The sequence below is a fragment of the Cervus elaphus genome, chromosome 5, assembly GCF_910594005.1.
Source record: "Cervus elaphus chromosome 5, mCerEla1.1, whole genome shotgun sequence".
Lineage (NCBI taxonomy): Eukaryota > Metazoa > Chordata > Mammalia > Artiodactyla > Cervidae > Cervus > Cervus elaphus.
The window spans coordinates 20834104-21407416 of record NC_057819.1 but is presented as its reverse complement, the minus strand read 5'-3'; the positions used below and the strand labels follow the sequence as shown (position 1 = coordinate 21407416).

General features: G+C 50.6%; 2 protein-coding genes, 1 long non-coding RNA gene, 3 other non-coding genes and 1 pseudogene across 29 annotated transcripts; 5 read left to right on the top strand and 2 right to left on the bottom strand.

The window, feature by feature from the left end:
* The first annotated feature begins 740 nt into the window (after positions 1-740).
* Positions 741-813, top strand: TRNAG-CCC. Its single transcript has one exon. It is a non-coding gene; the product is annotated as a tRNA-Gly (tRNA).
* A 94899-nt stretch (positions 814-95712) lies between these two features.
* Positions 95713-95785, top strand: TRNAK-UUU. Its single transcript has one exon. It is a non-coding gene; the product is annotated as a tRNA-Lys (tRNA).
* Positions 95786-99405: 3620 nt separating this feature from the next.
* NCOR2 (nuclear receptor corepressor 2) lies at positions 99406-333048 on the top strand. 23 transcript variants are annotated; one of them, XM_043902059.1, is made up of 49 exons: positions 99406-99714; positions 133052-133098; positions 175949-176166; positions 183222-183349; positions 185759-185936; positions 193114-193293; positions 197718-197831; positions 205880-205936; positions 213498-213550; positions 224767-224833; positions 232900-233072; positions 234237-234327; positions 237427-237605; positions 241109-241163; positions 243804-243902; positions 257634-257764; positions 259560-259732; positions 261662-261724; positions 275294-275436; positions 283769-283916; positions 287934-287984; positions 289067-289700; positions 296710-296830; positions 297990-298161; positions 302529-302693; positions 303818-303957; positions 304637-304739; positions 304945-305049; positions 305348-305451; positions 308514-308664; positions 311271-311411; positions 311771-311857; positions 312484-312782; positions 314565-314919; positions 316007-316228; positions 316799-317053; positions 317941-318090; positions 318226-318375; positions 318471-318678; positions 321038-321579; positions 322732-322881; positions 323047-323192; positions 323695-323888; positions 324746-324895; positions 325507-325655; positions 327044-327097; positions 329764-329988; positions 331108-331287; positions 331858-333048. In XM_043902059.1, the coding sequence occupies exons 3-49, from the start codon at positions 176062-176064 to the stop codon at positions 332037-332039; spliced, it is 7722 nt and encodes a 2573-aa protein (XP_043757994.1). In that variant the 5' UTR covers positions 99406-99714; positions 133052-133098; positions 175949-176061; the 3' UTR covers positions 332040-333048. The 23 variants fall into 23 exon arrangements, with proteins under 23 accessions (XP_043757994.1, XP_043758000.1, XP_043757999.1 ...); XM_043902065.1 differs by having other exon boundaries at positions 234234-234327; positions 257640-257764; XM_043902064.1 differs by having other exon boundaries at positions 234234-234327; positions 302532-302693.
* A 5802-nt stretch (positions 333049-338850) lies between these two features.
* RFLNA (refilin A) lies at positions 338851-354179 on the bottom strand. The gene is made up of 3 exons (XM_043902054.1): positions 353560-354179; positions 342195-342304; positions 338851-340427 (listed from the first exon to the last, which is right to left on the bottom strand). The coding sequence occupies exons 1-3, from the start codon at positions 353764-353766 to the stop codon at positions 340094-340096; spliced, it is 651 nt and encodes a 216-aa protein (XP_043757989.1). The 5' UTR covers positions 353767-354179; the 3' UTR covers positions 338851-340093.
* Positions 354180-356007: 1828 nt separating this feature from the next.
* On the bottom strand, positions 356008-564040 carry LOC122693989. Its single transcript, XR_006341077.1, has 4 exons — positions 563936-564040; positions 377561-377670; positions 357123-357213; positions 356008-356670 (listed from the first exon to the last, which is right to left on the bottom strand). It is a non-coding gene; the product is annotated as an uncharacterized LOC122693989 (long non-coding RNA).
* On the top strand, positions 479380-479452 carry TRNAF-GAA. The gene has a single exon. It is a non-coding gene; the product is annotated as a tRNA-Phe (tRNA).
* Positions 489957-490605, top strand: LOC122693988 (annotated as a pseudogene). The gene has a single exon (XR_006341076.1). The product of XR_006341076.1 is annotated as a ubiquitin-fold modifier-conjugating enzyme 1-like (transcript).
* Positions 564041-573313: the final 9273 nt, after the last annotated feature.

Sequence of the window (573313 nt, the reverse complement as noted above, 5' to 3'; positions counted from 1 at the left end):
GGGGAAGAAAAAGAAAGTGAGTAATGCTATTTTTAAAGGGCTATTATACAGGAAGTTTTAAAGACCTTTTGACCCAATGAAGGGCCTTCCAGCAGTCTGTGGGCCGGGGAGCAGGCACAGGGGTGCTCAGCCTGTGGTCAGGTCTGTGGGTGGAAAAGGCAAGGGGGACACTGGATGCTTATCGGGGGTGGGGGGTGGCGAGCGGTGCTTTCCTCTTGAGAAGGCCGTCTTATGTTACCTGACAGCTTTAGTCCTTTAGCAAAGCAGGTTCCTTCCTGCCCAGCGATGAGTTGAGATTAAACGCCTGGTTGACACACAAAAGGAACAGCTTCATCTGGAAAATTCCACTGCAGGGTGAGGCTTGTCAGGCCTTGAGTGCAGGGGCTTGGGGTTGCCTGAGTGTTCTCTGAGAGGTCAACTGGATTCGGGTGGAAAAGGGGTTCATTCAGTCAAGTAGCAAATTTTTCCTGAGCACCCACTATGTGCTGCCACTGTTCTAGGCACTGAGAATGTAACCAATGGATAAATAAATGCCTGTGAGAATTCCACACTCTAGTTGTGCGTTCTATCAAGACAAGAAAGTGATCTGATGGGATAGAATATGACTGGGTATTGGCTGGGTGGGAGGAGGGGTGACGGAGGTGCAAGAGGGGGCAGTGAGCGTTGAGTGGTGGGGAATGCCTCTCCGAGGAAGTGACATTTGCACAGAAATGTGAATAAAATAAGAGAGCCAGGGGACTTCCCTGGTGGTCCAGTGGCTAAGACATTGTACTCCCAATGCAGGGGGCCTGGGTTTGATCCCTGGTCAGGGAACTAGGACCTCGCGTACCACGGGGTGCAGCCAAAAATAAAATTTAAAAGTAGGCATTTCTGTTATTAAAAAGAGAAAGAGAGAGAGTCAGACCTGGGCATCTGGAGAAAAGCATTCTGGCCAAGGGCACAGCAAATGCAAAGGCCCTGAGGTTGAAGGGGGTTTGGCATGTTTTGGAAAGAGCTTGGAGGTAAGCGTAGTTGGAACCCAATGGTTTGGGCGGGGAATGGTAGGAATGAGGCCAGTAAAGTGAGTAAGACCAGACCATGCTGGGCCTTGTGGGTCATGGTGAGGAATGTGGATTTGGGAATTTAATTCCTTGTTCACTTAACATATGTGGTTTTCAAATACCAGGTAGGTGCTCAGGGTATACTTTTGGATGTTTTCAATTTATCTGTGAAGTTAAACAGACTTATCTGTTCACGCAGTAGAGGTTGGGGCAGAGCCCACCGGTTTCCCAACCACAGTTGAAAGCAGAGAAGCGGAACTGAGGACCCGCGCTGGATGGGATGAGGTGAACGAGGCACTCAGGGTGCTAAGTTGAAGGTGGTGCGCCCTTCCTGGCCACCCCTGAGAACAAAGGAACGCTTTCGCGAAACTTGCACCTGGCTGCCTCCCTTGCCTCATTCTCATCTGGGAAACTGCTGAGGATTTTCAGGCCTGGTGTCTACAGACCCAGGACATCCTCGAAGCATCTCCTCCCATCAGCAGTTGAGGGAGTAAAGATGGCCTCCTTGAGGCCACCTTGGACCAGCGACCTCCAGGAAGCTTCCGGCAAGCTGGCCAGCTGTTCCTCCTTTGGCCCTGTCCTCCCCGCAACGTACGCACATGTGTCCCATTCACCTGTGTGTCATATGTGAGCGGTGCAGCCCCCACGTCCAGTCGTGTCTCCCATAAAGATGTGTTGAAGTCCTAATGCCCCAGAACCTGTGAATGTCATCTGACTTGGAAATAACGTTTTTACAAATGTAATCCAGTTGAGATGGGATCATTCAGGGGGAATTCCCCAGTGGTCCAGTGGTTAGGACTCCACACTCCCAGTGCAGGGGGCCAGCCAGGGTTCCATCCCTGGTCAGGGAACTAGATCCAACATGTTGCAACTAAAGATCCTGCATGACGTAAGGAAGATTGAAGATCCCATGTGCCACAACTAAGACCTCAGCACAGCCAAATAAATTAATATTTTTAAAGAATTAAGATGGGGTTGTTCAGTGTCCTGGCTTCCCAGAGGTAAGAATCTGCATGCTAATGCAGGAGATGCAAGAGATTCGGGTTAGATCCTTGGGTGGGAAAGATCCCCTAGGAGGGTAAATATTCTTCCAGTATTCCCGCCAGGATTCTTGCCTGGAGAATCCCATGGACAGAGGAGCCTAGTGGGCTACAGTCCATGGGGTCACAAAGAGTTAGACACGACTGAGCAGATTCAGGGTCCTAATCCGATATGATTAGTGTCCTTAAGAAGAGGAGAGATACAGAGGGAGAAAGTCACGGGAGGATGGAGGCAGAGATGGGAGGGATGTAGTCACAATCGAGGAACGCTGGGCTGCAGGAAGGTGGAAGAAGCCAGGCAGGAACCTCCATGGGAGCCTTTGGAGAGACTGCAGCCCTGCCAAGACCTTGATGTCCGACTCCGGGCCTCCAGAACTATTATTCTAAGCTGAGAGTTTGGGGAACTCTGTTATGGCAGCCCAGGATGCCAACCAGTGGCATTTTAGCAGGTATGGGTGCTAAGATCCTGAGGGGTGGCAAGACCTGCCCACCACCACACAGCTGATAAGATCAGAGTCAGGACTTGAACTCAGGCTGCTTTAGTTCAATCTGGTGCAGTTTCCATATCCCCCCAGCCGTCCCTTCACCTGTCTTCAGGGCTAAGGTGTTTTACATGTACGCAGATCCCCCTGGGAATTTGGTCAAGTGTAGGTCCTGGTTCGGTTGGTCTGGGGTGAAGGATGGGAGGAGCGTCCAGGCTCTGCTCCCATGTGAGGCTGCTGTTGCTGCTGGTCTGTGGACAGTGTTTTGAGTAGCAAAGACCGAGAGGATGACTTACCTGCCAGCCCAGACACCGTCCTGTGTCATTCATGGAGCATCATTTTGTTCCATCTTCATCCCTCGGAGACAATGACTCAGTCCAGTGTGGGATGAATCCCAATTAGTTTAACCAGAGGTCAAGAAACTGGTTTTCTGTAGAGCAAAATAACAATTCTTTCGGGCTCTGTGGGCCAGACTGTTTCTATTGCTACTATCTACATTTGTAGCATCAGTTCAGTTCAGTCACTCAGTCGTGTCCAACTCTTTGTGACTCCATGGACTGCAGCATGCCAGGCTTCCTTGTTCATCACCAACTGCAGGATCTTGCTCAAACACATGTCCATCAAGTTGTTGATGCCATCCAACCATCTCATTCTCTGTTGTCCCCTCCTCCTCCCACCTTCAATCTTTCCCAGCATCAGGGTCTTGTCCAATGAGTCAGTTCTTCACATCAAGATGGCCAAAGTATTGGAGTTTCAGCTTCAGCATCAGTCCTTCAAATGAATATTCAGGATTGATCTCCTTCAGGATTGACTGGTTGGATCTCCTTGCTGTCCAAGGGACTCTCAAGAGTCTTCTCCAATACCATAGTTCAAAAGCATCAGTTCTTCAGCACTCAGCTTTCCTTATGGTCCAACTCTTACATCCATACCTGACTACTGGAAAAACCATAGCTTTAACTAGACAGACCTTTGTCAGCAAAGTAATGTCTCTGCTTTTTAATATGCTGTCTAGGTTGGTCATAGCTTTTCTTCCAAGGAGTAAGCGTCTTTTAATTTCACGGCTGTAGTCACCATCTGCAGTGATTTTGGAGCCCAAGAAAATAAAGTCTGTTACTCTCTCCATTGTTTCCCCATCTATTTGCTGTGAAATGATGGGACCGGATGCCATGATCTTCATTTTTTGAATGTTGAGTTTTAAGACAGCTTTTTCACTCTCCTCTTTCACTTTCACCAAGAGGTTCTTGAGTTCCTCTTTGCTTTCTGCAAAAGTGTGGTGTCATCTGCATATCTGAGGTTATTGATATTTCTCCCAGCAATCTTAATTCCCACTCGTGCGTCATCCATCCTGGCATTTTGCATGATGTGCTCTGCATTTAAATTAAATAAGCAGGGTGACAATAAACAGCCTTGACATTCTCCTTTCCCAATTTGGAACCCGTCTGTTGTTCCATGTCCGGTTCTAACTGTTGCTTCTTGACCTGCATACAGATTTCTCAGGAGGTAGGTCAGGCGGTCTGGTATTTCCATCTCTTGAAGAATTTTCCACAGTTTGTTGTGATTCACACAATCAAAGACTTTGGCGTAGTCAATAAAGCAGAAGTAGATTTTTTCTGGAACTCTCTTGCTTTTTCGATGATCCAATGGATGTTGGCAATTTGATCTCTGGTTCCTCTGCCTTTTCTAAATCCAACTTGAACATCTGGAAGTTCTTGGTTTACATACTGTTGAATCCTCGCTTGGAGAATTTTGAGCATTACTTTGCTAGCATGTGAGATGAGTACAATTGTGTGGTAGTTTGAACATTCTTTGGCATTGCCTTTCTTTGGAATTGGGATGAAAATAGACCTTTTACAGACCTGTGGCCACTGCTGAGTTTTCCAAATTTGCTGACATATTGAGTGCAGCACTTTCACAGCACCATCTTTTAGGATTTGAACTAACTCAACTGAAATTCCATCACCTCCACTAGCTTTGCTGGTCATGATAATTCCTAAGGCCCATTTGATTTCGCATTCCAGGATGTCTGGCTCTAGTTAAGTGATGACACCATCATGGCTATCTGGGTCATTAAGATCTCTTCTGTAGAGTTCTTCTGTGTATTCTTGCCACCTCTTCTTAATATCTTCTGCTTCTGTTAGGCCCATACCATTTCTGTCCTTTGTTGTGCTCATCTTTGCATGAAATAGGAGCGAGTCAAGTCTCTCCATAAAGCCCTTACTCGAGTCCCCCTCCCATATCTCATTAGTTAGAGTTGGGTTACATGACCCAACCTACAAAGTTTTTTTTTTACTCTTTGTAGCATAAGAGTGGTCATATGTTAAAAATATTGGGCATGGTTGTCCACCAATACACTTTTATTATAGAAGCAGGCTTGGGGCCAGATTTTATCAATGGGCCATAATTTATAGACCCCTTGTCTAAGCCAATCATGGTCCTTATGTCCCTTTGTTGGGTTGGGTCATGTAACCCAACTCTAGTCAATGAGATATGGGAGGGGGACTTTAGCGGGGACTTTACGGGGGGATCTTGACTTGGTCTTAAAAAAGAGAAACACAAAAAACAGCTCACTGGCTCATCTTGGATTGTCCTTTATCCTATTGAGATGTGATGACTGGATCTGGGCAGCCATTTTAGTACCTTGAATGGCATGATCTATATTGAGGATGGCAAAAAAGAGAGGGAAAGAGCTGGGTCCTGATGCTACCACTGAGCTGAATCAACCAACTCAGGAGCTCCTTAACCTCAGGATTTCTTATCATAAAATATAGAGATCTTCTTCATTATTAAAGCTGTTCAAATTGAGAGTTTTCTGTTATTTGGTGCCTAAGACATTCCAACTAGTACAGCCTCCTCCAGGTGCCCCAGGCTTTTGAGCTGCTGACTCTCCTCCTGCAGCATCCTCTTCTGTAGGTGCCACAGGCAGTGGCCCATGCCCATGCCACAGGGCACAGTGAAACCTGTATAGAATTGAAATTCTAGAGTTTTGGCCCCCTGCCCCAAATGTCTGTGGCCAAACCAAGTGGCCTTGTACCTGTAAAAATGAGGGCAGCTCCACTGGTCAGACAGGTTTGCAGTGAGATCCTAGGAAGATAAATAACAGTAGCTAAGACAGGAGGCAGGGTTCCACCCACAAGTCCTGGTCTCTCCTCAGTTCCGCAATTCTGTGATTCTGCAATTCCGCGTGTTTTCCTCCTGACTACTTGAACTCTTGCCTCACTTCTGCGCACAGCTCTTGGGCGACTGGAAGTCCTTTGGCCCCGGGCCCAGAAAGCCTGAACTGCCTGGGAGCTGTCATCCCCCCTGGGGCAGCCCTTAGGCAACCTCTGACAGTGTAAGGGTCCCGTCCCCTGATCCGGAGGCAGGGCAAACTGAGGTGTAACTCACGCTCCAGAGCCCTCTGCACATCAGGGTTGGGACGGTGCCTCAGTGATAACCTCGGCTTAGCATCCTTCTCACTCTGTCCTGTTCCTCTTTGGGCGTCCCTTGGAGGACCGGCCCCAAATCCTCATCTTAGCATCTGTTTCTGGGAAAAGCCTAGGTACGCTCCAGCACGTACTCTGTACCCATTGCTGCTCTAAGTGCTTTGCACGTATTAACTGATCTCATCCTTCCAAGGACTCTCCCGAGTAGGTACTATTATTCCATTTTGCAGAAAGGGAAACTGAGGCCCAGAGAGGTTCAGTAATTTGTCCAGGATCACACAGCTTGTCTCATTACAGAGTTGGCATCTTTCTTTAAAAAGAATATTTTGGCCATGCTGCATGGCATGTAGGATCTTAGTTCCCCAACCAGTGATTGAACCTGTGCCCCCTGCATTGGGAGCATGGAGTCTTATCGACTGGCCCACCAGGGAAGTCTTCAGAGTCTGCGCCTTAGCCATTGCATTATACCATGCACTTGAACTCTGGGGCCAAAATCCCAGATTCAAGCCCTGGCTTTGCACTTTGCTAGCCAATGAGATATGGAGGGGGACTCCAGTAGAGGCTTTCTGGGGTGCGGGGGTCTTGATTTGCTCTTTAAAAAGAGCAACACAAAAAAAGAGCTGACTGGCTCATCTTAGACTGTACTTCATCATAATGGGATGTGATGACTGGATCTGGGCAGCCATTTTGCCCCCTTTGAACCTTCTGTGTGCTAGGTCACCTCAGTCGTGTCCGACTCTTTGTGACCCCATGGACTGTATGCCACCAGGCTCCTCTGTCCATGGGATTCTCCAGGCAAGAATACTGCAGTGGGGTTGTCATTTTCTACCCCAGGGGATCTTTCCAATGCAGGGATCAAACCTGTGTCACTTACGCTTCCTGCATTGGCAAGCAGGTTCTTTACCACTAGCACCACCTGGGAAGCCCCTTGTGGACCTTAGTCTTTTTATGTATTGAATGGGTTATCATGAGAATTAAGTGATTAATTCTTGTAAAAGACTAAGTACTCAATACTTGTCAGCTGGTGTTAGTTATTATCAAGAGAGGGATGTCTTAGAGGTGACTTTACCCTGCTGGGGAAGCGAGTGGGCGGGGAGCCTGGGGACCCCTGGGTGACCCCTGGGGGAGGAGGAGAGAGAGGTAACCAGCTGAGCCCCAGCTCACACAGTGCCAGGAGAGGCAGGATGGGGCCCACGCAGAGAGAGGGCAGCCAGCATGTTGCCATGGCAGCAGGCTCCAGCAGGTTCCCAGCTGTCCAAGGAGCCCGCGGGGCTTCCACCCACCTCCCTGACTGAGGGCCGCCAGGTGGCTGCGGAGCCTCCGTGCCCATGGGCAGACTCCTGATTTACAGCCAGAGTGTCTTCTGGTTCAAAGCACACAGTACTCAGTTATGACCCGGGCGGGCGGCCACGCAGGGGAACATCAGGGCCACCCCTGAGGCCTGATTAGCATAAAGAGCCTCCTGCGGTCTGAGCAGGGTGGGGGTAGGGTAATAGGAGTGGGAGGTGGGATGGGCTGAGGCCAGCCCTTTCCCACCAGGAACCTCACCCCCTTTCCTCTGCCATTTATCTGTCCAGGAGGTTGTAATAGAGGTTTCGCTTCTAGCTGTGAGGACCACATGTCTGCCAGGGGCTCTGCTGGGATCAGTCCCTCCTAGTAGCTCTGAACACTTGCTGCCTGCCAAGTGCTGTCTTTTTTTGTTTCTTAAAACTTTATTTTTATTTTTTGGCCATATTTCGAGGCTTTCGAGATGTTGTTTCCTCAACCAGGGATTGAACCTGTGCCCCCTGCAGTGGAAGGCCAGAGTCTTAAGCATTGGACTGCTAGGGAAGCCCCAGGTGCCACTCAAGCCCTTTGGGAACCAGTCCCTGAATCCTCACTAGTCTGTGATGTTGGTCTAGCGTTTTTGCTTCTGTTTTCTATAAGGGAAAACTGAGGAACCGAGAGGCTAAGTCACTCTTCCCAGCAAGGCCTCATCTTTCCCCCAACCCCACCCCATCCCTGTCCTGCTCTATTTCCCTGAACGTGGTCCTCAGATAACAGCCAGGACACATGAGCAGACATTTATTGAGCCCCTACTAAGTGCATAAAGAAAGCTGAGTGCCAAAGAATTGAAGCTTTTGAACTGTGGTGTTGGAGAAGACTCTTGAGAGTCCCTTGGATTGCAAGGAGATCAAACCAGTCCATCCTACAGGAAATCAGTCCTGAATATTCATTGGGAGGTCTGATGTTGAAACTGAAACTCGAATACTTTGGTCACATAATATGAAGAACTGACTCATTTACAATGTTGTGTTAACTTCTGAAGCACAGCAAAATGATTCAGTGTTTATATATAAGGACTGATGCTGAAGCTCCAATACTTTGACCACCCAATGCGAAGAGCCGACTCATTGGAAATGACCCTGATGCTGGGAAAGATTGAAGGCAGGAGGAGAAGGGGACGACAGAGGATGAGATGGTTGGATGGAATCACTGACTTGATGGACATGAGTTTGAGCAAGCTGCCAAAGTTGGTGATGGACAGGGAAGCCTGGAGTGCTGCAGTCCATGGGGTCACAAAGAGTCGGACACGACTGAGTGACTGAACTGAGCTGAATGCAGGCGTGGTTCTGGCTGCTGCGGTGAGTGGAGATGAATAAGGCACAGCTGGGACCCCTAGAAAGAAGTGTGCAGACAGCCCAGAAACCCCGAGTTCTCCACCTCCACTGGAATGTCTTGGCTCTGGCCTGGAGGAGGGGAGTCAAGTGTGGCCTGCAAGCTTTATTTTCCCTCTGAAGGTAGGAACAAAGACAGTCTCACTTGGCAATTATAGAAACTCCAGTCTCCAGCTGACTCTTCTGCCTGATGGGATTTCTTTGAGGGTAAATATGAAATCAAATCAAACTTCAGGTTCCCTGGAGCGCTGTTCTGTGTCCCCCACGTGACCTCACTCCCCACTCTAACAAGATCTCCCTCCCACCTGGGGGATGGGGGACCCTCAGGGCAGTAGAGGGGAGAGGCTCAGATTCAAGGGAGCCCAGGAGCCCTGGAGCTGGGACTTCGCCAGAGATGAGAACTCTCGGGGTAGAGGCCCCAGGGGTGCCCCCCCCATTCTTTCTAACAGTTTTCGCTCCTGCACTGCTGCCAGGCTGTGGAACCTGGACGCCAGCTGCGCCTCTCTGAGGCTCAGTCTCCTCATCTGTAAAGTGGGGCTGCAACCCTTGCTCTGCTCTGAGAAACCACCCTGTTTTGCAGACCTCATGAAAATAACACAGAGAAAGTGCCTTATAAACCGGAACTGTATTGTCGTGACTCATTCCTGTCCCACCTTCCTAACTCACGAGGCAAGGAGCCGTTGGAATCTTTCCTCCCTCCTTTCTGTCTCCTGTTTTTCCTTCTCTCCTTCCTCCTCTTCTCCCCTCCCCCTCCTCCCCTCCCTCCCACCCCACAACTCCTCTCCCCCTCTTTTTCCTTCCCTCTCTACCCTCCTACTTGAACAAAAAAGACTTTCTGAGCTCAGATCATTTTTTTGCCCCATGGGGAGGTGTGGGGAGTCAGGGGGTGTTTCCAACCCCCCCCCCCATCATGGGCCGGGGTCTGGGGACCCTGGAAGGTGACAGCTCAGCCACGCAGAGGGAACATTATTCTCTGTAATGTCACGGTCATCCTCAGCACTTTTCATGTTCAAAGTGCTTCCTCGGCGCTAAATAATTAATTCTCGCCACACTCCCATGCGAGGGAATAAATAAATGTCACTTGTGCTGGGTGACTAAGCCCACGGGGAATCGGGGCTGACAGCTTCAGGCGCCAGCAGAGGGGTTGGCTGGGGACGTTGTTTTCAGAGCCCATGCTTGGGGCAGTGCTGACTGGGAGCTGGGCCAGCCTGGAGCCTCTGGGGGTGGCAGGGTAGGGCCCATATGGGCTCGGAGCACCTCCTTTTTGCCTGCTCTGGAAGGATGGGGAGCACCCAACAAGATACGGGCCCCAGACTTGCAGTTTTCTTCTGTGCCTCCACGTTCCTGTCTGTGAAATGGGAATCATCCTGCGCTCATTTCCCAGACTCACTGGGACCCATGCACATACAGCCCTTGTGGAGGTTGCCCCTGGGGAGAACTTCCTACATAGAATGTTCTTGTCACCTCACAGGCCCACTCTGCCTCCACCCCTGCAAACCCTGGGGTCTCTCCCCAGAAGCCCACCATGGTTCCACCTACCCCTCCTCTCCCACCCTTTCCCCTCCCCAGGCTCATCTGCTCTGGCACAAGGGCCCTGGTTCGCCACAGCTGTCTTGGGCACACAGAGCCTGTTCCTGCTGCGGGGCTTCCCCCTGACTATTCCCTTGGCCCACAACATTCTTCCCAGGGAGTCTGAGGGCTGGCTCCTCCCATCATCCAGGTCTTTGTTCCATGTCACCTCCTCAGGGAAGCCTTCCCTGACTGTCTGTCTAAAACGACCAAATGGATAGGGACTTCCCTGATGGTCCAGTGGCTATGACTCCATGTTCCCAATGCAGGGGGCTTGGGTTTGATCCCTGGTCAGGGAACTAGATCCCACATGCCACAACTAAGACCTGGTGCAGCCAAATATATAAAATACTTTTTTTAAAAAAAAAGATAAAATGATCAAATGGATGAGAATATCACTGTTCTTCCCTCACCCCTTGTTTTTCACTATAGCTCATCTGTCTTTTCTGCCCCAGAGATTGCAAGCTCAGTTAGGGCAGAGACCTGTCACCTATGGGGTGACTGCTGTCTCCCCAGTGCCTGGCATACCGTAGGTGCTCAATAGTTGGCTCACTGTTGTCATCAGCCTTATGACTGACACAGAGTAGATGTCTAATATGTATTTATTTTGTTCACAACTGTATCCCCGATTCCTAGGAAAGTGCCTGGATCCTGGGGCCAGAGGGAGACACTACTGAGTGACGAACATGCGCGGTCCAGATCCAACATACTCCAGGGAGCCCAGATGAGACCCAGAAGTCTGAGGGGAGACAGAGACCCCTCACTCCACCCTGGAGCCCCCCACTGGCCCTGCTGAGCAGAGAGGAAGAAGAGTAGGTACTCAGAAGATACTTGTTTTGTTGTCATTGTACCTCCAGGACCAGCATTTAGTAAGCACTTGGTATTTAGAGAATGAATGAATGAATGAATGGATGAAGGGGCTGGATTCTGAAACCCTAGAATCTTCCAGAACAGAAATGCCTGCACCATGGGGTGAGAGGCTGGGCCACAGCAGCCGGGCACAGCAGGCTTGCCCATGCCTGGCTGGTTGTGCATTTGGACGCCTCCCACAAAGGAACATTCCCCCCAGCCTGGCAGGCAACACTTGGCTCCAACATGCTCCACCAGCTCCAAGGCGGCTTGCCCCAGCACCAGGCCCGGCCACCCCAGAGGAGGAGGGGACTGCAGATGGCTGGCCATCTGGACACGTAGGAGGTTGTCCCGGCAGGCGCCCTCTCCCCTCCTCCTACCAGTCCATGGGGTACATCCTCTTCCTCTCTGCTCAGAAGTGCCAGTGGTGGTGGGGGGGCGGGGGGTGCTCCAGGGTGGACCTGTCCCCTCCCAGATTTCTCATCTGGGCCTCCTGCAGTGTGTTGGGTCTGCCTCTGGCCCCATGATCCAGCATGGACCGGACCGTGCAGGGGTCAGGAGGAGCGTGATCAGGGTGACAAGGGCCAGGCAGCTGGGCTCTGAGGACAGGGCTGGGGCTGGATCCATCCCTCCTCCTAGCACCTGCACTGTGCTGCCTGCTACCTCCCAGCCTGGCAGGTGAGGCCAGGCAGCTGACTGTCCTTCCTTCCGGTGGTCCTCTCAGACCAGAGGGCATTGATACTTGCCTCCAGGCCTTATAGCAGAGATGGAGCCCAGGGTGGGCAGGACGGGGCCTGGGGATGGAGAACAGGAGCACGCGTGTGTACCTGAGTATGCACATACATGTCAGGGGTGCACGAAGGGAAGATGAAATTTTGAATACTTCAGTTCACATATTTGTTAGACATTTTTCTGTTCGTGATTGAATTGTGTGTGTGTGTGTGTGTGTTAGTCGCTCAGCTTTGAGACCCCATGGACTGTAGCCCACCAGGCTCCTCTGTCCATGGAATTCTCCAGGCAGGAATACTGGAGTGAGTTGCCATTTCCTTCTCCAGAGGATCTTCCTGACTTAGGGATTGAACCTGGGTCTCCTGGATTGGCAGGCAGGTTCTTTACTATCTGAGCCACCAGGGAAGCCTGATTGTATTCAGGATCCATGTGAGTTTTTAGCTGTGTGAAGATACACATGTGTATTTGTGTATGCCTACATGTGCTGTCCCACTGGTGAGTTGTTGTTCAGTCACTAAGTTGTGTCCAATTCTTTGTGACCCAGTTGCAGCATGCCAGGCTTCCTGTAGACTTTATTCTTAGGTCTAGGCACCTATGGAGGGGTTTGTGGGCAGGTGGACTTCCTGAGCGTCTGTGTGTACACAACTGTGGGCTGGTGTATGGGCCAGCATGTGGTTTGTGTGTGTGCAGGGGAATAAGCTTGAGCGAGGGGCAGTGTGTCTGGCCTGTCTGCATGTATATGCATGTGTGCATATATGTGCACACATGCATTCAGTGGTCACGCATGTGCAGAAGGATAGGATTGTGTATATCTGTGTGTTGTGTACGTGAATATATTTACAGATGTGTATGTGTGTGTGTGGATTGTGTGAGCATGTGCATGTATTTGTTATTACTGTTGTTCAGTTCACTCCCATCCGACCCTTGGACTGCAGTGCACCAGGCTTCCCTGTCCTTCACTGTCTCCTGGAGTTTGCTCCTGTGTGTGTGTGTGTGTGTGTGTGTGTGTGTATTTAGGGATGTGTATGTGAGAGCATAGACATTGAAGCCAGATCACCTGTGGTCACGTTCCAGGTCTGTCATATACCAGCCCATGTGCCTTTCGTAGGTCATGTGATTGGGCAGCACAGCTTCTGTGGGAGGTCCAGAGATCCTGGGCCCTTTGGTTGAATCGGAGGTGAGTTCGGAGAGTCACGGACAGTTTCCTTTAAAAAGGGACATGTGAACTGGGTCTTGATGAATAAGTAGGAGTTCAACAATCAGAAAAAGTCTAGAGGAACTCTCCAGGCAGATATCACAGCATTTAAGAAGTCAATCCCTGATTCTATCCTTGGTCCAGGCTACCATCTTCACTCTCCCAGATGGCACAGAAAGCTTCTCTGCAGGTTTCGCACACCCTCTTTCTGAAGTGCATTCTGGTCTTTGAGACAGGTTCCTCCTCTTCCTCATCACCTTGCTTTTGGGTCTGCTCCCTGGCTTCACTTTGCCTCAATTTTCTTTTTCTTTTTTTGGCTTCACCACGCAGCATCTGGGATCTTAGTTTCCCAACCAGGGATGGAACCCGGGCCCCCTGCGTTGGAAGTGTGGAGTCTTAACCGCTGGACCACAGGGGAAATCCTTCAGTTTTCTTTTCTCTCGTGAGGCTGCTGGTAGCTATTTCTCATGGCTCGTTTCCCTCCTTACCCTTCATCGTACAGATGAGGGCATCAGTGCTGAGATGCACAGAGGTTTACTTAAGGTTACATGGCAGAGCTGGGAAAAGAACCATTTCCAGAGGCCTTGCCTGAGCTCTGTTAGAAGCAACACACTCTGTCTCCATTTTGCCAAGTTTAGCTAGGACTTGGAGTTAAAGCCCAGCACATCCTTCAACACATGTTGGAGAGGCAATATTCAAATTTCATCAGCTGAACACATTAATTGGGCACCTACTCTGTGCCTGGCTTCCCAGGTGGCACTAGTGGGAAGGAACCTGCCTGCCAATGTAGGAGACATACGAGATGCAAGTTCAATCTCTGGGTCAGGAAGGTCCTCTGGAGAAGGGCATGGCAACCCACTCCAGTATTCTCGCCTGGAGAATCCCATGCACAGAAGAGCCTAGTGGGCTTCCGTCCATGGGGTTGCACAGAGTTGGACATGACTGAAGCAACTTAGCAAGCACATGTGCCTGGCTCAGGGGACACATCGGTGTCTCTGACCTGCACTTTCCAGGATGGTAACCACGAGCCATGTGAGGTGTGTGTGTGTGTGGCGGGGGGGGGGGGGGGGGTGGTCAGAACAGTGGCCTCCAAAGCTGTCCACGTCCTAATCCCGGAGCCTGTGAATACATGACCTGACATGACAAAGGGACTTCGCAGATATGACTCAGTTAAGGATCTCGAAAAAGGGAGATTATCCCGGATTATCTGGGGAGGCCCAGCGTAATCACAAGAGTCCTCAGGAAAGAGAGATAGGAGGGTCAGAATCAGGGAAGATGCCGCAATGGAAGCAGATGTCCAAGTGATATGGGTCCTTGAGCCTCTAGAAGCTGGAAAATCAGAAAGATAAATTCTGCTCCCCCGTACCTCACCCAAAGTCTCCAGGAAGGAACACAGTCCTGCCAACACCTTGACTGCAGACCAGTGAGGCCCAGTGCAGACCTTGCCCCTCCAGAATGATAAGGCAATAAATCTATGTTGTTTGAAGTCACTAAGTCTGTGGTCGTTGGTTACCGCAGCAAGAGGAATCTAATACCTGTGGCTGTTCACATTTACATTTAATTAAATTTAAAAGTCTGCTACTTGGTCACAGCAGCCACATTTCAAGGGCTCAATAGCCACCATTCGCTCATTACGGAAAGCTCTGTTGGGCCACACTGGTTTAGACAAACACAAGCAGGCAAACCAATAGGCAAGGAAACTCCAGATGGTGACAACCCCTGAAGCCTAAATCTACTGAGACATAAGAGCTGCCTCCTGGGGGTTTATTTCTCCTTAAATCCATGATGGGCATTGGAGGCTCAGAGAAGTTAAGTCACTTGCCCAAAGTCACACAGCAAGAGAAGCAGAGGACCAGGGAACGTCAGACTGCCCCAGCAGGTGTCCGAGCAAGCAGAGCAAGGTGGGAAATCTGCCTTTCCAATGAACAAGAGACCTCCTGCAGTGAACTCCAGACCCCTTTCTCATGAGCCTCTCACCCTCTTGAGAACATTTCCCCCCAAACATGGGCCAAGGTGACTGTGTTCATTTCCTGAGGCCGCTGTAACAATGACTACAAACTGGGTGTCTTAAAAAACAGAAACTTAATCTCTTAACAGTTCTGGAGGCTGAAACCCTGAAGTCAAGGTGTCAGCAGGGCTGTGCTCCCTGAAGGCTTTGGGGAGAATCTTCCACACTGCCTCCAGCTCCTAGCGGCTGCCAGCTTCCTTGGTATCCCTTGGTGTGTGGCCCCACCGCTTCCATCATTGTCTCCATGGTCACATGGCTGTCTTCCCTCTGTGTATCACTGTGTCCAAATTTCCATCTTCTTATAAGGACACCAGTCATTGGACCACTCTAATTCAATGTGACCCCATCATTTTCTTTAAATTGAAGTATAGATGATTTACAATGTTGTGTTAACTTCTGATGTATAGCAAAATGATTCAGTGTTTATATATAAGGACTGATGCTGAAGCTCCAATACTTTGACCACCCAATGTGAAGAGCTGACTCGTTGGAAATGACCCTAATGCTGGGAAAGATTGAAGGCAGGAAGAGAAGGGGACGACAGAGGGTGAGATGATTGGATGGCATCACCGACTCAATGGACATGAGTTTGAGCAAACACTTGGAGATGATGAAGGATAGGGAAGCCTGGCGTGCTATAGTCCATGGGGTTGCAAAGAGTCAGACATGACTTAAGAGACTGAACAACAACAAAAAATATATATACACATACTTTTATATATTCCTTGGGCTTCCCACATGGTTCAGTGGTAAAATAATTTGCCCACCAAGGCAGGAGTTGCAGGAGACCCTGGTTCTATCCCTGGGTCAGAAAGATGCCCTGGAGTAGGAAGTGGTAACCCACTTCAGTATTCTTGCCTGGAGAATCCCATGGATAGAGGAGCCTGGCGGGCTACAGTCCATAGGGTCGCAAAGAGTCAGACATGACTGAGCATGCACGTACCACATATATTCCTTTCCATTATGGTTTATTACAGGATATTGAACAAAGTTCTCTGTTCTATACAGTAGGATCTTGTTTATCTATTTTATATATAGTAGTAGTTTGTATCTGTTAATTCCTAACTCCTAATTTATCCCTCCCCCACCCCTTTTCCCCCTTGTTTTCTATGTCTGTGAGTCTGTCTCTGCTTTGTAAATAAGTTCATTTGTGTCATAGTTTAGATTCCACCTCTAAGTGATAGCATATGATAGTTGTCTTTCTCCTTCTGACTTACTTCACTTTGTAAAATAATCTCTAGGTCCATCCACATGGCTGCAAATGGCATTATTTCATTCCTTTTTATGGTTGAGTAATATTCCACTGTATATATATACACCACATTGTCTTTATTCAGTCATCTGCAGTATGGCCTCATCTTAATTCAATTCTTAATTCAATCTGATCTGCACAGAACCTATTTCCAAATAAGGTCATCTTCAGAGGTGGACACAAATTCTGGAAGGGGGTGGGGTAGGTGGGTGGATAGGACACTATTCAACCCAGAATGGAGACTTCAGGCAATTATCCTGGGACCCAGTAAGTGTAGACCTGTGCCATCCAGGCAGTTAGGTGTGGAGATCAGGGTTCAAATCCCTGCTTCACTACTCATTGGCTGTGACCCTTGGTAAATTACTTAACTTCTCTGGGTACCATGTGAGGATGATAACGGCACCTACTTCTACCTCATAGGGTTGTTGAGGATTAAATGAGAGAGTGCACTGAATGTCCTGGAATTGCCTCAAGCCCGCAGCAAGCTCTGCTCCAGCATTCACCATCCTCACAGTCTACCATGTCTCCCCAACTGTTGGGAGGACCTGGAGGGGGATGCAGACACAGCATTAAATAACCCTCAATGGCAAGAAAGTAGTTTTCTTTCCATTCTTCTGCCAACTTCAAGGAGAAAGTCTCCGCGGGGTACTGATATGCCTTGGACACCTCGCTCAGGCTGCCTCAGCTACCTTTACAACAAAGCAGGGGAACAGTTTCCATCTCGAAAAAACCTTTGTGTCAGGTCAGGCGGCAGGCTGGAAGCCAGATTGTGGTGAAACCCTTCATGTCCTTTGCGTTTATTTTCATAGTAACCTTCCGTTTACAACATGTGATAGCGGCTTTTCAAATTATGGGGTCATCTAAGCTGTCCTTTTGAAGTCAGTGAGTTTTCTGACAGAGAAGGCACACGGTTAATGTTAAAGAATAAAGCAAATGGCAGTTCCGGTGTGAAGAGGGCAGGATCCGTTCCCATGGATGCTACAGGGGGATGGGGACAGAGCTGCATGGGGACACCCCAGGAAGTGGGGATGGCAGCTGCCTGGGAGTTTGAGGTCCAGAGTGGAGTGTTTCCTTGTAAGCTTCAAACAATCCCATTAGCTGGACTATCTCCTGATCTGTGTAGACACCACCTGGGTACCATTCACATTTAACATCATCTCTCTTCCTTCAGTGGGGCTTCCCAGGTGGCACAGTGGTAAAGAACCCACCTGCAATGCAGGAGACGCAGGAGACAAGGGTTCGATCCCTGGGTTGGTAAGGTCCCCTGGAGAAAGGCATGGCAACCCGCTCCAGTATTCTTGCCTGGAGAGTCCCATGGACAGAAGAGCCTGGTGGGCTACAGTCCGTGGGATCACAAAGAGTCCGACAAAAATGAGCACACACACATGCACACACTCTTCTTTCATCAGAGGTGACCTACCCAGGACAGCGGGACAGAATGGGAACCAGGAAAAGCAGTAGGACCTGAATGAAAGGGCTGAGACAAGAATGGGGCTGATAAATGGGGACCCATTGCCTCTTCCAATCTCAGCAAAAGGAAATTCTCCTTTTGCATAACCCATCTCCTGGGTTATGCAAACATCTAGCAAGTTCACCTTCAAGGGTTTAATTTGCCTCTTCACCCCCTTCCTTCCCTCCCACCCCCACTCCCACTCCCTCCACTTTCAGAAGGTGACAAGTGCCATTTACCAGTCAGTGAGAGCCGGCTGGGCCAGAGTTTCTGGAAGAACCAATGCTGCAAAGTAGAGTTTGTCCCCAAAGCATGTGGGGCCACCACTTTGTCCTGGGAAATTCATAGCACGTGCCCAAGGGTGTGGCTGGGCCAGCTTTTGCCAGTAAGGCACAGGGCTCTGTGTAGCTCAGGGGACTCAAGGGTCGTGAGCGTAGTCTCTGTTTTTTTCCTCTTGGACAGACTAGCACTAACCCAGGCATGGGAGTGAGTGAGCTTTGGAGAGAGATTCTGTTGTGTGATCAAACCAGTAAAACTCCCCATGAGAGCCTCTGCCCACAATCTCCCCACTAGCCCACTCTTCCTGGTATCTGTTGCTATGGTAACAGGCCACCCCAAACAAAAGCAATAACTTCATTATGCCACAGTTCCGGCATCCAGTAAGCTGGGCTGGGTGATCCCAGGCAGGATCTCTTATTCCGTTGCAATCACATGGTCCCTGAGGCTGGGGTCATCTTGACGTTTGCTCACTCACACATCTTGCAACTCACACAATAGATGCTGATTGTCAGCCAGGACCTCAGGGGGCTCTGTGGCCTCCTGGAGCAGGTTGGGCTTCCTCACAACATGACGACTCCAGGAAATGTCCCAGGAGGGCCAGGAAGAGGCTGTGTCACCTTCTATAACTTAGCTTCAGGAGTCACATAGTGGTGCTTCCCTGGTGGTCCAGTGGTTAAGAATCTGCCTTGCAAGCCAGGGGACACAGGTTCAATTCCTGGTCCAGGAACTAAGATCCCATATGCCACAGAGCAACTAAGCCCATGCACCCCTACGGAGCCCTCACTCTACAGCCCAAGAACTGCAACAAGAGAAGTCACTACAATGAGAACTAGAGAAAGCCTGAGTACAGCAAGGAACAGCCTGTGCACCACAACACAGACCCAGCGCAATCAAAAGTCACACATAGCGTCACTTCCAACATAGCCAAAACTCCAGCCAAGAGGAGGGACATGGACCCCATCTGTCAATGGCAGGAGTGACAACTTCACATCATAAAAACAGCTTGTAAGATGGATGAACTTGTGACTGTATCAGAACATACACTGCCACTCTCCCCCTTTCATTCTCTACTTCCAGCCCAGATTCTTCCTAGCTTCTGATTCTGTGGACTTTCATCAGGTACCCAGTGAGTGCCTGCGGCTTTCATTAATATCAGCAAATCAACCACCCACAACTCCACTTTGGGGTTGGCCTCTAATAGTCCCATTTTATAACTGTCAGGCTCCAAGGATCAGAAAGTCCTCGGAGGGACTGCCCAAGTTCCCACAGCTGTTCAGCAGTTTTAGGGAACATCAGTTGCTTTGGGTGCCTCTCCTGGTCACAGTCTCAAATTTCCTTGAAAATGACCCCTCCCTCACCTCAGGCCACTGTGATTTGAGTTAGTCTGACTCTTCCCATTAGTTCAGAGACGGGCATGTGACTAAAGCCTGACCAATCAAAATTTTTCAAACCCGTGGGCTCAGTGATTGGTTCAAGGATCATCAGGTGACCTAATTTGGTCCACTCAGAGGTAATCCTAGAACAGTTGGTAAGAAAGAGTTTGGTGGGGTGGGGGTAACCATCATGAATGTTCAGCTGAGCCTGCTGGGATGCCTTTTCCATCTTGAGGGCAAGGCCTGCCTGAGAATAAAACCAGCATAGACAAAAATGACCATGAGACAGAAAGAGATAGCATCCTGAGATCAGTGCTTGAGCCCCTGGATCCAGCCATACCTGAAGCTGATGCTACTCTTGGATTTTGTCATTATAAAAGTTCAATACCCTTTCTTTTTCATTGAAGCCATTTTGAGTTGAGGTTTCTAGGATAAGAAAGAGGCTCTTGGCCTACAAAGATGCAGAAGAATAATTTGAGTCCAAGCCTATCTGAGTCCAAATTCGTTACTCAGAACCATGCATTAGCTCACAGCATCTCTCCTCAACTCTGTTGCTGTTTGTGGCCTTTGGTCTATGTGCTTTACAGGGAGGGTCCCTGGACCAATACTATGTCATCTTCTGTAATCACAGGTGCTTGAAGTCTCACTAGCAGAATAGCATTCCTTTGGATTAAGCATTACCATCGTCAAGTGATTATTTTAAAACCTTGATTCCCTGAGAGTGAAACTTGACTGACTATGGGCCAAGGAAATATGGATTAGGACATGTAGGATGGAGTGAAACAATGAAGAAGGATATATTTGTCTCTGACCAGAAAGGAGGAAGTGGCATTTAAGCTTCAAGTTTAAAAAAAAAGGCAGGATTTGACAGTCAGGGATGTGGGAAAGGGCATTTGAGGTGGAGGGAATAGACCAAGATGTGAGTATTTGTGGGGTACATTCAGGAAAGGGCTTAAAATTATTTGCTGAGGATGGTGACTGATATAGGACAGAAGTTAGTTCAGATGATCCTGGGAATGTGAAACTCCAGGCTGAGGAATTTGATCTTTGTTTTCCTGGTAATAGGGAGCCATTGAAGGCGCTTGAGCAGGGGGAGAGCCTCAATCAGAGCAGCACTTTAGGAAGATTAATTCATGCTGTCAGGGAGAAGGAGAGTGATTTGAAGAGGCCAGAGGCAGGGCTCAGGGAAGACAAGAGAGAAATGCATTCATCTGCATAAGAGTCAGACAATAGGTGGGTTAGGAGTGATAGAGGACATTCCTGGGGACAATCCCCTTGATGTAGAGACAGATTGGGTGCCAGCAGAGGGGTGGGACATTAGAGCAATTCGTGTGTTGGCCCCTGTCCCAAGCAACATCCAGGCTCAGGGTCTTCCTCCTTTAAGAACAGCATCCAGGGGACTTTCCTGGTGATCCAGTGGCTAGGACTTTGCTTCCAATGCCAAGGTCCTGGGTTCAATTCCTGGTCAGAGACCTGAGATCACACAAGCTGTGTGGCATGGCCAAACAAAACAATACAAAAAACCCAGCATCTACCCCCAGCCCTCTACATGTATTGTGGATGCATGGTATGCGGACCAGGATGGCATTACTTTGCACTGCGGTACAGTGTTCCATTGTATGGATGGACCACAATTCACTTATCCATGGTGGACATTCCGGTCATTGCCAATGAGCACCGCCCCCTCCACTTTTAAAATTTTTATTTGACTGCACTGGGTCTTAGTTGTAGTGTCCAGGTTTAGTTGCTCAATGGGCATGTGGGATCTTAGTTTCCAGACCAAGGATCGAACCCGAGTCCCATGCATCACAAGGTGGATCTTTAACCACCGAACCACCAGGGAAGTCTCATGCCCCTTTTAAAATGTCAGTAGATGTCACCTTGCATGAAGCAATAAAACCCAAGAAAGCGGTGATTGGATGAGCCAGCTGTATTTTATCTAGTGTACCTTAAAATAAACGCACCAATATTACAGTCAGACGTGTTTGTCCAAGGCCATCTTTGTCCTGCCCAGGGCTCACCCTGGCAAAGGCTGTGGGAATCGCTGCTGTGGTGGCTGGGTCGTGGGGTGAGGATGCAGCCGCAGGACTCGGCCACGGGCATGGACGCTGAGCCTCTTCTCATCCCCAGACAAGAGGCCTTCTGGAAGCTGCTCTGGCCGGCCCCGGCCCCCCAACCCCTCCCCCAGCGGGATGGAGACATTGAGCCCAATTCATCTTGCCTTCAAAGGGCTCCTGTCTGAACCAGGCTCCCAGGCGAACCCCAGCCAAATCCTCGCCTAGGGAAACACACTGGGTCCTTGTTTAGAGGAAGGCCCGCCCGCAGGAGGTCAGCCCAGCTGTGAGGGCAGAATTCTCGGCTCAGCCGTGGAGTGTGGCATGGGGGCCTCCTGGGCTCGCTGCCCGCCAGCCCCAGGCCCACCATCCTGGACGACAGGAGGCTGCCTGGGAAGGAGCAAGGCCTCACAGGGGGATTCCCACGTGTGTCTGGTGCTGACCACCCCTCAGCCTGGGGTGTGGCTGGCACTCCCGTCCATTGCTCAAATCCATTTTCTTTTCTTCCTCTTGGGATTTGAACTGCTTCTGCCCAGCCAGATTCTTTCTGTTGGCTTTTAAGTGCCCTCCAGATGGTAGATCTTAAGAATTATTCTGCTGGGGAGAAGCAAGCCTCAGGACCTGCCCACGGTCAAGGGGGAGAGGATTACACAAGGACTTCAACTGCAGAAAAGGACAGGGATCCGTGGCGGGGCATCTTAGGGGTCCGTCCATCACCCAGCCTCCTTCCCCACCTCTGGGAGTGGTCCCCAAGACTGTCAGAAACCCATGCCTTCCCCACTCTAGAGTTCCACCCTCCCCCACTACTCCGGCTCCATGTTGTTGTTGTTTTAACCGCAAAGTCATGTCCGACTCTTTTTGGAACCCCATGGACTGTAGCCCACCAAGCTCCTCTGTCCATGGCATTTCCCAAGCAAGAATACCGGAGTGGGTAGCCATTCCCTTCTCCAGGGAATCTTCTCTGCCCAGGGACTGAACCCACGTCTCCTGCTTGGCAGGTGGATTCTCTACCACTGAGCCACCTGGAAGCCCCACTCTGTCTCCTGACCAGGTGTCAATGACTCCCACATTTATATCTCCAAGCCAGAGCTTTCTTCTGAGTGAGCTATCCACGTGTGTATTCAGTACTGCCACTCAGATGTCTCAAAGGGACTTGGGTGTATCCAAATCCATCTCTCCCACCTGAACTCCGGCCCCCAATTTCCATGGAGTTGAGGGGAAAAACTTCTATGAGCATCTTCATGGAGGTGGTCAGAACTGTCCATCTTGGGGGCAGATTTCAAGGGGAGTTAAGATGGCAGATACATCCGCATCGACCCCCAACGACCACCACCAAATGTTCCTGCAAATGGGGCTGTGCTCTCCAGGGTCGCCACCTGATGGTCCGGTCGTGTACCTCGAGATGTCGGAATCCATCCCCCGCCCGCCCCCGGGGCTGGTGTCTCCTTAGGTGGCAGCACATTGTCAGTGGGTGGAGAGGAGACAAGAGGCATTTGTGGATGAGTGAATTGACGATGGGGAGATTTAATTCGCTGTTAATTCACGCCTTTTCACGGTGGGCCTGGAGGAAGCCGAGGACCCATGTGCTCGCTGCCTTCATTTATTTCAGACTTTCCTGGGAAGGGGCTGGGTGGGGAGGAGGGAGAAGAATGGGCTGGGAGGCTGGTTTACCCACCAGAAGACCCAGAAAATGAGTCCCAGGAAATTGCCTTGCAGAAAAGGAAAGATAGGCGCCGGTTCCGTTCTCTGGATTCTAAAAGGAGGCGGGGCGGGGGCTGGGGAGTGGAATCTTGCTGCAAATTTGCAGTCTTGTCTCCACCAGCTCCCCCCACCCCCCACTCCGCCACTGCAGGCACAAAGGACGTGGTTCTTGTGTCCTGCCACAGCGCACGGGGCTCGTTAATTAAACAGACGAGCAGATGTCACCGTTCATTAGGCCGCGTGCGCAGCGCGACCGCGTGGCTCTCTCCGCAGACCCCCGCCCCTGGCGCTCCTGACTTAATTACGCAGGAGCCCTTGCGGCCCCAGCCCTGGAGAAGGAAGCGGGCGAGGCTGCGGTTCCCAAGAACTGAGCGGTCTGGAGGTGCCCCAGCGTCCTTGTCGGCAGGGGCGCCGCAGCCAGACGCGAGGTGATGGAGACTTTTAATTTTCATCACGCCCGTCTGTCGAGCTCCGTTTTAAATCACTTTAACGGCAGATTAAAAATATATAAGCTGATATTAGAGGGCATTCGTAGTGCCTTTATAAATATCTTAAATCAAAAGTTTGGCTTAATTGCACTTGGGTGGTTAGAGGAGGCTGGGAGGAGAGGGAGTGGGGTAGATGAGCCCTGGTGGTAGGGGCTGGGGGAGGGGAGAGGGGAGCTATAGGGGTGTAGGATGGAGGGTCCACAGGTCTCAGAGATCAAACATCCATCCAGTCTGTATGTGATGATTGAGTTTTCCAGTCCAGACCTCCAGCGGAGTGCCAGGTACACCTGCAAACCCTGTGTGACCACGCCCAAGGCAAGCCCTTCCCTGCACCCCACCCCCACCCCCGCAGCATGGCCGGGAAGCTGCTCAGTCGACAAGTAATTCCAGATAATGACAATAGCAATTATTGGTCACATACAACATGTCAGGCACTGTTCCAGGCTCCTGGCATATAATATCCCATATAATCCTCCATGGGTGGGATTATTATTCTTTTCATTTTAAAAAGGAGGCTGAGAGTTAAATGACTTGGTCAAGGTCACACTGCTCTTCAGTGAGAGGCTGAGATTTGCACTCAGGCCGCCTGATTTTAGCTTCCCTGGTGGCTCAGACGGTGAAGAATCTGCCTGCAATGCAGGAGACCCAGGTTCAATCCCTGGGTGGGGAAGATTCCCTGGTGAAGGGAATGGCTACCCACTCCAGGATTTTTGCCTGGAGTATTCCATGGACAGAGGAGCCTGGAGGGCTACAGTCCATGGTATCACAAAGAGTCAGACACAACCGAGTGACTAACACTTTAACTTTACACCTCAACCTGATTCTAGACTCTGTGCTCTAACCACTGCACATTTCTGCTTCTCCCTTCGAATGGGATGAGGGTTTCCAGGGAGAGATGGGGAGAGCATAAGTAGGAAGTGGGGGGAATGACTTCATCCAGGGGCATAGAGGAGACTTCTCAGACCAGGGATGTTTAACTAGGACCTAATGGATGAGTAGGAGTGAGGTCAAGTTGGAAGTAGTTGGCAAGGAAGAAAGAACAGCACATGCAAAGGTCCTGAGGCAGGCCCTCACTTGGTATATCTGGGGAACAGAAGGAAGGATTTCTTTTTCTGTTTCATTAAGGGTTATATATCTGGGGTTTAGTGCAGTGACTGGCACCAAGTAGGTGGGGAGTGAATATTTACTGAATAAAAAGAAGAGGTCCCACAGAAAGCCCAGATGTCAGTGATCAAAGGAGGCCACAGCCTGTGAACAGTCACTCTGAGAGGCTTCTACAACCCACCCCTCCTGCCAGCCTTCTGGGTGGAGGGGCGACCACCTGGCAGGGGCTGTGTGGGCTGCTAGTGCATTGTCTTTGTGCTTTGCAGAGTCTCTTGGCATTGACATGGCTGTGGGAGGCACGCAGATGGAGCCACCCTCCAACTTTGCAGTGGGCATGCTTTACTTTGGCCTCCCTGGCATCTTTTCCTTCTCATTCTGGCTTTTGCATCTCCATTTTCCTTTGGGGACTGTCTCTTTCCCAATTTCAGCCCATGAGAAGAAGGAGGGGTTCCACATCCCAAGTTCTAGGGATGGCCAATCAGCAAAGTGCATTCCCTTGATCATAGTGATTGGCTCACGGATGGCCCTCTGACCTGAAATGAACCAATGAGAGCCAGCCCTGCAACTTTTGCTGAAATGACTGGAGTACAAAAGCTTTGTCTGTGGGGAGTATGCTGAGCTGCTGAGCAGCCTAGGTGCTCCTGATAGTGCTTCTGCCATCTTTTGGGGAGAGCCTACCAAAGCAAACGGGACAGAGAGATGAAGAGAGAGTGACTCCTGGGATCTTTGAATCCCTGGATCCAGCCATTCCTGAAGGCCACTTTCCCCTGAAACTTTTCAGTTACATGACCCAGTAAATTTTCTTCTCTGTTTATACCAGGGAGTGTTGTGTTTTCTCTTACTGGTCACCCACTGGCTCAAGAGATTCCTGTCCATTGTTCAATCTAATTGTCACACACAGAAAATTGACACACATTTCAGAAATTCTGCAGAAACTTCCATGGAGTCCAGGCTTACTCTCTCTGCCTTGAGACTTGGTGAAGGAGTAAGAAGGCCTACTCAAATCTCAAATTTTGTTTCAGATTAGCTGGTGACCAGCTAATCTGGTGGGACAGATTATTGGAACAGTCATTTGCCCTCTCAGAGAGGGCCCTGATTTCAACACCTGGAACATAGGGTTATAATGTCTGGCTCATCAGTTTCATTCAGTTGTGGGTGCATTTGGTGTCCAATGATGTTGGTATACAGGTTTTATAGCCTCAGCTCTTATATAAAACCCACCAGGTCCCACATTTCACCTCCCATAACTCTTAACCGATGCACTCACACTGGCTATTTATTTGGTTTCTTGCACACAGCAAGCTCATTCTCACCTCAGGGCCTTTGCACTTTCTGTTCCTTCTGCCTGAAATGCTCCTCCCTTAGATTTGGCACATCTTGGTTCTGCTCCATCTTCAAGGCTCAACTCAACAGTTGCCTCCTCCATGAAGCCCTCCCTAACCTTCCCCTAAGCTCCCGGACTCCTCCATCTCCCTGTTGTATCTCTTTCCAGTCCTTATATTTCTGAACTTACTTTTTGTGATTTAATATCTGTGTCGTCTCACAAACCTAGAAACTGTGAATGCAGGGAGTTTGTTGGCTTGCCCTCTGCTGTGTGTTGTGTCCCCAGCACAGTGGGTGCTCACAGCATCCTTTTTTTTTTTTTTTTTTTTAATTTGACAGTGCCACACAGTGAGATCTTAGTTCCCTGACCAGGGATCGAACCCACACCCCCTGCATTGGAAGCACAGAGTCTTAACCACCAGATCACCAGAGAAGTCCCTAGTGAATCCTTATGGGCTGTGTGACCTCAAGCTAGTCATTTACCCTCTCAAAGACTACCTTCTTTTTCTCACTCTAATTTGGCATCTTCATTCACGCCTGTCATTCATGAGATCCAGTGAAATGAGGATGACTCTGTAAGCCCTTGAATTATGTTGCGATCATATTAGAAAGTGAGGACTGCTTATTAGGTTGTGGGTGGGTCTTCCACCCTCTCAATAAATGCCTTACTTCCTTCCATCCCTAAATCCAACCCTAAAAGAGGGGTTTTCCTTGCCACACAGTCTTCAATCCAGGAGGACTTTCTGGAGAAGGGAGCACCCTCCAGCCAGCTTTATCAGTCCCTTGAACTCTAGGGTTGACTCTAGCCTTTCAAAATCTCCTCCTCCTCCCTTGTTCTCTTTCCAAAGCCTTAATGGGCCTCCTTTTCATAAGCCCTCACCATGGTCACTGCCCACTGCCCCGCCCCCCTCCTCAACCCTGAACATTTTCCTCAAGAATGTAAGCAGCGGTCAAGGGCATGGCCTCCTCCTCCAGCATCCCCGCCCCCTAACCCTTGGGGAATTAGACCCTGGGCCATGCCATCTGTCTGAAAACAATTAGCAATAAACGCCAGCACACTGGGGCTCCGGGTCACCAGGGGATGAAGCAGTGGGGGTTATAAATCCAGAAGATTCCCAGCTGAATCAGCCTTCCTGTCTGTGGGCCAAGAAAAATCTTCCCAGCCGCCCCAGGGAGAGAGGTTCCCAGCCGCCCCTTGCGAGATGGAGAGGAGTCTCTACCAAACCTCACTAAGCCCCGGCCTCAGCTGGGGAGGCGGATGGGGGACCATCTGGCGGGGTGTAGGGACGCGTCCGGGCCAGACGGAGAAGCAGCCTTATTTGCTGTGTATTGTGTGTTCCTTTCTCAAAACACTCCACACATATGCTTCAAGTGCATGGCTTGCAGCCAGCTGGGACCCAGGGTACTTCCGAAGGGAAGGTTGAGGGATGTGAGCCTGTGCAGGGGGTGGGCACAGCTCAAAGTGCCCCCCCTCAACTTGCCTTTACCCTCACTGGACCTGGGTTCCTCTTCCCCAGCCCCCTACTTGACCTGTGCCCAAATTTCCCCTCTTTAGTCTCCCCACCCTGCTCAAATATCACTTCCCCTTACAATGGGAGGTGAGCCCGCTTTGCCAAACTTGACTGCGTTTATCTACATAAGGTCTGGCTTACCAAGCTGTTTTTTCATTCTGGTAATTTGAATAAGTTGCTAGTGTATATTAAAAAAAATAAGAGATGCTACATAAAAATCTGGATGTTCAGCTTCTTTTGAAAAATTAAAAAATCTAGCAAGCCTTTGGCATCAGCATAGCCCAGGCTAGGGTGTTGTGGGGGCAGGCGACGGACAGGGTGGCTGTCCCTTAAACATGGCCTGACTTTTCTGTTCCAATCCTCAGCTCATTCATCACTCATTCAATAGCACTGGGATCTGTCACAATGCCTGGTTCTTTATACCACGCTTTGATTCTCACAGTGAAGACAGACGCTAAATCTTAAACCAGGGCATATGTAATATAATGTCACATGGTGATCAGTGTTACTAAGGAAATATATAGCAGAGAAAGTGGGTGGAGAGGGATGATGGAGGAAGGCATGCTGCTATTTCATACCAGAGGCCAGAGAAGGCAGACCCATTAGGCCAGAATGAGAGCAAGGGCCTCCCTGGTGGAGGAAAGGCATGCCTGCTAAAAGGAACAGCAGGTGCAAAGGCCCTGAGGCTGGAAGTTGTTTGGTGTGTCCAGAGAGCAGCAAAAAGACCCATGTAGCAAGAGAGAGTGAGGAAGGGATGGCCAGGCCTTTTTGGAACAGGTAATCTGGACAAGGTCTTCGCTGGTGGTCAGTGGTAAAGAATCCACCTGCCAATGCAGGAGATGAGGGTTCAGTCCTTGGGTCAGGAAGATCCCCTGGATAAGGAAATGGCAAGTATTCTTGCCTAGAAAATCCCATGGACAGGTAATCCCACTGGCAGGCTATAGTGGGGGTTGCAAAGAGTTGGACATGACTTAGCAACGGAGCACACACATGATCTGAACAGGTCTGGGTTTGGGGTGGAGCCCTATTCTGCTTTAGACTCTGGGAAATCCAGCCAGTGAAACCTGGGGGGTTTCCTGAGTGGGGCCCAACTTTGAGAATTTCAGAGGGTTTGACCCCAATTCTCAGCCTCTTCTGGGCTAGCTTGGGTGCTCCTGGTGGCAGGGGTGGGGCGGTGTGTGGCTTCTCCAGAGGGTAAGTATCCAGCCTCCTGGGGTTCAAGTCCAGTCCACCCTTCCCCCCATCCCTCACGTTCGACAGGGGACTTCCCTTCTTTGAGCCTGAGTTTCCCCATCTGTAAAATGGAACAACTACAACTCGCCTCAGGGAATTGTTGTGCTACTAAATTGATACCTACAGGCACACCTCTATAAAAATATCTATGCAAACTGTCTAGACAGATGCTCAGCACATAGAAAGTGCTTCATAACTGTTAGGCATTTTGATTTAAGGGGCAAAGTAAGACCATTAATAAAAAAAAAAAAACATATTTATTTATTTGGCTGCAATGGGTCTCGGTTGTGGTGCATGGGCTCCAGAGTGCACAGGCTCAGTAGTTGCGTTCCATGGGTTTAGTTGCCCTGTGGCATGTGGGATCTCAGTTTCCTGACCACGGGTTGAACCTGAATCCCCTGCTTTGGATGGCAGATTCTTAACCACTGGACTACCAGGGGAGTCCCAAAGTCAGGTCGTTGCTTAAGAGAGCAGTTCTCCAACTTTTTGGTTTCTAGGCCCCGAGACACCTAAAAATTATCAGGGACTCAAACCAAAGAGGCTTCGTTTAAAAAAGTTCTATTTTTTAGTATTAATCATATTAGAGATGGAGACTGGTCAGATTTTTAAAGCAGGGCTTCCCAGGTGGCTCAGTGGTACAGAATCTGCCTGCCAATTCAGGAGACGCAGGAGTCAAAGGTTTGATCCCTGGGTCACAAAGTTCCCTGGAGGAGGAAATGCAACCCACTCCAGTATTCTTGCCTGGAGAATCCCATGGTCAGAAGAGCCTGCATTTATTAATTCACTTAAAAAGAAAGAGAATACACTTATTACATGTCAATGTCAATAACGTATTTTTATGACAAAAAGAATGATTTTGTCTCAAGTCAAAAGGAAAAAGTCTGTGATAAGAGTGGCTTTGTTTTCAGTTTGTGCAAATGTTGTTAATGTCTGGGGTCTGGACCCTTGGATTTGCTCCACATGCACCTGTTGACTCTGGTCTTCTTGGTGGAAGGCAGTGAGCAAAGGCAGCTCAAGACAAGGGCCTGGAAAGGGAGGATCTTGTGAATTCCAACAAAGGGTCTCAGACCCCCATGGATCCTTAGGCCACACTTCAAGGAAGTGTGATCTAGGGGGCTGTTCAAGTGTGCATTTGTCCCTCTGAAGTGCAGAGTGAGGATGGGGCCCAGGAGACAGTGTCTGGATTCAGCTTGCCTGCCGCGGCTTGGAGGGGCTGGTGCTGGGACTCTGTGGGACGAGAGGCAGGCAGGTCTCTGCCCTGTCTGATGTCACAGATCCATGGGTGAGGCCAGCAAATAAGCCTAAGCCAATAGTTATAACCCAGAATGGGTATGGAGGGATGAAGGCCATTGGGCAGTGTGTCAGAGACACCCCACCCTGCTAGGGGAGGAGGTGGGATCCCCAATGATCAGAATCCCCCTTGTGTGAACCCCAATGTGCCCAGGGCTTGGGTTGTTCAGTACTGGCTCTCAGTGAGTCAAGGAAAGTTCCCTTCAACAGCCTTCAGGGTTCCATCATCTCCACTTTATAGAGGGAGAAACTGAGGCTCCTGCCCCACAAAGTTGAGTCATGGATGGGGGTAGCAGAGTCTGGGAGGGCATCCCAGGCCTGGGGCCATCAAAAGAGCTGGGGAACAGCCCCCAGCAGAATCAGGATGGTCCTGCTCCCCCAGCATGGGGACCTCTGGGATATTGGATGGACATTGAGCCAGGGGACAGATGACTCTCTTCCCTTCCCAGGGTCTCAGGAAGGGAGAGTTGTAGCTGAGAGTGGGAGAGGGCTCTTAACTGCTCTCAGAGCCTCAGTTTCCTCATCTATAAAATGAGGCAATAATACTCCCTACTATGTAGCTCTCCGGATGAATCAAGCGCATGCCCAGCAGGGGCCCCACACTCCATTGGTATGTGACCCACATCCAACTCTGGCCTGTGGTCTTCTCCACTTGCAGAAATTTCCCCAGGACTCACTTTGCCTCCTCAGCAAGGGCCCCGAGTGTTATTATTATCTATAAAAGCACTGCCTCCTATGGGTGCTTACATTCTTTGCTGAGTCTCTTATGGGCCTTACCTCCTTTAAGCCTCTTGGCAGCTCTGCCAGGAGTGTAGCATCCTTATCCCCATTCTACAGGAGACAAGACTGAGGTGGGGTGCTTACACAGACACACACACAAGAAGACACACACCCCCCTGCACTGCCATCGCAGCAAGTTGCAAGGGAACAAAGCAGGTGGACAGGATTTGTCCTCATGGGAACAGAAAAGAAAGTCCCCACCCCACCCCCCATGGGAGGACGAGTCACCAATTGCCCCCACGGGCTCCAAACTGAGAGGCTGCTGAGATACAGGACCTTGGTGCTACCCCTGGGACAGTCCTAGCAAATCAGGATGGAGTTGGTTATTCTGCCCTCGTGGTGCTGCTATTTCCCATCATAAGTCTGGGATGAGAGAGGAAAAGGGGAGTTTGAACAAAGCCCCACAGAGCCTCATTATTGGGGGCAGACTCCAGCATTCCCAAATCCCAAGGCTGTCAGAACAGATTCTCTGGTCCGAGTGGGGGCTGCAGGGTGGAATGGGCAGCTGCAGGGCTGCGTGGGCGCAGGCATGACTGGCTCAGACCTGCCAGAATGACCTCATTTGCTCATCCCAGGATTCTAATAAGATGACTTCACCAGCAGATGGGGGAGGTGGCCCGAGCCAAGAGGAAGGGAGCATTTCGTGCCTTGTTCTTACTCCAGAGTGGTTGACAGGTTGATCCCAGCGACCCAGAGAGGGTGGAGACACCTTGACCTCCTGGTAGAGATCAATCCTTAGACAACCAGACAGCCTGGAACCCTGGCTTGCTGAGCCCAAGACCCATAGAAAAATGGCCATTGACACCATCTCCCACCTAGAATTCCCTAAAATGTTGGCCTTATTCTCCAGATCTCACTATAATCTTCTGATGAGAAAATCAAGGCAGTTTGTCTGGAGTCAGTTCTGCTACTTGCTGGCAGTGTGTCCTTGGGTAAGTTGCCTAGGCTCTCTGAACCTGCTTCTTAATGTGTACGTAAGGGAGAGTTTACTTGACTTTCTTGTTACTTCATTCATTTTATCCCTCCTTTCAAAAGATAATGGGGGCGTTGTTTAGTTCAAAATCAGTCTGGGAAGTGCAGGGTTAAACAAAGAGAAAGTGTAGGACTTATTAGGGCTTTTAATAGTCAAACATTCTACATCTGTAGAAGACCTATCCCAGTTGTACCCATTTTTTTTGTGGGGGGAGCATCTTGTGTTCTGCAGAATACACTGGGGGGAAACCTGGGTCCTGGCAATATTAATGACAAAATCACAGCTTCTATTTATTCAGCACTTATTATGCATCAGGCCCTGGGCTCCTCCACATCTTAGTGTGTGACTTTCATTCTCCAAGTTACCTCATGGTTCAAGATGGCTCCTTGAGCTCCAGCCATCACATCTGCACTCCAGGCGGCTGGAAGAAGGAAAGAGATCATCCTTCAGCTGAGCCTTCATCCTTTAAGGAGCTCTCTTAGAAGTTCCATGAGACACTTCTGCCTTCATCTCACTGGCCAGCTTTAGCCACACAGCCAAACCTAACCACAAGAGAGGCTAGGAAATATTGTCCAGCTAAAAATTGAGCTGTTGAGGCTAAAGAGGAAGGGGAGGGTGGATATCGAGAAGATAATTATCTGTCCCTACCCAGGAACTTTCCTGGGAGAAGGGCTTGCCCAAGGTCACAGCACTGTTCAGTAAGGGACCAATATTTGAACCCACCATGGTCAAGTGTCTCAGCTTTTGCTACATTTGCTAATTATCTAAAAAAGAAAGTCAAAAGGTGTTATCGAACTATTCTTTCAAAGTTTTTTCTTCCCAGAGAAGCTTGAGAAATATTGGGTAACAAAAAGGAAACTGGTTTCTTTACTTCAGGACTTTTCCAAGTGAATCAAGAGGTCATAGATAATAGGAACTCTGATTTAAAATAGCTTGTCAGATGAAGAAGTGTGTATTATGTCATAGCAATGCACAATAGAGATGGTGTCATACAAGTAATTATTTACAAAAATGGCAAGTTTCCTATTTGAAATACCAGAATCTACCATTTTAGATGGTACCCACAAGGTCTTCCCTGGTGGCTCAGTGGTAAAGAATCTGCCTGACAAACAGGAGATGTGGGTTTGATCCCTGGGTCGGGAAGATACTCTGGAGCAGGAAATGGCAACCCACTCCAATATTCTTAACTGGGAAATCCCATGGACAGAGGAGCCTGGCAGGCTACAGTCCAAGGGGTCACAAAGTGAAAGTGAAAGAAGTGTTGGTCACTCAATCATGTCTGACTCTTTGCAACTCCATGGACTGTAGCCTGCCAGGCTCCTCTGTCCATGAAATTCTCCAGGCAAGAATACTGGAGTGGGTTGCCATTTCCTTCTCCAGGGGATCTTCCCGACCCAGGGACTGAACCCAATTCTCCTAGTATTGCAGGCGGAGTCTTTATCATCTGAGCCACCAGAGAGTCAGACACAACTGAGCAACTGAACGCGTACTTACACTGAGTTCATCTTCCTCAATGCTCTTTCCCCCATCCATATTCCTAGTGCAGTCTGACCTTGGCAAGCTGCACCCCACTCCCTAAAGATGTGTGATAATTTGGTTCCCATGTTAGACTAAACATGGTTTGTATTACTCCTGTAATAGGGCTTATTCCATGACAATATTCCCAAGTGTCATGAATACCAAAGATATTATGTGAGATGATTTTAAGTAGAACAACACTGTACTTTTTTCTTTAATAAGTAATCTTTATTTTAATGTGTGTTCAAATGTTGTGACAGGCACATCAAACCTGCAATGTCACAAATATCGTTGTGCAGTGTATCTGTCTGAGTCCCAGCACTCAAATGGGATAAGTGAGAGAGTTAATGAAGGGACACTCTACAAAGGGGGAGGCAGGGTCTGTGTAGAGAAATCAAGCAGAAATGGTGTGATGCCTAAGTAAGTAAGTGAGTTAGTGTTAGTTGCTCAGTCGTGTCCGACTCTTTGCGACCCCATGGACTGCAGCCCACCAGGTTCCTGTGTCCATGAGATTTTCCAGGCAAGGATACTGGAGTGGGTTGCCATTGTGATGCCTAAGGCTAGCGAAAATAAGGAGCTGTTAGTACCTTTAGGCTGGAAGGGGTGGAGAAGGAGTAGCTACTAGAACCCAGAGAGACCTATTGCTGGAGGAGAGGGGCTAATCTGACAGGAGTGACTTTCAGCAAAAGAACATAGGCCCGGTTCCAATCATAGTGAGGCAGGAAGGGAAGTAAGGGAAATATCCCAACCTCTCTCTTCTCTGGCCTCAGGTCTCCCCTTGGGTGCTTCCCATTGGCTGAACCCCAGGAAACCAGAGTGCAGGGGATCCTGGGAAATGTAGTCCACAGAGTCAGCCTCCTGATGCACAGAGCAGGGAATGTCTGACGGAGCAATTGAAAGGTAACCAGCATACTTAAAATGAGGCTATGTAAAAGATACGTGTAAATGTAAAATGGAAGGAAGCTGAGTTTTAAGTAGATCTGTTCAGGCACCCATTGGCCTGCACATGGCTATGTTTTCAGGACACTTTATCTTCTTTTTCTACTGGGACCTCCACTATCCAAATCCCGGTTTTGGTGTCATGTCACTTTGCCAACAAAGGTCCATCTAGTCAAAGCTGTGGTTTTTCCACTAGTCATGCACGGATATGAGAGTTGGACCATAAAGAAGGCTGAGAGCCAAAGAACTGATGCTTTCGAACTGTGGAGCTGGAGAGGACTCTTGAGAGTCCCTTGGACTGCAAAGAGTTCAAGTCAGTCAATACTAAAGGAAATCAACCCTGAATATTCATTGAAAGGACCGATGCTGAAGCTCCAATACTTTGACCTCCTAACGCGAAGAACCGACTCGTTGCAAAAGACCCTGATGCTGGGAAAGAGTGAAGGCAAAAGGAGAAGGGGGTGGCAGAGGATGAGATGATTAGATGGCATCACTGACTCAACTGCCATGAATTTGAGCAAACGCTGGGAGATAATGAAGGACTGAGGAGCCTGGCGTGTTGCACTCCAGGGGGGTCACAAAGAGTCAGACACAACTTAATGACTGAACAACAACAACAGCAACATGTCATCATGTGTTTGTCTGATGACAGCCATAGCTGCTGGCTCCCTCTCTAGACCAGAAGCTTTCTAGGGTTAAATTTTCTCACCTCTGTCTCCCTCGAGTCCAGCCAATGCTCAATACATGTTTCTTAAATGAATAATTGATCACTTAGTCACTGAGAACAGCTGGACTAGAGAAAATGAGATAAAAATATATAGTTCCCACCTTCAAAGGTCTGCATCTAGCGAGGGAAATTTACAAAATAATAATAATGGTCATGAAGATATGATGAGCGCTTCTCACGCACTAGACACCAGGCTGAGGGTGTCACAGGTACACACAATGGCCCATTTCATCCTCAAGAAACTTCGAAAGACACTCATCAGGTGCTTGCAGGAGACAGCTGGAATAGGGGTCAATGGGGACGTGAAATGAAGGGATGCAGACAGTGGGGTGGGCAGGCTAATGAAAGCCGCAGGGTGATGTAGCACCCTGAGGCTGCTATCATGGGGACCATTTCCTGTTCCTAGATTGAAGGGTCAGGGACCAGGGCAGTGCCTGGAGCCAGAGAGGGTAGCATGGGAGATGGAATAATGGCCTGCAGAGACATCCGCAACTGCATTCCTGGCAATCGTGCATGTACCAGGTTACATGACCAAGGGGAGTGAAAGTTGCTGGTGAAATTAAGGTCACTAATCTGTTGACCTTGAGATGGGAAGATTATTGTGGATTATCCAGCGGGCTCATGGTCATCACAAGGGTCCTTAAAAGTGGAAGGAGGAGGCAGGGACTCAGGGAGATTTGAGGATGGAGGAGGGGAACTGAATCCATGGGTGGAACTTTCCGACTCAGGAAATGAACCTGAATCTCCTGTGCCACAGGCAGCCTCCTGTGTTGCAGGTGGATTCTTCAGGGACTGAGCCACCAGGGAAGCCCCAGGGGTTGACGACTTCTAGAAACTGAAAGCTGAGCTTCCCTGGTGGCTCAGATTGTAAAGAATCTGCCTGCAATGCGGGAGACCCGGGTTCGATCCCTGGGTTGGGAAGATCCCCTGGAGAAGGAAATGGCAACCCACTCCAGTATGCTTGCCTGGAGAGTCCCACGGACAGAGGAGCCTGGTGGGCTATATAGTCCATGGGGTCGTGAGGAGTTGGACACGACTGAACGAGTAATACACACACATAGAAATTGGAAAAGGTAAGGAACGGATACTCCCCCAGGGCTTCCGGAAGGAAGGCAGCCCTGACAACACCTTGATTTTGGCCCAGTGAGACCTGTGTCAGGCTTCTGACCTCCAGACTTTAAAAAAATCAGTTTGAGGACTTAGAGGGGCCCGGGTTCAATTCCTGGTCTGGGAACTAGATCCCACCTGCTGCAACTAAAAAAGGTCAAAGAAAAGGTCTGACATGCCGCAGCTAAAGATTCCTAATGTCACATCTAAGACCCAGCCCAGCCAAATAAGTTAAAATAATAATAATAGTAAGTTTGTGCTGTTTTAAGCCACTAAGTGTGTGCTCATTTGTTAGTACAGTTGTTCAGTTGCTAAGCTGTGCCTGAATCTTTGCGACCCCATGGAGTGCAGCACACCAGGCTTCCCTGTCCTATACTATCTATCAGAGTTTGCTCAAACTCATGTCCATTGAGTCAGTGATGCCATCCAACCATCTCATCTTCTGTCGTCCCCTTCTGCCCTCCATAGTTCCCAGCATCAGGGTCTTTTCTAATGAGTCAGCTCTTAGCATCGGGTGGCCAAAGTATTGGAGCTTCAGCTTCAGCATCACTCTTTCCAGTGAATGTTTGGGGTCATTAGGACAGTAATAGGAGGCAATTACAGGCAGCTCTCAGAAAGTACTGCCCACCGGGAGCTGTGACCTTCAGTATGGGGACAAACCACTGCCAAACCTCAGCCCTATAGGGAGGGACCGAGGGGCATAAGTAACCCCACTTCCTTCTCCCTTCCCCCACCCTCCAATCTGTTCTGATGCTCCCCTTTGGTACCAGGGTGGGGGGTGGAGGGTGTGGGGTGGGTGGGGGAGGAGCATGTCTGTTGGCACAGCTCCTGTGCTGCATACTCAGCCCTTGCAGACACAGAGACAGGAGGACGAGGGCAAGTGAGATCATTATAAATAATCAACTATGTGTTAACAGTTGATGAATAGGAGGCTGAGAGAGGTCAAGTTCTTTGCTTGAGGACACTCAGCTAACAAGCAGCTGACCCAGGATTTGAACCCAGGATCCGAGTGCCACTCTCTACCACGACATGGGGGAGCAGAGTGTGGTGCCTGTGCTGGAAGCCCAGCCGCGTGAGCACATGGCCTATGTGTGCGCGCGTGTACTTGCTGCTTCGCACGCCCACCCCAGCGCGCCTCAGCCCCCGGGCATGTGTTTCTGTGGGCGTTCTCTTTTTTCCGATCTCTGCTATCACCAGCAAGTTTCAAAAGCAGCGAGAGAAAGATGAAATGACACTTTTACTAAACAGGAACCATATCCCACAACCTCCGCTGGCTTGCAGTGCCTCCGTGTCTAATTGGGGTTGTGTTGTTCAGAGTGTGAACATGAAATTGTTGCTCCCTCCCCAGGCAGGGGGCTAGTGTGGGCGCCCAGATGCTTGCAGGGCTGCATTGGTCCCCAGAGACCATGGAAGTGCTGAATGCCACATAGCAGAAGGGCCGTGTGTGCACTGATGGGTCTTCTGTGATGCGGGAAGTGCCAGACCTCTTATATCAGTAAGTAGTGTTACAACTCTGGGTTTCATGGCTCTGTGTTCTGGAGGCTATTTCTTTGAGCTTGAACTTCAGGGGGAAAGAAAAGATTTAATGCATGTGATTGCATTTCATCTTTGCAGCAACCAGGGAGATCCCATTACACCCAGCAGAGGGTGAGAGACACACTGGGACATAGAGCAGCTCTGACATTCTGTACTTGGCCCTGGGGCTCCACGAGGACCCTTTTCAGCCATTCTGGCATCTTCACTGTACTCCAGCCTTCAGCCCCTCCCACACCCCCTACTTCTTTCCAGCTTGAACTTTAGCACATGCTAGTCCCTCTGGTGAAAATGCTGTTCTCTGCTTTCCCGGTGACAGCTGGTGCTGACCCTGTTCATCTTTCAGGTCTCATCTTAAAGACCTTAAAGTTCCTCTAGGTGCAGACTAGTGTCAGGTTCAAGGGCTTTTGGAGTCAGACCACTTGGGTTCAAATCCTAGCTCTGCCACTTGAACTGGATAAGCTTAGGCAAGTTGCTGAAGCTTTCTATGCCTCATTTTTACTATCTGTTAAGTGGGCACAGAAAGAGCATCTACCTTATAGCGTTGTTAAAAGGATTGAGTGAGGGAATTAAGAAAAGAAGATAGAAAAGAAAAAAGAAAAGAAGATAGAAAAATGCCTTTATATATACAGGAGGGCAAGGAGCAAGAAGCATTGGCTACTAGTATTACTTCTTGAACCATTCACACAGGTCTCCAAGGTACCAGCATGTGCCATGCTTCCTAAAGCTCTCTCATTGACTTGGTACAGATATAATCAAACTGCAGCCACACGTGTCTTTATTGGCTTAATATCTGTCTCTCTCACTTGTCCATGAATCCCTTGAGGACAGAGGACATGTCTGTCTTGCTCTCCCTGTATCCCTAATAGTTTAGCATCAGGTCTGGTGCACAGTAGGTGCCCAAGAAATAAATATTTAATGCATGATGAGCCCCAAAGCCCATGAACTTTCTCCTCCCAAAATAGAGCCTGGTAAGGAATAGCACATTTAACAGAGTAGAGAATATATTTATGAAGCTAGCACCCAGGTACCAGCACTCAGGGCAAGAAGTAGAACATGTTGCCACACCATGTGGTTACATCCTCATGAGAGATTCCAACGCAGAACCACCTGATGAGCTGATCTCAAATTCCTGATGCACAGAAACTGTGTGAGACAATAAGTATTTATTGTTGATTTAAGCCAGGAAGTTTTAGGGTATTTTGTTATGCAGCTGTGGCTAACAAATAATCCTGCCATGGAAGGAGCCATATCTACTAATAGCCCCCAGGCTTTCCTTGGCACATACACAGCCCAAGATATGTTATGGGTACTGAGACACAGATTCTAGCTGTTCTTTTTGCTTTTTAATTCGACAGCTGACTTACGCTTGGCATACAGTTGGTGCTCAGCAAACACTTATCAATGATGAATGAACAAAAACTCAGAATTCTGTGGGAGTCTCCCAGGCAGATGGGTACTTAATTAGGGCATTTTTTTCAGCACTATTTTTAAAGTTCTGCAAGGAAAGAGACTCTAAAATTTTCTCTTAGAACTTTTCTAAATATCTGGTAACCTCTGATGTCATGAATGTCTTCCTCATATCCAACCTAGTTTTCATTCACTGCAGCTGAAACTCTTCTTTCTTTCTTTGGTTTTCATTTATCTAATTCCTGTGATTTGTGAACAAATATCTGCTATATTTAGGTCCTCTGGGAGAGACATAAATGACAGCTGTCTGCTCGCCCTTCGTAAGTGAAACTACAGGCTGAGAGTCAGGGGGCCTGAATTTTAGTTCTTTTTCTTAAATGGGCTTCAGTTTTCCTAGTACACAGTGAGGGCTTTGTGCTAGACTAAGAGAAGCAAGGAGCTTTCATCCTGTGCTGATTCTTAGTAATCAGGCGTGGCCCCCTGAAGGTCCAGGATGAAGAGGTGATGTTCAAGCTTAGTGGGAGAGAGAGAGAGAGAGTGAGCGAGCTGAGATCTATTAGTGATGTCTGCTCAGAGGTGGCACAGAGAAATGCTGTGTATTCACCAACCCTGAGCTTAGCCATCTCAAAATTTCCTGCAAATTCTGATCATCTCTGACTTGGGGAAACTTAACTCAGATGTTAAGTAGGTGACTGCTTCAGCCAAGATCCACAGAGAATTCTGAGCAAGGAACAATAGCCGAGGCCAGGGAGACTTTCCCGTCAGCAAGCATGTTCAGAGCACACAGGTGGTGGCTTTTCTGGAGAGGCGAGAGAAGGTGGGGGGTGAATTGGAGAGTTGACTAGCCCATTCTGGATTCTGTGTGTGTATGTATGTATGTGTGTGTGTGTGTATGTGCACTCAGTCGTGTCCGACTCTTTATGACCCCATGAACTGTAGCCCGCCAGGCTCATCTGTCCATGGAATTTTCTAGGCAAGAATACCAGAGTGAGTTGCCATTTCCTTCTCCAGGAGATCTTCCTGACTCAGGAATCAAACCCGTGTCTCTTGTGTCTCCTGCATTGGCAGGCAGATTCTTTACCACTGAGCTACCTGGGAAGCCAGATTCTGGACTGGGAAGCATTCAAAGGTATAAGAAAGGCCATCAGAGGTGGGTAGTCCCTGCTGACCCTCCTTCCTCTGAGGTCCTAGAACCTTCTTTGGGACTGAGGACAGGGCTCCCTGACTTGGCAGAATTGATCATCTCAGACAGATTCTGAGCTTTCAGGCTCTGGATGCATGTCAGGATTGAGGTCTCTGTTGGCATATGGAAATGCAATCTTGATAATAATAAAATAACAACAGGGCTTCCCTGGTGGTCCAGTAGTTAAGAGTCTGCCTATCAATGGGGGGAACATGGTTTAATACCTGATCTGGGAAGATTCCCATGGCCACGGGGCAACTTTGAGCCCACATGCCGTAACTTCTGAAGCCCGCGCCTAGAGCCCATGCTCCACACCAAGAGAAGCCAGTGCACTGAGAAGGCTGCATACCATGATGAAGAGTAACCCCTGCTCGTCGCAACTGGAGAAAACCCACATGCAGCAACAAAGGTCCAGCACAGCCAAAATAAATAAACAAATATTAAAAAAAAAATACTGCCACTTTCCTTGGTGAACAACTTTGGAATACATAAATTTTAAATATAATAATAAAATATCAGCAATAGCCACATTGATTACTATGAATTGAGCACTTGGCGTATGCCAAGTTTGGTGGGTGCACTTTTTGTATGGATTCTTTCCTGCAACCTCCAGGATGCTTCTATGAAGTCAGTACTGCCCTTGCACTCTGTAGTTCACAGATGCCAGTGTGACCTTTGCAAACATCACCCAGACCTTGCCACCTCTCCACTTTAACCCCTAGAGGCTCCCATTGTTCCCAGAATAATATTCACGTATGTCACATGACCTTCAAGGCCCCTGCCTCACCTCATCTCATGGCCTATTCTTTTCCCTTCCATTCACTCTGCTCCATCCTCAATGGCCTTCCTTCTCCTCAGACATGGATATGTTCCTGCCTCAGGGCCTTTGCACTTGCTGTGCCCCCCTCCCACCCCTGCCTGATGCCTTTTCCCCAGAAGTCTGCCTGGCTGACTCCTTCTCACTTTTCACCACTCATGTCAATTGCCTTCCCCGACCTCCTTATCTAAATAGCCTGGACCTTCCCTATTGTTAACTGACCCCTCATGCTGCTCTATTTTCTTCTGACCCTCGTGTCTCCCTGACATTATAATGGAGTGCTTCCTGTTCATCTACTGGTTAGCTGTCTCTCCTTGCCCTGGAAGGTCATCTCCATGAAAACCCCCTCCCCAATGAGGAGCACTTGCTGCCACCTGTGTGCCCTTTATCATAGCAGAGAGACCCCATGAGGTCACCAAGTGGCAGTCCCCCAGGCACCTGCAGGTGGAGGACAAGATGCCAAGTTTCCAGCCCATGGCATGGCCTCTGGGAGTCCACCATGAGGCTCAGGAGGGCAGGTCCAGAGGTTGATTCCCCTTGGTGAAATTAGCACTGCTGTTCACCCCTCACCACAAAATAGAAGAAAGAGAAGAAAGGTCGCAATGATAGCAGGGCAGCACCAGTGCCAAGCCCTATGAAGTCAGCTGATGCGAGTCTGTCACTCAGAAGCCTGTTTTCCCTCATTGCTGAAATCGAAAACTTTCTGACAACCCGTGGCTTGTCACAGTTTAAGTGGCAACAGTTTCTGCTTCATGGGGCATAATGCCACTTTGCTGCATACACTGATGTCAGCTTCATTGTAATGAAAGATGGTATTATCATACCCACTTTCCAGATGAGAAAACTGATGTCCAGGGAGGCTAACCTTGCTCAAGAGCCTGACACGGTGAGTGGGGGAACCTGAGTGCTGGGCCGGGCAGAGCTCCCATTGCCACTGGTCTTGGAGAAGCTGACTCTCCTGCCCACCGTGAGTCAGAGCTGCCAGGTGCCAGAATTCCCCTGGGGCACCTGGGAAGTGCCACGTAGGCACCAGGGACCCAGCATGCACTGGGGCGGGCACAGCCCTAGGTAGCATGAATAATGTGTTGGTGTTCCCCAGAAATCCACTCAGAGGTCAGTAGATTTTTATCTTCAGAGGCGGAGACAAAGGCACCTGGCCATGGACAGGTAAACGCCCAACACGTCTGCCTTCTGCGGAGGCTCTGGAGCCAAGGAAACAGGAAGGTCAAGCTGGGTCTCCGTGACCACTGTCCTAGGGCTGGACCCCCCAAAGTCAGACATGTGAACAGAGGACAGGAGGGCCTTTTGTGACCTGACCACAGAGGGGTGGGAGGACAGGGTCTCCCGGGGTCAGAACTCCTAAATCCATGATCAACATCCCCTCTGTGCCCTCTGACTCCAGGTGAATAAGAACAAGGCCAGGAGAAGGATGCTGCAGTGGCTGAAAGCAAAACAGGGGTGAGAAAGCTGAGTTTGGGTCTTTGCTGTGCTGATGCAAGGCTGTGTGATCTTGGGCAAGTCCCTTCACCTCTCTGAGCCTTATTTGCCTCATCTGGAAAGTAGGGATTAACAATACCATTTAAATGAATGTTATGAAAGCTAAATGAATTAATATACATTAAATGCTTAAAAAACAGTGTTTGGCATGTAGTAAGTGTGCTATGGAACTTAGCTACAGGGGCTTACCTGGTGGTCCAGGGGTTAGGACTCAGCGCTTCCACTTCAGGAGTCAGGGGTTCAATCCCTGGTCAGGGAACTAAGATCCTGCATGCCACTTGGTGCAGCCAAAAAAAAAGAAAGTTAGCTACAATCCTATGTCCATATGTTGAGTTGTTTAGTTGTTCAGTCATGTCCAACTCTTGTGTGACCCTGCGGATTGTAGCCCACCAGGCTCCTCTATCCATAGGATTTTCCAGTCAAGAATACTGGAGTGGGTTGCCATTTCCTTCTTAAGGGGATCTTTCCAACCCAGGGGTTGAATCAGGTCTCCTGCATTGGCAGGGGGGTTCTTTACCACTGAGCCATCACAGAAGTCCAATAAATGCATAGAAAAAAGAATGGAAAGAAATACATTAAAATATACATGGAGATTATTACATGACAATGAGATGAAAGGAAACTTTTATTTTCTTCCCTTTAGACTTGTTTATTTTCTTCCCTTTAGACTGCTTGTTAAAATAAGCAGTCATTGTCCTTAAAAAAAAATGTCCCCATTTGAAACCTTTAGATTGGAAAGTTCTTTACTGAGGTGTCCTTTATAGACCCTGTAGTCTCTGGTGTGACCAGGTCTTGTGTTTATAGCTTACCTTGGAGTTGATAGCTCTGGACCCTGGAAGGCAGGAAAGAAAAGAGTGGGGGAGGGCTGATTGATGCTGGGGCAGGAGACTAGACATAAAGGGTCACTCACTGTGGGGTGCTGGGGCTCCTGAATTTGGGGCCTGGGATGTTGTTGGCCATTTTGGAAACAGTCTGGAATCTTATAATGAGGCTGGACTTCACCTACTTTGTTGTTCAGTCACTAAATCATGTCCTACTCTTTGCGAGTCCATGGACTGCAGCACACCAGGCATCCCTGGCCTTCACTATCTCCCAGAGTTTGCTCAAACTCCATTAAGCTGGTGATGCTATTCAAACATCTATCTCATCCTCTGTCTCCCTCGTCTCCTCCTGCCCTCAGTCTTTCCCAGCATCAGGGTCTTTTCCTATGAGTCAATTCTTCACATCAGGTGGCCAAAGTATTGGAGCTTCATCCGGTGGCTCAGATGGTAAAGAACTGGCATGCAATGCAGAAGACCCGGGTTCGATCTCTGGATCAGGAAGATCCCTTGAAGGAGGGAATGGCTACCCACTCCAGTACTCTTGCCTGATTGGCTATAGTCCATAGAGTCACAAAGAGTTGAACACAACTGAGTGACTAACACTCACCTACCCTATACCCCAGCAATTCTCTTCCTTGTTTTATAGCCAATGCAGTCCAATTTTCAAAGGAAGACCTAAAAATATACTAACAGTAGCTCATTTCATAATTACTCCAGCAACCCAGACGTCTCTCAACAGGAGAATGTTAAAACAAATTGGGGAGAGGGGGAAGTTCTCAGAATGAAACGTTACACAAAAATGAAAAAGAACTGCCTGCCACTGCACTCAGTGGTGTGAAAGAAACTCATAAATGTGATATCAGGTGAAAAAAGCTGAACACACAAGCACCTGTAGTTGTAACTCCATTCATATAAAAGGCAAAAATAGCCAAGAGTAGGCTGCAGTGATAGGGCTCAGGAGAGCAATCACCTTTGAGGAAAATGGTGGCTGAGGGAGAGTAAAGAAGCTTCTAAGTGCTTCTGGTCATGCTGTCTGTCTGAGTGATGTCCACAGAGATGTGCACACTTCTGGAATTTTATTGCTCTGTGTTCTTATGATCTATGCACTCTTCTGTATCTTACAATTCAATAAAAATATTGGGGACAAAAGAGAGCTACAGGATCAAGACCGTTTCCTCTTCTGATAGATGTTGCTGTGTTTGTTTAAAATGCTGGATCTTCAGCAGCCATTTTGCAACCACGAGGCTATCAGCTGAGTGCAGAGCAAGACTGCCAGAACAGGAAAGTGGAAGGATCCTGGCTTCACAGTGGCCACAGTGAGGCATTGTAGAGATGGGTCTCTCTCCTTGAACCTTTGTGATGGCTCTGAATGGTGGTTTCACAGGAAGGTGAAATGACCTCCACCTGGCTCTCTTTTGGGACATGCTTGGGACATCTAACCATGAACTGCAGTGTAAGAAATCCAGCTTTTCTGAGGCTGTCATGCTGGAAAAAAACACAAAAAGATGAAGGGAGGGGGACTTCCCTGGCGGTCCAGTGGTTATGACTCTCTGCCTCCAATGCAGAGGAGCAAGTTTGATCCCTGTTCAGGGAACTAAGATCCCACATGCCACAAGGCATGGGCCAAAAAGAAAAAAAAAAAAGATGAAGGGAGATACCTGAGGTACCAGACACAAACACAAAGATAGCATTTTCACAATCTGGCATGAACTTTTAGCACCTCCACTTGTAACTTCGGAGACACCTTGAGTTCAAAACAATCAGCAGAGCCACTCTCGAATTCATGACTCACAGAAACTGTGAGCTAGTAAATGATTATTATTGCTTTAAGCCTCTAAATTTGGGGATGACCTGTTGTCCACTCATGGATAAGTAATGCACCACTTTCATTGTAAGCATTCATCAAATGATGTAATTAGCCTCCTTTTTGTTTAAGCCATGGGCTGGCAACACTTTTCCGTGAAGGATTAGATAGTAAACACTTTAGGCAGTACAGACCAAACAGTCTCTGTAGCAACTAGTCTACTCTGCTGCTGGAGAGTGAAAGCTGCCAGAGGCAATCCATAAATAGGTATGGCTATGTTCCAATAAAGATTTAATAACAAAAGCAGGGAGCCAGTACATGAGCAGCAGTTTGCCGAATCATGGTTTAAGCCGTTTTTGAGTTAGATTTTTCTGTTACTTGCAGCCCAAAGCATCTCTGGATAGTTGAAACTATCCAGAGAGAGCTTGGGGCTAAGTGTTAGCCCTGCATGGGCTCTAGGTGTCCATGCACAAGCTCTGGTGGTATAGCACGGGCTCTGCAATGTGGGAAACCAGGGTTCGATCCCTGGATTGGGAAGATCCCTTGAAGAAGGGAACAGCTACCCACTCCAATATTCTGGCCTGGAGAAGTCCATGGACAGAGGGGAGCCTGGCGGGCTACAGTCTATAGGGTCGCAAATGGTCAGACATGACTGAGCAATTTTCACTTCAGTTCTCTGGTGTGGGTGCAGGGGCCCTGGTGTGTCCCACCCCACTCATCATCTTATCTGCTCAGATAAGAAGGACCGGGCTGTTCCTTCACTAAGGGCTCTCTGAGCATCTCTTATCAGGAGATTACCAGTTCTCTTCTTTCCTCTTTGCTGATTCTAGAATCTCTGGAATCCTTACTGGATGTTCAGCAAGGCAGGCAGGCAGGAAGATGAGTGTTCCCCGGATGAGGCTCCCTTCATCAACAGCTGTGACGACTGTGTGCCCAGTTCTTGCTGCGTTTGACGCTCCGTGCTCAGAGTTCATAAACCTGTCCTGTGGAGAACTCTTGGAGGTGGACATCCTTGTCAGTCCCATTTCATGGATGAGGAAAGGGGCGAACAGGAGAGGGGAGGAGAGAGGAATCACTGTTCCCAAGACACACAGCAGGAAGTGGGATGCACATCCATGCTGACTGCTCCACACCCAACATGGGCCAGAAACCCACGGCAGAAAGACGAGCTCACGGGGATTTCCCTGGTGGTCCAATGGTTGAGAATCTGCCTTCCAATGCAGAGGGCCCGGGTTCGATCCCTGGTTGAGGAACTAAGATCCCATGAGCCTCGGGGCAGCTAAGCCGCTTCCACAACTACTGAGTCCACACATTCTGGAGACCCTGAGCGGCAAAGAAGATCCTGTGTGGCTCAACTAAGACTCAACGAAGTCAAATAGATAAATATTTTGAAAAAGAAAGATGAGCCCAGCCATATCGCAAGGTGAGGGGCACATGAGGCCCGTACATCTCCTCCCACCAGGGCTCCAACTCAGGCCTTCCTTCCCAGTGGCTAGCCATCCTGGCAGTCTGCCCCCCACCTCGTGCCAGGAGGGCCTGCCACCCTCCCCCCCAGGCCGACAGGGGGCTGATGCGGATAACACTGTTGCTTGCTGCCTCCCTGCTCATCTTGTTTGTTCCAATTATGTCAAGTAAGCCATTATAATTTTTACGTTTTTTAGATTAACATTTTTGCTCAAGGGCACAGTAATTAGTGAACGGCTGGGAGTTTAACAGTTCTGAGCAACTGGGAGGGAAAGGTTTCTCCTGTAAATCTTTGGAAAAGCCTGGAGGCTACTGGGCCACCCACGAAGCCCCTCAGCCCCTCAGCCTCGGGAGGGTGGGGTTTTGTACTGGCACAAGGGCTGGGTGAGGGGAGGAAACCCCTGTCCGGACCCCAGCCCAGGACCAGCAACCACTCTGGGGACTTCCAACAGCCTGGCCCTCTGGGTCTCTGCTGGGGAAATTACTCTCCCCTCCCCAATTCCCTATGGTGTGCCTTATCTGTGCATGGCACACCATAGGTACTTCAAAAATGCTTATTAATTGAACGAATGGACAGAGAGTGCAAACTGGTAGTGAAAGTGAAAGTTGCTTAGTCGTGTCTGACTCTTTGCAGCTCCATGGACTGTAGCCCGCCAGGCTCATCTTTCCATGGAATTCTCCAAGTGAGACTACTAGAGTGAGTAACCGTTCCCATCTCCAGGGGATCTTCCCAAGACAGGGATCAAACCCAGGTGTCCCGCACTGCAGGAGGATTCTTTACCATCTGAGCCACCAGGGAAGCCCAAGAATACTGATACTGGAGTAGGGTAGCCTATCCCTTCTCCAGGGGATCTTCCTGACCCAGGAATCGAACCAGGGTCTCCTGCATTACAGGCAGATACTTTACTGGCTGAGCCACCAGTGTGGCCCATAGGTCAAATTCAGCCACAGATAGGTTGAATTAAGCCAGCATAAATGACTTGCTGCCATTTGATGAGGAAGATATTTTACATGTATCAAAATTTTCAGCTTCTAGAAGGGTCTTAGAGAAGTTAGGATTTCTGGCCACACTTAGGCATATCCCCTTGTGACAATAATTAGAGGTGAAATGTGGCTGCTCTCTCTAGATGGAGTATGAGTTCCAGCTTGCCACAGTCTCCACCACTCTCTATTGCCTCACCCCAACCATAGTGCTCTACATTACCTATCTGGCTCCTCAAGCATTTGTTCTAGGTACTCTTGATTTGGAAAAATTCCGCCTACTGACTATAATGTGAGTCTCTTGTTCATGTAATGGTTCAGGATTCAGGGTAATTAGGTGGCGGAGAGCTCTTTTTCTTTAACCATTCACACTTCAAGCTCCTGCCATCCTGTGGTACCGAATACCTGAGCTTCATCACTAGAGCAGCTTATGACTGATGGAAAACAAAAGGATCAAGAATTACACGGGGGGGACTTCCATGGTGGTCCAGTAGCTAAGGCTCTGCATTCCCAATTCAGGGGGCCCAGGTTTGATCCCTGATCAGAGAACTAGATGCCACGTGCTGCAACTAAGAGTTACTATGCTACGACTAAAGATCCTGCATGCTGCAACTTAAAAGATCTCACGTGCCGCAACTAAGACCTGGTGCAGCCAAATAAATAAATATTTTTTAAAAGTAAAATAGAATCATACAGAGGAGATTTGGAGAGTCAGCTTGCAAGAGCTCAGTCACATGACCACTGCTAGCTGCAAGGGATGCTGGGAAGGTCATCTTGCTGCTTGCCCAAAGGAGACAAGGACAGATTTGATGAGCAGTTAGTGGTGTCTGTCCATCTACTGTCTTCTGTCTCCCAGCCCCAGGAGCCATCATCTCCTCCTGGGCTCTGAGTCTGTCTTTTACATTCCACTTGCCCCTCCAGTCTATGGTTTGGGGCATCAACTTGATATTTCCATAGCTCTGGCTTTGCAGCTCAAAAGCTCAGGCTTCAAAAGCTTTGGCTTGTGAAACTAAATGGCCTTTTTAAATGTTTTTCTACTCTCTTCTTCCTCTGTGCAATGAATGCTTCATGGTCTCGTTTGGCAGAGGGCAGGGGACAAAGGGCAAAGAAGGAACCCTTCTTTGGGTTAAATGAAATAGAATGCACATTGGTTAGAAATAGCATCCTGCTCTCCTGGCCCAGCCATTCCATTCATAGACATTTACCCAAGAGATGTATCCCATCTATTAGATGTGTCCCATCTATTCTCATACACAAATGTGCATAGCTGCTTTATCCATAAGAGCTAAAAACTGGAGACACATAACATCCCTTGACTGGTGACCAGATAAATTTTTGTGTACCTACACAATGGAATCCTAGGGCTTCCTTGGTGGCTCAGACGGTAAAGCGTCTGCCTGCAATGCGGGAGACCAGGGTTCAATCCCTGAGTCGGGAAGATCCGCTGGAGAAGGAAATGGCAACCCACTCCAGTACTCTTGCCTGGAAAATTCCATGGACTGAGGAGGACTGTTAGGCTACAGTCCATGGGGTCACAAAGAGTTGGACATGACCGAGCAACTTCACTTTCACTTTCACAATGGAATCCAATTCAGCAATAAAAAGGAATGAAGTATTGACTCAAGCAACAACATACATGAATCTCAAAATCATGACTAAGTCAGAGGTGGGTAAGCCTTTTCTGTAAAGGGTCAAGCAGAAATGTTTTTGGCTTTGTGGGGCTTACCGTCCCAACAATTCTACTCTACTTTAAAAAAAAACTTTTAATTTTGTTTTGGAACTGTGGCTCAGATGGTGTAAAAAAAAAAAAAAAAAGAAAAAAAAAAAACTGCTTATAATGCAAGAGACTCAGGTTCGATCCCTGAGTCAGGAAGATCCCTTCTCCAGGGGATTCTTATCTGGAGTGTTCTTGCCTGACAATTCCATGGACAGAGGACCCTGGTGGGCTACAGTCCATGGGGTCACAAAGAGTCATCCACAATTGAGTGACTTTCATTTTTCATAGCTGATTAACAATGTTGGGATAGTTTAAGGTGGACAGCAAAGGGACTCAATCATGCATACACATGTATCCATTCTCTCCTGAGCTCCCCTTCCATCCAGCTGCCACGGAACATGGAGCAGAGTTCCCTGAGCTGTACGGAGGACCTTACTCTTACCCATTTTAAATATAGCAGCCTTCTACTCTACTTTTGTAGGATGAAAGAAACCATAGATAATACCTAGATGAATGAACATGGCTGTGCTCTAATAAAACTTTATTTATGAGCCTTGAAATTTAGATTTCATGTTGTTTTCATGTGTCATGAAATACTACGTGGGTTTTTTTTTTGTCTGCACAATGTGGCTTGTGGGATTTTAGTTACCCGTCCAGGGGGTTGAACCCCAGCCCTCAGCAATGAGAGCTACCACAATGAGGACTACCAGGGAATTCCCAATGTTACTTTTCTTTCAACTTGTTTCAACCATGAAAGAAAAAATGTAAAAACCCAGAACTCTCATGCATTGCTGGAAGGCAAAATGGTATAGTCGCTTTGGAAGACAGTTTGGTGGTTTTTTATAAAACTAAACGCATTCTTACCATATGATCCAGCCATCATGCTTCTCTGTATTTACCAAAGAAGTTAATAACTTCTGTCCACACAAAAACCTGCAGACAGATATTTATAGCAGCTTTACTCATAATCACCCCAACTGGAAGCAACCATGATGCCCTTCAGTAGGTGAATGGATAAATAAACAGTGGTCCATCCAGACCATAGAATTTTATTCAGCACTTAAAAGAAGAGAGCTATCAAGCCATGGAGAGACATGGAAGAACCTTAAATGTATATTGCTGAGTGAAAGAAGCCAATTTGAAAAGGCTACCTTCTGTATGTTTCCAACTCGATGACATTCTAGGAAAAGTAAAACTATGGGGAAACAGTTAAAAGATCACTGGTTGTTAGGAGCTGGGGGAAAGGACAGATGAATAGGTGGAGCAGGGGGGTTTTTAGGCAGTGAAATAATTCTGTATGATGCCATAATGGTAGATGTGTGTGTGCTCAGTCGATTCACTTGTGTCCGACTCTGCGACCCTACGCACTATAGCCCACCAGGCTCCTCTGTTCATGGGATTCTCTAGGCAAGAATACTGGAGTGGGTTGTCATTTCCTACTCCAGGGGATCTTTCCAGCCCAGAGATTGAACCTACGTCTCCTGCATTGCAGGCAGATTCTTTACCACTTCATTATCAGGGAAGCCCCATAATGGTAGATACCTATTATTAAAACATTTATCATAGACTGTACAACACCAAGAGTGAGCCCTATTGCACATTGTGAACTGTAGTTAAAAATGATGTATCTGGAACTTCCCTGGTGGTCTGGTGGTTAAGACTTTGCCTTCCAATGCAAGGGGTGTGGTTCGATCCCTGGTCGGGGGGCTAAGATCCCGCATGTCTCCTGGCCAATAAATCAAAACATAAAACAGAAGTAATATTGTAAGAAATTCAATAAAGACTTTAAAAAATGGTCCACATAAAAAAAATCTTAAAAAAAAAATTACATCCATGTTGAGTCTTTCACTGTAACAAATGTGTCACACTAATACCAGATATTAATAATAAAGAGGAAGCTGTGTGCCACGGTGGGGGATGGGGCAGGGAGGTGCTCTTGGTACCATCTGCTCTGAGGTCAGGGCTGTGTCTGTCCTGTTTACCGCCTGGTGAGAATGGAAGAGACACTTGCTAAACGTCTAGGGAGTGAATGAAATGAGATTAATTCAACGGGCCCAGGCGGGGTCAGGAAGGACAGGCTATTAGCCTTGGGGGTGGGGGATGCTCACTGGAGCCTGACCATGAGTCAGGCTCACAGGGACACCAAGAAGAGGAAACAGCCCGGGCAAAGGCTGGGGGGTGGGAGGGCTGCGTGGGTGAAAAGAGCAGCTGGGTGTGGCCAGAGAGGAGGTCAGGGAGGTCAGGGGGTGCCTGAGAGTGTAGGTGTTTTGTCCCCAGGGTAGAGAGAAAGCTATCGAGCAGTTGTGGTCACTTGTCCTTTGTATTTAGCATTCACTCTTGTGGGCCAGTCTCCCATTATCCAAGGTGGCAGCCCTGGGCCTTTGGGCCCCTCTGCCTGGGACTGCAGTACCTCTGGGGGCAGTTTCAACAAAGATGGGGGTTTAAAGCCGTATCAGTTTCCTGTTGCTGCTATAACAAATTACCAGAGATTTAATGACTTAAAGCAACACAAATGTATCATCTGACAGTTCTGGAGGGCAGAAGCTCAGAATGGATTTTATGGAGCTGCCACCAACGTGGTGGAAGGCCTGATTCCCTCTGGAGGCTTGAGGGTGGGGTTGTGGGGGGATTTATTTCCTTGCCTTTTCCAGCTTCTAGAGGCACCTGTGTTACTTGATTGTGACTACTTCACTCCAACCTCTGCTACCATCCTGATGCCGCCTTCTCTGACTCTGACCCTCCTCTTACAGGGACCATTTTGATGCCATTGGACCCACCAGGATAATACAGGATAATCTCTTCATCTCAAAATCCTTTACTTAATCACATTTGCAAAGTCTCTTTTGTCACATGTTAGGGATTGACTAATACCAGATCACTGACCTGCCTCCTGAGAAACCTGTATGCAGGTCAAGAAGCAATAGCTAGAACCGGACATGGAACAACAGACTGGTTCCAAATCAGGAAAGGAGTACATCAAGGCTGTATATTGTCACACTGCTTATTTAACTTATATGCAGAGTACATCATGTGAAATGTCAGGCTGGATAAAGCACAAGCTGGAATCAAGACTGCTGGCAGAAATATCAATAACCTCAGATATGCAGATGACACCTCCCTTATGGCAGAAAGTGAAGAGGAACTAAAGAGCCTCTTGATGAAAGTGAAAGAGGAGAGTGTAAAAGCTGGCTTAAAAACTCAACTGCTCAGAAAACGAAGATCATAGCATCTGGTCCCATCACTTCATGGCAAATAGATGGGGAAACAATGGAGACAGTGACAGACTTTATTTTCTTGGGCTCCAAAATCACTGCAGTTGGTGACTGCAGCCATGAAATTAAAAGATGCTTGCTCCTTGGAATAAAAGCTATGACAAACCTAGACAACATATTAAAAAGCAGAGATATTACTTTGCCAACAAAGGTCTGTCTAGTCAAAGCTATGGTTTTTCCAGTAGTCAGGTATGGATGTGAGAGTTGGACTGTAAAGAAAGCTGAGCTCAGAAGAGTTGATGAGACTCTTGAGAGTCTCTTGGACTGCAAGGAGATCAAACCAGTCAATCCTAAAGGAAATCAGTCCTAACTATTCATTGGAAGGATTGATGCTGAAGCTGAAACTCCAATACTTTGGCCACCTGATGTGAAGAACTGACTCATTGGAAAAGACCCTAATGCTGGGAAAGATTGAAGGCAGAAGCAGAAGGGGATGACAGAGGATAAGATGGTTGGATGGCATCACCACCTCAATGGACATGAGCTTGAGTAAGCTCCAGGGGTTGGTGATGGACAAGGAAGCCAGGCATTCTACAGTCTATGGGGTTGCAAGGAGTTGGACATGACTGAGCGACTGAACTGAACTGAACTGACCCCTCAAAACTCATATGTTGAAGCCGTGATGCCCAGAACATCAGTATTCAGAAATAAGGTCTTTAAAGAGTCAATTAAGTTAAAACAGGGTCATTAAAGCTCATCCTAAAAGACTGGTGCCGTAAAAGAAGAGATTAAGATACAAAGAGAGACCAAGAGGCATGCACGCACTCATGCACAGAGAGCAGCCTGAGGACACAGCGGGAAGGTGGCATGCCCAGGAGAGAGTCCGCAGGAGAAACTTGCCCTGCCAACACCTTGAGCTTTGACTCCAGCCTCCAGGACCATGAGGAAATAAATGTCTATTATGTAAGCCCACAGAGTGTGTTAAGGCAGCCGGAGCTAACTGCATTGTAAGATAGCATATGCTAAAGTATATGTACCTTACACTATGTAAGGTAACATAGGATAACTTTTAAAAATTTATTTGTCCTTGCCAGATCTTAGTTGTGATGTGAGATCTAGTTCCCTGATCAAGGATTGAAGCCAAGCCCTCTGCCTTGGGAGCTCTGAGTCTTAGCCACTGGACCACCAGGGAAGTCTGAGGACAACATTTTTTGGGGGTGAAGGGGTGTTATTCTGCCCTCTGCAGGTGGATTTGTAAGGGTGAGTGCCACTCCCCCACTAGGTTCAGGGGGAGATAGACCCTGGAGGGGAGGGAGGCTTGAGTGTGACCCTCGGGGATGCTGGACCCAGGTACCAGTCACTGCTCTCTGCAGACTCTGGGGCAGCAGAAGCTGCTCATATATTCCTTTTCCTGGCTGCTTCCTGGCCCCTGGTGGGGGGGGCGGGGCGGGGTGGTGCATGAGACTGTTTTCAACCAATGAGTGTGAGTGTAAGTGATGATTCCAGGCTGCACATTCTTTGTCAGCATGAGACCTTCCAGAGCTCTCTTCCCTTCTAATTCGCCATTCAACAATTTGGTGTAAGGACAATATGGAGCAGAGTCCACAGGTGACCCACCATGGATGTTTAGTACAAGGGACAGTCAACCTTTGTGTGTCAAGTCATTGACCTTGCAGGGCTGTTTGTTACTACAGCATAACCTGTCCTATCCTAACTATTACAAACTCTTGTGCTTAACCACCTGGGTAAGAAATTGCCCAAGAATCATACTGGCTTGGGGACTTCCCTGGTGGTCCAGTGATTAAAACTCTGCCTTCCAATGCAGGGGATGTGGATTCCAGCCCTGGCTGGGGAACTAAGATCTCACATGCTTCCTGGAAACTAAGCCAGCACACTACAACTAGAGAGCCTGAGGACTGCAGTTAAGATCCTGCAGTTAAGACCTGACACAGCCAAACTAATCAATTCATATTTAAAAGTTAAAAGAATCATACCAGCTTGGACGACGAGCAAATCCAGATGAGGTGATATGTGAGACATGCTTAGAACAGTGACTGGCACAGAGCAAGCCCTCTATCATTGTCATTGCTGTTGTGGTTGTGATTACCATCTGCAATGACCATATGGATGGGAAAACATGGGAACTTTTGCCCTATGTTCTAGAAGGCTCCAACCATTTGACCTTGAGAAGGCAAAGTGGCTTCTTGAAACCTCTCTAAGATTTAACTTCTTCCTCAGGTTTTGTGGGAGACCTGCAAAGAGCCAGGTGACAAAATCTGATGAAAGATGGGTACATTCCTTACCTTCACAGAAAGGTATAAACTCATACCCACACTGGAGTCCCTTTTTTTTTATTGTGAAATTTTTCTTAACCATTTTAAAGTGTGCCATTTACAGTTTCTTTTATTTTTAATTATTTTTTTTTTTTTGGAGTGTTGTTGCTTTACAATGTCGTGTTAGTTTCTTTGCTTTTGTTCAGTCACCAAGTCATGTCCTACTCTCCGGGACCCCATGGACTGTAGCACACCAGGCTTTCCGGTCCTTCACTATCTCCCAGAGTTTGATCAAACTCCTGTCCGTTGAATCAGTAATGCCATCCAACCATCTCATCCTCTGTTGCCTTCTTCTCCTTCTGCCCTCAATCTTTCCAGCATCAGGTTCTTTTCCAATGAGTCAGCTCTTCGCATCAGGTGGCCAGAGTATTGGAGCCTCAGCTTCAGCATCAGTCCTTCCAATGAATATTCAGGACTGATTTCCTTTAGGACTGACTGGTTTGATCTCCTTGCAGTCCAAGAGGCTCTTAAAAGAGTCTTCTCCAGCATTATAGTTCTAAAGGATCAATTCTTTGGCACTCAGCCTTCTTCATGGTACAACTCTCACATCTGTACATGACTACTAGGAAAATGATAGCTTTGACTGTACTGATCTTTGTCAGCAAAGTGATGTTTCTGCTTTTTAATATGCTGTCTAGGTTGGTCATAGCTTTTCTTCCAAGGAGCAAGCGTCTTTTCATTTCATGGCTGCAGTCACCATCAGCAAAGTGAATCAGTCAGACCTATACATATATCTCTTCTTTTTTGGATTTCCTTTCCATTTAGGTCATCAGAGTGCATTAAGTAGAGTTCCCTGTGCTATACAGTAGGTTCTCATTGGTTATTTATTTTATATATAGTAGTGTATATATGTCAATCCCAGTCTCCCTGTTCATCCCAACCTCCTTCTCCCCTTGGTGTTCATACATTTGGTCTCCATGTCTATGTCTCTATTTATTCTTTGCAAATAAGATCATCTATACCATTTTTATAGATTCCACATATATGCGCTAATATATGATATTTGTTTTTCTCTTTCTGACTTACTTCACTCTGTATGACTGTCTTTAGGCCTGTCCCTGTCTCTGCCTTTTTATGGCTAATATTCCATTGTATATATGTGCATCTTCTTTGTCCATTCCTCTGTACAACAAGGGGAGTTCTAAACAGGGGACGGGCCTGACCCGGTGCCTAGGTGATGGGTGGCTGGGTGGGCAGAGTGGAGGTGGGGAGACCAGTAAGAATGCTGAGGCAAAGCCTCCATGCCAAGGTAGAAGTGTACTAGTTCTGGATGACAAACCCCTGCCCCAAACTCTAAGGCATCCAACAGTCATCTTATTATTATTTAAAATTATTATTTTTGACCGTGCCATGTGGCTTGTGAGATCTTAGTTCCCCAACCAGGGATCAAACCCATGCCCCCTGCAGTGGAAGCGCAAAGTCCTAACCACTGGGCCACCAGGGAATTCCCATAGTGGTCCTCTTATATTCACAGTTTCTGTGGGTCAAGAATTCGTGCAGGGCATAGCAGAGCCATCTTATTTAGCAGCTGGAGCTGGCTGACTAGGACCTCGTTTAGATCATGGGTCAGGACAGGTACACACAGCCTCTTTTCATGACTGCTTGGGTTTCCTCACAACATGGCAGCCCCAGCAGTTACACTGTTTATGTGGCATCTCTGGGCTGTTGCATGAATGTACTTGCACCACCCTCTGTGACCTGGCCTTGGATACCACACAGCATTCCTTCTACCACTTTCTGTAGGTTACAGGTCACAAACATGCCCAGATTCAAGACAGAGGTGATATAAATCACCCCCTCAGTCGGGAGGAGTGTCAGGGTCCTGTGGGAAGAAGACCACACGGGGTGGGGGATATTTCAGTAGCCATCTCTGAAAAATGCAATCTGTTCCTAAGGGCCTAAACCTACTCCTGCCATACCCCTCCTCCAGGCCTGGGTCCTTCCCACTGTTTCCTGTTGGCTGCTCAGGAACTTCTGGCTCATCCCTCAGGCTCTGAAGGTTGCTCTCTGTGCAGTTCTCAGCAGAGCCCGCCAGCCCGCAGGCTTCTCTTCTCCTGCCCTCCCCTGTGAGGAGTCTGATGGCTTCCAGGAGCAGCCCTGAGGCTCACTGTGCGTGGTGCCTGGTGCCTGGGAGAGAGACTGATCTTGGCATTCTGGGGGGAAAAAATATATATATCTGCTTTCCTGCAGAGTTCTCCAGCAGGAAACCAAGAGCTTGGCTGCCTTACAGACCCTCCCCTGCCCCTAGCCTGCTGCCCCTGCAGAAATGCCAGGCAGTTCCCACCTGCAGACCCAGCAGGGAATGGCAGCTTCAAAGCTTTGCTGTTGCACAGCAATGGCGATGGCAGGAGAATGGAGCCCCAGGGGCAGGGCCATCAGCAAGCTTTCCCAAGTCTTGAGTGAGGCCGAGGCTGGCGCTAGGGACTGCAGCGGGGACAGAGCACCCTGTAGTTTCAAGACATCACTGTGCGTGTTGCCACAATTAACCCCCTACCCAACCAGTCTCCATTATTCATTTGTTCATTCATCCATCTATCCATCCATCCATTTGGTCCTCCTAATCTTTCATCCTATTGTCCTAGCAATGGGGGTATAGCAGTAGAGGAGACAGACCGTAAACAACCAAAGAGATTCCGAACTCTGGGCAATGGGAAGAGAAAAGTCCATAGAAGGAGATGATGAGGAAGAGAGTGAGGGAGAAGGAGTGTGGCTACTCTAGAAAGGCCATTGGGAACTGCTTTTTTAGGTGATCTTTGACCCAAGCCAAGATCTGGGCTTCCTCAGTGGCTTAGCAATAAAGAATACACCTGCAATGCAAGAGCTGCAGGAGACTTGGGTTCAGTCCCTGGGTAGGGAAGGTCCCCTGGAGGAGGGCATGGCAACTCACTCCAGTATTCTTGCCTGGAGAATCCCATGGACAGAGGAGCCTGGAGGGCTTCAGTCCATAGGGTCGCAAACAGTCAGACATGACTTAAAGTGAAAGCACGCACGTGTGTGTCAAATCTGGGGAAGAATGTTCCAGGTGGGAGAACTGCAGGTGCAAAGTCCCATAAGGAAGCCTGCATGACTGGATCAGAGGGTCCAGAGCGCTCCCCTCCCCCACCCCATAGGCCCCTGCTGCCTCCCGGTTCAGCCACACCTCCCCACTCTCTGCGGTCTCCCCAAAGTTTCTTACTGCCTAGCTTTTGCTCATATTGCATTAGGATTTGCCATTATTTTTTAAACAAGAAGCAGTGAGTCTGCATTCCTGAGGATGGGAACATTTTTCAGAATCACTCCCTTGAGCAGGGAAGTAGGAAGAGCAGCTAGTCTAAGAAGCCCTTGAGAGAGAGGCCTGTCGAAGAAAAGCTGGAGGAGGGAAGGTGGGGGAGACTGAATGAGGCTGGGATGAACAAAGTGGGGGGCACCGCAATGCTCACTGCCAGTGCTTTGCCACTTTACAGGCACCGGCCTGGGGCAGGTCCACTGCAGGCCCACCAGGCTTCTCTGTCCATGGGAGTCTCCAGGCAAGAATACTGGAGTGGGTTGCCCTTTCCTTCTCCAGGGGATCTTCCCAACCTAGGGATGGAACCCGGGTCTCCTGTGTCTCCTGAACTGCAGGTGGATTCTTTACGATCTGAGCCACCAAGGAATCCCTCAAATCTCTCTGGGCCTGTCTTATCAGCTCAGGCTGCTGTGAGAAAATACCATCAATGGGACAGGTTGAACAAACATTAATATCTCAGTTCTGGATCTTGGGATCAAGGTGCTGGCAGATTCTGTGTCTCCTTGGTCCCTGGTCTTGTCTGTGTCCTCACATGGTGAAGGGAGCTCTCTGGGGCCTCTTAATTAAGGGCACTAATCCCATATGTGGGGGCTGCACCTTTGTGACCTCATTACCTCCCAAAGGTCCCACCTCCTAGTATCATCACATAGGGGTTAGTTTCAACATAAGAGCTGGGAAGGAGGGGGACACAAACATGGGAACAGCTTCAGGCGAGGCAGCTGGGGAATGAGTGTAAGATTGTTAAGCAGTTTCTGGACAGTTGAAAGATGAGCTCAGCCTTGCTAATGAGGTCAAAGTTGCCACCACCTCCTCCCTTAGGGGGCGTGGGAGCACACCACACTTGCTTCATGACCACTTGCAAGTTTATCTTAACTGCTTGCTCTCCAACTCCTCCTGGGGTAATAGGGACCCTGTTAGGTAATCTTGCCTGTCTCTATATTCCCTGGTCCCTCCTGGGAGGGGCAGTGCTGCTCCTTCCAGCCACCACTTCCTTGCAACGACTCAGTTCATTCCACAGGATCCCGAGTGCCAGCACAACAGTGGGAAGCCAACCTTGAACTCAGCAAAGAGGAACGCTTGACTATTTCCAGTTGGAAGGCTGTGCAATGGCTGGGAATTTATGAGCCTGCTCTAAGTAAATGCTCAGCGCTTTTGTTAAGGGAGAAGGGAAAGTAAAACCCCCAATCAACACTGGATCGATGTGCTTTTCCCCAGCCAGCAGCCCAAGGCCTCTGCAGCTTCGGCAGTTCAGGCAGCCAGAAAAAAAAAAAGCCACAGCCGCAAGACTGCAGCTGGGGACAGCCATCTCTGCCCAGACAGTCCTACAATGACATTATATTTTGTTCCCACGGTACAAGGATCATCCTGCTTCCCAGGGAACAGCTGAATAATCCCCTCCTGTGTATCAGGTACATGTTGACATCCTGTCGTGCACTAACTTCACACCATCTACCTTCCAAAAGACACAGCACTACTGTCTCCAGTTAACAAAATGGGGGCCCAGGGAGGTGGAGCAGTTTCCCTATAATCCCATCCCAGGTTGGGATGAACTCCAAGTCATTTGACTCAAACCCTGAATCCATAGAAGAATGTGTGTGTTGAATCCACTAGGAATACACTTGGCTGTAAGTTACAGCAACCTGGACAGAGAGTGACTTAAATCTTGAAGTCATTCATTGTTTACATAAGAGGACATCAGGAAGTAGGCAATGCCTAGGTAGCTTCAATAGTTCCTCAATATCATAACATAGGGTTGACATCTCTGAAATTGTCTTAGTTGTTTCCTCATGGTGACAAGGTGACTGCCACAGCTCCAGACATCACCTGCTCACACAATGATATTCAAAAGCAGGAAGGAAAGTAGGCTAAAGGCTACATGGTAGACTGGATGACTTGAAATCAAAAGCAGTTCACCCACGGACAAAATATAAAGGATGCTGCATTTTTAAAAAATTTGTGGTAAAATTATATAACTTAAAATTCATGATTTCAGCATTTTAAGAGTACTGTTCAGTGACATTGTGTACATTCACATTGCAGTGCAACCATCATCATTGTCCATCTCCATTACTTCTTCATCTTCCCAAAGTGAAACCCTATTCCCATTAAACGCTAACTCCCCATTCCCTATTCTAGCCCCTGGCAACCACCATTCTCCTTACGTCTCTATAAATTTAATTACTCTAGGTGCCTCATGTAAATGGAATTATACAGTATCTGCCCTTTTGTGACTGGCTGATTTCATTTAGCATAATGTCCTCAAGTTTCATCCATATTGTAGCTAGTGCCAGAATCTCCATCTTTTTCTTTTCTTTTTTTTTTTTTTTTGTACAACTGGGGAAAAAAAAAATTGGGACATCTTAGTTGCTTGGATTCCATGTCATCAGAAGTTATGCCAGTGGTCATGCCAGGTAGATATGTTATAAAAAACACTGATTTGACTATTTCAGTGCCTTACCATCTCTGTGAGCTAGTCATGCTAAGCTCCTGTTTGCAAGGACAGCACTAATAACCTCCAGGAGCATTCTTAGCCTATCTGGCATATGGTATCCAGAATGGGAGAGGGAATTTTTTTTAAGGTTAAATAGCATTCCTGTACGTATATACCACATTTTGTTTACCCATTCATTTGTTGACAGCCTCTTGAGTTGCTTTCATCATTTGACGATTAGGAGTAATGCATGGGCTCTTTTGTTACTTTCATCATCTTCAAAAGCATCTTCAATAATAAAATGACAGTAGTATAACAAGTGCTGTTGAGGACGTGGAAAAACAAAACCTATTGCGGGTAAGGATGCAAAATGGTACAACCACTTTCGAAAACAGTGTGGCAGTTCTTAGAAAGTTTACCATATATCTAGTATATGATCTGGTCATTTCATTCCTAAGTAGACACTAAGAGAAATGAAAACATACATCCACACAGAACCTTGTATATGAATGTTCATAGCGGCATTGATTAGGACAGCCAAAAGGGGGATACAACCCAAAGGTCCGTCAACTAATGAAAGGCCAAACAAATCATGGTCTATCAGTGGTCTGTTGTGTTTTTCAGCTGTGAAAAAAGAATGAAGTTCGGATACCTGGTACAATGTGAGTGAACCTTGAAAACATGCTAAGTGAGAGAAGTCAAAATCAAAAAGTCATGTATCATAAGATGCCACTCATGTGAAATGTCCAGAATCAGCAAATCCATAAAGATAGGAAGCAGATTGCTCGTTGCTATGGGCTGGGGGCAGGGAATGGGAATGGCTACTAAAGGTTGGGGCTTTCCTTTCAGGCTGATGAAAAATATTCTGGAATTAGATAATGATGATGTTTGCAACGGAGCTTCCCAGGTGGCTCAGTGGTAAAGAATCTGCCTGCCAATGCAGGTGATGGAGGAGACTCAGTTTCGATCCCTGGGTCAGGAAGATCCCCTGGAGTAGAAGAAGGCAAGTCACTTCAGTTTTCTTGCCTGGAAAATCCCACGGACAGGGGAGCCTGGCGGGCTACAGTCTGTGGGGTCCCAAAGAGTCTGACACAACTGAGTGATTAAGCACGCATGATGGTTGCACAACCATGTGAATATACTACAATCACTGAATCATAGTCTTAAAAAAAAGATGAGTGCCAGTCCCAGCCCCAGCCTCGGCCCCAGCATTTAAAAAAAAAGAAAATAGTGACTGTTCTGGAAACTATCATTATTCCTGTTTTATAGATGAGAATATTGAGGTTCAGAGACTCAGTGACCCTGGAGAAGGAAACGGCAACCCACTCCAGTATTCTTGCCTGGGAAAGCCCAAGGAAAGAGTGGTGCCTGGCAGGCCAGTCCTGAGGTCTCACGAGTCGGACGCAGCTGAGCGACTAAACTATGAGCACCACCTCGTTTGTGCAATGGTCACGATTCAAAGCGGTGTGAAAACGCCAGCACTTCACTAGGCACAAAGCAGATGCAGCATCTCTCCTGCCTTCTCCACTTTGGGAAAGAATCGAAAACAGCCCAGTTCTTTGGAGAGCAGACACGAGGGCTGGGGGAGGCGGTGGCTGCTCAGAGAGGCTCGGCCACCTCCCAGCAGCTGTCCCCGGGCAGGGACAGAGGCCACGGCACCGTGTTCCTGCTGCCAGCATGCGGGTGTTTCCTGACACCCCCTTTTGTGCAAATACATCCCCGGTGACGTTCCCGTTGCCATGGCGAGAGGCGCCCTCTTCTATCTAGAGTGACAGTCACCACCAGGCTGGGACCAGAGCCAGCGCAGCCCAAGGGCAGATTAATTCTGCCATCACAAGTCAGGCTCTGCGCCTCCCGGGGAAGGCCAGCTGCCTGGCGCCTTCCCTGCTGGCTGGCTGTTTCTCCCGAGGGGGCAAAAGGAGGGCAGGCAGGGCCTCCTACAGACTTTCACCCTGTTTTCTGAGGAACTCTGGGTGAGGAGAGAGTAGGCGGACACGGGTTTCAGTCCCGGCGCCTCTGTTTATAAGCTGTGTGACCTTGAGCTTCGGTTTCTCTATTTGAAAAGTGTCACCATCAATACCTCCCTGCAGCCTTGTTGAAGGCGATGGCTTATTCATTCAACCAACATTCGCTGTTCTGGGGACAACGCCTTCCAGCCCAGGAGCTTCTTCCTCTTGAGCCTGCCTCCACCCCGGGCCGGCCCCTCAGCTGACCTCCCTCTGCTTGGAAAGATCATTAGGGGAAGCCACTGGGTGGGAGTTCTAGCTCAAAGAATGTTCCAGAAACAGGATATGTTGCTCTTGGAACTGCACGGCTGGAGGAAAGAGGGATTCTGGTTGATTCTGAGAGGAGGCAGGAGGAGAAGCAAACAGACAAAGAGAAACTGCTCCAGAATGGACCTCCCCTTTTCCCCTGCCACCAGCCCTGACCCCAACTTTCAGGAACAGTTTGTCTTGTTAAAGTCACAGGTGTTTGGGGTGTGGGGTCTCTTTGAGGGAGACCCCAATAGGACTGGGATCCACACAATAAGGTGAATCAGCAATGTGGGGTCCAAGTGGGGAAGGGGCCATGAGACCACCAGCCCCTCTAGAAGAGATCTCAGGGCGCAGGCCAGGAGGCCTGAGGCTCACATGCCAGCATGCCAAGTATCGTGGCTGGTAGCTCCTACATGGGACAGCATGGAGAAACGACAAACCTGCTGGGTCTGGTTAAATAAATGTCCATTAAATGATCAGCTCCAGGATAGAAACTGCTCATCTCCCTGGCCCCTGGAGGAGCCTGGCTCCGATGAAACAGGTTCCTGAGAACCACAGGAAAACTAGCCAATGACACCTCCTCCGGGCAGCCAACCAGTCTGCCCAACGGAGAAGGCAAGTGATGGGGCATGTCCACACTCGCATGCACCCTTGCCAACAGCTGCAGAGTGGCACACACTCCCAGGGTCACACCCAGACACACACTCGGGTCTGGAATGCAAGAAGGACTTGTGTTAACCCTTTCAAGGCAAGTTCTGTTATTCTTTCTGTTTCAGGCAGAGGGAAACTGAAGACCAAAGAGGTTCTGTACTTTGCCTGCAGTCACACAAAGAAGTGGGAGAGCTGGGATTTGAACACTGGAGGCAGAAACCAGTCCAGATCATGGCCCTAAACTGTCTACAGTCATGTGCTCCCAAGGAACGGTGGGTGGAGGCAGAGCAGGGTGGCTCCGGGGTCCTGAGGTCAGGGTGGCACTTTCGTTTCTCTCCCTGCTCTTTTTTCTGGGTCTGAAGCAATGCTAAGCTGGCATCACTTCAAAGGCCATGGTAAGTAAGTGATGGGGAGGTTCCAAAGCAGGCATCCTGATTCCAGAGCCCCACGGGCTCAGCAACCCCCTCCCGGAGTACCCCTTTCCCAAGCCACCCAAACCCTTCTTCGGGCACATGTTGATAGCATCCATCACTCCATTCCTAGAACACTAGAACATCACAGATAATTTATTACACCTTTTTTTAAAGAGGAAAAGAGGTGAGTAGAAGCTTCCAGATTGTTCCAGATGCTTATTAGCTCATGTCAAAGTTCTGGCAGGAATTCTGGAAAACTGTTTGGCAGTTCCTCAAAAGTTAAGCAGAAAACCACCGCACGGCTCGGCAGCAGTCCACTCCCAGGTCCTCACCCAAGGAAAACAGAAACGTGTATCCAGACGAAAACTTGCACGTAGCAGTGTTATTTTTAAGGACACCACATTGGACACCATCCGTTGGTAAACAGATAGACGATGGAATGTTATTCGACCCTAAAAAGGAAAAGAAGCACTGATACAGGCTACTACATGGATGGACCTTGAAAACGTGATGCTACATGAGAGAAGCCAGATGCAACATGTCAGAGATTGTACGATTCCATTTATGTGAAATGTCCAGAATAGGCCAACTCATGGAGACAGAATGTAGCTAAGTGGGTGCTTGGGGATTTAGGGCAGGGGAACATGTGGGTGATCTAATGAGTACAAAGTTTCTTTTAGGGGTATAGAAAATGTTCTGGAAATAGATAGGGGGTGATGGCTGTATAACCTTGTGAATGCACTAAATGCCTCTGAAATATACATTAAAAGACAGAACTTCAGGGACTTTCCTGGTGGTCCAGTGGCTGGGGCTCCTGGCTCCCAATGCAGGGGTCTCAAGTTCGATCCCTGGTCAGGGAACTAGAGCCAACATGCCACAACTAAGGGTTCTCATGATGCAGCTAAGGCCTGGCACAGTCAAATAAAAAAATATTTTTTAAAAAAGGCTGAATTTCATAGAATGTGAATTATACCTCAGTGAAGACCGGCTGCTACCCTCTGGACCCCTGCTAATCACCTTCCGTTTACCTGTGTCCCTGCCCCCCCCCCCCCACCCCACACACACCATTGCAGGAAACCATGTATATGCCTTCAGTCCCTCTAGGCTGACTGCTCATTCTTGAACTTCACACAGTGAAATTTACAGCCTGTGCTTTTCTGCATCTTGGCTTCTTTCACTCAATAGAATGCACTTGGGATTCTCATGTGTTGCTGTAGGAATTTGTGTCTCATTTTCCTTTTCACTGCTGCAAGGCATTTCCCAGTATATGGACATGTCCTGACCTGTTGGTCCATCTGCCCACTGGTGGACATTTGGGATGCTTCTGGCTTACACCAAGGACAAAGAGGTCTGCTCTGAGCACTTGTGTCCAAATGAAAACAGGTGTAGCAACCAGAGCACTTGCTCTCTGCACTGTGGTTCTGGACAGGGTGGGTGCTCAAAGAGAGAGGTGCCCGTGGGCAGTGTGCTCACCTGCCTGTGGCAAGGGGACAGAAGGATGCTCTGCCGGGTCCTCAGGACCCAGACCCTGAAAAACAACCTGGCGGAGTGTGGGACAGAGTCCCTGGGGCCTGGAACTTTGTGGGGAAGTGGGCAGGAAGTCCCAAACTGGGGGCTGGCCCCAGACTGATGGATCCACAGGTGAACTGTAACACTGAGTGTGCACCAGACGAGCGCCTGCTCCCATTGGAATCCACGTGTGATTCGAGTCCGAGCCTTGCTTTACCAGCTGCTTCCCCCACTGGGCTCTGCCCTGCTCTGAGTCGCCTTCAGCTCCTGCCTGGACTGTTGCAGTGGCCTCCTCCCTGCTCTCTGGGCATCCACCTGGCCCTCCAGTTCTCCTTACAGCAGCCAGAGGGAGCCTGGTCCCGGTGTTCTTGTGCTCCCAAGTCTCAGTGGGTCCCTTCTCACTTCGAGTGAAATCCCAAGTCTTCTCAACGCCTTAGTCCTGCAGGGTCTGCACCCCACCCCTGCCATGACCACACCTCCCAGCCTTCTCACTGGCCACTGCAGGAGGAGGAAGCAGATGGGGTCTCACACCTGGGCAAGGGCCACTCACACAGGACCCTGTGGGCCACTGGGAGGGGTGGTTGTTGTCCAGTTGCTCGGTCGTGTCTGACTCTTTGTGACCCCATGAACTGCAGCAGGCCAGGCTTCCCTGTTCGTCACCAAATCCTGGAGCTTGCTCAAACTCATGTCCATCAAGTCGGTGATGCCATCCAACCATCTCATCCTCTGTTGTCCCCTTCTTCTCCTGCCCTCAATTTTTCCCAGCATCAGAGTCTTTTCTAATGAGTCAGTTCTTCGCATCAGGTGGCCAAAGTATTGGAGACTCAGCTTCAGCATCAGTCCTTCCAATGATTAGTCAGGGTTGATTTTCTTTAGGATTGACTGGTTTGTTCTCCTTGCTGTCCAAAGGTCTCTCAAGAGTCTTCTCCAGCGTCATAGTTCGAAAGCATCAATTCGACTCTCAGCCTTCTTTATGGTTCAATTCTCACATTCATACATGACTGCTGGAAAAACCATAGCTTTGACTATACGGATCTTCGTCAGCAAAGGGAGGGGACCTTGACTTTATTTTCAGTGTGAAGAACTCGGATCCTAAGTTCAGCTTCGAGCCAAGCTCTTGATGTTCATGCTTACATCCATTCTCCCACCAGCCTTCGAGATCAGGAGCACTCGACACCCCCAGTGCACAGATGAACAGGCTGAGGCTCAGAGAGGTGAAGCTGCTAGCTCAGGTGACCTGGCAGACACACCCTGCTCCCTGGAGATATTCTGAGATGGCCCCCGGGGCTGACATTTCTTTCCCTCCACAGAGGTGAATGACCCTGGCCTCAGGGGCACCTTTTCCGGCAGGGCAGTTTCTTTGAAGTCCTTTGAAGCCCCAGCCAGCCGCCTGAAGAACCTCTTCTCCATCTCACCTTCCTCCTGGACTCCTGCCAAGCTTCTCAGCGTGGCTGAGGAAGAGGTGGAGGCCCAGGGCAGGGAGGGTGTTCTCTTTTGTTCCATTTATCTCTCCGGGTTTTTTCAATCACAGATACATATGGTTACCTTTTTCCAAAGGACACGGTGTAAAGGATATCTCTCTCCCATCTAGTTTTTGGGTATCCACTTCTCTGCCCCCGACGCCTCTGCAGGGACCAAGTTCTGTGTGTCCTTCCAGAGGTGACCAAAGGATGCACACAGAGAAATGTACAAATAAAAACATGAAATTATTTCTTAATGGACCGGTCTTCTGTACCCATCTAGTTTTCTACCTTGAACAATAGAGCTTAAAAATTTTCTCAAGATGTAAACCCAGTGGAAACAGAAAAACATCAGATCAATCCCAACGGAGGAGCATCATGCAAAATCCCTGACTGAGGTTTCTGCAAACCACCCAGCTCATCAAAAACAAGGATAGCCTGGGAATCCATCACAGTTAGGAAGGCTCTAAGGAGAAGTGAGGATTAAACACAACGTGCTGTCCTGAACGGGACCCTAGAGAGAAAAGGGCCATTTAGGAAACAGAAAATCTGAATAAAGTATGGACTTTAGTTAATAATAATGTATCAATATAGATTTCTTAACTGTGGGAAATGCACTGTATGGATGGAAGATGTTAAGAATGGGGCTGGAGAGGGTGGTTCCCTGGTGGCTCAGTGGTAAAGAATCAGCCTGCCAAGGCAGGAGACTCGGGTTTGATCCCTGATCCAGGAAGATCCCACATGCCTCGGAGCAATAAGCCGGTGCAAGCCACAGCTACGGAGCCTGCACTCTAGAGCCTGTGCTCGGCAACAAGAGAAACCACTGCAATGAGAAGCTCAAGGTCTGCAACTAGAGAGTAGACCCTGCTCGCAAAAAGTAGGGAAAACCCAAGCAGAGGCGAAGACCCAGCAGAGCCATAAATAAATAAATAAACTACATGGTTAAAAAAAAAAAGAATGGGGTTGAGGGGGACACTGGGTGTGCGATGTTTGGGAAGTCTATGCTATCTTTGTAGTTTGTCTGTAAACCTAAAATCATTCTATAAAGTACTTATTAAAAATGTTTTTTTAATTATTTATTTATTTTTGACTGCGCTTGGTCTTTGTTGCCGCACGTGGGCTTTCTCTAGTTGCGACGATTGGGGTCTACTCTCTAGTTGCATTTTGGGAACTTCTCTTGTTGCTGAATATGGGCTCTAGGGTGTGGGGGCTTCCCTAGTTCTGGCGCATGGGCTTAGCTATCCCGCAAGTGGAGTCTTCTCTGACTCAGGGATCAAGCCCGTGTCCCCTGCATTGGCAGGCAGATTCTTAACCACTGGACCACCAGGAAGCCAAAAATAGTGTATTTTTTTTTTTTAAGGATCTATTTTTTAAAAAATCCCTTGAGCTGTCCTCCAAAGGCTAATCCACCTCATGTCCTTTATTATGTGTATATCATCCCACAGTTAAAAAATACAAAACAGAAGTGATGTGTGAATGCAGATCTGAGAGGTTGCTCTGTGCCCTGGCTCTGGGGCAGCCTCAACGTTCGTAACAGCCGCGTCATGTTTCATCATCTGGCCATCTCATAACTGATATGCCGGGTCCCCTGTGGATTGACACCAAGCTTGTTTTCAGGCTTTCGCTGCTGTCAGCAACCTGGCTGAGCACGTTTTTGTCTGTCCAAGCTTCCATGCCTCGTGCCAGCCTCACTGCAGGATCAGGTCCCAGAAACAGAACAGTGGCCTCAAAGAGTGCCTGCAGGAGGAGGCAGGGCTTTGACATCACAGATGAGATCTTCTTCCCAAAGCAGGTGGAGGGAGATGGGGCAGGGTTGGGGGAGGGAAGGGGGCTTAGCGGTTTTATTGAGGGTGGTCAGGGAAAGCCTCTCGGAGGAATATGACATTTGAGTAAGACATAAACAAGAGAGAGCCAGAGTCATGCGAAATGTGTGGGAAAGAGGGATTCAGGCAGAAGGATTAGCACGTACAAAGACCCTAAGGTGGGGCCATTTCTGGTGTGTTTGAGGAACGGTGAAAAGGACAATGAGCTGGATCCAAGTGGGTGGAGGGAGAGAAGATCATGGGGACTAAAGAGGCCAGATCCTGGGGTCCTGATGCAGCCATGGAGAGGAATTGGGATTGTATTGTGAGCAAGATGGAGAAGTTTTTTCAAAATCTTTTTTCCTTTTTTTGGCCATACCTTGGCATCTTAGTTCCCCAGTCAGGGGTGAAACCCATGCCCCTGCAGTAGAAGTGCCGAGTCCTAACCACTGGACCTCCAGGGAAGTCCTGGGATTGGGAACTTTTAAGGAATGGTGGCAGGCCTGATACAGGGTTTTAAAGACCCCTCTGGTTACTTTAAGGGAGAAGGCACATAGTAACTCTGGGGAGACTGGGGAGGAGGCTATTGCAATAGTCCAGGCAAGACAAAGATGGTGGGGAGAAGGGGCCAATCTGGGGTGCATTTTGAAGGCAGAGTCAACTGCACTTGCTGAAGTCCTGGGGTACTAGGGCAAGGCCCAGCTGGAGTATATTAGTTTCTTAGGGCCTCTGTAACAAGTACGGACCACAAACTGGGTGGCTTAACAGAACTGTGTTCTCTCACAGTTCTAGCGCCTAGAAGTGTGAAATCAAAGTGTCAGCAGGGTCATCTCCGTGTGCAGATTCTTTTTTTTTCCCCACATTTATTTATTTGGCTGCACCAGGTCTTAGTTGGGGCAAGAGGAACCTTCGATCTCTGTTGCAGCATGCGGTATCTTTAGTTATGGCATGCAATCTCAGTTGCGGTATGTAGGACCTAGTTCTCTGACCAGGGATAGAACATGGGCTCCTGCATTGGGAACGCAGAGTCTTAGCCACTGGACCATCAGAGAAGTCCCAATCCCTACGCAGATTCTAATGAAGGACAACCCTCCCCTGCCCCCCAACCCCCGACACCGACCCCTTTCCTCCTCTAGCTCCTTCCCTGGAGGTTGCCAGCGATCTTTGCAGTTCCTTGGTTCGCAGCTGCATCCTTCTAACGTCAGCCTCGATTGCCACATTGTTCTCCCTGGGCGTCTCCGTCTTCATTACAGCCTTCTCTCTTATAAGGACACCAGTCATGTTGGATTTAAGGCTCACCTTACTCTGATCTGACTCATCCTAATTTACCTAATTTCATCTACAGTGATCCTATTTCCAAATAAGGGTGGGGGTGGGGGGATTACATTCCAGGCAGAGGGAATTGTAAGTGCAAAACCCCTGAGGCAGGAGAAAGGGCTATCGGTCTCAGACCCTGGTTTTCCTGCAAATCTTGCTCCTGAAGAAAAGACAGAGGCTGAATTCTGAGGGGGAGAGAAAGGAAGTTCTGTGCCCCCCAGTTCATTGACAGCCCTTCTTGAAATTTGCCAATTCCCCACCTCCCCAGGCTGCCCCCATTCTGCTTTCCTCCTCCCTCTCTCTTTCCGGTTCAGGCAGCTAGACTCTCTTATCACCCCTGCACTGGGTTTCCTTTTTAGCCCAAAGGTCGTTATTTTAACACCTGTTGGGAAGACAAGCAGACACGCTCCCAGGGCGTGGAGAAGAGGGAGTGCTTGGGGATGGGCTGCTGGCAAGGCTGACCTTCAGGACTTAGCTGCCTAGTCTGCCTCATTTTGTGTGGGCTGGGATACTGTCTGTAGCTGAATGATCCACGTGGTTTGACCCATAATGTTTGCCCCTGGCTGGAATGGCAGGGTCCCTCTCTCCATTTGCAGTCTCTAATTTCCTCAGGCTTCACTCTGTCCACATGATCTCTTGTTCTTCTGGAACAAGGCCTGAGTTTCTTTACCATGGCCGCAGCTGGGTCCCAAGAGAGGGAAAGCAGAAATCAGCAGGTCTCTCCAGACCTGGCGTGGAATCACTTCTGCTACATTCTATTAGTCAACGCGTTCACAGAGCCCACCCATTTTCAGGAGACTCTGCCTCCTGGTGGGAGGAGGCACCTGCAGGGAAAGGAAGAGTTGCTGGTGGCCATCTTTGCAGGGAACCCTCACTCCCCTCCAGCCTGCTTCTGCTGGCCTGGCAAGGCCTCTGATACTACAGAGGATAGCACGTCCCAGCTGTGAGATGCCAGTAAGATGTGCAGGCTCTGAGGAGTCTTGTTTTATACAAAAAAGCAGGGAGAGGCATGATACCGGACCAGAGAGCAAACATTCGAGGCTTTTGGCACTGCACTCTGGCTGGTAGGCTGAGTACACAAATTAGATGTTTATGAGAATAAATAGTCATTAGAACTTGAGAATTAGAAAGAAAATAAATACCATCTAATATATTTTGCTCATGTGGCTCTGAACCCTGCCTGCCTGTGAACTGACTAGTCTCTGACTTGCAGAGGTGCATGGGCACGTATGCACAAGTGTATGTGTATGTATGTTGTAAGCCCTCTAAATGAAAGCGTCTTTTCTGAGTGCCTCAGTCTCCTCCTCTTTAAAATGGGGGCAAGCATAGCACAAAGTGCAGGGTTGTTAATGACTGTTAAATGAGAAAATACATACAAGTTGATTAAAACAGTGCCTGGAGCCTGATAGGTGACATACAAATATGTCACAATTTTTAAAAACAATCTTACTTATTTATTTTGTGTTGGGTCTTTGTTGCTGTGAGGGCTTTCTCTAGTTGTGGTGAGCAGAGGTTACTCTCCAGCTGGAGGGGCGCTGGTTTCTTCTAGCAGTGACTTCTCTTGTTGTGGAGCATAGGCTCCGGGGTGCTTGAGCTTCAGTGGTTGCAGCTCCTGGGCTCTAGAGCATAGGCTTAGTAGTACTGATGCACGGGCTTTAGTGGTCCACAGCATGTGGAATTTTCCCAGATCAGGGATAGAACCCATGTCTCCTGCATTGGCAGGTGGATTCTTTACCATTGAGCCACCAGGGAAGCCTGATATGTCATCATTTTAATTAGTGCATTCATTCATTCATCAACTACTAAGAGGCCCCCAAGCAGGGGAGGCCCTTTGCCTAGCATTCTGGATTCAAAGACGGTTCTAGAGTCCTTGTACCTATGAACATCTCACCACAGGGGGTGCTCTGGGACAGGTTTCTTGAAGAATGAATGATTAGGGCATGGACTTTTCCCTCCAAAGCTCTGGCTTGGAGAGGAGACAAACTTGTAAATAAATCATTGCAAAAATTGCAATAAGAAATGCAAAACAGCTCAAGGTATGGGTTTCACCAAGGGAAAAAGGATTGGTTCTGATGGGATTTTAGATCTAGTGGCCAAAGCAAGCAGGGTGCCCTCCTGGATCCCTGGTACCAGGTAAACAATGGCCTCTGACCCCAGTCAGGAGAGGGGAGAGCAGGGTGGGGAAGCCCTTGCACTACGGAAGATGCAGGCTTTGCTGGACTGCAGGCCTTTCCCCTCTTTTGGGTTCACAGCTCCTGAACCAGGGGCTCCTGGTTTCCAGCAGGAGATGTGGGTGGCAGGTTTATATGGGTGGAGGTTTATATCAGGAGGGCTTCCAGGTTTGCTTGTGGGGCAAGTTAATGAGTGACTCTCATTTTGAATCAAAACCAGACATCGCCTCCCAGATGTCTGCTCAGAGCAGCTCTGACATCTATGTAGATGCTTCCATACAACACTGGGGTTGAAGAATCACTGGGGGGATCCACAGGCCACAGCATTTGAAATCTTGAGTTGAGGCTACGTCTCAGATCCCCACTGACTGCCAGGGACCCTGTACGTACATCTCAAATGGGGTCCTGGTCCAGACCAGCCACATCATTTGCTGAGTCCTGGTGCAAAATGAAAACACAGGATCCCTTGTTCAAAAACGATTGAGAATTTCAAGGTGATGACTATAGGGCATTAAACCAAGCTTGGGGCCCTTCGGAGTGTGGCTCCCTGTGTGCCTCACTCAGGAAGCTGGCCCTGTCCCCATCAGCCTCCTGTGGCCAGAGCGCACAGTAGGACACATACATGATAGGTGCGAAAAGTCCCGATGTGCCTAGCTTCGTGCACCTCTGAGTTGGCAGGCAGGGATGGGAATCAGGATTGCTGGGTTCTGGAGACTTGGGATTTCTCTGTCACCTGCTTATTTTCTTAAGCTACCAAGTTGTTACCATCAGGTCTGTCTTCTTGACTCCCGAAGGGATGACAAAGGCCTGGCAGGAAAGCAAAGTAAACTCTCCAAGGCCATAAAAAAACAAAGGGTGATTGTGCCGGCTCCTAGCTGCAGCCTCAGAAGCAGGTGTTGTGGGGTGCCTGGCTGTGTGTGGCGCCAGCTGAGGTCAGTGCCTTGCATCCAAGAGGTGCTGACTAAGTGCCTGTTCCCACAACTAAGTTGCATTGTACAGTTGGAGGTGGGATGGCACAGTCCATACTTAACCTCTGGGACTTGTTGTGGCCCCTCCCTGCCCTTGAGTGTTGGGAGGAGAAGGAGAAAAGTAGGAGGGAGATGGAGAAGCAAGAAACATGAATACTTTCAACCCCGAGGCCCCGAAAATGCTAGATCCAGTTGTGGACAGAGGTCCCAGATCTAGAGTGATGAGAGGTTACCTTCTGCTCAGCCCCACAGGAACCAAGCGCTCCTGATCCATCAGACTAAATAAGATATACCTCTCTTCAGGCCCTACAAGATCTGCATTGCCCCCCTCCTCCCACTGCTTCCCAGCTATTCCCTGACTGTGCAAGTGTGTACCTGCCTCAGGGCCTTTGCACTTACAGTTTCCAATACCAGATATTCTCTTCCCTAAGGTATTCACAAGACTCAGTTCCTCTCTTTATCTCGATCTCTGTTCAAATGGACCAGCACCTCTCCCCAGTGCTCCTTTCCTTCTGTACTACTTTTGTTTTTTTTTAAGATTTTTTTTTTTGGACGTGGACATTTTAAAAGTCATCATTGAATTTGTTAACAATATTGTTTGCTTTGTGTTTAGTTTTTTTTGGCTGCAAGTCACATGAGATCTTAGCTCCCTGATCAGGGATCGAATCTGCACCCCCTGTAATGGAAGGTGAAGCATTAACCCGTGGATCACCAGGGAAATATCTACTTTAGTTTTCATCATGGTACTCATTACGATATTGTATGTGTTTGTTTGTTGTCTTTCTCCCTCTAGTCAGTTTCCTAGAGGCAGAGACCTGACTTCATCTGTCTTGTTTACCCTTATACTGGAAAAAAAAAATACATATATATATATGTATCTCCAAACGATGTATGGTGACTCCCTTTTATACAATGAGAGGGTTTCTCTCCCAATGTTTTTGATAAGTATAAAAGTTTCAAGGTACAAATTAAATAGTCATATGTTTATTTGCACATTTATGTTCAGTTCAGTTTAGTTCAGTTGCTCAGTTGTGTCTGACTCTGTGACCCCATGAATCGCAGCACGCCAGGCCTCCCTGTCCATCACCAACTCCCAGAGTCTACTCAAACTCATGTCCATCAAGTCGGTGATGCCATCCAGCCACCTCATCCTCTGTCGGCCCCTTCTCCTCCTGCCCCCAATCCCTCCCAGCATCAGGGTCTTTTCCAACGAGTCAACTCTTCGCATGAGGTGGCCAAAGTATTGGAGTTTCAGCTTCAGCATCAGTCCTTCCAATGAACACCCAGGACTGATCTCCTCTAGGATGGACTGATTAGATCTCCTTGCAGTCCAAGGGACTCTCAAGAGTCTTCTCCAACACCACAGTTCAAGAGCATCAATTTTTCGGTGCTCAGCTTTCTTCACAATCCAACTCTCACATCCATACAAGACCACTAGAAAAACCACAGCCTTGACTAGACGGATCTTTGTTGGCAAAGTAATGTCTCTGCTTTTTAATATGCTATCTAGATTGGTCATAACTTTCCTTCCAAGGAGTAAGCGCCTTTTAATTTCATGGCTGCAATCACCATCTGCAATGATTTTGGAGCCCAAAAAAATAAAGTCTGACACTGTTTCCACTGTTTCCCCATCTATTTCCCATGAAGTGATGGGACCAGATGCCATGATCTTAGTTTTCTGAATGTTGTTAGTAATAGAGTAATAACCATGCCTAATTACATTTATTTAAAGTCACATGTTAAATAAGTAATATAATACATTAAGAAATATGTCTTTTTTTCCGGGCTTACATTCATGAAATAATGTTCTTTGAGCCCTCCACCCGTACCCTTGACATTGTGTTTTGAATCATCAAATAGACTTTGGCTGAGCCCATCTGCTCCCCATACGTCTAGAACTTTTCAGACAAGGCATTTTTTGAATCTGCATGTGATGCAGCCACTGGAAATGTTATCCCAGGCCACAAATACCCTTTTGCATAAATTAGGACACTGCTTGTTTCATTTGCTTTGTGGTGTATATTATTGATGAGCTCCAGCAAGGAACGCTTCCTATATTACTTTTTAAAGTGACCTTTAAAAGGTTTGTTTATAGTGACATCCAACACCTATGAATGCAAACTTATAATGGCGAGATCAGATTAAATTTCTTGGCGTTCTCTCTGAATAAATGTCTCGGGGATATGACATAAGAATACCACACATCGTAATTTGAGGTGGTTTCAGGCAGAGGCTGTGTATTTCACCTGGTGGTTTATTTTGAATCTCCTGGGGGAATGTCTTTACCTACATGGATGTCCCTGGGTTCCACCAATAAATCAATGGAATCAAAATTCTGGGTGATGGGGAACAGGCAACTGCAGTTCTTTCTTTTAAAAAAAGATATTTATTTGTTCATTTGACTGCGTGGGAGGGGTGGAGGTCTTAGGGGCTTCCTAGGTGGTGCTAGTGGTAAAGAACCCACCTGCTAATGCAGGAGACGTAAGAGACACAGGTTCAACACCTGGGTTGGGAAGAGCCCCTGGAGGAGGGCATGACAGCCCACTCCAGTATTCTTGCCTAGAGAATCCCATGGACAGAGGAGCCTGGCGGGCTACAGTCCATGGGGTCTCACAGAGTCAGATACAACTGAAGTGACTTAGCACGTACGCACGTGGAGTCTTAGTTGTGACACTCGGGATCTTTCCATTGCAGTGCTAGGACTTCTCTCTAGTTGTGCCCAACGGGCTCCAGAGCACCAGGTTCCATAGTTGAGGTGCAAGGGCTTAGTTGCCCCACAGCATGTGGGATCTTAGTTCCCCAACCAGGGATTGAACCTGTGTCCTCTGTATTGGAAGGTAGATTCTTAACCACTGGACCACCAGGGAAGTCCCAGGCATCTACAGTTCTAAAATGATGACTCTAGTATCTAGCTAGGCTGAGACCCATGAGGCTAATTTTGATATGACTAACTAGTGGTTCCCGAAGTGTGGTCCTCAGCCTCCAGCATCAGCTTTATGGGAACTTAACAGAAATGCGCTTCTCAGCCCCAGCCTACACCCACTGAATCACACATCTGGGGGTGGGGCCCAGCAATCCCACCTGGAGGGTTTTCACAAGCCCTCCGGATGCTTAGATTAAGGAATGGCTCCAAACCAGGCATCTCAGAGCACCAGGAGCAGCAGAGTTTGCCCCGCCTGAAGGCAGAGAGCTGGACTTTGGTCCCTTGCTCCAGTACAGGCAGACCGCAGTGCCAGGAGTTATCTGCTCCAGACCAGGAGGTGAGCAGGCTCCTGTAGCACTAAGTCAGCCTTCAGAGGAAGGTCCTGGGTATGGGCCATCAGAGGTCAAGTTCACAGAACCTGGGGAAGGAGGCGCAGATTCTGTGAAAGGCCTCCTGGGGATCAGGGCAGGACATCAATGGGGTTCTCCGCACCGGGGCAGGAAGGAGCTAGAATGTTCGGCCTCCGCTGGGGAGGTAGCCTCTCTCATCGACAGCAAGTCTGAGACTTCCCTGGAGGTCCAGTGATTAGGAATCTGCCAATGCAGGGGACACAGGTTCGATCCCTGGTCCGGGAGGATTTCAGATGCCACAGGGCAGCTAAGCCCTGCAGCTATTGAAGCCTGCATACCTAAAGCCTGTGCTCTGCAACAAGAGAAGCCACAGCAATGAGAAGGCCATGCACTCCAACAAAATTAGTCCCGGCTCGCGGCAACTAGAGAGACTGCGCGCAACATTGAAGAGCCAGTGCAGCTAAAAATAAAATAAATAAATAATAAAACACAGTCTCTTATCCTTACAGAGAGGTGACAGGAGGCCAAAGGGGGAAATAAAACAGCAAATCCAGGGAGAATGGCCATAGGGTGAGCAAACAACAGCATCACCGTAAGATCAAACCGCCAGATGGACCACACTTGCCCTCAGCTGGCCTCTATGGTCGGGCCAAGGGGATACCGAGCACCCTCTCCCCATCCTTCTCATCCTTTGGGGGACTACCTGGGGCTTTCTGTGGCCCACTCAGTGCCCTTGGATTCATCCAGCCCGGAGGAGTCGGGGCCAACTGAACTTGAGATGCACCCACCGAAAGGGGAAGTCCTGTCAACATTGCTCACCGCCCCCCATCACAAAAGAACTGTCCAAAAAGAACAGGAATCTCGAGGAGGTAGGGGTGGAAGTTCCCTTGACTTCTCTCTTCACCCGGGACCTGGGGGAAAAAATGCAAGCTTACAAATGGATTGCTGGCCCCGGTCTATTAGTTCTCTTTAATTCCTCTCGCAGTCATAAAGGGAGAGGTTATTAACGCGAGGTGGCTGGTAATAAGCTAATTATGGTGCCGGCAGATCAGGGTGTGAGGAGAGGCCAAGTCTGGCCCCGGGTTTCCTCTGAGTGAACGGTTCTGAATGATTATGGGTGTCACCAAGCCATCGCCGGCCAGCTGTGCCACGGAGCTGTTATTTACTTGGCACTTTGGGTGGGGCACCAATGCTCAGACAGGTGTCTTTAAATTCCCCGGCCCCAAATGCCTCCTTTCAGCCCAAGATGTGTGACGGGAACTCAAAGAACTGTGGAAAACGCAGAAACCCAAGGAGACAGGATGCTGGGTTTGTCTCCACTTTCCTTGACTCAGTAACCTTGGCAGCGAGACCAGGAATTTCTCTCCCTTGATGGACAAGCTTTTGGCTTGCCTTACTGTGGGTTGTGGCCCCCATGTCTCACTGGAACTGTGTGGAGGGGGAAATGTGGGGGAGAGGCTGCAGAGGCCTGAGTGTGTGTGTGTGGGTGGGGGGATGGGAGGGAAATGAGGAGTTAAGGTTGTGGGTTCAAGTCCCACCAAAGTCCCTGGGTTATGACTTGGGCCCCAAGCCAACAGAGGAAGGACGAGAGGCATAGATGACTCATGGCCATGTGTCCCCAACACAAGCTGGACGACTTTCCAGACCACAGTGGTTTGTCTGGGACTTTCTGGGTTTTAGCATGAAAGCTCCCACGTCCTGGGAAGCCCCTCTGTCCTGGGCAAACTGGCATGGTTGGTCACCTTATTCCAGATGTTCCAAGCAAGAGAGCTGCCCGGAGATGATGGGGATGGCCTGGGAGTCAGACAGATCAGGGTCTGGACTCTGTTGCCTCCATTGATCCTGTGAAACACAGGACCAGTGACCCTCCTAAACATCAGTCTGCTACTGCTGCTGTGAGCGTGCTGGGTCGTGTCTGACTCTTTGCGACCAAGTGACTTTAGCTGCCAGTCTCCTCTCTCCATGGGAGTCTCCAGGCAAGAAAACTGGAGTGGGTTGCCATATCCTTCTCCAGGGGATCTTCCCAACCTAGTGATCAAACCCACGTCTCTTGCATCTCCTGCATTGGCAGGTGAGTTCTTTACCAACTGCACCACCTGGGAAGCCCAGCACATCTGTTTCCCACCTGACGAATGGATGGGGGAAAAGTCAAGTCAAAGAATCAGTGGGGAAGTCAATGGAGTAATACATGGAAACGTAAGTGCCTGAATAGAGTGTGGTTCAGAAATAGCATTCATTTTTTAAGAAAATCAGAGGAAGGGACTTCCCTGGTTGTCCAGTGGCTAAGACTCTATACTCCTAAAGCAGGGGCCTGGGGTTCAATCCCTGGTCAGGGAACTAGATCCCACATACCACAGCTAAAAGATCCTGTGTGCTGCAACTAAGATCTGGTGGAGTTGAATAAATAAAGAAAGAAAATAAACATTACAAAAAAGAAAATCAGAGGAATGTTCACAAAGACCTGCACTGGGGTGGTGTTTGTTACGGCACTACGTGGTATGAAGAGACTGATACATTCTTATGCCCTTCAGTAGGGGACTGGCTGATGAGACAGGATTTATCTGGACAGTATGCATTCCTATGCAGCTCTGGGAAGAACATGGAGGTGATGTGAAACTGATACAGAATAAGCTCCAATTATAGAGCATTCAGTGAATATTCAGGAAGCAAAATGGTGTGTATAGAAGTCTATGTTTGTGTTAAAAAAAAAAGGAGGGTATGATTGCTCATCAAGGAAATGTACATCAAAACCACAATGAGACACCACTTCATATCCATCAGGATGAGTACTGCAAAGAAAAAAAAAAGAAACAGAAAAGAAATGTTGGTGAGGCTGTGGAGGAATTGGAACCCTCACGCATTGCTGGTGAGAATGTGAAATGGTGCAGCCGCTGTGAAAAATAGTATGGCAGTTTGAAATGTTAAACACAGAATGACTCTATGACTCAGCAATTCCAGTTCTAGGTGTATGTCCAGAAAGAACCCAAAACAGGGATTCAAACAAATCCATGTACGCGAATGTTCACAGCAGTACTGTTCACTAGGGCCAAAAGGTAAAACATCCCAAATGTCCATCGATAGATGAAAGGACCAACAAACTGCGGTTATATCCATACAGTGGAATATTTTTCAGCCATAAAAAGGAATGAAGTACTGGCACAGGCTACAGCATGGATGAACCACAAAAATACTATGCTAATTGAAAGAAGCCAAATCATAAAAGGCCACATACTGATAGGAAATGTCCAGAAGGAGTAAATCTATCTCAGGGTGGGGAAGATCCCTTGACGGAGAGCATGGCAACTCACTCAAGTATTCTTGCCTGGGAAATCCCACGGACAGAGGAGCCTGGTGGGCTACAGTCCATGGAGTCACAAAGAGTTGGACACCACTGAAGGGATGTACACAGCACATAGAGACAGAAAGCAGATGGGTGGTTACCAGGGACTGGGGGAGGGGAGAAATGGAGAATGACTGTTTCATGGGTACCGGTTTTGTTTGGAGTGATGAAAATGGTCAAAACTAGATAGTGGTGATAAGTGTGAATATGTGAAATGTCATGGGTGATAAATTTATGTTATGGATACTTTACCACACATACAAATAATGTCAGGAAGAGGATGTATACAAACTCATACATACACACAAACATATATCCTTGGAAATGTACATAATATCTCTGGAAGGAAAAGCTGATAACTGTGACTGTCCTAGGGAAGGGGGAGTCAGGGGGCCAGAAATCCAGGGGAGGAGATCTTTGGACCTGTTGGAACTTGTTTTATCATATGTGTGCGTTACTTTTAACAAGTAATAAAGTATTCAGGTGAATTTTGCAAGATGAAGAATGTCAGAAATTGAGGGGAAATACTGAGATGTTAAAAGATGGATCCCTTGTATGGGGTGAGGGGGTCGTATGCTCAGGCAGCAGTAAGAACACTGAATCACACATCCCTGTTGCAGCTCTGCCTTCACCACGGAGGACAAATGTTCTTTCAAATACCACGGGAGGAAGACAAGTTCTACAGAGAGAGTTGAATTCGTGGTTGGCTGGGAGACAGTAAAAAAAAAAAAAAAAAAAAAGACACAAGAGAAGAGCCTGAAGATGGGCAAAGACCTGGATTTTCTAAGAGGGAAAAATAATATGGAGTCTGGAATCCCCAGATGGGGTATGTCTGACAGCCAGAGTTCTTAGCAGAATTCTGGAACAGAGCTTTACACAGATGGCTCGTGACTATTTAGAAGAAAATATGATAATCACGAGAAGCTAACACAGGTTCACTAAGCTACCTTGTGTTGACTGATGTCAATTTCCTGTTTTCATGGGGAGACCACCCTGGAAGAACAGATGGCCCCTTAGGACCCCACCCTCCTAAAGGATCTGTTGAATAGTGGTTTCATTATCTTTATAGTGGGAATTGGTATCAAGGCCTTGATTGTCTACCTGTTTCTTCTGCATCTGCTTTATCTGACAATGCTATTCCTTTCCCACATGTTTTTAGGACACTTCCCTTAATGGTTGTTTGTCTATTTATAAGCTATTCAGACTTATTTGAAATTTATTTACTTACTTAAACCTGTGCTAGTCAAGAGTCTTTTGACTGCAAGGAAAAGAAATCAAATTCAAATAGCCTTAAGCAGAAATACTTTCAGGTATGGCTGGGTCCAGGTGCTTAAATTGGGAATCTGTATCCTGTCATATGTTGTGTCTGCGTCCCTTTGTATTGATTTCATTTTAAGGTTGGGGCTCTTCAAGTGGAGAAAAGATTGTGCCAACAGCTGTACAGTTACCTCTTATCACCGTGGCAACCTGAGCAGCAGGGGAGCACTTCTTGCCTGAAAGCTCCAGTTACTGGGCCAGCTTTGATTGGCCCAATCATTTCTTATACCCATTCCTGAAACAATCACCATGAGTCTGCCCAATTCAGCCATATCCTCTATCCAAATAACATTAGAGATTATTTCATTTAGTGGCGGGGAAAGAAAGTTTCCCTAAAGGAGATGCTATTATTGGGAAGGGAAGGAATGGATGCCTGTCAAGCAAAAACACAGCCTAATCAAATTATGATTAATTATGCAAATTTGTGCATGGTAGAAAGTCCTAACTGTCATCCCAAGGTCAAAATGAATCTGCTATTATCTCCCTGTGCTCCATGCCTTCATTAATACAGAGAGAGTTAACTAATTGATGGTACCCTGGCTTATGAAAACTAGATGGTGATTTGGGGGGATCTGTTTGTATTTGGGTCATACAGGTGAATTCATGCAAGGTCCTTCTGTCCAGAAGTGAAAGCTGTGCAGGAGAGGCAGAGGTGGGGTTACAAAAAGGCAGCTGCAGGCTGGGCAAGTAGGACTGAGAGCAGAGAGAGGGTGTCCAGGAAACACACAGTGTGAACTACAGTCATAGGCAGAAGCTGTCAACCTCTCCTCTTCTGCACACTCTGCTGGGTTTGACAAGTCTCCTGGGTGTGCTGTGGTCAGAGGTGGGACCTGTGACTTAATATCTTCCTGATTAAGACAGAGTAGAGCTTTAGATTTGGAATGGCAAGGAAATGTCATTCAAGTGCCAGCTGCAATTGTTTGCAAGCAACTGCCTTTGACGTTGTGTTCCAAGGAATTAAAGGCTTTACCTGGAATCAATGGACAAGGGCTCCAGGATCGATTAGCAATGCCTGTCCTGGGAGCAGAACGTGCAGGGATAGTAGGCTCGCCTCAAGTTTGCTGAGACTGGGTTGGGTCTTCCCAAGGCTGTTCCAAAGAAAGGGATGTCGAGAGGTCATCCCAGCAAGTGAAGACAGATTTACTTCCACTGAATGCTAAATGAAATAATCTCTAAGCAAATAACACGCTCTATGCACCGTCTGTTCTCCTAAGCCTCTTTTCTTAGCCTGCGTTATCAACAACAGGTGTTTGCTGTTCATTCGACTCCAACCACCAAAAATAGGCATACAATAACGACAGAATAAGACAGCTTCTAAGACTTCAGTCATTCCTGAAAACCTTCACATGTGCATAAATCAGTGTACCATTGACTCTATTGTCTAGCTAATATTTTTCTTTGAAGTGCTTTACCTTTCTAGAACTTTTTATCAAAGTATATTAGGCATACAGAAAAGTCATGGGGTTTTTTGTTTGTTTTGTTTCATTTTGTTTTATTCACCACACAGCATGTGGTATCCTAATTCCCTGACCTGGGATCAAACCCATGCTACCTGCGTTGGAAGTGTGAGTCTTAACCACGGACCACCAGGGGAGTCCACAGTCATAGGTCTTAAATGTGCAGCCTGAAGAATTTTCATAAAATGAACACATTGGTGTAAACCAGCACTCATTTCAGGAAAACCACCTTCCTAAGCTCCCCCATGACTCCTGCTGCCCAGACCTCTTTTCAGTCCCATGGGCGACCACTACCCTGTCCTGACTTTTAAACTACAGATTAATTTTGCTTCAGTTGGAAGTTTAAATCAATAGAATCTTAGGTTTGACTTCTTTGTGTGTGGTTTCATCCATGTTGTCTTGTGTAATTGTGGTGTTGCCTACCATGGGGTAAATATACCACAATTTATGTATCCATTCTAGGTTGATGGGTGTTGGGGAGAGTTTTTATTCTGGGGTGTAATAAATAAACCTGGTATAAACATCCTTGTGCGTGTGTTTTTATGAACAAATGGACACTTTTCTATATGTATGCATGTGAACTCAGTCACTCAGTCGTGTCTGACTCTTTGTGACCCCATGGACTGTAGCCTACCAGGCTCCTCTCTCCATGGGATTTCCCAGGCAAGAATACTGGAGTGAGTTGCCATTTGCTTCTCCAGGGGATCTTCCGGACTTGACCCAGAGATGGAACCCAGGTCTCCTGTGTCTGCCTGCTTTGGCAGGCAGATTCTTTACCACTGTACCACCTGGGAAGCCCAAAGGGTGTATACCTGGGCTAGAAAGTGTTGGGGTCATAAGTTGGTGTGTGTTCAGATTTAGTAGATAGAGTTTGCAAAGTGTTTGAACCATTTTACACTCCCACCCAAGTATATGAAAATTTGGTTAAACTTTGTTTTTTTTTAATTTATTTATTTTTAACTTATGTGTAATTATCTCAAAGGTCAGAATGGTGGAATATAAACTTATTTATTTGGTTGCTTGGCTTGCAGGATCTTAGTTTCCCAACCAGAGATCAAACCCATGTCCTCAACAGTGAACACTCAGTCCCAACCACTGGGCTGCCAGGGAATTCCCTAGATAGTGATTTAAAAAATTTTTTTATTTATTTATTTGATTGCATCAGATTTTTGTCGAGTCATGCAGGATCTTACACAGATGCACACGGACTGTTTAGTTGTGGTGTGCTGGCTCAGTAGTTGTGACTTTTCGGGCTTATTTGTTCTGTGACATTTAGGATCTTAGTGCCCTGACCGAGGATTGAACCCATGTCCCCCGTATTGCCGGGTGGACTCTAAACCACTGGACCACCAGGGAAGTCCCAAAACTTGTTTTTAAAAGGCAACGGTATAGCTATCACAAAAGAAAAATCAGAATCATTTGCCACAAACAAAAAGGTAATAATAATTACTGTAAACACTGGTAACTATTAAAATGGGTCACCTAAAATCTGTTAAAAATTTCATCACCTAAAGTCACCACACTGCCATCAAGCAGTACAGATGTCACACTTCTGGAAAGACTAGTGGAGGCAGTAATGCTGGTTCTTACCCAGCAGGAGGAACCCTGATTTTATGTGGCTTCTCCACCAGCTGGAAGACCCCAGGGACAGCTGAGCCCTACCCCTAGCTCCAGAGAAGGATCTGACTGGTGTGAGAGTGAGCCATTCCGCCTTGTGTGGGGTAGTTCAGGAATGGGGATGTGACCCAATGCTGGCCGATAAGGTGTTTAAAACTCTGCATGGGGCACACTGACTGTCTGTCTGCAGGCTGGATCTCAGGGCCTGTCAGACCTGGGTTCGGCTCCTGCTTTTCTGCTTCTGCTCTTGGTAACCTGAGCCAGGGTGCTCTGAGTCTCTGGGCTTCACTTGTCAGTGGTGGCTGATGAGGTTTAGAGAAGTCCTGTGTGCCAAACACTTAGCCAGTCCCCTGATCTTAGTGAGTACCTCTCAAATTATCGTTGGTTCTGGGAAGAGGGTTCACATGGGTCCTTTCCCCACCGGCTTCTAGGATGGGGTCTCGAAATGCAATCATCTTGAGCAGCTTTTCATTTTAATTTGGAGAGAAACTAGAAAAAACATCTGCAGTCAGGGCAATGGAATAAGAATTGATGTTCTGGGCCCCACCCTAAGAAGTAGGCTGAAGGGAAAGTAATAGTAGCTGAGCTTTGCAGGCATTGACTCATTTTATTGTCCTAACAATCCTGTGAACTAGGTTATCCATTTTACAGATGAGAAAATTGAGGCTCAGAGAGTTCCTCAGAGAGAACATGGCAAAGACAAGATTTGAACCCAGGCCACTGGATGGCTAAGTAATTATCCCTTTGCTGCTGTGAGAGTCCTGGTTTTATTTAAAGACCCATGCCTCTCCATGTGGCACAGGAAACTGTGACCCACCCACAGCTCTGAAGAAAATCCAAATTGGTCTCAGACAATTTATCTGATCCCATTTCCCTTGCCAGAGATTGGTTAAATCATGGGCATGGGACCCAGTTATAGCTAACGATACGTGAACTAAAGGCTGCAGTGGGCTTTGGGGAAAGGTTTCTTGTTCTCCATGCACTGGCTATTGTGTCTGGATGTGTTAGCTGGAGCACTGGCAGCCATTTTGTGATCAGGAAGGAATTTGAGATGAGAACAAAGTTGAGGATGAGAAACAAAAAACATGGAAAGAAACTGGGGGTCCATAACAATGGCACTTAATGAATCAAACTCAGAACTACTTCCTCTTCTTGATTTCTTTTCTTTTTTTTTTTAGTGTTTTTTTTTTCCATTTATTTTTATTAGTTGGAGGCTAATTAGTTTACAATATTGTAGTGGTTTTTGTCATACATTGACATGAATCAGCCATGGATTTACATGTATTCCTCATCCCGATCCCCCCTCCCACCTTCCTCCCCCCCCGCCCCGCTCCATCCCTCTGGGTCTTCCCAGTGCACCAGGCCCGAGCACTTGTCTCATGCATCCAGCCTGGGCTGGTGATCTGTTTCACCCTTGATAATATACATGTTTCGATGTTGTTCTCTCAAAACATCCCACCCTCGCCTTCTCCCACAGAGTCCAAAAGTCTGTTCTGTACATCTGTGTCTCTTCTTCTGTTTTGCATATAGGGTTATTGTTACCATCTTTCTAAATTCCATATATATGTGTTAGTATACTGTATTGGTCTTTATTTTTCTGGCTTACTTCACTCTGTATAACAGGCTCCAGTTTCATCCATCTCATTAGAACTGATTCAAATGAATTCTTTTTAATGGCTGAGTAATAGTCCATGGTGTATATGTACCACAGCTTCCTTATCCATTCGTCTGCTGATGGGCATCTAGGTTGCTTCCATGTCCTGGCTATTATAAACAGTGCTGCGATGAACATTGGGGTGCACGTGTCTCTTTCAGATCTGGTTTCCTCGGTGTGTATGCCCAGAAGTGGGATTGCTGGGTCATATGGCAGTTCTATTTCCAGTTTTTTAAGAAATCTCCACACTGTTCTCCATAGAGGCTGTACTAGTTTGCATTCCCACCAACAGTGTAAGAGGGTTCCCTTTTCTCCACACCCTCTCCAGCATTTATTGCTTGTAGACTTTTGGATAGCAGCCATCCTGACTGGCGTGTAATGGTACCTCATTGTGGTTTTGATTTGCATTTCTCTGATAATGAGTGATGTTGAGCATCTTTTCATGTGTTTGTTAGTCATCTGTATGTCTTCTTTGGAGAAATGTCTGTTTAGTTCTTTGGCCCATTTTTTGATTGGGTCATTTATTTTTCTGGAATGGAGCTGCAGGAGTTGAGATTAATCCTTTGTCTGTTGCTTCGTTTACTATTATTTTCTCCCATTCTGAGGGCTGTCTTTTCACCTTGCTTATAGTTTCCTTTGTTGTGCAAAAGCTTTTAAGTTTCATTAGGTCCCATTTGTTTATTTTTGCTTTTATTTCCAATATTCTGGGAGGTGGGTCATAGAGGATCCTGCTGTGATTTATGTCGGAGTGTGTTTTGCCTATGTTCTCCTCTAGGAGTTTTATAGTTTCTGGTCTTACATTTAGATCTTTAATCCATTTTGAGTTTATTTTTGTGTATGGTGTTAGAAAGTGTTCTAGTTTCATTCTTTTACAAGTGGTTGACCAATTTTCCCAGCACCACTTGTTAAAGAGATTGTCTTTTTTCCATTGTATATCCTTGCCTCCTTTGTTGAAGATAAGGTGTCCATAGGTTCGTGGATTTATCTCTGGGCTTTCTATTCTGTTCCATTGATCTATATTTCTGTCTTTGTGCCAGTACCATACTGTCTTGATGACTATGGCTTTGTAGTATAGGCTGCTCTTCCTGATTTCTTGCACTGTGAAATAACAAATGATCTCGTTGTTCAAGATGATTTGTGCTAGGATTTGTTAATTAGTGATAATGCATGTGAGCTCAGTCACGTCTGACTCTTTGCAACCCTATGGATTGTAGCTCGCCAGGCTTCTCTGTCCATGGGATTCTCCAGGCAAGAATACTGGAAGGGGCTGCCATTTTCTCCTTTAGGGGATCTTCCCAACCCAGGGATCAAACCCAAGTCTCCTGAATCTCCTTGCACTGGCAGACAGATTCTTTACCACTGAGCCACGTGGGAAGCCTGGGATTTGTTACTTGGCTGTAATGGATATAACTGAATGACGGTCAGTTTCTTACAGACAGAAATGTTCTCCTGTCTTGATTACTGCTTTATCATCAGTACCTGGAACAAAATAGGTGCTCAATTAATATTTGCTGACTAATTGGTGAAGCAGAGTGTCTGGAGCATCCAAATGCTGGTTCAAATAGTAAACACAGCAAAAGTCAGCATCCTGAAAGCGTGATGACTGTAGGCTCTGCTGTCTGACAGACCTGGTTCAAGGCCAGTGCTCTACTCTTAAGCCGTGTGATCTTGGGCTGATGATCACACCTTTGCTTTCTTGTGCATAAGATGGAAGTGATAGGCAGAATAATGACCTCCTCAAGGATGTCCACATCCTAATCCGTGGAACCTGTGAATATGTGACTTTACATGACAAAGGGACTTCACCTGTGATTCAGTTAAGGACCCTGAGAGGGAGAGATCATCTTGGATTATCCAGGTGGCCCCGTGTAATCACAAGGACTCCTGTAAGAGAGAGGTGGTAGGGTGAGGGTCAGTGAAGCAGATGTGATGGAGAAGCAGAGGTTGGAGTGATGCAGGATCATCAATTTCTAAAAGCTGCTAAAGGCAGGGAAACAGATTCTTCTCAAAGCCTCCAACCTTGCAGACACCTTGATTTTGTAACTCTCTGTAAGACTCATTTTTGGACTTTTGATGTCCAGAAGGATAAAGTAATAAGTTTATGTTGTTTCAAGCCCCTAAGTTGGTGGCAATTCATTATAGCAGCGACAAGGAGATTTATACCAAGTAGCTGATAATTGCTTTTACCTCCAAGGATCCTTGCACAGATTCAGGAAGTTCAAGAGTAAACTTGCAATCAGCTCTAGCCATTATTAACCAGTCCCAGCAGTAGTCATGCCTCTGACAGGAAGTCAATCCTGATTCCTCCAGCTCACACCCACCTCTTCTCTTCTTGATAACCAATAATAATGCTTGACATTTCTGTGGTTCTAACACTATGCTAAAAGCCTTTATATCAGTATCTCATTTAATTCTCAGTTCCAAGAGGAAAGGGCTTTTCACTCCAACAGGAAAGGGCTTGTATGATACCCGTTTCACAGAGAAAGAAACTAAGGCATGCAGAAGATAAGAAGGAGCATGAGATGGAATGGGAGGAGGCTTGATCCACCTACATTGCACACCCTTCACCAGCTTGACTTAGACACTGATGGCCTTGAGAACAAGATGGGCCTTGTAGCCTTGGTGTAAGCCTTTCCATAAATAACTTCAAAGGAATTGCAGGGAGCATAAACTGAAATTTTTTCTCCACGCAGCTGCCAAAGCAAACTGTTTTACAGGTACAAAGGGGCTCCACTCCCTTCACCTGGCCCAGACTTGTCTCTGCACCCAGCCTTGCAGGTCTCCTCTCTGCACTGGGATGCTGGGGGTGGGGGGATGGGTGGTTTACATCCTGCCTGCTGAACCTCCCAGACATCTGTTTCCTCCTCTCCACTTCGCTGCCCCTGACCTGACACATCATTTCTCACTGCAAGGCCTCCCACCTCGTGCTGCTCAAAGGGAGAGCTGTTCTGAAACCTGACCCAGACCTGACCACAGTCCCACTGAAAACCCTCCTGGGTCTCCCCAGTGCTTACAGGGGGAAGTCTGGACTCCTTGTGTGGCCATTCGGATTTGCCAAGGCCATTCAGATTTGCCAGGCTCATCCAGTCTACCTCAGGACCTTTGCACTTGCTGTTTTCTCTGCCTGAAATGCCTTTTCCAGGGATATCCTTGTGGCTGGCCCTCTCCCTTCACTCAAAGGGGCCTTCCCAGGGACTTACTTCCCTGATGGTCCAGGGGCTGAGATTTCATGCTCCCAGTGCAGGGGCCCATGTTCAACCCCTGGTCAGAGAACTAGACCCCACATGCACAACTAAGAGTTTGCACACCACAACTCAAGATCCTGCATCCTGAAACTAAGAGGTTCCGCATGCCACAACTAAAGAATCGCATGCTGCAATGAAGATCGAAGATCCCACGTGCCACAATTAAGACCCAGTGCAGCCAAATACATTTTTTAAATATTTAGAAATAAATATTAAATAAATACTAAATTTTATTAAATTAAATGTTAAAATGTATTTAATTAAATAAATATTAACTAAACATTGAAAAAAGAGGTCTTCCCTGACCTCCCTGTATCACCTTCTGCTTTATTCTTCTTCCTTCAATACTAGCTGGCATTACAACATGCCATTATATATATTTTAAAATAATTTTATTTATTCATTTTTGCCTGTGTTGGATCTTCGTGCTTGGGCTGGGTCTCTGTTGCTGTGTGGGCTTTTTTCCAGTGGTGGTGAGCTGGGGCTACTCTCTAGTTGCGGTGTGCGGGCTTCTCGGGTTGCGCTGGCTTCTCTTGTTGTGGAGCATGGGCTCTAGGGCTCACAGGCTTCAGTAGCTGTTATACGTGGGCTTAGTAGTTGCCGCTCTCAGGCTCTAGAGTAGCTGATCTGCGGCATGTGGGATCCTCCCAGTTCAGGGATCGAACCCATGCCTCCCGCACTGGCAGAACTTGCCATCGTATAGGGATTTGTTTCTTTGTCTGATGCCGCTCACCAGAAAATAGTCCCTGTGAAATTAGGAAGTGTGTCTCAGGTCCCTAGGTGATAAACATGAGGAGGAAACTTAAGCAGGAGAGGAGGACTGGGAGCTTTGGAGGGGGGCTTGTTTTTAAAAAAAAGGGCTTCCCTGGTGGCTCAGCCGGTAAAGAATCCGTCTGCAATGCAGGAGAACTGGGTTTGATCCCTGGGTCAGGAAGATCCCCTGGAGAAGGGAATGGCAACCCACTCCAGTATTCTTGCCTGGAGAATCCCATGGACAGAGGCAGGCTACAACCCACAGGGTTGCAAAGAGTTGGACATGACTGAAGTGACTTAGCATGCCCAAGGAAGATAACATTTTATCAAAGACATGTAAAAGATGAGACATCAAGTCATGGCCATCTGGGGAAAAGCATTCCAAGTAGAGGGAACGGTCAGTGCAAAGGTCCTGAGGCAGCATCATGGACGTGTTTGAGGAGGCCAGTGCGGTGGAGCAGAGTTTGAGAGGGGGAGACTCACCAGGATGGGCTTCCCAGGCTCTTTCCCTCCCCTGCTGCTGTCCCTCTTGCTTTTCTTGCCTCTTCAACATTGTCTAGTAAAATGGATTGTTCTGGCATGGCAGGTGCAATGACAATGATGATTCCTACCCACCAGATTCTGGGTAATGTTCTAATGAACAGGGGACCATGGTGCGGACAGTGAGCAGCCATATTTTTGGGTATGGGGATATCAATCCTGCACCCCCATTCCATCACTGGTATGAATGTCTCCTGTAAATAGTGGGAACTACAGTCAAAGCAAGGAGCCAACTGGGTCTTGTGGGACGGTACAAGGAAGGCTCCAGAGTCAGATGGAGCTGGGCTTAAATGTGAATTGCTTCCCATTGATGACTTTGGGCTGGTGATTTACCACTCTGAACCTTAGTTTCCTCAGCTGTGCCTTAGTTTTCTCATCTGTATAGTGGGAATGGTAGCAGTCCCAATCTTACCAGGTTCTTGGGAGGCTCAGTGAAATACCGTGAACAGTTGATGCTTATAACACTATGTACCAGACACTGCCTGATCTATGCACATTAATTTGTTTAATTCTCACAGTCATCCTGGGAGGGAGGGTCTGTTACTGTTCCCCATCTTACAGATTAGGAAGCAAGTTGAATCACTCGCCCATGATTACTGTTCTGAGAGCATGTTCTTAAGTCCGATTTGTTTGTAAGTCCGACAAAGTTAGCCTAGGTACCCGACTAACACAATCAGTTGTAGACAATGTACTGTAATAGGTTTCTAATACTTTTCACACAAAGAATAGGTACATAAAAAACAAACACAAAAAATAAAGAGAACAGAGGGGTGGGATGGGGTGGGGGGTGGGAGGTGGGAGGGAAGTTGAAGAGGGAGGGGACATATGTATACCTATGGCTGAATCATGTTGTTGTAGGGCAGAAATCAACACAATATTGTAAAGCAATTATCCTTCAATTAAAAATAAATAATTTTTTTTAAAAAGAAAAATAGTCTTAAAATTATTTATTTATTTTTCGCTGTGCTGGGCTTTTGTTGCTGTATGTGGGCTTTCTTTAGTTTTGATAAGTGGGGGCTACTCTCTTTTGTGGTGGGAATCAGTAGTTATGCAACTGGGGCTTGGTTGCTCCACAGCATTTGGGATCTTCCCGGACTAGGGATCGAACCGGTGTCTTCTGCATTGGCAGACAGATTCTTAACCTCTGGACCAGCAGAGAAGTCTAGCATTTTTAAGCTTACAGCACAGGACCTTGAAAAGTACGGCAGTACAACAGCTGGTACACACATTTGCATCTTTGAAAGTTCAAAACCTGAAGGCTCGTATGTAGGGGACTTACTGTATTCCTTCTTCCTTTGCTTGTTTGTTTTCTGAGTCCCTAAATCTTGCACAGAAGTCAGGGTGGTGAGCTGCCTATGTCGTTGAGGCAGAGCTTCCAGACAGGACACTCAGAGACACGCGGCAGAGCTGGGCTGCCAGGGAGCTCTGTCCCCTGTCCCAGGCAGGAAGCCGCCCTCTGAGTGAGGTGCTGCCCCCAGATGCCACTTCCAGAACCTGCGCCCCTGCTGCAGTGCACCCAGCTCAGTGGCCAGACCCTCTCTGTACCCCATGAACTCTGTTCTGAATTCTAATGCTACCTACGGATTGCCGGAACCAGGACCCACACAGAACCCTCACTGCAAGGGAGTCTGGGAAGCATGTGCGTGCGTGCATGCTAAGCCACTTCAGTTATGTCCAACTCTTTGCCGCCCTGTGGACTATAGCCTGCTAAGCTCCTCTGACCATGGGATTCTTCAGGCAAAAATACTGGAGTAGGTTGCTATGCCCTCCTCCAGAGGATCTTCTGGACCCAGGGATTGAACCCACTTCTCTTGCATCTTCTGCATTGGCAGTTGGGTTCTTTACCACTAGCATTGCCTGAGAAGCCCCTGGAAAGCATACTTGTTGGCTTATGCCATCCAGAAGACATGCCAGGAGGAGGGAGGGATGAACACTGCCCTGCTAGGAAGCTCTATGTGAGCTGGATCCTGGGCCCAGTCTATTAAATGTTTGTTGAGTGACTTAATGAGGTGTAAGAGTTGGAAGCTGAACCCAGAGTTGTCTGATTCAAAGCTGTGGATCCTTTCCATCTCAACCTGCTCTAGCCTGTTACATGGACCGCCCCCCGGGATTGCAGAACTCTGTACCCTTTGCACAAACAGTGCTGGGCCTTCAGTGCTGGGCCCTCCTGAGGGTGCTGAGAGGCCTGGAGGGCCTTTCTCAGTCAGCTGAACCCATCACATTGATATTTTTAAAATGAGAATTATTATTCATTTTGTTGGGTAAAAGCCAGAGGGGACACAGGAGGGACACACAAGATTGTGAGCCTCGCCAGCTGTGGACAGGCCTCTGGGTTCTGATCTTGCTTTGACCAGGGGCCTGTGCTCTGGGCCCATACGTGGGGCTGTTCAGGCCAGGGCTGCGCTGAGAACCACGTGTGGTAACCACTGCAATGTAGATTCTTATACTGTCCGGACATCCGTGTCGTCGCCACCCTGGGAAGGCTGGGGCTTTTGCTTGGCTTCCCAGGCCCAACCAGGAGGTCAGGCCACCCAGGGGCTAATTCCTAACATTCTCTGGGAGGCTGAAAAACAGCAAATGTGGTGCAAAGATGCCGGAAAGGAGACCTCCTTGAATCTCAAGAAAAAAAAATCCAGAAGCGCAAGCGGGGATGTCCAAAACCAGATGTCCAAACTAAAAAAAAAAAAAGAAAAGAAAGGAAAAAAAAAAAAGAAAAGAAAGAACTTTCATTATGCAACTTTAAACAGTCCACAGGGGATGTGGTCAAAGCAAATGCCCCCCCATCCCCCACCTCCGCCTCTGAACCCCAATTCCCAGGCATCCCTCCTCCACCCAGAAGCAACTCCTGGTATCAGTCTCTCATGTGTCCTGTTAACCACTCCAAGCTCCTAGGACATCCCTTCATCCTCACTGCCCACTCGTTCATTCTTCTACTGGCCTCACTCTTGTTCTTTAAATATTGCGGGCACATTCCCACCCTAGGGCCTCTGCACTCCTGCTTTTACCCAGATACTGCATGCATGGTTCCCTCCCTCACATCTATGGTGTCTTCCTTTCCTGATTTACTTTTTCTCAGAGCACGGACCACCTGTCAATACAGCATATGATACATTTGTTTAGTTTTTCTTATGCATCTGCACCTTCAGAATGTCAGCTTCAGGAGGGCAGGGACTTTGCCTGTCTTGGTCACTTTGCCAAATTCCCTGAGCCCAGCTAACATGGTGCCCAAAACAGAGTAGGTACTCCAAAGTTTATAAATACCCTTCTGGAAGTAGCCACGCACAGATGAGCATGTGGCTGCACCGTTGATTCCCCTTGCTCTTCTGTGCACAAAAGGGACCCCACTGCACGCCCAGGTCTGCACCTGCTTTTGTGCTAAACAATGTATCTTGGAGTTCTGCCCCCATCAGAATGTACAGCCTGTTCTGTGCTCCTCCACGGCTGCCGACTGTTCCATTGGAAGAATGCCCAGGCTCCACACGGCCTGCCCCACTGACGTCCACTCAGGCAGCTCGCCCTGGGGCCGCCGTGAGCAAGGCTGGGGGGAACTTCGTCCTCCTTGGATGTCTCTGTTCTTACCCCACTGGCTCCTGAGAGCAAAGATGCAAGCAGATGGGCGGCAAACACCCCAGAAATGCAGCCCTGGGAGAAAGGGAGTTGTTTATCTTCAGAGGTAATCAGGCCTATCAGACAGGGGCTTGATCTCATTCCCTGCTTCCTTCTTTCTGAAATGCACACAGTGTCATAAATAAAAGCGCAGACATCAGAGGAAGCCGGGGGTGACACGGCAGTTTCTTGCAGGGAAGGCGGGGGAGGGTGGCTGGGGGCCCTGGGTGACATTCTCAGTGATATTTTTGTCAGACTGCGAGATTGGAGAGGAACTCTGGACTCCCCTGTGCAGGAGAGGATGGGGATTTGGGGAAATGTGCTCCCTTCCAAAATCCTCTGTGTCCTGAAATTTAACTTTCCTATGAGCACCAGGGCATTTTTCCTTCCCTTTAAAGGGCTCTTAGCACACAGGCGGTGACATAACTTTGTATTTTGAATGTCAACTCCCTGCCTGATGCCAGTTCCTGAGGGTTCAGCTTGATCTCCTTTACTCTTCCCTCTCACAGTGCCTGGCATACAGGAAGCGCTTACTAAAATACACGTTGAGGGACTTCCCTGGTGGACCACTGGCTAAGACTCCGAGCTCCCAATGCAGGGGGCCTTAGTTCGATCCCTGGTCAGGGAACTAAGATCCTGCAAGCTGCAACCAAGATCCACTGTAGTCAAATAAATAAGTACATACTTAAAATAAAATACATCCTGAATAACCAAAACTGGGATGCATGCATTGAAACCAGGCTTTCCCTCCTCCTACCCACACCGGCTCACTGGGAAAGACTCTGATGCTGGGAAAGATTGAAGGCAAAAAGAGAAGGGGGCGGCAGAGGATGAGATGGTTAGATAGCATCACCGACTCGATGGACATGAGTTTGAGCAAACTCCGGAGATAGTGGAGGACAGAGGAGCCTGGCGGGCTACAGTCCATGGGGTCACGAAGAGTCGGACATGACTTAGCAACTCAACAACCACCCACACTTAGGGAAGAGGGTCTCCTGTTACCTTAGGAAGCGTCTATTTCCTGCCCCTACTTGGCCCCTCAACTTGGGGTAGAAAGCGCGGGTCACTGAGTAGAAAACCGGCCCGGGGAGTTAAGGTTTTGCCGGGGTCACAAACAAGCTGCCCCTGCAGACTCTGGCCCACCCAGGCATTTGGTATTTGGCTTGGCCGTGCTTATGCTTTAACCAAGGTGACTCTGAGTGCCTTAGGACAGGCGTGGGGGTGTGCCCGAAGGCCCCACCCACACCATTACTCACCTCTCCTCCAGTCACAAGCCTGCTGCTCTTGCCAGGCCCTTCGGGCTTTTACATTTGCCCTCTCCCTTTTATTTATCATTATTATTTTTTCTTTGGCAGTGCTGTACAGCTTGTGGGATGTTAGTTCCCTGACCAGGGATCGAACCCAGGACCAGCACAGCAGTGAATGTACTGAGCCCCAACCACTGGACCACTAGGGAATTCCCACCCTCCCCATTTTGTGTGTGTGTTAATCGCTCAGTTGTGTCCTACTCTTTGCGATGCCATGGACTGTAGCCTGCTAGGCTCCTCTGTCCATGGAATTCTCCAGGCAAGACTACTGCATTTTAAGGCACAACAAAAGTATGAAAAGGGTGTGTAAGATCTCCTATGTGTATGCTGTTCTGATGTGCATAGGAGTCTTGCCCCTGTGATGCTCATCCAGGCATCTTTCGTGTTGTCACTGACAGAGGTCCCGAGAATGAGGGGTTTCCTTCGTGGGTGCTCAGATGGCCAGTCTGGGGAGCTTTTGGGGCCACTGGAGTCAAGGAGGCTTAGGGCTGGGAATTCCCTGGTGGTCCAGTGGTTAGGACCCAGTACTTTTACTGCTGGGGGCAAGGGTTCAATCCCTGGTCAGGGAAATAAGATCTTGCAAGCTGTAAGTTGCGGCCAAAAATAAAATAAAAGCAATAGAAACTTGAAGGGAAAAAAAAAAAAGCGGCTCAAGGCACCATGCCCTGAAGCCTTCAATCTGACCCTCTAAATGCCTGGTTTCCCCAGGCTTGCCCAGGGCGGGCATATTTTCAGGGCAGACCCACTTGGAGTGGCTGGAAGTTGGATCCGACACTGCGGCTGCCTATATGGACTCAGTGACCCTGAATGGGATATCTTTAGGTGTCAGGCCCTGGGTCCTGTTCAGGGAGGCCCCTTAACCAACCCACCCTCCACCCCCCACCCTCCACCTAGAGGATGAGATAGACAGAGGGAAGGAAAGATTCAACTCTGAAATATCCCAGAGGAGTGAGTATTAGAAAACAGGCCAGTCATGCCCAATTGCGTCTAGATTCTCCAGGGCCAAGTCTGACACCCAGCCATTTTCCTCTGGGTTGTAATTCATTTATTCATTCATTCCTTCATTCTCAGTACACTTTAACTTAGCGCCTATTATGTGCTGGGGGTACTGCAGTGAGTAGACAGATGAGGTCTCCGCTCTCATGGAGCGAACACTCTGATGACAAGACAATATTTAAGTGACATGTCCAGGATAATTTTAGGTGGTGAAAAAAGATGAGGAAAAGGAATAGGGGGGTAGGTTTGTGAGTGCCTCGGGAGTTTTAGATTGAGGGTCAGTGAGGGCCTCTCTAGGGAGGCAGTATTAACCTGGAACTCAAAGTTAGATTCCTGTGTCAGGCAGAGGGAAAAGTGAGTGCGAAGGTCCTGAGGCAGGGGTGAGCTGAATAGTTTGCCAGGTATTTAGGAGGGAAATGTTGAAGGATTGGGAAGGCAACAGCAGGATCCAAGCCTAAGGCAGAATTTGGTTCCTTAGGAGCCAGAGCTCCCTCGATGCATGTAACATTCCTTCTTCACCTGTTCTGATCTGGCCCGGGTCACTTAAGGGATGTCCTTATAATGTCCTCCAGTGACTGTCTAACTCAGTCTCAGTCCCCCCAACCCATGAAATGGGTATATGGAAAGTCTTTCCCTCATGAAGGCTTAATGAACTTTTTGGGAAGCTCTTATTCCCAAGGGGTGTAGGGGCCCTCCAGAGAGACTGTTTGGACTCCAGAGTGTTTGAGGGTTTTTCAAAGCTGCTATTCTTGTTAGTTACAAGTGGATCCCTGGGGCTGCCCCTCAGAGTGCAGTGGTGAAACATACAGAACACAGAGTAGCAATCAGGGCACAGGATGAAATCTGTGGGGAGCCTGATGTAGAGATCTCTTCCAGCTCATCCCTCCAGAGCCTGGGCTCAGAACACCCATCTGGAATCGCTAGCTGAGTGAGCCCAGCTAGTTCTTTAGGTTCTCAATCTCTTAGGGCCTCAGTTTCCCCATCTGCATCGTGGGACCCATCTCAGGAGCCCCCGACCCCCCATCTGAGGATTTCTGGGGGGAGTTCATGAACTCTGAGAACAAGCAGTTGTGTTGCTCCCTGTTGTCCATTGAGGATGGGATTAATAATCATGAGAGACAGGAGTGGGCAAGGAAGAGGCCAGGTCCTCTGCAGAAAAATGCTGCCCCTTCTAGGGGTCTGGGCGTTTCCACCTGTAACTTGGTAGGTCCAGAGGGTAGAGGATGGTTGAGTCTCTGCTTGACTCTTTGAGGGGTTTCCAAGTGACACCTTCCACCTCAGGACATTACAAAGCTGACAGTCCCCCTGCCTGCCTGACCTCTTATTCCCCCAGATTCAGTCAAAGCCCAATGGCAACACTTGGGAGGCAGAAGCTGGGAGAAGGAACCCCTGAATTTACCCCCAGCAACCCCCTCCCCACCCTTCGGTGCCAAACCCCAGAACCAAATCTCATTGAAATGCAAATCCCAGAGAGTGTTCCCAGGTGACACGTGGGTGGGGATTTCCGAGTCTGCCTGGTGGGGTGGGACGGCCCCCCCCAGTTCCTCCCCTTCATCCCCTCCTCCAGGCCCCTCTGAAGGGCTAGTCCTTCCTTCCCTAGGTCTGGCTCTTGGCCTGTGGATTCCCATGGTCTGGCTGGGCACCTCTGGAGCTGGTGGGGCCAGGGTGGGAAAGGAGGAGACATTCATTGACCTGAGACCCCCTACTTCTGTTCCATCCCTCAGCCCCTCCAGACACTTCCCTTTTCCCAGATTTTGTCAGTCTCAGGTGCTTCCCACCGCACCCTCCCCAGGAAAAAAAAAAAGAGCCCGAGCAGCGTGAGGGGGCCAAGAGGGGCACGTTGCTACTACGGAGGCCGAGAACCCCTGCAGGCACGCTGGAGGCGGAGGCCCGCCCTGCCCCTGGAAACCGCATGGCCGCCTCCCCACCGCAGCCATTCCCCACTCCCCCTGGGGGTTCTCAGATGTTGGCAGATGGCAGAACTGAATCTGCTGAGACGTCGCTCCAAAAAAGGAAAGTTGAACCGAAAAAAAAAAAAAAAAAAAAAAAAAATTCAAACTCTCTTACATCTTAGGGGAAAGCAGAGGAGGAGGGAGGGTCCCGGTCTGGGGCTCCCGGTGCCCTCTGCTGTTTAAAAAGATCTCCCTGGCTTTGAGAAAGCAGCCCGGGAGGGGCAGGAGGGGGTAAATGAGGACACACCGGTTGTCAGGGCTGCCCGTGGGGGTTCCTGTTGGAGCGGTGAGCGCTTGCGTGTGCGCGGGCGAATGTCCACATGTGGGCTCGTCCCTGACCCTGCCCGCTCATGCCCGCCACACACTTGCAGCATCGTGTGTCTGCGTTTGTGTCCCTTGAAAGTCCCGAACTGGGAGTTCTTGCAATACATTGCGTCCCTAACTGGGAAAGATCAGGGAACACATAGAAATCCTCGCCCTCTAGAAACGGACATTAGTGTGTGTGTGTGTGTGTGTTCGCCCGCGTGCGTGAACTCCTGTCTGTGTCGGCGTTTGTTTATCTGCGGGTGACCTTATGTCTTAGGAGTCTGCGTCCCAGGCTGCGCTCACGTCTGCGGGGCGGGGGTGGGGGGTGGAGGGTGGTTGCGCGTTTCCCCGCGTGCCCACCTGGGTTAGCTCTCCTCTCTGCGGCCCAGTGTGTGAAGGTCCACTGGTGAGAGTCTTGCGCCCTGCTGTGTGCCAGACCCCCCAGAGCGAGCTCCACCGCGTGTGTCCCCTCGCATCTGTGTGGGTCCCTTAAAGGTCCTGTGTGTGGCCCTCCTCGTACGCCCCCTGCCCATCCACTGGTCACTCCAGAGTTAGACTGATAATTTAATAGCTGAAACGCGATGCTACTTCGAGTGAAGTATCTGGGGCTGGGGAAGAGGAGGGCGCACGGCCCACAGGAGGAGGAGGGGGCGGGATGGGGAGGCGCTTTCCCCCTCCTTCCTCCTTCAGGGAGCTGCTAAAAAGAAACTCGGCGTCGCGCCCAAGCGTGTGTGTGTCTGTGTGGCAGCGTGTGCACGCGCGAGTGGGTGCGCGCAGGCCCGGGGGAGGCGACGTGGGCCCTTTAAGGAGCCCGAGGGGGCCGGGCCGGGGCGCGTCGGTGCGGGCGGGGAGCCAGGAGCCGGGAGGCCGAGCCGCCGCCTCCCGGGCTCCCGCCCCGCCCCCTCCTCCCCCTCCCGCCGCCGCCGCCGCCGCCGCCACCGCCGCCACCGCCGCCGCCGCCGGGGAGCGGAGCCGCGGGCAGGCCGGGCCGCATCGGAGCCCAGTGTCCGCCCGCGCCCCGCCCGAGCCGTGCGCCCGCGCCCTGCGCCCCCGCGATGCGCGCCAAGTTGCGGCCCGGGGACCCGGGGCTAGCGCCCTAGGAGGCGGCGGCGGGAGGATCGCGCCCCGGCTGGAGGCCGGGCCTGCTGCGCGCCCCCAGCCCGATCTGCACCGCCACTTGCCTGAGCGCCCGGGCGGCCCGAGCGCGCCCCGAGCCCGGGCGCCACCGCCGCCACCTCAGCGAGGTGAGTTGGGGCCGGGGGTCCCCGTGGAGGGCCGGGGTGAGGCGCGGGGCGCGCTTCCGGGGAAATCGGGGAAGATCGGTCGGCGCACGCGGCGGAGTTGGCGGGGCCCCTGCACTCCCGAGTTGGCGCTCTCGGGGGGTGGCCTGCTGGGGACCGAGGCGCCCCATAGACACTGCGGCCCGCGTGCGTGGGGGTGCCGGGGAACTTAGGGGAACTCCAGCTCCCCTGCAAGGGGACGGGAAGGAGGGAAGTGGCGTGGGGGGTGGGCGGACGGGGGGGGTGCCGTGGAACTGCGCAGGACAGCCCCCCACCGTGTGCCACAGCCCTGGGGGCATGGCCGCCATGCGCCTCCCTCCTCTCCAAGCAGCCCTGGACTTGGGGGGTGACACTGCGCCTTATTTTCCAGCGGTCAGTGCAGCTCGGGGGTGCCCCTGGAGATGGCACCCTCGGCTCCCCGGCCTGGCTGCTGTGGAAGGCGCCTGGGAGGGGTTCCCGCCACGGGGGGCGGGGGGCTTCTGGCGTGGCCGCTCCTGGGCGAGGGGTCCGAGGGCTCTGGGTCGGGGTCCCCGGGGAGAGGCGCCCCTTGCTCCCCCCTCCCCCGTGGGCCGGTGTTCCTGGTGTCTGGGCCTGCCTCCCGCGGCTGGTGACGCCTCATGGGGCCGCCTCCTGGTCCCTCCCCCGGGCTGTGCGGATACTTGGGATGCCACTAGTTTGGGAAGTTGGAATTCAGAACTGATCCCACTTGGGCTGGACCCGGAGGCCCCCGGTCCTAGTGCTGGGGGAGCACCCCCGGAGACTTGGCGGGGAGTTGAGGGGAGAGACCCGTGGGGCGCGCCTTCCCCACCCCGGACGCTTGTAGGAAAAAGCTCGAGGGAGCGAGAGAGGTCTAGGCGGGCGGGCAGGCGAGACACGCTGTACCTGTGAGCTGCTGTCGCACGGGCTCAATTAGCGTGGGGCGCCCGGCGTTATTTTTACATTGTAGGTTTATTTTTTTGGAAGCGAGGGCCCTCCAGCCGCCTGTCGCGCGCTCCGGCTCTCTGAGGGTCTGGTGCAGGCAGCGGAGGCGGATCTGTGCTGTCGGCTCAGCCTCCTCGCTTCCTCCCCCTCCTCCTCCCCCCCTGTTGGTGAGAACTGGTTTTATTATGATTTTTTTTTTTTTTCCCCTTTTGCAGATTTGGAGGAAGGATGTGTGAGGGAGGCAGGGAGGAGGGACGGGGAGAGGAGCCCTGCAGGCTGGATGAGGGAGTTCTGGGCTTGTTGGGGGTTGTGTTATCCGTGGCCTTGACTTTGCCCTTTTTAAACCAGATCTGGGTCCCCGCGGTTGCTTTGATAGAAGGGGTTCTCCTGGCCTGGAGTGAGCTGGGAGGACGTCCCTGGGCATTGTTATGTACCTCGTGGTGGGTGGCCTTTTTTTTTTTTTTTTTGGATTGAAGTGTAGGGGGAGAGCCCTCTGAGAAAGTAAGAGACCTTGAATCCGAGGAGCTGAACCATTCACAGCCGGCTCTTGCAACGTATCGCCTTTGGTGGGAATCACACTTTTGCCACTACTGGCGGTGTGACTCTGGACAAATTACTCAACCTCCCTGTGCCTCAGGCTTCTCATCTGCAAAGTGGGATGATAATAATAATACCGAGTTTAGAGGGTTGTTGTGAGAACCGAGGGTGGAAATACATAGAAGGTGCTTGTATATGTATCACCAGTTACTGTTGTTATTATTATTCCTGAGTTCTAAAACTTGGTCTTTACTCCAGTGGCCTGGAAATTTGATGAGAAGGGGCGGCCGTGCATTTTGCCAGAAGATGTGGTGAAGGGAGAGGGACTTCTTTGCAACCCACCCCCCAACCCCTTGACTTTTCCCCATGAGGACTGAGAAGGGCAGGCGGCGCCTTCAGCCCACTGAACAGATGCACAGACTGAGTCCGGCTGTGGGATTCACGCTGGGGCCGGCCGCCTGCGGTGAGCGAGGAATCGGAGGCGGCGGTGGCGGCGGCTGCCAGGGCATCCCGGGCGCTGTCTGGCTTCCTCGCGCCGGCTGCCTTGTCTTTGCTTGGAAATTTACCACCGCCGCCGCCGGGTGCCCGGGGAGTCTGCGGTGCCCAGACGTGGAGGCGGGTACCCAGCGGGCCCCAGCCCCCGCCTCTTCCCACCGAGCTATTTACGCTTGCTCTGGGATCAATACTATTGATAAAGCCATGTAAATGGTAATGTGGCTGTCAGGCCCCGGTGAGGGATGGAGACCCCCTCAAGGGGCAGCACGCACCCTCCCTCCTTTCCTCAGCGAGGGTTTGGCTACGTGGGAAGGATTTATTTGGCATAATCCGTTCTTTTTTCCCCAATTAATAATACTCATACCACCTCCTAAAGATTTCTGAGGGCTCTGCAAACACGAATTTAGCTGCATGAAAGGCCCGAGCAAGGAAGGCTTGATTGTTCTCCCGGCTTGGGGGTTGGGGGAATTGGCCGGGCTCACACTGGCCCGCTGGCTGGCGTTGGAAAGAGGCCCCAGGGGTCCCGGCCCCCAGCCTCTTGCCATTCAGGCTGGATGGAGGCTGCCTGGACCCGATCTCCTCTGACTGCCAGGTGGTTGGTGGTGGGGTAGCTTGTGCTGTGTTCCCAGCCTGGCAGTGGGTGGAAAAGTTGGTTCACTCAGAATTTTTTTTCTCGCGGGGCCGGGGCGGGGGGAGTGGGGGAGTGCTGCTAGGCATAACCCAGCTGGAGGGGTCTCCTTTCTGTAAGAAGCAGAGATGCTCCAGCAAGAGACCTAGAGCTCTCACCCCTTCCTTCCAACAGCTCTCTGAACCGTAAATCCCCCACATCAAATGCTGCCTCTGACAATAGGGGGCTGAGAGCTTTTATTTGTGTGTGTTTTTCCCTCCTCCTCTATTTCCTCTTCATCTCTCTTATGCCAACAGCAGCCTCCCCAGGTGATACCTTCAAGACCAGACTCCCTGCCAGGGAAACAGCTTGGAGGAACTGGTCATTTCTGCCCTGGGAGCCCAGGGAAGGGGGCCAGGAGGGGACGGGAGCCTGGGTTGCCTGCTTGGGGAGGGCCAGGCTGCCTAGGGTCAGGCCAGGGGAGTCCTCTTAAAAGGCTTCTTCCATGAGTGGGTATGCAGAGTCCCCCGAGGAAGTGATGCTTAGGAAAGGTCATCTGGCAAAACTTTTTGGAGGATCCTTGGAGGTGGGGAAGGGACTTTACAACCTGTCAAGTGAAGTTTTGGTTCAGGAGCTGAAAAATACTAAATATGATTTAATAATCCAATAATAACAGCCAACATATATAAAGTGCTTACTATGTGCCAGGTCCACCTTCATCAGGAATCTGTTTACTATTCATTATTGCGCTGTGAAGTCAGGGCTCATATCATCCCATTTTATGTATGGTGAAATGAAGCAGAGAGGTTAGGTGACTTGCCCAAGGTCACACAGTTTGGATGTGGAAATAAGAATTAAGACCTGGGATTACTCATGGCCGCCTTGGTGCAGCAAGAATAAACGTACTGCAGACCTGCTCAGTAGAGCTGCCAGAGAAGACAGGAAGAAAGAAATGATGTTTCTTATTTGAGCAGCACCTATAGATCTTTGCCCTGCGGGGCTGGAGACTGAGAACTTGTTCTCCCCAGGATTCGGGGAGGGGGACAGTGCCAGAAGCAGGTCTGAAGTTCCTTTGAAGTCTCATTTTATCTTAAACATTCATGCAAATTTGGCATTCGCTGTGGCGACAGGGCTGTGTTTATTTTGAAATGAAAACATGGTTTTGAATTATTTAGCATGGCGTATTATGGGACTCCAGAAAACTGCATCAGATGAGCTCCTGCTAGCTGGCGGGCAGCCCTGGGGTTCTTTGTAGCTGGAGACCTTGAGAAGTCCTGGGGCGGATGACAGCTTTTTCCGGTTATACAGATGAGGGCGCAGGTCAGAGGTGCCAGGCCAGCCCCAAGGTCACAAGGTAGTATGCCTTTCTTATGATGATCAAAATCATCATCACTGTCTTTCTTTTAGTCAAAAGTGAGGCTTTTCTGCCTGGGCACTTCCCCACCACCACACCCAGGGGGAGGGAACTTGGGAACTTTCGGTTCAGAGATCCGTAAAGAATCATCCTAAACCAACAGCAGAGGACAGTCTGGCAGTGTTTTGTCTGAGATTCGCACCACTGATCATTGCAAAGTTCCAGTGAGTTGCCACCCCCGCTTAGCCATGTGCAAGCAGAGTGCCCTGGGACTGATCCCTGCCCCCCTGAGAGTCTGGGTGCCCTGGTCTGTACAATGGGCATATTACCCACTAGGGCCGTGGGGTAGGGGGAGAGGATTAAAGGGCAGAAAGCTAGAGCATTGGGTTTACTGTTCAGCTCTTCAGTTTCTAGTTGTGTGATTCTGGATGGGTTATTTAACTTCTCTGGGCCTCAGTTTGCTTATCTCTAAAATGGGGATGATGATTCTACTTCTGGTTTTATTGTTATGAGGACTCAATGGATGTCGTGATATATCATAGGAGCTGTTGTTATTTTGCCCCTCCCTCCTGCTTCCACCGTTGGAGAGGGGAGGCTTCCACCGTGTAGAATTTTTGTTCAACCTAGGTCCTCACTGACGGGCTGGTTGGATGCAAGCTATTCTTCTTTCTAAAAGGCTGCTGGGAAGAATCTTATGGAATAATCTCTTCACTTGAACCTCACGCCTGGGCTTGTTGCTCTCTGGAGGCAGCAGGCTCCTCTCCTGTCCGACTGGTTGGTGATTCCCAGATCTGCCCAGGTTGACCTGGGCCCCTGAAGGCCAAGGTTTTCTGTTCTGCTTTTAATTCCCCAGTGCCTGCTGGGAACTGAAGTTGGAGGGCTCAGGCAGCCTGGAAAGTGGGGGGAAGACTGATGGGGAGGACACAGGGAGCCTCCTGGGGAAGGGCTGAGCTTCCCCTTACCCCTGGGGATGGGGGGTGGTTCTCAAAAGGGCTCCTTTGAATCAGACCTGGCTCAAATCCTGCTCCCCTCCATTAAAAGCCTTTTGGCCTCAGTTTCCTTATCCTTAAATGGGGGAGTGGGGTGTGCAAAATAATACCCCTGGGAAGACCATCTAGGGCTGCAGTGTCCTGGCACTCCTGGTAATGGTGGGGAACGTTCTGGACCTTTGCTGTCCCCTAACCATGAGGTGGGCTTCCCTGGTGGCTCAGACGGTAAAGATTCCGCCTGCAATACAGGAGACCCAGGTTCGATCCCTGCGTCGGGAAGATCTCCTGGAGAAGGGAATGGCACCCCACTCCAGTATTCTTGCCTGGAGAATCCCATGAACAGAGGAGACTGCTGGGCTATAGCCCATGGGGTCACCAAGAGTCGAACGCGACTGAACGACTAAGTGCACATATACACATGTGCAACCACTGGGTATGTGTGGCTTTTGAGCGCTTGAAATGTGGCTAGTGCCGACTGAACTGGTAATTTTATTTCATGTTAATTAACTTACATTTAAAAAGCCAAATGTGGCTGTGTCTGATGGCTGCCCTGATCACAAGGCCCGAGACTGGATGATGAAACAAGATTCAGTGTATGGGAGCAGGGCCTGACTCTCAGCAGCTGATTTTTTCCTTCTTTTGTGTGTTTTTTTCTCTGCCTGGAGCCACCAGAGCCTTGTCATCTTGGAGGGACACTCCACATTCTGTGATCCTGTTTCCCGGCAAAGCCTGAGGCTCTCCCGGGTGCTGGCCTGGACTCCACAGCCCTCCGTCCACTTTCCCTTGCCCACCTTCCTCATGTCCCCACCTCCTCCTGTCCTGCCAGCCTCTGGGGCAGCTCTGTCCAGGAGACCTTTCTGTGATGGTGCGAATGTTCCAGACCTGTCCTGCGTGCCCAGCACCTTAACCACTCCCCACAGGTGGCGCTGAGCGCCTCAAATGAGGCGAATGCAACCTAGGATTGGAATGTTATTTACTACTTGATTTGAATACATTTAAAATGTGATTTTCCCAATGGCTCAGCAATAAAGAACCTGCCTGCCAATTCAGGAGACGCGGGTTCGATCCCTGGGTTGGGAAGATTCCCTGGAGAAGGAAATGGCAACCCACTCCAGTATTCTTGACTGAAAAATCCCATAGACAGAGTGGCCTGGCAGGCTACAGTCCGAAGGGTCTGTAGAGTCGGACATGACTGAATGGCTGAGCATCCACAAAATATGACTAGTGGGCTTTGCTCCTCTTGGGCAACTTGAGGATAGAGCCTCGCCTTCTCTGTTTTGTTTTTTTTTTTTGTCTTGTGGCTTGTGGGATCTTAGTTCTCCGACCAGGGATCAAACCCGGGCCCCTTGCGGTGGAAGCACAGAGTCTTAACCGCTCGACCGCCAGGGAAGTTCCCCTTCTTTCTTGACTCAGGGCCAAATGCCAGAATTCAGGCCACTGACTAGACGTTATCACCTTTTCTGGTCCTACCAGGCCACCATCCCTGAGACTGGGGAGCTGGCTCAAGTGTCCCCTACTTCCTCTCCTGCAGCACGGGAGGTAACCCCAGGTCTGTGCAAAGTGTGGGCAGCTCCCACTGGAGGCTGAGTTGAGGTTCATGAGTCTTGGACTCAGGCTCAGAAGAATCTCAGGTTTGTAGAGATGATATTCCAACTCCTACCTTGTCTGTGTCCACACCTGTAGATACGTTGAGCAGGCCTGCTTCCCATAGGGGCTGTCTTGGTCTGTACTTTTTTCCTGCTATGAATTAACACATTATGGATATCTTTCCATGTTGATAACAACTAGATTAACTTTGGATGAGGAGACAGCATTGCTTTTTATTTGTCATTTGAAAAATACAGAAAACCCCCAAAATGATATACTCCTAGGGCTTCTCTGGTGGCTCAGCAGTAAAGAATTCGCTTGCCAATGCAGGAGACACAGGTTTGATCCCTGGGTCGCGAACATCCTCTGGAGCAGGAAATGGCAACCCACTCCAGTATTCTTGCCTGGAGAATCCCATGGACAGAGGAGCCTGGTGGGCTCTACAGTCTATGGGGTTGCAAAAGAGTCAGACACGACTTAGTGACTAAGCAATGACAATGTACTCCAACCCTGCCACTTGCTTTGGGCTTTATAAAAACCTATTTTAATAAAAGAAAAAGCATGGGCCTGTTAAAAAAATTAAAACAGAACACAGGAGGTGTCGAGGGAAGTCTCCTTCCTGTTCCTGGCCTTCTGTCTGTGTCCCCCGAGGCAGATACACACGGGTACGGTTTCCTCTCGGAGATACTCCGGCCATATGTCCGCCTCACAGGGGACATAGATGTGTGTGTTCCCGTTAAAAACAAGCACACACATGGTATCACACCATATTTATGTCTTACTTTCCTCCTTTAAATTATAATACATCTTGATTTATTCTGAAATATATAGAGAGCCGGGGTTCACAAACTACGGCCCGCAGGCCAAATCCAGCCCACCTTCTGTTTTTATATGCCCAAGCTGAGAATGGTTTTTACATTTTTTTGATGGTAGGAAAAAAAAAAAGAATATTTTGTGACATGTGAAAGTAAGTGGAATTCAAATTTCAGCATCTGCTGTCAAGTTTTATTGGAATGCAGCTATTCCTGGTGGCTCAGGTGGAAAAGAATCTGCCTACAATGTGGGAGGCCAGAGTTCGATCCCTGGGTAGGGAAGATTCTCCTGGAGTAGGGAATGGCTACCCACTCCAGTATCTCGCCTGGAGAATCCCTTAGATAGAGGAGCCTGGCAGGCTACAGTCTATGGGGTTGCAAAGAGTCGGACATGACCGAGTGACTAACACATGCTCATTCATTCGTGTACAGTCTCTGGTTGTTTTTAAGGTGTAGCTGCAAAATTGAGGAGTTATGACAGAAGCTGGAAGGCTGAAAAAAGATGGAATATTGGTTCTCTTGCCCTTTACATTTGCCGACCCCCGATAGCTACCATGTTCTTTTTAGCTTCAGCATAATCTGAAGGGTTATGCGAAACTGGGGCCCTTAAGAGGGTTGTGAGTTTAAGGGTCACACCAAGTGGGCCCTAAAACCCCTTGTTCTGGAGACTTCTCTGGTGGTCCAGTGGTTAAGAATCCTGCCTTAGAATGCTGGGGATGTGGGTTCGATCCCTGGTCAGGGAACTAAGATCCTGCATACCATGGAGCAACTAAGCCCACATACCACAACTACTGAGCCCGCGCCACAGCTAGAGAATCCGTGCACTGCAACAAAAGATCCGGGTGTTGTAACAAAGACCTGACACAGCCAAATAAATAAATAAATATTAAAAACAAAACGAAAACAGCAAACAACCCTTATTCTTGCCTGGCTTGCCGTTCTTGCTGAGTTATGCTGATGCTATTGTAGAATGCAATAGGAAAGTGGGGACGGTTAAGGCAGCTGACTTTTGGCATGGATTTTTGGGTTCTTAGATGATGTTTGAGGCTATAATAATCTCTTCTGTCCAGGGCTGAAGAATTGCTATAACACCTGGTGCTACATAGTTTTCACACTTTTTGCAAAGTCACTTTAGAACCCATCTTGTTTCCCTCTTTGCTTTGGCCACTAGGAAGCTTAGAGCCACAGTTTGCTGCCTGCCTTCAGCAGTCTAATCTGGTTTGTGTTTTGGACTTCATCCTGATTTCAGATTGGTTCGTCCCTGATTTTTCTTCTTGGGCTTGCTCTCTGAATTTTATCTTATCATATGCATTCCTAAAAGTTGTCTCAGTTCTTGAAGGGTGAGCTGGAGCAGACAGGAGCAAAGAAAAGGGAAAACACTTGCAAGATGTTTCCATGTTTGTTCCTCCTGAGTGCCTGTGGGGGTGGGGGTGGGGTGGGTGATTTCCTGATGGATAATTCTAGGGGAAGCCAAAGTCTGGCCCCATGGAGTGTTTTAACAAAGGTCATACCCAGGGCAAGAACTTGGGTCGTTGGGTGTCCATCTTGGGATGGGGCTTTGGCTTCCCAGGTGACTCTAGTGGTAAAGAATTAGCCTGTCAGTGTTAGAGACACAGGAAAGCTGGGTTCGATCCTTGGGTCGGGAAGATCCCCTGGAGGAGGTATGGCAACCCACTCCAGTGTTCTTGTCTGGAGAATCCCGTAGACAGAGGAGCCTGGTGGGCTATGGTCCATAGGATTGCACAGAATCAGACATGACTGAAGCGACTTAGCACACACTTAGGCCTTGGGTTGGACTCAGGAAGATGACAGTCAGTAACCTGGAAGGTGAAATATCCCTATCGGAGGCCCCGGGGCCCTGGTGAACCACTTGGCCTGAAGGAAGGCCCTGGAATCGGATAGGTGACACCTAGCACTCCCAGTGGTGGAGTGTCACTTCCGTCTGTGCTGTAGCCAGGGCCCAGGGATTTTGGAATTGTTGCCATAGCAATGCTGAGGGTGTGTCAACACTTAGGGGCCTCTGGGCTCTTGTTCCAACCTTGGCGCTCTGCTGATGCTTTTGGATATTTCTGCTTCCTTCTGTTGACCCTGGGATATTTCTCTGAGCTGGAAAGGAAGTGAGGGAAAAAGTAAGCCACGGGTAGAATGAGATGAGACCACAGCCAGCTGCCCACTGGAGTGCACATGTGGGTATATTTCCCAGGGACCCATGGGGCTGACTCTCTGCCTCCTGTCTCCTGGGCTTGGCTTGGTTTTCGGTGACTCGTGTTTGGGTTTTGGGGCTTGTGAATGGGAGCTCAAATGAGCCATGGGGCAGAGTCCAGTGTCTGGCTGTGCAGTGCATTCTAGGACAAGTAACGGAGCCTCTGTATGAAGTGCCTTAGTTTACCCACCAGGGAAAATGGGGTGATGAATGCACACGACCTCAGAGGGTGTGGTGAGGCAAAGGGAGCTAAGGGGCCATTGGAGGCTTGAGTTAGTCCAGCAGGCCCTGTCCTTGCCCCTCACTTTCCTGTCTGCAGCTCATAAAGCCATGGAGCCCATCCTAGGGCCAGGCAGGCAGATCCAGCAGCCTCCTTTACATTGTTCATGGATGTCCTAAAGGGGCTTCAGAACTCCTCTGTCCCAAAATGGACCTGCGGTTCCCCTTTGCCCCCAGACTCCCAGCCTGATCTTGCTCCCGGAGTGTGGGGCCAGGCCAGAGACCTGGGGGTCATCCCTGCTACCCTCTCGCCCACTCAGTGCCTGCAGAAACCTCCATTTGTCCTGCCCCTATAGTCTGTCCTGTGGAAGCAGCTGCAGGGTGGGGCCACTGGGGCAGTGCCCTGACCTTACTCAGAGCCCCGTGAGCCCGCAGGGCTTCCCAGCACTGCTTGCCTGAAATCCAGGCCCTTCTCACTGCCTTGGAGGCCTGTCTCCGCAGCTGCCCGCTGACCTCTGACCTCCCCTTGGCTGGCCACCCCTGCAATTAACTGTGTGCTATGTTGGAGTGATGGGGCACTTCTAGCCAGGCAGGTCTAGAGGGATGAGTGGCAGGGGAGTGAATTTTTCTCTGTGGCCTGGGGGTTCCTCTCTGGGAGATGCTGGCAGTCAGAAGTCCCTGAGGCCAGGCCCAAAGGTGCACATGGTGGGGACCCCATGAGGAGGGGGGGTGCCTTGAGGGCCCCTGCTTGTCCTCACGCTGAACTCCGGTGCCCGCCACAGACCCTCTGGGAGCATCGCCCAGTGCTGCGGTGCTGTCTCCGTGGCCATGGCAACCGCCTGGCACCGGGGCCCTGCTCGTTAGGCTAACGAGGCAAGCCTGCCGGGCCGAGGTGGGGGGCCGGGGACGTGCTGCCCCGGGGCTTGGCGGGGCTTGTCTGCCAGGCCACCAGGCCAGGAGTGGAGCAGGCCCTGGAAGATGCTGCAGAGGCCAGTGGGATCAGGGGGTCCTCCAGGGTCCTGGGGGCTCAGGCTTGGTTGGCAGGGTGGGGTTCTGGTGGGAATTATGTGTGGTGGTAACTCCTGTGACCGATTAAACCAGGAGAGGATGAAATTGCGGGGAGAGGTTGAGAGGCGCCCACTTTTTCCCACTGCATATACCCATTAATGCGATCTCCCATCCTCCTGTTTTATTTTATGATTTATCTTTTGGCCACGCCTCAAGGCATTTAGGATCTTAGTTCTCCGACTAAGGATTGAACCTGTGTCTCTTGAATTGGAAGCATAGCATCTTAACCACTGGATCACCAGGGAAGTCCCCTTCTTGAGTATTTTTAACCATTTTCACTTTGGCCCACCTCTGCTGCCTACTCCATCTAAGCCACTGTACTGGGTGGAAGAGGGTCCCCTACCAGCACACCCACCCACTGCCCCCCCCCCCCGCCCCACCTCCAAATTCATGTGCTTCCCTGAACCTCAGAGGGAGACCTTATTTTGAAATAGGGTTGTTGCAGAGGTAATTAGTTAAGATGAGGTCATGTTAGAGTAGGATGATCTTACATGCAATAATTGGACTGGTGTCCTTAAAAGAAGAGAAAGCCCTGTGAAGATGGAGGCAGACACTGGAGTGATCCATCTACAAGCCAAAGAATGTTGAGGATTGCTGGTTAGATCCATGGAACAGATTCCCTGCCTAGAGGAAGTAAACAACCTACCCGACACCCTGATTCAGACTTCTGACCTCCATAACTGTGAGAGAATAAATTTGTATTGTTTTAGGCCACCTAGTTTGCGATCATTTGGTAGAGCAGCTCCAGGAAACTAATAGAGCTCCCATCATCCCATCACTTGCTGGGACTATTGCAGTAGTCTCTTCACCAGTCAGTCTGATCATGTTCCCCACATGGCAGCCAGGGGGTTTTGTTTTAGACCTGTCCCTCCTGTGATCAGAGCCCTCCCATCTCAGGCAGCATAAAAGCCAATTCTTAATTATTTATTTTCTTCTTTTGGCTGCACCACGAAGTATGTGAGATCTTCGTTTCTCCACCAGGGATTGAACCTGTGCCCCCTGCATTGGAAGCTTTAACCACTGGGCCATTGGGGAAGTTCCAAAAGTCAACTCTTTATCTTGCCTACAGGTCCCTGCACAGTCTGCTGCCCCCTCCCCATTCCCTTTCAGATCTGTTCCCCTGATCTGAAACCAGCCACACTGGCCTCCTTGCGGAAATTCACTGACATGCTCCTGCCTCAATGCCTTTGCACATGCTCTGCCCACAACACTCTTCCTCCAGGTGTCTGTGTGGCTGGCATCATTCCTTTGCCATCTTCGCTCAGCTGTCACCTTTACTGTGGGTCCTTCTCTGGGCATCTTATTTAAAATTGCACCTTCTCCACCTCAAGCCCTCTCCTCTCCTCCTTTAGTTGTTTCTTAGCACGTGTCTCCTTTTGATGAGCTGTGGTTTCATCTGTTCAAAGTGCTGTTGTCTGTCACCCCTGCTAGAATGCATGTTCCAGAAGGCAGGGACTTTGGTCCACATTCACTGCTGTATCCCGGTTCTAGAACACCTCTGGACACACAGTAGGTGCTCAATAAATGTGTCGAATGTCAGGTGCTGGCTAGGCATGGCCTGACCTGGCATCCCACTGCAGGATGTTTTGGGACCTGAAGTTGTCTGTCTGTCCCTGCGTCTGATACCTTTTCCCTCACCTTAGACCCCCTTCCAACTCACCACAGGACACCACCACCCCCCAAAGTCCCTGGGCCTTCAGCTACTCCCTCCCTGTCTCTCTTGTGGGTGGTCAGGATGATCCTCTGCAGAGCGGAGCTGGTTGCTCTGGAGAGGCCGGGGTTTGGGATAATAATAATAAGGTCCTGGCTACTCCAGGCCTCAGTTTTCCCCATCCATGAAATGGGCACGATCAGATCACTGGTCTCTCGAGGCTGTTAGGGGGGTTAAGTGAGGTGACACATGCAGGGGCTTACTGGCACTGAGAGCTCAGAGAAACTTCAGTTCAATTGGTATTTGGTGGCATTGGTATTTTCAGTATGTTGTGTGGGTGTTTCCTTTGCTGTTTTTTTGGAGGAGGGGTGAAATATCATAGCTGGACGACTCCAGGTGCCTGGGGGACTTTAAGCCGGTGTTCCCTCGGGTGGGTGGCCTCTGGATATTCTTGTGACCTGGGACAGCTCCTTCCTGGCTCTGTACACCCCGGACCCCGTCCCAGGAAAGGGAGTCCTGTGCTTAGGGGTGGGGATGGGGGAGGTGTGAGGGGAGCACTCCCAGGGCCTAGAAGCCTGTCTGCTGTTCAATGAGAGAGAAGACCCCAAGTAACTCCACGAAACCCAGGGACGGGAGGACTGCTTCTCCCTTTCTTGAACTGGATTCTTCTTTTGCTCCGAGCCTCAGTTTCCATATCTGAAAAATGGAAGTGTCCTCCCTGCCTCCAGGAGGGGTAGGGTAGATTAGGGCACCTAGGGTGTCATCAGTGATGGTGACCTTCCCTGGACAGGTGGTGTGCATGCCATCTTCCTCCTTGAATTCCTTGTTTGGTCTCTGTGCAGGGCTCGGGGGTTGGAGGTGGAGTCTGAGTTGACAGAGGCTTTCCGGGCAAGCTCACTACATGCTGTTTCATATTGGCTCATTTAAGCCTCCCAATAATGAGAGCCTCACAATGACCACAATCACACTTGTGGTCAGAACTGTTAATTTCCCTGTTTAATGATGGGGAAGTCAAGGCACAGAGGGGTGATGTCATTGGTTCAGGGCACACAGCCTGTAAGCCCCTTCCTTGGTGTGTGGTTGTCGTGGGGAACATCTGGCCTTTCTTTCTGTCTCCCTCGCCCCCACCCCTGGACTGTGGACCCTGGGGACTGGCCCTGGGTGCCTTGGCCTGGCCTGGCCCGACCCCCTTGAGGTCACCCTCTCAGGCTCCCTGCAGGCTCCTGGGCTCTGCCTTGCAGGAAGCTGACCCCACTGTCGAGACTATAAATAGCAGCCGCAGCAGCAGGCAGGAAGCTGCTCGTGGCACCTGGGCTCTGGCTGCCGTCCCCTTGCTGCAGCGCCTCCTGGAACTGAGCTTCTCCTGGTGGAAATGCCAAGGTGGAACCATGTGTGCACCCCAGGTGTTGCTCTGCAGGTTTGCTGTGTGACCTTTGGGCCCTCCCTGCCCTCTCTGTGCCCCTGAGCCCCTGGCCATGTGTCTGGGATGCCTCTTATATGCCCTTACGCCTGGGCCATAAAGAGTGTCTCCCGGGTGTTTGGATGGCAGCCAGGGAGGTGTGGAGGGCTTGGTGGGTGGTTTGACATAGTGCGGGTAGTTTTTTCCTTGGAGGGGAGATAAGTGGGAGGAGGGCATTGATGGAGCCTGGAGAGGGGTGATGGGCCCTTTTTAAAGGGGTGGAGCTGTCTGGAGGGTCCTGGACTGGGAGATGGACCATGGGCGTGGGCACTGGGCATTTGAGACCCATCTTGGGTTGCTGTGTAATTCTTGTACGACCTCTTTGGCCTTGGCATCATCTTCCCAGATTTATCTGCCAGGAAAGAGATGCACAAAGGTTTTGAAGCCAGGAGACTCTGTCACTGTGTCCTCTATCATCTTTCACGTTGATGACTGCTATGTCAATATCATTATGTGGGGTCATGGGACAGGGTTCACCTTGTCTCTGTCTGCACTGCCGGGTCCCTAGAGACCCGGCTCCAGCGTGGGGTCAGTGAGCTGTGGTCATCAGGAGCAATGGGGAAAGGGTGCTGACTCACTCCAGGGACGCCCCAGCTGGTCGTGCTGCTGGGTGCATTGGGTGGCCTGTTCCCCGGTCCCTCCTCACCACCCATGCCTGTCTCTAGCCGATACCAGCTATGCAGTGAGGGCTTGGTCCTTGGGGCAGTTTTCCAAGTTCAAGTATCATGCTACAGGTCAGTGGTACCTTGCAAACTTTTCGTTTTCCCAGGGGTTAGGCGCTTTGTTAATGCCAGTGGTATTCTTGACCTAGAATGCAGGGACGTGAAGAAGAAAGTTTAACAGGACGTCTTCCCTGTTACGGATCTTGCTGGAGTGGGAGATGTACAATAGGTTGATTTATGACTGGTCCCCCTCAAACCCACAAAAGTTGCCTGAGGGAATTGATGGGTGAGTTATTCATTGTCTTAGAGAAGTCTCTAGTGATAAGCAGTAGGGCTCCACTTGATTCACATTTTCATCAAAGACTAGATTGAGCACCCTTGGGATATGTATTCACCATCCAGGTGACATAAAGGGGTATGCCTTCTCTTGCTGTGTAGGTGTGGGGAGACTGAGTCACGTGGACTCAGCAGTTGCCTCCTAGAGTTCAGGGTTTGTAGAGTGGGCCCATGGAGTGGTTCCCTCGAGCCCCAGAGATTTTTGGAGCCGGTGGCAAGGCAGATAGGTGATGGTCTCCATCAAAGATCTGTACAACCCGAAATCCCACAACCTGTGATTGTTCTGGGTTACATTGTTGTTCAGTCGCTAAGTCGTGTCCACTCTTTGCCACCCCATGGACTGCAGCACACCACGTTTCCCTGTCCTTCACTATCTCCCGGAATTTGCTCAAACTCATATCCATGGAGTTGGTGATGCCGTCCAGCCATCTCATCATCATGGCAACGGGGAATTAAGGTTGCAGATGGAATTAAGGATGTCAGTCATCCTTTGACCTTGAGATAGGGGTAGTTATTCTGGATAGTTGTGGTGGGCTCAGGGTAATCACAGGTGTCCTTATACGGAGGAGGCAGGAGATTTGAAGGTGCTGTGTTCCTGGCTTTGAGGATCAAGGATGGGGCAGAGAGCTAGGAATACAGGCAGCCTCTAGAGTCCGAAATAACAAGGAGTGCATTCTCGTGGAGAACCCCCAGCAGGGGCATAGCCCTGCTAACACCCTGATTTTCTCCCTGTTGGATCCATTTCGGACTTCTGACCTCCAGAACTACAAGATAATGAATTTGTGCTGTTTTAGGTCACCGTGTTTGTGAGCATTTGTTACTGCAGCAAGAGGAAGCTCAAACAGAGCCTGCATCTTCCCTGAGAACGCCAGCAGCCAGGGGCAGCCCCGTCACTTAGGTCACGTGTGTCCCTGGCCACTAATAACCTTGGGATCAGACTGAGGGACACGGAGTGAAGACAGGAAGCTACAAACCATAAAAAGGCTGTCCTGGAGGAAAAAATAAAATGCAAAGAGGAAAAGAAGTCTGGTAGTTCAGCGGTCAAGAGTCTGCCTATTGATGCAGCAGAGGCAGGTTCGATCCCTGGTCAGGGAACTAAGATCCCTTGTGTCTCAGGGCAGCTAAGCTTGAGCACCACAACTAGAGAACCCCATGCGCTGCAACTAAGTCCCGATGCAACCAAATAAATATATATTTAAAAATTAAAAAAAAAAAAAAAAGGTCTAGAACCAGAGAGATTGCCAGAGGTTTTGGAGCAGAAAAGGAATGGTGTGAGGTAGGGATGTTTGTGTGTTCTTTCTTTCTTTTTTTTCATTCCTTCCAATCCAGTGGGGGTACCTGGCTCAGATGAAAGGCCAGAGAAAACTCTGTGTCCCCAGCCTGTCCCCCACTGTGCTGAGCCGTAGATGATTCTCCTGGGTGGGGTCTCCCAAGGGGCAGGTGCTGAACTTTCTCGGAAGAAACGGGCGATGCCACACACTGCTTCCTTCTCGGCTTTATTGGAAAGAGGAAGAAGATGACCCACGCCTTCAGCCCCAAAGGCCTCTGGGCCGGCATCCAGAAACCTGAAGCCTGCAATTAAATGAAACTGGATCCTTAGGTGGGGAGAGCTTCTCCAACCTGGGGGCGGAGGCGCTGGAGACCAGGTCCTGGGGACCCGCCTGCTCGTGGATGGGCTATGTGGGGTCCAGGGGCAGAGAGGCTGCCATGGGGAGAGGGGAGAGGTTAGGAATGTTCTAGTCAGCCTTGGTCCAGGAGGCTGGGCTCCAGGCCACCAGCTACGGTGGCCACCTTTTTTTTAAAAAAAAAAATTTATTTGGCTGTGCTGGGTCTTAGTTGCAGCACATGGTGTTCAGTACCCTGACCAGGGATTGAACCCAGGCCTTGGGAGGATGGAGTTTGAGCTACTGGGCCACCAGGGAAGTCCCAGGTGGCTGCCTTTTATTTCCCCCTGCCAAAAAAAAAAATTGCAGATGACTTTCTGGTCACCTGAGTCCCCTCCCCTGGAGACTACCACTTCTCCACTGAATATGTGCTCTTCTAAAAATGTTGTCACACTTTCAGGGGGCCTCTGCATGCTTTCCCGAAGGACCTAGGAGCCCTGTCTCATCTCCAGGCAGAAAAGATGCACGTGGCCAAGTCTTTCTGTGTGTGCCGCTCTGCAGTTTGCTATCAGAACGAGCTGTGGGACTCTGCCAGTTTTGTAGGTCAAAAGTGGCCGAATATCGACAGCTTTTATATAACTCAGCCTAGTAATTTCCTCTCAACACTGAGACAGGCAAGCAGACCGAAGTGGTTCTGAGCAGGGATTCTGATGGCGTGGGTTCCCACCCCCTCCATGGCCTCTTAGCAGCTGCGAGGCATCGCCCTGTGCCTCAGTTGCCCTTTATGTAAAATAGGGACTGAAGTAGTATGTGTTTTCTAGAATCGTTCTGAGGATTAAAAATGTAATGCACAAGACTGTGTACCTACTGTGTGCTAAGTCGCTTCAGTTGTGTCCGACTCTTTGTGACCCTATGGTCTGTAGCCCGCCAGGCTCCTCTGTCCGTGGGATTTTCCAGGCAAGAATGCTGGAGTGGGTTGCCATGCCCTCCTCCAGGGGATCTTCCTGATCCAGGAATCAAACCCAAGTCTCCAAAGGCTCCTGCGTTGCAGACAGATTCTTTACCACTGAGCCACCAGGGAGGCCTGTGTACCTATTACTATTATTTTTAAAAAATTCCCTGGTGGTCCCGCAGTTAGGACTCTGGACTCTCACTGCTGAGGGCCCAAGTTCAATCCCTGGTCAGGGAACTAAGATCCCACGAACCACAGAGCACTGTCAAAAAAATAAAAAATTAGGATTTTGTGGCTTTAAAAAAAAAAGTTTTAAATTTTGTACTGGGGTATAGCTGATTAACAAACAATGTTGTGATAGTTTCAGGCGCCCAGCAAAGGGACTCAGCCATACATATACATTTATCTATTCTGCCCCAACCCCCCTCCCTTCCAGGTTGCCACCTAACACTGAGCAGAGCTCCGTGTGCTATATAGTAGGTCCTTGTTGGTGATCCACTTAAAGTGTAGCAGTGTGTGATTTGTGACGTTTTGATGCAGTTAGATCTCGTTGATGAATTTTAACTTCTGTAGAGATAGCATCTTGTCATGGTGATACAGGACACGTGATCGGTGTATTCCCTAGATGCTGCTAGGGTGGGTTGCAGTGTTTGGAGCTTCTCCAAGTGCCTCCAGGTGCTCATGAGCTGTTCTCCTCTGTGTATTCCTGGGAGTGAGACGGCCAGCTTGTGGCTCTCCTAGATAATGCTGGTAGGCTCTGCAAGGGGGCTGCCCTGGCTGGTCCTCTGCGTTGGGGTGTAAGATCTCCCCGCAGCCAAGGCCTTGGGTAAGACGTGTGGTTTGACAGCTACCTTACAAAAAAGACTTTCTTGGTTTCTTTTTTACATTTTTTTGGTGGTGCTGAGTGACATGCCAGATCTTAGTTCCCTGATCAGGGATCAAACTCGCAGCCCCTCCAGTGGAAGCATGGAGTCCTAACCACTGGACCAGAGAAGTCTCTTTCTTGGTTTTCAGAAGCAGAACAGATGTGTTCTCTATAAATTGGAAAATGAAGAAACCAAAAAAGCCTGCATATTAAAAAAAAAAAAAATGCAACCACATTCCCAACCCCCAGAGAGAGACTGTTGGCATCTTAGTGTCTGTGGGTTTGGATAGAAAGGACCAGTTCTGACCTTTGCTGCCTGGACGTGACCATGGGGAGAGGGAATGGGGAACCGTCTAGATTCTGCAGTCCCTTTTCTAGACCTGGCGGGTCAGAATTTTCAGGAATAGGGCGGGTGTCTGGCGGCTCTGGGATGGGGCTTTGAGTCAGTTGGGCCTGGGCCCTGCCTCTGCCCTGCAGTCTGTGTGACACGGAACACAAAACCTCGCCTCTGTGACCTCGTCTCCTTGCAGGCTTTTGTGCATGTTGTAGGTGCTCAATTAATGCTCAAGTGAATGTAGCTCCTCAGGATTTCTCACCTGGGCATTGCTGATGTTCGGGGTGGATGCTTCTATTTGGGGGCTGTCCTGGGCACTGTCAAATGCTTAGCATCATCCCTGGTCTTTACCCTTGGTACCCTCCACCCATCGTGATAACCAGAAATGATGGCAGAGGTTGCCCAGTGTCCTCTGGGGGAGGGGTGCACAAACACCCCCCAGGACGCCTGTGGTACATGAGGGCTCTTAGGAGGGCAGAGAGGTCCTGTGAGGGAGTTTTCCTCGGAGTCTGTGTCCAGTGTGTAGATTTTGTTCATTCGGATGCTCTCGCTGAGGGGACCTACTGGGTGCCAAGAGCTATCTCAAGTTCTAAGATGTGGCTGGGATTACATCAGGCAAGTGCAGCCTGGCTGCTCCCCCTCTACCAAGGCGTTAGCTGGACACTCTGCTCACCCACTTCTGATTTGGCATCCGGATATGGTGGTGACTTAAGGCCCGTCCCTGTCTTAGTCTCCCCATCTGTGAAATGGAAAAAGCGTAGTCCTAAGGGTTGCCGCTGATCCTGCGGGGAACCCAGTCACCTTTGTGGGCTTCCCAGGTGGCGCTTGTGGTAAAGAATCTGCCTGCCACTGCAGGAAATCCCATGGACAGAGAAGTCTGGCGGGCTGCAGTCCATGGGGTTGTAACGAGTTGGAAACGACAGAGCAACTAACGCTAGCACTTCCCCAGCCATAGGGCACACAAGATGCTTCGTGATGGTGAGCAGATGATGTGTGCACAGACTTACAGGGCCAGTGTGCACACGTCTGCCTTTGGGGGTCGCTGCAATTGGGCACTGCGGGGTGGGGTTGGGGGTGTGAGTGAGGTGTGGGCGGGCCTGGCTGTGCAAGTGGGGGTCTTTGCTGGAGGGTACTCAGCTGCCCTCCTCCTCGAGTCCCTGAGGAGCCGGCTCAGTGGAGATCCCTAAGGCGATTAAGTGGGTTCATTTGATCCTGAACGTGAACTTGAGCAGGCGGCTTATCTCCTGGAGATGAAAGCCGGGCTGGCGAGGAGCCACCTGGCCCAGTCGGGGAGTGCGGGATTTTCTCCTCCACGCCCTGCCCACCCGGGGGGCCTGTGCTGGGGGGCTTTTGCCCCATCCGCCTCCAGTCCCTTCAGGCTGCCCGCGGTGAACCGGGGCCGTGTGCTTTTTCTGTGTCAAATAGCAGCAGGCACTCGCCGCGTTCATTCGTTCGGTCCTCTCCATCTCGTGAGCTAGCAAGGATCACATCATCACTTTCCCTGTGTTTCAGGCAAATGGCTAAGGCTCAGAAAGGTTGGCTGACTTACCTAGAGCCACACAGCATCCTGACAACCCCTGAGGATATTTACAGCATAATCTTGGAAAATCCCCTTTACTCCTTGGCACTGAGATTTCCTCCTGAATACAGTCTTGACTTTGCACAGAATTAACCAGAACAACAACAATCAGTGTATGCCCCATTGTAGTATAAGAGGAAATGGGAGGAAGTTGCTGCTGGCTCCTACTCAGCATGAGTAAGTGTCGATTCGAGGCAAGTGAGATCAGAGGCGTTTCGGTTCTGGAAACACATGAAAGTGATGTTCAAGAAAAGGCTAGTGTTTGGATCAGTTCTGGCAGGTTTTTTTTTTTTTTTTAACGGCCAGGTTATTTGAAAATTGTGTGGGGAGGGTGCCTTTCGTGGCGTGGGACTGTCCCACTGGCCAAGTGCCAGTCATAGGACACCAAAAACATCCCTGTCTGTTTCTGAGATGTTCCAGGGTGGGGACCCTGCCTAGGAGACCCCCTAACAACACACAAATAACAATATGCTGTTAGTGGTGGGGGACGAGACCACTGTGGTCGAGACCCTCTCTGCTTTCGTAACAGCAGGTCAGGCACTGTGGTCCTCCTCCCTGCTCCACTGTCTGACCTGGGCACCCATCCAGCCTTCTCCTGGCCTTGGAATCCATCCATTCTTGTTCCTACCATTTTCTTCATGCTCTCTAAAGGAGAATGAGAATCTTCAGTTCCTGGTCTCACATCCTTCCCTCCCTACTTTTCCCCCTCCTCTGAGAATAAAACCAGAGACTTTGAGCATGCTGGGGAGCTGTCCCCCACCACCCACCTCCCTGTCATTGATGTATCTCCAGCCACATCCCTCCCCACCCTGCCCTCTGTACTCAGCCTCTCTACTTGCTATTCCCCCACCAGGAATGCTGTTCCCTGTGATTGGCATGGCGACTGTCATCAGGTCTCAGGTCACATGTCACCCTCAAGAAGTCCTCCTGGCTGCCCAGTCAAGCACCGCCCCCCACCCCAAGCCACTATGCCAGCCCCTCACTCAGGACTGTAGTTGTTGATCCATGAAGTTTCTCGGTTGATTCCGTCCCTTGGTGTGTTGTTGGCCTTCCCACATCAGAAGGTCACTTCCAAGAAAGCAGGGGCTGCTTCTGTCTTGTCCGCAGCTGAGCCCCCAGTGCCTGAATCGGCATCAGGACATGACAGGGGCTTCCTGCCAAGGAATCCATTGGCTGTCAGTGTGGATGGCTTGTGTGTTTCTTGGCAGGGAGACCAGGCCTGGCCTGACCTGGAGAAGAAGGAGGATGGGTCCTGGACACAGGGTCCTTGTCCCTTCAGTGGGTTCTGCCCTGTCTGGAACTGACCAGACCAGAGGGCTGGCCCAGGGGAGGGGTGGGTACCACTCACTGCTATTTCCTGCCCAGGAATAGAGGCTCTTAGTGGGGACCATGGTGGGGATGGGGTCAGTGGGGTGACATTGCCCCCAGGATTATTTGTCCATGTCTGAAGACATTTCATTTGTCCCAACCCTGGGGAGGTGCAACAGGTGTAGTGGGTCGAGGCCAGAGATGCTGTGAACATCCTATAGTGCACAAGCGTTCATGCTAAGTCACTCCAGTCATGTCTAACTCTTTGCGACCTCGTGGACCTGGGATTCTCCAGGCAAGAATACTGGAGTGGGTTGTCATTAAGAACCAAGTGTCTTAAGTGTGAGGACCTGGCATCAGGCCTTAGAAACTCACATCTTGGTTCCGCCCCGGGCAGGGGAGGGCAGGAACACCTAGGTTCCCTTTTCGTGCTATGTCTGTATTTCTGTGGCCCAGAGTATGCCCTCTCCCCCAACCCCCCTGCTTCTAAAGGGACTCTGAACATCCCAGAGTTGCTTGTCCTAGCTGTCACCAGCACTCGGAAGCCTGGCGGTTCCCTGGGTGACATGCCCCATGCCTGCTGGGTTCCACAGTCTGGCTGCCACAGTCTCCCTCGCCTTTCTGGTGGGAAATCCCTCTTGAGAGTGTCCTTTCCAGTACCCTTGTTTACAAATGGGGAAGTGGCGGCCCAGAGAGGGTAAGGAGTTGACCCAGGGTCACACAGCACAACACAGCCTGGATATGGGAGGCCTGATGCTTGAGCAAGAAAGGCCCTGAGCGAGGGACTGTTAGCTCTGGGGCTACTATGGTCCCCTCTCTCCAGCCAACTGGTTCTTCCTTCTGGCCAGATTGCACACTATATCACTACAGTCTTTATGGTTATTTTATAACATTGCAAGTTTTAAAGTATTTCACGTCTGTGTGTATTTATATATATTGTCAGATTGCCTTTCTGTATCATTCAGGAAACATTTATTCTTCTTATTTAAAAAATAAATAGTTGGTCCATCCGTACAATGGAATACTATTCAGCCATAAAAAAGGAACGAAGTGCTGATCCATGTTGTAATGTGGATGAACCTTGAAAACATGAGGCTGAGTGAAAAAAACCAGACGCCAAGGGCTGCATATGGTGTGGTCCCATTTCTATGAAATGTCCAGAACAGTTAATCCATAGAGACTGAAAGCAGATGAGTGGTTGCCAGGGGCTGGGGGAAAAGAGGGGGCATGGAGGCAAAAAGCTCGGTGAGTAGGGGATTTCTTTTCTGAGTGCTGGAAATGCTGGGAACTAGAGTTGGTGACCTCACAGTGCCGTGAATGTAATCAAGTCCACTGAATTTTTCACTTTATAATGGTTATTTTTATGTTGTATGAATTTCACCTCAATTAAAAAAACCCATTTGGGAACTGAAAAAGATACATCTTTATTGGGCTCTTACTGTATGCTCAGCAGTCTGTAGGCATACTTCAACTGAGTCTCTGAGTCCTGTGAGATGAGAATTTCCATTTCACAGGCGAGGAGCTGGCTCCGAGATGTGAAGCAACACACCCGGGGTCACCCAGCCGAAAGCAGGGGAACCTGGATTAGAAGCTAGGTCTCAGGCCAGATCCTCAGGTCACTGCAGCTGTGCTCTGCCGACTTTCCTGCCCGCCTGCCCTCCGCCTGGAACATCCCTGCAGGCACTTCCCTGCTGGGGCCCCGGGTGGGGGCAGGGCTGGATGCGATACAAAGGCCCTGGGGCAGGTCGCTGCTAGCCTGGCGGCTGTGCTGTGCCCCCGGCCCCCCACCCCGACTCCACCACAGAAGCAGGAACTTTCCAACACAGAGCCCGGCTGTGAATCAGCGCGACTCACTCTGGAGAGTTCGTGGGGCCTCCGGGGCTGTTTTCAGTTTCCGTCGAGTTTCTCACTCTGACTCAGTGTGGGCCCCCGCCGCCGTGCCCCAGCCACCTGGGCTTCTGAGCACCTGCGGGACATCACAGAGAGCTGGCTTTGAGGCTGCCCTTTGCTGGGTGCTTGGGCCTCAGTTTTCTCATCTGTGTAGTGGGGGCAGTGAGGGAGGTGTTTGGGGTGTTTACTGGCATCAAACAGTGGATCCCAGGGGCCGCATGTACCCAGGGTGTGTGTGGAGGGTTTTGGTGTGGACATGAAGGGCTGAAAGCTGGGAGCTCCTTGGGGGGACTCAACGGTGGGGAGGCCCACACCCCGTACCCGCTCCAGATCTGTCCTCGGAGGGTCTGAATGGATGGCTGTGTGTGTCCAGGGCATTCTGTTCTCTATGACAGGCCAAGCCCGGTCAAGGGATGGTGGCCTCAGCAGCCTATGTTTCCCACTGGGTCCTACTGCAGAGGCTGGGCGGGGGTCTGTGCAGGGGTATTGTCATCAATACCCCCATCAGGCTGGGGGCCTGAGCCTGGGTGTCCTAGGTTCTGGGGGGGCTGGGCCTGGGTCCCTGCGGTGGCGGGCTGGTGAACCCTGATGGTAAGCTTGCCCTGAGCCCCTGCTGTGTGCCAAGCTGTGTGTTTCCGCTCAAAGTAACCCTTGGCATCACCCCCCCATTTTACAGACGGGGAAACCAAGACTCAGAGAAGCCAAGTGATGGCCTCAAGCTTAATGACATGGTAGAGCTGGCATTTGTGCCTGAGCCGGCCTGGTTTTAGTTCCCCTGCTTATCGCCTCCCTCTCACAAAAGCATAGGAAGCAGTCTCAGAGGTTTAAGCAACAGGCATGGTCACCTAGCTTGAGCTTGGTGCGGCTGGGATTGGATCTGGGTCTCTGGCCGGATCCTGGGCTGTCAGGACTCTGTGTGTGGACTCGCTTGCCAGGCATCTCTGTCCCCTTCTGTGCAGGATGGGCTGGTCTCCCTGGTGTGCAGGTCCTGGATGCTGGGGTGGGTCAGAGGCTGGTGTTGGGGAGGGGATGGGTTCCCCGTGGAGACATGAGCTTTTACCAGTGTGCAGTGTGTAGAGGGGATGGGGGTGGGGGAGGGGAATGGAGAGCTCCAGAGGTCCTAATCTCCCTCCCTGGACCTGGTCAGTGGTGACCACCCCTCCCTCCCACCCGGGGTCGCTGGACTCTTTGGAATATTCCCTGGGCCCCCCGGGTGACAAATCTCTTTCACCATCTCTTGACCCAGACAATTAATTGCTTCTGGCGATCCATCCATGGTTCCATGACCCCCCTGCTCTCCCAGCCTGCTGCCCTCAAGACTCCACACCCCCACCCCACCCCCAATCCCCCCCCACCCCCGCCCTGCAGCTGCTAATGGCCCAGACCCTGCCCCAGGGCAGGGAAGCCTGGGGTTTGGGGGTTGGGCCTGGGAATATTGCAGTGGCTTTCCCTTCTGGCTGACCATCAGGCAGCCTCTTCCCCAGAGAACACTGAAGCTAGCATTTTAGGGCACTTGCCCTGTGTTCCTACAGGGTGGAACTATCTTTACAGAGAGTCCAGGATGGGGCCTCTGAGGGACTTCCAGAGGCTTCTGGAAGTTTCCACCCCACGCAGTCCCCGGTGCCCCATTCCCAGAAAGCCCTCTCTCTTATCTCCCATCCCTCAGGGGACTCCCATGCAGAGGTGATGTGTGGTTAAAGTGGACGCCCAGATGCAAATCTTAGCTGTGGGAACCCTGGGTACACTTTCTTGCCTCTCTGCCTCATTGCTCCCATCTGTAAAATGGGGAGAGTCATGGTAACTCGTGCGTACGATGCTTGTAAGAATTAAACCAGTTAGTAAGCTAGAGGGCTTAGCATGGTGCCCACTCAGAGAAAGTCACGGCAGGGGGGTTTCGGGTGTCTGCCACTGGTGGTGCTGGTGATGGACAGACAGAGGGCATCTCTTGGGTCTCCGCAGGCCTTGAAGCAAAGCCGCCCACCCTGCCCCACCCCAGCCCCCACCCTGGCCTGGTCTGTGCCGCCTGCCTTGCCTTGCCTTGCCTTGGGCTTGGCTGGGAGCCAGGCTGCCAACACTGGGTGTGGCCCGAGTCCCCTCCCATCCCTCCCGTTCCTTCCAGAAATGGGTCGATATCCTGGCTCCTTCCTGGCGTCTAATTGCTCCTGTTGGCTGCTGTCTTCATAGATGGCCCCACACCCTGTAGTGAGAAGATGGGAGGTTTCTGAAAAGTGTGTTCCGAGGTCAAATTGAGGGTGGAAGGCGTGGAGGATGGGGTGGCCAAGGGCAGTCGCCTGGGTGCCCATCTCTCTGCCCCTCACCGGCTGTGCCAGCTCAGGCGGATGGCTGAACTATTTTGGGTCTCAGGTTACCCATCTGTAAAATGGGGTCAGGATAGATGGCCCAGAACCTGGCATACCGTAAGCGCACTTACGGGAGGGGACTATTATTATTGCTGTGGTGACCCGCTGAGCTTGTTTCGCCTTCGATCAGTGCAGGTCTCTAGGGAGCCCAGGTGGGTGATTTGGAGGCTGGGGCACTCATGGGCAGGGGTCAGGGCTACTCCTCCTTCTCCTCCTGACTCTGTGCCTCCCTTGGATGGCCCTCGAGCCCCGTGGAGTGGGGCGGTGCCACCCATGGTTAGGTGGGCTGTGTCCCCTTTGGGCGGGGTCATGCATCACCTTCTGTTGGGCCAGAGCCCCTCCTCCCCACTTTGTCCTCCCCCAGGCCCTGTCCACTCAACATCCATGCTGGCCGTGGTTTTGATTTGACTGCCCCGCCGCCCCACCCCCCACCCCTCGACTGTCGCTGACTGCCGCAGTCTGGTGGGGAATCAGAGACCTGGGTGAACTCTTGGTGACTGCCTCTCCGCAGTTTCAAGGAGAGCCAGTCTCAGCTGTCACTTGAGAAGGAAAATAAAATACCCCAGTGACTTCTAAATGGAAGGGGCCGCCTCCCTCTCGCTCTGACTGTCTGGCCTGCTTACTACTGCAGTGACAGGGAAGGGCGACACCTGGCCCCAGGAGACAGGGGAGACTTCCTTGTTCATCTAGTGTGAAGAGATGTGCCCGGCAGCCCCAGGAGGTTCTGGGAGGGGTGTTAGGTACTCCCCTAACCCCCTGCCACCTTCTAATGCCTCAGGGCCCTGGCCTGCTCCCGCCCTGGGCACCTGGGTCACACTGCACCTGAAGTCCCCAAATTCAGCATGCAGGGACAGCTTCCAGAAGTTATGCCTGCCCCTTGGGGGCAGTGCCGGGATCTGCAGGGTCCTGTTTAGGGCCTCTGTAAAGCACGTTTTGTGACTGGTTCATCTTGGCCTAGCAAGTTCACGCTGCCACGTGGAGGCTTATGTGGGGGTCACTTCCCTTTCCTCAAAGTAGCAGGCATTGCAGTGGTCCCCAGGCCCTGGGTGATTTTTGTGGATCATGACCTATGCTACTGAAGGAGCTTGAGGTGGGAAGGCGGGGGCCGCCAGGGACGGGGGACCCTGGTGGGCTTGCGTCTATGGGGTCGCACAGGTTCGGACACGACTGAAGCGACTTAGCAGCAGCAGCTGGTGAAGGAGCGTCTTTTCTCCAAGGCTGACTCGAAGAGGGACCTAGTTCAGGCCCTGAGGGTCCTGGCTGGGGACCTTGTCCCAGCCCCTAAGCTCATTGGCCGAGTGATTGAACTTGACCTGTGCCCACTGAGGGTGTTGAGATGAAACGGCAGGGACTATGGGTGGAGCATCTCCTCTCTGAGGGGTGGTACTGAGGGTCCGGGGCTGGATGGGCAGAGCCTGGGCGGGGAACCTGCCCTGGGAGGAGGTGATGACTGGGCGGGACTACAGTGGTTAGTTGTGACTCCTGCTTCTGGTTGGGCGCTGGCTTCTGGCCTCTGCACTGATTGGGGGAGAATCGTGGAGGACCCGCCCACTGGGTGGACCACTGAGGTGAATGGTAGCCTGGCTGTGCAATCCCCTCTTGGAGCCTCAGTCTGTCCATCAGAGAGATGGGCAGCAGCAGCTCAGGAGGATCGGGTCAGGTTACTGCTGCCCTTAGACTGAGGGTCTGAGAACACAGAGGAGGGTACCACTAACAGTAAGAGCGCTCAACCCCATGCGTGCAGTTAAGGCCGTCTGGGCACCTGTCCTGACCTCTCACCAGCCATATGAGCCTGGGGCAAATGACTCAACCTCCCCAAGTCTTAGATTCCTCATCTGTAAAATGGGGATAATAAATAACCCACCTGAGGGACTTCCCTGGTGGTCCATTGGTTAAGAATCTGCCTTCCAGTGCAGGGGACGCCGGTTTGATCCCTGGTTGGGGAACTAGATCCCAGAAGCCACAACTAAGACCTGGTGCAGCCAAATAAATTTAATGAAAGGGCTTTTTGAGGTCTACACTGTGCCAGGCACTGTTCCAAGAGGCTGAGCTGTATTGATTCATTTAATCATCACAGCAACCCTCTGAGGGGACACTGTTACCACCCCTCAGTTTACAGACAGGGGAGGGGGAGACAGAGGCACAAGGAATAAAGTGACTTGGGTGCCCAGTGCGGTAGTGGCCGACCAGGACTGGAACCTTAACTTCTCTAGCCTGTAGGCTGCAGGCACTACAAGGGCTCCGTCAGCATCTGGAAGGTGTGCCCCCGGGGGGCCCTGCGGAGGATGCAGCCCGCATGGCTGGAGGCCCGGAGGAGGCAGGGCTGGGAGAGAGGATTTGTTCTGAGCCCTGGCTTGGGCAATCGCTTTTAGCAACTTGCCCAAGGAATAGGCTTCCCTGGTGGCTCAGAGGTTAAAGCGTCTGCCTGCAATGCGGGAGACCTGGGTTTGATCCCTAGGTGGGGAAGATCCCCTGGAGAAGGAAATGGCAACCCACTCCAGTATTCTAGCCTGGAGAATCCCACGGACAGAGGAGCCTGGTGGGCTACAGTCCACGGGGTCGCAAAGAGTTGGACAGGACTGAGCGACTTCACTTTCAAGGAACAGGTGGAGGCAAAGGCCAGGTGTTGCCAGGGCCTCAGGGGGCCTGCAGAGTCAGGGCATTGCCCCTGGGTGTCCTGGGGAGAAAGGCCTGGAGGTACTGAGGCTTAGCTACCAAGCACTTAACTAGCATTGAGGCTGGAGCCCTGAGGTGCTGACCTTAGGAGAGACCCCTGTGCAGGGAGACGCTGGTCTTGGGGAAGAGGACACCGCCTCCATGGAGCCCTCAGGGATTGACCTGGAGGTGTCTCCCTGGCCCTGCCTCACACCGTTCTACTTGGTGTCAGTTCAGAATGTGGTGCTCCCCTCCTGTGGCCTCACCCTGGAAATAGTGATAAAACCCTCACCTTCGGGGACACCCTCGCTGTCTTCCCATTCTCCTCCTCACCTGCCATCACTCCTGTCACTCACTGCAGGCTTACCCTGGTTTGGGCTTTACTTGTGGCTCAGCTGGTAGAGAATTCACCTGCAGTGCAGGAGACCCTGGTTCATTCCCTGGATTGGGAAGATCCCCTGGAGAAGGGAAAGGCTACCCACTCTAGTGTTCTGGCCTGAGAATTCCATGGAAAGTATAGTCCATGGGGTTGCAAAGAGTCGAACATAAGTGAGCAACTTTCACTTTCACTTTCACTTTACCCTGGTTTGTCTGTTCAGTCACTGCCTTTTTTTTTTTCAGTCACTGCCTTTTGATGTCATCTTGTTCTGTTCTTTTTTTTTTTTTTTTCCTTTTCCTTTTAAATTTTTGGTTGTGCCTTGGGAATTCCCAGGTGGTGCTAGTGGTAAGAACCCTCCTTCCAATGCAGGAGACATAAGAGAAGCAGGTTTGATCCCTGGGTGGCGAAGATTCCCTGGGGAAGGGCATGGCAACCCACTCCAGTATTCTTGCCTGGAGAATCCTATGGACAGAGGAGCCTGGCGGGCTACAGCCCATAGGGTTGTACAGAGTCTGACATAGCTGAAGCAACCTAGCACATGTGCATGAGCCCATGAAAACGTGTGTGTGTGTGTGTATGTGTGTGTGTGAGACTGAGGGTGTGCATGAACTGCTGAGTGTGCAAGCACAGGTGTGATTGAGACCTTGAAATGAGGGGGTCTGCTCCCTGACTGGACTCCCTTGCACAGGGGTCAGAGCTGCCCGCCTCCTAGGAGGCCCAGGGCAGGGGGACCTTTCCAAGCCCAGGGAAGTCCCAGTGGGTGTGGCTCTGGTGGGAAGTTCCTGCAGCTTGGGGTCAACCTGGGGGCTGGAGCGGCCACCTCCCCCCTCCCATTCCTCCTGTTCACACCCAAGGAAGGTTTACTGCACTGCACACCCCTCTGCCCATCCCCCACCCAGTGACCTGGCTCTTGTGGCCTAAAGAGCTCGGATCTGGATTTGAATCCTGGCTCCTTCCTTTCCTAGTGGGATGTCCTTGGGTGAGTTACCCTCACCCTCAGCATCAACTTCCTGGGCTGAAAACAGAGGCCACCCCCATCTCCCAGGATGGTTGTGGGAATTATATGGGGTAACGGGGAAGCAGCTGGAACCCGGAAAGGCTACAGGAAGTGTATGTAGTTCTCCTTCCGTCCCCAACCCAGAGCCGTCTCCAGGCCAGGAGGCTGTGGGAGCCCAGCATGTCCACCACGGCTCCTCTTTCATCCCTCATCTGTGTGGACGCTACTTGCAAAATATTCTCCATCCTGTCCATTTGTCCCACTTCCATCTCCATCCATCCTCCACTCCAGAGACCGAAAAATGCACTCTGCAAATTCCAGTGGGACCAGTCCCTTCTCTGCATGCAGAACCCTCCGAAGGGTCTCCTTGTCCCGGGGAATAAAGCCCCCAATCCGCAGGGCCCAGCGTGATCAGCTCAGTCTCTTCAGCATTCACACACACTCTGTTCCGACTTTTGCGCTGGGATCAGCTGTTCTCTGCCTGGGCCCCCCATCTTCTTGTGTTGCCAACCCATCTCCTCCCCACCCCGATTCGGGCCAAGCACACCTTCCTCCTTGGGGCTCAGCCTGGCTTCTCCCGGGAAGTCCCCAAGTTCTCCAGGCTGGGAACCGCTCTCTGGACCTGCATGTTGCCGGCATTGCTGAAAGAACTCCGTCTGTCCTCCCGGGGCTTGTGACCCTGGGGCTGGCCCAGGCCAGTCTTGACCCCACACCATCAGAGGATTCCTTTGGGGACTGGAGCTGGGAGAAGGTGGGAAGCAGGTGGGATCTGATCTCCAAGCTGCCCTTCCAAGGTGGTGCCTGGAGAGAGCGCTCACCCACCTGACCCTGCCTGAGCTCTTCATAGGAACTGCTTCAGGGGACTGGCCATGGAGGTTCCCGGGAGCCCGGGGCCGGGAAGGCTATGGAGACACACCTGGTCTCCCTACTTCCAGCCTTCCTGCTGGGCCTTGTCTCTGCAGCTGCCCAGGACAAGTACCTAGCCTGGAGGCATCATAGTGGAAAAAAAAAAAACTTAAAAGAATAGGAGAGAAGGGGCAGGATCCTCCCTCTTGAGCCACTGGCGGCAGCGGCCCCTTTTAGGACTTCTGGGTCTTGGAGCTTAGCTGCCAGCCCCTGCATCGGGGTAATGTAATATCCAGCAGGAACTGAGCCCATGTTGGCTACGCAGGCACTTCATCCCCACGGTGTCCCTGTAAGGTCAGTGTTTTTATCTTTCATCTTACCCATTTTATTTTTGAATTAAAAAAGAATTTTTTTTGACTGCACTGCATGGTTAGCAAGATCTCAGTTCCTCGACCAGGGATCAGACCTGGGCCCTCGGCAGTGAAAGTTCAGAGTCCTGACCACTGGACCGCCAGGGAATTAAATTCCCTTGTCCCCATTTTAGAGAGGAAGAAACTGAGGCTCATAGAGTTGAAGCTACTTGTCCCAGGTGTGCACACAGCTAGGAGGGGCAGAGCCCAGCGTTGAACCCAGGGAGCTTGGTTCTGGAGCCTGAGCCCCACATGCAGTGTCTTGTGAGCGCCGGTAGCCTCAGCTCTACTTGCCGCTGATGCAGAGGAGGTTCCCTGAAGGTCCAGTCAAGGCAGAGATGTTTGTGAATGGATGGGTCTTGAAGATGGCCTTGGGGAGTGGACCCGTCTTCTGGATGGGAAAACTGAGGTCAGAGAGAACTGAGGGCTTGCCCAAGGTCACAGCCGTTAGTAGAAGAACTGGGACCACAGCCAGGTTTTTGATCTCTGTCCAGTGGTCTGCCCGTTACCATTTGTTTGAAGTGTGTTGCCTGCTCAGTCGTCTCTGACTCTTTGCGACCCCACGGACTGTAGTCAGACTCCTCTGTTCATGGAATTCTCCAAGCTAGAATACTGAATCGGTTGCCATTCCCTTCTTCAGGGGATCTTCCTGACCCAGGGATTGAACATGGGTCTCCTGACTTGCAGGCAAGATTCTTTACCATCTGAGACACCAGGGAAGCCCACTGTTTGTTTACTTGTTCTTTTTGTGTGTGTATGCAAAGACTTACACAGTAAAGAATGCATAAATACCTGGGTGCAGATTAGTGAATAATTGTTAAGGAGATAGGTGATCAGTGTTCTAATTTTTGTGGGAAACATCTTCTTTTGTTCTAGGGTGACTGCCTCTGCAGACCTCTTGTGAAAGTGGAGTCTTGCCTTACCCAGAATCCTATAAATGGAATCCTAATGCGAGCTTAGTGTCTGAGTCTGACATTCTTCCATGTGGTTGTGTGTCTGTAGTTTGTTCAGATTTATTGTAGAGTAGTAGTCCATGGTATGGATGTACCACTGTTTGTTTATCCCTTTGTCTATGGATGAATATATTGTTTACAGTTTTTTTGTGTGTGTGTGATGATGAATAAAGCTGTTATGAACATTCACGTATTGGTACAACTCTTTGTGTGAGCATATGCTTTCATTTTTCTTGGGTAAATACCCAGCAGTGAAATTGCTGGGTCATATGGTCACCCAAATGTATGTTTAACTTTGTAAGAAACTGCCAAACTGTTTTCCTAAGTAGTTGCACCATTTTGCATTCCACTAGTAATGTCTGAGAATTCCAGTTGATCTGCATTTTTGCCAACACTTGGTATTGTCTGTCTTATTTTGGCCATCCAGATGGATGCGTAGGGTGTCTCTTGTTCTAATTTTTAAAAATATTTATTTGTTTGGCTGTGCCAGGTCTTAGTTGCAGCAAACGGGATCTTTTAGTTTTGGCATGTGGGGTCTAGTTCCCCGACCAGGGCTCAAACCCTGGGCCCCCTGCATTGGGAGTGAGGGGTCTTAGCCATTGGACCACCAGGGAAGTCCCTGGTCTCTTGTTTCTAGTTTGCAGTTTTCTGCTGACTAATGATATTGAGCATCTTTTCGTATGCTCATTGGCCATTTCTATATCCACTTTTGCAAAGTGCTATCAAGTCTTTTTGCCCATTTTTCTATTGGGTTGACTGGTTCTTATTTATTTGTGAGTGTGCTTTTTATATCCTGGATGCTTGTTTTTAATGTGCTGGCTTTGACTTTGAAGGGTGACTCAGGAATTGTTGAATGAGAGTAGTAGGCCCACCCCTCTTTCAGGTGTCTCTTACTGACTTTATGGGGTCCCCTGGGAAGTTAATGGGTGATTTTCACGGCAACACTGTAATCTGGGCCCGGGGTCCCTGGGGGGGTGGGGTTGATGGGGTGTGGGCTGCCTTTGTAACCACACAGTTTGGACTGGAATCCCAGCTCCATGACTTCCTAGTTGTGGATCCTGGGACTTGAGACTTTGATTCTCTGAACCTCAGTTTCCCTCTCTGTCAAATGAGCTAGCAGTACCGCCTCATAGAGTTGTCATGGAGAAATACTTGACCCCAGGCCCAGGCCAGGGCCTTGCCATCTACCTGCACTTTGATGTGGTCATGCCCTGGGCCATGCGTGGAGGCTGGGATCCTTGCTAACAAGACCCGCATTTTCCCCTGCAGGTCCCAGGGAGTCTCTGAGGAATCGGAGTTGCTGGCGGCTTTTTCTGGTAGGTTCCTGTTTGTCCCCACTTGCTGTCTCCAACATATTGCTGGGACCTCCTCGGGGTGGTGGGTCGGAAGTTGCTGGGTTGTCATATTCTACTGGTGAGTGGATATGGTGGATCGGGGCGGGGGGCGGGGGCCGCGCTCCATGTGGCTTCATGGGGTGCGGAATGGGCAGCACCATTGCCCAGTGTGAAGGCTGCGGGGTCCTCCAGGATGGAATATTTTCTAACCGGATGCAGTGCTCTTCAGAAAGGGCCTGGGAGAAGGAGCTGCCCCGACAGTGCAGCTGTGGTACTGTGCATTTTCTGCATCTCTGGGGTTCACGGGCACAGGACTTCTGTGCCCTGATTGTGGGCGGCAGGCTCAGAGAGGGCGGGGCCAAGGTGCAGGCTCGGAGGGGGCGGGGCCTGTGTGCAGATTCAGAGAGGGCGGAGTCAGTGGGCAGGCTCAGAGAGGGCGGGGCCAGTGTGCAGGGCCTTGAGCTGGGACGTTGGATGTTGGAGGGTGCGGGGCTGGGTGCGGGGCTGGACCCCCCGGTGCGCCACTGTGGTCACTGTGCCCAGTGGGAGAAGAAGTGACCTGGGTCCCAGTCTCGGCCACTTTCATGCCGAGCGCCCAGGGCAGGTCACTCACCTCCCTGTGTCTCCATCTCCCCTTCTGTAAACCAGGGGTAATGAGCAGTCCCCAGCTGGGGTCGCTGCAACGGTTCAGTGCGCTGCTGTGGGACGGCGTCTGGCCCAGAGGAGGTGCTCAAAAGTCCATCAGCATTAGGGCTTTTCGTGTGACCCCGTTTTGTCACCCTCGTGGTGATGCTGCAAAACGGACTGTTATCCTCATTTTAACAAATGAGGAAAGGGAGGCACGCATAGATCACCTGTTCCATGTCTCAGCTGGAAGCAAAGAGCTGGCTGAGACTAATTTTTTGACCCCCAGGGAACCCGGTGGATGCTTCCTCAGCGCAGTTCACAGCCGTTTCACTGGGCAGACTGAGGCTGGTGTTGGGCATGTCTGTGCCCACTGCCCTCCCTTCCTCCACCACCCACCTGGTACCTCTGAAGGCAGGGGTCTCCCCAGAGAGCTTCTTCCCCAGAGGGACTGTAGGGAGGCCATAGGGGGCACTGGCAAGGTTTGGAGTGTCAGGGGGAAGAGAAGGCAGACCAGATGTGGGTCAGTGGGCTGGGCACAGGCTTGTTTTTTCTTTGGCTGTGCAGTGCAATTTGTTGGATCTTAGTTGCCTGACTAGGGATTGAACCCAGGCCCCCGGCAGTGAAAAGCACCAAAGTCCTAACCACTGGACCACCAGGGAAACCCAAACACAGGCTTGGAGGAGGGGATTCAGGTACTGGTCTGACTAGCCAGAGAGGGAGGCATCTTTTATTTTATTTTATTTTTTTAAACCAGGGGAGGCAAGTGGTCCTGAGCAAGGAGCTCAGACCCTGACTGCTGAGTGCATATTGCACTCTGCCACTTACCGTCTTTGTGACTTTGGACAAGGCCCTGAGCCACCTCATACCTTAGTTTCTGTATCTGTAGAATGGGGATGGAATCAAATGCTCCCATAGAACTGGTGATGAACAGATCGTTGCTAGGATCTTGGTGCTTTGTATTTTTGTTGAAGCGGTCAGGTGCCCTAGCGGAGGAAGATCTGAATTTGCAGGCCCCCTCCCTGTGTGTTGTCTTTGGCTCCCAGGACAGGGGGCTGCGAGCTGTTTCAGGCCTGGCAGAGGCAGTCCTGTCCCCGGGAGACCCCTATGGATGTGATGAGGACATGCCACTCCCTCCCCTTCCCCAACCCCCAGCTTTTCCAGAGAGTCAGGAATTTTGGGGAAGAAGCAGAGACACATCCTGGAGGGTACATGGGGTGCCCACGCAATCCATGCCAGTGAGGAAGGGCTGGTCAGTGGGTGCGGCTGCTGGAGAGCAGGCGCTGGCCCTTTGCAGATGTCAGCTTGGCCCCTTCCCAGCTCTGGCCACTGATTGGGATTGGTGTTCAGCCACTGGGGCTTGGGACATAGGGCGTGGGCTATCGCAGGCACCAGTTCTCAGCAGGCAGGAAGCACTCATTTAGCACCCCCAACATTTTTCCTTTTTTTTTTTTTAATATATATTTTCTTGCCCATGTGCTCAGGATGTGGGATCTTAGTTCCTTGACTGCAGACTGAACTTGTGCCCCCTGAATTGGAAGTGCGGAGTCTTAACCACTGGCCCACCAGGAAAGTCCCTCCAGCATCTTTCTTTACCTCTTATTGACGAAGCTGTTCTTCCAGGACTAGAGAGGGTTGTCAGCCAGGCCTGACTCCAGGGAGCGTTGGAGGAGGGTCTGAAGAGCCCCCACTCTGGCCCTTGGTGTTCACGGTGGGGTCAAGATATGTTACCTTCTCCTCTGGCTACTGAGTACCGGTCACTGCTGTTCCCCCATTAGGGCCACACTGGTGCAGTTGGGACTGGGGCAGTGCTCTGGATGGGACAGTGGGAGTGTGGTCACTTATGCAGCCCCATTCTGCAGAGGAGCAAACTGAGGCTGAGAGATGGGAAAGGGTTTCTCTCAGGCTAAAACACTGAGAGGCAGATGGAGGGTGAGTATTAGTTGTCTCATCTGTGATATCCAGCCCTGGACTGGCATCCTGAGTCTCTGGGGTGGTTTTGCAGTGGGTGGACCTCTCGCAGTGCATATGTGCTAAGTCATGTCTGACTCTTTGCAACCCCCTGGACCGTAGCCCGCCAGGCTCCTCTGTCCATGGAATTTTCCAGACAAGTATACTGGAGTGGGTTGCCATGCCCTCCTCCAGGGGATCCTCTTGAGCCAGGGATCTCCTGCATTGGCAGGGCAGATTCTTTAGCACTAGTGCCACCTGGGAAGCCTCCTGCAGACCTGGGTGCAAGTCCCGGGAAGCTGAGACACTTTCGTGCCTTAGTTTCCTCATCTGACAAATGGGTGTCCTCCAAGGGTTGCTGAGGGCACTGCTGGGCACTTCCTGACTGCTACTGGGAGATTTTATTCTTCTTCTGAATACATTCGTTCATTGAACAATTCTTTCTAAAGCACTGTGTGCCAGGCCCTGTTCTGGGGCTGGAGCTAGAGCTGGGAGTAAGACAGACAAGCATCTTGTCCTCCTTAGGTGAGACAGACAGTTCCCAAGTCAGATACATGGTGTGTCCTTCAGTGGGGAGCACTAGGGTGAAGAACCAACAGGAAGGATGTCTGGGGAGTGTGCAAGTAGTCTGGGGGTTGCGGTTTCAAATGGGAGGGGGGATCAAAGTGGCCTCCCTGAGAAGGTAGCATTTGAGCAAAGACCTGCAAGAGGTCTTTGGAGGAAAGGTGTAGGTCTCTAGAGGAAGGGTGACCCAGCCAGAGGGAACAGTCTGTGCAAAGGCCCTGAGGCTGTATGGAATGGGCCTCCTGGTTTGCAGGAGTCTGTATGAGTCACCTGGCTGGGGTTTTCTTGAGTCAGACCTCACTCCTTTGTTCTGAGCCTTTGGGCCTCTCCAGTAGGCAGGAGGGAAGGACAGCCTTGGAGGTTGTCTGCTTCCTGAGCCAGGCCTGTGGTCCCACAGCAGTGGTAGGTTTCATCTTGGAGGCAGGGAGCATGGGTGACACCGGTGGTGGTCCCCACAGAGGTGGTCAGCCCAGCCGGGCTTTCTACCTGGCCTTCTTGATGCCTTTGAAGTTGGAAGGCAGGCGGCCTTGCCTGGGGTGTTTTTCCCTCCACTCCTCCTCTGCCTCTCCGTCCTCCATCAATCCCCATCGAAGGCCTAATGGAGAGCCTTCCTCCTGTGGCTGAGTTATCTGCTTGTCACGCCAGTGGCCCACCCGAGGACGATAAAAGGGCTTTTTGTCTGCAAGCACTTAGCTTCCTCCTCTGGGGCGATCCATCACGTGTGAGGGAGGTGGGGGGCAGACAGCAGGGAGGGAGAAAGGAGGTCCCTCCCCCTGCCGAGGAAGCCAGTGCTCCCAGGAGCCCCCCTGGCAGGACCCAAGTGTCTCCTCAGCCCAGAGATGAGTCCTGTCTGGGGACAGGCAGGGGCAGCTGGGAGGGAGGCCCCCAGGGGGCATGGAGGTTGGGTGGATGCTCTGGGCTCCTCTCCCATGCCCAGGAGCTCCCAGTTGGCAGCTCAGGGGCCTTCTGAGACCCTCCTCACCCTACCATCAGGGGCTGGAGTGGGGGTTCTGGTGGGGCTGGAGTCAGGTTCAGGGGAACAGGTATTTCTGAGAAAAAAACCACAATAAGAGGGAGAAGGGAAGCTGTGTGTGAGTTAAGAGGGATGGAAGTCCTGAATGATCATGAAATAGCAGCTGCAAACACTTCAACACTCTGCTGTCCTTATGCCCATTCAGCAGACGAGGAAACTGAGTTGCAAAAGGTGATGTGTTGGAGGAGGTGGTGTTTGGGCCCTTAAGCTAGGTGTAGGTTTTGACCTCGAGGTGGGAAATTGCATGAGTGCAGGGTATAGGTGGGAAAGTGGGGTTCGCATGAGCCTTGAGTCTCTCCCAGTATGGTGCCTGGTGGTGTATACATGAGGAGTGAGGAGTTGAGTGTGGCTGGAGGCTGAAGGTGGGCAGGAGGGGGGCTTTCTGGATCCCCTGGGGAGGAAGATCGGGACCAACCAGCTCCCAGGCAGACAAGTGGCCAATTGTATGTGGAGGGGATGGGGGAACGTTCAGGGGACTGGGACAGGCAGAATCACACCTGTCTGGACTCTGTTTGCCCCACCTGGGCAATGGGTTGATGGGCATGTCCCTAGCTGGGGGGGGGGGGGGCCCTGGTCCCTCTGTTGGGTGGAAGAGGAGAATGTATGGGTGGTTCTCTCTCCTTCCAGTTCAGGGCGCTCAGCCCTAGCCAGCTGTCCTTCCCCCGCCTTCCTTCCCCTCCTCTCCTCTCTCCATCCCTCACAGCTCCCTGCTCCTCCTCCCTTTTCCTTCCCCTCCCCTTCCCACAGCCCCCCTCCTTCTCTCCACAGGCTACCCTCAAATGACAGCAATTAATGGTGCCTCTGATGGCGGCTGGGAGGATGAGGCTGACAGTTGAGCGTGTCTGCCTGCGGCTGACCCTCTAATCGGGCCCGGGGGACGCCCCGCCTGCCCGGGCTCCCAGGCGCTGCCTGCCCGCTCCATCACTCACAGGGCAGCTGGAGCCGCCCTCAGACAGGCACACGGGAGGCCAGCACAGCATCTGCACCTCAGTTCCCGAAGTCTCCTCCCCGTCATCCTTTTCCCATCATCCTTCTTCCTACATAAGTGAGTGGGCTCCAGGTTACCCTGTCCTGCCCCAGTTACTCATGATGGCCTGACTGCCAAGGCACCCTTCTCTACCAGGAGGTCCTCTCCACCAGCCAGCTCCTGTCCCCAGATGACCTCTCAGGGTGTACCACACCGCCCTCAGGGCGAGTTCCTCCCCACCTGGCCTTCATCCTTTTGTGTCCGCTCTCCTGGGAGGGTTGAGTTGGGTGGAGTCAAGGAGACTTGTCCTGTCCTGGACAGCAGACATCCATTAAATGCTGGAACCTTGGCAGTCTGGAGCCTTCAGTGATGGGGGCAGCTACCTGGACCTGGAGTCTCGTCTGGCAGTGAGGGGCTTGTACGTGCCTGGGGGACAAGAATCCTGGCCAACCCTGTCCACAATGGGCCGGGTCCTTGCTCGTTCATTATTTTGCAATAGCAGTAATGAGGCCCCTGCTGTATGCCAGGGCCTGCAGCAGGTACTTCACCTTGGTGCGTTTTACTCCACCATAATTCTCCAATGATCATGCTATTTATAACCCTACTTCGGTAGATGGGGAACCTGACAAGCAGAGAGGCGAAAGTGATTTTCCCTAAATGACTCAGGAAGGAAGGGATAAATCTGGGATTCAACCCAGATCTGCCTTGTCCAGGGCTTATAAATCAGGGCCTTTGGGGAAACTTGAGGGACAGTAAAGGAACTAGCAGACCTGAGCTGGAAATGAGAATATAGTTCCTGGGCATGGGGATTGGAGTTTGTGGTGTTAATATATGCATGTATTTTTCTGTTACAGTTAAAAAGAAAAACAGCCTTACTGAGATGGAATTAACCTGTAAAAAGAAGCACCCATTTTTAGAGTTCAGTTCCGTGAGTTTTGGCAAAATGTAAACATTCATATGACTACCATCATCAGGAGGGTTTCTATCACCCCCCAAAAACCTCCATCCCCTGGCACCCACTGATCTGCTTTCATAGAGGTTATAGAATCTTCTAGGTTTTTGTACTAAAATTATCTTAAAGTGTGTACTTTTTGGTGTTTGGCTTCTTTCACTGTGTGAAGTTTTTGAGATTCATTTGTCATTGTGTGCATATATGATTCCATTTGTTTATTCATTGATGAGTTGATAGACCTTTAGGTTGTATCCATTTCTTGGCTATTAATGAATGAAGCTAGAAAGTCTTTAAGCCACTTTGCGTTTTCTTGCCTTATTGCATTGGCTGAAGCCACAGGGTAGCGTTGACTAGTGGCAGTTGGCGGTTTTAAGGTTAGCTGGCTGTGGGTGTTGTCCTAAATACTCCCATTTGACAGATGAGGAAACTGAGCCTCTGAGAGGTCAGGTGACTTATAGAAGGTCATCCGGTGAGAGTGGAGTGCTCTTTCTCCATCTCCAAGCTGGGAGATGGCCCCATTGTTCTACCAATGTGCTTGCTGGTCCAGAGGGTCACCTCAGAAATCAGTGGCTGGGCGGGGGTGCCTAGAATCACCCTTCTTTCCCCCTGAGATGAGGGTATAAAGGACATTTTACACCTTCTGCCTTTCAGGTCACATACTGTCTGTGGGCACCCAGCACTGTTGAGTGAATGTCAGCCTTTGGGTTTCAGTCACAGAGACCTTCCGGGGAGCTATTTTGGGGTGAGGAAGCCCAGGAATGGGGCAGGGCGACAGAGAAGAGGGTCCCCTCCTTCCTTGCCCAAGGAGTGTGAGCTAAGATGACTTTTCGGGGAAGGAGGCCTGTAAATTAAATAAGCAATCCCGTAAATAAATAAGTAATGAAATTAGTGGGGTGCCTAATTACATCAGATTCATAATTATGGATGGATGCCTGCCCGATAATTGTACTTGTTTTTAATCTTCGGTTCTGACATGTGTCTCCTTCCATCTGATAGGATTCCCTGCCCTCAGCTGGTGGGAGGAGGGAGGCCCTGCTTTTTGGGGCTCCTGGTGAGCCTAGGTGGTGGTGGGGTCCCCCAGACCCCATGGATCCAGGTGTTCTTGTCTTTTTCCTGCAGTTAGGTTTCTAAACCTTCTGAAATTGCAGCAAATGACGGCAGTAACAAGAACAGGGTTTATCATAGTAATCATGCTGTACTTTACCTATTATAATTTATTTAATTTTCCAGTCCTGCCTGTGAAGTAGAGATTGTTGTCATCTCTACTTTGCTGGTGAAGAAATTGAGGAATAGAGAGGTTAAGTGACTTGCCTGAGGTCACACAGCCAGTGAGATTTGAACCAGGCTGTCTGCCCCAGAGCCTGCATCCTTCTGGGTCTCCTGTCTTAGCCTCTAGGTCGTCTTGTGTGGGACACAGACACGTGGAGAGCTGTCTCTGCTAGGCATGTGCCCTCAGAAGGAGATGCTAATTTAGGGGGGGCTCAAGGCCCCAAGAGGTTTAAGTGCTGGAAAGATCAGGTCATGCTTTCCACAGTTGCTGTAAATCCGAACAGAAACCATTCTGAAACATGACAAGTAAAATTAAGTTTTGTGTAATGAGAAAGCAAGCCCATTTGCAGAAATTAAAATGACTTCTTTCTAGACCTTTCTTTCTTTGTGGCTTTGATTTGCTGGCTCTTTGGGCACTCCTGGTACTGTCTATGGTAGCTACTGTGCCAATGATCATTAGACCCAGCCCATTTTCCAGATGAGGAAACTGAGGCCCAGTGAGGTAGAGGGACTTGAGTGAGGTGCTGGAGCTAGCATTCTAACCAGCTCTTAGCATCTTGTTTGGGGCCACGTCAGGTCCCTGGCATGAAGAGGGGTGCCTCTCCTGTCTGAGAAGTGGAGGGGCCATGCTCGGCAAAGGCTGGCTTCACCAGGTCCCTAGCTGTGCTTGGGGGCCAGGAAATAGCTGTGCCCACCTCGTGTGGGGGACAGGAAGGATGGGAGTGGCTGTGGGGGCATTGTTGTTCTCACTCGCCGTCTCTGGAGACCCCAGACCCCTCAGCAGAAGTCACTGCGTGTCCTTCCACAGTGTGCCCTGTGTCTCGGACGTCTGACCCTGTCAGGGGCAGTGAGCCCTGAGCCCTTGGGACACCCAGGCCTCCACCAGGAGTTGCCCCTTTGCAGACTGCAGGGAAGGAGCACCCTTCACTTTCTGGGGCGCCTGATGGGGCCTGCACTTCTGAGAGTCCAGCAGGAGCTGCGGCTTGGGCTGGTATTCAGCATGCATGTGCTGACTTTAGTCTGGTGGGGCTTTGGGGCTCTTCTGTCCCTCTCTGTAGCCTGGGATGGAAAGGGGAATTGACGGCAGACTCACATGAGGAATTGTGTGTGTTCATGTCGCTCCTGAGGGTTGGAGCAATCTGGGGAGGCTGCCTGGAAGAGCTGGAACAAGCCGGTTGAATGAAGAACAAACATACCTTTGTTGAATAAGAAACATACTTTGGAGGAACTCCTGTAAAGCACCTCAAACAGGCACAGAGAAAATGCTACATTTATTACTCAAGCTAACACTTCCTGATTTTTTTTGCTTGCCTTGGTGTGAGAGTTTGCTGTTACCATTATTATGAACCCTAGAGTTTCTAATGATTCCTGCCCATATATTTTATGCCAGGCTCTGTTCTAAATATGTCATATACACCCACTCACGTTCTCAAGGCTGCCGTATAAGGTAAGGGCTAGTATTACCAGCCTTGTTTTATATGGAAGGACGCTGCAGGCACAGAGAGGTTAAGTGATGTGCCTAAGGTCACACAGCTGTCAGCTGGCAGAGCTGGGATTTGAACCCAGGAAGCTTGACTCCATGGCACCTGCTGTTAATTGTGGGGACCTTGCAGGCACCACCTGTAGCCCCCCCGAGCCTGGAGCCAGACTGAATCTCTTGGCAGAGCCGCATCGGCGGTGGGCCAGGCTCCATGTGTCATGTAGGGCCCTCAGGCATGCAGCAGCTGCTCTGGGCTGGGCAGGATTGGTCAGGACATGAGGGGGTCTGCTTCCTGCCTCCTTGCAGCCAGCCTGGTGTCCCCATGGCCTCCTGGGAGAGGGAGTGGGTTGTGATACTCAGCCAACAAGACGCCAGGCCCTTGCCTTGTGGATCCTATGGGCTGATGGGGAGATGGACAGTGTAGTAAACACACATGCTCTTACAAGGCAGGGAAATCCTGGCTGTGGAATAACAGTGTGGAACAATTCTGCTTTTCAGGGGGGTGGGGTGGGGGTGGGGGCTACTTGCTTTAGGTCAAGGAATCACAGGTAGTCTCCAAGGAGGTGGCAGTTGAACTGGGACCTGAACCAAGAGAAGGAACCAGACCTGTGCAAGGAAGAGGGATGAGCCAGCGGGGTAGAGAGATCGGCTTATGCAAAGGCCCTGGGGTCATGATGTCCCAGGAATGCTGAGGAGGCCTACCTGGCTGAAACAGAGTCAGAGGCACCAGGTTAGTTCTCTGGATCTGAGGCTGTTCTGTAGGCATCAGGGGTTAGGCCCTTTATCGCATTTAAGGCAGACATCCATGGCTTTGGTTTCCTTCTTTTGTTCTTTTGCTAGCTGGTTAATTTACATTTACTGGGCACATGGAATATTCCGGAGTCAGAATGATGGAAAAAGTCAGGCATCATTTGTGCCTTTGAGGAGTTTAGTGTCCAGAGGGAGAGGGTCAGTTAAACAAGTGATATCAAGGGTCACACGTACAGAGTTCAGACCACCACTGGAGCGTAACAAGTTTCGAATTTGCCTCTGGGTCAGGACAGGCTTCTTTGGACAAGTGTCAATGGAGGCGAGATCTGAGGGTGATTTGTTAGGACTCCTGAGTCGTGATGGAGACACATTTAGGCTGGTTTAGGCCACAAGGAGGAATCGATGGGTGCTCCTATTGGCAGAGTGTCCAGGGTAGGGCAAGTTCAGGCATGGCTGGATCCAGGGGCTCAAACCACACCTTGGAGAGCTGGCTTTGTGTCAGTTCTGCTTCCTTCTGTGTGGGCTTTGTTCTCAGGCAAATTCATGCCACCAGCACAGCAAACCAGGAGGAGGAAGAGTCGCCTGAAGCCCCAAGAACAGCCCCCCTTGCTCTTTGCCATTTCCTTACTGAATGAGGCCTTCAGTGTTTGTTCAGCTATTTTTACTGTTGGGTGGAGGTGGCTAAGGTAAGGGGAAGGAGTGTCCCCAACTCAGATGCAGTCAAGGAAAGGAATGAGACAAATGGGAGGGATGGGGATTGTGGCTAACCAGCCTGCTGGATATTCTGATTTTTTTCCGAGAGAAGCTGGAAATCTGGATTTTATAAGCAATGCCCTAATTTAAAAACAAAACAAAACATGATGTGTGTCAGAAAGAGCTTCCCTGTTGGCCACAGCTGCCCATCATCCTTCTGTGGCCTCTTGTGCTTAGCTGTGACTTTCAAAATATTTTGCCCTCTATGATCTAGGCAGACTGGTCCATGGAATGTCACAGAAGGTCCTAAGACTTGGGAAGTCACGTTTTAGGCCTCCAGAGAGATGCCGTCTCCTTGAGTGGAGGCCTGAGGCTGCAGAATTGATCCCAGAGCTCTCCAGAGGAGCTCAACCTGGTCTGAGAGACAGTCTAGCCGAGTGGTTAGTGACTGGGGCATTCAGATCCTGACTTGGCCACTCATAGCCGTATGCCCTCGGACAAGTCACTTCACCTCTCTGTTCCTTGGTTTTCCCATCTGTAAAACGAGGTTGACAGTATCCTTTTGGGTTGTTGTGAGGCATCAAGGAACATGTGGGAAGCCTGTTCTTCCCAGCGCCTGGCACGTTGGGAGGGTGTGTGTCCCGGGGCTGGTGTAATTTGTCCTTCCTGGGTTGAGTCCTGGCATCTGGGGGCTGGTGGTGGCTAAGAGCTTTCCTGGACACCTCCTTCCTCTGCTTCTGGGTGTGGGTCCCCCTCCCCCAGCGATCCTTGCCAGTTGCTCTGTGCCCTTGGCTGCAGGATGGCTCTGCACTTGGACGTGCAGCAATTAGCCCTGCCCGAGGCCAGTTCACAGCTGTTGCCGGTGGGGGCAGCCCCTTTTTAAAATAAAAGCAGCACACAGGAAACCAGCCCTAGGGGCCAGTTCACTGCCTTTAGCCAGCACGGCCAAGCGTTTAATGTGATGCTTTTGTGCCTGGAAGAAATGATGAAGTACAGTGCATTTGGTCTGGGGAAGTCTCCCCCTCAGGGAGGTCCCCTTCCTGCCAGCTGCCTATGAGTGGCTCATGGATCCCGCTTTCAGGGAAGGGTGTCTGGGTTCTTTGGGGTCTGTTCTCGTCTGGCTCAGCCTGGGTGGGGAGCTCTTGGGGGAAGGGATGGTTTCTTTAAAATGCTCAAGCATCTACTATATGTGGGAGTGATTACATGTCAGTGCTACTGTCTCAGTTCATCCTCTCTCAGTTCGCCTGCCCCCACCTCACTGTGTCTGTTCTCTATGTCTGCGTCTCTATTCCTACCCTGCAAATAGGTTCATCAGTGCCATTTTTCTAGACTTCCGTGTATATGTGTTAATGTACGATGTTCGTTTTCCTCTTTCTGACTTCATTCTGTATGACAGACTCCATATTCATCGTATCACTGCAAATGACCCTGTTTTATTCCTTTTGATGGCTGGGTAATACTCCATTACATATGTGCTGCAGCTTCTTTATCCATTCATCTGCCTGGATTTTATTTAAATCACACTTAGAGATCTGTTTGTGGACTGCGAAGCCCTACCTGATCCCTCCAGGCCCACCTCCCCCCTGCCACGCTTTGCGGGCTCCTGGCTGCTCCCGGAACTCACCGAGGACAGCAGCCTCAGGGCCTCTGCCCTGGCTGTTTGGTCGGCTTGGGACACCGTTCCCTGAGAAGTTTCCACATCTCTCTCTCTTACTCCATCCAGGCCACTGTTGAACTGTCACCTCCCCAGAAACCACCCGTCCATAGCTGCTACCGTTCCTTGATGTCATCACATCTTTTCTGTTGCTGACTTCCTCACCTTTTCCCAAGTCACCCCCACGCGGGCAAGGATCCTTTTCTTGTTCCTGCTGTATTCTTTGTGCCTGTGTGTATCACCGGGGCTCCCTAAATGTCTGGTGTCTCCAGGCCTGGGGTCACGGACTCTTAGAGGTGGGCACAGCTTTCAGAAGGTCAGTAAACTGGATTGGAGTGGAGTCTGTTCAACCAAACCATCTTTTTATTCATTTTGAATTTAGACGAAATTCACATCATGTAAAATTTACCATTGGAAAGTGCACAGTTCAGGGACTTCCCTGGTGGTCCAGTGATTGAGTCTGTGTTTCCACTGCAGGGAACACTGGTTCGATCCTTGGTGGAGGAGTTAAGATCCTACATATCTCGTGGTGCAGCCAAAAAAAGGTGCATGACTCATTGGTGTTTAGTATGTAAACAGTGTTGTACAACCGATACTTCTAATTCTAAAACAGCTCCATCACCCTGTAAGGAGCCTCTGAACCCATCAGCAGGCACTTTCACCCTTCCGCCTCGCAAATCCTGGCAGCCACCAGGCAGACAGAGCTTTCTGTCTCTTTGGATTTGCCTGCTCTGGACATTTCCTATAAATGGGATCATACAAAATGTGACCTTTCATGTCTGACTTCTGGCCCTGGGCATGATGTTTTCGAGGTTCATCCACGTGGTTGCATGACTCAGTACTTTATTCCTTTCTCCGGCTGAAGAATATCACATTGTATGGATGGACATCCACAAAGTCACCTTCTGAGTAGTTGATCAGTAGTCACCCGCCCAAATCTGGGAGCGCTGGGCTTCAGGAAAGGAAAGGAGGAGGTAAAAACAGCCAGATGTTTCTTTTTTTTTAAAAGTTTAATTTGTTTGTTTTTGGCTGCGCTGAGTCTTCATTGCTTTGTGCCGGCTTTCTCTAGTTGCGGCAAGCGGGGCTACTCTGTAGTTGGGGTGCGAGGGCTTCTCATCACGGCAGCTTCTCTTGCTGCACAGCGTGGGCTGTAGGGTATGCGGGCTTCAGTAGTTGTGGCGCACAGGCCTAGCTGCTTCTCAGCATGTGGGATCCTCCCAGACCAGGGACTGAACCTGTGTCCCCAACATCGGCAGGCAGATTCTCATCCACTGCGCCCCCAGGGAAGTCCCAGCCAGATGTTTCTAACTCGTTTTTCTCTTTCTCTTCCCCCAGCCCCCGCTCTGCTCCCAACCTTATCTTAGAGCCTGGCTGGATCAGGAAGCAGCCACGAGGAGAGGGAGTGAGCAAGGATCCCTTCCACTCGGGACTGAAGGCTGAATGGGAGCCATGACCACGGGTCCCCTCTGGTCTCCTGAGGCTCCTCCCAAAACAGATGTAGTTTCTGCTGACCCTAACAGAGGCAGCAGGCAGGTGTGCCCCCATTTCACAGCTGAGCAGACTGATGTCTGCAGAGACTGAGATCTTGCCCAGGGCCACTTGGCCTAGGGACCCCTCCTGCTTCTTGTGGTCCCCATCACTGTGTATTTTGTAATGTCACTGGTCTTTCCCATCGTCCAAAGCTTTGCCCACAGACAGGTTTCTGGAAGTACATGCTGGTGAATCTTGGTTTTTTAGAACACCGAGGGATGCTCGCCATCAGAGTCTTGGGGAATGAGGACTTCTCTTGCTAAGCAGACGGCCGCACACTAACATATTCTGAACATGAGCTTGGTTTTGGTGGCTGGCTCTATCTCGAGGGGGCTGCCTGGGGCTGTTTCTGGTCTATGATGATTTCCCATCTTCACAGAGTCACTCAGCAAACCATTTTCTTTCCCTGGCTCCTTGTAGGGCAGAAACAAGAAGTGACCGTGGAATGACCTGGCCTAGCTTTGAACCTGCCCGAAGCATAAATCCCTCTGGTGGGGGTTTGGGGTGTTACTCCTGATTCCAGGGCCAGCCTCTGAGAAAGTCTGGGGGCAGGTCTGTGTCCAAAACAAACAGAAAAGAACAAAAGGAACCCATGCTTTCTGACCCGGCTGCTTTGGGCTCCACCGCCTGCCTATGTTTTGGTGGGGCTAGTTTGGCTCGCTCTTGAGATCCTCTGATGGTCAGGGTGAGAGTGGATGGGTGAGATCTTTGGTTTAAAAATATAGTATTCGATCGCTCACATCTTCCTGTGCCTCGGTTTCCCCACCAACAAAAGAAAGCAGATCTGCCGAATTCTTCCATAATCCTCCGGAGTGTTTTCTTGGGAGAGGCTGAAGGGTGAGCTGATGGGGGTCGGCACACACGTGGCCTTCCCGTGGGTCTCTTCAGGGGGTCTCCTAGTGGCTGTTCTGGCCCCTCAGCTGGTTCAGTGGCCACGAACCTTTGTCACATGCAAATCTGATCTGCTGCAAACCCTCTATGGCTCTCCGCTGGTGGATGCAAGCCAGATTTGCACCGTTCAAACCTCAGTTCAGCCACTTCCCAGCTGTGTGACCTAGGGCAAGCCAGTTAACCTCTCTGGGCCCTTTTCCTTCTTTGTATATTGGGTGCCCCTGTCTTTTGTTGTGTTGTCCTGAGAACAGATGGGTTAATTGGTGAAGTGCTTACAAAGCGCTTGGGCTCCAGGATGAGTTACTATCACTATCGTCATCATTATTAAAAATTTTTTTTTTTTTTGACTGCACCTAATCTTAGTTGGCAGGATCTTTTTTTTTCAGTTGTGGCATGTGGGGTCTAGTTCCTTGACCAGGGATCGAACCCGGGCCCCCTGCATTGGGAACGCAGAGTCTTAGCCATTGGACCACCAGGGAAGTCCCCTTATCATCATTATTACTTTCTGGGGTGTTTGCAGTCCAGGGAGTTAGGTGATTTGCCCAAAATTCTCATGCTCTCCCTCCCCTACTCCTCTCCCACCACTCTCTGACCTTGAATTCTAATGCCGTCGCCACATCCCCGCTGGACTTGGCCACATCAGTTTCCTCTCTGCTTTTGCGACGCACCCAAGTCGGTCCGGCCTCCAGACCTTTGTCCTTGCTGCATCTCCTGCCTACGCCGCCTTTCCCCTCATCCGTATCCCGAGGGAGCCCTTCGCATCACTTAGGATGCCGTCTCGGGCAAACAGCGTTGGGCCTGACTCCTGGCTGCTGGGGGCAGGGGAGCGAATCTAGAAATCCCTCTGGATCTTCTCCTGACACCTCGTTGCTGTTGCTCAGGGCACCGGGGAAGCTGAGAGGAGCCTGCCCGGCTGCAGAGGGGAAATTGACACCCAGAGAAGCTCAGACTTGTCTCTGAGTCACATAGCTAGCTGCAGCCAAGATTCAGACCCCTGGCTGACCATCAAGTCACCCATTTTGGCCAGTGTGCATGCGTGCGTGTGAGTGTGTGTGTCTGGTGTGTGTGTGTGTGACTGTATCTTTTTTAACCCTCTGGGCCTGTCAGCTGTGCTGACCCTGGCTCAGAATGCCAATGTGAAGGGGTCATGTTTGCTTTTCCTGGGATGACAAGGACAGAAATATTTTAAAGGCAGAGCCTGCCCAGTGGCCATGTCACCCTGGAGACCGGAGGGCCGAGAAGGGATGGGAGTAGAGGCGTCAGTTCATGCTGGGTCCGGGTCGGGGCAGCCATGCTGCTCTCTGGGTGGATGGTCCAGCCCGGCGGGGGAGACTGGGTTGAGGAGGAGACGCCGGCGGGGAGCTCGCTTTTGCCTGGGAGCGGTGAACAGTGAGGAGGTTTTTCTACCGAGCTATAAAAAGGCCTCCCCGTGTTTCAGCTCCCGAGTGTCGGCTGGAAGCCCGCCAGGGTTACCATGGCGATGAGGAATTATTACTTACTGCCAAGGCTGGGAGAGAAAGCTCGTACTTTTGGCTTCCCAACAAGAGGAGTGGACTTATGTAATTCCCTGTGTTTATAGGCCCGGAGTGGCAGGAGGCAAGCAGGGATCCTGTGGCCCAACATCGCGTTTTCACCCTGCTGTGGGTCAGGTGGCCCCGTGGGTTGTCCCTGGGGAGGGGGGCTCTGCTCGCCCCATCTAAGGGGGGGTATCGGGCCGGGAGCCTGGGGGGCCGGTTGGCTGCAGGCCCCCCCACCCCATCCCCGAGCCAGGGTGGGAGCCCGCAGTCTCGCGGGAAGGCAAGCGTGGCTGCTCGGTGGGGTCGCCCCTCTTCCTGGGTCAGCCCCGGAGGAAGGATGGGTTTGAGGTTGGACGCCATGTGTCCTCTGGAAGCCAACAGCCCAGTCTGTGTGTGTGGACTCTGCTGACCCACTTGCTGGCACCTTCTACTTCTTTCTTTTTCTTTTCTTTTTTTTTTGTTTTTTGTGGGAGAGTTACTTCAAGTTGTGTTTGGAGCTGACGTGAGCGAGACAGAGGCTGGTCATGTGCTTGGGTAAGAGAAGTTTCCGGGCTTGGTGGTGGGCAGGGAGATTCGGCGTGGCCCGGTCACCCGGCCGAGGAAGGGTGGGCAGAGAGACTGGGGGCCACAGATTGTAGGAGGACCTGGATGTGGGGTGGGGGCCCTGTATGGGGGCTGATGGTTTCGCATTCTGGCTCCCTGGGTCTGTCTGGGGAGGCTGGCCATGGCCAGGAGGTAGTAGCCCCCAATGCCTTATCAGAGTGGCTGAAGCCCCAGAATGCCCCAGAAGGACAGGCTGCCCCCTGGAGTGGATGCGTGGGGTGGGGAGTGGGGGTGCTGCTTTCTGGAGCCCCTGTACCTCGTCCCTGCAGGGAAGCAGGCAAGACCAGGGATCTGGCATCCATTCATTGGTGTTGGCCCCAGGGGTGGGCTGGGGGCCTGGGTATTTGGGGGGCGGGCGCCTCAGTGGCCATGGAGCAGGGGAGGGGGCCAGGTGCAGGCAGTGCCTTGGCTGCCCTGGCGCCCGGCTCCCACCGCGGTGGCGCTTGGCTGGGTGCCCGTGTCTGGTTTGAAATCAGCGCCACCGGCCCAGGCTTGCCCAGGGACCTGGCAGAGAGGAGCCGGGATAAACACTGGAAAGTTGGAAGGGCTTCCTGAGCTCACAAGGAGCCTTCAGTTGCAAGTGAAGGGGATGAGGGAGCGATTTGTCCTGAGGTCTGGGTGCGCCGGGGCTGTTGGGAGGCAGTGGGCCGTCTCGTAGGGCGTGTGAGCACAGGCCAGGGAGGGCTGAGTTTCCAGACGGCGGGGCTCGGTGGCTGTGGACCCGGGTTTGAATCTTGGCTTTGGCTGTTTTTTACACTGGGCCTCCCAGTGTGAGCCTCAGTTTCTTTGCCTGTCAAATGGGACCATGATGGGGGTGTGAGGATGAGGTACCTGCTTTCCTCTGTTGCCAGACTGCCTGGGTTCATATCCCAGTTGTGTGACCTTAGACCAGTCACTTCACAGCTCCGAGCCTCAGTTTTCCTATCTGGCAAATGGACGCTCCATCTGTCTCCATCCCTAAGTTGTTGAATGGCTTTAAGGGGGCTAATGAATGGTTCCTGCCCCACCTCTCATGGACAGGGTGATCTTGGGCAGGTCATGGAACCCCACGGAGTCTTGGTTCTCCTATCCATCCATGGAGAGCTGCCCACAGAGGTACTTTGGGGAAAACAGAGATGCACCGGCAGGGGCCTTGAGTGGGCTGATGTGGAGAGAGTCTGTAAGTGTAGACCACAAGGTTGCATTTAAGTTAGTTATTAATACATCTTGGACTCCATTGGTTTGTCTTTTCCCTGTTGAGAGCCCTCCCATTTTATGGATATGAAACCCCAGCGAGTTAAGAAGGGTCCCTCCTCAGCCCCAGGCTCAGTCTGCATTTGGACCTGGGCTGGGGTCCCTGGGTACCCCTCACATCCCATGTATGCCTGTTTCTGCCCCGTCCCCCACCAAGACTGGGCCAGGCACCCCGACAGTGGTTGGTGTGGCCTGGGGGCAGGGCACACACGGCTGGCTCTCCTGCGGAGGGTGGCAACTGTCCTGTGTTTGTAAGTGACACCGGATGCTGGGCCGGTGGCTGGCTCAGGCCCTCTCCTCTGGGGCCAGCGGGAGCCAGCAGGGACTTCCCCGGGTGTCCAGGCTGCCCTTGCCAGCTGCCGCTGTCCGATTGTCCTCAGGCCTCTCGTGGGGACCTCAGGAAAGGCTGGTGCAGCAGGGGACCCCATGAACGTCCCCTTGCTGCCCGTAAGCCCTTGGTAGCCACGTGGGTCAGCCACAGAACTGTACTGTCCCTGCCCTGTCCTGAAGGTCTCAGTGACCCGATCCCCCATCCACTGAGAATGACAGTCACATGTGGTGGTTCAGACCAGAGGTCGCACAAGAACCCCTTGTGGTAGAACTGTCTTGCATCAATTGCAGTGGCCACAGGAATCTACATAAATCTACACACACACACACACACACACTGAGTGAGTGCATGTAAATAACTGATCTGAATAAGATCAGTTACATCAGTGTCAGTTTCCAGGTTGCAGGTATTATAAGGATGATGCCATTAGAGGAAGCTGGCCAAAGGGTCCACGCGATCCAACTATATTGTTTCTTACAGCTGCACATGAATCTTGTTCAGTCCCTAAGTCGTGTCTGACTCTTTATGACCCCATGGTCTGCAGCACACCAAGCTCTTCTGTCCTTCACTATCTCTGGGAGTTTGCTCAAACTCATGTCCATCGAGTCAGTGATGCTATCTAACCATCTCATCCTCTGCCGCCCCCTTCTCCTTTTGCCTTCGATCTTTCCCAGCATCAGGATCTTTTCTAATGAGTCGGCTCCTCACAGTGATCTGAAAAGGAAAGAGAGCACAGACTCGAAGTACTGGCTGTCCCGGGTTTGATCCGTTTGTGCCCCTTAGTAGCCGTGTGAATTACACCAGGTGGCTTAAGCCGGCTGCCTCAATCCCCTCATTTGTGAAAGGTGGGCAGTGTCGGGTACCTCATCAGGCTCACATGAAGATTAGATGCTTTGGTTCATGCTAAGAGCTTAGGAAGCTGCTGGCACGTGTTGGGGGTGAGGGGTGTTGTCACTGGTACTCTTATCACCCTGATGGGATGACTGCGGTTTGCCCCATGCTGTCTAATTTCATACCCGAATCAGCCGCAGGAAGGGAGGGTGCTTCATGATCCCCATTTTTAAGAGGAGGAAACTGAGGCTTGGCTGTGTGCCCTCCCCCACCCCCCGCAAGGGCACACAGTTTGTAAGGACCGGAGCTAGGACTCAAACCCCAAGCCAGAGCCTGTGTGTGGAGTTTCTTTCTGCTGGGTGACCCTGGGGAGATTGCTTGCCCTCTCTGAGCCCCAGTCCTCTCCTCCTCTTCTCATCTGTCAGCTGGACAGGGGGCTGGGTCATGACCTGTGAAAACTAGGAAGCCTCGACTCTGGGCCCCTTTGCTCACTTCCGGGGCCCACCCAGAGCTCGCACCTCTCAGCCACGTCCTCTGAGGCCTGTCTGTGCAACCCCAAGGTGGGGCTGGGTCTCAGTTCTGTCTGTGGGCTCCCTCCTGACCTCGGCCTCCTCTCCAAGCACTTTGACCCCCTCGCTCTGTCCGCTGGGTGCAGCCTTTACCTCCTACTGCTCCCTGCGGCAGCTACTGGTTTTTCTCAGGCTCCTTCCTGCCTCTAGCAGTGGTGAGAAAGCCTTTGGGGTGTAACTAGCTCACCCTTTCCGGATGGTGCCAGTGGTAAAGAACCTGCCTGCCAATGCAGGAGATGGGGGTTCGATCCCTGGGTCGGGAAGATCCCCCAGAGGAGGAAATGACAACCCACAGTAGTCTTGACTGGGAATTCCATGGACAGAGGAGCCTGGTGGGCTACAGTCCATGGTGTCACAGAAGAGTTGGACACAACTAAGCATGCGCGCACACACACACACACACACACACACAAAACCCACCCTAGAGTGAGCTGGGTTACCTTTGTTGGCACTTAGCGATTCTCCAGGGCTGATTCTCCCGAAAGCATTTCTCCAGGGCTCCTGGGAAAGGTCATCAGATGGTTGTGCCCTGCACAGCTGGTTAGTAAGTCAGCATGGGTCCTTGGGCATCTCAAGAGGTCCAGGCAGGGCAGGTTTTGTGCCTCAGGATTCGGGAGAGTTTCAGAACATCCCAGGCTGGGACAGGTGGATGCCTGCGGTGCCCGGGGTGGGGGTCTGAGCTGCTGAGAGGGAGTGATGATGACGATCATGATGGAGTGATGCAGGCTTGTGTCTCGGGGGAGGGGACATTGATCACGTCTCAGGGTCTCGGGTTCTGGCTTTGCCGGGCAGGAGGGGCAGGGAGTTGGGTGGGAGTTTAGGGACGTTCCAACTGCAGGAGGCTTTTGACTGTTTCTCAGAAGCTCCAATCCGGGTTCCACCTTGGAACCTTTCTACCTGCTGAGCTCTTCCTGGGATGCCCTTCTCTGAGATCTTCACACCCTCCCCTCACTGAGCCTCTGCTGGAATGTCACATCCTGAGAGAGGCCTCCACCTCTCCATCATCACTTCTGTTATCTTGCTGCTCTCATCACCTGCAGTTTACTGTATGCCGTGTCCCTCCAGCCTCTCCATGTGGGATTTTGTTCATCTTGGTCATCACTGTGTCCCCGGCGCTGGGCACATAGTAAGTGATCTTAGAAAACTTCCCTGGTAGGTCAGGCATTAAGGAGACCCGGGTTCGATCCTGAGTTGGGAAGATCCCCTGGAGAAGTAAGTGGCAGCCCATTCCAGTATTTTGGCCTGGAGAATTCCATGGACTGTATAGTCCATGGGGTTGCAAAGAGTCAGACACAATGAGCGACTTTCACTTAGAAAACTATTGTGCCCGATTCAGTGTTCCCCACAAACTGTGGACCTGGGTCTGTGCTCTCAAGGTCCATGGGGACAGATGTGCACATGTGCAAGGGCCCTGGCTAGGGAGACCTAGGTCCCTTGAGCTGGAATGCATGGTAAATTCACCTCCTTGCACCCCAGGACGACTACTCCCAAGGGTTGAGAATGCACTGGGGTGGGGGGGTATTCTTGGAAAACTAGAGTCTTTGGAAAAAAGCAGTTATTGTACGTTTACTCAAGAATGCCTTGATCGAACCTGCCAAGCATCCCCAGAAAGTCTGCACCTCCTGGATAGTCAAGGAGGTGGGGCTGGCGAGCAAGGAAAGTGCCCCCGCTCCCCCCAGGGGGTTCAGGGTGTGGGAGCGGGGTGCTGACAGCATCTGCTTTGTGTGTTGGGGACTGACACTGTGGAGTGAGCATTCTGTACACCTTCGTGTATCAGGTCCTGCCCACAAGCCTCTCCAGAGGAAGCACAGAGAGGTAAGGAGTGTGCCCAAAGACACACAGCTGCAGGCACCTTGCTGAGAGGCATGATTAATAGGTAGTGGCATTTCCTATGCGGCTGTTTCCATGCCCCCGGGCGCTGCTCAGCTCTCTAAGCGGATGATCTTACTTCATCCTCAGGAGGCCCTTTGGTGTCCCTGTCTCAGAGGACAGTGGCACAGCTGTAGGGAAGACAGGCTCTGGACCCAGATTCTGTTGGCGACCTTCCTCAGAGCTGGTGCTATTTTCTGGGAATCTGGCTCCAACCTGGGGAAGGGCCCACTTCCCAGTCTGAGAGCCTCATTGGAACCAGATCTGAGGATGGGAGATGCCCATATGCTTCTAGAAGGCAGGGAGTTGGTTTGTCAGAGTGGCTCTGAAGCTGGAAGGCAGGAGGGGCTGTCCCCGCCCCCCCCAACCCCAGTCATGGATTTGCATGACAATGAGCCCTTTGTCCCTGGGTCCTGCCTCCTTCCCAGGCTAATAACATAATTCCAGGCCTGTGATGTCATAATGGGCCCTTTCTGCGCAGAGTGGGAGGCTGGGTGGGCAGCTGTGTAGGCCTGGCCGGGGCTGGGAATAAGGAGGGTGGTGGTAATTTTCAGGGGGCAGAGGCTCTCTCCTTCCAGGATCCTCTTTCATCCTTTAGCAGGTGGGATTTGCTCCCATTTGACACAGGAGCAAACAGACTCTGAGGTGTGTGTCCTCCCCCTCCCCCTTTCTTCCCCTCCCCCCCGCCCCGCCACGGAACCACTTCTTGGCCTGTGAAGTGGGGGGTTGGGGGGGTGAGTCATCACCCGTGGGCCTTCTCCTGAAGGCGTGGGTGTGAGAGTGTTGTGCTTCCTCTAAGTGGGAGGGAGGCCCTTGTGCCCTGCTCAGAGAAAGAAGAATCAAACTCCGGGCGTGTGGCACCTCAGTTTGCTCATCTGCTTCATGGGGATTGTGCTAGGCCTTGCCCATGGGACCAGGCGGGGAATGAGCTCTCAGCAGATGGGTGATCAGAAAAAAAGCGAGGCCAGTGTAGTCGGGTGAGCGGTAGCCCCCCAGACACATGTGCTTGTGTCTAAACGTGACCTGCTTTGAAGATATGTCTTGAGATGAGGTGATCCTGGGTTATCTGGGTGAGCCCTAAGTTCAGAGACTGGTGTCCTTGTGAGAGACAGAAAGAGGAGGAAGACATACAGAGGGATGGCCACGTGAAGATGGGCAGAGACAGAGGGATGCGGCCACAAGCCAAGGGACCCCTCCCTGGAGCCTCCAGGACCTGGAAGAGGCCAGAAGGGATCCTCCCCTTGAGCCCTCGGAGGGCGTGGCCTTGCAGATGCCTATATCTCGGACTTCTGGCTTCCAGAGCAGTTAGAGAATAAATTTCTATTGTTTTAAGCCACCGGATCATTATTATTTGTTTACAGTGGATCTGGGGAAACTAATACAGCTGGTGACCCCCCCCCCCCCCCAATCTTTGGAGGTTGGGTGGAGCAATCCCTGGGAAGGGCTTGGGTGATGTCTTTTCCCACCCAAGCCTGAGGGCCCAGTGGTGTGAGGAGCCCCATATGAAGAGTCTGGAACCCACTTCCCTCACCCAGAACACAAATCCTGTTTTTTTTTTTTTTTTTTTTTTTTATGCTTAATCACTCAGTTCGATTCTTTGCAACCCCCTGGACTATAGCCCACCAGGCTCCTCTGTCCGTGGGATTCTCCAGGCAAAAATACTGGAGTGGGTTGCCCCATTTCCTTCTCCAGGGGATCTTCCCGACTCAGGGAAGAAGTTCTTCTAAAACTTTTGTTTATTTATTTGGCTGTGTCAAGTCTTAGCCGCAGCATGTGCTTCTCTCTAGTTGTGGTTTGTGGGCCACAGAGTGCGCGGGACTCAGTAGTTGCAGCTCACAGTCTTAGTTCCTCTTTGGCATGTGAGAACTTAGTTCCTCAACCAGGGATCGAACCCACATGCCCTGCTTTGGAAGGCAGATTCTTAACCACTAGACCCCCCGAAAAGTCCCTAAATCCACAAATTCTTGAACCTGACCATCGCCTTCTGCTAACCTCTCCCATCTCTGAGGAGGAGACCCCTTGGTTCCACGCCAGACCCCTCCCTAAGCCCAGAATGCCCATTCCCCATATGCCTGGCAGCTCACCAGCACTCGGATCGTCACTGTTCCCTGGGAAGCTGCCTCATTTGTCTGGTGCCCTTGACGAACCGAGACACCGAGGCTCAGAGAGGACAGGCTACCTGGGGAAGATCGCACAGTCCCTTGGTGGTGGTGAGAGCCTTTGGAGACCCAGTCATGGCTAATGGATGGGCTGGCACCGTGGCTTCCGGGAGGGAGGGATCAGAGCCCTGGGCCACCTTGACAGTGAAGCAGGCAGTGTGTATGTGGATCAGTTTCTGGGACATGCTGGCCCAGTGTAGATAACATCCTGAAATCTGGCTTTCAGTAGACACCGTCTTGGCCTCAGTTTCTCTATTTGCAAAGTGGTCTTTGATCTTCAGCTCAGAGCCTGGAATTCTGCTCTTAGAAAGTTTGTGGATTTAACAATTATTTATAGATTGCCTGCTGCGTGTGACTTGCTGGGGCTCAGTGATGGACAAAGCAGAGGTAGCTCCTGCTTTCATGGATCTTATATTTGGGTTTGTGGGGGGATGGGAAATAAGGCAGCAGGACTTTGCGAAGGAGGATTCCAGGCCCTGAGGAGGGAAGGAAGAGGGCCGGGAGCTGGGGTGGGGGCCCAGATGTTGCCTGCCTTCTCCTTCCAGGGCTTGGGGTCAGGGGTTTGCAGCAAGCTTTGGGGGCTGACTGGTAGACATGAAGATGGTTGCATCCCTTCTCCAGAGATCTGTGGGCGCCTCCAGCTGGCAAAACTTGGCCTGAACCCATGAGCAGTGATGTTGGGTGTGAGACCTGGAGCCTGGTTAGGGGGATGGGTCTCCTCCAATCCAGGAAGAAAGACAGGGGTACTCTGGTGGTGACAGTGGATAAGAGTTGAATGCTGGAGAGAGCTTTGCATCCAGGCTGTGTGCTCTCAGGCAAGTTACTTAGCCTCTCTGTGCTTCAGTCTTGCCCCCAGGGATGTTGGGATGATTCAGTGAACAGATGCCAGCAAACACCGTGTTAGGGACTAGCTGGGATCGTAAACGGAAGATTTACTTTTGGATCTAATACAGTGACTGCTTAGAACCTGGAAGCCAATGTTGTGTTTGTTAATCTTTGCTGCCCCATTCTTAACCTGGGGGATATTGGACAGGCTTCTTTGCTGTCAGACGCTCAGTCTGTGAAGTGGGACATGCTACAAGCCTGTGGTCAGATGGAGGTCGAGGAGGAAAGGGGATGGTGGGAGAAACTGAGGGCGGGTGGGGCCAGGATCTCCATCTGCTGGTTCAAGTCTTGGCCACCTTGCCAGTCAGGAGCAGCTGCCCATTTTATAGCCCAGGAAACTGAGGCCCTGGAACAACCCTGGTGCACCCATGGGTGGGTGGAGCCCCTTTAGCCTCCTGACTGCAGACAGTGCCTGTCTTCTGACCCCGCAGGTCTGCTAGGACCTGCTTAAGCCGGTCTCTGTTTATCAGCATGTTTAGTTCAGGGTAGCAGATGTTCAGAGAGAGAGAGAGAGAGAGAAAGTGCACTCGTGATGTTACTCCAGAAACCAAGGCTGGGGGCTGTATTTACTGCCTGGGGCAGTGTGGGTGGGGTTTGCTTGCGGTTGGGGAATGACCCAGATCTGAGTCAGCCAGGAGAGGCACCTTTATCTGCAAAGCCACTGTCTGCTGTATCCCCACTAGAACCACTGATGGCTCAGGCTGGGCCGGGAGACACCACTTCTGTCGGGTGAGAAACAGGGCAAACGGATCCCAGGCTCCTGCCTGGCCCCTTCTACACTGAATCTGTCCCGGGCTCCCTCTCAATTCCCTTCCCTCCTTGTAGCTGTTTTTAGACCTCTCCCAACCTATACAGGGCAGCTTCCCTGGTGGCTCAGTGGTAAAGAATCTGCCTGCAGTACAGGAGCCGTGGGTTTGATCCCTGGGTTGGAAAGATCCCCTGGAGAAGGGGATGGCTACCCACTCCAATATTCTTGCCTGGAGAATCCCATGGACAGAGGAGCCTGGCCAGCTACAGTCCATGGGGTCACAAGAGTCGGACAAAACTGAGTGACTAACACTTTCACTTTTCACTTTCATTACCTGGACAGGTGAGGGAACCAGAGGGTGGAGGAAATCTGATTCCCGGGAGATTTCATGTTTGGAACTTGCGTTTTAGGGTGTTGCTGTGGTAGGTCTCTTGGTTGCAATTGGCAGACTCTTCTCCTTCTCCTGTATTTAATACAGAAGGCTCGGGGTAAGCTTCAGGGACTGTTGGATCCAGGCACTCAGGTGACAAAATGATTTTCATGTCCAGTCCCTGGTAGCACAGACTCATTGCAGCTCAGTAGCCCCAGTGGAAGGTAAGCATGTTGTTCCTGAAATCCCAGCTAAAGTCCTGGGACTGAGGTTTATCAGCTCAGAGTTGAAAGCCTCACCCAAACCAATCACTGCAGCAAGTGCTGCCTCAACTGGTGCTGACTGGCCAGACCTGAGAGGCGGGGTCAGCCTACCCCAAAGCCAGGACTGAGGGTATAAGAGGGACCTCAAGAACACTGGGGTGTGGTTTGCCGTAAAAAACTCCATGGGTTGGAGATGAGCCTGTTCTCCTCTCACATCCAGTGTGTGTCCTGTTGGGGCTGGGATGGTGTTGCTGGTGGGTAAGTGAGCTCTGTCCCTCCCACTCCCTGTTGTAATTAGGGGTCCCTTGGGCCCCCCTTCTCCTTCAAGCTCCCCAGACTTTGCCAGGCCCTCTCTTGTGGCTCCCAGCTGACCACATGTCAAAAGCCACAGGTCACATCCTGGCAGCTCATGGGCTGTATTTGGATGTCAGGCTGATTTATTTATTGCATTGGGTTTCTAGTCCAGTGTTTTTTAAATAAAAATTTCAAATTGAGGGATGTCTCAAAATCAGAATTTCTTCTCTCCCCCTTTTTAAAAAATTAAGTTATTTTTTTGGCTGCACTGAGTCTTTGTTGCTGAGAGAGCTTTGTCTAGTTGCAACGAGTGGGGGCTACTCTCTAGCTGTGGTGCGTGTGGCTTCTCTTGTTGTGGAGCACCGGCTCAGTAGTTGTAGCTTACAGGGCTTAGTTGCCCCGTGGCATTTGAAATCATGCCAGACCAGGGATCAAACCTGTGTCCCCTGACTGGCAGGCGGATTCTTGACCATTGGACCACCAGGGAAGCCCCAGACTTCCTTCTCTTGAAGGAATCAGAAGCTGTGATGGCCTGGGCCAGCCCCTTCCTGTGCCCCACGCACACGCAGCCCCACCTGTCCTTGCTTGTCACGGTTCCAGCCTGGCCCGAGATACTGCAGGCGGCTGGTGGGTGTCCACATCCCCCCTTTCTCTTTTCGCCTCCCTCCTTCTGGCCTGGGACCCTCTGTCTTGGAGTATTTTTATTTTCCTTCCAATATTTAGTTGTATTTATTTGGCTGTACCAGGTCTTAGTTGCAGTGTTTGATACCCAGGGATCAAACCCGGGGCCCCTGCACTGGGAGCGCAGAGTCTTAGCCACTGGACTACCAGGGATGTCCCGCCTGGAGCTTTTTAGATTCTCCTTTCTCCCCAAAGGGATAATCAATCCTAGGGGCACTCTTGCTACTCCTGGGCACTGAAAGCGCGTTCACCATCTGGAACTCCTGGCTGCAGGGCTGGAGGACCTTGGGTTCCTGGTCATTTCTCCATCATCAGACACTCACTCATCAGCGAACACACTCAGGCTATTTCAATGGCCCATTAAGCATCCACATTTGAGAGTTGAACGGATCGGATCAAAGTGGGTCCTTTGCCCTTCGGCCTGGGCCTCTTGGTGGCAGTAGGGGGTCTTGCAGCCAGGCCTGTGGGAAGTGGGCCCTCGGAGTCCAGACGGGTGGTTTGCTGGGGGTTGGGGAGAGAGGTGATGTATGGAAGGGCGGGTGATGAGTGGGTGGGCTCCTGGCCTAGAGCAGCTATTCTTAGCAGCAGAAACATTTGTCCTTGTTCACATGTGGTGGAGGACGTCCCCCAGAGATCTGCCCTGAAATATTAGAGGCGACCCCATAAATTCCTCGGAAAGCTGTCCTTGAGGGCCTGTGTGTGCGGAGGAGGCTGGGAGCAGGCGTTTCCGGCAGCTGCACGGCTGTGGACACGTTTGCCAGATGTTGGTGCCGGGGAGTCGGTGGGAACCCAGGGGCTGCCCGTCTCACCCTCGGGCAGGGACCCATCTTAAGAGGCACAGAGTTTCTAGCCAGCCCCTCCCTGCATCCAGGCCATCTGGGTAGAAGCGGCTGGTCAGTGGAGAGCTCAGCTTATGGGGCACTGCTGAGGGACCAGAGCTGTGAGGCGCTGGTCTGCAGGCCCAGTTGGGTCGTGTGGCTATCAGAGCCTGCCGTCAGCCCTTGACTGTGGTCCCACTCAGCCCTTGGCTCTGAGGGTCCACTGAGTGGACCCTGTCAGTATTCTTGGCAATACTCTCTTTTCATGGGGCGGCTCTGACAGTGGGAACCCCCAGAGAGCAGTTAGGTGCTCTTAGCTAGCAATCAGGAAGGCCTCCCTAGAGGAGGTGTGTGTGTTAAAAAAATTTTTTTTTGTAAACTATCGTACAGTTTAAACACACATAGCAAAAAGTTTACCATCTCAGCCATTTTTGTTTGTTTGTTTGTTTGGCCAAGCTGTGCAGCATGTGGGACTTAGTTCCCCAACCAGGGATTGAACCCGCACCCCTTGCTTTGGAAGCTCAGGGTCTTAACCACTGAATCTCCAGGGAAGTCCCTCAGCCGTTTTTAAATATACAGCTCAGTAGTGTTTTAGTACATTCACAGTTGCGCAACCATTACCACCATCATCACCAGAACTTTTTTATCTTGCAAAACAGAAACTCTGTGCCCATTAAACACGAACTTCCCTTCTGCCTCCCCCAGCTCCTGGCACCTATCCTTCTATTATACTTTCTGTGACTCTGGACTACTCTGGGGCTCTCATTTGGGTGGAATCTACAGTGTTTGTCCTTCTGTGTCTGGCTTATTTCACTCAGCAGAATGTCAAGAGCTGTGTTCTGCAGGCTGTTTTCGCCTCGGTTGTTGGTTCAGTCCCCTCCAGGCTGAAGTCAAGTGGATGGACCCAGGACCCCGAACCCCTCATCCTTTCTGACGCCAGGGTCCTCCCAGAATTAGTAACCAGGTCACAGCATCTCACCACCAGCAGGCATGATGCTGAGCCCCACATAGCTTGTCCTGTCGTGTGCCTGCACTCCATAGCCCCCCATCCCCATCCCAGCCTCAGGGCAGGGGGTTAATCGTTTTGCCCGGGTCACACAGCTGGTGCCAGCGCCCCATCCCCCACTGCCCAGACACCAGCCTCTTCTCTCTGTGTCCCCGCCCCCCCCCCCCCCCCCCCCCCTTCTCTCTGCAGAGAAAATTGCCGTTTGGAAGGCCAGATGGAGGAGCTGGGTCTAATGGAAACCACGTCCCTCCTGGGGCGCCCAGAACTTAATGAGGAAGAGCCAGAAAAAATCCGGTGTAATGTTTGTGAAATACCCCGGAGGGAGGGCGCGTCGCACGGCAGGGTTCTCGTGCAGAACCCTGAGACCTGGTGTGCCAGGAGGGTTCGTCAGGGCTGTGGCTTCCCGCTCTCTCTCTCCCTTTTAAAATTAAAAGGGGAGTGGGGTGGGGGGAAGGAAAAAGGGTCGAGGAGGAAGTGATTTTGAGCAGATCTTGCCCTGGCAGGGGAGCAGTGCCGGACGGCCGAGCTGGCCGCAGCCCAGTGGACACAAATGTACCAATTAAATTGGAAACAGAAATGGGCCTCCTTGACGGCTCCAACCAGCACCGCCTCCCTTCTGCTTGCTTTGGGAGGGGGCGCGGGGTGTGCGGGGGCGGGGGTGCGGGGGCCTGGGCTGGCGGTTTGAGGTATCAGAATGAAGCTTGGCTGCTTCCTCGCTGTGTGACCTTGGGCAAGTGAGTTCACCTCTCTGAGCCTCCGTTTCCTGTTCTGTTGAAAGGGGACAGTCGTGTTTGATGTGGGAAATTGGATTCTTCCGGTGAGTGGGTGCCAGTGGATAAAGCAGAACTGCCGGTAGTGAAGGACAGCTATGAAGACCCTGAGAGGGCTTCTCCGAGCAGAATGAATGGCAGGCGGTGCGGTGGGAAGTTCTCCCAGTAGCTGGGGATCCTTTTTCAGGGAGGTTAAGAGGTGGGGCGGGTGCCAGGGGTGTGTTTTTCCTGGAAGGTTTTGTTTTGTTTTGTTTTGGCTGCACTTGCGGGATTGCGGCTTGCAGGCTTTTAGTTCCCCAACCAGGAATCGAACCCGTGCCTCCTGCAGTGGACATCAGAATCCTGGCTTCCCTGGTAGCTCAGCTGGTAAAGAATATGCCTACAATGCAGAAGACCCCGGTTTGATTCCTAGGTGGGGAAGATCCTCTGGAGGAGAGCATGGCAACCCACTCCGTATTCTTGCCTGGAGAATCCCCATGGACAGAGGAGGCTGGCTGGCTACAGTCCACGGGGTCGCAGAGTCCGACACCGCTGAGCGACTACGCACAGCACTGTACAACCACTCAATTGCCAGGAAGTCCCTTCCTTGGAAGGTTTAATGCAGGATGTGGCGTTTGGGGTGGGTAGGGGATCTTATCCATGGCCCCCCAGCCAGGTTGCAGAGGCATTTCTGTCCCGGGACCTGGTTATCCTGTGGGGCTGGAGCCCTTCCCCTGGCTGGTGGTCCCCGGGCTCAGCGCAGACCACTCAGTTCAGCCCGCTCCCGCCCCTGCCCCTGCCCCAGACATCTGCACCACGCGGGCGGAGTGATCCAGTTTAGGAGGGTGGAGTCTAGCCAGGAGGCAACAGCCTGCTGACCCTCTTCCTGCCTCAGTTTCCCATCTGTAACGAGAGGGTGTTGAGTGAGCAGTCCTGCGGCCAAGGTCGCAGGGCGGGGAAGGACAGCCCCTTCCTCCTTGTTTCCAGACTGTGCGAGGCCCCGCTCACCCTGGGGAATCAGTCCTCTGCTTTTTCCATCATCATGTGTGGGGTTCCCCTGTCCCGTCCAACCTCCTAATTACGGACTCACTCCACCATTTGGTCGGCTCTCTTTCCCCAGCTTAAGTTTCCTCATCTGCATCATGGAGACAGTCACGGTAACTACCTCTGCCCGTAACATCAGCAGCATCATGGCTGTTAACTTGCCTCCCTTCCTCCCCCTAGTATTTGGAGCAATGCAGAGTGGTAACAGCCTTAGCTCTGATTTGGGGGGGCTCATTATTATTTACAAATATTTTTTAACTTTTTATTTATTTGACTGCTTCGGGTCTTAGTTGCAGCATTCCCCATCTTCACTGAGGAGCATTGTCTGGCACAAGGGCTTATTAGTTGCCCCAGCATGTGGGATTTTGATTACCTGACCAGGGATCGAACTCTTGTCCCCTGTCTTAGAAGGTGGATTCTTAACCATTGGATCACCAGGGATGTCCCTGGGGACTCATTTATGGGCGTTGAGCTTTCTATAGATCTCCCCAAAGAGTCATCTTTCCACTGGCCCTAGGGAGAGATTTTGACAGATGGGATGTTAATAAAGCTCAGAGAGGACTTCCCTGGTGATACAATGGAGAAGAATCTGCCCGCCCAACGCATGAGACCTGGGTCTGATCCCTGATCCGGGAAGATTCCACATGCCCCAGAGCAACTAAAGCCCATGTGCCACAGCTACTGAGCCGGAGTTCTAGAGTCCTCGAGCCACAACTACTGAGTCCGAGTGCTGCAACTACTGAAGCCTGTGTGCCTAGAGCCCGTGCTCTGCAATAAGAGAAGCCACCACAGTGAGAAGCCCATGTACCACAAGGGGAGTCGCCCCGGCTTGCTGCAACTAGGGAAAGCCCAGGCACAGCAGCGAGGACCCACCCCAACTAAAAAAAAAAAAAAAGAAAGCCCAGAGAGGTCGGTACTGTGCCCAGGGTCACACAGCCATATAGTAGCAGAATTGGAAGTTGAACTTAGTTGGCCACTTTCCACACACTTGGCAGTGTGTGGGCAGGTGGTGGCTTGGTCGAGAGGGTGCATCTCTAGGGTGAGGGTGACTTGCTGCAGGGCACCACCTTTTCCCTTAGTGCCTGAGGGGCTGTGACTCGGCCCACAGCCTCTAGGGCTCCTGCTATGCAGGTGATCCAAGATAGAGCTCACACTGCTGGCTGGGAGCTCTCTCCGGGGGCTGGGAGACAGTGGGTAAACAGACGGCAGTGGTGCGTGGCATTGGGCCCATGGGGGTGGCAGGAAGAGAGAGGCTCTTGGGAACCCAGGTTGGGGAGCTGGAGTTGGGGGAGGGTTCCTGGGAAGTGATGGTGGAGGCGAGGGCTCCATCCATGCAGCCAGGCCTGAAGGAGAAGGGGAACTGTGCTCTCGGTCATCGAGTCCTGTTTCAGCCTGGGGACATAAACAAAGGTAGCAGACTATGAGGGGACATGGCAATCAGGAGAGGGGTGTCCATCCCACGTGGGCAACCCCTGCTCACCTCCAGCCGGTCATGCCCCTAAATGATTTTGTTGATATTTACCATTTGAACCATATTAAAGTGTGTGGTTCATGGATGTGTAATAGATTCAGTGGCGTCACCGTCACCACTGTCTCATCCTAAAATGTGTTCATCATCCCAAGGGAAACCTAATACCTATTAACAGTCACTTTGCATCCTCCCCTCCCCTAGCCTCTGGTAGCCGCCAGCCTGCATTTAACTCAGTGGATTTGCCTCTTTTGGACATTTTGCATAAATGGCATCATTCAATATGTGCTTCTTCCTTTTGGCATAATACTTTCATGGTTTATGTATTCCCCCCCCCCCCCAACCTTTTAAAAATAATTTAATTTCTTTTTGGCTGCACTGGGGTCTTCATTGCTTCGCAGACTTTTCTCCAGTTGCACCAAGTGGGGGCTACTCTCTAGTTGTGGTGCTGGGGCTTCTTATTGTGGTTGCTTCTCTTGTGGAGCACAGGCTCTGGGGCTCAAGGCTTCAGTAGCGGCGACTCATGGGCTCAGTAGTTGCAGCTCCCAGGCTCTAGAATTTAGGCTCAGTAGTTGTGACACGTGGGTTTAGTTGCTCTGCAGCATGTGGGATCTTCCCGGATCAGGGATCGAACCCAAGTCTCCTGCATTGGCAGGAGGATTCTGTACCGCTGAGCCACCAGGGAAGCCCTATGTGTCCGTTTTTATGGCTAAATAATATTCCAATGAATGGATCCATCGCAGTCTGTTTACCCACTCATCAGTTGAAGAAATGTTTGGGTTGTTTCTATTTCTTGGCTGTTGTGAATAGTGCTGCTCTGAACATTCATGTTTGTTTTGTTTCATCACCTGCCTTCATTTTTTGGGCTGTATGCCTGGGAGTAGAATTGCTGGGTCACACGGTATCTCTGTGTTTATCTTAGTGAGGTGCTGCCAGACTGTTTTTCGCAGAGACTGCACCATTTTACATCCCTGCCTGCCACGTGTGTGAGTCCCTAGTTTTCAGAGAAGCCAGAAATTAGGGGTGTTTCTGTGAACTCCCTCTTGGTAACGCTTCGTGTTGAGCTGGTCCCTGGGGCCTGGCTCAGCTGGATGGGGAGAAGGGGAGCAGGTCCCTGGAAACCTGCCCAATGAGAACAGATCTGGGGGTGTATGCCACATTCTGGACCCACTGGAAGCTGTTTTTCTGGCTATTGCTTGGTGCCTGAGTGTGGCGTGATGTGTTGTGATACCCAGGGCTGTAAATCCATTGGCCACAGGGAAAATGTTGCTGAGGCTATAGTCAACGGGCTTTTCTTTTCTCCTCTTCCCCAGGAGGAAGGGGTGCTGGCTGTGGGTTGAGGAGAAGTGCTGCCCAGGGGAGGGTGGGCCTTGAGTCCGTCCCATTGGGATTCTGAAGGTTGGAATCAGAGGCAGCTTTTCCCCTGGGTTTCTGTGCCCAGCATCCTGGGGCTTGGGGAGCACTTGTGTGGGCTTGGGAGGGGGTTCATGGGGATGATGGTGCTCATCTGTGTCCCCCATGGTGGCTGGCAGGAAGCCTGACGTGGGGATATTAGTGGAATAAAAACATGCTTGGCTCTGAGGGTTGGTTAAAAAAGTAACCTCTGAAAAGTGGAACAGTTAAATTGATATCCATTGGTTGATTAGTTCCTCCATCTATCCGTCCACCCATCCCCTCCTTCATCCATCCCTGCATCCGTCCTTCCTCCCTCACCCACCCATCCATTCTTCACTCATCTCATTCATCACCTTCATCCATCCATTCATCCCCTCTCCATCTATTCATCCATCCATCCATCCTTCCCCCCCTTCATCCATCCATCCCTTCATCTGTCCATCCTTCCTCCCTCATCTACTCAACCCTCCATCCATTCCTCACTCATCTCATTCATCACCTTCATTCATCCATTCATCCCTTCTCCATCTATTCATCCATCCATCCATCATCCATCCCCCCCTTCTTCCATCCCCCTAGTCAGCTCTGATTGGCAGGCCTTTTGTCTGCTATAGCTCCAGTGTTTGGAATACTGCCTGTACATTGTAGGTACCCAAATAATTTCCTGATTGGCCAGAATGTGTGGAGATTCCCGTTGGCTTGGGTGTGTCTAATCTGGTACCAGATTGGTGGGGGCGGGGGGCAGGTGGCACCCTTATGGGCGGCACATTGAGTTGACTCTCAGAATGGTGATCCTCGGCCACTCTGGACCACCACCCCTTGGGCATGGCCAAGGACAGGCTGTGGTTGGGGTTCTGGCTCCTCCTTATGATCCCAGTGACCTCTTTGCCAGGTGAAGAGCAGGGAGGCTGGTCTTCCTGCTGGAGTTGCCCAGGTGGGCAGGGGCCCATTTCTGTAGGATCCTGGGTGGTGGTTTTTTTTTTTGCTGCACTGCTTGGCATGTGGGATCTTAGTTCTCCATCTAGGGATTGAACCTCTGTCCCCTGCATTGGCAGCACAGAGTTTTAACCTCTGGACCACTAGGGAAGTCCCTGGATGGTGGCTTTAATAGTGTTAGGATTATAGGTGGGCCAGCCCTTCTCCCTGCACCCAGTGCACAGAGGCCTGCCCCCATGGCTGTAGACAGGGGGCACAGCTGAAGTTTCCTTGAGCACAGAGATGCTGGGGCAGGCTTAGCATAGGAGACCCTTCACATCGCCCCAGCCCACAGGGTGTCATCCTTCCCATCTCACTTGGAGTGAAAGCCCCGTGTGACCTCCACTCTCACCATCTGGGTCTCCCTGCTGTTCCTACCTCAGGGCCTTTGCACTTGCTGTTCCCTCTGCCTGGAACACCCTTCCAAGACATCTACATGGTTTCCTCTCTCTCCTCTTCCACGTGTTTGCTTAAGGACACCTTTTGGTGAGGCTGTCCCTGGGCACCCACTTTAAAACTGCACCCCAGCCCCCATTCCCTGTCTACCTACTTCACGCTTCTGTTTTTCTCCATAGTACAAATACTGTCCGCCATCCTATAATTATTCCCATGTCACCTCCTGGAACACCAGTTCCGAGATGGTGGGTGGGAGTTTGAGTCTGTCACTTGCTCCTGTGTGCTGGTACCCACCCCACAAATGAAAGTGAAAGTGTTAATCGCTCAATCATGTCCAGCTCTTTGGGACCCCATGGACAGTAGCCTGCCAGGCTCCTCTGTCCATGGAATTTTCCAGGCAAGAATATTGGAGTGGGTAGCCATGCCCTTCTCCAGGAGATCTTCCCAACCCAGAGATCAAACCCGGGTCTCCTGGATTGCAGGCAGATTCTTTACTATCTGAGCTACCAGGGAAGCCCAACAAGAGGTGCCTATAAATTGTGGTTGACAGTAGGGGCTGGCCAGGGCACCGGGCAGGATCTCTGCCCGTGCCCTCATTCACGTGGGCTGCTCTGGCTCTTATGGGCCAGGCCAGATGAGGCTCACCCATACCACTTCCCACCTTCATCTCATGACTTGGTTCAGAGTTGGGTTCCTGGGTGTTCATTCTGCACCATGAGCCCCTGCTGAAGGCGACCTTCAAATAGATGACCTGTTCCCGATTTTTACTGTATGTCACAAGCTAGAAACACAAAGTGTGAACAGTCAGCTTCATTCTAGCTGGTGTTTCTGCAACATCTTCACCTCACATTCCAGAACTCTTTTTATCTGAATGCCTACTTTGTGCCAGGCTCGGAGATATAGCAGTGAACAAAGCACCTATTTATTGAGCACCTTACTGTATTGGGTTGGGGCTTTTCAGATGGCGCTAGTGGTAAAGAACCCACCTGCCAATGCAGGAGACATAAGAGATGTGGGTTCAGTTCCTGGGTCGGGAAGATCCCCTGGAGGAGGGCATGGCAACCCAGTCTAGTGTTCTTGCCTAGAGAATCCCCATGGACAGAGGAGCCTGGAGGGCGACAGTCTGTAGGGTTGCACAGAGTCAGACATGACTGAAGTGATTTAGTGTGCATTGTATTGGGTTAAGTGGTGTCCTCCTCAAGTTCATGTCCACCTGGAACCTATGAGTGTGACTTTATTGGAAGAGAGGATCTTTGTAGATATAATCAGTTAAGTTGAGGTCACACTAGAGAGGCTAAGCCTTAAATCCAATATAAGTGGAATCCTTATAAGAAGAGGAGGCCAGGGACTTTTTTGGTTAGGACTCTGCACTCCCAATGTTAGGGGCACAGGTTCAATCTCTTGTCGGGGAACTAAGATCCTGCATGCTGCATGGTGTGGCCAAAAAGAAGAGGAGGCCAAAATGAAGACAGACACAAAGAAAAAAAGGCCATGTGAAGGTGGGCAGAGGTTGGAGCAGTGGGGCCACAAGCTAAGGAAACTCGGAGCCATCAGGAGCTGGAAGAGTCAGGAAAAGGTCCTCCCCTGGAGCCTCTGGAAGGAGTGTGGCCTTGTTGACACCCTGATTTTGGACTTCTGGCCACCAGATCAGTGAGAAGATCCATTTCCGCTGTCTTTAGCCGTTCAGTTTGTGGCAATTTGTTACAGTGGCTCCAGGAAAACAATACACCTACTGTGTGCACCATGCCCCTTGTGGGGGATTCAGCAGTCACCTAAATGTTTATGGAGCAGCTACTGTGTGTCAGATGAGCTTCCCTGGTAGCTCAGCAATAAAGAATCTGCCTGCCAATGCAGGAGACTCAGGTTCGATTCCTGGGCTGGGAACATCCCCTGGAGGAGGGCAGGGCAACCCAGTCCAGTATTCTTGCCTGGAGAATCCCCATGGACAGAGGAGCCTGGCAGGCTACAGCCCATGGGATCACAAAGAGTCGGACAGGACTTCGCGACTGAACAACTGTGTGTCAGACATTGAAGAGAGTGACGAGGTCTCTGCCTGCAGGCTCTCAGATCATCTGTGTTTCTCTGACCCGAGCCAGTCTGAGTGGGGCCGGGGGTGTCATAGACCATGTCCCTTCTGTGAGACTGGTGGCTGCTCTGAGCACAGTGGAGGGTTCTGACGAGTGCTCTTGTGCTTATGCTGGGGGCCTCCTTGCTCCTGCCTGGCAGCTGATTTTAAATTCTGAGGCTCCTCCACCCGCCGCAGTTTCCAGCGTGGGTGCCCATTAGCTCCAAGAAAATGTCAGGCACGTGCGATGCAGACAGCTCCCCTTTCATCTTCCAAGGCTCAGGTCTGAAGGGTCCCAGGCACATTTCAGCTTTAGTTCCGGGCTCTTAACAGCCAATCCACCCGCTTCCCTGAGCTCTCAGAGACATTCCAGCCCCGGCGGCCGTGATCCACCCAAACAGGTGCTGAGCCAGGCTGCTCGGGAAACAGAAAGTCCATGGACTGTGACTTGGGATGGCCTCCCTGGCCGTCTTGCCTGGGGCCTAAGAGGGATGTCGGGGCAGGACAGCAACTTACCCTCCCCCCACCCAAAGAAAGAGACCTCTCCCCAGCAGGGTTGGGGACTGGGGATGCAGGTGTGGTGGGCTCTGTCCTCACCTTGTGTTACTGGCGTTCATCTTCTCTCCAGAGGTTCAATTCATTGAGCACCTGCTATGTGCCTGGTGCTGTGCTAGGCTCCTGGGAGGCCACAGGGGGCAAGGCAGACACAGGATCCGAGGCAGCGGTGAGTTCTCTCTGTGGATGCGGGACGTGGGATTGGCAGCATTGTGGGGCTGTCAGAGCCACAGCCTATAGGGCTCTCCCGGGGCAGCTGCCTGGCCCTGGCCGGGTGTCTCCTCTGGGGCAGGCGTGGTGGGGGTCCCTGCTGTGTGCATGGGAGCCCCCAGTTTGCACCCCTCCTCAGGCTGATTCCGCAGGGCAGCAGGGCAGGTGCCCCCCCCCCCCCGCCGTGGTTTGTGGTTTGGATGTGTGAGGCCCAGCGGGGTTTGTGGTGTCCCCATCCCGTGGGACTCAGGAGTGTCCTACGCCGCCTGTTGAAGCAAGCCCTTAACCTCACCAGAGCGCCCCCCTCTTCTCCCTGGAACGCTGACCTGGCTGAGTTTGCTTTATTGAGCACCTTCTGTTCACCAGGCATCACTTCACAAGCATGCTATCCTCCTGGATCCGTGGAGCAGGAACACGTATGCTTCCTGTCTGTCATTGAGGAAATAGAGGACCAGAGCCCCCAGGCGTCTTGCCAGAGGAGGGGAACCACGGCCGCCATCCCTGGCGGAACGCATGGCCTTCTTCACCCCCAGAGCAAGGTGTTTCTGAGGCCGGCAATCTCCTTCCCAACCACCAGGCTGCTTCTGCTTCTTTGTTCCTGCTGCCCTGATCCCACCAGCATCATCCACGTATCTTGTGATAACGCCCCCCACCCCCGGCCTCCTGGTTCCGTGCTTGCTCTTCACAACGCCTGCTTGTCAAACACTCCGGCCCTTTCCTCTCTCCATCAACCACCTTCTGTAGCTCCCCATTGCCCTTCAAACAAAATCCACCCTTTCCATGGCCCATGGGCCTTGAATGACTCGAGGAATTTCTCAAGCACACAGTGCCTGGTCTCTCTCTCTGGGTTCTTGCTTAGGTGGTGGCCTCTTCCCCCTCCCCCGGCTGTGTCTTGTTCACACTCCAGGAGGTTCTCCCTGGCTCCCTCTTGCGCTCCTCAAGGCTTGCAGAGCCCCCAGCCTGCACTCAGAGGTCACTATTTACTGCTTGTCTGCTCCCTGCCACACCCTGCCGGAGCGCCAAAACCATCTGTGGCCTGGATCCTGCCTCATTCAGTAGCTTGGGGCTGAGCTCTGAGTGGGGACCCCAAAGTGTCTGGAGAACAATGGATGCCCACCATCCTCTCCTGATCCCAGAGCCCCAGACCTGCAGTGATGTTGGGGCCACTGCATCTCTTTCCTGATCTAACCTGGATCCTGTTCTCAGAACCCTGTTCAGCCAAGGCTAGATTCAGGAGACCCCCTACGTTTCCCCATGGGTCTCTCTCATCCTCTCCTCCCCTTGTCTTTATGTGAATTTATATGGCTGCACCAGGTCTTAGGCTTGCAGCACGTGGGATCTTTACTTGTGGCATGCAAACTTGTAGTTGCGGCATGTGGGATCTAGTTCTCTGACCAGGGATTGAACCTGGGCCCCCCTGCATTGGGATCATGGAGTCCTGGCCACTAGACCACCAGGAAAGTCCTCCCTGCACCCTTGTCTTTGGTGAAGCGTATCATACTTTTTCTTGTTCTGCACCTCCCAGCATTGCTGATGAAGTCAAAACTTAATCCCTCAATGTTATGCAAACACCACCATTATCTAGTTTTAAAACTTGCCTGGTAACCCTTACATGTATCAGCACCCTCCCCACCCTCCATCCCACCCCTTGCCCCTGGCAACCACCGATCTGTTTTGTCTCTGTGGATTTACTGTTCTGGACATTTCACATCAGTGGAATCATCCAGTGTTTGTCCTTTCGTGTCTGGTTTCTGTCACTCAGCATCCTGTTCACAGGGTCCATCCACGTTATGGCGGGTGTCCGTGTTTCGTTCCTTTTTAGAGCTGAATCATATTCCATCATAGGGATGGACCACGTTCCGTTTATTTATCCACTCATCCGTTGACGGACACTTGGGTTGTTTCCACCTTTGACTGTAGTGAATAGTGGTGTTGTGAATACGTGCGTGTACATTGATTTGTTTGAATCTCTGTTTTCCATTCTTTTGGGTCTATGCCTAGGAGTGGAATTGCTGGGTCATATGGTAATTCTATGTTTAACATTTTGAGGAATTGCCAGACTATTTTCCTAAAAAAAAAAAAAAATTTTTTTTTTCAAGTTGGCAAAAAAATCTGGCTGAGGTTGGGAGGAATGGAAATTGAGCTTATTAAAATAAGCTCGTGGTGAATGTAAGAAGTGTGAGGTCCCAAGGGTCTCCTGGCCTTGGGGACAACCTGCACATGTGGATGCTGGACCAGGGAGCTGGTGGAGTGCCTATGGCCGGTGGGTGGCAGGGGTGTCAGCCCCTAAGCTTGGTGGTGGACGCTCTATGAGTGTTGATGGAGTGGGAAGCCAGCCAGGCTGGGCTTGGGGAGGGTGGGGGGTGGCCAGGGATTCTCCAGGGCTGGTTTGAAAAGGTGTTGCTTCCCTGGCTTTTGGAGCCCATGAGCAGTGCACAATGTGTGCATCTGTCCAGGGCTGCCATCCCGAGTTGGCATTTCATTAGACAAAGAAGGTCAGAAAAGCTGTGGGTACATCAGACTTCTCACCACCTTGTGCAATGCAAAGCCACAGAGCAATTTGAAAGTTGCCCGTGGTGCTCTTGGAGGAAAGGCAAGCAGCGCTGGCTTCCACCTGCCCAGCCGCTGGCCTCGTCCTCTTGCTGGCCTCTCTGGGAAACCCAGAGAGAGCTGGGATAGAATTGGCTTTGCTGCATCGGACCACCAGGGTCTGCTGGGCTTTGTGACAAGCTGGGACAAAGGGAATTCTGGAACAGGGTCCAGCACTGGTGGCCACAACTGACCCCTCTCCGGAGGCCGGTCTCTTGTCTCTGGGCTGCAGGACAGATGCCAAATTGCTCTTGGTGTGGACTGTCAGGGGCAGCTTGGCCTCCCTTCCACATCGCTGTGACCAGGCTACAGTTACTGCAGTGACAGTACTAGTGGTTGTAATCGTAGAAGCTCCCGTTTGCTGGGTGAGACTTGTTCCCACGTTCATAAGAATTACACAGTTCATCCTGTCTCGACGGCTGGGAGAAGTCCATGTGGGCTTTTCTCCTGCGGTGGTCGTGGGGATGGCAGTTTTGGCTCTGAATTCTTTGGCTTTGCAGTGGTGGAAGGCTGGACAGCACCCAATGGAAGGGTTGCCTGCTCCAAGGCTCCTTCCTGCTCTGGAAGAATCAGAACTTTTGATGGCAAGTGGCAGAAACCCGGGTTGGGCTGGCCAAAGCAAAACACATAGAAAGAGAGCCTTGACTTCCCTGAATGAAGAAGCAGGCTTTAAGCTGCCTTCGGGCATGGCTGTCATCAGGACCTGACTGTTCTATCACCACCCTTCACTTTTGTCTTTCTGGGGGTATGTTCTTGGATAGGTTTCTGCCACCCAGTGGCCCCGCATGACCCCCAAGCTTTCACCCTCCTAGCTTAGAGCCCCAGTGGAGAGTGCCCTTTTCTGGTTCCTTCTCAAAGTCTCAAGACCCGACGACTCTCATTGGCTCATATTGGGTCACATGCCAATCCCTGAGCCTATCACTGGTCCAGGGGAAGCAGGAGTGTGATTGGCCAGGCCTGAATCATGTGATCACTCCTGGAGTCTGGAGAGGGAAGATGGTTCCTGAAAAGAAAGTCAAGTCTACTGTAGCAGGAGATGGGGGTGGAGAGCAGGAAGCAGTCAGGGCCCCCAGATGGAGGGGAGAGGGGTTTGTTCCTCTTCTGACCACCGTGATCCCCGTCTTTCCTCCTAACATCCCTCCACATCAGATCTTCAGTGGGTGTAGCACCAGTGGAGGGTTTAGGGGCGTCCATGCCCTTGGAGAAGGATGGTCGTCAGTGGAAGGCAGGGTGATGAGGGATTGTGATGAAATTACAGGGAGCTGGGGGGTACACGTGAGGTGCAACCCCAGCCCTACCTGGGGACATTCAGGTGTTGAGTGCTTGCGCCATCTTGGATTTTCCTCAGCTTCTGAGTAGGGGCTGTGAGTGGGGCGTTGCACGTGGTGGGGGCCTGATGGACACCCCTTTTCTCTTTTTCTTTTATTTTTGATGTTGGGTATGATTTATTTGGCTCTGAAACAATACAAATGCAGCAACCCACGGTCTCCCTTTCTTCCCCTTCTGAGGCACTGTACTTTTAGCTACAGGGACAAGCAGAAGATTCCACATTACCAGAGCTGTCCCCAACCTCCTAGGTCTTTCCTTCTGTTCTGTTAACCACCCTCCTCCTCCTGTGTGTGGTGCTGGTGTTTCTGAGTGGACACCCCCTTTCAGAGTGGCCCAGTTTGGAGGGGGCCCAGGACCTGCCAGGCTCTCATCCTGGCCTGGGTGGAGGAACCAGTTACAATCCTGGGGAGGCTGCCTGCAGTGTGGCCAGCAAAGAAGGGAGTGAAGGGGTCCTGGGGAGAGTGGGGGTCCCCCAGAGACTCCTGGGCAAAGGCCTTTTCTGACAAGAGGCTCTCTTGCTCTCTTGACTGGAGTCCTTTCTTCTTTCTGAGTCTCAGTTTTTCCATCTGAAAAGCCAGTGGACTGTTTCTTGAGATTCCTTCCGTTGTGGACACAGGCGTGCTTTCTCCCCTGTGGAGGTTATCCTTTGCCTGCCCCCAGGAGCCGCTTGGGGCCCACTTCGGTCCGTGTCCTTAGCTGTTTCCCCAGTGTGGCCCTCAGGTTCCCAGTGCCCTCGCTCTCAGCTCATATCCTGGCTAACATCATGTCTGTTCTGTCCCCCAACCCAGTGTCACACTCCCCCCACCTGAGGATCACCAGGAGGCCCAGGCAGGCCCAGCTTTGCCCGTGGTCACACTGTGACCTGCGTTCTGCCTGACCTGACCCTGTTCACCACTGCCCCCCCAGCTTATGTGGACCTGTCCCCTCCTGGGACAGGCCCATTAGTGCCTGACTGAGCTGCCAGGTGCTTTGGGGGAACTTTGCCCTGGTGACTCAAAGTGGCAGAGGACTGGGGGTGAGGTTGGGTGGGTCAAGGGTGCTCAGGAGCCACTGGGGTGGTGGGGTCAGTGTCCACAGAGTTGAGGTTCTGTGGGGTGAGGTTGGGTGGACTGAGGGTTCTTGGGGGCCACAGGGGTGGTGGGGGCAGTGTCTGCAGAGCTGGGGTTCCATGGGGTGCAGTTGGGTGGGATGAGATTGCTTGGGGGCCGTAAGGGCAGCACCTGTAGAGTTGGGGTTCCCATGCCTGCTGAGCAAGGACCTTGGCAGTGGGGAGGGCACGGCTGTCACCCACGTGGCTTGTGCAGCAGCTGCTGGCCTGCTGTGGCTTGGAGGGGCCTCAAACACCACTTGGCGTCTCCCTCTGCTGTCAGTGGGCAGGGAGCGTACCAGTAGCATGGAGGAGGGTCCTGGAAGACCCCTGTCTGCTCTCGCTCCCTCACAGGGGCCACAGGAAGGGGCCCCTTCAAGGTCTGCCAGGAGCAGCTGCCCCATGGCTGATCTTGCTTTCTTTTCTGTTTTCACAGGTGCCTAGGACAGGGTGGTCTGCGAGCAGATGACAAAGACTGGCTTTTAATCGTTGTTGACCATTGAGCGGGAGATTACAGGGGCCCAGGAGCCCCCCTGGACGCCCACCACCATGTCGGGATCCACGCAGCCTGTGGCACAGACGTGGCGGGCCACCGAGCCCCGCTACCCGCCCCACGGCATCTCCTACCCTGTTCAGATTGCCCGGCCGCACACGGTAAGGGGCACGAATGTTCGCCTGGGGTCACCTTCAGAGTTTTCTTTTGTCGCTGGGTTCCTGTTTCTCCTTGGAGTCGGTGCCGGCGTGGCTCCGATGGTGTCCAGCCAGGGCTCACGGTCTGCTGTGGGGAAGTGGGGTGACTGGGCAGAGACCACTGACATCTGTGGCCTTGCCAGGCCCCGGGACATCTGGGAAAATCTCTTAGCTCCCACTTTAAAGCTGGGAAGGTGGAGCCCAGGGCCAGGCTGAGCTGTGATCCCTGCCTCTGGGTCTGCTGTGGGGTTTGCATGCAGATGTGGAGCTCCTGCTGTATACACTGTCAGCCCAGCCTCAACCAGGATCCCTTGCCTTAGGATTGGAGTGACTTTCTGGGGGCTGTGGCTCGCAGACCCTCCCCTCCAATCCTCAGGGCCTGGAGCCTATTCACTGTGTGATGCTCAGAGCTCTCAAATGACAAGGCCAGCACATATCATTCTCTGAATCTCTGACATGAGCTGGGGAGCGGAGACAGGGGAGGTCCAGGGAGTTGGTTCTGCTCACGGGAGAGCTGCTCCAATGTTGGGGGTGGTAGCCTGCTGGGGAAGGAGCAGGTGCGCCCTTGGTCAGCTTTAAAAAAATTTTTTTGGCCATATCATCTGGCATGTGAGATCTTAGTTCCCCAACCAGGGATCAAACCCGAGCCCCTGCCCTGGAAGCCTAGAGTGCTGACCACTGGACCACCAGAGAAGTCTCCTCGGTCAGCTCTTCTGAGCTGCACCCGACTCTGTCCACCTCCTAGTGGGGACCCCCTTTCCTGACTTCACCTGTAGCTGCCTGTGGCTCTGAGGATGGGCTTTGGTTCTGCTCTGTTGGCACTTATTGGGCACTTACTGTATACCGTGTCTTCGGGGGCTTGCCAGAGGGCCCTCAGAATCCTGGGCTTCCCCTGTTGGGCCTCCTAGCTACTCAGCGAGGGACCGTGAGGATTTGCAGTCACAGCCGGGGTCGAAGCCGGCCCTGCTGGCCCCGGCGTGTACATGTTTGTGTCTGTCCTGCTCCGGTGGCATGGTCCCTCCTCCTGAGATGCTGAGAGGAAATGGCGTGGGAGGACTTTTCCAGCCTCTGTGAGAGAGATGTTTTTGCATATGAGCCCACTGGCCCAGCCTGGGGGTGTCCCAAACACAGTGGCCTCTCGAGAATTTGGGCCCCAAGATGCTTTTGAGAGCTGGCTGTGATCAACGGGCACATTATGGATGGAGTGGTCGAATTCTCACAAACAACCTAATGAAAGAGCGCCTTACATTATCCTCCCATTTTGCAGATGAGGAGATTGAGGCTGGGAGGTTAAATAATAGGCCTCAGCTTCAATCACTGTGAGGAGGCAGAGTTGGCGTCAGCTTCAGGACTCTGTGTGCATGCATGCTCAGTCCTTAAATGGTGTCTGACTGTTTGCAACCCTGCCAGGCTCCTCTGTCTGTGGGATTTTCCAGGCATGAATACTAGAGTGGATTGCCATGTCCTTCTTCAGGGGATCTTCCTGGACCAGGGATTGAACCTGCATCTTTCTCATTGTCAGATAGATTCTTTACAACTGAGCCACCAGGGAAGGACTCTGAGCCCCCGTGAAACAGATGCTTCTGTTTATTGGTCACCTACTGTGTGCCCAGGGCCCAGGACTATGCTCCTGGGGGTCATTTATTATTATGTATTGTCATCAGCTTTGTCATGATCACAGTAGCAAAAATAAGCATTCTCATCCACTGAGTTGGAGAAGGCAGTGGCAACCCACTCCAGTACTCTTGCCTGGAAAATCCCAAAGACGGAGAAGGCTGGTGGGCTGCAATCCATGGGGTCGCTAAGAGTCGGACACGACTGAGCGGCTTCACTTTCATGCACTGGAGAAGGAAATGGCAACCCACTCCAGTGTTCTTGCCTGGAGAATCCCAGGGACTGGGGAGCCTGGTGGGCTGCCGTCTATGGGGTCGCGCAGAGTCGGACACGACTGAAGCGGCTTAGCAGCAGCAGCAGCATCCACTGAGTGCTTGCAGGGCAAGCTTTATTTTGTTTTTTTAGTGTTTATTTATTTGACTGTGCCGGGTCTTGGTTGCAGCGTGTGGGATCCAGTTCCTTGCCTGGGGATCAAACTCAGGCTCGCTGCATTGGGAATGTGAAGTCGTGGCCACTGGACCACCAAGGAAGTCCCTAGGGCGAGCGTTTTGTTTATGCTCTTTGTGTATACAGTTGCCCTTGCTCCGGGGGAACATTTTGCAGGTGAGCAAATAGGATGGGTTATGTAACGACTCTGAGCCTTGGTTTTTCATCCATAAAATGGGGTAATGAGAGCATCTGTTGCCTGGTTTCTCCTGGGGATGAAACGTGATGATCTGTGGAACATCATTATGGCACATGTGTCCAATTGCAAAATTGTCACTGTCATTAGAGCTGCCTGGAGGAGGCTCTCCCCCATTCCTCCTCCCCCGGGGCCCCCACCCGCCACTCCGGCCCGGGCCCAGCCTTGGTGAGTCCTCAAGTCCCCATGGCCCTTGCCATCCTGCCATCCCCTCCTTCCTTTGCCCCAGCCCGGCCCTCTTGCAGTCACTTGGAGTCACCACCTGATCGCAGACACTTTCTGTGTTGTTCTTGCTGGACTGCCAGTGATGCAGGGTGTGGCTGGGCAGAACCGAGTGGTCACTTCCTCCAGGCAGGAGGCTGAGGCTGCGCGTGGGCAGGGGCCCTGGACAGCTACGAGGTGGGGCATCCTTATCCTGTGTGGTGACCGCAGTGGGGCCCCACTTCCTGACCACCGTGCCTGGTGCTGGGGCGGCCCAGCTGGGGGCCCCAGCTTGTTACTGGGAAGGCTTTAAAAGCAAGATTTCTGGGTGTCCGGGGCGGGTGGTGGGGTCTTGCTCTCCCAGGCATGTGTCCAGGGCTTTTCTTTGGCAGGTGGGAGGTGAGCACTGGGACTATAATCTAGGGGTCCCCCTGCAGCCCTGAGCCCCCTAACCCCTTACCGCCAGGCCATTGTACAGAATTTTTGAGAACTCCCCCCTCCACCCCGAGTCTTTGAAAGACAAATGGCGAAGGAAAAGGGGAATAAAGGCACAGAGAGACAAATGCCCGGTCCAAGGGCCAGATGGGGACCCAGGGTCCCAGCGCCTTGTACAATAGTTGAGGCAGGGATGCTGGGATGAGGGGCGGGGCAAGAAAGCCCAGATGTGCCTTTGAATCCCTGTTCCTCCCAACTTGCTGAGTGACATTGGGCTGCGTGGGGCAGGCTCAGTTTTCCCATGTGTGATATGGCTGTTGTGGGTCTGAGCATCACTGGCAGATGTTTGCAAGGTGCCTAGGGCTGTGTCTGCACGTGGCAATTATCTCTTTCCTCCTGGGAGGCTGGCAGGAGACTGAAGGGGGTCTGGATTCTGAGAGGGGGCCGGGAGCAGCCTCCTCTCCTGGCCTGTGCTTCGACCTGCGTCATCTCCAGGCCGCCTAGTGTGTTATGCCTGGTTCAGAGGGAGGGCTTAATTCAGGTGTGCTTCTCCAATCTGGCGTCAGGCACGCTCAGAGCCTCTCTCCATGGCGCTGTGTATGTGGCTTGCTCAGTCCCACCTGCTCCTCCCGGACCACCTCTCTGTGTCCTGTTCTCACCATCTCTGTGGTCTTGGCTTTCCTCCCCCACAGTATCAGGACCCCACATTTTCCCCCGAGGGTCCTGGAGTCTGATGGTCTCCCAGGATTGAGGGTCCCAACACATTCTCCCCTTCTTGTCTCTTTTCCTGCTTTCTGCAAGCCACCTCAATTCTGCTGTCTCCTTCAGGTCCCCTGGGACCCCTTGACCTCTCTTAAGTTCCTTCAAGCCGTGCGCTGAATGAATGCATTAAAGCCCAAAGACACAGGGTCTGAATCCCAGTGCGACGCCTTCCTGCTGTGTGGCCTTGGGCAAGTTACTTAACCTCTCTGTGCCTTAGTGTTAGAAGGGCGTTTAAGTGCACAGATTCTCAAGCTAAGCCCCTTGCACTCAGGTCCTGCCTTAGTGCTGTCCTAGCTGTGAAACTGTAGTTTAGTGGCCTGACCACCCCTTGCCATCCATTGAGTGAGGGTAGTTAGTAAGCCTCTGATAGTGTTACTCAGTCGTGTCTGACTCTTTGCAACCTTATGGAGTGTAACCCTCCAGGCTCCTCTGTCCATGGAATTCTCCAGGCAAGAACACTGGAGTGGGTAGCCATTCCCTTCTCCAGGGGATCTTCCTGACATAGGGATTGAACCTGGGTCTCCTGCATTGTAGGCAGCTTCTTTAAGCCTCTGAGGATCAAGGTAGTTGACACCTGCAGAGGCCTCTGCACAACGCCCCGGAAGGTTAGCGTGACTGATACAGTACTGTGTTGATGACTGATGCTGCTGCTGTCATGACAACAACATGCCCGTTAGCATCCTTTTCCAAGTGGCCCCCAGGGTACACGGCAGGCTTTTCCTCCAGACGTGGAGTTGGCAAACCTTCTCTGTAAATATTTCAGACTTTTTGGGCCATGCGGTCTCTGTCACAGTGACTTGTGGCTGCTGATGTCCCAGCGCGAAAAGTAGCTCAGCCAACACGTACTGAAGTGGCTGTGGCCGTATGCCAGTGACACTTGATGAGACAGGCCGAGCCTGACTTTGGCCTTGGGCCTCATTGGCCCCAGATCAGTGCTTATCAGGCTCTCTGTGGGAAGGACCAGTCTGTTTCATTTCCAGTTTGTCACAAACGGATACATGGGCCTTCTGCACGTGACCCAGTTTGCGGGTGTGAGGACGGGTTTAGGCCGAGGCCGGCAGGACCGTGCTGGCCATGCACTCAGATGCTACGGTCCTGTCAACAGGCTGTCAAGAAGGATCTGAATCTGCTCATCTTCAGCGCTTCCCCCCAGACCAAGGGTCATGGACTCAGGAGCCCGCTTGGGCCACATACATGTATGGGGGCAGCAGGCGGGGCTGGAATGGTTTGAAACACGTGGAGGGTTCTCATGTTCCAAGATGTGTCTGGAGGGTTCCGGCCAGTGTGCCTGCTGTCTTCAGGCTCCTGGGATCACAATGAGCCTCACTTTTGGCCTCTCTTGGGGTCTCCCCAGTTCTTGCCTTCCCATAAAGATCGAGGCATCCTTGAGGGTCCCTGGACTCAGGGCCCTAGGGTGGAGATCAGTGTGGGTGGCCCCCAAGATGGTCTTTGGGGGAACTATGCTCTAAGCTCATCCCACTTGACTCTTAAACTGGGAAACTGAGGCCAGAAGGGTTCATGCAGTGGCCGCCCCATGCCCTTGCCTCAGGGGCCCCAGGCGCCACGTGCCTTTCTCCGCCTCAGTTGGCGACGGTAGGCACGCCATCCTGCCTGGGCCCTCTCCCGAGGGATTGGACTGTCTGCCTTTCTGCCGCTTTGTTCATTTTGCTTTTGTGTGAGAAGGAATTTTCCTCCTGGCAGACTGCAGTGCTTGCTGATTTCTTCTCACACCTCTGCGTGCGTGTGCACACCAGATCCATGCCTGGCAGCCTCGCCAGTGGGATCCCAGAGGCTGCCACCCACTCCCTCCAGCCCTTTCTACTTCTTCCTTTGAGAGCACCTGGTAGACATCCTGGAGTGTGGGGAAGTTCAGGGGAGGCTGAGCCCTCCTCTGCCTCCTGGAAGCTGCCATCAGTCTTGGGGGAAATCCCTGGAGAGTTAAGGGGGATTTGTGGTTGGAGGCATAGAGGCCTCCTTCAGTCCAGGTCAAGCATCCATTTCAGTTTTCTTTCCTTTTATTTGGCCACGCCATGTCGCATGCGGGAATCTCAGTTCCCTGGCCAGGGATTAGAGAGCCTGTGCTCCTGCGGTGGAAGAGTGGAGTCCTAACCACTGGACCACCAGGGAATTCAGGCATCCATTTTTAATGGTGAGGACACTGAGGCTCAGAGGGTTTGAGTGATGGACACATACCTCTAGCCTGAGGCCTTGTAGCTTCTTGCTTCCACGTTGGGCTGCCCAGGAAGGCCCTTCCCTCAACATTTCCAGCCTCTGAAGTTGACAGGATCCCTCTTGATTCTAGTTACTCATCCCTCCAGCTTCCCAGCCTCCCAGCCTCTTACATGCTATTGTTTTGGAGGGTCTGAAACACATCCATTCCCAACACACCTACGTGGTATCATCTAATTCTTTTTGCAGAAATAACAGCTTTAAAAAAATAAGCCAGACAGCAAAAGAATGACTAGATTTTTACGGAAGATTGGGAGAATTCAGAAAGGTGCCAAGAAGAAAATAAATCACCTACCATCCCACGCTTTCCCAAGCCTTACTCTTGCCAGACATCACTAACTGATTGCCACCCACAGCGTGAATGTTCTCAGCAGACAGAAGTAATCGATGTGGACTGGTACGAGTAGGAAGCCTGTCCTGTTTTCTCCTTTGAAAGACTTCTTGTTTCAATCTTTTTTTTTTTTTAACATTTTAATATGTGTCTCCAGTCAGCGTGTAGTTGCTAATCGGAGCACATCTAATTCGTTAGTGTTTTGTTTTTCCCCAGATGATAATGGGTGATGATGGCACATTACTGAAGAAGGAGGGTTTTGCCTGGAGTTTATCCTTTTGACTTTGAGCTGTGCTTGTGTATGCGACACACGTGTGTGGGTTTTCCCTCTGCAAATGGGGGACTCCCACGCTGGAGCTTTGTTTTGGAACCTGGTATTTGAGCCTTGCAGACTGTCAGTGTTTGCTGCGTCACCCACTTCCCCTGACCTGTGTCTTGCTGGGTCTCTTGCACCGGAGACCGACGCGCAGGTTGTGCCTTTCTCTGGTTTTCTCTGCTGACACATGGGCTTGGTCATCTCATCTGGAAAGAGGGCAGGACTGGGAGATTGTGACAGGATGGGGCACCCTTTAGCTGAACGGGTCACTTCTTGGTGGTCACTGGCCCCAGGAATGCACTCTGGCCAGACAGGGACTGAGGGCCAGGAGAGGATGGGGGAGGCTCCCCGGTGGAGGAGCAGCGCCGGGCAGGGGGCTCTGGCCCTGGGTCACTGTGGGGGGTGCACCGCAGTGGGGTGGGCGCTCACTGGCCTGTCTTGTGCTGCAGGATGTTGGGCTGCTTGAATACCCGCACCACCCCCGTGACTACACCTCACACTTGTCGCCTAGCTCCATCATCCAGCCCCAGCGGAGGAGGCCCTCCCTGCTGTCTGAATTTCAGCCCGGGAATGAAAGGTGAGGAGGGGCTTGCACATCCATTGTTCAGATGGGGAAGTGGAGGCCTGTGCTGGAGGGGAGCTCGTGGAGATGGGAGGTGTTAAATGAGGGGATGTCAGGCGTGTGACTGGGGCAGGGTTGTAGATGAGCAGGGAAGAACCACGTGGCCCCTTGGACTTCCTGCCGTGTGCCTGCAGGGGTCTCTGGGTGTGTGGCCCAGGCAGGAGGGGATGACAAGCTGGAAGTGGGGGAGCAGGGCTGGGTTACTGGTTTGGAGGGATGTGCCTGCAGCTGGCTTCACACGGGGAGCCCCCTTACCGACTGCCCCCCCCCCAACCTTTGTCATCATCCCTTTTTCTCTGAGTCTTCTTCCATTCTTCAGCTGGCGGACGAGGTCCTCTGGGCCTGCCTTGCCTTTGTGAAATCCAGGTGGGAGGGAGCAGGCCATGTGGCAGGTGGGGACCCAGCAGGGGCAGGGCTGAGGCTGTCAGGACAGGCCAGAGCCCTGAGAGAACCTGAAGATGCCTGAGACAGTAATAGCACTCATCGCCAAGAGTCCTGGGCTTTTTGTTGTTGTGCCTTGTGGCTTGTGGGATCTCAGGTTCCCAACCAGGGACTAAATCCAGGCCACACAGTGAAAGCCCAGAATCTTAACCATTAGGCCACCAGGGAACTCCTGAGAGTCTTGAGCTTCTAACTCGTGATGAACTATTGTAGGCTGTGGCTGCCCACATGCACCTAGACAGACAGCCTTGCCCGCAGGGAGCCCATGGTCTTAGCAGGGGAGATACAGCAAACACACAGGATGACTTTAAAATGGGGCAGGTGACTTGTTTCCTACTGGGCTGGGAAGGGCTGCTATTTGGCTGGAGTGGCTGGGAAAGGCCTCTCCGGGGAGAGACACCTGGCACTAAGTAGCCAGTCATTCAGAGAGCCATTTGGAGAGGGGTGACCAACCATTCAGAGAGCAGGGTGAAGGCATTTCAGGTGATGGGAATAGCATGTGCAAAAGCCCAGAGAGGGGGATGTCCTTGGAATGTTCTAGAAAGGCAAAGAGGTCGGGTGGCTGGGGTGAACAGGTGATTGGGGGTCCAGAGGGTAAACTTCGCAGAAACCAATGGGAGGGTTTCGAGCTTTGCTAGGCAGGGAGACGGCTGTTAGGAGGAGATGCCCCAGGCACTGAAACAGGAAGGGGAAGGGGGAAGAGCTAACATGGAAAGAAAGAGCTGGGGTGTGTGTGTGTGTGTGTGTGTGTGTGTGTGTGTGTGTGTGAGAAAGAGCTGGGGGGTGTGTGTGTGTGTGTATGTGTGGTCCAGCCTAGCCAGCGCAAAGGCCCTGGGTGTGTGTGTGTGTGTGTGTGTGTGTGGTGTGTGTGTGGTGTGTGTGTGTGTGGTCCAGCCTAGCCAGCGCAAAGGCCCTGGGTGTGTGTGTGTGTGTGTGTGTGTGTGGTCCAGCCTAGCCAGCGCAAAGGCCCTGGGGGTGTGTGTGTGTGTGTGTGTGTGTGTGGTGTGTGTGTGTGTGTGTGTGTGTGTGGGGTGTGTGTGTGTGTGTGTGGCGTGGGGGGGTGTGTGTGTGGTGTGTGTGTGTGTGGTCCAGCCTAGCCAGCGCAAAGGCCCTGGGGCAGGAATGCAGCAGGCAAGGTGAACAGGGGCCAGATCGGGCAGGGCCTGAGGGTGGGGGGAATGCATCTGGATTCTTGTTCTGAGTTTATTGGGGGAAAAAGGCATGAACTTGAAAATTGTTTCAGCAGGGGCAGCATTTGGACTGTCTGGTCAGCAGCAGTGGCTGGAGGTGGACACTAGGAGTCCTGGGTTTGCTGTGTGTGCTCAGGCAAGGACATGTCCTCTCTGGGCCAGTTTCCTTCTTGGTCCACTAGGGAGGAGGGTTAAGGAAAATTAGTCACCAGTGATTAGGCTGGACAGCTCCTATCTCTGCGAAAGACTGCTGGGCTGAGTTGATAAGGGGGCAAGGCCAGGTTGAACAGCCAGAGTGCTGGGATCGACTAGTGATAATCTGCTCTGGGTGAGTGATGTGCAAATAGCATCATGTGTGTTAACATCTGTGTTAGACCCACAGTGTTTTTCAGACTTCCCCTATGAATCACCCAGGATCTTGTTTGAGTGCAGAATAAGATTCAGCAGTTGGGGTAGGACTCAAAAGATTGTGTATTTGTAACCAGCCTCAAGAGGGGCTGATGCTACTGCTCTGGGGACCACACTCAGGGAGCAGGCAGTCACCAGGACCTTCTCTTGCTATAAACGTTGTCAGTGAATGCTGACTCGGAGGAAGACAAATCTGTTTTTGAGTCCTGCCTCGCTGTGTGCCCTTGAGCAGATGGACACTCCTTGCAGGGTGGAAGAGGGTGTGGCTCATGGCCGTGCTCAGCAAGGAGGGCAGCAGATGTGATGTCATGTGGCCCCCCCACAGGTCCCAGGAGCTTCACCTGCGACCCGAGTCCCACTCGTACCTGCCTGAGCTGGGCAAGTCAGAGATGGAGTTCCTGGAGAGCAAGCGCCCTCGCCTGGAGCTCCTGTCCGACCCTCTGCTACGGCCCTCGCCCCTGCTGGCCGCTGGCCAGCCTGGGGGCTCCGAGGACCTGTCCAAGGTAAGGCTTGGCCCCCAGCTGGGAGCTCCTCCGAGGATTTGGGTGGTGCTGCGATTGGGCGGGATGCAAGGGAACGGGTGGGTGTGTCAGGCTGGGAGGAGGGACTGAGCACCGGGTGTACAGAGGCTGAGCAGCGACAGGAGGGTCTAGGGATGAGCTTGGCTCCGTGGGCTGTTTCTTGACTGGAGAGGGACGTCTCCCCTTCCCCCGTTTTCCACCCCCAAGTGTTTCCTGCCCTTGGGGACCATAGTGCCCTGGAGGGCTCTTGCATTTCACTCTTCTTTAAACAGAGAGTCGAGCTGAGATGGAGGGGGAGAATGTGCATAGATTAAGTGCCCATAGTTTGCTGCTGGGAGAGGTTTTCTGCCATTCCGGTGAACCTCAGGACTGACCTCTAGAAGCTCATTTGGTCTCCATCTAAATGGAGGGATCGCAGCCAGTGGTTCAGATGCTTCTGTCTCCCAGGGTCACCCAGCTGCCTCAGAGGCTGTCATTTCCCTGTCACTGCCTAGGGTGCAACAGGGACCGAGGCCAGGTGACATGCTTGTCCTTGGCCGGCTGCACGAAGGATGTCCTTTCTGCACGTGCTGAGCAGTGTCATCATGGTCTTTCGTGACCGCGGGGACACACATTAGCTCATTAACGGCTGCCCAGCTGCTGAGTGAGGTCAGTGCTCTTCTTACTGCAGCCTCAGCGGGGGTGGGTGGGGACTGGGAGCCAGGCCAGGGGAGGGAAGTGGTCCACTCGGACCTGCTGGATCTTCTTCTCTGCCTGACACTGGATGGGATTGAATGGTGAGATTTCAGGCTGAGGCAGGTTCCTTAATAGGGGGACTGGCAGGAAACGGGGTTCCTGGGTTGGTCATGATGATGATGATAAACTAACACGGATGGAGTTCTCTGCCTGTGGGCCGGGTATATATGAGTGTCAATTCCATTGTGCCATCTCAGCTGGATGAAGACTGATCTGCGATCATCTTTCTAAAATGTATATATTTTTATTGGGCTGCTCCGGGTCTTAGTTGTGGCATGTGGGATCTTTAGTTTCAGTATGTGGGATCTAATTCCCTGACTAGGGATTGGACTCATGCCCCCTGCATTGGGAGCACAGAGTCTTAGCTGCTGGACCACTTGGGAAGTTCCTATGATCACTTTTTATATAGGGGACCCCAGGCTGAGAGAGCCACCGTCCCTGGAATGTGGGAAGTGGGCACTGAAGCCCACGTGGCCCAGGTCTGCCCCGTGTGCTGTCCGTGTCTTGGGCTGTCCCTCTCTGGTCCTTCGAACCTACCATCCTGCCATCCCCTTATTAGCATCCTCCTCTTAGATTCTGTGACTCCTCAGCCTACTGGGAGGGATGTTGCTATTGGAAAAGCTGTTCCCTGAAGGGGAGCAGGGCGTGTGTGACGGGGGACACAGGGCCGCACTAGGGAGGCTTGATGTCCACCCAGAGGGACTGGAGCCCCAAGTGGGTCATGTGCCTGTGCTCACATCTGGTTCTGCCTGGAGAATGGGCTGATGCGGGTCTCTGGCCAGCCCCCAGAGGCCTGCCTCATGGCTTTGCAGAACTGGGCTCCAAGCCCTCAGGCCTTCAGGTCCTTCTGAGGGTCTCTGGGCCTGACAGGGGCTCTGTGAGTCCTTCTGCTTATCCCTCTCCTTCTTAGAGCGCCCTGGGGTGCTTCCTCTCCTTCTGTGAGTCTTTCTCAGTCTCTGCTTCTGTCTCTGTCTCTCTGTCCCTGTGTCTCTGTCTTTCTCTGCCTGGATGTGTGTGTGTATCTGTGTGTCTCTCTGTTTCTCTCTCTCTCTGTCTGTTTCTTCCCTTCCTGGACCCCATGGGTGCGGGGGAGTGATGGGCCCAGTGTTGGGGCCTGGCTGGACCAATTCCTGTAATTGCTCCAGGCTGTTAAGAGCATTTGGAAAGTATGAGCGCATTTTGGGCAAGGGAAGAAGCCAGGGGAGAAACACAACTCTGAAGGAGTTCAGATGTTTTTTGCGTCTGCTGTGTGGAATTTAGCTGGATGCGTGAGACAGGAATTTGATGGGATTTTTTTTTTTTTTTTTTTAAACAGCACTGCCCCCTTCCCCTCTGGCTGTGTTCCTTTTTCATATAAAAATGTTCTGTTTTATAATACTTCCCTGCCCTTGAGCCTCTGGAGTCCTGTGGCATCAGAGGCTTCCTTTGAAATTCATCAAACTTGGTTCTGGGGACTTTAGAATCATCACAAACGGTACCATTTCTGAAAGTCTCTTTGTCTGTTGGGGCCCTGTTGGCTGAAAGGGACAGAAAACCCAGGCAAAACTGGCTTAGGCAGGAGTTCTGGCTCATATAACTGAAATCCCAGCATCATTGGCTTCAGGCACAGCTTGACCCAGGTGACATGTCCCTGGGTTCCTGTCTCTGTCCATTTCTTGGCTCTGCCATCTTGCATGTGGTCTTGTTAACAAGAAGGCAATTTGAAATTCCAGGCCTTCCTCTTCCCACATTCAAGGTCAACAAAAAGAGCTTTCCCTGTGTTTCCACATTTCCAGACCAGAGCTGTTTATCTCCCTGCCTTTGGGTAAGCCCCTGCCTGTCCTGGAATCCATCATGGTGACTGGCGGAGTGGACTGTGGGTGCCCAAGCCTGGCCCTGCCCTTTCCTGGGTCTGAGACGGAGCAGGCGGAGGCCCAAGGGGTCCTCTCCAGCTCTCAAGGCTTTTGCTTACCTCTGTGTCTGTAATTTTACATAATGAGCTTTTCTGTTCCATGTTGGCCTGAATTTTTAGCCAAGGGCATCTGACGGGGAAAATGGTGCCAACTGCTACCTAGCGACTGGTGAGGGTATTGGATTGTTATTTTCCTCCTGCGGGTTTGGACTGAAATGAAGGCCAGCCGCCATCGGGAGAACCATCTGGAGGCCCAGTAGCCGGGCTCCCCCAGTCCCATTCCTGGAAAACTCAGCACCGCAGAAAGCACTCTTTGCCCTCTGGTGTGCATCTTCTATTCAGATGGAGGGGAAATTCACATAACATGAAATTAAGCAGGTTGAAGCGAGCAATTCAGTGGCATTTAGTACATTCACGGAGTTGTGCACCATCTCTGTCTAGTTCCAGAGAATTTTCATCATCCCAGAAAGGTACCATGACCCATCAACAGCCACTGCCTCCTCCCCAGCCCCTGGCAACCACCCGTCGACTTTCTGTCTCTATGGATTTACGAGTTCTGGACACTTCGTATCAATGGGACCATCCGATATGTGGCCTTTTATGCCTGGCTTCTCTAACTCAGCATCATGTTCTTAAGGTCCATCTGTGTTGTACCATGGGTCTGTACATCACTCGTTTTTACGGCTGAATCACATTCTATTATATGGAGAGACCACACTTTGTCAGTTGATGGACCCATCTGTGTAGTTGTGCTGAGAATAAAAGCTAAGCCCACACCTTGAGGAAGAAACCATTGAAGAAGACAGATTTTCCCCATCAAGAATTTGAGAAAAAGTTTCCAACAATTTTTCCAATAGTTCCTGGTCATTGCCAATTGCTTCATCCAACTGCTCTGCTGCCCTTGTCAGCTTTGGGGATGGAAATCTTTTTCCTCATGACATTTTATTAAAAAATTTTTTTATTTCTTTATTTGGCTGCCTGGGCTCTGCGTTGCAGCATGTGTGCTCTTTATTGCAGTGTGTAGGCTTCTGTAGTTGTGGGGTGCGGGCTTAGCTGCCCGGAGGCATGTGGGATCTTACTTTCCCAACCAGGGATCGAATGCAAGCCCCCTGTGTTGGAAGGCAGATTCTTTACCACTGGACCACCATTCCCGCTCATGTCATTTTGAGAATTATCCCCGAATTAGATGAACTGTTTTGGGGTGTCCTGGCCCCGAAAGCCTCCTGTCCACAGTCCTCGTTCTCACCCTGCTCCTCTCCCTCCCTTCTTGGTCCTGGTGGAAGATCAGAGCGAGGCAGGAGAGATGTTTCCTACAGCAGGTAATAGGACTGGGGTTTGGGAACCATGTCACCAAAACCTTTCATCTCAAGAACCCTGAGGAATGATTGAGGCTATTGGGGGAAGACCAGCCAAGTGCCGTGGCGCACAGAGGGAAGGGGCAAAGCTCAGATAAGGGCTGGGGGTGGGGGCATGGATGGTCAGTCTGATATGAGGTGGCACTCAGGTATGAGTCCTGAGAGGGCACAGCTGGTGCAAAGGCCCGGAGTTGCCAGGGTACGTGAGCGGCTTCTGGTTTGGCATCTGTGGGGTCAGATGCCTGCAGTCCCTGTGTCCCCCAGCTGGTCCCTCCTACTGGGGAGCAGTTACACACACACACCCTTTCTGAGTATTTCTCTAGAGGTTGTTTAATTCCGTGCACAGTTTTGCTTCTAATTCAGGAAGTCGTGGACCCTGGGAGGGACCTCGCTCTTGCTTTCCTGCCCAGCCACGTGGTTCCGAGGGATGAATGAATGTGTGGTGGAGACCTTGTTTCTGCTGTAGGAGCCCCTGCCACCTGGTTGTGTACTCTGCCTGCTTCTGGAGAGTTCTGACTGAGGCCTGGTCTCTCCCATCCTGAGCCCTCCAAGCCAAGGCTCTATCACTTTGTGACTGGTGACCTCAGGCATGTCGTGGAACCTCACTGGATCTTTGGTTTCATCTGGAAAATGGGGAAAACTGTACTTCCACTTCCAGTGTGGGCTGCGACCACTATGTGAGTTAAGAGCATAGCGAGCTCCAATCCTGGCCCTCAGCTTGGGTTTATAAATAAAGTTTTATTGGTACCCAGCCATGCCCATTCCTTGGTATCCTGTCTTTGACTGCTTTCCCACTGCAATGATAGGTGAGTGCTTGGAACACAGACTGTCTGATCTGCAGAGACTGAAGTGTTTTTACACCTGGCTGGTTATGGAAAGTGTGCTGACTGCTGGCTTAGAACCATGCCAAGACCTGTGCCTGCCAGTTCCTTGTTCTCTCATCTGTGCTGTGGGGATGCAGCGGCAGCCCCCTGGGAGAACCACAGTCAGAGTTGAGGGGTAGGGTGTGCTGAGTGGAATGCCTGGTTTGGTTTCCTGAGTGTCCCTGAGGAGGGCCACATCAGAGCCCTGTTAGGGCCACATTGGGCCCTATAAAGGACTTGGGACCTCTTCTGCCTTTTCCCCAAGGGTTCTGGGTGTGTGGAGGACCTGAGAGTCTCGACACCTGCTCTCCCCCATGTCTCAGATGGAAATGATAAGGCCACAGTGATCCCCAGACCTTTGGTCCCTGTGGGCTTCAGTGGGGTCTGTGTGTGTAGGACCGAGACTCCAAAGACAGAAAGGGTGGACTTAAGATGGCACCAGAGGGCTTCCCTGGTGGCTCAAATGGTAAAGAATCTGCCTGCAATACAGGAGACCTGGGTTCAATTCCTGGGTCGGGAAGATCCCCTGGAGAAGAGAATGGCAACCCCTTCAGTATTCTTACCTGGAGAATCCCATGGACAGAGGAGCCTGGCGGGCAACAGTCCACGGGGTCGCAACGAGTCGAACACGAGTGAGCAACTAACATACACATAAGATGGCACAGCCTCTGCTCAACTTGAGCTGGAGGGTGGGGGGAGCGTGGCGCTTGGCAGCCCTGGGCTGCAGTTGTCCCTGGGAATAATGTGTCCTCTGTCCTCCGGGCTGCAGCTGCTGTGGGGGTGGGGAGGCAGCCGCCCGAAGCTTCTCCTGGGGCCTCCTCTGCCAGCAGCTGCCGGCTTGGCCTTGAGGATGGCACAGGGCAGGGGCCAGGTTTTGGGGAGGACGGCTCCAGCCAGCGCCTGTGGAGTCCTGAGAGGGCGCCAGGCTCTGAGCTGAGCGCTCTGTGCATAGGTACTCATTCAAGCCTCACAGCAGCCAGAAAGTGGGGAATGGTCCCATTGTACAGATGAGGAAACGGAGGCAGGTGATAGGCTTGTGGTCACGATGATCCTGGGTGGGGTTTTGAACCCAGGGCCACATAGGTGAGTGCTCTGGGGGCAAGGACTGGGTTTTATTTTACTTCCTCCTCATTGTGCTCCCAGCAACCTTGGATACTCAATAAACTTTCACTGGTGGAATGGAGCCACTGACTCCCTTGTTTGCTTAACACATTTTTGTTTTGTTTTTATTTTTGGCCACACCGTCTGGCTTGTGGGATTTTATTTCCCTGACCAGGGATTGAACCCAGGCCCTCGGCAGTGAAAGTGTGAAGTCCTAACCACTGGGCCACCAGGGAATTCCCAAGTTGTATTTTTTTTTTTTTTTTTTTTAGCACATTTTGGAAAATGACTTCATTACACAGAAAGTAGCAGTCAGTGAAGGAAAAGCAGAACATTGGTAAATAAAAAGAAGTAGGAAGGAGGGTGGGATGAATTGGGAGATTAGGATTGACATATGTATACTACATGTGTAAAAGAGATAACTAGTGGAAACCTACTGTATAGTACAGGGAGCTCAACCCAGTGCTTTTTGATGACCTAGAGTGGTGGGATGGGGGGTGGAGGTGAGAGGGAGGTCCAAGATGGAGGGGATATATATATATATATCTGATTAACTTCATTGTACCACAGAAACTAATGCAACACTATAAAGGCAAGTAGTACCTCAGTTTACAAAAAAAGAAAGTGAAAATATCCCCCTTTTCTCCCACTATCCCAGTAAATACTTTTGACATCTCTGTTTCCCATTCTTATAGTTTTCCTGTGTGTTTGTGTATATCTTCTACAAAATCAGATTTGTACCGTGTATGATATTCTGTAACTTGCTCAACTGGACTGAGAATCGTGAATACGTGTTTGTGGAGGGTCAACTGAGGCCAGGCCTTGGGTATTAAGAGGTTGTGGGTTTTGATGCCAGTTCTCAAGAAGTTTGATCTGGAGGGAGGACACAGACAGGGTAACAGGGTAGGAGAGAGGTGTGTAATGAGAAAAGGGAAGAGGGAGGCCTTGCAGGGAGGTCTGGAAAACTTGCATGTAGGAAGATAGATAGGATCTGAACTTTGGAGAAGGCCAGGGAGGGAACATCTGGCAGGGGACCAGTGAGGGCAAAGGCGGGGAGGTAGGATCAGCAAGCAACCTCGTGTCTGGGATGCGGGGGCCGGCACAACAGAGGCCGGGGGTGTTGGTTCCTGAAGTCATGGCTGGAAACCTTCAGTGTATTGGGGGTGGGGGGGCCTCCTGTCCTGATCCCAGGCCTGTTTTTTTCTCCCCTGCAGGACCGCAGCCTGACAGGCAAGCTGGAGCCGGTGTCTCCTCCCAGTCCCCCGCATGCTGACCCTGAGCTGGAGCTGGTACCCCCACGGCTCTCCAAGGAGGAGCTGATCCAGAACATGGACCGGGTGGACCGGGAGATCACCATGGTGGAGCAGCAGATCTCCAAACTGAAGAAGAAGCAGGTGTGGGTGGGGTAATGGTGGATATCAGTTTCTGATCCAGCAGCAGCTATGGCTGAGGAGATAACATAGTAGTAATTGCAGTTGTTAACGTGTGCTGAACACTGCCTGTGTGCTGAGTCGTTTTTATGCCCTTTGTGTTTATTGGACAGGAGAGCTGTTTTGTGTGGTGCTGTCTACTGGAACTCCCTAATGGAAATGTTCTGGATCTGCCCTGTCCAAAATGGTAGCCACTACCCATATGTGCCTAGTGCATCTGAGGAACTGAATATTTAATTTTGTTTAATTTGAATTAAATGAGATGTACACTTGGATAACCAAATGTGCCTTCTGTACTGGATGGCACAGGAATGAACAGCTGTGGGGTGGGCAGTTGATTCTCTGTGCCTCCCTTTCCTCATTTATAATGTAAAGGAAAATTTCACATGATTCTGGCCCTGGCTCTGGAATCTGGATGAGCTGGACCTCCTATCTCTGCCTCGGAGCATTCACCTCTCTGAGCCTCAGTTTGCTTGTCTGTAAAATGGGCACAGACATGACACTACCTCATAGGGTTGTGAGGAAGGGACAGAGTCATGTGATGAAAAGAAATCATCATTGTCATTGAAATCAAGGAAAAGTTGACATAAAGAAGAATAATGTAAATTTTATAATTTTATTTTTACCTTTTCTTGGCTCTTCTGCTTCTCTCTCTGGCATCTTCAGGTGTCTGCTCAAATGTTCCCTCCACAGAGGAGACCCTCCCTGACCTTTATAGGAGTCCTCATCCCCACCCATTCTTTATCCTGGAGGTCAGCAAATCCAGCCAGATGTGGCTCAATGCTTATTTTTGTAAATAAAGCCTTATTGGCACACAGCCACATCCAATTGTTTACACATCGTCTGTGGCTGCTTTTATGATACAACCACAGAGCTGGATGGTCACAAAAGAGACTGTGTGGCCAGCAAAGCCCAAGATATTTACTTTCTGGGCCTTTATAGGAAGTTGGCCAATCTCGTCACCCTGCTGAATGGTGTCACCATTTGAACGAATGTATAGTTTGTTTTGTGACATTGTGGTCTTCTCATGACTACAGTGTAAAAGCAGGGTTTCTTTTTTCTTTTTAACTTGTGTTTATTTATTTAATTTAGTTTTCGATTGTGCTGGGTCTTTGTTGCTGCATTCAGGCTTTCTCTAGTTGCAGTGAACGGAAGGCTACTCTCTCATTGTGGTAGGCAGGCTTCTCACTGCGGTGGCTTCTCCCGTTGCAGAGCACAGGCTTGAGGGTGCATGGGCTTCAGTAGTTGTGGTGCCTGATGCTTAGTTGCTCCACGGCATGTGAAATCTTCCTGGAGCAGGGATTGAACCCGTGTCTCCTGCATTAGCAGGCAGATTCTCAACCACTGGACCACCAGGGAAGTCCAAAAGCAGGGTTCTTGTCTCCTGTTCCCTGCTGTGCTCCTAGCAACATTGGCACAGAGTAGGTGCTCCTTAAAAACTGTGGATTGAGTCACTGTGACACCTGTCTTGACCCTGGGGGAAGCAGGGTCATACCTGATTCCCTCCAGGTAAGGATGCATGGGCTCCATGACGGATCTAAGGGCTCATTCTGGCCACCATAGGCACTGGAAGGAAGGCTAGTGAGATGCTTCCTGGAGGCCAATTTAGGGCAGTGTGACAGGCTTTGAAAGTTATATAGGGGGAGGGGAGCATTGATTCCAAGAGACCCTGGGACTGTCGCTCGCCTGGGGGCACCTGAGGATGGTCCAGCAGCCTGACCAGTCAGTGAGGCTTGGCCAACTGCAGGAAGTGGGTGGGTTTCCAGGATGGCAATACACCATGTGGGGAGGCCGGGCCCTGATTGGAGTCAGCAGTTATTGCCAAGGCCAGCGGAGTGCTGGGCCTTTAGGTCCCCCAGGCCTGTCTTTGGGGTGAGGCTGAAGCTACAGGCCATGTGCACATGTCTGTGACTAAGGCTGGAAGCCAGATGGCCCAGGGCAGCCCTTGATAGCCAGATTAAAAAAATAAAAATTCCATTTTGGGCAATTTTTCTTTTTTAAATAAAATTCACAAAACATAAAATGACTCTTTGTAAAGTGAACAATTCAGCGGCATTTAGTCCATTCACAGCGTTGTACGAGCACCCATCCTATCTAGTTCCAAGACATTTTCATGACCTCAAAAGAAGACCCCTGTGCACACTAGCAGCCACTCCCTTTCTCCCTGCCCCAGCAGCCATTAATCTGCTTTCTGTCTGCGGATTTGTCTGGACATTTCCTGTAAATGAACCAAACACTATGTGGCCTCTTCTGTCTGGCGTCTTTCACTCAGTATCATGTCTTCAGAGTTCATCCATGTTGCAGCCTTTGCCAGCACTTCATTCCCTTTGTTGCCAGTATCCCACTGTACGGATAGATGGTCCACGGTTGTTAATCCGTTCATCAGTTGGTGGACATTTAGGTTGTCTCCAGCTTTTGACTATCGTGAATAGTGCTGCTATGAGCTTTTGTGTTCATGTTTCTGTTTGAGCACCTGTTTTCAGTTCTTTGGCTCTGTATCTAGGGATGAAATTTCTAGGTCCTACAGTAACTCTGTGTTTAATTTTTAGTGCCTCAGGGAGGGTCCCCTTCACTGATTGGTGAGAATCTTCTTCCGGGCCATGCATGCCTTCCATTTCTTGGCTTAGTTTCTTTCACACTTTTTGGAGGGATTTCAATGTTTTTCTGAGGGCTGGTTGTCCTTCTGAAAGCCACCACTAGGGATCACTGTGGGACTGAGGCAGCTTGGCTCAACCAGCCTGGCTTCAGACTATTTCTACACGGCCGTCTTGGCTGTATTTTTGAGTTCATAATGGTTTGCTTCATGGTCATGGGCAGGATGTGTGAGCCTTTTGAGCAAAGAACAGTGTTCTCATCTCCCTCAAGATGCCCTGTCAGACTATTCCCCGGGCATTGGCCTCCTGTGTGACCTTGGGCCAGTGTCTTAAACTCTCTGGTTTTTGCTTTGCCCTTTTGGTATAAAGCAGATAACAGCATGCAGGGAGTTTTTTATGGTGTTTGGAGGAGGGGGGTCCAGTATGAAGACCACAGTGCAGATGACAATGATAATAATGATGATGAAAAGCTGCTCATTAGGTGCTGAGTGCTTTGTGTGCACCAGCTCATTTAATCCTCATATCAACTCTCTAGGGTAGAACCTTTTATTATCCCCATTTTCCAGATGAGAAAAGTGAGGCTTGGGGGAGTTCAGCAACTTCTCAAGGTTATATAGCAAGTAAATATAAGTATATAATAAGCAAGCAGTTAAGTCCCCTGCATATGAACGAGTTCCATTCCAAAAGCACATTCCTAAGTCCAATTTGTACCTAAGTCCAACAGAGTTACACAGGCTTCCCTGGTAGCTCAGCTGGTAAAGAATCCACCTGCAATGTGGGAGACCCTGGTTCAATCCCTGGGTTGGAAAGATCCTCTGGAGTAGGGATAGGCTACCCACTCCAGTTTTCTTGGGCTTCCCTGGTGCCTCAGACAGTAAAGAGTCTGCCTGCTATGTGGGAGACCTGGGTTTGGTCCCCTGGAGAAGGGGATGGCCACCCACTCCAATATTCTTGCCTGGAGAATTTCATGAACAGAGGAGCCTGGCAGGCTGCAGTCCACGGGGTCACAAAGAGTTGGGTGCAACTGAGTGACTTTCACTATGAGCAACTAACTCTGAACCAACAGTTAGCCTAGGTATCCAACTAACACAATTGGATATATAGTCCTGTACTGTAATAGGTTTATAATACTTTTTACACAAATAATACATGAAAAACAAACACAAAAAATAACCATTTGTAATCTTATAGGACCTTGAAAATTACAGTAATTACATAACAACAGCTGGCATACAGGGGCATGCTTGCATCTTTGAAAGTCTGCAACTCAAAGGTTCTTATGTAGGAGACTTACTGTCGTAGAAATAGGGTTCCAGTGTGGACAGTTTGGCTCCAGAGTCTCCATAGCCTCTCCTGAGGATGATGGTGCATGTGTTGGTAATGATGGATAATGGGTCACTTTGAGTGAGCCCCCAGTCTGACTGTACATAAATTAACTCATCCAGGAGGCACGGCCATGAGACCCACTTTACAGATGAGAAAACTGAGGCACAGCGGGGTTAAACTGCTTGCTAATACTCACCTAGCTGGTAAATCCCCAAGGCGGAACTTACACCCAGGTAGGCTGGCAGCAGAGTCTGGAGCCAGCCCTGGTCGGGCCCTTCCCTGTGGGAACTGGGGCCTCTCCAGGGCTTGGAGTCCCTGCGGGTGACTCAGAGGAAATGGTTAGCAGCCTGACTTCCTGTGTGGGGCCACCAGCCTGGCTGAACGGGGGGCCGCCCCCGCTGTTGGGGGAGCTGCCTCTCCTTCCGCCTGCCGGCGTGCTCACCACTACACTCTCCCCACTCCCCACAGCAACAGCTGGAAGAGGAGGCCGCCAAGCCGCCGGAGCCCGAGAAGCCCGTGTCACCACCACCCATCGAGTCTAAGCATCGCAGCCTGGTGCAGATCATCTACGACGAGAACCGGGTATGCCCCGTCCTGTCCTTCGTGGCCCCTGCCCCACCTTCTTCTGCTTGCCCTGTGCTGGCCACCAGGTGGGAGGCAGGCGTCACTGTGAAGGGTCTGACTCTCCCGGGGCCTCAGTGTTCCCATCTGTGAAATGGGCATCTCTTGTGACCACCCTCCCACAGATCTGGGTTTGTGAGTAGGAGGGGGAATGGGTGGCCAGTGGAGACCCATCTTGGTGTGGCTGTGGTTTGGACCGTGGCTGGCCTGTGGGATGCAAATGAAAATCCAGGCATTAGGTCATAGGAGAGCTTCAGGGGCTAATTGATCAGTGAGGGGGATGGGCAATCACTTAGGTACTCAGAAGAAATTCCTGTAATGCAAAAGACAGTAGTAACATTATTTGTCATAACAGCAACATTAGTTGAACAGCTCCTTCTTTTCAGGTGATGGGCAAAGTTTTTTTACATAGCAGTCCTCAGAGAGTAGGTATGATGATTGTTTCCAGTTAACACAGGGAGAAACTGAGGCCCAGAGACATTAAGTGACTTGTCTAAAGTCACACAGCTGGGAAGTGATGGGCCTGAGATTTGAACCCGTGAGCTGTCAGATCCCAGGGCGTTATTTGTTGACACTGGCCTCTGTTTACACTGAGCCCTGGAAAGGGCTGTTGGGATGGTTGAACATAGAATCTGTAGCGGACTGTGGAGCCTCCTAGGAATCTGTGGAGGGCAGCTGTTGGGAAGGGGCTCAGGGTACCCAAAGCAGAGTATCTCCTGGGGGGCTGAACCCCCAGGCTGGAGCTGCACTGAAGTGGAATCTGGTAGCTGGTGAGGTGGTGAGCTCCCCATTTTTCCCAATCAAACCACTAAGAGCTCAGCTTCAGTGATTTGCAGTTGACTCTTCAAATGTGCTCAGGGCCTGTGGATGTTGAGTCCCGTCCTTGATTTTACAGGAGAGGAAACTGAGGCCCAGAGAGGGTTTGTTCCTTGTCTGCGGTCATACAGTGAAGTGTGACAGATGGACTCCTATGATTCCCCCCTCTCCCGTCCTTGGCTTCTGGCCATGCTTCCCAGCTGCCTCTGCTATGAGATTTGCCCCTGGCTGCTGGATCAGTGCTCAGAGTCCAGGCAGGAGCTGGAGAGTCCATGGTGTCCCATGGCCTGGATGGTTAACTCTAGAGCCTGGGAACATGTGGTTGGTACCTGTGGCTATAGCTCCAGGCAGGAAAGTATTGGATCAACTGGTTTGGCTATGCCATCACCTCTTGAAGCTGCAATAGATGCAGGATGAGACTGAACTTGCTGGGAGCCTGGAAACTATGTGCTGGGCCTGTCAGGGCTGGTCACCTCTCACACCCTGGCTTCCTACCCAATTAACACCAGTAACGATCATAGTGATAGGAGAACTAAAGGAACTGTGCGTTCTTTGGCCAGATGTCCTAGGTTCAGATCCCATCTCTGCCATTTTCTGGCTCTGTGACCTTGGGCATATTTCTTAAGCCTCCCTGTAACCCATCTCCCTCACCAGTGAAATGATGATAATTATAGCACCTACCTTGTACCAGGGTGTGGGGATTAAATAAGTTCGTTATGTAGCATCCTTGGAACATTGCCTGCCATCATGTAGGTGCTAAGCTGGTGCTATTAACTGTTATCATCATTGTTCTTCTCTTCTTGTTATTGTTTACATTTTGCATGATTTCACTGAATCCTCTCCAGACCTGTATAAGATAGGTACTATTATTCTGTTTTACTCATAAAGAAACCATGGCTCAGAGAGGGAAAGTGACCTACGTGAGGTTGCACAGCAAGTGAGTTTTGAGCCTGGGGATCAGAGCCAAGAATGAATTGGCTCCAAGAGCCTGTGGCAGAGGGGGCAAAGACAGAGCTCCTGGAGCTGTCACCCTCCCTGATCTTCGGGTGGTATTGTCCTCTCCTCACCCCAACAGCACCTCAGGCTGGGGACTTTATGCCCATTTATGCTGATTTCATCTTGATGGGGTCCTGACAGTAAGTGAAAGACACTGGCCTTCCCCCAGCCACCCACCCCATATTTTCAGATGAGGAAATAGAAACTCTGGGTAATTTCCCCAAGGCCTTAAAGGTAGTAAGTGGCAGACTGGGACTCAAACCCTAGATCCTGAGCTTCTGAGAGCAGCCCCCTGCCTGGCAAGTTCAGGTGCTCTGGATGCATCACACTGTCCTGTTCATTCATTCATTTATTCACTCATTCAACAGCTGTGTAACTGAACGTCTGCTCTGGGCCTGCCACTGTTCCAGGCACTGGGGGCCCAGCAGGGACCCTGGCCTCCTGTCCACTCACAGTGGCTTTCTGATGGAGGAGATATAACCACACTGAAACCACTCCCCCTGCCCCCCAGGCACACCATGGGTCTGAAGAATTTGCCCCACCTTGTCCAAGTCCCTCTTTCTTTGCTTTCATCTACCCCCACCCCTTGCTCCAGCCTCATGACCCTTGTACTTCCTTGAACACTCAGGCATGCTTCTGCCTCAGGGCCTTTGCACTGACTGGGTCCTCTGCCTGGAGCTCCTTTTCCCCTGCTGGGCTGTTTCTCTCTCACTCCTTCAGCTGTTTGCTCAAATGTCCCCTTTTCAGCCAAGGTCAATTTTGACCCTCTGTTTAATACTCAAAAACTTCAGTAGCTCCTCTCCCTGGCTTTAATTGTCCCCACTGGACATAATTTATATTTTGTTTGTTTATTGTGAATAGAGGCCCCATGAGGGTGAGGATTCTTTTTTTCCCAGCTGTATCTCCAGCGCCTGGCACACAGTAGGTGCTTATTAAGTATCTGTTGAACAGATGAATGAATGCCAGAGAGGTGGGAGACTCTCCCCCCAAAGAGTCCTCTAGTTTTGGGTGGGACTGGCCTGTGTCCCCAGTGGAGGTCGGTGGGGGTCCCCCTACCTGGGCCAAGCCTCAGGGGCTGGAGGCCGGGTGGGCAGGAGCAGTCAGGACTTACTGCCCCTTGGGGGATCAGTCGGATTAAATTTTAATCCTCCTTCCTTCTCTGTGGGTTCCTCTGAGAGGCGGACACAAGGGTCTATCTCTAAATGCCACGCCGGCTGGAAAACGCGGCTTCCTGCCGGGCAGAGCCTGCCTGGCTCTTCTGCAGGCTGGACTCAGGTTCATTATCCATTCGGGGCACATGGACCAGGCGCCAGCATGCATGGGGGAAGCTGCCTGTGTGGGCGGGGCTGGGCAGGTGCACACAGATGGCAGAGCAGGAGGCAGGGTTGCTGCAGGCCCCAAGGGGCAGGAACGGGCAGGGCGGGCAGGGCCGGGATTGGGAAAGGCTTCTTGGAAGCAGTGGGTGGGCCATCGACCCGAGGAGGGCCTTCTGTGGGGGCTGCAGCACAGGTGGAGGCTCACAGAGGGGACGGGCTCTCGTTTGATCTTCAAAGGGAATGTGTAGGGGCGGGAGGTAGAGGTCTGGCAGGTGTGGGAAGAGGCTCACACTTTGAGTTTGGGTACAACAAACACACACACAGCACTAGTGAAGGATGTTTACACATCCTTATACAAATAAGCGACAATTTGCATGGTGCTGGCACTGTAGAAGTTCAGGGCAGTGGGCAATCCAGGCAGACTTCGTGGATGTGACTGGAGCTAGGTCTGCACAAATGGGCACCGCTGGGAAAAGGTAGAAGGATACTTCCAGTGGAGAAGATCACAGCCTGTTCCAAAGATGGTGAGGAGGCAGAATTCACGGAGGCAGGGCCCTCCGGTTGCTAAGGGATGAGGAAGAAATCAGAGAGTAAGAACCAAGTCCTTTTTTGTCTTAGATTTTAAGCATCTTCCTAGTAAAGTGTGTATACAGTGTGGTTAAGACTAAGCTGGACAAAGATGAATACTTCTATCAGTAATAACCAAGAATGTGAAGCATTTTGTAGAGCATTTTGGGGATTCAGGCACCCCAATGCCCAGCTTCAGACTCCCTGCCCCCTCGAGTTGTGATAGGGGTGTCCCAGGCTGAGCCCCGCCTCTGCCTCTGTCTCTGTCCATCATAACTAGCCCTGGAGTCTAAGGCTTCCTCCAGATTCCTGTGCACGTAGAGACTGATGTGCTCTTGAGTTTGTTAACACGAGCCCATGAATTCCGCCTCAGCACTCGGTCACTTCCGTCCCGCACCTGGAAGGGCTCTGGATGGGGTGTTTAGGCTGCAGTTTCAGATGAGGAAGCTGAGCCTGGGGGGAGGGGTAACTGCTCCCCTGAAAGGCTGCAGCACTTGGCAGGTGGACGTGGTGTGGAGGGGAGGGTGGTGCAGCCTGGAGTGGGGTGCGGGGGGTCCCAGACTTCCTGGGTGGGTGGGTGGGTATTTCCTGGTGCTGCCTTCTCTCTGCAGAAGAGGAGGGTGAGGCTTGGAGCTCAGGCTGGAGGAGCTAGAATGGTGGCTTCAAGGGGCGGGGGGCTGGCCAGGGGTCTGGTCAGGGTGCGACTCTGGCCCTCCTGCTCAGGAACTGGAACTATGTGTGTTTGGGGGGAGCAGTTCATGTGTGCATGTGTGTGAGCACATGTGTAATAGTGGACAGTTATTTTCATGTGTGCAAATTGTGTGTTGGAGACATCTTGCGGGGATCACGTGTGCACTTGTACCCCACACAGGTATGTGTTTGTTTACGTGGGCAGACCTACTGAAGGCTGTGTGTGTGTGTGTGCATGCACGTGCGCGCACGCCTTTGTGTGACTCAGCATGTGTGAGGCGTGTGATTCCTATGCATTTGTATGTCTGTGCACGTGTGTGTGTTCCGAGTGGGATGACTCTGTGTGGATACACATGTTTGAGTCAGCACGTGTAGGGCTAAAGTGACTTGCTGAGGGTTCAAGCAGAGCGGACTCCCAGATGTGGGTCCCTGATGGACCCCGCCTGGGGGAGGGACCCCGTAGGCAGGACATCCACCCCCATCCTGACCGCCTCAGCTCGCTGGAAACTACCTAGCAAATTACCAATGGCACCCTCTCCACATTGCCCCCACCGCCCCGCCCCTGCAAACTGGACCAGAGAGGCTGGGAGCCAGGATGTGCAGCATGAGGTGGAAGAAGCACCCCCGGGAAGACGTGAGGAGGTGGGCCTGCCTGTCCCAGCCTTTATCGGCTACTTTAGCTGGGTGACCCCAGCCTCAGCTTCCTTGTGTGTAATTGGGGCTGATGCTAGAAGCTTCCACCATGAGTACCTGCAGGAATCCAAACGGACAGGGCTTACAAGGGATCCAGGCCTGGCACGGATAGGGGGTCACCTGGTGTGAGCCGTGGCCTTGTCGTTATTGTTGACAGCCATAATAACAGCTAGCCCTTACCTAGTGCTCCCCACATGCCAGATCCTGATTTTAGCTCTGATTTTAGCTTGGAATGTGTGTCGATTCATTTAAGTCTCTCAACAGCTGTGTGGGGCGGTGCTGCTCTTGTCCCCATTTTGTAGATGAGGAAACTGAGGCTCAGAGGCGCTGAAGGGACTTGTCCAGGACCACACAGCCGGCACGTGGATCAGAGCCCAGTCTGGCTACCCGTGTAGCCTTGCTATTGACCACCCTGCTGTCCTGTGTTCCAGCGTTGCGGCATCTTTAGGACTGCTCCATGATAGGTTGTTTTTTTTCTTCCCCGCTGGGTGACCTTTTGGAAACTGAGTTGTCTTAAAAAGGCCCCAGGGCTGTTCAGGGCTTCAGTGCAGAGCCTGGGGGAAGGCCTGTTAGGGACCAAAGGTGCTCTCACACCAGCTGTGTGACGGGAGAGTTGGCTGCCCTGGGCTGTGCCCCGTCACCTGGGCTCCCTGGGGCTTTGGAAGGTCAGGAAGGGTCTCCTCCCTGCTCTCTTCCGCAGGGGCTGCAGGAAGGCCCCTCCCCAGGTACTTGTGTTCCCGAGACAGTGAGGATGTGGTAGAAGATGGTATCCTCCGTGGTTCATCGGACACAGGCTTCCTGAGGCCCTGTATGGGGTCTGAGACCTGGGCCCAGGGATATGATGTGGCAGTTTTAGTGTCCACTCGCTCCAGCCCTGCCCTTCCTGTGTTTGACATCACCTCTTTGTCCCAATGGGCAGTTGCCCATCTCACAGAGCCTCATGAATATGCACAAACTCCTATTCATTCCTCAAAGCCCGACTGTGTATCCCTCCTTTTACCTTTCTGGAGAGAGTGACTCTGAGCCACTTAATGACTCCCTCATATACCTCACATACCCTTCCTGCCTGAGCGTACTAACCTGCCATCACTGCTCATGACTAACTGCCCACTAGCCTCAGTTTATTGCACATAGAGACCAAATATTATTCGTTTTGTTTCATGCTGTGGTGCTTAATACAGAGTGGCTGCTCAAATATTTGGGGAAGCTACCCTGTCCTCTCGCCACCCTATACCCAGTCCTTCTGGTCCAGCTAGGGAATTCTTCCATCTTTGGTCCCCCATCGCTAACAGTTTCTGGCTTTGTGACGTGACCAGGGCTGGGGTGGTCTGCGGTGACTGCCAGACTGGTACCTGCCACAACTCAAAGAAGATGCGGGACCTACGTCTAGTGGAGGGCCTGGATAGGACCGGCTCTTGTCTTTCTCCCTTCTTGGAGCCTAGAGATCAGAAGAAAGACTTCTTATACTATTTTCCTGGGCCTCAGTTTCATCATCTGTAAAATGGGGGTACTTCTATCTCCCTGACTCCATGTTATGTGTGATTCAAATACTAATAATGCATGCCATGTACCCAATGCTTGACTCATAGTAGGTTCTCAATGAAATGGCTTTCATTAATGATAATCATCTGCACCCACCACCTCCCACCCGCAAGATTTTCTGGCCCCCAGCCACACTCTGAGGCTGCTGCTCTCAGGGTTCTGGCTTTGCACAAAGGGGGCCGAGATCATGGCTTGTTCTTGGGTGGGCTGGGCCCAGGGCTCTAGGCAGAGCCGTCCTCGGTGCCAGCTTGAGCCCACCTACATACCTGCCCTCTGTCACCGGGGCTGGGGGAGGGGTGAGGCTGGCCCTCAGCACGCCTCCTCCCTGCTGTGACACTTGGGCCTCCAATTCTGTTGTCAGCCGTGTCCTCCAGGGCTCTGGGTCACTCCCGTTTGGTGGGTCTGGATTGGGGGATCACTGGGGGAACCTTTCGATCTAATGATGGTGCATTGCTTGGCCTGTCCTCCCAGTCCATGCTGAGTCCTGGCTGGTCTCCCTGAGTTGGGCTGAGTCATGAGCACCCAGCCTGTCCTGGGTCACGGGAGGGTCTCAGATCTCCCATGTGTGTGCTGTGGGCACCCCACTTTCCATTTGATAGAGACACCCCCCGAAGCCACCTTTCCCAGCTCTGTGCCCACCCCATCCCCCAGCTGGCCCAGCCAAGCAGGCCCTGTGGTCCCAGAACTGGGGGCCTGGCCCAGACATAACGTCCACCTTTATGGTCAGGGTTCAGCCTGTTGAATTCGCAGTCACCTAGCCCCTTCTGCCGTATGTTCCTGTTTTCCTAATAAGTCCCGAGTTGTGAGTGGGGAGGGAGGCGGGGAGGCCCCAGGGCAGCTCAGAAGTAGTCACATGATTGTGAAATAGAAGAATCCTAGAAAGGGTATCTTCCCCACGCCTCTATCTCACCCTCTCTCCCCCGCCTCCTCCCCCCTCACTGGCGGCACCAGCTCCGAGGTAATTGGAGACACCCAGCCGGCTTCCAGGCTTCCAAGGCAGAGGAAGGCATCTCGAGGCCTGGCTGGGGATCTGTGCCCACCCCGGGCCCTGGTCGGGGGGGCGTTGAGCTGGGGGCTTCGGGGGAGCCCGCACCAGAGAACAGGGTGTGTTTGTTCGAATCGAAACTTGGCGGGCTTGCCAGGGCTGCTGTGGGGATGCTCAGGCCTCTCTGTGTTGGTCTCCAGCCCAGGGAGGGCTGGCGAGGGGGACCTTCCCCGCCCCCCACACCCGCCCCTGGGGCCTGGATGGGCGTGCTGGACTGGGCAGCTGCTTGGTGTTCCAGGAGGAGGCCTCTATTTATAATCTGTTCTCTGTGTGTGTGTGTGTGCGTGCGCGTTGGGTGTCTTATTTTTTTTTTTTAATTCTTCCTCTTCTCCGTCCCCCTGCAGAAGAAGGCCGAGGCTGCACATCGGATTTTGGAAGGCCTGGGGCCCCAGGTGGAGCTGGTGAGCTGGGGAACAGGGTGGGGTGCTCTGGGAGGGGGTGGGTAGCTGGAGAGGTGGACAGGGCGGCAGGTGGGTGTGGAGGCAAGGAGGAAGTTGTCTGTTGCCAAGTGCTGCCCTGTCCTCTGGAGGAGGCAGGAAATCCACCCTCTGATAAGAGGGACAGGCAGATAACAGTGGGCAGGTGGGCCGGGCCGCGCTGGGGGTGAGGTGGGGATGTGTAGTCCTCCGGCTTTGCTCCCAAGCCCGGCCAGTCAAGCTGCAAGATTGATAAGTTGGAGTCCAGCCCATGTGGTCTGGCTGATCGCGGAAAGCCCGTGCTCTGGGCCAGGTGATCTGGGTCCAACTCCCAGGTCTGTTACTTTGTAGCTGTGTGACCTGAGCAGGTGTCTTAACTTCTCTGTGCCCTGTTTCCTCACCTGTAAACTGGGACAAATAATAGCACATACCCATTAGTGAAGATGAGCCATACACCTTTTTGTCAAGCCCTGAACACACCACCCCTTAGACAGTAAGGGTGGAGTGTTAGTTGTTAGTATTACCATTGTCAGTGTCATTTTGCTGATGGGAAGATGCCAGGTCAGCAGCAGAGCCTAGAAGCAGACCCAGGCCTCTTCTCTCTCAGGCACCTGTCACCCTCTGTGTCACCAAGGGTAGGAAGCACGGGAGTGTGGAAACTCCTGGCCGGGGGCTTTGGAGTCCTGGGAGAGATGACCAGAGCTCCTGCCTGCCCGGGACCAGTGTCCCATGGCGTGGGTGGGTGCAGAGATGTGGGGGGCAGCATGAGGGACACGCCTGCTAGATGGTGTGAGGGTCTCTGTGTGTGTGTACTGGCTGGGGGGCAGAAATAAAGTTTTATGCATCTGGAGCCTAATTTTAAATCTGACCCCACCTTGTGTTTGCCGCATGGCTTCGGGAAAAGGACTCAGTCTTCTCATCTGTGAAATGGGGACGCTGTGGATCTTGATGAGGGACCAATGAAGTCGTGCGCAGAAAAGGCTTGCTGGCACAGCACCTGGCCCACGGCGGGCACTCGGCGTTGTGGTTGCCTCAGAGGGTGGAACTGTTGTCCCTGGAGTTTTTTCTGCAGTGGCAGCTGCTCCTCAGCCTGGGGGGCCGGCTGCTGATGGGCTACTGTGGAGCTGTGAGCAGCTGGCCTCTTCCTGTCCCCAGGTCCTTGCAGGGGGCAGAGCCAGACAGGGAGTTGGGTGGGGGTAAGGGCTCCTATGGCTCAAGGACAGGGCCCAATGCTCCTCCTGCAGTGGGTGACAAGCTCCCAGCCTGAGCTCTTGCTTCCCGTTGGGCATGCTTTCTGAGATGTCTCTCACAGCCTCTTTTTAAAAAAGCTTTTAAGTAGCTTTATTGAGACGTAATCCACGCGCCATACAATTCTCCCATTTAAAGAGTACAATTCACTGGTTTTTAGTATGTTAGCAGATGTGTGTGAGCGTCTCCACAATTGACTTGAGAACATTTCACCCTCTCAGAAAGAACTCTGTTCCCTGAACTATCACCTCCTTATCTTCCCCCTCCTCGCCTCCCACCCCTTCCCCCCCCAACCACCAATCCGCCTTCTGTCTCTATGGATTTGCCTGTTCTGAACATTTCATATCAGTGGAATCAGACAACACGTGGCCTTTTGTGCTTGGCTTCTCTCACTCAGCTTCCTGTTCTTAAGTGCTTGTGTCTTGGTTGCCTCATTCCTTTTTGTGGCTGAATTGTATTCCATTGTACGGATGGACCACATTTAGTTTATCCTTGTAGCCATTGATGGGCCTTTAGGTTGATTTTGCTTTTGGCCATTATAAATGAATCGCTGTGAACATAAACATACAGATTTCCGTGTGGATATGTGTTTCCCTTTCTCTTGGGTGGATATCTAAGCCTGGACCTGCTGAAAGTGAAAGTGTTAGTCCCTCACTCATGTCCGACTCTCTGCGACACCATGGACTGTAGCTGACAGGCTCCTGTGTCCATGGGATTCCCCAGGCAAGAGTACTGGAGTGGGTTGCCATTCCCTTCTCCAGGGGATCTTTCCGACCCAGGGATCGAACCTGGGTCTCCCGCATTGCGGGCAGCTTCTTTACTGTCTCATCCACCCAGCTGGATCATATTCATTCTGTGTTTAACCTCTTGAGGAATTAATTGCCAGATGATTTTCAATCCATCGCTCCACCATTTTCCATCCCCACCAGTCAGCTGCTGCTCACCTTGGTTCCCCTTTTCTTGCCAGGGGGGCTGCAGGACTTGATTTGGCCCCTCAACCATGTCTAGACCTGGAGGCCCTTCCTTTCCCTCCTGACTTAATTACTCCCGGGGTCTCCTGAGTAGGCAGGGTGGGCCTAAAGGGAGATCCCTGGGTCGGGAGGCCTGAGGAGTTCCGCCGAGAACAGCAGGGTGTCTGTGGGCCTCACAATCTCGGTGATTCTTTCCTGGGTCTTTGGGGGAGAGGACGTTGTCCTCTGCTTGGGGTTCTCAGAGAGGAGGCTCCCTCAAGGCTGGTGGCACAGGAGGCGGAGGTCTGGAGTGACTGGGGGGGGCTGTGTGGCTGTCACTGGAGTCCTTTTGAAGTCCATAGGCTCTTGACTCGGTGGCCTTCAGGGGGACTGGAGAAGGGACTCACGCTGACAGAGCATATACCTTGTCAGGCCTTGTGGAGATGTCACCATCCATTTTCTAGGTGAGGCTCAGAGAGGGCAGTGCCTTGCCCAGACACAGCAAGAGATGAGGTGGGGAGGTGTGCAGAGCCCAGCCAATTCCTCACAGGTCTGCCCTCTGTCTTGGGTACCACAAGGCCCGAGTGGCCAGAGGTATCCTCCAAGCAGAGGCAGCTCAGAGGAACACTCTTTGCAGAGAGCTACTTCGTGCTACGCAGGAGTCCTGTCTCAGGCTGGGAAAGGGGGCCTGGTGCTGCTGACCCCGGGTCTCAGGTCACTGGGTAGCACCACTGGAGAGTCCAGTTCCCCGGGGGTCTCTCCCATCTGCAGCCAGGGAGCAGCCAGCCGAGGAAGACAGTGACCTGGGGGGAGTCCTGGGCCCTGCAGGAACGTGCGTGGGCAAGAGAGATAATAGCGCGGGCAGCTCCGAGCGGGGCTCGGCCCTCCACCCCTGCGCCCTGGGGACCAGGCCGGGCCCAGAGGAAGGGGCAGCCCAGCCCCCACCTCCTCTCCATACCGCTCTGAGTCACTGGTTTCCTTCCTGTTCAGAGGTGTTATTTTAAGAATGCGGTGTCACCAGAGGACCGAGGGCCAGCGCTGACGCTTCGTTTCTAGCACCTCGTCCACCTGGTTCTTCTCGGCCACCCGCCGGCTGCCTGCCCTCAGGCCTCAGGGGGAGCCCCTTCCTTCTCCCCAAGACCTAGCTCCTCTTTCTTAGTCATTTCTGTCCCAGGCCTTCCAGTCTGGCACATCCTCCACTGTGTGCTCTCTTTCTCCCTCCTGACTCAGCTGTGCCCCCATTTCTAGAGGAGGAAATGCAGGCATGGAGGGGGTGGGCCTTCCTATCGGAACCCCAGCCGCTCCCCCACTCCCGCCCTGCCTCGCTCCTCTGGGGTCTGGGCCAGGGATTTCCCCTCCTAAATCTTTTTTGTTGTTGTTGTTAAGTTTATTATTATTATTCTTGGCTGCGTTGGGTATTTGTTGTTGCAGGCAGCCTTTCTCTAGTTGTAATGTGTGGGCTTCTCACGGCGCTGGCGTCTCTTGTTGCGGAGCACCGACTCTAGGCGCGCGGGCCTCAGTAGTTGTGGCAAGCGGGCTTAGTCCCGCTGTGGAATCTTCGCCGACCAGGGATTGAACCTGTGTCTCCTGCAATGGCAGGCGGATTCTTAACCACTGAACCACCAGGAAAAGTCGCACCTCTTTGGTCTTGGGTCGCCCTGGCAACAGGTGAAACCTGGACGGTAGCAGAGAAAGCTGCTGTGGGTGTGAAGGCCAAGGTGGCCTCATGGACAAAGCTGAAGGCCATGCCTCCCAGGACGGAAGCGGGTCTTGCCTGGCCTTGTGCAGCCCCCTGTAGGTGGTGAGGAGGGGCCCTGGGGGGAACCCCCACCTCTGGCCCTGCCCCCTCCCCCCCAACAGTGTACCAGCCAAAGTTGCCTTGTGATCCTTCCTCACTCCTACGATGGGGCAACGAATAGCCTCCTGAGGCCAGAGTGTTTCCTTCCTGCCCAGGTCTGTTTATCTCAGAGTGCCCAGCGAGTGTGCCTCCTTGGAGGACAGCCCCTCTGGTCAGAAGCAGCACACCCCACGATGTTCTCTGACTTTTCCTGGCCTCTTGCTGAAGGCCACCTGGAGGGGCAGAGTGCTGTGTCCTTGTCTTATCCAGCAGGGCTGGAGGGTGAAAGTGATCCCTTCCCTGCGGGTTTGGCGGGTCAGAGGCGGGCTGGGACCCCACTGCCCTCCCGGAAGTCTGTCTCCTCTTTTCTGGCCCATCCCACCGTGTAGAAACGGGCCACCCCCCTGCCTCTCACCCCCAGCCCATCACTGACACCTGGGGTCTCTCTATGTTGTCCTTCAGCCCTTCCTGGCCTCCTTAGACTGTGGAGACTGCCATCTTTAAAAGCAAAATAAGGCAGTTGAGTCGCCAAATCTGACACTTCCTGGGCTTCTTGAAAGCCCTATAAGGTAGTTCCTGTTTGCTCTATGCCCATTTTCCAGATGAGGACGCTGAGGCCCTGATTGTTGAAGGCATAAGCTGACAGTTAGCAACAGGAGCGCCATCACTTAAATTGGGACCCATCTTCTCCCCGAAGTGAACATGTAAGGCATGCCCACTCCCGCCAAGCTTGTGTTTTATTAGCTTGTGGCGAACATAAAAGACCTGATGCAGAGTCACCCGCGATTAAGCACAGCATTTAATGCCCTGGAATTAAGCACAGGCATCTTTGTAGGACTCCTTGCCGTCCCGAGATGTGGGCTGTCAGTCGTGTGCAGTGAGGTGTTAACCTTCTCTGGTTGGGAAGTTCTGCACTGAGTCTGACCGTGGTCTCTCCTGCTGCCCTGCTGTTCAGATACACAGAGTGGGGCTGGGGAAACCTTCTTGATGAGAGCCAAGCACCTGGAAGAGCAGCTGACCCAGCGTTGGGGGAGATGGCCTGTGCCAGCCATGGGGCAACATCTCCATCCTGCGGGGAGTAGCTGAGCTTGGGGCCTGGAATTGCCTGAGGAGTGGCGAATTGTCCTCAGCCAAGGCTGTCCATGGAGGTCAGGAGGCCTGTCTCTGGGGAAATGACAGGTTGGACCTGTGCCATGCTGCTTGGGGGTGGTCCCCATCAGCTGGGATGACGCCAGGAGGTGTGTTCAGCTCCATCTTCAGGGGCTGGTTCAAGGGCAGGGCCTGATATGCCATCCTCCCTCACCTCAGGGCCCTACCCCGAGGCTTCAGGACACCACATCTCCATCTTCGCCTGCCCAGCCTGACCCATCACCCTCTGTACCTGAGTCTTGTACCACCGTCATCCATGGCTGCCTGTGTGGGTGTGTGAGACAGAGAGAGGGAAGGCGGTGAGAGGAACAGGAAAAGAGGCCAAACACAAAGAGAGATGCACAGACATGCGGGAGGAGACGCACAGAGAGTGCAGGCAGAGAAGGGTAAACCCCTCCCTCCAGGGCTGGAGCTGAGAGGTGGGAGTCAGGTATCAGCTCATCTCTTTCTAGCCAGAGGCAAATGTTTTAATCTCTCAGAGACTAGGTTTTCTCATCTGTAAAATGGGGATGGTAATTGTATCAGTCAGTAACTGCTGTGTAACAAACTGGCCCCAAATTTAAACAACAGGTTGATATTTCCCACAAGTATAGAAGTCAGCTGAGCAATTTCTCTTGATGTGAGCTCAGCCCACTCACATCTGTGGGCAGCTGGAAAATCAGCTGGTGGTTCTAGCTTTTGGCTCGGATGGTTCTAGCTTTTTGGCTAGTGCTGCTGTTCTCCGTGCCGGCTTCTTGCCTCCAGCAGGCCAGGCTACACTTGGTTTCTTGAAGGTGAGGGGCAGAGGGAGCAGGCGAACAAGAGAGGAAGAAAGAGCAGAAAGGCTTCGTCTCCTTTCACAGTTTGCATATGTCTCATTGGGGCTTCCCTGGTGGCTTAGTCGGTAAAGAATCTGCCTGCAATGCAGGAGGCCCAGGTTTGATCCCTGGGTTGGGAAGATCCCCTGGAGGAGGGCATGGCAACCAACTCTAGTACTCTTGCCCAGAAAATTCCATGGACAGAGGAGCCTGGCAGTCGACAATTCATGGGGTTGCAAAGAGTCGGACACGACTGGGCGACTAATGAACAAACAGAAAAACAAAACACTGGGTGTGGATGGATGCAAGGTGGGCAGGAAAAATTGCTTCCATGAATATAGTCACTGCACCCTGATGGTGATAATGACCCTGAAAGTTCTTGGGCCTCTCAGTCTTCTAGGCATGGCTGAGAGCTTTGCATTCATTATCTCGTTGGATCTTCACAACAACTCTCCGAGTTTAACCCCATTTATGGATGAAAACCTGGGGCACAGATGGGCTGAAGTCACTCCCCCAGAGACATACAGCTGGAAGATGCCAGGGATGTGAGCCCGGGGGGTTAGCCTTTAACTGCAGCCCTGCCGTCCAGGAGAGAGAACACACAGCATCTAGCTCAGCTCTTGCCCCATCGCAGACACTGCAGCAACTTCCTCCTTTTGATTTGCACACTTGTTGTTGTTGTTGTATATGGACCCAGTTCATTCATTTCTCACTGCTGTGTAGCCTTCGAGGTGTAAACGAGTCCTTACTTCCTCATTCCTTTTTCTGAAGGTGGATACTTAGCTTGCTTCTTTTTAAAACATCTTTGGCTGTACCATGCAGCATTTAGGATCTTAGTTCCCCGACTAGGGATTGAACCCGTGCCCCCTGCATTGGAAGCATGGAGTCTGAACCACTTGACCATCAAGGAAGTCCTGGCTTGCTTCTAACGTGTTGCTGTTATGAATAGTGCCTTCCAGGCATTCTGGGGTCCATCTTCTGGTGGGACACAGTGCCTGACTGTTTTCCAGGGCACCTGCAGGAGGGGAGGGGGTCCTCTGGCACACCTGCCTTCACATCTCTGGGGCACAGATACCTGTGTATATTTCCAATGGCTGTATGCACGCCTTCCTATCTCCCCACGTCTTTGCCAACCCTTGGCACTGTTGGGCTGTTTTCTCTTCTGCCAGTCCCTGGTGGTGACAGGGTAGCTCACCGTGTTCGGACAGTTTTCTCTGTTCAAGACCGTTACTGATCTCAGCTCACCTGGGATGTGTGTGCTTGTCCTTGGGTGCTCATGCCAGCCCTGCCCTGTGTCCTGCAGGGCAGCCATGGCGGCCCTGGGGGAGGGGGTCATAGTACCCATCACTGCGCCCAGAGGGTCACAGTCTGTTCCTGGCTGGGGCTGTGGGCTGGGTCCCCATGTTCCGTTTCATGCCTGCCGGCGGCTGGTTCTCACACCAGTGGACAGCTCCCTGATGCCAGGGCCTGGGGCGCCGCAACAGGGCAGTGGCCAGCCCAGCCCGCGCCAGCTGCCCATAGTCCTGGCCCGGCTCTGACCTGCCTCCCTCTCTGTTTTCTTGCAGCCATTGTACAACCAGCCCTCCGACACCAGGCAGTATCATGAGAACATCAAAATGTGAGTACTTGAGGGCAGCCGTGCAGACGCGCAGTGGCGTGGGGGGCCCGGGATGGGATGTGGGTTCTCAGTTCCCGTCGGGGCTCCCAGCCAGGGCCGGGTGCTGGAGGAGGGGACAGAAGGGGGTGATTTGGGCAGGAATTCTGGGCCAGGCAGGGCCTTGGATGGAGAGGCAGAGGTGATGAGGGGCCAAGGGAGTGGCCCCATGAAACTTTGGGAGACAGACCGTGGTTTGGGAGGGTGGGCAAGCTGCTTGCATAGCTTCTGAGAGACAGAGGTGGAGGTCCTCCTCCTGTTTGAGCTGAAGGAAGCTGTTACCAGGAGGAGGAGTATGTGCTCGTGGGGGTGGCCGTGGAGTAAGCAGGGACCCTGTGCTTTGAGCTACGATGTAAGCATAGTTAGGACTATCTGTGGTCCACACAGAGGGGCCTGTCTGTGACACAGCCCAGTGTGGGAGCACCTGGGAGCACTCACCCAGACCTAGAGGCTTTGGAATGGGCAGTATGATATAGCCCAGTGAAGGGGCCTTTTCCCAGATGAACACCAGAAGTGGAAAAATATCAGTGAAGTGCCACACACAGTTGGCGTGGGCCGAGCTGGGAGACCAGGGGCACCAGGACGGTGCTGGTGGCCAGTGTCTTTATGTGTCCAAGTTGGGCACCAGGCGTTGAGGAATTGTGGCTCTCAGAAAGAGGTTGGCTTTTTTCTGGGGATGCATTAGTAGGAGTATAGCCTCCTTGGCCGAGGAGGGGATATTACCTCATGTCGTTATCCAGGAGTCTGAAAGGTCAGAGGGGTCTTGCCTGTTGAAGAACATGTGGCTGTGAACACTCCGGGGGTGTTAGGTTATAGGTAGGTCCTTTGGGATCACAATCTTTGAACTGTTCAAGGTTCATTTTTGTGTGACCTCAGGAGGGCGGTGCTTAGCTGGTTCAATGGGCAGTCCAATTTGGTCTGACTGTCCGAACTTCCTTGGGGTGGAGTTTCAGGGTGTATGTGCGGCAGTAAGCTCCCCATCCCTGGGGGCATGCAAGCCTCCTGATGGTTTTCAAGTATCTGCAGGTGCTGGACTAGTTGTTGGGGAGGTCCCTCCTCTTGTAGTGTTTGGACCCACATGACTAGTCTAGGCTCTGGTGACCCAACAGGGCCACCCCCCCTTGCAGCTCCCAGTGGCTGATGAAGCAACCTAGAAAAATCTCTTGTTGCCATTGAGGTCCTTGGCTTATTTGGGCTTGGGAGTACCCGCCTTACCTTCGTTGCTGCCTGCCACTCAGCCTGTGGCTGGCAGGGGCTATGGGGTATCCTGTCCAGGGGAGCATTGGGGTATCCCTGGGTTTTCCGTGTCCTATGTGGCCTGTGCTTTTGTTTGGCCTCGAGAGTGTGTTCACTGCTCAGGTACCAAATCCCTCTCAACACTACATGGTTTATTTTCCATTCAGGCCACATTAGTCCTTTATAAAGCTTCCTGGGGCCACTGCTGGGGGTAGGGGAGCCCCAGATAGAGTTTGGGTGAGGGCATGGGGCCCTTTAGGGCCTCTCATGGCTGGTTTAGGGGATGAATGTGGCATGTTCTCAGCTGGGCAGAGCCTACTGGAAACATTCAATCATTCTATACACATTTATTACACTCACTGTGTGCCAGACCCTGTTCTAGGACCTGGGGTCTTACTGTGTACAAGACGAAGTTCCCCATACTTTCATTAAGCTTTGTCTAGCAGTGGAGGCAGAAAACAAGTTAAGTAAACGAGAAGATATCAGCGAATAAAAAGTACTGCGGTCACATAGCTGTCTTAAGCTCTTTATGCTTTAATATACTGAGTTGTATTTTTCCTTTCAGCATAACAATTTTTGATAGCAGTATTATTACACTAGAAGTCTTGCATACATTTTTTTCACTAGACTACAAATGAGTAATACTTTAGGCTGAATAGCGTGGATGATTTCAGGTTATAAAAATGGCCATAGGATCCAAACAACAAAGGCAAAAGGTATCCATACAAATAATACTAACTGATAAGATACTGCTACATATAAGTAAAATAAAACTATGAGTTTACTGAAACCAGTGCCCAATTTTTATATCCTATAATCTTCATCAGAGGACAGTTCTCCTCTACTAGAGTACATTTTGGCTAAGTAGGTAACTGCCTAGTGAAATTTACTCCAAATCTAAGTCACAGATGAATATGTTTAAGTTTAAAACATAGAGATAAATAATTTTGAGATTTCTTCAGTGATAAAGTGGTCTGTTTCATGTTAGAAAAATGTATCTGTAAGCAAGTTATTTGAATTGCTCTCTTCTTAGAATTTTAATTTTTTTCCCCATAGTTTGCCACTGAAATCATAATCACTTCTGTAATTTTAGTTTCAGTGTGGTCATGATTAAATCAGTGCTGTCATTTACTTTAAAAAATACAATGAAGGGACTTCCTTGGTGGTCCAGTGGTTAAGACTCCACTGCAGAGAGCATGGGTTCCATCCCTGGTCAGGTAACTAAGATCCCACATGCTGTGTGACATGGCCAAAAAAAAAACAAAGACAAAAAAAAAAAGATGCTATGAAGATGGCAAACAGGCTGATGGGAGAGAATGTGAGGGGTGACTTAGCCAAGGGGATCGGGGCCAGGGCCTGACAGCTGAGGGAACATTCAGAGACCAAGCAGCAGCTGGCATGTAGACCCTTCCCCCCACCACAGGCAGGTGGAAAAGGCGTTGCAAAGGCCCTGGGGCTGGACTGAGCTGGCGGGATCACAGAGAAGGCTGGCATTTCCTGAAGGGGTAGGTGAAGGAGAAGAAGGTGCTAGGCAGATCACCTAGGGCTGGTGACGAGTTTTGGGTTTATTATCTGTGCTAAGGGAGGCTAGTGATGAGGTTTACGTTAAGTGATGTATGGGGTTTTTGTGAGCCCATGGTCTGGGGGTGGGGCAGGTTGAGGACCACAAGCATCTGGCTCACGAGGCCAGTCACTCTTGGTGCCTCGGTTGCCCCATCTGTGAGATGGGTTGAAGATTCAATGAATCCCTCAAAGTTATTCAGTGTCAGGCATGTAGGAAGTGTTCTGTGATTTTTCTCACTTCATCAACAGAGACCAAGAGAGTTCTCCTCCTCATTCATTCACTCATTCATTCAGCAGATATTTAGGAACACCTGCTCTATGCCAGGCACCATTGTGGGCCCCGGGGAGAGAGCAGTGAATGAGGAGGTCTGCCATTCTGGTGGCTCAGACAGATCATAAAAAAATACGTCTGTGATATAATGATAGCTTGATAAGGACAAGAAGACAGATCAGGCTGGGGCTGGGGTGAGGCGTTCTCTTTTTCAGAGTGCAAAGCTTTACCAGCTCACCCCGACTAGGGCTCCTCCCAGGCTCCCTCCCCTCCCACCTCTGTAATCGCCACCAGGTGGAAGGTTATCCCTTCCCCAAGGACCTTGCCCTGTCACTTTAATTTCTCTGTGTCTGCGCGCTGGGGCCTCTGAGTTAAAGTTAATTTCACGCTTGACTTCCTGCTGCACTGGCAATTTCGGACGTGTTGAAGTCACCTGTACCCACCTCGATGCTGTCCTCTGCCACCTGCCTCCTCGGGAGGCATGGGGGCGGCCGCCCATGCTCCTGGTAGGGGCAGGGGTGGTGTGGGAGAATGGTTGCAGTCTGGTCTTAGCCCTAGTCCTTGGCAATGACTCCGCAGACCTCCCAGGCTTTGGGAAGCAGGGGAGGGGGTTGGGGGGGGGGGGCGACCCCAGAGCGGCATCAGTGGGTGCTCCATGGAGGGGCTCCCTGCCCTCTGCAGGCTGGACCCACAGGGAGAGCTGGGGGCTGAATTCTCCGGGTCAGGGAGCCTACGGTGATTTGGTGAAAGGTCGTGGGTTTGATGCAATGATTACGGTTGCAGCTCCTGCGTGCTCTGCCGTGGCCACCCCTTCACCTGGTGGTGAGCCTTGTCCTCTCCTCCCCTCGAGACTGGAAGCCTGCTGGCTCTTTCTGGCTCTTCCTTCCGGATTTTCTTGTCTTACAGACTGATTTCTCCCCTTTTCCTGCCTTGCTGGGGTTTGGCTGATGCCCTAGGGCCATGCAGGTGGGAAGGGTACTCTGGGCCCAGGTTACTGTTAACTGGTCCTTGTGGTCTTGCTCTGGAGGTTCAGAGATGTTGAGTAGCTTCCCTGGGGCCACCCAGCCACACTCTTTAGACCAGCCCCATCTGCACACCCACCCTGCTTTCCTTGCCTGTGTCTGCAGTCCCGGCTCTGCCCGCGCCTCCACCCTCCCCCGCCACCCCAACCCAGTGACCTCGGGCACGTCACATCACTTTGCTTGCCAATAAGTTGGTTTCCTTGGAAGTCACATTGTGTGGGAAAAGTGCTTTGCCCCCAGTGAGCATGTTTCGGACCATCAGTCACCCCAATCTGACAAGCTTTTCCCAAGGCATTCAGGGGCCTGCATGGGCTGCTTCCATCTTACTCTTCCCCTGAAGTCAGGGGATCTGGTTCTCCCTGAACACCCCTCCTTACCCCTTCCAAATTCACTATCACCCTTCCTCCCTTGGGTGGGTGCCCACCTCATTTCTCTTTGCCCACCCATTCACTGCTTCTCTGAAGCCTCTGCTCAAACCTCATCTCCTTTAGGAAGCCTCCCTTGATTGTGCCCCGCTTTCCTTTTTCAGAATCCTGTAGACCGCAGGGCTCGGCCAGACTCTTCCTCGAACATCCACTGACTTTTCATTCCTTCCTAGCTCCCCTTCTCCTAGTTCAGTGTCAGCTGACAAGGCCTGTATTTCTTGACAGGTTGTGCTTTTTTTTTTTTAAAGATAAAAAAAAAATTTAATTTCTTTTAAAATATAAAAAAAGAAAGAAAAAAATTTTTTTCATTTTACAAACCCTTGTGTCGAGGGCTGACTTTCAATAGATCGCAGCGAGGGAGCTGCTCTGCTACGGACGAAACCCCAACCCAGAAGCAGGTCGTCTACGAATGGTTTCGCACCAGGTTCCCCACAAACGTGCGGTGCGTGACGGGCGAGGGGGCGGCCGCCTTTCCGGCCGCGCCCCGTGTCCCGGGACGAAGGGCTCTCCGCACCGGACCCCGGTCCCGATGCGCGGCGGGGTGCACCGCGCCGTGCCCCGAGGGACACGGGCAACGGCCCGCCGGCGGGGACGGTGGGGGACCGGCTATCCGAGGCCAACCGAGGCTCCCGCGGCGCTGCTGTAAGGTTGTGCTTTTTTAAACCCTGACTTCTCCAGGAAACTGAGATATCCTCTGCACCCTAAAAATGTTTCCACCAACGAACTCATCACATTGCTGGTCTGTCAGTCCTTCCAGAACCCTTTGAGAGAGACTCTGCTTCTTATTTTTGTCAGACAGAATCTCGGCAGAGATTTGTCTGCAGTATGCTGTTTGCAGCTGCAGTACCTAAACACTTCCTGCGACAAAATAAACACTCAAAACAAACAAAAAAAAAGTTTGCCAGAAGAGTGTTGAACAAATGAGCACCCCAAGCCAGATGTCTAGAAGCTTGTGAACCCAGATGTGTGCCTCTGGGGCAGGAACAAGGTTAGAGAGGGAAGGGCTGGTGGGAGGTGCTAGGGAGTGTGGGGACTAGGGTGAGTGGTGAGCTTGTCACTCTTTTAAATGGGCAATCAGGGGACTTCCCTGATGGTCCAGTGGGTAGAGCTCCAGTCTTCCAGTGCTGGGGACAGAGGTTCGATCCCTGGCCAGGGAACTAGATCCCATGTAGCCAAATTAAGTGTTCACATGCTACAACTAAGACCCGGCACAGCCAAATAAATAAACATTTTTAAAGGGTGGCAAGGGGGCAGTCAGACCTCAGTTCCCAGTCTGTGGCCATAATGGAGTGTGATCAGGCTGCCTGATTTTTTTTTTTTAAGAGAAGCTGTCTGTTCAGCTTTTTATGCAGCAGCTTCTGGTTTTCAATAATGGCAACAAACGCAGTGTTTTCCAAAAGCTCCACAGCCCGAACACAGCAGTCTCAGGAACTGGCCCTGCTTGGTGGACTGCACCTGTTGGCAACCTGTGGACTTGACATTGGTCCTCTTTGGCAGTCAGCAAATGGATACCTGCCATGGATACCAGCTTGCTCTGGAAGGAAACCCGGATCAGCTGGGGAGGACACGTGCCCTCCAGTAGCTGTGGGGGATGGAGGCGGCTGCTTGCCTGGCCTCTGCCCCTGCGAGCAAGCCTTTGTTCTCACCAAGGCCTCTTCAGCTCGAAGCCACAGCACCGTGCTTGGGGTAGACTGTTCCAGGCTGTGTGAGTTCCCTCAGGCTGCCAGAACTCGTCACAACAACCAGGCTGCCTGGAAACTATAGTGATTCATTGTCTCGTGGTTCTGGAAGCCGGAAGTTGGAAATCCAGGGATTGGCAGGATGATCTCTTGCAGGTGCTACAGGGAGGATCCTTCCATGCGTTTTCTAGCTTCTGGTGTTTGCTAAGCATCCTTGGCGCTCCTTAGCCTGTAGACACTTCACTCCAACCCTATCTTCGCATGGCCCTCTTCCTGTGTCTTTTCATCCCCAAACCATCTCCCAGTCCATGGAAAAATTGTCTTGCATGAAACCTGTCTGTGGTGCCCAAAAGATTGGGGACCACTGCACAGACTTTCTTTGGATTTTCCATTTTCCCACTGATGCTTGTTTTCTGGTCCAAGATCTGATCCAGAATCCTTCTCTGTACTTCATCCTCGTGACCCCTTGGTCTTCGCTCTGTGACCATTTCTTAATCTTCCTTGATTTTCCTTACCTTGTCACTTTTGAAGAGGACTGCTCAGGGAATCTGTAGAATGTCCTACTATTTGGGTGTGTTTGATATTTTCTCAGGAGGAGGCTGGGCTTGTGGATTTGGGGGAAGAGTTCCCCTGAGGTGAGGGGGTGTCCTTCCCATCACGATATATCAGGGGCACCCAACACCCTGGCTGGGGGTGTTTATGTCACTACAGGTGGTGTTGACTTTGCTCCCTTGCTCAGGGAAGTGTCAGCTGTGTCTCCACTGTCAAGCTGTTGTCTTTCCCATCCCTGCTCTGTGCATTATTTTTTATTTTTATATTTTTGGATGTGGGCCATTTTTAAAGTCTTTATTGAATTTGTTACAATATTGTTTCTGTTTTTACATTTTGGTTTTTTTGGCCAGGCGGCATCTGGGATCTTAGTTTCCTGACCAGAGGTCAAACTTGTGTCCCCTGCATTGGAAGGTGAAGTCTTAACCATCACTCTGGACCACCAGAGAAGTCCCCACTCTGTGCTTTAGAAGGAAGTCCCTGTCCAGCCTACTGTCAAGGGGAGGGGAGACAGCTGCACCTCCTAAAAGGGAATATCAAAGATTTTGTGGACTCAAGTGAAAGCCGCCACGATGCTTAGTAAATATTTGGGGAAAATGCTTTGCAGCTATGCAAATTTCTCATCTTTCCTCAACATTTTGCCAACCAGTTTAACATTCATGGAAGGGTCTTGCCTGTAACAATTAGCACCGTGGTATCTAATAGTGATTTTCTACTTCCCTTAGTCCTTCTGCGTTTAGTTAATTGAAATTCTGTAAGGCTTCCCAGGTGGCTCAGTGGTAAAGAACCCGCCTGCAGTGCAGGAGACACAGGCTTTGATCCCTGCATCAAGAAGATCCCCTGGAGAAGGAAATGGCAACCCACTCCAGAATTCTTGCCTGGGAAATCCCATGGACAGAGGAGTCTGGCGGGGTACAGTCCATGGGGTCGCAAAGAGTTGGACTTGACTGAGCATGCATGCACACACACAAAGAACATGTGTCCCTTCTCTCTCCTTTGTTTATTTATTCTATCATTTATTTACATCTGTGTAGATGTGAGGATATTTATTTTATTCTTTGGGTTATAATCTAGCACTAGTGTTATTTACTTTGCTTCTCAGACTGTTCCAGCTTTGGCCGTCAGAAACTCTTTTAGGTTGGGTCCTGTGTCCTTTTGACCCCCCCTGCCCCCACCCAGCTTTTTTTTTTCCCCTTCCTTTTTAACACTTCTCTACTTAAAGATGTTCTGGGCTCATCTTGTATATTTCCTGCCCCAGCACTGGACTCAGTCATTCCTCCAGGGAGAAATGGCTCTATTTTTTTTTTTTTTTTTTTGATTTGGCCATGTCCCTTTGCATGCAAGATCCTAGTTCTCCGACCAGGGATCGAACCAGTGCCCCCTGCAGTGGAAGCACCGAGTCTTAACCATTAGACTGCCGGAGAAGTCCTGAGAAATGGCTCCTTTTACTGGAGAATGGTGTTAGAGACCAAGACCTCAGAGCTGATGGGCTCATTGCTCTGGGCTGTCATGGCTTCTTGGCCTTCTCAGCTGCTGCCTTTAGGTCCAAAGCCTCTCCTGTGTTCCAACCCATGAGGCCTTGCACCGTGGGCCCTGCTCACCTTGTTGCTCTCCTCCCCTCTGTTGCTCCTCAGCACTCTGCAGCCACAAGGATCTTCTTCTGTCTGTTCTGCAAGCACTTGAGTTTGTTCCCACCTCAGGGCCTTTGCACACCCATGTACTTTGCCTGGAGTGCGTCTCCCTGTGGGCTGTTCCACAGCTGGGCCCTCCTGGTGATTGAAATGTCCAGGCCAACTCTGAGACACTTTTCTGCACCCCGATTCTAAAACAGCTATGCGCTCCCCTCCCCCAGTCACTACCCCATCCCTCTGTGTAAGTTTCTGAATTTAAGGTTATCATTTTTTAAAATATTTATTTATTTGGCTGCGTTGGGTCTTAGTCGTGGCACGCAAGATCTTGGTTGCTACACACAGACTCTCTAGTTGTGAGGTGCCGGCTTAGTTGCTTCAGGGCATGTGGGATCTTAGTTCCCTGACCAGGGCTCGAACCCATGTCCTCTGCATTGCCGGGCAGATTCTTAACCACTTGACCACCAGGGAAGTCCCCAGGATTATATTGCTTATTGTCAGTATGGTCCCTCTATGTGTCACCTGCCTCCATGAGGACTTGAGGCTTTGTGTTGCTTACCCCTGGGTCTCCAGGGCCCAAAACAGTGCCTGGCGCATAGTAGGTCTTGGTGAACTTTTGCTGAGTGACTGAGGAGATGAAAGCATGATGCCATTGCTCCCATTATTCAGATGAGTAAACTGACGCTGAGAGACCTGAGATTTGCTCAGAGATACCCTGCTGTGGAATGAGGGGTTCTGGTCTCAGCCTGTGTGGCTGAGGACCCCTGGTGCCCACCCTGCTGGGGAGGGCAAGATTGATGTTAAGTAGTGAGACCTCGAGGTGGGAGGCCTGCATGGCGGGAGGTGAAATCAGATTGATCCAGGGAGCCCAGGGTTTCTTACCAGCAACCCTCCTGGAAGTGAGCGTGGCCTTTCCTTGTCGGGAGATGGGTGGAGACAGGGCTCTAAGCCTGGCTGGGGTCCATAAATGAAGAGGGTCCGTGCAGGCCTGTCAGCATCTCAGACTTGAGACCCGATAGTGAGGATGCTGGAAATCACTGCAGGGTCTGGGGACGCTCATCCGGACAGGGGTAAGGCGTGCTGGTAGACCCCTGCATGCATAGCTCCCAGCCGTCGGTTTGTGAGCTTTTTGCAAGGGTTTTGGGTGCAGCTGAGGCTATGAGTAAGTCAGGGGACCCCGCCCCAGAAAAATTGATCCCACTGTACAGTCGGATGGGGGCAAGCAAGTTCACAGGCCTGATGGCCTCCCTGTGACCCCCGCAGACCCCAGCTGCTGCACTCTGCTGGGCATTGGAGGTTGTGGGGAGGGGGCTGGGGGACGTGGGTCCTCAGGTGTGTCTTTCCCCGTTTTCTGTATCGGTCCGCATCTCTGACGCTCCCTCTGCCTCCTTCTAGGGCTCCATCTCCCTCTCTTTCATTTTTATTTTATTATTGAAGCATGGTTGATTCACAGCGTTGTGTTGTTCTGTACAATTCTTCTGCACAGCAAATATATAAATACAAATATATACATTCTTTTAATATTCCTTTTTAAAGTTTTGCCTCCTATATACCATTTCCATTCCTTTATTTATTCTTAACTGGAGCATATGGCTTTACAGTATTTCATTGGTTTCTGCCATACATCAACATGAATCGGCCATCGGTATACATACGTCCCCTCCCTCTTGAACCTCCCTTCCGCCTCCCTCCCCGTCCCGCCCCTCTAGGCTGTCACAGAACACTAGGTTGTCACTGAGCTCCCTGAGTCATAGAGCAGATTCCCACTGGCTATTTTACATACAGGAATATGAATATTCTTTCCCCTTGTGGTTTATCACAGGATATTAAGCACAGTTCCCTGTGCTGTGCAGCAGGTCCTTGTTATTTATCCATCGTTTCCCCCCTCCCCCCTTCTTTGGATCTTGTCCTCCTCTGCCTGGAGGCCTGTTCCCCTCTTGTCTCTCTGTCTCTCTCTCTCTGCCAGGCTCCTTCCCCTCTGGGGCTCTGTCCTCATTTGGGATCTTATCCACTTCACTCTCTCTCCCCTCGCTTCTCTCTGGGGCTCTGTCTGTCTTTCTGCCTTCCTTTTCTCCCTCATCCCGGGTCTCGGTGTCTCTCTCTCTCTGCCTCTCTTTCTCTCTGAACCGCCCGCATCCCTCCCACCCCCTGGAAGTGCCCCCTCCCCTCTGAGCAGTGCTGTGTGTGGCCTCCTCGGTTGAGAACCCTGATGGCGGGAGGGGTCTGGCTTCACCGACCTGAGGCGTGAGACCCCTCGAGTGCTTCCTGGAGTTCCTGCCACACTGGCTCCCACCAGCCTGTCGCTGGCCTATCCATAGCACTCCCACCCCAGGCGGGCAGGGCAGGGGCTTTCTTGGTTGGAGGTGGCTTGGGGTCACCGAAGCCAGACCCCAAGATCCTGCCTGTATGTGGCTGCAGCTTTCAGGGGCTTGGTCTGCCGGGCCTGCGTTCCTGGTCTAAGGCTGTGGCTTTTTCTCTGTGGCTGGTTTCCCGTGGCTGTTGAGAGAGGGGAGCTTGGGTGTGTGTAGCGGTGATGGCAACTCCGGGGAGGGCAGGAAGTCAGAGGACCTTGTTCCCCCTTCGGACCCCTCTTTTCTTGCAGACCATGCTCAGCCAGAGTGTGGGTGGGGGGCACCTCGTATAGGGCAGGGGAAAGATACACATTGGCAGTATGTGGCTTGCCCCGGGGTACTGTGGGGCCTCTTCCCTCACCGGGAGGCCGTGATGGGGCAAACTTCAGCAAGGGACGAAATTCCTGAAACCCTGCCTTTCTGACCTGCCCCGTTGGCTGTCTCCTTCCTGCTTAGAAACCAGGCGATGCGGAAAAAGTTAATCTTGTACTTCAAGAGGAGGAATCACGCCCGGAAACAATGGGTAAGTCGTCACTGGGGCCCCCAGCCCTGGAATCTCTTCTGCTGCCCCCTGCCTTCTGTGGACCAGGCTTCCTGGAGAGTGGCAATGGTCCCCACCACTCAGGCCATGGCCCCCGGGACCCCGGGGTTCTGAGCCTGATTCCTGAGTGTCCGGGGCATGAAGAAAAGCCAAGGACAGCAAGAGAAATGGGAAAAGACAGCAGCTGCTTTAGTGAAGCCGGGGGCTCGGGGCTCAGCTGCCTCAAGGAGGCAGGGGTGTGGGCGGGACGGGGTGCTGGGGACACTGCCCGTCCTTTTCCAACCTGCAAGAGGAGAAAGCATAACATTAGCTGGGAAAACTGGTCCCTTGTCAGAGGACCCACTGTGGATATTTTGGGCAGAGAGAGGTCTGTTGGCAGAGGTGGAGGACGGGGGTGGGCTGTGTGCTGGGTGGCAGTGATTGCAGGGGATTCCCTGAGAAATGAGCCTTTCCCAGCCCACTGTGCTCATTCTGGGCTCAGGAAAATCAGGACCCAGAGAGGCAGTGAGGCCTCCTTGCTTAGACAGTGGTACGACTCCTGCATTCCGCTGCATGCACACTCCAGTCTCAGCTGGGAGGCAGCCCCAAAGCAGGGACAGCCCACGCCAGAGAACCCTTTAGTTGTGGTTTGGGGTGCTCGTTTACATCACTGGTTCGCTGGGGGAGGTTAGGGCTGAGGGATGGAGGGAGTGTTACCCATTATTATTCAGCTGTGAGAGGAAGAATAGCTGGCTCGGATGGGCTTAACCAGTCAAGGAATTTCTGTAGCTGTCAAAGTCTACTGAGTGGAGTCCAGGGGTGGTTTGATCAGGTTGTACCTGCTCTGATGTACCTGAAGTCTATGCGGTTTCTTGGTGGTTGTTTTTTTTCCCCCAACTCTTTGTTAGCATATTGACAAACTGATTTTCCTTTGGGACCTGAATTTCTGTAGTAGGCTTGGAGGCCAGAAAGAGAGAAACTACTCTTTCTTAGACCATCTCACAAAAGCTCAGATCGTACCACTTGAGGGCCCTGGACCCTTTGAAACTGTTCTGAACCCACCCTGCTCTGGTCCTAGATGTCAGCTGGACCCTCAGAGAAGGGAGATGCTTCTGTCTCAGATGCTGAAGGCCTGAGAGGCTGGGGTGGGGGGGCAACACCTTTGGACTCTGGGGACCCATGGGGTGAGAAGTGGTGGGCTTCCCAACCTTCCCTTTCTTGACCTTCTCAGACTCCTAAATTGACTGGATGGTGACCAGAAGCACCCAACTGGTTAGATGGAGTTCATGAAACAGGGCATCCTATGTTATTCATGGAATTAAGAAATATTTACTGAACACCTGCTGTGGGCCTGGTGCAGTGCTGAGCTGTGTTATGCAGAGTGGAGGAGACAGAGGGACAGGTGCCGTGCAGAGAAGTGGGGTGGGGTACAGCCTGGATGTCCCACCTCAGAACTGAGAGAGGAATGACCAGAATGGATGACCTGTATGAATATCTGGGGGTCTGAGTGTCAAGAAGAGGGCACAGCAAGTGCAAAGGCCCTGAGGTAGGAACCAGCATGGGGTAACATGGGACAGAATGCAACAGGCACGTTGAACTACAGAGCATGAATGAGGAGACTGTGGGGGAAAACCATTCTGTACTAGGATGGAACATTTGGATTTTATTCCGAATACCGTGAGACAATTTATTCTTAATAAAGAATACAAAATCTTTAATGTAAGGATTTTTAGTGATTCAGAAAACTTGACAGTCATGTAGGCAGTTTGACAGAATACGGTGAACACCTATATGCCCACCATCTAGAATTCCTCATGGTTAACATTTCTTTGGGCTTCCCAAAGAAGCCACCTTCTTTGGTAAAGCTGCCTTAGTGGTAAAGAACCCACCTGCCAATGCAGGAGACAGAAGAGATGCCGGTTTGATTCCTGGGTCGGGAAGATCCCCTGGAGGAGGGCATGGCTACCCACTCCAGTATTCCTGCCTGGAGAATCCCATGGACAGAGGAGTCTGGCAGGCTACATACAGCCCATGGGGTCGCAATGAGTCAGACATAACCGAAGTGACTTAAGGTGTGCACACAGCATTTCTTCTTTGCATTCACTTTGTGTGTGTGTGTGTCTGTGTGTGAGTATGAATGTTTTTGTGTTGAACTCTTAGAAAGTAAGTGTGGATGCCCAGACTCTCACCTGTCATGCTTCCATGTCTCTCTCCTGGATGAAGGAAATTCAGGAGCACACCTAAGGATGTACAGCTTTTCCCGAGTGGTCCTGCCTGGGAGCGAAGGGCATGGTTGGGGAGGTCCTTTAGCTGGTGAGAAAGGAGATCTGATCTACATTTTAAAAGGATCCTGGTGACTGCTGAGGGTGGAGTTGGGTGGACGTAAGTTCTTAAGAAATCTCCCAGGACTCCTTGGAGGTCCTTTGAGGGGATGGAGGGGAAATGGGCTTATTTAAAGATAGAGGAAGAGGAACTGGAGACTTCTAAGAAACTCTGGGTGGCTTTGTGGCCAAGCTGAGCCCGTCTTAAGAGAGGCTCTTGTGAAAACGAATTCGGAAACCACAGAAACTATGACAGGAGGGCATCGGGAATGGTCTTGCTCTAGTTCTTATATAACGAGCCCCAAGTCCTGTGCACTGTTGTCAGGCGGGGCCTAGAGGGGGCTTGGTCAGGACGTGCCCCTTCAGATCTGTGTGTTTCTTGCCTCCACCTGAGTCAGTTCTCTGGTGGAGCTCTCACTTTTCAGAGGTTTCTGGGACTGTGACCTAGCAGCCCAGGCTGCCCTGCATGCCTGCTCTGCCCAGAGAGCTGAGGCTCTTTTCCCGGAGGAGTGCCCAACCCCAACAGGAACCCCCACTGGGCCTGCCGTATCCTTCCCTGAGCTTACCCCACAACCCTGGAAGCCAGGTTGTGTGTGTGTGTGTGTGTGTGTGTGTGTGTGTGTGTATGTGTGTGTGTGTGTGTGTGTTGAGGGAGGGGGGTGTAAGGCTGAGTCACTGATGCACAGGTTCAAACCCCATCCACCATACCTGCTGTGAGTGGTCCTGGGAGAGCTGTCTGGCCCCAAGCCTTGCTTTTCCTCATCTGTGAAATGGGGTCATGGTGGCGCTGCAGGAAGCGCAGTGCCTGGTGGGGAGAGTGGGTGTGATTGATGGTGGCCCTGCAGGATGGGTTAGTCAGCGGTGAGCCCAGCCTGGACGGTGGGTGTATTCATTTCCTGAGGCGGCGGTAACAAATGGCCACAGACTAGGTGCCTGAGAACAACAGACATGTACTCTCTCTCTGTGCTGGAGGCCAGAAGTTCAAGATGAAGATGTGGGCTGGTTGTGCTCCCTTTAGAGGCCCTAGGGGAAGCTCCTTCCTGCCTCTTCCAGCTCCTGGTGCTCCAGACAGTTCTTGGCTGTGGCCACAGGACTCCCATCTTGGGCTCCATCCTCACCTCCCCTTTCCCCTCTCCTCTCTTACATGGACATCTGTCCTGCGGTCTAGTGTGTGTGTTAGTCCCTCATTTGTGTCCAACTCTTTGCAATCCCATGGACTGCAGTAAGCCAGGCTTCCTTGTCCTTCACCATCTCCCAGAGCTTGTTCAAACTCAAGTCCATGGAGTCAGTGATGCCATCCAACCATCTCATCCTCTGTCGTTCTCTTCTCCTCCTGCCCTCCATCTTTCCCAGTATCAGGGTCTTTTCCAATGAATCGGCTCTTTGCATCAGGTGGCCAAAGTATTGGAGCTTCAGCATTGGTCCTTCCAATGAATATTCAGGGTTGATTTCCTTTAGGATGAACTGGTTTGATCTTACAGTCCAAGGGACTCCCAAGAGTCTTCTCCAGCACCACAGTTCGAAAGCATCAGTTCTTTCTTTAAGAGATGGCTAAAGGATGCACACTCTGTATCCCCTGCACCTCTGATGTCCTTATGCTTCACATCTGGCTTTGTCCTGACTTGGCCCAGCATCCACTTCTGCAGCCTGAGTGATGGGCCGCAGGACACAGGCTGGGAGAGCCCTAGCCTGTCCCCTTCACCCATCGCTGAACACGCAGGACAGCCAGTGGGGGAACATTTCTGCGACTCCGTGGCACCTGAGCCACTGAGCCCAGTGGGAGAAAGCCTTTACATGAGGCTGCAGGCTCCCTGGGGGTCTGGAGGATGCCAGGTCACTAGGTGACCACAGAGATCAGCTTTCCTGGCCAGCCAGCTCCAGTCAGCTCCCTATCACCTCCCTCCATGTTCTCCGTTGGTTTGAGACTGTCTTCCTCAGTTTAGGAGGTTCCTCCTGGGCACCCCATCTCTTATTTCCTCCCTAATTGTCGAGCTGCATCCTGCCACATCTGGCAGGGCAGGAGAGGTTCAAATCCTGGCCCTGTTCGGTGACCGGGGCAAATCACTGAACTCCTGGCCTCAGCTCTCTGTTTCATTCAGTGGGGACTGTAGGAACACCCACCTCATCAGGCTACTGAGCAAGAGGCTGCAAGCAGCATGTTTGGGGTGACACCTGGACTACTGTGGGTGCTCAGAACTGTCAGCTGCAAGCCGACCCTCAAATTCAGAGGGACCCCAAATAGCCAAAACAGTCTTGAAAAAGAACAACCAAGTTGGAAGACTCAATTCATCATTTTAAAACATATCACAGGACTTACCTGGCAGTCCAGTGGTTAAGAAGTCACTTTCCAACACAGGGGACATAGGTTCGATCCCCGCTCCGGGAAGATCCCACATGCCGTGGGGCAACTAAGTCCATGCACCACAGCTACTGAGCCCACGCTTTAGAGCCCTCAAGCCATAACTATTGATCCTGAGCACCCACAGCCCATGCTCCACAACAAGAGAAGTCATTGCTTGCCACAACTGGAGGAAGGCCTCAGGTAGCAACAAAGACCTAGCACAGCCAAAATTAAAAAACAAATTTAAAAAACCCTGCAAAACTGCAGTAATCAGAACAGTGTGATTCTAGCCTAAGGACAGACACGGAGGACAGTGGAACAGAATAGAGAGTCTCGAATTAAGCCCTCACATCTGTGGCCGGTGGATTTTTGACAGGAGGCCAAGTCCAATCAATGAGTTAGGACCGTCTCTTCAACAAATGGTGCTGGGACAACAGGACAGTCACACACGCAGGAATGGAGCTGGACTCCACCTCACAGAATTAACACAAACACTCACCCAAAATGAGTTAGAGACCTAAATGCGAGAGTGAAAGCCAGGACTTCCCTGGTGGTCCAGTGGTTAAGAATGCACCTCCCATTCTAGGGGACACGGGTTCAATCCCTGGTTCAGGAAGATCCCACATGCAGCTAAGCACCTGTGCCACAACTACTGCACCCCCTGCTCCTAGAACCCATGCTCCGCAACAAAGGAAGCCACTGCAGTGAGAAGCCTGTGCACCGCCACTAGAGAGCAGCCCCTGCTTGTTGCAACTAGAGAAAGCCCTCATGCAGCAAGGAAGACCCAATGCAGCCAAAAATAAATAAAATAAATCTTAAAAAACCAAACACCTCTAAAGCCATACAATTAAGAAAACCCCTGGTGGGGAATCTTTATGACCTTGGATTTGGCAGTGGCGCTTGGGTGTGACCAGCAAAAGCATGAGCAGTGAAAGGAAAAGTAAGCACACTTACGTTCTCAGAAGAACTGTCAGGATCCTGACCTCCTGTCTGGACTGTGTGATCCAGGCCTGGTGGCCCCCAAGCTCTGAACTCCCACCTGTACAGAGGGGATGGTGGTCACCGCTTTTGGGGGGTTTGGGAGAGTCAGTCACGGGGAGGACTCAGCTCTGTGCCTGGCCCATGACACAGTGGTACCTAGGCCAGTGTCAGTGGTGATGCCAATGGTGTGATGGTGATGATGGTGTTGGTGAAGATGCTAATGGTGATGCTGATGATGCTGTTTATGATGATGACGATAGGATGGTGAGGAAGATGATGATGGTGACGGTGCTGGTACAAAGAATCCTCACTGAGGGTGACAAACTGTGGACACAGGGGCTGTCCTTCCTTTCCTGTGCGTATTCTTGCCCCTGGCACCTGCAGGCTAGCTTAGCGGTGCTCCAGCCTCTGAAATGTGTGAGACAGTGTGTGAGTACATGTGTGCTTGAGAGTGGGTGTGTGAGTTTATGAGTGAGTGTGTGTGGCTTGTATTGTGAGTGAGAATATGGGTGATGTATTTGTCACTATGAGTGTGTGTGTATAAGAAAGTGTGTGTGTGTGTGTGCGCTTGTGTACATGAGTGGGGATGTATGTGAATGTATGTGCATCTGTGTGTGTGTGTGTGTGTGTGTGTGTGTATGTGAGTGTGTGATCCGTATCCTCCCCCGGCCAGCAGGCCCACCCAGGTGGAATCTCCTGGCAGGGTCATTGCTGCCCCAGGAGGGGCTACGGCCACTGCCATGGGCTGTCCTGCGGTGCTCTCGGCCCTCCGTGGACAGAGAGGACGCCTAACACACAGGTGACAGCAGGTGGCACTGTGGTCAGGTATGGAGGGGGACTTCCTCATGTTGAATAGTCCTCAGGAGCTGCTCATGTCTTTGTGTGTGGTGATTGGGGCTGGGCAGTGTGATTGGATGACCCCTCACGGCCATTCCTGTCCCTTTTTCTCTGCAAGGGCCCCAGGCAGAGCTGGGTCATCTTGCCGGCTGCCCCTCCACTGGGCAGCTGGTTGGTGGCCCCCGCGGGTTTCTTGCTTGTCTTCACTGGTAACTGTATTCCTTCTCTCTGCTAGTTTTTGGGTGAGCATGTTCTCACCTTTTCCTCATCTGACATTTTCCTGCCCTCACCCATCAGACCAAGGCCTCCTGGGCACTACAGGACAGCCTGTGGCCGTGGCCACAGCCCCTCCTGGGACAGCAATGACCCTGCCAGGATTTCCACCTGGGTGGCCCCGCTGGCTGGGGGAGGATACAGATCACACACTCACACTGAGAGGGTGGGGAGGGTCCCCTGCTCTGACGATGGGTGTCCTTCATGTTGGTTCCCACCCCAGGAGTGCTGCCTGCAGCACGTTGCCATGAACACGTGTGGCCATTGCGTGCTACTAGAATGTGACCTCCCAAGGGTTCTCGGGGCAGTCTGGTATGTGTGGCGCCCCAGGTAGCTGGGGGTCAAGTTCTGCTCTTCCTCATAGATGGCCTGACAGCCCCCTGGGGACCGTCAACGCTGCTGGGTTTGTTGAGGACCAAGGTCACAGACTGCCTTGGTCAGAAGCTGAAATTCAGGATGGGATGGGATGTCTGGGCATGAAGACCAGAGATGGGCTTTCTGATTATGCTGAAGTGTCGAGAAGGCATTCAAGCGAGACTCCCAGACCGTGCCATCTGTCCACAGCAGCTGTTAGAGATGGGGAGATCGGGTCTCAAGAGCAGCCGGACGCTCCCTGCCTGCTCGAGGTCTGGGTCACCTTGGAGACTCGGCAGCTTACATTCTGGGCCGGGCAGGGGTCTTTTCTCTAAGGAGGGACATGCATACAGCAGGAAGCACTGTGGTTAGACTTAAAGAGGGACTTCCTTGTGGACGGACGGCAGCTTGAGTCTTTATACCCAGTCTTTGTATCTGGGGAGCATGGCTGGGCCTGAGGCTGGGGGGTGAGGAACTATTCAGAAAGAGAACACTTTCCATGGGGCTGCCCCAAGTCTGACGGGCACCCCAGAGCTGCACCGTCTGACCCAACTTACAATGATGGAAATGGTCTGTGTGCACTGTCCACTGCAGACAGTAGCCCTGGCTCCAGTGGCAGGCGGACCAGGGACCTGAATTTAAATACGACTTAGTTTTACATGATTCAGCTTTAACGGCCACATGTGACTAGAAGCTTCTGTATAGTACAAGGCCTTTCTAGCGGAAGGCTGAGAGTGGGGCTGGCCCACACCCCAAGGAGCAAGGCAGCTGGATCCTTAGGGCAGGCCGTGGGTTTTCTGGCCTGGGTCTGCCCCAGTCTCCGCGTGATCTGTGTGTCTGCCCGTGCACCTGTGTGTGATCACATACCTGCCCGTGCGCACGGCAGAGCGGGGGAGCCTGGGGGTGCCGAATGTCGGATGCAGGAGGAGCAGCTGCCACACGGCTCCCCCGCGTCTCCCCAGGAACAGAAGTTCTGCCAGCGCTATGACCAGCTCATGGAGGCCTGGGAGAAGAAGGTGGAGCGCATCGAGAATAACCCCCGGCGGCGGGCCAAGGAGAGCAAGGTGCGCGAGTACTACGAGAAGCAGTTCCCCGAGATCCGCAAGCAGCGGGAGCTGCAGGAGCGCATGCAGAGGTGAGCTGCGGACCGGGCCCACTCACCCCTCTCACCCTCCTCCTCCCCACACCGCCCCGCCCCCACCTCCTTCCCTGCCTCCCGGGACCTGGGTCCGCCTGCGGCACTGTCTCCAGAGGAGCCCTGGCTGGCATGCAAAAGGACAGCACAGCAGGGTCTAGAATTGCACCCCAAGGGCCGAGTTAAGTCCTTGGGTGTGCCACTTAGCACCTGCCTGGACTTAACACTTCTTGGAAAGAAACTTCAATCCATTTTGATGGAGTGAGCTCTCCTTCCGGCGTGCCATGGGCTGGTACCCACCCCAGCTTTGTTCGTTTATGTGGCCCCCGAGTATGAGATCCCTGGTGTAGGTCAAAGGGAAAGGATGCTGGTCACGCGTGGCGGCCCTGAGGGCTGGGTGCAATCCTGTGTCAGAGTGCCCAGCACACAGTAGGTGCTTGGTGGCGTGTGAGTGCGGTTTCTGTTGTCACACAGATGAGGCAATGGGCTGTGAGCAGGGATGATGGACTTCACTCTTTTTTATTTAAAAACAAATACATGAAAATTTATTATTGTATGATTCTTAGTTTTAAGTTATTCCTGCATGTTGTCTTCTTTTTCCATTAGAGCCCTTAATTATTTGCCGTAGTTCTTTTTTTTTAATTTTTGGCCACACCGCATGTCATGTGAAATCTTAGTTCCCTGACCAGGGATTGAACCCATGTCCCCCCAAGAGTGGAAGCTCAGCGTCTTAACCATTGGACCACCAGGGAAGTCTCTGGATCTCACTCTTTACTGGATGCTCACAGCCCGTATCTCACTGAATGCCTGTTCCCAGTCCTGGGAGCTGGGCACCACCTCATCCCCGGGTTACATGGGAGGACATGGAGGGAGAGGCTGTGAAGAGGCAGGGCTGGACTTTATACGTGGATCTGTGTAGCTGGTCTTTTGTGGGGGGGGGGCATCTTAGGAGAGATAAAGGGTTCTGGCATTTTCTGGGTGAGAGTTGGGGTGCTCCATCCCTCCCCCAGACCCCTCGGCTTGGGGCCATCTGTGTGGGTGTGGGAGGCCTGGCTCCTCCCCGCTGCCCACACGCCACCTCTGGGGAAGTTGTGGGCTCGGGGCTGTACCACTGCGCTGGCTGCGAGGGGCCGGTCCTGAGTGTGTGCCTTCGATCTCCAGCAGGGTGGGGCAGCGGGGCAGTGGGCTTTCCATGTCGGCCGCCCGCAGTGAGCACGAGGTGTCCGAGATCATCGATGGCCTGTCGGAGCAGGAGGTAAGTCCCTGACCCCGACCTCAGCCCCACCCGCTGTGTCCCCTGTCCAGGGAGAGGGTCCAGCAGGAAACAGAATTCACCTGGATGGTTGAGATCCAAGGGGCTTGTTACTGAATGTGGGCGGAACGGAGGTGGGATGGGGAGGCCCCAGGGGAGCAGCCATTGGCTGTCCCCAGGCCTGCAGGCCTAGCGGGAGAGGGGTCTTCCTGGGGCCGTGGAGGAGAGGCCACCTGGTAGGACACGGCCAGTAAGGGTCACAGCCAGGGCCCTGTCATGACGTCATGGCGAAGTACGTAGCCTGGCCTCTTACTCCTCCCCTGCTCCCTCTAGCTTTGAGTGCTTCCCATTGGCTGGACCCGACCAGAAGCCAGAAGGCACAGGAGCCTGAGGGTGGTGGTTTGTAGGTCAGCCTCCCAGTTGTCCAGAACTAGGGTCAGAGGGGGGTTTCCCAGCTCACCAGCTGTTCACCAAGCTGGGGACCTTCTATCAAGAGTTCCCAGGTGACCTTCTATCAGCCAGGTGACCCTGGCTCTGGTCACTGGAGCCCAGAGGTGGCCAGGGAGCAGAGAGAGGAGGCGTTTGCTCCTGGGGCAGGGCTGGCGCAGGCCTGTCCCCTCTCAGGTCTTACAAGCATCTCATGTGTCAGTTCCCCATCCCCCCCTTCCATGTTCCTAACATCACAGTGGAAAGGAGGGGGCTTCGCAAAAGGAGGGGAACACATTCTTCCTCCCCCGGGCCTTGTGTCCAGGGAGAGCTTTTGTCCAGCTGGGAGGTATTACAACTCCAGATCCGTGCAGTCACTGCTCACGAGCTGCATGTGGCTATTTAAATGGAAATGGCCAGAAATGAAATAAAATTAAAAACTCAGTGCCTCCAGTGTCACCAGTCACATTGTAAGTGCTCAGAAGCCACGTGTGGTTCGTGGCCCCCGTGCTGCAGAGAGCAGGCTGTAAACACCTGCGTCGCTGCAGAACATTCTATTGGGCGGTGCTGCCCTAGGCCACTGAGTCTCATATGGGACAGACTTAAGAGTCCTGGGGAGGGGACATCCAACTTGAATTGTGATTTCCCAGGTCCCCCACCCCCAGCGGTTCTGATTTAGCCAGTCTGGGGTGGCAGAACTCAGAAATCTGCATTTTCACCAGGCTGTTCTTGCAAGTCTGACACAGATAGTTCAGACCACCTGGCTATTAAAAAAAGAGCCTTCATTTTATTTTTATAAATTTTAATCAATAATTTTTTTTCTTGTCCGCACCTGGCTACATGTGAGATCTTAGATCCCCAACCAGGGATTGAACCTGTGTCCCCTGCATTGGAAGGAGAAGTCTTAACCACTGGACTACCAGGGAAAAGTGTGAAAGTCAAAGTGTCAGTTGCTCAGTCATGTCCGACTCTTTGGGACCCCATGGACCGTAGCCTGCCAGGCTCCTCTGTCCATGAGATTCTCCAGGCAAGAATTCTGGAGTGGGTTGCCATGCCCTCCTCCAGGGGATCTTCCCGACCCAGGGATCGAACCTGGGTCTCCTGCATTGCAGGCAGATTCTTTACCATCTGAGCTACTAGGGAAGCCGAAATCCAAGCCTTTGTGTTAAAACCTCACATGATGTGGCCCTGTTTTGAACACCCTCCAGTCCGCAGAAAGCAGAACTTGGAACGCCTTTGTCCACACCTGTGGGTTTTCTCCGGCTCCTGTCCCACCGATGGTGGCCAAGTACACAACCCACACTGGCATGTGGAAGCAGGAAGAGGGTGACCCTTTCTTGCAGGCTCCCTGCTTGATGCAGGGTGCATGGCATCTCAGCTGATTCAGTGTCCAGCACCACCCCCATGCCAGAGGACCACTTCCCCAGCTCCTGGCCACATGAGAATGCAGCCACCAGGGTCCTTGGGGTGGTGGAGGGGACAGCGTTTAGGGGTGATGGTTGGAAAGATAATTCAGGGCAGCAACTGTTCACCCAGTCCAGGCCGACCCGAGGTTCCCTGGGAGGGTCGGAAGGCGGGAACTGGGCAGGAAGAGAGACGCTCGCGATTTGGGGGGAGCTTGCAGTAGTCAGCATGTGAACCCACTGTGGATGGGACCGTGGAGTAGGGTGGGGGTTCCTGCCAGGGGGTACCCGGCCTGCATCTGCCAGGACTGTGTGTCTCGTGCAGGTGAGGGCGATGGGGAGGTGATGGTATTCGAGGGCTGCTCAAGTGCCAGGGAGGCTCAGGCCTCCCTGGGAGTCCTCCTCTCAGCCAAGGTCAGGGCTGTGCCTCCGCTGTGCTCCCCTGCTTCTGTTGGGAATCCCCAGCACTGAATGGAGCGCTTAGCTGTGGGAGGCTGGGCAGCAGATCCTTTGAACCGGCTGACCTTGGCTGGGCCGGGGCCCTCGCCTGCCTCCGGAGATGGGTAATTAATCGCCAGTAATGGGCTGGCTGCAGAGATTTGGGGAAATGAGTCCAGCTGAGTGGTGGCTCTGAGCCTCTTAATAGCTGCCCCGATGCATTAGGAGCGAGCCCGCCCGACTCCTGCTGCGCACAGGGCTGGGCAGGCTTGGTCCCCAGTGGGCACGCTTGAAGGAGCGGGATCCGGGGCTGGAGGTGGACGGCTGGTGAGGAAATGGTTCTGCAGCCTCGCCGGGCCCTCCCATAGCAAGACAGCCCCTCGCCCCACCCTGCATGCCCTCTGAACCTGGGGTGGGAGGGGGGAGCAGCCCCCCTGCCGAGCCAGCCAGGTTGCACCTCTTCCCTGCAGTGTTTTATGGCACTTGCATTTCTAAAGGGAAGATTCATCACTCCCCTCTTACTGCAGATAAGGTGACTGCTGCTTTCTGTGTTGAATTTACAGCCCTGCCCACCATAAACCTGTCTGGGGCTGCCTTTAAATTCTCCCTTCCCCCTGCATGGGCCTGTTGTATTTTTTAACCCATCATGCGCTTTCTCTCTGGTTTTGTGTTTTCCCATTCTGACTTGGAGTATCCCTACCCTCTGCTCACTCACTTGGGTTCCCCTGTGCAGGCGGGAGCACCCTGTCCCCTCCCCCGCCCGGCCCCCAGCTCCTTGTCTTCTTGCATTTTCTGACCAGGGGGGTGCCCTCTGTCATCTCCATTTTCCTTCCAGAACCTGGAGAAGCAGATGCGTCAGCTGGCTGTGATCCCGCCCATGCTATACGATGCCGACCAGCAGCGGATCAAGTTCATCAACATGAATGGGCTCATGGATGATCCCATGAAGGTGTACAAAGACCGCCAGGTCATGAACATGTGGAGCGAGCAGGAGAAGGAGACCTTCCGGGAGAAGTGAGTCCCCCGTCGGTGGGGTGGGTGGGGGCTGGCCAAGGCTGCCCTCCCCTGTCCTGGGAAGCCTGTCCTGTTGAGGTTTGCCCTGGCTTCCCAGGACTGTGACGACAAGTGTCCCCCAACTGTGTGGCTCACAACAGCTGGAATGTATTCTCCTACAGTTCCGGAGGCCAGCAGTCTAAGATCAAGGTGTGGGCAGGGTGGTTCCTTCTAGAGGCTCCGAGGGAGGGTCCCTTCCAGCCTGGTTCCCAGTGGTGGCTGGAGATCTTTGTCACCCCTCAGCTTGCAGATGGATCCCTCCATCTCAGCTGTCTTCAGCTGTGGTCTTGTTTCTCATGTGTCTCTCTCTGTGTCTTCTCCTTTTCCTATAAATTCACCAGTCACATTGGATTCAGGGCCCACCCTACTCTAGCATGACCTCATCTTAACTAATTATATCCACAAAGATCTCATCGCCAAATAAGGCCACATTCTGAGGTTCTGGGAGGACAAGATATTTGGGGGGACACTATTCAGACCAGTACAGAGTGTCAGGGAAGCTTTATGTGAAATGAGTCAGTATGTATTAGAAGAACAAGGCAGGAGGACCTTCGAGGCTGGGCTGAAGGCTTGGGCAGGGGTATGTGGCTGGCCGGTAACTTTGGTTTTCATTTTATTTGGAAAGTGACTATTGGTTGAGCACCTCCTTCATCACAGACGCTAGACAGATGTCTTCTGGGGTTTGTGCATTTGTCCCGCTTATCCCCCATAACAGCATTACCCATCCCCATTACACAGATGTGGAAACAGAGGCTCAGAGAAGTTAAGACACTTAACAAAGGTCACACAGCCTGCAAAGGGTGGAGGCAGGATTCAGAATCCCCCAGCTTCAGGTCAGGGGCTCAGCTGCAACTGAGAGGCTTGTCGTGGGAGAGGGAAGATGGAACCAGGGAGTAGAGAGTGCTTTGGGAAGCAGAGGCAGGATCTGGATGCTCAGAGGTGAAGCTGGGGCTTCTAAAATGGAAGAGCAGAATGACTGTTTTCGGGAGATGAGTGAAGGGCCAGATGGAGAAAGCCCTCCTTTCCCCCACCAGATTCAAAAGGTGTGTCCCAGGGAACCCCATCCTGAGCACATTGCACCTTCACAGGACTGAGGACCCCTGTGAAGCAAAAGGGTGGGAAACTGAGGGACTGGTGGAGACCTTAGCACTCAACCAGGAGGGCGCTGGGGGCTTAGCTGCTGGACGTCCATGCCCACCACCTCTTTCATCGCCAGGAGAGTTTCTTCAAAAGAGATGACTCATGTGGGACATTAACTTCTCCAGCCACCCGCTGCAGTTCCAGGCCATAGGGGCTGGAGCTGTCTCTGCCCTTTGTAGGGTCGAGTGGCCCCAAAATGCCAAACTGGGCTCCCGAGATGGGGATGCTTCTGGGTCACGGGCAAGGCTGGGGTGCGTCAGCCAGTGCAGTCACCAGGACTTGGAAATGCAGGAGACGCGACTGAAGAGGCTCTTGTATGGAAAGTGTGGGTTTTTTTGTTTTGTTTTGTTTTTTTAATGGCTTTTGATTATGGAAATAATAAAACATATATAAAAATAGAGGGATGGTATAATGCCCCCTTGAGCACCTGACACAGATTCAGCAGTCTTCCACAGGAAAGAGGGCTTTGGGAGCAATTTCCACATGTGTTTGGGGACTACTGCTCAGAGATAGGAAACCCAGGTACTTAGTGGCTCCTTAGTGTCCTCACGCTCACAGATGTGCTTGCTCTGCCATTGAATCAAGTCCTCCGTATTAGGTGTTTTACACTTTAAGAACCAGCTATAGTATGGTCATGGATTCCAAGAATTACTGTTGCATTAGGTATTTAAATCCGCCTAATATGTTTCCTACTTTTATTTATGCTTTTTTTTTTTAAAGAGGTTTTTGGGGGTGCTTTCTGTGTTTTGGCCTTTTGGAGCTTTCCTGTTCTGACCTAACGATTGCATACTGTTAGTACAGTAGCTGAAGAATGGGGGACCCAGGCTAGGCTGATGTGTGCTGAGACCCAATTTGGCAGCTTGTGTCTTTCAGGGTCCCGGGTGATCTCTCCTTTTCAGCGGAAGTTACAGCACTCAGGCCCTTTGAAAATCGCTGACAATCGTGTGTTGGTGGCGTAGAGCTCACTTAGGTGGCCTCGTGATTTCGAACAGCCACTTCTCCCTGAGCCTCAGTTTCCACATCTGTAAAATGGGTGTAGCCTCAGTGCCTCCTTGTGTGGCCGTCAACGTGCCCAGTGTCAAAGTAAATTCTCAATAAACATCGCAGAGGATACAGGAGAAGGTTGGAGGGAGGTGGAACAGTTGACCTAAGGGAATCCTCTGAGTTTGCTTCTTGGTCTCCCGGGGGGCCCCATCTCGACTTGGGGAAACCCCGAGGAAGGGCTATTTTTTGGGAGGTGGGGGAAAGAAGTGTCACAGGGGCAGGGAGAGAAAGGGAAGGTTCTGTCTGTCTGGAAAATCAGGGCGTTAGGCCGCCTCCAGCTTTGCAAGCTGCCTGAGGCGGGCTTGCAGGCCGGGAAAGCTGCCTGGCTCGCGGCTTCCTCTGGGAAGACAGAAGAGGCTGTTCCGGATTCTCCAGTGTCTGGTTGGGGAGCCGGGGAGGGGCCGGCTGGCCTCCAGCCCAACCATCTGGAGGGCTGGGCAGGATGATCGCCAGCCCTGGCCCGGACTCCCTGGGGGTGGGGGTGGGGGACCCGGGGCCCCTGCCTCCCTAGCAGCCTCTTCCCTCCCCAGGGAGGCCGCGGGGCGGTGGTGTGTCTTGGGGATGGGGGTGTGGGGGTGGGCCGGCCAAGGCCCCGCCCAGCATCCCCGGGGCCCCAGCAGCCGTGACCCACATCTCCACCCCCGCCGTCCGCCTGCTCCTGTGGCCCTGACATTTCAGCCTGGCCCAGCTCTTTCCCAGTAATTCTCTCGGCTTCGCAGGAAGCCAGTTGGTGGGGCGCCAGTTCCCCCGCCACCCCTCCAACTTCGGTCCTTCTTGCCGCCTCCTGGGCTGGCTTGCCTCCTGCCCGCCTCCCCGCGGGCACTCGGAGCCTCTGCTCCCATCTCTCCCGGGGAGGCCCGACAGCCTCGAGATTCTGTGCCGTGACCTCGCCCGTGGGGGCCCCGTGTGGGCCGGGCGAGGCCCAGCTTCCCAGGCCCAGCCGGAGATAGAAACAAAAGCAGATTTTTAAAAGGGGGGGAACCCCACCACAGGGCTGCATGTAATGTCCTCATTTTTCCTGGAACCCGCCTCTAGCAGGACAAACAAATGTATTTTCAAAGGCGCTAAAACCAGTGACTCACTCCAAGGAACGCCCTCTCTTACCCCTCGGTCCCGCCCGCCGCGGCCCTTCCCACACCCCCCTGGGCTTAATTGCTCCGAGTGGGGCGGCGCCCGTCCAGCCGGGCCCGCGGAGATGGCAGGCGCCCGGGAGCTCGGCGGCCGCCCAGCCGGGCAGCCCCCCTCGGCCTGGTCTCAGGCCCGCCCTTCTCTCCCCGCAGATTCATGCAGCACCCCAAGAACTTCGGCCTGATCGCATCATTCCTGGAGAGGAAGGTGAGTCTGCCCAGGAGTGCAGCGCCGCCCGCCCCTCCCCGTTCCCCTCTGGCGTCCACTTCTGCGGGTAGCCGCTAGGGCTGCTGGTGAAGGACCCTCCCTCCCCACCCACGAGGCCTCTGCCTGCCGGCCCCTTGCTCTCCTTGCTGTGTCTGACAGCGCTTCCCTCCTGCCTCCCTCCTGGGAGCAGCCACAGGCCCCGCCCCAGCCTCCCGAGCCCTCGGGGGCGGAGCTCCAGGCTGGGAAACCCCAGGAGAGCTGTGTGCACCAGCTCCTCCTCCGACGTGGCAGCGAGCATCCTGGCAGATTGGACCTGGGTTCTAGAAGCTGTGCTGTGCCTGGCATCCTAATTAAGGCTTTATGGGGAAGAGTCTTGGTCTTCCAGGGCGCTGGGTGGAATGACCTTTCTAGGTCCCTCCGATGGTCGCTCTATGCTGACACACTTTATGCCAAGCCAGGCATGTGGCTGGCAAAGTCCTCATCCCCCTTGGATAAAACTTGATGGAGAACTGACATTCGAGCTCCACAGGGGCGGTGCCCTTCTCTGCTCCAGCTCCCTATTGGCAGGTGGACACAGAACGTCCTAGGGAATGGTAACGCCCCCTTTTGTGCACCCACGAGGCTGGGCTGGACGTGGTCCTAGGTCAGAGCCTGCCATTGGACCCTAGCATCATCGGGGCGGAGCCAGACAAGCTTCCTGAAAAGGTTTACTTTCTGGAGCTGCTTGTCTGGGTGTTTAAAGCAGCGTTTCCCCGAATCTTGTTTCTCAATGTGGGGGTGTCTGCCCACCCCTAGCTTTGCAAATACACTGCTAGTGGAGGCCTCACGCTTCCTAATTTTGTGAGGGCAGTTGGAGCAGGATCCAGGCGGGTGTTTTAAAGGGTAACAGTTGTTCCCAGCATCTGCCCTTAATGAACTGATATCCATAGAAGGAGGGAGATTGGGGCAGCGTGGGGAAGCGAAATCTCTCCCGGCCTGAAAAACCAGTGTGGAGAAGCAAGCCCATAAATAGCGTCTCCTCTGAGTTAGTGACAGCTTCTTACTAGGGGTGTGGACAATGCAGGAGACTCTAGGTTGGGGCTCCCCGGAGATTCAAGCAGGGGTTTCAGACATTGGTAATTGAGCAGCACTGTTTGAATGAGGAAATCAGAGGTCTCTATGCTGGAGAATAAACTTTATGGTGTTCTTTGGCTAAGAGGCAGCCCAAGCTGAGACTCAAATAGAGCTTCCAGAAGGGTCTAAGCTGGAGCTGCCTGCTGTGCCTTTGGGGATTGGTGTGTCCTGATGGTGAGTGAGGCCAATAATAGGGTGGGAGCCCAGTGGACTGGCCAGCCCGTGCCCACCTACAGGGGCAAGGCTTAGGACCTCCTAAGGCTTAGGGCCAGCTCATTGGTTGTCCAATGCAGGAAGGCACTCTCATGACTTGTTCAAGGGGAAGTCAGACAGCCACATCCCCCAGTTTGCAGATACTAACACCTGATTATAACATGTTATTCCGAACTACTTTGCGGGCCGTGCGTGTGGTCAGGTTTAGCCTGGGAGCCACCTCTGTTCAGGCCGTCCCAGGAAGTGGATGAGGACACAGGGATTTGAGGCCCAGCCCGCCTCTGCACCCAGCAGCCCTCATGGATTGCCCCTCAGAGGCCAGTTCCTGGCTTGGCACCAGCTCCGAGCATCACAGAAACATTTTACATCATGTCAGTAATGGCTGCCGGCATAAGTGAGCTGTCACCTATGGAGTGGGCCCAGGTGGTGGCATCATCGCATGCTGTCCTCTAGTTGCTCTCTGTGGATGATGCCCTCTTACTGGTCTCATTTGGACAAGGAGGAGGTGGTGGGGTTCAGAGAGAACCAGCCACTTACTCAGCAAGCAGCAGTGTCAGGTCCATGTGGAAAAGACCACGATAGAGAAAAGATATACGCGTCCCAAGAGGTGAAGAGTCGCATGGGGACATTAGTCAGGCTGGATGCACGAAGCTTGGAAGAGGTTACTCAGGGCCCCAAGTATTCAGTTCAGTTCAGTTCAGTCACTCAGTCGTGTCCAACTCTTTGCAACCCCATGAGTGGCAGCACGCCAGGCTTCCCTGTCCATCACCAACTCCCGGAGTTTACTCAGACTCATGCCCATCGAGTCGGTGATGCCATCCAGCCATCTCATCCTCTGTCGTCCCCTTCTCCTCCTGCCCCCGATCCCTCCCAGCATCAGGGTCTTTTCCAATGAGTCAACTTCAGGGAGGAGGAAACTGGCGTGAGAGAAAGGAGACCCCAGACCCCAGTTGGGGAGCTGGAAGCCTTGTTCTCCTCGAGTGGATAGCAGGTGACGGCTTTATCGTCGCGATTGCTAATAGTAGCAGCACCCACCATACGGAGAGGCCACACATTTGCAGTGCGTGCCCTGTGGTCCTAAGTCCTTTACATGTATGTATATTAACTTACCCAGTCTTCATGACAAACCTGTGTAGTATGTGGTAAAGTACTCCCAAACACCAGTGAGAAAACCAAAGCCCAGAGAGGTTCAGTAAACTAGCCAGGGTCACCCAGCCAGTGTGTGGAGAAAGTGGGATTTGAACCCAGGCTTTCTGCTCCGGCTGCCCACACTGCACACTCCTCAGAAGTCTTGTCTCTCTCTCTGTCCTGCAGACAGTGGCTGAGTGTGTCCTCTATTACTACCTGACCAAGAAGAATGAGAACTATAAGAGCCTGGTGAGGCGGAGCTACCGTCGTCGAGGCAAAAGCCAGGTAAGAAGGGGGCAGGGCGGGCTTCTGGATGGATTCCCAGCATGCTCTGTGGCTGACTCCCAGCATGCTTGGCAGCTGGCAGGCCTGACTGCCGCTTGCGGTGACATTTGCATGTTTCTCAGCAGTGGGTCCCTCATTTTGGGTCCTCTCAGTGGCAGCTGGGAGACCCTCTCTGGGGGTATTTGTCCTACCCCAACAGTAGAGAAGAGAGCTGGGAGAAATGGCCATTTCCATGTTCAGCCTGGAAAATTCTAGAACAGCTGACTTGGTGACCCATAGGCTCTGGGATGAATAGGGTCACATTCCCAGAGCAAGGCCTGGGCTTCCAGGATGACTTGGACTGGTCCACAAACTAAACATTTAAAAATTTTAAATAGTTTCTGGTGTTTAGTGTAACACATTTTTGGAGGAAGTACTTGAAGCCAGTACTTGAAATTGCTGTATTTCAAACGTCACTAGATATGACTGAGGGATGATTTAAGTTAGAGCAGGACTTGGCAAACTAAGGCTCTTGGGTGAGTCAGGCCCTCCACTTGTTTTGTGAATAAAGTTTTATTGACATGGGGCCACACACACCTGTTGTGGAATTACCGTGGCAGCTTTTCTGTTACAACAGCAGAGTTGAATAGTCATGACAAACTGCAGAGCTTGACATATTCCCCATCTGGTCCTTTGTAGAAAAAGTCTGCTGACCACTGAGTTAGAGGAAAAGGCTGTTCGTTTAAAAAAAACTTTTAGTAAATATGTCAGTGGCACACATTTTTAAGGGGGCTCACGAGTTTGGCATCGGGGAGACAGAGGGACAGGGATGGGTTAGCCTTACTTTTGGGCTAATGAGAATCAGCCCTGAGCCGATGCTGGGAGTACTGAGGTTGGAGGAGGGAGGAGGAAAGTGGGGAGATAGTCGAGTGGACTTGTGCTGCAGGCAGGGGGATGTAGGCAGGACCCTGCAGAAGGCGCTGGGCACTGCTGCTACATGCTGGACTGGAACTAGTTGAAGCATATCCTTCTCTGGGGCCTCTGGCCTGGGAGGTCGGACAAGGGAAAGGGAGGAAGGTCAGAATTAGCAGGACAGGAGAGCAGGACTCAGAGGTTCTGGTAGGTGAGAGCTCCCTGACATTGGCATTTTCCCTTTCCAAGGCCAGCGGGGACAGGAGCCTGAGGGTGTCAAGTCCAGCCGTCTCCCATGGGGTTCCAGTGTCCACTGTGAAGCAGTTACTCTGTGATCAAGGCTCACAGCCTTTGAGGGGTTGGTCTACACATCCCCTGTCTCCTTTCTTGCTTTCTGGAAACTGCTTCAGGGCTGTGAGTCCATTCCCCTGTTGGTTAAGCCACATATAATTAGGGAAGCAAATCTGTTGGCAGGGGGTAATAAACAACCCCTTACTGCATCCTGAACATCAGGCCAAAATGATTGAGACCAAGCATTGGTTGTTGTGGGCCCAGTCGTTGAAGGGTGGCTGCGATTGGTTTGAGGATAGGGTTTTCTTCTAGGTTTAGCATGGCCACAATTAGCCAGCCTGCTTGCCCATCTAATAGATGTGTAAAACTGAGGTATACCAGCTTGGAGCTAGTCAGTTCTAAAGACCTAGCTCCCGTGTGTTAGAAATCGAAGTGCGTTTAGGAACTTTTCTAGACTGAGAGGCAAGAACTCAAATAAATGCCAGGCAGAGAGCCTAACTATGCTGGCATAAGAGGCAGTAGGGCATGGTGTGGACTGTGGCTAAACAAAGTGGGAGTAAGGCCTCTAGATTGATTTGAAAAACATCATCAGGTATTTTTTGAGCATCTCCTGTGTACCAGAACCCCTGCTTCCCTACCTTTGTAAGGACCTTGTGGGTGGACTCAGGAGCCCCTTTCTTGTGGCTGGGCTGGGTGCTCAGGAGAGGAAAATGTTTTGAGTCAGATGGGGAGAGACAGGGCCATTCTCCTCGCCTTGTGCTGAAAGCCACGTTTGCATGGAGGGAGGCAAAGAAAGACTGTGTGTTGGTTTCACCTTAGGGAGGGGGTATCTCCAGAGGAGTCCTGGGGGGTGGGGGGCTGTTAGTGCCCGACGCCCCTGGTCCTGGCTGCCATGCTTTTCACTCTGTGGTGTTTATGCCTCGCTTGCTGACTCATCTGTCCACGGGACGCTTGTGTGCTGATACAGGGGGCTCCATGCCCGGTCATCTAGACTAGGTGTACAGGGGTGGTTCCAAGTTGGCATGCCAGTGGTCTGCCTGAGAGGCTCCATTGAGGAAGGGGCCCCAAAGATGAGGTTGAGGAGCAGCCCCTCTGGAGGACGAGGACAGAGGTGAGGGTGACCTGGGCAGAGAGAACAGCAGGTACAACACCAGGGCACGAGAGAGTGCACAGGGCCCTGAGAGTCTTAGGAGCAGGGCCTAAGTACCTGAGTACCTTCCAGGGTCTTAAATGAATGAAGAGATGGCGAATCCATGGGAGACAGTAGGGGATGGTGAGGCCTGGGGTTAACTAGCTAGCTTGTACCTCATCCGCTCCAGCTGACTACTTGGCCCTGTATTGTCAGATCTGATTTTTAAAAACTTTTATCTAATTTAGCTTTTTAAAATTGTATTTATTTGTTAATTCTTGGTTGGGATGAGTTTTTCTACTTATCATTGTGGTGGCTTCTCTTGTTGCAGAGCACAGGCTATAAAGCGCGTGGGCCCGATACTTGTGATGCACAGCACACAGTTGTTGCCCCCTAGCATGTGGGATCTTCCAGAACCAGGAATCATACCTGTATTCCCTGCGTTGGCAGGAGGATTCTTAACCACTGGACCACCAGGGAAGTCCAGATCTGATTTTTTTTTTTTTTTTTAATAATGATGACCTGGAGATCTGGAATTACATGAAACTGCCTGATTTTTAAATCTTAGGTCACATACGAAACAATGACAACAATATGCTGAAAGGCCAGACAACTCATATTTGATCTTGAAATCTGTCCTCAGCCCTCAGGACCTGTGGACTAGAGTGTGATAAGGCTTGGGGAGGAGGTACAGAGAATGTGTGTGTGACTTGCAACAGAGGCCAGGATCAGGGCATCGGGGGCCCTGGAGTGCTTTATGGCTACAGGAGAAATGTTTGCTTCCTCTTTTCATCTGAGTCGTCCTGGGTCAGCTGTGGCTGTGCTGCTCGGGTCATGGGGCTTCTCTGGTAAGGTTTTACCCTCTGCCCAAGCTGGTGTCTTGAGCTGGGGCTCCCAGGGTGGAACAGGGATGCAGAAAGAGAGAAGAAGGCAGGGCAGGAGGCCTCCATCTCCTTGGGGCTCTCCCCTCCCTCTGATCAGTGGGGGCTGCAAGGAGGCGCGGTGTGGTCCCAGCCTTGCCAGGGACAGAGATTTACACGCAAACCCCGGAAGGGCCCCTGTGCGAGGCAGATCCACCACCCTCACCACCATCCGCCAGCCCTGTTCATAAATACGGGATAAATGGGTCACCCCAGGTGTTGACTTTGTGGTCATAACTCATCTCTTGGCCCCGTGACAGCAAAATAAAAGGCAGACACAGGCCCCGCAGCCCCTCTTCTTAATTCAAGATGCACTTACTGGAGTGAACCTGAGCTGCTTTCTCTCTCCATGATTTTATAAAACCTGTGATCCTGCTGATAAATCTCCCAGGAGGTGGACGGAGGTGCCCCAGCCTGGCATGGATTGCGGGCAGGTGTATCTGTTTGGGCGCCTACGTGTGGATGGATGGATGGGTGCCTGTGGTTGTTGACCCCAGGGGGTTGATACTGTGAGCAGATGGTGGGGTGGGAAGGAGTGGTAAGGCAGGCAGAGACCCTCTGCTCTGTACAGCCAGAAGTGCCAGGTGGGAATGAACCTGCAGGGTGATTCACCATGGGCTAGGGAGCAGTCACCATCTGCCATAGGTACAGTGGGTGCTCAGGTGACAGCTCGGCTGTCCCATCCTTGTGTCTGACCAACACTTGGCCCCTCCAGCAGCTCAGAACCTTGGCACAGGCTGTGGTCCTGGTGTGTTTCCTGTGGCTCTGGCCACGCCATAGCTAAGGACGGCCACTAGGGACCGGTCAACTTGTCCGCCCACAGATGCCCCTCAGGTGGGCGGGCCCTCCTGCTCCCATTTCTCCAAAGTCAACCCCCGGCGCCCACCTCCACTGAGGTGCTGGATGTATGACACTGTGTGGTCACCCGCCTTCCCTGGTGGCTCATGGTAAAGAATCCACCTGCCAATGCAGGAGATGCGGGTTTGATCCCTGGGTCAGGAAGATCCCCTGGAGAAGGGAATGGCAACCCACTCCAGTATCCTTGCCTGGAGAACATGGACAGAAGATTCTCTGGTGAGCTAACACCTTCCCAGGTTCTCCAGGTGGGCAGAGAGGGCCAGGTCTTAGTCCAGGGGCCGTAAAGGCTGAGTGCATTCGTAGCAGCTGGGGTCGCAGGCTTCTTCTAGGAAGGGACCTGGTCATTCCATCCCGGGGACATATCCCGCATGTCTGCATGTTTGCAAACTATGCTCCATGGTGGTCCTGACCTGCCGTGATGCTTAACCACAGAGTGGACAGCAAGATGTCACCTCATGTGTTCAGGTGACACCGCCCTGTGACACCCTCTCCACACCCATTGCTGGGCCCCTGGTTCGTCATGGCGGTGGTTGCCATTCAAAAGTGGGGATGATTACAAAAGCAGATATAAAGTTCCTGGATGAAAAGCACTGGCCAACAGATGTGTCTGGGCTCAGACCCTCGATGACCCGAGAATGCAATGCTGCCCTGGCCCTGCAGCTGGAGGCAGGGATGCCTGTTGGCCATCTGGAATGTCAGAGAAGGTGCCATCCTGGGGACTTCCCTGGCGGTCCAGTGGTTAAGACTTCATGCTTCCGACGCAGGGGGCTGGATTTGATCCTTGTTTGGGGAACTGGATCCTACATGCTGCACAGCACGGCCAAAAAAAAACAAACAAAACAAAACCAGAGAGAGAGGGTGCCATCCACTTTCCAGAAGCTTTCCCCTATCCAGACAGAGGGAGACTCAGGAATTCCAACCCTTTCACACCCACCCCTTGCCAACCCCACACACCTGAGCTTTGGCAGGGAGCCCTCACCCCCTGGACCCCGGCCCCCAAGATCTAGCCATGAGTGGCTAGTGAGCTTGTGGCCAGGGCCCCCGCGTCCTCTCCTCGAGGTGAGTCACCGGCCGAGGCGGGGACCAGCTCAGAGCACCAGTGACGGCACTGTGGTTTATAGTTTATGATTCATGGATGGAGGGGCCATATTATCCCAGCTAAATGCAGTGCTGGAGCCCAGGAATGCTGCGGTCAGAAGTCTCTCCCTGACTTAACTATGCGAACTGTCGGGGAGCCAAGGTTGAGACCAGTGGCCCAGCTCTGCAGGGGGCACTCCTGGCAATGTGGGGGGGCATGCCGCGGAGGGGGCTTCTCCCCAAGGGTGTGTGGTCCCCCCACTTTGACCCCTCAGGGCCACGTGGGCAGCTGGGAGCTGGGCTGGTCATGGTCTCCTCGAGCCCACATGGTCTTTCTTTTCTTCCCTCGTAGACGGGCACGGGGACAGGGCGCCCAGCCTCCCACTCCTGGGAGCTGAGAGAGGACGTCTGGGGAGGGGGGTGCCACTTCCTTCCTCCTCTCTCTGGCCTGCAGCCCTGTTCCCCCATCTCTCCTCTCTCTCTGCGTCTGTCTGTCCCCCACAGCCGTCCCTTCCCCTGTATCCCTCATCTTCCTTCAGCCTCCTTCCCTTCCCCCACCTCCTCGCCCAGCTCCCTGCCGGGGGACAGGTGACCTTGTTCCCAGTCGCTCTGCACTCCAGAGACTCCCGCGCCGCGGGCAACTCGCACGGGGGACAGCGTGACCGGAAGGCGTTCCAGGGCAGGGCCAGCCAAGCGGCCGTCCCTGGAGGGAGGGGGCGGCCACCATGCAGTCGGTGCTGGTTCCCAGACCCTGGCTGCCCCCTCCCCGCCCCACCCCCTGCCGGGCGGATGATATCACTGGATGGCTCAGCCTGGTGAAGTCCGGAGGGGACGTGTGGCCCGCCAGTTGCGGCCACATTGCCTCCAGGTTGGGCTGTGCTGCTCCCTGCCCGCTGGGTGAGCACAAGGGGGCCAGTCCCAGACTGCCACCCTGACCGGATGGGCCTCCAGCTTGGGGGTCAGTCTGACTCTCCCAGGCCGCCCAAGCCTGCAGGAGGTGGCCACTTCCGCTCTGCTGGGGGCAGGCTGGGCTGGGCGGGATCGTGTCCAGGTTTAGGGCTCCAGCAAGCAGATGACCCTGATCCCCTGCACGGGTTTGTGGGCAGAGACCTATGGACGGCTTGTCCAGGCCCACGGTCTCCCAGACACATCCCCGCCCGGGGCACATGGTTCCCAGGAAGGCGGCAGGAGGGGCCAGGCCCCAGGGACTCGACAAGCTGGGCTACCGTTTGGGAAAGAGAGACACTGCCTTCTCACCAGCCATGACACAGTGGCAGGGGAGACCTGGCTCCCCCTCTGCACTGTCTGATGCAGACTGCACCAAAGAGACAGGAAGACATGGCAAATGTGAGCAGGGATCAGTCCGACCCCCCGGGGGGTGAGAGCGGTGTGGGCCGACAGACCTCACATCCGGGCATTTCAAGCTCGGCTGCCAAGAAACAGGAAAGAGTTACCAGCAGAGCAGCATTCGTGTGGGCTTTCGCCAGCTCGGGTCTCCACAGGAGGGGTCCCCGTGGAGGGGGAGTGGGGGGAGACAGTGGCCAAGCTCCAGTCTGGTTTAGTCCTTCCTTCACAGTGTCACCATTCTAGGTGATGCCACAGTGAACGAGACAAACCGGGTCCCCAGAGCCGTCACGCCCTCCCCAGGGAGATCGACGGTGCACAAGTAATGACATGGTTATCCGAGGGGGCGGCCAGGGGTACAGACGGTGAGCCGGGGTCAGGAGGCAGCTGACATACAAGAGAAGGCAGCTTTGAGGGAGAGGATCCTAAAGGTTTCTCAGAAGAGATATCCTTTGGGCTCAGACCGGAGCGATAAGAAGGAACCGGTCGGGCAGAGTAGGAGGGGGAGTCTCCCAGGCAGAGGGCACCCTGAGTGCAAAGGCCCTGAGGCAGGAGGCAGGAACCAGTGTGACATCTTCCAGGAGGGGTGTGCATGGAGGGGGAGGAGCTAGATCACCCGGCCTTGAGGTGTGCACCACTGATTTTATCCCAAGTGGCCGGACGAGATTGACTAACAGTTAAAGCAGACGCTTGGCTGCCTCGAGCAGGCGTCTCCTCGCAGGCAGAACAGACGTGACGGGTGTGGGTGTTGGACGTTGCTCTGGTTTGTGCGGATGCATCAGTGTGTGGTGGAGTGCTGGTGAGTGTCTGACAACCAGCTTTCCGGGCGCGAAGCCCCGATTGTAGCACGTGCTGATTGCCATGGTGGAAATACTCCTACCCCGCTGATTCCAGGCTACCAGCTGAATGTGGAGTTGGAAAGGGGTGTGCCTGGCACCTGGTAGGACGCGATCCTATCCTACTTGCGCCGTGTAGGTACAGCTGCATACGAGAGCACAGACCACAGCCGGTTCAGTCAAGTAATGAGAAAGGGGTGCATTTTTGAGTACTCACTACCTTTTTTATTATAATTTCTTTCATTACAGAGTTATGTGTTTCCACTTTTAAGAATGGCTGTTTCTAACAGCTAACCTGCAAAATTCCTGGAAACTGAAGTCTGCACTTGTGAGCTGGTACAAGCCAGCCCAGCACACCTGTATCTGTGTGTCTTATACAGGACGCTCCTCACCAGCCAACAAGGCCTCCCCCTGCCTGAGTTTTATTTCCAGGAAGACACATGAACTGGATTAGAAGGGTGGGGGCTGAAGGTCAGGGAGGGCCTGCCAGCCACAGAAACCTCTGCTGTGTCTTGGTCCTGACCCCTGACCTCACTCCTCCCACCAAGCCTTGGACTCCTGGGATGTCCCTTCACTCTGCAAGAGATAGGGTGTCTCAAGGGCAGACTCCTCCCGGATTTGCTTGCTGGCACATAGTTCATGCTCAGCAGAATGTTTGTTGAATGAATGAGTGAGATCGTGCTGCAGTCGGTGTTGCTGGGTGTTGGGAAATTCTCATCAGGTGTTGGGAGGACCTGTCATGTGAGAACTAAATCTCACCAACTCCTCCCTGCGCGGTCGCTGCCGCCTCTTCACTGAACTCTCCTCTCATTCCTCAGACCGACGGTCCCTCCTCCCGTGACGAGCTGATGCATCAGCCGCAACATGGGGTGGAACACGTCATTCCCTCCTCGCCTCCACCTTCTGAAAAAGCCCTCAGTGGCTGTCCACTGCCGTCAGGGCGCCTCCTGTATTTCCTTTTCTTTTTCCCTTTTAAAGCGTTTATTTTTTGATTTTTTTGGCTGCGTCGGGTCTCATTTGCAGCACACGGGATCTTCATGGTGCCCTGCGGCTTCAGTAGTTGAGGCACGCAGGCTCTCTAGCTGTGACACACAGGCTTAGTTACTCCGGGGCATGTGAGATCTTAGTTCTCCAACCAGGGATTGAAACCTCGTCCCCTGCATTGGAAGGCGAATTCTCCACCACTGGACCACCAGGGAAGTAACCAGCTTCCAAATTTCTGAGCCAGGGCGTTAAAGCTGGCCAGACTCTGTCTCCACGTCCAGTATATCGTTCGGTAAGGACAATGGGTGTTTTCTCGGCCTGCTTTTGCTCAAGCGGGCCCCCTCCCTGAAACATCCTCTCTCATCTTTCTTTACCAAAAGCCTCTGGTGGCTCAGCTCAGAGGCCTCCTGCCTCCTCCCTGTTCGTCAGGGTAAATTGCTGTTGCCTCTGCAAGGTGCTGGAACTTTTTTAAATTTTCTTAACGCTGCAGCCTCCATGCGTCCTGTCATAGTTCCTTGTCAACTGAAGTGCTAGCTCCGTAAGGTTTTTCTGTGACTTGGTGTTCACCGTGGGGGCTCACAGTGTGTTTGTGGAGGGAATAAACAAGGGCAGTAGGCACACTTTGGCTTAAATGGGAGTGAGAGGAGCCTGTGATTCCCCCAGTCCAGGGTGAGAGGCTGAGCACCTGTCTGTGGGATCTTGCTAGGAAAATGCTGTGTGACCTTTGGTGAGCTACTTAACCTCTCTGTGTCTTTGTGTGATCTTCTGTGAAACAGACTGTTGGGAGGCTGTTATTACTACAGGTATGAACTGAGGAGAAGGCCTCATCACGTGTTCCTTGTGCCTCATCAGCGTTTGTTGCTTTTATTCATAATGTTTTCTGCACTGCTTCCGGTCTGGGGCTTTAGCATAGCGCAGACTCGGTGACGGGCTGCTTGTCCAGCACTCAGCGCTCGGTAAGCAGGGGTCTCTCAGGGATTTGAACTGAGAGCTCTGGCTAGCCCTCGATTCGGTCGGGTTTTCCGCAGAGCTGTGCTGTGGTTTGGGAGGTGGCGTTCCCGACCTAGCTCTGGGCAAGAAGCCCATTGTCAGCATGACCGACGGCGTGTCTGGAAAGCAAAGGTGGACCTCACCGTGGGCTCCAGAATCGTTTGAGATGGTGGAGTCTGGCTTCCGGTTCTCTTCCCGGGTCCACAGGCATCACCAGCTGCTAGTGGCAAGGGTCCTGGGTGTGTTTTGTGAAACAAGGACCACCCCCCACCCCCGCCCCCAGAAGCCTGGTTCCTCAGAGTGTGGTCCAGGAACCAGTAGCATTTAGGGGGGGCGGTCCCTGGGAGCTACTTAGAAATGCAGACTCTCAGGGCCTGCTCTAGGCATGCTGAGTGAGAATCTGCATTTCTCCAATATCCCCAGGTGGTTTGTGTGTGCATTTCCATTTCAACAGTGCTTTTCGAGGACAGGGGATGGGCAAACTATGGCCCCAAGGCCAAATCTGGCCCCCTACCTGTTTTTGTAAATAAAATTTTATTGGCACTTAGCCACGTTTACTTGTTTACATTTTGGCTGTTTTCACGCTATAAATGGCAGAGTCAGTAGTTGCGAAAGAGACTGATGGACCAATGGCCGGCCCTAAAGTGTTTACCATCTGGCTCTTACAGAAAAAGTTTGCTGATCATCAAACCTAGCTGCCCATTGGAATAACCTGGGAATTTAAACACGCTGATGGCAGGCTGTCACCCTGAGGTCCTGATATGACTGGTGTGGGTGGGGCCTGGGCATTGGGACTTCCCAGAGCTCCTCGGTGACCTGAGTGTGCAGCTATGAGAACAGTGGCTCTGAATTGCCCATGAAACCCAGCAAGTGCAGTTTCGATCAATGATGGGCCTAAGATTAGAAGCGAAGCTCTAGTAGGTGTGAATCGTCCTGGAGTTAGCTGTCGCTGTGTCTGCTGTCCTCGAAGGCTTTCAGGGACTGAGCTGGTTGACGGGGACCGGGAGTTGCGGCCTCCCTCTGGCTCCATCAATCTCCCCGAGTGAGTGGATGCCAGCCCGCTGACCTCCTACATGCCCCAGGCAACTGGTCACTATTGTGCCTGACAGTCCCTCCCAGTGGAAACCAGGTTTCAGGCCGGGACTGACCTGGGGTTTCTCTCTTTTACCCCCTCCACTCGCATCACTCAGTTTGGGGTACAGGGACACCTCCTCAGAGGAGGATGGAGTTCAGGCCCTAGGAAACCGGGAGCCCATCCACGGGGCTCTGTGCCCTGGCTCCAGAGTGACCCTGAAGTCACTTCTCCCAGAGGATGGGATGTGGGAGTCACCCACCCCTGCCCTGGGGGGCTTGATAAGAGTGTCAGGTTGGAGGCCACAGGATCTGGCACTGGGATTGCATACCGGGGTGGGAGGCAGTAGGAATAATGACCAGGTTCTGGTGCGGATCAGGATTTCAGAGACTGGCAGGGTTGGGGAGGTCAGGGGCCGGGGTGGTGTGGTGGAGATGACAGGAGAGGGGCTTGGTTGTGACCGGGGTCAACTCAGCCTCTGGGTTTGAATCCTGCCGTTGCTATTGCCCAGCTTTGTCAGTCACCCTCACTGTGCCTCAGTGTCGTCTTCTGTAAAATGGGAGTGAGGCGGGGGTTGGTAAAGGAGATCAGGAAGTACATACAACATGTGCCGGGCACGGGGCGCTAGGAGCTATTTTTATTATTGCTGCTGTGATGTGGATGGTTATGCAGGGGAATGGGTGGTTATGGGCTGGCCCAGGCCCAGGTGGAGGCTCGAGGAATCTTGCAAGAGAAACAAGGTAGCCTTGATGAAAAGGGGCAAGGATGCCCATAGAAGCCCCACCTGAGCCCACGATGCCAACCAGGGTATAGGGTCAGGTGAAACCCTCAGAGGGGCTTTGGGGATGATAGGATCAGGCCTACTCCCCCTCTCTGAGAGCCCCCTTTTCCCTCCCTCTGAGACAGTGAGGCTTTGCCTGTCTGAACCTCAGTTGCCTCTTCTGCAGAATGGGAGCAGTGGTCCCTGTCCTTTCCGGACAGAGGTAGGCTAGGTCAGTAAACAAGACAGTATTTGCAAGGCATTCGGCATGGTCCAGGGAAGGAGCGGCCACGGTGGATGAACCCCAGGTTACCATTACTGTTGGTTTTTCATCATCTTTATCCTCAGGACTTCAGAGGGGCCGGGAATTGATCAATAGACCTTGCACAGCACAGCATCGGGCGGGTAGTGAGCGCGCGGAAAGTGCTGGCCTCTTCCTCAGTGAGGCTTTTGGAGGATGTGGGGGAGGGCTGAGTCAGAAGGGCCCTGGGCAGGAGGGCGCAGGAGCAGACTTCCTGGGAGCAGTCCCGGTCAGTCGTGCCGTGTTAGTGCAGGGCTGGGGTCTGTGGCACGCTGCCGCCTGGGTCAGCGATTCGGGAGCTGCCTCTGCTGGCAGTGCTGGGGGCAGACAGTGGCCTGCTTTGTGGCCCAAGGGTGAGATTCCAGCGGGGGCTGAAGACACCACTGCCAGCCTAGACCCAGGGAACAATGGCAGGTGCTCCTGGAGTTGACCGCTGGGAGGGACAGCAGATAAAGCTTCGGAGTGAAGCTACAGCCCAGTTGGGCATGAAGTCCAGCGATGATGTTTCAGGAGACATCAAGCTCCCTGAGGTTGGAAAGCCCCGGCCCTGCCCTTCCCGGCCCTGGGTGTCAGGTTCCTGAGTGTGCAGAAGCCAGGCAGGTCTCACAGGTGGAGACAGCAGCCATGCCAAGCAGCCCATGGGGCAAGGGTCCCTCCCCAGTCAGCCATGCTATCTCCCCTCGCTCTGGGTCCTGGTCCCTGCCGCCCCACCCCAACTCCCCAGCAGCTGGAAGTTTAGTGTTTCAGGGTTTGGGGTGGTGGTGAGGGACAGGCTAGTTCAAGGACACTGGGCCACCCATTGGGAATTGACAGCGACATTGCAGGGGGCGGAGGGAGGCTCTTCTGCCCCCTTGCCCCTCCTCTTGAAGATCAGAGGGAGGTTCTTGGGGAAGGGGGGCAGACCCGAGCCAGGAGCTTCCTGGGTTCACACTGCTGCAGTCTTGGAAAGCTCACAGCTCCTCATGAATACCCAGACCCCTGCTCTGTACAGATCACCTGTAGCTGGCCCCTGTGCTCAGCCGCATCATGAATCATAAATTAAAGCTACAGAGGAGGGCGGGGGGATTGGGGGTGGTGAGGTCTCAGGCCAAGGCAGCTCGTGCTGGGGATGGGTGTGTGTTCCTGGTGTGGAGGAAAGATGGGGAGAAAGGGAGCCCCCTGCCCTATGCCCTCACCTTCTCCATCTGCTTGGGTTTCTTTCTCTTTGGTTTAAATGTTGGTGTGACCACACCCCTCAGCACACATGGAAAGGCTTTGCCTTTCGTTTTTGTTTTTTTTTTTTAATTTCATTGACTCAGGGGGATGGAAAGATGGTCTGCTTTAGCAGCTGCCCGCATGGAGCACTTTGGGGGTGGCCAAGAGAATCAGTGTGTGGCTTAAAAGAAATCAGGCAGGACAGAAAGGAAGTTGGGTGGCAGTGTGGGGAGGAGCTCACCTGCCCTCCCTGTCTTGGTGAGGGCAGGGTCAGCAGCCTGGCTGACTGGGGCAGGTTGGCCAGCACCGGCTTCACTCACTTGGGAAGGAGATGAAAGGAACAGGCCTGCAGGAAGGGGGCTGGTTTTGCTGTGAGCCCCTTTGATCTCTTCTGTCCAGTGGGCCTGCTCTCTTCCCCTTCAAGGGCTGACTGACTGGAGAGGAAGACCAGGCCCACGGCAGTAAAAGCAGGCCCTCATCATAGGAGCAGCCATCCTCAAATGGGCCTGGGGACAGCCCTTCCATCTACCCATTTTACAGACGTGGAGACTGAGGCCTGGAGAGCTGGCCTGAGCTTTTGTCCGGGGCAGGCAGGCAGGCAGGCAGGGGCCTCAGGCTCTGACCCAGGTTTCCTCGTGTTCACCCTGCTCTTGCCTAAATCTGACCAGGGCCCCACCCTTCTGCCATGGGGTTCCCACCGCGCTTAAATACTGGTGCCAGATGGCAACTCTGTAAGCATGCTCTCGTTTGAGCCTCCCCATGCCTGGCTGAGGGGTAGGCATGCTTTCAAAGGGAAGAATTGGAGCACAGAGAGCTTAAGATGCTCATCCAAGGTCACGCAGTCACCACGTGCCAGAGGCCAGGTGTCTGACCCAAGCATTTTCTATGCCTCGCCCTTTGACTCCTGCCACCCAGTGCCCCAGACCATGGGGCTTTCTGCCCAGCTCACACTGCAGGTGTTGGAGAGGGGGGCTCGCCCGGACTCACCCTCCCCTCCAGCTCTCAGTCCAGGAGCAGAGCCTCACCTGCCTCACTCTTTCCCTCTCTCCCCTACTGCCCCCCGCCCTCCCCCGGGGCCCGGCAGCAGCAGCAGCAGCAGCAGCAGCAGATGCCCCGCAGCAGCCAGGAGGAGAAAGATGAGAAGGAGAAGGAGAAGGAGGCGGAGAAGGAGGAGGAGAAGCCCGATGTGGAGAATGACAAGGAGGAGCTGATCAAGTAAGGCCAGCCCGGCCGCCCTGCGAGGGGCCTGGCCACGACCCCCAGGTGGCGGGCGGGCGGGCGGGCGGGCGGGCAGGCAGGCAGGCAGGGGGGCCGTGGTCGGTACTCAGCTTGCAGGCCGCCCGCCCTCCGTAAAGGTGTGTGAGCATTAGCAGTCTATCTACAGCAGATCGCCTGCTGAGAAAGGAAGCGCTTTCTGCTTTGCCAGTCCCCTGGCAGCACGGCCACCCCCCCCCCCAACGCCCCGCTTCCGGAAGCCTGCTCCCCTCTCTTCCCTCCACCCGCCCGCCCTTTCTCTTGAAGCCTCTGGAGACCTTAGAGACTGATGGCTCATTTGAGCTCTACTCCTGAGCTAATAAATCCAGGCAATGACTTTGGAACTCTGCCTGGCGCCCCCACCTCCCCATCTCCTCCCCTTTCCTCAGCTGAGTCTCCTGAGATGCTGAGAGCGGGAGGGGGGTGGATCTGAGAGGACGAGGTACACGCAGGCGGCAGCCCTCACCTTTAGAATTATCGCTGTCAGTGTGAGTTCTTGCAGATCAAGGCACAGCCTCGCCTCGGGGCCCCTGACGCCTCCCGTGCCTGCCAGGGGCGGAGCACCGCCAGCTGGAGATTCACTCCGAGCAAGGGGTGAGGGGGGGCGGGCACAGCTTAGCGCCAGGTACCTGGAGCGGGCTCAGGAATGTGGCTTCTGAGAACATCTGGCTTCGTTACCCCCTGTCTCCCAGACGCTCCTGCGAGGGCCTCAGGAAGATGAATGGAAGGCGGTGGTGATAAATCTGAGCCGCCCTGCAGTAAACTCCCCTGAGTCGGCTTCTGAGAAAAGTCCCAGCCCCAGCTATTGAGGTCACATGCTCCCCACACACCTGACTCAGCCCGTATCAGGCCGGCGGAATACTCTTCTCTAGTGTTTTCTGCAAGACCCAGTGGCCCATGATAACACAGAAGGCAAAGTTAGCATTGTTTGTAGGGGGACATCTCTTTGGGGAGTAAAGTGGCCTGAAGGGTGTACCAGCCTGCACCCCTATGCATTTAATCCAGTAATCTTGCAAACGGACAGCAGAGAGCATCTCTAGTTGATGTATAAAACGGGCTTGCAGGGCTTCCCTGGTGGCTCAGTGGTAAAGAATCCGCCTGCCAGTGCAGGAGACACAGATTTGATCCCTGGTCTGGGAAGATCCCACATGTCTTGGAGTAACTAAGCCCGTGCGCTTCAGCTACTGAACCTATGAGCCTAGAGCCCAGGAGCCACAACTCTTGAAAGCCCATGTGCCCCAGAGCCCATGCTCTGCAACTATAGAAGCCACTGCGATGAGAAGCCTGAGCACCACAACTAGAGAGTAGCCCCCACTCTCCACAACTAGAAAAAAGCCCTTGGAGAAATGAAGACCTACCCTGGTCAAATAAGTAACATTTTTTTAAAAAATGGGTTTGCAGATAGCCACCATACCCACTTTGGATGAATAAAATAAGCCAATCAGTTACCTAGCAGCCCACATCCCTGTTAGGAGAATAAAGTAGATGACAGCTACCAGCTCTCACCTCCCTTGTGATAAATAAGATGGCATTGCAGACCTCTACCAGCCTCAGTCCCTCAATCTGGTGGATAAAGGAGCCTTGCAGATTGCTACCATGTCACCCTGAGCTTTCCCCCTTTTTTCCACTCCCTGACTAGTAGAAAATCGCTGGCAGCCAGCGCTCATCTTGCTAAAGAAAAGCGGGTCTCTTGAAACTGCCATTTAGGTTCCTGGCCCAGCTGAAACCATCCCTGTCTCCCCTCTCTGGCCTTTAGGGAGAAGACGGACGACACCTCTGGGGAAGACAATGATGAGAAGGAGGCAGTGACCTCCAAAGGCCGAAAAACCGCCAACAGCCAGGGGAGACGCAAAGGCCGCATCACCCGCTCGATGGCCAACGAGGCCAACAGCGAGGAGGCTGTCACGCCGCAGCAGAGCGCTGAGCTGGGTGAGTCTTGGGCTGGGGAAGGGGCGCTGAGGCCCAGTGGGCTCAGAATCCCAACATTCACTGCAGATTTGCTGTTTGACCTGTGGTGAGTTCCTTGACCTCTCTGTGCCCTGGTGGCTTCATCAGCACCCGGGTTGTGAGTAATGCCTGTAACAGTGGGCTTGAGCGTTTCAGCGACTTTGTATGTAGGAAGAGCCTAGAACAGCGCCTGGGGCAGGTTTGCTGGCTGTCAGCTGTGATCCTCTCAGAACTGGAGAATTCACCTGCAAATCCAGAGCACCAATTTGGTTTTGTTTTTCAATCAGAAGATCTGCCCTCGGGTCTTCCCAAGGCTTTCACTGCCAGGGGCCCGGGTTCAGTTCCTGGTCAGGGAACTAGGATCCCACAAGCCACACAGCATGGCCAAAAAACCCACCCCTTTTCAAGAGTGCCGGAGTGCTGCTGTCCCTGCCAGCCCTGGGAGGCATCTGGGTTTGTACCGTCACTTCTGTGGGCCTCAGTTTCTCCTGCTCAACGGGTGCCCACCCACAGGTGCTCTGAACCTGAGGTGGGGGAAAAAGAATTGCTTAGCAGTTCCCAAGTTTGGCCACAGGGGGGCAGCCGGCGCGTGCTTGTCTGAACCATTTTGGCTGTTTGGAGCCTGCCCTCTCCTGTCTGCAGGGACCCAAAACCGAGGCCTGAGTGCTCAGACTGAGGCCCCAACCGCCTGGATGTCTTCCCAGGGTGGGAGTTGATGGAAGGGATGGTTTCTGTCTCACAGATGCCCTCCTTGTCCACACCCGAGGTTTGTGCCAGGCTCCTCGCCCTTTTCCTGCGAGAGATCATTTGTACCCGTTTCATAGATGGGCTGTTTGAGTCTGAGAGAAGGGACATTGCCTGCGTAAAGTCATGGAGTCAGTTGGGATTCAAACCCAGCCCACTGGCCACAAATCCCATTTGACTCCTGTAAGCTCTTGCCGGCTGCCCTTTGGTGCTGGAGTGCGGGGAGGCTCAGGGCAGGAGGGTTCTTTTCAGAAGGGTGTTGGTGTACCTGACTTCTAGGGTCATTCTTCTGGACCTCAAGCTGATGTTGGGGCTGGGTGGTGGAAAACACAAGCCTGGTCCCTCTGACGGGCTCCCCATCCTGGGCTCCGGCTTCCAGAGCCTCCCTCTGGGGGTCCTGTAGGCAGGGGGAGGGGAAGTTGGTCGTGGCAGCAGGGAGCCGGGGAAGCTGCCCGAACTTTCCCCGGAGGGTCGGCGGACTTTACCAAGCGCATACTCTGTGCCTGGCGCTGTTCCAGGCACTAGGTCCATGAAGCTGACGTCCCTCATGCTCACCCCTCTCATGATGTCTTAAGCAACTTTCAGGGAAGGACCAGGGCTCACGTGTGGGGGATCTCGGAGGAGAGGCTCAGAAACAGCCATAGCAGACCCTTGGCCAGCTCCCTGAAGGCAGCTGCCTTACTTCTCGGCAACACGAACCACCTCCTCCGTGTGTTATATAGTTCGGAGCAGAGTCTAATAATCACCCTGTAGAACAAAGTCCCCCAGCAGGGGACAGGGGGCCATGTCTGGGGACATTTTGGATTGTCCCAGCTGGAGTGGGGGCTCCTAGCCCCTGCTGGGTAGAAGCCAGAGCTGCTGCTCAAGCCCCTGAAACACCTGGGGTGGCCCTCACCACAGAGACTCATCCGGCCCCGGTGAGTCCACGCTCAGATGAGGTCCTTGCCCATCTGAAGCTCGTGTCCCTCCTCGTCTCCCCACCCTCACGCGGTCACCAAGCTCTGCCAGGTGTATGCAGAGGCCCTGGACTGCCTCAGTTTCCCCATCTGTGAAATGGGGTGATTGCACACACACACCCCCATCCCAGCAGGTGCCCCAAGCTGCCAGAGGCAGAGAAACTGCCCCTCTGCGGACTGCTGCCAACACACCCGTTGTCTTCCTTTTCAGCTTCCATGGAGATGAATGAGAGTTCTCGCTGGACGGAAGAAGAGATGGAGACAGCCAAGAAAGGTGAGTGGTTTCTGGCCGCTCTCATCACCCTCGATGTGTGTGCAGGCCCTGTAGCTCGTGTGGTTGGGAGGAGGTTGACACATGCCCTTACTGGGGCTGTGGTGTGGCCTGCAGGGGCCAGGCTTTGCTTCCGGGTGTTCTCAGACTGGCCTCGTCTCCTCAGAGCCTCAGTTTTGTCCTCCAGAAAATGGGTCCGTGTGACCATGTTGTGGGGGACCGCGTCCGTGGCCTCTGGGGCCAGCACATCATGGCCTTGTAGACAGAGGGGTGACAGCGCTCCTGGGCGCCTTGAGGGGAGGGGCAGAGCCTGCTGGTGTCCACCGCTGCTCGGTCATGGTGTCAGCCCGTCAGGTGTGCCGTCTCCCTGGGCTGCGATGCCGACCCCACATTCTCCGTGGAAGCCATCCGCGTGTCCCCATTGTTCATTAGAGCCTGAATGGCTGGGCCTTTGCCTCCCCCGCTTAGTGGACTGTCTCTGCGCCTCAGTTTCCCCATCTGTAAGATGGGAGGGGTGTCCAGATGGGCCCAGAGAAGCCAGAGGTAACAGGCACTGTCGGGGCTGTGTCGGTGTCAGTTCCCCGGCCCCCACCTCTGGGAGATGTTTGGGGGCCGTCAGACTAATGCTGCGCCAACGGGAAGGCTGAGGCTGGCAGGGTCGGAGGGGGGTACATCTGAGCCATATTCGTAGGCTCACTCTCGTTCATCTTGACCCCAGCCCTGAGCGGTGGTCTTGTTTCTGGCTGTTTTGTGGATGTGGAAGGAAGGAGCAGAGGCCAGGGATGGCCGGGATCCTGGGCTGGTGATCTGGGCCCCCCGCTCCCTCCCGCCCCCCAGCTCTTGTCCCCGAGGTCCTTCTGAGGCCCCACTGCTCACGTGCAGCATCTTTGTGCCTGGAGCGCCAGGTCGTGACTCAGGGAGGGAACAAACGGTCTTTCTCATGAGGGACCCAGGTGCACAGGGGCGGTCATGTGCAAGGACAGCTGGGCCTGGAGGCTGACATCTTAGACTGCGGGCTGAGGGCCCTGCCTCCACCCTCCGCCCCAGGTAGGGGTGCCGAGGGGCCCGAGTGTCTGGTCCTGGTGTTTCAGAAGCTGATCAGATAGAGACTCAGATGTAGAGAACAAGCATATGGACACCAAGGCGGGGGGAAGAGGGTGGTGGAATGAATTGGGAGATTGGGATTGATATATATACACCATTGGTACTATGTATAAAATAGATGACTAATGAGAACCTATTGTATAGCTCAGGCTCTACTCTGTGCTCTGTGAAGACTTAGATGGGAAGGAAATCCAAAAAAGAGGGGATGTGTGTATAGGCACAGCTGCTACACAGCAGAGTGTAACCCAGATTGCTTCTCCAGTGGTTCAGTGGGAAAGAATTTGCCTGCATTTAAGGAGACCGGGTTCAGTCCCTGGGTCGGGATGATCCCCTGGAGGGCATGGCAACGCATTCCAGTATTCTTGCCTGGGAAATCCCGTGACCAAGGAGCCTGGTGGGCTACAGTGCATAGGGTCCCAAAGAGTCGAACAAGACTGGAACGATTCAACACGGGTGCCCAGAAACATTGTCAAGCAACCGTGTGGCGGTGTGGTTTGTCGCTCAGTCACGTCCGACTCTTTGCGACCCCATGGACTGTAGCCTGCCAGGCTCCTCGGTCCATGGGATTTGCCAGGCAAGGATACTAGAGTGGGTTGCCACGCCCTCCCTCCAGGGGCGCTTCCCGACCCAGGGATACAACCTGGGTCTCCTGCATTGCAGGTGGATTCTTGACCAACTGAGCCACCAAGGAAACTCCTATAAGGAACTTTTAGTCCAGTAAAAATTAAAAGAAAGAAGAGAGAAACTGACCAGGAACAGCCCCAGACCTGGTCAGGCCCTCCACCTGGGTCCCAACCCCTCCCCTCGGGGGCTCCTGTCCAAGGTACCCTGCCCCTTGGAGGCTCCAGACCTCCCTCCTCCAAGCTCCCAGCCGTCAGGTGAGATGGAGCAGGAGGAAGGGCCCAGCTGGCCCTCAGCATCGTGGATAATAGGAGGAGCAGTCACGCTTCCTGTCGTGGGGGAGGTCCTGCCTTCAGCATCTCAGTGGGGCACTCATGGGGGCCTGTGGGCATGGTCTCTAGCTGCCAGGGCACGGTGGGTGCTGTCAGCCCCCCAGGGGGCCATGCCATCCTTTCTTTCTGTGTTTATTTTGTCGTTCCTGGTATGGATTTCGCCGTGGGGTGAAACAGAGACTTTATTTGAAAAATGAGTGATTTTTCTCCCCCACCTTTAATTTTGGTGAAATACACATAACATCAGATCTACCGTTTTCACCATCTTAACGTGTATGATTCAGTGGCATGAAGTATATTCCCAGTATGGTGCAACCATTACTCTATAACTTTTTATCACCCCACACGGAAACCCGGTACCCATTAGCAGCCACTCCCCATCCCTCCAAACCCTGACAACCTTCAGCGTGCACCAGTCTGCTTTCTATCACTGTGGATTTGCCTGTTTGGGCCTTTTGCATGAATTGAGTCATACAGTGAATGCCCTTTTGTATCTGGGTTCTTCCTCTCAGCATCATGCTGTCCATCCCTGTCCTAGCCTGTGTCAGCACTTCATCCCTTTTTATGACTGAGTCGTAGTCCTCTGTATGGACATGCCACATTCTGTTTATCCATCTGTCCGTTAGTTGATGGATGCTTGGGTTGTTTCCACCTATGAGCTCTTGTGCCTAGTGTTGCTGTGAACATTTGTGTAGAATTGCATGGTTTTTTAAAACCACACATCAGACCCTGAGATCTCAGCCACTGGCAGTGATATCGCCCCAGGGGACCCCCCCCCCCCCATCACCAGGGCTGTGAGGGGCTCCACGTGCACATCCCAGGGCCGCCAGCCTGAGCTGCGTCTTCTGTCGTCATGGCAACCCCATCCCTGGCTCCCTCCCTGTTGCCCGGGAACGGGGAGTTGGCTGCGTGGCCCTCTCTCTCCCTTGGGAAGGGCAGACCCAGGGGCTGGGAGGACGACTGGGGATGACTCATCGGCTGAGCCAGGAGTGCGCCCCACCGTCTCAAGGTTGGGTCCTCAGGGACGGCAGTGATCTCATCCTGAGTCCCAGCCCACAGAGACGGTGGTGTGCGAGTCCCCCCGGGGGACAGTGCATGCCGAGGCCCTGCTCAGTGACATTTCTGATAATGTGACGAGCACCAGTGCGCTCGTCCGCCGTGAATTACAGCAATCTGCACAATTACCGCTCAGGGTGGCTGCTAAAGGCAGCGTGTTCCAGGAGGCAGGAGGGGGTCGGGGCAGGGAGGCAGGTGCTGGCAGCCCCCAGGACTCCTCTCCACAGTGAGCAGGGATGTGGGGTGGGGGGGCAGTTCCAAGGCCCCCAGCCCTCAGAAACCCAGGAAAGTACCGCAAACCGAGCTGTGCCCGAGGCAGATGGCACCCACCCATCACTCACATCAACCCAGTGCTTTACCCTGTGCTGGGCAAGGGTACCAGAAATGAGCCAGCTCTGGTCCCTCCCTCAGGGAGCCCAGGGAGTGAGCATCCAGGTGTCCCCGAGGTCTTGGGACTACTGGGCCTGCCCCGAGCATCCTGGGGGACTTCCAATAGCCAGGCCTTGTAGGATAATCTGCAGATGGTCCATCATCCCCAGAGAGACACTGGACTTCAGCCTCGGGATCTCTTAGCTCTGTGATATCAGGCAAACCAGTCCACCTCTCCCTGCCTTGGTTTCCTCATCTGTACAATGGAAACTCGAGGTTCACCCACTGTATTAGTTTCCTGGGGCTGCCATAACAAAGCACAAACTTAGGTGGCTTAAAAACAACAGAGACATGTTCTCTCGCAGTTCTGGAGGCCGTGAGTCCGAAGTCAAGGTGTCGGCAGGGCTGGGCTCCCTCCTTAGGGCCCTGGGGGATGATCCTGCCTCTCCTCTTCCAGCCTCTGCTGTTGCTGGCAGTCGTCGGCGTTCCTCAGCTTGTAGACATTCCAATCCCTGCCTCCATCTTCCATGGCTGCCTTCCCTCTGCGTGTCTGTGTCCAGATTTTCCTCTTCTTATAAGGACCCACCCTAATCCAGCATGACCTCATCTCAACTTGATCGCATCTATAAAGACTTTTTCCAAATAAGGTCACATTCGCAGGTTACAGGTGGGTGGACGTGAAATTGACGAGAGGCGGGGGGACACTAATTCAGTACGATGACTTTTTAAAAAAAATTTATTTATTTATTTTATTTTTGGCTGTACTGGGTCTTCACTTGCTGCGTGGGCTTTTCTCTAGTTGCGGCAAGCAGGGGCCACTTTCTAGCTGTGGTGCCCAGGCTTCTTATTGCGGCAGCTTCTCTTGTTGTGGAACACAGGGTCTAAGTGTGCAGGCTTCAGTAGTTTCGGCACGAGGGCTCAGCGGTTGCAGTTCTTGGGCTTAGCTGCTCCGCAACCACGTGAGATTTTCTGCTATCAGGGATCAAACCCATGTCTCCTGCGTTGGCAGATTCTTTACCACTGAGCCACCAGGGAAGCCCCTTTGTGGGGATTTGGTAAAAGAAAACAGAAGCGCTTAGGAGGGTGGTGACTTAGACACACTGGGTTCCCCGTCAACCATTTGGAATGATAGCCAGCCCCTCAGCCTTGTGATCCTGGCCTGGCCCATCCCTGTCTTGGCCTCGTTTTCCCTTGTCCTCCAAAATGAGACAGGGATGCCATCACTGAAAGGCATTAGAAGGGTGACGTGAGCCTTATTTGTGCAGTGCTTGGTATACAGGAGATTCTCAGAAATGGCAGGCCTGCAGTTCAGCACACAGACTCTGTGTTTGAGTCTTAGCTCTGTCCCTTGTGGGTGACGCGGAACAGTAGCTGCACCTCTGGGGGCCTCAGCCCCTTCCCTGCACAGCTGGGAAGGGGATTGGTGGTGTAAGATGACATTTGGAGGTGGTTTCATGGCACTGGGAAAGGGCCCTGGGGCTGACACCCAAAGCACAGAATAATAAGTAATACTGTTAAGTATTTGTCAGTACTTCTGTGTAGCAGGTACTGCTAAAGGCAATCTGTGTGTTAAGTCACTTCATCCCCACCAGCCTTATGAGGCAGATGCTATTTCTTGTTTCTTTATCCAAAATGATGAAACTGAGACCCAGAGAAGTTAAGTGACCTGCCCAAGGTCACACAGCTGTTAATTGGTAGAGCTTGAATTCAAACCCAGGCACCCTAGTTACAGAATGGGGCTGGTGTGAGGTTTGAATAAGTGAGACCATGGGTCGGGCTACTATTAATCTGATGATGAAGTGGGGGGAGCGCCTCCCAGTAAAGGAATAGCATGTGCAAAGGCCCTGGGGCAAGGGCAGTGAAGTCAAGTAACAGGCTGTTAAAACCCAGCAAGCAGGACTTTCCTGATGGTCCAGTGGTTAAGACTCCGCCTTCCAGTGCAAGGAGTGCAGGTTCAATCCCTGGTCAGGGAACTAAGCTCCCACCTGCTGCAGGGTTTGGCCAAAAGTTAAATAAAACAACAACAACCAAAAAAACGCAGAGAGCAAGGGAAAGAGAGGCAAGGGGTGGAGAGGCCGTTGGGAGGGCTACCCCCTTCCCACCCCTGCTGGCCCGACCAGCTGTGGGCAAGAGTTCGGTGGTCGCTCTAGAGCAGGGGAAGGCCATAATGTGGGGAGGCGTGGCCCAGGGACAAGAGAGCTGCAGGATTCCAGGTAGCTGGTGAGCACCTGCCCTTCCTTTGTACATGGAGTAGGGCTGCCTGCCCTGGGGCTTACACCAAGTGGGGACCGAGCAAGTGCAGGGCAGCCCCGGAGAGCTGGCCGCCTGCCCCAGGGCGCAGCGCCATGCTGGGCAGGCACTGGGCTGGGATGTGAAGCTCTGTTTCCCCTGGGAAAGGTCAGCCTGGCCTGGCTTGCAGTCTTGACCCAACTAAGCGGGAGGCCCTGGGCTCGGCTGGCACCCCCTCCTGGTCCCCAGCCCCCTTCTCTGGTGGAGAGGGCGCCAGCTGTGGAGGGGGGTGGGGAAGCCCCTGGGCACACCATTCCCAAGACCAGAAATAGGCACTGGCCCAGCTCCACACTGCCAGCCCCTCCCTGGCCTCAAGTGGCCCGCCTGGTGAGGAGGGTGAGGGCAGGGTGCATGGACCCAGGGGAGGGCCCTGCAGAGACCAGGCCCTGGTGGCCCCAAGCAAAGCCCTTCAGCCCGGGTGGAGCCCGGGTGGGTCCCAGAGCTCTTCCCCCAGTAACTCCAGGCCCGCTCTACCCGCAGGACTCGCCTCCTTTCATGGGGGGTGAGGGAGAAACCACTAATTGCTTTGCACCTCCAAAGTGCTTGCTGTGCACACTGGCTGGTTTAATTAGTTTTTACGGATGAAGGGTCGAGGGCTTGGGGAGGGGAGGTGTGAGTCCCCAGCCTGGAAGCTCGGGCCTCCGCTTCCACATGTCTGTCATCAAAGCCTCCCGACCACGGGAGAGCAACGGCGGGTGTGCTTGGCCTGGACAGCCATGCACATGCCCACTGGGGCTTACGATGGGCAGCGTGACACCATGGTCAGTGCACAGGGCTGGCAGCTGATGGAGGCACCCGGGTTCAGGATGCTGGGTCACTTCTGAGCACGTGGATCAATGAGGGTCCAGCAGGAGACAGGACCAGCATGCCAAGTGGGGACTGAGGACAGTTGATGGACAGGGTCGAGGGGGGTGACCTCAAAGATCATTAGAAGAGCCTGCAGCATCCCGGGGCTGGCATCGGTGGGGAGCTGTCACCACCTCCAGCTGGAGCTGAACTTCATCTTGGGTGCACTATCCCCCAAACCTGGATTCTTCTGGTGTTCAGAAGGAGGAGAGAGTTGGGGTTTCTGCCTGAACTTGGGCAACCCAGCCAGATACCAGGGTAAGCTCCAGACCCTTCTCATGTTGCTTGTCAGCACCCTTGAAAGTAAAGTCAAGCATCTCCCAGCCCAGTCGAACTTCTAGGAGCAAAATCCAGACGTGGGCATTCAAGTTGATGCTTCCTCAGAGAAAGAGACCCGAGGCAGGTTACACAGTAATGACAATGCCTGTTAGCATGTGGTCGGTGCTCGCTGGTCCTGAATTTTGCATGAATGATCTTACTTAATCCTCCAAGGGACCCTCAAGGCAGCTTCTCCATATTTGAGGACACACGTGTGTGCATACACTCACACATGCACACAGACACACCTTCTGCTTTGCAGATGGGAAAACTGAGGCCCAAGGGGCTGAATGACGAGCTGGGGCTTGTACAACAAATAACCTGGAGTTGCTTGGCCCCAGAACTTACCACTTGGCTGTGCTCTATTGGAAAACCTGACATTGAACGCATAATTTCCCAAAATGGTAGGATGCCAGGTTACACACAGGTGTTATTTTTTTCATCTTAATGTCTTTAATCATGTGTTGGGAGATCACATTGTCCCTAAGATTTGCAGATATAATAGCTGAAGCTGAGGCTGAGGCTAATGTAGGCACCGAGTCTTTATTTTGAAAAGAGTAGAAAGGTAAGTCGAAGTTCAGGTGTGAGGTTGTCTGGCCGAATCCCCTCAGGGACTGGCAGGAGGTGTGTTGGAGGCTCAGATACACAGTAGGTTCCCGGCAAGGTCGCCAACCCTGCGCTGAGTCCAAGTCAAATCTGCCCAGGGCTTGGAGTTTCTGAAATAAGGAAGTGGCATGACTCAGGACTAAATCGGCTGGTTTTTCTTTCTTTTTTTTCCCCCTGCTCCTTTGATAGTGTTTTAGGCAGAAAATCTTGTTTTGCAAACCAGGGTTTCTCTTGGAAAGCGGCGGTAGGTGGGAGGGCTATGGACATGTCCGTCTTGCAAGTGGCCTGTGCTGCTTCACGGAGGGAATAGAAAACCTCAGGCTGGATGGGCTGCCTGGGATGGTGGGAAGCGAGTGTTTCCTGGGGGGTATGCTAGTTTCCAGGGGGGGCGCAGCTGTGAAATTCCCAGGACGCAGATGGATGGCAGTGTGGTACTGCCCGCAGGTGCTGGAAAGATCCCTCCACCCCCAGGTTATCAGAACTTGCCCATGGTGGGGTTGGGGGGTGTAGTTGGTGCAGGTTTGCAGACCCCAGAGATGAGAGCTGCCTGCAGTGGGGACCCTGAGAGGGTAGCACCTTGGGGAGGGATATGACAGGGACAAGGTCTCTCTGGGGGTCAGTGTACTTGAGTTGATGGGGGCTTAGACACTGCTCCTATGATAACAGTTCATCTCAGGCCCCCAGACAGTGTATGAGAAGCTCCCTCCTGAGGGTAGCCGGAGCGGCCAGGCCAAGCCCCCACACAGGGAAGCCCCCCTCACCATCACCTCTCCGGCTTCCCCCTGCTCCTTCACCTCCTTCTGTGCTCAGTGACTCAGACCTCCTGGCTTGACTTCCTGTCTTGGTCAATTTCACTTCCTAGTTCCTGCCTCCCTGTCGCTTCAGAACGAAACTCCTTCCTTAGAAATTAGAAGTGAGGTCGGGGAATCCAAACCACAGGGGATGTTGGCAGAATCTGCCGTCTGGGGCACCAGCGCAGAGTGCGTGAGGGCGGGCCCCTGGTGTGAGAGGGGGGCACTCCCTCCCTTCTCTTCTGGGGAGGGTTCAGGACCCCCCATGGGGATAAAGGTGCAGCCCGCTCCTCTCTTTGAAGCTGTGGGCCCCAGCGAGGTAGCAGAGGTGCCTGGGGGATGCCCAGTGAGCCCCCAAACCCACACGCCTAGGGTATCTGGAGCTTTCTTCATTTGCCAGATGCCTCCTGCACACCTAGCAGTTGTGGGTGCAGAGACACTGCCCTCAATGAGCAGTGGAGCCAAGGAGCTAATTTCAGGGAGCAGCGATAAGTGCTCTGGAGATACCAAAACCCCATGACGGCAGGGTGGCCGGGAGGACAGCTTTGGAAAGAGTGGTCACAGCAGACTTCTCTGAGGAGCTGTCGCTTGAAGCTGAGAAGTGAAGGAAGGCAGAAGGAGATCTGTGAAAAAGCCATGCAGGCAGCAGGGACAGTGAGTACAGATGTCCTGGGGCACACCCAGGGGCTGGGCAGGAAGGGTCCCCGTGGGTGGCTGGAGCAAGGGAAGAGGTAGGAATCGGGGTGGACGACGGGTGTGGGACGAGTCTGCCGGGCCTCACGCACCACGCCAAGGCCTTTGGGTGTTATTCCAAGAGCATTGGGTCATCCCTGGCAAATCTGAAGCAGAGGAGTGACCCGATTGGATTGGCATCCTTAGAAGCCCCCTTGGGCCTCCCTTGCAGAGAAAGGATCGTGGGACTCGAGTGGGACGTCCGGCTCCCCAACACGGTTGTCTCTGTTGTCCTCCCTGGGGGTGTGCCCCAGGACCCAGGGCGAGGTCTGGGGGCAAGGCGGTGGGACAGGGGTGGGCCGTTGTTCCTTGGGTTTTGTGGGCAGGATGGAGAGGCTTGAGGACAGAAGAGTTGAGCAGGTCAATGACCTGGGAGTTGGAGAAATCGGTCGTGACCTGGATCTCGCTCCAAAGTTCAACTCAGTTAACTTTCAACTCCCTGGGAGCTGCCTGGGGAATCTGTAGCAGGTGTTTTTTATGGGGCACAGGCTGACCTGGGTGTCTCAGAGAGGGAAGAAAAAGGTAGCCCTGGCCCCAAGACCCTCGGGGAGCAGAGAGCCCTCTAAGGACACCAGACCCTCCCCCGCTCCCATCCTCAGGGGTTGGAGGTCTCATTTGCACTTGGAAGAATCCCCTCAGATTCTAAGTTTCCTCCTATAAGGCGAACCTAGCCCTGCCCACCCACTGCCCGCTTCCAGCCCATCCAGACTTATAGAGTCCCCCACGATGGGCCTGGCCGCCCTGACAGCAGTCAGGCGGGAAGGGGGGCAGACCACAGGTGGAACCAGCGCACAGGGGAATGACGGCGGAAGAAGCTGTTTGCTCCCCGGCTGCCTGCCGGGGTGGAGAAGCTCTGTTTTTCTGAACCCTCATCTGTTCTTACCGCTGCTGACGCCGCCACCGCCGCGGATGGGGAGAGAGGGAGGGGGAGGCCAGTGCCAAGTTGGCCCGCCCCCTTCTGAACCTGGGCTTCTGCCACGCTCCCCCGCCCGCCCGCTCCCGGGAGCCTCCGTCTGGAGGTCACATTCAGCCCTGACGCGTCTCGCTGGGTCAGGCAGCAGGAAGATCGGCCGAGTCCTTGCGCGCCGCGGCGAGGCTGCCGGACAGGCGGTGGGGGTGGGGTCTTTGGTTTCTGCCCGGTGGGCGCGTCAGGGGTCCGGGGGCTGAGCGCCCACGCTGGGCACGTCGGTGCCCGGAGGAGGCGCGGACGCGGTGCTCCCTGGTGACGCCTGGCACGGGGCACCTCTCGCACACAGCCGACAACTTGCCGCCGCCCTCCCCCATCAGGCGAAGGGCACCTCGCAGGCCCGCAGCTGCGGGGGGCGGGGGGGACGGCTCAGGGGTGGCAGCGCTGCCGGAGGAGCCCTGGGCCACCACGGGCGGGCGGGCCGGCGCGCGCAGCACGGAGCTGCTTCCCCGCCCTCCCCGGAGCCAGCCTCCGCCTGCCGCCCTCCACCGCCCGGCCCCTCCCACCTCCCTCCTCCCTCCTCCCTCCCCCCTCCCTCCTCCCTCGCGCCGCCGTTGGACGAGAAGGATGTGAGGCTGAGCTGAGCCGCCAGCAGACGCCAGCCAGAAGCCTTGCGGAGCCGGCACCACGGCCGCCCAGCCTCCCGCCTCCCAGCCCGCTGCTCCCAGCTCCGATCCCTGGAGCATCCTCCAAGCCGTATGTTTCCGGAAAACTTGGCCGAGGGGGAGACGCAGATGAGAGGATGTGAGTGAGTGGCTCCGGGGAGGGGACTGGGGGCGGGGGGGGGGTGCTTTTGGGCCACGGTGACAGGGACCCCAGGGGTGACAAGGACCTCAGGCTGGGGCCGGAGGGAGGGCTCGGGGTTTCTCTACCGTGGGGTCCCACCTCACTTTCTTCTAGGGCCCCTTCCCAGCCTCTCTGGCTGTCGGGTGGGGGCTCCCTGGGAAGGAGGTCTGTGTTGAGGCGGATCCGGGAGGGGTCCTGGACAGCTGTGCTCAGAGGTGCTCTCTCCAGGTCGAGAGGTGGGGGTCTTTCTGCTGCATCGGGTTCAGGTTGTCCCTGAGGCATGGTGAGGTCTACAGGGCATCTCCCTGTGCCCAGCACCCTTGGTCTGGGTTCTCAGAACCAGAAGACAGCCCATACCGGTCCACCCCCACCCCAGGTGTCCTGGCCCGTAATATTAGGACACTCACCCCAGCTCTCTGCACAGCACTTAAAAGAAACTGAGGCCCAAAGAGCAGAGGGAATGGCGCGGACCACACACAGCAAGTCTGGGCAGGGCTTCAGGATGGCTCAGTCCAGCGGTCCTTCCCAAGCAGCTTTCAGGCAGCGCTGGGCGACCCCCCCCCCAGCCCCCCAAGCCCCTGCTGCTGCCACGAGTGGAGTTAATTAGAACCTCAGCCTCTCAGCCAACTCCACGCCATCTCCTTATTTATGTGTCCAGTTTGTAAATGTCAACCTCCCTGGGGTTCAGCCTCCCCCTGGGTTCTTGTCCACCGCCCCTCCCTACCCCCCACATACTTACCCCCCCCCCCCAGCAGGCCCAGATGGGAGACCCGCCCTCTCCCTCCCGGGGTTCCGGCCCAACGTGTTTGCCTGGGCTCCCTTGGCCCCGGTTGGGGAAATATAAATAAACGCGTCCCCGTCGTCCTCCGCCAGGTTCTCTGGAAGTGGCAGCTGCTGCTGGCGCAGGCGGCGGGAAAGGTCAGGGGGCTGGGTTACACTTGATCCCACGCCTCGGCTCCCCCCCCAACCCCCCCAACCCCCCGCCCCGTGCCTGTCCTTGAGGAACCCTGAGCAGCGGCCGTCGAGCCACGTGGCCTGGTGGCCTCCGCAGGGGAGCAGGTGGCCTGTCAGTCCAGCACCCCCACCCCCACCCCTCTGGGCCTACAGGCAGGAGAGAGGACAGCCCCGGTCCCCACGTCTACTTGGCCCTGTGGCCCACCCCAGGAGCTTGTAAGTTGCTCTGATCTCCAGAGCATCAGTTTCCCTCCCGTCCAGGGGATGTGAAAACGGCCGTGGCCTCGACAGCAAGGATAAGAGGGAACCAAGTCTTTGAAAGGCTTTGCAAACTCCAGGTTGCTCGGCCATGTGACACGGTGGTTTGTCGATGTTGTTTTTGATGCTGTTTTATTTCTGTGTGAGCCTTGTATGTAGCAAGCTGCCGGCACATGTTTGGATGAATGGGTAGATGGAGAGATGGATGGATAGATGAATGAATGAGAGACAGAAAATATTGACAGGCAGAATGTCAGCCCCTCAGACTCCCACCCCTGCAAAATATAGCCTTCCTGGCTTGCAGCTTGATTTGATTCAAGGAAAACGACCTCAAACTTCGTTATGGGAAATCTTTCAGTAGTCGTTAGGAGTCTAGCTCTGGGGCTCAGAGGCCGCTCTGTTCCCAGCAACGTGACTCAGGCTTCGTTCCTGCTGCCCTCTGGGGGCCCAGTCCTGCCCCGAAGCCCCTGGAGGCTGGAACCTCTCCTCAGCCCCTCCTGCAGCCGTCAGGAGTCGGGGCAGGCCCTACCTGCTCGGGCTGACCTGAGCGCACAAGGCATGCTGCTCACCAGGAGATGTGAGACATAAAGACGTAGAGACACCGGCGGATGTGAGGCGAGCCCGTGTACTGGGAGCACGGCGGGCAGATGGGCTGAGACTCAGGGCCGGCTTGCTGGGGGCGGGGGGGTCGGGGAGGGGGACTGCATTTCTGCTCAGCCTGGTGTTTACGGTGTTGAAAATGGAATAGGGGCTGGAGGCGCAGCTCTGGCCCTAGTCTGTGGGCATGGAGGGAGCTTTCTCTGCCCTAGGTGAGTCTGGGGTGGTGCCTACCAATTCCTAGGGGTGTCTCCCCACATCAGGAGTCTGTGAAGCTGTGTGAGAAGCTCATGGAGATGAGGGTGACTGTGATTTGTGGGGGCAACTCCACCCCAGATCCTGAACCAGCCTGGTGGGGCCCGAGTCCAGGGTGGGCCTTTAGGTGTCCCGGGGGAGCTTGGGGTTGCCCCGGTTAACCTGGGCGCGGAGGCTCCTGGCCCGATTCACCCCCACCCGGACTCCACCCTCCCACCCCTGCTCACACGTTCCTTCCTTTCCCTGGCCCGGTGCGGCCGGAAAACAGCTCGGTCTCCCGAGGCCTCCTCGTCTGCAGCTGCGAGCGAGTGTCAGTGCCGGGTCACGACCGGCAGGGGAGGAGGAGAGGTGGGGCCCCGGGCGGGGTCTGTGCCCCTGACCTCAGCCCTCAGCCCCCAGAACCCTTGATGGTGACCTCAGCAGGGGTGCACCCTGGCTGTTCCTACCTGCCCTTCCAGTTCCTGGAGCCCAGACCTCTCCCAGGGAGCCCAGCCCCCTCCTTCTTGTGCCCCCCCCCCCCCCAGCCCAATCATCTGTATCTCTTTCCAGAAACCCTGGACCGGTACAGTGAGCCTAAGGGATCAGGGCTGTTTTCTGCCCGGGGCTCTGTCTGCTCTTCCTGCCACGGACACAGGCCCTCTCTGCCCTTCCAGCCCCCTGACGCCCCTCATGTGCCTCCCTCCTCCCACAGGCCTCCTGGAACACGGCCGGAACTGGTCGGCCATCGCCCGGATGGTGGGCTCCAAGACGGTGTCCCAGTGTAAGAACTTCTACTTCAACTACAAGAAGAGGCAGAACCTGGATGAGATTCTACAGCAGCACAAGCTGAAGATGGTGAGTCCCCCACCAACCTCCTCTCCCCTCCTCCCCCACTGGGGTCACACCGTGGGCCCGTGTGGGCACTACAGCCCTGGAGACCTGGGCGGGGAGGGGTCTTAACACCCAGTCTGGCTCAGGATTCAGCCCCTCCCGGTTCTTGCTCAGCGGTCCCCCTGGAATGCTGCTGGGATTGATCCTGTGCCGTCAGCATCCCTCCTGGGTACTTCAGTGGGCAGGCCCACCCTCCCACCTCCCCGGCTCCACCACCACCCCCCGCCCCCTTCTCGCTAGCACTCCCTGGGCAGACCCCTCTGAGGGCCTTGAGCTCCGGGCAGGGAGGAAGGAAGGAGCGTGGTGGGTCAGGGCAGTGACTCACCAGAGACTTGGGGCTGTCAGCACATTGGAATGAAGACCCGGGGCAGATGAACCCTAAGTCAGCATCTCCCCCCACCCCCGTTTGAACTCACAGTCTCAGGGCCACCCCGGGGAGCAGCCGGCCCAGCCCTGTCCTCCTGGGGACTGGAGAAGCAGCTCAGACCTCTCCCTCCCCCAGGAACACAGAAGGGGCGGGCTCGCCTCACTGCTCCTATGAATGGTCTGCACGCTTCCTCCGCAGCTGTTACTGGGAAGCTGTTACAGGGCCATTTGGGGGCGGCATCTTTTCTTCTCTCTTTTTTTTTTTCCCCTTTTCTTTTCCCTCTCTCTCTGCCTCCCTCTCTTCCTTCTCTTTCTCTCCCTCTTTCCATCCCCCTCCCTTCCCCTTTGGGGCACACTTGTGACATGTCAAGCACGGTCATCATTTCAGATCTGGGGAAACTGAGACTCAGCCAGGCTCATAAACAGCTGACTTGGGGGTGAACCCACAACTACATGACCTGAGGACTCATGCCTCTGGTCGGCAGGCTGCATAGTTCCTTGTAGATGTGAGGGCACAGGATGGGGATGCACAGTTGTCCACCCCCCAGTTCTGCACGATCGGGCCATTTCTGCTGGGTTTGAAGTATGTGAAGCCTGTCTGGGGGGTGGGGGTTGAATTGCTCCTCATGTAGCCCACTGTGGTCCAGAGAGGGCAAGCAGGCTGCTGGGGTCACACAGCGTGGCCGGCGAATCAGGGACCAGAATCTCCCTCTTTGAATGCTCCTGGAGTGCTGTGCCGAATTTGAGGACATCACTCCCCAGCCCCCTGGGCTTCCCAAGTGGTGCAATTGGTGAAAAACCTTCCTGCCAATGCAGGAGACATAAGAGACATGGGTTCGATCTTTGGGTCAGGAAGATCCCCTGGAGGAGGAAATGGCAGCCCACGCCAGTATTCTTGCCTGGAGAATCCCACGGACAGGGGAGCCTGGCTACAGTCCATGGGGTCGCAAAGAGTCTGACAGGACTGAATGACTTAGCCCACCCACTCCCCAGCCCCCTGAGTGTTCTTGGCTGGAGGAGGATTGCCATGGCCCTGTGGTCAGGGCTGAGGCCCACCTGCAGGCTTCACTGGGTTAGGCCTCTACCTGCGCCGCGTCCCCATTGTGTCGGGTCGGGCTCTGCCCCCTGCCTGTGCCCTGCTTGCTCTGAAGTTGGTTCCCGGTGCTCCTCTGTTCCTCCTCAAGCTACAGGCAGGGCTCGCTCGAACACAAGGAGCTCTGCTGGTCTTCTAGATGTTCCAGGACTCTGCTTTCTACAGGGAGGAAGGTGGTGAGGGCCAAGGCTGAGGGGCACCTGGTCTGGAGCACAACGCTTGCTAAGATCCCGTAGCACGAGGTGGCGGTGGTGGTTGGAGGTGGGTGGCCGGTCACCTATACACACCGGGGACAGGGGCTGGCCCTGACATCCCCCAGGGACAGAAAGGTCTTCCTGCTCCCTCCCCTTCTCCTTCTGACCTGTCAGTCCTCCCTGCCTCTTCCCTCCCCCTCCCATTCCCTGCCCAGCCCAGCCCAGTGCCCACACACCAGCGTGCTTTCCCCCGGCTATTGGGTTACAGGAGTCTCCTCTTACAGCCTGCTGGCCCACGGCCTCACTTTCCAGGTTTCCTTGGGACACGGCCCTGCTGCACCCCTGAAGACCCCAGAACTTGAGAGGGAGGGTTGGGGAACCAGAGGTACTAGCTGGATAGGTGGTGTGGCTTGTCCTCTGGGAGAAAGTGGAATCAAGCCCTGGCTTCATGAATTGACACCTGTGACCTTGGGTAGCGGCTTCATCCCCACGAGCCTCAGTTTCCTCATCTGTAAAGTGGGAGAATGATAACGACAACCCTTACTCCTGGAACTCAGGCTGCCCTAATTACTAGTAGTGGTATCAGCATCATTTTTATTTTAAAGCCACTGGCCCCCCCTTTTCTTCTCAGGGGTGTTTGAGGTGCTCTCTTGAATAGTATGTGTAGGAACAACCATGGTAGGGACTTGCCCCAGACACCCAGGTTAAGATGCAGATTCTGATGCTTCTTAGCTATGCAACCTTGGGCGAGTGGTTTGTCTTCTCTGGGCCTTAGTTTTCCTACTTATGAAATGGGGATAATTCCCACTTCAAAGTGGGCTTCCCAGGTGGAGTAGTTGGTAAAGAATCCACCTGCTAATGCAGGAGACACAAGAGACATGGGTTTGATCCCTGGGTGGGGAATATCCCCTCGAAGAGACCAGTATTCTTGCCTGGAGAATCCCCATGAACAGAGGAGCCTGGCAAGCTGTAGTCCATGGGGTCACAAAGAGTCAGACACGACTGAGCACACACATGTCCCCCTCAAAGGGCTGCTGTGGGGACCATTTGAGTGAAATGGGTGTGGGGTGCTTAGAAGTGTTCCTGGTATGTTGTGAGCGTCCCTCAGTGAGAGCCACGTGGCGGTGGCAGTGTTGGCGGGTTCAGTAGTGAATTGCCCGTGTCCGCCTGGTGCCTGGTGGCTGGGATGACTGGATAATGTAAGTGCACTCCTTCCCTGCTGACTGCGAAGGAGTGGACTTACATTGAAGGCTGCGGAGAAAGTGCACTGAGGGACGGGGTGTCGCATCTCTCTTGGTTGTTAATTGGGTACAGAGTATGTCCGCTCCTAGATTGCCTGAGGAATTGGTTCATTGATCGATTGGTTCATTCATTCATTCACTCATCCAAAGAGGCAGCCTAGCCAGATGGTATAGAGTGGGGCCCTGGGCTAAAGGGCGCACAGAGCTCTGCCACGTCCTCACTGGTGGTGCCCGTGGGTTCGCGGCCTTGGCACTCGGCGTCGCTTTAAAGAGCGGCCCCGCTTGTGGGGTTGCTGTGAGCTGCAGAGGCTCTCCTACACGTAAAGGGCCGGGCGCCGCCCTGACTGGTGTTGCTAAGTGTTGGACCGCACCCCCGTTGCATGCTCGGCACGACTTTCCTCAGTGCCTGCTATGTGCCAGGGAAGGAAATGGCAGGTGCCATCCATACACACGTGGGTGGGGTTTCCTGCTGGGCTGAGGAGCTGGGTCTTTCTTTAGTGGACAGTGGGAGCCATCGAGGGTTTGTGAGCTGAGAGGCCACCCAGCGGGGGCTGGACTTGAGGTAGATTGTGCAGGTCCCAGCAAAGCGCAGCCAAAGTTGATAGAGACGGTCGTCCTCCTTGTTCCTGGACCCTGAACTTGCTGGTGGATGGGCGACATCACTGAGGAGGAGGGTGGGTGTGAGCAGCAGGGGGACCCTGAGCTCCATCTTGGGCCCCTCCCCATACCCCTGAGGTTGTCACCGTTGACCCCATCCTCAGGTGAAGATGCTGAGGTCAGATGGGAGAGGGGCCTGGTGAGGGAGGCCACAGGAAGGTTTGAACTCACATCTGTAGGCGCCCCTGGCTTCCCTTTCTGGACCCTTCCCTGTGTTCCAGGACTCCCATGGAACTCAGCAGAGGTGGTCCTGGTGGGAGGCAGTGGCTCAGAAGGTGGGGGCCGGCAGGCCACGTTCTGAGGCCAGCAGACGGGTGAACCTGGCTGGTCACTTGTGGATGAGAAAGGGCTGTTTGGGAGAGTGGGGTTGGCTCTCCTCCCCTGCTGACTGCAAAGGAGTGGACTTCTGTTGAAGGCTGCGGAGAGAGTGTACTGAGGGATTTGGGGACCCATCAACCCAGGTCCAGCCATCCTGACAGTTGGCCACCCAGGGTGCAGGGATGAGTTCCCCGTCACTGGAGAATGCAAGCAGGCCTCCCAAGATGCTGCCCCGCACCCTCCAGACCCCGGGAGGGAGACAGATCCTTAAGATTCCTGAAGCAGGGGCAGCCACCTCTGGCTGCCGGCCAGGCCCCCGTCTGGAGCTCAGGAAGACATGTCACCCTCCGCCAGCAGAGGAAGCAGTAGGGGAAGCAGGGGGTCAGGGGGTGTCCCCTCCTGACTTGCGCCAGACCTGGCTTGAGTGTGGCCGCTGACAACGTCAGCAGGAAGCAGGGTCGGGTGGGCAGGCGGAGCACGTCCCAGAGTTATGTAACATCTGGCACTGGTGACTTCTCCGAGGTTTTCCCTCCCTCTCCTAATGGCCGAAGGTTACCCTTTCCTCCCATCTGTGAATCCAGGCCCCGGGGCTCAGCTTCTGTGTCTCTCCGCGTCTGTCTGTCTCAACCCATCCCCCACCTCACTGTGTTTTCCTCTGTTGCCTCTTCCATCTGAAGCTGCACAGGCCTGAAGAGAGAGATGGTCAGGCAGGGAAGTACTTGAACCTGACCTGCAATGAAGTCTGGGCTTCTTGACCCCATGAACTGTGTGATCTTGGGCGGGTGTCTTTGCCTCTCTGAGCCAGTGTCTTTGTCTGTCAGTTTCATGCATCTAAAGAAGTAGTTACAGAGTGCCTATTCTGCACCAGGCTCTGTTCTAGGTGTGCTGGGAATTCAGCTGAGAACAAAGGTGCCAGCCCTCGACAAGTTAGTTCTAGCTGGAGAGACAAATTAACGTTAACACACGGATAATTTCTGATTATGGTCTGAAGATGGTATGATGAGGGATAGCAATTGATGGGGAGTGAGATTAGCTCATTTTGACAGAGTAATCAGGGAAGACCTCTCTGGGGAGGTGATGTACGAATGAAACCCTGATGGAGGCAGGCATTGTGGGTGTCTGGAAGAAGGATGTTCAGCCAGAAGAATGAGCAGTGCAAAGGTCCTGTGGCCAGGGCATTGTGAGCATAAGAAGGGTAGTGTTTGTAGAAGACCTGGAAGGGAAACCAGTTAGAGAGCTGAGTGGGGTCTAGATCTAAATCACACTGGACCGTATGGAGTGTGGAGGACTTGAGTTTTTATATTGCGGGTTCTCGGAATGGCTGGAGAGTTTAAAGCAGGGAGCAGAATTCTCTGACTTGCAGAGCAGATGTGCAGACCCAGGAAACTTGTAAGTAGAGAAGGCTTGGCACATAGTAGGTGCTTAATAAACATCAGCTGTAATCACTAAGTAGTATCAACAGCATCTCCTGTTCCATACACAACTCTCAATTCTGGGGTTTGGGGCCACGTGTGGAAGGATTTGGTATGATTCCTGGGACACGAAGTCCACCAGCCTCTCAGACGCGGTGTTGGGGAGATTCCGGTCTTGACGTCATACTCACCCTGCTTGGGACGACGTGGCCTGGGCTGCGGGTCCAAGGGACCTCAGTTTCCCCAGGAGGTGCCTCCCCGCCTGGCTCACAGGAAGCCCCCATTCCCTATGAGGCTCCAAGTGTTCCCCCTGATCCAGCCCCCAGGCAGCTGATCGCTCACCCTCACCCAGCCCCAAACACTCGAGTGGGTCCCTGTCTGTTAAAAATAGATTGGGGAAGAAGCGGGAACCCTCAGCCGCACCCACAGAACCCACATGCCACACCACTTTCTCGTGCCCTCACGAGCTCCAGCCAGGGGCCCCTCCCGGGAGAAGCTCGGGATTTGGTGCTGGGCTGCGCCAGCCCCTGGAGGCGGGCAGATGGCGGCGGAGCTGGGCGCGCCCAGGGGCCCGGTGGACGCTCAGCAGGGTGGGGTTGCAGCCCTGGCCGAGCGCTGGTGACGGAAACCGTGACTAACGGGCAAACGGACTTTCCCTCTTCTTCCCTATACTCTGAGCGGCTGCACTCCGAGGAGCCCCGTTTGCTCAGGAAGGAGACAGGACAGGAAGTGATCCAACTCCTGGGCAGGGGCTGGGGCCTGGGGACCCCTGAGGCCTGCTCGCCGGCCCCGCATGGTAAGGGGCCAGGCTGCGCAGGGCCTGCTGGCACCTGGAGGTGATGGGGCATTTGTCTGAGAGTGAGTTGGGCTGCATGGGGCCGGGGAACTGGCAGAGGGGAGGTGCACTAGTGCCCTTTTCCCTGTAATAGCGTACCACAGACTGGTACGGGAACTTGCTATCTTGCAATCCTAGAGGCTAGAAGTCTGAAACCAAGATGTCGGCAGGGTCCTGCTCCTTCCAAAGGCTCCAGGGGAGGCCCCCTGCCCTGCTCTCCCAGCTTTTGGGGCCGGCCCACAATCCTGGACATTCCTCAGCTGGTGGCTCGGGTGCCTCTGTGTCTAAGAGTCCCTCTTCTTCTAAGGACACCAGTCATGTTAGATTTAGGGTCCTCCCTCATAGCTCAGTTGGGTTTCCCTAATAGCTCAGTTGGTAAAGAATCTGGCTGCAATGCAGGAGACCTGGGTTTGATTCCTGGGTTGGGAAGATCCCCTGGAGAAGGAAATGGCTACGCACTCCAATATTCTGGCCTGGAGAATTCCATGAACTGTATAGTCCATGGGGTTGCAAAGAGTCGGATACGACTAAGCAGCCTTCTTCTTTCGTCTTCTCACCTAATAAGACCTTGTCCCACCTAATTACATCTGGAAAGAGCTCATTTCTAAGTAAGGTCCCATTCTAGGGTTCAAAGTGAAAGTGAAGTCGCTCAGTCGTGTCCGACTCTTTGCGACCCTGTGGACTGTAGCCTACCAGGCTCCTCCGTCCATGGGATTCTCCGGGCAAGAATACTGGAGTCAGTTGCCATTTCCTTCTCCAGGGGATCTTCCTGACCCAGGGATCAAACCCAGGTCTTCCGCATTGGAGGCAGACGCTTTAACCTCTGAGCCACCAGGGACCTTTATTCTGGGAGGAATCTAGTCAACCCAGGGTAAGGGGCTTCACTGGGAGCTGTTGACATGTCTAGGAGCATTTCGGTTCCATCTCCTTCCTTGGGAACCCCAAGGGGTTCAGGCTGTGACCCCTCCCATCACACTGACTGTATTGGGGTGGGTCCCTTCTTAGGGGCCAGTCCACCCCCCTGGGAGTCCCAGGTCACTTCGGATTCCCAGCACATGCTGCCTCTACACGTGCCCTGACTCTGCCAACTGTGTGTTCAGACTCCCGATGCTGCCCATTCAGTCACTCAGTAAGTCAATCAACAAACGCTTTCTGAACCTCTGCCTGGCTCAGCCTGGGGGTAAAGAGACATCCTCCTGGGGCACCTGGCACAGTGAGGTGCAAAGACGGGAGCCGTCAAGGAGGAGTTGTGCCCCGGCTGGGGGTGGGCCCTTGGCTCCCAGAGTGGGGAGCAGGGCTTCTGGGGACCAGACTTGGGGGAGGTGTGGAGGGAAGTGAAAGGCTGCCGACCAAGGGCCTTCTTTCTGTTCCTCGAACCACCCAGCTGGTTCCACCTCCAGCCTCCGTACTTGCAGTTCCTTCCACCTGGGCCACTCTTGTCCAGAGCCTTGTCTGGCCAGCTTCTTCTCAGGACTCAGCTCAAATGTCACCTCTTCCAAGAAGTCTTTCCTGAGCCCCACCCCCTTGCACTCTCGTCCCACCCTGTCTGTCCCCACGGGCTGCCGTGCTTCCACCTCTGAGTCTTTTTAATTGATGTGTCGATTGCTGTCTCCCTGACTAGCTGGCCTGTGGAGGGGCAGAGACCCTGTCTACGTCATTCATTGTGCTTTCTTATCCTCTGGTACACTGTAAAAACCGGAGGGGTGAAATGACACGCCACCCAAGCTAACCTGGGGGCAGATGGTGCCGCAAGGGGACGCTTCATCCATTCATTCTCTCCAGTGTACTGACTGCACTGCCTGGCAGTGTGCCCTCCAGGGAGTGCGGTCATTGCTCTGGCTTGGACAGCCAGCAGGGCTGGAGCAATCATGGGGGGCCTCCAGGCAGAGGCAGTCCTTCCTCACCTGTTCTGGAAGGATGTCGGGGCAGCCCACAGGCCAGGCTGCGCCCTGGTGTATCTGGGACACGATGGAAGGATGAAGCTCTGGGTAAAAATAACCACTGGCATGTCTGGCCGTGCAGTTCGGGAGCGAGCGGGGAAGAGCGCCCTTGGGATCACGTGGCCGGGATCACTGTCCCTAGGAGCTATGGGAGGCTTCTGGCTCCAGGAGTCCCCGGGCTGACAGCCCAGGTCCTGGCCCTGGTGCTGGCCCTGACCCGCCACTATCCCTGTGCCCTAGGAGAAGGAGAGGAATGCACGGAGGAAGAAGAAGAAAGCCCCGGCCGCTGCCAGTGAGGAGGCCGCCTTCCCACCCGTAGTGGAGGACGAGGAGATGGAGGCGTCGGGCGTGAGTGGAAACGAAGAGGAGATGGCAGAGGAGGCAGAAGGTGAGGGTGGGCGGTGGGAGCTGACCTCTTCCAGAAATGCCTGGGTCCTGCTGAGAAGGGGCCTGGACTGCCCCAAGGGGAGAGGGTGATGATCATGGTGGTGATGGTGACAATGATGGTGATGATGTCAGTGATGGTGACAGTGATGATGATGATGATCATGGTGATGATGGTGATGTTTGACGATGGTGGTGATGGTGATGACGACGATGATGGTGATGGTGACGGTGGTGGTGATGATGACGGTGATGGTGACAGTGGTGGTGATGGTGACGATGGTGGTGGTGGTGGTGACGATGGTGGTGATGGTGATGATGTCAGTGATGGTGATAGTGATGATGATGATGATCATGGTGATGATGGTGATGTTTGATGATGGTGGTGATGGTGATGACGATGGTGACGGTGGTGGTGGTGATGATGATGGTGATGATGTCAGTGATGGTGATAGTGATGATGATGATGATCATGGTGATGATGGTGATGTTTGATGATGGTGATGGTGACGATGGTGGTGGTGATGTCAGTGATGCTGATGGTGATGATGGTGACGATGGTGGTGATGGTGACGATGGTGATGATGTCAGTGATGGTGATAGTGATGATGATGATCATGGTGATGATGGTGATGTTTGATGATGGTGATGGTGACGATGGTGGTGATGGTGACAATGATGGTGATGATGTCAGTGATGGTGATAGTGATGATGATGATGATCATGGTGATGTTTGATGGTGATGGTAATGATCATGGTGATGATGGTGATGGTGATGATGGTGTTGACAGTGCCAACAATAATCATGGTAATCTGCCTCTCTGCACTCACAGACACTTGTTCATTCAATCCTCCTGCCCCCTATGAGTTCAGTCTTGGTGACCTTATGCATTCAGGACATATCCAGTTCTGGTGACACCTGTTATCTTGCCAGCATATCTGGTGTCACATTTTAGGGAAAAAAATTATTTATTTTTGAAAATAGGTGGGTTTTTTTTTTTTAATCACACCACATAGCACATGGGATCTTAGCTCTCTGACCAGGAATCAAACCTGTGCCCCTTGCAGTGGAAGCATGGAGTCTTAACCACTGGACCACCAGAGAAGTCCATAAAAATAGTTTTCTGACCTGAACCATTGTTTTATACTCCAGTATTCTTGCCTGGAGAATCCTATGGACAGAGGAGTCTGGTGGACTACAGTCCATGGGGTTGCATTAGAGTCAGGAAACGACTGAGCAACTAATATACATTATCTTTTGACCAGTGTAAGCAGAACCAATACCATTGGTCAATAGGTATTCAAAAGTTATGTAATTATGCTTCATTTTGCTCCCAAGTGTCCAAATTTGGATGGTAAACTGCACAGCCCCCAGCTTTCTGCCTGGGGGCACTGAGGCTGGGGGCAGTTGCCTCAGGCACCCCAGAGTTGCATCGTCGGCCTGGATCTTAGATGAATTCTGCCACCTGGTGAGGGCTGCTAAAGAGAGAGTGAGAATTAATATTTAAATTTTGCTCTTGGTTCTGACCACTTCTCAAAAGGAGGATTTCGACTACATGAGATGGTCACTCAGCTTCAGAGCGTAGCCCCCATGTAACACCCGGCTCCACTATGCAAATAGCATTTATAAGTGTGGAAGACACACCAGGCTGCCCAAGGGCAGGCCTGCGTCCCTGGTCACTGATTACTCTGCCTTTGGCCCCCAGCCCTCTCCCTTTTACTTTGTCTACACCAGTCCCTCAAGGCATAACAGCTCTGAAGACCCCACACACAACACCCCTGAAGACCCCCCGTCCCTGCTTTGCTAAATGTGTCTGCTTCTCCTTCTGCCATCCCGCCCACCAGGACTCCCCAGCGGGGCCTCATGTTCTTGGTGAAGGCACCCTCCTCTCCTCCCATCCCGTCTCCTGCCCAGGTTTCCCTCCTGTCGCTCCTATCTGCCTGCCCCTGCATTTAAACTCCCAAACTTCTGCCAGTGTGTGCAAGGAAGGTGTGAATCACCCCCGGCTCTGTAAGCAAGACATGCACATAGATCCAAGTTGTGCCAGCCTGCAGTGTATTCACCAGTCTGAATCCTACTTCCAGGTTGAAAAGGAAGAATCGGCCCATTTGGTGGTTGTTATCATGTTGGGGGTGACCTGGGGTGCTGAGTCTGGCCTCCTCCTCAGCCCTGGGTCTCTCCAGCCCAGGTTGCCTAGAGGCCTGACCAGTTTCTGATGGAAGGCTCCAAATCCCTCAGGTCCTTGAATTCTGAGTCCTGGGTCTGTAACCAGGAAAAGGGAACCTGGGGAGCAAGAACGCACTCTCCTCTTTAAATATCCTCCCGGCTGTGTGTGGGCAGGATGCAGCCTTGGTGGGAAAGTTAAAGGAAGCCAGACTTTGGCTCGGCATTAAAAGCAGAACAGATGCTGCCCAGTTAGAGAATTTTGAGGTAGTGAGTTCTCAGTCCCCTGTAGGGTTCACACTCCCTATCAAAGATGGGAGAGGGGCATTCTTGGCTGGCCTGCTGAACTCAGGGCTTCTGTGACCACCTGGTGGCCCCGAGCACATCAAAGGAGGCAGTTGAGAAGATTCTGCCCGAAGGCACCGGGTGATGGTCCCATCTTACAGATGAGGAAACAGAGGCCTCATGTGGGGAAGGAGAGGAGAATTACTCACACAGGGGGTCATGTAGCTGGTAGAGTTGGAATCTGCCAATCAGACTGGCATTTGCTGTGTAAACTTGTCCCTTGTGACCAGGATAGGGGAGGGGAGGTAGATCCCAGGTTAGGGCCTCAGGTCTTTCCAATGGAACCGTCTAGAATATCCCACCAGCCCCAACAGCACCAGAGACCCCTCCAGGGGGTAGGCAGCAAGGGCCTTGTATCCAGGCTGGAGATGAGTCCAGGGGATGGAGAAGTGATCCATTTGACCCTGTAGTTTCTCCAGTAAAGACTGTGGTTGTAATAAGAGCATCAGCCTTGAATTATTCCCTTTAATCGTCACAACAGCCCAATGAGTGCTGTCTTCACCCCATCTTATAGACAAGGACTCTGAGACACAGGGAAATTATCCAAGGAAGCCAGTTGGCCTGTTTGGGGACCAGGATTTAAACTTGTCAGAAATACTGATTCTTGGGCCCCACCTGGACCTACTGAGTGAGGAATGTTTTGGGGGTAGGCCTAGCCGAGTCTTCACAGCCCTCAGGCATACTCATGCCTGAGAATCCCTAACAGAGATAAGCTGCTGGATAAGAGAGAGAGCCAGGCATAAACCACTCATTTTATAGATAAATGCACAGACTCTGCGGCTAAGCCATTTGTCCAGAGGACCTCAGTGTTGGCCCCCTTCGTCCTGTAGTGTGACGATGTGGAAGGAGGGAGTGACATTGCCGGAGTCAGAAGACAGGGTCAGGAACCCTGTGGTTAGGGATACAGGATGCTGGGGTCAACCCTCTCCTGCCCCCATGCAGTGTGGCCTGGGACAAGTGACTCAGCCTCTCTGTTTCCTCATCTGCAAAGCAGAGTGGTGATGATCGTCTCTAACTTAGAGGTGATTGAGGGTGAGTTGTGTGTGTTGAAGAGCTTTGCCCGGAGCCCAACACCCACAGAGCAAGCCTGTGTTGCTGCTGTTGGGATGGTCATTTCTGGGAGGAGTGGCCTTTGCTCTGGGCCTTAAGGCAAGAGATGGGAGAGGTGGGAGTCTGGGGGCAGTAAAGGCTGAAGGAAGTGTTTTTGCAGGGCACTGGCAGCCCCTGTTGGCCTGGCTCTGTGCCTGAGGGGTGAGATGGGGCCGGGCAGCCCCAAAGGCCTCTCCCTCCAGCCCTGCCCCACTCTGAGGCCAGCACCCCACCCCGAGGACCCTGGAGCTGGGAACCAGAGAAGGCCAGTGACTTGTCCAAGGACACCCAGGAGTGTTCTGGGCTGCGGGCTTTCGGGACAGGGTTGTAGGTCCTCCCTGCCTGCCTGGCCCCAGATCCTCTTCTCTCCCCACCTGCTCCTTATGCCGCCTCGCTTCTAACCCTTCTCTCACTTCCTTCCAGCCTTACACGCCTCTGGGAACGAGGTCCCCAGAGGGGAATGCAGTGGCCCAGGTACGAATGTGGCCAGCTGGCCTGGGGGGGTGGGGGTAGGGCCAGGCCGGGGTAGGGGGCACCCCCAGGTCCCCTGTTGTCTATGAGGGGCCCCACCTCTGTGAGCGCACCACTGCTGGTGCCACCGCCGCCTCTGTTCCCCCTCCTCAGCGCAGTGTCTGTTCCCCATGCTGTTCCTGGCTCGCACCTGCAGATCAGTGCACTCGACGCCACTGTTCCGTTGATTTCTTACTAGTGTGTTCACCTATGACTCTTACCCACTTCTGTTTCCCCTACAGCAAGTGTCGGGGAGGGAGGTTTCAAATGTCCCCATTCTGTAGAAAGTGAGGAAAACTGAAACCCAAAGAGGACAGGAGTCGTGGTTAAGGCTAAGGAGCCAGGTCTGGAGCTGAGGTCCCCTTTCCCTTCATCTGTGCACATTGTCTTTCGATCAGCACTTATTGTGCACCTGCTGCATACCAGCCCTATGGACAGTGGCCAGGGGCTGTAGTTGGTGTGGAGCCTCTCCCCGTGAGCTCCTCCAGGTTCATTGGCCGCATTTTATGAGGACGACAGTGATAACACAACAGCAAACAGTTGCCAGGTGTCACCCTGTGTGCCACAACCCCTGTGAGGTGGGAACTGTTCTCCCCACTCTACAGATGGGGAAAGTGAGGCCGGGAGGTCATTGTGTCAGCAGGGCCAGAGCCAGGGCTGCAGCTCCAGTGAGAACAAGGAGACCCCAGAGCAAAAGCTTGCACCCCTGACTGCCCCTAGCCTGGCTCTGTAGGGCACTGGCCACCCACCCAGCCACTCAGGGGATCGGAAGTTGACAGGTCCTGGGCTCCTCCAGGGTCAGCAGGTGGAGAGGGCGGCCAGAGGAGGACAGGTCTGGGAGGGGCTAGGCGGGCTGCCCAGGCGTGTAGGAGTCTCGGGGCTGTTTGGTGTCCAGGGATGGGACCGCGGCCCCCTGAACTCCTACCCAGAGCCAGGCTGCACGGTCCGGGTCATTGGGTGGCGGGGGGAGCGTGGGCAGGGCCCCGCCTGTCTCGACCCTGAGCCTCCCCCACACCACTCACCCCATCTTTGCTCTCTCCCCGCAGCCGCCGTCAACAACAGCTCCGACACCGAGAGCGTCCCCTCACCCCGCACCGAGGCTGCCAAGGACACGGGGCAGAATGGGCCCAAGCCCCCGCCCGCCCCAGGCACGGATGCACCACCTCCTGAGCCGCCCACCCCGCCGCCCGAGGACGCCCCAGTCCCCACCGAGCCCGCCCAGGCCCCCGAAGCCACTGGCCCGCCCACACCCCCGCCAGCCCCCCAGTCGCCCACCACGCCCCCTGCCGTGGTCCCCAAGGAGGAGAAGGAGGAAGAGGCCACAGCCGCCCCCTCAACCGAGGAGGGGGAGGAGCAGAAGCCCCCCGTGGCCCCAGAGCTGGCGGCCGACGTGGGCAAGGCCAAGACGGAGGAGCTGGTCGAGGCGCACCCCGCGGAACCCATCAAGACTGAGTGCGAGGAGGAGGCCACCGGAGAGGGGCCTGACAAGGTGAAGGCGGGCCCGGAGGCTGCAGCGGAGGCCGCGCCCGAGGGGGCGCTCAAGGTGGAGAAGAAGGAGGCCAGCAGCTCTGGGGGCAAAGGCCCGGCGGCCAAGGGCTCGGGTGCCCCGCAGGACAGTGACTCCAGCGCGACCTGCAGTGCCGACGAGGTGGACGAGCCCGAGGGCGGCGACAAGAACAGGTGAGGGCGCCGGCTTCGTCGTCTCCTTCTGTACCTGCTCAGTGAGCGTCACCCGTGTACCGAGACCACGGCACAAGAGGCTGATTCCTCGCCTGCCCTCGGAGGAAGAGGGGGCCGCCACTAAGTGTTCTCCGTCAGGCAGGAGTTCCAGTGTTGGGACAGGGCAGCATCGATGGGGTTGGTTCCCCCTTAGCGGTGGCCTCTGAGCTGAGTCTGGGCGGGGAGAAGTAGGGTAACAGTGGTCATGGAATAGCTTCCAGAGCTGCCACCACCAAGGGCCACCCCAGAGTCAAGGCATCGGCAGGGCCACTCCCCCTGAAGGCTCCTTCCTGCCTCCTCCAGCCTCTGGTGGTGCCGGCCATCCTTGACTTGTAGATGCATCACTTTGTGGTCCCGTGACATTCTCTGCACGTGTCCCTGTGCCCACATTTCCCTTTGGCCGTAAGAACGTCGGTCCTTGGATGAGGGTCCACCCTTAGGACCTCCTCTTAACTGCATCACATTTGCAAAGAGCCTATTTCCAAAGAAGTTCACATAGTTCTACTCTCAACACGGTGGGCCCAGCAAGTGCAGAGGCGGGGTGCGGGATTGAGTCTGCATGATTTCAGCAGACCAGCCCGCCTTGCGGGGCCTCCGGGCTGGTTGGGTGGCTGCATTTTGTTCTCAGGACAATGAGACCTCCACAGCTTGTGCCTGAGACTTGGGGTGTGTCTCAGGCTCTGAAACTTGCCAGCGGTGTGAGGAGGGAGATTTAATGGGGGGCCGGAGGAGCAGAGGGATGCGCTTTGTGAGGCGGCCTTGGGGGTGTCCTGTGGCTGGTGAGGCTGGTGGCGGTGGACGTGGGGGCAAGTGGCAGATTCCTGGGATCCTGGCTGATTCATCTTCTGCCCACTGAGGGTCCCCGAGACCCCGGCCAGAGTGGAAGCCGGCAGGCCCCACTCAGGGCCCAACATGGGCAGCAAAGGGCAGGGCTGCGGAGAGCCACGCCCGCCTGCATCTGGGCGGCTTAAGGAATTGTTTTCTCGTGAGGCGGGCCGGTCATTTTTATTTTGACTGAAAACAGTGCAGTCTGTTTTCGCTCCTTTCACGTCTCTCGGAAAAGTTCTGGGCAGTGTGAGAGGGAGGAAAATCTGACTTTCAAATCCGACCGGTTCACTGGGAGCCGTTTCCTCTGCGCCGTGATTCACCTTGGGGCATGCGAAGATGGCAAGTGCTAGAACGTTTCATGTGAAAACCGGACTTGGTCAGAGCTCGCTGGGTCCCCACCTGTTCGGTGAGCTACCTTTGGTCCCTGGCAGGACCCTCAGCCCTCTTGTATGGCTCTTGGATAAGCAGAGGTCTGGCCAGCAGGTTTCTGGGGGCCCGGAGGTCCTGAGTTTCCTGCCCAGTGGGTGCAGCTTGGAAAACAAGAGTTCACGGCGGCCCAATCTGCCGGGGAGGGCCCTGGGCCAGAGTCTCGCTCTTTGTGCCTGGGTAATGGGGTCAGGGTGGGCGGCTCCCCACCCAACTCCTGCTGGCCGCAGAGACAGAGTCATGGAAACACACGTTTCTGTTCTTAGCGGGAAGAGCGTTGAGCTCATGGGACAGCCACGCTGATAAGCGGCCTCCTGGAGTCTGTGTTTTGGGTACACATGGCCTGCCTGGGCTGGACAGCTCGGAGGGTTGGCCTGGGTCCCAACAGTTTCCCCCTGGACCTCTCGGGCCAGGCCTGAAGCCCCGCAGCCTACTTTCAGCCTCTCCCCCAACAACCTCAGCCCCACCCAGGGACGTGTCCTTCTCTCCCCCAGCTGGGTCTGGCTCCTGTCCACTCTTCCTGCCCGAGCGTCCAGCCTTCAGTCCCTTGGGAGCAGGAGCCCTGGGCTGGGAGTCAGGACACCTGGTTTGTCACGCCCTCTGTGACCGAGGCTAGTCCCCCGCCTTCAGGGTGAGGCTGGACTCAGGCCAGCCTCCTGACCTCTTCCTGGCTGGCAGTCCGCCACCCCTCCCTCTTGCCCCGGCTGCGGCCGCACAGGGCCAGGCGGGCGCCGGAGGACGCAGGCGAGATGCGTCAGAGTGCGCCCTGGCAGCCAGCACCACCCCCCACTGCCCCAGAGAGATCGGGGGGCGACCCCAGGTCCTGGCCCCCTGCCCACAGCCCTGCCTCCCGCCTGGCAGTCTCAGCGCAGTGCACTGGGCGTCCCTGGACAAGACACAAGATGCATTGCGTTCTGGCCCGTGCCCGTACGGCTTTGGGAGAGAAAATCATATCCTGCTTTTTACTCTCCATTGCTTTCTGCCAGACAGCTCCGCCTGGGAGTTTTCTTGGCCAGCGACCAGAGATAGTGGCTTTGATTGCAGAGCCTTGAGCTCGCCTGCCCCAGCCTGTTCCGTTTCCCAGAGACGGTGCCGGGCACTTTCTGGCAGGGCTGGGCCTTCAGAAGTGCCTTGCCCTGGACCTCAGGTTTTTCACCCACAAGACGGGCGTGGGTATCCCTGCTTACGGGCTGCTTTGGAGGATAATGGAGTTCCGAGCCCACGGTAAGATGCTCAATGAAAAGAGTTGCTCCCTTCCTTTGGAACTGCTTCAGGAGCCCCCAAAGTTCATTCCACGAGGAGGTTGGAATGTAGTCGCTTCCGCTGAGCCCCTGGAATTTCAAAAGAATGTAACAGCAATTTCTCCTTTATTTCTCTATTCCATAAATGATTAACTAGGCACTGGGGTGTGCCAGGTACCATCCTGGACTCAAGGGGAGCAGCGACAAATGAGGTCCTGGCTCCAGGGAGCTTACATTTCACTGGGAGCGATTCGTACGGAATTGGAACAGCAGTGGAATAAAGGGAATGCTGGTGTGATGAGGGCATGAGGGAGAGATTGGTCATGGGGGGAGTGTGAGGGGCAGTCAGGGAGACCTGCCTGAGGAGGTGACATTGAAGGATGATGGGAACACAGACTATGAGGCATGGAGGGAAAGTCGGCAGAGAGAACAGCCAGTGCAAGGAGCCTATGGCCTCACGAGCTTATGTTCCGTAGACGGCAAAGAGGCCTGTGGCAGAGAGCGGAGCGAGTGAGGGAAGGAGGAGAGGGCCTGAGGGGAGGTCACAGAGGTGGGCAGAGTCCTGGCTCTACCTGGCCCCACAGGGCCCCGGGGGTTAAGGCGAGGAGTGGGGTTTTATCTTGGGGGCATGGGAGACCAGCATGACCATGCCTTTGTGTATCTTCATGATCCTGCCTTCCCAGCCCCAACTTGGCAGCCGGGATTATCCCAGCCCAGCGGTAATGAGGAATCTGGGGAGGGGGCTCAGCAGAGAAGGGACATACTGTTGCAGACCCAGAGTCCCCTGGGGCCCTGCGCCCTCCCCAACCCTGGCCTTCCGGGGTGGGAAGAAAACCCACAGGGATGAGAAGATGCCCAGGGCGCTCAGCACTGGACGTTGTCATCACGGCTTCCTGTGCCTTCCCGTGTCCTACCCACAGGACAGTCACTGGAGGGAGCGACTTTTCTCATACCCATTTCACAGATGAGGAAACTGAGTCAGGCACAGTCGGTCAAGTGATCCGGCCAGTGGTGGGATTTGAACTGGGAGGTGGAGTCTTGAACTTCAGGGTTAAGGGGCAGGACCCCGGCTGCTCCCAGCCGAGTTGCCGGCTTCCCCCGCCACCCAGCTTCCCCCCAACCCCCGCCCCCACCCCTCCCGGCCCAGGTCACATGCACAGTGCCAGGCTCCGAGAGCCCCTACCCTGCCCCGGTCTCTGCGAGGAAAATAAACGCCCTGTCTTGCGAGAAAACAAAGGCGAGAGAACAGAGGGAGGGCGACACAGTGAGGAGAGCTCCTGGAGGTGGTGGCTCCTGCTGCTGCGGAGGTGGGATGAGGCAGTTTGCGGGCCACGTGAGCGCCAGGCATCTTCCCGCCCTTCGCGGGTGGTGGGGAGGCTCAGGCCCCTCGGGCTTGTTGAAGATCAGGATTCAGGCCCTCGCTCTCGGATGCTGCTCTCTTTACAGTGAGCGGTCAGGCTGCTCTCATCTGGTCAACTGTGCAGTGCGGTGCCCGTGGCTGCAGCCCCCGCTGAGCTCTTGCCTCCCCGGGTGGGGTCGGGGGGACGCAGGAGAGAGGGGTCTGGGCCTCCATGCACACCCCCAGCTGGTGCCTGCTGAGGGCATTTGAGGGTGATCCCTGCTCCCCTCCAATCTGCCTGCCCTCTGCCTGGACAGGGAGCCACAGGGAAACCAGGGCAGGACAAAGGCCCTAGATCACTGACAATCAGAGTGAGACACACACTTGGCTTTTTATTTGAGTCATAAAAGCATATTTTGTGTCCTTACAAAATTATATTTACACAGATATAAAAGTTTATATTTTAAGTTTAAAATTTGCATTTTTAAATATTTTATACAGTAGATAATAGTATAGCATTATTCCTTTATTGTTTATTGAAACAATATACTTAATATATCAAACCCTTGATTTTGTGGCCAGCAAGGAGTATATTCTTTATCTTTTCCTTGTAACAGCTTTACTGAGACATAATTCACAAGCCATACAATTCAGCCATTGAAGTGTGATTTTTTTTTAGTACATGCACAGAGTTATGGAATCATCACTGTTTAATTCCAGCATATTGTCAACTACCCCCAAAAGAATCCCCGGGCCACTAGCAGTCAGTCCTTATCCCCCACCCCCAGCCCCTGGTACCCACTCATCTTATCTTCTGTGTCTGTGGATTTGCCTCTTATGGGAATTTCATGTAAATGGAATCGTGCAGTACGTGGCCTTTTGCAACTGGCTTCTTGCCTCAGCATCATGCTTCTGAGGTTCATCCAAGTTGTAGCCTGGAGTCATTCTTTTTGGCTAAGTAATATTCCACTGCATGGACATACCACATTTTGCTTATCCATTTCACCTGGTTTTGTCCGTGGGGGTTGCTTCCACCTTTTGGCTTTTGCAGATCGTGGCTGCTATGATCTTTCGTGAACGGTTGGTGTGTGGGTGTGTGTGTGTGTCTACTCTCACGAGTGTAAGCCCAGCAGTGCAAGTGCTGGGCCCTAAAGTGACTCTAATGCACTTCCTGAGGAAATGCCGGAGCATTTTCCAGAAGGGCTGCAGTGTATTCACTCTTAAGTTTACAAATACAAGTTGATTTAAGCAGACAGTGATAATTAGTTGCAAGAGGAGGGGCGTGAGGCTGGGATGGTGACGTTTGAAGCCGGCAGTGAGGAGTACAGGACAAGTGAGAGCGTGGGTTCTTGGACCTGGTCAGGGTGCTTTGGCCCAAGGGTAGTGGGCAAAACGAGGCTGGGCTTGGGTCTCTGGGGGAGCGAAGGTGGGCAGCCACAGAGGAGAGGCCTCCGGTGGTCCTAGGAGCCTGAGCAGGATCTGGAGAGGTCAAGAGAGGTGAGGACGGCAGGGAGGGTGAGCTGGTCAGGAGGACTGTGAAGCCCAGCTGAGCATGAAGTCAGTCTGACCTCGGAGCCCGGCGCCACTTGCATGCCGTGGGCAGCCCCAGGGGGTGTCGCCGAGACCGTCTCTGCTCAACTGAGCGTGTGGCAGATGTGGGCAGGGGGTCAGCGCCCGAGGGACTGGCTTGTCACGGGCTGCGGTCCCATCACCGCAGAGAGCAGGGGGCCCATCGGCTGCATGTCACGCGTCTGTCCTGCATGCCGGCGGGAAGGCACGTGATCCACTCTTGCATCCGGCAGCCAGCTCTGGGTGGTGTGAGCTGCACCCTGGCTGTCACGGATCTTACCTGGAAGATCTGCACATGGCATCTGCACAGACCTGCAACGGTCTGCACATGGCATCAGCCAGGATGGTCACGGAACATGCTAGGGGCTATGCCCACAGGACCCTCAGGCTTCGCTGACCTGACTTGTGATTCTCCCTCCTGGCTGAATCCAGCCCATGGCCAGTGCCTTTGTGCGTGCACACTGTTTGATTCCCCCAGGCCTGCTGTGTATTCAGCGAGTGGTGGTCCCAGGTGGGACTCGAGAGCTGGGCAGGAACCCGGCAGCCCTAGTGTGGAGGTGAGGGGCTCCGAGGCTGGGGCTCTGAGCTTCTGCCCTCGAGACCTTGGCTTGTGGCGTGGCACCGGGCCAGGGCTATTGTGTCCTGGAAATCCCTGAAGACCTCTTAAGGAGGGGACACTGGTGAGCAGCTCTGGAGCCATGCCCCAGGGCAGCCTCTGCCCCGGGCACCCAAGCCACTGCAGCAGCTCTACCCTGGGGTGACCCCAGCCCTGGCAGCCCACCATGTTTCAGCCCCCTGCCCTTCCTGCCCTCCTCCATGCACCCGTGTGCAGACACACACACACACACACACACACACACACACACACACCGTGCACCCTTAGCAGGTTGCTGCCCTGTTCTGCATGTCAGCAGCAGACAGACGTGACCTTGCTTTAGAGGACAAGCTACCTGCAGGCCCAGCTCAGCACCACAGCCCCACTTATGGCTGCAGGGCGGGCGATGTACACGCTGACTCTGCGCCCGCAGAGCCTACGCCCGCCTGGTATGCGGGTGAGATTCCGGTTAGCTACACATTCTGGTTGAGTGGGAGGGCACCCCAGTCCTCATTTCCAGTAAGCAGGGTCCACTCAGCACCATACCCCAGGCCCCTACCCTGGGGCCTGAGCCTCTCATGCTTGGATGATGAGTCATCTCCCTGAATCTCTTAAGCTTCCCAAGCCTTAATCAGGTTGATTCTTGGGTTTCCCAGCAGCTTCCTAAGGGCTGAGCGTGGTGTGGGCCCTGAGTATGGGCTTCTCTGGGACTTTCCTTGCCCTGGGCCATCTCAGGAGCATTTGATCCTCTGGGCTGGGGTGGGAGGGGTCTTGGTTCCTTGCATGGAGCAGAGGAGGGAGGGAAAAGCCCCCATCCCGACCCCAGGTCTCCCCAGCCCTGGATGTTCACCTCCCTCTGGCAGCCCCCGCCCTCCCCCGAGCCACATCATCCAGGCAGGAGCCAGGAGAGGCTTGTGAGCCCGTGGGCCTGACACTGGTCTCCCCGTCCCCCCCATGCCCGCCCACCGCCAGGCTCCTGTCGCCACGGCCCAGCCTCCTCACCCCGACCAGCGACGCCAGGACCCACGCCTCGCCCCAGAAGCCGCTGGACCTGAAACAGCTGAAGCAGCGGGCAGCTGCCATCCCCCCGATCGTGAGTCCTGGGCCCCCCTCCCGTGGCCAGGACCCCCATCCAGCCCAGCCGCCCAGAGACCCCGTGACCGTCACTTCCTGGTGGGGAGACAATAAATCAGGCTGATCACAGACCAGGGAGGTGGAGGCCCGGCACCTGCAGCCCCCCCCCTCTTCCCACCACCTCCTGTTTGCTGTAGAAATCCCCATGGAGACAGGCAGGAACAGTAGGGGGGCCGGGGGGCCCCCAAAGTACCCGGCCTGCAGGTCTCCTCCTTCTGGCTTCCCAGCCTGGCAGCTCTCACCCCACCACCCCCGCCTGTCGAGGGTTCTCCAGAGCCCCCCAGACCAGGCAGGAAGCCCCCCACTGTCACAGCACCTCAGAGAGGAAGGCGGGGCCCCACCAGTTAGCTTAAGACCCTCTACAGGGTTTGGGGGGTTCTCCAGAAGATTCTCCAGGCCAAGCAGGAGGACCCTCAGAGGTGCTCCTAATTGTAACGGCTCAGTCATTGGTGGTGCTAGTGGTAAAGAACCCGTCTGCCAATGCAGGAGACGTAAGAGATGCCGGTTCAATCCCTGGGTTGGGAAAATCCCCTGGAGGAGGGCATGGTAACCCACTCCAGTATTCTTGCCTGGGAAATCCCATGGACAGAGGAGCCTGGCGGGCTCCAGTCCGTAGGGTGGCCAAGAGTTGGACACGACTGAAGTGACTTGGCACCCTCACATAGTCATTGCCCTCTCCCAGGACATGAGCCTGGCCTTCCAGTGCACCTGGGGACTGTGGGCTGATAGACTCCGAGCTGACCAGGGCTTTTTAAGTGAGGGGTACAAGGAGTGCCAGGCTGTGCTGCCTGCTCCCCACAGCCGGGCACTGTCCCATTTGTCAGCTCTGATCTCTCTACAACCCCAAGAAATTTGGGGAAGGGAGAAGGGGCTAAGGGCAGGGTAATGAGGGCTCCCCATCCACAGCCAGGCGCCCGGGATGCTGGGCACACCCCCTACACTTGGCACAAAGCCCTACCCTCCTGGCCCTCAAGCCGTGTGCTCTTAGGCGTGTTGCTATCTCTCCTTGGCCTCAGCTTTGAGGCTGGTCACATGCAGGGGGCCTGGAAGGCTTTCCCTGATCTCTGGGACCTGCAAACAGCCTGTAAAGACGCTCCCTCCTCCTGGCTTTCCCCCAGCAGGTCACCAAAGTCCACGAGCCGCCCCGGGAGGAAGCAGCTCCCCCTAAGCCAGCTCCCCCTGCCCCCCCACCATCGCAGCACCTGCAACCAGAGAGTGACACCCCCCAGCCGCCCAGCAGCAGCCCTCGAGGCAAAAGCAGGAGTCCTGCGCCTCCTGCCGAGAAGGAGGGTAAGTGTGTGTCAGCGGCTGAGGGAGTCAGAGGGAGAGGGGGCCTGATGGGCGGGAATAAGGGGCCTTTTGTGTATGCCGAGCAGCTGTTTCCAACTCCATGGCCGTGGTGGCAGGACAGGCCAAGTTAATGAGTGAAACACTTGGGAGTCAGGCAGTCGGGGGTGGTGGGGACTGCAGCAAATTGGAGAACTCATGCTCCTTCTGAAGTGGGCTCACACTGGCCTCAGCCAAGGGTCACCATGTGGCAATTCAGGCCTGGGATTGTGGGTTGTTCTTTCAGAGAAGCTAGAAATCCATCTTTTCATGTGAAATCTTCGAGTTTCTCAACACTGGCAACTTCTCAAAATTTCCACAAGCTTTGTGTGTATACGAAAACACGTCTGTGGCTGTTTCTGGTTCCATGTGATTCAGTCCACACGTGAGCTTCTAGAACCCTGAGGCTCAGCGCCAGCTGGCATCGGCTCTGGGCCTGGGCAGGAAGCATTGCCGTCTCCAGCTTTCACCCTGACCTTATTCCAGGCCGAGGTCACTGGGTTCACTGGGGAGCCAGTGAGCGATTCCCCGAGCAGCTGTGTTGCAGCAACTGCCCGGGGCATGCTTTACTGTCACCACGTGAAGTTCAAGGTCAGGAGACAGGTGGGGTCTGGTTTCTTGTTCTCTGGATCTTCTATCTCTGCCCCACTCCCCACTGGCCCCAAGAAGTCTCAAGCCTGTATCCCTAAGGGACACCCATCCCAGATCAGCCTGTCATAACACAGGCACTGGGGGCTGACGCCCTCCCCAGAGGCTCCCCTGATGCTGTGCTGGCCAAGGCTCCTGAAGGCTGCTCTAGGGGTCTGAGGGTAGCAGGACCCCAGGCCACCCTCCCTGTCCAACACGGCCGGGGATAGACTCGGGCGGCCAGGGCCATCTGCGCCCGCACCTTGAGCAACTTCTGGTACGGCATCTTGCCTTCTCTAGAAAGTCAGGCTGGCCCTCGGCCACGGGCCTCCCTGAGGGTGGTGCTGTGTGTCTGAGGCCAAAGGCAGGGCCGTCCCTAAAGGAGGCCAACTCCACATGTCACGAGTGACAGGGGTCTGCCAGACTCTCCCCGGCTAATCGGCCGACCCCTCACCTGTCTCCCTGCGGCTACCTTCACCTGCCACAGGAAGTCTCAGATGCCACCCACGCAGACGGGCACGCATCCATCCAGCGTGTGGCCAGGGGGTCAGGACGCGTGTTGAACACCCACCACTGCCAAGCACTACCCATGGGTAGTGGGGGTCTGGCAGTGAGTAGGATGAACTTCCTGCTCTGGGCAGCCGCCCTTTTTGTGAATGAGAGTATGTTAAGCAGGGGAACACATGAGGAAGCAAGATGACCTCAGGGTAGTTCACGTAACGAATGAGACAAAATGGGTTGAGTGACGAGGGGCTCAGAGAAAGGGGTCTCTGAGACCAGGAGAAGGCAGTGGTGGGAAGATCTGGGGGAAGGGCATTCCAGGCACAGGGAACAGCATGTGCAAAGGCCCTGGGGTAGGAACAAGCTTGCTGTGTCGGCAGAGCTGCCAAGAGGTCATGGTGGCTGGGGAGAGGGGAGGGGAGGATGGGGGATGGGGGCCAGATTGTGTAGGGCCTTGTAGGCTATGGTGCTATGGACATTTGGTCTTGGGTGCAGGGGAAAAAAGCCTTTGCAAGAGGAATTTTCAGGGTGTGTGTGTGTGTGTGTTGGGGACTGAGGAGAGGTCAGGCTATCTGGTTTCTATTTTGGAAAGATCTCTTTTTCTCTGTCCATTGTTGGGAAGAAAGGGCTACAGGGAGTTGTGGGCAGATGGAGGAGGGCATAGTGCTGTTCCTGCCAGCCGTGGTGGCAGTCTGGACTATATGGGTGACCGTGGAGATGGAAGGAAGGCGGGGGGGGGGGCTTGGGATTTTGTTTCAGAGGCAAAGCCAGTGGGACCCGCTGATGAACCTGAGTGTGGGGTTGAAAGCAGGGTGTCAGCCACCTCCTGGGACCCTGCCGGTCACCCATGCTGGGCCCGAGACTCCCCATGGTGGGGGTGTGGTTTGCTGGGCAAGAGTGTAGTGTGAGACATGGGGTATGGTCTGGAAGGACATTCGAGGGCCGGGGCACTAGCCCAGGGCGGGGTAGCCGCATAGCAACGTCAGGGGCCCACACAGCCTTGGCCAGCGCCAGATCTGAGCCAGGCCAGGCTGCGCTTGGGTGGCTGGATACTGCACAGGGCCAGGCAGAGCCTGCTGGGACGGGTCACAGGCCCTGTCCTGGGAGAAGGTGAGCCACCACTCCCCTGGTTTCTGAGTCTGGCATTCGGCCCGTTGGCACGGCGGAGGGCCGCGCCGTTTCCTGGAATCGCTCGGCGGCACCAGAGACGGTGCACCTGGCGTCGGGTATGCGGCCAGCACCCTTAGGCACATGCGTGAACTTGACACCCAGCGCGACCTCGCTCCGGTCTCTCCTGGCTCCGCCCACCCCTCGGGCTCCCCAGGCCCAGCTGGAGGAACAGGTTTTCTCTCCAGGCTCTCAGCCACCCGCCCAGCCTGGCCCCGGGCTCAAGTTTCCCTTCCAGCACCGGAGGCCTCCTGCCCCCTCCCACCACAGCCGGGGCTGAGCTGGAGAGAGCAGCCTGGGTGCGCACAGGGTCGGGTCGCTGGATGAACACCGTCCGGGGCATTTGGGGATTTTTCTGGGCCCGGTGCAGGCCCTAGAGAGGTGCTCCTTTAGAGGAGATTGAGTGTGAGAACCCCTACCTGGATTACTGCCCGCATGTGTGATCCCCCTCCTGCGGGCTACCCCCGCCAGCAGGCACATAGGTCCGGGGGGGAGCTCTGTCTCTCCCAGGAGAGACGCGGAGGGGCTACAGCACGCACAGCCTCCACCCCACCTGCCGGGCCCACAGCGGGCACCTCTCATCGCTGCCAACACGCTTCTGCTCGCCCAGCTGGGTCTTAAGAGCCTCCTCCCTTCGTCATCTGGAGGTGGCCCCAGGGAGGACACCTGCCTGCCGTTCCCATCCCAGGCCCGGCGTTCCCAAGTTGTTAGCAGCTGGTTACTCCCTGGTCCCCCCACCCCCACCCCCCAGCTCCCATGGGTCCTCCAGCCTGACACCAAGTCTCAAGGGAGAGGTTCGGCGCTTAGGGCCGATTTCAGCAGCAAGAGGCCACAGGAGAGCACCGTGAAGACGGCCAGGCCTTTTGCCGTGTCTGCAGACAGTCCTCAGGCCTGAGAATCCAGGGTCATCATTGCTTCTCTTGCGGTGCTCAGCGTGTGTTGCGAAGGTAAAGGTCACAGCCTGCAGCCCATCTGCCTGGGCTCAGGGCTCCTGCTCGCTGGCTGTGAGCCTTTGACACGGTGACTTTGCCTCTCCGAGCCTCTGTGTTCCCATCTGCTGAATGGGGATAATTCTCATCAGTTCCCTGAAGGGTATTAGGAGGATAAACAAGTCAGTCCACACAGTGTCCTTAGTTGGAGCTCCCGCAGGAGAGCTGTTCTGTTATCTGCTGCTGCAGCGGCCATGAGGTCAAGGGGTCAAATCCTGACTTGGTCAAATGTTTGCTGGCAACCCTAGATAAGTCCATCAGTGTGTCCGTACTCAGCTCCCATTCCACAGCGCCGGACCTGGGTGCTCTCTTCCTCCCAAGTCTGCGAGGAGGCTCGTTGAGTTCGTGCTTTCGAAACGCCCGGCCCAGTGCCTGGTCGTGGAACGTGCTATTATACAGGCTGACGTGCGCGTGCTGTCATCCCAAGCATGTGGGCTCCCAGCCGCACCCGCCAGAGCACACGTACATGGGTCTCGGCAAACTGTTCCGACCACCTTCATCATCAGAAGAGATCAGCAAGCCTCTTCCGGAAAGGGCCAGATAGTAAATATTTCAGGCTTTGCGGGCCAGACAGTCTCTGTCGCAACTCCTCAGCTCTGCCGTAGATGGTAAATAAGCGGGTAGACGTGACCATGTTCCGGCACAAGTGTACATGCAAAATCAGGTGGTGAGCAGACCCCTTGCCGCCACCTCCGTCCCCTGGTTGGGAGGTTTGTCCAGGCCCCTTGCTCACCTGGGGCCAGGCCAGTGCCTGTGTCTTTCCAGGGCTGAAATCAAGGGTCGCCGAGAGACCCCCAGCCCACTCCCAAGGCACACTCGTGCTCGGCAGGACATTAGCAGAGTCAGAGTGATGCCTGGTCTGCAGACTTGGGGGAGCATCATGCTAGCAGCACCCCCTCTTCCCCATCACCGTTGGCTGGGACCCTCCTCTGGCCAAGGCTGGTGCTGCAGGCAAGGGGAGGGGGCTCATCTGAGCAGATCAGCCAGCACTGGGGGCCTGAGGACTGGCGGAGCGTGGCTGACTGCCTGCCCTGCCTCACCCCTCAGCAGAGAAGCCTGTGTTCTTCCCGGCCTTTGCAACTGAGGGCCAGAAGCTGCCCACGGACCCCTCCTGCTGGACATCAGGCCTGCCCTTCCCCGTGCCCCCTCGCGAGGTGATCAAGGCCTCTCCGCATGCCCCTGACCCCCTGGCCTTCTCCTACGCCCCACCTGGTGAGTAGTTCACCCCAGCCTGGCCTCCTCCTCCTGTCAGCTAGTGGGCAATCACTGGATACCACCAATCACCCGCCAAACACTGGGCACTGCTTGGAACTGCATGCAGAAGGATCTCAGAGTCTGACGGGTCCTGACGGGAGAGATGGTCTGGTCAATGAAGGGAAAGGGGGCTCCGTTGAAGTTTGAGGAATCTCCAGGATGACAGTGGAAGCACTGGTACTAGGGAACCATAGGAGGTGCTTAAGCTGATGATGAGAGAGGCAGATTTGGAGTGGGAGTGCCAACTCCCACCAGTGACTTAGAGCTGGAGAATGAGCAGGTCGAGAGAAAGGTGTAAGGATGGGGGGAGACAGCTTTGGCTTACAAATATAGTCAGGCTGGATTTAGATCCTTCTTGAGGTTCCCCAGTCCTTCTGGGCCCTACCAGCCATCGAAGGGGCACAGCTTGAGGTGGATAAGGACTTGAATTAGCAAAGGTCATCCTCAGCAGAGCTGATCTTGCAGGATGAGTGAGGCAAAAGAGCCAAAAAAACAGGGAAGGGTATGCCAGGCAGTGGGAACAGCATGTGCAAAGGTCCAGAGGCAGGAAAGAGCAGGCGAAGCTTGAGACACTGAATCAGACTGCCGTGGTGGAAGCGCGGTGCCCAGTGAGCCTGGGGAGACCACACCCACAAGGTCAGGCAAACGGGAAAGCTGTGTCACAGGCTAAGATCTTACCCTGAAGGCAGTGGGGAGCCATAGAAGGCTCACAGCAGGGGAGGCGGGGGGAGCAGGTGAGCCAGTAGACTTTGAGAAAGATCCTTTTGGTTCCTGTGAGGGAAATGAATTATTGGAAGGTAAAGGAGGGATGAAGAGACCAGTTAAGGAGTCTAGGGAGAGTGAAGGGGCCTGGTCCAGGACCTGGAGGTGGGGTGGATGGAGGGAGGTGGGGTGGGTGGAAGTAGTTGTGTCTGAACCAAGGATGCAGACAGCTCATCAGAGCAGAGGTGGGAGAGGAGCATTAGAGGGGCATGTGTGGGCAGGCACTCCCCTGGACAGGACAAGGGCAGGGTGGGGAGCGGCCCCGGCAGCTGTATCTCACTGCTCCGGAGCCCCATGAAGGACAGACATGTGCCCTGCAGGTCACCCGCTGCCCCTGGGCCTCCACGACAGCGCCCGGCCCGTCCTGCCACGGCCACCCACCATCTCCAACCCACCGCCCCTCATCTCCTCCACCAAGCACCCCAGCGTCCTCGAGAGGCAAATGGGGGCCATCTCCCAGGTGAGGTGGGAGGGCCAGCCCCCCAGAAACACCCGTGCCAGATGGTGCCCAGAGAATAGCCCCTTCCTCTTTCAGGGGTTTGGCTTTTCCATCTGTACACTTGGGGGAGGGGGTCACTGGGACCGATGGTGTCTGGTTGGGGGGCCAGGCACCCAAGTGGCTGGGTCCAGGCTGGCTGCAGTCTGCCCCAGGCCTCAGGACCTTGGGAGGTCACCCCATGGGGCATTCAAGAGCAGGGGTGCTGCATCCAGACTGTGCGGCCTTCTGCAAGTTACTTAATCTCGCTGCGCCCCCCTGTGAAACAGGGAGCATGCTCACTAGACACCCAGCACCAGCACGTGCAAAGCCTTGGTCTACCTGCCCCTTCGTCTCCGTGACCTGCTGCCGTGGGTTGTAGGGCAGGGCAAGGCTTCCGCTTTGCCCAGATGCTCATGGGCACCATTTCCTTTAAACCAGGCCATGATTGGCCACCACACAGGTGAGGGCCCTGAGGCTCAGGAGAGGCAGCGACTTGTCCCCAGTCGCTCAGAGGGGCAGCGGGGCCGGGACTTGAGCCCCAGGCCTCTCCTCCCTGACCCGTGTGTGGTCCCAAGGTTCCCCTCCTCTTGCACTCTCGTGAAAGCGGGTGTCAGGAAGCCCTGGTTGAAGCCTCTGGGACCCATGACCTCTGCCCCCACAGGGAATGTCGGTGCAGCTCCACGTCCCGTACTCAGAGCACGCCAAGGCCCCCGTGGGCCCCATTGCCATGGGGCTGCCCCTCGCCATGGACCCCAAGAAGCTGGGTAAGGATCCAGGGCCCCCAACCTTGACAGCCGGGGCTCGTCTCCCACCCTTTGTGTCAGGGGGCGAGGGAAGGCAATTTGGCCTTTGGGACTCTGGAGCGAGCGTGGCGGGGAGGACCTCTAGCCCCTGGGTAGGGCGGGGAGGGGGGCCATGCCTCCGAATCCCTGCCCTGTGGCTCTGCTTACCGCTCTCGCCCATCCCCAGCGCCGTTCAGCGGAGTGAAGCAGGAGCAGCTGTCTCCACGGGGCCAGGCCGGACCCCCCGAGAGCCTGGGGGTGCCTACGGCCCAGGAGACGTCCGTCCTGAGAGGTGAGAGCGTGGGAACTGGGTATGAGGCCCGGTGTCTTGTCCTCATCCCTGCAGCTGCCCTTCCATCCCGGGGAGGGTCGAGGCAGGAATGAGACCCCTTATCCAAAACCTGCTGAGAAGTGTCAGCTCCCAGAGGGTCTGGCAGCCTCTCTTCCCAAGTGTCTCTCTCTCCATTTAGGGGCAGGGGGACTCTGCATTGAGACACTGCGACTGAAGGGGATGGAACTTGCAGGTCACCTGGAGCATAATTGGGGTGGCTCTGGGTCCAGCTCTAAGCCCTGTGTCTCCTGTCTTCCAGGGACGTCTCTGGGCTCAGTTCCAGGCGGAAGCATCACCAAGGGCACCCCCAGCACGCGGGTCCCCTCCGAGAGCCCCATCACGTACCGTGGCTCCATCACCCACGTAGGTGTCTGGGGCCACAGCGTGCGGGTCCAGGGTGGGACTCGCAGGCGGCATTCTGGACGTGGCCCCGATTGTGGACAAAGCAGTGGGCAGCCCACCCATTCCCCCCGCAGCATCCCTGCGTGGCCCCCGCCCCAGTGGATGGGGTGGCTTCTTGGGGGTACCCGCTTGTTCTGTGAGCATTCATCTCTCCTGAGAGCCAGGCATTTAAGGTGCTGAGCAAAAACCTCGAGCCCCCCCGAGGAGCTGGCAGGGTAGCAGAGGGAGGCAGTCAGGTGAAAACTGAGTGGTGATTTCAGACTTTGAGTCCAACACTGCGATTAAGAGCATCCGATGCTGTCGAGGCCACATAGACAGGGGAGCTGGGGGAGACCACTCAGAGGTGTGAGCCCTGCAGGAACCTCAGGGAACAGCATTCTGGGCCCGGGGAAGAGCACCCCCTCCCACACGTGTCTTAATGATGAAACTTCAGGCCGCAGGCTCTGACAGTGAGGTGTCTTTGCACCCCAGAGGCCTCAGATCACACCACGGAGGGGGGACCCTCAGGCTTCATGTTTCTCTAAGACCTGTCAGTTTTGAAATCACCAGCTTACAAAGGCAGCTGCCAGGTACCCAGGGCCAAAGGCAGGCCACAGACACTCAAGCCGCAACCCTGCCGCACACTCACCCAGGCAGGCGACCGACGGCCCCTGAGTCAGTTTTGAAACCCCTTTGGTAAAAATGTCTCTCGCTGAGTCATTCTCATACTGAGTTGTTACTATTGAGTCGTTCAGTTGTGTCTGACTTTTTGCAACCCTATGGAATGCAGCAGGCACACACACCAGGCCTCCCTGTCCCTCACTATTTCCCGGAGTTTGCCCAAGTTCATGTTCATTGAATCAGTGATGCCATTTAACCATCTCATCCTCTGTCACCCTCTTCTTTCGCCTTGAATCTTTCCCAGCATCAGGGTCTTTTTCAATGAGTCGGCTTTTTGCATCAGGTGGCCAAAGTATTGGAGCTTCAGTATCAGTACTCATATAGAGTAGGGATTCTTAAGTCACTTTTTTTTTTTTTGGCATGTGGGGTCTTAACTCCCCAACCAGGGATTGAACCTGCGCCCCCTGCGTTTGAAGTGCAGAGTCTTAACCAGCGGACAGCCAGGGAAGTCCTGCTGAGTCATTCTCATAGAGTGGTTTGGGATTAAAGGTTGACATCTGAAGTGCCTGGGCATCCATCGGCCTCTGCTTTCCAGGTGGCCGTGACCTGAGCCTTGTCGGTCATTCACACCCCTGTGATGGTTGTTGGCAGAGGGTGGCAACTGCCAAACATGTGAGGGTCAGACTTTCCCACAGCCTTTCGACCAGGTGGTGATGAAATCTGTGCAGGAAACACAAACACACAGACCCACACGTACATAAACACACCCATACACAAACTCGCACACACATAGAGGAGAGGCCTTTCCTGATGGCTTGCAGTTGGCTTCTCTGCCCTGTGCCCTTTGAGGAGAGAGGTGACTGCCCACCCCTGGACTGTCACCCAAACCAAAGCCCATTTATTCTACGCTATTTGTGCCCAAGTCTTCTAAAGTGTGACCAGGGGATCCTATCTAGGGTGCCTGCTTTCAGACATCTGGGGAGACCTGTCTGGAGTTAGGGCATTTCATTTTTCTTCTCCTTGAAGACCAGGATTTGGGATAAAAGCCCAGGGGGTGCCAGTTGTTGCCCTTGCCCCACAGAAGGATGTTACTTGGCAGAGATGCTCCCATGGGGAGACTCGAAGGGCACCAGTCCCAGGCTTGGCACACAGTCAGACTCGCATCTCTGAATCGGCTCTTGGATTCATAGAAAGAGAAGAGAGACGTCTTGATCTGGGGACAGCTTGTCTGTGCCAAGTGCCTTTAAGAATCGTAGACAGAGATTGTGTCTGTTTTGCAGATGTACAGACTGAGGCTTCAGAGAGGCAAAGTGACTTGACGAAGGTCACACGGCAACTTGTTGGTAAAGCTGCTGTTTGCCATCCAGCAGTCTGACTCCAGATTCATATTCCAACCCCCACACTCATGTTCTTGGAAGTCACCCAAGGCAGGATGCTACCCCATGGGGCTATCTTCTGTCTGCCTGAATATACCCCTCAATAGGAAGCGCACTCCCCCTAAGGCCGTAGTTCCCGACGGGGGCAATTTTATCCCCCAGGGGACACTGGGCAGTGTCTGAGGGCGTCTTTGATTGTCACATCTGGAGGGGCAGGTTGAGGGGATCACATGGCGTCTAGTGGGTAGAGCCCAGGGTGCCGGGGTAGGGGGCGCTGCTGAGTGTCCTGCAGCGCCCAGGATGGCCCCCACCACAAGAAGCATCTGGCGCCGCAGGTCACAGTGCCGAGGCTGAGAAACCCTGTGTCAGAGCTCAGATCTCTGGTGTCCTGCCTTGATGTGTCCCCATTCTCGTTTGGGGAGTGACCCATCACAGGCACGTGGACTGACATCCCAGCATCCAGGCTCTGAGAAAGTACAACTCACATAGTATAAGTAGAAGCACAGACCCGGGACCAGGCTGCCTGGGTTCCCAGCCTGGCTCTGCCTCCATTTAGCCAGGTGACCCTGGGCGAAGCTACCTGGTGCCTTGGTTTCCTCATCTGAAATAGGCACAGTAGTACCTGACTCAGGGCTGTTACCAGGGTTAAATGAGTCGATACCTGCACAGGGTTCAGATCTTATTATTAGTATCATTGATGTTTGTTCCGTGTGGTTGTGTTCTGGAGGGCTCTGCCTCCCCCATTTTGTCTTTTTTCCCTTGGTCACATGGCAGCTTGCGGGATCTTAGTTCCTCCACCAGGAATTGAACCTGGGTGCTGGCAGTGAAAGCATGGAGTCCTAACTGCTGGACCGCCAGGGAATTCCTTCTGCCTTCCCTTTTGAAGCCGCATGTGTGTGAACACATATGCAGTGATATACACATGTGTGCCTGTGTGGATTTGGAAGGCACACGTGCGCACGTCCTAGGTCATGTCTGGCGAGTGGGGGGTGGGGTGCGGTCCCTGGCCAGAGCCTGCAGGTGCTCACCCCGCCTCCGCACCCCCAGGGCACGCCGGCCGATGTCCTGTACAAGGGAACCATCACCAGGATCATCGGTGAGGACAGCCCGAGCCGCCTGGACCGCAGCCGGGAGGATGGGCTCCCCAAGGGCCATGTCATCTACGAGGGCAAGAAGGGCCATGTGCTATCCTACGAGGGTGAGTGATGCCGCCATGGCTGTGAGAAGCTGGTGGGCGGGCAGGGGCTGGCCAGGCCATCCCATTCAGGGCTCTTTGATGTCCAGCAAGGACTCCCGAGGTAGAGGACCAATGGGGACCTCGCGGTGGTTGTTCTGATGTTTACTGGGGGTCCAGCAGACGAAGCCCCCCTCAGAAGGCTCTCAGGACAACCCCCCCTCCCCAGGTGCAAATGGGAAGTCACCTTGTTAATCTTGTCATTAAACCTGTCTGTATCCACTGTGGCTTATTCACCAAACCCCAGACTTTGGTGTTTCTGGAGCTGGTCAAGAGAGAAGTTTCCAGAAAACATGGTTGGGCTTAAAGGGCAGCCAGTTGTCTTCAGAAAACAAGTCTGGGGGAGTGTGTTGCCTTCCTATCAGCTGTGTGTGGTTGAGAGCCGAGGTGAGGGACTGTCTTTCCATTTTACAGATGTGGGAGCTGAGGTACAGTGGTGTCCAATGGTTCTTCTGTACCCCTCAGAGAACAGGAGCCCTGGGACGGGGGTGGGGAGAGTCTTTGGCCCATTGAGGTGAGTTCTTCGCGAGGCAGGGCTGACGTGACACCAGGAAGCACAATCAGAGAGGTAGTGACCTCCCCGTCCCTGTAGGTATGTAAGTCAGAGCAGGTGAAGATCGGCCTCAGCTGCCTCCCACCTCTGCCTATTTCTTTACAGTTTAGGAAGCAGACTCATGGCCAGCCTTGTGAGTGGGGGAACAGACCCAGGGAGCAGAAGCCCTCAGCTCACACCCCTCGGCCTCTGGCCCAGCACTCCTGGCAAAGGCTGCACTCTGATTGACGGCATGAGGGTGGCAGGCAGGGGCGGTAACCAGTGATGCGCCACCCCCTTACACCCTGGGCCCCCCACTTCAGTGCTCCTCACTCTACTCACCCTCCCTGGGTTCCGCTTCGCCACCCGGGAGCCCTGCCTGGAAGGAATTAAGGGAATCAAGGGCTGAGATGTCAATTTCCTGGCAGCCTCAGGCACCCAGGGGTGCGGAGATAAAAGCCGCTAATGGGTGCCCCTCTCAGTCGCTGGCAGCCGTAGGGCTGCAAATTGCTTCTGCTATAATGGGCGGGTGTTTTTTCCTCACTATCCGCCTCCACCGGCCCAGCCCCCAGCCCCCACGGCCCCCCAGGTCCTGGGATGCGGAGGTGGAACCGTGGGACTCAGGCACTTGCCTCTCTCTGCTGCCAAGTGGTGGAGACAGCCTTGGGGACAGGCTGTCAGCTGTGTTCTGTGCCAACCTCGGTACCCAGCTGAGTGCCCTGGGGGATGGCCAGGGGCCCTGGGAAGGGCGAATGGAGAGGCAGTCGAGGTGTTGTGAGCAGGGACGCCTGGGTGGCATCTCGGCTCAGGCCTCCAGATCAGTTCTTGAGACCCTACAGGCCTTAGGTTTAGCATCCGTAGAACGGGTGTCCGTCAAGGCTTTTCATTTCTCATGTGCTTCCCGGGGCCTGGGGACTAGTGATGCCAGCGGCAGGCGGTAGATGGCGGGGAGGAGACTGTGGCGACCCTGAGAGTGACGGCCGTGTCTACAGGGGCCCCTGCCTCTGTTCTCCGACAGCTGATTGTCGCCCTGTAACAAGTGCGAGCTCGCCAGCCAGACTTCTGATCTCTGCATTTTTATCTGACATCTCCTGGTGTTTAAACATCAGCAATCAATTTTGAGAAAAATTAGGAGGGGCAATACCGTCTATCTGCTGGCCACTAGTTTGTAAGCCCGTGGAGGAGCTCCTGCTCTGAGGATCTTTCGGGGTCGTGATGGAAATCCGTGAGAGCCAGGGCACCCTTTATCCTAAGGGGCCGGCCTGGGGCGTGCGGGGCTTGCTTCTGATACCTGTGGACTCCACCACCCCTGGAAGGAGAGGCCGACTCAGAAGCCCCCAGCCCAATGGGCAAGACCAAACCGTGGCCTCCTCAGGGCCCCTCTCCTCAAGCTGCTCAGACCCTTGGCCTGTAGGGCACCCGTGTGCCCAGCCTGATGTGCCCGCCCTCTGGACTCAGCCTGGCCTGATGAGGCCACCTGTTCTGTGGACCCTTCCTTGTCCCTCCCAAGCAACAGTCAACCAGACACACACTCTCCCCACGTGGACACAGATGCACATAGTTTTTTGCACGTGGCCTCACTTTGTTCACAGTGGACAGGTGTGCGCACACACACACAGTGTCATGCATGTGCACACACACACACAGACCCACATTGACACACACAGATGGTTGTGCCAACCCTGTGTGTTCACACTCTGCTGGTACATCCTTGCTCGCGTGCATGTGGTTCCGCCCGTTCATCTCATATGTCCACTCCCGCGAGTGCTTGTTTGTGCACAGACTCACATGCCCGTGGACAGGCAAAGGTTCAGACCTACCAACCAGCAGAGCAGGCCCTGGGCTAGACTGCCGGCTGGGGGTTCCTGCGGGAAGGCTCAGCTGGGCCCGGCTTCAGCCATGGGACCGACGGGCCCTCGTGACGAGGGTCTGTTTGAGCCGCTGTTGCCTTCCGGCCCTGCCAGTTTGCTGGTACTGGGCTCGGTACACACAGTTTCCCAGGGGCTGCCCCGCATCGTGAGCGTGGTCTGGTTTCCAGGTGGCATGTCTGTGTCCCAGTGCTCCAAGGAAGATGGGAGGAGCAGCTCGGGCCCTCCCCACGAGACGGCCGCCCCCAAGCGCACCTACGACATGATGGAGGGCCGTGTCAGCCGGGCCATCTCCTCAGCCAGCATCGAAGGTGTGTGCTCTGCCCAGCTCCCTACTCCGGGGGTGGAGCGGGGGCCATAGGACCTGCCCCGGGGGCTTCCCCACTTGCTGGGTTACATCAGCTCCCCCTGGACGGAGTGTGGGAATAGTTATCCTGACTTTACAGATAGGAAAACTGAGGCTGGGTGTTTCTGAGGCTCTATCTGGAGGTAGCAAAGGACCTAGAAAACGGGCCGCTTGCCAGCTGGGTCCTCTGTCGCCACCACCAGCCCCACCATCATCTCGGGGACTGGGTGGCCGGAGGGAAGCGGAGGCTGTAGACTCTGGCTGGTTACTGCCCAAGGCCGGGTCAGGGAGCCGTGAAATGATGCTGTCGCCCGCCCCCTCCAGGTCTCATGGGCCGCGCCATCCCGCCTGAGCGACACAGCCCCCACCACCTTAAAGAGCAGCACCATATCCGAGGCTCCATCACGCAAGGTACGCTGCCCTCTGCTCCCGGCGTGCCCAGCCACCACACCCTCGTGGTGGCTGCAACAAGCCCTCGGGTTTACAGTCAAGATGGGCAGGGGAGGGGAGGCAGGCCAGAGTGCCGTGAGCACCCAGGGAAGGCGTGTAACACACGTGTACATGACAGGTACGGGTGTAGGTTGAAGGGCAGAGTAAGGCATGAAAACAAAAATTGAAAGCAAACTACTACCCATCACCCTTCACTCTGTCATTCACTGAGCATCTCCTGTGCTGTGTGCTGGGTGCTACCCCAAGTGCTCTCTGTTCATCATCTTATGGAACAGCCTCCAAAAGGAAGACACCCATGTTCTCCTGGCTGGTCAGCGACAAGCCAGATACTTTTTAACATGCTTTGTATCTGTATCATCCCACTGAATATGAATGACTTGGTGAGGTGCTTCAGTTAATATTCCCATTCTATATATGAAGAAGTTGAGGCTCAGAGAGGTCAAGTCATGTGCTCAAGGTCACACAACAAGTAAGGACTTGAACCCAGGTAGTCAGGCTTCAGAATCTGCCAGTGTGGAGGCCCCAGGTTAGGATGAGCAAGGTGGGAGGCAAGTGCACATGGGTCAGCGCCCCCTCCTCCCTGGCAGGGATCCCACGGTCCTACGTGGAGGCCCAGGAAGACTACCAGCGCCGGGAGGCCAAGCTCCTGAAGCGCGAGGGCACGCCGCCACCGCCGCCTCCGCCCCCTCGGGACCTGGCTGAGGCCTACAAGGCCCGGCCCTTGGAGGCCCTGGGTCCCCTGAAGCTGAAGCCGGCCCACGAGGGCCTGGTGGCAACGGTGAAGGAGGCCGGCCGCTCCATCCACGAGATTCCACGGGAGGAGCTGCGGCACACGCCCGAGCTGCCCCTGGCCCCCCGGCCGCTCAAGGAGGGCTCCATCACGCAGGTACGGGGGCCAAGGTCGGGGCAGAGGATACCGATAGGCATGGCTCTGGTCCCTACAAATGGGGAAACTGAAGCCCGGACTTGTTGAGTGCCATACCCAAGGTCACACAGCTGCTCATTACATCCAATGACAGTGAGCTGTCATTACATCCATTCCAGGGGCCATAGCAGGGGCTTTATATTATACTCATGACCTCATTCAGTTGTATTTACAGCCCAGGAGAGTCACACTCAGGCTTCCCACGGGGCTCAAGTGGGTGAAGAATCCGCCTGCAATGCAGGAGACGCAGGAGACATGGGTTTGATCCCTGGACTGGGAACATCCCCTGGAGAAGGGCGTGGCAACCCACTCCAGTATTCTTGCCTGGAGAATCCCATGGACAGAGGACCCTTGCAGGCTGTAGTCCATAGGGTCACAGAGAGTTGGACACAACTGAAGCATCTGAGCACGAAGTCATACCCATCACCCCCATTCTTCAGATGGAAAAACTGAGGCCCAGAGAGGTCAAGAAGCTTGCTGAAAGCCCAGAGCTAGGTGTAATAAAGCTTGATTGCACCCTAAGTGTGAGCCAGGTGCTCGCTGCCTGAGAATTTGGCATCATGACTTATGTAACCCTCACAAAAGTGAGGTACCCTCATTTTAGTGGTGAGTAAACAGGTTCAGAGAGGATAAGCAACTTGTCTGGGGTCTCACAGCAAGTAAATGGCCATTGTGAATCTCAAATCCAGATGTCCTTACATCTGTAACATCTTTGCGTCTTGGCCTCCTCCACCAGGTTGCAGCCCCACTCCACCCCTGCAACTAACCACTGCCTGTGGCACTGGGCCCCCCAGAAGCCCCAGCCTGGAAGGGGAAGATGAACTCTGACTCTGTGAGGAGCTGGTCCCAAGGGCCACTGTCTCTTCACAGGGTCAGAGATGTGAATAAGGAAGGAGAATGAGATCCATGGGGGCCGGCATGGCTGAGAGGTGGTAGGGAGGTGTCCAGGGTGCATCACAGCTGAGTCAAGGCTCAGAAGCGCCTAGGGAGAAGGCAGGAGCGGTAGGAAGGCCATCGAAGGCCAGGGGTCAGGTTTGGTGCTCAGCCTCCAGGCAGCTGTGGAGTCACTGGCAAGAGTCCACTATAGATCCAAAAGGGAGGCCAGTCTGATTCTAGAATATTCTTTCTAAAATGAGGGCATTTCCCCTTCTTAAGAAAATAAGTAAAACATTCCTGAATAAAAACAGAGTTCTCTTACATGCCCACTGTATCCTGGGTTTCCCAGGCCTGCTTAGACAGGGTGGGGTCTTCTCCCAGGCAGCTGGGTTGCAGTCTCATCCATGATCCCTGTTCCTTCAGCTGCCCTTTCTGGCCCAAGAGCAGACATAACCTCAGCCCTGACCTCTGAGACTTGAACTTCAGGGTGTTGGAACTGGATTTTACGGCTGGATTTTCTGGCTTGGCTTTGGGTGGATCAAGGAGGGTCCCAGACTGATGGAAAGAAGGCATTTGCCCTCATGGGGGTGTTAAGTTTCTTTCCAGCAAACCCCAAGGGCCAGCCGAGGGTCCCCCACTTGCTCCAGGAAGGCCTGACCTCTGCACTTTGTGCCCGCTTCTGCAGCCCCCAAGGTGGCTCTGGGGGCCAGGGGCGGGCAGGTGGGCTCATCTTAGGCTTAGCAAAGCTCTGCACCCCTGCCTCTGACGCGTGAGATGTCCCTCCCATTGCATAGCACAGAAACTGAGGCTCAGAGAGGTTGTGCCGCTGGTGGTCACGCCCCCGCTTCCCTCCCCGCCCTCCCCCAGGGCACCCCGCTCAAGTATGACACCAGCACGTCCTCCACTGGCTCCAAAAAGCACGACGTGCGCTCCATCATCGGCAGTCCAGGCCGGACGTTCCCAGCTGTGCACCCGCTGGACGTGATGGCCGACACCCGGGCGCTGGAGCGCGCCTGCTACGAGGAGAGCCTGAAGAGCCGGTCGGGTGCCGTCAGCAGCTCGGGGGGCTCCATCACCCGGGGGGCTCCGGTCATCGTGCCTGAGCTGGGAAAGCCGCGACAGAGCCCCCTGACCTACGAGGACCACGCGGCGCCCTTCGCCGGTCACCTACCCCGAGGATCACCAGTGACCACACGGGAGCCCACCCCGCGCCTGCAGGAGGGTGTGTGGGGCAGGGCGCAAGGAGGGGCGGGACGCGGGGGTGGGGTGAGGGCGGGGCGGGGCGGGGCCGCCTTGGGCTCCAGTCGTCCACTCCTTAGCTCAGGAGCATCCCCAGGGCCACCACATCCAGCCCACCTGCCAAACCTGTGGGTTCTGCCTCCAAACCATCCTCAGAATTCTCCGCATCTCTCTGCCGCCTCCAGACCACCTGGCTTCCCTGACTACTCCTTTGTGTTGCTATAATCTGCTCCCCAAAACGGCAGCCAGAATACTTTTTTGAAATATTTACATCAGTTATGCCACTGTTCTGCTTAAATCTTTCTAGTGACTTCTCACTGCTCTTAAGGGGATTAAAAAAAAAAAAATCACCGTTTTCTGCCATGGCCGTGCAGGATCCGGCTCCACCAGCCTTTCCATCTCACAGCTTTATCTCTGTTACTTGACCTCACTCAGCTCTCTTTGCTCAGGACCTTTGCATGTGCAGTTTCCCTGTGCCTGAAATGCACCCTCCCCCCTTCAGATCTTTACCTAACTGGTTTCTTTTTGCCCTTCAGGACTCTGTTCAAATGTCACATCGTCAGGGAGGTTTCTTATGGTCACCCTCCCCCTTCACTATTCTGGTCACATTCTGTCACAGTTTAAATTTTTCTTCAGAGCATTTATTACTTTGAAATTCTTTTTTGATGACTAGTTGATCATCTGCCTCCTACATTGAATGTCAGCCCCATGGGTGCCAGGATTTTCCTATTTTGTTTGGTGGGGGAGCCCCAGCTCTTCGAAAGTACTAGGCTTATCATAGACACATGATAAATATTTTTGGTTGATTAAATGAATGAGCAGAAAAGGGAACAGAAGAACGGATGAGCTTTTTAAAAAGAATAAAAAGCAGAAGCAAATGGGTGAATGAGTAAGTAAAAGGAAAAATGAACTGAGGCAAATGGATGGATGAAGAGCCCTGTTTCCTGGAACCCCAGAGACCCTCTCCTCAAACGATTTCCCATAAGCACTAGCTCCGACAGCCCCCATGTAGGGGGTGGGACACCCATGTCTGAGGTCTGATGCCATCCACACTTGGCTCATCCCCACAGGCAGTCTCTCGTCCAGCAAGGCATCCCAGGACCGAAAGCTGACATCCACGCCCCGGGAGATTGCCAAGTCCCCACACAGCAGTGTGCCTGAGCACCACCCCCACCCCATCTCGCCCTACGAGCACCTGCTCCGGGGGGTGAGCGGCGTGGACCTGTACCGCGGCCACATCCCGCTGGCCTTCGACCCCACCTCCATACCCCGAGGAATCCCTCTGGATGCAGGTAATTGTCCCAGACCCAGGGAGCCCTGTAGCATCAGTGTCAGCCCAAGGGCTCCTCAGGCATCAATTAGGCTCCACTAGAAGGGGAAACTGAGGCATGCAGGGCAGAGAGAGGGAGGGACCCAACATTGCAGTCATGTCAGCAGTTGAGGTGAGAAAGAATTTCTCTTGGAGGGTCTCAGGGTCATGCTGGGTTAAACATTTGTTCAGTGGTTTTCTTTTCCTGTGAGACTTACCAGCACCTTGAAAATTGCAAATGTATCAAAAGAGGGCTCAAGGGTGTGTGTTCCCCAACAGACATGATCTGAAAATCTGTGTAAAAGGACACAGCCCTTAGGTATTTTTGTGATCCACATTTCGAATACCCTGTGTTTGGGTGAATTCTGATCCCAAGAATATTATCAATAAGAGGCACTCTCTTGTATGTTGGGGAGCAAGGGTTTTTCTGCTTCAAGGCTCTCAATTCTGTTTTGTGGGGGTGTTTGGGAGAAGCTGTGGAGGCATTAAAACAGGCAGAAGGGCATTCCCAGCCGAGGTGTGAGCCGGCCTAAACTTATTCCCTTTCTCCTAGCAGCCGCTGCCTATTACCTGCCCCGGCACCTGGCCCCCAACCCCACCTACCCACACCTGTACCCGCCTTACCTCATCCGCGGCTACCCCGACACGGCGGCGCTGGAGAACCGCCAGACAATCATCAACGACTACATCACCTCGCAGCAGATGCACCACAACGCGGCCACCGCCATGGCCCAGCGAGCCGACATGCTGAGGGGCCTGTCGCCCCGAGAGTCCTCGCTGGCCCTCAACTACGCCACCGGCCCGCGAGGTGGGTGGGGCGGGGCGCTGCCAGGCACACGGGCGGGCAGGACCCTCTGCCCAGAATCGGCCTTATCCCTGGTCTGCCCAGGTTCCTGAAAACACAGGACACGTGTGTGCCCACACCTGTACATGTGTTCTTGCTGAGAGTGGTCACCTTAGAGGCCCAGGGGGTGTCACCATGCTGAGAGCACACACAGACCCAGCGCGTGGTTTATTTCAACATTAATATATTTTGGCCACACCTCACAACTTGTGGGATCTTAGTTCCCCGACCAGGGATCAAACCCAGGTCCACGGCCATGAAAGCCCACGTCTTAACCACCATACCGCCCGTGGTTTAGAGTTGCGTGTGGTTGCATCCTGGGTGACACACAGGCCGTGCATGTGCCTGTGTCCTGTTGGTGTATGTGGTCCTTAAAAAAACACATGGAAATGTAAGGCGGTTTGAACTTCTTGTTCCCTTGATGAGCAACCAGCCCGTGGCTACTTTGCACATGACTATTACACTTTCTAGAAACACTTCCGAAATGTTCTTTCGGAACAACCAAGTCCTAGTTAGGGTCCAGTTGTTAAAACTGGTCCCACTAGGCATTTCAAACAGTGGGGGTTGAATACAAACAACTGAGGGCCTTGGGTCACGGGCAAAAGGGGCACAGCAGTGTATGCAGTGGCGCCACCTGCAAGCGACATCTGCTTCAGGGCTTGGGAGCAAAGGGAGGAGGGGCTCCGAGCAGCTGGCATTCAGACCTAGGGCGGGGACCGAGGAGGAGCACCCAGCAGTGCTGCTTCTCAGGGTGCGCGGTGCTCCGCTGGGTGGGGGTCCAGCGAGCAGGCAGCCTGGCTCCTCTCCTCCCCACGTGGCTGCAGCCCCCTGCCCCACCTCCTCTCCCACAGGCATCATCGACCTGTCTCAAGTGCCACATCTGCCTGTGCTGGTGCCCCCCACGCCAGGCACGCCGGCCACCGCCATGGACCGCCTCGCCTACCTCCCCACCGCACCCCAGCACTTCAGCGGCCGGCTCAGCAGCTCTCCGCTGTCCCCAGGTGACGGCCCGCACCCCAGTGCTGGGTGTCCTCGGGCAGACGCCTTGCCCTCTCTGTTCCATCCCGGAAGATGAGTCGGGGTGGTGGGGCGGCTTCCTGTCCCTGGGGCTGAGCCGCAGGCCTTTGGGTTTCCAGGAGGCCCAACTCACTTGACAAAACCCACCGCCACGTCCTCCACCGAGAGGGAGCGGGAACGGGAGCGCGATCGGGAGCGCGAACGCGAGCGGGAGAAGTCCATCCTCACATCCAGCACCACGGTGGAGCACGCGCCCATCTGGAGACCGGGTAGGCCGGCCGAGCCCCCAGCCCGCGCCCCGGGGGTGGGGGCGGGGTCCTCGCAGCGGCTCCAGGTCTCTGACAGCACAGCTCGTCTCCCCCAGGCACGGAGCAGAGCAGCGGTGGCGGCGGCGGCGGCGGCGGGGGTGGGGGCAGCAGCAGCCGCCCCGCCTCCCACTCCCACGCCCACCAGCACTCGCCCATCTCACCGCGGACCCAGGACGCCATCCAGCAGAGGCCCAGCGTGCTGCACAACACGGGCATGAAGAGCATCATCACCTCCGTGGAGCCCAGCACGCCCACGGTCCTGAGGTGGGCCAGGTTGGCACGGGGGAGGGGACAGTCCCATGGAGGGGGTGCTGGGAGAGGGGTGCTGGTCTCTGGATACAGGAGGAGAGATGTCCAAGGGTACCAGTAGATCCAGGGATAAATGGGAGGGTGAGCCGTGGGTGAGGAGGTAAATTGATGGGTGATTCGGTTAGATGGATGGGTAGTAATAGGTTTGGATAAGTGGATATTATCCGCTTATGTGGATGGATAAGTGGATGGATGACAGGTGAGTAGGTAGGTGCATAGGTGGGTCAGTGGTAGATGGATGGATGGCAGACTAGATGAGTGGATAATGGTGGGTGGGTAGATGACAGTGGGCGGATGAATGGACTGATGGTTAGAGCTAGGTGAATAGGTGGATGAATAGATGGGAGGGTGAGTAATTGGATGGTTAGATGGGTGAGTAGGTAGGTGGATGGAGGGTAGATGGGTGAATGGGTAGATGATGGGTTGGGTAAGTGGAGGAATGGATTAGGGTTTGGTTAGGTAGTAGTGGGTGGGTGGGTAGATGGGGAGGTGGAGAGGTGATGAGTTTTGTAGGTGGATGGGGGTTGGGTAGGTAGATGGATGAGTAGGTGGATGGTGAGTTGGGTGGGTGGATAGGTAAGTAGCTGAGTAGGTTGACGAGTTTGGGAATGGAGTCTGTGGAGCAGAGAGGGAGAGACAGGGTGAGGACTTTGAGGAGAGGCTTTCCCACTCCTCCAGGGATTCAGCAGAGCCCCACAGGGAGGAGGAGATCGGGTGCCTCTTGTCTGGACAAAGTCCAGAGGTTCCCTGGAGACTGGAGAATCTGCAGAGATCCCGGATGTGTCTGGTCCCCGGAGTCCACTTCCTATCACAACAGGCCCGAGTCCCCGCTGGTGACCCACCTCCTACTGCTGCCCAAGGCCTGTGGGCTGAGCTGCCTGATGGGGGGGCAGGAGTTTCCCCAGGGCCCCTCCCTGCCCAGGGACCTGTGTGGAGGCAGCTTGTTCTTCCGAAATGAAGCGTCCCTTTGTGCAAGTGTCCCCGCACTTGGCTACTCTAAATCACGCCCTCCCCACCACAATTCCAATTACAAAAAAATGACAACATCATTTACCAGAAGCATCGTCTTGGTGTCCTCCGAGTCAGGTCTCAGCAGTTACACACAACAGGAGCACCTGACTCTAAGAGCACCAGACATGAGCTCCCACCAGCAACAGCCGGTGAGAAGCTGGAGCAGGAACATCAAGGCCTTCCCCAGTGGCGGCTGAGGAAGACCCTTGAGGGTGAGGGTTAGTGAAAGACTTCCTCATGGAAGTCTTGGACTAGAGAGAGAGGCCAACAAGAGATAGAGTCGGGCCAGCTCATGCCCAAGCCTATTTCCTCATCTGCAGCGTGGGGATAATTACACTAGCCCTTGAAGGTCAGAGTGAGTGCATTTGTGCATTTCTTCCTCCTGGTGGGCTTGCAGTGGGTCTCCTGCCCGGTGCTGGGTATGGGGGACATGGTGATGCAAGCCCTGCCCTCTTAGGGCTTATGGTCTAGACCAAGGCAGCAATCAGGGAAGGCTGCCTGAAGGAAGAGGCATGGGACTCTCGAGTTGCCGGCTCCAGCCCCATTGGAGTGTGGTGAACACTATGAGCAGAGAATACAGCAAGGAGCCCTGTGTGGCCCCTGGTGGCTGAGGTGGAAGTACTGGGCACCCCTGCCCTTTCCTCTAACCACCCACCCTGACCCACTCTGAGGGCCTTTGCCCTTGGCATTCTGATCCTTCACGGGGCTCGCTTACTTCCTCTCTGGGTCATATGCCAGCCCCTCTGAGAGACACCCCGCTACTCATGCCTGAGAGTTCCCTTGCTGTTTGCTTGTTTTCCACCCAGAATCGTTACCTTCAAGCAATTGCCACAATAATAGAACTTTAATTTATCATATTATTATATGACCCTGTATGTAATGTGTCTCCTCACCTAGAACATAAGGCACTTTTGACTGTTTTGTGCACAGTCATATCCCTGGTGTCTAGAACAGTGCCTGACATAGTAGGTGCTCAGTAAGAGGTTTTGGGTTGATGGGATGATCGGTGGGTGGATGGGTGGATGGATGGCTGGGTGGATGGATGGATGGATGGGTAGATGGATGGATGGATGGGTAGATGGATGGATGGATGGGTAGATGGATGGAGGGATGGAGTAGGTGAGGCCCTGTGGCATGGGGTCTTGCAGGCCACAGTTGGGAGGGTTTATTCTGGGGAATGTGGGAGCTATTCCGGGCAGTGGCAACCCCTCAGGATGTCAAAGTGAGGGAGTGACCCTGCCTCAGCCTCAAGGGCCCCAGCTGTGGCTCCTGCAGCTGCTGACCTCCCTCTCTCCTCCCCCAGGTCCACCTCCACCTCCTCGCCTGTCCGCCCAGCTGCCACATTCCCACCCGCCACCCACTGCCCGCTGGGCAGCACCCTCGATGGGGTCTACCCCACTCTCATGGAGCCTGTCTTGCTGCCTAAGGAGGCCCCTCGGGTCGCCCGGCCTGAGCGGCCCCGCGCGGACGCTGGCCACACGTTCCTCACCAAGCCTCCAGCCCGCGCCGGGCTGGAGCCCGCTTCCTCCCCCGGCAAGGGCTCCGAGCCCCGGCCCCTGGCGCCCCCCGGCTCCGGCCACGCGGCCATCGCCCGCGCCCCAGCGAAGAGCCTCGCGTCCCACCACACCAGCCCGGACCAGCCGGCGCCCCCCGCCTCAGCCGCGGACCTGCACCGGGAAAAGACTCAAAGTAAACCCTTTTCCATCCAGGAATTGGAACTCCGTTCTCTGGGTAAGACCACCCTGACAGCGGCCACCTTCATAGACGCGATAATCATGCGTCAAATTGCTCACGATAAAGGGCCGCGAGAAGGAGGTTCGCTGGCCAACGACTCCCCTCGCGATGGTAAGACTTCCGGCCCCGCCGCCCACCCACCCCGTCTTGTGGCCTAAAGATATTTTCAGATCTCTGCTTTTTATTTTTCCCCTCCCCCCCATTTTTCGTTGGTTTTGGTATTTTGTTTTGAAACTCGTCTTCGTCGATTGCACGCTCTGATGATTCCTCAAGCTGCGCCTACCCACCCCTCTGATTGGAGAGGGGAGCACTTCATCATTTGCACATCGTTTTTATCATGATTTTTCTTTTTTCTTTTGGATTTTCGCTTTTTTTTCCTTTAATGAATGGATCTGTGATTTTGACTCCAGCCGCGCCTCTCATCTCCCCCTTTGCACCTTTGTCTGGGGAGCGGGGCTGCGGAGGGGCACAGGCCCACGCCTTTGCCTGCTGCTGTGTATGGTTTGGAGGATGCCTCCCCCACCCCGCCCCACTGCCCCCGAGGCGTACAGTGCCGGGGGACGTCCGGGAGGAAAGAGGAGCACCCCCTCGCTTCCCAAGAGGAGCGGGAACCTGGCCCCTGCGTCCTCTGCCCAGGTTGTGAGGGGGTCTTGGGGATGCTGTGGCCCTGTGTCTCCTTTGCCGACCCACCAGCCAGCTTCCCCGGGGAAGAGGAGAGTCTTCTGTGCCTGTCTCCCACCTCCAGCCCCAGCTCAGGGCTCCTCTGTGCTGGAGAGGGGGCTGTGGCGAGGGATGACCCTGCGATCTGAGTGTCACTCGCCACCACACTGACCTCACACCCTCACCACCCATCTGCTGCCTCTACACTCCCTTCCCCGAAACTCATCCTGTCCCATCTCATCCCCACCCCCGGCCCCCACCGGCTGGGTCTGTCTCCGGTCTCCCTTTCCCCACCTTGTTGCTGTCCGTCTCTCACTCTCCCTGGGTCTCTCTCCATCTCCCTCCACCTGTCTGCCTGTGTGTCTCGTTCTCTGCCTTTCTTCTCCATCCACCTCTCTCTGCAGTACTGTCTCGCCCTCCTTTCTGGACATGTCCCCACCCCTGGCTGGCCAGCAGCCCTCACGCCGGCTCACTCCCGCTCTCCATCTGCCCAAATCTTCCCCACCTCTGGCCTGGGGGAGCCCGTCCAGCGTGGAGGGGCGGGCTGGGAAGGGCAGCCCTGGCCCTGGCTTTGGCCTGACTCCGGGCCTCGCCTGGCTGCAGGTTACCACGGCGGCAGCTACAGCCCCGACGGGGTGGAGCCCGTGAGCCCCGTGAGCTCGCCCAGCCTGACCCACGACAAGGGGCTCCCCAAGCACCTGGAGGAGCTCGACAAGAGCCACCTGGAGGGAGACCTGCGGCACAAGCAGCCAGGTGGGGTCCCGCCCCGCACAGACGGGGAGGCCAAGGCCCTCGGAGGTGGTGGAGTCTCAGCTCGAAGGGCGAAGCCGGGATCTGAGGACAGCAGCCCCCCCGGGGAGGGGGGCACCGGCCTTGCCCACCCTGGCCACGCCCTGACCAGCCCTGCTCTGCCCGCAGGCCCAGGGAAGCTCAGCGGCGAGGCGGCACACCTCCCACACCTGCGGCCGCTGCCCGAGAGCCAGCCCTCGTCCAGCCCGCTGCTCCAGACCACCCCGGGGGTCAAAGGTCACCAGCGGGTGGTCACCCTGGCTCAGCACATCAGTGTAACTACCCCGCCTCGTCGTTGCCTTTGCACCTGGGGCGGGACTAGGTCCTGAGAAAGGGAGGGGAGGGGGGTCCACATGTCCTCTGATGGGTAAACTGAATCCTGGGTGGGGGTGGGGGGGCGAACCAAGGATCTGGGGGTTGGCAAGGGCACGTCATGCCAGAGGTCCCAGAGTCGTCTCCAACTCAGGTGCTGTAGCTGTCCCCCCTCCTCCTCCACTGATGGGGCATCAGGTGCACAAGCCCATCCACGATCCATACCTCACACACGCTGGCCAGTTGAATCGGACCCGTCTCGGGGCCCAGTTGGGGACCTCTGGCCTCACCCCATGCACCTGGGGGCATTGTGCTGCTATAGGCAGGCCCAAAGCTCCTGGGGAGCCGAGGACCACACCCCAGGGTTCTGCCCCCAAAGCTCAGCTCAGCCCTCACCGTATCTGGAAGGTTCTGGCAGCTGGCCGGCACCTGACCCTTCCCTCTCCCCTGACCCTTGGCCTGCAGGAAGTCATCACGCAGGACTACACGCGGCACCACCCGCAGCAGCTCAGCACGCCCCTCCCCGCCCCCCTCTACTCCTTCCCCGGAGCCAGCTGCCCCGTCCTGGACCTTCGCCGCCCACCCAGCGACCTCTACCTCCCACCCCCGGACCACGGTGCCCAGGCCCGTGGCTCACCCCACAGTGAAGGGGGCAAGAGGTGAGCAGGGGTGGGAGACAGGGTGCCCCTTGACAGTCCCCATCGAGGAGCTTCGTTAGGTTTCTGCTGCGGGAAGGGGGAAGCTCAGGGAACTCGGGGAGTTGGCTCAAGGTCACAGAGCAACTGGACCCCTAGCTGATATGCGCACCACACTCTGGGGGGATTCCCGGCACTGAGCTAAACCCTTCACACACATCAACCAGGATCCTCACCACAGCCTCAGGAAGTGTAGGCAGTGTTACCCATTTCACAGATGAAGAAACTGAGGCATGGAGCAGTGAGCTCACTTGCCCACAGGGACACAGCCAGTAAGTGGAGGAGCTGGGATTCGAAGCAGAGCTGTGTGGTGTGAGAGCAGCCTCCTAGTAGGCACACATGCACTTCGCACTCCTGGTTACCCCTAGGGGCCCCCGGTCAGAGAGGAGGGGAGAGGGGAGGGCCCTCCACTGGGATGAGGGAGCCATTCCGGGTGGCGCACAGAGGAAAGGAGATGGCCGGATGTCTTTGGAGGAATACTGGGGTCCCTGGCGTGGGGGTGCAGCAGAGGTTCAACAAAGTGCCACCCACGGGGGCCAAATCCCGCCCATAGCCTGTTCTTGCACAGTCCATGAGCTGAAGACGGTTTTACATTTTTAAAGGGTTATTCTTTTTAAACAAAGAAGAACACAGCCAAGACCACAATTGGCCCATCACTCCTGAAATATTTACTATCTGGCCCTTTACAGGAAAATAAAGGGTGCTAAGCGCTGGTTTAGAGTGACACAGGGCTTGCAGGGGAGTGGAGGGAGGGGTGCACCCGCTTCGAGAGAGAGAGAGCTCAGAGCTCTGACCACTGCTGGGACCCTCTCTCCACCCAGGTCTCCAGAGCCAAGCAAGACGTCAGCCCTGGGCAGCGGCGAGGATGGTATTGAACCTGTGTCCCCACCGGAGGGTATGGTGGAGCCCGGGCATCCGCGGGGCACCATGTACCCACTGCTGTACCGGGACGGGGAGCAGATGGAGCCCAGGTATCTTCTTGGCCCCTCCCCTTCCCCGGGTGCTCAGGAATACGGCCCTTGCTCACCTGTGGCCTCGGTCCACTGCTGTGCAGTTGGGGGCTTGACAAGGGCTTCGGGGTGCAACTGAGGACCTCAGACCTACTAAACAAGGTCGAAACTTGAGAGATCTCCATGGCAACTTCCAGAGTCTTGGGCTGGGGTCTCTCAGCTCAGGCTGGGCCCCTGTTGCCGACATTTGAGGACCTGAGATTTAAAGAGTTAAATGTACTGGACCAAGCTGGGGCCCAGGGCTGGGTTGGGGGCAGAGAAAAAAGCCCCCTGATCTCAGGGGAAGGTGTGATCTGAGCCCATTTTGGTTCCCCAAGCCCTTTTCTGGGCATCTGGCTGTGGCAGGCAGATAGGTATGGCCCACCAAGGCAGCTGAGGCTCTCCAGAGATACCCTGAGCCCATGGATAGGGAATTTCAGGAGACATGGTCCCTAAGAGACCAAGGAAGCAGGTTTGGGGGTGGGAGAAGCATCATTCTGAATTTCTAAGGCAGCTCAGGTGGTGAGCACCCTGTCATCAAGGGTGTACAAACAGCCCCAAGTGAACTAACCTGGGGTGTCTGATCCTCACAGCAGGATGGGCTCCAAATCTCCAGGCAACACCAGCCAGCCGCCGGCGTTCTTCAGCAAGCTGACCGAGAGCAACTCGGCCATGGTCAAATCTAAGAAACAGGAGATCAATAAGAAGCTGAACACCCACAACCGGAATGAGCCAGAATACAGTAAGGGGCCCACCCCTCCCCGGGAGCAGGATGACGGGGGCGCGGGGCTGGGGGCCAGCTTGGCTGGGTGGACCTGCCGACCACCTCTCCCACTGGCCCATCACCTCATGTTCAAGGAGCCTGGGGTGGTCTCTCTCTTTACTGTAGGTATCTGGTGGCACAGAATGCTGTGCCCAGAATGATTCCCAGCATACAGGGGCTCTTGGGGAATATTTGCATGAATGGGCCAGTTCACACTGGGCTCCAGAGATTGGGGTCACACTCACACAGGGCTCCGTGTGTCTCCCATTCACAGTGTTCCTCACATTTGTGATTTTTCTCTATTTATGTGGTTCCTGGATGTCAGTCCTCGCTCAGCTCCCCACCTCTGTTAGCATAGCGCCTGGCCCGTCACAGATGCTTAAGAGAACCTATGAGCCGGTAAACCAATGAATGAAGGGTCCTCACATCTTCAGCCTCAAAGAGCTCTTTAGTTGGGGGGAGCTCAAGGGCCTTGCAGAGCCTTTTCTCTTTCTGGGGCTGGTGTTAAAACCCTACAGACAGTCCCTGGCCCAGGCTGTTAAATCCAGAACCTTGTCAAGTGCCATGCATCGGCCAGCAGGTGAGCAGTCCCCGAGAGCTGACTCAGAATGCAAAATCTCGGATGTCAAGGCCATCTGGCTGTGACCTCTGTCACCCCATTGATCACCAGCGTTGATTCGGCTGACCTGGCTGGCTGGCGGGTGTCCCCTTCCTCCCTCACTGCTCCATGCGTGTGCCTCCCAGAGCTGTGCGCTCAGTTGAAGAGGATGGCCTTCCCCTTCTTTGGTCAAGGGTGTATCAGTAGCTCTGTGCTCCCCTCTAGCTGTGCTAGAACCTCCACACAAGCCCTCAGGGTCCATTTGTAGGAGAATCCCATGGACAGAGGAGCCTGAAGAGCTACAGGCCATGAGGTCGCAAAGAGTCAGACATGACTGAGCAACTTAGCGTACACACACCGGGTAGTCAAGCTTCCAAGACTGGAGACATAGCCAAGCGCGGTGTTATGTATGACAGGCTGCCGTACATAATAGAGAGAAATACAGACTCTCAAGTGCTGCCCCAGATGGTGCTAGTGGTAAAGAATCCACCTGCCAATGCAGGTAAATGTCAGCAGACACAAGTTCGATCCCTGGGTCGGGAAGATCCCTTGGAGGAGGGCATGGCAACCCACTCTAGTATTGTTGCCAGGAGAATCCCATAGACCGAGACTAGCCCTGCCACGTTGCACAAGCTCCCAGCTGGCGCACCTTGCCTAGACCAGACGGGAGCGGGGCAGGTGGTTGGGGTGTGGGGTGAGGGGGACGGGGCAGATGATTTCCAGGATCCGTGGGCCCGTCGCCCTCACCCTCCTTATTGTCTCCCTCCAGATATCGGCCAGCCGGGGACGGAGATCTTCAACATGCCGGCCATCACCGGAGCAGGTAACCATCCATCCTGGGGACCGCCAGCCCTGTGCCTGTCCTCCCACCCCACCCCCATCACTATGCACCCTGGGGAGGTCACACTGGGTGTCTGGACCCAGGAGGAGACTCAGGGATGAGGTCATGGAGGTCTCTGGGCCCCACACCAGCTGTAACTGTGGTGACAAGGGGCCTTTCTCTGTTCAAGTGCGTCCCCTCCTCTGGTCTAAACAAACCTTGCGGTGGGGATACAGACGCACATAAAAGGCCGGAGGCAGGGGAGGGGGAGGCCTGCAACCAGTTTCTATTTGGAGTTCAATTTCAAGGCCTCCTGGTGCATTTAGGACAGTGTTAGAATCACACACAACTGTCCAGAAACTTACCCGGCTTGTCTGTTGGGGTCTCAGATGGAGACTTGAGTCTGTGGATGGAGAGTGAGCCTGTGTGCATACAGGCTGCCCTCGGGGTCCAGGTAGGCATTTTATATAGATAGAGCATCAGTTTTACTTGAAAATACCAGCCAGGAGGCTAGGGGAACACTACAGATATATTCTGAGAGAAGTGTAAAACCCACATGTGTTTTTAAGCTGAAACTTAAGCCTTCTATGATGTGTTGGAGGCCCTTGGGGTTGGATCCCCCAGCCTCCAGTAGGGGCCACACTGTGCATTTCTGCTGCCTCTGTAGGACTGGGTGGGGCCTTGGGGAAGGGCCTTGTGTCTGGTATGAAACGACTGAGCCCAGAGCAGATGGGGCTGACCCTCTGCCAGAGTGGGAGCATCTTCGGGAGGGACACGGCGGGGTCACAATGACCTTCTCTGGGGGCCATCACAGCTCCAGGAACGGGGTGAGCAAAAGACAACTATTGGATTTTATCAGGGGGCCACGGGGCCTCTAAATGCTGAGCCTTAGGCAACAGGGAGGAGGCAATTTGGTCGAAACAACAAGATGGTCAGAAATGGATGTTTTCAGAATGTTCCAAACCTTGACTGAGTCGCTGAGACATGCAGGTGCATGTGTATGTAGAAATTCATGTGCAACAACCAAGATTTATGTGAAAACTTGTATATAAATTAGATTCAACTTTTTTTTTTCGAAGCAGTTTAATCCAAACAAAGGAATTTCCCCCAGACCCCAGTCTCTGCTGCTTTAGCTCCTGCTTCAGGACTGGCAGTGGTCAGCTTCCTGACTAAGCACCAGTCAGATCACGTACCCATGACCTTGGTGTCAGGCTCATCTGTGATCGTAGGATGCTAACCTACAGAGTAACCATCATTACCAGTATCCCTCACATTTTTTCCACTTCCCAGTGTTTTAGTTTGTAGGATCATAAATGCTTTCTTTGCTCCTCTACCCATCCATCACCCCTGTTGGAAAATTTCCTTTTTCTTGGTGGACATGGCTTTTTTATTTGAAGTGCTGATGAAACATGGCCAAGACCCAGCTTAAAAAAAAAAAAAAAAAGTCAAGGGGTCTTGTGGCTGTGAATGAGTTTGAAAGTAAAAGGAAGAGAAGAAAAAGAAAACGTAGACAGCAGATAGTTGCTTTGGAAATGTGATTTTAGAAGCTGCCGTGTCACGAAGTCAGCAGTCCAGTTTACAGATGAGTCAGGGGTCAGCCAGACTTGCTAATCATACAGTTGGCTCTGAGCAGAAGTTTTAAAATTCATGAAAAATTTTGCCTGGTGGCAGGCAGAGAGCTTCGTCGGCAGTTTTTGAAAGCAGAGTCTGGTTTAACAAAAAAAAAAAAAAAATGCCCCAAAGAGGCACATTCCCTGGGGTTTGCAAAAAAGTCCCTGGGATGGTTCACAAGGAAACACGAGAGGGTCAGGAAACCTGGTAAACAGAAAAAGAGGAGTAACGGGCTTGACTTCGCAGTGGGTGTCTGGAAGGATCCGTGGGGGGGCAACTGTCGATCAGACCGCTGTGGGCTGGGGTGGCCGGGCGGGCGCGGCCAGGCCACTGTCTCCAGCTCTGCCCTGACCCCCGCACGCACCGTAACTGCATGGCTGCGACCCTCCCTCACCGTCCGTCTCTGCACCTCTTTCTCCTCGTGGCTCCCTGGGCAGGGAGAAGGCGTGGGAGGAGAGTTAGGCCCAGCTGCCGGGGCGGGGGGGGGCAGGGGGCTCCCAGGTGGGGGCGGCCGGAGGACTGTCTGGTCACCTTCCCCCCGTCCCTCTCCCCAGCATACCCTGGGAACCAAGGAAGGACTCCCCCACGCCCAGCACTGCGCTTAGGCTGGACTTAGTTTCCCCGCAGCCCTTTCCCCTCAATAAAGGGACCTCTGATCCCACCCTCCACCCCACTCCCTGTTTTTAAGGCCACTTGGATTGTAATTAATGACGCAGCCCCAGCTGGGGTTAGGGAGCCAGTAGGGGCTTCCTCTTCCCCAGAGGGCAGAGTAGAAGTGAGGCTTGGTGGGGGGTGATGAGCTTGTAACTGCCCCAAAGCCCACCTCTCCCCCCTCACCCGCACCGCACCGGGAATCCCTCAGAGTCAGAGACAGGCCTCCCGCCCCATCGCCCTGCAGGGAACACCAGGGCGGGCGGGGCAGACAGGGAAACGGAGAATCGTGGCTTTGCCGAAATGTGCTCACTGTGTATTCTCTCTTCTCCTCCCTCTCCCCCTCTGTGCTTCTCTCCCCCTCCCCCCTGGCCCCCCCGGCCCCCCTGTGTGTGTCTCTCTCCCAGGCCTCATGACCTGCAGAAGCCAGGCGGTGCAGGAACATGCCAGCACCAACATGGGGCTGGAGGCTATTATTAGAAAGGCGCTCATGGGTAAATATGATCAGTGGGAAGAGCACCCGCTCAGCGCCAATGCTTTTAACCCTCTGAATGCCAGTGCCAGCCTGCCCGCTGCTGCTATGCCCATAACCGCTGCTGACGGACGAAGCGAACACGCACTCACCTCGCCAGGTCTGCAGGCCTCCTCCCGCCTCGGCCCTCCAGCCCCGCCCGCCCCGTCTGTCCCCACCCCGGTGTCATTAATCCTCCCGCCGCCGCAGCCTCCTCCTCCTCCTCCTCCTCCTCCACGTTCCTCTGACCAACGCCACCCCGCCTCCCGCCCCCCCACCCCCAGCTTTGGAGCTTGTGACTTGATTTTTTTGTGCGTGTTTGACGTGGTCCTGGAGTTGGCTAACCCCAAGCCGGGCGGGCACCCCCAGGTGTCCGAGTTGCCCCGGGTCCGCCCTTGCCCACTGGGCACGAAGGAACTGCCGCTTTTCTAAAACCACTCACGCCGCTGCCCGAGCCCTGCCCCGCCTTCCTCGAACCCTGCCGGACACGGGTCCCCACAGGCCCGCATCCTGGCCCCTCTTGTGTCTCCTTGGGGGCAGTCGGGCTGGAGTGAGGTCCTTACCTTCTCTGTGTGGATCGAGGGGACCCCTGGGCTCATGGGCAGCCAGGCTAGTAGGCTCTGTGCCTGCGGCGGCCACCCTGCGTGTCCACAGCTGGCCCTCAGGCCTGATGGGGAGGAGATCAGATGAGTTAGGGAAACCACACGGGCCAGCTCGCCCTTGGGCCTGGGTCCCTAATCAACACTCCACATATCAGAGCAAGGGCTGCAAGGAGAGCGCTTGAGCCATTTTTCTAACCTGGACACTGTGGCCCCAGGAAGTTTCTGGACATAACGCGAACCCAGGCCTGGCCTCAGGGCTCCCGGCTTCTCTGCAGAGGGCCTGCAGCCCGCCAGGCCCCAGCATAGTCCTGGGGCTATGGTCAGGATCAAGCCAGAGGCCTGAGGCTTTGTGCTTGGAGTATTAGCCCATAGTGGGTAGATGGGCCTCGGGGCAGCCTGAGGGGGCTTTGCACATAATTCTACCCACTGCCCTAGTAGAAACCCCTGTACATCCAGGCGCATGGCTGGGTCTGGACATCTGGTTGACCTCTTTGGCTTCCTAGGGGCCTGAGCTGCTGTTCTCCCTCCCTGGGGGGCCCAGGAAGCAGGGGGTCAGGGCCTCACCCATCCCCAAATCCCCACAGCACAAGAGCTGTCCTCACAGTCCAACGCGGCCCCTTCCGTGTGTCCCCCTGCAGGTGGCGGCGGAAAGGCCAAAGTCTCCGGCAGACCCAGCAGCCGAAAAGCCAAGTCCCCAGCCCCGGGCCTGGCGTCTGGGGACCGGCCACCCTCCGTCTCCTCGGTGCACTCGGAGGGAGACTGCAACCGCCGGACTCCGCTCACCAACCGCGTGTGGGAGGACCGGCCCTCATCCGCAGGTGGGCGCCGGGGCCGGGCAAGGGGGCCAGGCCGACTGCTCAAGCACCTACTGTGTGCTGAGCACGTGGTCAGGCCTGTTCTGAGACCACCCAGGGCCCTGCCCAGCTAAACTCAGACTCACACACGGTCAGGACACTCCCTGTAAGGGCCCAGCTGGAGGGCACGGGCGCAGTCAGAGAGGATGAAGGATTCCGGAAGTGAAGAGAGAGGCTCGTGGGCAGGGACCAGTCCCATGGGTTTGCAGGGGGGTTGCAAGGGAGCCCCCCACCCCCGATTTCTCTGTGAGTGCCAAGAAGTCCCTGGGGGAGGTTCGGGAGATCCCTTGGCTGCAGAACAGGCCCCGGGGACAAGGGCAGGAGCAGCGAGGAGGCTCCTGCAGGGATGGAAGACAGACTGCCGGGCATGGATGGGGTGGGAGTGGTGGCGAGGAGCCCGGGTGGGCAATTTGAGAACATTCAGGAGATAGAAGGGCAGCGGAGGCAGGAAAGCAAGGCCCCGGGGTGGCAGGTGGGTGGGGCCCGCGGGGACCGCCTGGCTCACCGTGTCGTCTCTCCCGGTCTCTCCGGCAGGGTCCACCCCATTCCCCTACAACCCCCTGATCATGCGGCTACAGGCGGGGGTCATGGCCTCCCCGCCCCCGCCCGGCCTCCCCACGGGCAGCGGGCCCCTGGCCGGCCCCCACCACGCCTGGGATGAGGAGCCCAAGCCACTGCTCTGCTCGCAGTACGAGACGCTGTCCGACAGCGAGTGACGGTCAGAGTGGGGAGGGGGCGGCGAGCAGCCGGAGCAGCGGGGCGAGGAGCGGGCGGCCGCCGACTCCCCGCACCGAGGAAGGAGCCCCTGAGTCTGCCTGTGCGCCCGTCCGTCCGTCCGTCCGTCCGTCCGTCCGTCCAGAGCCGGCATCCTTGCCTGTCTAAAGCCTTAACTACGACTCCCGCCCCGGCTGGCCCGCGCAGTGACCTTACTCAGGGGATGTTTACCTGGTGCTCGGGAGGGGCCGGGCCGGGCAGGGGGCGCGGCAGGCGTGTGTGGCGGCCACACGCGTACAGCCGGGGCGGCCAGGGACCCAAAGCAGGACGACCACCCACCTCCCACGCCACTGCCTCCCCCCTTAACGCATTTGGAACCAAAGTCTAAACTGAGCTCGCAGCCCCCGCACCCCCAGCCCCCTCCGCCCCCCACCCCCCTCCCGCTTAGCACTCTGGACAGACGGACACGGGCCCTGTCCAGGCCCCAGCACTCTTGTCCCGGGGCCCCAGGGGCTGCCCCAGCCCCAGGCGACGAGACCGTGGGAAACCGAGTCAGGCCAGGCGGGCGGGCGGCAGGGCCAGGTGCGGCCTGGGGCGAGCGGCTGCTCCGAGGAACTGGACTGTTTGTTCACACAGCATTGCCGCAGCGGCGGGAAGGAAAGGCAGGTGTAAATGATATATTGGTTTACAGGGTATATTTTTGATACCTTCAATGAATTAATTCAGATGTTTTAAGCAAGGAAGGACTTACCCAGTATTATTGCTGCTGTGCTTTCGATCCCTGCTTACCGTTCAAGAGGCGTGCGCAGGCTGACAGTCGGTGACCCCATCGTCCGCAGGACCAAGGGGGGGTGGGGGCTGCTGGCCCCTGAGCTCCCCTCTGCGTCCTCCCTTCCTCCCTTCCTTGGGCAGAATGAATTTGATGGGTATTCTGTGACCGCCGTCTGCGCACGGCGGTGGCGTCCTGTCATTTACACATGTTCTTCTCATTAAAAAGCAAATTATACTCGAGTTACAGAGGCTCCTTCTCTATCTATCTCGGACCCGCAGCCCGGAGGGTGGGCAACACAGAACGGGACGGTGGGAGTGTAGCCCTGCGGGGGACGAGGGCACATCCCCAGACTCACCAGACTCGTCCCATCTGCAGGTGAATGTTGCTTAATTGCTCAGTCGTGTCCGACTCTTTGCAACCCCATGGGCTGCAGCAAGCCAGGCTTCCCTGTCCTTCACTATCTCCTGGAGCAAACTTATGTCCATTGCGTCAGGGATGCCATCCAACCATCTCATCCTCTGTCGTCCCCTTCTCCTCCTGCCTTCAGTCTTTCCCAGCATCAGGGTCTTTTCCAGTGAGTTGGCTCCTCTGCAGGTGAGTATTTATACCAACGGTAGGGATGTCAATGTGCGGACATTGAACCATCACACCCATGGTGGGAGTATTGAATTTTCACCCACGAGGAGGGTATTGGAAATTCACACCCATGCTGACAGTGTCCAAGATGGCCATCATCACCTCTGAACTGTTAAATACCTTAAAACGTTATTATTCTGGGACTTGGCTGGTGGTCCAGTGGTTAAGAATCCGCCTTGTAGCACAGGGGGCACGGGTTTGATCCCTGGTCGGGGAACTTAGATCCCACATGCCGTGGGGCAGCTATGCCTGTGCGCGGCAGTGAAGATCCCATGTGCCCCAACTAAGATGCAACACAGCCAAATAAATAAATACTTTAAAAAATAAAAATGATTCCACCTATGCCTTGTTAGAAAACAGACAGATCCTTGGCTTTGCATATAAGGCAGAAGAGGGAACAGCCTCCCAGCTCGAATCTTGAGACATCTGCCAATTGGCGACTTGTGGTTTTGGTAAAACGGATCTCAAGGGCTGTGTGCTCTCACGCCTGCCATGTTCCTTCAGGAGCGGAGCCAGCGCTTCAGAGAGGCTGAAGTTCTTTGCAGCGGACATGCATGCGGGATTGGGGTTCAGGGTGGGGCGCAGAGGAGGAGAGAACCAGGGCCACTGTAGGGAGAAATTGCCATCCCCAGCCCAACCTTTAACCTGGTGGTCAACCCAGCACCCCCATCTCCCCAGGGTGTAGACCGGGGCGTGCGGTGGGGGGGAGCTCTGTGTCCCCAGGGGACTCTGCCCAGCCCCTGTGGCGCTCCAAGTTTACCCTGCGAACCTTTGCCGTGAAGGGAGTGGGCAGAGGGCTTGAGCCCCACAGGGTGCAGCCTGGCACTTGGGCTGCAGTACTGGTGCTGACAGGCAGGTGGCAGTGTTGGGCCACCAAAGGGTCTTGTCCTCGGCCGGCCTCCCTCTGCCTGGGGTGCAGGCCAGCCCCCACCTGGAATCCAGGGTGGGTCAGGTTGTGCTGGCCACACCAGCCACCAGGGGTTAGCCAGGCATGCTGGTGTCACCCAGGATCCCATGCCTCCTCCCTCAGCTGTAGTCAGACCAGGGTGATATAGAGGTGGGGGGTGGGGGATGGTAACACAAGTGTCAACCCACAGGGTCATCTCTGCCAGCCCTCTGTCTCCAGGACCTCAGAACTGACACAACTCGGCGCCTCTGTCCTCTCTGAGGGCCGGTACACAGACCCCACACCGGAATATTGGCAGGGCACAGGGAGAATTCAGGTCCTCCTGGTGCCTACAGAGGGTCCGCCCTCTCTTCCAGGCTCACCCAGCCAGTCCTCAGCCCCCAAAGGGTTCACCGGACTCCCTTCTGGTTCAGTTTTCTTACTGGTCCATCTTAAAATGGAGACCAATGCTGTGCGCCTTAATTCCCTGGTAGAGTCTGCCTACAGTGCAGAAGACCCGGGTTTGATCCCTGGGTTGGGAAGATCCCCTGGAGGAGGGTATGGGCACCCACTCCAGTATTCTTGCCTGAAGAATCCCATGGATGGAGGAGCCTGGCGGGCTACAGTCCATGGGGTCACAAAGAGTCGGACACGACTGAGCAACTGACACTTTCATGCTGTTCCCTGACCCCTATTTCCCTGGAAAACTTTTACACACACTTCAAAACCCAGCTAGGTCATTCCCTCCTCTAAAACCCATTATCTCTCCCCGTCTTCTCTCTCCTCTGGGTCTCTGCTAACATACCGCAAGCTACTGGACAGAGCCCCTGGAGAGCAAGGCTCTTGCTTTTCCCTTCCTGACTGTTGTTGACCAAGCCCCCCGCTGACTGTTGAGCTGAACTGACCCTTGATGATCAGATTCAGCGGGAAATGAGAACGTGGTTTGTAAAGTGGGGGACGGTTGTCGGCTAGTGTCCCTGTGTCTCCGTGTGGCGTTGGTTAGAATCCAGATTCCTGGGCCCCGCCTGGTGGATATATATGATTTTCTGGGTTCACGGTGGGGCCTGGGAATCTGTATTCACCCAGCAGCCCAGATATTCCTGATGCAGACGCATTGCAGCCCTCCTGATGGCGGGGGTGGTACCCAAGGTTGGAGCTAGAACCTGATCCCTTCAGTTCCTTACGGCCAGGAGGTCTCCAGTAAGGCCACAGACAGCTCTTCAGAGGAAGGCACAGCCCCCGCTGGCCTGAAGAGCTGCCTTCCACAGGGAGGGCAGGAATGGGCTGGTCCCCAGGGCCCTCGGCTCAGGACAAGCCTTCCTGGGCCCAGGTGACTCAGAAACTGTGACAACTGACCTGGAGCAATCAGGGTGGCTTCCAGGAGGTGGTGGTTCTTGGGGAAGGGATATGCTGAGTGGAAGGAACCTGCGTGGGCAAAGGGTGGGAGGTGAGACCCTGCCGGGCATTCAGGAGGCCAGGGTGGGTGGACATAGTGCGGGGGCCCTGGAATTTCTGAGACAGAACAAGCAACGCCCTGTAAGATGATGGGCTGGTTTCCTGAAATTGGAGCTCATTGGCTTGTGAGGCTACTGGGTGCTGAGGGGAAAACAGGCCAGGAGACCAGTGTGGGGCCAGGACAGAGACCCACTGCCTCAGGAAGGGCCCCCATCAAGGGGCCAGGCCACTTACCAGGCAGGCAAAAGGGAGGTGGTGTAGCCTGCGAGTAAGGACAGACCACGGGGCCAGCTGCCGCTTAATGGCTGTGTGACCATGGCCAAGCCATTTGAACCCTCTGTGCCTTGGTTTCCCCATCTGTAAAATGGGATAATGATACTGCTGGGAGGAGTAACTCAGAGATGGGCTGTGTAGTTCTGTAGAGACACAGTTTACCCATCTGAGCAGGAGTCAGTAGGGTGAGGCCAGGAAAAAAGACATGAATGGGTTTGTGAGGAAAGGAGAGAGAGGGGAGGGAAAACTCCAGGTGGTCCAGGGACAGTGAGTAACTATTTTGCATATTACCAGGAGGGGGTGGGACTGACTTGATAGCTGGCGGCTGGTGGGAGGGAGCCTTTAGAAGGACAAGGAGGGCCGTCGAAGGAGATGTGTCTGTCTTCATGCCTTCTCTGGGAAGCCGGGGAAGGGTCAGCTGTGGCAGTCACACGACAGGCTGTCTGTCCATCTCACCCCTCTGGAGTTTGGCCAGGTCCCACTTCCTCATTAGAATGTCTCACCAGCTACCTCACAGGCTCCTTGGAAAGATTAAATGCAAAAAAGTGCTGACAGCAGGGTCAGGCAGTCTGCAGACAGAGAAGGTGGTCCATGTACATGCCGGCTGCCAGGGCCGCTGTTGGCAGCATCACGAAGGGCGGGTGGGGATGAGACTGCCAACAGGGCACCTGTTTGTAGGTGGGCAAGGACTGCCGAGTTGGATTTGAGGCCTGTGAGTGTGATGAACCCAGAGACTGGCTGGGGTGACCGCAGAAGAAGCTGAGCGAAGTGGATCAGGATGGGTGTGTGGGGCCAGAGCCGGTCCTCCAACCTGGGAAGTGTTCCTGCAGCTGCATGAGAGATGGACGCCCTGACCCGCCCCCAGGATGGTCCCAGCTTGATTCAATTGCAGCCAAAGCTTTACCAGCATGGACTCTCACTGTCCCAGCCGCCAGAAAGGTGAAATCATGTGCCCATTTTGCAGATGCTCAGAGAAGTAAAGCAAGAGACTTTCCAGCCACCGTGCCCTTCCCATGTCAGTCTTCCCCTCCCAGGGGGCTTAGTGAGTGGCCTCTGCCCACCCCACAAGGGCTTATCCAGTGCATCTGGATCTGGGGAGCGCTGAGGGGGGACAGAAGACCGAAGCACCTTCTGCAGGTGGCACTCTGAGCCTCGGTAGTGGGGTCACCGGCCTCCAGGCTCTATTTTGGGGGTAGTAATCCCAAGGGTTGGGTCAGTTCCCAGATGAAACAGGCACCACTTTCTGCTGGCCTCCAAGTCCTCTGGGTTCTGGTAGGACACACGGCTTCTCTAGAGGAAAATCGGGCTGTGCTTGAGGGTCTTATGGCTGCAACCCTTGCACATCTCTTACTCCTCCCCACACGGTGGGCCTCTTGGAACCCCTGCCATACAAGGAAAAGCAGGCTGGAGTTCCAAGGTCATCAGGGAACATGGAAGCTGTTTGCATGGTCCAAGGAGATGGTCTTGCTTGATTCTCAGAAGCACAAGTGCTACCCAGGTCCTTGAGGAGGTACTGAGATGGTTGGGGCGGGGGGATGAGGCCTATCAGGGGTGACACCTGTGAAAGACAAAAGCAGGAAGCAGGACCCGGCAGGGATCCAGCCTCGGTCAACCAGGAGCCAAGACGCCCATTGGAGGGGTCCCATCCCTGCACTCTCTGACTGGAAGCCATCAGCTAACTACACACCCCGCAAGTTGTTTCTTGAATGGTGACCCCTGGGACATCTCCAAGGTCACCAGGTTCATTGGCACCATAATTGCACGCGTCAGGAAGCCCAACCCATTTTTCCTTCCAAGTGGGGAGATCAGAGTTGTGACTGGAAAGTAAACTCAGTTGAATTTGCCTGGTGCGAGTGACGTGACCCCAGCACGTGTGCGTGTCCGTACAAAGCCCCAGCGCTGTGTTTGCGCCCCGTTTGTTCTCCCCAAGCAGCCGAGGCCTCAAGGTTCTTTCTCTGGGTGACATGAACTTGCCCCTTGGCCCTGCCTTCCTGCCTCACCACCTCCACTCCTTGTCAGAGACCATCCTCCATCAAGGCCGGAGCCCCTGCAAAGACACCAAGCGTGCATGCTCAGTCACTTCCATTGTGTCCAACTCTTTGCTACCCCATGGACTGTAGCCCGCCAGGCTCCTCTGTCCATGGGATTCTCCAGGCAAGAATACTGGAGTGGGTTGCCATTTCCTTTTCCATGGGATCTTCCCAACCCAGGGATCGAACCCAGGTCTCCTGCATTGCAGGTGAATTCTTTACCCCTGAGCCACTAGGGAAGCTCATTGCAAAGACACCAGCACCCCGCTACTCAAAAGAGGACACTATCCTAAGGCTGCTGAATGCCCTCCTCGTTTACAATCTGGGGTCCCAGAGGCCCCTCCAAGGACGTGGGCCAGATGGGGAGAAGATGTAACATGGTCAAGACCTGCTTTGCAGAGGCAGCATGGGCCCTTCTCCAGGGATACAATGGGCTCTGGTGGTCTGTGAGTGTTGAGGGCTGGCATACAGGGTGGCAAAGCATGGGAGCATCAAATATTCAGATTGCCAGGACTTTCTTTGGAATCAGCCCCAGACCAAGTCCCAGCGTGGGGCCTGGCCCTCTGCATTAATTTCCTAGCTCCTAGGTGGAGCTGGTGCACCCTGAAGCTGTGTATGGGGAAGGGGTTGCTAGCATAGGGCTCTGACCCTTCCGAGTGTCTTCCTGTCCCCTGTGAGCAGCCAGGAGGGACCATGAGCCCGTGAATACCACCCCCTCCTGGGGCATCCAAAAGTCTTGGAAGCACGGAAGAAGGAACCTCTTTGAGTTTGCACATTTTATTAAGATAATCAGTTGTTTCTTAAGTTATTTCTTTGTTAATCAGAAAGCATCTTTGTGGAGAGACCACGCACAGTCTGTGTAGTTATATAAAAATACACCAATCACCTTGCCTCTCCTGAATGTGAGCTCCAAGTTGCCCTTCTCCCCAGCGAGGGAACTAAAGCCCCATCTTAGGGGGGAAGCCAGGGGAATGTCGGGGTAACCCCCACCTAAGGGTCCAATCTGAGGGCATCTCTGTGGCCACGTTGGGGGGCTTTTGGGTCACTGGTGCTGAGCAGCCCCAGGTCGTGGCCCCTGCCCCCACATGTCCTGGCTCTTCCCAGGGAGCACAGGGGTCTCACGTCTTCCTCCCTGACCTTGCATGTGTGCTGTGAGCCCTACAGCACCGGCCATTGCTGAGTCATCACAGTAGGAGGGGAAGGCCTGCGCGAGGGCAGCCGGGCCCCACAGAATCTCTTTAAGCTGACGGCTGGCAGGTGGTGGTGGTCATTTCCAAGAGCTTAGACGCCTCCCCTTGGCACCTGGCTCCAGGGCTCTGATGTTCCCGAGTCCTGGTCCTGAAGGCGTCGGCGGACAGAGGTTAGCAGGCTGCCCTGTGGGTGAGGCTCTGGACACGGCGCTGAAAGGCTGCGGTGCAGACAGGCTGGGCCCTCCATCCTCTGCCCTGGGGCACGGGCAACCGGGACAGTGTGGTGTGGGCAGGGCTCCTCCTGGCGGCTCCCCAGACACAGCCCACTCTGGCCCTGGCATCGGCATCCAGCTTTCACCCAGTCTCCTGGCCCACCATCCGCCGGAGGTTGCCGGGCTACGGCTCTGGGCGTTAAGCTGCATGCATTTGAAAGGCTCGTTTTGGAAACAGCCTCCTCCAGGGCCGCTGGGTGTCTGAATGGCCCCCTTCTTCCCTCCCGTGTGGCCAAGGCTGGGATGCCTCCATCCTGCCCATGCTCGGGGTGTCCCCGCCTCAGGGGCAGCCAAGGACACGTGCCTTCTTCTTTCCATCGCCACCTATCCACCTGCCCCCACCCCCTGCTCCTCTGAGAGCCAGGCCCAAGCTGCCTCCCCACATAGGTGCTGATAAAATAGATGTGTTTATTGGGTGAGCCCCAGCGGCCGGGGTAAGACACACCCCAGGGTCCCTCCCAATAGCAGAGTCCATCCTCCGGCCGCCCCAGGGATGGCCCTGGTTCGCCGCGACGCCGCCGCCACCGGGGCCGGGCTGCGGGTCAGAGGGGCGCGGGGCCCTGGAGGCCGGGCCCGGGGCGCGGGCACAGCTGCAGCTGCACGCTGGCTGTGAACCAGCAGCGGGGCCGGCCCAGGCTGAGGTGCAGGGTGGTGCGGAAGGAGTTGCTGGCACACTTGGGGAAGATGATGGTGGTGCTGCGGAAGCGCAGGGCGCGGGGTCGCGGCTCCAGGGTCAGCTGGCTGCGGTAGTTACGCCACGTGCAGTTGGGCGTGGCCACAATCGTCTCACTGTAGGCCGTGACCGTCGGCACCGGCACGTAGAAGACCTTGTCCCGGAAGTGCTTCTCCGATGCATACTTGACCTCAGAATTGCAGCTGGTGGAGGGGAGGACAGGGGTAAGCTCAGGGCCGGGCAGTCAGGTCACGATCAGAGGGCAAGGTGAACATGGAGCAGCCTGGGCTCTTGCAAAATGTCAAGGTCAAAAGGACAAAGAAGGGACCCTGCCGACTCGGAGGAGACTCAAGAAACTGGACAACTATATATTTCACACGTGCCCCTCCTGGACTGGGATTAAAAATAGGCCATAAAAGTACATTTGGGGACAATGGGCGGAATTGGACTAGGCAGTGGTTGTGTTTTTGGCTTTAGCTGATCCGATTTTGGCAAGCAGACCGTCATTATGTGAGAGGATGTCCCTGTTCTCAGGAAGGACACCGGCTGGAGTTATTTAGAGGTTCGAGGTCAGGGTGTCGTCATCCTCCTCTCAAACAGGTCAGAAAAAATGTTTTGTTTATGTAGAATGAGTGAGAGCATGTGGATATTCAAGCCAACGGGGCAATATGGAAACAGCAAGGAATCAGTTCAACCGGGGTCCCCTATACTCTTCCTGCAACTTTCTTTACGTTTGAAATTTTATCAAAATAAGTTCCCCCAGAGTAGCATTGGCTCCTCTAGATGAGTGAGCCCCTTGCGCTGCCCTGGGCTTAGTCGCCCGGTCGTGTCTGACTCTTTGCGACCCCATAGACTGTAGCCCGCCAGGGTCCTCTGTCCATGGGATTCTCCAGGCAAGAGTACTGGAGTGGGTTGCCATGCCCTCCTCCAGGGGTGACCCCGTTATGAGTGGCCAACTGCTTAGCATCCCCCAGCTCTGCTCCCAGATCATCACACTGGAAGGTAAAGTAGTGGGGAGCGGGGGCTTCACCTGTCTCCTTCCCCACTGGATCCCACAGGTAATCCATGAGGGGAGGGAAGCAGACTCACAAGAGCCCAGGCAGCCTGCAACCACCCTGGCTGGGGCCTCTGATAATAAAAACTAAAAAGGAGGACTTTTCGGGCAGAAAATTCTTTAAAGTGGACCCGTTTGTCTCCTGCGATCATATCCAGAGCTGGAGGAACAGGAGGCAGTGGGTCCCACACCCATGGCCAGGCTAGAGTGATGTGAACAAATCCATCTGAGCATCCCAAGGATATGGGGGCCAGACCCACGGACCCTAGACTCCACCTTCTGGAAGCCTGAGCCCCAGAAGCCCTCTCAGGAGGGCAGATGGCTGGAGAAAAGCACCAGAGGGGGCGAGGTTGTTGTTCAGTTGTGTCCGACTCTTTGTGACCCTATGGACTGCAGCACGCCAGGCTTCCCTGTCCTTCACTATCTCCCAGATTTTGCTCAAACTCATGTCCATTGAGTCGGTGATGCCATCCAACCATCTCATCCTCTGTTGCCCCCTTCTCCTGCTCTCAGTCTTTCCCAGCATCAAGGCCTTTGGGCACCTTAACTCAGAAGCACTGCAGGTGCCACTTGAGACACCCTGTGCATGGGAGGGCACCTAACACACTTCAGGGCAACGGCTCCTTGGGGGATAAAGGGGCAAATTTAAAATAACAATCAGCCAGGTTGGGGGTGAAGTTAGTGTGGAAACGGCCAAATGGGGGCCTGGGACGGGGAGATGGAGGGTGTGGACAGCAAAGGCCACAGAGTCTCTCCAAATCACAGCCATGCCTCCTCAGGGAGCATCACCCAGAAGGGCTGCCTGGAGCGAGGGGACCCTGCCGAGACCCCCAGCCTGGCCCCCGACCCATCCCACCCCACGCCTACCCCACCCCACGCCTACCCCACCCCTACCCAGCCCAGCAGCCCCACTCACCGGATCTCCGGTGTGGGTTCCGGGTTCACCTCAATGCTCTCCCCAAAGAACACAGGCAGCATCCGGGGCCTCATCTCTCGCGCCGGGGTGCTTGGGGGGTGGGCGGGGGGCTGTGGGGATAGCCAGGGACACAGGGTCACGTGAGCAGCCCTTCGGCACTACGGCCTCAGCTCCCCGCTGGACTCAAGAGGAGCTCCCCACACCCTTCCAGTCCTGGCTTTTCTGGAAGCCTGCTTCTGCGGGGTCCATCAGGAAGCCCACCCCAGCGTCCCTCTGCGGAGTCTAAGCACTCTGATGCCCACTCACCCACCGGCCTGCTCCCCTAACCACCCAGTTCTCAGGCGTCACTATAAGGGGACGTGGTCATGGTCTCTTTTTACAGCGCCCAGCCCACCTGAGCCCCAAGAGCCAGGCTCAGGGCCCTGTAGAACTGAGAACCCTCTCAAGGAGCCCCTGAGCCCAAGCTTCTCAAGCTGCCCCCCAGGGTGACATGGCAGGACGGAGCTCTGTGATGGGCTGAAAACCGCACTCATCAAGGCAAGAGTTCCCAGCCCTTCTTGGTGCATGGCTGTGGGTCCCTCATTCAAATCCTTCACAAGGTCCTCTTTGACCTCACCTGGATGAGGAATCACAGTAGTGGACACTCTTCGAGCGTGAACTGCACCAGGCACTGCTCTGAGCACCCCCACATATCCATTCATTCACTCATGGGACGGAGCTGTTACTAGCACCCCTGTTATATAGATGCTAAAACTGAAGCCCAGAGTGGACAGGTAACTTGCCTGAGGCCACACAGCTAGGAAGGGGCAGAGCTGGTGGTCTAGCTGCAAAGCCTGTGCCTTCGCCCGTGTCCCCCACTGCCTCTCACACCCACAAGACTGGCGCTGTAGCCCCAAGACCTGACCTGTCACCCCGTGCTCAGAGCAAGCTTGCTCTCATGCACAGGATCACACAGCCTCCCATCCAGGCCCACATTCCGCTAGTCTTGGCCACGCCCCAGGCTGCCTCTGCGCCTTGGTTTATGCTGTTCTCGGTACTAGGAATGTCCTTTTCTTTCTCTCTCACTTGGTCTAAGGCGGCAACTCAGAAACCAGCTTCCTGTCTTCCCGACCATCCTCTGTGGGGTCCCTGGAGCTCCCATCTGCTGTTCTCCATTGCTGCGGCCCCTTTGTGTGTCTGTCTCCCCCAGACCATGAGCTCCTTAAGATTCAGGACCAGAGGACCACTCTATCCCCAGTGCCTGGCACGGACCCCGTGCTGTCCAAAGGCAGGACCTCACATGTGCAAAGCAGCACACTGCTCCCACACACACTTGTGAGCCCCTGAGCCAGCCCCATGCCCATCTTTTAATCTGCTATCTGCCTATGAATACTGAAGTCGCCTCCTCAGCTGATCACAGTGTCCCCAGAACACAGGCCAATGAAGAACCACAGGAAGAAAATACCCAAGACCTGGACAAACAAGGGGTTCCCCACAGGCCCCCAGCAGCTGTCCTCAGGGTAGCCCCATCTCTCCTTTGCTGGCTGTGGCAGGTAGAATAACGTCTCCCAAAATGTGAGGTTCTAATGCCCAGTTCCGAGGAATGTGCAACCTTACAGGGCAAAAGAGACTTTGTAGGTGTGATTAAGGATCTTGAGATGAGAAGACTGTCATGGAGTATCCAGTGCCCACCCCACCCCCCCCCCCCCCATCATCACAATGGTCCTTATAAGGGAAAGAGGGAGGGACAGGTCAGAGTCAGAAAGATTGAAGACATTACCCTGCTGTCTTAAGGACGGAGGATGGGACCACCAGCCAAGGAACGTGGGCAGCCCCTAGAAGGTGGGAAAGGCAAGGATTCTCCCCTAGAGCATTTGGAAAGGATGCATGGGAGTGTGCTCAGGCGCTTTAGTTGTGTCCGACTCTGTGCGACCCTATAGACTGTATAGCCTGCCAGACTCCTCTGTCCATGGGGATTCTCCAAGCAAGGATACTAGAGTGGGTTGCCATGCCCTCCTCCAGGGGATCTTCCCAACCCAGGGATCGAATCTGCATCTCTTATGTCTCCTGCTTTGGCAAGCGGGTTCTTTACCACTAGAGCCAGCTGGGAAGGTCCCAGAAAGGATGCCTTGCCCAAATCCTTGCTTTTATTAATAGCCTGTGAGACCCATTTTAGACGGCTGGCCTTTGGAACTGTAAGGTATTCTTTACATTTATTTTTATTTTACTTATTTATTTTTGGCTGTGCTGGGTCTTTCTCACAGCACACGTGCTGTTCGTTGCGGCGCTCAGCCTTCTCTAGCTATGGCGCGTGGGCTTGGTTGCCTGACGGCATGTGGGATCTCAGTTCCCTGACCAAGGATAGAATCCACGTCCCCTGCATTGGTAGGCAGATTCTTACCCACTGGACCACCAGGGAAGTCCCTGGAACTGTAAGGTATTGGGTCCGAGTTGTTTTAAGCCACTACGTGTGTGGCCATTTGTTAGAGCAGCGATAGGGGCTAATACATCATGTGACCTGGCAAGCAACTCCCCATTCGGGGTTGCAGCTTCCTGGTCCCTGAAGTGGGGTGACAGAAGCACCTGCCTCACAGGCCATAGTGAGGACTGAAGGATTCAAAATGTGTAAATGAGTGGGACTGTGTCTACTGAGGAAGCTCTGTGTAAGAGTGGGCTTGTATTCTGAATGCTTTTCATAAAGGGTCAAGAGGCAGGGGTAGGGGTTCCTCTCCAGAGAGAGGTACAATCCACACCCCGTTTTTAAGCTTGGGACAACCCTGCTCTGACCTGCCAGAAGCAAGCATGCATCATTCAGGAGATTTAAGTTTAAAAATAAAATAGTGATGGGAATTCCCAGGTGGTCCAATGGTTAAGATTCCACACTCACTGCTGAGGGCCCTGGTTCAATCCCTGGTCGGGGAACTAAGATCCCACAAGCTATGCAGCACAGTCAAAATTTTAAAGAAAGAAAATAATTCTTAGAAGTGACAAGATTTTGGAACTTCTGGTGTTCTCCATGGCTCTGTGAACTCAACACTGACCTCAGCTATAAAACTCCATGACTTGATGTCCTCAGCTATAAAACTCCATGACCATGCTCTTTCCCTGCAAGACTCTCTGAAGTATGAAAGTGAACATGTTAGTCACTCAGTCGTTTCTGACTCTTTGCGACCCTATGGACTGTAGCCCGCCAGGCTCCTCTGTGCATGGGATTCTCCAGGCAAGAATCCTGGAGTGGTGAGCCATTCCCTATCTGAAGTATGGCACTCCCCCAAGTGTGTGCAGTGGTTTGCTGAGCACCTACTGTGTGCTGAACACCTACTGTGTGCCAGATCCTGTGTGGGTTGGATGAGTCACAGTGCCTCCCAGGATTCGTCTTGTGGACACAGAAGAGGACAGAGGATGATGCAGGCATGCAAGGGGCTGCGGGTGTGGGTGCTAAGGTTTTCGGTGGCGTCTCTAGGTGGAAGGGTAGAGGAAGGAAGGGGTAGCCTGCCACTGGTTTTCATCACCCACCCCACCCCCACCACACCCCCACCCCTATGAAAAGAACAGTTCCCAAGCTCAGAAGCAGGGAGGCCTTCTTTGGGAGGTAATGAAGAACCGGGTACCACCATCCCTCTCAGGTTCACTCAAGCCTCCTGATGAGAGCTGAATACATGTTTGGGGCCCTATTCTGGCCAGATTTCACTCCCTGACTGGCTGCCAGCAGAAGGGACTAGGCTGACCTCACAGGCTGGGCCAAGAAGCTGGCGCTTTGGGCATCACGTCCCAAGGGCCCTGGTGAAAAACAGCTAAAATCCGTCCCACCCCATACAAGAGCTGGTGGAAGCCACTGAAAACCCAGACGGAGGCTGGCATCCAGGGACCTGGGCCACAGGACAGCTGAAGGCCATCCTCACTGGGCTCCTCGAAGCTCCTAGATGCCCCGCAGCTGCCCGCCTGGCCCCAGAAGCTCGGGGCTCAGTCTTACAGCTATGATGGCGGGCCAGGAAGGCAAGCCGCCGACCCTGCAAAAGCAGCTCACCACCCCCCCATCCCCCAGCCACTCCCATGGGAGCCACCAGGGTGAGGGCGGGCTGCCGGGGGGCTGCGGCTCATGGGCCCACAGGACCCCTTCTGCTGCTGCACCTGCTCGCCTGGCCCAGGCCACGTGGAGCGAACATTCCCAGGCACCCTGCTCCCCTCACCACTCCCCAACCCCGGGGGCAGCCACAGGCCAGCTTGTTCCCCCAAAGGCCCAGGTGCTTGCTCCACTCTGAAGAGGACCCACCAAGAGACCCCTGTGCCCAGGGAACCTGCTCACTGTGCCTTAGTTTGCCCATCTGTACAATGGGATTGTGCCATTTGTGAGGCCCACAGTCCGGGGTGCCCAGGTACAGGCTGGCTAGTTTCCTTGGGGCCCCTTGAAGCCCTGGGGGGCAGGGCCAGAGGAAAAGCAGCTGAGCCTCCAGGGCAGAGGAGCGGAAAGGCTGAAGGCTGGATCCCTATCTCCCAAACACCACGCCCTCCACCCTAGGATGGTAACACAGTTGGACCAGCCCCCAACTCCTTCTGGGAACCAGAAGAGCCCCGTTCTAGCCTGGGGAGGGGGCTGGCCTGGCTCCCTGGTCTCCTGGGCAGGCCGAGCGTCTGTGTGGGGACCAGGGAGGACTTCAGAGAAAGCAAGACCCAGAGAGCAGTGGGCCGCGGCTGCCCTCTGCCCGCCAGGCCCCACCCGCCTCGCCCAGTGATTCATGTGCGAGGATAAATACTGGGAGTAAAAATACACATGGGCGTCTGGAGCGCTCCGCGTCTCTGGCTGCTGTACACAGCGCGGCCCACAGGACGCCAACGAAAGATAAGCGCTGCTGGGCTGTGAGAGCTCTGTGCCACGTGCTGACAGCCCAGCCCGACCGGGGGTCCCAGCCTGGCTGGCAGGGACAGCTAGGGACAGCACAGGGGCGTTTGTCCCCAGCCAGGTGACCCACGGCGGTCCCCCACCTGCCCACTGCATGGAATGTGGCTAGAACCACGTGTGCCCCACGAAACTTTCTGCTCAGTCAGGGGGTATCAAGCCCCCATCAGTGGAGAGTGAGTGGCAGGAGGAAGGATCCAGGGAGACCCCATACTGGCATGCGGGTGGGGCATCCTCATCAAAGCCATGGGGAACCTTTGTGAGTGCTGAAATGGCCCTTCTCAAGGCCGCTCACCTCGCTGGGGGCCACGGCTTCTACTGCAATCAGAATTAAACTGATGATCTTCAGCGTGTTTGGGGAGTTGAGACCAAAAGTTCCCATGGTGGGCTAAGTGGGCATTAGCCTTCACTCATGAGGAAAGCGATTCAAGAAGGGGTTATTTATGCCCCAAGAATCCTCATCCCTTTTACAAAAGGCCTTGGGGATTGATGGTCAGTTCTGGGTTGGTGTGGGACGGGGCAGCAGCGGGGGCACGCGGCTCCCAAAGGCTACTTGCTCAACATGGCACAACAGAGGAGGTGAGCGGGGCCAGGCTGGGGGAGCCAAGGACACCCCAAATGGTCCAGGGGCTGACACTCAGAGAGGGGACCTGAGCAAAGCCGTAGATCACAGGTCAGAGGCGGGGCTGAAGGACGGGCCGCTCCCCAAGACAAGTGACCAGAGGGGCCCAAGCGACAGGAGGGTGCTGGGTTGGCTTGTGACCCCCACAGAAGTATATGTGTGCATGTGAGTCACTCAGTCCTGTCTGACTCTCAGTGACCCCATGGACTGTATGTAGTCCACCAGGCTCCTCTGTCCATGGGATTCTCCAGGCAAGAATATTGGAGTGGGTTGCCATTCCCTTCTCAAGATCTTCCCAACCCAGGGATTGAACCCGGGGCTCCTGCATTGCAGGCAGATTCTTTACCGTCTGAGCCACCAGGGAAGCCCCCGCAAAAGTATGTTCACATCTTAACTGCTGGGACCTGGGGTGTGACCCTCTTTGGAAATAAGGTTTTTAAGTAAGGAAGAGCAAGTTAAGATGAGGTCCCACTGGGTGGGGGTGGGGCCTGATTCAGTACGGCTGGTGTCCTTATAAAAAGAGGGAGCTTTGGACACGGGATATACAGAGGGAAGAAGGTCACATGGGGACGGGGGCGTGTGTCAACAAGTCGAGGCACACCAAGGCTGGCAGCCACCACCAGAAGCTGGGACAGGCGCATGGATGGATTCTCCCCTAGAACCTCTGGAGGGATGGTGGGCCTGCTGACACCTGGGTCTCAGACTTGGGGCCCCTTTGTACCATATCCCTCCCCCGAAAGGGAGGCCTGAGTCCCAAGGGCGAGAAGGACAGACCCATCTCCGGGCGGCCCTCTGCCGGGTGCCACTTTCCCAGGATGCTGGCTCCTGATTGCCCCCTCACCCCTAGAGCAGCTGGCAGGACGAGGGCCTGTTTGTCTTCTCTTCACACTAAAGCTCCAGGTGTAGCTTCTTAGACAGGTGAGCCTTTCACAGAGAAGTGGGGCTGTCAGAGAGGTCGCGGGGTTTCCGCTGGAGGCCGCTTTGTCCAGGATTAAGCAGACGGGGGCTGAAAGGAGGCGCCAGGGTTTCTGGCTCCTCACAGCCTTTCTTCCTTCACACAGGCTCCTCCCTCCGTGGCCTGACACACCTGGTTCTCTTCCCCTGACCCTGCTCAGGCAACTGTGCTGGTCAGGGACACACCTGCGGGCCTACTAGGGGGCCAGGAGGCTCACCTTGTCTTCACAGTCCGCCTGTCCATACACCTAACCTTCCATTTTTCTCTTCATTTGTCCATCCACTCATCTGTCCATCCCATTCATCCATCCATCCATCTACCCATCCACCCTTCTGTCTATGCATCCATCCATCCATGTGTCCATCCATCCATCCATTGTCCATTTATTCACCCATCTGTCCATTTATCCGTTCATCCATCCATTTGTCCATCCATCCTTCTGTCCATGTATGCATTCATCTGCCCATCCTCCCATCTGTCCATCCATCCATTCATTTCTTCATACATCCTTCCCAATCCTGGGCCCTAACTGCCTAAATTCCTAACTCCCTTCCCCCTCTGCCCTCATCCTTGGTTTCATCATCACAGACCAGAAAAAGAGAAATGAGAAAATCCAAGTGTCCTGAGATGGAGGGCTCTGGGGGACACAGCCAAGATCCTAAGAGGTGGCTGTGACCAAGATTTCCAAGAGCTGGGCGGCAGCCTCAGGAAATTTTCAAGGATGGGGCAAAGACAGCCCACTCCCCATCACCAATTCTACCTGGATCTGGCCCCAAGGGCTGCCCTCAGAATCCAAGTCCAGGGAACCAGCACCTCGTCCTTTGGGAAATTCTCCAGTGGGCCACTCAGGTATACATTCGATGTATAAACAGACCCCAGGAGATGAGATGGGGGTGACAGGGCCCAGAACACTGGCTGCTGGGGAATCCACATCCGTACCTGAGGGGTAACGGCTCAGCCCGCCACCTCTGGTCACAGGGGGGTGAGCCCTTCATCTGCCACAGGTGGGTAATCTCTCATCTCCCCCACCCCATGGTGGTTGTCCCCTCCAGTGGGCACCCAGAGATCATGACTTGAGATCCCAATGCCATTTGCATTCTCCCTAAGGGTGGTAAAGAGGGGACAGGGCTAGTTGCCCGAACTGCCCAGGTTAACTTGGAGGGGTGGGTGTCTGCCACACACACTCACTCAGCCCTCCTAGCAACATAAGCCTCTCCCCACGATGCCCCTGAAGTCCCCCAGCTCCTCCAGGCAGGACAGGGAGCAGGGGGAGGAAGTACACAAGAGTTAGCGGTCCAGGGCCTGGGAGCTTGAAGGTGGTACAGACGGCTTCTGTCCTGTTCCTGGCTGTATCCCTCACCCAGCCTGGCTTAAATATTTGAAGGATGAATGCAGCTGACAGGCAGAGCCTGGCTGACCCGGCAGGCAGCCTTGGCTGTCCCAGTGTCCTGCAGGCAAGCAGGGCCCTACCACATGGAGATAAGACCTCCCTCCACCCTCCATAGAGTCTGTTCCACATGGGTCCCTCTCAGTCAAGCCTCTGATTTGGGTTTCTAAATTTGGGGGAATCTGGGAACTCATGAGGCTCTCAAAAAATGAAGAAAAAAAAAAAACAACAACCAGTCACAAGTCCATTTTTAAAAGACCAAATGGAATTTTACTTTCTGGTCTCAGCTGGGTCTACAAGTCCCTGTGTTGGCCCTGGCCGGCCTCACTGAGGCAACTCAACCATGCCGGCTTGCTCCTGCCTCAGGGCCTTTGCACTGGCCATTCCCTTGAACTGACACTCAATTCAGGCCTATGACCATGAGGGCCATTCTTTCATTTTTTCTGGTTTCCATTAACTGTCACTTCCCTGACCACCCTGTCCACTCGCACCCATCTCTGTTTTAAGGGCACTTAACAATCTGTCTAGCGTTATATCACGTATTTAAGTTGATGACTGTCTCTCCCACTAGAATGCCAGTTCTATGGGGGCAGGGACCACCTTTGACATCATGTTCACCACTGTGTCACCCATGAGCCCCAAAACTGCATGACATACAGTAGGTGCTCAGTAAGTATTGGTGGGATGATTCCCAGATCTTCCTTTGGCTTGAGAATTACTAGGAACATTACCATCTTTGCTTCAAAGAGTGGGCAAGAAAAAAGAAAAAACCTATGGTCAAGATGGGGGGTGGTGGTCAGGGGTTCACTCACACCCAGCCTGGTCCCCAGTGCCTTTTAGGTCTTGGGGGGCAATGTTGCAGCCAGCCAGTTACCCTACATCCATGCGGTACTGTCCAGAAGGTAAGTTTAACTTATTCACAAAAAAGTAGGGGGAGAGGGGACCTCTTTGTAGAGGGTGAGCAAATTTAACATGCACGTCCAGCATAATAAATACGGTGACAAGCCTGTGAGGACCTCAGTGACCTGGGGGTGGGGACAGAACTGCAGCTCACCCCGCCCCCCTCCACCCGCTGGGGCGTGTGGTTCCAATGTTGACCGGGAAGGCAGTGCCGGGAACAGGGTGTCAGAACAGAGGTGTCTACCCCAGGCTGAACCCCAGGCCCACAAGGGGTGCCAAAGCAAACCCGGCCCTGCGTGCAGCCAGCATCTTCCTGGGCATTTGAAACCATCAGCTCCAAAACACAGGAGAGCTTTCTGTCCTTTTGTGCAAGCTTGGCAGCTGGTATTTTTGCCTACATCTGTTCCTAGGAAGCATTCTCAGTGTGTGTGTGTGTGTGTGTGTGTGTGCTAAGTCACTTCAGTCGTGTCTGACTCTTTGTGACCCTATGGACTGTAGCCCACCAGGCTCCTCTGTCCCTCGGATTCTCCAGGCAAGAATACTGGAGCAGGTTGCCATTTCCCCCTCCAAGGGATCTTCCCGACCCAGGGATCAAACCCACATCTCTTATGTCTCCTGTATTGGCAGGTGGGTTCTTTACCACTGGCGCCACCTGGGAAGCCCCCAATCAACTATACTCCAATAAAAAATTTAAAAATAAAAAAATATATTAAACCAAAAAATAAAGTATGTTTAAAAAAATTTTTTTAATAAAATTTTAAAACCCACACAGATAGTTAATTAGCCGCACAATGAAAAATAGGATAATGGAAGGTTTAAGGGTAGAGACTCTGGAGCCCAATTCCCTGGGTTCTAATCCAGCAAAGTCACTAACTTCTCTGAGCCTCAGTCTCCCCCTCTGGAAAATGGATCTAACAAGAGCACCTACATACTTCATAGGGATAAGAAGATGAAATAAGTTGGCAGAAGTAAAGAGCTTTAGGACAGTTCTTAGCACCTGGGAAGGCTGTCTAAACGCAGATGTCATTACCTGTGTAGACAAAGCCCTAAGTCTTGCCCTCAAGCCAAATTAAAAAGATTAGAGACACAGCTCAGTTCCATACCTGGCATCTAGTTAGCAAGGAGAGGGAAAAATAAAATCAACCAGGACAGCCAAGACAAGTAAGCCAGGAGCACTGTTCTGTGGCTGCCCCTGGCTGGCAGGAAAAGCATCCAGAAAACCTTCTATAAAGCAAATTCTGGGTGACCCAAAGAGTAAAGGGGAAGCCTGCTTCTCTGCCCCATACTCCAAGCCCCATTGTGTAGGACACCAGAGGAACTGAGCCTCAACGCGAGCAGCCCAAATAACCCCCATTCAACCGTGCCAAGTCTGAGACACTCGTGCAGGAAAGTTGGCACGTTCGGACAACAGGATCAGTTTCACTGCCAACAGCCGGGGTCACACCTATCGATCCCTGGAAGTCCGGAATGCCTCTCCCGCCCCCTCACACACAAAGAGAGACCAAAGTTCAAATTCAACACAAGATTTTGGTCTAAGGCAAGTGTTTCCCAAACTTTGCTGCACTAGGATCGCCTGGGGAGGTTTTAAAAATCCTGATGTCCAGCTCGCAGCCTCTAATAAATCAAATGAGAATGTCTGGAAGTACGAGGTGGGTATGGGAATTTTTTTTTTTTATATCTCCCAGAGATTCCCATGCCCTCTCCAGGTTGGGACGCACCGGAGCAAAGAGCAAGGGAGACACCAGTGACATTCCTGTCTGTGGGCGGGAGGTGGGATAACCATTCCTTTCGGTTCTGGGGAGATTTTCCAACGAGCGGGATGCATTTACTGCCTTGTGAGGGACCCCTGAGGGCCGGGGGCCCCAGGAAAGTGGTGCCAGGCTGCAGCCGTGCTGGTACACCCGCTAAAGCATGCAGAGAACTGCGCGAGCGGGGAGATGCCACTGGGGCTGTGAGCGGCCCCCGGATCTGTCTGTCCTTCCTCAAAGCAGAAGGCGCCCAATCCCGCCCGCTTGGCTCCCGCCTGCCGCGGAAGGGGTGGGGTGGGGGGAACCCAGTCTCAGCCCAGCCACCAAGCGGGGAGACCCCCGCAGTCCACCTGAAGGTCCCAGGGCCTCTGGCAAGGGGTAAAACTCTTGCGTCTCCAGACCTGGGGTTCCAGCCTTCCCCAGGCACCGCCTCAACTCCACGTCAACATCCCTCAAAATCCCGAGGAGGAAGGGTTCCTGTCTGGGTTTGGTTAAAAAAAAGGCTTTCACATTGGCAGCCCAAGGGGAGCAGTAAACAGGGAACCTGGGTCCACTGCTGGGGCCTGGGGCTCCAGCTCACCTCTGGGAAGCCAACCTCTTAAGTATTTCAGACGGTCCTCACCCCCTGTTCTTTTACTGCTGATAGTAAGACTCCTTAAAGAGGCCGGCAGCCAGGGAGAGGTCTGCAGGGACCAGGCTGGCCCACCCCCACCGAGGCGCTCCGATCCCCACCTGGGGAGCATGGCTGTCTCTTGAGACACCTTCTTGTCTGGGGGGATGCCGGGAGGGACCCAGGCCCGGCTCCTGAAGTACCCCGTCTCCTTGGGGGTGAGGGGGCGGGCACTGCCCCCCTTTCTGCCCGAAGGTGCGTGCTTACCGCTCTGGCCTCGCCGGGTCCGGGGGCCTCGGAGGAGGCGCCGGCGCCCCCAGCGCGGGCGTCGAGGATGCCAGGCGCCAAAGAGTAGAAGGGCGGGCTGGGGCTGGGGCTGGGGGGTAGCCCGGAGTCGGGGCTGTCCAGCACGCCCTCCCGGCTCTTCTCCTTGAGGCTCTCCTCCATGCCCTGCAGATGCAGGTGGCCCACCATGTCTGGGGGGCGCGGGGCGCAGGCCCCCGGCTCCTCGGGGGGCTCCTCCACCGCGCTCCGGGGCCCGGGGCGGGCGGGCGGGCGGCGGCGGTGGGGCGAGGGCTGCGCGCGCCCGGGACCTGCAGGCAGAGCCGAGAGGTGGCGCGTCAGGCCCCGGGGCTCCCCGAGCCCCCGGGTTCCCCGACAGGCCGGGCCGTGCGCGCCGCGTCCAGGAGGGGCCGGCGATCGGGCGCCCGGCTCTGCGCGCTCGGGGCAGCCGCCGCGCCGCGCTGCCACGCCGGGCCTGCCGCCCGCCCGCCGCTGCTGGCCGCGCTCCAGCCACGCCGGGCCCGGCCTCGTCTCTGCGCTCCACCGCCCGCGGCCCGGCCCAGCCCGAGGCGCACGCCGCCGCCGGGCCCTCTCTGCACCTTCCCGGCCGCGCCTCCTTTTCTAGGCGCCTCCTCCTCCCTCCTCTCTCCTCCTCCCGGCCCACCCCGCCCCCGGCCTCCTCCGCGGTGGGCAACCGCCCCGGCCGGCGCCTCCGCCAGCCCGCGCCCGCGGGGACTGCACAGCTCGACGTTATGTGTGTTTTAGTCGCTCAGTCGTGTCTGACTTTTTGCGAACCCATGGGCTGTAGCCAGCCAGGCTCCTATGTCCATGGGGATTCTCCAGGCAAGAATACTGGAGTGGGTTGCCATCCCGGCTCCAGCGAATCTTCCCAACCCAGGGATCGAACCCGGGTCTCCTGCATTGCAGGTAGATTCTTTACCATCCGAGCTACCTGAGAAGCCCTACAAGCCGCCGGAATAAACACCCCAGTGGCAGCACTGGAGGGTGATTCATGGGGTCCGCAAGCCATCGTAAGTAACAGCAGCAGTAGTAGTCGTGTCTGATGTAACCTTTCGAGGTTTCCTTCCGCTCACTAAAGTCCCAATAAAAGAATCTTCAGAGGTCTCTGTTTTAAAAAGTCTGTAACTTACAACGGAAATGGCAACCCACTCCAGTACTCTTGCCTGGAAAATTCCATGGACGGAGGAGCCTGGTAAGCTACAGTCCATGGGGTCCCAAAGAATCGGACACGACTGAGCGACTTCAATGTCAATGTCAACTTACAACGGAAGGGGCGAAAACAAGATGCTTAAACTCTCACCAGGCTTCAAGACCCGTTCCTTGGCTCCTCTCTTTCCAACGCGACTGTCCACCCCTCTGTTTACCTTCTAAGATAGGAACCAGTGGCCAGGGGTACTTGTGTTTCCGTCATCGATCATCCGAGGCCAACACACTGGGCCTTTGCGGATGGAAAGCATTGAGTGAAAATGGGGCTGGGGGAGGTGGCCTGGAGATTAGAAATATGTCATGAATCCTCCAGCATTTTGCTGTGTGCCTAGTTTCTTCCAAGCAGGTTCTTGCTCGCTGACAAAGGTCTCACCCTTCTTTTCCCTGTTTTCCTTCCTTGGAAGGGAGAAGGCACTTGCTTTCCTTTCTTCAGGTGACTGATAAGGGGGTCCTTACATTTCCAGGTCCCACCCACCCATCTACCCACACAGACACTCCTACACCATCCCCAGGTTAGCCAGCCTTCCATTCTGAAAGTGGGGACTTCAGATGACTGATAAAGGGGATCCTTACCTTTTCAGCTCCCACCCACTCAGCCACTCCACAACACCTCCATGTGATCCAGCGTTCCATTCTGAAAGCAGGGAACCCAGGGATATCTGCAGGTTGCTTTGAAAGGACCAGAGGAATGTGGGAGAGGCTCATATTCTAGCTAAGGGAACAGAGGTCACAGGGAAGGTGTGAGAGTGTGGACAGATACACTAGTTTAGTTTCTCTTTGGTGTCTGCTCTTCAGACAGCCCCAAACTGAAGGCACTGCCTTCAAGCATGTTCATCCCATCAGGATTGATCAAGCCCCCACTGTGCCCCCAGCCCTGGCTCAACCTCAGAACTACCCAAAAGCAAGATAGTCCAGCTCTGGGGTGCCCAGTCTGATGAGTGGGGGAAGCAACACTGTGAGTTTCAGGGAGGAAATTAACAAGGAAATGCCAGCAAGAACCATCAGCAGAACACTTCCTTGCTGGGGTGCTGGTGGAAGTTGACTCTGAGAAGGTGACATTTTCGGATGAGTCCTGAATAACTACATGTGAGCTGGAGGAAGAAAATTAGCCTTCCAGGTGGGGGACACCAAGGACAAAGGTGCTCTCAGAAGTGAGAATGAGGTTCATTCCAGGAACGCACAGAAGGGTGGGGTAGCTTCCTTCAAGTGTGTGTGGGGGGGGGCATAGACGGACATGTTATCATGAATTTACAGCCCATTTCCATATCAACCAGGAAGATCATGGGCAGCCTGCTGCCCAAACAGAACTTTGAATATCTGGAGCATTCTGGAGAAAAACCATAGAACTGACTGCTTCAATTCTTGTACAAGACAGGAATTCCTCAGCCTTAGGCTCCTTGACCTGAAACACATGGGTGACTTATCATTCACAGGACAGAAGTGGGGGACTGTGCCTTCCAGAACATGAACACATTAAGATGCACTTTCTTTTTCTTCATTTTTTTTTTTGGCCGCTCCACAAGGCATGTGGGATCTCAGTTCACCAACCAGAGATCAAACCCATGTCCCTTACAGAGGACACTCATAATCTTAACACTGGACTGCCAGGGAAGTTCCAAGATGCACTTTCCCCAAATGCTCACCCACTCGAGTCCACAGAAGAGAGCTTGCATCCACTGCTGGGCTGCCCTGGAGAAAAACCTTTGACAAGAACTGACTGCTTCTTATCCCAGGCAGTAGCATCCACCGAGGGCAGGTGGGGGGCTGGGGGCAGTGTGCAGGGCAGACTTGCATCCTTGAACAGTTATCTTGACTTTATTTAACGTGTTGCTCTGTTGCTCACCTGGAATTTTTTGTATCAAGTTAGACCTGTAAAACATTGCAATAAAATAGTATTTGTCATGATTTCTGAGTATGGGACATTTCCTTTTTTTTTTTTGGCCATGTACTATTCAGGATGTTAGTTCCCCGACCAGGGATAGAACACATACCCCCTGCATCGGAAGCTCAGAATCTTAACCATTGGGACATCAGGGAAGTTCCTGGGACATTTCCTTAAATTTTGTTCTCTAGGCGAGTGCCCCACTCTCCTCCCCCAATCCTGGCTCTCTTGTGCCATTCAGGCTTATTAGAGGTGCCTTCACGACTGTGCCCACTTGGGTTCTGGAAGTTTCCTTGAACCCACACACAACTTCCCCTGAACTGGAGTAACACTGGGGATGTGTATACACCCAGCAGCAGGAAAAACATGACTGCACTACAAATGTCAAACACCCAATGAGCAGCCCGCACAAATGACCCCAGTGACCATGACCTCTGACCTATTCAAGTCCACTGCTACAGGCCGGGGGCTGTCCATCCACTGAAAGCCGGTACTGTAAAAAGCTTCTGTCTCTCACTGTGCCAGATGGTCTGCAAATGTCAAAGAGAGGAGAAAAGGCCGAAATTTCCATAAGTTAGCTTGAGCCAGGGGCTAGTAGTGGGTGGCTGGCTGGCTGGCTGTCTTGGCTGGTCTCTGGAGGAAAAGGGGCTGGAATCTCAGTCACAGGAGGCCAGAAGAGCAAGAAGAGGGATCGTTCCAGATTGGAGTAAAGGCTCTGGGCCAGGTGCTGTGGGTGGAAGCTGAGATCGAGTTTGCAGGGATGCCTATGTGGGGCTAAAGGATTTGGACTTTATCTGCCTGAGGATGCGGAACATGTAGATTTTAAGAATGATATGGGATGTCCCTGGTGGTCCAGGAGCTGTGACTCTGAGCTCCCAATGCAGGGGGCCTGGGTTTGATCCCTGGTCAGGGAACTAGATCCCACACACCACCACTAAAGACCCTGCATGTCACAATGAAGATCAACGATCCTGTGCACCACAACTGTGACCCGGCGCAGCCAAAGAAATAAAGAAATACTAAAAAAAAAAAAAAAAAAAGAATGCGCTGATGCAAATTGCTTCTGAAGTTGGAGTAAAGAGGGGAGAGTGGAGACAGAGAAAAACTGGGTAAAGTCAAAGTCAATATTTAACAGAAAAGCAATATTAGAGTACCCCGACAAGGGGTCCAGAAGTGGGTATCCAATACTGGAGAGACAGAGATTCGGGTACCACAAACTTCCGGGAAGGAAGAGGTTCATTCAGCAGCTCAGGCAGTCACCTACTTTTAAGAAAGGTGACCTAGGGTGGTCCCAAGTTCCATGGGGCTCACCCAGCACTCCAGCCTCAGGGGGACTTCCTCGGAGCTGCTTTGTAAGGGAGAGAAGCTCAATGCTGGGAGAAGGAAAGGCCAGCGGATGAAGAGGAAGGGCACAGAGGAGAAAAGGCTTTTTCATGGAGAGGCATGAGCCACTTGTTCCAAGCAGCAGTGAGCAACATTCATGAGGTGGGGCTGTGCCTTCTGGGATAGCCGACAAAGACCCCTGCACACGCTCTGTCTCACCCTGGAACCACGCAAACTATCCTGACACTCCAGATTCACATGCATTCCTTCCAATTTAAAATAGAGCAGCTCAATCCGTGAAGGCTCAGAGAGGGTAAGTGATTTGCCTGAGGTCACACAGCTATGAAGATGAAAGCAGAGTGGGGGCGTTGAGGATGGATATGGGGGAAAGTTGTCAGTGGGTCCCAATGTATTGTGAAATGGGTGAGGCAAGAGTAAGGTCCCAGTGCCTGACAACAAGGCATTCCCCTGACCTGCACAGAGAACCCCAAAGCAAACAGTCCATTTGGGGAGCAAGTGGAAGACCCCAAAGGCCCAGTGAGTGGAAAGCAAAGACTTGGCTTATGTGACATAGTGATTGTTCACAGATCACCTCCCGGCTTGCCAACTGCCCTGGAAGTTCCCCGAGGACAGGGCTTGGCACTCCTGTTTCCTGGTGGGCTGTGCGCAACATACACAGCAAGTCTGAGTAACTGTTCTGCATCGGAAGGGCCCTAGTCACTCACATAGCTGTCCCCGGGGAGGCGGTGGCCAGTTCATTTAATCAGATCTGTATAGTTCCCCAGGTTTCATGGTGGCTCAAATGGTAAAGAATATGCCTGCAATGCAGGAGACCTGGGTTTGGTCCCTGGGTTGGTCAGATCCCCTGGAGAAGGGAATGGCAACCCACTCCAGTATTCTTGCCTGGAGAATCCATGGACAGTGGAGCCTAGTGGGCTACAGTCAGTGGGGTCACAAAGAGTCGGACAGGACTGAATGACTAAGCGCGCACGCACACGCACATATAGTTCCCCACAGTTGCTCAATGGTTGACGTCATGTTCTGGAAAGACTGGCAGAATATGGAGAATTATATCACCTTTAGATATGAGAAAACAGAGAGAGTAAGTGTTTTGCCTAAAGTCACACAGCAGAGCCCATTCTTCAGATCCTCATCTGGGATCCATCTTTGTGATTACTCAGGGGTCTGTCTGCAACAAGGAGCTGCCCCTCTGCAGGGGTTGAAGTCAATACCCACCCAGAAGTGCCCTTCTTCCTGCAACGAGGATTCGGTTCCCACAGGCAGATCGGAGCTTGTCTGCTCTTAATTCAGGAGCTTCCATCAGAGTCTAGATGAGGGGCTCTTGCTGGCAGGAATGGGGTGCACCCCTGGGTGGGGCACTGGGGCCCATGGGCACAGATTCTCTTCACCGCTGGCTGTGGTCACAGATGTAATACTACAACCCCCCCCCCCCCCGCACTTCCAGGAGAGCTCCCACTGGAAGGAAAGGGGTCTTCTCGCTGTCGGCATGCTTGGCTGCCCGGGTTGGAATCTCAGTCCTGTGTGATTTGGGTAATTTTCATGTCCTCTCTGTGCCTAAGTGTCCCCACCCATAAAGTGGGGATGTTAATACAGGAGTTAAATGAGGATTAAATCCACTGGGATTAAGTGTAAGCTTAACTAGAGTCAGCGTCCAGGTCTGCCAGTGCCAGGCTGAGTCCTCGGCGCAACACCAGCGAAAATTCTCCAGGCTTGGCCCTCCCCTGCTGTTAATCACAGTACCTCATTTCCTCTCTAGTTAAAGTGAGCAAAGCAATTAACATATTAAATATGTATATATATATATCGACAAAGAATCAATATGAATACCTGTGTATAGGTATATAAGCACACGTACACATGCACACATATACATTAATATATGCATGCTCAGTCACTAAGTCATGTCTAACTCTTTGCAACCCCATGGACTATAACCCACCAGGATCCTCTGTCTGTGGAACTGTCCAGGCAAGAATACTGGAGTGGGTTGCCATTTCCTCCTCCAGGGCACCTCCCCCATCCAGGGATCGAACCCACATCTCTGGCATCTCCTGTACTGGTAGGCAGATTCTTTACAAAAAAAAGAATATATTTATTTATTTATTTGTATTTATATGTAAGAGAAGGAGGTGAAATGTGAGCTAAATCCTTATCTTTTACATGCAGAGTGCATAGATGTTGTCTATCTTTAGGGAATCCAGGAAACGATAGTAATCAGACATTATTTGGTGTTAGAAGGTAGCCACCAGGACTCTAAGTGGAGTTTGAAGAGGCAGAGGGGGACTTCCCTGGAGGTCCAGTTGTTAAGACTCCAGGTTTCCAATGCAAGGGACTCAGGTTCAATCCCTGGTTGGGGAACTAAGATCCCATATGCCAGGCAGCCAAAAGATAAACAAACAAAAAAAAGCACAGAGGCAGAGGGCAGAAAAGTTGAGAAACAGTTGCTTTGTTATCATAAGCTCTAGACAACTCCCAACAGATTTTTTTTGAAGTATAGTTGATTTACAATGTTGTGTTAATTTTTGCTGATTCAGTGATACATATATGTATAATATGTATACACACACACACACACACACTTTTTTCATATTCTTTTCCATTCTGGCCTATAACAGCATATTGACTAGAGACCCCTGTGATCTACAGTAGGACCTTGCTGTTTATCCATCCTCTATATACTAGTTTACATCTGCTAAGCGCAAACTCCCAATCCATCTGTCCCACCCCTGTCCACTTTGGCAACTGCAGGTCTATTGTCTGTCTATGAGTCTGTTTCTCCCATTCGATTTGTTCCCAAGGGCATGGGATCCAATGGAACTGGCTTTCAGTGAGAGGCCCAGGGCTGAATGTGCAATGACAATGACATCTGGGCCACAGCCCAGCCCATCCCGGCCAGTAGAGCCTTGTCCGCCCCTGTTGGCCATCTGGCCTGAGAGACTTTTCCATAGCACCCTTGCCCAGTGCCCAGCTCGGGCCACAGGTGTCCCTGCCGGGACATAGCTTCACCAGTGACTCACTTCTTCATTTTTAGCGCACCCTGTGAGCCTGGGGCTGTGTCGGCCCGGCAGCTGTCTGTCTGGGGGTCAGGGACTGTGCCGGCCTCACTGCCCTCAGGTCCGTGCAAGAGGGCAGGGACCAGCGTCCGTGCCAGGCCCAGCTCTTGACAACCGGCTCTGCGAGGGACGTGAGGACAAAATACAGCCAGAGCGTATCTGGACCTGGGATTGCATCCTTCTGCTGACCTCTCAACGGATGAGTCTGGTCTAGCCTCAGGATGCTCAGTGCCTCAAGCAAGATGATTAAAACTGCTCTAAGAGTCTGTGGGCCGCCTTTCTGCCTTGCAATTCCTGCTGCTCTTCGCTTCTCTCCTTCTAGAAGCTCTCGCCTCTCTCCTTCTAGCTGACTGCATCACTGCACGCTTGCGTGCAGAGGCGCCCACAGCTGAAAGGGTTTTCACGGCTGTTAACTTACTGGTTCACACCTTCGGGCTTTAAGGAGCTTTTTAGCTGAAAAGGCCTTTTCTGCCAGCTTCTCCCAAGCTTGAGTAAACAAAAAACTATTTATGTCTTCACAGCACTTCATTAAGGCAGGGCAAGGATAAGATCAGTGACGGGGTGTAGTAAAAACGCAGCCTTTTAAGTCAGGAGAAGGCGGGCGGCCCCAGGCCAGCTGCGCGTTCTTGGGGAAGCCAGGTCCCCGATCAATTTTTGTTTTGTAAAGCTGCAAGAATAATATCATGAAAGCCCAAACATCCTTCTCCACCACACTTCAACCATTAATGCAATGATATTACAGAATCTTGATTTCATCTCAAAATTCCCGCCATTGGACTTCCCTGGTGGTGCAGTGGTCCCCGGCCAATTCAGGGGACCCAGGTTCGATCCCTGGTCCTTCGATCCACGTGCTGCAGGGCAACTCAGCCCATGTGCCACAACTACTGAGCCTGAGCACTGAGAGTCTCTGCTCCCCAACGAGAGACGCCACTACAGTGAGAAGCCTTTGCACCACAATTAGAGAGCAGCCCCTGCTCGCTGCAACTAGAGAAAGCCCGCATGCAGCAACAAAGACCCAGTACTGCCAAAAATAAATTAAATAAAATTTTAAAATAAATAAATGAATATAGCAGTGTGTATATGTCAAAAAAATTTCCCCCAATGATCCCAACGATGCTGGAGAACTGCTTTCTTTTTCAGTCTGGGGCCCAAGCATTTGGTGTTCCTAGCTGTCACTGTTGGGGGCCCATTTCCATGGGTCTTTTGTATTTCTGCACATCTTGGGAGTAGACGCTCTGGCTGCCCTTTGCCTGGACTGTCATTTCTAGGATGTTTGTGAGGAGTACAGCTCCAAAAGGTAGAGACAGTGTCTCCTGCCAAAGCAAAGTGTAGGCATGTTTACCATCCAGTGTAGGAAAGATAATACCAAGATTTTGTCAGTGGTCCAGTGGTTAGGACTCCAAGCTTCTGATGCAGAGGGCGAAGGTTCAATCCCTGGTCAGGGAACTAAGATCCCATATACCATACGGAGCAGAAAAAAAAAAGAAAGAAAGAAAGGTAATACCTCTCTTGGAGGGCGGGGGGATCAGGCAGGCTTATTGTCCATTATAAAATATTTGGGCTTCTCCCATTCAGGGTTCCTCTACTATAAGGCAAGCAAGGCAGTATGTGTACAGGTGACACTCGGCCTTCTTTGAGTGGCCCTGTGGGACCCAGGGCTTGGGAAAAGAAGATGCTGGCACTCTGGCTACTGCAAGGGCTGTGAGTAATAACACCCCCTGTCCCCCATTCCAGGGTCTTCTATGTTTTGCCAGGACCCAGGTGACCGGGGCAGGCTAACTTCTTCGCTGGCTGGGAGGGTGAGATCTCAGACCTTTCTAGCCTTTGATCATCATTTTCAGTCAAGAGTATGAGTCACTTCACACCTTCAAAAGTCATTTCTCTTGCATCCTTTATTCTAGAATAATCCCGTGCCTTTCTATGTCTGTCTAGACTTTGCCGGTTCCAAAGCATACAGGCCAGTCGTTTTGTAGGAAGTCCCACAGTCGGCGTTAGTTTGATTGCTCCCTGACGATTAGACTCCACATAAACACTCCTGCAGGAAATTCACAGGGCTGTTGTGGGCACTAACAGCAGAAGGGACGTCGGGTCAGCCTGTCCCATTTTCGATCAGGCAAACATCTTGTCACTTGGCTGAGGTGGTGTACGACCAAAGTTATCTTTCTCTTTGTAATTCATCTGGAATCCGTGGAAAGATGTTTTGACCCGTGGGGATATCCTGTCCCTGACAAGCCTTAACCTCCACAAGCTCCAGTCAATTCATCTGCGAGAGGCAGTGTGCTCGGTGACAGCCCCACAGATACCACGGCAATTATGCTTATCTTCAGCAACGGAGATCACCCGACCTGCAGAGCCTAAAATGTTTCCCACTCTGCCCCTTGTAGGGAAAGTCTGCCGACCCTGCAAGGTGGTGGATGGAAACAGAGTTTTTAGTCAAGGACTTACCATCAGTAAATCTCCTCTAACATGTTCATCCTTCTCTTTCTCTTAGGCCAAGTTGCATGGATTGAGGGATCAAACCCATGCCCCCTTCATTGGAAGCTTGGAGTCCTAACCACTGGACCACCAGAGAATTCCCCCAATATATTCATCTTTCTGTACCAGTTTTGTTACCATTTTTTTCCAGTTTTTTTTTTTTAGGGTTTCATGGTTTTCCTGCTCTCAAGCTGCGCTTAAAATTAAACACAAACATCTTCAGGGTTTGACGCATGTGGACCCGGGGTGCACGCACAGCGGACTGAAAGCTGTGGAAGCCGCCCCTTCTTCATGCCTCTCGCTTGGCAAATCTGCGAGAGGCAAAATGTTCCCAAACGTGGCACACCATCTAAATCGGTTTCAAATGATTTTCTCTGAGTAGAAAGAATGATGTTATGTGAACTGGAGGATATGTCTGCCCAGATCCATGATGCCTAAACATTATTTCTCGATTTTTTCTTGCCTGGAGAATCTCATGAACAGAGGAGACTGGCGGGCTACAGTCCGTGGGCTCGCAAAGAGTTGGACACGACTGAAGTGACTTAGCACGCATCCACTCAGACACACGGGTGGGGGGAGTGGGAATGAAAAAGTTGTTATACTGAGAAAATTCCTCCAAAAATCACAATGGCTTTTCACTTTGCCAGTATGACAAATGCTCATTAACTGGACAGTCGTTCTCTACATCTGAATAAAGAAGCAGAAAGGACACCTATGTGCATTAAATATACATAAGTGGACTTCTCCTGTGGTCCCTACGCAAGGGAGCACAGTTTTGATCCCTGGTCAGGGAACTAAGATCCCTTATGCTGCACAGTGGGGCCAAAAACTTAAAATTTAAAAATTTTTTTTAATTTAAAAAATAAAAATGTAAGTTTCCTTTTTTAAAAAAAACACAACATACATAAGAGTAAGTCTAGCCTGGGTGGAGCCCAAAGGAGGCGAGAGTAGCCGAGAGGCGTGCAGACGAGAGAACAAACTCTTTCCTAGCTCCTGCCAAGCTCCAAGCTATTTCTCTGTGCCTCAGAGGGACTAAGGGTGGAGGCGAAGCTGCCAGGGGCCCTGTATTCCCCTCCGAGAGGGCCCTGGGGTGAACACACTGCAGCGTAGGGCAAACAAATACTGTTTGCATTCATTTCTCAAGGAAGACACAAGTCTGGGCAGATTTTCCGGTTGTGTGGTTTGCAGCTGACAGTGGAAACCAGGGGCATTGAGTAGGAAGCCAAAGAAAGACTGGGCTTCTGGCACGATGCCCCGGAACTCCAGGGAGGCAGAGTCTGGGTACCAGACTCTAGAGAGGGTGTGGCTGTGGGCAGAGGGAGGCTCAGCAATGCTCTCCATGTAGTCTCAAGACACTGAGGGAAAGGGGGAAGAACTCTTATCCTCCGTGCCTTCAATCATACTACCACGCGTGCTAAGTCACTTCAGTCGTGTCCGATTCTTTGCTACCCTATGGACTGTAGCCTGCCAGGCTTATCTGTCCATGGGATTCTCCAGACAAGAATACTGGAGTACGTTGCCATACTTTCCTCCAGGGGATCTTCCCGACCCAGGGATCGAACTCCTGTCTCTTACGCCTCCTCTCCTGCGTTGGCAGGTGAGTTCTTTACCACTAGGGCCACCTGGGAAGCCCAACCCTTCAATCGGTAGTTATTAATTGAGCACCAGCTGCATGCATGGCACGGGGGATACAGCCATGGACAAGTCAAGCTTGGTCCCCATTGTTATGGAATTTCCAGTCGGGGCTGGAGATGGATGGGAGAGAAAATAGCTGATCAAGATAATTTCAGAGACTTATGAATATTATACAAATATAATGGGATGACAGGAAAAGAATAACCAGGATGGGTCTGCTGTTGATGGGTTGGTGAGGAAGGCCAAGTAAGCTCCTTTTGAGGTGGGTTTGAATGGTGAAAAGGAGCTGGCCCTGAGTACAGTCTGAGAAAGGGCATTCTTTGAAGAGGACACTGAAGGTGCAAAGGCCCTGGGGCCACCACAAACTCGAGGTGTTCTTTAGTTTTTAATAATGTAACACAGGATTTATTAGCAGTAAGGGTCATATTCAATTCAAAATAGAAGACATTTTCTATAAAAAATTACAATGTAATATCCCTTCAGCTGGGTAGTAGCAGAACCAACAAACAAAACCTTGTGTCTATTCTGAGTGTCCTGTTCTTACCCATGCCTTTAGTAAGTTTTAGACTAAGTGAAATGTAGATTTTGTTGGAAATAGCTGAACCAAATGTTGAAGTGCTCTTTATATACGGAAGAATGAAGAGAGAGAGACAGAGAGGAGTGGAGTGGTGGTGGAAATAAACAGAGAAAGGGAGACAACAAAAAAAGAGATAGGGGAACTTCCCTGGAGGTCTAGTGGTTAAGACTCCATGCTTCCAATGCACTGGGAACAGGATCAGTCCCTGGTTAGGGAACTAAATCCCCACATGCCATGCAGAAAGGTCAAAAAATAATTTACAAAAAGAAAGAAAAGGAACTGGAAGACAAAAAGTGAAAGAGACCAGCTGTGAAAGACTGAAGGTGAAGGACAGGAGAATTCATGGAGGGGATGGGGAAGAAAGCCACTGCCTATAAAAACAAATTGTGTGCTTGTGGGGAGAGGGAGACAAGGTATGTGCAAAGCGGGCCCACACTGCCTCCACTCCTGAATGATCCCTTCTTGTCTCTACATGCATGGACTTGGAATTTTTGCTGGCTTCCCATGTGTTTAGTTCTTATTTCCCTAATTGGATTACGAACTTCGCAAAAGCAGAGTGTATGACTTATACTGTTTCCCCCCTTTCTGCATAGCACTTATCATAAGGCTCTATATACGGTGGGCTCATTAATTATTGTTTGAACAAATGGATGGCTGGATGGATAGCGGAAAGAAAGTGAAGTCACTAGACTTCAAACTAGACCGAAAGAAAGTGAAGTCACTCAGTCGTGTCCGACTCTTTGCTACCCCATGGACTGTAACCTACCAGGCTCCTCTGTCCGTGGGATTTTCCAGGCAAGAGTACGAGAGTGGGTTGCCATTTCCTTTTCCAGAGGATCTTCCCAACCCAGGGTTTGAATCCAGGTCTTCCGCTTTGCAGGTGGATTCTTTTACCAGCTGAGCCACAAGGGAAGCTAGACTGTGTCTCTCTGCCATTAACCATGTTGTTTACATTTTGCTCAGGTTGTATAAATATTGTGCACATAGATATGCCCATGTGAAACACATGCTCACCTAGCTTTAAAATTGTCTTTGACCTTCAGCAAGTTGGCAAACTAAAGAGAGGTTTAGGATGAGGCGAGGATTACCTGCTTCATCTGAGTGAACATGGATACCTGAGCCAGACACATCAGTGTTTAGCTGAGATGAACAATAACAGGAAGGAGATATCAAAAAGAAGATGGACATATAGGTAAGCGTGGCCAAATTGCTAAGGCTCACCCGTGTTGAAGTTCTGCTCTCCTTCCAGGAGTTGTGTGTGTTAAGTCATTTCAGTCATGTCCGACTCTTTGCAATGCCAGGGACTATAGCCTGCCAGGCTCCTCTGTCCATGGGATTCTCCAGGCAAGAATACTGGAGTGGGTTGCCATGCCCTCCTCCAGGGGATCTTCCCAGCCCAGGGATCGAAGCCACATCTGTTATGTCTCCTGCATTGGAAGGTGAGTTCTTTACCACTAGTGCCACATGGGATGCCCTCCAGGGGATGAGGCTTCACTGTATCCCCCAGGCTCCTGGGCAGTTAGGCGTGGCCACTGAACTGTGGATGGGATCCATGCGCACTACATCTAGGACCAATCCATAGAACTTCTGCATTCCTTCTCCCACAACTGGCTGAAGGGAGGGGATTCGAAGGGCCTAAAGGAGGGAGGAGCCACAGGATGGAGGGAGCCTGGGACCCTGAGTGACTATGTAGAGAAGAGCCTGCTTGCTGATAGCTCTGCAGCTGCTGAGAAGTGGGGGTTGTTTGTTACAGCAGCTAACGCTGCCTAACCTGACCCATACAGAAGAGATGGAGAAGACGAGCAGCAGTGGGGTTATTCCTTTGCACAGAAGAATCCAGAAGATTCTCCACTCAGTGGTGTCTAAATGTCAACTATGGGAACACAGCCCAGGGGGGTGAAACTCTTCTCTCTGTGACACCAGGGTGGTCCACAAGCCCAGGGAAGGAAGGACAGAAGGGCTTCATTTCCCAGGGCACCAGGTACCCAAACAGGGGCATCTAAAGTCAAGCCACTTGACAAGGGGGCTGCAAATTCCATATTTTAAAAACAAGAGGGAAAAAAGGATGATAGATTAATAGTTGGGGGGAAAAAAGAGGTTTGATTGGAACTCCATCTTGAAACATAAATCTAAAATGATAAAGCTAAAATTAAGGTAAGTTCATTTTCATTTACCAAAGCATGGTAACTGTGCTAACGCTTAGAATAGACAAATAATCAATAATAATTTTTTTCTTTAATGTTCCATGTTTTTTTCCCTCCAAATTGTCTAAAAGCATGATTGACACGCTTCCCTTCACATTTGACCTTTCACAGCCCTTGTGGTTCAGAGATGATTTTTTTCTTTTCAGTTCACTGCAGCACTATTTACAACAGTCAGGACATGGAAGCAATGGAAATGTTCACCACTGGGTTAATGGGTAAAGACGATGTGATCCATATATGTAATGAAATACTACTCAGCCATAAAAAAGGATGAAATAATACCATTTCGCAGCAACATGGATGAACCTAGAGACTGCTATACTGAGTGATAGTTAGACAGGCAAAGACAAATCACACTTATGTGGACTCTTAAAACTGTACAGTGGGACTTATTTACAAGAGAGATATAGAGTCACAGATGTAGAAAACAAGCTCATGGTTGCCAGGGTGGAAAGTGGGTGATTGGGAATGACCTATACACACAACTATATATAAATATAACTAATATTAACTAATAGGAACCAGGTAACTAATAGGAACCTACTTTATAGCACAGGGAACTTCACTCAGTCCTCTTTAATGGCCAATATGGGAAAAGAATTTTAAAAAGAATGGCTCTATGTATATGTCCAACTGATGTACTTTGTGGTACGCCTGAAATTAACACAACATTGTAAATCAACCACACTCCTGCTGCTGCTGCTGCTAAGTCACTTCAGTCCTGTCCGACTCTGTGCGACCCCATAGACGGCAGCCCACCAGGCTCCCCCGTCCCTGGGATTCTCTAGGCAGGAACACTGGAGTGGGTTGCCATTTCCTTCTCCAATGCATGAAAGTGAAAAGTGAAAGTGAAGTCGCTCAGTTGTGTCCAACTCTTGGCCACCGCATCGACTGCAGCCTACCAGGCTCCTCCGTCCATGGGATTTTCCAGGCAAGAGTACTGGAGTGGGTTGCCAGTGCCTTCTCCGAACCATACTCCAATAAAAATTTAAAACTAAATAAATAAATAGCAAAAAGGAAAAAAAAAGTCCATTTCTATGGGCTTCTTTTAATCCTTTCAAATTCAAGTCACTGTTATGCAAGCAAGATGTGGTATCGCTGGGTGAATTTGGATCAGCCACTGTCCCTTCAGTGACTGCGCATACAAGATGCTTTATCACCAACTTCACAGCAGGTGGTTCCGAAATGTGTGTCTCTCTTGGTTCCCTACAGGATGTGCTAAGCAAGGCCTCTGCCATTGCCACTGTCCCACCTGAGGGACTTAGAGCTAAGCGGCATCTTGCAAGGGGATCCCCTCCGTGGAACTTAAATGGCCGCCTTGGCTTTGGAGCCACTTGCTGACATGAACTGAGGTTGGAATGCTGATCCTGGCTCTTCTGGGAGGTTCCCAGGCTGCTGTTTACTCTGATTCCTGGCTATCCACCCTATTTCCGACTACTGTTTTTCTAGCCTACTTAGCTATTCATGGGGAAAATATCACAGTGGGTAGGAAGTTTTTGCTCAAAAGCCAAACAAAGAGAGAAAAACAAGGGCAAAGGCAAAGCCGCTTATTAAAAAAACAGACTTTGAGAAATTCCAAATGCTCTTGTTAAGCAAATCATTTCCCAGGGTTCCTGAACATACAAGGAAAACTCAAAAGCTGCAAAAATAACCCACCCTGGAGAAAACTACCCTTGTTTGAGATTTGTCTTCTATACGTTTTTGTCTGTTTGTTTGTTTCCTTTGTATACATTTGCTACAGTTGGCCCAGGACGAGGCCCCTGGCACCTGCCAGGCTCGAGGGCTCGGGGAAGGCTCTGCTTTGAAGCCAGCTGGACAAAAAGCTGGACATCTGGAAGCTTCTTAGAATCTCTCCTCTTGCCCTGACTCAAAAAGTAGCTTTTCTATAGTCACTTTTGGTGTCTAGGTTTCTTTTTTTTTAAAATTATCATTAACCTATTTTTTACAGGGCCTTATTGAATTTCTTACAGTGTTGCTTCTAGGGTTGTTTTTTGTTGTTGTTGTTTTGGGTTTGTTTGGTTTTTTTTTTTTTGCCCCGGGGCATGAGGGATCTTAGCTCCCAGACCAGGGATCAAACCCACACCCCTTACATTGGAATACTCAAGTACCTTGGTTTCTTCTTTTTTTAAACTTTTTATTTGTATTGGGGTACAGGCTATTAACAATGCCCCGATCGGTTCAGGTGAACACCACTGGAAGGGGCTCATCCATACATATACATGTATCCATTCTCCCCAAGTGCCTTGGTTTCTAAACAAAGAGGAAGCAGAGGGAGAGGAAATGTTTTCCTCAGAAAAAACAGCTTGCTTCTTCTCATCATTCAGGGCTCTGCTCACCTTCTCAGGGCGCCTGACCTGATTACTCTGCCTGATTGCCTCTTCCTGGCAGCTCAGATGGTAAAGAATCCACCTGCAATGCAGGAGACCTGGGTTTGATCCCTGGGTTGGGAAGATCCCCTGGAAAAGGGAATGACTACCCACTCCAGTATTCCTGCCTGGAGAATCCCATGGACAGAGGAGTCTGGTGGGCTACAGTTCATGGGTAGCAAAAAGTTGGACACGACTGAGCGACTGATCATGCATGAACCTCCCCCAGTCACTCTATTCCAACACCGTGCTTTGCAATCTTCGAAGAATGTATTGCCACCTAAAATCATGAGGCTCACTGTTTTGTGTCTGCCATACAAGTGGTCAACTCCATGGAGGAAAGAAGCTTACCTGTTTTATTCACTCATCAATTCCGAGCCCCTGGAAAAATGTTGGATACATAGTAGATGCTCAATAAACACTTGTTGAATTAAATTGAATCCTTAAGTTAGAAACACTGAAGAAGAAAGGATAGAAAACATTGCATTCCAGAATGACTGGACCCTACTTCGTGGAAGTTTCTTTACAGGAAAAAAAAAAAATATATGCATATATTTTTTTCCATAAGGAGATTCAATGAATGCAACTCTTGTGCAAAGCATGGCATGAAATAACCAGGGTGGTTGTGAGGAATACAATGAGGTAATTGTGTAAAGTACTTAACGGAGTGTCTGGTACATTGTGAGTGTTAAGTGAGTACTGGCGATTAATAATAACTCATACTGAGCTTAAGGTCCACCAAGTTCTGTCTTTCCCACACGTGCCGTTATAAATCTATATCTTCCATTTCCAGTCCTTCTGGTTTTTTGAGATGTGGTTTGATCTCTGCACAATTCATCTTGTTATGTTCTGCCAAAAATATTTCATCATTCAGCAAACTGTTCTTCCCAGCTTCATATCATTTTTTAATGTGATCAGCACATCTTTGAAGACCTTGTGAAAAATCATTAATAAAAATGTTAATGTGAATGAGACAAGGGCAGAGTCCTGTGTCACATCACTGGAGACCTTTTTGTAGATTGGCATCTGCAGCATTTAATTAGCATCCCCCTTGGTTCATCACTGTGATGGTTATAAAATCATTTAATCATGCTATCACTGAGCTTACATGTCTCCACATTGTTTATGAGAAATAATCTTATCAATGCCTTGCTGAAAGGCAGTTACACTTATAGCTACAGAATTCCTCTGATTGATCACTTTACCAAACCAGAATAATCTATCAAATAAGTAAAAGGCATCTGTCAGACGTGACTTGTTCTAAGTGAACCCATATTGGCTTCCGGAGATCACTCTTTTTTTTTTTTTTAATAAATTCAAAACAACCCTGTTAGTAACTGTATCAGTCAGCGTAGGTTAAGTTATGCTTAACTTAAGCGTAAGTTGGGCCCGAAAGCTGCAACTACTGCGCCTGTGCACCACAACTAGAGAAGCCCAGGCACTGCAACGAAGACCCAACTCTGCCAAAAAAGAGCGACTCAAAGCAGACTATGGGCTTTAGTTAATAATAAGAGGTCATCAATTGTACTAAAGGTATTCCACTAATGCAAGATGTTGATAACAGGGGAGGCTATGTGCAGAGACGGAGTTGTGCTCAGTTGCTTGAGTCATGTCTTACTCTTTGCAGCCCTATGGACTGTAGATCTCCATGCTCCTCTGTCCATGGAATTTCCCAGGCAAGAATACTAGGGTGTATTGTCATTTCCTTCTCCAGGGGAACTTTCCAACCCAGGGGTCGAACCCATGCCCTGCATTGGCAGGCAGATTCTTTACCAGTAGTGCCCCCAAGGGAAGCTCTCTTCCCCAAGAGAGTCAAGCTTTTACAGTCCTCCTGGGAAGCAGGTTTGTGGTTAGGTAGCCCCAGCATCCCTATTCTCTTTGGCTAAAGAGCACCAAGAGGTTGGTCACTTCACAGTGATGTTCCCATCGGACTGAGCAGCACCCCAGGAGGATGCAGGACAGGTGGGCTCAGGCACCATGACCCAAGCTGGTCCCTTTGCACCCCTCCTATCTGTCATCTCCCATCACTTCAACGCTTCACATCCCCTCACAGTCTTCATCCAGCTCCACATAGGCGCAGTGGGACTGCCCCCCCTCAAGGCACCCCGCAGACCTCTCTGGCTGCTTCCCCACATGCAGGGACCTTCCTGGCCCTTGTGCATGCACAGCTGAGTGTGGAGGGATTCACATCCATGGAGGCACCAGCAGGGGCAGCTACTGATGGTGGGATGCTCTCCCTTCCCATCCCCCGGGAGGACAGATCTGAAGCTGCATCTCAGAAGAAGGTCATACAGGACAGAGCTCCGACTGATGAGGACCAGGTCCTTCCTGCCCTGCTCCCTGACTTCCGATACCTGGGACCACAGCCGCAAACAAACTAACTTGTTTCAAGTCTGAAGCTCTGCTTTAGGGCTCAACCCAGGCTAAGACATCAGCTGTCTGCAGGTGACACCTAATCTATTCCTACCTGTCATGCACGGACACACACACACACCTTTGTGTTCCCGTCACCCTCCCAAAACCCATCCACGGGAAAAGGATTTCCCAGGCAATAGCCACTCTTCCTTCAGGCTTCCCTGGTGGCTCAGATAGTAAAGAATCTGCCTGCAATGCAGGAGACTCGAGTTCGATCTCTGGGTCGGGAAGCTTCCCTGGAGAAGGGAGTAGCAACCCACTCCAGTGTTCTTGCCTGGAGAACTCCATGGACAGGGGACCCTGGTGGGTGCTACAGTCCATGGGTCGCCAAGAGTCAGACACAACTGAGCGACTAACAGCCACGAAGAACCAAAGGAACCAGCTCCCCAAAGGACATGCTATGAGTTGTCTGTGATGCCTGAACAGCAGCCGAGAGGGTGGGCGCACAGTGAGCCGGGACGTGGAGGTTTCAGGGGAGGGGAGGGGTGCTGTCTGGTGGAGGGGCTGCAGACACGCACCCCTAAATTACGATATTTTCCTTCTCGAGGCTGAATGAATGCAGCCTCAGACAGACGCTGCCCCGCAGCTGTTTGTGGCAGGGGCCCCGTGGCAGGCCAGTGACTTTGAAAAGGGGGATTGGAGGGCAATCTGACAAAGGGACCACTGTCTTTGAGGGAACTTGACGTGAGCCCAGCAGGGCCGAGCGGCAGGAGTTTGCACAGCTGCGGCTGGAAGCAAACATGTACTTTTAGCTGACCTGGGCCCCGTGGCTTCGCGCGTTAAACCTGACACTTTCCAGATGTACACGAACCTCCCTCTGGCACCGTCCAGAGCACCACGTCCCCAGGTCCACACACACTCCCCAGGCAGCCCTGTCAATGTCACATTGTGCTGGGGACCCCGGGCCTCTCCTGCGAACTCCACACCCCGACCTTAAGGTGAGTGCCCCGAGGCTGAGCTGGAGATTTACGAGCTGGATTTCAAACTAGTACAAGTTCAAAGTCAGCTCAACAGCAGCTGCCACTCTGACCTCCCGTCATTTCTTTGTGCCTGGCTCCAGGTTGGGTGATGAGTGGATGCTGAGGCTGCCTTCCAGAGGGTTCTTTTGCAAGCTGCCTTTGGGTGAACCCCGAGATCTCTAGCACTGGCCGAGGGAAGGTTCAGAAGCAGCTTTGGAGTGCAGAAGGGTATCCCCATACGGCCGTGGTCTCTCAATCCCACCTGGCCTGGAGGAGAGCACGTGACCCCAAAGCGTGGACTCAGGCAGACCACGTGGGGCCCCCAGGTGCTATGAGAACTCTAGGAGGGGGCATTACAAAGCCCCGCTGTGGCGCGAGCCTTCTCCAGCACCATTCATTCTGGAGATCGCTCAGCTCAGCAGTCCTAACTGGAATGTTGGGGCAACAGATGGTCTAGGATGCTGAGGGAGGCCAGGGATGGCGGGGGTGGGTGGGGCGGACACCTGGACATTCTCTGGGGCAGGAGGAGGCCGGCTTGACTTGGTGACTCCCCCTATTCTCTGAACTCAAACAGGCAGGAGAAGCTGGTGTGGGGCCCCAAGACCATGGAGGCTGTGCCCCAGCCCTGGTGGGCGCAGATATAAGAGGAGCGATGGTCCCAGCCCGCTTGTGGTCGAGGGTGGGTAAAACGAGGTGACTGGCGGTGGGGAGAGTCCTTTGGGGAATTGACAATGCTGACTCACAGGGTATTTTTCCTCCTGGGACAAACCTGAGGACACTGGGGACACAAGCTGCTCAAGGGAGCTGGAAAGGCTCAGAGGCTCCAGAGCTCAGCCCTCAGGGGACCCCAGGAAGCAGCAAGCATCCTTCAGTTCCTTCCTTCATTAAAACATTTATTCATGTGTGCCCTTCAGTGAGCTCTGGGTGTAGCATACATCATTTCTTTCCCTCTTCATTTTGTTGTTGTTCAGTCGCTGAGTCGTATCCTGACTCTTTGTGACCCCTGGACTGCAGCACACCAAGCTTCCCTGTCCGTCACCAACTCCCAGAGCTTGCGCAAACTCATGTCCATTGAGTCCGTGATGCCATCCAACCATCTCATCCTCTGTTGTCTTCTTCTCCTCCTGCCCTCAATCTCTCCCAGCATCAGGGTCTTTTCCAATGAGTCATTACTTCGAATCAGGTGGCCAAAGTATTGGAGCTTCGACTTCATCTTCATTTTTGCTGGGTACAGTTTTCATGTGTGGGGAGCACACATCTGAAATGACCAGCTCTGTGCATGCCTTTTTATAGATGTGGACACCATGTGACCACACCCAGGTCCAGGGGTAGAAGATGTCCATCACCCAGAGGGCTCCCTCATGCCTCCTCCCAGCCAACAACCCCAGAGAAACCTCCACCTGGACTTGGATCATCACTGATGACTTTTGCCTAAAGATCAACTAAGATTCATCTTTTTGCCTCAAGGCAGGGAAATAGAACAACTTGGTAAAATGTAAAGGGTGAACTTCCCTGGTGCTCCCAATGCAGGGGGCCCAGGTTCAATCCATGGTCAAGGAACTAAGATCCCACATGCCGCAATTGAGACTTGGCACAGCCAAATAAATAAATGAAATAAATAAATAGTTTTAAAACATGTAAACGGTATCATATCATATGGGCTCTGCTGTATCTGGCTTCTTTCACTCAGCATAATATTGTTGAGGTTCAGCCATGCTGTCAGGGGTGTTAGTGGCTTGCTCTTTTTCCTTACTGTATAGTATTTTTAAGTGGATACACTGTAATTTGCTTAACCATTTGCCATTGAATGAATGTGTGTTTCCCCTTCCCCAATATTCATACTTGCAATCCTAACCTTCAATGTGATAGTATTAATATCAGGAGGTGAGCCTTTGGGAGGTGAGTAGGTCATGATGATGGATTGTGCCTTTATAAATGAGGCCCCAGAGAGACCCCACACTCCTTCCACCATGTGAGAAGAGTGAGAAGGTGGGCATCCATGAACCTGGAAGAGGGCCCCCCACCAGGCTCTAAATCTGCCTATGCAGGGTAAAGAGAGCAGCACTCTGGGCAGTGGGGGTCAGGTCTGGACTCCTTCCCAATGGGGTCCTTGGGGTGGAAGGGTTTGGTGACAGAGCACCTGAGAATCTGTGTGTGGTACCTGCCCGTCACCCTCCCCCAGAAGGGCCTGCTGGTCTGAGTGAGAGGGCTGGTGGAGCAAGGGGCCTCAAAGTCAAGATGGAAAAACAGGGACTTCCCTGGTCGCCTAGTGGCTGAGATGCCATGCTCCCAGGGCAGGGGTCCTGGGTTCAATCCCTGGTCAGGGAACTTGATCCCACATGCCACAACTGGGAGCCCACACGCTACAACTAGGAGTTTGCATGCCACAACTAAAAAAGATCCCATGTGCTGCAGTGAAGGTCAAAGATGCCCTGGGCTGCGTCTGGGATGCTTTACAGTCAAATAAGTGCTGCTGTTGTTTAGTCGCTAAGTTGTGTCTGACTCTTTTGTGACCCCATGGACTGTAACCAGACAGACTCCTCTGTCCAAGGGATTTCCCAGACAAGAATACTGAAGTGGGTTGCCATTTCCTTCTCCAGGGGATCTTCCTGACCCAGGGATCAAACCTGCGTCTCCTGCACTGGCAGGCAGATTCCTTACCACCGAGCCACCAGGGAAGTCACGCAGAGAATTTCGACATCTCAGATCTTAGAAGACTGTAATATCATAATAATATTTGTGTGCTTACCTGGGCCAGGCACTATTTTAAGCCCCTGACATAAGTTACTCTGTTTAGCCTTCACAGCAACTGTATGAGGTCAGTTAGGGGGAACCAGTACACAAGGTGTTTGGGGTCATTCAGTGAGGAAATGCAGAACTGGGGTTCACAGGAGGTTCCGGAGCTGTGCTCCTCTGCACTCTGCTCCCCAACCCAGGACACTGCCTGGGGTAACCCCACACATGCTCTGTCCTTGGCACTTCCTCTCAAGATTCCCTCACACACATCTGCAGAATACAGACCTCTCTGCCACTATAATCTACCTCGAGACCTAGACAGGCACCCCTTACATTGGGACTGCACTGAGGGACAGGCTCACTCATTTTCTAGTCATTGTCTTACTCGGTTGCGGCTCCTGTAACAGAATTCCATTGACTAGGTGGCTTAAACAGCAAACATTTATTTCTCACAGGTCTGGAAGCCAGAAATCTGAGATCAGAGTCCTAGCATGGTCTGGGTCTGGGTAAAAGCCTCCTCGTGGCTGTTCTTGCTTTATCCTTACATTGTGGAGAGAGAAAGAGAGGAGGCAAGCTGTCTTGTGTCTCTTCTCTTAAGGTTGACCTCCTCACCCAAAGACCCCACCTCCTGACATCATCGCTTTAGCGGTTAGGGTCCAGCCTATGAATGTTGGGGGGATTCAAACATTCAGTCCATAGCAGTCATGATAAAAGGGAAGCCTGGATCCTTCAAGCAAATTATCTAAGAGGGTCTATATTAATTGAGGGGTTAAGCCTATTATCTCCACTAACTGCCTGGGAAGGAGGAAGCAGATGCCCTCAGAACTCACTGCAGGGTTACTGGACCTCCCCATTGGCTGTGGGACGCCCAGTTGTGAGTCCTGAAGCTGTGTTCATTTTTATTCCACTCTGTGGAGCCCTGCTGTGGCCTGGGTCTCTCTCCTCCCAGGGGAGACCGTGTCCCAGAGGGCCTGGGGACCCACGATTCCGGCTCCCTGCTCTCCACTCCTCTGGATTCTGTTGCTCTGATCTGATTTCCATCTGCCTTGTGAACTGGTCCATTCTCCTCCCCGAGGACAGACAGCCTGATCACAGGCTCCCCTGGCTGCTTACCTTCGGGGCTCTGAATCCTCCCTTTGTGAAGCTGGTGGCAAAAGGGAGCCCTTCGGAGCACTCCAGAGAGGCTCTCCGCCTGAGGACAAGGAGTGTGGGCTTGTTGTCTTCTGGGAAAGGAAAGAGTGAAAAGAAATTCAGAGCTGTAGCTCTCAAACTGGGAGAGACCAGGCGCCCCGTGCTCAGGCTTCATGTGGAGATGCTCCGGCAGGGTCCTGTGGTGCGCAGCCTGGACCGTCTCCATCAGCGTGAGCTCCTGGGACCCGGCGTCTAAGAAATGCTTCCCAATTCAACACTGACGTTCTTATAAGTGCAAGCTGGTGAGATGAATTCCCCACGAGTTAATACACATTCACATCTGTGCATACGCATATGCACAGACACAAGAGGACCAATAACAGGCAAAGAGGAGGCCTGCCGTGGATTGAATTGTGTCCCCTCCAAAGATAGGTCCTAAGCCCCCACGGACCTGCGAATCGGACCTTATTTGGAAATAGGGTCTCTGCAGATGTGATCAAATGAGGATGAAGTCGCCCTGGAGTGCGGTGAGTCTAACCCTAACCATAGGCGTCCTTAGGAGAAGGTCAGAAGACAGACACACAGACGAGGCAGCTGTGCGCAGACGCAGATGGGGGCGGAGACTGGAGTGAGGTGTTTACTAGCGGAGGGGTCCAAAGAGGGCCGGGTGCCCCCGGACGCTGGGGGCGGGGCCTCTGGAGGCTGGAGGCCTCCACACCTTGATTTCAGACTGTGAGATTTTGGAGTTGTGAGAAAATAACTGTTTGCTGTTTTCAGCCTCCCCATCGTGGTCCCTTCGTACACCCGCCCTAGAAGGCACATACAGGGCCTGAGGAGGGGCAGGAAAAGAAAGAAACCCCTCCCATCTCCTGCTGCCTTTGCTCGTACTGGCTTTTGAACCACTTTGATTTCACCAGTGTCCCCTCTGCTCAAACATTTATTTATCTGTCTAAACACTTGGCACGTGGCCAGAGGCCTGGACCTACGCTGGGCACCAGGATTACATTGTTCTGCTCAGAGGTGACATCAAAGTCATGACTACAACCCCGAGAAGGCCCTGCAGGGTCTGGACCCACCCTCGTCTTCACTCAAGCTGCTCCAGTCAACTGCCCTCTTACTAATCAGGTTCTGGGGCTTAGGATGTAGACGTCTTTGAGGGGTCATTATTCATCACACACAGCAAGATGACTGCTGAGACTTAAATTTATTGGGGTGACTTGGGAAGGCGAGTATCAGTGGAATGATGCAAAGGTTCTCCTTGGAACATCTCCAAGTCCATGCTCTGTAAATGTTTGCTATTCTGGTTATTAATATTATTATTGAAAATAACATCAATAATATTGATAACAATACCAATAATATTGTTATATAATATTAATAATTTGATATTGTCAATTATTGAGAATAATACTGATAATGTTAATAAAATTATTGGTAATATCAATAATACAATGATATAAAATTATCAATAATATTATTGATAACATCAATAATATAAATTATGTCATTGATAATGATAACAATAATACAATATTATCACTAATAATATCAATTATATTATTATCAATAATATTAATAATAACCCCAATATTATGGGGCTCAGCCATTGATGGTTTCACAATCAGGAGACCTATGGGCCTGAGGCCAAAAGCGGCTCTGCCTAGAGATACTATATACATAACTAACGTCGAACCTCAAGTGATGATGTGGCAGTCCATTTGATAGAATTTCTTATAGACACTGGTGCTGCCTTGTCAGTCTTAACCCAAAGGACTGGAAACCTTAGCAATCATAAGAAATACACAATGGGGTTGTCAGGGAAGAAACTGGGCACACTTTCCTGCAGCCCAGAGAGATCTGAGCTCACCTTTTACTGCAGGGGAAATCTACAGATGAACCACTGGAAGGAATATGGACAGACAGACACCAAAATAATGCATAAAATAGGGAGACCCTCCACAGATGTTTATAAGGGGAAAATCATTAAAAACCCCTAAATAGGGAAAACATCATGCAAAGGAGGCAGAGATATGGATCCTGAGCTAAGAAAGTGATTTGGAAGGATCTTAGGAACTTTTTTCATGAGGGTTTTGTTGAAACAGGTACAACAATGGTTCTTCTTGCCCAACACATTCAGAATATGCCAAGTTCCAGCTATTCTCCTGTCCCAAGGAGCACAGGATACACTCACCCGCCACCACCACCCCAGGGCACTTAGAGCCCCAAGAAACGCAAATTCTCAAGCGTCATGGAACTGCAATTGCCTCCAAAATCTGACCCAGGTTCTCAGTGACAAAGAGGATGGATCATGATTTCAAGAAAGCTGACCTCGTGCTTAGATTACACGGAGAAGAAATTATCTCTCTTTCTCTGTGATGCAATCATTACAGAGGCTGTGCTTACCCTGTTCATGTCCCAGAAGCCTGGTCCAGAACTAGTTGAGGAGGGGACATGGCTGAGGGTGGTGGTGACGGCCCTCTCTCTCTCTCTCTCTGTTTCTCTGCTTAGGAACCCATTTTCCCTATACCATCTCCTCTTCCAGTCCCCACCTGGGAGAAAGAAGAGCTGAACATCCCTTTAGCCGGGCCAGCCTGCTCTTCCAAACCCATCCCTTTCCCAACGGGAGGCCCACAGTGAGGCAGGGACACTGGGTTGGGATGCACTTATCAGGATGTTGCTGGGGGAACAGGCTGGAGGTTTGCAGGGCCAGGACTACCTCCGGGCGCCTGCTCGCTGGAGGCTGCGTCTGCCTGCTCATCAGAGCAGGGAGTGGGTGATTCTGATGACCTCTTCTTCTTTCATTCTTTTGGTTCTTAGCTTTTCAATAAATTGCCACGCAAGGTTTTCCAGAATCCAGCACATGTGGAAGTGGGTAGCAGTCCGTGCAGACTTTCTGGGGTCCAGCAGGGGAGGCAGGATAGCCAACGACGGGGAAACCTAGGAGCCATCTTAAACCCCTCTCTTCCTGCTCTCCACGGCCTCCTATGTCAGCAGTCACTGGACCTGATCCACGCCCCCTTCTCTGCACTTCCACCCTCTCCTGTAGCTCCACCCTCACACCTCACCTGGAAGATGACTCTAATTCTCTTCTCTAAATAGTTCCCATTTGTTCAGCTCTTACCATGCGCCAGGTGGCTGCTAAACCTTCCAGGTATCAACTCTTCCAAGTCACCCCATAACCTTATAACACATATACTAATTTTATCCCCATTTTACAGATAAAGAAACTGAGGCACTGAAGGTAAACTTGCCCGAGATCACACAATGAGTAAAGGGCAGAGCCAGGATGGAAACTCCGGCTGTTTCCCAGGCCTGCTGTCTGACCACCACCCTACACTGCCACCCTCTCCTCTCATCATGGTATTTTGTTTCGTGTTGTAGTGATTTTCTTTCTTTCTTTTTCTTTTTTGAGAGCAAATCTGTGCATTTCTCCAAAACCCACCTGGCTAATCAGTCTTCTAAGGTTTAGCCCAAAGACCAGGTCCCTCCCCCACTGTCACCCCCACCTCCGTGAGGCCCCATCCTCCTTACGGTGCTCAGAATGCAGCGTCTTAACTCTAGCTGACTCCACTTTGCTCATCAGGCTACCGGCTTTACAGGGCGAACAGTAGTTTATTCATCTCCGCATCCCCTGGAGGCTCAGAGTCGCTCCACAGGGTTTGTTGATGCCGGAATCAATGTTCCCCATCCCTCCTGAGTGCTCAGCTGCTCAGACAGGACACAGAGTAGCACTTGATAGAAGCTTGTAGGGGGAGGGAAAGCAGCTGGCCGATTGCCAAGACTCCCTCAGCAAGGCCCAGGGTGGGTCTTTATTTCCCCCAGGTCTGCTGAAAGGACTGAAACGCGCACTTGTCCTTACTCCAGTGGGCTGCAGGAGGAACGCCCCATGCCAGCCACGTCCTGAGCTGGGCCTCAGTTTTCCTTGGAAAGGATGGCTGTGTTCACTTCACAGGGCTGCGGTGACAAGCGACTACGAATGGGGTGGCTTAGGACAGCAGTCGCTGTCTGACAGTTGTTTAGTCCCTCAGTCCTGTCCAGCTCTTTGTGACCCTATGGACTGAAGCCCACCAGGCCCCTCGGTCCATGGAATTTCTCAGACAAGAATACTGGAGGGGGTTGCCATTTTCTTCTCCAGGGGATCTTCCCTACCCAGGGATCGAACCTGGGTCTCCTGCATTGGCAGGCGGATTCTTCACCATTGACCCACCAGAACAGCTCCCTCCAAAGTGCCTTCCATCAAAGTTCAACATGCTTCTACCCCGAGCCCCATACCTCCGCTCCTGGGTATTTACCCAAGAGAAAGGAGCATGGATGGTCACACAAAGCTTTACTGCAGCTCTATCTGTAACAGCCTGGATCTGGAAACAACCCGAATATCCATCAGCATGTGAATGGATCAGCAAATGGTGGTTATTCATACAGCAAAGGGCTTAGCCGGCGACACAGACAGGAAACACCCTGTGTGATGAGTCCTAGGTTCACCGTGCCCAGGGAGAGAAGTCAGATGCAAAAACACCACATGCTTCCATTCATGGGAAATTCTGGAGCCGGTGAGACTGCGCTTAGGTGAGGTTGGTCAGCCCAGCGGTTACCTCTGGCGGTGTTAACCTGGAGAGGGGGACTCTCTCTGCCAGGTGAGGGAATATTCCAGATCTTGAATGGGGTGTTAGTGACTCAGGTGTAGACGTGTGCCAAACACACCTGCAATCTGTGCATTTCATTATATGTAGATGATGCCTCGCTTTAAAAAGCTCTTTTTGAGGTTTAATTTAGAGGAAACCTCAGACACTAAAGCCCCCAGGTCCCCGCAACCTTCCCCAAGATTGAGCCTTTGCTCACAGCTACATGTCAGGACCTGATTGCAAGCAGGTGGAGCTCTGGTTCTTAGGGACTCACCCACACCCCCAGCTGCCACCCCCTGGCCCTTACTCTCCTCCCAGGCTCTTGTTCCACCTCTGTGGAGATGCCCTAAACAGACTGGGAGGCAGAAATCAGCTTCAGAAATCACCCCTGAGCAGGGTCTGCTCCCAGTTGCCCTGAGGTCCTTGGCAGCCCCTCTCCTTCCAGCCTGAGTCATGAGATCTTTAGTTGCGGCATGTGAACCGTCAGTTGCAGCATGTGGGATCTAGTTCCCTGACCAGGGATCGAACCTGGGCCCCCTTCATGGGAAGCACAGAGTCTTAGCCACCAGACGACCTGAGAAGTCTCTCCTCAATAAGTCTTAAAATCCTTTCAGATCACCACTCTTGGTGAGTTCAGCTCCTCAGTTTCAAACCAAAAGGTTGAGCTATTTTACCATGCTTTCCCTCCTCTAAAAACTAAAATCCGAGTAAGGTCTGTGTCTGAGCTTGTAGCGTCTTACCTGTGTGAATTCTGGGTGTCAGAGGTCAGCATTGGGGGGAAGCTGGGTGAAGGGTACAAGGGATTTTCTGTACTTTTTATTTTTTAGCAACTTCTGGTGAGTCTTAACCTACACTAAAATTAAGAGTCATAATAAAATGAAAAAAGCAAACAGCCTCAGCAGAATCTCTGGGCTCCTGCCATGCAAGTTGTCCCAGGAAGGAATCTTTTATTAGTCAGTTTTATTAGTGTGTGTGCTTGCCTGTCTGTCTGCCCAGAGTCTGCTTCCCCATGCTTTTCCACAGTCTGAAAGTACAGTATTTTGGGCACACGTGTAAAACAGGTTTCTGTGCACGGGTTCCCAGACTGCCTGGTTTTGAATCTCATATCTGTGGCTTACTATCTGTGTGTCCTTGGTTGGGCAAGTTACTTAACCTTTCTGTGCCTCAGTTTCCTCGTCTGCAAAGTGGGCGCCAACAGTGCCTGCCTCCTTGGTCTCTGGTGGGGTTGAATTGACTCCTTTTTAAAAATTTATTTTCATGACTTTTTCTCCCTTCTTTATTATTTTTTTTTAATATTTAATTGATTCAGTTGTGGCGTTCGAACTCTTAGCTGCTCCTTGGCACGTGGGATCTAGTTCCCCAACCAGGAATCAAACTGGGGCCCCTTGCATTGATAGCGCAGAGTCTTAGCCACTGGACCACCAGGGAAGTCTCACTGACTTCTAATAATTCTAAGTGCCTCAGACTAGGTGGGCACTCAGATACACAACATGTATGGTCACCTTTGAAGCACAATGCTGTTTTCTGGTCAGTCTCCTAGGAGCTGAGCATGATTGGGTCATGTTACTGCGTCCCCTACTTTCTTCTAATTCTCAGGGAATGTTTATAATGAGAGCATCTGAAATTCCTGGTGTTAAATTCCCAGAGTCATGATCGATTGCAGTGCCTACAGAATTGCCCAGAACCTGTGGCTCCATGGTAAAGAATTCGCCTGCCAATGCAAGAGATGCAGGTTCAATCCCTGGGTTGAGAAGATTCCCCCAGAGGAGGAAATGTCAACCCACTCAATATTCTTGCCTGGAAAAATCCCATGGACGGAGGAGCCTCGTGGGCTACAGTCCAAAGGGTCTCAAAGAGTCGGACACGATTGAGCTCGCACGCAGCCCACCACACCGCCTCTGCCTCTATACTGTGAAGAAACCTCCATGAAGTGTGTGGTTAGGGGGACAGAAAAGTCAATGGGGATCTCCAGCCTCTTGAAAGCCCCCAACCCACTTCCTACTGGTTTGACTAAATGTGCCTAGAAGTGGGCAGGTGTTAAGAGTGGGGTGGGGGGGAGCTGCCACTGCAGAATCAAGGGGAGATTCGCTATTCTGGGGGGCCCCCAGGAAGCAAGTTCAACCCCTTTGTTGCAGAACCCAAGCCCCCTGCCCCAGCCGGCAGCCTCAGTCCTGCCTGCGAGGAAGCACCCATCTTCGTGCCCAGAGCTGCTGCTGCTACTGCTGCTAAGTCACTTCAGTCGTGTCCGACTCTGTGCGACCCCATAGATGCAGCCTGCTAGGCTACTCTGTCCCTGGGGTTCTCCAGGCAAGAGTACCAGAGTGGGGTGCCCTTGCCTTCTCCAGCCCAGAGCTGAATCCATGGCTATTCCCGACTTGGTCCTACCCGTTCCCCTGAGCCATCGGGCGGTGATTCCAGCCTGGTGCCCCCACTGAGGTGGCAGTGGGGAGGCTTGGCCCTAGAGGGGACCCCATCTCCCCTCTCCCTGGAGGCTCCCCACACAAAGCTCCCTTTGATTTTCAACGGCCTGGTTTTCTGGTTGTTTAACACGAGGTAGGGATTTTTTCTTCTCCTTTGGCAGTGTGGTGCCAAAATGTTTACACTTGTGAGGTGGAGGGAGGGGGCTCTGCGCTGCTTCAGGGCCTGTACACATTCCCGGGAGAAAATGAAAGTGAGCGGAGATCAGAAAAGGTTGCCTCCATTCAGAGGCCACGCTCTGACTTGGTCTCCATAGGTCTGCAGTGACTCTGCCCACAAATATAGGGACCAGAAAGGGACAGGGACTAGGAAAAGACACAGCAGCCTGACAGCAAGGTTCACGTTCCAGCTCCTCTACTTCTTGATTGATGCTGAGCCTCAGTTTTCTCATCTGTGAAGTGGGAGCAATGACAATACCTACCACAGGGGTGCTGAGGGGTTACATGTGTTCCCAGTGACCAGGGCTCCCCTACACAGGGAGGACTCAATACAGCATCACTTTATGTATGAGAATGGGTGCTTCTTGGGTAGATTTTACATTTTCTCAACTGACTAGGTGTTGCTATTATATCGGGGAAAAAAATTAGAAAGGGGGAGGGACAGAGGGAAGAAAAGACAGAAGGGAAGAAGGAGGGAGAAGAAAGAGGTTTTTCCCATGCAGACGCCCATCAGAGGGTGCCTGGGGCGGGGAGAGGGGTGAGCACTGACAGAATATCTGTCACAACTACTCACTGTCCCCCAGGGACGCTCCAGGCAGCCTTGAGGCCCGTCCCATTGTGGAGGGGGGAGTTCCATATACCTTGAGCAGAAAGATCACTTTTCTTCCTATTAAAAAAAACTGTGGGACTGCCCTGGTGGCCCAGTGGTTAAGAATCTGCCTGTGAAGGCAGGGGACACGGATGGGTTTGATCCCTGGTGCAGGAACGAAGATCCCACATGCCCCCGAGCAACGACGCTCATGCACCACAGCTCTGAGCCCGGGTGCCCTAGAGCCCGTGCTCTGCGACAAGAAAAGTCACCTTAATGAGAGATGAGCGCTGCAACTCGAGAGGAGCCCTCGCTGGCCGCAACTAGAGTAAGCCCGTACACAGCAGCAAACAGCCCAGGTGTGGCAGTGAAGACGCTGAGCCCGGCCAAAAATAAAATAAATAAATAAATTATTGAAAGAAAATTGTAATAAAATATACATGACCCAGGGCTTCCCTGGCGGTTCAGACGGTAAAGAATCTGCCTGCAAGGCGGGAAACCTGGATTCGATCCCTGGGTTGGGAAGATTCCCCTGGAGAAGGGAACAGCTACCCACTCCAGTATTCTAGCCTGGAGAATTCCAGGGACTATATAGTTCATGGGGTTGCAAAGAGTTGGACATGACTGAGCAACTAACATTTCATTTCATTTTTTTTTCATACATGACCCAAAATTTACCTTTTAAATCGTTTATGTGCGTGAAATTCAATGGCATTCATAGATCTACAATGTCGTGCAACCATCACCACCGTCTATTTCTATTTGTCATCATCCCAAACAGAAACTCTGCCCCCATTAAGCAGTAACTTCCCATGTTCCCTTTCCCCAACCCCTGACAACCTCTAAGCTACTTTCTGTTTCTATGAATTCACATTTGGGGTGTTTTCTATAAGGGTCAATAGAATCATACAGTTTTTGCCCTTTTGGGTCTGGCGCCTTTCACATAACATGATGTTTTCAAGGTTCATCCATATTGTGGCATGTGTCAGGGCTTCATCCCTTTTTATGGCTGAGTCATACTCCATTGCATGCACGGACCACACTTTGTTTATTCATCTGTTGATGGACACGTGGATTGTTTCCACTTTGGGGCTGTTGCAAAAAGAACGCTGTACCCCTGAACACTTCTGCATTCTCAAATCCCCAAACGGTGTGTTGGTTGGTTTCAAACAAGGCACAAAAGGATTTATTTCTGGTCCCCAGAGAAAGCTGCCTCTTCGTGAATAAGCATGACATGCCTGAGACAGAGGATGAGATGGTTGGATGGCATCACCGACTTGATGGACATGAGTTTGAGCAAACTCCAGGAATTGGTGATGGACAGGGAAACCTGGCGTGCTGCAGTCCATGGGGTCGCAAAAAGCCAGACACGACTGAGTCACTAAACTGAACTGAACTGCCTGGACCAGCGCGAGAGCCAAGAGTTTGGGGAAAATAGGAGTGAGGCATGAAGACAGGTGTCAGGGAGCAAACAGGGTGTGTGGGGGAGTTTGGGGCCAAGAGCTGCCTCGGAGATGTTTATGTTCTGAATTCCAAATGCCTGGAATGATTTCTGAATATCAGCTCCTTGGAGAGAGAGAAAGGGAGGTCTCTGAGTAAAAGACTCTTGAAAAATATTTATCTCGCTGTCAGAACGGAGGACCAGGAAATTGTACTGGGGGTTGGGGAGAGCGAGGGAACTGTGAGGATGGAGATCATATTTCAGGTTAGTTTCAGCTTTATCTTCTCTGGAGTGTGACCGAAAGCGGAGTTATCTGGTGCTAAGAGATTTTATCAATGAGGAGTGACCTACTTGAGGCTTTGCCCTTTAAAACCTGCATCCTCTGAAGAATTCAGTGCCTCGTCTGCTTTACTTGTTTTTTTTCTGTCTTCTGTTCGTTTGTTTTGTTTTCTGCACTGGGTCTTTGTTGCGGAGCATGGGCTTAGTTACTTCCAGGCATGGGGGATCTTAGTTCCCTAATTAGGGATAGAACACTCATCCGCTGCATGGCAAGGTGGATTCTTAACCACTGACCACCAAGGAGGTCCCTCCTTTGCTTGCTTTGCGTCCCTCCACCTCTCTCAATCTTGTCCTCTCTTCTGCATTTGCCCCCCACATTTTAGTTCCTCTGCATTTCTAACCTCACTTGATTACTTTGTTGAGGAGTCCCTTGTATACAGCTTGTAGTCGAATTTCATTTATATTTGTGTTTACAACAAATACACACTACGTCCCTTCTCTCGTTTTAGGTTCTGTTTCGGTCATCTCTGCAATTTCTACTCTTTCATACCCTTTATATATGAAAAAGAAGACAGTCTTCTTTTTCCCTCTAGGGACGTGAAAGATGTCAAATGGTTTTGGTTTCACTAATGTGAGCCTTTCAATAAAGAGGATTCAAGTCTCTCTGTAATTATCAAGATCAGGAATGAAATGGTCTCTGTGTAAAACGAGACAAAGAACATTAAACTAGTTTCCACTTTCTGTTGCCCGTTCCTAGTTTTTGTGTGTATGTAAACGGTGACTTTAGAATATTATTTCCAGTTTTAAACAGCACGAGATTTTCTTTCAGTGACCATTTTTGACCGACACGTCCGGTTCTGTTGGCGGCTGTACTTTTGCCGGTTACTAAGACACTGTCCTTCATCTCTACCGACATTCTCTTATCTGTTTATCTTTTCCTTCTGCAATCTGGGCAAACTTCTACTCATTCTCTGTCTCAGATGCTGTCTCTCCTTTGATTTCTCCAAAATGCGGTTTTATTATTTATTTTCTTTTTTCTTTTGGCCCTGCTGCGCAGCTTGAGGGATCTTAGTTCCCTGGCCAGGGATCAAACCCAGGCCACAGCAGTAAAAGTCCAGAGTCCTAATCACTGGAGCGTCAAGGGAATTCCCGCCAAAACACTGTTTTAAATAGTCAGGGCAGTCTCTCTTTTCTTAAAACGTCCCCTTCTCCTACCCAGATCACCTTTTGACATCTTGGTTTGTTCTCTTGTGTTTCACCTCTTCTCATCAACAGCGTGGTCCTGTGAGTTATGCTGGATTATTTCCTGTAGGCCATTGGCTCAAAATGGCTCTGACATGGAGGAAGACACAAGCGACTTGGGTTTTACAAAGCACTGGGGGCTGCAGTGGGGATGCACAATTTAAGGAGAGGAGAGCTAGCGGACTTCCTTGGTGGTCCAGTAGTTAATAATCTGCCTGCCAATGCAGAGGACTCAGGTTCGATCCCTGGTCTGGGAAGATTCCACATGCCATAGAGCACCTAAGCCCGTGCTCCGCAAGAAGAGAAAGCACTGCAATGAGAAGCCCACACACCACAATGAAGAGTAGCTCCCGATGCCCCCAACTAGAGAAAGCGTGAATGCAGTGACGAAGACCTAGTGCAGCAAAAAAATTGAAATAAATAAATAAATGTTTTTAAAAAGGAGAGGAGAGGTGAAGTTGGGGAGAGGGACCAGCTGGGAAGCTGCCGAAGAGAAGGACATTTTATTTTGCAACCACGTGATTTTGCCAGAAAAATCATACACCCCCAACTCCTGTAGAGTTTTTCTTGGTTCATTTTAAGATTTAGTGCATTAGTGCAATTATCATCTGATACATTTTTATCACCTGGTTTCATTTTTCAACATGAAGTCCCAGGCAAAAATCCAACTCCTTGGCTCTTGTCTATCAAATTTGGTTCCTGGCTTAAGGAGATTGCTTCAAGCAACTTTTATTGATACTGGTTTTCTTTGGCTAACATGAAACTGCCAACAACCATAATATTAATAGTAGCTGAACTTTTTGAGTACCCTTTATGTGCCAAGCAGGATTCTAAGCGCTCGACCTACATCAATTCTTTTAAACCTCAAAACCATCCTGTGAGGCTACAGTTACACCCATTTCACAGATGAGAAGACAAAGGCACCAAAAGGTCCCACAGCTTGAAGGCTGCAGAGCTGGGATTCCAAGCTAAGCAGCCCCTAAGAACAAATAGTAAATGCTTCCCAGGTGGCGCAAGTGCTAAAGAACCCTCCTGTCAACACAGGAGATGTGAGAGACTCGAGTTTGATCCCTTGGTCAAGAAGATCCCCTGGAGGAGGGCATAGCAACCCACTCCAGTATTCTTGCCTGGAGAATCCCATGGACAGAGGAGCCTGGCAGGCTACAGTCCATAGGATTACAGAGAGTCAGACACAACTGAAGCGACTTAGCAACAAACAGTAACTATACATTGGGTTGGCCAAAAAGTTGGTTTGGGTTTTTCCATCACATCTTCCTTTTTGGTCAACCCAATGTCATGTTTAATACGTTGCTGTGGGTTCTCCCCTCACCTCCAGCACCACCTCCTGGCAGTGCCTCTGAAGGAGTGTGTGTATGTGTTACTCAGTCCTGTCCGACTCTTGGGAGTACATGGACTGCAGCCCACCAGGCTCCTCCGTCCATGGGGACTCTCCAGGCTAGAATACTGGAGTGGGTTGCCATGTCCTCCTCCAGGGGACCTTCCCGACCCAGGAATCAAACTCGGGTCTCCCACACTGCAGGCAGATTCTTTACCGTCGGAGCCACCTGGGAAGCCTACCTCTGAAGGAGGGTTGCCAGATAATACAGGACCCCTGATTCAATTTGAATTTCAAATAATCAGTGAGTCCTTTTTTAGTGTAAGTGTGGCTCGACTGGCAGACATTTGGGCTGTTTCCAGTGTGGCGCTATTAAGCATAAAGGTGTAAGTCCTCAGGTGGATGTGTTTACCATTTCTCTTGGGTCAGTACCTACCAGTGGGATTGCTTCCCAACCAGCCAAGAACAAGCGTTCCAGCTGCTCACGTCTTATTAACACTAGACGCCTTAGTGGGTGAGAAATGGTCTTTCTCTTTGGTTTTTGGCCAGACCCACCTCCTTTCCTAGCCTCCCAGCCCCACTCAAGGCTTCAGTCACATGATGCCTGGATTCTTCAGATTCACATCCACTCTAACCATGCGTGTGTGTGTGTGTGTGTGTGTGTGTGTGCGCGCGTGCTCAGTCTCTCAATCAGATCCAACTCTTTGTGACCCCCTGGTCCGTAGCCCACCTGGCTCCTCTGTCCATGGGGATTCTCCAGGCAAGAATACTGGAGTGAGTTGCCATTTCCTGCTCCAGGGGATCTTTCTGATCCAGGGATTGAAATTGCATCTCTTGCATCTCCAGCATTGGCAGGCAGATTCTTTACCACTGTGCCACCTGGGAAACCCAAACACAGCCCATCAGGAAAAAATAAAGGGGGTTAGAGGGCAACCTGGGCTGCTATGTGGAGGAAACATTAATGTGTCTGCTCTTGAGATGAAGGATATGCAGAAAGACCTAGACCTTGTTTTCTTTTTAAATGCTGATGCCTGGGGACTTGGATTCTCCCAGGAAGTAAACTCTGGAATGAGCCCAAAGCAACGTGGCTTATGTATGTGTCAGATGCTAAACTGTGTTGAAGCGGGAAGAGGACTCAGAGGAAAACAGCACACCCCACCCCCACCCTTGGGCACAGACTCAAGTGTGAGGGGTGCACTCCCTGCTGATCGTGGCGCCGCCCAGCCTCTGCTCAGCCACGGGGGCCCCTCTGTTCTCTTCCAGCAATAATGAAGCTGGTCTTTACTGAGCACATAGTACAGGCAGGTGCTATGCTCAGGCTTCCAGTCCAAGATACCACTTAAAAATCCTCTTCCAGGGCTTCCCTGGTGGTGCAGTGGATAAGGATAAAAATCCGCCTGCCAGTGAAGGGAACACAGGTTTGATCCTTGGTCCAGGCCTTCCCTGGTGGCTCAGATGGTAAAGCATCTGCCTGCAGTTGGGAAGATCCCCTGGAGAAGGAAATGGCAACCTACTCCAGTACTCCTGCCTGGAAAATTCCATGGATGGAGGAGCCTGGTAGGCTACAGCCCGTGGGGTCGCAAAGAGTAGGACACGACTGAGTGACTTTTGTTTCTTTCTTTCTTTCCAGGAAGATTCCACATGCCTCGGAGCAACTAAGCAACTGTGTGCCACAACTACTGAGCCCATGAGCTGCAGCTGCTGAAGCCCATGTGCCTAAAGCCCGGGCTTCACGAGAGAAGCCCCAGCGATGAGAAGCCCATGCACCACAACTAGGGAGTAGCCCCCACTCCCCACAACTAGAGAAAGTCTGCACACAGCAACGAAGACCCAGCACAGCCAAAATAAACAAATAAATAAACACATTTTAAAAAATCCTCTTCTGGCTCCTGAGATAGGTACTATTATTGTCGCACTGTACAGAGGAGGGGAGTGGAGACCTGGAGTGCAGTAAATGCCCAGTTATACCTGGAGTAGGGAATTGGTGCTGAAGCTCCAATACTTTGGCCACCTGATGCAAATCACTGACTCACTGGAAAAGACCCTGAAGCTGGGAAAGACTGAGGGCAGGAGGAGAAGAGGGCGACAGAGGATGAGATGGTTGGATGGCATCACCAACTCAATGGACTTGAGTTTGAGCAAACTCCAGGAGATAGTGAAGGACAATGAAGCCTGGCATGCTACAGTCCATGGGGTCACAGAGTCAGACATGAGAGAGCAACAACATACTTGACCAAGATCATCCTGCCAGGGCGTGGCATTCTGTCTCAAATCTCCTTTTTTAGCCATTTCCTCGCTCTATACATCCACTTCTCCTTGCTCTCTCAGGGACCCCAACCTCCCCTGTCTCTTTCTCAATGGAGGTCCTGGTCCCAGTTCAACCCATTATGAGGGGAAAGCTTTGTCCCAGAGCTGGTGTGACAATTTCAGCATGATCAAAAGTTTGCCTATGATCCGTCAAGGGGGATGAGAACCAGGGTCTCAGCATCTGTGCCTGTGAGGATAGGATCTCCAAGAGTCAAGATTTCTCACACCACCCACCCAGGAAGACAAGCCCTCAGAGTCAGACTTCCAGTAGGATGAGGGCTTTTTTTTTTTTTTAAATTGCAGTATAGTTGCTTTTGAGCTGCCCAAGTGGTGCTAGTGGTAAAGAATCTGCCTGCCAATGCAAGACACGAAAGAAACACTGGTTTGATCGCTGGGTTGGGAAGATCCCCTGGAGAAGGAAATAGCAACCTACTCCAGTATTCCTGCCTGGAAAATTCCATGGACAGAGGAGCCTGGTGGACTACAGTCCATGGGGTCGCAAAGAGTCAGACACAACTGAGCGACTGAGCACACACACACACACACACAGTTGCTTTACAATGTTGTGTTAACGTCTACTACACAGCAGAAGAGTCAGTCATACGCATATATATAGCCCCGCCCTTTCGGGGCTCCCCCCCATGTAGGACATCACAGAGCATTCAGTGGGGTTCCCTCTGCTATGCTCTAGGTTCCCATCTCTGGGAAGAAAGCGAAGTCCATCCTCATTCTATAGATAACTGATAGGATGAGGATGGACTTAGCTTTCTCCCAAATTTAGGAATAGAGACAGGATAGAGGGCCGGCATTCAGAGATGCCTGCCAAAGAGCCCAGGCAGTGTCCTGGGGAAATCGTGGCATTCCTGCGGGTCACTCTGACCAGCCCCAAGGAAGCCAGCTCAAGATGGGAGCAGAGATGGGGCCAGTTAAAAGTGAGGTGGTTCCTGCCTTCATCCACTCTCTGACCCCCTAGTTTTCCACACTCCTGGGGCCTTACTTCTGTCCTTGCAAACGTTCTGGAATCCTTCCAAGCTGGGTCAGCGGGTCACGTGATGCCTCTAGACCTAATTTGCTCTCCAGTGAGACCCAAATATTACCACTCACCTCCCTGTTTCCTTCCTCAGGTACCTTAGTGGCCAAGTCCATAGCTTACTCCACAGTAGCCTAGTTGTGTTGTTTATAAAGGCCAGCCTGCTCAGGCAGCTTTATTCCTTGGTTCACCATGAAGCCTTTTACAAGAGAACTGGAAAGACTTTCTTGGAGGAATAAAGGGGTAAGGGTAGAGTTGTAGTAAACACAAATTGAGATTCCCTTCCCCCAACCCCCTCCCCTTCCTTCATTCCTTGGGCCATTAAGTATATAAAAGCACTAAAGACTGCATGTTTCTGAGCAACCTTTCTTAGTTATGGGCCCAGGGCCAAGGGGGCGTGCTGTAGATTTTCCCTTATAAATTACTGCATTATAACCCACAACGTGAACTGAACCCGATGGAGCTGCTGGGCTCGCCGGCTCTTCCACGCAGCATTTGTAACTTAAGATTGTATAAAGGGTTGGAGCAAATTCTTAGTTAATAAAGGTTGGAATGCAGCAGAAACTACTCAAACCGCAGGCAAAATGGCAACTCGGCAGCCAGAAAAGAAATGACGCCAGGTTCTCCATCCTGTTACCTTTTTTTTTTTCCTTTTCTGCTGTAAGTTATTACAAGATATTGAATAGAGTGCCCTGTGCTAAACAGTGGGTCCTTGTTGGTTATCTCTTTATATACAGTTGTCTGCATCTATTAATCCCAAACTCCTAGTTTATCTCCTCTGTTACCCGCTTTGTAACCACAAGTTGTTTTCTACATCTGTGAGTCCGTTTCTCTTTTGTAAATGAATTCACTTGTGTCATAGTTTAGATTCCACACATAAGTGATATCATATGGTATTTGTCTTTCTCTGTCTGACTTACTTTGCATAAGATGACAATCTCTAGGTCCATCCAACTTCCCTGTAGCTCAAACAGTAAAGAATCTGACTGCAATGCAGGAGGCCAGGATTCGATCCCTGGGTTGGGAAGATCCTCAGAGAAAGGGACAGCAAGCCACTCCAGTATTCTTGCCTGGAGAATCCCATGGACAGAGAGGTCTGGCGGGCTACAGTCTGTGGGGTCGCAAAGAGTCAACACGACTGAGCCACTAACACACATTGCTGCAAATGGCATGATTTCATTCTTTTTATGGTTGAGTAGTATTCCATTATGCATGTGTGTGTGTGTGTGTGTGTGTGTGTATTATTTATATATATACACACATCTTCTTTTAGCCATTCATCTGTTGATGAACTCTTAGGTTGCTTAGAAAGAACTTTCTTTACCCTTGCCCAAGCTATATATTTAACCCACATTTGCCTTATTGTTTTCCTTGATCGTGTTAAAAAAAAAAAAACACCTCAACCCTATGAAGTAGGAAGCAACCATATGAAGCACTATGTCTTGATAGTCAAAATGTGGTTCTGAGGGAGTTCCCTGCTGGTCCAGTGGTTAAGACTCCATGCGCCCCATGCAGGGGGCCTTGGTTTGATCCCTGATCAGGGAGCTAGATCCCACACGCCACAGTTAAGGGCTCACAAGCTGCAATGAAGAACTTGAGTGCTGCAACCAAGAACTGGAACAGCCAAAAAAAGAGAGAGAATGTGGTCCTGAGGATGAGCCCCTTGGCTTCATAATCTTTGCTCTGTAATTTATTAGATTCAAGGCTTCAGGTATGTCACTAAAAAGCCTCAGTGTCACTAGTTGTAAAATCAGTTGATTTGGTTATAGAAGCCTGAAATGAGACAGCCCTTTTTTTTTCTCAAACTGCTCACATTTAGGAGCTCTCTATCTCAATCAAGGCAGCACACACTCACACTCACATATACACACATTCCTGATATGAAAGTTTCATGAAACGGTGTGAAGTCTTACTATGTGTGATGTACTCTAATAGATTGTTTCCTCACCTCCTGTTTTCATGGTACAGTTGACCTGGCTCACTAAATCAACTTCAATCCTCATTACTGGGCACCACCCTCATTTTGAAAAAAGACTGCCCTAGAGAAATTTGGAGACACAGACAACGGTATTCCTAGAAGCTTCATTCATAATAGGAAACAAAACCAGACCACATGAAACCAAACCAGGGAACAGTTTAAGTACCCACCAAGAGAGGATGGATAAAAACATGGTACTACATTCATACAAAGGGATATTGTATTTAGTGAAAATGAGTGAACTGGCATAACGTGTTATCAATGTGGATGAACTTACAAACACAATAATGAGTCAAAGACACAAGTCAGGGAAGAATAGATATAGTGCAGTCTATAAAGATCTTAAACATTTATATTACATATTATGTATGTAAATATATACATGTGCTGTGCTTAGTCACTCAGTCATGTCCGACTCTTTGCAACCCCACGGACTGTAGCCCACCAGACTCCTCTATCTATGGAGATTCTCCAGGAAAAAATACTGGGGTGGGTTGCCATGCCTTCCTCCAGGGAATCTTCCCAACCCAGGGATCAAACTCATGCCTCCTGCATTGCAGGCAGATTCTTTACCGTCTGAGCCACCAGGGAAGCCCTAGGACTGCCCAAATGACAAACCAACCAGTTTCAACAACAGAAATGCATTGCTTCACAATTCTGGAGGCTAGAGGTCTGAGATCGAGGTGTTGACAGGGCCCTGCTGCCACTGGAGACTCTAGGAAGAATCCCTGCCAGGCTCCTGTCCTGGCTTCTGGTAGTTTCTTGGCTGGTGGCTACATAACTCCAGCCTTCACAGGGTCATCTCCCTGTGTGCATGTCTGTGTCCAAGCACGCTCAGTTGCTCAGTCGTATCCGACTCCTTTGAGGCCCCATGGACTGCAGCCCATCAGGCATCTCTGTCCATGGAATTCTCCAGGCAAGAATGCCAGAGTGGGTTGCCATTTCCTACTCCAGGGGATCCTCCCAACCCAGGGATCAAACCTGAGTCCCTTGGGTCTCCTGCATTGGCAGGCAGATTCTTTACCACTGTGCCACCTGGGAAGCCCATTTTCCCCCTTTTATAAGGACACCAATCATATTGGATTAGCACCACCTTACTCCAGTGTAACCTCACCTTGACTAATTACATCTGTAAGGACCCCACTTCTAATCAGGTCCTATTCTGAAGTGCTGGGGGCTAGGATGTCAACCTATGAATTTGGGGAGGGGGACACAGTTAACCACAACTCTTCTTTACTACAGAATGACATAGTGTCAACTTCAACTAGTTTTTCCAACTTATCCTTATTTTTGTTTGTTTTGGCTGCAACTCATGGCTTGTGGGGTCTTGGTTCCCCAACCAAGAATGGAACCCAGGTCCTCAGCCGTGAAAGTACAGAGCTCTAACCAGGGAATTCCCTCCCCTTACCTTTGCTGAGTGCCAGAGGGCCATGGAAATTGAGATGAATTCATTACCTCCAATTCTCTACAGTGCTAAGTTCCCAAGTTCCTAACCTCTCTGAACAATTCCCCTATAATATGTGTGTGCAGACACATCTACCCATGCATGCACACATATGTATATACATACCTACTCTCTCTCTCACACACACACACACAAACTCATACCCACACAAAGGGTAAAAAGTCCATGGAGTTATGAAGAGGGCTAAATTGAGGAGGAAAAAAAGCATAACATGGAAAAACTGACTTTGGATTTTAACCAATCCCCCCAGTGTTTGAAAAATAGTGTTAGGATTTCAGGGAGCCCAGAGCGGCCCCCAAGGCTCAGGACCCTGCCTCTCGGTTTTGCTCCAAGTCTCTAGCACAAGGGCCCAGTGTCAGTGGGTTGGACGTCTGGGGGCAAACACACAGATACCATTATTTTGGGCTTCTCCCCATGCTGGCAGCTATAGCTCCCACCACTCCCCGAAAAGCCAGACTGTAGGTCCAAACCAGAGGTGTAATTGATGGCCTGGAGTGGCAAAGATGCCCCATTGCCCTCAAAAAATACCACACTGTGTCTGCACTAGAGTGAGACAGATCATCCATCGACCTCACCAGCAACTTTCCAGATTTCACCAGGTTGAGGATCTATTACCCACGCTCAGGTTAGAAATGCTACCCAGGGCAGCATTTGAAGAGTTGGGGGAAGAGCTCTAGACTTTTCCTCTCTTCAAAATTTTACTTCAGCTGAGAACACTCATTTTTAAGTAGTGTTTTTCTAGTTGGTGAAACATTGAGTTGTTTTGTTTGTTTGTTTTGCAAAAGATTGATTCCAACTCTCAAGAACCTATACTTCTATAGATTAGGGGTTATATGTGAACTTTCTTTCCTATCCACAGTATTCCTTGCAGTTTTTCTTTTTGACCAGGTGAAGGAAAATAACTGGTGTCTACTACTACATCTTGTGATGGATGGAATCATGATCAGGCATTTTTCATGCTTGTCTAACTTCTCTTTTGGTTCCAGTTCCCATCTATCTACATCTTGGGCACAAATTCCTCACTTTGGTCTCCCAGGCACCCCCATGGGGTTCCTACAGGTTTATCAAGTGTGAATTTACATGCATCCCCTCCCTTCTAAAGACTTTTTTCCCTCCTGGATTCTCAGGCCATCAGCCTCCACCTAGATGTGCCCCTGTCTGTCATGTCCTGCGTCTACTTCATTATCAGGTGGTGATCACTTCACTGTTCAATGTGGCTTGAATCTGTTTTTCCTCCTCCTCCCTGTCTCCATCGGCTGACTTAGGCTCCTACCATGTCTCAATCATGGATGTTGAATCAGACAACGTATGAGATTAGCTCACGGTTTCAATAACAATCGCAAAATCAAAGTGGCTTGACAGCCATGAAAATGTGCTGCTCACTCATGCTGACATAGGTTGGTCCTTGCTATAGTGATCTGGGGACCCAGTGCATGCGTGCAAGCCTGCTAAATCGCTTCATTCTTGTCTGACTCTGTGCGATCCCATCAGGCTCCTCTGTCCACGGGATTTTCCAGGCAAGAATACTGAAGTGCTTTCCCATGCTCTCCTTCAGGGGATCTTCCTGACCCAGAGATCAAACCCACGTCTCTTATGACGCCTGCATTGGCAAGCAAGACTCCTCCCATATTGTGGCTCCATCCCAGCACCTTCCACTGGATCCTCTGTGTCCAGCTGGGAGACAGAAAAGAGCTCGGAGCTTCTCTAGGGAGGTTTTAGAGGCCGGGTCTGGAAGTGCTGGCATCATTCTTGCCTACAGTCCATTGACCAGAACTAGTCGTGTGATCTCGCCTGGTTGGGCAGAGGATTCTGGGAAATGTAGTTTCCCGGGCGTGGCCAGGAAGAAAAGGCGCACGCGGATACAGGGGCGGCTGGCAGTCTCTGTCATCACTGAGCCCTCAGACTCACCCTCCACGCCACCAAGTGACTCGTGGAAGACGCCAGGATGGACAGGACACTTTTCAGTGACTCAGCACTCGCTGGATGCTGACCTGCCTTCTAAAAATGGTATCAGGGTCCCTCCTGACCCATGTCTTACCTCTATAGTTTACATCACAATATCCCCGACACTACCCCACACTCAAGAAGAAGCACTGTTTATAATAGCCAGGACACGGAAGCAACCTAGATGCCCGTCAGCAGACGAATGGATAAGGAAGCTGTGGTACATATACACCATGGAATGTTACTCAGCCATTAAAAAGAATTCATTTGAATCAGTTCTAATGAGATGGATGAAACTGGAGCCCATCATACAGAGTGAAGTAAGCCAGAAAGATAAAGACCATTACAGTATACTAACGCATATATATGGAATTTAGAAAGATGGTAACAATAACCCTATATGCAAAACAGAAAAAGAGACACAGATGCACAGAACAGAATTTTGGACTCTGTGGGAGAAGGCGAGGGTGGGATGTTTCGAGAGAACAGCATCGAAACATGTATATTATCTAGGGTGAAACAGATCACCAGCCCAGGCTGGATGCATGAGACAAGTGCTCAGGCCTGGTGCACTGGGAAGACCCAGAGGGATCGGGTGGAGAGGGAGGTGGGAGGGGGGATCAGGATGGGGAATACATATAAATCCATGGCTGATTCATGTTAATGTATGACAAAAACCACTACAATATTGTAAAGTAATTAGCCTCCAACTAATAAAAATAAATGGAAAAAAAAAAGATAAAAAAAAGAAATGTCTCTCAGCCTCTCTTCCCTCACAGCGCAGTCCGGCCACCCTCTGACCTGGCCCCCAGCACTCAGAGGGTTTCCCCTGCCCCCTCACTCTCACTTGCAGCACCCCCCTCCTCCACCTCATTCACTCATTGGAGGAGATTGTCTTAGAATATGACGGTGATTCTGCTTCTCTATCTCCAGGCTGAGAGCTCCTGCAAGGCAAAGACAGGGTTTATTCTCCTGAGTTTCCTTGTCTACTGCCCAGCACCCAACATGCTTAACAAGTGTTGATGGAGTGAATGGAGACCAGGAAATGGCCCTCTCCCCATGCCGGCAAGGGACACTCCAGCCAGTGTTCCTGAGATGACAAGATGCACAGATCCCAGGGGCCAGCATCACCCTCCAGGAATCCCTCCCTGCTGCAGGTTCCAGGAGGCTGTAAAGTCCTCTCTCCCCGAGCCTCTGAGATTCAACTCGCCTCTATTTCTAAATGCAAAATTTGCAAGGCTTGGTTGTTGGTTGAGAAAACTGGCGCTGTGCACTTTCACTTCTTAGGGGACAGGGACCCTTGGATTTGGAGATGATGGGCTCTGCTGACAGCCTGGAATGGTTCTTCCTCCCTCATGTTAAGAAGCGAACTCAAGAGAAAGCAACTCGCTTGGCTTGTCTTGCTGAAATCTTGTGGCCTGCAGCCTTTGGAATTGGGTCTATTTATTCATTTAAATTGGATTCTGGCATTTACTTGTGTTTGTTCTCTCCATAAAGACCTTTTTATTTGGGTCCCGGAGAGCTGTTTACTGCTTAGCACATGTGGCAGAAAAAAATGATTGGATTGGAGATGCTAACGTTGCTCTCCAGGGACTGTGGGCTGGAGGAGGGCCAGAAGGGGGTTCTGCCCCCTACAGGGCACCTCTTGCCTCCAGCTCAATGGAAAGGGCTCCACCCATGTAAGAACAGCCACTTGCACACAGGGGTGTTCGCATGCCACAAACACAAGGAGGTTAGAGATGAAAATGGAGGCAGCCTCCTCCGTCCATCTCCATGACGATGCAACCACTTGGGAGAAAGCCAGATCACTGTAATAAAAAGTACTTTAAAAAATCCCTAAGTTTGTTGTTTTGTTTTATTTTTTTATTCTAAAGGATTGAGGAGGATGAGACCGGGCAAGAGTCATGCTGAGATATAAGTCACTGGCTAAGTTTTTTTTTTTTTTTTTTTACTGGCTAAGTTTTAAGATGGTTTTGGCCCAAGGGTGTGGGCAGAAGCTGAGTTTGCCAGGGACCCGGAAAGGGGTGGAGGGTTCAAAAGCAGAGGGACCATCTCATCATCCAAAATTGCACTCTGTGATATTTACTCAAAGGAGCTGAAAACTTCTGTCCACAAGAAAACCTGCACATGGATGTTTATACCAGCTTTATTATTTTGTTCTAATTTTTTAAATGTATTTATTTATTTAATTTTGTCTGTGCTGGGTCTTTGTTGCTGCAAAAACTTTCTCTAGTTGCGGGGGCTACTGTCTAGTAGCAGCGCACATGCTTCTCATTGCGGTGACTTCTCTTGTTTTGAAGTGTGGGCTCTAGGCTTGGAGGCTTCAGTAGTTGCGGCCGCATGAAGATGCCCGCAGCATCTTCCCAGACTAGGGATCAAACCAGTGTCCCCTGCATTGCCAGGTGGACTGTTAACCACTAGACCACCATGAAAGCCCTATAGCAGCTTATTCTTCATTGCCAAAATTTAGACGCCATCAAGATGTCCTTCAGTAGGTAAATGAATAAATAAACCCTAGTACATCCAGATGATGGGATATTATTCAATGCTTTCAAGCTATGAAACCATGAAAAGATGCAGAGGAAACTTCAATGCAGATTACTAAGGAAAAGAAGACAATCTGAAAAGGCTGTGTACTGGAAGATTCCAAGTCTATGACATTCTGGAAAAGGAAAACCTATGGTGAGAGTAAAAAGATCAGTGGTTGCCAGGGGTTGGAGGGGGAGTGAGTGATGGGTAGGCAGAGCACAGAGGAGTTTTCGGACAGTGAAAATACTCCAGGTGAGACCATAATGGTGGATACATGTCATTATACATTTGTCCAAACCCACAGAACGTACATCACCAAGGGAGAACTGTAATGTGAAGATGGATGTGTCAGTGTTGGGTCATCAGTTGTGACAAATGTACCAGCTGGTGGGGGAGTTGATAATGTAGTTTCCCAGGTGGTTCAGTGGTAAAGATTCTGTCTGCCAATGCAGGAGCTGCAGGAGACACAGGTTTGATCCCTGGATCAGGAAGATCCCCTGGAGAAGGAAACAGCAACTCACTCCAGTATTCTTGCCCGGAGAACTCCGTGGACAGTGGAGCCTGGAGGGCTACAGTCCATGGAGTCTCGAAAGAGTTGGACATGACTGAGTGACCAAGCACGCACACGTGTTGATGATGTGGGAGTCTGTGCATGTGTAGGGGGCAAGAAGCATATGGGAAATCTCTGTACTTTCCCCTCAGTTTTGCTGGGAACTTACAGCTGCTCTAAAAAATGAAGTAAAAGAAAAGTACAGGAATGGAATGTAGCACTCACATGAGTGGCAAAAGAAAGGAGAGAAATTGGACAGTGAGTCATAAAACAAGTCCAAATAAAGATATTTTTCGTTTGAGAATTGGGGAAGCATCAATCATCTTGGAAGATGGTTTCCTATTTACAGGGAACTAGGAAATACAGGCACTACCAAGAAGGGATGAGAAAGAAAACCAGACTCTGAAGGAGAGGAAAAGCAGTCAGACTTCAGAGTAAGTGAGGGCTTCCCTGGTGTTCAGGGGTAAAGAATCTGCCTGCCAATGCAGGAGACATGGTTTCAATCCCTGATCTGGGAGGATCCCACATGCCAAGGAGCAACTGGTGAATGAAGGAGTCTTTTGGGCCTAGAAAAGAGAACAACAGTCTCAAAGGCCCCTTGCTGAATCATCTAACTTCGGAGAAAACAAAGTATAACTTTAGTTCCACCCTGATGCTGCAGGCCGGTTGCATTTATCTGGGACTTATCACCCCCTGTATGGAAACCTACCACCCCCTACACCCGCCCAGAAGACTTATCACCCCCTGCCCAACTACAAATGTCATCTCAACAGAAGAATACTCAAAATATCCTGCCTGATTAACGTTTCCCTTATCACTTCCACAAAACTCCCTATAAGTATGAAGCCTCCCTGTTCCCTCTCGGCGCTCAGCCTGGTGATTAGGCCGACTGTCGCCCCTCCTTGCCTAAATAAAGGTAACCTACTTCTGTTGTGGTCACATTGGGTGGATTCAGAATGGGATCTCACGTGCATACGTCAGGAGGGTAACATCTCACCCACCACGGATGGAGGAAGGACACTCTGCAGCAGCACTGTCCTAGGGAAACAGGATGTGAGCCACAAACACAGGCCACAAATGTGAGGCACATGTGTAGATCAGATTTTCTGGTAGTCACATTAAAAGGATAAAAATAAATGGGAGAAATTCATTCTGATATAGTTTATTTAACCCAATACCTCCAAGCTATTATCATTTCAACATGCAATCTAAGTAGATTATTAACTAGACACTTTATACTTTTTTTTTCCCCTCATCCTAAGCCTTTCAAATGTGATGTACTTTACAGTAGGGATCCAGTACTCAATAGCCACCCATGGCCATGTCAGTGACCCAAGGACAAGAGAATGATGCCTTTAGAAAGTACTAAGCCACACGTCAAGAACATAAAATCAGAAGTTTTCCGGTTGGTTTCAAGTCCAAGACTTGATTTTTTTAAAAATAAACTTTTAAACTTAAAATAACTTTAGATCAACAGAGACATTGCATTGAGAATCTTGAACCCCAACATCTTCTGGTCAACAGAGTCCAGTATATTCAGGGCACAGGAACTTTGTGGTCTTGAGAAGTCAGATCTAGGATGATCTTCTGGTGATCTAAATCAAAATGCCCTGCAAATTTTGCTGCGGAAACTGAGACTTTATGCAATAGTCTGGAGTCAATGATAACATTGGGAGTTGTACAATTTCTAACTTGTGATTCATTTTTCTAATTATATCACACTTCCTCTCTGGGCAACTGTTGGCAAATATTTACTCCTGAGGTGTGGCTGGGGAGGGGGCAGAGGACAGAGGGAAACAAAATAACCGACCAGCATCAACGGCTGCTCTGGAGAGTGTGCCTGCTTTCCACATACGGGTGGTAGGGCCCTCTGGGGGAAACCGAATGCAATCTGCATGTGTAATTTAAAATTCTCTAGCGACTTTCCTGGTGGTCCAGTGGTTAATACTCCACACTTCCAATGCAGGGGGAGTGGGTTCAATCCCTGGTTGGGGAACTAAGATCCCACATGCCGAGCAAACTTGACTGAAGAATTAAACAAACAAATAAATAAAAATTTCTAGTGGCCACTGCAAAAAACTAAAAAGAAGCAAGTGAAATGAATTTTAACAAGTATTATTTAATCCTGTATATCTAAAGTATCATTTCAACTACACAAGCAATACAAAGAAAAACTATCAATGAGCTATTTTCTTTTTTTTGTATTAAGTCTGAAATTTGACATGTGTTGAATACTTTGATTCAACTATTGAATAGCTGATTTGGATGTTACATTTTTATTGGAAATTAGTAAATTTTACAATCTGTAAAAAAGAAAGTTGCACGTTTCATAAAAATATACAGTTGACAAATTTAATTCACCTACCAAACGTGTTCCAAACATACTTAAGATTTCTAATAATTGCACTAAGTGGAAAGTGAAAGTGAAAGTTGCTTAGTCTTGTCTGACTCTTTGCCAGAATACTGGAGTGGGTAGCCTTTCCCTTCTGCAGGGGATCTTCCCAACCCAGGGATCGAACCCAGGTCTCCCACATTGCAGGCAAATTCTTTACCAGCTGAGCTACCAGGAAAGCCCAAGAATACTGGAGTGGCTAGCTTTTCCCTTCTCCAGCGAGTCTTCCCGATCTAGGAATCAAACTGGGGTCTCCTGCATTGCAGGCGGATTCTTTACCAACTGAGCTATCAGGGAAGCCCTAAGTATCTGTGATAGAACTGCACTAAGTATCTGTGTTTAAATTTAAACTTGCTTGGGAGGTGGAGATTAACAGATGCAAACTAGTATATACTGGATAAACAACAAGGTCCTACTGTATGACATGGGGAGTTATATTCAATATCCTGTGATAAACCATAATGGGACTTCCCTGGTGGTCCAGCGGTTAGGACTCTGAGGTTCCAATTCAAGGGGCTTGAGTTCCATTCCTGGGTGGGACAGTTCCACATGTATGACCAAAAAAAAAACAAAAAAACCACACACACACACACACACACACTCATAATGGAAAAGAATAACAACAAATGAAGTAAATAAAGAAGAAAATAAGCAAATTGGTTAAAATTAAACTAAAGCAGAAGTCAGTTCCTTGGTCGAACTAGCCCCATTTCAAGTATTCACCAGTCACTCGTGGCTAGAGGCTACCATATTGGATAATGACTATGGCATCTCCTGTTACCATCCAATGCTTACTCTGCTCCCACCTCTGCCTTCTAGCCTCTAACACCATCCCAAGCAGGCACTCAAGCTTGGTTTTCTCATCATTCTTCTTTCCTTTCTTTGCACCTTTCACCCAGACAAGACTTTGCCAATAAGGTTGGCTTAAGCCAATGGCTTCTGCTTTGGAGAAGGAGACTCGTTTGGGGCAGGCCATTTCATTGTTTCTCTAGGTCCTGGTCGGCCTCGGCTCAGTGAGAAAGGGACCCGAGGTAGTCTGTAGGTCCTCCGCCCACACGAGGAGCACTTGGCAACGCCACGGGCATTTTCAGCACAGAAGTTGGTAAGGGAAATCTTTCTCTACGTTGATCTCTTGATTGTTTTTCTTATTACCCCTCCCCCCACCACTTTGGCGCTTGAACCACAAGCCACCGCTTCCCGGGCAAGGGCTGTGAGCGTGTTTGTCTTGGCATCTGGATGGCGAGCGCCCTCTGAGCCTTGGTCATGCTTCTATTCTTGGTGCCTGACGAGGACTCACTGAATTCTGGGTCTTTTCTAAGTGTCTAAATTAGAGTCAGCAAATACATAAGAGGAAAAAGGGCGTTTTAGAAAATGTATTTGTGAACCACTCAAATAGAAAATACAAGCTGCTTGGCCACGACTACTTTTCCTGTGTAGAAGAAGCTGAGTGAAGCCATGAGAAGATTTATCTTCCTGACAGGGGACAGTCCTGACCTGTCTGTTTCCAGCCTAGAGGGCATTGCAGAAAAGGGGTGGTGCTTCAGCAAGATAGAGGGTCCCCTGATGTTCTTGAGGAACTTTATGTCAGATATTGCTTGTGCTGCCCTTGGGGTATTTTAAGCATTAGGCAATTTAAAGGTGGCTCTTTTATGTGATAGTGGTAGTGGAGGAGATGATGGTGGGGGTGAGAGTGATGGTGGTGATGATAGTGAGGGTGGGGTGGTGATGGTGTGGTGATGGTGATGATAGTGAGGATGGTGTGGTGATGGTGATGATGGGGGTGATGGGGGTGATGATGAGGGTAATCAGGGCAGCAGTGATGGTGATAAAGATCGTGGTGGTGGTGAGTTCCACAGGTGTGAAAAGTCCACAAGGCTAGATAGTGTCTTTCTTTAAAAAAAAAAAAATTTATTTATCTTTGGCTGTCCTCGGTCTTCATTGCTGTGTAGGCTTTCTCTAGATTCAGTGAGCCGGGACTGCTCTATAGCTGCACTGTGCAGGTTCCTTGTTGCGGCGGCTTCTCTCGTTGCCTGGCATGGGCTCCCGGGCACCGGGCTTCAGTAGTTTCATTGAGTGGGTTCAGTAGCACAGGCTCAATAGTTGTGGCACACAGGCTTAGTCGCTCTGTGGCATGTGGGATCTTTCTGGACCAGGGATCGAACCCATGTCTCTTGCGTTGGCAGGCAGATTCTTTACCACTGAGCCCCCGGGGAAGCCCCACGTCTTTCATTTTTGCATCTCCAACTCAGAATTCAGCTCAAAAATGCTTATTGCATGGGAGTCAGGATACTCTACTTAAATAATTAACTGAAAACAGAGCATTGCTCAGAACTGCCACAGGACTAAATGGGAAATCAGGCATAGGTCTAGAGCCTTAAGTTAGGAAAGAAAATTTAAGTCTAACCAGGCCGGAAAAGAGAGGAAGAAATTGGACATTTACACCCCTGTTCCCAATACCCAGCTGATTCACCCAACCACAGTCTGCCCAGAACTAGGGAAGAACACATAACACAAGGAATTCCAGCTCACTTGGTCATCATAGTGGTACTTCAGGGTGATAAGTAATTAGCCAAGCAGAAGGATGGTAATTTTCTATGATTACCCAAGGCCCTGAAATTCATACTTAGTTTCATCAATAATTTCCAAACTTTAGCCCTTTGTCACTTTCTTTTTTGTTGTTGTTTCAGTGTTTCATTTATATCAGAGATGAGTGAACTTTTTCCTAAAGGGCCCAACGGTCCATATTTTAGGCAACATGGGCTGGATGGTCTCCATTGAAACTACTGTTAAAGCAACCAGAGCATGCAATGTGTCAATGACGGCATGGCTAAGTGCCAATAAAACTTTATTGGCAAAAACAGGCTGCAGACTGGATTTGGCCCAGGGCCAGGATCTGCCAACCCCAACTCATACTATTATTTATAAAATATATTAAGGACTTGCTGTAAGAATAAAAAAAGGTACAATAAATCAATTTTAATTTTTTTTCACATTCATCCTCTAAATGGAAAACTACATCATGCACACACAACTGTAAAAGTGAGTTCAATGAAAACAAAACAAGCATTTTCAGTTCTAACCAGGAGGATGGACTGTGTCAGACTTGCAGCTTGAGGTCTAATATTCCTTTTTTTTTTTTATAAAGGAAATTAGGAAGTCCTAGAGAGGCATTAAAGACTCATTAGTGCCAGGCTGAGTTTTTTGTTTGATAAGAATCAAGCTGGATTAAAGAGCCCTGGAGGCGGGATAACTTGTTCATCATGTGACTTAATCTCATTTAAATCCATTCAATTTTCCACCTGAAGTCATCTGCTCCCCAGCAGTGACTGTTTCTGAGAAACCCTGGTTTTGTTTGTTGTTAAACTCTGACAATGAGAACCCCGCCTTTAGGGAAGGCAGCATCCCAAACCATCCAGGTTTATTATCTTCCAAGAGGCAGGCGGCCCCCCAGGAGGACAGCCTCCCCCGCCCTTGGGCAGTGGCTGAAGTGTAGGTTCCACCCTCCCTGATCTCTTGCAGAGACTGCAAATAAACCCTCCTGCTGGGTTGTTACCCCTAACAGGCCCTGCTGGGGAGCTCCCCCCACCCCAGGGTGAGCAGGGACTGGCCGTCCTGGCACCTGGATGACCAAGCAAGGTCCAGCGTGACTCATCCAGCCCCGCCCCGTCTGGCAGCCCTGTTCTCAGGACCAAACAGTCCATCAGCTCGTCTCCAGGCCGGCAGGGGCCTCCGCGTGGGAGGCGGTAACCCAGCAGCAGAGGCCGTAAAAGCCTGAGCCCTGGGGACCCGGCTGATCCCAGGGTGGGAGGGACCAGGGGTTTTCCACAGGCAGCCCTGATGCTCTTAAGCTCCAACCTATCAGAGGTAATAGACTAGGGATGCAAACCCACAAGCCCTGGGGAGCCAGCCGAGTGGATGCTGCCAGCCTGGGAATTATCTCGGCAATCACTGAGTCAAGCACCTGATTCAGAGACCAGCTCAGCCACATGCACTGCAGGAACAGGTGGATGTGCAGGTGGAGGGCCCAGAGATGCGTGGGCACCAGGGCTAGACCCCACCCTGCCCGGAGCCTGGGAGGCCCCTGCTGGCCTTGTGGGGCTCGTGAGACCGGATATTGAAGTCAGCAGAGGACATCCAAGGGTGGTAGGGATGGGGCCTGAGGACTCTGAGGCACAAACAGGGTTCCCGATTACTCGGCATCTCGGGGCTTCCGTATCATCAGGGACAGAAGGGGACCAAGAGGTGATCAGCCGCTCTGGATGCTCCATACTCATCCCGCAGCGATCCTGGGCTGAAGTGCTGGAGAGTTCATGCCCACCCCCACCCCCACCCCCAGGGGATGGGGCAACCAGGGAAGCCCCTCAGTGGAGTGGCTTGAAGGCGTGTTCCATTCTGGCTTCTGGGGCTCCCCAATGGGTTACTGAACCTCAGTGGCCCAGCAGTGACCTGCCTGAAACTGTATCCTTTCCCACTGCCTTCCTGTTCCCATCTCACTGTGCACACTTCCTTCTATCTGCTCCCTGGACTTGATTCCTGAATCCTTGTCCCCTGGTACTCAAATCCTTTTTTTTAAAGATATTTTTATTTTATTTATTTATTTATTGGCCACTCCGTGTGGCAGGTGGGATCTTAGTTCTCTAACCAGGGATTGAACCTATGCCCCTTGTAGTGGAGCCACAGAGTCTTAATCACTGGAGCACCAAGGAAGTTCCAAACCCTTGACTCAGAATTTTAATGGCTTTGCATCCTATGTTAGGGCTTCCCAGGTGGCTCAGCAGTAAAGAATCCGTCTGCAATGTAGGAGATGCAGGAGACATGGGTGTGATCCCCGGGTGGGGAAGATCCCCTGGAGAAGGAAATAGCAACCCATTCCAGGATTCTTGCCTGGATAACCCCATGGACAGTGGAGCCTGGCAGGCTACAGTCCACGAGGTCACAAAGAGTCGGACACATCTGAGCACACATGTGCATACGTCTTATGTTTAAGTCTTTAAGCCTCTCTGTGTTGATGATTGTGTGCTGTGTAAGATAAGGGTCTGATTTCTTTCCTTTGCATGTGGGTGTCCAGTTTTCCCAACATCATTTTTATTGAAGAGACTATTCCTTTCCCAGTGTGTATTCTTGGCTCCCTTGTCAAAGACTACTTGATCACATCTGTGTGGGTTTATCTCTGAGCTCTCTACTGTTTCATTGTTTTCACGCCATTATCGTACTGTTTTGATTACTATAGCTTTATAATACAATCTGAAATCAGAAAATGTGATGCCTCCAGCTTCATTCTTCTTTCTCAAGATTGCTTTGGCTATTCAGAGTCCTTGATGGTTCCATATGAATTTTAGAATTATTTTTTTCCTTTTCTGTGAAAACGCCACTGGAATTGAGACAGGGATTGCTTTGAGCCTACAGATAGCTTTCAGTCTTATGGACATACTAAGAATATTAATTCTTCCAATCCATCAACCAAAAAGTTTCTGAATAGCAAAGGAAAGAATTGACAACATGACATGGCAAACTACAGACTGGGAGAAAATATTTGAAAACTATTGGTATATAGCTCCGACAGTGAGCTAATAGTCAAAATATATAGGGAACTCATATCAACTCAATAGCAAAAAATAATCCCCCCCACACACAAATAGCCTGATTAAAATATGAGCAGAAGGCTTCAGTAGACACTTTTCCAAAGAAGACATATGAATTGCCAATAGATATATTAAAAGGTGCTGATCAACATCACTGTTCATTAGGGAAATACAAATCAAAATCACAATGCACTATCACTTCACACATATTAGAATGCTGTTATCAAGAATACAAGAAATAGCAAGTGTTGATGAGGGTGTGGAGGAAAAGGAACCCTCACGCACTGTTGGTGGGAATGTAAATTGGTACAGCCACGATGCAAAACAAGATGGAGGTTCTGCAAAACATCAAACATAGAACTACCAAATGATCCAGCAATCCCACTTCTGGGAATATATCTAAACTATCTCCAAAAGATATTTGTACTCCCACATTCATTGCAGACTTATTCACAAGTGCCAACATCTGGAAACAACCTAAGTCTCTGTCAACAGATAAAGAGGTGTGTGTTCAATCACTCAGTCACGTCCAACTCTTTGTGAACCCGTGGACTATAGCCTGCCTGGCTGGCTCCTCTGTTTATGGGATTTTCCAAGCAAGAATACTGAAATGGGTTGACATTTCCTCCTCCAAGGGGTTCCCAATCCAGGGATCGCACCTGTGTCTCCTGAGGCTCCTGCAGTGGCAGACGGATTCTTTGCCACTGCGCCACTTGGGAAGTCCACAAAGATGTGGTATAAAAACATATAATGGATTATTATTCAGCCATGAGAAAGGAGGAAATCTGTCATGTGTGACAGGATGGATGAACCTAGAGGACATTACGTTAAGTGAAATAAGTCAGACACAGAAAGACAAATACTGTGTGACCTCACTTAGATGTGGAATCTAAAAAAGTCAAGCTCATCGTAACAGCATAGGATGGTGGCTGCCAGGGGCTGAGGGGTGGGGGAGATGGGGGATGTTGCTCAAAGAGTATAAACTTTCAGTTGTGAATAGCTTGTGGATAGCAAGCATGGTGACTGACTGCAGTTAATAACACCATATTGTATACTTGAGATTTGCTAAGAGAGTCCATCTTGTGTTCTCACCACATGCATGTAAAGGGATTTTGGGAGGTGATGAATGTGTTAATTAGCTTTATGAAGCCATCATTTCATAATGTATATGTATATCAAAGCATTACACTGTACATCTTAAAGAGATGTCATGATTATTTGCCAACTATATCTCAACAAAACTGAAAAAAAAAAGAATATTTTTCAAGTCCATAAAGGCTCATATAGAATGAACTTGTTTATATGAAATTCTAGAAAAGGCCAAATCTCAGTGACAGAAAGACATCAGAAGTTACCTGGAGTTAGACGTTGGGCCTGAGGTTTACTGCAAAGGGGCACGAGGGAGCTTGGGGGGTGATTGGAAAGTTCTAGATCATGACACCAATGTGGAATTCAATTACCAAAATCTATCAGACTGTACTCTGAATAAAGCCCAAAAAAGCTGGGAAAAGAAGGTCCAGAGCACAGAGTGTGGCTACAAAGAGACGGGGAGAATGGGCACCATTAAAGCAATCCACCAGGGAGCAGGGGATGCATCAGACCCCAAGACCTCCCACAAGGGTTTGAGCCCCAGAACAGAATGGCTTTGTGGAGGGTTGGCTCAGACCCCCACGAAGAACCTGCCACTGAGGATTCTCTCCTTTGTCAGGCACCCTCTGAGGTCCCGGAAATAGTGGTCACATGTGAGTTGTAGGCAGGGACTGGCTGGTTTGCAGGGAGCTCAGAGCTGGGGGTCACACAGAGCCCTGCTGTTACCTGAAAATCCAAGGTGCTGAGGTCAAAAATCTTCCCACCTCCACCTGCCTCCCCAGCAAGTACAAATGCTGTGCAGATCTGTACAAACCTGTCCCAGTCTCCTTCTCTGATCAATTCAAGTAAGTAAAAACCTTTGGCTATCCAGAGCCCTGCAGGGGCCCTCCTGTCCCCCTGTCCCCCAGAGTTGCAACCCCAGCTCCTCGCTTGCTCCTGGTTCCCACCCCAGTGAGCAGAGCTGGCCACTGCCTCCCACCTTCAAATGTTTCCCAGGCCTTTTGCTTCCTGACTGCCCCACCAAGACTGTCTTACTCTAGCTGTGATGGGAGCTTCCCTGACCCAGGTCCTCCTCGCTGCCTTGGGTCCGTGGATCACAAACAGAATGATATGAAACAGCAGTATCATTTGACCTCCCCAATGCCACCTGGACCAGAGTCCAGACTCAGCTTTAGCGTCCAGCATTTCTTCACTTAAAATGTCTCCATCCCCTCCAACTCCTTGGCTGCTAAATACACCTACTCATGCCTTCTTTTACAATGACAATGACACATTTCAAACATTCAAGAAATATACATATATAACAAGCCTTTCTGTGCCTGCAACCCATGTTTAGGAGATAAAACATTTCCAATCCCTTGAGGCCCTCTGGGTACCCTTCTCAGAGGGCAGCTCCATCCTACCTGCCCCTCCCCTTCTCCGGCTGCGCCCAGTGCCCTGGACTTGGTGCTGATCATTCCTAGATGTGTCTTAGCCATTTTGCTACCTGTGTGTGAATTCCCCAAGCAACACCTCTGTATTGCTTTGCACAGCTCAAAATCTTCCCTGTGTGATATAATGTCACGGGCATTTGTCTAAGTTTGGGTTCACTTAAAAGCAGAGGCTAAGAGTGTTTGGAGCACAGTTTATGTGGGAGGTGAGGTCAGGGAGGCAGGAGAGAAGCAGGAGAAAAAGCAGTGAGGGCTGAGCTGGGGGCAGGGGGCTGTGGTGGTTAGGCTGTGTCCCCTGGGCTCCCTGAGTGTATGGAGCGATGCTCAGAGCACGAGCTGAGGGCTAGGAGGCTGGGGTACCCGTGTCCTCCCACTTCTGCGGGTGGCTTACTCCTGCAGGCAGAGGAAGTCTTTGCAGAAGGGTCACAGGTGCCTGGGGCTTCCCTGGTCTCTCAGCTGGTAAAGAATCCGCCAGCAACACAGGAGACCCTGGGTCTGGAAGATTCCCTGGAAAAGGGATAGGCTACCCACTCCAGTATTCTTGGGCTTCCCTGGTGGCTCAGAAGGTAAAGAATCCACCGGCAATGCGGGAGACCTGGGTTCAATCCCTGGGTTGGGAAGATCCCAGGGAGAAGGGCATGGCAACCCACTCCAGTATTCTTTTTTTTTTTTTCCACTCCAGTATTCTTGCATGGAGAATTCCATGGACAGAGGAGCCTGGTGGGATACAGTCCGTGGACTTAAAAAGAATGGGACACGACTGAGCAACTAAGCACAGCTCAGCACACAGGTGCCTGAGAAGGGGGACAGTAGGCAGGGTGAAGCCGTGCCTCTGCCAAGGGGCTGGGGGTGGGGGCGGCCAAGGGGATTTGGGCTACTGTCAGCAACATCTGTTCCTCATTCTCCCGCAACTTTGGCTTTTCCTTCTTTGTTCTATGAAATACACTCACATTTGGTGAGATGTAGCCCCAGTATTCACCCTCCCACATCCTTTTTTTTAGCCTTTAAAAATACACATAGGGGCTTCCCTGATGGTCCAGTGGTTAAGAATCTGTCTGCCAATGCAGGGGACTTGGATTCGATCCCTGGTCCAGGAAGATCCCACACACCACAGGGCAACTAAGCCGGTGCACTCTAACTGTGAAGCCCACGTATCCTCGAACCCAGGCCCCGCAACAAAAGAAGTCGCCACGGTGAGAAGCCCAAGCACCTCAGTGAAGATCCAACACAGCCAATAAATAAATAAATAAAATTTTAAAATCCATATAGCACACAATTCACCATTAGTGGCATTTTGTACCTTCACCGTGGTGTGCAGCCACTGCCTCTATCTAGTTCTGGAATATTCTCATCATCCCCAAAGGAAACCCCATACCCATTAAACCATCACACTTCATTCTCCCCTCCCCCAGCCCCTGGCAACCACCAACTACTTTCTATCTCTATGTATTTACCAATTCTGGAACCATATAATACCCAGCCTTTGGAGTCTGGCTGATTTCACATGGCACAACATTTTCAATGTTCATCCATATGGTAGCTTCTGTCAGTACTTCTCTCCTTTTGATGGCTGAATAATATTCCACTATGTGGATGAACCATGTTTTGTTTATCCATCCAACTCTCCAAGGACACTGAGCTGTTTCCACCTTTTGGCTATTGGCAATAATGCTGTTGTAAACAGCTGTATACACATTTTTGTTAGAACACCTGCTTTCAGATCTTTTGAGTGTACACCCAGGAGCAGAATTGCTGGTTCCTATGCTAACTCTGTGTTTAACCCACTGAACTGGGAGACTGTTTTCCTCATCAGCTGCCCCATGTTACACTCCCAGAAGTAAGGCGCAAAGGTTCCAGTTCCTCTCACATCTTCACCAACACTTGTTATTTTCTGTGTCTCTCATCTAGCTAGGACGTGGGTAGGGAAGCTAGCATTCCTGTGTATGGATCTGTCAATCAGTCTCTCCCATCTACTGATGGACATTTAGGGTCTCTCTGAGTTGGGGTTGCTACAGACCACAATGCTGTGAACACTCTCCCACATGACAGCCGCTGTGCCTCTTCCCTTTGGATTTTGCCCTACCCTGCCCTCGTTTGGGAGAATCTTTCCCACCTTCCACATCCTTCCTGTCTGATGGGTTCATCCGAGGCAGCAGTCAGGGAGAGCCAGCACCCATGACTTTGATCCACGCTGTCCAATTCTGCCGCCACTAACCTCACATGGCTGTGAGATGCTCACACTGTAGCCACTCCAAACTGAGATGGGCCATGAACAAAAGATACACATGGGATTTTAAGGATGCAATGAAAAAATGTGAAATATCTCACTAACAGTAAGAGTAATGTTCTGTATCAATAATGTTGAGATGGAAATGTGTTAAATATACTGATGAAAATGTGTTAAAATATTTATTAATTTCGGCACTTCCCTGGTGATCTGGTGGCTAAAGCTCCATACTCCCAATGTGGGGAGCCTGGGTTTGATCCCTGGTCAGGGAACTAGATCCCACAGGCTGCAACTAAAGACCCTGCACACAGCAATGAAGATCTCATGTACGGCAGCTAGGACCAGGGGCAGCCAAATTAATTCAATAATTTTAAATTTTTAATTTTACCTGTTTCTTCTCACTTTTTAAAACATGTGGGTCCTAGAAAATTTAAACCACTTGTCTTGCATTTGTGGCTCACATCTTTTTTCTAGAGGACAGCACAGGGTTCCTTTCTTTCTTTACCTGGGCTGTCCACTTCCTGAGAGACAGGAAGTCTCTCACCTTCCCTTCTTTCAGCACAGAGCAGGTTTGCAGATGGTGGAAATTCAGGCAGAGTGACCTTTCAAAGAGTGGATCTCTCCCAACCCCAACTCTGTCTTCCTTTCACATTGTTCAATGATTTCTATTGCCTTTGGGATAAATTGAGACTCTTCAATGTGACTGCAAGGCCCTGCAGGGTCTAGGTCCCGCCCACCTTTGCATACTCACTTCACCCCCTGTGCCCTGACCACACTGGGGTTCTTTCCTCCTTATTCCTGCCACAGGGCCTTTGTATGTGCCAGTCTCTCTGCTGGAGATGTCCTTCCTTTCTTTCACCACTAGTACCTTCTATCCATCCTTTGAATCTAAGTTCAAACACACTGCTGCTGCTGCTGCTGCTAAGTTGCTTCAGTCATGTCCGACTCTGTGCGACCCCATAGACGCCAGCCCACCAGGCTCCCCTGTCCCTGGGATTCTCCAGGCAAGAACACTGGAGTAGGTTGCCATTTCCTTCTCCAGTGCATGAAAGTGAAAAGTGAAAGTGAAACAGTGCAGTCGTGTCTGACTCTTCACAACCCCATGGACTGCAGCCTACCATGCTCCTCCATCCATGGGATTTTCCAGGCTAGAGAACTGGAGTGGGTGCCATTGTCTTCTCCGTCAAACACACTAGGATGACTCTAATCAAGGCTCAGGACCAGAGAGAGTTCCCATACACCTAAAATTTGGCAAACTCCGTAATGCACCTTCATTTTAAAAATATTTATTATATTTATTTATTATTTATTTGGCTGCATTGGGTCTTAGTTGAGGCATGCAAACTCTCAGTTGCGGCACGTGGGATCTAGTTCCCTGACCAGGAATCAAACCTGGGCCCCATGCATTGGGAACATGGAGTCTCAGCCACTGGACCACCAGGGAAGTCTCCCTGCCCCCGCAGTGCATCTTTTTGAACAAATTTGTACGTGCCCTGTGAATTCCTGGCCCTGTGGACCAGCCAGGTAACATTCCTGCAACATGTTCCCCAGACTAGCCTGAGGAAGACAACTGAACTAGGGGATTCTATACCTGGGTTTCAAGTGTCTTCAAAATGAAATTTCAGTCCAAGAATAACATTGGCAATAAGATGCCTCGTGTCAATTTTATGGGCTGCAAATACCTTCCAGTTAGACCATGAGGTAAGTTACAGGCCTGAGCACACCCTGAGAAGCTGCCAAAATGTTTCTCAGCCGCTCTTCTAAAAATGTCTTTGTCCTTGACTCTGGGGCTGGCCACCCCCGGCCAGTGGGCGCGGGGAGCAGCCAGCAGTTTCTAGCTAGGACACGACCAGGGGTCCAAGGCAGCGTTCAGGGCAAGCAGGCCCACTCTGGGCAGCCAAACAGTCACTGCTGTCCAACACTGGGACATCCGAACCACTGTGGGGATGTGAGCGCCTCGCAGGCCCAGCCAGTGCGCCAGCTTTTTGGTAGAATTTATGCCAGATTTCACATGGAGACAAAGGAAACTTTTCTTCTGAGGCTGGAGGGAAAACAGGTGAGCTGTCATATCTGTGACTGAGAGCGGGCAGAGAGAGGACATCACTCCAGTCAAGCCACGGGCCACACTGGGCCACCACTGCGTTCTGTCCCCTTCTATTCAATACTCCCTAACTTTTAAAGGTTTCATTGAGGGACTTCCCTGGTGGTCCAGTGGTTAAGAATCCACCTTCCAGTGCAGGGGACGTTGGTATGATTCCTGATTGGGGAACTGTCTGGTCTCAGTAGCCCAGGGATTGAACCCGGGTCTAGTAAATAAATTTTTTTTTTACTTTTATTTATTTTATTTAATTGAAGCATAGCATACACAGAAAAGTGTATAAATCAGACACACACAGTTCACTGGATTTTCACCAAGTGCACACACCCACATAACCAGCACCCAGACAGAAGACCAGTACCTTCCCAGTTCCCCAAATGTCCGCCGTGGGCCCCGCCCCAACATACACCCAAGGAGACCACCACCCTTGCCTTCCAACTGGAGGGTGCGTGCTGGCTCCCAATCTCCATGTCAAAGGAATCAGACAGCGCGTCCTGCTCCCTGTCCTGCTCGACACCACGTGTGTGGTTCTTCCGTGTTATGTGTAGCACATGTCTGTCGATCTCACATGTGGCCCCTCGCATAGAGACCCCACTTGTCCCGTTCACCTGCTGAAGGAACTTTGGATGAGCCCCAAGTTCAGGGCCGTTTCAAAGAGTCCTGCTCTGCATGTTCCAGTGCGTGATTTTTGGTGAACATACGCACATGTTCATAGAATGGCTGGCTCATAGGGTTGGTGTGTGTTGAACATTTTGAGAAACTGCCCAACTGTCTTCCCAAGTGACAGCACTTTTTCCCCTCCCACCCACACTGTAGGAGAGCCTTCCACATTTGCACCAACACTCGGTATGGCTGGTCCTTTCCATTTGGGCTGGCCTTTCAGGTATGCACTGGTGGGCATAAATATTCAATATCCATAATAAAAAAATCCATGAACTTGGAAAGTTTGAGGGAGGGCAAGACTCCTTTGTTTTGTGGGGAGGGGGTTAGAACGATGCATACAGAAGTTTTTCTTGTATGTTTGTTTTTAATTTTTAATTTATTCTAGAGGCTAGTATACTCATATCGTTTGGACCTGGATAAGTAGAAACAGGAGTATGTTGAATAAGGTGTGTCTCTGAGTGAAAGAGAAAAACAAATATCATATATTAACGCATATTTGTGGAATCTAGAAAAATGGTACAGATCAATCTATTTGCAGGGCAGGAATAGAGACGCAGATGTAGAGAACAGACCTATGGACACAGTGGGGGAGGGGAGGGCAGAACAAGTTGAGAGAGCAGCATGACACGTATACACTACCGTGTGGAAAATAGACAGCTAGTGGGAAGCTGCTGTATCACACAGAGAGCTGAGCTTGGCGCTCTGTGATGACCCAGAGGGGTGGGATGGGGGCAGGGGGGAGGCTCAGGAGGGAAGGGATATATACATGTGCGAAAGCATAAAAGTGAAAGTCGCTCAGTCGTGTTTGACTCTTGGCAATCCCATGAACTATACAGTCCATGGAATTCTCCAGGCCAGAATACTGGAGTGGGTAGCCTTTCCCTTCTCCAGGGGATCTTCCCAACCCAGGAGTCGAACCGGGGTCTCCTGCACTGCAGGCAGATTCTTTACCAACTGAGCTATCAGGGAAGCCTATATATATATATACACACACACACACATATATTCATGTGTTGATTCATGTTGTTGCACAGCAGAAATTAACACAACATTTTAAAGCAATTATATTCCAATTTAAGAAATTTTTTAAATAGGCAGAAAGAAGAGGCATGTTTCTGAGTAAGGCCAGGGGTGGACCAGCACCCCTGCTCTGTCCACCCCCGGGATCCCAGAGCCGGGCAATGGCTGTCTCCCTGGGGAGCCCACCCAGGCGGGTCAATTGAGCTCCTGCCAGGGCACCCGGCCACAGCCCCATCCTACTGGGAGCAGGGGAGCCGTCCCAGGCCAGGGGAGGGCAGGCTTGTTCTCAGCTCATAAACTTCCCCCCTGGCATTTACAGTCAGCGTTTGATCTTATAAAGGAGTCCTCTCGACCGCTCACCAAGTTCCTCATTTCACAGAATTATTTATGGTCTGTGCCACTTACTATTACTCTATCCAGTCTATTTAGTTATTTATTTATACAGACATATATTTTTACCAGGGGCTAAGGTGGTGAAAACGAAATACGCATGAGCTCATGGGGCCGAAGGAGTTTTGGCAGCCGCTGGGGCCTTGGGGACTATGAGCTGACAGGCGGCCCTGCCTTGATCGGCTTCTTTGAGGTCCTCTCTCTGGCCAGTGGTGGCCATCAGGACAGAGATTGTGGATTTGAGAGACTGATCAAGAAGCAGGCTGGTAAGGAGGCTAGCATCCTGGACTTCGAGGTGATGTGCATGGACTCGAAGCCTCTCCCCACTACCTAAAGCTCTGTGCCTCAGTTTCCATATTGGCCAAATGAGGCCGCCCTGAGGATTAAATGAAGTGATTGATGTAAAGCGCTTACAGCAAAGTCTGGCACTCAGTAAGGACCCTATAAGAGTTAGTGGCTATTATTAACAGCGTGGATGACAGGGCTAGTGAAATCATAGCCCTTCGGTGGCCAACCCTCCCTGTCTGCCAGAGACCAAGGACACTGGACTTTCAGTGCTAAGCCCGGGAAGGTCCCAGCAAACTGGGACAAGTCAGTCACCCTACAGAGCCTTGTCATTGGATGAACCAGCAGGGACCCATCTCTTCACTTCAACAGAAAGTCCAAATGAAGAAATAAATATTGATTAGGCATTCATTCATTCAGTAAACATTTATTAACTTCTGTTCTGTGTCAGGCATTGTTCAAGGACCTGGGAACACAGGAGAGAAGAAACCAATGTCCCAGCTGCCCTCATGTAGTCAACATTCCAGTAGACAAGGTAGATAATGAGCAAATAAACAAACAAATATTGGACTTCCCTGGTGGTCCAGTGGCTAAGACTCTGTGCTCCCAATGCTGGGGGCCTGGGTTCGATCCCTGAGCAAGGAACTAGATCCCACATGTTGCAACTAAGACCCGGCACAACCAAATAAATATATGTAAAAAATAAGTAAATATTATAGCAGCAGGTAACAGACTGCTGGTACACAAAGGTAAACATGGTGAAGGAAGAAAGCAAGATGGGCGATAACTAAATGAGAAGGTTAAAGAAAGACCCTTTAAAGAGATGACATCTGAAAAGGAAAATAAAGTCAGAGAACAAGCCATGGGACAATCCAAGCAAAAGGCACAGCAGGTGCAGAGGCCCTGGGAGGGCGGGAGGTGCTATCACCAAAATGCTTTAAAGAAGCAATACCCTGATTGATTTCATCTCAACCAACCTTAATCATCATTATTTGGAAACCAATGCAAAGCATTGTCAGTCAGTCAGATCAGTTGCTCAGTCATGTCTGACTCTTTGTGACCCCGTGGACTGCAGCGCACCAGGCTTCCCTGTCCTTCACCAACTCCCGGAGCTTGCTCAAACTCATGTCCATCGAGTTGGTGATGCCATCCAGCCATCTCATATTCTGTCATTCCCTTTTCCTCCCGCCTTCAATCTTTCCCAGCACAAGGGTCTTTTCCAATGAGTCAGTTCTTCACATCAAGTGGCCAAAGTATTGGAGTTTCAGCTTCAGCATCAGTCCTTCCAATGAATGTTCAGGACTGATTTCATTTAGGATGGACTGATTTGATATTCTTGAACTCCAAGGGACTTTCAAGAGTCTTCTCCAACACCACAGTTCAAAAGCATCAATTCTTCGGTGCTCAGCTTTCTTTATGGTCCAACTCTCACATCCATACATTACTACTGGAAAAACCACAGCTTTGACTAGACGGACCTTTGTCGGTAAAGTAATGTCTCTGCTTTTTAATATGCTGTCTAAGTATGTCAAAGCTTTTCTTCCAAGGAGCAAGCGTCTTTTAATTTCATGGCTGCACTCACCATCTGCAGTGATTTTAGAGCCAAAAAAAATAAAGTGTCTTACTGTTTCTATTGATTCCCCATCTATTTGCCATGAAGTGATAGGACTGGATGCCATGATCTTAGTTTTTTTAATGTGAGTTTTAAGCCAGCTTTTTCACCAAGCATTGTAGGGATAAGCAACATCAGTTCTCTCTCTGGGAAGTTACAGGTGGTACTAAAGAAAGCTTACAATGAGAAAGAATGTATGGGGACTTCCCTGGTGGCCCAGTGGTAAAAGCCCCGCACTCCCAGTGCAGGGGGCTTGGGTTTAATCAGGGAACTGGACCCCATGTGAACTGGGAGTTCTCATGCTCCAGCTGAAGATTCTGCATTTGTTGTTCCTCATTCGCTCAGTCATGTCCAACTCTTTGTAACCCCATGGATTGCAGCACACCAGGCTTCCCTGTCCATCACCAACTCCTGGAGCTTGCTCAAACTCATGTCCATTGAGTTAGTGATGTCATTCAACCATCTTGTCCTCTTTCGTCCCCTTCTCCTGGTGGGGAGTTCTGACAAAACGTGGTCCCCTGGAGAAGGGAATGGCAAACCACTTCAGCATTCCTGCCTTGAGAACCCCATGAGCAGTATGAAAAGACTCTGCATGCCACAACTAAAAGATTCCATGCGTCACAACGAAGAATGAGGATCCTGTGTGCCACAGCTGGGACCTGGCACATCTAAACAAATATATACATATACATAAACATATGGATAAATAAATATTTTTTAAAAGAGCGAGAGAAAGACAGTATGATGTCATGAAAAGAACACTGCTCAGAGAGGAAGGGAGACTGGAGCCTCCTTGTGGGTGCTGGGTGACCCTGGTCAAGTCATTTAACTTCTGCCTCTCTGGACTTCCCTTTCCTCAGGCTTAACATGGGGAATAAGAGAGAAGTCCTCACTTTGAGTGGGCCATAAGGTCTGATTCTAGGACGTCTCTTTGGAGGACTGTGACATAGCAGGAGAGACTGTTGCTCCCCAAGTGTTTGTCCTCGGCAGTGATTGAAACTGGGGCAGGGCTGGGATCCATGTTCATGGCCCAGCTCAAAGCCTCCAAGCTTTCTCAAATGGGCTCAAGGCTGGCTATGCCCACCAGGAAAATTGGCATAATTGAGGCTCAGAAGGAGAAAGTAGCTTTCTTGCTTACCAAGATGCTTCTATTGGTTGGGGACTCCTAGGCAGAACAGAATACACTGCAAGATGATTTCAAAAATCTCCTTCTGAGAAAACCTGTAAACGAATGTCCCATGGGCGTGGTGCTCATGTTCTACATCAAGCACTTGCTGGTTCAGCCAAAGCAGCTCTTTTTGGCGACAGTTCATCTCTCTCCCTGTGTGTACAGTGTGTGAAAAGTCCAATTCCCTGCTTTGGTTTTCACTATAGAATAGGAGCTCTGCCCTTAGTCAGTTTGGATTTCAGACAAACAGATCTGCTGTCTGTCATCACATGGCCTCTTCCTGGCTCTTCTCAGAGAGCTGAAGTGTAGGTCAAGTCAGTGCTATGCCCCTTGATTCGAGGAGGGAGAGACTACCCCACCTGTAGATCTTTCCCAGGGTGAGGCCTGTTCTGTGCTGTAGACTTTTCCCCTCATGGGGGCAGGATTGAACAGAGGGCACAACCCAGCGTCAGTGGCCAAGCCATTGGCTGCTTGGCAACCAGTGAGCAGGCTGAGCATGAAGATTCTACCCAAATAGGAAAACTGAGACTGAAAAGATTTTCCCTCTGGGGAATCTGAATTGGAAATGTGGAGAGGACTAGGCGGTTGGTGACAGGAACCAAAAGGCATGAGGTTGACAGAAGACATGGGCAGGAGGGGCGCTAGAGAGACGTGAGCAAGACAAAGCTATGACCAAGATCAGAGTGTCTGAATGATGGAGAGAGGATACACAAGAGGACACAGAGAGAAAAGTTGAAACAAAGAGACTAGTGGAATCCTGCCAATGGATGTGCCCTGGAGGGAAGCTCCTTGGAACCTGCAGCTGGGGCCTTTGCACTTTCTTGGGAATTTGGGCTTTCCAGTTGCCATCTCCAAGAGGACCCAATACCCCATGGTGGCTGCACATAGCTGTATAGGGTGTACACTGAATGTGCCATACATAAGGTGCGTGTACCTCCTGTAGTTGTGCAGTATACAACATATACAACTGTACATGACAATCTTGACCAGGGCTCACTTTCTGGGCATTTGGAGACAGTGAAATATCCATTGTATGTTTATTCATTCATTCATTCAACACATCATTTTCAGATATGTTTTAACTGCCTGGCACTGTCTAGGGAGTAAGAGACATGATCCCTGATCTCATGAAGAGAAGAGAAAGAAAATGAACAAGTAAATGAAATCATTTCAGAGTGACAACTGCTTTGAAGACAAAATGAAATAAATATGATGGACAATGACTTGAAGGGGAGAAAGGCTGTTTTAGTTAGGTGGTCAGGGAAGACCTCCTGGAGGAGGGGACACTTGGACACATATTTAAAGAATGAGTCAGAGCCTAGCACTCAAACAACTGAGAGAAGAGTGTTCTGTGAAGGCCCTGAGGCAGGAATTGCCCCAGACAGGGCCTGGTCACGTAGGACCTTGCAGGGTTTACTCTCATTGTGATGAAAAGCATTTGGAAGGCATTAGCAATTATCGTAGCCTTGCAATGGTCCCATTACTTGAAAGAACCAGTGCAAGTCTCTTTTCTTTGCAACTAAAAGAGCACACAGTTTGCTAGAGTATTACTATCCTTCCTCCACTCCCCAAGAAAGATCCATTTTCAGCTCAAATGAGGTCACAAGGAGTCTTCACACAAGAACCATGTCAGATTAGCTCCTTGAGGAATTTACTTCACCGTACTGGCTTTCATCCAAGATTATTTCAAGAAATCATGGGAATTCTATATTTGCATTTGCTCAAAAATGGTTGTCCAGAGCATGGTAACTTGATATCCTTTATATAAAACCCAATATAAGAAATTTATTTTAGAATTTGGTATCAGAAATAACGAATTGCTGTTTCATTCTTTCTATTATGAGAGATATGAGATATCCTGTGTTTCCCTTATTGACCTGGCTATCAGGAAGCTCGGGGCTGAGTCGTATGCCTCATCATAGAAACAGTTCATCCTTATCATCAGCATAGTTACTCCCTCTTTCACGGGACCTAACATACTGTTTCTGTTATACCAACATTTTCATTTTAATTTTTTTAATAAGATCCTTTGTTGTAAGCTGTAGTCTCATTCCTTTTTTGGAAAGAAGTGGAGAGAGATGTAAATAAAGGCTTTTTTCATCCAAAGTATAAGCATATGCAAAGTCTGGTTGACCTAGTTCTACAAGACTTAAGACTTGTAAATTCAAACACACCTAAAGAAAAACAAACATGAATTTCATTTCTTACAATTAGCTTTGGGGTTAGAAAGGAAAACAAATATATCTCCTGGAATAGCTCATAATTCACCCATGCCCTGACATTTGCTGCTGTTTGCGGACTGAGACAAGCCCACTTTATTCCTAACACCGCCTCCCTGGGTGGCGTCTGTGTTCCAGTAGAGTGACGTGACCCTTCTATAAGAGAACCGTGAACCCAACAAAGCAGAACAGAAACCATTTTCAATTAAAAAGTCGCTCATGCTCAGGCTGACAGCTACCTCTGACAGCCTGGTAACCTGTAATTTTTCTCCATCGCAAGGATGATTATGCTCCTTCAAATGGCAGCGTAATTAACCAGGTCTCTTACAGGCTCCCACGTTTGTGTAGTTTTGCTCAGATGTTTCTCCAGAGCTGGGGAACCCATCACTGGACCTGCGAATGAGCACTTGCCTGTCGGGGCACCTCTCACCAAGTGAGGCCATGGGCGGCATTTCCTCTGGCGAAGCAGGGACACGGACCCCCACCAGGCTGCCCCTCTGCCTGCAGCATCTCAATTCTCACCCCAGGGGGAGAAAGTAGCACCCGCAATTCCATTCACACTCCCGAGGTTGCTATTCTTTTATCGAACCCCTCCCTGCAAAATTAAGCAGGCAGTTAAGACTGAGGAAGTCCAGCATGCAAACCATTGGTGCTCACGAGTTAAAACAGGCCAGCGGTTCTCAGAGTGTGGTCCCCAGCTCAGCAGCACCTCTTGGGAACTTGACAGAAATGCAGATTCTCTAGTCCTACCCAGGCCTGCTGAATCAGGCATGGCCTGGAAATCTGTGTTTCCACAGGCCCTCCCACTCAAGTTTGAGCATCACTACTTGAATGGAGCAGAGCATCGCTGGATTGTAAACTCTGGAATATTTGAGACCTGTTAATCTAACTTGTGCACGGAGCCCAGGATGAGGATTGAGAAGGTACAGAAAAGATTGAGACTTAATTCTGGTCTTCAGCTTGCTGTATCCCATCACTTCTCTCTGCGTTTATGAAGAGGGGGAAATGGGTGGGGGGAAGGGGCAGGGGACGGCGCAGGAGAAGGATGTGAAGGGATGAGGAAGTAGAAAAGAAAGGATGTCAAAGAATATGCAGTCATGCTTTAAAACCTCCTCAGACAATAAAGGGCTTTCCTGGTGGCTCATATGGTCAAGAATCTGCTGGCAATGCAGGAGACCTGGGTTCCATCCCTGGGTCAGGAAGATCCCCTGGAGGAGGGCATGGCAACCCACTCCAGTATTCTTGCATGGAGAATTCCACGGAAAGAGGAGCCTGGTGGTCTCCTGTCCATGGGGTTGCAAAGAGTCAGACATGACTGAGCGACTAATGCTTTCACTTCACTTTTACAGACAATAAACAGAAGACAAATGAATAAACTAAAGAATTATTGATCATAGCAACTGCTATGAAGAAAGGAAAAAAGAGGGGAAAGACCACATTTCATTGAACAGTGGTTCTCATCTAGGGTGATCGTCCACCCCAACAGGGGATACTTGGTTACTCTGGCCTCCTTTCTGTTCCGATTTATATCTTTTGAAGATCTCTCTAGTGATTGGAAGGTGAATAAATGAATTGTGGGAGCAAGAAAGGAAGTGGGGAGACTATGAGAGGCTGTCACCGCCACCCCAGTGAGCAGTGAAGGTGACTTTCAGGAGAGGGCTAGGAGCAAATGCTTCTGTTTCTTGGCATCTCCTGGACAGAGAAGAATAACCTGCAAGTTCATTTCCAAATCCCAGGGGCTTGACGCTGAGGGTCTAAATCTAGCTCGTGCCAGTTCATCCAAAGCTGCTCTTTGGTGAAAAATCATAGCTTTGCCTGTGTGTGACATAGATGGGTAAGAAGCCTGATTTCCTCGTTGGGTTTTCCCAGTGGAATAGGAGGCCTATCCCTTGTGTACCTGCTGCTCCTGGTAGTAGCAGGCAAGATGGCAAAGGGAGATGTGAGACAGAAAACTTGCAAGGTTTCCTGATGTGAGAGGTGAGGGAGAGGGTCCCTGAGAGCAGCAGGGGTGGACATGAACCTACACTGCAGCCCATATGCCAGGGACTGATGCCTGGGGCAATAGAGGAGGGGGACACAGTGAAGGAAACAATAGTAGACCTCCTGGGAGAGAAGTCTCTAGGGTGTCCATAGCACCTGCTAGTTCGCTAGCTCCCTGGGGACTAGGAAACTCAGCTGTCCCCACTGGAGCCCGACATTCACTCCCAAGGTTACAGACAGACCCCCTCCACCCCCAGGGAGAACTAGGTCCCCTTCACATGCCAAGCAGGGTGCTGAGCACACCCCCTGAGTTTCACAAGCATCTGAAACAGACCGGAGAGCCAGCATGGCTATCCAGCCCCTGCAGGGACCATGGATAGAATCCAACCATCATCTGTCATCTGTAATATCTGGAGATTAGGAAGCCAGTGAGGGCTGCGTGTGCTTTTCACATTCATCCTGCAACACGAGACTGCCCCAACCCCATTCCCCACCCCCCAACCCCGGAGCCAACAATGGCGCCAGGAGAGCTTTCACAAAAAGACGTGAGCAAGCGAAATTTTCCATTCCTTTCATTGCCCTAAAAATCGTACTTACAGGCTCTGGCCTACATTTGAACTTTCCAGAATAAGGCGATTATTGTTTTTCTCTTTTGTTTTTCTTGGTTACCTGCTGCTTGGTCCCTGGGCTGGGCTGTTTTGGAATTTTTGTAAAAGGATTTCTAAGCACGTGTCACAATTCTGGTTTGTGGTGATGATGGATGTGCTCAGGAGAGAAATTTCCATGCCAGGGGGGTCCTCCCTAGTTCAAGCTGAGCATGCGTCCGAATCAAACCACAGAGCATTTCCCACAGACCATCCAGCATGTGAAAAAGGTGAAAATGTCAGCCACTCAGTCGTGTCCGACTCTCTGTGACCCTGTGGACAGTAGCCCACTAGGCTCCTCTGTCCATGGGATTCTCCAGGCAAGAATACTGGAATGGGGAGCCATTCCCTTCTCCAGGGGATGTCTCCAGCATTGCAGGCAGATTCTTTACCGTCTGAGCCACCAGGGAAACAGGCTGCTATTTATCCTCTGTGTCAAGTTGAGCCTATGCGGTTTTCACATTCTCGTCATTCTCAGGCCTTGGGGCCCAGAGAGGGTAAAGGACTTGTCTGAGGTCACACAGCAAAACAATCTACATACTTTCCTAATTCTGGTCTTCTGCTCTAGCGAAGGAGGAATCCCTCTTCTCTAAGGAGGACGTCAATCATTTGTATTTTATGTAAGAATCTGGTAATAATGAGAACAGTTCAAATATGGAACAGACTGCTTTTTGATTCAGTAAGTGCCTCCTTGATAGAGAGCAAGGATATCATGGAGGGTAATAGTGGCATGTTAAAGCTGTTCCCGCAACTCACTGGAGGCTGTCCTGTGCCCCAGGGCTACATGCAGTGATATCGCACGTATGCATGCTAAGTTGTTTCAGTCGTGTCTGACTGTGACCACATGGACTGTAGCCCACCAGGCTACTCTGTCCTTGGAATTCTCCAGGCAAGAATACTGGAGGGGGTTGCCATGCCCCGCTCCAGGGGATCTTCCCAACCCAGGGATCAAACCCACATCTCTTATGTCTCCTGCACTGGCTAGCGCCACCCGGGGAGCCCCACCATGACATCTCATGAGTAGCTTAAGATCAGTCATGGTGAGAGCTTTTATACCATGGAAACTGGTAAATGCTATAAACCAAGGCTTTTTGTTTTTGTTTTTTCCCCAATAGAGCCAGTTATTCAACTAAGTTTTACCAGCACATTCCTAGGACTAACTCATTCATTCATTCATCTGTGTATTCATTCAGCCCACAAACTCTGTTTAGGTATGTTGTAAGCTTGATACTGGGCTAGATGTTGGGTCTCAAAGAATCGAAGGAGAGTCTGCTTTTTAAAGAGATGCACAATATGAAAATGGGGGATAAATACTCACCCACTCGACTTCATTCAGGGGCTTCCCCAGTAGCTCAGCAGTAAAGTATCTGCCTACAACGCAGGAGACCCGGCTTCAATCCCTGGGTTGGGAAGATCCCCTGGAGGAGGAAATGGCACCCTACTCCAGTATTCTTGCCTAGGAAATCTCATGGACAGAGGAGACTGGTGGGCTACAGTCCGAAGGGTCGCAAAGTTAGACATGACTGAGTGACTATGCATTCAGGCAATTATGTGCCAAGCATTGTACTGAGGCTCCGAATGCATTATTATCTCACATGATCCCTACAACAGCTTATAAAGTCCATGGAAGAGTGTATCACTGTAACATATGCTGCTCCTCCCTCCAGTTCCCTGACTCCCCATCCTCACCCCCACCCCTCCAAGGAAGAACAATACATTCCCACCCTGTTGAACTTAGGTGTGGCTATACGACCCATTTTAGTCAATGAAATGTGAGCATCGGGGTTGTTTTCCACTTCGGAGTGAAAGCTTTAAGAAACAGCAAATGTTTTATCTCACAGTCTATTCTCTCTTTCAGGAGGCTGGCAGTGTTCCAGACTGAAGCTCCATCAGCCTGGTTCTGAACTGAGGATGAAACGGAGCAAAACCCTCTGCCTCACAGGAAGGCTGTGGAGTAAATGTGAGAACTAACATTTTTTTTTGTTATTTGCAATTGTTATTTTGTTTAATAACTTTGTTATATATGTTGTTTATATATGTTATATATATATATATGTTTTATATATATATATATGTTGTTTAATAGCTTTGTTATAAGCAATTGAGATTTTGGGGGCCATTTGTTACTGCAGCATAACCTAGCATATCCCGACTGATACAATGTAGGTAATAATTCATTTCTTCACTTTATAAATGAGGAAATTGATACCCAGAGAGGTTCTTAAACCCAAGGAGGCTGAAGCTAGAATTTGCACTATTAACCACTCCATCATGGAACTGTGGGGAAGGAGTCAATCGATATTTTGTTCTAATCCTGACTGACATTTTGGGTCCTAGCAAAAACCTAAAACTGAGTCTCTCTCCAATCCACTGTTTCTAAAAACCCATGTTTATTTTAAAAGGAATTTATTCCATATGTTTCTGACCCTCCTTCACTTAAGCCACTCTAACTGTATGTGGACAGAGTTTGATATTTGGAGAAACTTCTGGGTCATCCTTTCTTCTTCTTCAATAAAGAATATCAGATGTTGCCTAGAGGCAAAGTGACCCAAGCAGGCTCCAGAGGGTGAGACTGACAGCAGGGCGCCTCCGCCCACTCCTCCAACCGCTGCAGCTTCAGAAATGACAGGAGAAGAAAGAGTATTTTCAGAAAAATTCTAAGGGAACCAGAGTGATGGTAGATGGCTAAAAGATTGTATCTATTTTGCAGGAGCATGGGGGAAATGTAGACTTGCCTAGAGTGGAATTCTTGCTTGTTGATCACATGAGGGATGGGCGATCTTTATCCCTAACTGTCTTTAAAAATCAACAAACGGAGGGTTGGGGAGGCTGAGGATCAGACAAAGAACAGACAGCAGTCCTCAGATAGGCTGGTTACAGGGCATCCTGAGCTGAAGGGTGGCCCCTCAAAAGATGTCAGCATCCACATACCTGGAGCCTGTGAATATGACCTTATCTGGGAAAAGGGTCTTTGCAGGTGTGATTAAGTTAAGGATCTTGGTACGAGATCATGCTGGATGGTCCAGGTTGACCCTAAATCCAATGACAAGTGTGTGTGTGTTTTCAATACTTATTTATTTGGCTATACTGGGCCTTAGTTGTAGCATGCAGGACCTTTGATCTTTACTGTGGCATGAGGGATCTTTTTTCTTTAGTTGTGGTGTGAAAATTCTTAGTTGCAGCATATGGGATCTAGTTCTCTGACCAGGGATCAAACCCAGGCCCCTCGAATTGGGAGCTTGGAGTCTTAGCCACAGGACCACCAGGGAAGTCCTGACAAGTGTTCTAATAAGAGGAAGGCCTGGGGAGATCTGAGACAGAGAAGAGAAGACCATCTGAAGCTGCAGGTGGAGACTGGAGTGATGTAGCCCCGAGTCAAAGAAAGGCAGGAGTTACCATAGCCAGATGGTCCGCTAGAGCCTTCGGAAGCAGTGTGGCTCTGCCGACACCCTGATTTGGGCCCAGTGATACTGATTTTGGACATCTGGCCTCCAGGACACTAAGAGAATAAATTTCTGCTGTGCTTGGCCTCCAAGTTTGTTGCAATCCATGATGGAAGCCCTGGGGCACTAATACACAGGGCTTCTTCACATTCTTAAAACTTACTGAGGATTCCTAAAAAGCTTTTGTGTTCCGTGTGCACTGTATCTGTTGATATTCACTGTATCAAGAATTAAAATTGAGGGGCTTCCTTGGTGGTCCACTGGCTAAGGCTCCCAGTGCAGGTGGCCTGGGTTTGATCCCTGGTCAGGGAACTAGATCCCACATGCTGCAACTAAGACCTGGCGTAGCCAAATAAATATTTTTTTAAAGAATTAAAATTGAGAAATTTAAAAAATATCCATGTAGTAATTTATTTTAAAATAACAATAAACTATCTATTACATGTTGTCACAAGCAATACTCTTTTTATTTTTCAGAACGAGTAAGTTTTTCCAAAACAAAAAATACAGCGAGAAGTGTGGCACTGGTTTACACTTTGCAAATTTCTTTGCTGTGTTTAATTTCTTTTTATCCAAGGAAAATCTAAATTTCTAGAATCCAGAGATAGCTATATTCTTACCTCTGCTTCGGCATCTGATCTGTTGTGATATATCATTTTGGTTGAAGCACATGAAGAAAATCCTGCCACACACAGATAGATTGTTGGAAGGAGGGAGTAGAATTGTAACAGCCTTTTTAAATAATCGTGGATATGTTGTTTTGCCTCTAGAAAACTCCATTGCACATTCACAAGAGAATGAGAACAATAAGGAAAGTCTCTTAGTACTATTATAAAAATAGTATTGACTTTGTGGACCCCTGAAAAACATTCCCTCAAGGGTTCCCTAGGCCATACTTTAAGAACTAGTGTGATAGCAGCTGGAAGTGAAAGGAAAAAGAAGAAACCAAGACTCCTCTACATGACCTGGATAAGCCAAAGGAAGAAAATGGTGCTGGTTTGAAGCAAAGCCCTTCTCACCCTCCTGCCATGGAAGAGTGTAGGGACCGAGCCCCAGCCAAGGGGGGCGGGTGTGTTTTTCTTCTTGCAATTCTGATAGAGAAAGTTCTCAGCTTTTGCTTTGATGCCAAGACTAATGATCTATGCGACCTTCTGCTGCACTTGGCAGGGCAGCCGAGGGTTCTGAGCCCAGCCGAGAGCTGTATTCCAGGTTCCCAGTGGTCATGTATGGATGTGAGAGTTGGACCATAAAGAAGGCTGAGTGCCAAAGAATCGGTGCTTTCAAACTGTGGTGCTGGAGAAGACTCTTGAGCATCCCTTGGACCACCAGAAGATCAAGCCAGTCAATCCTAAAGGAAATCAACCCTGAATATTCATTGGATGGACTGATGCTGAAGCTCCAGTACTTTGGCTCTGATGTGAAGAGCCGACTCATTGGAAAAGACCCTGATACTGGGAAAGATTGAGGGCAGGAGGAGAAGGGGACAACAGAAGCTGAGACGGTTGGATGGCATCATGAACTCAGTGGACATGAGTTTGAGCAAACTCTGGGAGATGGTGAAGGACAGGGAAGTTTGGTGTGCTGCAGTCCATGGGGCCGCAAAGAGTTGGACACGACTGAGCAACTGAACAGCAAAAACAACATTAGAGGAACCACTGACTGAAACCACCTGCCCTGAGTCGGCAAGACAGTAACCTCTTGCATGAGTTATCTTACAACAGGAGGTCCTGGAAAGGAAAGTAGAACTAACAAACTGCCACCAAAGGGAAGTGTTCAGGGAAAGTCAAAAGGAGAAAGGAGATGCCAGTCCATATGTCCTTCCAGGACCCGTCTAAGTGGAATCCTTCTTGGCTGAGTGATGCCTGTGCCACCATGAAGGACTCGGAGTCACAGTGATTGACCAGAGACAACCCAGAACTAACCCCATTACCATAAAATCCAAGCCTGTGAGCCACGTGGCAGAGCAGTCCTTCTGGGTTCCCTTACCCTGCCGCTCTCTACCTGGGCACCCTTTCCCAATAAAGTCCCTTGCTTTGTCAGCACGTGTGTCTCCTCGGACAACTCATTTCCGAGTGTTAGACAAGAGCCCATGCTTGGGCCCTCCCCCTTTCTGCAACAAGCACGGCAGCTTGGAGTGCCCTCCATGACGAAACAGGGTGAGAGTGCCTGCCCTCTCTCCCCGGCTGAAAGAGCAAGGGGACCCCTGAGATACAGAGGTGAAAGGGCATTCGAACCCACAAGCATTTCCCCACATCCATGAGGCTCCCGTTCTCAATCTGTAATAAGTGACACCAAGTTTCCCCGTTGGTTTGTGTTGGTTATTTTCCCTCTCTGGACTAATCATCAAGCCATTCTCCTTTGGTTTCCTTATCCATAAAATAAGGCTGGTGACAAATCATCCTTTCTTCTTCCTCTTGCAAGAATCCAATGAGATAAAATATGTTGAAGTGTCTTGAGGAAGTGAAGACAAGAGAGAAATGAAAAGCCGCCCCCTCCCTTCTTCCCAGAAACATGTGTGGAGCCCCTTGCACGTAGGTGCAGTGATAGCAAGGGAGCACCAGGTGCGGTGTTGAAATGTATGTAAATTACATGCAAATAGACACTTCCTACAAACCCGGTTCTCCCTCCTGGGAGTCCTGGGCTCCCACCCAGCTGTCTGAGGCAAATCAGCACCAGCATCACAGTGATACGCTCTTCCAGAGCCATCCTACCAACCCAGCGGCGCCCGAGGTTGTGCTCACTCGTAGTTCTGTGGCCTGGGTGTTGTCAACCCTATTTGTGACATGGGATTCCTGTTGAAAAAGCCAGACTCAAGTTGTGATGAGATCAGGATGCCAAACTCATCTTTGGGGAGTGGTCTCTCTGACAAAGCTCTGGGCAGGAAGGGGAATAGGGAAGAGGGTTATATGGCATGGAGCCAAACCAGCTTACTGCTCCCTCCACACATCCAGAATTATCCTGCTTGGTATCCTGTCTCTGCTAAAGTCTGCCTCAGACTCCAAACCTTTAACAGCAAAAGCTTTAAGGAGAGGAGAGGGGACCTCTAGTTTTTCCAGGAGGATGGCTTTCTTGATTTCAGGCTGACTGAGATCTAGCTATTCAACACCCCAGCAAACCCTCTCTTAATTCTAAACCTGCCAATGACCTTCCATCAAATTAACATGTGGAAGAATCTAACTCAACCCTAGTGGAACTCATCTTGTGAGATTGGCATATTGATTACAAGGAAATTTGACTTTATGGGGGAAAGAGGAGGAAAGTGACCCTAATGAAAAGGTTTTTCAGTAAAAGAAAAAAGAAAGGAACCAGAAAATGCCCAGAGGTCAATCCATCCATGAATCAGAGAACCTGCAGAGTGAAGACCCAACAGTTTTAGGGAAGAATTACAATCCTTTCAGGAGCTTTGACTGCATGCCAGGCACTGCTCTAAATGCTGTATGTGTCTTACTTAATCTGGCCCCTGAGGGCAGAATTTCCACAACTGCATTAACAAGGATATGATCACAGTAGGACAAGGAGCAGACCAGGGTAGTAGTCCCAAAATAAACACATTTAAATCATTACAGAAAACAGTAAACACATGAGACCAAAGATGCAGAGAATCAGTAAAATGGAAGATCCTAAAAGCATAGACAGGGATTCAGGAAGAAATTTACAGAGATAAGAAGAGTAGGAGAAAGGATGAAAAGTTCTTCAACTTTCCAAGTAGATTTCTCTCAAAGACACCCAAAGCAGGATATTTCTGGGGACCCTCCTGCTGCAAGGACCAAACCAGAAGTCAATCTTCAAAAACATTAAAGAAAGTGATGATAGCTAAGAAAGTGGTCCAAGTTGTATTATTCAAATGTGACTGCTTCAGAAGGATATTCTTATGCTCACAAACTTTCACAAAATTTACCACCTAGGTATCATTTTGTCAGATATCAGTAGGGAAGACATTGTCAAGAACTCCAAAGACTAAAGAAAGAGGAAAGGAATTTCAAAACTCTTGCTGTTTTGAAAAAATTTATGTGTGATGACCAGAGTTGTTTAGACAAAATAATGTAAATTGGGATGGCGAACTTTGGGGTTAAGATGGTTGATGGAACATATACATCTAACTTTGTTCCCTCCCAAAACCTCACTAAAACTACAGGAAAGGTAGTTTTTTGGTTTGGGGTTTGGTTATTTAGAAGCTGAAACTTTCAAGGAAAGGAGGAGAAGAAAGGAGGGAACAGCAAGAATATTTTAAAAGCTGAGAGGTAAATGGGATGAGTCATCACTGATTTAGCAGACCTGAAAAAAGCCAAATCCTAAACCAACAATGGGAAAAACTGAGAGCAAAAAAGAGCCTAGCTCTCATGGATGATGTTCAAATACAGTTCTTTAGCTTTTAAACATATTATTTATAACTGAAAACAGAATGTTCACAAATTAAATTCACTCTAGGAATGTGAGACTGTAGAACCCAGCTAAGAGAAAACAAAATCAATTAATCAAAAAGAAAAGCAAAACTGTTATAACAATAAATGTAAATAGTACAGATTTATTTATTAAAAGCATAAGGTCTGAAACTGGTCATTCAGAAGACACACAAAAAGCAAACAGAAAGGCAGAATATAATGGCAAATGATCTTCAGTCAAATTCATATGAAAGAAAAGGCATTGGTACTCAATAACACAATGTATAAAGAAAAATATTTATCAACATAAAATTGGCTATTATTAAAAGTTAGTTTGTAATGAAATCAAGATAAGGATTCATAAACTATCAGCTAAATAACATTAGTATAAAATGAATAGAATAAAAACTAGTAGTAATATAAGGAAAATTAATAAAAGGGAGTGTATTATGGATCTGCAAGTTCATGAATAAAGGAAATAAACAATGAATTGACTACATAGAACTTACAGACTTGCCAAACTTACACTACATAAGCAAGAATTAGACCTTCATTTGAGAGTTCATAGTTCTTACATTAAAATTATCCACAAAGACTCAACTTATGCAACAGAAAGAAAATATGCATGTTCACAAATATTCAATGCAGCATAATCTACAAAGTAAAAATTTAGAAACCATCTGCATGAGAATAATAGTTTCATAATTCATGGTCCAGCATCATGATGAAATGTTATGGAAGGAGATCAGTCCTGGGTGTTCATTGGAAGGACTGATGTTGAAGCTGAAACTCCAATACTTTGGCCACCTGATGTGAAGAGCTGACTCATTTGAAAAGACCCTGATGCTGGGAAAGATTGAGGGCAGGAGGAGAAGGGGACAACAGAGAATGAGATGGTTGGATGGCATCACCGACTCAATGGACGTGGGTTTGGGTGAACTCTGGCAGTTGGTGATGGACAGGGAGGCCTGGTGTGCTGCGGTTCATGGGGTCGCAAAGAGTTGGACAAGACTGAGCAACTGAACTGAACTGAACTGAATATAAGGTTATTTTGAAGACTATATGGAAACATGGGGAAATGTTTACCATGCCAAGTTAAAAATGTATGAATATTTTTTAACATATGAATACAAAATATTATGGACATTTTTATTTCATAGCAAATGAAAGAAAATGTCAAAAAATATGATTAGCTTTATATAGAATGATCAGATTATTGCAGCTTTACTATGTGAATGTTATCATTATATTTGTTTCCAATTAAAATAGATACAACAAGATAAGTCAAAAAAGCAATAAGACAAAAATCCAGGGAAAAGAAAATAAAACTTTCTTGCCAGATTATATCTCCTGTCAATAAGTTTTTGAATAGTTTATAAAACACCTGAGTGTAGATAAGGTTTCAGCACAAGGGATAATCTGAATTTTTTTTTTTTATCATTTGGATAGGGTCAAAACTTGCTGATAAATACTCCTTTGGAACAGAAATTAAATGATTTAGTAGATCCTAAACCAAGAGGTGCAAAGAGGGGGACATCCATTTCCTCCAATCTAGGGACCCAAGTAGTTTGAGGACCCTTCCAAGTCCCTGGTAGCTCAGTCAGTGAAGAATCTGCCAGCAGTGCTAGCGACCAGGGTTCAATCCTTGGGTCAGGAAGATCCCCTGGAGAAGGAAATGGCAACCCACTTCAGTATTCTTGCCTGGAAAATCCCATGGACAGAGGAGCCTGGCAGACTACAGTCTATGGGGTTGCAAAGAGTGGGACATGTCTTAGTGACTAAGCCAAGCTAGTATTCTCAGCCTGCTCTCCTGCATCCCACTGTGTGCATGTGTGTGTGTGGGGTGGGGGGTGGGTGTGTGCTCCCATGGGCACAGACCGCAAAGGATCTCTGTTTCTTTATATCTACATCCCCTGGATGAAGTCTTTTCTTTAATCCCCACCTAAGAAGCTCACTTTGGATTCCATTTGGCAGACCAGACAGTGTGATGCAGACAGAGAAGGTTCCCTGGAACTGTTGACCCATTGGGAAGAGATTACAACTTTCCAGGGAAGACGATGAAAAATGTATTTTACTTCTGGAAAAAGGGAACGTGTGGTTATTTTGACATTGCTTACAAGGTTATGTTCCCTGCAGACAGTAAAGAGGTGAAGGGGGTAAGAGGAAGAAAAGAAACACATGTCTGGCAGCCACTGTCTTTTGGAACAATATTTAAAACCCTTTGTCTATTCTTGTGAAAAATCTGTGATTCTGACAAATCTTCAACCTTCAACAACGGAGGTGGGCTTGGTTTTTTGCAGACTGCCTAAAGTAATTCAGAGCTCAGTGTAGTGAATAAGTATGGTAATTTATCTTGTTAATGATGTCATTATTAAAGCAGGTATACCTCAATAAGATTGATTTTCATGTGTAATTTACAGGCTGCCTTGAAAAGGAATTTATAAAGGTAATATTAATAGCACAGCCTTTGCTAGAATAAGTGTAAAACAACCCAAGGTCATTCCTTTGAAGGAAAACACTTGTTTGAGTTAAAAGACTTCATATATTTGTTCAAAAGTGTGGATTTATTATTTTATAGGTTATTTCATCCTTTTAAAACAGAAAAAAAAAATGTCGTTGGTTTTTCTCTAATTTTAAAAGCAATACACGGAAATCATACATTGAAAAATACACAAGAGCTTGAAGAAGAAAATAAGATTCCCATATTATTCTCCAGAGAAATTCATTGTTAAGTTGCTGGTATGAATCACGTCCTTTTTTTTTTCACTTATAGACATTTTATGGGGAGGTAGATCTTAGAAGAAACTCTGTTTTCACAGATTTCTGCTAACCACATGGAGAAGAAGGGTTAGTTGGAGGGTTTGGCTAGGTGATTTCCCTGAAGGGTTCACAGAAAAGAATTTAGACAGCTGGGGAGGCCACACTTTCTTCATCTTGATCCATCTATCAGTGGGATGACATAAGATTCCTCCAAGGCTACCTTAAGTGCCCCAAGTTGCGTGAGGACCCCAAGTCTACATGGTAATGACTTCAATTAATCCTGAATGGAGGGACTCCGCTGGTGGTCCAGTGGCAGGGGACCCAGGTTCAACCCCTGGGCAGGGAAGTAGATCCCACATGCCGTAACCAAGACCTGGCACAGCCAAATAAACAAATAAACAAAAATAAATATATTTTTTAAAACTCCTGAATAGAAGGTTCTAGAAAAATGCAATTAGCACTAAATAATTGGGAAGGAAAACTGGTTAAGGGAAGAGTGTCTATCTACCAGGGTTGACCAATAGAATTTTTTTTAAGATTTTTTTTTTTTTGATGTGGACCGTTTTTTAAAGATTTATTTATTTATTTTAATTTTATTTTTTTGCTATTCTGGGTCTTTGTTGCTGAATGTAGGTTTTCTCTAGTTGCAGTGCATGGGTTCCTCTTGTAGAGCAGGCTCCAAATACACAGGCTTCAGCAGTTGCAGCACACTACCTCAGTAGTTATGGCACACGGGCTTAGTTGCTCCATGGCACGTGGGATATTCCTGAACCAGGGATCAAACCAGTGTCCTTTGCATTGCAAAGCAGATTCTTAACCACTGAACCACCAGGAAGCCTTATATGGGCCATTTTTTAAGTCTTTATAGAATTTGTTACAATATTTTTTTTGTTTCATGTTTTGTTTTTTTGGCCATGAGGCATGTGAGATCTTAGCTCCCTGACCAGGGATCGAACCCACGCACACTGCATTGGAAGGCGAAGTCTTAATCACTGGACCACCAGGGAAGTCCCAGACCCACAGAACTTTCTGCAGTGATGGAAATGTTCTACTTCTGTGCTGTCCAATATGGTAGCCACTTGCCCCCACCCACCCCCCACCCCCACCATGGCTCTTGAGGTCTTGCAATATGGCCACTGGAACTGAGGAACTGAATTTTAAATTTTATTTAATTTAAATGTAGAGAATCACATGTGCCTAGTGGTTATTATATGAGCACAGCTCTATGCAAATACCCGGGCTTCCCAGAGGAGCCTGATGGGCTACAGTCCACAAGGTCACAAAGAGTCGGACATGACTGATGTGATTCAGCACACACGCACGCTTGGAAATATCCAGGCCCGAGATAGCAAAGAGGAATATTAGAAAATTATTAACATGGGAATTTGCTTTCCTGCTGGAGGTGCTTCCCCTTTCAAGTCATTTAACTCCAAAAATGTCCCTTTAAGTTCTCTTCCCAACAGTTTTGCAAGATCAAGATTTTACTTAGAGCTACTGTTATATAGAGGATGGTCATTTGGACTTCATAAACACAGGGTTTCCCAAGTTGGACTCATTAGTGCTTAAAAAGTTTAAAGCCACTGAGAAAAAGGAAACCAAACAAAACAAGAGCTTTAAATGTTTCTAAAAATGTATGCTAGCTTCAGTTCAAACAGACAATTGACAATATCCAAGCAACAAGGATGACATCCAAAGCCGAATATTGATGGTATTAAATTCTTGTTTTGCATGAATCTTTCTGATTTTCTTTATGGAGGTTGCCTTTCATCTTCTTTGAAAGGAGAACAATGGTTAGAGGAAGAACAAAGTCCCATCTTTCCCTAAGTGGACCTCCTCTTCTGGGTTTGGGTGGATGAGTTAATACGGACTTCAAAGCCAAGAGAAACGAGGCTCGGATCCCAAGTTTCAGCGTAGAACTATGGTCACCTAAAACATTTCTTTCTGGGTTGAGGGAACATGGGTAGTGATGGAGCAAAGGGGAAAAGTGAGACGGGTCCCTGGTTCTTGGGCTGGAAGAAACGCCTCGGAAAACGCACACGGTTTGGTTGAAAGTGTACTGAGCTTAAACGCAGACCTGCTGTTCTCAGAGCCTTTTAACTTCCCTGATACCTGTGGTTGGTCTCAGTAGCCTCACTGTCCTCTGAAGATGGAAAAAAATAAGAAAGTCAGAAGAGCCATGTGAACTAGACAAGAGAATCACTTGGATTCTAAGCCCAGAGAAAGTAAAATCTGAGAATATGACTTTCCACTTTCTGTGTGTTCTCTTGGGGCCTGAGAGGCAATCTGGGGTATTGATCTGAATCACCGGGTGGTTATACATAGGAGCGAGACTGGCGAGAGCTTTATTGGTGTGGGGAATGGGAATGAACTTGGAGTAGCTGACTGGCTTGGGCTTGAAGGTTACTGCAGTCAGCAGATTACTGGGGCCACTTCTGAGGACTTCCCACTGGGCAGCGTGTCCTCTGCATGGGGCCGTGGCACACAGGTGACAGTCTGTGTTTGCAGGGCGGGGGCCGACGTCTTCAGCGCAACCTGGGCAAGCCCCAGGAAGGCAAGGCTCCAGCTAAGGACATAGCTGTTCTGTTTCCAGCCCAGCTCAGAGCAACTCAGGAGGTAACCTCTGCAGGGCCCAAGAACCCACCCTACCCACTTTGGGTAGCTCTCTGGGGGCCTGATAAGGAGACTCAGAAGATAGAGGGCATTTTTTCCCCACAGAAGCAGCATCACCAAGTACAAACGCTAAACCTTATATCTCTGTGCCAGGTTTACAGCAGTAAGATTAATTAAAGAGAATTTACATTGGTAACTTGCAAAATTTACATTCTAAGCGACTAATGTTTAGAAATTCTAAACAACAGTGCCTTAAATAACATAAATATATAATAGAAATCTGCAGTCAGGCAATTTAGGATTAAGTCAAGGACCCATACTCCTTCTATCTTGTTTCTCTGCCATTCTTTGCACTGGACTTCTTCCTCAAGAAACAAAATGGCTGTTAAAGCTCCAGCCATCACATCTTCATTCCAGTCAGCAAGAAGGAAGGGACAAATATCAGAGTGCCCTCTCCTTTGAAAGATACTTTTGAAAAATTACACATACTTCTTCCACTTGACTCACTGGCTAGAACTTAATCCCTTGCCCACTTCTAACTGCAAGAGAGGCTGGGAAATGTAGTCTTTATTTCAGATGTCCATATGCCTAGCTGAAAATTAGGAGTTCTTATCTGGCAGAAGTGATGCTTTGTTACTTTCAAGGCTATGTCATGAAAGGATGCACCTTCTACTTGGGTTTCTTTGGATGCTTGCTCTTGAGAACCAGCTGTCATGCTGTAAGGAAGCCCAAGCAGCCACAAGGAAAGGCCACGTAAAAGTGTCCCAGCTCACAGTCCCTACTGAGGTTCCAGCCAAGAAGCAGCATCAGCTCATAGAGGGGTGAGGGAGCAAGACTTCAGGTTATTTCAGACCTGAGTCATCAGGTCACCACCAACCTTCTGGTCCTCCCAGCTTGGGCCCCAGACACCATGGAGTAGAGGTAAGCTATCTTCTCTTTAATTCCTTGAACTACTAACTTTGGGGTGGTTTGAGCCATTTTTGGTTTTGTTGTTGTTGTTGTGTTTGTTTTTGGTGGTGGTAATGAGCAGCTTGCGGGACCTTAGGTCCCTGAGCAGGGTTTGAACCCAGCAGAAAAAGCATCGAGTCCTAACCACTGGACTGCAAGGGAATTCCCTGGGGTGGTTTGTTATGCAGCAAAAGTAACTGACACAAAGGGCTACAGAGTTTAGCCATTTTTCTGTAAGTGGCAGAGTGAGGACAAAAATTGGGAAGGAGACCACTGCAGCCTCTCTCCCAACACCAGGCCCACCCCCATCCCCCTTTCCAAGGGAGAAGGAGCTGTTGATCTGATCACAAGCGCTGACTCCGCTAACAGCAAAGCTGATGTTAGTTCCTTCTCTGATATCAAATCCTACATGTAGAGCAGCCCTGGGGCACAACCCACGGATAGAAGTGACTCCCAGGACATGATCCAGACATTCTTGGTTATAAGTCCATTTAAGGTCATAAAAGTCTTAACTTCTTATCAAGTGCCGTTGTCTGGGTGTGTCTTACATGCATGTCTCTCTGGTGTAAAGAATGGATTTACTGATTTAATGCAGGGTGTGGGAGGAAGGGTACAAGACTAGAGGTGGAGACACAATTAAGAGGCTGCTGCAGGGGCTTCCCTGGTGGTCCAGTGGTTAAGAATCTTCCTGTCAATGCAGGGGACACAGGTTTGATGCCTGGTCTGGGAAGACCCCGCATGCCTTGGAGCAACTAAGCCTGTTCACCACAACTCCTGAACCTGCACACCCTACAGCCTGTGCTCTGCAACGAGTCACTGCAATGAGAAGCCCGCGCACTGCAACTAGAGAGAAGCCCGTGCTCGCTACAACCAGAGAAAGTCCAAGCACAGCAACAAAGACCCAGCATAACCAAAAATAAATAAATAATTAAAAAAAAAACAAGGCTGTTGCAATGTCCAGCTGAGAGATCGAAGAGCTTTCAAATGTGGGCAGTGTTAGAAAAGAGGTTTGAAAAATATTTAGGAGGTAAAATTAGCAGAGTTGGGACACAAGCTGGATTGGCAGTGGGGAGTTAGAGGAGAGTGAGGCATTTTGGATAATTCTGCTATTTCTGGCTGGTGATGCCATGAACTGAAATTGACATTTAGGAAAGCTGATGACTTTGTTTTGATATATGTTGAGTTATATCCAGTCAACCAGGTATGTAATATGTGTGTGTATGTGTGTTTCAGTGGGATTCTTCATCTGGGGAGGGAGGGGGTTAGATGTCAAGAAGATGGCCTGAATCATACTGGTCATCATTTAATAGAATAAATATATCAAAGGCTTGAAGAAATATAAGTGCCACTTCCAAAGGTGGCTCAGTGCATCCCTAGGCTGTTAGTAAAGAAAGTTAGGAGTTGGGATGGGCATAAACAAAATAGGCCGTAGTTGATTATCCACACACCTTGGGAAAGATACTTTGCAGCTTCTCCCCTCAAGAAGTGAATCTATTTCCTTTTCCTTTGATTTGAGCTCAGCCATGTGATTTGTGTTGACCAACAGGATGTGGTGGAAGTGATGGTATTAGCCTGCTGGAGGAGGAAAGACCTATGGAACTGAGCCTCGTCATCCCAACTGAAGCCAAGTTCAAACAGCCAGCCCCCAGCTGAGGTATCAGCTACCCACAGATAGGCAGAGGTCAGCTAAGCCCAGCCCAAATCAGCAGAACTGCCCAGCTGACCAACAGACTCATGAGTTATAACAAGTGACTGCTGTTTCAAACCATGAGGTTTTGGAATGTTTCATTACACAGCCTGTGTGACTGATACAAACACTCTGGGAAATAAGTGGTGGTGGGGGTGGTCCTGTACTATACAGTTTGTTTACTTGGGAATGTTATACACAAAAGAATAAGTCAGCCATGTGTTAAACACTAGTCATCCTTTCCTGCCACCTTCCTTCACACTCCCAGGACCTTGGTGATACCATCTATTTCTTGGTGCCAGTCTCATCTGGGAACCTCAGAATTGAAAAGACAAATGGCTAGTAGAGGGTTCTCAACCTCAGCACCTAAAGCACTGGCACTTTAGGCCAGGTGATTCTTTGTGGTGGAGGCCGTTCTGTGCATTGGAGGATGTTTAGCAGTATCCCAGCCTGTACGCACTAGATGCCAGTAACATGCCTCCCTCCCAACTTGTGACAATAAAACACACTTCCACACATTGACAAATGTCCCTGGGGAGTAAAAGTGTCACCCCAGCTAAAAACCACTGGGCTGAAGGATTCCAGAAAAACCATAAGACCAGCCCCCATAGAACAAACTGGCAAACCAAGGCCCCCAAAGAATATGCCAATATGGCAGCTACAAGAGCATCACACACTCATTCTTGCATTCACAAGCAAACATTGGCTTCCTGCTGTAGGGGGATCACTGTACTAGGGGCTGGAGATGCCAGGCCCTGTCTGGGGGAACTCATAATCTAGTGGAACGTAAACAAATAGACAAGTGCAAGCCCTGAGAAGTCACAAAAGAGGCATTGAATGCAGGGGAAGCATTCAGGGACAACTTCTTGGAGCAGGTGGCTTCTTAGCTGAATGTAAAGCACTGAGTCACACTTCTCCAGGATGAAAAGGGACGTGTTCAGAGCACATGAGCAGGTTCTATAGGGAATTGGGAATAACTGGTGTGTGGAGTGAGGGGAGTAGACTGCAGCAGCATCTTCAGGGACATGTGACTTATTCTCCTGGGGAACTGTGATGAACCAACTGCTCCCAGCCTCACAGCACTTCCCATGAAACTACCATCAGACAGAAAGCAGGCTCAGGCAACTAAATCTCTGCAACAGAGCTGAGCTGGCCCCAGGGAAGGCCTTGCCCAGCCGGCAGGGTTCAGGCAGAGGACGGAGAAGAACAAGGCTCTACTGTGGGTCTCGCCACGTGGGAAGGCCCAGCCCCGCCGCTCCTAAGCGCTGGCACACGGCTGCATCCGAAAGACGTGAAAAGCAACATTGTGGATGGGCCGGGCAGGAGGGGCTTTGGGCACCTCAGGTCCCTGACTTCGTCCTTTCTTGATCCAAAAGACCCACTGGGCTGAAACAGAGTCTGACTGACAGCCTTCCACCCCAGCTCTGTCTCCAGGCAGGTAAACGGAAATACCATTCATTCAGCAAATATTGACCAAGGGCCTGTGTACACAAGGCCCTGTTTTAGGTGTGGCTGAGAGCATAGTCTCAAGGTTTATTGGGAGGCAGGCGATAGTACAGGGCATTCAATAGTAACTTCCAGAAAATAGTTATTGTGTATCTGCTATGTGCCAGGTGCTGTAGTAGACATCCAGTGTTGAACTGACCCAGAAGTTTCCTGGCATCATGGTGCTCACATTCCAGCAAGGGGGATGGACAGCAAACCAGTAAATCAATAAACTGCCACATTTACCTAGTGACTCGGTGGTAAGGAATCTGTCTGCCAATGCACGGGTTCGATCCCTTATCTGGGAAGATCCCACATGGCGTGGAGCAACTAAGGCCTTGCACCGCAACTACTGAGCCTGTGCTCTAGAACCAGGGAGCCACAACTGCTGAGCCCACGCGCCTAGAGCCTGCGCTCCGCAATAAGAGAAGCCACAGCAATGAGAAGCTCTCACACCGCAACTAGAGAGGAGACCCCTCTTGCCACTACTACAGAAAAGCCTGAGCAGCCACAAAGATCCAGTACTGCCAAAAATAAATAAATGTAAATAAAATTATAAAAATCTAAATGAATAAAGTAATCTAAAAAACAAACACAGGATTTTTATTCGAGCATAGTAAGTACCGCTTAGGAGACAATGAAAGGAGGCGTCACCGACTCGATGGACACGAGTCTGAGCAAGCTCTGGGAGTTGGTGATGGACAGGGAAGCCTGACATGCTGCAGTCCGTGGGGCTGCAAAGAGTCGGACACAACTGAGTGACTGAACTGAACTGAACTGATTATCTCACGAGAAAGATTTGAATGCAAGAGAGTTTTGGTGGGAGGGACACAGACGGCCTCTCTGATTGGATGACAGGTGGGCCGCAACCTAGAGGATTTATAATTCATTCAACCGATGTCTACTGGGTACTGCCCAGGCACCAGATATTGGAATATAGCAATGAATGAAATGACAAAGATTCCTGTCCTCGTGGAGCTGATGTCCTGGGAGTGAGGAGAATTAAGGAAAAAAGAACTACTTCATGAATAAATTATGCTAAATGTTAGAAGGTGGTGAAATGAAATGAAACAAGAAAACATGGGGCAAGATAAATGAGACTGCAATACCAAGTCTAAGAGCTGGGGCAGAACAAGATAGGGCAGGGAGGGGCTGGTCAGATCGAGCCCTGCTGGGTGACATCTGAGCCCAGAGTTCAAGGACAGAGCCAGATGAACATCTGGGGAAGAGTGTCCCAAGTGAGCCCAGGGGACTTACGGAACTGTGGCGATAATAGCAAATCGTTGTTTTTAGCCACCAAGCTTGGGGATGCTTGTTACACAGCAGTAGATAATAGGAAAACCGAAATGAGCTCAGTACCTAGTCCAGAATCTGCCTCCCACTCAACTCCTTCCACTGCGCTGGGCTAGGTCAGCTTTCTGTTGCATGGAAGCAAATGTCTAATATTCTCAGGTCAAATTTCCTTGGCTTCCTTCACATTGAGGGTCCTCTCTTCTAACCTGCTGCCGCATCTCCTTCCTGAGTCCACGTACCTGACTGTGGTGGGATCCAGATCTGTCCCACCTCTAGAGTGTTTGCTTGATGGCCATCACCTCTGTCTCCCTGTCCCTTCGTTGCTTCGGTTTTTTAAGATTTTATTTTTTTTCTGTTGTGGACCATTTTAAAAGTCTTTACTGAATTTGTTACAATATTGCTTCTGTTTGATGTTTTGATTTTTTGGCCACAAGATGTGTGAGATCTTAGCTCCCCAACTAGGGATCGAACCCCACACCCTCTGCATCGGAAGGCGAAGTCTTAATCACTGGACTGCCAGGGAAGTCCCTTCAGTTTCTTCTTTTGTGGACCTTTCACCTGCCCCTTCCGAGGCCCTCAGAATCTTAGTAACTCTACTCCTGTTGGTCACACTTTATAAACCTCTTTGATCTCATTTCTTTTTCCACTCACATCACCCCTCCTTGGGACAAGGCTTCCTCATTTCTCTCGGGGTTATTGCAGCAACATACCTCTATCTCCGATCCTTTCCATTTGGCTTTTTCCCAGCTGTGAGTGTACACTCCCTAAGGCCCAAATGTGAACTTCTGAGGGGGTACAAACACCAGTACATCCCTGAGGTCCCCCCTAAAAGGGCCTTCCTACTGTTCCCGCCCCCTTATCCCACTTCCCCACAGGGCTGAGATTACTCTGAAGACCCAGAGTCCCCAGGTGTGTCAGGCTTTCCCACTGGTTCTCATGTTTGCACAAGGCAGCCTCTTCCCCTACTAAATTCCCTTCCCCTACTCTGCCTTGGGATGCATGCCTTCACCTCATCAAACATCACCTCTCCTGGGAAGCTTTCTTAGATACCATCAGGAAGCATTAGGATCCCCTAAGCAGAATTGCCAATGTATCTGTATCACAGAACTGATCATATTGTCTCTGCTCCTTATTTGTGAGCCCATCCCATTAATCAGACTGTGAGCCTCCTGAAGTCAGAGATAATGCCTCATCCATCCATAGCCTAATGCAGCATCCAAAATCGGGTAAAGATTTGTCTAAGTGAGAGATCAGCAAAGCACAGCCCACAGGCCAAATCCAACCTAACCCACTGCCTGTTTTTGTGTGGCCTTTGAGCTAAGAATGGATTTTACAGACGAATGTGTACCAGCCATTTGGTAACAAGGAACACTAATTTTATACTCCAGTTGGGCAAAAATGTTGTCCTTCCCCAAAAAAGAACTCTGTTCTTCTCATTTTTAGATTTACATCATAAAACATTGTACTCAAGGGGTCTTCCTCAGTGGTCCGTGGTTAAGATCCCACCTTGCAATTCAGGGGACGTGGATCCGATCCCTGTTGGGGAACTAGGCTCCCATATGCCACGGAGCAACTAAGCCCTCTAATCACAGTTACTGAGCCCTTGACCAGCAACTAGAGATTCCGTGTGCCCCAATGAAAGAACCCACGTGATGCAGATCCTTCATGCATCCTTCATGCTGCAACAAAGAACCAACGCAGCCAAAGAGTATGAAACAATAAAACATCGCACTCAATTGTGATGATCATTTTTTTAATTTTATCAATAAAAGTTTTGTGGAAATGTGTTCTATCTCTTATTGCATAAGAACCTGCATCACAGATGGTGCCCCTTGACTCTCAAAGTCAAAATACTTATTAGCTGCCCCTTTACCAAAGAAAGTTTGTTGACAGTGTTTTTAAGACCTACATTTTCAAGTGCTGCCTTGATAGCTTTGAGCCTGAAAGCCTGGAAGGCTGCCTGTCCCTCCTCTTATCTGATATGCTCCTCGCCCAGCCATCTGGTCCTCTAATGGATCTCACTCCCCTCAACCTCTGACACAATTCAAAGGAGCCATCACATCCTCCCGTGGAAGCCGTGGTGCATCTCATCCTCTTGTTACCATGAAGCCTGCCACCCACAGCTCTGGCTCATTCCCATGCCCCTGGGTGCTAGATGGTGTCTACCCCAAGGCTGTGAGCATGGGCGGTTCAGAAACTCCTGCCCACTTCCTCTGTCCGGGGTTGGCGGATGCTGTGTTCGGCCATCTCATACCGTTTGTGGCTGGGAATCCCGCCTTCACCAATGGGAGGAAAAAGAGGTGATCTGAACACTGATCCCCAGTCTGAATGAATGAACGAACGAATCTGCCTGATTCCGGATTCTGTTTCGTCTCCCTGCTGCCACCTAGACTCTTTGCGCCCACCCTCAGCTGCCAGGTTCCTCCCCTGCCCTCACTCTGAAACCCAGATTTCGCCCCTCGCCCATCCTCTTGGCCATTTCACACCATCACACACTTCTCCTGTGTGTCCTCCTGTCTGAAAGAATAAGCCACCACATCCTGCCAGCTCCTTCTCAAAATCTTCTTGAAAGCTCGCCTCAGCCCCCTCCTTTGATCCAAGAAAAAGAAGTGATTTTTGTGAATGTTTTGAGGTTGGAAGCCTTCGCCGGCTGGTCTGTCTGGACGCTGCATCAATAACCCTCATACTCTTATGAAAAGCCCTGTATGTGAAGGTGGGTTGGGGGTGCTTTTTTAAGGCAAGGCTGCCAGCTTCCTTCTTATTAGAAGTCTGATGGGTTTACATGACACCTGAGAAAATAAAGCAGGAACCGTGCCTGCGGCATGTTGATAAAGTGATCCGAACTGGGAAAGAAAAAAACCCATGAATGTGCCTCAAACCTGGGGACAGAACTTTGGACGCTTTGTGTTTCTTCTCAGCCCTAAGCCAACTCAAAAGCTACAAACAGAAATGTCTCTCCAGTTTCGCTCAGCCGGAGAAAACCCAGTCCGCCGCCGTGTTTATTCTAAAGTGAATCTGAAGGGACTGTTGTCTGAAAATTTGCAAATGTGGGCATTTATCAAACATCTCTGAGTTTTCCTGAAAGAGACTGGGCTAACCCTGCAGCCAGGGAAGGGAGCAGGGTGTGCTATGCATTTATGTGTCTGCGTGCGGACCAAGCCACTTTAGTCGTGTTCGACTCTTTGCGACCACATGGACTGTAGCCCACTGGGCTCCTCTGTCCATGGGATTCTCTAAGCAGGAATACTGGAGTGGGTTGCCAGGCCCTTCTCCAGGGGATCTGCCCCACCCAGGGATTGAACCCGCGTCTCTTATGCCTCCTGCATTGGCAGGCAATTTCTTTACCACTAGCGCCATCTGGGAAGCCCTTTATGTGAGTAAAGCAATTCAAAAAGACAACTCCATGAATATGCCTCAATCATGGGGACAGGATGCCGGACACTCTGGACCCTGCAGGGTGGGCGGGTGGGTGGAGGGGGTGCAGGAGAGATGGAGGGAGACACTCTACTCTTCTTATTTTTTAATTTAATTTATTTACTTTTGGCTGCGCTGGGTCTTTTTTGCTGAGCACGGGCTTTCTCCCCTTGTGGTGAGCTTCTCTTCATTGCAGTGCGCGGGCTTCTCATTACCGTGACTTCTTGTGTTTCGAAGCACAGGTTCTAGGGTGCGCAGGCTTCAGTAGGTGTAGCTCTTCCCCTCCCAGTGCACATGCACCTTTTCGATATTTGCAGTGTGATTTAGTCCCTCCTCTTTCCCATAGGTGGAGTCGGCCTCTCCCCGCTCTTGAATCTGAGCTGGACACGGGACTTGCTTTAACCAATAGGATCTGGCAGAGGTGACGCCATGTTGGAAACTAAGTCCGAAGAGTCTTTGCAGCTTCCATCTTCTTGGAATGCTACCCTAACAGCGCCATTCAAGAAAGTCAGGCTAGCCAACTGCAAGATGGGAGGCCACGGGCTGGAGACCCAAGGCCAAGTGCCAGCTACTTGTGACGACCCAAGGCCATTTTGGGCCTTCCAGCCCAGGAGACCATCCAACAGAATGCACTACAGTGAATCCAAACGACACCAACAGGGAACCTCTGAGCCAACCTCCCAAAGCAGGAGAAATGTGTTATTTTTAAGCCACTGAGTTTGGGGAGTGGCCTGTTACACAGGTATAGGCAACTGACACAGATGGATAGACAACCAGAGACTGACACACTTCAGACCAGTGCTGTCCAATAGATATATAGGGCAAGCCATATTTGTCTTTGTAAATTTTCTAATCATCGTGTTAAAAAAGGTAAGATGAGGGACTTCCTTGTGGTCCACTCCTAAAGCAGGGGCCTGGTATGGGAACTAGATCCCACAAGCTGCAACTAAGAGTTTGCTTGCCACAACTAAGGTACAGCCAAATAAATAAATAAACATTGTAAAAATAAAAAGAAAATGTTAAAGATAAAACAAAACTGGTGCAATTCATTTTGATTATATCAATATATCTTATCTACCCCAATATATCTAAAATATCATCATTTTCAATACATGATTCATTTAAAAATTTTACTGGGTATTTTATACTATTTTTTAACCCGATTTTAAGAAATGGATGTGTACTTCACACTTACAGCACAACTCAAGTCCAGCTAGACACATTTCAAGTGCTCAGTTGTCACATGTGACTGGTGGCTGCCATATTGGAAACACAACTTCCAAAATTTGGAGGATGGTTTGGAAAGAAAGAGCAGGATGAAAAAGTGGGGAGTTCTGAGAGGCTCAGACAGAAATGATCAGGTCTGAACTGGGGACCACTGGGATGCAGAGAAAGTGACAGATTCCAATGACATTCCTGAGATGGAAGTTGACGGCTGCAGTGGGATGAACAATGGCCTCCGCAGAAGATGTGCCCAACAAGATGCTGTGAATGTGACCGTATTTGCAAAAAGAGTCTTTGCAGATGTGATTAAGTTAAGGATCTAGAAATGTGAGGATCCTGAATTATCCACATGGGCCCTAAATCCAATGACAAGGGACTTCCCTGGAGGTCCAGTGGCCAAGACTCCACATTTTCACTGCAGGGGGCTCGGGTTCAATCCCTGGTCAAGGAACTAAGATCCCACATGTGCCTTGGCATGGCAAAATACATAAATAAATAAAATGACAACCATCTTTATAAGAAGAAGAGAAAGGAGGCACCAAGGAAGACACAGAGAGGGGAGGGGAAGGTCCTGTGCAGACAAAGGCAGAGACTGGAGTGACGCAGCCCCAAGCCAAGGAACACCCGGGTCCACTAGAAGAGGCAATGGAGGATGCTTCCCTGGGGCCTTCAGAGGGGACACAGCCCTGTGAACACCTTGATTTTGGACTTCTGGCCTCTTCTGAGGGAAGACATTTCTGTTGTTTGAAGCCTCCAGATCTGTGGTAATTTGTTACAGCAGCTCCTGGGAAATTCAGACACTGGGCTCTTAGATCCGGGTGGTCCGCAGATCCCTGGGCTTCAGGGTGGATAAGTGGGCAGAGGGGGACATCGGTGCTGGACCAGGAACCATGGGGGTGGAGAGGCTCCAGGCAGGAGTGAAGGGGCGGCGTGACTGTGGAAACACAAACAGCTGATGTTTGGCAAACACGGGAGTGTGTTGCCACTGTCTCAAATGCCTTCCTTTCATGAGCTCCATCCATCCCCTGACAGCATCATGAGGCAGGTGCGAGTCTAATGGTCACTGTACAGATGACAAAACTGAGGCAAAGAAAGGCCATGTCAGAGCCTTCCCTGGTGGTCCGCTGGCTAAGACTCCACACTCACACGGCAGGGGCCTAGGTTTGATCCCTGGTCAGGGAACTAGATGCCACGTGCTACAACTAAGACCCAGCTCAGCCAAATAAATAAATTAAAAAAAAAAAAAAAAAGCATGCCCGGCACAAGGTCACACATCTGATAACTGGAGGAGCCTGGATTTGAACCCCAACTGTGTAACCTCATTTCTGCAGAGAGGGAGAGGGCACCAGGCAGAGGCAGGCAAATCCTGGCTCCCCTGTGGTAAAGGGCAATTTTACCAATATCACATCCCGGTCTTTACAGGTGGATGAATCATCTATCAGTTCTCCTGTGCCTGCCTGCTCAGAGGTCATCGCTGAATGACCAGGGGCCCCACTGGACACAGGAAGCCTCCACAGCTGCTGGCAGAAATCCACCCAATCAGCCCCAAATGGCAAGCAAAAGTTGCATTTTCCATTTTCAAAATGTAGCCTGCTTCTCGGTTTGGCTCCCTCCAGGAAATCCTGTTTGTACTATTTCAGGAAAATTGATGGCTTTTTTTTTCTGGGCCTTCCAGAAACCCGACAGATGGTCTCAGATTTTCACGCTGTCTCCAGGGTGGCATCTGAGACATCGTCTTGATGATTCTTTCTACTGTCGGGCATTTTAACCAGTATGTGTTGCTTCAACAAATGTTTTTTGAAGCCCGCTTGTATGCAAAGTACTAGGTCCTGGGAGATGTATCAAAATGTGTTGATGGCACATGTGTTATGTTCTGGGGCACGTGGGAGCCAACAAAATTATAGGGGAGATCCTCTGGCATTCTGGGGGCTTGGGGTCCCCAAACAAGGCTCCACACCTGCTACTCCATTACACGTGCACGCCCTTGGAACATTTTTATCTAAGCAAGATCAAAGAAATAACCATGGAAGCCTTAAAATGGAGAAAAAGTCACAAAAGAGCAAAGAGACCATTTGCCTTTGTAGAGGAAGGTGTGTGTTTTATAAAGGGGAGTTTCTCAAACTTGTTGGAGACTTTATTTTCCTGTGCCCGGGGAAAAAGAAGGGGTACCAAATAGGGCAGACGGGAGCCTAAGGGTGTGGACTGTTTCGTGGAGATGATACTGTTCCAGCCTTCAAGAAATTGTATTATAAGAAAGTCCAATGAAAAATTACCCATGTATTCCATGAATTAAGCCACAGACCCTGCATGGACTCTGCCATTACATCCACCATACATGTTTGGCAGTAAGAAGGCTGGTTCTGGATTCCACAGACCAGGTCCCACAGATGAATGCCAGCTCCACCTGTCCAGGTGACTTCACATAAGTAAATGATCTCTCGGCTCTCAGTTTTCCAATCTGTAAAGTGGGAGTTAGAATGGTGTCAATCTCATAGTGTCGGGATGAGCTTGAATGCGATCATGCTTGTCTCCCTGGCCCACAGCAAGTTCATTGCCACGCTTGGACTTGGACAGGTCAAGACTGATAAAAAGCAGTCTCTGCTCCTGGTGAATTCCATCTGGGATCCAGCTTCCTGGGGAAGATGTAACTTCTGAAGCAGAGTGATATTGTATTCTAAGGAGAAATGGTTCCCAGACATACGGAAGAGACCATAGCCTGTGTTGAATGTCAAGTCAACCACTCTCCTAACTCAACATTTGGAATGTGTTTGGGTAGAAGAGATCAGGAAGCCAGGCAGTGTCTGCTGCCCACACTGTCCCCACAGGACCAATCCAGTTCTCAAAGCTGATTCCCACCACCTGCTTCAACTCCAGGTTGGCACCAGGAGAGACAAGAAGCTTCTCTGATCCTAAGGCTCTGCTTTAGAAAACACCAAAGAATTTTTTTTCATGCAACACATTAGATTTATTTTTTAAGTAGTTTTCTCCCAAAGCATTAATTTTTTTTTACTGTTGACATTCTCAAGCACAAAGAGAAACAGAAATACATCTATTACCCAGAGTCAACAATTGTTAACATTTTGCCCTCTCTCTCTCGCTAAACCATTTTAAAGTTAATTATAGATAAATTACATGGCACTTCAATACTGTGCCATGTATCTCTAAGAAGAATAAGAGGATTCTCCCACATATCTGAAGTTCCTTTATCATACATAACTAAATTAATAATAATTCCCTAATACGGTGATTTCCCTAGTGGTCCAGAGGCTAAGACTCAGCATTCCCAATGAGGGGGCCCAGGTTCCATCCCTGGTCAGGGAACTAGATCCCACACGCCGCAACTAAGCGTTCTCAGGCCGCAACTAAGACCCAATGCAGCCAAATAAATAAATATATAAATATTTTTTTAAATTCCCTAATAGCATCTAATACCCAGTCCATATTCAAATTTCCCCCATCTCTCACAAATTATCTTCCCAAAGGATTCTTAAGTGGAGTCTAGACAAACAGACATAGCAAATAAGGCTTATCACTCATTGAGGCTCATTGGGTCTGACATTAGTCTGAGTGGCCAGCAGCTGTCCATCAGAGCTGACTTTGCAAACAAATGACAGACCACACCACAGCACAAGGCTCGGAGACTCTGGAGAGAAAGGGGAGTCTTGGGAGAAAAAGGCCTGACTTATTCTATGTTTCTTTATGACTTTAGTTACTGGGAAAATGGTCTCTTGCATAGGCCTTGGCCAGCTCACTTTTTACGAAACTGGACCCCTTGGTCTCTGTTTTATATTAGGAAGGTAGAGTCTACAGTAAGGGGCGCTTTTCCTCCCCGCCCAGTAAGAATCCAAACAAAATTCTTTGGTTATCAACTTTCTTTTCTGTGGCTGAACTCCCTGGATCCACCACACCCTTTCTCTCCCACCACTCCAAAGAGCTGCACCCCAAGCCAGCTCACCCCCATCAACACGCTCAAAACACACACACACACACATGCATGTATGGACATGCACACACACACACGGGAGTGCACACCATACATGCACGCACACTGAAGATACACATGTGCCTACTGCACACCTCTGCACTCATAAGCACACACATACATACACGTTGATGCACATACATACACATACGCACACATACGCATGCATAGAGTGTGGATACACTTGTACACACACTCAGATACAGGCATGCCCACATTCACTTAGGCAGGGCACACACACAACCACACACTGAATGCAAACACTCATGTGCACATCTATGCACATAGGCATACACACTCACATTTGTACACGCACATACCTACACACAGGTGGAAAGCACAGGTCCTTCCCTCCAAGGACCAATGGAAACTCCAGCTCCCAGAATGAGCCTTCCCCACCTCCCTCCTTCCCCTCCAACTCCACCACCTCCAAGTCTCCCCCCAGCTTTTGTTAAGCCCCCTGGCTCCCTCCTACTAGAAAGAAGGTTGTAGTCAGTCAACCTCCGCTTGTAAACAAGCTGACCTGGCATCCCCAGCTGGGTGGACAACAGAGAAGCCAAGCCTATGTTCACTGGTTTCGTGGCCCCAGTGAGTCCTCTGGGCCTCTGTCCCCTCCCAGGCCCCCTCCCCCAGCAGCCTACTGCAAGCAAGAGAGAGAATGTAAGGCCTTAGGAGCCACTGAAGTCCCATAAAAAAGGATGTGGCCCCCAGGCAGGCTGTGTGGGGGAGGGGAGTGGGGAGGAGTGTTTAACCAGCGACCAGGGGCCAGGGGCAAGGAGAAACCAAGGGAAAGAAACTTGAGCCTCTGCTTTTAACGGGAATTTGATTCAAAACAGTAAGGATCTTTCTCTACATCGCCTGCAGCAAACGTTTGCAAAGAGTCATTCAGGCGCGTGGCCTAACAGGCGAGTTATGCCTTAGTTTTACCTTAGTTTTACGGGGCTCTTAACAGCCCAGCATCAGCCACAGGTATGCTGTGTAATCACTTCCCTCTCAGGGGAGAGAATGTCGCCAGATCCCTGCAGGAAGAAGGGCCACTTGCAGACATGGAATATTCCAGTCCATCCCAGAAACCAAACCACACGCAGTCTTGGAGTCTTAACTCTGACAGGTTTGCCCAGAGATTGTGGGCACCCGTGCGGCCCAAGCCACTACCCCACAGTGAGTAACGGTGCTTACTGAGCACTAGATGCTTGAACTTGACCCTGCACTTGAGCATCCTGAAGCCAAAGGAACTGCAGATCGGGCTCACAGAGAACCTGTAATTCAATTGGGGCATGAAAGAAAAACAGTTGATTGTCACTATTCCTGGAAGTTCTGTTCTATGAAGTCATCGCAAACACAGAGTTAGCAAGTACCAAACTACTGCACCTAGGGGAGGATCTGGGGTTGGGTTCCTGCGAGCCTCTGGTCACAACATTTTCATCAACCAGAGGAAGTATAAACTGGTTTTATATGTTGCTGTTGTTCAGTCGCTAAGCCGTTCAACTCTGCAACCCCACGGACTGCCACAGGCTAGCCTCCTCTGTCCTCCACTGTCTCCCAGAGTTTGCTCAGATTCATGTCCATTGAGTTGGCGATGCTATCTAACCATCTCATCCTCTGCCGCCTCCTTCTCCTTCTGCCTTCAGTCTTTCCCAGCATCAGGGTCTTTTCCAGAGTCAATTCTTTGCATTAGATGGTCAAAGTATTGGAGCTTCAGTTTCAGCATCATATCCAAAGAATATTCAGGGTTGATTTCCTTTAGGATTGACTGGTTTGAGATCAAACCAGTTGCTATAAGAGACTCCCGAGAGTCTTTTTCTAGCACCACAATTAGAAAGAATCAATTTTTGTCTCTGTTTAAAGATCATTTGATTACTATATATTATGGATTCTTTAACACTGGACTCACAGCCAACAGCACTGTCACGCATGTCTGAATGAAGTTTATGTAAGGCAGGTATTTTCTGCTTTAGTTGCATCACAGCCTTCTTGCACTCAGGAATACTAAATAAGGACTACACATGGGACCATTTTAAATAGCAGTTGCCTATAAAAAGGACAAGAATGCAACAAAAAAGAGAGAGCGACTGCAAAAAGGATACTTGTTTACAGCATGAGGTGAGACAAGAAGACAGACTGGCCCTGTTTGCCCTCAGCTAGAGTAAGCACACCCCACAGCTCTGCATGCACGGCACACTGCATGTGCCAATGACCGAGAAAATGTCACGAGTATTGGCTTGGGGGTGACCGATGGATGTTAGTAAGGACTTCTTTCAAAGAAAAAAAACAAAAATTGCAAATTAAAAATTAGATCTCCTTGGGGTAAGGGGATGTTTGCAGGAGAAGCCTGAAGTTCAATTACCTACCTAGTAAACCCATGGGTTTGGATCTTATACTGATACATAAACGAAGTCCTTGGCCATCTATTTCTTTCTTAATCAGTTAAAATAATTAAGCATGTCTTTTTATTTCCTACTCTGTGTCAAGCATAGCAGTGATCAAGACAAAGACCCTGCTTTCATGGGGCCTTCTTGGGATGGGGTTGGGGGACAGGAAATAAACATGCAAACCAATAAATTATGCAGAAGCGCAGAGAGGTCTGTCGTTAGTGGATAACTCAGGACAGGTTCAGAGGTGAGATTTTCTGATGAGAAACAGAAAGCTCTGTAGAACCCTAGGAGAAGAACCTCTGGATGAAGGGAACAGGACGTGAAGGGACAAGCATTCTGCATTTATGGGATAGCAAGTTCAGTGGCCTGGAGTGAGTGACGCCAGATAAACTTGAAGAGATACATAAGGGCAGATCAGGGAGAGCTTTGGAGACCACAGAGAAGAGCATGAGGGCTCAATAGTTGCAGCACACAGACTTAGCTGCTCCGAGGCATATGCGATCTTTGTTCTCTGACCGTGTCCCCTGCATTGCAAGGCAGATTCTTAACCACTGGACCACAAGGGATGTCTCTATAGGGGGACTTGATTGCCATCTTGGGCTGGGACACAGGAGTTGAGCAACTAGAACTGAGACATCCACCCTACCTCACTCCTCACCCCACGTCCACTGCCACACTCCTAGCCGCTCCTGAGAATCAGTACCTGGAACAAAGCCCTCAGGCTACTGCTTGGTTCTACTGGGAGCAAAGAAAAGAAAGGATGAAAATGGTTTGGCCAACTGGGCCCCTGTGGGGCTTACACGGCTGTGGCTGGGCCGGTGGGATCAAGAACACAGCAATCACGAAGAGCAGTGTCAGCGCTCCCTTCCTGGGCCAGGGCTTCCCCAGCAAGGGCATTTGATTACAGTCTGTCAGTGGGTTTTTGGCAGTGGGAGCCCCACTGTCAGAGGGCTCTAGTCCCAACCAGTGGAGTTAGGTGGAGGGAAGCGTTTGCTTCGGTGTGTTTTGCTTTCATTTGGCAAGGCAATCTTGTGAGGGGCCCAGGGTTGTGGAATTAATTACAGCCAATTACCTAGCATATAATACTCAGGTTCCAGCTTGTTGAAAGCCTCTTAGAGGTGGGAGAAATTCACGGGCGAGCAGTCAAGTAAAGGCCTCCTCCCACTAATCTCACGGCCTAGCCTCCTGTGAATTCACCCTTTAACGCCAACATTCTTTTTAAATAAATATGGTCTCCTTAAATCACTGTCTAAAATTCCCCCAAATAAGGATTATTGCAGTTAACATATAAAAATATGATTCAGAGCTGCCTAAGTTTAAATGTTGCCTATATTCACCTCCCTATATCTGTGCTTGTTAATGAATGACAGAAGATCCCCTTAAAAATTTATCTAAACCACAAAAATATATAAAACATGCATTGCAGCCACCATATTGAAAAATGATAATAGTAATAAATACTGTCATCTGCAAATAATGATACATGTGTCTTCCTTTCCATCACTGGATCCCCTTTCTAATATTCATGTCTTATTGCATTGGCTTACTTGGCCCATCCAGAACTTTCAATAATGCAGTGCTACCAGGCATTCCTGTCTTGCTCCTGATTTTTAATGGGAATGCCTTTATGGCTTCACCATTTAATATGATACTAGCTGTCAAGCTTATGATAAATCATCTTTATCACATTAAGAAAAATTTAATTGGTTCCTAGTAGGTTTTTTTTTTAACTTATAACTGTTTTTAATATGAAAGGGAGCATAGAAAGATATACAGTGAGAAATTTCTCCTCTTTTCTTAACCCCCCAGTCCCCCTCCTCACAGGCACCCTCTGTTTCTAGCTTCTTTGGCATCTTTTTCTAAAGATGCTTCATGCTCATACAAGTGTATTAGTCTGCTAGGGCTGTCATAATAAAACGTCACAGAATGGGTGCCTTAAACAACAGAAATGTGTTCCCTCACAATTCTGGAGGCTAAAGTCTGAGACCAAGGTGTGGGCAGGGTTGGTTTCTCCTGAAGCCCTTCTCCTTGGCTTGAAGACAGCCTTCTTCCTCCTGTGCCCACCCATGGCGCCTCTCTACACAGGTGCATCCCTGCTGTCTTCCTCTTCTTATAAGGACATCAGCCATATTGGATTGAGCCCTGCTCTCAGGATCTGCTTTCACTTAAACTATTTCCTTAAAGGTCCTTTCTCCAAATACAGTCACATTGAGGGTTAGACCTCAACATATGAATTTGGAGTCCACAACAACAAACAAATATGAATACCTATGTGTGTGTGTGTATGTGTGTGTGTTCCTTTTCCCCACATTTTCCACAAATAAAGTGAATGTGTTAGTTGCTCAGTCGTGTTCAACTTTTTGTGACCCCATGGTCTGTCCATGGGATTCTCCAGGCAAGAATACTGGAGTGGGTTGCCATCCCTTCTCCAGGGGATCTTCCTAACACAGGGATTGAACCGGGGTCTCCTGCATTGCAGCCAGTATCTTTACCGTCTGAGCTACCAAGGAAACCCCTTTTCACAAATGGCAGTGTGCTATTCACGTCTTGCTTTCTAAAGATCTATCTGGGAGACCTATCCACACTAGTATACAGAGAGTTGTCTAGTTTTTAACGGAGTGTAATTCATGGAACCAGTCCTTTATGAATGGACTTGAAGCTGTTGCCAATATCCTGCTGTTAGGTATTAGGGGTAAATTGCCCTGTGCAGCTTTATCTATCACCATTTCCCACCAGTGTATGTCTCTGTGGGATAAATTCCCAGGAGAGATGTGTGCTTTCATCACATTGATAATCACGATGGTGTGATCACTCACCTAGAGCCAGACATCCTGGAATGTGAAGTCAAGTGGACCTTAGAAACATCACTACAAACAAAGCTAGTGGAGGTGATGGAATTCCAGTTGAGCTATTTCAAATCCTGAAAGATGATGCTGTGAAAGTGCTGCACTCAATATGCCAGCAAATTTGGAAAACTCAGCCATGGCCACAGGACTAGAAAAGGTCAGTTTTCATTCCAATCCCAAAGAAAGGCAATCCCAAAGAATGCTCGAACTACCACACAATTGCACTCATCTCACACGCTAGTAAAGTAATGCTCAAAATTCTCCAAGCCAGGCTTGGAACCGTGAACTTCCAGATGTTCAAGCTGGTTTTAGAAAAGGCAAAGGAACCAGAGATCAAATTGCCAACACCCACTGGATCATTGAAAAAGCAAGAGAGTTCCAGAAAAACATCTATTTCTGCTTTATTGACTATGCCAAAGCCTTTGACTGTGTGGATCACAATAAACTGTGGAAAATTCTGAGAGATGGGAATACCAGACCATCTGACTTGTCTCTTGAGAAACCTGTATGCAGGTCAGGAAGCAACAGTTAGAACTGGACATGGAACAACAGACTGGTTCCAAATAGGAAAAGGAGTACGTCAAGGCTGTATATTGTCACCCTGCTTATTTAACTTATATGCAGAGTACATCATGAGAAACGCTAGGCTGGAAGAAGCACAAGCTGGAATCAAGATTGCCGGGAGAAATATCAATAACCTCAGATATGCAAATGACACCACCCTTATGGCAGGAAGTGAAGAGGAACTAAAAAGCCTCTTGATGAAAGTGAAGGAGGAGAATGAAAAAGTTGGTTTAAAGCTCAACATTCAGAAAACTAAGATCATGGCATCAGTCCCATCACTTCATGGCAAATAGATGGGGAAACAGTGGAAACAGTGGCTGACTTTATTTTTGGGGCTCCAAAATCACTGCAGATGGTGATTGCAGCCATGAAATTGAAAGACACTTACTCCTTGGAAGGAAAGTTATGACCAACCTAGATAGCATATTTAAAAGCAGAGACATTACTTTGCCAACAAATGTCTGTCTAGTCAAGGCTATGGTTTTTCCAGTGGTCATGTATGGACATAAGAGTTGGATGGTGAAGAAAACTGAAAGCCGAAGAATTGATGCTTTTGAACTGTGGTGTTAGAGAAGACCCTTGAGAGTCCCTTGGACTACAAGAAGATCCAACCAGTCCATCCTAAAGGAGATCAGTCCTGGGTGTTCATTGGAAGGACTGATGTTGAAGCTGAAACTCCAATACTTTGGCCACCTCATGCAAAGAGTTGACTCATTGGAAAAGACCCTAATGCTGGGAAGGATTGGGGACAGGGGGAAAAGGGGACAATAGAGGATGAGATGGCTGGATGGCATCACCGACTCAATGGACATGGGTTTGGGTGAACTCCGGGAGTTGGTAATGGACAGGGAGGCCTGGCATGCGGCGATTCATGGGGTCACAAAGAGTCAGACAGGACTGAGCGACTGGGCTGAACTGAACTGGGAATCTTTCCACAAGCACGTGGGCCATTTGAACAGCATTTTGCTGTGGCTTCTGTCCATGTCCTCTGTCCTTTTCCGAGGGTGTCACTGTCCTCTGATTGTGGATCTGTTCAAGACCTTGACCTACAACAGAATGTCAGCATCAGTTTGCAGACTGGGGTCTTTTCTCAGCTTGTATTGAGTCTTCCTGGGTTTTACTCTGGTTTCTTCCTCAGGACCAGCCACCACTCACCACCTGAGTCACTTTTCTGTCATTCATATCTCATCACCTTTTCCTCCTCCACTTAGGGGAGCTCCTCAAACTTATCTAGATGGATGTCTTTAGCAACAGGGAGTACCAGTGACTTGGACTTTCAGAACATCTGTGGTCTCCTAATAAGAAGGTGGGAGGTAGGTAGTTCCGGGCTTGCTTAATCAGTGCCAGCACCTGGAACCAAGTTCTTCCCTCTCTTCTCCACCATCTCTGGTGGATAGACGGAGGGCATGTTTCCAGGCATTACGTGCGGACAAGGTGGCGTCCAGTAGAAGAGAGGGGCGAGCCTTTCCATGTGCCTCCTGCTTGTCCACCATCCCTCTGCGGAGACCACCTCACGAGTCACTGGCCAGCAGGGCACCCAGGACCAGGCTTAAGACAATCATTGGCAAAGGGGGATGACACCCCTGTGGTTGACTTACATCAACCAAGATCCACCTCTTTGGGTCTTGGAGGGGCCAGTGCCTGTCCCCCAGAAACTGCATAGGGACCCAGGAAGACACAGTATAAAGGTTTTTTTTGTTCCCATGGAAGAGGTGGGGAGTATGGATCTTGGCCAACAACCCCCAGCTTCCCCCCTTTTCCTGAACATCACTGGTTCAGTTTTCTCCTGTTTCCATTGTTTCCTGATGCTCCCAGGGTCCGTGTCCATCCTCTGGGTGTATTGTTAATTCCCTCACCATCTTTCCAGACACACCCAGTTCCTTTACTACTTCTGCCCGCTCCATTTCATTACCATCCAGTGCCGCATCATGTTTACCTTATTTTAAGATCATATTTCCTTCAGAATTCCCTGTGGTCCAGTGGTTAGGATTCTGCCCTTCCACTGCAGGGAGCACAGGTGTGATCCCTGGTCAGGGGACTAAGATCCCGCAAGCCACTATTGTGAACCCAAGACAGAGGTTTCCTACAAATTCATTTCCTATTCCTGCAGTAAATCTTTTTTCAAAAGTGTTTTCCTTCTTGAAGGTAAAGTTCCCCATCTTTCCTACGGTAGGATGGTTTCATCAAATACTAGGGTTTCTTTTCTGGGGCCTTCCTGGGATCAGATGTCTGCTCAGGTTTGGTGTTTGGTGGGTGCTGGCTTTTTTGGTCCCCCTCCCAGTCCACCTGGTTGCTATTAGAACCCTCATTTCAGATGCTTAAGCCCGAGCCTTGGCTGTTAAGACCCAACCTGGAGCCAAGTTCCCTGCGTCTGGCAGCGATTTTCCTGGAGGGGCTGTGCTGGCTGAGGAGGCATCTTCCACTTCTCTGCCTGGCTGCCTGACAATCCAAAGGGAAATGTATTCATAGATAATTTGAAACAGTCTGAAGTCCTTCCAATGCCAGAGAGAGTGCATAAAAAAATCTACAAGCCCCCAAAGGTAGCACTCCCACCACTGTTCCTGTCTTCACCCTTCTTTCTTCTAACTTGACATCCCAGAAATCAAGGACCACCACCCACCCACTACCGCCTCAGGCCAGGTTCACTGCTGGGAATTCAAGCACTGGATTGGGCAGGAAAGGGAGGTTCCAATGGAGGAAAGAGGTGTAAAATGTCTATGGGAACCCCCAGAACACAGCCTTTGTGCAGCCGGGGGTGGCTACCCTCTCCGTGGTCAGAACTAGCCCTAAGGCCCCGAAATGATGCACACCATGATGGAACCCACTTACTGCTTTTCTGCTTGGCTCCACCATCTTGCCATTTGATGGCGTCACAGATGCTTTTTCCCTTGGGTTTGACAGACGGAAGCCCATATTCCTAGTTGTCAGGACTCTTGCAGTTCTTTCTAATTAGGAAGGGCAAAGCTGGTCCCTTTGACTCCAGATGCATTTTAGTTTTTATTTCTCAATAGCACATTGAAGCATTTCCCACCGCCCCCCCCCATCCCACTTTGTTTGCTTGTTTGTTTTGCTAATGTGCCAGCAGAAAAAAAATAAATAAATCACCGGGACCTTTGTTTTTCTCCATATGAATCTCCAGCTGGTTCCTATTCTGGGATCCCATTCCTGTCAGCATAACCAACTTGTGATGATTCCGCAAGCAAAGCTAGTGTGTTTTTTTGTTCTATTTTTTTTTTTTAAACTCAAAACAGAAGCCCCAAACTGCCCCCCATTCCCAGGACATCCACAATCCATCTGTGTCGGATCCCAAGGGTATGTCACCAGGACAGCCTACTTGCAGCCATGGCAGCATGGTGGCAGCTGCCAGCTTCTAGTTTGTTCTGTACCCCTTGGTGGTACCCTCCCAAGTCAGCACCATCTTGGCTCAGCCCATCACTGTGTCAGGTTTGTTCCCTCTTCCTCGTTCTTGCTCTCTGTTAGAAGATGCTCCAGGACCATGCAGTCAGTGTGGATCCACCCGGTGACCTCAGGGACAGATTGTCCCACAGAAGCTGGTCACTCCAGTGTCTGCTTCTTGGAACCAGGTGAGGTGAACCAGCCGACTGGCCACCTTTTCTCCTCCTTAGTCAGGCTCCCAGCCCAGAATGCCCTGGTGAACGCTTGTCTCTGCAGAAGGGAGCCTGGCCTCAGAGGTGGAGGCTGGGGGCGTGAATGGTGTGGGTCTTCACACTCCCCGAGTAGCTGGCGCACTCCCCAGGCTGCTTGATAGGTGTGCATCACCGATGGATGGATGATGGATATTTGAGTTGATAATTAAAAGCAATATATTTCATTTCTGTTCCAGCAAAAATGAATGCTGTTAGAAAATGTATAATGTGTGGGTATCCTGAATGCTTCAGGAAACTGATACTTTTCTTTGCTTCTACAGTGGGTTTTCTATTATACTTTATTTTCCAAAAGTCATTGCCTTATTTTCTTGTAGTTAGTATAGTTGTTCAGTTGCTTAAGTCATGTCTGACTCTTTGTGACTCCATGGGCTTCAGTACGTCAGGTTTCCCTGTCCTTCACTATCCCCCGGAGTTTGTTCAGACTAATGTCCATTGAGTCAATGATGCCATCCAACCATCTCATCCTGTCACCCCCTTCTCCTTTTGCCCTCAATCTTTCCCAGCATCAGAGTCTTTTCCAATGAGTTGGCTCTTCACATAAGGTGGCCAAAGTATTGGAGCTTCAGCATCAGTTCTTCCAATGAATACTTTCTTGTGGCCCCTTATGAAATGAATAGCACGGGTTGAATGTGTTCCCCCAAAATCGATGTGATGGTATTTGGAGGTGGGGCCTCTGGAAGATGATTAGGGTTAGATGAGGGTGGGGCCCTCATGAGGGGATTAGTGACCTTATAAAAAAGGAAACAAAAATCATTCTCTCTCTTTCACTTACCCTTTTTCCTCCCTTGCTCTTCCCCTCTCTTCCTCAAGCCCACAAGTTCAGGCCATATGAGCACACAGCGAGAAATGTGTCTACAAGCCAAGAATCAGGTCCTCACCAGACATGGAATCTGCCAGCCCCTGGATCTTGAACTTACAGCCTCCAGAACTGTGAGAGGCAAATGTCTATTGTTTAAATCACCCACTCTGTGGTATTTTGTTACAGCAGCCTGAGCTGAACGAGACAGGCAGAATGGCAGTTTGGTTCTCATTCTACAGATAGGAAGACTGAAGCCTAGAGAGGTTAATGGCTCATCTGAGAATATGTAACCATTAAGGATTAAAGCCAGGATAGAAACATATATCCCCAGGATTTATAACAGGACTCAGTTTCTCAGACCACCATGACTCAAATCTGGTGAGATTATGCTGAGTAAGGGAAATACCACCCAACAGGACAGAGGGAGAACTAGCACTCACTGGTCACCTTCCATATCTTAGGAGCACCAATAAGCACTTCCCTACCGGTTCTCATTTTCTATAAGTTATAACTCAAAAGATCAGAAACATTAAGTAACTGACCCAAAGTCACACAGCAAGTAATAGGGATGGGATTTGACCACAGGGATGTCTAAACCATACAGTGCTTTCTTCCTAAGCCACCTGGTCTCCAGGTGGATGGATTTTGGAGAAAGGAGTGAATAGAAAAGTAGGCAGGCCAAATAAACCAATCACTGAGGTTCATATCTTTGCCTGGAGTTGAGATGCCATGACTGCCACAGAGCCAAGTGGAAATGTCCCACCCAACTTTCCCTGCCATTTTTCAAACTGACCCCACAGGCACTGAAAATCTATCCTATGCAAGCAAAGTTGCACAAAGGTGATCAACACCATTAGGGCCTAAAAGAAGTAGAGAATCCTTGGGTTTTCCCACCAGGCTAACTGGCTCTTAAAGAGATTTGTTTGCTTATGTTTTTTAACTAGAATCTAAAAGGTTGATTATTTCTGCATTTCATAATGAAGGGTGTAATACAGACCAATTTTTCCCATCTTTCAATTATGATCATTCTTCAGTAGTGATATCATGACTATGTTCCATATGCAAAGTGCTTTATTATGTTCACACTCATCTCCATTAATCCACACAAGGACCCCAAGAGCTTTTCACCCAGGTCTTGAAGAAGCTGAAGTTCAAAGCCATTCTGGTGAATTGACTGAATAGGGATTCAATTTGTGGTCTCTAAACCTCCAAAGACCCTGGGGACCTTCTCCAGGAAATGCTCCAGGATCTGGGCATAGCCAGCTTCCTCTCTTCCAGAAATGCTATGGAAATGTCCTCAAGGATCACTGCTGTCCCAATAGATAGCTCTTATACTCACCCTAGAAATGAGACTGTGGGGACTTCCCTAGCAATTCAGTGGCTAAGACTCCACACTCCCAATGGAGAGGGTCCAGGTTTGAGTCCTGATCAGGGAACTGTATCCCACATGCCATGACTAAAGATTTCACCTGCCACAATGAAAATCAAAGATCCCACAGCTGCAGCTAAGACTCAGCACAACCAAATAAAGAAATAATTTTTTTAAATGAGGCTGTGAATTCGAATTTGGGACCAGAAAAGGCCCATTTCCTAATGCTGATAGCACTTACTGGGATGTCTCAACCCTAGGTGGTGACAAGCATGGTGGGGAAGGATGAATAATGAACCCCAAAGATATCTGCAACCTAATACCCAGAACCTGAGAATATGTAACCTTACACGGCAAAGATGTGATTTGATTGTGATTCAGTTAAAAGAACCCTGAAACGGGGAGATGCTCCTGGATTATCTGGATGAAAGGGAAAAATTAAAGTGAAAGTTGCTCAGTTGCGTCTGACTCTTTGTGACCCCATCGACTATACAGTCCATGGAATTCTCGAGGCCAGAATACTGGAGTGGGTAGCCTTTCCCTTCTCCAGGGGATCTTCTCAACCCAGGGATCAAACCCAGGTCTCCCGCATTGCAGGCAGATTCTTTACCAGTTGAACCACAAGGGAAGCCCAAGAATACTGGAGTGGGTAGCCTATCCTATCTCCAACGGATCTTCCTGACCCAGGAATTGGACCAAGGTTTCCTGCATTGCAGGCAGAGTCTTTAGCAACTGAGTTACTAGGGAAGCCCTTGGATTATCTGGATGGACCCATGCAATCACAAAACTTTTTATAAGAGGAAAGAAGGGCCCAGAGTCACAGAAGGAGATGTGTGGACAGAAGCAGAAGTTGAAGTGATGTGGCCACAAGCCGAGGAATGTGGGCAGCCTCCAAATGCCAAAGCATCATGGATGGGTTCTCCCCTAGTGCCTCCAGAAGGGACACAACCCTGCTGACACCTTGATTTTAGCCCCATGAGACCCATTTTTGATCTTCTGACCTCCAGAAATGTAAGATGATAAATTCATGTCATTTTAAGCCATTCAGTTTGTGGTAATTTGTACAGAAACAATAGCAAAAACAATGCAAGGGGATCAAACCAGTCAATCTGAAAGGAAATAAACTCCGAATATTCATTGGAAGGACTAATGCTGAAGCTGAAGCTCCAACACTTTGGCCACCTGATGAGGAGAGACGACTCATCAGAAAAGACCCTGATGCTGGGAAAGATTGAAGGCAAAAGGAGAAGCGGGCAGCAGAGGATGAGATGGTTGGATAGTATCACTGACTCAATGGATACAAATTAGTGCAAACTCTGGGAGATAGCCAAGGACAGGGAAGCCTGGTGTGCTGCAGTCCATGGGTTCAAAAAGAGTCAGACACAACTTAGCAACTGAACAACAACAATAGCAAACACAACCCCGGCATCACAGGTGGAACCTAGCCACATTCTCCCAAGCTCACAGGCTGTGTCTCCACAGCAACAAACCCATGAAAGGGATTGCCAGTGTCGGCTCCATCAGACCATGTGACAAGTCCCACTTTAGGGTCCAAATGTTTCCAGTCCAATTCACCAGCAGCATGCTGTGGAGTCAGAGCGCCCTGTCTTGTGGGCCTGGCCTGGAGGCCAGAAATCAGTCATTTCCCCTCAAGCAACAATTTCAATCCATTTCACATTCATTCTTACGAGAAAATATTCCCCCCTTCAGTTTTTCCACAAATGTGGCAAGGCTGCAGTCCAGGAAACAGAAAATAAAAGTATCACACGATTTCAGAACTCAAGAGAAACTAATTAAATCCAAATTTTCACAGAACGTTAAAAGTTGAACTCGACTCAAAACACACTTGAGAGTCAGAGTGGATTTCGAATGCTTTCTGAGAAGGGAAGGACAATCAAACCAACCAACCAACCAAACAAACAAAAAAACCAAAAAAATCCAATGACTTTTCTTTAGAAGGTTCTCCCTCCACTTACAGAAAGGAGCCAGAATTGAAGGGACCACAGAAGCACGTGGGAAGACCGTGTGGTTTTCAAGGGAAGGCTAAAAAAAAAAAAAAAAAAAAAAAAAAAAATTCAGGGTTGTCTCTTGATTCTCAGTAATCCTGGGGTCTAGACAGACCCCATGGGATGAAATGAGTATCAGGAAATACAGCTTGGTATGTGGAACCTGGGCAATTTGAAACGGGGCATAAATTAGGTAGCGAGGGAAGGGGTATCGTTCATTTGTGACGTGCAAAGTAAAGAAAACAGAACACTTTCACCCAGAAGCTTGCTGAGAAGAGGAGTTTGAAGGCTGGAGCTGGGGGTTTCTCTCTGGAAAGACCATCACCACAGGTACATTTTATTTGTAAAGACTGAATGATCAACTCAAGAGTGTCTCCAGAGAGTGAAGGGTCTCTCCAGAGAACACTTTAACCTCACAAAAATCATGCTAGTAGTAGCCAACATTTAGTCACTACAGTAAGTCCCCTACAAACGAACCTTCCAGTTGCAAACTTTCCAAGATGTGAACATGCGTTCACACGTCCAATCATGTCAGGCATGACTAAAATTGCAGCTTGCCCTCCATCTCCTACCAATGAACACCCAGGACTGATCTCCTTTAGGATGGACTGGTTGGATCTTCTTGCAGTCCAAGGGACTCCCAAGAGTCTTCTCTAACACCACAGTTCAAAAGCATCAATTCTTCGGCGTTCAGCTTTCTTCACCGTCCAACTCTCACATCCATACATGACCACTGGAAAAACCATAGCCTTGACTAGACGGACCTTTGTTGACAAAGTAATGTCTCTGCTTCTCAATATGCTGTCTAGGTTGGTCATAACTTTCCTTATGGCTGCAACACCATCTGCAGTGATTTTGGAGCCCAGAAAAATAAAGTCAGCCACTATTTCCACTGTTTCCCCATCTATTTGCCATGAAGTGATGGGACCAGATGCTATGATCTTAGTTTTCTGAATGTTGAGCTTTAAACCAACTTTTTCACTCTCCTCTTTCATTTTCATCAAGAGGCTCTTTAGTTCTTCTTCACTTTCTGCCATAAGGGTGGTGTCATTTGCATATCTGAGGTCATTGATATTTCTCCCGACAATCTTTATTCTAGCTTGTGCTTCATCCAACCCAGCGTTTCTCATGATGTACTATGCATATAAGTTAAATAAGCAGGGTGACAATATACAGCCTTGACGTACTCCTTTTCCTATTTGGAACCAGTCTGTTGTTCCATGTCCAGTTCTAACTGGTGCTTCCTGACCTGCATACAGGTTTCTCAAGAGGCAGGTCAGGTGGTCTGGTATTCCCATCTCTTTCAGAATTTTCCACAGTTTATTGTGATCCACACAGTCAAAGGCTTTGGCATAGTCAGTAAAGCAGAAATAGATGTTTTTCTGGAACTCTCTTGCTTTTTCGATGATCCAGTGGGTGTTGGCAATTTGCTCTCTGGTTCCTCTGCCTTTTCTAAAACCAGCTTGAGTATCTGGAAGTTCATGTTCACGTATTGCTGAAACCTGGCTTGGAGAATTTTAAGCGTTACTTTACTAGCGTGTGAGATGAGTGCAATTGTGTGGTAGTTTGAGCATTCTTTGGAGTTGCCTTTCTTTGGGATTGGAATGAAAACTGACCTTTTGCAGTCCTGTGGCCACTGCTGAGTTTTTTAAATTTGCTGGCATATTGAGTGCAGCACTTTCACAGCATCATCTTCTAGGATTTGAACTAGCTTAACTGGAATTCCATCACCTCTACTAGTTTTGTTCGTAGTGATGCTTTCTAAGACCCACTTGACTTCACATGCCAGGATGTCTGGCTCTAGGTGAGTGATCACACCATTGTGATTATCTGGGTCATGAAGATCTTTTTTGTACAGTTCTTCTGTGTATTCTTGCCACCTCTTCTTAATATCTTCTGCTTCTGTTAGGTCCCTACCATTTCTGTCCTTTATTGAGCCCATCTTTGCATGACATGTTCCCTTGGTATCTCTAATTTTCTTGAAGAGATCTCTAGTCTTCCCCATTCTATTGTTTTCCTCTATTTCTTTGCACTGATCATTGAGGAAGACTTTCTTATTTTTCCTTGCTATTCTTTGGAACTCTGCATTCAAATGGGTATATCTTTCCTTTTCTCCTTTGCTTTTCACTTCCCTTATTTTCTCAGCTATTTGTAAGGCCTCCTCAGACAGCCATTTTGCTTTTTTGCATTTCTTTTTCTTGGGGATGGTCTTGATCCCTGTTTCCTGTACAATGTCATGAACCTCTGTCCATAGAACATCAGGCACTCTATCAGATCTAGTCCCTTAAATCTATTTGTCACTTCCACTGTATAGTCATAAGGGATTTGATTTAGGTCATACCTGAATGATCTAATGGTTTTCTCCACTCTCTTCAACTTCAGTCTGAATTTGGCAATAAGGAGTTCATGATCTGAGCCACAGTCAGCTCCTGGTCTTGTTTTTGCTGACTGTATAGAGCTTTTCCATCTTTGGCTGCAAAGAATATAATCAATCTGATTTTGGTGTCAACCATCTGGTGATGTCCATGTGTAGAGTCTTCTCTTGTGTTGTTGGAAGAGGGTGTTTGCTATGACCAGTGCATTCTCTTGGCAGAACTCTATTAGCCTTTGCCCTGCTTCATTCTGTACTCCAAGGCCAAATTTGCCTGTTACTCCAGGTGTTTCTTGACTTCCTACTTTTGCATTCCAGTCCCCTATAATGAAAAGGACATCTTTTTGGGTGTTAGTTCTAGAAGGTCTTCTAGGTCTTCATAGAACTGTTCAACTTCAGATTTTTCAGCATTACTGGTCGGGGCATAGACTTGGACTACTATGATATTGAATGGTTTGCCTTGGAAATGAACAGAGATCATTCTGTTGTTTTTGAGATTGCATCCAAGTACTGCATTTCAGACTCTTTTGTTGACTATGATGGCTACTCCATTTCTTCTAAGGGATTCCTGCCCACAGTAGTAGATATAATGGTCATCTGAGTTAAATTCACCCATTCCAGTCCATCTTAGTTCGCTGATTCCTAGAATGTCAACGTTTACTCTTGTCACCTCCTGTTTGACCACTTCCAATTTGCCTTGATTCATGGACCTAACATTCCAGGTTCCTATGCAATATTGCTCTTTACAGCATCGAACCTTGCTTCTATCACCAGTCCCATCCACAACTGGGTGTTGTTTTTGCTTTGGCCCCATCCCTTCCTTCTTTATGGAGTTATTTCTCCACTGATCTCCTGGGTGTTCATTGGTAGGACTGATGTTGAAGCTGAAACTCCAATACTCTGGCCACCTGATACAAAGAGCTGACTCATTGAAAAAGACTGATGCTGGGAAAGATTGAGGGCAGGAGGAGAAGGGGACGGCAGAGGATGAGATGGTTGGATGGCATCACCGACTCAATGGACATGGGTATGGGTGAACTCTGGGAGTTGGTGATGGACAGGGAGGCCTGGCGTGCTGCGGTTCATGGGGTCGCAAAGAGCCGGATACGACTGAGAGACTGAACCTAAGTCCATCTCCTGTTGCTGACGATCCTTCAGCTCTACCACTGTCCACTTCCACTTCCTCCTCCCGTCGGTAACTCTTCTTGCTTGTTCACTCAGTGTCAGCTCTGGATGCCAGCTCTTGTACTGTCCTACTGCAATTTTCAAGGTCCTGTACTGTAAGATTAAAAATGTTTTATTTTTATGTTTGTTTTTTTAATGATTTATTTGTGTGAAAAGTATTATAAACCTATTACAGTACAGTACTATATAGCCGATTGTGTTAGTTGGGTACCCAGGCTAACTTCGCTGGATTTACAAATTGGACTTATGAACAAGCACTTGGAACGGAACTCATTCATACGTGGGGGACTTACTGTATTATGTATTATAAATACAACTGAGTGTTTGTTGAGACTGGATCCCAGGCACTATTATGATCTCCACATAGCCACGAGGCATTGGCATGAGGCCTTCAAAGCTTCAGGCTGCAGTGGTTTCAAAGTCCACCTCAGGAGTGAATCCTGAAGCCCTGGGAGATCTCTTTCTGCCTGGGTAGGTAGGTCTACGCCACTGAGGTGTCCTGCATGGTCAGGAAAGGAAAAGTTTGGGAGTGCCGGCTCTGACACATGCTAGCTGCGTGATTTGGCAAGTTCCTCCGCCTCTCTGTGCCCCCGTGGCCTCATCTGTATAAGGAGATGGTGCCTATAACCAGCTCCTGAGCTTGCCGTGAGGATTGAAAGCAGGTGAAGGACTAACCCAGGGTGTGACACGCTGGGAGGGCACAAACGCTGCTGTCTAGGCTGGAAAACCACGGGCCCCTCCTGCATCAAAGTGTAAGTGCAGTGAACGGAGGTAACCGCGACACCAAAGCTCCTTAGCTGTTACTGTCATCAGCTCTGCGGGTCCCACGCCTAGATAGTAGACCCAAACTGGGCATCCCCAGCAGTGAGCGCCCCCTACTGGACACGTGGCCCCTCCGTTCCTGGTTTTGATTCAATCCCGCAAACATTATGAAGTGCCCATGGCAGCCAGATTGGAAGATACAGACGGAAGACGCCTCCCACCAGGGGATAAGGTGCCAAGAATTAATAGTACAGGGGACTTCTCCTGGGTGGTCCAGTGGTTAAGAATCTTCCTTCCAGTGCAGAAGGTGGGAGTTCGATCCCTGGTTGAGGAACTAAGATCCCACATGGCGCCCGGGAACTAAACCGGAGCGCCACAGCGATAGAGTTCTCGGGCCGCGACTAAGACCCGACGCAGCCAAAAAATAATTAATTAATTACTTTAAATCGCAAATTAGAAAAAGGGTTAATGGTACAGAGCGGCATGGGTGACCAGCCAGGGAAGGGATGTACAGGAGTAGCCAGGAGGGGGTGGTGGTCAGGGAAGGCCAACACCCCCGCCCCGCCTGCCTCTCTTCTGTCCTCTTGTTTTCCCTCTGCCCTCCTTGTTTCCCTTATTTAACACCTACATGCTGTGCCCTTCAGGGCAGGTGCCCTGAAGATGTGGGAAGAAGAAAACTAATGATTAAAAAAAAAAAGAATAATACCCCAAGAGTACAAGGCACTTAGCAATGCAGGCAGTGTTCAGAGCCTTTCGCTGGTATTAGTTCATTTAATCCTCACGATAACCCCTCAAAGTTACCCTTGTCCTTTTACAGAGTGAGGCATAGAGAGGCTGAGTAACCTGCACTGGGTCACAGAGCCCCAGATGGTGGAGCTAGGGTTTGTCCCGGGACGATGCTCTTCATGGCTGGGAAAACACAGGCTCCTCTTACATCCAAGTGTGAGAGTGGTGAACAGAGGTGTCCGTGACACCAAAGCTCGTGGGGGCCCCGGAGGACAGAAGGGGCCCGGGTCACCCCAGGGAAGCCTCTGGAGAGGGGAGAGCCAGGGTTGAGTCTGGATGGGTGAGTGTGTCAGGAGAGAGGTGGGGGTGTTCCCAGGAGAGGAAGAGGCTTGGGCGTGGGCTGGGGCAGGGTGCTGGGACACCTGGAGAGATCTCAGGGCTGCCACGCAGGTCCCGCCAGCGTGCGTTCATGAATCCTCACTGGGCACCGCAACGTGCGCAGGGCTCTGCTTGGGGCCATGTACTTTCTTCTGTGAGCAGCTCAGGTTGCCAGGCTCTGTGCAAGGAATGTGTTTAGGGGATGCACACACATGATGCGTGCTTACACAAAGATGGATGTGGCTGCCTGTGGAGGATGGACTAGAGGGAAGTAAAAGTAGGGAGTAGGGAGCTTGGCCAGGGGTTGGTTGGGAAGCTGCCATTTCCAAGGCTGAAGCCCAGTGCTCACACCAAGGATGGTGGAGTGCTTGGATGTAGGGTGTCAGGGGCGTGGGAGAAAAAAGGGACCAGGTCTGAGGAGGTGGGTGGATCGTGGAGTCACACGGGCCCCCTGGTGGGACAAGAGCTACAGAGCAGGGGAGACTGGTGGGCAGGGTGGGGGCAGGCAGTCTGGATTTTATACTAAAGGATGTGAGCTGGGTGTGTAGTGGAAGGAAAATGGCATGGACCACTCTGTATATTAAAAACATCTCTCTGGAGGAATAAACAGTACAAAAAAAATGTAGATTTTATATGTACTAGGATCCAGCTTGTATAAAAGTTTAATATACCATAAATGTAGCATTACAAATCAATGCAGGAAAAAAGGATTAGTCACTGGTGCTGGGACGATTGGTTAGGTACTTAGGGAAAAAAATAATGTTGACTCCTCAACATCATAAACCAAAATAAAATCCAGATGGATAAAAGAAGCAAATTCAAAAGAATAATAATGATAAATCTCCAAAACAAGCAGGGAAAAAATAAAGGTGAATACTTATTTGATTTCTGGATAGGACAGAGCTTTTTAAGCACCAATGAAAGAAATCTGTGATTGATAGATTTGGCCATATTAAAGCAAAACCTCAGAACACCAGAGAATGTTACGAATAAAATTTAAAAGCAAACACATTGATATACTGATGATGGATCAATAATCAATATCCTTCATATATAAAAAGTTCTTAAAAACAAATAAGAACCAACACAATATTGTAAAGCGATTATACTCCAATTAAAAATAAATAAAGCACACACACACACAAAATAAGAAAATAGGCAATCACTCTAACAGAGAACAAAAGACCTTTGTAAAAGAAGGGAAGCATGTGTTTAATAGATGAATGAAAAAAGTTCAACTGCATAATTAAGGATATGCAAAAACATATAAGTAAGATGATATATTTTAAAAGCTCACCAAACTAATAAAAAATTTCATAATAATTTTTAAAAAACAGTGTTAGTGAGGATACAGAAAAATGGTTACTCACACTGGTGGGGTTATAATTTGGCTTTTCCACTAGAAAAAAGGTGGTAACAGAAGAAGCCCTGAAAATGTCCTCACACTTTGGTCCAGTAATTCCACTTCTAGAAATCTAGTGTCAGGAAATAATCAGAGACATAAGCAAAGGTTCACACAGGTGAATTATACTGCAACATAGTAATGTTAAAAAAGGAGAAATAATTCAGTATCCCAAAAAAGAATAGTAAACAAACAAGGTGTGGCTTGAATATTAAATAGCAATTAAAATCAAGTTTCCAAGGAGTATTTAAGGACATGAATAAGCCTTAATAAAATAATACTATGTGAAAAAACTGAAAATAATTATTTCATATGATTCAGAAATCACTTATTGCACATATTATATATTACATATTACATATAGTATATATAAAATCATATACAGTATACTTACTATACATAACTATATAGTGCACACATGCTAAATCATTTCAGTTGTGTCCGACTCCGTGACCCTATGGACTATAGCCCACCAGGCTCCCCTGTCCATGGGATTCTCCAGGCAAGAATACTGGAGTGGGTTGCCATGCCCTCCTCCAGGGGATTTTCCTGAACAAGGGATCGAACCCTCATCTCTTGTGTCTCCTGCATTGGCAGGCAGATTCTTTACCACTAGCACCACCTGGGAAGCCCAATTATATAGTATGCTATGCCAAATATTATATGTCATATAAATTGAACCACAGCAAAGGTTAGGAACGCCAGAAACCTCCATGAAGTCAAAAATTCACATATGATTTATATTGGGCTGTCGTATCTGCCATTCCACATTAGGGGATTTAAGCAACCATGAGCCCATGTAGTACTGCAGTATTTATCATTGAAAGAAATCCATGCAGTTCAAACCCATGTTGTTCCAGGGTCAACTGTGCTATATTATATATATAGTATGTATTATGTATATTAGCATCTGGTCTACAAAGGGCTGCCTCTCGTTGTGTTGTTGTTATTATTAATGCAACCACTGGAAGTAGAACCTCCAGAGGCTAGTAAAACCAACTTCAGGGAAACAGTCTGGAGACTCCCCCTGCCCCCAAAGCTAATCCAACTCATAGGAGTTCCCTGGTGGTCTAGTGGTCAGGACTCCACGCCTTCACTGCCGAGAGCCTGGGTTCCATCCCTGGTAGGGGAACAAAGATCCTGCAAGACACCTGGCATGATTAAAAAATACCAAAGATGTGCACACCCAGAGAGCCACTGAGGATGGCGACAGCCCCAAGAGGAAGCCAAGACCTCCAGGGCGCCACCTGGTGGTGACAGAGGTTATATCCTAAGCACATACCTAAGCACAGCTCTCATTTATAATTCAAACTCAAGTGCATCACTTAAATCAGCCTCATTGACTTTAAGAACACCCCAGCACATTCTGTGGGTGGGTGTTTTCCTGGTCAGATTGCAGGATATCAGAATTTGCTTAATAAAAGGAATTCTGTTCTTAATTTTTTTCTGTAAGAGAAGCAGACACGTTGCCATTACATAAAGACGTTAAAATCAATTCGGGTATTATAGTTCCTCTACTTGGAATTTCCAGAGGGCTTTCCTTCAACAGTATTTCCAGGGGGCAAGTTTCAGTACCAAGGGCACCTGTGTCCACCTTGGAGCCCATTACTCTTCCCTTTGCTAATCTAAGTATCTTAAAGGAAGGGATGATGTAATGGGTTGGCCAAAAAGTTCATTGGGGTTTTTCCATTACATCTTATAGAAAAACATGAATGAACATTTTGGCCAACCCAGTATATACGGTTCATTTCTAGAGCCTCAAGCTGAATGTGAGGCACATAATGGAAACTCAATAAACAGTTGGTATCACCGATCATTTATTATGTAAACCATGTGCCAGGGCATTTTAGTTACCTATTGCTGTGTTACAAATTACCCTAAAACTTAGCAGCTTAAAATAACAACACTTATACAGTCTCACCCAGTTTGGGAGGGTCAGGAATTGGGAGTGGCTGAACGGGGTGGTTCTAGCTCAGAGTCTCCTACGTGATTGCAGCCAAGAGGCTGGCCAGGACTGTGGACATCTGAAGGCTTGACCAGGGCTGGAGGGCCCATTTTCTAGTTGGCTCTTCCACGCGATGGACCAAATAGTGCTGGCTGTAGGCAGGAGACCCCAGCTCCTCGCCTTGCAGACCTGCTCAGAGGGCTGCTTGAGTGTCCTCCTCCTGGGCAGCTGCTTTTCCCAGAGCAAAGGATCCAAGAGAGACCAAGACGGAAGCGGCAGTGTCTTTTGTGACGTAGCTTTGGAAGTCACGCATCGGCATTTCCACACTGGTTACACAACCCAGCCCTAGTCTGAGTGAGAGGGGACCACCAGGAGGCCAGGATACTGGAGACCTACTGGGGGCTTGGCTGCCACACAGGGACCCTACTGGCCACTTATATGTGTTGCTTCTAACCCTCACGACACTGCTATGGGCTGGGGTTATTTTTGTCCTCACTGAATGGATAAGAAAATATCCCCAAAGTAACTAAGTGTCTTGGGACTTTCCTGGAGGTTCAGTGGTTAAGAATCTGCCTGCCAATGCAGAGGACACGGGTTCGATCCCTGGTCCGGGAGGATTCCACATGCCAAGGGCAACTAAAACCATGCTCTACAGCTATGGAAGCCCACACGCCTAGACCCCATGCTCCAAAATAAGAGAAGCCACCACAATGAGAAGTTCATGTTCTGCAGCTAGAGAGGAGCTCCCGCTTGCCTCAACTAGAGAAAGCCCGAGTGCAGCAACAAAGACCCCCCACAGCCAATAAATAAATATTCTATATTTAAAAAATTTTTAATCAAAGTAGTGAAGCATCTTACCCTAGAGCAGAAAGTTCCAAAAGATAAATGCCACCTTTATAGGAGGGACTCCAAAGTCACATGACAAAAGGCATGGATTTGGGATATGGGGAGCAATGAGGGTCAGAATCTAGTTGGATACCTCAGTGGTGAAATATTGCTTTCCCCTCGGCCAAACTGTTTCCTCATTCACTGAAAAAAATGTACCAGCTGTGTACTTGAACACCCTAAAATACTTATTCTAGACATCTCCCTAGTTGAGAATCCTTTTCTTGTATCCAACTCTGCATCTTTGTAAGGACGTGAACCTCTTGCCGTTAGAGGTTGTGCTCCTGGAGGAGTTGAACTTCTATAAAGAAGGCACTGTTTGATTCAGGTATGAAAGTTCTGCTACGTTGGTGAATCTCTTCCAAATTCTAAACAACTGCCCAAATGTATTAAATTTAACTTAGATGAGACACTTTAAAGGAAGAAAGCAGCAAGACTTCTGGAAGTTAAAATAAAGACCCAAGATACCAAGTTTCCAGGCTCTCTCCCCAGCCAGCCCCATTTCTCCGTCTCTGATATTAGAATCACAACAACAGTGATGATGATGATGTATATTATCTCATTTGAGTTTCCCCTTAACTTCAGAAGCCAGAATAATTATTCATCCTTAATTGTATAGGTGATGATGGAAAGGGTAAACAATTTCCCCAAAGTCACATGGCTCATCTTTGATGCAAAGTTGGGTTAGATGCTGAGCGTCCTGCCTCCCAATCCTGTGATATAGTTTTCACTGCTCCCAAAACTTGAAAGCCAGCTGGTGCTCTGTGATGACTTAGAAGGGGCGGGAAGTAGGGGTGGTGGGGGAGAAGCTCAAGCAGGATGCTCAAGAGGGAGGAGATATATGCACATGTTAATTAACCTGATTGTAATAATCATTTCACAATATATATATGTATCAAAAAAGAAGAATTTATGGGTCAAAATAAAACCTTGACCAATTAAAAAAAAAATTGAAAGCAAGCAAAATGATGAACCAGGGGGTGGGGAGGGTGAAATGAATTCTCAGGGTGTTTGTGGGCTTCTCATTAGAAGGGTTCACTGTTTCTTTTCATTGCTTGTCCACTGTGGCTGTTCTGTCTTTTGAGTTCTTTTTCTTCCCCTGATGTGAACACGAACCATCTCATTCAGATACACCCAAACCTAGCTTCCAGGAACTGTGCAGAAAAATTGCCCTGAACCCACCTCTCTCCTCCCATTTTTTCTCTTCTCTTTTTCCAGCGTCAGCTGCAGGCTGAGCCCCCAGCAACTGCTTCTCAGTGGCTGGGAAGCCCTGTCAGAGGGTGCATTTTTGGGAATCCAGCTGGCCAAGGCACTGTGTTATTCTATCATCAGCAGGCGTTTTCCCTAGAAGTCCCGCCAAACCTTTGTAGGATGCCCTGACAGTCTAGCGCTGAGCTGGAAGAAACAACTGCACAAGATTAAGACTAATAAAACAGATTCCATCTTTAAAAATGGCCAAATGCTCCCGAGATGGCAGAAATGGAGAGAACAGAGATTTTGAGAGTTAACCTCTGGAAAGAAAATAACACATCATCACTCGAATTCAAGGAATTTCCTGGTACTATCATTGGAAAAAAGGTCACAAGCCACAAGTTGAAAGTTAGAAAGAACAGAACCAGAGAAAGCCAGGGACCCAGGGCCAGCTGCTCGGGGCCACCCAGCCTACTGCTCCCAGAGCATCCCAAGCGGCACAGGGTGGCCAGCTCGGGAATCGTCTGTTGGGGGACTGAGCTAGGTGCGCTTGTGGGTAACATTGGCTAATCGCTCTCGTAGTCTCTTTCAATGAAGAGCATCCTTGTTCAGCTCCTCTGAGCCTCTGTCGACTGTGCTATCGTGACTCCTCTGTGCCTCCGCGGCAGCCTGGGACACCCTGCGTGAGGCTCTCAGTCTCCCAACACAAGGTTTAAAGGGCTGGTTGGCTGCATCAATTCCCTGACCCAATTTAGCGAATGTGAGAGAACTCTCCATTTAGGGGCTCAAACTCAGGTTAAAAAAGGGTTGGCTGTTGTTATTGGCTTTTTTCCTTTCTATCATTTATTTAACCAACATTTACCAAGCATCATCTATATGGCAGGTGCTGGAGAGGAAGCAGTGAAGAAAATGATCAACTTCCTGCCCTTCTAAAGCTGACAGTCTAGTGAGGTAAACAGGGAATATTCACCAGGTATTAGTCAATTGCATACTTTGCTAGAAGAAAAGATAGAGCAGGAGGCCTGCATCATCAGCATAAGCCTCACTGAGAAAGGGATGCTGGAGTAAATATCCAGGATCAGGGGACTTCTCAGGGGGTCCAGTGGCTAAGACTCTAAATTCCCAGTGCAGGGGGCCTGGGTTCAGTCCCCAGTCTGGGAGCTAGATCCCAAATGCCACATGCACATCAAAGATCCTGCATGCCATAACTAAGAACTTGTACAGGCAAATAAATAAATATTTTTTTGTAAGATTCAGGATCAGGAAGTGTGGCAGATATATAATTCCCCAAAGATGTGCACATCCCAATCCCCAAACCTGCAAATGGCATTGTGTATGGACCTATGAACGGGTGGCAGAAATAGCTCAGTTGGGAGAGCGTTAGACTGAAGATCTAAAGGTCCCTGGTTCAATCCCAGGTTTCGGCAACTGTTTCTGACCATTTGCTTCCCTGGTGGCTCAGCTGATAAAGAATCTGCCTGCAATGCAGGAGACCTGGGCTCGATCCTTGGGTTGGGAAGATCTCCTGGAGGAGAGCATGGCAACCCACTCCAGTATGCTTGCCTGGAGAATCCCCATGGACAGAGGAGCCTGGCAGGCTACAGTCCATGGGATCACAAAGAGTCAGATGCAACGGAGAGACTAATCACAGCACATGGACCTTAGGTGGCAAAAGGGCTTTTGCAGCTGTGATTCAGTTAAGGATCTTGGGATGGGAAAATTATCTGGGTGGGCCCAATGTCGTGGCAAGAGTACAATGTGTTGATCTGTTACACTTGTATGTTGCAAAATGATCACCCCCAAAGCATTAGCCAACACCTCCATTCCATCCCACAACTGCCATTTCCTTTTTTTATTTTTTCTTTTCTTCTCTTTTCTTCTTGGTCACACACCACGAGGCTTGTGAGATCTCATTTCTCTGACCAAGGATGCAAGCTGGGCCCTCAACAGTGACAGTGAGGAGTCCTAACCACTGGATCGCCAGGGCAGTCCCACCATATCGTTTTCACGGTGAGAACACTAAAGATCTACTATCTTAGCAATTTCAAGTATATAATGTGATCACCACCCTGTACATTAGATTTCCAGAACCAATTTGTCTTTTTTTTTTTTTTTTAATGTATTTCTTTCTTTAGTGGGTTGTGCCAGGAGTTAGTTGCAACACACAGGATCTTTCAGTCAAGGCATGTGAACTCTTAGTAACGGCATATGGGATCTAGTTCCCTGACCTGGGATTGAATCCAGGCCCCCTGCATTGGGAGCATAGAGTCTTAGCCACACAACCACCAGGGAATTCCCCATATTTGTCTTATAATTGGGAGTTTGTACCCTTTGGCCAACATCCTCCTAATTCCACCAACCCCCCAGCCCCTGGTAACCACCATTCTCTTCTCTGCTTCACAAAACTCATGAAACTTAGACTTTTCTCATTTTTAATAAATGAGATTATACAGTTTATCTCTCTCTGTCTGACTGATCTCCGCCTAATGTTCTCAAGGTCCATTCATGATGTCACAAAGGGCAGGATTTCCTGTTTCTCTAGAGCCTGAATAATATTCCATTGCACATTATATAACACACCTTCTCTATCCATTCATCCCTTGATAGACATTTAGGTTGTTTCTATATCCGGGCTATTGTGAAAAATGTATTTCCTGTGTTTTCAACCCAGCACCTAGACACAAGAACTGACCTATTATTCTGATGTAAAGAAAAAAACATAGCTTCCTGTGCCCCCCACATGGCATTTTAGAAGTTAGTAAAAATAACTATCCTGCCCCCAAATACCAGCACTCTTATCACAGTGCCTGAAATTCCACTATTTGACATTCACTCCTTTAGATACAATCCCCTATGCATTCATTCATTCAATGCCTGCCATGTTGATTGAAGGCTTTCCGTGTGCCAGACACTATTCTTTATGCTGAGAATTTAGCAATAAACAAAACAGTGATGTTTGGGGAAGACAATGAGGCTGAAAGGTCATAACCAGTGCAGTAGGAGAATAGAGCCTCGGAAGCCAGGGAAAGAAAGCATTTTAAGGAGGAGGTATGGACTTTCCTGGTGGCGCAGTGGATAACAATCCAGCTGCCGATGCAGGGGACACAGGTTCGACCCCTGGTCAGGGAAGATTCCACATGCCACAGAGCACCTGAGCCTGTGCACCACCACCACCAAGGCCTCGCTCCAGAGCCTTCAGGCTGCCGTTCCTAAGCCTGTGTGCCTAGAGACCATGCCCCACAACAAGAGAAGCCACCACAGTGAGAAGCCTGCACATGACAACAGAGCAGCCCCCACTCGCCACAGCTAGAGAAAGCCTGTGGGCAGCAACGAAGCCCCAGTGCAGCCAAAGATACAACAAATAAACATTAAAACAGAAAAGAAGGAGGTGTGATTGACAAACGCTGCCTGCTGCTAAACAGGGTAAGGTGAAGACTGAGAATTTACCTTGGGATTTTGTAAGATGGGTTCACTGAGAACCTTGACAAGAGCTGTTTATCTGGAGTAGTGAAAGAAATGCTCGATAAGATTAGGTTCAAAAGAGCCTGGTAATTAAGGCAGTGGAGTCACTGAGCATCGTCCCAGCCTCCCACGAAGAGATCTACAAGTTGTACACTGCACGACAGAGAGGTGCCCCTGATGCAGGCCATGATGTGAATGCTGCTTCCTGGAGTTCCCAGATGGGCAGTCCTGGTATGGATGAATCTTTCTGGAATTTTTGCTATAAAGGGCAACAGAGAAATTGGGCAATAGTTATAAGGGGATGTGGAATCAAGGAAGAATTTTTTTCAAGATAGGATTTATAATGACAAGTTTGTCACTAATAGGAATGACAGTAGGAAATGACAAATTGATAGGAAAAACCAAATATCCCATAAGATGTAGTGACTTACCAGCTAGGGAGAAATTCCTTGACAGCAAACTAAAAGCAAACCAGTGTGTGAGGAGAGGGAGGAGACCACAGCCTAGGAGGAGAGAAATAAACTCAGCAGGTTCAAAGATGCACTTCATTGGTTCCCCTGCTTCTACTTTAATCTGAGATGATGTTCCCAGAAAAGGAAAACTTAACAGAAAAGGATGCATCTCTCATATGTGAATTCCATGTACAGTGGCACCTGGATAAGAGAGGAGAAATTTGATAGGTATATCAGTTAGGAGTACTTTTGGCTGTAAATAACAGAAAATCCAAAATATCAGTAGACTGAACAGGATACAATTTTATTTCTTCCTTGCTTAAGAGAAGCTCGTAAATAGGCAGTCAAAGACTGGCATGGTGGCAATATGATGCCATCAGGGACTCGTGCTCCTTCTATATTTCTATTTCATTCTCCCAACATGTAGCTTCCATCCTGAAGGTCATTTCATGGTCCAAGATGGCTGCTGGAGCTCTAGCCATCAAGCCTAGCTTCCAGGCAATAGGAAGAAACACCAGAAAGGGCTCTCCTCCCAGCTGAGTCAGCTCTCTTTAAGAAGACTTCTTGCAAGTGCCATGCCACACTTCCACTTCCACTGGTTCAGAACTCAGTCTCAAGGGCAGACTCAGCCACAAGGAAAGCCAAGAAATGCAGTTTGTGGTTGGGCACAGTATCCGGACTCCTTCTGAGGAACAAGGAAAGAATGGCTATTTAGGTAGGCAACTAGATGTCACTGACTCAGAGAGTTTTTCCCAGAGTCATTCAAATGCTGCCTCATCACCAATACCGAGGTTAACCTCAGACCAACCCCAGGGGAGAGAGGGGGGCAGAATGGGGAGAGCCTTGATCTTGAGCTTGGAAAGGCCAGAGAATTCACATTTAAATGTGACAGCTCTGTGTGGTTGGAGACACAGCTACTGTTGGGAATGTGATGACCCTCACAGACTAGCTGCCAGCTCTCCAGGGCACCCCAAAGTCACGTGCAAGACCGGGTCTTGTAGCATTAACCCTGGGATGCCCAGGGTGGGTGGGGACTTGTTCCCAGGATGCAAGCAGCAAGTCCAAGCCTCTGGGCCAGCTCCCACTGCCTTGGCTGTTGTGTTTTACCTCATTGCAGCCTCTGCACTTTGTCAGAGAATGTAAATTCCTGCTTCTTCCCTTTAGTTTCCTGCTCAGGAAGTGATGGAAAAGATGTTAGGGTCCCAGGACATGCCTCGTGTGGCCCAATATTCCTCGTGGCTGCTGAGCTGACATCAATTCATGGAATTTTTTACAACAGGCTTCTCTCTTCCTGCTGAGAAGCTCCCTGGATAGAACAACAGAGAGACCTATGGGGGGTTCAGCCAGGAAGAAAGGGCTGTGAGTAAGTCAGACCTCATGGCTCCTTCGAACACTCAGAGGTAACATTAATCTGGACATTTGGATGAAAGGCCCAGCTCTGCATGCCAGGCCATTTCTAAGCTACATGGCCAGAAAGCATCTCAGGATGCGGAGACCTGCGGCTCTCCTTCGCGGGGTGTGAGCCCAGGACTGGGAAGACTCATGCTTTCCCTGGGCCGCCTCACTGTCTTTCTTTCCGCTACCAATTTAGAAGCAGAGTTTAATAAGAAAAACAGAAGCCACAGGAAGAAGGAGACCCTGGAAACAATCTATGTGGCAAAAGCCTTTGCATCTCGGTTGCTCTCAATTAGGACACCCCACTGTCTCTAGGGCAGGAAGCCTACCAGGAATTAAAGACCAGTGATGACCACATCTGAACCCAGCCCCCACCCCCACCCCAGGGAATGTTCTCTGCAAACCAGAGCAAGGATGGCCCCGTGGACCCGCTGCTCCCCTCTCCTGAACATAGGCTACTTTTTCTTTCTCCCCTCCTTCCTTCCCTTCTGCTCTCTGTCCACCTCTTCTTACTTTTTCTTTTCCCTGTCCCGTTACCCTTTTCCCTTCCTTTGTCAAGGTCTTTAGTCCTTTTAGGAGACATTCCTCAAGTTGGCTCCCTTGGGGGATGCCAGGATTAGAAGGCATCCCTCTAATACTTGAGAATGAGGTTTAGAAACAACATATATAAGTGGCCAATAGAGTCCCTGTGTGGCAGCCAGCCTCCAGTATGGCCCCAGTGATCCTGGCCTCAAGCATTACAGGTTGACTGAGTGATGTGTAGGGATAAATGCATTCCTGCTTAAGACGTCGCATGTCAAAGAGAAGGATTAGTCATAACAACAGCCATGTTTACTGATTGCTTATGAGTTCTTTTTTTTTTTTTTTTTTTTGCTGCTCCGTGTAGCTTGCAGGATCTTAGTTCCACCACCAGGGATCAAACCCATGCCCCCTGCATTGGCATCATGGAGTCTTAACCACTGAACCACCAGGGAAATCCCTTACTGATTGTTTATTATGTGCTGGACACTGTCCTCGGCACTTAACAATCTTTAGCTCATTGGTTCCCCAAGACAATCTCATGTTGCTAGTATTTATGTTTCCTCCGTCAAATAGAGAAGGTGGCCTTCAGATTAGAAGGTCTAAGGAAAGAGACTGAGTGATTTCTTCCTGTTCTGCTGCTTCTGTGGGGAGCTCCTCTTGAAATTCCCCATGGGATCCTCGTGAAGAAGCTCATTTCCTTCACGGAGGCTGGGGAAGGTGTGTGCTTATGATCAGGCTATAAAAAAAGGCAGGTGATGGGACTTCCCTGGTGGTCCAGCAGTTAAGACTCTGTGCTTTCAATTCAGGGGGCCCAGGTTCAATCCCTGGTCGGGGAACCGGATCCCACATGCTACAGCTAAAGACCCCCCATGCCACAACTAAGACGAGGCACAGCCAAATAAATATTAATTTTAAAGGCAGCAGACTTCTTATTCTATGGGCACAGGCTGATGCAGCAGGTGATAATGGGTGACAACTAGTATGGGATTCTACTTGGTCACAACCAACTAACCAGTTGTCACACCTCTTACTTCTGTCCCACGTGACTTGTAGTTATTGAATCAGTCAGCAGGCATGTCTTTGGAAGTAGCAGGAAGCCCAAACAAAAGTGTTTCAACGTTGGAGATATCTCCCTAAGGAAGACACCCAGAGGTAGAGTAGTTCCAGGGTAGATTAATTCAATAGCTCATTGATGGCATCAAGGACTCAGATTCTTTCTCTTTCTGATTGTCATCCTCAAAGTCACCCCTCATGGTCTCAAGGTGGCTGCCATAGCTCCAGGCAAGCATCCACAAAAACATCCAGAACTGGAAAGGGGGCTGCCTCCTTGCGTCTCTTTATAGGAGCAAAAAATCCTTTCCCAGTAGCCCCCAGGGGACTTCTCACACCCCATTGGCTGGAACTGGTCACATGTCCCTGTCTAAACCAGAAACAGGCAAAAGGGATGGAGCCACATGTTTCCATCAGTGGATCAGGATTTACCCACCCTGGGTGGGGGAGAGGTGGGCATAGAAGAGGCACACAGCTGTTAGGTGGAAAATTAGGATGTTCTGCCTCGGGCATCTTCCTTACTGACACGTTCCATCTACCCTACCCTTACAAACTTTCAAGCCGATGAGTTCAATATTCAGCTCCTTTGCAGACTAGGTGCTCTCCCCTGGTGGTTCAGCAGTAAATACACTTGCAATATAAGAGACACAGGTTCAATCCCTAGGTCGGGAAGATTCCTTGGAGAAGGAAATGGCAACCCATTCCAGTATCCTTGCCTGGGAAATTCCATCCACAGAGGAGCCTAGGTAAACTACCGGCTCTAAATGCAAAATATGTGAACTTCATCATTTACCAATTCTTTCGCCTTGACACAGAGCTTTGCCTTGCCAGTCTGTATCCAATCAAACCTCAATAATGATACAGTTAAAATGGGTGCAAGTTCCTGACTTGCCTTGATTCAGAGACAAGCAAGTGCAGACATTTGGGGTGTTTCTGTAACAAACTCTGAGTTCTGCCTGAGCTTAGAAAAGATTGGTGTCACATGGAAGACACATGGGGCCAGGGAAAGTTGAGGCTGATTCAGTAGTGGGTCTGAAAGAGGAGAGACTGAGATGGACATACGGACAACACAGAAAGATATGGACAGACAGGGAGAGAGCTTGTACTAGGTTTCTTTCATCTCCTTCCCATGCAGTGATATGGAAATACTGCCCCAAACAGACATCTGAGCCCTTAAGATGCAGAACATCTCATAGAATCCCCAAATAATGTCACCATATCATCCCATAATCAGTCCTAAATCCTAGACCACAGGACCACTTGCACAAAGTCTCACAGCTGGCCCCGAACAGAACTGGGTATGCTTAGATCCCACCCCCAAACCTGGCATTGTTACAAGATAAGAAAAGAAAAGAAAAAAAAGTGATAAGCTTTCACCACGTGCCAAGGACTGTCCTTGGTGTTTTATATTCCTCACCTCATCTGATCGTCACAAGAATGATGGAAGGTGGGTGTTATTTTTAATGCTGGCTTTTCAGATGCCCATTATATATTAACAATTTGGTGAGGCTGCTCAGGAAGCCACCTGAGGCTCCCTAGCTAGGAAGCGGCAGAAGCAGTTTCACCTAAGCCCATCTGCCTAATAAGCTATTCCCTGGTGGCTCAGATAGTAAAGAATCCACCTGCAATGCAGGGTTCGATCCCTGGGTCGGGAAGATACCCTGGAAGAGGGAATGGCTACTGACTCCAGTATTCTTGCCTAGAGAATCCCATGAACAGAGGAGCCTGGTGGGCTACAGTCCACAGGATCACAAAGTCGAACATGACTGACTAACACATTCTCATCAAAACATCTGAAAGGGACACCGACACTCTCCTTCCAACAGGTGGGGTGAGAGCTGATTGTCCAAGAACCGTTGAGCTGTGGCTAGTAACCACTCAGGCACGAGGCTGCTTGATAAAGGCTGATGGCGATGTGCAGAACCCACCACAGAATCATGTAAGAACATTTTAAGAAACCAGGATATGTTTCTGTTGGCAGAAGGTCCGCAGGAACAGACTGGAGAAGCAGCAAAGCACCACCACTGAGAGATCTGACTATATCAGAAAGGCTGGCTGACAGTGGGTTTGCCTTCAGGAAACATCTATGAAATCCACACGTTAGAGAAAAATGCAGTCGCTAGGTCTGAAATCAGCTCTGTCCTCCAGGAGGGATGGAGATCACTGAATTGGCATTATGCTTCCTCTGACATTGGTTACTTTTTAGACAAAGTCTCATGTGTTCCTGATTTGAAATGTCATTGTGTGTGTTGGGGAGGTGAGACGGGGGGTTGGGATCTGGTTTCTGTCTGCTTGGGACCAGGTCTTCACCTGTGGGGCCAGGTGGAGAAGAAAAGGAATCAGGCAGTAGCTACGGGGCTGGCAGAAGGAGTTCCCTGCCACAAACATCCAAGGCACCTCTTTGGTTAAGAAAGAGGAAATTGCAGTGACCCTCAACTTTTCATTTCCCAAAGCTGGATGACTGTCAACTGTGCATGAAAACATATCTCAATGACAAAGTCATGACGGAACATAGGCTCCAGATTTCCTAAGAGGTGGGATAGATGGCCTCCATCTAGTGGAAGGGAAGGGGGAATCCCAGCCCTACACACGAAACAAAGAACATTTGTTTCTGCAGGACCTACCCTCCACCCACCGGGAGTAGCATGCATGTTGTCCAAGAGGATGTTCCAACAGGTTGGCATATCCCCTCAGAGGTGGTACACGATGATATGACAAAAGGCAGAGACCTCCTGACCTCCATAGGTTCCTTCTTCCGTCGCTGCCTTACCTCCAGTGCCTGGATCAAGCTAGGTTTTCGCCTGGTCCTTTCAAAGTCTTCCCCATGGTCCATCTTCACCACACTGGATGCTCTCTGCATCCTACCATTTATAATACTTTTCTTTCCTTGTCTGGGCTCAAGACATCATTATGACCCAACCATTCTCACAGTCATTTATGTACTTCTTGGAGGTTTCCCCACTTGGTTCCACTGACCTCTGTGGACCCATCTTCCCCTCCTTGGGGACACCTTCTACTGTCTAGCACGTCCCCCCTGAACTGGGACCAACCCCCCAGTTTTAAATCTCACCCACAGCAAACACACGGCTGTCTTTCCAGTTCAGCACACTTACTGAGAATCACTCATCCAGGTACTGAGAGTTTTCACGTTATCTTCACATTTATATGAGAACTTTGGAAGATTTGAATGACCCATGTTTCGTTGACATGTGGAATATTATGCAGCTGTTAAAATGAACGCACAAGGCACATGTGTTGACCTGAAGAGGCAGTTAAAAAAACAAAGACTTCCCTGATGGTTAAGACTCCTCACCCCCAATGTAGGGGGCCCGGGTTCAATCCCTGGTCAGGGAACTGGATCTTGCATGTTGCTAACTAAAGAATCTGTGTGCTGCAGCAAAGACCTGGTACAGTCAATTTTTTTTAATTACATTAAAAATTAAAGTTTAAAAAATCAGCATGCAATCAAAGTTAACCTCATCAGTAATAGGCTGATCATATGTACTGCTGACATGATGTGATAAGAATTTGTCTCTGTGTTCTTCCTCCCTCAAACCCATTCACAGTCTAAGCAAGAGAAATAAATCAAAGACACATACAGGGGCATTCTACAAAATAATTGGCCAGTAATCTTCAAAAATGTCAAGGTCATGAAAGACATAAAAGGACTAAGGAGCTATCTCAGATTGGAGGAGGCTAAGCAGGCATGAAGACTAAATACAGTGTAGTGTCCTGGATGGGATTTGGGGGGGGGGGGGGAATTGGTGACATATGAATAAAGGGTGAGGTTTATTTAATAGTAAAATGGGGCTTCCCTGGTGGCTCAGACAGTAAAGCATCTGCCTGCAATGCAGAAGACCTGGGTTCAATCCCTGGGTCAGGAAGATCCCCTGGAGAAGGAAATGGCAACCCACTCCAGTACTATTGCTTGGAAAATTCCATGGATGGAGGAGGGCAATAGCCCATGGGGTCGCAAAGAGTCAGACATGACTGAGCGACTTCACTTCACTTCACTTAGTTAATAGTGATGTGTTGGAGCTGGTTTCTTGGTTTTGGCAAAGGTACCATGGGAGAAACTGGATGAGGGCTATATGAAAGTTATGCAACTTGCCTACAAATCTAAAACTATTCCAAAATTGAAAGCTATTAAAAACAATAACAGGTTGTAATGTGACTAGAATACTGACTGTGTGGATCACAGCAAACTGTGGAAAATTCTTCAAGAGACGGGAACACCAGACCACTTTACCTCCCTCCTGAGAAACTTGTATGCAGGTCAAGAAGCAACAGTTAGAATGGGACATGGAACAATAGGCTGGTTCAAAATTGGGAAAGGAGAACATCAAGGCTATATATCGTCACCCTGCTTATTTAACTTATATGCAGAGTATATCACGTGAAGTGCCGGGCTGGATGAAGCACAAGCTGGAATCAAGATTGCCAGGAGAAATATCAGTAACCTCAGATATGCAGATGACACCACCCTTATGGCAGAAAGCAAAGAGCAATTAGAGAGTCTCTTGATGAAGGTGATAGAAGAGAATGAAAAAGCTGGCTTAAAACTCAGTATTGAGAAAACTAAGATGATGGCATCTGGTCCCATCACTTCATGGCAAATAGATGGGGAAACAATGGAAACAATGACAGACTTTATTTTCTTGGGCTCCAAAATCATTGCAGATAGTGACTACAAAGATGCTTGCTCCTTGGAAGAAAAGCTCTGACATACCTAGACAGCATACTAAAAAGCAGAGACATCACTTTGCTGACAAAGGTCTGTTTAGTCAAAGCTATGGTTTTTCCCGTAGTCATGTATGGATATGAGAGTTGGACCATAAAGAAGGCTGAGTGCCAAAGAATTGATGCTTCTGAACTATGGCGCTGGAGAAGATTTGAGAGTCCCTTGGACTGCAAGGAGATCCAACAAGTCAATCCTAAAGGAAATCAGTCCTGAATATTCATTGGAAGGGCTGATGCTGAAGCTGAAGCTCCAATACTTTGGCCACCTGATGTGAAGAACTGACTCATTAGAAAAGACCCTGAGGCCCTGGTCTAAGATGGCGGACGAGGCCACCCGGCGTGTCGTGTCTGAGATCCCAGTGCTGAAGACCAACGCTGGACCTCGAGATCCGGAGTTGTGGGTGCAGAGACTCAAGGAGGAATATCAGTCTCTTGTACGGTATGTGGAGAACAACAAGAATGCGGACAATGACTGGTTCCGACTGGAGTCCAACAAAGAAGGGACTCGCTGGTTTGGAAAATGCTGGTACATCCATGACCTCCTCAAATATGAGTTTGACCATCGAGTTTGATATTCCTATCACATATCCCCTACTGCTCCAGAAATTGCAGTACCTGAACTAGATGGAAAAACAGCAAAGATGTACAGGGGTGGCAAAATATGCCTGACCGATCACTTTAAGCCTTTGTGGACCAGGAATGTGCCTAAGTTTGGACTAGCTCATCTCATGGCTCTGGGGCTGGGACCATGGCTGGCAGTGGAAATCCCCAATCTGATTCAGAAGGGAGTGATTCAGCATAAAGAGAAATGCAGCCAATGAAGGATCAAGCCACTGAGGCAGGACAGAGGGACCTTTGATAGGCTACGGTTCCTGTTATCCTGTGCATCATTCTTCTAACTCATCTAACTGCTCCCCCGACACCCGTTCACCCATAATTGTTACTAAGTAGCTGCAGTAGACACAGATGAAAAACACAGCATTGGGCTACACAGGAAGAGGAAAAACTAGGGCCCTGAAAAACCTAGAGGCAATTTATAGCCCTACCCTAGGTGGAGCACTGCGAGGTCTGGAGGGATAGGGGGTGACCAAAAGTGGGTACATAGTCTTTCTGATTTCTGGAGATAACTCTTCAATAAAAGCTGCTTTCTCTGGTGAAAAAAAAAAAAAAAAGAAAAGACCCTGATGCTGGGAAAGATTGAAGGCAGGAGGAGAAGGGGACGACAGACGATGAGATGATACGATGGCATCACCGACTCAATGGACATGAGTTTGAGCAAGCTCCGGGAGATGGTGAAGAACAGAGACGTCTACAGTCATGGGGTCACAAAGAGTCAGACATGACTGAGCAACCGAACAACAACAAATTTGTTTTTTTAAAAATTGAAACCAATAATGGATGGAGCTGGAGATGATCATAATAAGTGAAGTAAGTTAGATAAAGAAGTTTTATATGATATCACATATGCAGAATCTAAAAAATAGGACAAATGAACTTCTTTACAAAACAAAAATAGACTCACAGACATAGCAAACAAACTTATATTTATCAAGGGGGAAGGAGGAAAGGAATAAATTAACAGATATACATTATCATATATAAAACAGATAAACAACAAGGATTTACTGTATAGCACAAGGAACTATACTCAATATCTTGTAATAAACTATAAGGGAAAAAGAATTGAAAAAACAATATAGATCTACACATATATGTATAACTGAATCAGTGTGTGTATACCTGAAACTAACACAATAGTGTAAATTAACTATACTTTGATTAAAAAAAAAACATGCTAAACAAGCTCATAAGTACAAACACGGTATAGAAGGACACACACCAAACTGTTACTACTTGTTACCTGGGTGGCTATTATTAACATCTTACATTACTTGTAAGAGGGAATTATTAACACCTTTACATTACTTGAACTTCTGCAACTAAGTACCTGTTTTATGCTACACGACCTATTGCAGAGAGTAAAACATGTAATTAAAAAAATCCAATAGTTTGGGGATGAAACACTTGCTTCTCTATCTCTAAAAGCAGTGGCAGGAAAATGTTTATTGGAGCTTTAACAAGGAGGGCCAAATCACAACCTCCCCCAACCTCTGAAAGAGCTCCTCTCTCCAGACACACAGTGGTATTTCCACTGGCCCCATTAGGCAGTTAAACTGGATGCCAAGTATGAGAACAATTATTACCCAAAGTTTGGCAGCTTGTAAATAATAGTCCTCAGTGGTATCCCACAAAGAATTTTATATATTAAGAGAGGTTTAGGGGAAAATGTGCACTTCACACTACCCATGAAATCTGAAGATGCTGAATATGGTTTTGACTCGTGGAAAAGAGAGGTTCTGGTAGGGAGTGGATGGTGTGGGATGAAACAGGGAAAGTAAAGTGGAACAAGCTCTAAGATGATGTGGAGGGAACTAAAGAAACCATGTGTGGGACTTCCCTGGTGGTCCAGCGGTTAGAAATTAGCCTGCCAGTGCAGGGGATATGGGTTCGATCCCTGGTCCAGGAAGATCCCACTTGCTGCAGGACAGCTAAGCCCATGCACCACAACTTCTGTGCCTGTGCCCTGCAGCAAGAGAAGCCACTCAACAAGAAGACTGCACTGAGCTAGAGAGGAGCCCCTGCTCACTGCAGCCAGAGAGAGCACGGGTGCATCAATGAAGACCCAGCAAGGCCAATAAATTTAAATTTTTTAAATGTCACCTTAAAAATAAAAGAAACTACTTGTGACTCCTGGGAGGAGAGAGGGAGCCAAACTATAGCACATCTGAGGAGAGAAAGGGGGCAAAGATTCCCATGAGCAGAACCAGCTGAGAAAAGTGTTATGACTAAGAAGCATTGGTAGGGTGGCCAGATACAAGATAAATACACAAACATCAACAACTTCCCTTTATGACAGCCTCAACCAATTACACAATATCGGGGGGCCAAAAGTTCCATCTGTGTGAAAAACAAAATCAGAGAATACTGAGGCATAAAGTTAGAAGAAATGCCCAAAACCAATGTGAGAACACCTATAAATCTTCACTGGAGAATATGAGTAGACCTGAATAATGGAAAGTCTTATCTTATTCTTTGGGTTAAAAGGCTCAACATTATAAAGATGCTGATTTTACCCCCACTTTAATCCAGAACTTCAATGCAATTCCAAGAAACCTCCTAATATAACTGAAAGGCTGATGTTAAAATTCATCTAAAGTGAAAAACCATGAAATTGTGTAAAAGATAGTAACAAGATGGTAAAACATACTACAAAGCTGTAATCATCAAAAAGATGTGGTCTCATGTACATACTGCTATGTTTAAAATGGATATCAAAAAGGACCTACTGTATGTAGCACATGAAACTCTGCCCAAAGTTATGTGGTGGCCTGGATGGGAGGGGAATTTGGGAGAGAATGGATACATGCATATGTATGGCTAAAAAGTTTTCTTTAAAAGAGGTATGGTCTCAGTAAATGGAGGTGCAATTGTTGACTCTTTGCAATCCGGAGCATCTAACCTCCCCTTCCCAAAGAGCATCCTGAATAGCCAGGGTTTATGTGGGACCGACTTCATCCTCAGCTCTAGAATGGAGTCTGATTGGCATAAGCCATGTTCCATTCTCCTACCCCGATGCTGTGTTTAAATCAGATCAAAGAAGGACAACTTAGCCTAATTCCAGAGGGCCTGTTTACATAGACTCTCGTTTTCCTGTTGGATATGACCAAGGAAGCATGTAATCTTGTAGCTCCTGGATTCAGACCAAGGTGGCACCAAGACAAAGAAAGCAGAGCAGATAAATGCAGAGAGAGAAAGTGGGTCCTTACTATGTCATCTGGGTTGTGAGATCCTGCCTTGCTGGAAGCCCCGGACCTCTCAAGTATAAGTCAATAAATCCATTGCATTGTTTTAACCACTTTCAATTGAGTTTTCTTTGTTTGCAACTAAAAATATCTTCCCTCCTTCAATGCAGATTGGACACATAGATAAATAGAAAAACACAGAGAATCCAGAAAAGGATGTATGTATGTATGTCTGTGTGTCTGTGTTTCACATCCCAGGGTGGACATGTGTTTCTGCAAGAATGGTTCTTAAACCACCCTCATCAGCATCACTTAGGGGACTTGAAGGACTTCTGAAATGAAGGCTGCAGCCCAGCAGGGTTTGAATGGGGAATCTACATTTGTAACACACTTCCCAGCTATTTCTTAGGCATGAAGACATTTAAGAGCTACCAGAAAAGAGAAGTGTTCCAAACTGTGGGTCCCAAGCAATCAGTGGGTTGTGAAATCAGTTTAGAAGCTCTGGGTCAGCACTTTTTTAACCAAAAGAATGGGCTGGGGTGAAGTGGAACAAAACAGAATGAAACAGAACAACATCAGAGAGTATCACAGCAGAAAAGGTAAGTATTGCTTTATGGAACTTTTGTTTCAGGTATGTATACATACGCAAAGCTGAGATTCAGCTGGCATTTGGCATTACAACTATACCCATTGTTAAAATACTCAAATGCATTTCTACTGGTTGGGGGACAACTGTTGCCTGACTATGTCCTCCTCCTGCTGCCCTGGGATACTCTCTCCCCACAACCCCTTTCAGATTCAGCAACAAAAGGGTTAACTTCTGGCACAGCAGGGGGTTTCCAAGGCCTGGCTCCACTTTAAGACCAAATTCTGATGGGTCAGCCTCTTGGCCCCACCAGATGTTAAATATTTTGACTCTCACCTCCGTACATGTGTGTGAGTGTAATGGATTGGAATATTGAAACGGACTGTGATTACTGAGAAAGTTTGAAAAGCATGGTTAAGGGGCCAAGGGTTCTTGGTGGGTCCTGGGGAAGGGAGGGTGAGGTGGGGTCACTGAGTGTATTTAGGTGCTGAGTCCAGCCCATCACCTGACCGGGCTTCACAAGGCAAAGCAAACAAGAAATGGCCTTTGCTTCCTTCGCACATATTTGATCTGAAAACAAACAGTGGAAGGTGTGTAAATACACACACCAGACCTGCCCCTGGAGGAGCAGGTGTGAGAACACTGGATCAAATGGGATGATAATGACATGCAGTTTCTGCCCAACATCCAGAAAGGACCTAGAGATTATCCAGAGATTGGGAGGAAACTGAGAAGATGGAAAAGAGATGCTGCTTCCCGGGTCACTAAACCAGCATGATCAAATCCCAGGACCGATGAGAATTTTAAATACATCAGCTCTTCAAATGCTAATAAATCTTACATTTTGAGATGAGATTCAGTGAGAGCCAGTCATTACATGAATTCAGTGTGGCCAATATCATTCAAGGGCTTCTCTGGTGGCTCAGTGGTAAAGAGTCTGCCTGCAATGCAGGAGCCACAGGAGATGCAGTTTTGATCCCTGGGTCGGGAAGATCCCCTGGAGTAGAGCATGGCAACCGACTCCAGTATTCTTGCCTGGAGGCATCCCGTGGACAGAGGAGCCTGGCAGGCTACAGTCCCACGGGGTTGCAAAGAGTCAGACCACTGAAGTGACTTAGCACACACATATGTTCCATATCATTCAAACCTTAGACTCCAAATAAAATCCATTTCCTAAAACACTGCCATCTTGTGACTCATTATCTTCCTGGTCTACTCACTCACTTAAATATGATCCACCCCCTTTTTAACTTTTTTAATGTTTATTTACTTATTGGCTGCGTCAGGTCCCAGTTGCAGCATGCAGGATCTTCGCTGCGGCATGCAGGGTCTTCAGTTGCCGAGCACATGCTTAGTTGTCCTTCAGCATGTGGATCTTAGTTCCCCATCCAGAGTTCAACCCAAGTCTCCGGGACTGGAAGGAGGATTCTTAACCCCTAGACCACCAGGGAAGTCCCCACCCCTTAAAAAAAAAAAAAAACAAAAAACTGTTGATTTTCACATCAGCTCTCGATGAGTTTAGAAATAAATATACACCCTTGAAACTATCTCCACAATTAGATGCCATAAACATATCCATCACTTACAGAAGTGTCTTCCTGCTCTTTTATTTTGGGGTGTGGTAACAACAGTTATTAAACTTATCCTCTTAACCAAGGTTTAAACCTACAAATCAGTATTGCTAACTACAGGTACTGTGGTGTACAGGAAGTCTTCAGGAATTAATATTCCTTTTGTATAATTGAAACTCTGTGCCGTTTGACAGATCTTTCCTGTTTCCTCCTCCCCTCAGCCCCTGGCCAACCCTATTCTACCATCTGCTTCTGAGTTCAATTCTTTTATGCAGTATTTGCCCTTCTATACCTGGCTTGTTTCATTTAGGGTAACAGCCTCCAAGTTCATCCATGTTGTCACAAATGGCAGGATTTCCTCCTTTTTCATGGCTGAATACAATTTCATCGAATTACAAGCCACAGTTTCTTTATTCAGTCTTCTGTCAGTGGACATTTAGGTTGCTTTCATGTCTTGGCTACTGTGAATAATGCTGCCATGAGCATATAATAAGAATAACGCTGCATCTTTGAGATACTGATTTCAACTCCTTTGGCTATATACCCAGAAGTGGGATTGCTGGATCGTATGGTAGTTCTATTTTAAATATTTTGAGGAAACTCTACACTGTTTTCCATAGTGGCTTTACAAATTTACATTCCTACCTACAATGCACAAAGTGAAAGTGAAAGTCGCTCAGTCCTGTCTGACTCTTTGCAACATGGACTGTATAGTCCATGGAATTCTCCAGGAGAGAATGCTAGAGTGGGTAGCCTTTCCCTTCTCCAGGGGATCTTCTCAATCCAGGGATCAAACCCAGGTCTTCCACATTGTAGGCAGATTCTTTACCAGCTGAGCCACAAGGGAAGCCCAAGAATACTGGAGTGGGTAGCCTTTTCCTTCTCCAGTGGATCTTCCCGACCCAGGAATCAAACTGGGGTCTCCTTCATTGCAGGCATTCTTTACAAACTGAGCTATGAGGGAAGCCATGCACAAAGGTTCCCTTTTATCCACATCCTCACCAACATTTATGGATAGGCATCCTAACAGGTATGAGGTGGTTCTTCATTATGGTTTTAATTTGTCTTTTCTTGATGATTAGTGATGCTGAGCAAAAATCTTTTCATGTATCTATTGACCATCTGTATATATTCCTTGGAAAAATATCTAGTTGAGACCTTTGCCCATTTTTAAATCAGGTTATTTGATTTTTTTGCTATTGAGCTGTAGGAGTTCTTTAGATACTTTAGATATTAACCTTTTATCAGATAGATGATTTGCAAATACTTTCTCCTACTCTATAAGTTGTCTTTTCAGTGTGTTGATTGTTTCTTTTGTTGTAAGCATCCAGCTGTTGCCAGCACTTGAAAAAAAATGTTTCCCAGGAAGATGAGCAGGATGAAGCTCACTGCAGTGCTCAATTTATTCCAGTAAATTTCTCCAACCCAGTCTCAATTCTAGATTATTCTGACCCTCAATCCTACTGCTAGGATGTACCCCACAGATGTGCATTGGAGAGAGGGTCTAGGCAGGGAAGGGATAGGATTGCCAGGCACAAGACAGGGTGCCAAGTTAAAACTGGATTTCAGATCAACAAAAAAAATTTTAGCATAAGTGTGTCCCAGACAATATGTAGGATATACTTATACTAAAAAAAAAAAAAATGTTGTTTATGGGACTTCCCTGGTGGTCCTGTTGCTAAGATTTTGTGCTCCCAAAGCAAGGGGGCACAGGCTCCGTCCTTGATCAGGGAACTAGATCCCACATGCCACAACTCAGAGTTCACATGACACAACTATCAAATAATTTTTTTTAAAAATACTGTTTATGTGCAATTCACATTTAACTGAATATCCTGTGTCTTATTTTGCTAAATCAAGCAGCAGAAGAAAGGAGGGTCTGCACGAAAGAGGAGAGATGTTCATCTTCCATGTTGCACTTCTCTGTACTGTTTGCATTTTCAAGTGTTTATAAAATTTAGGACTTTTTTAATATGAGCAGGAATTATATGAGAACTGGACCATTCCTGTGGATTTGTTTTCCTCTTAATTCTTTGTAATTTTTGTACATTTCTGAATGGTTAAAGACATCTTTTAAGATTAAAAAAATAATTCAGCTCAGTGTAAGTAGGAAAAAAGCGCAATAGTGAAGCACTTTCTGGATTAACAGATGGGGGAAGAAAGGGTTAAAGTTAAATATGGAAAGTGACCTGAAAATCGAGGGCTGTTTGAACAGTAAATGAACTGAAAGAAAATACCAGAAATGGAAGCAGAGCCAAAACACGGCAAGAGTGGAAGTAGAAACAGCAGTGCGAGTCAGCATCAGGTGGCCGCGTGGTAGAACCCCACGTCTCATTTTAAATAGCCCTGAACGCTCCCCAGTATTTATTTAAGCATGACTCTTATAAGATAAACTGCATCTCTCTCATTCCTATCATTCTGGTTTCAACACTCTCATTGCACAACCTATCCGCAGAATACAGACAATCCTGAATAATTTACACTTTGCTTCCGTGACTCTGGAATTCACACATTTATGAATTTAAGATTTTCGCCCGAGGCTGAAAATAAATATTTTTCTCTGTCCTTCTGGATGCATTTCAGTCCCTGTCAGGCAGCCGGAAACTTTCCCCTGCAGGCTGGACAATTGTCCTTCAGCCCACAGGGACCTGCCAGCCCCGATTGGACTCCCAGAGGCAATTCAGAAAGTTGGGTGAACATTTTCCATGAAATCCTGTGGGAGCATTGTTTATCTTTCTCAAAACTTTCTTGGAAAAATGTCCTTGTGAAAACCAAAAAAAAAAAAAAGAGTCATTTTGTAAACTGTGAAATGTGGCATGCACCGCACTGCTCAGGAAGGAGCTGGTCTGGCCAGGCCAGGAATTCTGGAAACTTCTGTCTGCCTCAGGCTGATTTGTTTGTTCTGTACACTGGCCCTTGTGGTTGGGAATTCACAGCAGCACAAAAGGAGCTTTCTTGGAGTGAAGAGAAATATCTCAGAGGCCTGGATAACAGGGGATGGTAATGAAGCCAGCGGCTAAAGTGGCATGTGTGTGTGTGTGTGTGTGTGTGTGTGTGTGTGTGTGCACGCGTGCGCTCAGTCACTTAGCTGTGCCCAACTCTTTGCTACCCCATGGACTGTAGACCACCAGGCTCCTCTGTCCATGGGATTTTCCAGGCAAGAATACTGGAGTGGGTTGCCATTTTCTCCTCCAGGGGATCTTCCCCACCCAGGGATCGAGCCTGCGTCTCCTGCATTGGCAGATGGGTTCTTTACCACTGAGCCACCTGGGAAGCATGAGGTACCCATAACATGCATGTCATTTGAGTTGCATCCTTGGGAGCCCTGGGGTTGGGTCGCCCAGTGTGGGAGCTTCCTGATGAAGTCTGCCTTTATCTGGTCCCCACTTGTTCAAGGCTCTGAGCATGAGGGGCTAGGTGGGACACAGTTCCTCTCATTCCTTCCAGCTCTGGTTTTACTCCTTGATTCAGGAAACACATCAACTCCACTGGAACCTGGAGCTCGGCACAGACAAGGCTGCTCCTGTCCAGAGACCTCCAGGGGCCCACAGCAGAGACCCAGGAGGGAGGGGTAGGGAGCACCTTGAGACAGCGGACAGGCCTGGGCTCACCTGCCACGCCTTCTGTAGCCCAGCTCCCCTGCAGAGGGGAGCACTCTCGCTAACATCAGGCAGACTGGTCCTCTGGTTCCGTCCACAAGTGCCAGGCACTTGAGAAAGGAAACAAAATGACCTCTGGTTGACATTCAAGACACAGTGGGAGACTTCCCTGGTGTACACTGGATAGGAATCCACCTGCCAATGCAGAGGACAAGGTTCAATCCCTGGTCCGGGAAGAGTCCACATGCCGTGGAGCAACTAAGCCCGTCTGCCACAATTAGTGAGGCCTGAGTTCTAGCGCCTGTGATCTGCAACAAGACAAGCCACCACAATGAAGAGCTAGCACAACCAAAAAAATAATAATAATAATAAAATGAATTAATTGATTATTTTTTCAAAAAAGATGTAGGGGAAAAATTGCACAGGGTGAAGGGCCCAGAACTTGAAGCTAGGCAGTCTGGGTTTGAATCCTACACCATCACTCCTAGCTGTGACCCCAGGGAGGGGCTGAAAAGCTCAGTGTCTCCATCTGGAAACTGGAGATGGAACTTCTGCCTCAGGCGGTGACTTTTATTCATGGGCACACTTAGAGCCATGGTACATTCTAGGTGTCCTCTGAGTACAAGTTGTTGTTATTCTTACAGTCAAACGGGTCATCTTCTTTGGCAAATTTCCACTGAAAAAGTCAGAGGAAAATTGGATGAGTGTCCACACTGAGATCAGCTGACCAGCACCTCTGACGTAGCCAACACTGCAGGGCAAGGAGATTGATAAAAACTTGTTCTTTCCTTGGATGTGATCCTCCTCGGCTCTCTACGTCCTTCCTCTTGGAAGTCTTCCACCCACCCTTGGAAGGCTAATGAAAGAGCAGGGGAGGAGAGTTCCCTGGTGGTCTGCCTGGGGCCTGGGTTTGATCCCTAGTCCGGGAACTAAGATCATGTAAGCTGGACAATGCAGCAAAATAAATAAAAATAAAAACAGCTGACAATATCCAGCACTGGAACACACAAACACACACACAAAGAAAAGGGGCAAGGGAAAGACGGCGGTGCCCAGTTTGTGCCACACAGCTAACAGGGGCGCTGAACAGTCTTGGTGACCCAAGTTTGGTTTCTGCAGTGAACTCAAGCAGGTGCAAGTATTCAAAGGCTGAATGAAAATGCCAAGATGCATTTGAACCAGAAATCATGTATTCATAAGAAGGTGCTCAATGCAGATGGACAAAGATGTAGAAAAGCTGTACCCAGCTTATGAGGCATTTCAACGCCCGATGACAGAAGTGGACGCTGAGTATCCGTCTAACATGATGGTTCCAAGCTCATGTTCTCTTGAGTCAAAGGCACTGCGTTCAAACCCCAACTCTCCCACTATCTAATTGTGTGATGTTGAGAAAGATGTTTACTGTCTCCAACAGCGCTGCCTAGCAGAACTTTCTGCAGGCGAGGAAACAGTTTGGACCAGGCTGGGCTGTGTGTGGAGCACTTGAGACATTGGCTAGCCCACACTTTAACTAATTTATGCTCAGTTTTGATTTAATTAATTTTAATTTATCAGCTGCACTGCTCTTTATGGTAGCCTCTAGCCATATGTAACTTTTTTTATTGAAGCTTTCAAACTGTGATGTTGGAGAAGACTCTTGAGAGTCCCTTGGAATGCAAGGAGATCAAACCAATCAACCCTAAAGGAAATCAAACCTGAATATTCATTGGAAGGACTGTTGCTGAGGCTGAAGCTCTGACACTTTGGCCACCTGATGCAAAAAGCCGACTCGTTGGAAATGACCCTGATGCTGGGAGAGAGAAAGCAAAAGAAGGGGTCGGCAGAGAATGAGATGGTTAGATAGCATCACCAACTCAGTGGACATGAATTTAAGCAAACTCCAGGAGATAGTGGAGGACAGAGGAGCCTGGTGTGCTACAGTGCATGGAGCATCAAAGAGTCAGACAGGACTTAGCAACTGAACAACAACAACATAGTCGATTTACAATTTATATATATATTCTTTTTCATGTTCTTTTCCATTATAGGTTATTGGACGAACCTGGGGACAGTTCCCTGTGCTATCCAGAGGTCCTTGTTGTTTACCTATTTTACACATAGTAGTATGTATCTGTTAATCTCAAACTCCTAATTTATCCCTCCTTCCTTTCCCCTTTGGTAACCATAGGTTTGTTTTCTACATCTGTGAGTATATTTCTGTTTTAAGTAAGTTCATTTGTACCACTTTTTTTAGATTCCTTATATGAGTGATGTCATCTGGTATTTGTCTTTCTCTGTCTGAAACCTCTAGGCCCATCCATGTTGCTGCAAATGGCATTACTTTGTTCTTTCTTATGACTGAGTAGTATTCCATTGTGTAGATGGAATACAGGAATCGAACTGGGATCTCCTGCATTGCAGGTAGATTCTTTACCAGTTGAGCTATCAGGGAAGCCCATGTATATATGTACCACATCATTATCCATTCATCTGTCGATGGACCTCATGTGACTATTAAAACTGAATTAGCTAATTTATTTGATTTCACAAGCCTCTGCTTTTCCTCCTCTGTAACATGGGTAGAATAATTGCATCTACTTCACAGAATTAAATGAGATAAAGTCTGTAATGGGTCAAGTTCATGGTAAGCATTTAATAAAGGTTAGCTATTATTCTGGTGAATTTTACTGGGCACACAGGAGTCTCTCACCTCCTTGCCCAAGGCTTTCATGTCCTCTTGTGTGACTTGTGGTGTCCACCCTGGGGAGGCAGAATAGCAGCCTCCCAAAGATGTCCATGGCCTACTTCCCCAAACCTGTCAATCTGTTAGGTTACAGGGCAAAGAGGAATTAGGTTTACATGCGGAATTAAGGTTGCTAATCAACTGACTTTACAATAAGGACATAATTTTGGATCATCCCGTTGGGCCCATTGTAATCATAAAAGTTCTTAAAAGATGGAAAAGGGAAGAAGAGAAGGCCAGAGGGACGCAGCATGAGAAAAAACTCAAATGGTCATTTCTGGCTGTGAAGATGGAGGAAGGGGCCATGAGCCAAGGGACAGGACAGGCTCTAGAAGCAGAAAGAGTCAAGAGGCAGATTCTCCCCTAGAACTTTGGAGCCAACCCTGCTGACACCTCCACTTTAGCTCAGAGAGACCCATTTCCAGACTTCAGACTTCCAGAACCGCAAGATAATAAATGCATGTTGGTTTAAGCCTCTAAGTCACAGCAATTTGTTACAGCTGAGGCAGGGGATGAATACAAGCGCTGACTTGCTGATTCTGTGACAAGATTGCCCACCTGGCCCCGGTGAACCTCCAGCAGCGTCCACTTTGGATCTGACTGGTCAATGTCATGGTTAATCACAAACCTATAAATCAGATGGAGGCAAGAGGGGGGAACCTGAAAGACCTCTTATTTAAAATGTCTTTTCTGCAAGAGAAGGATCTGTGCTCCATTATATTTTCCAAGTTCCATTTACATGTTTCAAATCCGTTCTTTGCTAAATGGTGCCGAATGAATTTTAGTCCCCAGTGCACACCCTTTAGAGGACTGTGGGGTTAAATGAAAAAAAACTGACAGTGGGTGTGTATTTTTCCTTGCAGTGAAGTAGCCCTTTCTTTGCCAAACCGCTTCTCCATTTCTGAGACACTCTCCAAGGAAACAGGGCCTTTCTAGGGTACCTCGGATGCCTTAAATCCAGAGGGATGATAAAGGTGGTGGTGGTTGGGAGACGGGGGGTTGCACCAGCTCCAGGGAATCTGGCCTGACCCTGGGAGGAGGGAGGACAAACCCGCAATGACTTTCAACTTTTGGTTCTGCATCTCTCCAGCTCACCCACATCCCCTACCACAAAGGCATTCCTCTTTCTCCCCCCAAAAGCACAACTTGGCTTCCAAGAAACAGAGAAGCAACATTTTGTACCAGAGTCTGCTTGATCTGGTCAAAGATCAGAGGGACAGTTTTCAGCAACGCAGGAATCCTACTGCGTTTCTCAGATCAGCCTCACTTCTAATGTCGGGAAAGAAGATACAAATTCACAACCCCTCACCCACAAATCTGAACTCCAGACAGGTCTGAACACTAAAAGTTTTCTCATCACTCATCTGCATCAAAACCTGTATCAAAACGCTGCATCAAAAACGCTGTAATGTGACATGGTTTTTATTGATCCAGCTTCGCGTGACGGCTTCTTGAGTAGCTCTGCTGGGAAAGAATCCGCCTGCAATGCAGGAGACTTCAGTTAGATTCATGGGTCAGGAAGTTCCCCCGGAGAAGGGATTGGCTACCCACTCCAGTATTCTTCAGCTTCCCTGGTGGCTCAGATGGAAAAAGAATCTGCCTGCAATGCGGGAGACCCGAGTTCAATCCGTAGGTTGGGAAGATCCCCTAGAGTAGGGCATGGCAACCCACTCCAGTATTCTCGCCTGGGAAATCCCAGAGGAGCCTGGTGGGCTCCAGTCCATGTGATCGCAAAGAGTCTGACACGACTGAGCGACAGCACAGTGTGACTATTCCTACAACTTACGGCGGAAAATAATGTGCTATTAGAGTTCTTCCCCAGATCCTGACTGCCACAGGCAAGACCCACCAATGGATGCTACAATCATTGGGCCAAAGTTTGAGGAGAAACAGGATATTTGCAAGGTCTCCAAGGGTTTCCCCCAGTAGCATTATTCATTACAGCGGGAAAATGGTGATGTTACAAGGGAGAACGTTGCTACTTTAACCAAGGGATCAAGGTTAACTTCACTAGCAGGAAGACTTATCGATCACATTTGCCTCAGCTATGATGCCACAGAGAGCAACTCAACACTGTCCCTCTGGCTTTCTTGCCAAAAATGTGTTTCACTTTAAAATGTATCTCGGGACTTCTCTGGTGGTCCAGTGGCTGAAACACTGAACTGCCAATGCAAGGGACTGGGGTTCGATCCTTGGTCAGGGAACTACATCATACATACCACAACTGAGAGTTCGCATGCCACAACCTAAGATCCTGTGAGCCTTAACCAAGACCCAGAGCAGCCAAATAAATAAATATCCTTTAAAAAATAAATAAATGAAAATAAAGTGAATCTCATGTTAGGGAATTGCCTGTCAGTCCAGTGGTTAGGACTCCATGCTTCTACTGCAGGGGGCACCAGTTTGATCCCTGGTCAGGGCACTGAGATCGCCCAAGCCACACGGTGCAGCCAATAAAATAAAAATAAATAAATAAATAAAAAGTAAGTGTATCTCATTTTAAATCTCTAAATTTGAGACACATTTTAAGTACACTTAAACGTGAATGTATCTCTGTTTTAAACATGGGAAAACCTCAGACAAACACAAACCGAGGGCCATTCTCAAAAATCACTGACCTGAACTCTTCAAAAATGTCAAGGTCAGGCCAGACCAGAAAAGATAGAAACTGTCACAGGTTAGAAGAAACCAAAGAGACCCCCCAGCTCACTGCACTGTGAGATCCCAGGAGGGATCTTGGAACAGTAAAAAGACATTAGTGGAAAAACTTGTGAAAATAGGGTAAGGTTTACTGTCCAGTTAATCCCATCCTATCAACATCAATTTCCTAGTTTTGATCTTTGAATAAACGTGTAAGATTTCAGTATCAGGGGAGGCTGGGTGAAGAGTATACGAGAACTCTCTGTGCTATCTGGCAACTTTTCTGTAAGTCTAAAGAAGTTATTCCAAAATAGAAAAGTTCTTTTATTTTTTTGAAAGAAGGGTTAGGCTACCTGAGGAGGGAGGGAACTAAGGATTTATACATCAGTTGCCCAGAGACATTGATTGAGGGCTTCCAACTGGGTGGAGATCCCCCGGCACTTCCAGTTTGCTGGGTGGGCAAAGCGACCTCTGGGTTTCAGGCAGTGGCAGCTAGAAGGTGAGCAGAGCCAATGGCCAGCTGAGAGGCACAGGTGGGGCCCTGGGCAGCATGCCCTACAGATGCTTGCTCTGAGAGGCAGCAAGAACACTTTAGGGGCTTTGAAACTAGGTTCTGTCTCTTCCTTCCCTGCTGGCAGCCTTTCCAACCCATTTCTGTATAACCAAATAGCCATTCAACACTGGCCCCTTCCCTTACTGGAAGGGACCTGGTGACCTAGCCCAGTCATCAGTGACACAGTCTTTTGTCTTTGGGATGTCTACATCCTTGGGCAGAGAATGGAGTCTCCTTTGTATTTTAGAACAAAACTCAATATAAAGTTCAGTAGAGGGACTTTCCTGGGGGTCCAGTGGTTAAGAATCCACCTTCCAAAGCAGGGGACTCAGGTTCGATCCCTGTTTGGGGAACTAAGATCCCATATACCTCAGGGCAACTAAGCCCATGCTCTGCAACTACCGAGTCCGTGTACTCTAGAGCCCAGTGCCACAGCTAGAGAACCTGTCCGCTGCAACAAAGAGCCTGCACTGCAATGAAAAGTTGCTGTTGGTGTTCAGTCTCTAAGTCTTGCCTGACTCTGCCCAATGCAGCCAGATAAAACATAAAATAAATATTTGGAAAAACGCTTCCACATACCTTAAGCCATTTTTTTAAAAAGTTCTAAAGATAATGACTGGTGAATTAAGCAAACAAACCACAAAACACCGCCATGTATTCACAATTCCATCTAAGCATGTAAGTCCAGACTAAATTCAAATGAAATAATCTGTGACAAGGGATTGGTCTTTCTTTCCACTGTACCACAAGGAATCATCGTTCCCTTCATTCTAGAATCCACAGAAAGTAAGCACATTGTGCTGTCAGCTTAACTCAGACAGCACCCACAGACCCCCAGCTCCCAGAGTTATGGTCTTTTCTTAGGAAAAGTCACCTCTTTGTGGATCTGACGGTACATTTATTTTGGAAAAGAGGGGGAGTTCCTTATATACATTCCCAACCTCTGTTTTAAATTATTGCTTCAGACCTTCCTGCCAAACCCATCATGTATAAATGGACTCATGGCTAAGTGTGTAAATAATTTTTAAAATTCCACTGGTAGTGATTTGGAAATAAGAGGGGTTTTCTTTTCTTTTTTTTCCTTTCTTTCTTTCTCCCTGCTAGGGTTACTCAAGAATTTAACATTGTTTTAATTTGGAACACAAGTCGAGTCTATTAAAACCTCTTGTGCCCTGTATATAAAACTTGTGCTTTACATCATCATAAAGCTTTCAAATATTAAGTAATTGATTCAATTAAACAAACAATTTTATTTTTTGCCCTCAGGCCCCACCCCGGATGTGAAAAGGTTTTATAAATTTCAAAGAACGTGGAGACATGGGGTCAATCCTATGGACCTAGGAAATCAAGGTCATCGCTCATGCAGGTAGATCAATGAACAAAGGCCTGGGCTGCCCCCCAGTTTAGGAAAATTTGAGAGCCTTTAAATAGCCTTATTTTATCATAATAGGATTTGATCAAGCAGAGAGCTGATGCTTTTGCTGCCCAACTTCCATGCATTTTCTTCTGGAAAGGCTCTCAATCACCTTCTATGGTGTCAGTCCCTGACTAACTCCAATAATAAAGGATACAGATGGGGCTTCATGCAGGGATCCAGGGACCCAAGGCCACAGTGATTGGTTCAGGGGATGGTCATGTGACTGAATAGGAGCCAATGAGAAGCCACTGGGATGTTGATGGGCATGCTGGGACCAAGGAACTTCCTCTGCTTTTTGTTGTTGTTGTTGTTTTGAAGCACTAGATCTGGTGCTGCCACCTTGTGACCGCCAGGGGTGAAAGTGCCAGTGGCCACCAGGAAAAGCTCAAGGATGGACTCAATGAGGAAAAGATGGGGCCAAGAATTGGGAAGAAAAAGAGAGTGGGGAAAAAGAGCATCTTGCTTACATAGTTTAGACCCCTATTTCCAATTATGCCCAAAGTCAGCAGTTGCAGAGAGATGAGACAAGAAATTATTTTTAGTGCTTAACTGAGTTTCTGTCACTTGTAACCAAAACAGACAGAAGCCAGTTTGTCTCGGAAATTAACAAAGCAGAGCCCAACTAGTTAAAAATTACTCCTGAGTTGTACTATGTCAATTCCTCTCTTCAACCATAGATGTTGCGTGAAGGATGGTGAGGCTTCTCTCAGGGTTGGGGGCGGGGCTAAGGGCTCTGGGCTCTGATTCAGGGGTGACTTTGGACAGTCACTTCCTCACTCTGGTACTTAGTTCCTAAATGAGGAAGTGGATACGGTGGTCTTTCAAATGCCACCTCCACAAATATTTTTTTAAAAGGAACTTCTCTGGTGGTCCAGTGGCTAAGACTCCATGCTCCCAATGCAGGGAGCCCAGGTTCTATCACTAGTCAGGGAACTAGATCCCACATGCTGCAACTAAGAGTTTGCAAGCCACAACTAAATGTCCTGCATGCTGAATGCAGAGCAAAGATTCTGTGTGCTGCGCCTAAGACCCAGTGCAGCCAAATCAATATTTTTTTTAAAAAACCATAAAACAATATACTGTGTTATCCACACACTTGTTATAAAGATTGAATAAAATAATGTATTTTAAAGCAAAAACAAAAACAAAAAAGCTGTAAATTTATTTATTTATTTATTTTTGGCTGTCCTGGGTCTAAATTTTTAAAAACTAGATAAAAATTACATTAAAATGAAAATAAAATGCCACCTCCAGAATGGTCCGATCTGTGATTTTTAGAGACTGTGATGCGAGATCACAAACCTCATGATACTACACGTGTGCACACACACACACATATACTCACATACACATGCACACATATACATAGACAGATACACACATACATACACACATAAATATAAATACATACACACAAGTCTCTTCCCCAAAACACCCCTTATTCCACAAACTACTCAGTCCTCCTTTGTAGGAGTCACTTCTCTCTGGAGCCTAAAGACCAGGTGCCCCCCTGAACCTCACAGTGGTGCAGAGAAAGTGGCGCACAAAAGCTGAGGCAGCACTTGTTAAACCCACACAAACCCCTCAACCCCATCTTAGAATGCCCATGGGAGGAACAGAAAATGTGCGTATACAGCATCCCACACTTGAATTCCTGGGATGCCCCTGTGGAAAGTTAAAGAACCTTCAAAAAAAAAAAAAAAAGAGTCCTCCTTCATGAGCAAGGAAATCACTGCAGCAACCACAGCACGTTGCATCTGGATGATGTCCTGCGTCTCTCCCAGTGTTTTCTGGTGTTTCTACCCCTGGTCATGTCTGTAGAACCAACTCTAATCCTAACACCTGCTCAGTTTTAAATCACTGAGATGCATAGAATGGCCTCCAAAGATGCCAACAGGGCATTAGAAAAACCCAACTTCTGGTTTAAGTGAATTTTAATGGAAACTGAATCCCTTTGCTGTACAGCTGAAACTAACACAATATGGTTAATCAAGCATACTCCAAAACACAGAAAGGTTCACAAAAGTGTTTAACAGAGGGAAGTGGAAATAGAATGATATACTCTCAACTACATGCCCACCCACACATATCCACATACACACACACACACCCATATAGACACATACACACACACAGCATGTACCTGTACTAGACAGCAGGAATACATCATATATTCTGCACCACAAAGAGCCTTCTGCACACCCAGCCCCACTCACGTCCCCTGAAAGCTGCTTGTGGGCCACCCCTCACATCTGGAGACCTACACACCAGCAAGGTGGTCTATCTCAGGCCCAGGATATTTGGGCAGGGATTCAGGGGTCCCGGGTACCAGGAAATCTGGGGTCCCAGGTACCAGGCGTTGTCTGGAGCCAGGGCTGGGCTGAGGGTGGGGCAGGGTAGGGGCTTTCTCTCACACTCACCCTTGGACTCGTGTCCTCTAAGGGGAGAGCCTGGCCAGGGTCAGCTCCCTAAGTCCCAGGCCCAGGGCAGTCCCCCCACTGCCCACAGCCAAGTTTAAGGGCATTACTGGCCCCTGGGCGCCCCTATCCTCCCCCCTAGGACCATCATAGAATATCATTTAAAAACCAGAGCCCTGGGACTTCCCTGGTGCTCCAATGGTTAAGACTTCACCTTCCAATGCAGGGAATAGGGGTTCAACCCATGGTCTGGGAGCTAAGATCCCACATGCCTTGTGGCCAAAAAACGACAGAAGCGATATTGTAACAAATTCAATAAAAGACTTTAAAAAGTAAAAAAAAAAAAAAAAAAAGCCCTAAACTATATATGTCAACCCTTGGCCCCCAAGCATCCCCAAAACACCCCCTCTGGGAGCCTTATCATCGGTTCCCTGAGCAGAGGCAGCCCCCCTCCCCTGTACTCCCCCAGATACAGCCTCTTTCAGGAGCAGACACCCAGAGCACAGAGGTTTCCTACCACTTGCAAGGACAGAATTTCAGTTTCCTCTGTCACAGTCAGCTTCAAAGGCATGGGGACAAATTGATTTTTCCAGGACTTCCTTAATTGTCCCAGAGAAGCACTTGAATCTCCTCTATCCGATTCTATTTTCAGAGATATGTTTCTCGGGGCACCTCTGACCCCTCTTAGAGGCTGGCAAGGAGCCCTCTGCCGCTTTGCGCTGACATGAACTGAGGTTTCAGGAGGAGGGGATGGGGGTCTGGGAGACGCCTGTCATGCATGGCTCCACCTTAATGCAACTAATCATGGCGCCTGGGGTTTATAAAGTTCTATTCTTCCCAGGAACACGGAGCTTACTTCTCTGTTAACCTCATCTACTGGCACATTTGTCAGATGAGGGAATAAGGCAATTTTTTAAAAGGAGTCACTTGTGTTTTTAATTAATTAATCTATGGCTCTGCTGGGTCTTCATTGCTGTGATCGAGCTTTCTCTAGTGGTGGCAAGCGAGGCTACTCCATTGCAGTGCACAAGCTTCTCACTGCAGTGGCTTCTCTTGTTGCGGAGCATGGGCTATAGACACATGGGCTCAGTAGTTGCAGCTCCCAGGCTCTTAGAGCACGGGCTCAGTAGCTGTGGCTCATGGGTTCAGTTGTCCTGCAGCATGTAGGATCTTCCCGGATCAGGAATCGAACCCAGGTCCCCTGCATTGGCAGGCAGATTCTTTATTACTGAGCCACCAGGGAAGCCCCAGGATAAGACATTTTTAACAGCAGACTGGAAGCAGACACCAAATCTCATGTCCCATGGGTCTGGCGCACAGTCATATCTGAGGGGGCTTGGGCGTCAAGGCAGAGACCCACCTTCCTCTGGCATTTTATCATGGGCTGTCCTGGGGGAGGCTCAAATTGAGTTAAATAAGCCACTTTTTTTCCTAAACCAAATACCAAAGTCACTTTCACAGAACTTAAAATTGTCCTGTGATCACGGAGTGGTTGGGGCGGGGGTGGCTGGGTGATGCTTGGCTTGGAAAAAGGCTGTGATGAGAAGATACGGGGGGAGACACAAGAGAAAGCCCCAGGCATGAAATGGTCCAGCTCTTGGTTTCAGCATTTGAAAGGGAGCAGACAATTATTTCCACTGGAACCCAGAGAGGAGTGAGATTCCCAATTTTCCTACAACGCAGGAAGGAAATTGAGACTTTCAGTTCTGGTTCATTCACTTCGGCTCAGAATCACTCTTTGGGTGGAAAACTCCTGTGGCCTTTTCAGGTTGAATTTTTATGCCTGCATTTCTGCCAACTCCCTATGCATTTAGCTCCAGATCTTTCCCCCTTCGGGCTCCAAACTATTGTTGCAAAATTATCCTTCTATTGGGAATTTACAATACCTCTACCCTTTGAAGGTGTTCCATCAGATACTTCAACTGTAAAAAACTAACTGTGGTGGACTTCCCTGGCAGTCCAGTGGTTAAGATGCCATGCTTCCAAAGCAGGATGGTGCAGGTTCAAACCCTGATCTAAGATCCCACATGCCACACAGCCAAAAAAAAAAAAATTTAAAAAAACAACCATTGTTTCTAGACTTTTGTCGCTACTTATGGACTTACAGGGTATCAATTCTTATTGAGATGTCCAGGGTACCAGTGTCTATACACATTTGTCCCCCAGTTAGTTGTTCCTTAGACTCAAGTCAAGGGTGTTGTGTTTTAGGGGAGGAACAGAATATATGACTGCCCCGTGGTGGGTTATTACATTTGCTTCAGATCAGCACACACTTCAAACCCTGAGACAGTAGACAACCCTCCATCAACCTCCAAACACAGACCCTCATGGAAACTCACAGACTGCCAATCACTGGCCCACAAGGTCCCCCACCACCCATCAATACAAGACATCTCCACAAGGAAGCATGGCTGTGATGAGTCCTATGCCTAGTCGCTCAGTTGTGTCCAACTCTTTGCAGCTCCATGGACTGCAGCCCACCAGGTTCTTCTGTCCATGGAACTCTCCAGGCAAGCATACTGGAGTGGGCTGCTATTTCCTACTCCAGGGGATCTTCCTAACCCAGAGATCGAACCCAAGTCTCCTGCATCTCCTGCATTGGCAGGGGGATTCTTTAACACTGCGCCACCTGGGATGAATCCTGGCCACCGTCAAGCAGAAGACAAGTGTATGCTGGGAAAGACATAATTCATTTCATGCCAATTCTTTTCATTTCCTTGTTAAAAATATAAAATAGGAAAAGAATCTTTTTGGAAGGAGGGAAAGAGGTGGAGACGGGGAAAGTCAAGGTAGAATCTAAACCTATACTGCCAACAATTGCTATTTTCTGGAACAGAAGCTTGGCCCCTTCATGCTGTTCCATATATTTGTCAAAGTCACCCTTCTCCACAACGTGTGTTCCTGGCAGCCACCACCAGGAATACAGCCCTGTCCCGTCTTTGGAAACTTACTTTAAAACACTCTCCATGTCCTACTTAAATGTTAGAAAGTCACAGCTTCCCCGGCCTGGAAAGAGAGAAATATTTTAAAAGATTCATATCATCCCACTATTTAAAAAGACTTGTATTATAAAAGATTCCCATGTGTCCCCACCAGCTATAAAACAAAGTAGCTCTGTAGTTCGTACGGTGACTAAACCTGTGTTAATTTCCTCAGGTGGAAGGAGAAGGAGACGACAGAGGATGAGATGGTTGGATGGCATCACCAACTCAATGGACATGAGTTTGACTAAGCTCCAGGAGCTGGTGATGGACAGGGAAGCCTGGCATGCTGCAGTCCGTGGGGTCACAAAGAGTCGGACACGACTGAGTGACTGAACTGAACTGAATTTCCTCATCTGGAAAAATGAGCACAAAAGTGTTTGCCCTGCCAACACAGAAGTGCATGGGAAGCAGAGAGGCCATTTCAATGACTTTCCATAAATAGCCAACCTTCATGAGATACCTTTTTAGTCACTTAGCTCAGTCACGGTGTTTTCCAGTGAGTTATTGCTGCATACTGAGCCAGTCCAAAACAAAGGCACTTAAAAGAACCATTTGGGGAGTATCCTGGCAGTCCAGTGGTTAGGACACACACCTTTCACTGCAAGGGGCTTGGGTTCAGTCCCTGGCTGGGGAACTCTCACATGTTGCGGGGCAATTAGTCCCGAGTGCCGTAACTATGGAGCCTGCACTCTAGAGCCTGCCTGCCACAATAGGAGATCCCACATGCCACAGTGAAAATACCACGTGTCACAACTAAGATCCTATGTGGCCAAATAAGCAATTTTTTTTAAAAAAAGAGCCAGAACCATTGAATGAGAATTTCTGAAAACAGAGCATGACTACTTAAAAGAACTGACCTGTAGCATCAGAGATGTTCATAATATGCCCAGCTATTGTTCCTTTTTTTCTCTTTCTCTCTTCCTTTCATTCTCCTTTTTAAATTCCTCTATTTTCTCCAGTTATTTTTTTCCCTTTCATTCAATGATATTTAACTGAGTAACTGTCCAACTCTAGGCCAAAGTCTAGAAGAAGTAAGAGATAATCACATAATCTTCAGTTCAGTTCAGTCTCTCAGTCGTGTCTGACTCTCTGCGACCCCATGGACTGCAGCACGCCAGGCTTCCCTGTCCTTCACCAACTCCCAGAGTCTGCTCAGACTCATGTCCATTGAGTCGGTGATGCCATCCAACCATCTCATCTTCTGTCGTCCCCTTCTCCTTCCACCTTCAGTCTTTCCCAGCATCAGGGTCTTTTCCAATGAGTTGGCTCTTTGCATCAGGTGGCCAAAGTATTGGAGTTCCAGCTTCAGCATCAGTCCTTTCAATGAATATTCAGGACTGATTTCCTTTAGGATTAACTGACTGGATCTTCTTGCAGTCCAAGGGACTCTCAAGAGTCTTCTCCAACACCAAAGTTCAAAAGCATCAATTCTTGGGCACTCAGCTTTCTTTATAGTCCAACTCTCACATTCATACATGACCACTGGAAAAACCATAGCGTTGAGCATATGGACCTTTGTTGGCAAAGTAATGTCTCTTCTTTTTAATATGCTGTCTAGGTTGGTCATGCTTTTCTTCCAAGGAGCAAGTGTCTTTTAATTTCATGGCTGCAGTCACCATCTGCAGTGATTTTGGAGCCCCCCAAAATAAAGTCTCTCACTGTTTCCATTGTTTCCCCATCTATTTGCCATGAAGTGATGGGACCAGATGCCATGATCTTAGTTTTCTGAATGTTGAGCTTTAAGCCAACTTTTTCACTCTCCTCTTTCACTTTCATCAAGAGGCTCTTTAGTTCTTCTTTGCTTTCTGCCATAAGAGTGGTGTCATCTGCATATCTGAGGTTATTATTGATATTTCTTCCAACAATCTTGATTCCAGCTTGTGCTTCATCCAGCCCAGCATTTTGCATGATGTGCTGCATATAAGTTAAATAAGCAGGGTGACAATATACAGCCTTGACTGATTTGGAACCAGTCTGTTGTTCCATGTCCAGTTCTAACTGTTGCTTCCTGACCTGCATACAGATTTCTCAGGAGGCAGGTCAGGTGGTCTGGTATTCCCATCTCTTGAAGAGTTTTCCACAGTTTGTTGTAATCCACACAGTCAAAGGCTTTGTAGTCAATAAGGCAGAAGTAGATGCTTTTCTGGAACTCTCTTGCTTTTTTGATGATCCAACAGATGTTGGCAATTTGATCTCTGGTTCCTCTGCCTTTTCTAAATCCAGCTTGAACTTCTGGAAGTTCATGGTTCATATACTGTTGAAGCTAATTTGGGGAATTTTGAGCATTACTTTGCTAGCGTGTGAGATGAGTGCAATTGCGCAGTAGTTTGAACATTCTTTGGCATTGCCTTTCTTTGGGATTCTTTGGGATTGGAATGAAAACTGACCTTTTCTAGTCCTGTGGTCACTGCCAAATTTCCTGGCATATTGAGTGCAGCACTTTCACAGCATCATCTTATAGGATTTGAAATAGCTTAACTGGAATTCCATCACCTCCACTAGCTTTGTTCATAGTGATGCTTCCTAAGGCCCACTTGACTTCGCATTCCAGGGTGTCTGACTCTAGGTGGGTAATCTCAACATCATGGTTATCTGGGTCATGAAGATCTTTTTTGTATAGTTGTTCTGTGTATTCTTGTCACCTCTTCTTAATATCTTCTGCTTCTGTTAGGTCCATACCATTTCTGTTCTTTATTGTGCCCATCTTTGTGTGAAATATTCCTTTGGTATCTCTAATTTCCTTAAAGAGATCTCTAGTCTTTCCCATCCTGTTGTTTTCCTCTGTTTCTTTGCATCGATCACTGAGGAAGCCTTCCTCATCTCTCCTTGCTATTCTTTGGAACTCTGCATTCAAATGGGTATATCTTTCCTTTTCTCCTTTGCCTTTTGCGTCTCTTCTTTTCTCAGATATTTGTAAGGCCTCCTCAGACAACCATTTTGCCTTTTTGCATTTCTTTTTCTTGGGGATGGTCTTGATCACTGCCTCCTGTACAGTGTCATGAACCTCTGTCCATAGTTCTTCAGGCACTCTGTCTATTAGATCTAAGCCCTTGAATCTATTTGCCACATGATCTTAATAACAAGTATATCATTGCAAACCAAGATCAATGCTCTGAAGGAGGGGTCTGGGTCTGCAAACTTCTGCATAAAGGGCCAGATAGTAAGTCCTGTAGGCTGTGTAGGCCATATGATTTCTGTTGCGACTACTCAGCTCTGCCATGGTATCAAAAAAACAGCCATAAACATTATTCACAGTAGCCAAGACATGGAAACAGCCTAAGTGTGCATCAATGAAAACAAATATATATATATAAAACAATGGAATATTACTCAGTCTTTTAAAAGAGGGAAATCCCACCATATGCAAATGCAGAGATGGTCCCCGAGGACTTGATGCTAAGTGAAATAAGTCAGGCACAGAGAGATAAAGACAGCATGAACTCGAGTATATGAGGAATCTAAAACAATAGTCGAAGTCACAGTAACAGAGAGTAGAATCATGCTTGCCAGGGACCAGGGGGTCGGGGGCAAGTGAAGATGTTGGTCAGAGAGTGGTTCTGGAACATGAATGCACAGCACGGTGACTATAGTTAACAGTAACATACTGTACACTTGAAATTTGCTAAGAGAGTAGATCTCGTGTGTTCTCACCACACACATACAAACAGTGACTATTTCAGGATGGATAGGTTCTTTAGCTTGATTGTGGTACTCATTTCACAGTGCCTACAGATAACAAAATATCATGCTGTTTTGCTAATATATACAACCCAAATAAATACAATTTTGTCAGTCATACTTCAGTAACTCTGGGGAATATCTTTTTGTTAAAGGGAAAAGAAACCATCCATAGACAACACATGGACAATACATAAACCAATGAACATGGTGGTGTGCACATAAAACTATTTACAAAAGCAGATGAAGGGCCAGGTTTGGCCCTAAAGCTGTGGTTTATTTACCTCTAATCTGGAAGAACTTGATCTACTATGGTATGGGAAGAAGAGAAAAGGGTCTTTCCCTGAGGAAGTGCCTTTTTAATAAGGAGGAGTTTAACAGGTGAAGGGATTTATGAAAAGATGGTGGGGACAGGTCGAAGAGGAGGTGTCAGTGAAAGAACTTTAAAAAGGCCAGTTTGGACACAGGGAGAATGGATCAAGGGAAATTAGCAAGAAATGAGATTGGGAAGAAGTTGACAGTGGCCAAATCATGCAGGTCTTGGTAATCATGTTAAAACTGGAGGAGCTTTGATCTCAAAGCAATGGAAAACCAAAGAAGGATTTTAAGAGTTAAGCAGAAAAAAAATAAAGATTTACACATAATTTTGTTTTCTCTCAAGTAGGTCCCATATTGACATATCTGAATGAGCTGAGGTTGCATTTTTCTCCCAAAGAGCTAATTTGTTAAAGAAGAGAAGGTGATGGTGATGCTAGAGAGCTGGGGTGTCACATTTTGGTGGTCTTTACAACCATGGAGGAAGGTCTCAGAAATAAAATCACACATTCCAAGGGATCAAAGAGGATAATGTATGGAAAAGTACTTTGTCACAATATTAAAATGTTTCTCAAGCATAAGGTCTTACTAGTCAAAGTTGGTACTCTGGAGGGATTCCTTGAATAATTAACTAATTGGTCTCACATTTCTTACCCTGGATTTAAAATTTGTTTTTAAGTATTTGGCTCCAAAGGTTCCTAAACTATTCTGTTTCATGGTGTTAATTTTTCCATTGTCTAGACAGCTGTAGCTGTCAGACAGGATTATCAGGAGGAAAGAGGCAATTTATGACCGAAAGTCAACCTTCTCAGCCAATGGGATTTACATATTAATGACCACTGTGGCAGCTGTCATAAGAAACCTTTACAAACTAAACCTTTTCATGTTTGTGCATTTCTGGAATTTGGCATTGGGTAGATATTTTGCATTTTTAATACACACAAAAGACCTAATAAAACCTCACAGAAGAGAGATTGATGAGTGTGTACTTGGGGGAGGCAGAGGGATCTGGGCTTAATTTTAAAGGATACATCAACTTTCTGAAGTCTTATAAGAAATATGATGAATTCTAATGTCCTTTTGAAGATGAGGAGGGAAGGAAGGCATCTTATGGCCACTTTGCTTTGACAGACTCAAAGGCAGAAAATGTACCCATTAGAGTTGGGTCATAAAATCAAATTCAGAGTAAGAGGAGCATCAGAGGTCACACTATTTTCTGCTTGTACTCTTTTCCCTGGTGGCTCAGAGGTAAAGAATCTGCCTGCCAACGCAGGAGACCCGGGTTCAATCCCTGGGTTGGGAAGATCCCCTGGAGAAGGAAATGGCAACCCACTCCAGTATTCTTACCTGGAAAATCCCATGGACAGAGGAGCCTGGTGGTCCACGGGGTCCCAAAAAGTAGGACACAAGTTAGTGACTAAACAACAACAAGCCCCTTCCCCTATCCCCCAAATGGGTGTTCCATTCCTGTGGAAATATCTCTGTTGATAAGGAAGGAACTCACTGACTTCCTAATTGGAATAACTTCTTTCTACAAATGATACCTTCTTTATTGAAGTTTCCATTTATTGGTCCCAGATTCAGCCTCTGAAGCCAGTGGAAGATGCCCAGCCTCTCAGATAGAATGTTCTTCTGCTTCCTCATCTTTACTGGGGAACACCCCTTCAAGGCCTCAAAGTGGTTGCTCTACCTCTAGCCTCAAGTCCTTGGTGGAAGCAAGGTGAAAAAAATACCAAGGAAGAGGAGTGGTACTTAGATAAGAAAAGCAACACAACCTCAGAAGTCTCCATTGGATTTCCATTTGGAGCTCATTAGCCAGAACTGAGTCATGTGACCACCCAGTATGTAGGTTCTTTATACAGATATGGGGTGCTGAGACAGAAATGTGACCGTGTACGTCAAAAGCTTTTGAAATGTTCTCAACTTCAATGTGGCAAGCATCTATCCTGGACAGAACTTTGTGTTTAAGGATGTTCATTATTCCAACAGAAGGACATGAATGCCCACAAATAATAAAACTGCTCAGGAAACTGTTAGAGGGCTTCCCTGTGGCTCAGTGGAAAAGAATCCACCTGCAATGCAAGAGATGCAGGTTTGACACCTGGGTCTGAAATATACCCTGGAGGAGGGCATGGCAACCCACTCCAGTATTCTTGCCTGGAGAATCCCATGAACAGAGGAGCCTTGTGGACCACAGTCCATAGGGTCGCAAAGAGTCGGACATGACTGAAGTGACTGAGCATGCACACATGCAAACTGTTAGAACCAACCAGTGACACGAGACAGACAGTGAAAATGGCTTGTGAGGTTATGTTCTCTACATCTGTGACTGTTCCTGCTTTGCATGTAAGTTGATCTCTACCATTTTTCTAGATTGCACATATTTCAAAATTGCTTGTGAGGTTGGAGATAGTTTGTAATAGAACTCAGTAAAACATCCATCAATAGAGAACAAATGAATAAATTATCTACTCATAAAATGTTATATTCATGCTGCTATTTTTTATTCATACCATTGAATTGTACTTCCTCAGCAACAATAAAGAAAAACTTTGCTGATTCATGAAGCAACATAGATGAATCTCAAAAAAGACAGTGCAGAGTGAAATATGGATAAACAAAGAAGAAAATACACTGGGCAATTCCATTTACTGGAACTTCAGAACTGATAATAAAAGACATGGGAATCAGAAGAGAGGTTGCTTGGATTGGACAAAGGGGAGATTAACTAAAAAAGTGTTCAAAGGACCTTTCTGGAGTGCTGGAAATAGTCTAGAGCTTGACTGTGATAGAGGTTACATTTGTAACATACATTTTTCAAAAAATTAATTTAAATGTATATTAATGTATACACTTTAAAATTAATTTTTATTGGAGTATAGTTTTACGTTCTGAAATTCAGTCAAGGCAATATGTAGGTTGTGCATACATGCAAAGTCACTTCAGCTGTGTCTGACTCTGCAACCCTATGGACAGTAGCCCGCCCAGCTCCTTGGTCCTTGAGGATTACAGGAGATCTTCCCGACTCAGGGACTGAACCTGTGTCTCTTACATCTCCTGCATTGGCAGATGGGTTCTTTACCACTAGTGCCACCTGGGAAGCCCCCAGTTACAGATTAATATGCAATAACTCCCTAGAGGCTTCCCAGGCGATTCAGTGGTAAAATATCCTCCTTCCAATGCAGGAGATGCGGGTTCAACACCTGGATCAAGAAGATCCCCTGGAGAAGGAAATGGCAACCACTCCAGTATTCTTGCCAGAAAATTCCATGGACAGAGGAGCCTGGTGGGCTATGGTTCATGGGGTGATAGAAAGGTTTTGGAACTAGATAGAGGTGTTGGTTGCAAAACATTATGAATGTAGTAAATGCCACTGAAATTACTCACTATTTATTTATTTGTTTGGCCGCACCTGTCTTGGTTGTGGTATGCAGATTCTTCGATCTACATTGGAGCATTCAAGATCTAGTTCCCTGACCGGGGATCGAACCCGGGCCCCCTGCATTGGAAACTCAGTCTTAGCCACAGGGCCACCAGGGAAGTCCCTGAATTGCTCACACTAAAATGGTTAATTTTACATCATGTGAATTTCACTTCCATTAAAAAAAAAAATTTAATGATGGTCATGTCCAAGGGGAGGGATGATAGAGAGATGATGTTGACTGATCATTTTTATCATCCTTCCCTTCTATTACCCCCTTTGCATTTCCTGCAATGAGCACTCATTAGCTTTATAATTATGAGATAACTAAGCAATTGATCTTTAGCAGAGACATTCGGGAGTTTGAGAGGGTAGAAGCAGAGCCAGCTTTCCTGTGCGACCCAGCTCCTGAGGGAGCTCTGGGCACAAAGGAGATGAATGTAGCGAGTGTTTTCTGCTCTCCTGTGTCTTATGCATGTGCTCCCCGCCACCCTTCACAGCATGGGTGACAGACCTGCCCTTGCCCGTAGCGACCTTCTGCCTCACGGAGGCCACCAGAGAATAAGGTGAAATGTACCTTTCAGATACTTTCCATGCAAAATAGAAAAGCAATGACCCACCTCCTTGCCTGGATATCGATGCCCAGGCTGCTTTATGAGGATTGTCCAAGCTGCCTGTATCATTGGAGGTTTGAGCAGAGTTGAGGCTAATGGGGGTGGGAGCTCCCGGCTTCAAAGTAAGAGATTGGGAGCCATGTCTTGGATGACTTTCCTGGGGGAGAGTCCTTTGTAAGGGGTCTGAATGCCCCAGCTCAGGGCTCCAATCTGGACTCTGTCCAGACTCAGCAGAAACCCAACTGGGAAGCAGGCACCATGGCTGCTCCAAATTCCTGATTCTTGAAAGCTTTGGAGTGAGGAGGGGGCCACAGTCTTGGTAAGGAGCGGCTCAGTCTTGGCAAGCCGTCGCCCTGCAGTAAAACAGGAATTTCTACAAAGGGGGCATTGTGTGAGCTACAGGAAGTCTTTTAAGGAGGCATCAATCTTGTGTCACCCAGAGATGTTTATCCTGAAGGCAATGCCATGTGGCCAAGAGCAGGCGGCGTCACGGGCAGACGTCCTGGTCCCGGGGGTGGAGGAGGGGGACAGTGAGTCAGAAGGAGGCTGAGCACCAGCGGAGCCCATGTGCAGATCCATCCAGGAGCAGCATCCGAGAGAGGCAGGCACCCAGAGAATATGAGACAACTGGCCTCATCAGCAAGGACAACACCTGAGTCAAGAACCAAGCAGGTGGCAGAAGGACCTCAGTCTGGCGGGAAATGAGGACCTTGGAGCAGTGGGTCAGAGTGCTGAGTGGCACCATGTCCATCTCTTACAGAGGACCCTGGGGCAAAAACTTGCACATTGCAGGGAGTTGATGGGACGCTCCAAGGGCTTTACCCCTTCGTGAAGTCCTGGAAGGTTGGTAAGAGACAAAGACCCCAGATTTATCCTCATATCAGAGAGCCAGGGTCAAGATCTAAGATGGATGGCCTTCCCATTCACAGAGCCAGCAACAGAGGCGGTAATGCAAACATCAGAAAGGCTATCAGACTTCCCAGATGGTCCAGCGGTTAAGATTCCAAGCTTCCAAAGCAGGGGACATGGGTTCAATCCCTGGTTGGGGAACTAAGATCCTGCATGCTCCATAGCATGGCCAAAAAAAGAAAGAAGAATAAAGGCCAGCTGGGGAGACCTTTGCCTTTGGGCTGACTCTGGAGCAGGCAGCACCAAAATATGAGGAGTGGAAAACCAGGGGGATCCAGGCAAATGGGAACCAGATTTCACAAGTCAGCTCTTTCCTCCTTTTCCCCATCTCCCAGTGGAAGAGTTCAGAGAGCCCAGGCCAGTGTGTCCAGGTGCTGGAAGCCCCGGGTGCTGGTGTCATCACTGTGGCCAGCTGCCATGTGACACTGGGCATTTAACCCTGTGTGGTCCAGTTTCCTGAGTGTTTCCATGAACATGTCGGAGACTCTCCTGATTTGGAAATGAGCCAAATGCAGGTGTCGCCGTTAGGAACTGTTACTGGCTTCAGCATTCGGTTCCCACCTCGGAGGACAGAAGAAACCTCTGAAAGAACATTTGGCCTTTGCAAAATAATACACGTTCTCTTCCTTCCTCACAGGCAGCATCTTTCAGCCAGAGAGCAGCCAACAGGCTCGTGTTTTGAGAGCTAGATTTTTCCATTTGGGGGCACCAAGGTTTTTTGGAAAGAAAAGCGTCCTCATTTTACATGCCTGGCTCCAAGGAATACATTGTTTCAGTCCTCAGCTGGTCTCCTTAGCCAAAGCAGACTGAGCGACACCAGAAAAAAGGACAGTGGGGAGAAAGAGAGGGACAGAATGGGTGAGGTATTTCCTGAAACGAAATCCAATCTGATTGAACTTAAAAATAGCAGGAAAATCAACACTTCAGAGAGTGACTTTTTTTTTAAAAGTCAGGGCGTGGGGCTGGAGAAAAGAAACCTCCCAGGTTTGGCCCCCAAAATGCCAAGATTTTATTGGCCAGAGGGATGGGCCAGCAAAAGAAACACTGACCATCTGGCCTTACTGTGGTGGCAACAGGAGAAAGATGGGGTTTCAATTTTGAGCTGCAGAGAAAAGCAAATAGGGCTGAGGCTTCCCTGTCCTTCTTGGAGATGGAAGGAAAGGTTTCTGTTATATGGTGTTAATGGCTGGAAGGCTGGTGAAGAAAATGTAAGGGGGGCTTCCCTGGTGGTCCAGTGGTTGAGAATCCACCTGCCAATGCAGGGGACACAGGTTGGATTCCTGGTCTAGGAATATCCCACATGCCACTGGGCAACTCAGCCCGTGCACCATAAGAAAGAGCCTGAGCTCTAGAGCCTGATCACTACAACAAGAGAAGCCACTACAATGAGAAGCCCGAGTACCGCAACCAGAGAGTAGCCCTTGCTCCCTGCAACTAGAGAAAGCCCACTCGCAGCAAGGAAGACTTAGCACCCAAAATAAATAAAGTGTAAGAGGATTCCACACTGAAGCCATAGAATGGAAGAGATGGTCACAGGAGGTTGTGCAGTCTCTGATTTATCCCACCAGATAACCCCAGGGACGTGGAACCAACCATGTCCCCCTCCTCCTCCAAGTGAGACAAAGATGAAGTGCTTCTGCAAGGGGTGAACAAGAATGGGACTTCCCTGGTGGTTCAGAGGTTAAGACTCTGTGTTTCCAATGCAGGGGGCCCAGGCTCAATCTCTAGTCAAGGAACTAAGATCCCACATGCCTTGCAGCATGGCCAAAACCCCTCCCCCCCAAAAAAACACAAAAAAAGCAATGGTGATTTTACTAAGCCTCATGTCTGAAGCTAGAACAACATGAGAAAAAAAAAATGATTTCTCACAGCGAGCTTAAGAACTGAGGCAAGGGGCTTCCATGGTGGCTCGGTGGTAGAGTCCACCTGCCAATGCAGGAGACACAGATTTGATCCCTGATCTGGGATGATCCCACATGCTGCGGAGAAGCTAAGCCTGTGTGCCACAAGTATTGAGCCTGCGCTCCCGAGCCCAGGAGCTGCAACTACTCAGCTCAGGTGCAGCAGTTACTGAAGCCTGAGTGGCCTACAGCCTCTGCTCTGCAACAAGAGAAAGTACCGAGGTTAGAGCGCTAAAGAGAAGTGCCCCGCTCACTGCAACTCGAGAAAAGCCTGTGCAGCAACGAAGACCCAGCCCAGAGAAAAATTACTTAATTTTTTTTTTTAAAGAAGAAATGAGGCTTTCTCTTTCAAACAAGAGAAGCAAACCTCTCTCTGAGTATTGGCTAGAGATGCTGTTCTGGAGGTACCTCTCACCCCTGATAAGGGAATTGATGATTTGCAAAGGATGCTCCAGCCTCAAAAAGATTTGGGAGGAATTAAGAGACTGTGAGTCCTTTCTGGTTCAGCAGGAACAAACACTGAAAAAATAGGTTGATGAGGGTCAGAGAGCAAAACACACTTATTTTTGTCCTTGATTTTTGCCTTCCTTTGGAATCTGGGTTGCAGTTACCTTTATCTTGGCATGTGGGGCCTTTCAAAATGCTGCCTCAGGAGGCCTGTGTCTTCTCTGTGGGGGCCCGGGCTCCACCCCTCTGTCTGCCTTCTGCCCCACCGCGTTCATTTTCCTCAGGCGGCTGTCATTTTCCTTCTTGCAGCAAACACTTTCTCCCCTTCCTGACTCCCCCCAGCACCTGTTCGCTGTCTCGTCCTGTGGGGCACCCAATTCTATTTCATTCGCCCTTTGAGGCACAGTTTGGATGAGTGTGCTAATTGTTTAATTTATTTCTCACCCGCTCATTCTCTCCGGGCCCCCTCCAAGGTTACCTCCTGCCCAGCTCTTAAATCTTCTCGCCTCCCTCGATGAGGCTCCTCCATCAATCCACTCTCTCTCCTGTCGATCTAATCTCTCCCTCTACATTTGTTCCTGCTCCTCGGAAATAAATTACCCAAGTCTCTGCGAGAGCATGAGCGATGATTCTCAGCTTCTGTCTTTCCTAGCCCGCATCATTCTCCTTCACAGAAATGCAGTCCTGGCCCCGGTTTCCCTTTTGCTTCTCCTTGACCCTCATCCCTTGCAATGTACCTTTCTGCAAAATGATTCCATCTATGCTTCCCGGAGACCTTCTGGCCACCAAACCCCAGGATGCCCAAAACAGACCTTGGAGTCACCTGGTTTACAAACAAAGGGACAGAACCCACAGGAAAACAGAAACCTTGCCTGAGCTCACACCCCTAGTTGGTGACATAGTTATCCTAGACCTGTGTTAGTGCGAACCACAGATGCAGTTTTTAATTTTCTAGCAGCTACATTTTTTTTAAACATAAGACTAATTTAAAAACTAAGTGTTGTCTAACTGAACATCTCCGAAATCTTACCATCTCAACATGTAATCAACATGTTTTTATTTATTTATTTTATTTACTTGGCTGCGCCAGGTCTTAGTTGTGGCTCAAAGGATGTTTGATCCTTGTTGCAGCATACAGGATCTTTAGTTGCAGTGTGCGAACTCTTACTTGCAGCGTGTGGGATCTAGCTCCCTGACCAGGGATTGAACCCCAGGACCCCTGCACTGGGAGGGTGGAGTCTTAGCCACTGGACCACCAGGGAAGTCCCTTAACATAGATTATTAATGAGATCGTCTACATGCTTTTTCGTGTCCTGGGTGTTTGAAATCCAGTTTGCATTTTATACTTGCAGCCCATCGAGATTCAGATGAACCCCCTCCTCAGCACTCTGGGGCCATGTGTGGTGGGTACCTACCAGATTGAAAGGCCCAGCTCTAGAGCTGCACAGACAGGGTCCTGTGCCACGGCTTTCTCCACCACGCCCAGCCAGGCGAGCTCCCTGGGTCTCTCCCGTCACACCTCCCACCCCACGTGGGCTTCGCCACCTCCTGCTCTCACCTGGGATGTCCCTGACACTGCACCCGCTGTGGCTCTCCCTTCCTCTTCACACTCCAAACGTGGGTATCCCTCAAGATCAGTGTATTTAGGGACTTCCCTGGTGGTCCAGTGGGTTAAGAATCTACCTTGCAATGCAAGGGGTGTGGGTTCAATCCCCAGTCAGGGAACTAAAACCCCACGTGCCTTGGGGCAACTAAGCCTGTGAACCACAACTACTGAGGCCGTGTGCTCCAGAGCCTGCACACCACAATTAGAGGGGCCGTGACTCTCAACAGAAGATCCCACATGACCGAATGAAGATCCCGAGTGCCGCAACGAAGACCCAACGCGGCCAAATAAATTTTTTTTAAAAGATAAGTATATTTAGGCCAGTAACAATCCTCTCCTCCATCAATATCATCACCATCAATGTGATACTGACCCATGCACTATTCCAAGTGTGTTCCATGTAATAATTCATCCAGCATAGCCACTCCAAGAGGAGTACTACGATTATCCCCATAATAATCAAGGGATAATTTCCGTTTGCTGCTGTAACAAAAAGAGTTTCCTTCTGCTGCTGTAACAAATGACCACAGACTCAGTGGCTTTAAGGGGCAGAATGTATTATCTTGTAGTTCTGTAGTTGGAAGTCTAACCCAGTCTCACTGGGCTGAAATTACAGTGTCAGCAGGGTGCCTTCCTTCTGGGAGCCTCTGGGAGAGAATTCATAGCTTTGCTTTTTCCAGCTCCTAGAGGCCACCTGCATTCGCTTGCTTATGTTCCCTCTTGTTCTGCCTTCAAAGCCAGCCAGCCACGGCGAGCTGGTTCCTTTCTCCAGCACATCACTTCAAGCTCCTCTCCTGTCTCCCTTTTGGTTGGTTCCACCTGGAAAATCTAGGATAACCTCCCTATGTTCAAGTCAGCTGCCATCTTAATTCCCCTTTGCCATGTAATCTAACATCATCACGGGTCCCAGGGATTAGGAGAGGGGGGCTTCCCCGGTGGCTCAGCAGTAAAGAATCTGCCTGCGATATAGGAGCTGCAGGAGATGCAGGTTCAATTCCTGGCTTGGGAAGAGCCCCTGGAGGAAGGTATAACAACTCACCCCTGTATTCTTGCCTGGGGAATCCCATGGACAGAGGAACCTGGTGGGCTATAGTCCATGGAGTTGCAAAGAGTCAGACACAACTGAAGTGACTTAGCATGCACAGATGGATCTTTGAGGGAGGGGCATTATTCTGCCTCTCACACTCCATGTTACAGATGAGGAAAGAGAGAGGTTAAGTAACTTGTACAAGATCACACAGCTGACTTTGAGCTGACTCCCCCTGACTTTGGGGCTTTGACATCTTTCAGACCCTGACCTCCCCTGTCGTTCCCACTGCTAGCGTCCTTTGTGACCCCATGGACTGTAGCCCCCCAGGCAAGAATCCTGAAGTGGGTTGCTATTCCCTTCTCCGGGGCATCTTCCTGACCCAGAGACTGAACCCTGGTCCCCCACATTTCAGGTAGATTCTTTACTGTCTGAGCCACCGGGAAGCCCACCAATGGATTAGATCAGAAAGTGTAAAGAAAGACGGATTCTCTGAAGAATTATCCCATTGAAATAGAGCTTTTTGCAAAAATTCAGATTCAACATCATGCTCTTCATGGGCTGTGCACACAGGGGGTGATCCGGTCCATCACCTCACCCTCGCGCCACCCAGACAAAGGCAGCCTTGATTGAAATGTGCTTCGGAAAGGCTAGTTCCAATCAAGGTAACCATTCTCGCCCTAGCCAAGAAAAACACCGACGCTTGTTTCCAGATCATTAAGCACTGTCTCCCCAGTAGCTTGGTTTCCTTCGCTTTTATATACAGACTGTTCAGGAGGAGAGAGAAAGCCTCAAATCCATTCACCCGCTGCAGCTGAACGTTCCGGAAAGGTGAATTTGGGACAAATCACCCGCAGCCTTCTCCAGCCTCTGCAGCTCCCCCCGCCCCTGCGGTTCAGAAGCCCCCTGAACCCCATAGAGATGGATGAATGACTTACCCCGCTCCCCCACATCCCACTCCAGGTGCCTCTGGCTAATTCCTGGTGAAGGACACTGAGACCCGTGGAAAGACAGCCAAGAGCAGCCACAGCACCAGTCCTGAATCCACCCAACTGGTCAGGTCGGGTCCTTGGTCCTGTCACCTTACAAACTGCCCCAAACTTAACTCAGAAATAAAGGTCACAGGACTTCCCTGGCCGTCCAGTGGTTGGGACTCTGTGCTTCCACTGCAGGGGTGTGGGTTCAATCCCTGGTTGGGGAACTAAGATCCCACATGCCCCATGGCACAGCCAAAAATTAAAAATAGATAAAATAACAATAAGAATAATAAAATAACTTTTTTAAAAGAAATACTCGGAAAAAAATAAAGATCACTCTTCAGGGTTGAAGGAGCCAGAAGCTACAGCTGCTTAAATTCCTGAGAACTCACAGACCCACTTTATACTCACGAGAATGTAAAAAAACTAGATTCCATCTCATGATATTGTGATTTATAATAAGAAATATGTATTTGATCTTCATCCCTGTTCCTGGCACAGAGCTCCTAAAACCTTTGGAATTTCCTCAGTGATAAGAGAGATAAAGTTATGCTTGCTATTCTTAACAAGCCCCTTCTGACCATAGTCTGTGTTAACGAGAAGACTTTGGGAAGCCCCTCAGGATGTGGGCTGGTTGCCAGGGGAACCAACCATATGCTTAGGGGCTTGGACCACTCAGTCCCACCTCCTGAACTCCCACCTCCAAGGAGGGGAAAGGGCTGGAGGTTGAACTGATCACCAATGGCCAGTGATTTCATCCAGCATGCCTGGGTAATGGAAGCTCAGTAAAAACCCCAAAGGATGGGGTTCAGAGAACTTCTGGGTTTGGTGATACTGGAAGGACGGCACACCAAGTAGGGCATGGAAGCCCCCAGGTCCCCTCCCACAGACCTTGCCCTGTGCCTCCATCCATCTAGTTGTTCCCAAGTTGTATCCTTTTATAATAACCAGTAATCTAGTAAGCACATTGTTCTCCTGAGTTTTGTGAGTCATTCTAGCAATCATCAAACTTCAACAGGGGTTTGGGGAAACCTTCCATTTAGAGCCAATCAGAGGGCTTCTCTCATGGCTCAGTGGTAAGGAATCCACCTGCAGATGCAGGAGGCACGGGTTCAATCCCTGGTCCGGGGGGATCCCACATGCCTCGGAGCAACTAAGCCTGCGTGCCACAACTACTGAACCTGTGCTCTAGAGCCCAGAAATCAAAACTACTGAGCCCACAGGCTGCAACTACTGAAGCCCATGCAACCTACAGCCGGTGCTCCACAGCAGTGAGAAGCTACTGCAATGACAAGCCCAAGCACTGCAACCAAGAGTAGCCCCCGCTCTAGAGAGAAGCCTGCATACAGCAACAAAGACTCAGCACAGCCAATCATTAAAAGAGAGAGAGAGAGAGAGAGAGAGAGCCAATCGGAAGCACAGGTGTTACCGGGAGGAACAGAATCTGACTCCGTGTTGGGTCTGCTTCTTTTACTTTAACCTTTCCTTCTGTTGCTTGCGTTCACTAAAAGGATACTATCTATACATAATGGCCCACCTCAGGGAACCCTGCCCCGCTGCTGAATATTAAACCAAAGTGCCTTTGTTCCGGGAAACATCCTGACCCTGTCCACCTGTGAATGGCTATAGGAAGGAAGAAACTAACACATCCCCTCCCTGAGGCTGGCCATTCCAGGAGACATTTGCAAAACTTATGACCTTTTTACTTTACTTCCTTTCTTCCTCCTCCTTCCTGTTGTATAAAAGAACCTGCATCCAGACCCCAACAAGACGGTTATTTTGAGACATTAGTCTGCCATTTTCTCTGTCTGCCACCTTTCTGAATATAGTCGTTATTCCTTGCCTCAACACCTCATCTCAGATTTACTGGCCTGCCAGCTGGACAGCAGAGCTAGCTTGGACTTGGTAACACAGGCGACAACCTGGACTTGTGACTGGCATCTGAGGTGGGGTGGGGGCAGTCTTGTGGGACTAAGCCCTTCACTTGTGGGATCCATCACTGTATCCTGGCAGACAGAATGGGGAGGTGAGCTCAGTTGCAGGATGCCCAACTGGTGTCAGGGAGCGGGAGAATTCCTTGTTGGGGGAGCCCCACCCCCACCGGGTCACAGGAGTGTGGGGACTGGGAGTCCACTTCTGGCCCCAAGATCAGGCTGGGCTTCCCCTTCGCACCTGCAGAAGCCCCTGCCTATTTGTGTGCAGCTCGCCTACCGTCACCCATATCACGGGAGGTTGCACATCTGACAGACGCGTGCAGATGGCCCACGAAACTCATTTCAGGCCACAGTTTGAACAGCTTTCTCATCAAATCTGCAATCAGAGCTTTTCCCCAGGAGTAAGGTGCACCTGTTTCAATTTCATCTCCTTTCACCTATTAAATGAAAATAAATAGAGAACCAAAAGAGACAAAGTGTGTGAGTGGACTTCCAATGTTACCCGGCAAGATCTGGAACTCGGGCTACAAATTCTTCCCCTGAGGGGCTTGCCTTGCAGGAGGGCCCAGGCCCCTTGGGATGCCCCGGAAGTGAGCAGATGAGAAAAGACAGCACCCCACAAGGAGAATATAAACATTAGATGCGTGTTCTTTGAGTAAGTTAAAAATCCTGAAAATGGGACTTCCCTGGTGGGCCGGTGGAGAAGAATCTGCCTTCCAGCATAAGGGATTCAGGTTCCATTCCTGTTCAGGGAACTAAGATCTCACATGATTCAGAGCAACTAAGGCCATGTGCTGCTGAGCCCATGCAACCAAAATAAAGTAATAATTTTAAAAAACCTGAAAATGGAACTAACTTACAGGAAAAAGTGAGCATTCAAAGATGAAAGGCTTAGGGACTTCCCCAGTGGTCCAGTGGCTAAGATTCCATGCTTCCACTGCAGGGGAGTGCCTGTTTGATTCCTGGTCAGGGAACTAAGACCCACATGCCATGTGGCTTGACCAAAAAGTTTTTTAAAAAAGAAAAAAATGAAGGTCTTAGACATGGAATTAGACACAGACATTGTACCAGTGTTGATGTCCTGGTTTTGATCATGTGCTATTGTCATGGGTTTCTCTGGTGGTTCAGATGGTAAAGAATCTGCCTGCAATGCAGGAGACCTGGGTTTGCTCCCTGGATCAAGAAGATTCCCTGGAAAAGGGAATGGCAACCCACTCCAGTATTCTTGCCTGGAGAATTCCAGGGACCGAGAAGTCTGACGGGCCACAGTCCATGAGGTCACAAAGGATCAGACACAACAGTGACTTTCACTTTCACACTACTGTCATAGAAGAAGTAATTATAGGGGAAAGCCAAATACAACGTACCCGGGATGGTCTATACTATTAATATTTTTGCAGCTTTCTGCAGAGTCTATCATTATGGCAAGATAAAAAGTTTTTTGTTTTGTTTTTTTTTTACAAAAGGGGATGGGCTTGTCACTGAAAGAGAAGGAAAGGTGGGTGGGTGGGTGGGAGACAGGGCAAGGCTGGAGAGAGAAGGGAGGGGAAGAGAGAGATAAGAGTAGGAAGACAGAGAGAGCCCCAGCCCGGTATCACCAGGTAACAGATGATGGGGTCTGGCCAGGGGAGGAGGTGGAAGGGCAGCGTGCTACTTTTGGTTTGGATGCACCCCGCTCTCTTCGGCTTCTGACTGGTCTGAATGAAAAACTATCTCCGGGAAGTGCTTGGAGGGGCAGATTTCTCTTCAGTATTTATTCTGGACCCATACCCAGTGGAAAAGTGCGTTGGAAGGCATTCGCCTCAGCTCCGGGGCCTGTTTTATTTGGAGAACAATTGGAAATGATGAGAGGCCTAACATGCAAATTCTCCTTGGCAGCCCCCCTGATGGAGGCGGGAGAGATGCATTTCCCATCTGTGGGCCCACGTGCGGGAAGGACGAGGCGCAGGCCTGGACTCGCTGCGTCAACAAGGCAAGCAGGCTACTGGGTCTGTGTGTTATTTTCCTCGGAGGAATCAGCATTTTCCAACCGCGAGGTGGGTTATTCCAATGGCTCTTGGCCTGATTTGCAGTAACGCTGATCCCGGAAGATTAGTTCCAAGTTCTGCCGTCTAAGGTGAAACATTTGAATGTGCTCGGCAAAAACTAGTTTTGCTTGACTTAAAGGAACACAAATCATGGTGACTGGGGTGCGGAGATGGGGCTGGGGGGGCTGGGGGTAGGGGTGGGCCTCAGCCTAAGTGGTGGAAAATTTATTCCAAAGCTCCGTTTCTCACTTAAAAAAAAATTTTTTTTTTAGCCAAAGAGACATATATTTTTCTGACAATGTAGAACAGAAAAAGGCATCCTTCCCCCAGTGCTAACTTTCAGATCATATTCACAAGGCAAATAAAGCATAAATTAACCAATTACAATAAAATACTGGATAAATACCTTTGACAACCCTGAATTTCCCAGGAAAATGTTTCCAGCTGTGACCCCTACCTTGCAATGCACAGGTTGAACGAGACCTGAGTTTGTTTATAAAGGATGGAGTTGTGTCTCCATCTTCATGCTCCAAGGGGCCTCTACCTTTCACATGAATGGAATCAAATAGAAGCAAAGCATTTCAAAAGTCCCTGACAGGCAGAGATAAACCTAGATATTCCCAGGGCATTCTGTAATGACACATCAACCCAAAACCTGCTTTTTTATAAGTTGGAAATAGACTCCTAAGGATGGAGCAGAAAGAATGCCAAAGTCAGCAGCCTTGATCTAGTGAGAGTAATATAGCTCATCAGACAGAGGACCAGAGGGGAAACAGGGTCTGAGGGCAGCATGGCCCACAGCTTGTTTTTGTAAATAAAGTTTTATTGGCATCCAGTACTTACACATGCATGCTCTCATGCTTGTTCCTTTTTTAAAATTTTTCATTTGGCTGTATCAAGTCTTAGTTGCAGCACGTGGGAACTTCAATCTTCATTGTGGCATTCGGGATATTTTTTCAATTGTGGCATGTGGGATCTAGCTCCCTGACCAGGGGTCAAACCCAGGCTCCCTGCAATGGGAGCTCACAGTCCAGGCCACTGGACAGCCAGGGACGTCCCATGCTTTTTCCTTTATATACTGTCTATGCCTGCTTTCTTGTTATTCAGGCATAGTTTAGGTGTGACAGAAAACACATGGCCTGTGAAACTGAAGATGTCTGCAGCTTACAAAATGGGATGCTGAAATGACACTCCCTGTGGTGGCTAGAATAAGAAAACAACATGGAAGGCCATGGTTTGACATGGCAGAGTAACCAGCAGAGGGACTGAGGCAGCAAGAGCCAGGCTAGGAAAAGTCACAAGGATGACAAGGAGTGGTCAAGCTTCACATCATCTTAAACTGGTTGTATTAGCTATCTATGCCGAGTAACAAAGTATCGCAAGCTCAGTGGCTTCAAACAAAGTTTACAAGCCCACAGCTCAGTAGCTAGGCAGTCTGGAGTTTCTGTTCAGCGTCTTGTTTGGCTTAAAACTGCACTACCCGGCTTGCCTAGTGGTCCAGTGGATAAGCATCTGCCTTGCAGTGCAAGGGACGACACTGCTTCAACCCCTGGTCTGGGAAGATCCCACATGCTAAGCAACTAAGTCCATGTGCCACAATTACTGAGTCCGCACTCTAGAGCCCGCGAGCCACAAGTGCTGAAGCCTGAGTGACCCAGAGGCTGAGCTCCACAACAAGAGAAGCCATTGCAATGAGAAGCCCTCATATAGCAACTAGAGAGTAGCCTCCACTCACTGCAGCTAGAGAAAGCCTGTGCAAAGCAACCAAGAGCCAGCACAGCCAAAAATAACTAAAACAAACATTTTTAAAAAATAAACTGCACTGTTATCTGAAGCTTGGGGTCCTCTACCAAGGTCATGTGGCTGTGTCAGAATTCAGTTCCTTGGGCTCACACGGCTGACTGACAGCTCGAAGAGGCCACCCAAAGTTCCTTGCCATCTCTAGCAAAGGAGTACTTCTCCAACATCAAATCTCCTTTAGCTTTTGAACCTTTGACTTACTCTGACTTCTAGATGAGCTGTAAAGAGCTCCTGTGATTAGGTCAGGCCCATCTGTCTATCTCCCTATGGTAAGGTCAATTGATTGAGGATCATAATTATACAGTTGCATCCAGAGTAGTTTTTGAAAAATTAAGAGAAGGTATGTGTACACCTGGAGCCAGAATCCTGGGGCCATCTTATAATTTTGCCAACTCCATCATCTTACACCATCCAGCACAACAGGAAGTCAATAGACAATGCCTAAAGTCGGTAAACCCAAAATAAACCACAGAAGCCTGTCATTCAGAGGCGTAGGCTACCCACTAGAACTAAAACCCAAAACTGTTCAGTTGAGGTTGGTTCCAGGGCCAAGCAAGGGGTGGGGCAAGAAGCTGTCACTCACCACTTGAACAGTATTCTAGACTATCTGATTTTTTAAATTATGTGCATGTATTATTTTGATAGCAATTTTTCAGAAAAGAGTAAAAAAAAAAAAAAATTGATTCCACTGGATTTCTCTCCCTTGAAGTTCTTATCTCTGTTTTCTTGGTGTTCAAGTTACCTACACCTGTAACCACCTTTGGATTCCTTTCTCTAACCCAAGGGTTCTTCCTCAAAAGCAACTGGCCTACCTGTGCCCTTGACCCCAAGCACCCCTCAGCCTCTCCTGTGCCCTCACACCATCCAACGAGCCTTGTCCATCCACCATCTGCAAAATCTCCCTCTTGGTGTGGGCTCCCCTAGAAGGAGACACTGAGGCTAGAAGGTGAATGTAAGTGGTTTATTTGGGAGGTAACCCCAGAAAATACCAGACAGGGAGCAGGAAGTGAGACAGAGATGAGCGGGCAGCTCAGAAAGTGCTTCCAAGCAGGTTACCATTAGGGAATCCTAGGGGGCCACATAGGCCACACTCAGCCACCCCAACCAAGGGGTGAGTTGTGAGAAGCAATCTGTTAAACTGTACAGAAGGCAGTGATCAAGACCATCCCCAAGAAAAAGAAATGCAAAAAGGTAAAATGGTTGTCTGAGGAGGCCTTACAAATAGCCGACAAGAGAAGCAAAAGGCAAAGGAGAAAGGGAAAGATATACTCATTTAAATGCAGAGTTCCAAAAAATAGCAAGGAGAGATAAGAAAGCCTTCCTCTGTGATCTATGCAATGAAATTGAGGAAAACAACAGAATGGGAAAGACTAGAGATCTCTTCAAGAAAATTAGAGATACCAAGGGAACATTTCATGGAAAGATGGGCACAATAAAGGACAAAATGGTATGGCCCTAACAGAAGCAGAAGATATTAAGAAGAGGCAGCAAGAATACATAGAAGAACAATACAAAAAAAGATCTTCATGACCCAGATAACCACAATGGCATGATCACCCACCTAGAGCCAGACATCCTGGAATGCAAAGTCAAGTGGGCCTTAGGAAGCATCACTATGAACAAAGCTAGTGGAGGTAATGGAATTCCAGTTAAGCTATTTCAAATCCTATAAGATGATGCTGTGAAAGTGCTGTACTCAATATACCAGCAAATTTGGAAAACTCAGCAGTGGCCACAGAACTGGAAAAGGTCAGTTTTCATTCTAATCCCAAAGAAAGGCAATGCCAAAGGATGTTCAAACTACTGCATGATTGCACTCATCTCACACGCTAGTAAAGTAATGCTCAAAATTCTCTAAGCCAGGCTTCAACAGTATGTGAACCGTAACTTCCAGATATTCAAGCTGGACTTAGAAAAGGCAGAGGAACCAGAGATCAAATTGCCAACATCCACTGGATCATCAAAAAGCAAGAGAGTTCCAGAAAAACATCTATTTCTGCTTTATTGACTATGCCAAAGCCTTTGTCTGGATCACAACAAACTGTGGAAAATTCTTCAAGAGATGGGCATATCAGACCACCTGACCTGCCCCCTGAGAAATCTGTATGCAAGTCAAGAAGCAACAGTTAGAACTGGACACAGAACAACAGACTGGTCCCAAATCGGGAAAGGAGTTCATCAAGGCTGTATATTGTCACCCTGCTTATTTAACTTATATGCAGAGCACATCATGCAAAATGCTGGGCTGGATGAAGCACAAGCTGGAATCAAGATTGCTGGGAGAAATATCCATAACCTCAGATATGCAGATGACACCATCCTTATGGCAGAAAGCAAAGAACTAAAGAGCCTCTTGAAAGTGAAAGAAGAGAGTGAAAAAGCTGGCTTAAAACTCAACATTCAGAAAACTAAGATCATGGCATTCAGCCCCATTACTTCATGGCAAACAGATGGGGAAACAATGGAAACAGTGAGAGACTGTTTATTTTGGGGGGCTCCAAAGTCACTGCAGATGGTGACTATGGCGTTGACATTAAAAAGATGCTTGCTCCTTAGAAGAAAAGCTATGACCAACCTAGACAGCATATTAAAAAGCAGAGACATTACTTTGCCAAGAAAGGTCTGTCTACTCAAAGCTATGGTTTTTCCAGTAGTCATGTATGGATGTGAGAGTTGGACTATAAAGAAAGCTGAGCACTGAAGAATTGATGCTTTTGAACTGTGGTGTTGGAGAAATCTCTTGAGAGTCCCTTGGACTGCAAGGAGATCCAACCAGTCAGTCCTAAAGGAAATCAGTCCTGAATATTCATTGGAAGGACTGATGCTAAAGCTGAAACTCCAATATTTTGGCCACCTGATGCGAAGAACTGACTCATTGAAAAAGACCCTGATGCCGGGAAAGACTGAAGGCAGGAGGAGAAGGGGCTGACAGAGGCTGAGATGGTTGGATGGCATCACCAACTCAATGGACATGAGTTTGGGTAAACTCTGGGAGTTGGTGATGGACAGGGAGGCCTGGCGTCCTGCAGTCCATGGGGTGGCAGAGTCGGACCTGGCTGAGTGATTGAATGGAACTCAACTGAATCTGTTAAAGAACAAAGTCCCAGTTTGGAGAGAACCCCCGGGGGTCTGCAGGGGAGGATCTGTGGTACCTGCTAACATTCTTTGGGAATTCCCTGGAACAGATAGAATGCAGAACCTAGTATAAAACCAGACTTCCTGAGAGAAGTGAATAGGAAATTAAGCTGGTTGTGCCATGCTAAGCTGCTTCAGCTGTGTCTAACTCTTTTCCACACTATGGACTGTAACCCACCAGGCTCCTCTGTCCATGGGATTCTCCAGGCAAGAATACTGGAGTGGGTTGCCATGCCCTCCTCCAGGGGATCTTTCCCACCCAGGGATCGAACCCACATCTCTCATGTCTTCAGCACTGGCAGGCGGGTTCTTTACCAGTAGTGCCACCTGGGTAGCCCAACCTGGTCACTGGGCATGAAAGAGAAATATGCCATTCATATGCTATACGCTCAGGCACATCCCTCCCTCCTCCACTCCCTTCTCATGGTTTCTTTCCTGCTTGTTTCAAAGGGGATTTGAGGCAGATTACGAGGCAATTGTACAATTCATCATGGTGGATTATGAGAAGACGAAAAAGAGAACTGGTCTGAGAATGAGGCTCCTTCAAGACTGTAGCCCAAATCACCCTGCCAACTTGAACTAGCAGATGCATGAATTTGACTGGAGTTTTCTAGAAGCTGCAGTAAAAGCAGAAATCTGATTATACAGCCTAACTCAGTGTCCCTAACAAAAGACTGGGTGATTTTGCTCAGCACTCTCAGGTGTTCTCAAAGAAAATGACTCAAAACATCAGGGCTGACATCCCCCAAATATCCCAAGTCTGGATAGCTTTTTAGTTAAGCCCCCTTGTCTTCAGTGCAAGCCACTCCCTGCAATTCAGCCAAAGCAATAATCACAGATTAATATACAGCAACCCCCTAGGGGTTTCCCTGGTTGCTCAGTGGTAGAGAATCCACCTGCCAATGCAGGAGATTACAGTTCGATCCCTGGGCTGGAAAAATTCCCTCGAAAAGGAAATGGCAACCTACTTCAGTATTCTTGCCTGGGAAATCCCATGGACAGAGGAGCCTGGCAGGTTACAGTCCATGTTGTTGCAAAAGAGTTGGACATGACTTAGCGACTAAAGAACAACAACCCCCTACATTCAGTCATCTGAGATAATTAATTCTTTAGCAGCTGGCACACCTCGGTCCCCAGAAAGCACCCTCTGCTGATTGCCTTAATCCAGCCAGATTTCAGACTATCTAGAGCAGGAGTCTGCAAACTAGAGCCTTCGGGTCAAATCCAGCTCACAGCCTTGTTTTGTAAATGAAGTCTGATTGTCACACAGCCACGCCCATTCCTTAGTATATTGTCTGTGACTGCTTTGGAGGTGAGCAGTTGGCAACAGACCATTTGGCTCAAAAAACACATTACCGTCTGGCCCTTTACAGAAAACCATGCAACCCCTGCTCTAGAGGAAATGGAAGGGCCACATGCTCTTCAAGCCAGTCCTCCGGAAGGTCTATGCTCAGTGAAGTTCCCGACAGATGTGGAGCAGTCGTGAGTTCAACACCATTTCTCCTGGCAGCAACCTGGCTTGCACTGCTCGACGCTGACAGTTATAAATGGTACCACATGCCTGAGCCAACATCATGGGTTGACCTTGAGAATCTTGACAAGGACAGGTACCAGCTTAGGAACGAATATACTTTAGTTCAGCAGTGAGAGAGGAGAACAGCCAAGTTGATCTTTAAAAATAACTCTGGGAACTTCCCTGGTGTTCCAGTGGTTAAGACTACCTTCCCGTGCAGGGGGTGAAGTTTTGATCCCTGGTTTGGGGAGCTAAGATCTCACATGCCTCAAGCCAGAGAACCAAAGCGTGAAACAGAAACAATATGGTAACAAATTCAATAAGGACTTTAAAAATGGTCCACACACATTAAAAAAAATAATAATAAATATATAACTCTGCATCCCCATTCATGCACAGATCAGCTGGAAAACACCCACCAAAGTTAATAACATGGGCTTTAAAAAAAGTTGAAACTCTACCCTCGTTTGTTCTGGAAAGAATTACAGAGAGGATCCAATTATCTTTTAAGACCACTCAAAGATGGCAATGACAACACCCTACCCTGCACATTAAAAAAAAAAATCATCTTACATGTGCCGTCTCTGTGATGGCCCCCACCGTATTGGATGACAATTTTCTAAATACAGTAAGTCCACTAACTACAAATGAGCCCATTCCCAGAGTGCATTCCTACATCCAATTTTGTTCATAAGTCCAACAAAGTTAGCCTAGGTACTCAACTAACGCAATTGACTACACAGTACTGTATTGTAACAGGTTTATAATACTTTCCACACAAGCAATACATTGAAAAACAAAATAAAAAATAACATTTTTGATCTTACAGTACAGGACCTTGAAAAATACAGTAGTATAGTACCACAGCCAGTATACAGGGGCTGGCATCGAATGAAGAGGCAAGAAGAGTTACTAATGGAGGAGGGAGAGGAGGTGGGAGACGGGAGAGCTGAAGATCATCAGCAACAGGAGACGGAGGACAAGCTGCAAGGTCACTCAGGCCTGATGTGATTGGACATGCAAACACACATTTGCATCCTTGAAAGTTCAAAACCCAAAGGTGTGTATGCAGGGGACTTGCTGTGTAAATCTGTCTCCCCTGCCGTGTCGTGCATTGCACGTGGGGACAGAGGAGGCACCCCTCTTTTACAGGGTTAGCAGGTGGCCAACAGATTCACCTTCTAAAATGATCTGTTTGCTCTTTTTCACCTGTTCAGTGGTGGGGAAGCTTTTCTTGGCATTTCTCACAGCTAGAATATTTCTCTCGAGAGGAACCCTATGGGACGTCTCAGTGAGCAGTCAACCAGAAACTGAAACACTCAATACACAATGCCTTTCAGGTGACGTGACCCAAACTTTACTCACCCAGAGTCATATTTCCAGCAAGATCTACATCTCCTCAACTTCTTTTATTTCAGCTTAGCTTGAAATATTCATAAATCCATTTCCTCCAAGGTTTAATCTAATTCATACTTTCTGCTTCCCCCAACTGTCTCCTCCCACAGTCCTTGTCTTTCTTGACTTTGAGTCCTTTTTTTTTAATGAATTAATTAATTTGGCTGTGTCGGGCGGGTCTTAGTTGCAGCACGCAGATCTTTCACAGCAGCGTGAGGTTCCCATTTCTCTGACCAGAGATCGAACTGCACCAAGAGGTGGCTCTCAACCACTGGACCACAAGGGAAGTCCCTTGAAGACATTTTTTAAGTTATAAAAGTCATGGTGTTTGTGAAAGAAAATACAGAGACTTATAGGAAGGTGCAAAGAAGAAATGAAACTTGCCTGTTTAGTCAGCGTTGAAGTCTAACCATTGTTAGTTCTCAGGTTGGTGGATTTCCTCCCAGTCTCTTGTAGGGATCGCTATGTGGAATTTTTTTTTAACCGATACGATCATGCTATGAGGATCCAGCTCTTGTCCCTTAATATTGTATCTTTGAGGTTAAGTTTTATGGTTAGGGTGGCTAGTGTGCAGCCTGAGGTCATAAAAGTCACCAGTCTGCATGTGTTACTACATAAAATTCTTCAGAAATATTTTTGTGATATATAATATCTATCCATCATAAACACCTTTTAATGTATTCAGCTTATTTTATTTGTTTAGCTACATTAGGGTTTTGTTGCTTCACAAGGACTCTCTAGTTGTGGCACACGGGTTTCGTTGCCCCGAGGCATGTGGAATCTTAGCTCCTGGACTAGGGTTAGAACCCATGTCCCCTGCATTAGGAGGATTCTCAACCACTGGACCCCACCAGGGAAGTCCCAAACACCTTTTTAAATGACAACAGAATAACCCATGGAACAGATATCTTGATAAATATTGTTTCTACAAACATGTGTGTGCATAATAATCTTTAAGATAACTCCTTGAACTAAACTCCCAGAAGTGAAATTTGAAGCCCAAAGGGCATAAACCTTTTAGGTAGCCTAGTGAAGTATATAGATTTTACACTATTGCCTGTGTTCAAATCCCACCTCAGCTGCTAACTGTGTGATCTTGCAAATTACTTCTTTCTGCCTCTATTTCCTCAGCTATAAAATGGAGTGACAGTAACAGGCCCACCCATAGGATTGTTACCTTGTGCCAATGAAATGAGATGTTGCTACAAAGAGCAGAGTAAGCCTCAACAAATGTGAGCTCTTATGAATGGGATTGTTACTCTATTTACTATTATCCTCCTCTCTGATCTGATACTTATTGCTAGATTGTTTCTAAAGTTTAGATCAAAAAGAACACACTTTCATTAGAATCTCATTCACTGCAACAGTATTACATTGTATTTTATTTTCTTCTCTACTGATTCAATCAGGGGAAATGTAATTTCTATGAATAGAATTTGTGTGCTTGCATTCTAAGTCCCTTCAGTCCTGTCCTACTCTCTGTGACCCTATGGACCATAACCCACCAGGCTCCTCTGCCCATGGAATTTTTCAGGCAAGAATACTGGAGTAGGTTGCCATGCCCTCCTCCAGGGGATCTTTCCAAACCCAGGTCTCCTGTGTCTCCTGCCCTGGCAGGCAGTTTCTTTACCACTAGTGCCACCAGGGAAGACTGACCTTATGAAAGGTGTTTTCCATATTTTCCATGGTTTCTGTTTGTCAATTACTTGTCCATACTCTTGGCTCGCTTATACAGAGATCTTGGTGCATTTCTCTTTTCCTGCATTTGCATGTTCGCTATAACATTCCTGATGGGAGCACACCTGTTCTTTGCCAGATGGCGTGGGAGGCCCCAGGGGTAGATGGAGGGAGACACAGGGGTGTCTGTGCCCCTAAGAGCTTCCAGATGGGAGAAATAAATCAAAGTTCAATTGTAACCTGTCACAGGTGTGGCGGCTTCGAGAGCAGTCATCGATCGAATTGCACTCATCTATGGGGTAGAGCAAGGCCACCCTGAAAAGGGGATACTGAGTTAAGAGATGCGAAGAAGGAGAGACAGATCAAGAAGCATCAGAGGTGAGAGGCCATGCCAGAAAATCAGGGATTTTTTTTTTTTTTTAAATAAAGAGTAGTCTCTTGTTACCAATTACAGAAACATGGGTTTTGCTACAAAATCTGTAAAAGTGCTTCAGATTCTTGGACCACTAGGCATGCTCAAGAATTATTATCACCACTATCACCATCATCACCATCATCATCACCAACTGTCATCATTGTCATCACCATCGTCATCACCATCACCATCCGGCTTTTTCTCTGAGCCGTGTGTGATCTCACATAAAGACAAAATACTCCCGAGGAGAGGTAGCCTTAGGCTGGCCCACCGTCCAAGCTCTGCTCTGCTTTCTCTCCATTCCCCTTTAATTGTTTCAGTCAACGAAGCATTCCCTTGTGGTTCCCACATTCCCAGAAATGCAGCATTTTACTTCTATGTTATACCTGTCAATCTGTTTTAAGATTGCTCCAATGGCTGGAAACCAACTCACACTGGGACTTCCAGGAAAGATTTACTATTGGCTGTGAGGAAAGGCAAGCGCTTTCAGCTCAGTGCCTCAAGTCAAAAGTTCCTGCTTTCCTCAGTGCTCAAACCACTGGGCAGAGATCTGATCTGAAGGTTTTCTTCAAAACACACAATGTTAATTCTATGTATTATACGGTTCCAAGTAAACAATTTTGGATGTTCCCCACTGTTGACTAGACCCACAGATGTGCAAGAGGGTCTAGACATTCAAGACCCACAAATGTCATGAAGCCATTTCCAGGTTTCTTGGAATGTTCTCATTAACATAGGAAGAGAATCCAAAGATTCTTCCAATGGAGAAAATGCGATGACCAAAGGCAGACAGGTGATAGAAAAGAAGTGAGAGCTGAGATAGAAAAGTCCCAAACTCTCCTGGCCTGGTGTCTTCTCTTTCCAAACAGACCCAAGTGCATTTATCTCCAAACCCTCCAAAAGTGAGGAGGGAGACAGAAACCCTCATCCTAAAAATGATCATGAATTTCCAGCTCAGAACACTGGGGGATTAAAAAGAACACGGATGGGGGGCGGGGCCTAGAGAAGCAGGAGGGCATTTACCTGGGTCAGTGAGCTTGCTGTGCTGTTTAGTTGCTAAGTTGCAACGGACTCTCCTGTGACCCCGTGGACTGCAGCCCACCAGGCTCCTCTGTCCATGGAGTTCTCCAGACAAGAAAACTGGAGTGAGCTGCCATTTCCTTCTCCAGGGGAGTCTTCCTGACCCAGGGGTCAAACTTGCACCTCCTGCATTGGCAGGCGGATTCTTTACCACTGAGCTACTAGGGAAACCCAGGTCAGTGCGTATATATGTATACACACGTATATCCATGTATATAGCAGAGATATATTCCTATGTTTATGTGTGCATATACATATTTGACATATATATGTCAATGCGTATAAGTGTATATATATATATATATGAATAGTTTTCCTTGCTGAAAAAGAATTTTAAAAGCACATAGATAAATAGATATGTGTATATATGTGCATGTGTATGTACACACATCTTTAACAACAGATCTTCTCTTTCCCTTAAAAAAAGGTCGAATAGGCTGACTTTTTTCACACAGGGTCAGTCTGAGCAGGCAGATTTCAGAAGGGCTTGGATAACATGACCCCTGTTAAGAGGATCATACACACACATATATACATAACCATGCATGTATCTACATCTATGTATGCAGACACAAACATTTACATGCATATATATATACATTAGATAGATAATGTATGTGTTTGTGAGATTCTGTTTCCAGCAAGGAAAACTACTGATAACATCTACTATGAGACTCTTGGGGCTTCCCCAATAGCTCAGTAACTAAAGAGTCTGCCTGTAAGGCAGAAGCCGCAGGTTTGAACCCTGGGTTGGGAAGACTCCCTGGAGAAGGAAATGGCAACCTACTCCAATATCCTTGCCTAAAAAAATCCCATGGGCAGAGGAGCCTGGAGGACTACAGTTGAAAGGGTTGAAAAGAGTCAGACACAACTGAGGAACTGAGCATGTGAGACTCTTATCAGCAGTCATTTTATCCAAGCTCTTCTAAAATCTGCCTGCTCAGACTGACCCTTATGAAAAAAGTCAGCCTATTGGACTTTTTAAGGGAAAGAGAAGATCTGTTAAAGATGTTTAATGAAAATTTTGACCAACGCTCTGGTATTTTTAAGCATTTTCACGTACAAACTATATCATTTAGGTCACAGGTTGGCAAACTCTTTCTGTAGAAGGACAGACAATAAATGTTCTGTGAGTCAGACGGTCTCTGTCACAATTGTTCAGCTCTGTCCTAGGAAGTGATAGTGCTGCAGACACTGGGTAAATGAATGGACATTGAAATGAATGGCTGTGTGTCAATAAAACTGCTCTCACAAAACTGGGGGTAGGCTTTGGCCCCAGGCCCATCATTAGTCAGCCCCTAAGTTAAATGCTGTCAGTGATGGAGAGGTGCCGTTTTTATCCCCATTTTTACAGATGAGGAAACCAAGTCTTGGCACAGTTGATACAGTTCAGCCAGTCAGGTCAGCATCAAACCCAGATACTCAGACTCCAAAGTTCATGTTCTATTTCTGCTATATCGTTTCAACATCCATGTCTAAAAATAACAAATGAGGGACTTCCCTGGTGGTCCAGTGGTTAAGACTTCACCCTTTCCAATGCAGGGGGTGTTGGTTCAATCCCTGGTTGGGGAGCCAAGATCCCCATGCCCCAAGGCCAAAAAAAAAAAAAAAAAAGACCAGGACATAAACAACAGAAGCAATATTGTAACAAATTCAATAAAGACTTTAAAGATAAAAATGGTCCACATTAAAAAAAAATCCTAAACAAACAAAAAAACTAGATGAATGATGTGGGGATGAGGGTGGGTAGGGGGAGAAGAGTCTCTCTCTGAGCAGGAGTTCATTTATTTTGAGCTATTTGTCTTTCCTCAAGACAGTTGGGGTTCCCATATTGCCGCAGATGGAAGAAAATAACAGACACGCATCTCTCTAGGGCCACGGCTATTAAAGGATGAAAAAAATCTAGGCCTTTGAAAAATGTCAACCGAGGAGAGGAGATAGCCTCGTGATGAAAAATAAATGAATAAATGCACTTCCAACTTCAAAACTGGCATAAGAACTGGCATTCGTTTTGACATATAAATGTTTAAACTAAACACGTCTATTTTGAGATAATTGGATAATTGTAGATCCCCACACAGAAGAAATGAGGCAGAGATTTCCTAGCACCCTTAACCTGGTTTCTTCTATGGTAATTCCCTACAAAATCATGTTACAGCTATGAGACTGACACTGATAGAGTTGAGATATAGAATTTGTCCATCCCCAGGATGCTGCATATTGCCCTTTTATAACCATCCTCTCTTCCTTTCCATCCTAACCCTCCTTAACCCTTGGCAACCACTGAGCCCTTCTCTAAATTCTGTATTTCTTCCACTTCCATCATGTCATATAAACGGAATCATACAGTATGTAAACTTTGGGGACTCTTCCTTTTTTTTTTTTCCCCACAAAGTGCAATTCTCTGGAGGTTCATCCAGGATGTTTCAGACACCGGTATTTGCTTCTTTATTTTATTAAAAAAATGCTTTTTATTTAAGTATAGTTGATTTACAATGTTGTGTTAGTTTCAGATGAACAGCAAAGTAATTCAAATAGATAGATAGATACATAGACAGATAGAGATATTCTTTTTCAGATTCTTTTCCATTATAGGTTATTACAAGATGTTGACTCTAGTTCCCTCTGCTACACAGTGGGTCCCTGTTGTTTATATATTAATATTTTATTTATAGTAGTTTGTATCTACCAACCTCAAACTCCTAATTTAGCCTCCTCTTTCCCCTTTGGTTACCATGAAGTTTGTTTTCTATGTCTGTGAGTCTGTTTCTCTTTTGTAAATAAGTTTATTTCCATCATTTAATATTAAGATTATTTTATTCAAGAGTTGTTATAATGAAGTATTTTGATTCAGATGTATATAAAGCTTTCACTTGAAACATTTATCTTATTATGCATCAGTTTATCAGATCAAATATTTGATAATGTAGATCTTAAGAAGATGAGATACAGGTCAGATAAAAGTACACAGGAGAATACGATGGAGAGGAAGTCATGGAATTAAGCCTCCATTAGAATGAAGATACTAAGATACAGAGGAAAGACGATCCACAATTTTGATGGAGCATATAAAACGAGGCTTCACGCATACAATGATTGTGCAATATACAATTTCTTTTAGATTCCACATATAAGTGATAACATATGGTATTTGTCTTTCTTTGTCTTACTCCACTTAGTATGATAATGTCTAGGTCTATCCATGTTGCTACAAATGGCAATATTTCATGAACTTGCCTTTAAAAAACTAAAAACAGAATTACCATATGATCCAGCAATCCCACTGCTGGGCATTCATCTGGAAAAGATGAAAACTCTGATTCAAAAAGATGCACGCACCCCAGTGTTCACAGCAGCACTATTTACAACAGCCAAGACGTGGAAGCAAATGAAGTGTCCACTGACAGATGGATGAATAAAGAAGGTGTGGTATACGTTTACAATGGAATACTAGTGTTTACCCCTTTTTATTACTGTGCGTCCAACCACTCACATGTTGAACCATGAGGTCGCCTCCTGTCAGCATCCCTCCCCGCAACTTTCTCTGCCTCCTCTCCTTCGCCCCTCCTCGGCTATGTGTAGGCAACACCACCACACAGATCTCTCCCTTCTCCTATGGGTACCGCACAGAGTCCCTCTCTTTTCTTTTCAGTCTCTCCTGACCTCCAGGCTTCTTTCCTCAGCCTGAGAACATCCCCGGATCTTCTCTAACCAGAAATCATGTTTCTTTACCCAGACGTCCTTTCCAACTAACAGCCCTGCACAAAATTTCTCTGGAAGGATTGTAAGAACATGGAGGTGTCAGTTGCCTCTGGAAAAGGTTGGAGGGCTGGGGACAGGACAGGGAAGGTTTTGTGCTGTCCTGGGACGGTGAGAAATTACTACCTTTTGTGTTTTGGACCTATGCAAGTGGCACCATTCCATGCTTCCGGCCCTTCACAAGCAGCCCCCAGGAGATCTTCTCTACAATGACATCGTTTTTCATGTGTCACATATTGTTCTATTCTTGATTGGAACCCCATGTGTTTAATCAAATCCCAGGCGTTAGATGTTTTATCTGTTTCCCAATTTTTTGACACTATGACAACTGTCATAAAACCCTCTTCGTGCTCAATTTTTTGCCCACAGCTCTGATTATTTTCTGAGAATAAATAGTTGAAAGCTAGCAATCCACCAGACAGGTTCCTAAAAGTGAATTACTGGCTCAAAGAGGCTTCGCATCCCTGCTGCCGAATTCCCTGCAGACCATGCTAACATAGAAAGCCCGGGCAGCCCTTTCCCCCACACAGTCTCAGGTTTGCCTGTGTTCAATCTTTGTTCATTTAATAAGTTAAAACACGTGGCCTCATGCTGTTCATCTGCATCTCTTGTTATTGCCGAGGCTGACAATTTGTTCAATTGTTCATTCGCTATTACAGTTGGTCCTCTGTATCTGTGGACTCTGCACCCATGGATTCCACCAACCACGCGGATGGAAAAAATATAATTTTTTAACCCACAAAGTTCCAAAAAGTCAAATGTGAGTTTGCCACATGCCACCAACTACTTACATAGCATTTACTTTGCAGTAGACATGATAAGTAATTTAGAAATGATTTAAAGAATATAGAAGATTGTGCATAGGTTATGTGCAAAAACTATGCCATTTTATATAAGGGAATGAGCATCTGTGGATTTGGGAATCCATGGGAGGTCCTGGAACCAATCCCCTGTGGATACCGAGAAGAAGCAAGTGCTCAATCGTGTCGAACTCTTTGTGACCCCATGGACTGTAGTTCACCAGGCTCCTTGGTCCATGGGATTTCCCAGGCAAGAATACTGGAGTGGGTTGCCATTTCCTTCTCCAGGGGATCTTCCTAATCCAGGGATCGAACCCATGTCTCTTGCATTGGCAGGCAGGTTCTTTACCACTAGTGCAACCTGGGAAGCCCAAGGGGGTACTTACTGTCCAGTTATTTCCCCTTCCATGAACTGCCCATTCATAGTCTTTACTCATTTTTCTTTTAGAATCCTAGTCCTATTCTTACTAGTTTGCATATTTTGTGCATTTAAGATTATGACCCTAAAATATTTGAACAAGCATTTATTTTCACAGTTTATATTTGGCTTTTCATTTTCTATAGAAAAAAGTATGCATACATATGAAAATTTTAAAATCTATGTGGTCAATCAATTAATTTCTTTAGGGATTTCTTTCTATTGTTTTTATACTTGGAAAGAATGAACTTCCTTATTCACAGAGGATCTAAACACCATCACCCATATTTTCTTCTAATGTATCCTTGACTTTATTTATATGCGTATTTCCTTGATGCAATTAAAATTTATTTGGAATATGGGACAGGTGAGACTGTTAAGTGATTTTTTTCCCCAGAGTCCATTTTCTCCAAAACTATTTCTTAACTATTTCTTCACCAAACTTTCCCTCCTCCATTGATTGGAGTGCTTCCTTTAATGCAATTAAACATATCAAGCGATCTGCTTTTAAGTTCTCTATTTTGTCCCTTGATCTGCATATTTATTCCTTTTTAAAAATCTGCTGTTATTATTTTAAATTTTTATTTATTCACTTATTATTTAAGTAATTTATTTATTTAGGCTGTGCTGGGTCTTTGGTGCCATGCACGGGGTGCCTTCTCTAGTTGCGGTGAGCAGGGGCTGCTCTTTTGTTGTGCCTTGGCTTCTCATTGCAGTGGCTTCTTTTGTTGGGGAGCATGGGCTTTAGGGCTCACAGGTTTCAGTAATTGTGGCTCATGGGCTTAGTGGCCCCCAGCATGTGGGATCTTCCCAGATCAGGGATCAAACCCATGTCTCCTGAATTGGCAGGCAGATTCTTAACCACTGGACCATGAGGGAAGTCCTTGCATATAATATTATTAATTTAATACCATTCTTTTTCTGGTGGCTTCCCTGGTGGCTCAGACGATAAAGTGTCTGTCTACAATGCAGGAGACCCAGGTTCAATCCCTGGGTGGGGAAGATCTCCTGGAGAAGAAAATGGCAACCCACTCCAGTATTCTTGCCTGGAAAATCCCATGGACGGAGGAGCCTGGTAGGCTACAGTCCATGGGGTTGCAAAGAGTCAGACACGACTAAGAGATTTCACTTTCACTTTCACCACTCTTTTTTATTATTATTATAGCTTTATAATGTGTTTGCTATTTGGTAGGGTAAGTCTCTTTTCATTATTTTTATCAAAAACTCCCAGCTATCTTGTCTCCAGTCTTCCTAAGAAGTTTCAGAATCATTTAGTCAAGTTTCCTAAAACTCTAAGTTAATTAATTAAACTGACCCTGTTACTGAGCCAAACTTGGGTCTGCTGGCCTGAAGAGCAGCAAAGACTATCAACCGAGACCAAGTTGTGGTGAAGGAAAGGACAGTGTCTGTTGCAAGCGCCCAGCAAAGAAAACGGGCAGCTAGTGCCCAGAAGACCCGAACTCCCCAGTGGCTTTCAGAGAAGGGTTTTTAAAGGCAACACCAGGAATGAGGGTTGTAGGATGACTGATCAGCTCATGCACAATTCTCTGGTTGGTGTTGGGGTAACAGAGTGATGATTCAGGAATCTCAGTCATCAACCTTCTGGTTTCAATCCATCTGAGGAGACATGCTGGTGGTCAGCATGCAGTTAACTTCCTCCACCTGCTGGGGCTTCAGTTTCTCCAAAGTAGCTCAAGCATATGGCTCAGGATATTATCTATAGCCCTTGAGGAGGAACTAGGGGTCCTTGACTTTGTTTCATGACTAAACTATTATTATTTTGTTGTGCTTCACTGCTTTCCTTTGTTTCGGCATTTTCTCACTTCTCTGATTAAATCTACTCTTTGAAACTTGGAGAAGGCCAAGGAGGCTAAAGCTCCTCTACAAACAAGAGGAGAGTGGGTTGGGGGGCAGGGGGATATGGAGGGGTGTCTGTCCTCAGGAAGGCCCCACGGGGTCCTGCTCAGTTTCAGCATCTTTTCTATCCGTTCATGTCTTCTTGTTCCCACTGTTACTCTCTAGGTCTGCCCATTGCTTATCTGGTAAATAACTGATTTTTCTTCTGGTGGAGAAGAAAGGAAGTTTTTGCTCAGGACATCCCCAAGCACCCCTTAAGGAAATCAGCTGGTCCTCACAACAACAGGTTAAACTCCAACCACACAATCAGTACTCTCTACCTACCAATGGTGGCAAACTATATTATTGTCCCAAAATATCCGTTGTCCCTCCCTGAGGGAGAATTGTACTTTCTTGCCCGATGGATAATAGCCTTGGTCACATGAGTTGCTTTGGCCAAAGAAATACATTCGGGAGTGCTAAGTGTCATTCCTCAACCAACTCCGTGAAGCAGCTCCTGATCGCCCTGCAGAAGGTCACTTCTCCCTCTTAACCCTTGGTGTGCACTTTTCTGGCAGCTCTGACAGGCTTAACTTTCCTTTATAGCCATTTGTGGGCTGCCGGCTCCTGCCTAACGGAATGTAACCACGCCATGGCACACGTGCGCGTGCCCAGTTGCTCAGTCGTGTCTGACTCTTTGTGACCCCATGGACTGTAGCCCGCTAGGCTCCTCTGTCCATGGAACTCTCCAGGCAAGAATACTGGAGTGGGTTGCCACTTCCTTCTCCAGGGGATCTTCCCAAGCCAGGGATCGAACCTGTGTCTTCTGCATTGGCAGGAGGATTCTTTTCTGCTGAGCCATCTGAGAACCCTGAGACCCATTCTAATAATAAAAATAATCATGATAGCTTGTCAAGGGGAGGTTTCCATGGGCCTCTGAGAGCCCATCATTGACACAGACCTATGTCCCACTTCTTTCCACAATTCATTGTATTTTTCCACTCTGTACTCCCAGCCAATGGAAAGTGAATTTAAAAATAGGCCTGTGTATTATAGGAAACATCTTGATCATAGAAAAAAAAAAGAGAGAGACACTTCAAAGGAAGTGGATAGCGTGGTTGTCCCGCCAGCTTGAGGATGGACGGGGTCCTTGTGTCCTAAGTGCTGTACTTGGCTGCCCCCTTGCTGACGCGCTCCGTAGCAATGTCACCAGTCTAGCTGAGACAGGGAGAGAGGGAGAGGGAGGGAGGGTGGCTTTGAAGAAATAACCTTCCCAGGAAATGCCTCCTGAAGCTGTCTGCACAGGAAATATGTACAAAGGCGGGAGGAGAAGAGAGACATCTGGAAGGGATCCAGTTTATTCTCAGCGGACACAACATGGGGAACGTGCTCCATCGTATTTCCTTGTTCAGCGAAGGAGGTGGGTGTCCTACCTCTCTCCTTCCTCTGTAGCCTGTGTCAACTTTAAAAAACTGCACAGTGTGAGAGTCTCAAGTTAAGTTTTACTGGGGGCAAAACGAGGACTGCAGCCCAAGGAGACAGCACCTCAGATAACTCTGAGACACTGCTCCAAAGAGGCAGGGGCGGTGGGGAGGTCAGTATATACGTGGCTTTGGTGAAGGGGGAAACCATGCAATTAAGCATGTATTTTTTTCAGCAGGTTTCTGCTAGTCACAAGGAGCAGTCGTCACTATGAAGAATTTTAGTGCTTTTCTAGATATGACGAGAATTGGGCTCATAAGATTGACTCCTGAAAATATCTATCTGAAGACCTGTCCAGCCAGTTTTCCCAGAGCACAGAGGGCTTCATTTCTCCTCTCCACCCTGAACTCCTTCAGGGAGCGCTGGAGGTCAGCAGCTGCAGCAGCATATGATCTAATCCTTGTAGAGGTGGGTGGCAGGCACCAATTTGTAGACACCTGCCTTTGTTTTCCTGAGAGAAGGCTTTTTTTGCTCACTTCTACTTTCTCACCCTTAAGATCTCCCTGGACTCTCCTTTAAGGCAAGACTTGTTTCCATCCTGGCTTCTACAGCAGCAGAGACATCGACTTTTTGAGCTGGGAGGAGACTAATCAATAGTTTGTAATTCCTCTCCTCTTATATTTCAGACCTTCCATTAAGGATTTTCAACTGAAACGCAGGACTGCAGAATCTAATTCATGAAAAGTCTCCCAACCAGAGCCCCTGAGAGACTTCTGAGCACGGAGGCTGTTTCCTAAGCTTGAGGCAATATTTACATGACCAAGGGCACCGCTAGAGCAGTGAGGTGCCTTCTGGGCTCTGAATATTGGGAAATGACATTTGAGGGGCCCTTACATGCATTTCACAATGCCCTTTACTTTTCAGACTGTTTGCACATCTCATCTCCTCCCATTCCACCAATAAGGGAGGGTGATAGGGTCCACATGGGGTCTCACTGATAAGATGACTCACTATGTCGACTTCACAAACAAACAATAAAATCACAGTGACCCGTGAGACTGACCACATTGCCCAAATGGTATGCTGTTTTCTCACTGGTGCCTATCTTCTCAAAGCTGTGAGACCACCAGATTCCAGACCTCTGGCTATGTGACCATCCCTTCAGAGAATTTTTCATTGGTGGGGTATAAGAAGGACTCCATCAGAAAGGGAGGACGCTGGTTCTCGTTAAGAGCCAGTCACACTCTCTTTTCCCTCTAATAAATTTCCCTTTCCTGGCCTGACTGCCCAGCTCACTCTCTTTTTCTCTGCACTCGCCTTACAGAGGGCAAATATTTTTTTCACTTGGGGAAAAAAAAAATAGAATCCATGGGAGGTGAAATAATTTGCCAAAGTCTGTCCATCATGTTAGTGCAGGACTGGGATTCAGCTTTCCACACGTGCAAACTTGGTCTCCAGCCCCATTCTTGGCACAGAGTTACCCTTGGAATTTCCTAAAGTGTTGAGAGCCAGGAAGGTGTCTTTTGTTATGTTAAGAAGGTGACTTTTTGGAAAGTACCTGAGGGCGGCGGCTGGTTGCCAGGGGAACCAAGCATGTGATTGGAGGGTTGGAACTTTCGGTCCTACCCCCCCCCCACGTCCATCCTGAGAGAAAGAGGGGCCACAAGTTGAATCAGTCACCAGTGGCCAGTAATTTAATCCATCATGCCTATATAGCAAAGCCTCCAAACAAACCCAACAGGACAGAGTCCAGGGTTCTGAGAACTCCCAGGGTGGTGAACACGTGGAGACGCCAGGAGAGTGGCATGCCCCAGAGTGGGCAAGGGCCCTGCCCTTCCCCCAGCCCTTGCTGTATGCAATCTCGTCCACCTGGCTTTTCCTGAATTCTGTCCTTTGCAATAAACTGGTAATCTAGTAGCTAAAATGTTTCTCTGAGTCCTGCTAGTTGGTGTAACAAATTAACCGAACCCAAAGAGGGGATCACCCGAATCTCCAATCTATACCTGGGGCTCAGGGCTTCCCTAGGAACCCAGCAATAAAGAATCTGCCAGTGCAGGAGATGCTGAATCGATCCCTGGGTCTGGAAGATGCCCTGGAGAAGGAAATGGTCACCCGCTCCAGTATTCTTGCCTGGAAAATCCCATGGACAGAGGAGCCTGGTGGGCTAGACACTAAAACGACAACAAAAGCAGACTGTACAAAACTGTCGTTTCTGTATAGGTCAAAATCAGCAGTTTCATATGGTTCAGCCTAGTTTGGGGATTCATTAGAGCTTCAGAGGTAGCTGAAGTTATGAGAATGATGCTGTTCTCCCCTTGTGTCCTGAAGGAAAACCGTCCCCATAAGCTCCCATCAGAATTTTCCTAATGTCTCATTGGCTAAGGGCTGGGTCACACGCCCACCCCAGTGACCAGTCACTGTCAAAGAGAACAGCATGGACTTACTGACTTATCTCAGTCATGGTTCATCTCATCTCAGGACTAGATACTAGCAACCAAAACAAAATCAGGATTTGGGGGTAGCAAGGAAGGAAGAAGGATGGCTGTTAGGAAGGTGACTTGGATGGGGGCGGGGTGGGGGGGATGTTTTAGGTGACAATATGGTGTTAGGGGTCAGTGCGACTAACCCTGGGGACAGTTTTTCCTCAGTTTTCTGGGCGACTCAGACTGGCATCCCAGGGTCAGGCAATGATACTTCACTAAACCTTCTGGTTCTTCAGAGGAGGTTCTGGTTCATCCATGTCACTGACATGGATGAAAGGAGATGAGGTCAAGGGCTCATAAAGCCTGAGAGGTTCACAAATAGCATGAAGGGGCTACATTCCTGCATAACTGGAAAAACTTGAGAGAGAAGAGACTGGAAGTCTGGTGTGACTGCCCCTTTAACTGGCCTCATATCAACCTCTTAAACAGATGAAGAGCAGAAATCTTTTTTTTTTTTTTTTAAAGGAAGAGCAATTCAGGGGCTTTTTCCAGGGCAGCTGGCACTTCGGAAAGACATTTTTGCAAAAGCACAGACAGAGTCTTTGCAGTAGCTTTTTACATTCTCACAGCAGCTCCAGAAAGGGGGAGCCGCCAGTGGGAAATAAAAAAGACAAAGAGAGGCTTTCCCCTCTGCCTCCTGAGGTTCTGGGGATCCTAATCTACCAAAAAAATAAAAAGTAAATAAATGAATTCCATTTTGGAAACATGCCAGCCTACTCTTGTGCTCACTAAACTCCCCAAGCATGGATACGGAGGCGAGCCTACTGCCTCTTGGGCTGTAAAATGCCAAGTTAGCGAAAACTCCTTGCTCTGATTTTTCATCCGGAAAGGAGTGAATACATCGCCTCCCCCACTACCTGGTACATGGAGGTGAGTAAGCGAGGTCCCATCTGAGCCGGGGATTGGTCTCAACCCCCTGACTGTGACTGTGTTAGCTGCTCAGTTATGTCTGACCCTTTGCAACCCCATGGACTGTAGCCCACCAAGCCCCTCAGTCCATGTAATTCTCCAGGCAATAATACTGGAGTGGGTAGTCTTTCCTTTCTCCAGGGGATCTTCCTGACCCAGGGATCAAACCTGCGTCTCCCACACTGCAGGCAGATTCTTTACCCTCTGAGCTACCAGGGAAGCCTTTCAATGCCCTCCCTCCCCTCAAAACTATTGGACAGCACAGCTGAAACTACCTACTCTGGCCAGACAAGACAGAAGCCACTTGCATGAGTTGTCTTGCAACAGGAGGTCCTGGGAAGGAATGTGAAACTAATTAGCTACCACTGCCTAGAATTCGAGGAAGGTCAAAAGGAGAAAGGAGACGCCAGCCCATATGTCCTCCCAGAACCCTTCTAGTTGGAATCCATCTTGGCTGAGCAATGTGTGGGCCACCATGAAGGACCCTGAGTCAGAGTGGTTGGCCAGAGACAACCCGGAAACTATCACCATCACTATAAAACCCAAGATCAAGAGTCACATTGCAGAGCAGTTCTCCTGGGTTCCCTCACCCTCCTGCTTGCCACCTGGGCGCCCCTTCCCAATAAAGTCTCTTGCTTTGTCAGCATGTGTGTCTCTTTGGACAATCCATTTCTGAGTGTTAGACAACAGCCCACTCTCAGGCCCTGGAAGGGGTCCCCATTTCCTGCAACCACATGAACACTGTGTCGGGTCCTCTGGGAAGTGGACACTTAGTTAGTAGGGCGAGAGCTTCACTGGGGGGTGATGCCTGCGGCAAAGAGGAGAGGAAGCAGGACTGGGGCAGGCAGATCTGAGGGTCTCAGCCAACCCCCAGCCCCGAGCTCCAGAGCAAAGACTGCCCATTAGAAGGACCCCACGTGGGGCAGAAACGGCCCGGCCCTGTGCCTCTGCAGTGCTCAGGCACTGCCTGGGGGCTGCCGCTGCTGAAAAGCGGAGATGGAGACCAGATGCACAGGTAACAGCTGGAGCTGTCTGATCATTACTCCTGCAGCAGGACGAGATCTTTCCTGGAGGGACCTCTGAGCATGCACTGCCACAGTGGCCATGCACGCATGTGTGTGCGTGTGTGACACCCCAGGAAACAGACAGCCCTGTGCACACAGCCCTCTCCCTTCTCCTGCCTGAGTGTCCAGCTGCTGATTATTTCTCAGGCCCCATGAGCTTCAGGGTCAGGAAAAGAGACACAGTCCAGAAAGGGCGGCTTATCTTTTCTTTGCATTCGCTTGTTAAAAATTGGATCTGTGGACTTCCCTGTTGGTCCAGGGGTTAAAAATCTGCCTCCCAATGCAGGGGACATGGGTTTGATACCTGATGAGGGAAAACCCCACATGCTGCCGGGCAACTAAGCCTGTGCACCACAACTACTGAACCTGTGCTCCAGAGCCCACAAGTCACAACTACGGAGCCCATGCACCGCAATTGCTGAAGCCCTTGCACCAGGACCTGTGCTCCGCAACAAGAGAAGCCACCGCAATGAGAAGCCCCCGCCTCGCACTGCAACTAGAGAGCATCCCCGGCTCACTGAAAAGCCCGTGTCCAGCAACAAAGACTCAGCGCTACCAAAAATAAATCAATCAATTAAAAAAATTAGAGCTACAGCACTGAAACCCCATCACTTTGGTTTTTATGACATAAACTCAAAGTCTGTGCCAAACTTCACTACATGCTGACCTTATCACAGAATATGAGCCCTGGAGTAAAGGAATCACAGGGAGACAAGATCCTTCAGATCCTAAAAGGGGAGAAACTGATACAAAACTATCTCTAATCTGCCTCCATGATTATTTCCTTCGCCCATGTGTTGAAAAAAATCCGTGAGAAAGGTCACACATTCAGCCTCCAAGTGAAGCCCAGACACAACTTCCGGTTCCGGTGGTTACAGAGAGGCACAGTGCCCCCTACTCATCAGGAGTGGATGCTCCCAGGACCAAGGAGCCGCCAGGGCACTCCCCAGGTGCTTGACAGGCACAGAACTGTGCTCTACTTACGTGCTCTCTGCTCTTTGCAAACTTAGAATGTGCAGCCAAGGAAAGGAGATAAAAGAGAAGGCGGATGTAAGAGCTTGGGAGGAGAGCTGAATAGTGATTTTATAATATCACACATAACACCGTGCTCATCATGACTAGGGACAAGCCCCTCCAAGAGCAGATTTTTATCTCCCTTTGTTCATTCATCTTCTCAAAGAACCTGCAGCAGAACCTGACTTCAGATGTTGCTTGAATTAATTCTGCTCTTCCCCTAATACTTAAGTTTCATGGAGGAGCTGAGGCATCTCAAATAAAAATACGAATTAAACAACGTGGAGAGCTGCTCTTTTTTTCTTCTTCTTCTTTTGTGCTATAGAACATCTGGTTCCTTTGTTTCTGGGGCAGGGCTGTCATCCACAGCAACTTGGTCATGGATTTGATCAGCCTCTCTTGTCCCTAGATAAAGAGCTGGGAGCAGAGACGGAGAGAAATCACGACTTGTGCAAATAAGCACTGAAGTTTTCCAAATGCTGGATGCACACGTATACTCTGTCCTCTCCTATTTTTAGGATTGAATACTAATAACAGCCCAGAGCAGCAGTTCTCAACCAGGGACATTCTGCCCGCTCTCCTCCCTGCAGGGCAAGTACAGCAGTGTCTGGAGACATTTTTGATTGTCACAACTGGGAGGATGCTTGGGCCTCTAGTGGGTGGAGGTCAGGGACGCCACTCAGCATCCTGCAGGGCCCAAGATGGCCCCACAGCAAAGAATGACGCGTCCCAAATGTCAATAGCACTGAGGCCAAGAAACCCTGGCCTCCGGTAATATAATATATGGAGGCATCTTATCTTTCTGTCTTATCACATTCTTCAGCTTAATGATGCAAAGAACAAAACGGCACATCCACTGGAAGATGAAGCCTTTAAGTTGGCCCTCACGCCTGTGGCATTTCAAGATGACAGTGGCCAGTGGCAGAATGAGGAAGCTGGGGGTGACCTCTGAGTGAGGTATCTGGGCTGCCTCCTGGATCCCTTGGGAGCCTGGCTACGAGTTTGGAGAGAAATTGACTGGGGTGCTGGTTTTTCAAGAGGCTTTTCACTCTTCATGTCAAGGACCTTGTACGTAATATACAGTGGTGTAGGAGATGAGCACCTGGCATAATTACTGCTTAGGGTACAAGGGGCTGCAGGGATTACTCTTCCTTTTTTATTTTTTGTTAAGATTTACTTATTTATTTATGTTGATGGGAGTGTGCTGGGTGTTTGTTGCTGTGTGTGTGTGAGCATTCTCTTGTTGTGATGCGAGGGCTTCTCATTGCAGTGGCTTCTCTTGTTGTAGAACATGTGCTCCAGGGTGCATGTAAGCCCAGTAGTTTGGGCACACTAGCTTAACGGTCAAGGAATTCAGATCCCACATGCCTTCCCGGACCAGCAACCAAACCAGTGTCCCTCGGAGTACAAGGTGGATTTTTGACCCCTGAACCACCAGGGAAGTCCTGCAGGTATTACTCCTCTGAACAGCTGTGCAGTGTGGGGGGCAGAGGTCGGGGAGGCGGGCTGAGGGCAGTCCCTTACTTGTCCTTGACTTAGATGGTCTCTGCTCTTTGAGAACTGAGGATGTGCTAAGGAAGGGGAACTGGTATCTTGGCAGATCCAGCAGTTACACTCAGGGGCTCGGGAAACCCCTGCCAATCTACGGGCCCGGGATGAAGAAATGCCTGCGAGCTGATACTCAGGGCTGTTTCCTGTGTTCATCATCATGGAGATCAGTGTTTCTGTGAGCAGTGTTCTTGGCCCCTGATGAGGGCAAAGACAGAACATATCCATCAGACAACTGTAGAGTCTCCACCAGAGAAGTGAGACTTATCTGGGTTGCGTTGAGTGCCCGAGAATAGGGAAAGCCCCAACTCAGTTTGAATCCATCAATTGTACATTCACTCTGTATTCACTGATGATTGAAAAGATAACAAGGGCTTCCCTGATGGTCCAGTGGTTAAGAATTCACCTTGCAATTCGAGGGACACAGATTCAATCCCTGATCCAGGAAGGTCCCACATGCTTCAGAGTAACTAAGTCCGTGCACCATAGCTGCTGAGCCCATGTCCTAGAGCTGGCGCTGCACAACAAGAGAACCACTGCAATGAGAAGCCCACACACTAGCAAGGAAGAGTAGCCCCCCGCTGGATGCAACTAGAGAAAGCCCTCATGCTTCTCAGTGAAGACCCCAGTGAAGCCAATAAATAATCTAAAGAGAGAGAGAGAAAAGATAACAAAAGTAGCAGAAGACAAGAATTAGTGATGTTGCTAACTTTTAGGTTTATGCTGATTGAGCTGCTGTGCTCATTACTGCCACCAGGTCATATGGTTGGAAAAAGCCTCCCAACCTGGAAGCTTTGACTGTCAAGCTTCCAGACATCCCTCTTTTTGGAGGGAACACCCATCGTGTGGGTCTTGCTTCGAGGCAGCTCACTTGTGTTAGCAAAGGTAGAAGCACCCATAATCCTGCTCCCTGGTAGCCCAGGTGCAGGCATGTGGCCAAGGTATCACCACCTGGGTAATGTGCTGGGGTGAACAGTGCCCCCCTAAACTCATGTCCACCATGAACCTGTGAGTGTGACCTTATTAGAAATACAGCAGACACTAACACAGATACCCCTGCTTGGGACCGTGAACCCTGAAGGTGAGGCACAGGGCCCAGTGTCAGAGGACTGCCCGCCCAGGTAAAATGATGCGAACTTTGGGGACTTGTCTGGTGGTCCAGTGGCTAAGACTTCACCTTCCTATGCAGGGCGTGTGGGTTCGATCCCTGCTTGGCCAGCTAAGATCCCACATGCTTCATGGCCAGAAAACCAAAATATAAAACAGAAGCAATATTGTAACAAATTCAAGTAAGACTTTAAATGGTCCACATGTGTATAGATGGCTGAGTCCCCTTGTTGTCCATCTGAAACTATCATAACATTGTTAATCAGCTACACGCCAATACAGAATAAAAAACTCTAAAAAAATAAAAGAGTCTTTAAAAAAATGGCCCACATCAAAAAAAAATTCTTTGAAAAATTTTTTTAAAAAACAGTACAAATTTTGGTTATTACTTCTTTTTCCTGCCCCACCAGGAGCAAACAAAATCTGGTTGGTTTCATCCATTTTCCTTTTTCATTCTCTCAGAGTTTCAATCCCCCTGATAAGCTGGTCCACGAGTGAGGATACTTTCCAGAGGGCAACATCATTCTGCCCTACTGCACACCCACCTGGGGCCAGCTCCCCGGGATGCTCAGTGGGCATCGCAGAGAAACTAACCATAACTGATCACTTCCAACTCTGGGCTCTGGGGCCAAGTTCCCAGCCTCTTCCTGAGTTCATCTGATCTCTGCAAGTGTTGTGTTCAAGAAGGAACTTGTATCCTAGGTGTATACAGCTCATTCTATTTTTATTATCTATAGGCTTATATATGGGGCTTCCCTGGTGGCTCAGTGGTAAAAAAAAAAATCCACCTGCAACGCAGGAGACACAAGAGACACGGGTTTGATCCCTAAGTCAGGAAGATTTTCTGGAGGAGGGCATGGCAACCCACTCCAGTATTCTTACCTGGGAAATCCCATGGACAGAAACTTATATATAAGAGAGAAATGGATTTTTAAAGTTGGACGATTCCATAAAATAAGAAGCATTAAACAGGGTCTACTGAAGTTTCCTGGATCAACTGCAATTTGCTAACTCAGCCTTAACCACGTAACACAAGAAGTTTAGGGAAGCATCAAACTCCACGGGCAAGTTGGAAAAGTGCTTTCCCTTTTAATTCACAAAGCAGAGAGAATTGGCTGGACTTCCACCTTACATTAAACTTGGGTCCAAGACCGTCTCAACCAGATACAAGGATCGTGCCTGGATGGAAGCCAGGAACTATGGCAGCCCCGCCCCTCTCCTGAGAGGCTGCAGTGTTATTACCCCATTACATAGTCCGGCAAACTAAAGCCACGAGGACAGGGTGAGACGGTGGTGCTACGTTCAACTCCAGAACCCATGCATCCAGCTGTCCCTTGGTGATGAAAAGGGGAGTTTAAGGAAGAATGAGGGGAGAAAAAGAAAAATATAAGTTGTCAGGGAAACCTTTGTACCTTAAACTTAGTAAAGTGTGTGAGAGGAAGGATGGATATTTATGCAAATCAGTGTGTGTATACAAATTAGCCTATTAACGGGGGATCTAGTTATGACCTAACACACCACCTTATTTCAATGGACCAAAAGCATTTTCTATTTTCATTTTATTTAATACATCTATTTTAACTCACTAACACCATCTTTTTCTAAAGTATGAACAAAAGGTCACAAATCCTTTCTTTATCTGAGGCTTCATTTACTTTTGTAAATCAAACAGACTTCTCCCACTGACTTAGAATGTCAAAAAAAAATCTCGATATTTGTATGAAAATGATTTCAGGTTTCATCTTGCTTTAGATACATGCATTTTCCCAATTCACCATGATCACGCTCCTATTTAAATAATATGAATACCTCCCACTTTAAATAATATATATTTAGGCTTTCTGCTTTTGAAATACTTCCCAATTTACATACTGAAATTTGCATTCATGAGAGATCCATTAATGCCTGAGACAGGACACCAAGTCTCTCCTTGTCCAAACCCAAGTCTGGCTCCTCTGAGCTCTCTTCTCCCCAGGCCTCAACCTTGGGCGCTGACTTCCATCAGCTGGTCCAGCTGTGACTAAGTCCCTTTAGAAAGGATCCTCTACCCTTGATAATGATCACTTGCCCTGTCTTCAGCAAGAATCCTGCCAAGTCAGTTTAGCAAGATGCCCTACCCTCAACCGGAGAAGGCAATGGCACCCCACTCCAGTACTCTTGCCTGGAAAAATCCCATGGATAGAGGAGCCTGGTGGGCTGCAGTCCATGGGGTCACTAGGAGTCGGACATGACTGAGCGACTTCACTTTCACTTTCACTTTTCACTTTCATGCATTGGAGAAGGAAATGGCAACCCACTCCAATATTCTTGCCTGGAGAACCCAGGGACTGGGGAGCCTGGTGGGCTGCCGTCTATGGGGTCGCACAGAGTCGGACATGACTAAAGTGACTTAGCAGCAGCAGTAGCAGCCTACCTTCAACATATCCTCTTGGTAATTGTCCATCCACCAATCTACCCCACCACTGATTATAAATCCCCAGCTGTCTTTGCTATATTCAGAGTTGAGCCTGGTCTCTCCTTCATCTTGAGTCTTGACACCTACAATCCTAAATAAAGCCTTCTGTACCACCATTATAACAAGTGTCAGAGTAACTTTTCTTTTTGGCTGCACTGCATGGCTTGCAGGATCTTAGTTCCTTGATCCGAAACACTGCAGTGAGAGAGCCAAATCCTAAACCACTAGACCACCAGGGAACTCCTCAGAGTAACTTTAAAAAAAAGGGGGGGGGGGCAAAAAACAACTCACCGCTTGAAACCATCTGGATGAAAAAGCATTATTAATATAATGTAATATATTAAGAACCCATATATTTAAGAGTACTATTAATATAATGCAATATATTAAAAACCCATATTTTAAAAACCAATATTCAAAACAAGAGGGCTCTGGGACTTCCCTGGTGCTCCAATAGCTAAGAATCCACCTTCCAATGCAGGCGACGTGATTTCGAACCCTGGTCAGGGAACTCAGAACCCCCTTGTTACGGGGCAACTAAGCCCTCTCACCCCAACAAAAGATCCTGCATAACATAACTAAGATCTAACACAGCCAAATAAATACTTTGAAAAAAAAGAGTGCTCCGGGAGCGTGCCAGAACATGCCCTCTCCTCTACTCTTCCCCGGGGGCCTTGTTCATGCCTACAGAATTCAGAGGTGATTCTCAGCCATTCTCCCTATGTCATCATTAACACAGGTGCCATCACCTCCAACTGGACCAACCAATCCTGCCCAATTTTCCCCATTGCCCCGCCCCACTTCTCCTCTCCAATCTACCACCACGCATCACTCAACTCCCCGCCCCGTGGCATTCAGAATAGTCTTCCAAACCCCCTAACTCTGGGCCACCCAATCCTTTCCAACCTTCCTAAACATATCCAATGTTCCAGAACCTTCCGGGCCCTCCACCATTGCTCTTGACATCATGACTGCATGGGACGTGCTCACTGCCAGCTCACACCCACGTGTGTGTCTCAGCTTGACACTCCTGACGTCAAGCTCACACTGAGATGTTCTGCGGCTGCCTTATCTTCCCGCCGTGGGCAGGAGGGCCACCAGCCGGGAAAATGTTTCATTTCTTTGCCACCCACGGTGCCAGCTCAATGGATCAGACATGGTGGGTATCCAGTAAATACTCATTGAGCAACTGAACAGACGTCACTACTGAATTCAACAGAACTGAAAACACGGAGGGATTATCTTAAAAGATTTGTTTTCTGGAAGAACATTTTATTTGCCGGGCCTGATGAATTTAAATCATTCAAAGTGAGCAAGCGCCCTCTTGCGGCCGCAAGCTGACAGTACATCACAGAAAAGAGGGGATTATGGAGTTCAGAGATCTCTTGCCTGGAGGTTTTTTTTCCCTCCTGATCACAGGCAAGGAGCACAAGAAACCATTCCAGTCAGAAAGCTTAGGTCGACACATAAGTGACTCAGTAGCTCACTCAGAGGATTTAGCTTCTCATCATGCCAGCCAGGTAACAGGAGCTGTGGATACATCAGGGAATTTGATCCCTCCCCCTGAAAATGAAAAGCCCACAGACTAATATAACCTGTGGCCCTTGATTGGACTGTGGTTAAAACAAACCAGAAGTCATTTGTACAGCAGGAAACTCTGTACACAAATGTTCATTGCAGCTTTATTCATCAGCGACGGAAAAAAAGGAAACTGTCCACCAACCAAAAACAGGATAATACGTGGCAAGGAAAAGGAGGAAGTTATTGAGATGCACACAGTGTGGGTGAGTATTAAACATTGTCCTGCGTTAGAGAAACCTCACATTCAATGGTACACATTGTATGCTTCTATTTAAATGAAGTTCCAGAAGAGGTGATGGTAGGAAAATTTGGAACAGGGGTAGCCTGTGGTTGGGGGTTGGGCTTGCAAAAGGGGTCTGAGGGCACTTTCTGGGGTGATGATAATGTGTAACTTGATAGGGATTTTGGGTTACGCAAATGTACGCATTTGTCTTAACTCATCAAATATTACACTTAAAACAAGTGTGTCATCACACAGGTAAATTTTACCCCAAAAGGAAAAACAACAACAACAAAAATTACTGAATGCTTATCTGTGATGCCCATGCTGAAGTGTTTTGGGGAAGGAGAATGCTGAGATCTGCACATTGCTTTGAAATGCACTGGAAAACTAAGAGGGATGAATGGACACACAGGTGGATAGGTCCATGACAAAGCAAAAAGCAAGATGTTAATTACAAAACTAGGGGTGGTGGATATGTGTATGGATAGTCACTAAAATTCTTTCCATGTTTGAAAAAATTCATTATAAAATCTTGAGGGGATATTTGAATAGAGGCTGAGCATTAGATGACAATAAATTCTGCTCATCTTTTATGAATGATGGTGCTGCTGTGGTTCCTAAGAAAATGTCCTTATTTTCAGAGATGAATATTCAAGTATTTACAGGTGAAGTGTCATAATGTCTCAAACATGTTAAAATGCTCTCGAAAGGGAAATGAAGGTAAAATTGCAAACTGTTAATAATTGTTACATCCATGTAATGGACATAGGGGTGTCAATCATTCTGTTTTCCCTCTTTAAAATTTTTCATGATAAAAAGAAGACATGCTCTCTCAAGGCGCTTAGACTTCAGTATCGAGTGAAAGTTCTGTCCCTTTTTCCTCATCTAGTTGCATCCTTATGTATTTTGTTTTAAAATTTAGTTCTATATGAGGATGAAGAAAATTTGTTAATAAGGTGTAATCTGGTGATGAGCATCGCATAAGAAGAAGGGAAATATAAAGAGGATGAGTGAGTGAGAAGATAAAAGACAAAATTAACCATAAAGCATGTAATGAAACGGGAGGGGACAGGTAAGTGTGGGAAGGAGGACATTTTCCTGTTCCCATAATTCTGGACAGAATATTTGCAAATGTGCCCCTTCCCCACACTTCTTGTCTTGGTCACCGGCATCACCTTGTATCTACCTCCAAAGTCAGGACTGAGAGACTGCTCATCCACATCTCATGAGCCTCTGAGTCCAGGGTCCTCTGTCTCCTACACCGCAGTCTCCAATCAGTTAACCTTGTGCTCCTCAATGACCTCGTCTGTAAAATGTACGTGATGCCCTCTGCCTCCTGAGTTGTTGCCAGGATCCAATACTATAGCAGTGTGTCTTGCAGTAGCTAGAGCATACAACTCTGTATTTATCTCCCTTGTCCACCCCTCCCTGGAATTTAAGGCCTCTCCCAAGCTCTCTAACCACATCCCTTAGAAGTTTCAAGTTCCAGTAACATGGTCTTACTTACAGTTTCCCAAACACATGTTGTCACTTCATGCTGCAGGTCTTCGTGTTACTCAGCAGCTCTCGAAGTGTGGTCTCCAGGGCAACAGCATCACCACCAGCATCCCCTGGGAACTTGACAGAGACAAAAATTCTCAGGTGCTGCCCTACACCCACTGAGTCAGAAATTTGGCGTGGGGCTCGGGGATCTCTCTGTGAGCCCGCCAGGTGATTTCTGAAGCACAGTGAGTTTTGAGAACCACTGGGGTATACCGTCTCCTCTGCTTGAAATGCGCTTTCTCATCATCCCTGTCAAACTCCTACACATCCCTTAAAAGGCTCCTGGAGGAAGTCTCTCTTGGATCTGTGGACCTATTCATTGGATCATGAATATAGGGCTATTCATGGTCACCTCTGCACTCACACTGTGCCTTGATCAGACTTCCGTGGGTGTTCTATGACCCTGTGTTATGATGATTTGTTTGGAAGTCTTTTTTTTTTTTTAAGATTTTTTATGTGGACCATTTTTAAAGTCTTTATTGAATTTGTTACAATATTGCTTTTGATTGTTTTGTTTTAGCAGAGAGGCATATGGGAATCTTAGCTCCCCAACCAGGGATCAAACCCGTAACTCCTGCATTGGAAGGTGAAGACTTAATCACCGGACTGCCAGGGAAGTCCCCCTGGAAATCTTTCTCTCCAACTAGGCTAAATAAATAACTAAAGAGCATGTCTGATATCATCCTCTGTATTTTCAGCCCTTAGCAAGGTGCCTTTCACTCAAGGAGACACTCAAGTTCACCTACTTGAGCTGCCTCAAGCATCAGGTTAACCAGATGAAGGAGGAAATTCCCTGATTGATAGAGCACCAGTTTGCCATTCAGGATACCTGGTGGTGGTTGTTTTTTAAGTGTCCATTTATTTTATTTGAAAATCATATATATCCATTCTTTGATTTCATTTATAGGAAGAGCCCAGTATTGACAGTGTCATGACACCTTTAAATTTCTTAAATGCATTTTCTGATCATCTTTAAGCTGCAGTGATTTCCTTCCAAAGATGGTAACACTCTGCTTTCAATCCAGTCCAACAAATAACATGATGTGTGACGGGTATACCCTGACAGTGGAGAAGACTGGCTGACATGCGTTTTGCAGGAGATGCTGCTATTTATTAGAGGAGAGCCCTTGGCCAGGTTAAACTTTAATCACAGTAATGATGGCCAGTATTTACTGGATGCTCCCTCTGCGAGGTTCCGTATTCAGCTCCCTTCAGCTTTACAAGAGCCAGTTGCAATAGGTACAAATCTTATTCCTGTCTTACAGATGAGGAATCTGAGGCACAGAGAGGTCAAGCAACTGGCTCAATATCACACAGATAGTAAAGAGGGGACCAAAATCAAAGCCAGGAAAAGTCCTTCAAAATCTGCTTCCACTATGATTTTTTTTCCTGACTCTGCATTCTGAATATTAATCCAAAATGCCATTCCCTTTTCGGGATCTCTTTTTTCATTGTGTTGACATATATATAACATTTATCATTTTAGTCTTCTTTTTCTTGACCTCACCACGCGGCACATGGGATCTTCTTAGTTCCCTGACCAGAGATCGAGCCTGCACCCCTTGCACTGGAAGCATAGAGTCTTAATCACTGGACTGCCAGGGACGTCCCCATTTTAGCCATCTTTAAGAATATGGTTCAGTGGCATCAGATATATCCAAATGTTATACAACCATCCCCACCATCTATCACCACAACTTTTTCATCTTCCCCAAAACCAATTCTGTCCCCATTAAACACTAACTCTCCATTCCTCCTCCTCCAGTCCCTGGCAGCCACTCTTCTACTTTCTGTCTATAAATTTGACCACTTTAGGTACCTCATATAAGTGGAATCATACAATATTTGTATGTTACTCAGCATAAAGTCCTCAAATTCAATCATGTTGTATTCACAGCATGTGTAGGAATTTCCTTCCTATTTAAGGCTGAGTACTATCCCATTGTGTGGATAGACCCCATTGTGCTTATCTGTTCATCCATCAATGGACACTTGAGTTGTTTCCACCTTTTGGCAAGTATGAATCATGCTGCTTCTGTGAACACAAGCATACAAATATCTGTTGGAGTCCCTGCTTTCAAATCTTTGGGGTTTGTACCCAGAAGTGGGATTGCATGATCCAGTGGTGATCCCAGGAGACCAGGTTTCTTGATTAGCTTTGCCCCCTCAGCTTTGCAAGTCACCCACCACCCTTTCCAGTGTCCTCTGCATAACACGGAGACAGAAAATCTTTTCCCCTTTGAATTACTATGACCATGACAATGATAAGTATCTTAAGACAGAGATGTCAGCTTCTATAAACTACAAAGGTGGCTTTGTAGGAACTTCCCTGGTGGTCCAGTGGCTAAGGATCCACGTTCCAGTGCAGGAGACGCAGGTTTGATTCCTGGTTGGGGAACCAAGGTCGCACATGCTGTGGAGCAACTAAACCTGGTCACTGCAATGAAGACCCAATGCACTCAAAATTAAAGTATGCATATATATTTTAATATATAATGTAATAAAATACAGTAGAAGAAGATGAAGTTAATGATGGTCTTAAAATGCCAGGGGTAGCTATAAAAAAATAATAAAGGTGATTTATAAGTTCCCCATATTGTTGCCTGGAGAGGGTGAAAAGGAGGCAGAGAAGAAGGAATATCTTTTAACCACCCATAAGCTCGTAAGCTTTTCTGGTCTCTAAGCTAAAATACACCCTGCTAGGCTGCTGTACCGTTCAACCATCTTTTGAGCACGCTTGCACGTTTAGCGGAACTTTCTTTGGTCAGATAATGGTCATTGATGAGCCCCACAGGAAAATGAAAAGGGAAGATAATGTTAATCTGCTGGCACACACGTTTGGGGTATGTGGAGCCAAAAAGAATTGCTTCATCAATAGGCTGTCTTATCAGAAACACTTGGCATGCTTCACCAAGCGGTTGTTTAAGGGTCTTTTTTAAAAACATTATCAGCCGTGGTATGATTTACAGGCAATGGTCTGAGCTCTTGGAAGGAAATCTGCTTTTTCAAGCCACAGCACAAGTGAAGTAATGGTTTGTAACTCAATGATTTATAAGCTAGACTCTTAATTTTCATTTTATGTTATCCCAAAGACATTGCCTGATGAAATCACATCCTGCTTCTGTTTTTTACATAACACTACCTGTGGTGGCACTAGTGGAAAAGAACCTACCTGCCAATGCAGGAGATGTAAGAGACATGGGTTTGATCCCTGGATCCAGAAGATCCCCTGGAGGAGGGCATGGCAACCCACTACAGTCTTCTTGCTGGGAGAATCCCATGGACAGAAGAACCTGGCGGGCTACAGCCCATGGGTGGCAAAGAGTCCGACACGACTGTAGTGACTTGGCATGCACCTCTCACAAAACAAAACCACAAAGTCTTCTTAGCATTATTAATTGTATCTTTAAGTAATTTTTAAATTTACTTTTGGCTGTGTGGGTCTTCGTTGCTGCACGAGTCTTCTCTGGTTGCAGAGAGCAGGGGCTGCTCTCTGGTTTCAAAGAAAGGGCTCCTCATTGCAGTGGCTTCTCTTGTTCCGGACACGGGCTCCAGGGTGCTCAGGATTCAGTAGACGTGGCACACAGGCTCAGTAGTTGCGGCTCCAGGGTTGTGGAGAACAGGCTTAATAGTTGTGGTGCACAAGCTTAGTTGCTCCTCGGCATGTGGGATCTTCTCAGACCAGGGATCGAACCCATGTCTCCTGCATTGGCCGGCAGACTCTTTACCACTGCACCACCAGTGAAGCCCCATTAATTCTTTTTATCTTTCAGATGAATGATGATTGAAGGACTAGCCTAGATATAATTAATAGAACTTAGAATTAACAAAGAACTTAAACATATGAAACAAAGGGGCATGAGAGTCAACATTTAACTCGGATAAGAAAGGCATAAATTGAAAAGAGAGTGGGCTGAAACTTGGGACTGTGAAGTTTTGTAACATTCATAGTAGTTGCTTTCTCAGCATTTGGGGTGGGTGGAACCAGAAAGATGGTTTACAGACAACAAAAATATTCTTTAAGTAATCCAGAGAACAGGTGTAGAATGGAAGTTTTTGCATTCCCCCTCTCCAAGAGGGAAAAAAAATGTTTAGAAAGTTGTAGGGAGGTAGGGATGGAGGGCATGACAACTCACTCCAGTATTCTTGCCTGGAGAAAACCATGGACAGAGGAGCCTGGTGGGCTACAAGTCCATAGGGTCCCAAAGAGTCATACACGATGGAAGCGACTTAGCTTGCCTGCATGCAGGGAGGTAGGGAACCCAGATGAATAATAACAAAGAACCTGTATAATAGCCCCGACCCACCCCCTTTGACCACTAGAGGGGGCTATCCATGCATTTAAAGCCACATCACTTCATTTTTCCAAGTGAAATGATTTGATTTTTAACTTGCTTGATCCAAAATAACCAAGGACTTAATTTTTGATGTCTCTAGCCGTGTGACATAGAACGGTCAGGTTCTCAGTGTTCAACAGCTCTTATTTCCTTAGGTAGCATAACTTTGGCATTTGACTGCCATGCTAATAAAATGGATCTGGGAGGATTTAGTTTTGTTCTAAAATGTATCTACTCTAGAAATAGGTAAGGGCGATTGAGAGGTACAAACTTCCAGTTACAAAATAAATGAGTCATGGGGAATGAAATAGACAGCATGAGAAATACAGCAAATAATATTCTTAAAAGATGTGTATGGTATGGTGACAGATGGTAGCCAGACTTAGGCTAGTGATCATTTTGTAATGTAAAGAAATATTAAATCATTATGCTGTGCACCTAGAACACAATATTGCAGGAAAATTATACTTCAGTAATAGATGGATGGATGTATCAACTCTAATAAAGACAATAGCAACACTATTTGTAGTAAAAAGTAAATAATAAAGCAAATTGTTCTTCTGTCTAAGGATACATTCTTTTTGACAGGGACCATTTTTAAAGTCTTCATTGAATTTGTTACAGTATTGCTGGCCTTCCCTGGTAGCTCAGAGGGTAAAGCATCTGCCTGCAATGCGGGAGACCCGGCTTCAATCCTTGGGTTGGGAAGATCCCCTGGAGAAGGAAAAGGCAACCCACTCCAGTATTCTTGCCTGGAGAAGCCCATGGACGGAGGAGCCTGGTAGGCTAGAGCCCATGGGGTCGCAAAGAGTCAGACATGACGGAGCAACTTCACTTTCATAGTACTGCTACTGTTTTATGTTTTGACTCTTTGGCAGCAAGGCATGTGGGATCTTAGCTCCCAGACCAGGGATTGAACCCGCACCCCCTGCATTGGAAGGTGAAGTGTTAGCCACTGGACAGCCAGGGAGGTTCCCTGAGAGCATTTTTTGTTTTATAAAAGGAAAATGAACATCTCTCACTACTTCATGGTCTTAACAAATTCCCCAAACTATCCAGAGAACATAAATTCTTTAGTGTACGATTAATATTCAACTGTGGTTGGATGGTGTCACTGACTCAAAGGACATGAGTTTGAGCAAACTCCGGGAGATAGTGGAGGCCAAGGGTCTTGAAGAGTCAGACACGACTTAGTGACTGGACGACTACAACAACAACATGAGTGAGTCAGCAACTTCTAGATGACTATTCTTCACCCAGGAGAAAAAAAAAAAAAATAGAATCCCAGCTTGGCTTTTTTCCATCAAATAATTGGCTCTTTCCCAATTACTCACATAACTCAAGTTTGCTTAAGTAATGTCAGCTAATTTGATTATATTATTCAAGACTAAATCATGAAGGCAAATGAAATATAATTAATTCCAAAGCAAATGTATCTATTTTACTGTTCCATACTCAAGGGGGTTATTGAGTGATTGCCTCACCCCATCGCTGTGCATATTAAAATTGTGTTGGGGGCTTCCCAGCTGGCTCCGTGGTAAAGAATCTGCCTGTCAATGCAGGAGTCATGGGTTCAGTCCCTGAGCTGGGAAGATCCCCTGGAGAAGGAAATGGCAATCCACTCCAGTATTCTTGCCTAGGAAATCCCATGGGCAGAAGAGCCTGGAGGGCTACAGTCCATGGGATCTCAAAGAGTCAAACAGAACTGAGCAACTAAACAACACACACACACACACCATCTATCACTGCACTAAAATTGCGTCAATATTCAGAAGCAGTGATCAGAGGGGCCCGAGGACTTCAGGAAACTTGACCACGCATGATGTAGTGTGTGTTCTCCAAGACTGTGAAGAAAAGAAGAGAGAAGAGACCCCAGGTGATGCTTCAGAGCTGATGAGGATCACAAGCCACTTCCCTGCAGGGGTCCCTGACAACACTGGCCTCTCAAGCCTTCGAGGCTGCCCTGCACTGAGCACTGAGGTTGACAGCAATCTTTTTCCCAGGCTTCTTGCAGTACAAGGATCTCTTGAGGACATTGATTAGCACTTTTGTTGAGATGGAAAACACTTAACGCTGGAAAGAGAGTTATTCACACATCTCCCTGCCACTTGGTCTGAGTCAGGTCTGCACCTCGGTGAACACAAGATGCGAACACAGGGGAAATCAGGAAGAGACCCAAGAATGTCAACTAGAAAATGCCCTGGATGCGTGATCGGAGACGGCTGGAGTTCATGGGCTCCAGTTTTTTGTCCTTCCTTTCCTCAGAATGACTGTTAGGTAAATATTATTTTTGTGTATTCACATGGGGCAGAAATTTCATTTGGGGGACTTCCCTGGTGGTCCAGTGGTTAAGACTTCGCCTTCCAACGCACGGGGTGTGGGTTCCATCCCTGGTTGGGGAGCTAAGACCCCACGTGCCTCGGGGCCATAAAAACAAAACACAAAACAAAAGTGGTGTTGCAACAGATTCACTAAAGACTTTAAAAACGGTTCATATCAAAGCCATATATATTTAAATATACATTTTTTTAAAAAAAAGAAATTTCTACTGGGCCGGTCTGGCCTGATATCATCCCCATCTCAGTCTCTGTAGGCGTGTGGTCAATCTAGACCATCTTGGACCTGGTCAGAAGGAGCCCCCGCCCTGGGGTCCATGCTTTAGACAGCCCCACTTGGGCCCTCTCGGGGGCCATGGGGATGTGCCCACCTGGATCCCTGCCTCCACACTGTGCTCCATCATCACCAGAGGTTTCTCCCCCAACAGCCCCGGCCTCAGTCCTTGGGCCCACACAGGCTTTTCCCAGGGTCCAGGTGCCCAGGAGTCCTGCATCAGACTATTCTTGTGAACCCAGAACCTTTCCTCTCCCTGTTGCCTGGGAAGCATGTCACCAGGACATGCAGCCTGTCTTTACTACAGAAACCAGAAAGGTCTCCCTGCTTCCGGTCTGGCCCAATGGACTGTCCACTCACCCCACCGAGGGTCTCCCTCACTCCCCTGTGACACCCGTCCCCTGAACACTAGAGCTCCTTCCCCTCCTTCCTTCAAGCAGGGGTGCCAGGTTTGGCAAATGAAAATAGAAGGCACTCGGTTAGATGTGAATCTCAGATTAATGAATAAACGATGAGTAGGTTTTAGCATCAGTAGGTCAAATATCTGAAAATCAAATGTAACCAGGCATTCTGCACTTCATTAGGCAATCTTATCTAAGGGTGACTCCTCAGGATCCACGGGGGCCCTTCTCTGCCCCACAACAACTCCCTGGGGTCCTAACAGTGCTGCATGTTATCGGTTATCCTTATTTTTTCAAAATGACTCAGCACAATGATAGGTGAAAGGAACAAGAACAAAAAGTGGTCTTGATAAAGATCAAGCATATTAAGTTCAAAGGCTTGGCTTACGGTTTTTCTTTAGTATTTATTTATTTGGCTGCGCAAGGTCTCAGTTGTGGCACACGGGATCTCTGATCTTCACTGCAGCATGTGCACCCTTTACCTGTGGCAATTGCAGCATGTGGGATCTAGTTCCCTGACCAGGGGTCGAACCTGGGCCCCCAGCATTGGGAGCGTGGAGCCTTAGCCACTGGACCACCAGGGAAGTCCCTGGCTCAGCTCCCTTTTAACATTTCTTACCTAACAGATGAATTTAAGGCTACAGAAACTTTTACTCATTTCCATCACAACTGAGATATGTTACACGGTACTGTCACTGCCATTCATCTCTAGTTTGCACATGCACTGATTTTCTGGTTAGCTGTCAACCCGAAGGGGGAGAGGATGTTCTGCTAGTTTTTTTGTAAGTCTCCAAGTGGATAGGATTTTTGTCTCCTTCTCAGCACCTTTGATTTGTGAGATGTTTTACAGTCAGAGGATGTGACCTGCGGGATTTATGCATTTTGGAATCTGATGAGATTTTCTTTCTGGCATAAAACATGGTCAGTTTTTTATGAATGCTCCAAGAGGGTTTGTTGGCACAAAGTTCATAGACAGCTGATAGATCAAGTTAACAGTGATGGTTGATTTTTGTCTAATTGATTTGCAGATTTCTGAGATATGAGGATTAATATATTCTGTTGTGGTCGGGAATTAATTTCTCACTGTACCTTTAAACACATAAACTGTCTCTTTCAAAGCTATGTTTTAGCTGAATAAAGGTCCATAACTATTCACCTTGACAAATTATTCCCTGCATAAATGGACGCTTTTTACTTTGCATTTTATTGGCAAGGCTGCCACCACTGGCTTTCTTTCTGTTAATATTTTCCTGGTATGTTTTTTCACTTTCTTATTTTCAACCTTTTGTGTCACTTCCTTCTGGTACATAGTCTCTTATAATCAACCTGTACACATATTTGTGGTGCAGTTTATCATTCAACCTGAAAATGTCCAGAAACAGCAGAATTTAATCCATTCATATTTATTATCATGAAAACTGAAAGTGTGAGTCGCTCAGTCAACTCTTTATGATACTATGGACTATACAGCCCACCAAGCTCCTCTGTCCATGGAATTCTCCAGGCAAGAATACTATAGTGAGTTGCCATTCCCTTCTCCAGGGGATGTTCCTGACCCAGGGATTGAACCCTGATCTCCTGCATTGCAGGCTGATTCTTTACTGTCTGAGGCACCAGGGCCTCACTATGATGAATACTATGTTGACAGCTACTCCTGCTATCTTATTTTTTAAGATTTTTTGGTGTGGGCCATTTTTAAAGTCCTTACTGAATTTGTCACAATTTTGCTTCTGTTTTATGTTTTGGCTTTTTGGCCCTGAGGCATGTGGGATCTTAGTTCCCCAACCAGGGATCAAACCTACAACGCCTGCATTGGAAGGTGAAGTCTTGACCACTGGACCGCCAGGGAAATCCCTTGCCACCTTATTTTATACTTCTCTTTCTTTTGATTTCTTTTCCTGATGTGTACTGGATCGAGTGAGCTGTCTTGGCATACAGTACGTAGAAAACTGACTCTTCTCCAAACTGTTGGCCACAGTGACGCTGTGTGGCCTG

What these genes read in the sequence shown, in the direction of transcription:
- NCOR2 (XM_043902057.1), top strand. Translation starts at nt 176,062, where the DNA reads ATGTCGGGATCCACGCAGCCTGTGGCACAGACGTGGCGGGCCACCGAG. An exon ending in CACCCCGCGCCTGCAGGAGG is followed by an intron (nt 314,920 to 316,006) that starts GTGTGTGGGGCA and finishes TCATCCCCACAG; the next exon opens with GCAGTCTCTCGTCCAGCAAG. An exon ending in GGACCGGCCCTCATCCGCAG is followed by an intron (nt 331,288 to 331,857) that starts GTGGGCGCCGGG and finishes TCTCTCCGGCAG; the next exon opens with GGTCCACCCCATTCCCCTAC.
- RFLNA (XM_043902054.1), bottom strand. Translation starts at nt 353,766, where the DNA reads ATGGTGGGCCACCTGCATCTGCAGGGCATGGAGGAGAGCCTCAAGGAG. An exon ending in GACCCGGCGAGGCCAGAGCG is followed by an intron (nt 342,305 to 353,559) that starts GTAAGCACGCAC and finishes CTATCCCCACAG; the next exon opens with CCCCCCGCCCACCCCCCAAG. An exon ending in GAACCCACACCGGAGATCCG is followed by an intron (nt 340,428 to 342,194) that starts GTGAGTGGGGCT and finishes CCCCTCCACCAG; the next exon opens with CTGCAATTCTGAGGTCAAGT.